This window comes from Cynocephalus volans, chromosome 1 (assembly GCF_027409185.1).
Source record: "Cynocephalus volans isolate mCynVol1 chromosome 1, mCynVol1.pri, whole genome shotgun sequence".
Taxonomy (NCBI): domain Eukaryota; kingdom Metazoa; phylum Chordata; class Mammalia; order Dermoptera; family Cynocephalidae; genus Cynocephalus; species Cynocephalus volans.
This window is the reverse complement of record NC_084460.1, coordinates 60,636,765-61,175,736: the sequence shown is the minus strand read 5'-3', so window position 1 is coordinate 61,175,736 and position 538,972 is coordinate 60,636,765. Positions and strand designations below refer to the sequence as shown.

The following is a 538,972-nucleotide window of genomic DNA, read 5'->3' as shown; positions in this document are numbered from 1 at the left end:
TGTGTGCACCCAGTCAATTACAATGTTGGTAGCCACAAGACTATGGGTGAAAAGACAAGGGAGTTATTGGCACCAAGAGGGGGAGTTCTCGCCACTCTGGCAAAATACATGCCAGTTTACCATCTTGAGACAAACTAGTTACAGGAACAGGTGTTTTACCAGCTTTATGATACCACACATTATCAGCTAATACTGTTGGATTTTTAGGCTGTACATGTAATAATATAGGGGAACTCATGATTGGCCACAATAACAGTACAAATATACCTTTTAAAATAGTGTTTCTCGGTTCCAGGCCATATTGCTTTTACTCAAGGAGGCCTAGTACTCCTTACCCAAGGTGAGACTTTTAAATCTTCCTCTAATCCTCTTCCCCAAGGTCCAATTAAGCCTACCCAACATACATGTGTGGCTTCTATTTTCCATGGCCATTCCCATTGTACTGTCTGTCTCTGTTGCAAACAGGTTGGGGCTGGTAAGAGAATACTTCCATTCCTACAATATCATGGTTTCAGGAGATCATAATTTGTGGTAACCTGCAATTGAACAGGTGCTGCAGCTCTGTGCAACAGAGCCTCCACCGAAGACAGCCCACCCTCGTGGGCCCGCCCTTGTGGGGTATCATTCAAAATCCTGACTGTTGACCATAACTGCCATGTCCACCCCTTCAGGGATGGGGGTTGGGCAGATAGCCTCAGTCCCTTTTTCAAAAGACCATTGTACTGGTCAGTCATTCCCGCTGCCTGGGGATAGTATGGTACATGTAGTTTCCACTGGATAAACAACTGGGAAGCCCACTTCTGTACTTCATGCCCAGTAAAGTGGGTTCCATTATCACTCTCTATGACCAGGGGCTGACTGTACATGGCCATAAGGCTATTCAGTACCTTAATAGTGCTTACCTGCTCTGGGGCTTCATAGGGCCACACAAACAGAAGACTTATAGCCATATCAACGGCGATGAAAATATACTTAAAATTCTCTGATGTGGGGAATGGTCCCAAAAACTCCACTTGCCATCAAGTAAGGGGCACCCTTCCTTGAATTATCTGTCCATCGGTATGTGGCACCCATCAGGGGTGTGGACTCTCTTGAGCACATACCGGACAAATGCGAAAAGTGTTTACTACATCTTCCCATTTTATGGGTAGGGCCCATCTTTGAGCGGCCATCCACATGGTTTTGCTGCCAGCATGCTGCATTCGTCGATGTAACCACTGGGCTACATCAGCAGCTGGGGCTGTCTCCAGCCTCTTACCTTAGCCACGGCATTGGCTTCGTCATTGCCTGGGCTGGCTAAGGGGGAGTGTCCTGTGACATGGAAAAGAGTCACTTCTTTCTCATGTCCTAATTCCTATAATTCTTGCCACATGGCTTTTCCCCACAGGAGTTGGTGGCCTACCATCCACCATTGGTACTTCCAAGTAGAGATCCAAAGGGTTAAACCTTTGCACACAGCCCAGCTGTCAGTTCAGATGGTTAATGGTCCAGGCTCATTTTTTATCACCATCTGTACTGCTCTTAGCCCACTGGCTGCTTTGCCCTATACTATTTTTATACCACATGGTGTCTGTTAAGAGCTGGATGGCAACAGCCATCCATGATGTTGAGGGGCCCGTGCTGGAGCTGTTTGTATAGCATGCTTGCTCCGCAATAGGTCCCTGTTCCTCATGGAAATGTGTGGCCTCCACCTCCAAAGGTATAGGTTGTGTCAACATCTCCTTCACTACTTCCACTGGTCCTAACACAGTTTGTAATTCATTACACAAAGGACTAGTTGACACCGTGCTTCTTTGTTCTTTATATGCTCCCCATTTGGACAGAGTGGGGGTTTGAGCTATATCCATTTTGGGGGCGGTTGCCCACATGCACAACCAACCTCGTATGGGGTATGTCATCCTTACTAGGATCTTGGCAGTTCCTGTAATAGCTTCAGTGGCTATCAGGGCAGAGTACACAGCTGCCAACTGTTTCTCAATCAGAGAATAGCACACTTCAGCACCGCTCCAGAGCTGAGACCAGAGTCCTATAGGTGTTTGGAATCGGTCACCTCTGCCACAGACCCCATCCTGACCCTTCCTGGGTTATATGAACATCCAATTCAAAAGGTTTAGTGGGACCAGCCACTTGCAAAGCTTGCACTTGCTGTATTACCTTCTTAGTAGCAAGGTAGGCCCGCTCTACTTCCTCAGTCCAGTCCCAGGGGGTACCTTTCTTTGTAAATGCATACAGTGGGCAGGCCATTTGGGCCATATGGGGTACAAAAGCTCTCCAATACCCCAAAAGTCCCAAATAGGCCTGTAGTTGTGTCACCATTGTGTATCTTGTCTACAATAGCCTCTGGGATGACCCATGTCTCACCCAGCCAAACTCCCAAGAATTTGATAGACAGCCCAGGTCCTTGCACTCTGGTTGTGGTCATGGCCCACCCACATTGTTCCAAATGGCCTAGTAGAGTTGGAGCTGCCTTGGTTAGATCTGCAAGAGAATCAGAGGTTAGTAAGACATCATCGATATAATTAAACACTGTAACTGTGCTGGGCCTAGTCCATTTGGCTAGGTCCTCAGCCACTAAACCATGACAGATGGTTGGGCTATGCAGGTAGCCTTGGGGCAACACTTGAAAACTCTAGTGCCTTCCTTCCCAGGTGAAGGCGAATTGATCTTGTCTATCAGCTGAAATCAGGATAGAGAAAAAAGCATTCGCAAGGTCCAGTACATAATGGTAAGTTTCTAGCTGAGTCGTCAGCTGATGCATTAAATCGTGAACTGAAGACCCAGCTGTATGCAACAGAGGCACTACTTTATTCAGTTCTTGATAGTCCACAGTCATTCTCCAAGTACCATCAGGCTTTTTCACTGGCCATACCGGGACATTAAAGGGGCTGTGTGCAGGATGAATGATACCAACCTTTTCTAACTCCAAGTGGCACTGATCTCTGCATATCCTCCCATCAGGCAATACCCTTTCACATTGACTACACATCTTGGCTTGGGTAATACCTGTGGGTCGTGTTTAGCTTGTCTCCGTAATACAGGCTTCACTGTCCAGATTCACAGCCAAGTGCAAACCATAAAGTGCATCTATGCCCAAAATATATTCAGCTACTGCAGATACATGCACAGTATATACACGAGGGGGCAATTGTCCTATGCCCGGTGGCAAAGACACAGCTTTGACTTTAATAGTCTGTTCTCCAGAGCCATCAACATTAACTGTGGCCCCTGGAAACCTATCTGGGTTGCCATGTATCAGGCTGCATTCTGTGCCAGTATCCACCAATGCTAACTCTCGCTGCACATTTGCTTCAGACCAATGTATTGCCAGTTCAACATGAGGCCTCCAGTCCTCATCTGCCCCCATGTGGCAAGCAGCTTGACTTTTTCCCTAGCCAAAAGAGAACAGTCCATCCACCTCCATGGAAGTAGCCAGGAAAACTTTCAGATTCACTGGGTATACCTTGTCATTCACCTCTTTTGGAAGTCTGGTATAATGCTGTTCCGGGAGCAATTGTTGCCACAAGGCAAACAGGACCACATTTGGCTGCTGGTTGATTTTTTTCTCTAGCATTCCCTGCCATAGGCAAGTCAAACCACATCTGCATATGGCTGATTTTGCTCAGTTCCTTTCAGGCGACAGCCTGAGCATTTTGGAGAGAGTTAACCTTCACCACCTTTCAGACTCCCTTTGTTTGTCTCCTCCCCTCTGTCTTGCCCAGATTGGCCATCATGGTCATTACTTCATGTATAGGACAACCAACGTATTGGGCCAGTATGGCCACCAGTGACCCAAAGAATGTTGACGGTGCATTTTGCATCACTATGCCTCTCCTGCTGCCGGTAAAACGTTCAGCATCCAGCCGTGGGTATTCACATTAAACATGGATTATCGCATCCCCAGCTCCCAAATTATCTGAACCTACTTGGCATATGTTTGCCATCTACTCACAGTTTTAGGCAGTTCTCCGGGGTTCGTCCACACGGTCCGGATGGTTGCATTCACCCATTCCGTCAAGGAGTGGTTACTTTGTCCCTGTGCATATCTGCGACTGTTATGTAACTGCCGCCGCAAGGATAGGTGCATTGTGAAAGAGGCTAACTTTTCCATCTCTTCACCAGAGCACATCACACCATCCGCCCCTAGGTCCCACAGCCACAAAAGCCAAGCAGCTAGGGGTTCACCCTGTTTCTGCCTGAACTATTTCCCTAAATCTGCCAACTCAGCTTGAGTATAGGGGACATAAGTAGTAAATCAGGTCACTTGTGGGTTGCCCACCAGTTGTCCACCTTGTCCTTTGGGCTGTTCATGCTTTAGTTTCTGATGGACAATGGGTTGTGCCAAGAGACATATAGTCTCCTCCGTAGGAACATACTGAACCTTGGGTTCATCACCGTCCTCGGCATCAGACACAACGGTGGCCTGTTGCTGTACCTCAGCCTCCAGAGCATGTACTCGCACCTCCATCATATCTGCCTTTTGCTCTAACTCCCAAAGTCGTGTCACGTCATGGAGTGCCTGGTCCATATTGGCTCACAGTGCGGTGAGCAGCAGCCAGCCAATTCTGCCAGCTGCTTTCTGGGACTCCTCATCCTTCACCATGGAGTCCAATATCTGGAGGGCTTTCTTTGTGCTCACAGGGACCCATCCACTTTGTCCCACATTTCCAGTGGAGCCCAAGTTCACAGGAACACGGCCATGGGTACTACATACTCGAGGGTGGCCACATTTCCTCCCCCTCCCAAGGGGCTCATGGCTCCCTTACCTGCTCGGAATCCTGATGGCTATGCCAATTGTCCAGGAAGATCACAGACCCCTCAGTCCCTTTCTGCACAGACCATGAGTCAGGTAATTGAAAAAAAATTCTAGGAGCCGTTGGCAAAGTACACAAGCTTTATTTTGACATGGACTCCGCCCACCTGCTGTCCAGAGCCTTGTCTTTTTATACCAAAAGTACACTATAATGGCAATGAACCAAGGAGTATATGGGCGCGCATGCGCAGTAACACTACCCTTACGTAATTTATTTAGGATCATACCCAGCCGGATATGAGGCGAGAGGGGCCTGACCATACTGACTACATTTCCCTCACAGTTAGGGGAGTCTCCCTTAGTTTGGGCCACCAGGAGTTTTTTAACTCTCTATCTGGACTACACTGAGCCTCTAGAAATTTGCCAAAGTTACCGTTTAAGTGTTCCTACCTGTTTCTAGCCCCAGGGGCTCCTGCTTCAGGTAAGCTGGTCTTTATTCCGTGTATCCAACTGTCTCTCCGGTTTTGGGGATGGTGGTTTGTCCTCTGACCTTAATTCTGTTGATTTTCTGCTTGATCAGTTTTTTCTTGCTGTGATGGGGGGATGGACAATTTTAAAGCTCCTTACAGGTAGAGTGGAAACCACCACTTAAGACCCAGACCACTTAAAAAGAGTTCATAACAGACCCAGGTCTCTAGACCAAAGCTGTTTAATAGAAATAAAATGTGGGCCACACACATAATGTTAGATTTCCTAGTGGCCACATTTTAAAAGTACAAAAATAGGTGAAATTAATTTCGATAACATTTTATTTAACCCAATATATCTATTTTTTTCTTTTATTTATTTATTTTTGATTATACGTATTTATGGGGTACAAAGTTGACTATCAGTATTTGGGTACAGCATGTGATGATCAAATCAATATTACTAATAATAGTAACTTGTTCATCGTTACAAATTGTAATTATTCTTTGTGTCCATTACCCGATTACTCCCTAACCCCCTTCCCCTCCCCCTTTCCTACCTCTAGTAACTATAGTTCTCCTTCTGAAAGTTCAGTATTTTATTGTGGCCTTCCTTCTTTCCTTCTTTTCTTAGCTCCCACTTATGAGAGAGGGTGCGTGGTATTTCTATTTCTGTGCCTGGCTTATTTTGCTTAACATAATTTTCTCCAAGTTCATCCATGTTGCTGCAAATGACAGAATTTCATTATTTTTTATGGCTGAGTAGTATTTCATCATGTATGTATACCACATTTTCTCTTTCTATCCTCCATCAATAGACATTTGGGTTGGTTCCGTATCTTGGCTATTGTAAATAGAGCTGAGATGAACATGGGAGTGCAGGTGTCCCTTCAACATGATGATTTCCATTCCTTTGGGTATATACCCAGAATTTAAACAAGTAATTATAAAATGTTAAGATACTTTACTCTTTTTTTGATAGTAAGTCTTTGAAATTGTCAAAGGACAAAATTACAACAAACTTAGTTTAAAGATTTAGCTGGTGCTGGCCGGTTAGCTCAGTTGTTTAGAACCAGACCTTGTAACACCAAGGTAAAGAGTTCAGTTTCCCATCCCTGCCAGCTGCCGCAAAAACTTTTTTTTGGGGGGGAGGGCTCTTTTTGGCAGAAAGATCTCAATAGGCTTACTGCAATTCTAGAATCAGACAACACTTCTTCCCATAAAATGTTATAAGAGTTGTAATGAGTCAAGCAGGGGAGTTTGGCTTTATAGACAGAAAAAGGGCTGAAGAAAGCAGAAACAAAAAGCAGATTGGTCATTTCAAAGTTACTTGCCTTAGAAGGTAGGAATAGGGAGACAGAACAATAGAAAAAGAACCGATTGGTTAAACATCAGGTTTCTTCTTTTGTGTAAGGGTTAAAGCAGAGGCAACTTCTGCTTCAGTGTCTTATCATGCCTATTGAAGAATTAAACCTGTTTGGGAAATTGACTGTTACTTCTTTCTTCTGATTCTCAGATAATTTAATTTCTGTTTCGTGAGCAGGGATGACTCCATTTTGATTTTTAGTCTGGTCTGTTGGGGCCTAGTGCAGGAGTTTAGTCCAAGACAGTAGCCTCCTATAATTTTTTGTTTAACAAAATCTAGTGTGCATTTTACACTTATAGCACATCTCAATTTTGTCAAGTGCTCAGTGCTCAATACCCACAGACTGCTAACCACCCCTCATCAAAAATAGTAATAAAAATCAAGCTCACTCTACACCAGTCCTGTTCCTTGAACATGCAGGCCCACCACTGTGCTTGTCTCCACTGCCCAATTGTCCTTCCCCTTTTACCCACGAGGTTTGCTCAAACTCTTCATTCCAGTCTCTGCCAACATCATCTCTTCAAAGGGCCTTTCCTGACTACCCCACTTGTTTGTTTATAATCTTCATCCCCTCACTAAGTGTCACTCCATGAGGACAGGGACATTATTTAGTTCAGTGCTGTATCCTCAGCCCCTAGGGCCATGCTCTACAAACACTGGATGAATAGTTCTAGTGGCACCACCGTCCTCTCTCCATGAGGACACACCCAGCTGAGATATTCTGATGTTGCTACTGTTCTCTTCCCATTTGCTTGTGGGCAAAGGACCTACCTTAGTAGCAGTAAATAGCCCCTGAATTGCTGGGTAGACAGAGCATAGAATCCTTCAGGTTTATAAGCTCTGTTTCTCATGTGGAAAACTAAGACTTCCTGTTAACTTTGTGTACCTTTTCCCTTAAGAGTGGGCTTAGAAGTAGCAGATCCAATGAGAGAGTTATGTTCTGCAGGGGTCAGACCCAGGCCAACCAACTCAAGTAACACAACCAATGTCTTGCTAGAGTTCCCAACGAAGAAACTTCTAGCAAAAAAATTTGCCCAAAAGTAATTTCATAAACATAATAAAATATAGTCTCTAAAAAATAGCCATATGAGTTAACCATAAATACCTAATTATAAGTATTTTATACTATTTTATCTATGACCACTCTTACATGACTTTCCTCCCAGAGATATAGCTATTTGTATTTTTCTGTCACATCAATTCTTATTTTACATCTTTGGACCAGCATCTTATTCTCTCATCTTTGTTGATTGGCCCCACAATGGCTCCACTGATTTAGAAAAAGGAACTGAACTTTCTTGGGGACGTTATTTCACCTCAGTTATTCAGCTTGTCGCTGCAGGTGACTTGCTGGGTAGCATCTGGGTCTACATCACTAGCCCTGACTCTGCTTTCATGATAGTCTCTGACAGCCCTTGTGTCTCCTTGCTTCACGTCTGGTTCTTTGTGTGAACAAGCATACAGGTTCACTGTAATGTCATGTGCTCCCACAGTGAGGTGCCTGTTTATTCCTAAGGAAATCAAGTCTGCATTGTCCTCTGAACCTCTAGCTCTCACTGTCTCCACCACTTATTTAGCTACTATATATGTGACACACAGCTCCTCGATCTTACTAAACTGTTGTAAGATGATGTAAGATTGTTTAAAAAACAGGAAGGAATTAAATATTTCAACAGCCAGTGAACAGAGAAAAAGTGAAGGGAGAAAAATAATATGTTCAGAGAAAAAGAGGGGAGCAACATTCAGACAGATCTTAAGGCCAGAAACCAGGTTCTAAGGGAAGCCCTAGCTGAGAAACCCAATTTTTGTAAATGAAGATTTTTGTAAGATTGGGGGTGAGGGGCATGTAGGAACTGCAAAGCAAGTTTCGGTTAACTAGATTCACTGCTGAGAGGGCTTTACATATGCCTTTGTGTAAACTTGCATGCATTGTATGAAAGCTGCTAGGAACTGTAAGGTTCTGAGATCAACAGTTATTGGTGTGGGACAGCCAAGTTGGATTTTTTTTTTTTTCTTAATTTTATTTTGTCGATATACAATGTGGTTGATTATTGTGGCCCATTACCAAAACCTCCTTCCCTCCTCCGTCTTCCCCCTCCCACCCAACAATGTCCTTTCTGTTTGCTTGTCGTATCAACTTCAAGGAATTATAGTTGTTATGTCTCCCCCACCCCCCCGGTTTTTGTGTGTGTGTGTGTGTGCGTGTGTGTGTGTGTGTGAATTTATTTATTTATTTTTAGCTCCCACCAATAAGTGAGAACATGTGGTATTTCTCTTTCTGTGCCTGACTTGTTTCACTTAATATAATTCTCTCAAGGTCCATCCATGTTGTTGCAAATGGCAGTATTTCATTCGTTTTTATAGCTGAGTAGTATTCCATTGTGTAGATATACCACATTTTCTGTATCCACTCATCCGATGATGGACATTTGGGCTGGTTCCAACTCTTGGCTATTGTAAAGAGTGCTGCGATGAACATTGGGGAACAGGTATACCTTCGACTTGATGATTTCCATTCCTCTGGGTATATTCCCAGCAGTGGGATAGCTGGGTCATATGGCAGATCTATCTGCAATTGTTTGAGGAACCTCCATACCATTTTCCATAGAGGTTGCACCATTTTTCAGTCCCACCAACAATGTATGAGAGTTCCTTTTTCTCCGCAGCCTCGCCAGCATTTATCGTTCATAGTCTTTTGGATTTTAGCCATCCTAACTGGGGTGAGATGGTATCTCAGTGTAGTTTTGATTTGCATTTCCCGGATGCTGAGTGATGTTGAGCATTTTTTCATATGTCTGTTGGCCATTTGTATATCTTCCTTGGAGAAATGCCTGCTTAGCTTTTTTGCCCATTTTTTAATTGGGTTGCTTGTTTTTTTCTTGTAAAGTTGTTTGAGTTCCTTGTATATTCTGGATATTAATCCTTTGTCAGATGTATATTTTGCAAATATTTTCTCCAACTCTGTTGGTTGTCTTTTAACTCTGTTAATTGTTTCTTTGGCTGTGCAGAAGCTTTTTAGTTTGATATAATCCCATTTGTTTATTTTTCCTTTGGTTGCCCGTGCTTTTGGGGTCGTATTCATGAAGTCTGTGTCCAGTCCTATTTCCTGAAGTGTCTCTCCTATGTTTTCTTTAAGAAGTTTTACTGTTTCAGGGTTTATATTTAATTCTTTAATCCATTTTGAGTTGACTTTAGTGTATGGTGAAAGGTGTGGGTCTGGTTTCATTCTCCTGCATATTGATATCCAGTTCTCCCAGCACCATTTGCTAAAGAGGCAGTCTCTTCCCCAGTGTATAGGCTTGGTGCCTTTGTCAAAGATCAGATAGCTGTAGGTGTGTGGGTTGACTTCTGGATTCTCTATTCTATTCCATTGATCTGTGTGTCTGTTTTTTTATGCCAGTACCATACTGTTTTGGTTATTATAGCTTTGTAGTATAGTTTAAAGTCAGGTAGTGTTATGCCTCCAGCTTTATTTTTTTTGCTCAGCATTGCTTTGGCTATGCATGGTCTTTTGTTATTCCATATAAATGTCTGGATAGTTTTCCATTTCTGAGAAAAATGTCATTGGAATTTTGATGGGGACTGCATTAAATTTGTATATCACTTTGGGTAGTATGGACATTTTCACTATGTTGATTCTTCCAATCCAAGAGCATGGGATATCTTTCCATCTTCTTGTATCCTCTCTAATTTCTCTCACCAGTGGTTTGTAGTTCCTATTATAGAGATTTTTCACGTCCTTGGTTAACTCAATTCCTAAGTATTTTATTTTTTTGGTGGCTATTGTAAATGGGCAGGCTTTCTTGATTTCTCCTTCTGCATGTTCACTATTGTAGAATAGAAATGCTACTGATTTTTGTGTGTTGATTTTGTATCCTGCTACTGTGCTGAAGTCATTTATCAATTCCAAGAGTTTTTTTGTAGATGTTTTAGGCTGTTCGATATATAGGATCATGTCATCTGCAAACAGGGACAGTTTGACTTCATCTTTTCCAATCTGGATGCCCTTTATTTCCTTCTCTTCTCTGATTGCTCTGGCTAGTACTTCCAACACTATGTTGAATAGGAGTGGTGAGAGTGGGCATCCTTGTCTAGTTCCTGTTCTTAAAGGAAAAGCTTTCAGCTTTTCCCCATTCAGGATGATATTGGCAGTGGGTTTATCATATATGGCTTTAATTATGTTGAGATACTTTCCATCTATACCTAACTTATAGAGGGTCTTTGCCATGCATGAGTGTTGAATTTTATCAAATGCTTTTTCAGCATCTATAGAGATGATCATATGGTTCTTGTGTTTGATTTTATTAATATGGTGTATCACATTCATTGATTTGCGTATGTTGAACCAACCTTGCATCCCTGGGATGAATCCCACTTGATCGTGGTGAATTATTTTATGTATGTGTTGCTGTATTCTGTTTGCTAGTATTTTAGTGAGGATTTTTGCATCTATATTCATCAAGGATATTGGCCTGTAGTTTTCTTTTTTGGTTATATCTTTACCTGGTTTTGGTATCAGGATGATGTTTGCTTCATAGAAAGAGTTCAGGAGATTTGCATCTGTTTCAATCTTTTGGAATAGTTTGTAAAGAATTGCTGTCAATTCCTCTTTGAATGTTTGGTAAAATTCTGCTGTGAATCCATCTGGTCCTGGGCTTTTCTTTGTTGAGAGCTTTCTGATAACAGCTTCAATCTCCTTCATTGTTATTAGTCTGTTCAGATTTTCTATATCTTCATGGCTCAGTTTTGGGAGCTTGTGTGTGTCCAGAAATTTATCCTTTTCCTCCAGATTTTCAAACTTCTTGGCGTATAGTTGTTTATAGTAGTCTCGAATGATTCCTTGTATTGCAGATGAATCAATTGTAATATCACCTGTTTCATTTATAATTTTTGTTATTTGAGTCTTCTCTCTTCTTTTTTTTTGTTAGCCATGCTAATGGTTTGTCAATTTTATTTATCTTTTCAAAAAACCAACTTTTTGACTCATTGATCTTTTGAATTGTTTTTTGGGTTTCAATTTCATTAAGTTCTGCTCTGATCTTAATGATTTTTTTCCGTCTGCTAACTTTAGGTTTGGATTGTTCTTGTTTTTCTAGATCTTTAAGGTGAAGTGTTAGGTTGTTCACTTGCCATCTTTCCATTCTTCTGAGGTGAGCATTTAATGCAATAAATTTCCCCCTTAGTACTGCTTTTGCAGTATCCCACAGGTTTTGGTATGATGTATCATTATTTTCATTCATTTCAATAAATTTTTTGATTTCCTGCTTGATTTCTTCTTGGACCGATATGTCATTAAGTAGAATGCTGTTTAATTTCCATGTGTTTGTATAGTTTCCAGAATTTCGTTTGTTATTGATTTCTAGTTTTAATCTATTATGGTCTGAGAAAATACATGGGATAATTCCAATTTTTTTGAATTTGTTGAGACTTGATTTATGACCTAATATGTGATCTATCCTGGAGAATGATCCATGTGCTGATGAGAAGAATGAATATTCTGAGGTTGTTGGGTGGAATGTTCTGTAGATATCTGCCAAGTCCAATTGGTCTAGAGTATTATTTAGATCTTGTGTTTCTCTGCTGATTCTTTGCCTAGATGATCTGTCCAATATTGACAGTGGGGTGTTCAGGTCCCCTGCTATTATAGTATTAGTGTCTATTTCCTTCTTTAGGTCTAATAGAGTTTGTTTTATAAATCTGGCTGCTCCAACATTGGGTGCGTACATATTTATGATTGTTATGTCTTCTTGATGGATCAGTCCTTTTATCATTATGTAGTGTCCCTCATTGTCTCTTTTTATGGTTTTTAGTTTAAAGTCTACTTTATCAGATATAAGAATAGCTACTCCAGCTCGTTTTTCTTTTCTGTTTGCATGGTAAATCTTTTTCCATCCTTTCACTCTTAGTCTATGTGAGTCTTTATGGGTGAGGTGGGTCTCTTGAAGGCAGCATATAGTTGGGTCCTCCTTTTTAATTCAGTCAGCCAGTCTTTGTCTTTTGATTGGGAAATTTAAGCCTTTTACATTAAGAGTTGTTATTGAATAGTGTTCATTTATTCCTAGCATTTTTTGATTGTTGTTTGGTTGTCTTAGGTGTCTTTTGTTCCTTGCTTTCTGGTTTACTGTTTGTTTTCTGTGTTTGTTGGTTCCTTAGGTTGTAGATAGCCTTTTTGTTTGTTTGTTTTCTCTTCATGAATGCCTTTTTTATTATGCTAGTGGCTTTAGATTTTTCTTGGGTTTTTATGGCAGTGGTAGTTATTTGTCAGGAACCAAACCCAGTACTCCCTTGAGAATTTCTTGTAAGGGTGGTTGTGTGGTGGTGAACTCCCGCAGTTTTTGTTTATCTGAGAAATATACTCTTTGCCCTTCATTTCGGAAGGATAGCCTTGCAGGGTAGAGTATTCTTGGCTGACAATCTCTTTCTTTTAGTATTTTGAATATATCATCCCATTCCTTTCTGGCTTTTAGGGTTTGTGATGAAAAGTCTGATGTTAGCCTGATTGGGGCTCCCTTACAGGTGATTTGATGCTTCTCTCTTGCAGCTTTTAAGGTTCTCTCTTTGTCTTTGAGTTTTGCAAATTTGACTATAACATGTCTTGGAGAAGGCCTTTTTGGGTTGAATACGTTTGGAGATTGTTGAGCTTCCTGGATCTGAAGATCTGTGATTTTTCCTATACCTGGGAAGTTTTCTGCCACTATTTTGTTGAATATGTTTTCAATGCAATCTCCTTTTTCCTCCCCTTCTGGAATACCCATGACTCAGATATTTGAGCGCTTAAGGTTGTCTGATATCTCTCTCAGATTTTCTTCAATGCCTTTTATTCTTTTTTCTTTTTCTTTTTTTGTCTGCTTGTGTTATTTCAAACAGCCCATCTTCAAGTTCAGAGGTTCTCTCTTCAACTTCCACAAGCCTGTTGGTTAAACTCTCTGTTGTGTTTTTTATTTCGCTGAATAACTTCTTCAGTTCGGCAAGTTCAGCTACATTTTTTTTCAGGACATTGATTTCCTTGTAGATTTCCTCTTTCAGGTCCTCTATACGTTTCCTCATTTCATCGTGATATCTAGCTGAGTTTTCTTGTATCTCATTCAGTTTCTTTAGAATTATCACTCGAATTCCTTGTCAGTCATTTCAAGGGCTTCTTGTTCTATAGGATCTAGAGTTTGAGATTTATTACCTTTGGTGGTGTACTTTCTTGATTTTTTGTATTTCTGGTATCTTTTTTTTGATGTTTATTCATTGTGGCAGGGGGTTTCACAGTCCACAGGTTTGACACTATTGACTGACTAAGATGTTGCTGTGGTTGCCAATTTGGTATCACTACCTCAGTGACTCCCTGTTCTGTGCGCTCTGGTCTGGGCTGCTGGGATGCACGGAGGCACCGCAGAATGTGTGGTCTCTGCAGAGCTTCCCCTTCCTCTGCAGGATGTCTCCCTGCTCAGTGCGCGCTAGGCCGGGCTTGGGATGGAGCCCGGTGGCGGTGGTGAAGCCTACCTGCTGCTGGATTGCGTGGCAGCAGCGTGGACTCTGTGGAGTTCCCGCCTCCCCTGCTGGACCGTCTCCCTGCTCTGTGTGCACTGGGCTGGGCTGAGAATGAATCCGGGTGGCGGCAGTGAAGCCTACCTGTTGGATCACGCAGTGGCGGCCCACAGGGCATGTGGTCTCTGTGGAACTTCTGCCTCTCCCGCTGGACGTCTCCCTGTCTCAGCAGCAGGTTGATTCGCTTCCAGCTCCAAGGACGGGCGGGTGGGGGCGGGGGTCAGAAGCCCTGGTCACCACTGCAGCCGGGGGTGACACACTCTGGCTCAGGCCTCCATGTTTCAACCTCTGCTGCTGCGGCTGCAACGCGGGCTGCAGCGCACTGGCGGGTCGCGCGCGCGGATTGGGGGAAGATTCCCGGTTCTCGGCAGGGTAAAGACACCCTTTCAAATGCGCCGATTCTGCTACAGCTGCATCTGGCGCGGGCCTCAGGCTGCTTCTACTCGTGGAGGAAAAGCGGCAGGCAGCTGTCCTCTTCCGCCATCTTGACCTCCACTCTGAGCTCCGTGAAGCCGATGGCAGGATGGAAGGACCTTCCGAGCGGGAGGGTTGCTGGGCCCCAGACCTGCTCACTGCGGGCCCTGGCCGCGGGGCTACGGGTCGCCCAGGGTAGACTCCGCTGGGGAGGGCGAGCAGCCGGAGAGTCTGCACCCCGCGCCGCCCGGGGATGGGGAGCATGTAGAGAACCACTTTGTAACACCAAGGTCAAGAGTTCAGATCCCCACACCGGCCAGCTGATTCTTATCACAACATCCTTCTCTGGTGGTTGCGGAGCTCACGTCTGTACCTTCTTCCAAGGCTCATGCACTTTTCCAACCAGGTCCGTGGTGTTACCGGTGTAAAGTCCAGCCGCACGTGCGCAGTCCTATCCAGTTTATATTCTAAGGCCCATCATTTCAATCGTTCTTTTGCCAGGATCCTCAACTTCCTTGTCCTTTTTCCTTCTGTTGCATCCACAGAGTAAAACCCAAACCTGGCTCAATTCAACTAATCTTTCTGCACTCAGCCATAGGCAGCTACACGGGAGGGTAGGGACTCCCCAAGTTGGATTTTAATGCTTGTTTTACAGATGGAAAAGGAGTGCAAGTCAACAGATATTCGCAGTGCACACTGCATGCGTAAAGAGTAATACGTCAAAAGGCCGTCACTCGCACTCCAAGCTTGTGAGACAGACGCAGAAAAGGTGACGTGGTCACTGAAATATTACTCCCTGCACACTCCGCATTCCAGGGGGAATGTGTTTAGCCACGAAAAGCAGAGGCTACTCTGGAGGGGGAAGATGAGTTCATCAGGGAGGCATAGGCAGTAAACCACTGAGGTCAGGATTTGGGGGTTGGTTTCTTTCCAATCTCTAGAGTTTGGGGGAGAAAGGAGAAAACTGCGGGCAAACAGGTGGCTTACCAAACTTAGAAGAGCCAAATGCCTTCTAGCAAATAAGACAACCTCCCAGAAAAGCTCACTCGCCTGTCCCAAAGCCCTCTCACTCCCATTGTTAGGTGCACCATATGCCTGTCTCAGGTTGAGCATTAGCAGCAGAGACACCTAGTACCATCTTGTGTGATGTGGTCCTTGTGAATCAAGCCTCCCTATTGCAGTGTTATGTTGCCATTCCTGCCATCAAGAGGTGGAGTCTATCTCCTTCAGCCCTTGAAGCCCGGCTGGCCTTCTAACTTGTTTTGGCCAAGAGAACACCCTGGACGTGTGATTCTGGGACATCCAAGGCAAAGACTTATAAGGCCTGGCAGCTTCCACTTTTGCTCTCACAGCCCAATCTCCATGTGGACAAGCCCCAGGCTACCGTGCTGGAGAGGGAGGCCTGTTTTTTTAATAACAAGTTGTTAAACATTTACCACTCCAGGATGAGAAGGAAACTTTTCCCTCTTGTCTTTTATAGCCTTTGAATTTTAAAACATGTGATAGTATTGCCTGTCTAAAAAGTGAAGTGAACTTATTTTCAAAATATATTTCAAGCGTGTGGCGAAATAAAGTGGAGAGAAAGGAGAAGAGGCAGAAAGAATATGCAGATGCAGTTCCCAAGGGAAAGAGAAGGCAACACCCACCACGTGTCCCACTCTGAGACTGGAGCACTGGCTTTACTGGTCTGCAGCTGCAACATTGGGCAGTGAGTTCCACATGTACCAACAGGCTATTCTCTCCGACACAAGAAGCCCCGATCCTACAGTCTGCTAGCTGTGGCCCCTCAGGTTTACAATAAAGTCTGACCTTTAGGGTAATTGTGGCTCTGGGGTGGGCTGGGTGTACCAACTCTCAGGACTGGAAGATCAGTCTCCATGCTCACTGGCTCATCAAAATACAGCTCCAAGGAGTTAGCTGCATAGCTCAGTTGGTTAGAGAGCAAGCAGCCTTGTAACACTGAGGTCAAGGATTTTAGGAAAAAAAATCTTGTGGAAAAAAATCCACAATTGTATTAGTCAGTTTGCTGTATAAGTCAGTGTGGCTTATAACAGAACACCTGAAACTGGGTAATTTATAAAGTAGAAGGAGCTTTATTTCTACGGTTTTGGAGGCTGGGAAGTCCAAAGTCCAGCAAGCACATCTGATGAGGGCCTTCTTCTTGGTGGGGCCTCTCTGCAGAGTCCTGAGGCAGTGCATAGCATTACATGGTGAGGGGGCAAGAGCATCCTAATATGCTGTCTTCCTCTCCTTATAAAGCCGCTAATACCACTCCTGAAATAACTCATTAATCCATTAATCCATAAATGGATTAATCCACTCATAAGGGTAGAGCCCTCACAATCCAATCACCTCCTAAACGCCCCCTTCTCAATACTGCCACCTTGGGGACCAAGTTTCAACATGAGCTTTGGAGAGGACAAATATTCAAACTATATTACCAATTCAACACCCCATACTGTCTGAATATGAGATGAGGTTTATCCATAACAGCTACATTTCAATGGAACAATATAGAACAGTGCTTTTCAAAGTTTTTTGGCAGTATCACACAGTAAGTAATACAATTGACATCATGATCTAACACAAACATATCTATAAAGCTGGAAAATATACTATCATGAAACAATACTTTGTATTTCCACATTTGACATTTCAAAAATATTATAAAGTTTATCTTAAATATTATTCTATTCATATTTAAATATAAACCGGGGGGGGGGAAGAAATAAACAATGCAAAAACAAAAAATCAGAATGACTTTTTTAATGCCTGTTTACAAATTTATTGCAGCCCAGAACACTCACGGACAAAGCTACTATGCACATAACTGGTTGGGACTTCATGAGAAAGTTCATTTAAAAAGCCTCAGTGCAAAATCTCAGACTTGCCAACTTCAAATAAAATTCTCCTGCATTTCACAGCTGTGAATTATGTTAAAATTAAAATTAAACTCTACAAATCTACCCTCATATCTTGATAGTGGTCAAACTGATCATCACTTATGAGTGAATCAAATGACACCTGCAATCAAGGGCTGGCTGCTTAGCTCACTTGGTTAGAGTGCAGTGTAACACCAAGGTCAAGGGTTTGGATCCCCATGCCAGCCACCAAAAACAAATGACACCTGTAAACAAAAGTTTGAAGCTCTATTTGTAGCCAATGCATGTCATGTACCTTGCACTGTCTCACTCATTTGTCACAATTGGCATCAATATTTGTTGCAATGGCTACGATTGTAGTGTAAGGATATGTAAAATGCACTCTGATATCTGGGGTTTGTTGCTACTGCTGCTGCTGCTAATGCTAATGCTGTGTCATTGTTTGGCAGCTGGCTGGTATGGGGATCCTAACCCTTGACCTTGGTGTTATAACACTGCACTGTAACCATGCTGTTTTTAATGCTTGTCACAGCCCACAAATTAAGGGGTTGTGATCCCCAGATTTGAAAATACTGATTTATTCAATCCCTATACTGGCCAACCACCAAAAAAGAAAAAAGGCAGGCTACAAAATATTGTGTTCACTGAAAATACTGATTTAGAAGCTTTGACTTTTTGAATAGATGCAGCTTATGGTTTCCTGCCTCTGTTGGTTTCCTATTGCTTCCATAACAAATTACTACAGACTAAGTGGCTTATAACAGCACAAATTATCTTACAGTTCAATAAATCAGAAATCTGAAGTGGGTCTTGCTGGGCCAAAATCAAGGTGTCGGCAGAGTTGCCTTTCCTTCTGGAATCTCTAGGGAAGGATTCACTTCCTTGCTCATTCAGGCTTTGGCAGCATTTGGTTTCCTGTGGTGGTTGGACTGAAGTCTCCATTTCCTGGCTGGCTGTCATCTCAGCCTGCCCTGAACTCTTAGAGGCTTCTCTCTGGCCCTTGAGCAGAGCCCTCTACCGCTCAGAGCCAGGGAGGGGATACTGAATTCTTCTCATGATACTACCTCTCTGGCTCTTTGTTGTTGCATCTCTCCCAATGCCACTCAAAAGGCTCTCCACTTGCAAGGACTCATAGGATTAGATTGTGCCCTCTTGAATAATCTCCCTTTCTCAAGCTCCATATCTTTTTAATTGCATTGGCAAAGTCACTTTTGCCGAGTAAGGTAACATTGACAGATTCCAAGAATTAGAACATGGACAATTTCAGGGACTGTTATTCTGCAGACTACACTGCTATAGAGATGTATGCTTATGTATGTACATTTTGTTGTTAATAAAGACTAGAAGGACTGAATGAATTGCTTCTTTATCATACTTAAGGATGTTTTAGATGCAGGACTTTTGGGAAGAAGAGCCCTATAAACCTCCACCTGGTTCTTTCTCCATAGACTTCAGAGAGCCATTTGCTTTTCCAGATGGTGTTTTAACATCTATACATAAATCTGGATACACACAATAGCACAGAGGACTCATTTTCAGGAGTAAACTCAAAAGAATACTAAAGATAAAAGAGAGGCAAATCCCAGCCAGTCTTTACTTGTAATTTGTTAGCTGTGAAAATGAAACCCTGAAGGGGTCAGGCAGCAAATCTGTAGCATAGGGTTGGCATTCAGCTGCAGTTTCTCCCAAGTGACTGTGACTGAGCTCTGTGCCATGTTGATGATGTGCACTTTCTGATCTTTTGTGATGGAGCAAAGATGTGGTCAAACAGACACAATAATGCTGCAGTACTTTGGCCAGAGGGCCGTGGAAGGGCTTCCTACCAATTGAGTTCTTTTCCACTCCAGAACTCTAAGTCTTTTGGGGCACGGGCCTGGGTTGCACCAATGGCACCAGCCTGGGCTGCACTTCCTCTCTGCTGCTGCCCAGGCACACTTAGGGTTCTGGCCTCCTCAGTGGGAAAGTCAGTTCTTTATCTAGTTTCCAAAGGATCTTCCTTTGGGTCCCAGGTCATCCTGTATCAGCTTTACAGGAACCCTTACAGACTTTGTAGTATACATGGCTCAAGCCCCCAAAACTCCTTGTTTTGAGATCAACCTACTCACTGGCCAGTTGTGACAGGGTAGATTAAGCTGGGCTTTGACATATTCTCTGGCCTCTGTGACCACTACTAATATCCAACAGCCATACCTCTGATTCCTGTTCCAAAGACTCTGTCCCCATAGAATTCCCCACACATTTTCTGTTTCTTGATATAGGAGGCATGGAATATCTAGTTAATGTTCTTTCATCCATTTAGTAAACTAATGCTTACTGTGTGCCAGAAACAATCTTTGCTTTCAAGCACCCCAGGCTGTGGGGAGAGAGACAGAGACACAAGTGTTTATAAAACTAGTGAAAGAGGGCCAGCCCGTGGCTCACTTGGGAGAGTATGATGCTGATAACACCAAGGCCATGGGTTCAGATCCCTATATAGGGATGGCCAGTTAGCTCACTTGGGAAAGCATGGTGCTGACAAACCAAATCAAGGGTTAAGATCCCCTTACTGGTCATCTTTAAAAAAAAAAAAAAAAAGGGAAAGACTAGGATGGAGGCTACCTTGGGCCATTGTGGCATCCACAGAAAGGGCACTAACCCAGCTGGGAGAGGCAGGGAGGGCTTCTGGAAAGACAGAATGCCCATGCTGAAAGCAGCTGAAAAGTTATCTGTATATATCTCTTTTTTGTATGGTAATGGTTTTCATTATTGAAAAATTAAAACCCATTAGTTAAAGAAAATTTGGAAAACTCAGATGTAGAAAAATTTACCCATAACTCCATCATCCACATATACCTTCATTTTAAAATTTCAGTATCTTTCCTTCTATTCCTTTTTTCTATGCATGGATGTTTTTTGCTTTGGTAGATTTCATTTTACCATAAAAACTTTGACAGGCAAACACCATCTTTTGAGACTTGAAAATTTAGCTGATCACTATTACATAGATTTGGAAATGCATTTGACATCACTACCTCACCCATATTCCTTGACTAATTTGTTTGATTTCCAAATATTTGGAGATTTTCCATGTATATTTCTGTTATTGATTGCTAATGTAATTCTACTGGGGTCACAGAACATTCTTTCTGTAATTTCAAATAGGAAAATTTCTTGTGACTTGTTCCATAGTCAGGAGTGTGGTCTATCATGTTGAATGTTCTATGTGCACTTGAAAAGGATGTGTATTCTGCTCCTGTTGAATGGAATGTTCTAAAATGTCAATTGAGTCAATTTGGTTGATAGTATTATTCAAGTTTTCTGTATTGTTACTTATTTCTTATTTGTTTTGTTTGTATCCAAAAGGTAGCATATTTTAGATAATCTTTTGCACTTTACTTTTTTTTTCACTTAGAAAGCATAACCTAGAAACCCTCTACATGTTCATGAACTTCCTCACTCTTTTTCTCTTTTTCTCTTTATTAACATAGAATTTAAATATAGTACATTCACTTTTTAATGAACAGTTCTATGGGTTTTGACAAATACACTCAGTTGTGCAATGACCACTACAATTAAGATGTATAGCAATTCCATCACCCCCCCAAATTTTCCCATGCCCCTTTGTAGTCAAACTTTTTTCTCCACTCCCAGGCTCTGGCAACTACTGATCTGTTTCTATCCCTATGATTTTGCCTTTTCCAGAAAATCATAAAAATGAAATCTTTAGGCTGGCCAGTTAGCTTAGTTGGTTAGAGCACAGTGTTATAACACCATGGTAAGGTGTCAAATCCCCCTTATAACACCAAGGTTACAAGTTCAGACCTCCTTACCAGCCAGCACCAAAAAAAGAAAAACAACAACAACAAAAAAAGGTTGGGATCTCCATACCGGCCAGCTGCCAAAAACAAAAACAAAAACAAGATTTCCCTTCTTCAGCTGCATTCCACAGATTTCAATATTTTGCATTTTTATTTTCATTCAATTCAAAATCAAAATATTCTCTAAATTCCCTTATTTCCTCTTTGACTCATGGGTTATTTATAAATCTCTTGTTCAATTTCTAAATATTTTAGGATTTTCCAAATATCTCTCTTTCTGCTTAATTTCATTACATTGTAAGAACATACTTGGTATAATTTCAATTTTAAGTTCATTTAAGTTTGCTTTATAGCCCAGAATATGATCTATCTTCGTGAATATTCCATGCACATTTGAAAAGAATGTGTATTCTGCTCTTGTTAGATGGAATGTTCCATAAATATCAATTAAGTCAGGTTGGTTGGTAGTGTTGTTTAGGCCAACTAATGTAAAATTTACCCTTTAAAGCTGTCTTCCCTGTACTGGACAGCCATCAGAAAAAATAAATAAATAAAACAAAGCTGTCTTAACCCTTCTTTAAAATTATCTTCTTTAAGTCTCTATTTGATTATGGGAAGAACATTTCATCCAGTAGTGTTGTTCAGGCATTCTATATGTTTATTAACTTTCTCTCTGATTTTCCTGTGAATAACTGAGACAGGAGTGTTAAAATCTCCAGCTGTAATTGTGGATTTGTCTATTTCTCCTTGCAGTTATTTGGCTATTTGCTACATATATTTTAAGGCTCCATTGTTAGGTGCATATACATTTAACATTATTATGTCTTCTTTTGTTGGTTTTTTTTTTTTTTGGTGGATGTATGTCTTCTCGATGAATTGACCCCTTTATCATAATGTACATTATTTCTTCAGCTTTTTCTAATCTGCTGCTTATGCTCTCAGTTGTGTTTTTTATTTCACTGAATGCATCCTTTAGTTTCAGAAGTTCTGCTACATTCTTTTTAAAGGTATTAATCTCTTCGTAAATTTCATCCTTCATATTCTGGATATTTTTTCTCATTTCATTGTGTTGTCTTAGAGTCTTCCTTTATCTCATTGGGTTTCCTTAAGATAGTTACTCAGAATTCCTTTTCAGTCATTTCAAGGGTTTCCAGAGGGTCTGGTATTTGAGAATTGCTGAATTCCTTTGGTGGTGTCATATTCTCTGATTTTTTTCATATTTCTAGTATTTCTACATTGATTTTTGGTCATCTGGTAGATCAGTTTCTGCTTCTATTACTCTAGAGTGAACTTTGAGGAGAAAAACTTCTTCCTCTTTTTCCAGGCTCATTCAGTGACTCTCCTCGTGTCAATGAAGTCAAATATGTAGTGGGCCACCTGCACAGTGGTAGTGGATGCTATTAAGTCAGTGAACAATCCTTGCAACAGTATTAGCTGGGGTGGTGGCTGTTGTGGACCACCTCCATGGAAGCTGTGTGAAGCCTTATGGCGGCAGTGTGGCACAGGGTCCTGCCTCCTGCACAGGTGGGGTGGGGATCTGGAGGGTGGCTGGCCTGTTTTCCTGCCTGCCTGAGTGCCTCCCTGTCAGTGGAGATGCAGCGTGAGGTCCTGCCTTCTGTGCAGGTGGGACAGGGGTCTGGTGGGTGGCTGTCCTGTTCTCCTGCCTGCCTGGGTGCCACCTCCATCTGCAGTGGCATGGCACAGGATCTCCCCTTTATCAGAACATAATGTCCCTCCATATCTCTGCTAAAATTTCTTATCTGGAGATTTTTGTTCTGTATGATATTAATATGGTCATTGCAGGTGAGGTTTTTTGTTTGTTTATTTTAAGTGTTTGTGTTGTGTATCTTTTTCTGTTGTTTATTTTGACCTACCTACTATGCCATTATATTTAAGCTGGGTTTTTTTGGATAGCATATAGGTGAGACTTTATTTATTATCTAATCTAACAATCTATTTAATTGTAGTTTTGCCCATATACATTTATTTTAGTTATTGATGGCATTTTTAAACATTCACCTATTGACTTTTCAACAGCCCATGAATTTATTCTAATTTCCTTTCCTTTTCCCTTCACCTCTCATTTTCTTAGTTACATTATTTCTAATTTGTCTGAAAATATTGCATTTATATATTATTCTTTTACTCTCCTTTTCACCTTTAGTCTAGGATCTGCAGTTAAATACAGCAAATGTTCATCATCCATTCTTTTGCTGAAGTTTCCTGAAGCAGTTCTTGGTTGTACGAAGCTCATCCCCTATTTGTGTGCTCCCAAATTATTATAGCTACTGGCCATAAATTAAACGAAAATTTAAATTAATTTAAAATTCAATTCTGAAATCACATCAGTCACATTTGTAGTGTTCAATAGCCACATGTGTCTGGGGATTAGCATACTAGAAATCACAACTGTATCCCCATACCAGCCAACTGCCAAAAAAAAAAAAAGAAAGAAATCATATCTGTAGAATACTCCCACCATTTCAGAAAGTCCTATTGGATACTGTGTTGACATACATGCCTCAAGAAGCTGTTCAGAATTTCCAGAGTTCTTGCATGTTTAATACTATTTTACTAGCTTTGATACAGAAAATATGTTTGAATGGAAATAAAATCATCAATCCACACTTACTCTCCTTAAGATTTTTTAAATGCTACTTCATTTTTCCCTTACAGTGTATGTTGTTTTTGACAAGGCTGAAGACAGTCTAATTCCTTTTCCCTTGAAGTTATTTGATATTTCTGTTTGCAAATCTTAAGAATTTTTCTCTATAATTAAAGTCTTATAATTTTACTAGTATATGTGGCAGAATGTATCATTCCAGATGAATTTTTCCCACTACTCAGTGGTACCTTTCTGATTTGGGCTGTCTGATTTCAGAAAGGTTCTCTTTTGTGGTTGTGCTTTTCTTTCTCAGGTATTCCAATTGTACGTATGTTGTATCTTTTTTGCCTGCCTTCACTTTCAACACTTTCTCTCTTTTTGTCTTTATATCATTTTTGCTTTCTTCATTGCTTTTTTGCCTTTCTTCAGTAATCATTTTTACATTGTCACTTGAATCCATTCTTTCTTGTTTACCTCGTAAACTGGTCTTCATTTCGAGATGAATTTCTCTTTTCCTTCTATTCCTTTCCTGAGATCAATTAAATCTCTTTTAATTTATTTTTAATCTTTTATTTTTAAATTCAAAGAAATCCTTTTGAACTGGCTTGAGGATATTTAATTCAATTTGAACTATTGTGTTACAGTTTCATCTAATTCTTCATTGGTTATTTGGGAGAGATATTTTTACTGCTGAGGTTTTTTGATTCTCATTTCTGGTTTTATTTTTATATTAGCTAAGTACAGTTTCAGTTTGTTTCTGTCTTTGTATTTCATTAATTTAGGGTGATTTACAAGATTCCAGATTCAAGAGCACTCCTTCCTCTCAGTTTGGTATTGTACAATTTCTTTAATGGATGACTTTTTGAATTTGAATTTTAGTTCTCTTTTGTCTTACATTATCCTAAAACTAAAACTTCATCTTTGGCTCTTCTCCCCTCATTACCCAATCTCCCACAATTTCTCCCTCTTCCTTTAATTAATTTATTTTTTACCTTCTACCCCCCACCTCCTGAAATGGTGCCTTTTGAAGACTGCCACCACAAAATATACCTACTTTAAAGTCCCTTTCTTAATCAGTGTTCTGATCAATTCAGAGTCTTTTTCATTAAAAGTAGATGTTCTCCTTTTGGTGATGATTTTAAATCAATCAGTAAGCTCACTGACACCTTTTTTATTTATTTATTTTTCAGTCACATAGCTAAACTTATTTTCTATTTATTATTTTTATTTTTTATTATTTTATTTTATTTTATTTTATAATATAGACACGTATTATGATGAACTCTTGGAAACAAAAGTGTTCTTAACTATCTGATTTAGAAAATTCAAAACTGTCATAAGGAAAGAGATGCAGAAAAGAAATAAAGGAAAATAACTTAGATCATAATGAGAAATGAGTTTTGAGCTTGATTTCAATCTCCCATAACTAAGTTTGTCAAAGAAAATAAATGATAGTTACATATTTAACAAGTGACACAATATATATAAAGATTATTATACCCTAAAAAAATATGTAAGGTTAATGTTTGATTAAAATATTTACAATAATAGTGCTTGTAAACTGCTTAATATTCTTTTTTTTTTATTCTTTAAAAAGATCAACAAAATTTGCTAACCTTTATCTAGACTGATAAAGAAAAAAAGAGAAAACAGAAATTACTAAAATCAGAGATAAAGCAGTGGCATGGTAGAACAGTTGCTTCTTCTATTATGCTGGAGTGGGCTTTGAGGAGGGAGACGTCTTCTTCTTTTTCTGATCTCCACTGGTGACTCTCCTTGTGTCAATGCAGTTGAGTGTCTGGTGGGCCACCTGCACAGTAACTGTGTGTGGCTACTGCTGTGGCATTGAGCCACTTTTGTGGTAGCCATGACTGTGGCAGTGGCTGTGGTGGGCCACCTGTGGGGAAGTGGTGTTTTCAGCATGCCCCTTGCCTGTTTCTCAGTGGAGTATGCAGCCCTCAGCTCCTGTCTAGGACCCCTGGTGTGCTGTGTTTCTTGCCTACAGCTGGGCAAAGGGGGTCACTGATACCTTTGTTCTCTCTGACATGAAGCTTCTCTCTGCAAAAGCTTGTGGTAGAAACATTAGAAATTGATACATTGATAGTTTTACTGTTTTTGAGAATGTATGAGATTTAAATTTGGACAATTGCATTTGTACTAGGCTAGCCAAAATTCCACTTTCACTTTCTTAGCATTTCTTTTGATGATTAAAAGTTTTAAATTTTGATGAAGTTCAATTTATTAGTTTTTTAATTTTATGATTAGTGCTCTTTATGTTCTATGTACTAAATCTTTGCCTGATGTCAAAATTGTCAAGTTATTTTTTTCTCCTAGAAGTTTTATGGAATTACTTTTTATATTTAGGTCTATAAACCATCTCAAATTAATTTTTGTGACTAGTGTAAACAGAGATAAAGACATGTTTTTTTCATGCAGATAGCTATTTATTTCAGCACCATTTATTGAAAATTTATTTATTTTCTCTGTATCTTGATAAGTCTTGTTCAAGATTTATGAATTTATTAATCTTTTAAAATAAAAACAACTTTGAGATTTTATTTTCTCCCTTTTTGAGTGGTTTTTATTGATTCCCAGTCAGGTTATTATAAGATGTCTTGTACTTATTTTGCTGTTCTCTTTCTTGCACCTTAAGGGAGTAGCTTAGATCATTGATTTTAAGCCTTTCTTCTTTTCTAATAAAATAATCTGGAGCTGCAAGTTTCACTCTAAGCACTGTTTACTTTCATATCAGAAAAATTTTATATGTTGTGTTGATTATTACTTAGTTGAAAGTGTTTTATAACGTTTCTTGTGATTTATAGCTCTTTTAGAATATTTTCTGTCTACTGTCAATGCTATTTGCCACCCCATGTTTGTATTAGTTTTTCCACTAGACAATACAAGCAAGAGTAATGCCAGATTTTCTTGCATTCTCTGAAGCAACAACCACAGGGTTATTTACACTCTTAGTAGGCAGTTAGTAACTGTCTACTCAGCTAAATATTTTTGATTTTGAATACCTATGTAAAAATGGCTCAGTACTTTCTGAATTCACAATTATGATGTATGCATAGACTGTATTCCTATAGTATATTTATTATTGTTCATTATTCAAATGCAGTGATGAATGGCTCTTCTTACCTAAAAAGGTCTGCACCAATAGGTGGTATTATGACTTGGTGTCTTAGATTTTATTCCATAGAAAATCGTCTCCAGAGATTAAAGGTTTTGGGGTCATGCCCTTGGGACCAGCACCTGAAGGCAATGAAGGAAGTAGGACTGGGAAGACGGAAAAGTTGAATTACAAGGCAGTTGCAATAGAGGGCTTAGGGAGCTGTGGAGCTATAATGGCCCTTCAGAGTTCCCCCATCATGAGATAGGATTCCAGGCTTTTATATTGCCACATCTATCAGTAGTTGGATGTAGACTGCCTCTGGAGAAAAGGTATGACACTGAATGATGTGGTTCTCTTTAGTTGAGGGCAGTTTTCAGAGAGCAACTCAGTGGAGATTTCAATATTCCCAACAGAGGGATGAGTGCCTCCATCCTAAAGGGGAGGTATGGATGGCATATTTCAGTACCCACTAATACACCTCTTATTCCACTTAGATTGACTTTTTTATATAGTAGGGGATTTTTAAAAACTTTTAAAATTGAAATATAATTGATTGTGCATATCTGAGGATTACGGTGTTAAGTATCATTACCAGTGTGCAAAATGCTCTGCTCAAATCAGTACAATTAGTGTATTCAACATTACACAATGTAATCGTTTTTTGTGGCCCTTTACCAATTTCTTGCTAACTCCCCTCCCCCTTTCTCACCTTTATTAACCTCAGTTCTGTTCTGTCCTTTGGAAACTTCAATGAATTATTATGATTATTAAATCTTTCTTTTTTCTGTTCATTTGGTTTTTTTTTTTTTTTTTTTTTTTTTTGCTCACACTTATGAGTGATGACATGCAGTATTTCTCTTTCTGTCCCTGGCTTATTTCACTTAACATAATTTTCTCTAAGTTCATCCATGTTGCTGCAAATGGCAGGATTTCATTCTTTTTTATGGCAGAGTAGTATTCCATCATGTATATATGCCATATTTCCTTATCCAGTCATTGTCAATGAACATTTAGGTTGGTTCCAACTCTTGGCTATAGTAAATAGAGCTGTGATAAACATGGGAGTGCACGTTTCCCTTCAACATGATGATTTCCATTACTTTGCGTATATACCCAGCACTGGGATTACTGGATTGTATGGCAGTTCTATCTGTAGCTGTTTGAGGAAACTCCATGCTGTTTTCCATAGTGGCTGTACTAATTTACAGTCCCACCAACAGTGTAGGAGCATTTCCCTTTCTCCACATCCTCACCGGCATTTGTTATTCTCTGTCTTTTTAATAATATCCAGTCTAACTGGGGTGAGATTATATCTCATTGTGGTTTTGATTTGCATTTCCCTGATGCTTAATGATGCAGAGCATTTTTTCATGTGTCTGTTGGTCATTTGCATATATCTTCCTTTGAGAAATGCCTATTCAGCTCCTTTGCCTGGTTTTTAATTGGGTTCCTTGTTTTGTTTTTCACTAAGTTGTGTGAGTTCCTTGCATATTCTGGATATTAATCCCTTGTCAGATACATCGTTTGAAGATATTTTCTCCCATTCTGTAGGTTTTCTTTTCATTCTGTTAACTTTCTTTTGCTGTGCAGAAGCTTTTTAGTTTGATATCCCCCATTTGTTTATTTTTTATTTTTTTGTCTGTACATTTGGGGTCTCATTATGAAGTTTTTGCCCAGTTCTACATCCTGAAGTGTTTCCTTATGTTCTCTTTTAGGAATTTTATAGCTCCAAGTCTTATGTTTAAGTCTTTAATCCATTTCAAGTTGATCTTGGTATATGTTGAGAGGTACAGGTCTAGTTTCATTCTACACATGGATGTCCAGTTTTCCCAGCACCATTTATTGAAGAGGCAGTCTTCCCCAATTATGTTCTTGGTGCCTTTTTCAAGAATCAGTAGGCTATAAGTAGGTGGACTGATTCTGGGTTCTCTATTCTGTTCCTTTGTTCTGTGTATCTGTTTTTATGCCAGTACCATGCTATTTTGGTCACTATAGCTTTGCAGTACAATTTGAAGTCAGGTAATGTTATGCGTTGGCTTTATTATTATTTTTTTGCTCAGGGTTGCTTTAGCTATTTGGAATCTTCTGTTGTTCCATATGAATGTTAGGATTATTTTTCTATTTCTGTGAAGAATGTCATTGGTATTTTGATGGGGATTGCATTGAGTCTGTAGAACACTTTGAGTAATATGGACATTTTCACAATGTTAATTCTTCCAAACCAAGATCATGGAATGTCTTTCCATCTCTTTGTGTCCTCTTTAATTTCTTTAAGCAGTGATTTGTAGTTCTCATTGTAGTAATCTTTCACCTCCTTGGTTAAATTTACTCCTAGGGGTGTGTGTGTGTGTGTGTGTGTGTGTGTGTGTGTGTGTGTGACCTTTGTAAATGTGCTTGCTCTCTTGATTTCTTTTTCTGCTAGTTACTGGATTATAAAAATGCTACTGCTTATTAGCTCTAAGAGTTTCTTTGTAGAGTCTTTAGGTTTTTCTACATATAGGATCATGTCATCTGCAAACAGGGACAGTTTGATTTCATCTTTCCCGTCTGGATGCCTTTATTTTTTTCTCTTGCCTGATTGTTTTGCTAGTACTTTCAATACTATGTTAAATAATAGTAGTGAGAGTGGGCCTTCTTGCCTTGTTCCTGTTCTGAAAGCTTAAAGCTTTTCCCTATGCAGGATGATATTGGTGGTGGCTTTGTTGTATATGACTTTTATTGTGTTGAGAAATTTTCCTTCTATTCCTAATTTTCTGAGAGTCTTTATCATGAAGCAATGTTGGATTTTGTCAAATGCTTTTTCTGCATCTATTAAGGTAATCATATGGTTTTTGTGATGTGGTATATCTCATTTATTGACTTACATATGTTGAACCATCCTTGCATCCCTGGGATGAATCCTACTTGATCGTTGTATATAATTTTTTGATGTGTTGCTGTATTATGATTGCTAACATTTTGTTGAGGATTTTTGCATCTATGTTCTTCAAAGATATTGGCCTGTAGGTTTCTGTTGTTGTATCTTTGTCTGGTTTTGGTATCAAGGTGATGCTGGCCTCATAAAATGAGCTTGGGAGAATGGCTTCTGTTTTGGAATAGTTTGCAGAGAATTGGTATTAATTCCTCACCAAAGATTTGGTAGAATTCAGCAGTAAAGCCATCTGGTCCTGGGCTTTTCTTTGTTGGGAGACTGCTGATTACTGCTTCAATCTTGTTGAATTGATTGAACCTGCTGTTCAGGTTCTCTATTTCTTCTTGGTTCAGTCTTGGTAGATTTTATGTGTCCAGAAATTTATCCATTCCCTCCAGGTTATCAGTTTGTTGGCGTTTAGTTGTTTGTGATAGTTTCTAATGATTCTTTGTCTCTATGTGGTATTGGTTGTAATGTGTAGTGGATTGAATTATGTCCCCCCAAAACTCACTGAAACTTGATTTGTGTCCCCCAAGTTTTATGTATTAGAAACTTAGCCCCCACTGTGACTGTTAAGAGGGTAGGAAACCTTACTATTTTAATTGAAAGGTGAAGCCTTGAAGAGGTGATTGGATTGCAGGACCGTGTAGTGCAGTAGTGAATGGATTAAAAATGGTGGTCAGGGGTGTCGTTCTGAGGGCTTTAAAAGAAGAGGAGAGTCTCTCTCTCTCTCTCTCTCTCACTCTCGCTCTCTCTGCTTCCACCATCTTGCAATGTGAGACCCCTGGGTCACTGTTGCCACTACCAGATGGACTTTGGACTCCCCAGCCTGAGACACTGTAAGCAATAAATGTCATTTTTCTTTATAAATTACCCAGTCTCAGGTATTCTGTTATAGCAACACAAAACAGACTAAAACATAATGTCTCCTTTTTAATTTCTGATTTTTATTTTTGTCTTCTCTCTTCTTTTTTTAGTTAGCCTAGTTAATGGTTTGTCCATTTTGTTTATCATCTCAAAAAAACAAGTTTTTGTTTCATTAATCTTTTGTATCTTTTTTTCTTTCTGTCTCTATTTCATTTCTTGCATTTCTATTTCATTTAGTTCTGCTCTGATATTACTTATTTGTTTTCATCTACTAATTTGGGGATTGGATTGTTCTTCTTTTTCTAATTCTTTGAAGTGTAGCATTAGATTATATATTTAAAATATTTTTATTCTTTTGATGTAAGCATTTATTACAATAAACTTCCCTCTTAGTACTGTTTTCCAGTATCCCCCAGGTTTGTGTATGATGTGTCTTTATTTTCTTTAGTATCAAGGAATTTTATGATTTCCTGTTTACTTTCTCCTTGGACCCATAGGTTGTTCAGGAGCATGTTGTTTAATTTCCATGTATTTGTATGGTTTCCACAGTTTTACTTGTTATTGATTTCTAGTTTTAATCCATCATGGTCTGAAAATATACTTGAAATGATTTTAATTTTTAAAAAGTTGTTGAGACTTGATTTGTGACCTAACTTATGGTCTATCCTGTAGAATGTTCCATGTGCTGATGAGAAGAATGTATACTCTGTAGTTGCTGGGTGAAATGTTCTGTAGATACCTGCCAAGACCAATTGGTCTAAGGTATAGTTTAAATCTGTGTTGATTTGTTGCCTGGGTGATCTGTCCAATTCTGAGAGAGAGTTATTCAGGTCCCCAGCTATTATCATATTGGGATCTGTCTTTTTCTTTAGGTCTAGTAGTATTTGCTTATGTATATGGGTGTTCTGGTATTGGATGCATACGTATTTATGATTGTTATGTCTTCTTGCTGGGTAGATCACTTTATTATTATATAATGACTTTCTTTGTCTCTTTTTATGGTTTTTAGTTTAGCTACTCCTGCTTGTTTTTTGTTTCTATTTGCATGGTATGTCTTTTTCTATCCCTTCATTATTAGTCTCTGTGTGTCTTTACAGGTGAGGTGAGTCTCTTATAGACAGCATATAGTTGGGTCTAGCTTTTTAATCCAGTCAGTCTGTGTCTTTTGAGTGTGGGATTTAATTCATTTACATTTACAGTTGTTACTGAAAGGTATTGTCTCACTCCTGGCATTTTATTGATTTTTGGCTGGATGTTCTAAATGTCTTTTGTTCCTTTCTTCCCATTTTATTGTTTGTCTTCAGTGTTTGTTGATTTTTTTAGGTTGTAAGGTATAGTTTCCCTTTCTTGTTTGCATTTTTGTTCTACCTATGGGTTTTGTTCTTTCCTGTGTACTCATGGTAGTGATCATGGTTTTTTGGATTCCAGATGCAGGACTTTCTTGAGGATTTCTTGTAGGGCTAGTCATATGGTGGTGAACTCTTGCAGTTTTCTTTGTCTGGGAAATAACACTATTTCTCCCTCATTTCTAAAGGATAGCCTTGCTGGGTAGAGTATTCCTGGATGGCAGTTTTTTCTTTTACTATTTTGAATATATCATTCCATTCTCTTCTGGCCTGCAGAGTTTCTGTTGAGAAGTCTGCTATTAGTCTGATGGGAACTCTCTTATAGGTTACTTGACACTTTTCTCTTGCTGTTCTTAGGATTCTCTCTGTGTCTTTGAGGTTTGCCAGTTTAACTATAATGTGTCTCAGATAGGATCTTTTTGTTTTTTTTGGGGGGGGTTGTTTGTTTTGTTTTAGTCTTTTTTCTTTTTTTGTTTGGGTTTTTTTGTTTGTTTTTTCATTTTTCTTTTTTTCTCTTTTTTATTTTTTTCTAGATAGGAACTTTTTAAATTGGATTTGTTTGGGAATCTTTGAGCTTCCTGGATCTGCAAGTCCATATCTCTCTCTATGCCTGGGAACTTTTCTGCTATTATTTTAGTGGTAGGTTTTCAGTGCCTTTTCCTTTCTCCCCTGCTGGCATATCCATGATTCAGATGTTTGTGCACTTGAGGTTATCTGCTACCTCTCTTACCTCTCTTAGATTTTCTTCATTTTTTTAAATTCTTTTTTTTTTTTTTTCTTTTTTTGCCTTGGTTATTTTGAAGATACTGCCTTTAAGATCAGAAATTCTTTCTTCTGCTTCCTGTAGCCTGCTGCTTAAGCTTTTGGTTGTGTTTTTAATTACATTGAATGAATCCTTCAGTTCTAGGAGTTCTGCTACACCTTTTTTAAAGGTATTATTCTCTTTGTAAAGTTCCTCTTTTGTATCCTGTATATTTTTTCTCATTTTATTATGTCATCTAACTGAGTCTTCTTGTTTCTCATTGAGTCTCTATAAGATTGTTGCTTGGAATTCCTTTTCAGTCATTTCAAGAGTTTCATGCTCTATGGGGTCTGGTACTTGGTAATTATCATATTCCTTTGGTGGTATCATATTTTCTTATTTTTTCATGTTTCTCATATCTCTGTATTACTGTGTGGTCATTTGGTAGAGCAGTTGTATCTTACATTACTCCAGAATGGGCTTTGAGGAAAGAGACTTCCTCCTGTAGATGTGTATTATATTGACCATTAAGTGAGTATTTTAGTTTTGGTTCTGGGTAGATGTAGTTGTGTAGTCTCTGTGTGGGTACTTTGGCCAAATTCAATTTTGGAGTCATATGTGAGTGCCTCTGTGGCCTAGGCACTGAGGCACTTAGTGGTTCCTTGCTGAGCTTGGTGACACTGTGTTGGGTCATTGAGGATGTGGGTGAGCTCTTAAGTTCTTGGGAGAAGCACCTGGACAACCTGTTGCCCATTGGCTAGGGTGAGTGACTCTGGGTGAACTTGTTGGCACCCTGGCTAGCATCTGGTGACCCTGATGGGTTTTCACTGCTCATTTTGAATGGATGACCCTGGGCAAGTTTTCTCTTTCCTCTTTCTTACAAGCAGAGGCTTCTCCTGGGTCCTTGCTTCCCCCGTTTGGGGGATGAGTTGGTTGGGAATTTTTTTCTTACCTTATTGGGCTATCCTGGGTTTCTGCACTCTCTAGATGTTCCATTTATGTGTCTCCACAGATCAAGGCAGTTTTGTGGGCTGTGAGTGAATCTCCCACCCCAGAGTGCACTGCAATGGCAGGCAGCATAATTCCCCTGTGGGTTGAGCCACCGGGTCATGGGTCTGTTCTTACCTCTTTCCCCAGGCTCTACTAGTGATCCTCCTTGTGTCAATGCAGTTGAGTGGTCAGCAGGCCACCTGCATGGTGGGAGTGAGTGTGGCAGTGGCTGTGACAGACCACTCACATTGCAGCAATGTCTGTGGCAGCAGCGGGCCACCCAGGCAATGGCACCTCACACTCCTGCTGTCTGTCAGCAGGGCTTCCCTTGGCTTTTGAGGTCCTGTGCTCCTCTATAATAAGTTTTAGAATTAGCTCCTCCAGGATTCTGACGGATCTCTCTTCTAGGAGAAACTTTGAAGATGAAAGCTAGTGAAACAATGTACAGCCCCCACCACTGAGGCTGGTCTAAATATCACAAGTGATACTGATGCTTTCCTCTTTTACCTCCCATTCTGGATTTTCCCAATCTGAGCTAGCACCTCTGCTGACCTGAGTGACTTGCCTGATGGATGATCCCATACCCCATCTTTAAGGGGTCTGAGCTCATATCACCATGTCCTTCTTAGGTCTGGTGGTTGGATCCATCCATTTACCATCAAAACTGGACAAAGAGTACCAAGAGAAACACAATGGATGACCTGAGTGCCAAACATGTTCTTCCCTGCCCCTATAATGTGACAACAGTACTATCACCTTCTGATTGTATCAGAGTCAATTACTTATATCAGGATGGTTACTCCTTTCCCTGTCTGCTATTTGCTTGGCATGAAAGGCTTGAAGTGACTGGGTGGCAGTCATTGCTCAAAGGTTAATTTCATAAAGATCTTGTAAAAGCCCACCACAGCAAATAGTTGTAGACAGTTAGCCTTAGAAGATCCACTGTGTAGAATACAGTTTTAAGCAGAATAGTAGCCATAAAGAAGTCTTTTTGTAACCTCGGCTTACAGCATAGCTCATGGGAAAATGCTGCAGGACTTAGTGCTTAGGAAGAGCAAGATAATAAGAGCTAATCAGAAACTTGGTGAACTAACCATTCTTCCTTTGGGAGCTGGATAACACCTGCATTGCAAGGATGAATGAAAGAGTTATAGAACCAGCCCTAAGATTTTAAAAAAATGCCCAAAGCCTATAAGATTTCAGGCTTTGATGGAACTAAACTCCCTCTTTTTTTCCTCACAGTTTTCCCTTTAAAAATCCTTGCCAAGGCTCCCAAGCCTCTGAGACAGTTTTAGTTTAACTGGCTCCTCAGAAATCTGATAATAAAGCTTCCTACCTCATACCAACATTTGGGACTTATGACTCTTTTGTTCCTTTGAATGAAGAGCAGCCAGACTTGGCCAGTGGTAACAAAATCCAGAGTGAAGATGCCCTTCAGTGTGATCCCACCTTGAGGCAAGAGGGACAGGCCTTTGTGGTCAACATAAATCAGTCATTAGATGCAGTTTGTCCTAAGGGAGGAGGTATGACCTTGAGAAAAAAATCTCTTTTTACCTGTGGACAGTTTCTTAAGAGAGACTTGATGAAACTGTAAGCCACTAACACTGCCAGCCTCTGAGGAAATGAGTGCCTCCATGCTGAAGGGCAATCTTGGTGTCATACCACATTCACTGTACTTGATCATGATTCCTTTAATTTGTCCTGTCAAGGCTATTGCTATGAATGCTTTTTAAACTATTTTGTTTCCCTTCTTGCCACACAATTTATCTCTCAATAGAGGACTTCCCATGTCCTATCCATTTTTATTTCTGTTGCCCCTCCATACCCCAGGCTTCATCACTGGGTCCAAGCCACTTGGCCTGACTCCAGCAAGAAGCTAGAGAAAAGTGTCAGAAGCTGGACTCTAGATAAAACTAGATGGCCAGGTTGCCTCTCAGGAGAGTCAAGGAAACCCAGTTCTAGGGATAAAAGCAAAACCATATGAAAGCCATTGAAAACAAATGGACAAACAAATACTTGTACATGAATGTTCATAGCATCACTGTTCATAACAGCCAAAAGGTGGAAACAATGCAAATATTCATCAACTGATGAATGGATAGACAAAATGTGTGTTTTAGTCCATTTTATGTTGCTATAACAGAATTACCTGAGACTGGGTAATTTATAAAGAAGAGAGGTTTATTTGGCTTAAGATTCTGAGACAGCTGCATCTGGCAAGGGCCTCAGGCTGCTTCTACTCATGGCAGAAAGTGGCAGGCAGCCAGCAGGTACAAGCAGATCACATGGTGAGAGGAAGCAAGAGAGAGAGAGAAAGGAGGTGCAAGGATCCTTTAAACAATCAGCTCGCACGGGAACTAATAGAGAACTCACTCACTACCCTTCCTCCCCCAGGGAGAGCATTAATCCATTCATGAGGGATCCGCCCCCATGACTGAATCAGTTTCCAACACTGCCACAGTGGAGATCAAATTTCCACATGAGTTTTGGAGGGGACAATATATCCAAACTTCATCAATGTGGTATATCCACATGAGGAAATATTCAGCCATAAGAAGGAATCAAGTTTGTTGCAGTGTGGATGTCTTAGTTTGCTTGTGCTTCTATAGCAAAATACCACAGCTGGTATTTATAAATTTTGCGTTAGTTTTTCCCTTTCATCATCTAACATACTATACCTTTAATTTATTTTTTCTTTTCTGTCTCCACCCACTCTCTCCAAGAATTTAAGTTCCCTGAGAGCAGGGATTTTGTTTGTTTTGTTTACTTTGTTAGTTGTATTCCCTGTGCCTGGATCACTGTTTAGCCTGAAGTAGACACAATAAAGTATTTGTTTAGTGAATAAACCAGTTTAAACACACTTCACTAGAAAGGTTTCTCCATTTGAGGGCATGATATGGTTCTTGTCTTCATCTCATCTCTCTAGTATTTGTATTAGGAGTCCTCATTTTTCTTTCTCTTCAATTCATTTTTCTTTCTCTTCAATTTTCTTTCTCTTAATAAATGTAATATCTTCATTGATTTTGTCATTTTCTCTCTCTGTTCTTTCATTATCATGCTTGCCGATTGAACCTTTATCTTTTGCCATTCACCATAAAGGTTATTTAGCTCACCTGAATTTCCCTGACTTTTATTTTCTTCTTTCTTGAAGAGTCTTACAGTTATGGTATATTTTATTGTACCCCAATGTAATAAGAATCATTATCTTTTAAATTTTTCTTTTCTTTTGGCAGCTGGCTAATACAGGGAACCAAACCTTTGACCTTGGTGTTATCAACACCACACTCTAACTAACTGAGCTAACTGACCAGACCAAAAATTTTATTTTTATCATTAAAATATACATATATGTATATATATATCAGGCCTGGCCATTGTTTCCCTACAATAGCTCCATAGAAGTCAATAGAAACACTCCAGAATATTTCTTAATACAGCCAGAAGTTTCAGGGCTGGCTGATTAGCTCAGTTTATTAGAGAGCATGGCCTTGTAGGGCCGGCCCGTGGCTCACTCGGGAGAGTGCGGTGCTAATAACACCAAGGCCCCGGGTTCGGATCCCATATACGGATGGCTGGTTCGCTCACTGTGTGAGCGTGGTGCTGACCACACCAAGTCAAGGGTTAAGATCCCCTTACCGGTCATCTTTTAAAAAAAAAAGAAAAGAGAGCATGGCCTTGTAACACCAAGGTCAAGGGTTCAGTTCCCTATACCTGCCAGCTGGCAAAAAAAAAAAAAAAGTCAAGAAGTTTCATTAACGTTAGATACTATTGACTTCTCATTCAGTGGCAGTTATGTGAAGTTGTGTCAGACTCTGCCTCCGAGAACGCCATCTCTCTACTGCTGGATATTACCTTCCACACCCTACTGCCAGAATATTTCCTGACAGCAATAAAAACCATGAGTAAGGGAAGGCATGACACCAAATCTGAAAATTCTAAAAAGAGGAAGTGACTGCAAAGGAAGGGACTTCAGTCTTTTCATTCCTTGGGAAACTTGGTGACACTTTTATGAGGACACTCTCACAGCTTCAGTGCTCTTGCTGTGAGAGTGTCCTCATAAAAGGTGTCACCAGGTCCTCAGTGGGCTCTGCTGGCACTCAGCCTCTTGTCTCTCTGGTCCCATGGGAACCCATAGCGGTGTTAGTTATTATCCATCCCCAGCTATGGGCTGGCTTCTCACAGCTCTGCAACACTAAGATCTCAGGAAGAACACTTACAGGTTTCCTGAGGAATAAAAAGACCTAAGTACTTTCTTTTGCAGTCACTACCTCTTTTTAGAATTTTCAAACTAGGAGTCATGCCTTCCCTTACTCATGGTTTTTATTGTTGTCAGGAAATATGCTGCGAGTAGTGTATGGAAGGTAATATCCAGCCTTCCTGGGAAGACATCAAGCTCCCACAAATCCTTATAACAAGAAGATTTAGAAGAGTTCCTCTGATCTGCACTATGCTCATGGTATTGGGTGTTGAAACTGCCTCGGGGAAGGCCTGAGACAAATTCTCTAACAACAGTTGAAGAATATAGGGATGGGGCATGCGGTACAGGGTTTAGGTCCAAACAGCCTGGTCTGTTGGGAAAGGCTACTTGTGTACCTGGAGGTGAAAACCGTAAGGTTTTATGATCTCCATGTCTTTTTTTTTTTTTTTTTTTGTCTTTTTTTGTGACCGGCACTCAGCCAGTGAGTGCACCGGTCATTCCTATATAGGATCCGAACCCGCGGCGGGAGCGGCTCCGCGCTCCCAGAGCAGCACTCTACCGAGTGCGCCACGGGCTCGGCCCTATGATCTCCATGTCTTTGATGAGGCCAGAGAGCAGTCTCCAATTTCACAGAATGGATACAAATGCAACCCTGACAGGATGGCTGGGTCAGTCAAGATCCTGTCAGGAAAACAGAGGCTGTTCTAGATAGTCCATGTAAAAATCAGAGGCCAACTATGCTGGGCAGACTCTAAGATGGCCCTGGTTATTCCTCCTCTCCGGGTGTCCACACCCACATGTAATCCCCTTTCCATGAATGTGAACTGACCTGGCAACTTGCTTCTAACCAATAGAATACAACAAAGGCATGTCATATTCTAACGACATCAAGGGTTATCACCTTGCTGATTAGGTTGTAGGAGACTGTGACTTCCTTCTTACTAGCAGACTCTCTCTATTGCCTTCTCTGTTTGCAAGTGTTGGTGAAACAAGCAGTCATGGTGGAAAGGCTCATATGACACAGAACTTGGATGGCTTCTAGTCAACAGCCACCTGAGACCTGAGGCCCTCCTTCCAACAGACCACAAAGAACTGAATTCTGCCAACAACCGCTTGAGCCTGGAAGTAGATCCTTCCCCAAAGTAAGGAATTTTAGCAGCTTAAATAAACCACATTTATTAGCACAGAGCTTCTTTGGGTCAGGAATCTGGTCATAGCTTAGCTTGGTCCCCTGCTTAAGGGTCTTTCACAAGGCTGCAATCAACATGTTGGTCAGGGATCAGGTTTCATCTGAACCCCATACCTATTAGCAGTCACTCTCCATTTCCCACCAACTCCCACAGCTCAGGCATAAGCAATCACTAATTTATTTTCTGTCTCTGCAGATTTGGCTCTTGTGGACATTTCACATAATGGAATCATACAACATGTGGTCTTTTGTGACTGCCTTCTTTCACTTAGAATAGTGTTTCTGAGGTTCATTTATGTGTAGCATGTATCAGTACTTCTCTTCTTTTTATTGCCAAATAATATTCTCTTGTATGGATATACCATATTTGGTTTATTCATTTATCAGTTGATAGGCATTCGGGTTGTTTCCACTTTTTAGCTATTATGAATAATGCTGCTAGGAACATTCATGTACAAGTTTTTGTACAGACATATGTTTTCATTTCTCAGGCACATGTACCTAAGAGTGGAATTTCTGTTTATATGATAACTCTATGTTTCAGGAATTGACAGACTTTTTCCACAGTGGCTGCACTGTTTTACATTCCTAGCAGCCAGGTATGAGGGTTCCAGTTACCCTACATTCTCACCAATACTTGTTATTGTCCTTGTGCTATAGCCATACTAGTAGATATGAATTGGTATCTCATTGTGGTGTTGATTTGTATTTTCTTAATGACTAATGATATTGTGCATCTTTTCATATGCTTATTAGCAACTTGTATCTCTCCTTTGGAGAAATGTCTATTCATATATTTTGCCTATGTTTTAATTGGATTGTCTTTTTATTATTGAGTTATAAGAGTTCTTTATATACTATGGATATAAGTCCCTTATAAGGTATATGATTTGAAAATATTTTCTCATTCTGTGGGTTGTCTTTTCATTTTCCTGATGGTGTCTTTTCAAGAACAAAGTTTCAATTTTGATGAAGTTTAGTTTATCTTTTTTTTTCTTCTCATTAAAGTGTACTTGATTATATATATTTGTTTGATACAGAGTTAAAATTGTTTCTTTTGTTGCTTGTGCTTTTGGTGAGTATCTAAAAAGAATTTGCCTAACTCAAGGTCATGCAGATTTACTCCTCTTCTTCTAAGACTCTTCCTTCTAAAAGTTTTATAGTTTTAGCTCTTATATTTAGGCTGATGATCCATTTGGTGTTAATTTTTGTGTATAATGTAAGCAGAGGTTCCAACTTCATTCTTTGGCATATGGATATTCAGTGTTCCAGCACCATTTGTTGAAAAAACTATTCTTTACCCCATTAAATTGTCTTGGCCCCCATTTCGAAAATCAATTGACCATAAATGTCAGTCTTTATATTTGGATTCTCAGTTCTATTCCACTGATCTATATGTCTGTTTTTATGCCAGTACCACACAGTTTTCATTACTGTAGCTTTGTGTAACTTTCAAAATCAGGAAATGTTAGTCTCTCATTCTATTTAAGATTGTTTTGGCTATTTCTGGGTTCCTTGTATGTTCATATTCATTTTACTTTGTCACTTTCTACAAGAAACAAAAACAAACCAGGTGGGCTTTCGATAGGTATTGTGTTAAATCTTTAAGTTACACACTTTTCAAGATGGAATTAAATGCCATGCTCTGTACTACTTTTATCAGAAGGAAAACCTCAAGATATTGAAGTAGTTAAACTAACTTTTATGAGTAAAAAAATTATTAGTTCTTTTCTGTTTTGAATTATTAGTTTACCTGAAAATCAGGGTGTATGAGATTCACTGACTTTGAATCTCATTTTGCCATTTGGTCTTGGGGGTGATTTAACTTATTAGTACATTGGAAGGGCCATTCCAGTTCTCCTTTTCACTCTACCCATACAGATATATAACTTCAGGGCTTAACATTCACTGAAGATGTTACCATATCTTCCCTTAACTATATAAACTAGATGACTGTTTTACAATGTTGGTTTTATTATTAGGTATGGCAAGGCTACCAGGTCAGGAGATGATTACCATTGAAAAGATAGCCTGTTGGGCTGACCCTGTGGCTCACTTGGGGGAGTGCGGCCCTGGGAGCACCGAGGCCGCAGGTTCGGATCCTATATAGGGATGGCCGGTGCACTCACTGGCTGAGCGCGGTGCAGACAACACCAAGCCAAGGGTTGCGATCCCCTTACCAGTCACAACAACAACAAAAAAAAAAAAGAAAAGAAAAGAAAAGATAGCCTGTTATTCATAGTTTTCAAGAAGGGGGGCACGTCACACCATTCAGGGCCATGTGGGGAAGCGGTGGTGTAGACCAGGAAGCAGAAGGAGTGGGGAGAAATGTGGGCAAGAGCCTTTATTGTGGTTTCCACAGGAAGGAATAGGTGAGGCAGAATAAGCAGGCTAAGCAGGTTTAGTATGAGCTAGATGGAATGATTTCAGCAGGCTCAGGGATGTAGGGGCTATCTCTAGTTGTCTGTACCTGGCCCTGGGGTGCTTATGGCAGGAGAATCATCCTGGAATTACATCCTGGAATATAAGAGCCCCATAAAGGAGGCAGTAGGAATGTGGGCTTTGGGTTGGTTGATTTGCATGTGAAAGACACATTTATAGGCTAGACATTTACTATCTCTAGGAAAAGGCTAGCCTTGGGAGGGGCTTCTCTCCAGGGTCAGCAAGGTCCCAGATGTCAAAGCATCAGGAAATACAGAAAATAAAAAAGGCATGGTTAATACAATGATAGAATTGGTTTATTAGCTCTTGCATCTGCAGTGTGTACCCGCAAGAACTTTCCCCTCACTTTATTTTGAAATTCGAGAGTGAACTTGAAAGTACAGGTTATTTTCTTTATCTTCCTGACAAAGCCTTTCTGACATCATCACAGTGTTTTCCAGCTGCACAGAGAGCAACCCTTTCAGTGTCTCTTCAGATTCCAATTCTCCCTGTCTGACAGAGGAACACTTATGGAACAGCAAACAGTGCCTTCATGCTGAAGTGGCACTTTGCGTTTTTATATTTAGGATTGTGTTGTGGCTTTTTTTCAGTCAGTTACTGTGGGCCTGCAAACCAACTCATCCCTAATTTTGAGAGATTATATGCACAGAATTTTAGCTTTTCTTTGTATAGATACAACAATGCCAAATTTCAAATGATCATGAATATTATTCTATCATTCCAAAATACTTGTGTTTCTTGTAACATGGTTACTCTTCTGCATCACATTTTACCCCTGTTGGTCCCTTAGGCTTAACACTGTTAACTATTAACATTTTGTACCCTGCAAAATTCCCTCCTTGAGACTCTTGTCAAACTTAAGGAGGGTCAGCATCATTTTTCTCCATTCATAGATATTAATGATGAGAATCCAGTGGATTCTTGGAGGAACCTCTCCATAGAGGAAAGAATAATTGGAATGGATGGTCATCCCAGTCCTAACAGTGATGATAACACAGAGATCTTAAATAAGTCTGCTCTGACTGGCACTTCCACAGTTCCAAAAAGTACAAATTACTGTCTGCCCATAGCCCAGAACTCAAGACTGAAAACCCAAAATTGTTCATTGTGAGTAATCTGAAGTTTCTCCAAGAATGTCAGAGACTCAGTAAGAATGAAAGAGGCAACACTAACAATGACACCGTGACAGCCAGTATAAGCCAGGATAATCCTGAGCACAGTGGATGTGTGATCACCCTGGACCTGGGCCACTTGGTGTGGATTTTAAACTTGAGACAATTCCTGAGGGATTTAGGAAGATTGGGAACTTTGCTGCCTTTTGTTGTTAATTTACACATTAGAAGGGGCGCGTGTCAATAAGTATACATTGTGGGGAAGGTGACAAACCAGAGGCAGAGAGTGAGCCCCCGACCTGGCACAGCCCTGTGAGTGACCCCTGGCCCAGCCCAGCTAGGGGGGCTGATGCCCACCCGGCTTCCGCCTGCATCACCGGTTCACTCACTGCCCCGGGGCTGCCTCCATTGTCCCAGGTGCTGGCAGCTCCCCCCGGCTCAGTTCCTCACTGAGCCTTCCCACTTGCTTGCCCCGGCGCGGGGCTTCCCGGGGCCTGCGAGCTGGCCCCTCCTCCCACTCCCTCCGCGGTTCTCTGGTGGGGCTGGTGGTGTGGGGTGTCCCCGGCCAGTGTTGGGAGGGCAAGGAAGTATGGGCGGGGCTGACTGTCACTCCACCACACCCTGGACTCCGGCCCTCGGTAAACTTCCTGTTACTGGGAGGCAGATACCATCTCTGTGGCCACCTGTTCGGAAAAACGTCTAGCCAATTTCTGGTTGGGAACAGTGTGGTAGGAGAGTTCCCAAGTCCGCTTGAACCTGCCGGATAGCTGGCTGCAGGCAGGCGCTAGACTCAGACCATACCGGGGGGATACAAAGGTGAACAAGACCCGAGAAAGATCTACACAGTGCTACAAAGGCACCCAGAGCGACCGGTCATCTGTGCCTAGCAGAAACCTGGTAGACTTCCTGGGCGAGGCGGTGCTGAGTAGGGTCTTGAAGGCCCAGCTGATAGACGAGGGTTGCAGAAGACACGTCCCAGCCCAGCCCAGTGCGCACAGAGTGGGGAGACGTGCGGCCAGGGAGGCGGAGACTCGACAGAAACCACACACCCTGTGGGGTCGCCACTGCATGATCCAACAGCCTGGGCCAGAGCACACGGAACAGGGAGAAGTCCTGCACGGGAAGTGAAAGCTCAACAGAGATCACACACCCTGTGGTACGTGATCCAGCAGCCCAGCAAGGGTCCAAGCTGACCAGAAAGGTGGCTCCCCGGAGAGGCCCAAGACCCGAGGCAACCATACACACAAGGCACTAGAGGCCAACTGAGCAGTCACAGAGGCAGCCATACCAAATTGGCAACCACAGCAACATCTTAGTTAGTCAATAGTCTCAAACTGGTTGACTGTGAAACCCCCTGCCACAATGAATAAACATCAAAAAAAAGATACCAGAAATACAAAAAATCAAGAAAGTACACCACCAAAAGTTAATAAATCTCAAACTCTAGATCCTATAGAACAAGAAGCCCTTGAAATGACTGACAAGGAATTTCGAGTGATAATTCTAAGGAAACTGAATGAGATACAAGAAAACTCAGCTAGACATCATGAGGAAATGAGGAAAAGTATACAGTATCTGAAAGAGGAAATGTACAAGGAAATCAATGTCCTGAAAAAAAATGTAGCAAAACTTGCTGAACTGAAGAAGTTATTCAGCGAAATAAAAAACACAATGGAGAGTTTAACCAGCAGGCTTGTGGAAGTTGAAGAGAGAACCTCTGAACTTGAAGATGGGCTGTTAGAAATAACACAAGCAGACAAAAAGAAAGAAAAAAGAATCAAAGACATTGAAGAAAATCTGAGAGAGATATCAGACAACCTTAAGCACTCAAATATCCGAGTCATGGGTATTCCAGAAGGGGAGGAAGATGGAGATTCCATTGCAAACATATTCAACAAAATAGTGGCAGAAAACTTCCCAGGTATAGGAAAAATCACAGATTTTCAGATCCAGGAAGCTGAAAGATCTCCAAACATATTCAACCCAAAAAGGCCTTCTCCAAGACATGTTATAGTCAAATTGGCAAAACTCAGAGACAAAGAGAGAATCTTAAAAGCTGCAAGAGAGAAGGATCAAATCACCTATAAGGGAGCCCCAATCAGGCTAACATCATCACAAACCCTAAAAGCTAGAAAGTAATGGGATGATATATTCAAAATACTAAAAGACAAAGATTGCCAGCCAAGAATACTCTACCCTGCAAGGCTATCCTTCTGAAATGAAGGGCAAATAGTATATTTCTCAGACAAACAAAAACTGTGGGAGTTCACTACCACACGACCACCCTTACAAGAAATCCTCAAGGGAGTACGGGGTTTGGTTCCTGACAAATAACTACCACTGCCATAAAAACCCAAGAAAAATCAAAACCCACTAGTATAATAAAAAAGACATTCATGAAGAGACAACAAGCAAACAAAAACGCTATCTACAACCTAAGGAACCAACAAACACAGAAACCAAACAGTAAATCAGAAAGCAAGGAACAAAAGACACCTAAGACAACCAAACAACCAATAAAATGCTAGGAATAAATCAACACCTTTCAATAACAACTCTTAATGTAAAAGGCTTAAATTCCCCAATCAAAAGGCACAGACTGGCTGACTGGATTAAAAAGGAGGACCCAACTATATGCTGCCTACAAGAGACCCACCTCACCCATAAAGATTCACATAGACTAAGAGTGAAAGGAGGGAAAAAGATTTACCATGCAAACAGAAAAGAAAAACGAGTTGGAGTAGCTATTCTTATATCTGACAAAATAGACTTTAAACTAAAAACCATAAAAAGAGACAATGAGGGACACTACTTAATGATAAAAGGATTGATCCATCAAAAAGACATAACAATCATAAATATGTACGCACCCAATGTTGGAGCAGCCAGATTTATAAAACAAACTCTATTAGACCTAAAGAAGGAAATAGACACTAATACCACAATAGCAGGGGACCTGAACACCCCACTGTCAATATTAGACAGATCATCTAGGCAAAGAATCAGTAGAGAAACACAAGATCTAAACAAGACTCTAGACCAATTGGAATTGGCAGATATCTACAGAACATTCCATCCAACAACCTCAGAATATTCATTCTTCTCATCAGCACATGGATCATTCTCCAGGATAGATCACATATTAGGTCACAAATCAAGTCTCAATAAATTCAAAAAAATTGGAATTATCCCATGTATTTTCTCAGACCACAATGGATTAAAACTAGAAATTAATAACAAACAAAACTCTGGAAACTATACAAACACATGGAAATTAAACAGCATTCTACTTAATGACATATGGGTCCAAGAAGAAATCAAGCAGGAAATCAAAAAATTTATTGAAACTAATGAAAACAATGATACATCATACCAAAACCTGTGGGATACTGCAAAAGCAGTATTAAGGGGGAAATTTATTGCATTAAATGCTCACTTCAGAAGAATGGAAAGATGGCAAGTGAACAACCTAACACTTCACCTTAAAGAACTAGAAAAACAAGAGCAATCCAAACCTAAAGTTAGCAGATGGAAAGAAATCATTAAGATCAGAGCAGAACTGAATGAAATTGAAAACCAGAAAACAATAAAAAAGATCAATGAATCAAAAAGTTGGTTTTTTTGGAAAGATAAATAAAATTGACAAACCATTAGCATGGCTAACAAAAAAAAGAAGAGAGAAGATTTAAATAACAAAAATTAGAAATGAAAAAGGCGATATTACAACTGATTCATCTGAAATACAAGGAAACATTCGAGACTACTATAAACAACTATACGCCAACAAATTTGAAAATCTGGAGAAAATGGATAAATTTCTGGACACACAAGCTCCCAAAACTGAACCATGAAGACGTAGAAAATTTGAACAGACCAATAACAATAAAGGAGATTGAAGCTGTTATCAGAAGGCTCCCAACAAAGAAAAGCCCAGGACCAGATGGATTCACAGCAGAATTTTACCAAACATTCAAAGAGGAATTGACAAACTATTCCAAAAGATTGAAACGGACGCAAATCTCCCAAACTCATTCTATGAAGCAAACATCATCCTGATACCAAAACCAGGTAAAGATATAACCAAAAAAGAAAACTACAGGCCAATATCCTTGATGAATATAGATGCAAAAATCCTCACTAAAATACTAGCAAACAGAATACAGCAACACATACATAAAATTATTCACCACGATCAAGTGGGATTCATCCCAGGGATGCAAGGTTGGTTCAACATACGCAAATCAATAAATGTGATACACCATATCAATAAACTCAAACACAAGGACCATATGATCATCTCTATAGATGGTGAAAAAGCATTTGATAAAGTTCAGCACTCATTCATGACAAAGACCCTCTATAAGTTAGGTATAGAGGGAAAGTATCTCAACATAATTAAAGCCATATATGACAAACCCACTGTCAATATCATCCTGAATGGGGAAAAGCTGAAAGCTTTTCCTTTAAGAACAGGAACTAGACAAGGATGCCCACTCTCACCACTCCTATTCAACATAGTGTTGGAAGTACTAGCCAGAGCAATCAGAGAAGAGAAGGAAATAAAGGGCATCCAGATTGGAAAAGATGAAGTCAAACTGTCCCTGTTTGCAGATGACATGATCCTATATATCGAACAGCCTAAAACATCTACAAAAAAACTCTTGGAATTGATAAATGACTTCAGCACAGTAGCAGGATACAAAATCAACACACAAAAATCAGTAGCATTTCTATTCTACAATAGTGAACATGCAGAAAGAGAAATCAAGAAAGCCTGCCCATTTACAATAGCCACCAAAAAAATAAAATACTTAGGAATTGAGTTAACCAAGGAGGTGAAAAATCTCTATAATGAGAACTACAAACCACTGGTGAGAGAAATTAGAGAGGATACAAGAAGATGGAAAGATATCCCATGCTCTTGGATTGGAAGAATCAACATAGTGAAAATGTCCATACTACCCAAAGTGATATACAAATTCAATGCAATCCCCATCAAAATTCCAAAGACATTTTTCTCAGAAATGGAAAAAACTATCCAGACATTTATATGGAACAATAAAAGACCTCGCATAGCCAAAGCAATGCTGAGCAAAAAAAATAAAGCTGGAGGCATAACACTACCTGACTTTAAGCTATACTACAAAGTGATAATAACCAAAACAATATGGTACTGGCATAAAAACAGACACACTGACCAATGGAATAGAATAGAGAATCCAGAAATCAACCTACACACTTACTTCCATCTGATCTTTGACAAAGGCACCAAGCCTATTCACTGGGGAAGGGACTGCCTCTTCAGCAAATGGTGCTGGGATAACTGGATATCCATATGCAGGAGAATGAAAATAGATCCATACCTCTCACCGTATACTAAAATCAACTCAAAATGGATTAAGGATTTAAATATACACCCTGAAACAATAAAACTTCTTAAAGAAAACATAGGAGAAACACTTCAGGAAATAGGACTGGACACAGACTTCATGAATACAACTCCAAAAGCACGGGCAACCAAAGGAAAAATAAACAAATGGGATTATATCAAACTAAAAAGCTTCTGCACAGCCAAAGAAACAATTAACAGAGTTAAAAGACAACCGACAGAGTGGGAGAAAATATTTGCAAAATATACATCTGACAAAGGATTAATATCCAGAATATATAAGGAACTCAGACAACTTTACAAGAAGAAAACAAGCAACCCAATTAAAAGATGGGCAAAAAAGCTAAGTAGGCATTTCTCTAAGGAAGATATACAAATGGCCAACAGACATATGAAAAAATGCTCAACATCACTCAGCATCCGGGAAATGCAAATCAAAACCACACTGAGATACCATCTAAACCCAGTTAGGATGGCTAAAATCCAAAAGACCCTGAACGATAAATGCTGGCGAGGTTGCGGAGAAAAAGGAACTCTCATACATTGTTGGTGGGACTGCAAAATGGTGCAGCCTCTATGGAAAATGGTATGGAGGTTCCTCAAACAATTGCAGATAGATCTACCATACGACCCAGCTATCCCACTGCTGGGAATATACCCAGAGGAATGGAAATCATCAAGTCGAAGGTATACCTGTTCCCCAATGTTCATCGCAGCACTCTTTACAATAGCCAAGAGTTGGAACCAGCCCAAATGTCCATCATCAGATGAGTGGATACGGAAAATGTGGTACATCTACACAATGGAATACTACTCAGCTATAAAAACGAATGAAATACTGCCATTTGCAACAACATGGATGGACCTTGAGAGAATTATATTAAGTGAAACAAGTCAGGCACAGAAAGCGAAATACCACATGTTCTCACTTATTGGTGGGAGCTAAAAATTAATATATAAATTCACACACACACACACACACACAAAACTGGGGCGGGGGGAAGAAGATATAACAACCACAATTACTTGAAGTTGATACGACAAGCAAACAGAAAGGACATTGTTGGGGGGGGAGGGAGGGTGGTTTTGGTGATGGGGAGCAATAATCAGCCACAATGTATATCAACAAAATAAAAATTAAAAAAAATAATAAGTATACATTGTGCTGGGAAAAGAAGGTGTCAGTACTGTATCTGTCAGGAATATGTTTGGTACTAGATAGGATTGTCTTTCATAGAGTTTGGATTTTTGTTTTTGTTTTGTTTTGTTTTGTTGGCTGGTCAGTATGGGGATCCAACCTTAGACCTTGGTGTTATCATCACCATGCTGTAACCAACTGAACTGAGGGGCCAGAGTTTGGATTGTATTGACAGTGCTTGGCAGGAGTCTCCAGAGGAATCTGTTTTGTAAGACCTGATGCTCCCTGAACAAGCACCATTTTCTGTGGTCAAAAGACTGTCCCCTAATGTAGTAGAAACCTCTAGCTTTTGGATATGAATCCGGTGTGGATGCTTGATTACAACAGAGCAATCTGAATTTAGATACCATTTCAATTGTAAGATTGTGCTTATCTTTCAGTTTTATATATATATATATATATTTAAAGTATTGGTGGAAACTGGTGAACGAAGTGTTTCATGTACTACTGTTTCTGTAATGGAAGGGGACCATTTATATACATATATTTGTTTGTAAACACATAGGTGATTTTGGAATGACACAGAAGACCTAGTAAGATTGGTTACCGCAGAGAAGGGAACTGAGGAGCTGAGAGACAGGAGTGGGAGGATTCTGCTCTGTACAGCCCTTTATAACACCTGAATGCATTTCCTATTCAAAAGAATAATATTTGCAACACAAAATAGAAAGATGTGTGGGTTGTTGTGCCTGGGAAGCCCAGACCCTGAATGCCCTCTCAATCAGAATCAGGACTAGCCTCAGCTAAAGCATAAAAGCGAGGACCAATGACTGGCCCTTGCAAACAGCTGGAGGCAACAGCCTGGCACCTGGTGCCCACCACTGCTGATCTCCTGCTGAGAAGCCACCTGGGTGGCTAACTGAATAACAAAGGATCCAGGTCCTTTGGGGACCTTGGAGCTCATCATAGCAACCTGATGGAATTAAAGTTTCATAAGAGAAAATTATTATTCTTAGGGGATGCATACTGAAGTATTTTAGAGGGAAGCAACTTTATGACTGAACTTACTTTCCAGTGGTCCAAAGGGATGTATGTAGAGACACACAATCACACAATGTGATATGAGAGCACAAAGAAAGCAGATGTGCAAAATGTTAAAAATCATTGAACCTAGGTGGATGGAATATAGCTGTTCATTATACTATTCTTTCAAACCTTCTGTGGTGTTTGAAATATTTCAAAATAAGATGAAAGAAGAAAAATATATTGAAGTGCTTCTCACAGTCAGCTTAAAGGGAAAATTCAAAACTAACTATAAGGCAGAGCATTGTTTCTTCCTAGATGGAAGCCAAGATGAGATTGGAGATATACATTTGCCCCAGACTGGTTGCTTTCCAGATATACTCATACCTGTTTGCCAAAATCTGGAGTCTCCATTAAGGGAGAGCTTGTATACTGATGGTGAGGCCAGGCTCAGCCTTAGCAGTCAAGATTCTATCTGCATTGTGATTGCCACATAGATAAATGTTGGCAGTGGAGACTGGTAGGAAAACAGACCACACAAGGGAAATCAAATAGGACATTCCCACCCAAAAGATACCGAGGGACATCAATACTTTTAGGATATGTGGCCAAGAGATTAGCCCCATTCTCCAGGACAGCTGTGTGAGTCAAGCTTACTGACCCACCATTCCATGATGACCCAGGGCTGCTCCTCCTCTTTCTCATTCCTGGGGATCCCTCTAGAGGCCAGAGTGTGCCACTGACAGGTGGGTTGTGCAGGAACTGAGCTGCACATAGTTCTCTTTTGGATGACCTCTCCAACGAAAGGGGTTGGTTGGAGGAAATTTAGTAGTAGTCCTTGCCTATCACCCAAAGGTATCATTCTGTTCTCATGGTAGCATGGAATTCCTCCAAATGTTGGCAAGTTGCCAGAATGAGAGTGCTGTGTGCATGGGAAAACCAAGGGAGTAATGATCCTAGTAACTGTGAACTGCAGACCCAATGTGCAGGGACACACCTTGGGAGGTGAATATATTCCATATGGAAAAGGAAATGTGGACACCTTCGGTCCAGAGGGTCTTGTATGTGCTACAAATTCAAGTCATGAGGTGGGGATCTAAACATGAAATGGATGTGGTCAGGGAAGCCACCAAAGTAAGGTCAACACCCTCAGGAGGCAGGAATAATAGAAACCTGGAAGTGAAGTGGATCCCATTTTGTACTGCTGGTGATATTAGCTGTTTTTCCGTGGCCCTGGGTGGCTAACATACTTTCTTCTGGCTGGTCCTCAGAAGTCCTGAAGTCATGACCCTATGGGTCATTTCCTGGGCCAGGCAACAAAGCAAGGCTACTGCCCTTGGGCTGTGCTGCCAGAGCAGAGGTGGTAAATGAAGAGGCAGCCTTGGGAAGATACCAAGTCAGAGTCAGAACCAAAGAAGTCCTTAGTTAGAGGAGACTGGTCAGAAGGAGAGTCCTGGCAGTAGTCAAAAGGATGGAAGCTGGAAGAAACAGATAAGAGAAGACTCAGGGTGAAGCACAGAGGAGACAGGACTGTGTGTAGAAAAATATAGCTGTAGAGAAGTTGTTCTTAACCTTTTATTTGCCACAGACCCTGATATGGACTGTGTCCTCCAAGTTTTATGTTTTAGTAGCTTGATCCCCACTGTGACTGTTAAGGGGCTGGGAAATCCTATTATTGTAATTAGAAGGTGGAGCCTTGAAGAGGTGATTAGATTGTAGGACCATGCTGTAATGAATGGATTAATCCTCTCCCTGGAAGGCAGGGTTGTGAGTGAGTTGTCACTCACAAGTTGTCGCTCTGTTAGTTCCTGTGAGAGCTGGTTGTTTAAAAAACCCTGGTACCTCTTCTCTCTCTCTCTTGCTTCTTCTCCCCATGTGATCTGCTTGTACCCACAGCTGCCTGCCACTTTCTGCCATGAGTAGAAGCAGCCTGAGGCCCGTGCCAGATGCAGCTGTCCCAGAATGTTAAGCCAAATAAACCTCTGTTCTTTATAAATTACCCAGTCTCAGGTATTTCTGTTATAGCCATGCAAACGGACTAATACAGAAAATTGGTATTGAGGAGTGGGATGTTGCTATACAGATACCTGAAAATGTGGATGTAGCTTTGGAACTGGGTGTTAGGCAAAGGTTGGAAGAGTTTGGAGGACTTAGAAGAAGACAAAAAGATAAAAGAATGTTTGGAACATTTTAGAGATTTGTTAAATGGTTGTGACCAAAATGCTGATAGAAATGTGGACAGTAAAGACCATGCAGATGATGAGGTCTCAGATAGAAATGAGGAACTTATTGGGAATTGGGCAAAAGATCACCCTTGCTACACCATAGCAAGTAATCTGGCTGCATTGTGTCCATGCCCTCAGACTTTGTGGAAGGTGGGATGTAAGAGTTGTCAATCAGAATGTTTGGCAGAAGAAATTTCTAAAAAGGAAAATATTAAAGAAGCTGCATGGTTACTTTTAACAGCCTACTCTGAGTTATGGTGACAAAGGCATGATGTAAAGCCAGAATTTAAAAGTGAAGCAGAGCATAAAGATTTGGAAAATTTGTAGCCTGGCCATGTGGTAGAGAAGCGGAGAGCAGGAGAAAAATGCAAAGGTGAAGCAGATAAACTGGTTACTAAAGACATTAGCCTGGCAGTGAGGCAGCCAGATGCTAATAACCAGGACAATGGGAAAAAAGCCCAGAAGGCATTTCAGAAGTCTGGAGGGGTACCCCACCCATCACAGACCCTGAGGCCTAGAAGGACTGAGTTGTCCCGGAGGACAGACCTGGGGCACAGCTGCCCTCGGGAACCTGCTCCTAACATCCCAGCTGCTCTGGCTGGAGCAGCCCAGCCCCAAGTGTGGTTCATGCAGCAGCTCTGGAGAGTAAAAGACTGAAACCATGGTGGCATCCATATTGTGTTACATCTGCAGGCTGGCAGGATATGAGAACAGTGGAAGCATGGCAGCCTCCACCCAGATTCCAGAGGATGTATGGAAAAGGCAGGGGGCCCAGGCAGAGACCTGCTGCAGGGGCAGAGCCACCACAGAGGTCATCTACTAGAGCAATGCCAAGCAGAAAAGTGGGACCAGAGCTCCCACCAGGGAAATGTCTAGTATAGCCAAGGCAGCAGGGCTGCCACCAGGACCCTAGAACTGCGGGGCCAATGGTAACATGCAACACAGGCCTAGAAAAGCTGCAGGTACCAGTGCAGCCCACTGGACTGCACCTGGCAGAGCTGTGGAAGTGAGGCTGCCGAAGGCTTCTGGGGACCAGATGCCCCATTGTGCCCAGGCTGCAGAACTTGGAGTCAAAGATTATTTTGGAGCTTTAAGATTTAATGTCTGCCCTGCTGGGTTTCAGACTTGTTTGAGATCTTTTCCTCCTTTTTCTTTGGCCTATTTTTCCCTTTTGGAATGGGAATATGTACCCTATGATTGTCCCACTGTTGTATCTTGGAAGTAGATAATTTGTATTGATTTCACAGATGGGACTTTGGACTTTGGACTCTTGAGTTGAAACAAGTTAAGACTTTGGGGATGAAATGAATGCTTTTGCATTTGAAAAGGACATAAGTTTTAGGGGGCCAGGGGTGGAATGTAGTGGGTTGAATTGTATCCCCCCAAAACTCCCTTGAAGCTTGAATTGTGTCCCCCAATTTTAATGTATTAGAAACTCAGCCCCCACCATGACTGTTAAGAGGGTGGGAAATCCTATTATGGAAGTTGAAAGGTGGAGCATTGAGGAAGTGATTACATTGTAGGACCATGCTATAGTGAATGGATTAATGCTGTCCCTGGAGGGTGGGGGTCATGAGTGAGTTCTTTGCTCTTTTAGTTCCCACGAGAGCTGGTTGTTTAAAAGACCCTGGCACAGCTGGCCTGTGGCTTACTTGGGAGAGTGTAGTGCTGATAACACCAAGGCCATAGATTTGGATCCCTATATAGGGATGGCTGGTTAGCTCACTTGTGAGGGCGTGGTACTGACAACACCAAGTCAAGAGTTAAGATCCCCTTACTGGTCATCTTTAAAAAAAAAAAAAAAAGACCCTGGCACCTCCTCTCTCTCTCTCTTGCTTCCTCTCCCCATGTGATCTGCTTGTACCCACCAGCTGCCTGCTGCTTTCCACCATGAAGTAGAAAGTAGAAGCAGCCTGAGGCCCATGCCAGATACAGATATCCCAGAATCGTAAGCCAAATAAACTTCTTTTCTTTATAAATTAACAAGTCTCAGGTATTTTTGTTATAGCAAAACAAATGGACTAATACACATGATGTAAGGCCAGAATTTAAAAGGAAAGCAGAGTGTAAAGATTTGGAAAATATGCATCCTGGCCATGTGGTAGAGACGCAGACAGAGTTTTCTAGAGATAAATGCAATGGTGCTAAGAAAATTAGTACAAAAGAAAGGGATTATCAGGAGAAGGGAGAAAAAGCCCTGAAGGCATTGCAGAAGCCTCTGGTGATGATCCTTCCATTACAGGCCCAGAGGCCTAGGGAGACAGAATGGTCTTGGGGAACAGACTCAAGGCACCCTCCACAGGCTCGCTACCCAGGACCACCTTGGGATGCTGCTCCGCACAGCAGCTCCCCAGCTGCTTTGGCTGCTCCAGCCATGGCTAAATTGGACCCAAGTGTGGCTGCACCCACAGCTTTGGAAGCTACAACCCAGAAGCCTTGGTAGCACCAAGGGATGTTAAGTCCTGTAGGCTCACAGCATGTCAGAGCTGTGGAGGATTGGGAGCCTCCACCCTAATTTCAAAGGATGCCTAGTAAATCCTGGGGGTGCAAGAAGAGATCTGTTGCAGGGGCAGAGTCACTGCATATAGTCTTCACTAGAGAATCGCCAAGAGGAAATGTGGGGTTGGAGTTGCAACAGAAAAACCCTACCAAGGCCATGCATAGTAGACCCTTGAGAGCAGGACCGCCATGGAGACCCCAGACTTGTGGAGCTACCAGCAAGCAACGCTAGCCTGGAAGAGCTGCAATGTGGCCTGAAACCAGGAAAGCCATCGGAGCAGCCTGCCCAAGGACTTGGAGACCCAACCCCCACACCAGCACACAGAGGACATGGAACATGGAGTCAAGGTACATCGTTCACCAGCTTTAAGATTTAATGTCTGTCCTGCTGGGTTTCAGACTTGTTTGGGACCTGTTACACCTTTCTTTTGGCTTATTTCTCCCTTTTTGAATGGGAATATGTACCCTATGCTTGTCCCACCATTGTATCTTGGAAGTAGATATTTGTTTTGATTTTACAGGTAGGACTTTGAATTTTGGACTTTTTGAGTAGAAACAAGTTAAGACTTTGGGAATGGAATAAATGTATTTACTTGTGAGTGAGACATAAACTTTGGGGGCCAGGGATCAGAATGATGGATTGTGTTCCCCAAGTTTTATGTATCTATAGCTTGATCCCCGCTGTAACTGTTAAGAAGGTAGGAAATCCTACTATGGTAATTGAAAGCTGGGTCCTTGAAGAGGTGATTAGATTCTGAGGACCATGTCTAGTGAATGGTTTAAAAATGGCAGTCATGGGCATGATTCTGAGGGCTTAAAAAGGAGAGTTCATGAGGATCTCTTTCTCTCTCTGTCTCTCTCTCTCTCTTTCACTGCTCTGCCATTTTCTACTATGTGAGACCCCTGGGTCCCTGTTGCTACCACCAAGACTTTCACCAGATATGTTCCCTGGACTTTGGACTTCCCAGCCTCCAAAACTATAAGCAATAAATTTTGTTTTCTTACAAATCACCCAGTTCCTGGTATTTTGTTATAAGCCACAGAAATGGACTAATACAGACCCCCTTTGACAGTCATGTGAAGCCTATGATTTCTTTTCAGAAAAATGTTCTTAAATGCATAAGATAAAAATACATAGGATTCCAAAAGGAAAAAATTACATGTGCACATTATTATCATCAAGATATATAAAAACAAATCTGTGCATAATAATAAGGGTGCCTTTATTAATGCATTAAATATCCCTGTACCCGCCAGCCACCAAAAAAAGAGAGAGAAAGAGAGAAAATATTTGTACTAATGCATTAAATAACAACCCCCATCAGTAAATCTAATAACCAATATACCTTGAGTTTAGCAATGGCTGCAATTTGTATTTTGAGATAGTTTGTATAATGTGACTTGAAAATATATGTGATTTCTATTTGTGACCAAGTTGCAGGTAATACTGCTAATATGACTGAAATCTGTTGCTTGCATTTATGATTGAAGGAAATAGCAATCTTCATATAGACATTAGTGAAAATAAATACACTTTCCTATCCAAGATCACAGACCCCCCCTAAATTCTATCCCTAGACTCCACTGCTCTAGAGTCTTTTTCATATGGAACCCAAAGGCATAGAGGCTGTTTCTTTTCCTTAGTCCCTTCCCTGCTAAATGTGGGGCCAGGGTTTCTCTAGGTTTGCCTTATGGAAGGTTCTAGTTCAACTGGCTTGTTTCAGAAGGAAGAGGTTAAATCCTTTGTTTCTTCTAACTCAGTGGTTTTCAAACATTTTTTACCTACATGCCAATATGCACCTTGCATTGAGACCCAGTACACATATGCACAACTGAAACCACAATTTCATAAAACAATATTCTGCACATATAGCATATAATTTGCTAGGACTGCCATAACAAAGTACCACAGACTGGGTAGCTTAAACAATAGAAACTTATTTTCTCACAGTTCAGAAAGCTGGAAGTCCAAGATCAAGGAGTGAGCAGAGTTGACTTCTTGTGGGTCTTCTGTCCGGGCTTGCAGATGGCCACCTTCTCACGGTGTGCTCACACGGACTTTTCTCTGTGCACGCGCATGCCCCTAGAGTCTCTCTGGCGCAAATTTCTTCTTATAACAACACCAGTTAGACTGGATTAGGGCCTAAATTAATCACCACTTTAAAAGTCCTATCTGCAAATACAGTCACGTTCTGAGGTATTGGGGTTAGGACTTCAACATTTAAGTTTAGGGGGAACACAATCCAGCCCATAATATATAGTAAAGTAAAAACAATTATATTTACATAAAATATTGTTTACTAATACTTAAATACAACAGTATCTTAGTCCATTCAGGCTGCTGTAACAGACTGGGTGGCTTACACAACAGACATTTATTTCTCACAATTCTGGAGGTTGGAAGTCTGGGATCAAGGCCCTGACAGATCCAGCGTCTGCAGAGGGCTCTCTTCCTGGTTTACAAATGGCCATCTTCTGGTTGTAACTCCTCATGGTAGAGAGATCAATCAATGATCTCATGTTTCTTCATAAGGACACTAATCTCATTCACGAGGGCCCCACCATCATGACCAAATCACCTCCCAATGGCCCCACCTCCAAATACCAACACCTTCGGGGTTTAGGCTTCAACACAGGAATTTGGGAGGGGGAAATCATTCAGTGCATAACATACAGGTGAAATCATTCAGTGCATAACATACAGGTAAATCTGCCCCCTCCAAAAAAAATCAGGAAAGATATATATATTGCAATGGGTGTGCATGCTTTTTGATACATTTAGTACACCCTGAAAGACATGGGACAATACAATAGCACAGCAGAAGCACAGTCAGGCCTTGCTTTTGATTTTAATCAGACCGGGGTTGAAATTTTAGTTCACACTAATAGGTCATGGAAACAGTGATCATAAGAACAATACAATAATTCTACCAGACAGTTGACATTTTTTCATCTTACTGAATGTTTCATAATCATCTGTCATGTAAATAAGAAATCAGTTTGTTCTTCAGGGTCCACATCTAATTCCATTATCAACACATGGATATTTTATCTAAATATTTTTCTTTAATGTTTTAAATTTTCTTATGGGGCTGGCCGGTTAGCTCAGTTGGTTAAAGCGGGGTGTTATAACACCAAGGTCAAGGGTTCAGATCCAGTACAGGCCAGCTGCCAAAAAATGAAAATAAATAAATTTTCTTATGGAAAGTTTATGATAACAAATAAAAGTTTAAGACAGGTAATGTGAGATGCAACAATATCTCTAGTTTTGTTTATTTGAAGTATCTTCATTGTAATACTTTGTCCATATTGTAGCTAGGGAAATCAGCTTTTTAAAAAAACTTGCTATAACAATAATGTCTTTTGAGCCCTTAAATATCCTGACTATGTTGAAATCATGCTTTCCTTCTGGTTGCAAATTTAGTTTATTACTAATGCCAAGAAATTTATTTAAGTAAGCCAATTTTGTTGCCCAAATACAACCTTTAAAATATTTGCCAAATAAGATTGTTTTTCAACTAGAAATGTGGTTCTCATTGTACTTCTACTCCACACTTGGTACTCTTCCTAGAAATCATGTGAGTAGGGTACAAGTGGATCTGGTTTGCCCCAGCCTCTGAACAGAACATGTCTAAAATTTGGCTATTCAGCAAACTTACTTTGCCTAAATAAAATTAACAACTTTTACTAAATATGATGTATGACAAATTTAGTAAAAGTTGTTAATTTTATTAACAAAAATTCTTTGACTACCAAAACTTCTTTGGATACCAAAGTTCCAAGATGTACAAAACAGTGATTCCAATTAGCACTGCTATAAGCAGCACAGATATTAGTCATCTGTGCTATGTTTTCTGGTCATACTTACTTCTCTGTCACTTCTAATTCTTTTACAATATTTTAGATTTAATTTATATTTTCAACATTATACTTTTCCAATTTTCTAAATGTCTGTCTGTATTGGAGGATAATTTGGCATGGTTGGTTGGTTTTGGGCAGCTGGCCGGTAAGGAGATCCAAACCTGTGGCTTTGGTGTTACAAGGCTGCGCTCTAACCAACTGACCTAACTGGCCAGGCTGTATTGGAGGATTATTTTATTTTACTTTTACTTTTTTCATGGTCATTCATTTATTTCACATTTGATTCTTATTACATTGGGCTAGGGAAGTTAAGAATCACACACCAGTGTATACACAGTCTTACTATTCTGTTGGATTTCAGACAGAATCGGGATCCAGGTCTAATTGTCTTTGAGTTTAGGATCTGTATCAGTCAGATCAACTACTGCTGTTGGGGGCTGGGGACTCCTGGGAGAAAGGCAGGACATCAGCATGGACTTAACCATAGAAGGTTCATGTTCCAGGGCTCCCATATGGAAGATCTGATGCTCCATGAAGATCAAGAGGGTATGGGGGTGCTGGGGGTCAGGTGTGGTGGGGACCCTCAGCAGCTACTGAAAGGGCTGAGCAGGTACAAGACTGCCACAGGCCTGGGGCTGGTACTCAGGAGGCGGGAGGTCCGTTGCATCTGCGCCGGGAGAACCTGAAAAGATGTTGTCCTCCCATCTATGTCCCAGAATCCAATGTAAGCCCTCTCCAAAAGGACAGGGCAAGGGTTTGCTTCTTGGCTTCTGGTTGGCCTCATGAATAATGTACTATAAAACCTGCAAACTTATCAGCATTTGGAGACATTGTTACCAGCTCTTCTTTGTGCCCTCCTGCCTGAGACCTTGGCAATTCCTTTGGTTTTGGGGGGGGTTGTTTTTGGTTATTTACTTATTTTGTTGTACATATGTGTGGGGTACAATGTTGATTTTCAATAATTGTGTACAATGTGTGGTGGTTAGATCAGTATAGGTCGCTTATTCATCATTACAATATGCAATCATTCTTTGTGTCCCTTGACCAATTCCTCATTAGCCCCCCTCACTCTCCCCCTCTCCTCCCCTTTTCCACCTCTAGTTTTCTAAAAGTTCAGCTTATTACTGTGATTGTTCTTTCTTTCTTTCTGTCTCTCTTTATTGTTCATTTGTTTATTTATAGATTCAGCTACCAGTTATGAGTGAGAGCATGTGGTATTTCTCTTTCTGTACCTGGGTTGTTTCACTTAGAATAATTATCTTCAGGCTCATCCATGTTGCTGCAAATGGTAGAATTTCATTCTTTTTTATGACTGACTAGTATTCCATTGTGTATATATACCACAATTTCCTTATCCAGTCATCCACTGATGGACATTTAGGTTGGTTCCATTGGTAGCTATTGTAAATAGAGCTGCAATAAACATGGGAATGCAAGTATGCCTTCAACCTGATGTTTTCCAGTCCTCTGGATATATCCCCAGGAGTGGGATTGCTGGATCATATGGAAGTTCTATCTGTAGTTGTTTAAGGAATCTCCATACTGTTCTCCCTATTGGCTGTACTAATGTACAATCCCACCAACAGTGCAGGAGGGTTCCTCTTTTTCTACATCCTTGCCAGCATTTGTTATTCTGTCTTTTTTATAACAGCCAGTCTGATTGGAGTGAGTTGATATCTCAAAGTGGTTTTCATTTGCATTTCCCTGATGATTAGTGATGCTGAGTATTTTTTCATATGCCTGTTGGCCATTTGTGTAGGTCTTCCTTTGAGAAATGTCAATTCAGCTCATTTGCTCCTTTTTTAAATGGATTATTTGGTTTTTTGCTGTAAAGTTGTCTGAGCTCTTTGTATATTCTGGATATTAATCCCTTGTCAGATGAATATTTTGCAAATATTTTCTCCCATTCTGTAGGATGTCTTTTCACTCTGTCGATTGTTTCCTTTGCTGTGCAGAAGCTTTTTAGTTTGATATAATCCCATTTGTTTATTTTTTCTTTTTTTGCCTTTTGGGCAGTTCCTTTTGATACTATGTGATTCTTGCTCCTCCCAGTGAGGGACACTTCACACATTCAAGAAATTCCCATTTTTTCAGGGAACTCTGGATTTCCTGATCATTCCATAGTTTAATTAACTGGCCCGAGAGCTTTTTTGGTTCCTCATTTCCTTTTCCTCCTTTACATCATGGATGTGTCTGGTAATTTCAGTCTGAAGTGTCACTTTCTCCATTTTTATTCCTGAGTTTTCTCCTGGGATTCTTTCCTCTGTAACCACAGGGCCTAATGCAGGGTAGGCAGAAAACTAGCATTTCCTCTGGGATCCAGTAGAGTCAAGAGGTGCTGAGTGTGGAAAGGTGTTTGCTCGTTTGCTCCTGGTAGTCTCTGGAGGGTAAGACAGAGATTTAATCTTAGACAAAGCTCTAAGTGCCATGAGTAGAGGTCGGTTTTGTTCATCTGATATTCCCAGCATGAGGAATAATGGCTGGCCCACACTATGCATTGAATAAATACACAAATATTCCATACAATAGTCTTGCCATATACATCAGACTTAAAGGCACTGTCTCTACTCTCATTAAGTTGGAATTACAAATTCTACAAGCATTCCTATCGGTGCTTGCTAATGGCACAGATTAGGTGAAATATATTATCACTTAAAGGAATTTCTGAATTTATTACCTCTTATCAAAAATCAAATGTCCTATATCCATGCATGATGGAAGAGCCTTTTTTAAATGTCTTCTTCCTTTGCCACACTCTATGCTATTAAAAATGACATTTATGAGTCATTTCAGTTAATATTTCTATAACTAAAAAATTTGGATGGTAACTTTATTTTTTTTCTTTCTCTGAACATATTTGAAGGGCTTATTCACAAGTTCAGCATGACTTAATTTTTGTGTATTGTTTGAGATAGGTGTCAAGATTCAGTTTTCATTCCATATGAATAATTTTCATTCCAGCAACATTTATCAAAAAGATGATTATATTCCCACTGAATACCTTTGTGCCATTTTAAAAAGCAATTAATTATATATGTGGGGGGTCTATTTCTAGACTCTCTATTCTGTTCCATTTATCAACACGTCTGTCCTTACTGAAATAATACCACCTGTCTTGATTACTGTAGTTTTATAGTAAGTCTTGAAAGACTTGAAATCAGATAACGTATGTCCTCAGATTTTACTCTCCTTTTTGAAGATGTTTCGACTCTTTTAGGTCTTTTGCATCTCCACATACATTTTTAAATCACCTTCTCAATTTCTGCCACAAGAACTTTCTGAGATTTTGATTGGGATTGTGTTGAATCTATAGATCAATTTGAGGAAAACTGTCACCTTAACATTTAGTCCGCCAATCCAAACACATGGTATGTATCTCCATTTATTAAGTTCTTTTTTTTTTTTTTTTTTTTTTTAAAAAAAAAAAAGATGACCGGTAAGGGGATCTTAACCCTTGACTTGGTGTTGTCAGCACCACGCTCACCCAGTGAGCAAACCGGCCATCCCTATATGGGATCCAAACCCATGGCCTTGGTGTTATCAGCACAACACTCTCCCGAGTGAGCCACGGGCTGGACCCATTTATTAAGTTCTTTAATTTCTCTCTTTCAATCTCTTGAGGTTTTAAGGTCTTACACATATTTTGTTATGTTTATACCTGTGTATTTTAATTTGTTGCTATTGTAAATGATACTTTTCAAATTTCATTTTATAAAAGTTCATTACTATAATATATACAATTAATTTTTATATATTGACCTTGTATTCCCCTGAGCTTGCTATATTCACTTATTAGTTCTATTAGTTTCATTGCTATTATTGCTCTCTGGTTCTCTAGCTTCCTAGGACACAGGCCCAGTTGGTTTGCTTCCTGGTCCAAACACCCTAAAGAGGCAGCTCCCCTTGTCCCATGTGAGCTGATTTTCCAGGGCCATATCAGCTGTTCAAGCCTGTAGTGGTCAAGTGATTGCAATGGTGGAGGAAGAGGACAAGTCCAGTATTGTCATTTTAATTTGGGGTAATACAGGAACACCAGTGTTAAAACTGGCATTTTATTTTGAGTGAACAGAATTAATAAGATGAGGGAAAAAGCATTTCAAATACAAACATTGGCAAATTTTACAAAATGTCTATCTGGCCCCTCCAGACTTTGCTGCTTCTTTTGCCTTCAGTTCTTCCATCCAGGGGACCCCTGGAAGCTGCCACACTGGTGTCCCAGGGGGGTTTCTTGACCTCTCCGCTGTGTGTGGCTCCCTTCAGTGCAGCATTCTGGAGCTCTATCTCTGAGCAGCAACTGCAGTCTAGCCAGAACCAAACTGAATCCTTTCCATTTTCCTCCCCTTCCCCAGAGGACTCCTCTGCTGGGTCCCTTCTTAGCTTTTCTTTTCTATTTGGGGGTGGGGGGGAGCAGGGAGAAGGCTGGGAAGTTGTCACAGTTGAGGGATAAAGAGGAAGTAGAAGAGTGTCAGGAATGATTGGGAGACAGCTGGCCAATGTCTGAATTAATGACATTACATCCACAAAAATGTAGGTATTGGAGTAGATAAGAATATCATGCTTTAAAAAAATAAATAGCAAAGTGTACCCAAATACTAAAAAAAAGCACTGACATCTCTAGAGAAGTCTGTGCCCAGCCTATTGTGAGAGGAAGTCTGGTGACTTGGAGACATGTGGGTCTGAAATAGTCATCATACTGAAGTAATCCTTATCAGCTTTTCCATCTTTATTTTCTATTCTTGTCTGCCTCATAAAAATCAGAAAATTAAATGCAATATCTTCCCATTAAGCTGTAAACTTAAAAACAAATTAGAGAATATGAACGTTAAGATCCTCTTAGTAACATTAAGTACGTTGCAGTGGCCCCTAAGTGTATTTTTGGATCACCTTCTTCCCAAAGGATCTGGACTGCAGCTCATGGCTTTGATGACCAAAGGTATGGCCAGTAAAAGCAGCTAGGCAGCAGGGGTACCAGGGGATTTGCCAAATAAAGTCTATAGAAGGGGTGAGAGGCAGGCCTGGAGCAAGACTCTGAGCCTGGGGAGACTTATCTGCTGGTCTTTTATAGGGCTGCGTGGCCTGTGTGTTCAGGAACAGGCTCATATCCCAACTGCTCTGAGGGCCTGGCCCCAAGCCACCAAGAGTCAAAAGGGGAAAGGCTGAGCATCTCAAAAGACCCCTGGAGTCTGCAGGGATTCCCAGGGGCCAGAGAGTGGATGTGAGACCCAGCCCTGCTGCTTGTTGGGATTGTGCTAAGTCTCTGATGCTGACTGACTAACCAATCAGACTGTTGCTGGCCCTCAGCGTGGTGAGCTCCAACAGCCCAGCCTCCTGCTGACTTCATGGAGATCCCCAGCTTCAGTGCTTCTGCTCTGCCTCTCAGGCTCAGCCTGGGCCCAACCCTACAAACAGCTAATGGGGCTTCTCCAGCCTGCCCTATGGCTCCCCACCTCAGCAAGAGCTTTGCTTTCATTCTCAGACTCAATCTACCCTGATGCCTCTAGGTAGCTGACATGTTCCATCTGCCCTGGACCCACAAGTCCTACCTCAGTGTCAACCTGTATGGCAGGCTCTGCCAACATGGCTTCCTAGGACATGAACTCCTGAGTGACATGGTAGCTCAAAGATAGAGAGTGTCTGGCGCAGTGTCAAACAGCTAACTAGTAGCAGAGTTGGGAGAGAAACCAGGTCCTCTGACTCACAGGGATTAATCAGAAGTATAGTGTGGTGAGTGGAATGATGCCCTACCTACTCTCAAAGATGCCAGCCTGTGAATGTGTTATCTTCCATGGCAAAAGGAAATCTGCAGATGTGGTAAAGGGTATGGACCTTGAGATAGGGAGATGATCCTGGATTATCCAGGCAGCGTAGTTTAACCACGTGAGTTCTTTTTGGAGATGGGGGGAGGGTGGCTGGCTGATACAGGAATTGACTTGGATCTTGGTGTTATCAGCACATGAGTTCTTAAAAGTGGAGAATCTTTCCTGGCTGGGTCAAAGAGATGAGATGGGGGCCGACCCCGTGGCGCACTTGGGAGAGTGCGGCGCTGGGAGCGCGGCAGTGCTCCCGCCGCGGGTTCAGATCCTATATAGGGATGGCCGGTTCGCTCGCTGGCTGAGCGCGGTGCAGCCGGTCACAAAAAGACAAAAAAAAAAAGAAAAAAAAAAAAAAGATGAGATGGAATAGGAAGGCTGTCTGGAATGAAAGTTCTACCCAAAATTGGAGGAATGCTGTCAACCAACCTTCTCAATTTTCTCCAGAATTTGAAAATAATACAGAGAGAATAGAAGGAACAGAATCTGAAAAGCCTGGGCCCCATGAAAACCATAAGAAAGCTGATCCAGGAGTTGGCTGAAACCATGAGACAGAACAGGGTAGTGTGGAGTTCTCAGGGACAACCAACAGTCAGGGGCAGCTTGGAAAAGCAGAAACAGAGAGGCCAAGTCACCAAGCAGTGGGTGGAAGATGGGCAAACATCTCTTAGTAAGCCATAGCAACCAGCTCACCCAGTACAAGGACTGACCAGGAGCCTGTGGCTCTTCACCAATAACCTACAAAATAGCTGCCCTAGGATTACATGTCATCCAACTCTTGGTGTATTAGTTATCTGTTGCTGTGTAACAAATTACCACAAACTCAGCAGCTTAAAACAACACATATTTATTATGTTATGGTTTCTGTGGGTCAAGAGTCCAGGCATGTTTTAGCTAGGTCCTCTGCTCAAGATCTCATGAGGCTGCAATTAAGGTATCTGCTGGGCTGAGAATACATTGAGGATGTGTTCTCATCTGGAGGCCCAACTAAGGAAGAATCTGCTTCCAAGGTCACTAAGGTTATTGGCAGAATTCATTTCCTTGGGTATAGAACTGAGTGCACCACCAGCTTCTTGCCATTGTTTGGCTGGAGGCTGCCCTCAACTCTTAGAGGTTGCTACAGTTCCTACAGACCACCTGCAGTTCCTTACCATGTGGGCTACATGCTGCTTCATCAGGCCAGCAAGGAGAGTCTCTAGAGAGAGTCTGTTAGCAAGACAGAGTCATATAATGTAACATGGTAAAGGAAGTGACATCCCATCACCTCTGCCATATGCTATTGGTTAGAAGAAAGTCATAGGTCCACCACACCTAACATAGGTTCAGTTGGGGTGGGAACAGCGCTACAGAATGTGGTGCTGGGAGGACTGGTGCTGAGTTTGGCCTGGGTAACAAACAGATGAAGATTATAAAAACAGCAGATGTGGGCAAGTTCAAAAGCTTCACCTCCTTTACAGATGTAGCTCATTTAATCTTTATTATAGAATGAAAATAAAAAATGGTATTCTCATTTTACAGATGAGTGGACTGGAAGGGACTAACCTTACCTGGCTGGAAAATTGGGCAAAGGGAAGTAACTAGATGGAGAGGAACCATGAAGAGTCAGTATCATTAGACCACCCAGGCTGTGACACCATCTGGGCCCAGTGGTAGAGAGGCCCACAAAAGTTTCACCAACACTTGTGGACCACTTGCTGACATCTGACTGACCTCCACAGGACATTTGCACAGAGAACGTGTCCTCTTTGTTGGCAGACAAAGGCAGTAGTTATTTGCTTTTCTCTAGAAAACCATCCAGCAGATATGGTGGCTGTTGGTACCTTTGCTTAATGCATTCAAACTATGTTGGGTGGACAGCATCATTTTAAAGAATTCAAGATACTAATAAGCTCCTGAAACTGACAATGGGTTTGAATACTTGAGTATGGAAGGTTCAGCCAGCTGGGGCACAGAGTGTGTCTTCAGCACATAAAACTCAGTGGGTGGAAATTCTAAACCCTAGCAATACAACAATGGGTGAAGCATCTATTTTCCTTTAAGTGTCCACTATTTGAGGAACTTTATTCATGTGGATGAATACAGCAGTAGAGACTGACACAAGTAACTAAGGAAAACAGATTTCATTCATGTACTATGAATATGTTTGTGATTATATCCAGCAAACATTTATTGAAACCCTGTTGAGGGGAAATATAAAGATGAGTAATTTCTCTTTCCGCCTACTCCAAGAAGAATATGGTAAGACACAGATCAGTGCTGTAATAGAGGTACTGAGCAAGTTCCATGGATGTATCCAAGAGGGTGGAGGAAGGACCGGAATTTGAGGAAGGCTTCTTAGAGAAGAGAGATTATTTTCTTTCCAGTTAAACATTATAGAATTGGTAGAACTCTACTAGATGATTGCTGAGGACTGAGGCCTACAGAAGGCATTTCAGGCTAGGGCAAAACGCTGAAAGCCAAATTGTGCAAAGAACTGGTAGAAACTGTTGTTGAGAGAGTATCCAGTGTTGGGAGAGGTAGGACAGACTAAATTACTAAGTCCTTTGAATACTGGGTTTAGGGGTTTGGAATATATTCTGAAATTACTGGAACATCATGGATGGGAAGAACAAACTCAGATTAGTGATTTAGGAAAAGAACTCTGTGAGGACAGATTGGGGGTAGAAAGAGATTCAAGTGGGGGCAGCATTACCATAATCCAGACAAGAAATAAAGAAGGCTTGAGACAAGGCTATGGAAGCAGTTGGCATGAAGGGACATTTCAATGCAATATGGTGACTCTGGGAGATGGAAGACTGTGAAACAAGTATGAAGCTGAAGGCAGAAAGAATGGTGATGACACTAACCAAACCTAGGAATCAGGAGGAGTACATAGGTGAGGGCAATTCAGTAAAGGTGTTCAACACGTTAAGTTTGAGGGGCTTGTAAGACATCTATGTGGATTGTTAGAGCAGGTGAAACTGTAGGTGTACAACTCAGAGGTCACCATGTAGATAAAATTTTCAAGGATGATATTTGAAACTATGGGAATACATTAAACTATTTAGGAAGACAGTATAGGCTGGCTGGTTAGCTCAGTTGGTTAGTGGGTGGTGTTTATAACACCAAGATGAAGGTTTCCTATCCCTGCACTGGCCAGCAACCAAAAAAGGGGGAAAAAAAAAAAAAAAAGAATGTTGGTTGGGGCGTTGGAGAATGGCATCTTTATGAGAAAAAGGACAGGAGTAGAACCAGGAGACAGCATGGTTCTAGAGGCTAAGGCAAGAACATTTTAAGAAGGAATTACTGATCAGTAAGTTAAACAAGATGAGATCTAAGCAAGGATCACTGGGTTTGAAGTTAAGTAGGTATTGGCAACTTTGGGGGAGCAGTTTGAGAAGAGTGGCAAGAGCAGAATCCAACAAGTAGAGTCTGCCTAAGTAGAGAGGAGGTTAAAGTATAATATGCCAGTTACTTTCAGAAGTTTGAGAATGAAAGAAGAATGAAGGGAGGAAAAAAGTCGTTTGAGGAAGGAGGGCTATTTGAGACTCATCCTTACTTTCTTCTTACCAAGCAGTTGTCTTACACAACTGTGCATAATAGGAAGAAGGGATCTGAGCCCCATTTACTTTTTAAATAATCAACAAAACTCCAGGCCTAAATTACCATCTGGGAAGGCAAGAGGGGGACGTAATCTCTTAGACCAAATTTTGCCTCAGCAGCTTTGGCTAAAATGCTAACCCTCCACCCCAAACAAAACAAAACCAGCCCCCTTCGCTACTTTATAAGCCGGCAAACTTGAGCAGGTGCACAGCTGCCTTCCCGGGTTCTGTACCCGGAGCTCCTTTACGAGCCGGCCTGCGTTTACCCGGCGAGTGCTCGGCTCCGGGACAGGCCCGGCGCGAACCCAGTAGAGTCGTTCCAGTGCAGCGCGCCCTATCTTCCCACGAGGCTAGGTTTTGCCTGCCGTGGCCTTCGGTGGTGACATCTAGTTCCACACGCGGAGCGGGGAAGCGGGCACAGTGAGGACACCCTCAGCCCTGCCTGCGAATCCTTTGGCCCGCTGCACTCAGCCTCCATTATTCTTTCCCGCCCCCACCGCTCCCCTCTTCGGGAATATGAAACCTAGTGCAGTCAGGCTGAAGCAAACGGGTGGGATCCACTATCGTCTTACTCGGCAAAAGAGAAAAGGCAGAGAACCGGCTCCAGACTGCAAAGGGGTGTGTTGCCCTGGCCTGGTCGCCTGGAATCCCCGCCCAGGCGCTCCCTACCTCCTCCCTGGCCCGCCCTACAGACGCCGGGGACTACATTTCCCAGAGGATGCCGCGGCCCCGAGGGGTGGGCCCGTCTGCTCTCCTACACACGCACAGCGGTGACTCGCTCCCCTGGAGGGGGGCGGGGTCTGCCCCGGCCAATAGGCGGGAGGCTCGTTACGGCGGCGGAAGCAGCGGCGCTGGAGTGAGCGGTGGGGGGCAGACTGCTATCGCCCCGGCGGCGGCTGCGGGTCTGGAGCCCGAGGTTGTCGGCCCCATAAGCGGAGAACGTGCTGGAGCGAGCTCGAGGCGGCGCGGCGGCCACTCAGCGCAACACACAGGTAATGGCGGGACGGGCGTCTGGGAGGGGAGGGGAGGGGAGGAGACGAGGGGGCGGGGCGGCCGAGCCGGGCTGCAGCGTCCGTCCCGCTGCGCGTCCCCGGGAAAGGGCAGAGGTGCCTCGTCTTTTGCGGCTCGGATCCTGGCTCTTTCACACGCTGATCACGGTGGTTGGCCCGGGTGTCCTGCGGCTAAGAAGGGAGAGATACCGGGAGGGGTGGGCTGACCCGGGCGTGGGGGCGTGGCGGACGTGGGCCTTGGCGGGGAAGCGGACGGCCGGGTGAGCGCGGGTGGGCGGGCGGCCCAGGGAGTTTGGCTCCTGCAGCAGTTTAAAGTGACTCTCCACATCCGGGCCCTGCGCCCGCCGCTTTCAGACCCCGGCCAAGGCGGGGCCTCCCAGCTCCCCGCCCCCCGCGCCGGGAGCGCCTGTCTTCCTCTGCTATTGGCTCATCCTCGAGGGGTTTGGGCTGCCCCGGCGAGGCTCGCGCCTGATTGGCTGGTGGTCGGCGGGAGGGTGGGGCGGGTCCAGAGCGCTCCTGCCGCGGTGGATTGGTGCTGGGCCTCCAGTGACGCGCTGGGCGTGGGGCCAATGGGCGGTCGGGGGGATAAGGGCAGGATCGGGGGATAAGGACTGGGAGCCAGCGGCGGCCGGGTGGCGGGGGTGAGGGGGCCGGCGGGGCTGGACAGCGGCGGGTCCCGGGCTCACTCTGGCACGAGTCCTTTCCGCGTCCTCGGAGCCGAGCGCTGCCACCGAGATGGGCCCTCCGCGGCACCCCCAGGCCTGCGAGATGGAGGCTGGGGGGGCGGGCGGCGGGCGGAGGCTACAGGTATAGAAGCACACTGCTTGTCTTGTCGTGGGGCTTCTCAGAACGCCGCCCCCATCCCCGAGAGGGAGTCTCAGACACCCGAAGTGTCTGGAAACCTGTCCTCCGATCTCAGCGGGGAATTAGGGATGGGGTGGGGTTGTGGACGAAGCAGGAGAGATCGGCAGAGCTTGGCTCCTGAAGGAAAAACGGGGGGTTGATTTTAGAGAAGGTGGAGAAGGTCTCGGGTCTCTGTGACTTAGTGGGGGTCTGAGAAAGAGAGAGAGAGAAGAAATCCGTACATGGAGGCCTTTGCAGAAAAGCATTTGAGAATTGCTTTTGCATCAGGTCTCGATGTAAGATTTCTAATCCTTTCTCAGGGCTGGGCATCTCCCCTCTGAATCCTTCTGACATACTAATCAGTTTTGTTTACCTTGGTTTGAGGTTTGAGTCTTTCAGGGACATGTCATTTTCCATAAAACTTTACACAGAGATGCATATGCATTGTGGTAATACCTATCCATCTGGCTGTTGTACAGGATTCAATGTCGATTTTTTTAGCATAGCAATCCACAAGTATTTATGAAGGGTAATAGTATCCCCCAACACCGAATAAACGATGTTAATTGAACCTAGTACGTCAAAAACTTACTAATTTAGATAATGTCTGCAGTTATATTGATCACAAGTTGTTTTAAGTAAATGATGCTGCATTTGCTTTTGCAAGAGAAGATATCTTAGGTTCTAACGATGCTTTAATTTCTCAATATTAATTCTAATCCCAGAATCTAGTGATAACTGTATGACTGTATACACTGCAGGTGGAAATGAGTTCTCAACAGTTTCCTCGGTTAGGAACCCCTTCTACTGGGCTGAGCCAGGCTCCTTCACAGATTGCAAACAGTGGTTCTGCAGGATTGATAAATCCAGCTGCTACAGGTGAGATGTGTAATATTATTGTATATTGTTTCCTGCTTTAAGAATATTGTGTTTTCTAGGGCTGGCCCGTGGCTCACTTGGGAGAATGCGGTGTTGATAACACCAAGGCGACAGGTTCGGATCCTATATACGGATGGCCGGTTCACTCACTGGCTGAGCATGTTGCTGACAACACCAAGCCAAGAGTTAAGATCCCCTTACCGGTCATCTTTAAAAAAAAAAAAAAGAATATTGTATTTTCTGGCTTAGAAATTAGCAAATTCCCTTTAGGATTTTTAGTAAATACTAGTTTATTGGATTTGAAGAAAGGGTATGTTTCTATTATAATTTGAACAAAGCTTTTTCTTCCTGTTTTAACCACTTCATTCACATGTACTAGAGCACACATGCAACTTATAGTAAAGCATGCCTATAGAAACTATTTTTTAAATACATTAATGTGTTCTCATATAGCCAATGCACAGAGGTATAGTAATAGTGCCATGAGGGAGCCCAAAGGTGTGTGAGACATAGGTCTTGCTTTTTAGGTGCTTACTATCTAGGGGGGAAGGTATATATACTTATATATGCAACTTGGTTTTCAGGTTTTCAGTTATGTACTCTTTTAGTAAGTGCTGTAGATTAGTGGTTCTCAGTAGGGGATGATTTTGCCTCCAGGGTACTACTTGGCACTCTCTGGAAAAACTTTTGGTTGTGACAGCTAGGGAGTGCTATTGGCAGTTGATAGGAACAGGCCAGGGATGCTGCTAAACATCCTTCGTGCACTGGACAGCCCCCCACAACAAAGAATTACCCAGTCCAGTCAGTGCTGAAGTTGAGGAACTCCTTCAAATACTCTTTTTCTCTATGTATTAAGTAAAAAGATAGCATTGCAAAATAGAATAAACTCCATTTACTATTGCCTTTTCTTCACCGCCCGATTTTTATGTTCCTTGTGGTAAATGGTAGCATTGTCTACTCTGCTCAAACCGGGAGCTGAGGCATCTTTAATTGCTCTGTCTTTGTCTCTTACCTATGGGCCTTGTGTAATGTTTGAGCTTCATTTCCTATTACTTTTTTCCTGCCAGCTTAGTTTTTATTATAAATTTATTTTAGTTCTTTTTAGACTTGAAGTTAATTTAAGCTACTTTATGCCTCCTGCTTGGTGATATCTGCTCATATTTTCTGAATGAATGATGAAAGGTTCCCAGTTTTCATGACTTTTCACATTCTTTTTCTTTTGTCACAGTCTTCCTTTGCACACAGTTATTTGGCTAATTCCTGTTCTTCTTTGAGGTTTCATCTTATATGTATTTTCTCTGGGAAATCTTTGCTGACTTGTCTTCCTCAACAATTCAGATTAGGACCTCTGCCTAGAATGTAGGATCATGTCTGTATCATGCACCTTTGTATGTGCTATACTTGCTACAACATAGGGCACAATGTTGTGGTCAACAATTTCTTGTAGAGCCACATAAGTTCTTTATTCTGTAATAAATATTTTCGACAATGCTTTGTCTTTAGTACAACGTCACAACAGGATGATATAAAGGAGCGTAGCTAAGGAGAATATTTTTGGTTTTGGTTTGGTTTGGTTTGGTTTGGTTTTTTAAAAGATGACCAGTAAGGGGATCTCAATCCTTGACTTGGTGTTGTCAGCACCATGCTCACCCAGTGAGCTAACCGGCCATCTCTGTATGGGATCCGAACCCGTGACCTTGGTGTTATCAGCACCACACTCTCCCGAGTGAGCCATGGGCCAGCCCCAAAGGAGAATATTTTTGAACATCTATGCTTTGCAGGGAATTATACTGCTCATTAAAAAAGGTTTTAGTTAGCAATAATTGCCCTCAGATTTTGTAGAAAAGGATATCATTGACTTAGAACAAAAGTGTCTGTAATTTTACTTGTGAAGGGTGTATATGTGTATATGTATTCTTTCAGTTGTTCTTAAAAAGGAAAATAAAGTTTTCTCAAAGTAGCTAGGTGTCTCTCTTTGTTTCCTATTGCTCATATTATAAGAGATGATTTGGAGTCCTAAGTATGTCAGAATTTCAAGTACTTCAAAGTTAAGAAGTATAGATTACAACCAACTCTCTTAACTACTGCTTCAAGGTTCTTTTCTGGTAAAAACAAACTGAAATAAAAACTCCAAATGTCTGGAAGGAAATGATAATTGAATCCAAAAAGAGCTTAATAGGAAATGATTAATACATTCTTTTTTAATGAAGTTGTTAAAAATCAGAGTGTTCCTGGACAAATAGGTTTTGGGAAAAGTTATGAAATTGTTAATTTCCTTTAAAAGTTTAATTAGGGGAAAATCTATTTTGACAATGGGGAAGGTTAAAAATCAATAGATAATGGAAAGACAGAAGTAAAACTGTCCTTATTCGCAAACAACATGATGATGTATGCAGAAAATCGTAAGGAATCTTTTTAAAGAGGTGTAAGAACTAATAAGTGAAATTGGTAAGGTTACAGGATACAAGTTTAATGTAGAAAAATCAGTTATACATCTAAATACTAACAATGAATAATGAAATGAAAAAATGTCATTTATGTTAGTATCCAAAAAAAGAAAAACAATACTGAGGGATAAATTTTTAAAAATATATGGAAGACCTGGGGTTAGAAAACTATAAAACATTGCTGAGAGAAATTGTAGAACTAGGCAAATGAAAATGTCTATCATGTTCATGAATTGGAAAACTCAGTATTCTTAAGATAATAGTTCTCCCCAAAGTGATCTATGGATTCAAAGAAATACTGATAAAAATTCCGGTAGGCTCTTTAGTAAGAATTGACAGCCTGATTCTAAACTTGTGTGGAAATCCAAAGGACCTAAAAGAGCCAGAGCAATTTTGACAAAAGAAGAAGAAAATTGGAGGCCACTACTACCTAATTTCAAGACTTGCTATAAATCTACACTAATCAAGACATTGTGGTATTAGCATAAAGACAGAAATATAGATCAGTAGAACAAAGCAGAGGACCCAGAAATGGACACAGATATGTATGGTCAATTGATTTTTTTTTTCTTTTTCCTTTTTTTATATTTTTTAATTTTTTTTCTTTTTTCAATTGATTCTTGACAAAATTACGTCAGTAATTCAATAGGGAAATGATGGTCTTTTCAACAAAATAGTGCTGGAACACCAGAATATCCATTGGGCAGAAAAATGAACATTGACTCTTACCATATCCGTATACAAAAATTAATTCAAAACGTATGATAGACCTAAATGTAAAATTTTAAATTTCTAAAAGAAAACTTAGGAGAAACTGTTTCCAACCTTTGGGTAAGCAAAAATTTCTTAGGTCACAAAAATACTAATCATAAAAGAAGCTTTGATATTTTGTACTTAAACAAAACTTATAATGACTGCTCTTCAAAAGAGATCATTAAGAAAATAAAAAGGCCAGCCACAGATTGAGAGAAGACATTTGCGATATATACGAGTGTATCTGTAAGGGACCTATATCCTGAATATATAAATTTCTATAAGTCAATAGAAAAAATACAAACAGCCTGATTTTTTTTTTTAATGGGCAAAATGTTTGAATAGACACATCACCAAAAAAGCTATATGAATGCCAAAGAAGCTCATGAAAATATACTTAAAATTCTTAATCCTCAAGGCAGTGCAAAGTAAAACCACAGTGAAAAACTACTACACATGCACTAGAATGACTAAAATTAAAAAGACTGACAGTACAACCAAGTACTAATACGGAAGTGTGGAGCAAACAGAACTCATACATTACTGGTGGGAATGCAAAGTGGTCTAGCTACTTCCAGAAACAATTTGGCAATATCTTATAAATTTAAACATACACTTACCACACAACTGAAGAATCCCATTCCTTAGGTGTTTACCAAGATTAATGAAAGCATATGTTTATATAAACACTTGAATGTTCATAGAAGCTTTATTCGTAATAGCCAAAAACTAGGAAAACCCCAAATGTTTATCACCTGGTGACTGGATAAGCAAATGGTGGTATCTCCATATAATGGAATACTTTTCAGTAATCAGAAGGACCAGCCCATGGCTCACTTAGGAGAGTGTGGTGATAACACCAAGGCCATGGATTCTGATCCCCGTATAGGGATGGCTGGTTAGCTCACTTGGGAGAGCATGGTGCTGACAACACGAAGTCAAGGGTTAAGATCCCCTTACCGGTCATCTTTAAAAAGAGAAAAGGACCAGACTACCAATATGCACAACATGGATGAACCTCCAATACGTTATACTAAGAAGCCAGACACGTAGGACCACAGAATGTATAAGCTGTAGTGACAGAAAGGAGATTAGTGGTTTCTAGAGAGTAGAGGTGGGAGGGAGGGAATTGACTGCTACGGGTATGAATGAGCATGTTGGAGTAATGGAAAATGTTTTGTAGCATGATTGTGTTGTGTTTACACTTCTGTGTACTTTTTTGAAAATTTATCCAATTTTACACGAAGAATTAGTGAATTTTATATGTAAATTGTACCTCAGTAAAACTGATTGATTTAAAAACAGAAAAAAGATGAATGTACACTTCATAAAAGAAGATATATATGAATGGCCTGTGATCATATAAGATGATATTCAACATTACTACTCATCATAGAAATGCTAATTAAAACCACAATAAGATGCACAGCTCACACTCACTAGAATGGCTTTATATAAAGCATTAGTGAGGATGAGGAGCAACTGGAACTCTCATACGCTGCTAGTGGGAACATAAAATGGTACAAGTGCATTGGAAAGTACTTTGGCAGTTTCTTATGAAGTTAAACATGTACTTAACATTTGACCCAGCCATTCTGCTCCTAGGTATTGCTGAGGATGTTTGTAAAAATAAATCATTGAATTCTCTACTTTTAGAATAGCCATTTTATTGTATGTAAATTATATCTCAGTCAAGTGATTTTATAAACCAGAATTTTAAAATTTCTGAGTGACTTGGGAGAAAAGTCAATGTATAATAAAATAGAAAATATGCATCAGAGGGCCAGCCTGTGGCTCACTTGGGAGAGCGTGGTGCTGAGAGCGTGGTGCTGACAACACCAAGTCAAGGGTTGAGATCCCCTTGTCATCTTTAAAAAAAAAAAAAAATATTCATCAGTCCTTTCACCTAGCACTTGTACTTTTAGAATTTTTTTTTTTTTAAGAAATCACTGGACGAGGTTGTTGATAATAACAAAAAGTTGGAAATAATCTAAAGCTCATCAGTTATGTAGTGCTCTGGCATATCCGGTTACAGTGGTGTTTACAACTAATTGATCACAACTACAGATTTCTTTGTTCCTTCTCTACTCCCACTGCTTCACTTGACTAGCCTGGGGGGAGAAGAAAAAAAAAGCTATAATACATCTATGTAATGGAATCTCAGTTAGCCTTTAAAAAATGATTTAGGAGGCTGGTCAGTTAGCTTAGTTGGTTACAGTATGGTGTTATAACACCAAGGTCAAGGATTCAAATCCCCGTACCAGCCAACTGCCAAAAAAAAAAAAAAGAAAGATTTTGTATATATTCTATATTACTCAGCAATTTCATTTCTAGTTATATATCCAACAGAAATGGTATATATGTTCCTATGTTTGCCAAAAGAGACATATAAGAATACTACTAGCACTACTTTTTGTGTGTGTGTGTGTGTGGCTGTCCAATATGGGGGATCACTACTATTCATAATAGCAAAAAACTGAAAATTGTCCAAATGCCTCAACAGTCAAATGGATAATTTGTGGTTTATTCACACAATGGCCCACGTACAATATTGAGAATGGAAGATCTGCAGCTATATGCAGTAACATGGATGACTCTCATGCCTGTAAGTGAAAGAAGCAAGACGCAGCAGAATATATTTGTTATAAGTCTGTTTATACAAAATTCAGAAATAGACAATATTAATCTATAGTGTTATGAGTTAGGATAGTGGGTATTCTTGGGAGGGTTAGTGGCTGAATGGAGGGTTTCTGGGGGAACCAGTAATGTTTTGTTTCTTGAGCTGGGTATTGGTTACTGAGATGTATTCTGTTTGTAAAAGTCCATTTAGCTGCACAATTATTTGTGCACTTGTCTTTATAAAGGTTATACTGCAATGAAAAAAAAGTGAAATAAAAACACCTAAAGCTTTTTTAAAAAAAGAGTAAAACAAAAGAAAATAAATAAATAACCACCCAAAACTAAAAACAGGTGAGAAGTGTCTGAAGGTTTTGCCAAAATATTAACTATTAGTGCTTTTGGGGGATAGATACTGGGGCAGCTTTACTTTCTTTACAGTTTTCTAAATAATCTAAATTTTCTGTATAACTAAATATTATCTCTATGTTCAGAAAAATAAGAATGTTAATATTATTTTGGAAGAATGATAGAAAAATATGGGTTAATATTTTCATAAACTCTCTTGCTTTTTTATATCAGTATTCAAAACTCCAAAAGAAAAAGAGCATATGGTGAGAAGTATGTCTCCCATCCCTGTCCTTCAGTCTTGAAAAATTATATGTTCTTGGAGTTAGGAACTGTACATAAAATATATTTTTAATATCAGGTTTTTAAACTTTAAAAAAAATATTTTAAATGTAATTGTCTTGTTCTATATTGTACTTTCAACTGTTTGAGCTCATTTTTAGTGGTTGTCAGTCTCTTTGTTTATAAGGATGGGAAAGCCACGATATCCAGAATAAATCCTGACTCTTGGGTCTGGTGCCCATCAGGACAATTCACTGCCCAAATTCTCCTTGGTAAGAAAACCTCACAAGGAAATGCAGTTTGTCAACACTGAAACTTAACTACAGTGCCACTCTTGTCTGTGCAGCTGTTTTATTGACATTGGGAAACTATGACATACTACCTCACCCTTAATGTTTTTACTAGTTAATGATGAATCTGGTCGAGATGCTGAAGTCAGTGCCAGGGAGCACATGGGTTCCAGCAGCTCTCTCCAGTCCCGGGAGGAGAAGCAAGAGCCTGTTGTGGTAAGGCCCTATCCACAGGTGCAGATGTTGTCTACACACCATGCTGTTGCATCAGCCACACCTGTCGCAGTGACAGCCCCGCCAGCACACCTGACGCCAGCAGTGCCACTCTCATTTTCGGAGGGACTTATGAAGGTAATGGAGAAGTTTAAAATTTCAACTGAACCACCTCTAAAGGCTGGCTGATATTTGTAACAATTTTCAGAAAATCTTAGGCTACGTCGCAGAATCATACTTTTTTTCTTTTTAACCTATCAAGTTAGCATTTTGCTGTAACTCAGAGCTGTGCTATTGTACAGTGCCTAATCTTGTGCCGCTGTGCAGTTGGGCATCATAGGATCATTTCTAGTACCCATTTTGACATTGATATTATTCAACTTATGGGCATGCTTAGTTAGTTTTTATCTTGGACTGGCACTCTTCTCCAAGGTTTGTTTTAATAGCTGGCTAATTTGGGAGTATCTGAGAGTATCGCCTTCTGTATTGCCTTGGGGTTATGCTTTAGTTACTAGAAGTTTTGTGTACTTCTGCCCAAACTTGGGAGGCAGCATTGTGTAGAAAAAAGGGCGTGGGCTATGAGCCATGCAGGTCTGGGCTTTATTCCCAGTTCTACTTTTTACTATCTGTGTGGCTTTGAGCAAGTTACTTAGTCTTGCTTTGTACATTTCCTCATCTATGAAATGGAAATGCTAGTACGTCAGTGGAAAAGCTGTGATGGTGAGAGAGAAAATATATAAAGCTTATGGCATCTTTCCTGGCATTCTCCAGGTGTGATTTGTGTACTTTTAACTATAGAGTGAAAGGCATCACTAGTACAAGGCTATTGATATGTTTCATGTGGCTTTCTGTTTGCAGCCACCCCCAAAGCCCACCATGCCTAGCCGTCCCATTGCTCCTGCTCCACCTTCTACCTTGTCACTTCCCCCCAAGGTTCCAGGGCAGGTTACCGTTACCATGGAGAGTAGCATCCCTCAAGCTTCAGCCATTCCTGTGGCAACAATCAGTGGACAACAGGTTTGTTTTCCTCTTAGTTTGCTGATTTTTAAACTGAGATGCCAAACTATTGATTATTCATTGAATGCCAGAAGTCATTAGGCACATAATAAAATCAAATGGTCACTACTACGTGAGGGGGAAGATAGGAGGTTTGAAAGAGAAGGATAGCTGCAGGGAGTAGAAGCCAGTATGCAGAGCAGTTGTTTAGCCAGTATTTATTGAACATCTGCTATGTGCTAGGCACTCACCTCAGTGTGAGATACAAATCTGGATAAGACTTCCATGTCCTGAATGAGTTAGAGTTCATTTTGTCCCTGGGTTATAGGTAACAACCCAGATAGATTGAGAACACCCTCACATCAATATTTCAGGCAGTGCTTCTCTATATTTTTCTTTGAGGAGAGCAGTCTTGTATCTCTCAGAATACTGGTGGGTTCTCTCAAGCACTTCTTTAGTCTGAACAGTTATTTTGAAGTCTCCTGTTTTAACTTAAAAATTTTTTTGCAATTTTGCAATCCTGCTTCATTATTTGTATTTGGTTTATTAAATATTTTAAATTACTTATCTATGGAAACTAAATCTATAAACTCTTTCCCTTCATGTTTTTAAGAAAAATTGATATTCCAAAAAGATGCAATTTGTTTTTTTTTTCGTTTTGTCATACTGCTGAGTACTCCTAGAAATACGGGACCTGCCTGAGAAGCACTGATATCAGAGGGTTGGGAGAATGTGAGGAAGGGACATTTAAGGGATGAGCTGAAGAAGTAGTAGGGGAGTACCTGTTGGACACTAATGGACGTTTACTTAGAAATTGTATACAGCATAAAGAATGGATGGATGCAGTCGCCACGTAAAAAAAAAAAAATAGTGACAATGGGAAAATACAAGCATTTGGCCAGTACAGAGAAAACACGTGTGAAAGTTTAATATTGCAGACGAGAGTTTCTAAAAGTAGGCAGTCAAATATGTTATCTCTTACTGGAATCTAGCACCTAGCTGGGCCTGAAGCAGATGCTGGATCCTCACAGTCACTTCTCACATGCCTGTTGGCATGGCTCATTATACAGTATAGTGTGTAAGAAAAGCTAAAGCTAAATGTCCTCAGCCCTTTCTCTTGGGGTATTCACTATCTAAGAGGAACAGTTGTCCTACGTTTGGGGGCTATTGACGTACTAGAGGCAATGCCTAAGACCAAGCACATGTAAATAACATCACATCATGGTTCTTTCAGGGACATCCCAGTAACCTGCATCACATCATGACCACAAATGTACAAATGTCTATCATTCGCAGCAATGCTCCTGGGCCTCCTCTTCACATTGGAGCTTCCCATTTACCTCGAGGTAGAGTGCACATTTTGTTCAAACTCTCAAAATGCCATGGCAGATAATATATTTGATAGAAGATATGGTAACAAAGAATGTATCCAGAACCAGCTTATTAAAGTTGCAGTAGAGTAGAAATAAACTTAGAGCAATACAGGTTTTTAGCATGTTCTATTATGTGCTTATTAAAGTTGTATCACAAGTGTGTATGTTAACTTAAAGCAATTAAAATTTTTGGTATTGTCTAAAAGTTGTCCTTTATACTGAGGAACTCCCCAAAGCTATGATAGTCTAAACATAGTCTTTATTTTTAATAAGTCACGAATATCAATATTGAATATTTTTAAAGTTTAGTGATAGTGGTTACTCAATTTTTTTTTTGCTCACATAGCAATAAGATTAATGTATTCTCATAGTTGAGTTATAAGTTAATAAATATAACAGGTTTTGACCAGAAATTGTTGCCACCTGTTGGAGAGTGTAAAACTATTTGACATAGTTGGCAAAATCAGGTTAAGAAACACAAAACCAGGTTTGGTCAGTCATAGAATAACTCAGTGATTCCCAAAGTGTGGTTCACAGGCTCTCTTAGGTGGCTCTGCAAGGTCAAAACTATTTTCATGAAAACACTAAGACACTCTTTGCTTTTCTCACAGTGTTGACATCTGCATTCATGGTGCCAAGGCAGTGGTGGGTAAAGAGAAGTGTCCTGTTTAGTGGTTAGAATGCTAGAGTCCTAGCCAGAATCCAGGCGGCAGCACCATATGTTGTGTGCTTTGCTGCTGGGCATTTGCAGTTAACAAAACGAAGACAAAACAACAGCTAGTTTCATTTAAGAATGTCCTCGAAGAAGCAGTACAGTTTAGTAATATTATTAAATCTCAACTCTTGAGTACACATTTTCTTTCATTCTTTTTTTTTTTTTTTTCTTAAACAAACCACCTTACATCCATATTATTTATTTACTTATTTGTTGACGGCTGGCTAGTAAGGGGATCCAAACCCTTGATTTTGGTGTTAAAACACCGTGCTCTAACCAAGTGACCTAACTGGCCAGCCCCCACATTTTTGTAATTTTCTGTATGATGAAATGGGAAGCATACATGTCATACTTCAGCTGAATACTGCCATACTATCTGAGTTTTAGAAATTATTCTGATTATTTTCCTAGGGAATGTAATTGGTCCTATTTAAATCATGAGCCTGTAAGCCATACTGATAAATTTTTTTCAGGTGCAGCTGCTGCTGCTGTGATGTCCAGTTCTAAAGTAACCACGGTCCTGAGGCCAACTTCGCAGTTGCCAAATGCTGCTACAGCCCAACCAGCAGTACAGCACATTATTCACCAACCAATCCAGGCATGTCAAAGTCGGGGGTACTCAGTCAACAAGTATTAAGTGCCTACTTGGAGTTACTCACTCTGCTAGGTGCTGGGAGTCCTTGACCTTCAGTGACTTTCCACCTAGTTGCCAAGACATAGGGAAGTTTGAAAGATGTATAATGTCACATGGTAAGCTGTAGACATGTAGAGAAGAGGCGTAAGGGAAGGCTTTTTGTTGGGATAGGTGTGGTCATGAGGATTCAGAGAAGTGAAGTGAACGGGAAAATGAACAATGGCAAGGATGAGTGATGGTTATGGACAGTGTTTAGTAAATACTAGGTGGACTGAGAGGGATTTTAATTTAATAGGGGTCTGTGAACTCCTAAAAATTTTATGCACACTTTTATGCATCTATGTATGCTTTTTTAGGAAGATGGCTGATGCCTTTCAACTTTTTCTCAAGGAAATCTGTGGCCTCAGTACTACTGAAGTATAATGTATTAGGAGATGATATTGTGGTATCTGCAAATTGGGGACTCTAAGATATGGACTGTAAACTTGATATTGTAGACTATAGAGAGCCACTGAGTTTCTTTTAAACACAGTAATGTATGCTCAAAGAAATACCTTTGTAAGGTTAGATTAATATAGCTGAATTACATACAGGAGGTAGAAATTCAGATCTCTTCAGGGGTTTAGACAGATAATATGTGTAAAATAGCTGGGGTTAAGACAGTAAGGAAGAGTCTTGATTAGGACACTGGGTAGTCCATGACCAGCCTAAAGCTCTCAAATTAAAACAATATAAAAGACCTTGTTGGCTAACAAAACACAGGTAGAAGGCGATTAGGCCCCAGGAGTATTTATGAAGGGTTGGAGAAAGATGAGAACCAAGACAAAGAGCTCACCAGTGAGGAAGATGGTGCAGTAGCCCTAGTATCAGACAAGCAGCTGGACATAGTAGAAGCAGCTGGTGGTGAAAAGCAAGGAGAAAGAGAAGGCAGGGTTTGATGATTTGACTGCCTGTATCAGGGTCAAGAAAAAGGGACGAATGAATCAGAAGAACTCAGGTGAGTGGAAGAGTGACAGTGGACAAGTGGGTGGAGCTCATCTTGTCAGTTGAAGATTTAACACATAGATGTGGTAGTAAGGACAGAATATCCATGTGCACACATCCAGAAAGCATCTGGGCACCCTAAATCCTTTGCCAGCAAAGAATACTGTTAGCTTGTATTTGCCTTTTCTGCGCACTACATGGCTGAGAGCCAGCAGTTCTATCCAATACTGAGTACGCCCTCTGTGGAGGGCACTTGGTTTTGTGGTAGTGTAAAATGTATATACCAGGACCAGCAACAGACTCTGTGCGAACTCTAAAACTGAAGGGTTGGATCCCAATACATACTAATAGTAGTGCAGAATTTTGACGCCAGTCATATTTGGAAAGGAGGGACTCGTACTGTCCAACCAAAATAGGATTTTTCAGTGGTTCTGACTCTTGGTCTTATAACAACCTATCTGAAAAGAGAATTGCTTAATCAGAATGGTGAGAATATACTTTCATTTTGGCATAAACATGCTTATCTGGAGACCCAAGTTTCACATTATACTTCTAGTGTTTGGTTTACTACATTTTGTTTTGCCTTTTGTTTTAAAAGAAGTATTTTTTTTTTCTTCTCTTGGTAGTCTCGTCCACCTGTGACCACTTCAAATACCATCCCTCCTGCTGTGGTAGCAACAGTCTCAGCCACCAGAGCTCAATCTCCAGTCATTACTACGACAGCAGCACATGCTACTGATTCAGCACTTAGGTATAATTGGGGGTATCAAGATTGAGCCATCCTGCCCCTTCCTCCCCTCTCTTTTTCCTTTACTTCCTTCATGTCTTCACTTAACTCAGTAAATATTTATTGAGTGCTTCTTTTCTTTTAATGAGTCATGTAGTGTTATAGATACTGGGGATAGAGTACTGAATAAAGCAGTTCATGTCCTTATAGAGTTTCTATTTTTAGAGGCTGGAGACATAATAAATAAATACACAATTTTTTAGATGGTGAAAAGTTCTTTTAAGAAAAATTAAGTAGAGTAAGGGAGATTTGGAGTGACAGGGTGGGTGGTACACAGGGTTTATTATTTCATATAAGGTAGTCACGGAGACCTTTGTTGATAAGAATACATTTGAGCAGTAAATTGAAAGATGTAATGAACTGAACTATATGGTCAACTGGGAGAACAGCATTCTAGGTGGGTGGGAATGGTAAGTACAAATGCCCTGAGACAGGAGTATGTTTGCCACATATAAGGAGCCGCAAGGAAGCCAATAGTGGGAGAGTGGCAAGAGATTAGATTAGGAGGTAGCAGGGTACCCACATCGTGTAGGGTGTTATGAATCACGCTCAGGATTGGACTTTGCTAGGGTGTGATGGGAAGTCTTAGCAGAGTTTTGAGCAGAGAAGTGCCATGATCTGAAATTTTAGTTGGATCATCCACATTACTGGATAGAATAGGCAGTGGAGAGGCAAAGATGGAAGCAGAGAGATTATATAGAAGGGTATAGCTGGAATTTCAGAAGGATGATGATGGAGGCGGAATGCATGGTTAACAGAGTGGATGTCAAAACACAAATAGGTTTAAAAAGCAATAGACGATTAATCTCTTTGTTTCATTAACCACTCCCTCTTCCCCCAAATATTTTAGAGAATATCTGGTATATGCTCAACTGTATATTAAGTATGATGTGTCCAGGTGATATAATTAGGGTTTTCTTCCATTAGTAAGAGGATTTCTGAGGAATTACATGGGGGTGTGAGAGAAGGAGAGGAGTCAGGATTGTGCCAGTGAGAGATGGACTGTGCATTAACTTGAGATGGAGAACAGTGGGAGGAGTAGGTTTTTGAGAGCAATTCCAGACTTTGGTTTGGGGCATTTTAAGGCTGTGATGAATTCTGAGCACCCAAATAAAGATGTTGAGAAGGGTTGATATATGAGTGTGGAGTCAAAGAAGAAGATCTGGAGGAGACAATCTAGGGAGACAGTATAAATGGGGAAGAGGGTTATGAGAAAGAAAGCAGCTCCTACTGTAGAGGTCTAAAGGGTAATAGTGTTCTCATGGGAGAACCAGGATTCAGGGTGGGAAGGGAAAGGATATATTCAGAGAAGAGGTTGAGGATATAGGAGATTTTGCTAAAGATGAATAAGTCCCCAGGGTGCAGTGGAAGGTTTGGGTATTTGAAAAGGGAAGGTAGTACAATTAAGAGATTTACAGAGCCATAAAGGGATAAAGTCTGCTAATGAGGATCTCAGTGGCTTTTTATGAGTGACACAGTCAGGGATGGAGACATGATGGTGTTTGTCCTCATGATCTCCAAGCCATGTTGCAGTGAGGCTACGGAGGTTGGGAAAAGCAGTGGGATCTGGATCTTGTCAGGAACTCACAGAGCTCTGGTGGTGTTTCTTTTCTCTTTTTCTTTTTTTGGTGGCTGTCCAGTACAGGTATCTGAACCTGTGACCATGAAGCCTTACAATCCTTTTTGTTATAAGGCTGTGCTCCAACCAGCTAAGTAACTGGCCAGCCCCGTCTCGTGGTCTTCCTTGATTCCTGCCATTGGTTATATGGAGCCTTTGGCAACTTGGAAAACAAGAAGTGATTCGTTGAATGAAACAAAGGATAACAGGCATGGAGAGTGGAGCTGTCAGAAGCTAGACACCGTATATAGGACTTGATCAGCAGCTGGAGGCAGGGTGGAGTGAGGAAGGAAAGAGAGGAGTCTGAGATGCTTCCTTGGTTTCTTCCTTGATTGAGCAAGTAAGTGAAAAGGAAACACGGGAAGCATAGTAGGTTTTAGAAAGAAGGTTGAGTTTGGGGATACTGAGTTTGTCTGTGAAACAGCCAAATAGCTGTTGTCAGTAGGTGGTTGAAGAGATGTCTGTGCCAGAGGTAATGGGCTTAGTAGTCATCCACATGTGGGCCACAGTTGAAGCTTTGAGATATCTTGAGTCTGTCCAAGGGCATTGAATAGAGTGAGAAGAGGACCTAGAACAGAACTCTGAAGAAAATAACATTTAAACGAAGAATAGTGCCTAGGACCTGTCTTCAACCACTAGCTCCATCATCTACTAGCTGTGTGACATTAAGCAAGTTTCTCAACTTCTCTGATCCTTAGTTGCCTCTTCAGTAAGATGGGGGTACTGTACTTTGTGGTAATTAAATTTGTTGCCTGAGGTATAAGGAGATACAAACTGCTCAACATAAAATAGTTTATTAGTTGGCATTTTAACTTTATATTAACTTTAAAAAGTTAATATATGTAGATGATATGATGAAACTCAAAAGATGTAAATGGATACACAGTGAAAACTAGGTTAGGGTTTTTTTAAAATCATGTTATCAAAGTATCCTTCCTAATGTATTGAGTGTTTTAATAAAAGATACTGAATTTTGTTGAATTCTTAGCATTCACTCATATAATAAATATTATATACCTCCTATGTGCCAGGCATTGCTCTAGGCACTGGAAATATACTTGTGAATTAAACAGACAAAAACCCTGATGACCAGATTATTTTCCTATTTCTATCTGTAATTATGATAAATTCTCTTTGTACTCTAGACATAGAAAGTTTAAATAGACCAATTTCCATAGAAGTAATAGAAAAAAAAAATTTCAAAGCAGTATCTCCCAGAAAAGCACCAGGCCCCCATGATTCCATAGAATTCTACCAAACTGTCAAAGGCCAAATAAACCAGTTATAATGAAATTGGCTCCACGTATAGAAAAAAAATTTTTTCAGAAAAATCTAAGTGGTAAATCTTACTCTTTCTGTTAAATACATTCAATTCTGTCTGCCAGTTCTTTGACCTTTTTTTAAAAATTCATTATTTGGTTGAATGGAATTTGTACTGTTACTTCAAGAAGAGCTTATCTTAAAGGATCAGTAGTTTGAATTTTTGCATGCTCAAAATTATCTCCCAGATATCTTTACACTTAAGCAGTAATTTGGCTGATACAATTTTTTTTGTTGTTCCTGTATTCCTTCCATGAGTAGTTTATAGGTATTTTTCCTGTCTTTCAGAGCTGGGTGATGCTGTAGAGAAGTCTGAGGCCAGCCTAACTTTTTTTTTTTAAACCTTGAAAAAGATGTTGATTTTTTTTTTTCCTGATTGCACAAGGTTCTTCTTTTTTTTTTTTTTTTTTTTTTTTCAAACCCCTGATCTTGGTGTTAATCTGTACCATACTGTAAGTGAGCTAACCAGCCAGCCGTCAAGATTCTTTATCTTTGAATTTCAGCAGCTTTACTAGATGTGTTTTGTAGTGACTGTTATGTATGGTTTTGTTCTGGAACATGGTGTGCCTTTTCAGTCTGTAACATATAACTATGTTTATGAAAAGTTTTCTTGAATTATATCTGTATATGTTTATTCCGTTTTATTGGGGGGAGGGCATACAATTATGCTTGTGTTGGATCTTTTTTATGACTTGCTTATCTAATGCTTTGTAGCTCTTGGTTGCCTTTGATTCTGCTCACAATCTTCTCACAATCTTCTTCATCCCTTATGCATTTTCAGCATTGCCTTTCATCTTCTACTCTTAATTTTGCCTTCATTCCTGAAATAGCTGAAAAATTGTCTTCTTTTTCTCTCTTGAGCTCTCTGCCCATTTATTTTGTCTCCTTCTGTTGTCATCACTTCCAATAAGTTATGTCTTTGCTTCTTTTTTTCATTTCATAGAAGCATTTATTTCATTAGGTTATTTAAGTCATGGCCCAATTTTTATCTGCCCAGTGAAAGCACTTGTAGTGTATTTCCCTTGTTTCTTTCCACCTTTTTTCTTCATACAGCATCTTTAAACAGATCCTGTGCTAGTTCCTTTCTGAATATTCATCTCTGATTGGATTGAGTTTATTCTGGATCAGTTATTTATAATAGGTTTTTTTTGTAGGCTGGGCTATATATGTAGTCTGGGTTAGGAGATGTTTTTCAAATGACTTAGTGTCCTGTGTTTGAGTTTTGTTGGCCATTACTTCTCTCCTGCCTGTGAAGACAGGCCACGCAAAATGGCAAAGCTTCTCTTTTCCCTGGTTCTCATCATATGCTTTCCCCACAGGTGGGCTTATCTGTATCTGTGATTCCTAGTTCAACCCTACATTCTTTGTTTCTTAACCCTTGGAACCAGTCCGGATCCTGCTTCACTGTCAGCTCTGTCCCTGCTGTCTCAGTCAAAAGATTTTGGTTTCCTATGACAAGAGTGTGCTTGTCACTTTGGAGAATTATACTGTACTGGATTTTATCCCTGAAATTATAGTGCATAAATCCTCTCTCCATTGGTTCCTAAGTCCATGTTTGGTTATCACTGCCTTTGACAGTTCTGCTTTTTGTTCAGTAGTTTGAGATTTCAGGTATCTCCTAGTTTTGCCAAAGATGGAGACTGTATTCCTCTTGTATGTTTTTCTTGTTACTGTTCTCTGAGATGGGAAAGACAAAATCTCAAACTGGCAGTCTCTGCCAACATTGCTCTTGTCCTCACTCCAAAAGGTCCAGCTAAACACTGGAAGATGGTCACAAGTCCACTTTTTTTGGTGGCTGGCTGGTACAGGAATCCAAACCCTTGACCTTGGTGTTATCAGCACCATGCTGTAACCAGCTGAGCAAACCGGCCAGCCCCCAAATGAAATTTAACATTATATGTTTTTCTTACTTTCTTAGATTATATATTTCTGTGACTTTTCTCTTACACTGAAAACCTTGTTTCCTAAATACGTACTAGTGCAACTACATGTTTTTTAATCCTATAATATACAAAAAATAGTTTTAGAGTAACAATTCAAAGTCGTAAGTCCACTTGTCATAAAGTAACCCGTTGCTTTGTGTAGGTTACTATTAACAATAAGACTACTGAGTGCACTGACTGCACAGTTCTTTTTGTCCTCAGACTAAATCCCACTACCAGAGTGGGAATGTGTTCAAAAGTCACTTGAGGCGATTCTTTTCTCTGAGGGATATGTAGTAACATTTTCTTTTTCCTAATTTATAGTCACATGTTTCCAAAATATAAAAGTATAAAAAGGTATACAATGAGGAGTATCACACTCTCCTTTGTCCCACAGATGTCAGTTTCCCATGTTCCTTCTACTTGCATTCTGAGGTAGCCTGCTATTAGCTTTTTGGTTATTTTCCTAGTATTTTTTTTATTATAATTTAATATATAGTTTGGATTATTTGCCTAAATTCCTTTAAAATTTTAGAATTTGCTTTTTCTCTTGATTTAACTTTTTTTTTTTTTTTTGGCTGGCCAGCACAGGGATCAAACCCTGGACCTTGGTGTTAAAAGCACTGGTCTAAACAACTGAGCTAACCAGCAAGCTGATTTTACTTTTTAAAACATGTAAAATATTTATTTGGTTCAAAAGTCAAAGCTACGTAAAAACAGCCTTGCGAGTCTCCCTGTCACTTTGCATGTTGTCATCTGCTCTCTGTAGGTCATCATTTTATTATTCTCTGGGTTGCCCTCTCAGGGTTTCCTTTTGCAGAAGTAAGTGTACACACATATATGCACATGCATTTTCCTTGTTTCCTCTTCTTACAGAAAATACCACGTATTATATTTATAAATACCATTTTATACCTTGCATTTTTTCTTAACATTTTATTCTGGAAATGACTCCAAATCAGTATGTAGAGCTCTTACTCATTCTTTCATTTTGGCTGTGTTATATACCCCAGCATATGGACGTACTGGTGGATGCATTGGAATATGCTCTTGCGTATTTATGATGGTATATCCTCAAGGTGTATTTGTGGAAGGATGAGGGCTAGGTAAAGGAGCAAATGCCTCAAATTCATCATCTAGAAAATGGCAATAATATTATCTACCTCAGAGATCATTAGGAGGAATAACTGTATGTAAAGCACTTAAGATATGCCTGGCATGTAATGTGCACTACATAAATATTAACATTTTGTTTTTGTTAGCATAAATGAAAATCAAGGAATACTATAGTCCACAGTTTTTAAAACATTTTAAAACATATCTTAAAAAAAAAAAAAACATATCTAAATACTTAATATAAATATTCTTTTTGGGGTATATTTTTGTATTAGTTGGACTTAAAATATGAGTGCATCTTGAGTTTCAATTGAGGAGGCCTTTTCGAGGTGATTTGTACGCATTCTTTGTTAAAAGGATCTTCAAAATTTTTTTCATAATTAGGTTCATCTGTCCTACAATTTTTCATTATTTGAATTATGTATACATGTATCTCTCTGAATTGTTATTATTATTTTTTTAAATAAGATGACTGGTAAGGAGATCTTAACCCTTGACTTGGTGTTGTTAGCACCACGTTCTCCCAAGTGAGCTAACCAGCCATCCCTATATAGTGATCCAAAGCCGTGGCCTTGGTCTTATCAGTACCACATTCTCCCAAGTGAGCCACCGGCCAGCCCTCTCTGAATGTTTTTAATTTTAAATGCTAGAAGAGGGTGACTTTCAGGGCTGTGTACTCAGTGACCTATTTCGTCATCCATTTAAAATCCAGTCTCCAATAGTAGGCTCTCTCCTCAGTGAGTTCTAACACATTCCATAGCGGCATTTGTGGCCAGGCTTGCAGCTTCCCTTTGAACTCAGATGATATGCACTTTAGTTTTTTTTCTGCAGGGAGAAAACCATTTAATCATAGTGTAAATCTTTTTCACTGATATCCTACCAAGTCTGATTTTAATGGCTTTTGAGAGAGGATTCTTATGATGAAACCATTGCTTTGTTGGAGAAATAATGTCCTAATCAAGTTGTCACCCTTACAGTTCAGCTTACCACATTTTTTTCCCTAATTTATATTCACATGGTTCCAAAATATAAAAGTATAAAACGTACACAATAAGTAGTTATCACTTTCTTCTCTGTCCCCACCTGCCAAGTTTCCATGTTCCTTTGCCTTTGCCTTTCAAAGGTAACCTATCAAAAGCTTTCTGGGTATCCTTTTAGTGTTTTTTTTATACATATATAGACAAAGTCATATGCAGTTCTTACTTTTCTACTTTTTATCCAAAAGAATGTTTAATTCATATATCCCTCTTTACTTTGCTTTTTTCATATAACAACATATATTGAAAGCTTCCATTTCAGCACATGGATTTCCATCACTGTTTTAGTAGCAGTTAGTGATTCGTTATATAAGTAGATTTGAGGTTGTTTCTAATCCTTTACTATCGTAGATAATATCACAGTGAATAACCTTATGCTTATGTCATTTTGCATATGTGTATCACAGTGAATAACCTTATACTTAATGTCATTATGCATATGTACAGAAATATCTGTGGGGTAAATTCCCAAAAGTGATTAGAGGATATGTGTAATTGTAATTTTGGTGCCTACTATGTATATTTGCCCTCCCTTAGGGTTTATACCAGTTTACACTCTGAAGTTTTTTTTAAATGTGAGAGGTGAACATTGATACCTCAGTATATCTTAAGTTGCATTTCTCTTATGAGTTAGGCTGAGCATCTTTTCTTTGTAAAGGGAACATTTGTGTTTTCTTTTTTAGTGAACTGGCTGTTCATATCCTTTGTCCATTGTTTATTGGGCTATTATTTTTCTCGTTGATTTCTAGGAGCTCTTAGTATATTAGGGGTATTATATTTTGTCTTTGAGTCTTTTGCCTTTGCTTACAATGTATTTTGCTGTGCAAGAGGCTGGCTTATTTGTTCATGCACATTTATCAATCTTTTCTTTTATAGCTTTTAGGTTTTGAAAGCTTTTGTTAGTTAAAAAGCACTCCCTCACTCCAAGTTTATAAAAGAATTCATGACTTTTTTATTTACCTATAAATCTTCGATCCTTTTTGTGTTTACCCTGATTTACTGTTGAGGTATGGATCCAATTTTACCTTTCCAAATGGCTACATAGTCTTCCCAATACCATTTATTAAATAGTCTATCTTCCACCCTCTGATTTGAGAAGCCAACTTTGTCAAGTTTTCTTGCCATTGTTGCAATTTCAGTACGTGGCCACCAATTAATTTGGCACGCTGTTTGTGTTGACATCCCTTTCAGTAACTAGGCAATCATAACTGTAACTTTTTATAATTTCAAGTTTTATCTAGTAAGAAATGATTTAAAATTGGGGAGGTCAGTGCTTTAAAGGTCACAGATTAAGCTGCTTTTTGTTAATGAAGGTTGTTTGTAATTTTTCTTCAGGAAATTTGTCAAAAGTTTATAACATGAGAAACTTATTGTATATCTTCAGATTTGGCCACAGAGTGAAATACAGTCATTATATTAATGCTCTCTCAAGATTGTTAGGGAGAGTTGATTAACTACATGAAGGATACTGAAAGTGATTAAGGGTTAATTCATTCAGTTTTGTTACATTGATACCTTTTAAAATGTTTTAAAGCAGTTTTAGGAGAGACATTCAGTGGGCCGTTTACTTTATGTGACAAAGACCAAGTATTGGTTTAAATGTGGACTTTACAAACCTATGCAAAAATACAACTTGTAGGCTGGTCAATTAGCTCAGTTGGTTAGAGCTTGGTGTTATAACACCAAGGTCAAGGGTATCCCCATACTGGCCAGCCACCAAAATAAAATAAAATAAAAATAAGTAAAAGAGAGATTTTTTTAAAAAAATACAACTTGTATGACTGACTAACACAAGATAGTAAATGACCTTGACTGCCACATTGTGTCTGACAAGTCATAAGTCATAATGTCTTTTCTGTCTTTTCAGTCGGCCAACTTTGTCTATCCAGCATCCACCATCTGCAGCAATTAGTATTCAGCGTCCTGCCCAGTCACGGGATGTAACAACAAGAATCACACTACCATCTCACCCTGCATTAGGGACTCCCAAACAGCAGCTTCATACAATGGCTCAGGTAAGACCAGTGGTGCAGAACCACCTCTATACTTGGTGGGATAAAACCAGAATTGTGCAAAATTTGCTAAGGACCTAGCAATAGTGAGAGCACTGATTTCCTTTAGACTGAGTGGAGTGGGAAATGTTCTTGTTTATAAATGTGTTGTGGGGTTCCCCCTACAGAAAACTATCTTCAGTACTGGTACTCCAGTGGCTGCAGCAACAGTAGCACCAATTTTGGCAACCAACACCATTCCTTCAGCAACTACAGCCGGTAAGTTGGCAACGCTGCTCTTCTTCCTGCCAGGGAAAAGTGAGGCCTAAGTGGTGAGTTAATTTTTTCCTTCTTACTTTCAGTCAGAGAAAAACAGTAGGCTAGAAAAATTCTCCTAACTTTTCTCAAGAACTTTTCTCAGGTTTTTGAGAATCTGGAATGTGTGCAGAGAAGCCATTGTAAAGGAATTTCCTTTTTTCTCTCATTTCAGGATCTGTGTCACACACACAAGCTCCCACAAGTACAATTGTTACCATGACAATGCCCTCCCATTCATCCCATGCTACTGCTGTGACCACGTCAAACATCCCAGTCGGTAAGTTTCATGCAGCCTTCAGACAGAAGTTTACGAGGAATTTTTCAGCCCCTCTAACCAGGCCTTCATGTTGCTAGCTAGTATTGATTTTTTTTAATTGTTGATTTTCAAAGCAGCAATTAGTTTGACTTAATATTATTTGTCATACAGATTTGGCATTGACAGTAGGGAAAAAAAACGGATAACCGTCTTTGAGTACTCAAAGTAAACTTTAACTGTAGTTTTGATTTCCTTTCTTGTCAAACTTTACCTCTTCTACATGTACCTTTTATAGAAATAAATTAGCTTTACTGACATAGTTAGACAAGAATAACAGGAAAAGCAAGAAAAGCAAAGCTCTGGAATGAGGAGAACCTGTACACTATTTTTCTTTTTTTTTTTCTTTTTTTTTTTTTTGAAAAAGATGACCGGTAAGGGAATCTTAACCCTTGACTTGGTGTTGTCAGCACCACGCTCTCGCAGGTGAGCTAACCAGCCATCCCTATGTAGTGATCTGAAGCTGTGGCCTTGGTGTTATCAGCACCACACACTCCCAAGCGAGCCACAGGCCGGCACTAGAACCTGTACACTTTGATAGATTGTTCAGGAAAACTCTTTGGGTGATGCAGCAGTGGGAAGAACACTAAACCTCAGGTTGGTTACCCTAGGTTCTCATCTGAGTGTCACTCCATGGTACTTCATGACACCCTATAATTTCTTCTAGGCTTTGTTTATTCCCTTTTTAAGTACATGTTCACCTTAAATATTAAAAAATCTTTGAAAAGTTTCTGGCAGCCTAACTTTAGTCATGTAGAGTAGCGATTGGCAAACTTTCTCTATAAAGCCAAATAATGGATATTCTAGGCTTTGCAGGCCACGTAGGTCTGTATCACAACAGCTCAACTCTGCTTTTGTGTCAAGAAAGCAGCCATGGATAATACATAAACAAATGGGTGTGGCTATGTTCCAGTAAGTCTTTACTATGGACAGAGATATTGGAATTTTATATCATTTTCATGTGTCACAAAATATTCTTCTGGCTTTTTTCACCCAACCATTAAAAAATGCAAACCCATTCTTAGCTCACGGGTCATACAGAAACAGGTAGCGGGCTAGATTTGTCTTGCAGGCCATAGGTTGCTGATGCCTGTCCTAGGGATTGGTATCTCACTGCCACAGATTCCAAAGCAGAGGCTGTGGCCTATGAGGCAAAACATTGCTCTCTGTAACCCACCAGCCATAGATTTTAGGCTCGAGTGTTACCTCTATCTTGGTACTATAGCGATGAGCATGTCTTCCTACTGTTGTCCAATGATATGGGAGAGCTGCCATGTTTTTAACATAGTATACTACTTTAAGACTGCTTCTTGTGAAGAGGACACTGACATACTGAACTTCAGAATTCTGGTGACAAACATAGAGGTGTAGTTTCTCTACCTGCCTCCTATACACAAGACAGGCTACAGTTTCCCACCTCCCTCAGCAAATGTTGAGAACACTTTCCTGGAATTATGGTAGGACCCAGGAAGTCCCTACTGCTCTTCTAGATAACTGGCCTATGCCAACTCTCAAACATGCTCAGCCCCACGGAAGACTTATAGCAGAGAGGGCATTGCTGCTGGGTCTTAGTTGTAATCGTGCTCACTACTACTGGGCATTGGAGAGACCAGTCTTTCATACCCCTCTGAATTTAATTCACTTTTGTGAAAAAAACTTTGTTTTGTTTGTATGTGTGTTGTTTTGTTGGGAGGACCATGGATTGTTCCATATTGTCATTTCAGGCCATCTTCTAGTCATGCCTAACAGTGTCATGAGCTATCTTCAGTGCTGTAATGAAAGAGCCAAGCTCATTTTCTTAACTTTAACAGTCAGGAGCCTCACTAGGTTATCTGTAAATGTGAAGAGAATCAGACCAGTAAGAGGAGACATTGTGCCCAAGAGGGACTCTCTGGTTTCCTCATGACCTCCCACTGTGAAGAATTTTTTAGAGGTTGATTCTTGTTAATATCCCTGTATCTTCCTAAGAAATCACACTATGAGTAAACTCACTGTGAGAACCTGGAAATATATGTTCATTCCTAATTTCCATTAGATTTATGCTCTAGTTTTGTTTTCTTCTTACGTGATAAACCAAATACTTCTTTACTAAATCATAATTGGATCTCTCTAAAACGGTTTCTTAGTTGAGAAGGGAAACCTGATATAACCCTAGAGCATTGATTATCAAGTTGGGATGCAGAGGATATATTAAAATCACCTAAGTGGCTTTTTCCAAGTTACACTTGCTTTCTCCAGGTGAGATTAAATCTTGAATTCAGCCATTGTTACTAATAGGAATGTGTTGGGTCAGAAAAATATGTCTGACTAATTACCAGCATAGAAGTTTTCACCTCTATTGAGTACTCATTTCCAATAGAATACTATCCTTGTTTTCTCCAGGTTCTGGCCCACACGTAACAGTATTTTCAGAATTATAGAAAGCAGACTCAGATGATCACATCATATAGAAAATAGGGATTATCTTTGGAACAGCAAATTTATGCTTTCTGCATTATATCTTTCCTTGTTTTTTTTCAAAAGTAATTGAGAATAGGTGGCTTTTTTAATGAGAAAAAGTAAAGATTTCAATTTATTGGTATGTGGGTGTAACCACTGGTTAGCTACTCTGCCAAATGGCAGCTTCATTCCTACTGGAAGCATTATTTTCTCCTACCTTCTGTGGGGCCTAGTAAAAAAACAAGGCTTAGTTGCATCCTGCTCAGCAGCCCCTCTACTTACATGCCTGAAGGAAAACCTGTCATGCCAGCTGCTCTCTGTGTTAGCCCGTAGATGCCAGTAGATTCCATTGTCAGGGTCAAATCGGGCATCCCGGCTATCATCCAGCAGAAACTTCTCCAGCTGCCTTCCTTGAGAGTTAGCTGTGCATCATGGTTGGTTTGTGCAGCTTACGTTTGGTGTTAAATAGTCTGTGCTTTGGGTAATGTGTTGGCATCATCCTAGTCCATAGTGTTTATGTGCCTTTCAGTGGTGCAACTTAGGTGTTTACAAACAGATAGAATCCGTCCCTCTGTATCTCTGATGTAGGTCACAGCGTTTCTTTGCAAATTCCCAGGCACAGAGTTACTAGGTGTATAAAGAACGGTGAGGTGTGTTCCGGGTCAGCTATACCTTCTAAACAAAACTTGATTGCAAGTTGCAAAGGTGACCAGATTTTGAGCCTCACATTGAATTTGAAAACTCTGTGGTTGTATTGATTTCGATTTTGCATACTTACCTGGCAGGGGAGATACCATGATCACGATTTCGATTTTGCTCTAAAGTATTTGCAAAATCACAAGACATTCAAAGGACCTTAGAAATTCTTAAGTGAAAATCTAGAGAAGGCCTCCTTGAGGAAGCTGAGACTTGGAAATTAAAATGATTTATTTATTGCTCATTAGCTACATATTATAATTAGCTATGGGCCCAGGAGTAGAATGTAAAGTTTTTGCCATTTTTGTACTCAAAATTTTATTGATTTTTTGAAAATAGTTTACTCCTTTTTTTGAAAAAGGGTCTCTAAGAAGCCAGGTCAAGAGAAGAGGGCCTGATTGCTGATATTTTTGTTTAAGTATTGATGTTGAACCCCACTTTAACAAATAACAGTATGAATATGTCAGTGGATTGTTGGATTGAAATAATTTGGTTGAACCTATGTATTCATCTTCCCTTTATGTTGAATAAAACTAAAAACCCAGGCTTATTTTAACTATTTACATTTATAAGATTCCTGCTAGCCAAGATGTTTTGGCATGCCAATAAAAGTATATGAGTGGTAATATAATTGGATTTTACTGTTTGTAGCTAAAGTGGTGCCTCAGCAGATCACACATACTTCTCCTCGGATCCAGCCTGATTACCCTGCAGAGAGGAGTAGTCTGATTCCCATTTCAGGACACAGGGCCTCTCCAAATCCTGTGGCCATGGAAACCCGAAGTGACAACAGGTAGGAGGCAACATGCCAATTACCCTGCCCCATTGTGTCATTATTTTGATTTTTCAATTAAGAATAGTCCCATAAGTATAGCCTATATTTATTTATTCTTGTTTTCCAAATTTTCCCCCTGAAAATAACACATTGTGTAATTTCTTTTTTAGTGTTTGAAATGTGCTGTCTTTATTAAGCCATTATCCTTTTGATGACTGTACTCCTCTTTATTTTTGAGCCATTTTGAGAGTCAGGGTTGCAGCATCATGACCCTTCAACCATAAGTACATCCAAATGTGACTGCTAAGAACAAAGACATTCTCTTAACTAACCACAGTACAGATACCTGAAATGATTCCTTATTTCTTCATTCTCTATCATGCATTGACATTTTTGAAGAGTATACATAGGCCAGTTGTTTTGTAAAGTATCCTTCAATTTGACTTTGTCATAGTATTTCCTCATGGTTACATTCAGATTATACATTTTTGGAGGGACTATCACTTAAATGATGTGTTGTTCTCACTGTGATCACATCAGAGAGCTCATGCTATTCATTTGTGCCATTATTGGTTATGTTATTATTAATTACTCAGTGAAGGTGATGTTTGCCAGGTTTTTCTATTGTAAAGTCATGCCTTTCTCCTTTGTAAACAAGTAATCTGTATGGAAGTACTTTGAGACTATAAATATCCTGTTCCCCAGTAAACTTTTACTCAGTAGTTTAGCATCTATTGATAATTCTTGGCTAAATCAATTATTAATACAGTAATTGCAAAATCATGACTTTTTCTAACTATTGTTTCTTCCAGATTTATTAATTGGCATTCTGATGTAAAGAAACTTTCTCATGTCCACCCCCATTTATCTATCTTGTTGAGTGTTTTGGTTGTTTTTTTGTTTGTTTGTTTGCTTTGGGTTTTTTTGGCATCTGGCTAATACTGGGATCTGAACCCTTGACCTTGGTATTATAACACTGCACTCTAATCAATGAGTATTTCATTTTTTAAAAATTGGCCTGGGCTCATGGATTTGATTTTATTTGTTAATCCATTACTGGTATCTGCTTTCATACTCAACTTGTCTCCAGTTTGATCCTTGAGAGCCCCATTAGGCTACTTCTGTGGGTTTTGCCATGTCCCCTCCATTCTATCCCTTTCTTATTTTCCACCACAACAGACTCCAGATTCCTCTGAACTTTGCCTATCTGAGCCTGGAGTCTGCTATTTCTCCAAAGAGCCCTTTCATTATTTAGAAACTAAGATATAGGCATTAGCTCTGCTTGTTGCTGTGGATCGCCATTTCTTCTAAGCCCTTTCAGCAGGCAGAGGTACGAAGTCTATAACTTTTTTAAAACATTTGAGTACATGCTGGTCCCTCTAGTTCAACACCATTACCTCCCCCATTCCATATTTGTATCTCCCTCTCCCACAGTGAGAACCCTGTATGTACAGCGTACACAAAGTAGTTTCAGAGTTAGATGATTTTTAAATGTTATTCTTATTTCATTAGCAGTATGTGTATAGGAATGTTTATAGGTATTAGTGTTTTGATCTTGTTTTCATCTACCTTGCTGAACACTAATTAGCTCTAAAAATTTATAGATTCTCTTGGATTTCCTATGTAGACGTTTATTTCATCTATGAATAAAGACAGTTTTGGGGGGAGGGGGACAAGAAAGTCTTTTTATTTCCATGTTTTTATAAGCACTTTTTTTTTCTTGTCTTATTATGTTGGCTAGAGCTCACAATACAATGCTAGTAGAGCACAGAAAGTAAGCCTCCATGACTCCTGACCTGAATTGGAATTCTTCTCAAATTTCATTAGAAATGTTGGTAGATACCATTCTTGGTTTCAGGAACAAAGTTTCTATTTGATTTTCTTATATCATGAATAAGTATTAATTGCTATCAAATATGTTTTGTGTACTTTTGCAGTGTTACAAATGATTGTTGTCTTTTGATTTTTTAATATGATCTAAAACATGAATAGAAATTCTGATGTTGAATCATTCTTGTCTTCCTGTGATAAACCTTATTTTATCATGATATAGTTCATTTATATGGTTGTTAATTCAGTTTTATTTAGGAATTTTTGTGTCATTGTAGAAAGTGAGATTTGTTTGTAATCTTTTCTCATATTCTCCCTGTCCAATTTTATTTTATTTTAATTTATTTTAGTTTTTGGCAGCTGGCTGGTAGGGGGATCTGAACCCCTGACTTTGGTGTTATCATCACCAGCTCTAACCAAGTGAGCTAACTGGCCAGCCCTCTCCCTGTCCAATTTTAATATCAAGGCAATATTAAGCTCAAAAAATAAGTTGGATCTCATTTCTTCTTTTTCTGGCCTCTGAATCTGTATGAGGATGGGATTATCTGTTCTACGTATGTTTGATAAAATTTTGACAGTAAAAACAGTCTGAGCTTAGTGTCTTTCAAGTAGGCTTGAGTGGGAAGACTTTTGATAACTGAATGTCAGTTTTGGTAATTTTTATTCCGAAGAATCACCCATAAAATATTATCTATGTTATTACGTTTTTATAGATATTTTTAGTATCCACTTTTAAAATTTTTACACTGCCTTGGTATGTATCCTTTGATCTATTAGCTTGAGGCACAATTTGGGAGATGCTGGTGTGGCAGTTATGAAAGGTATGAAGAGGATCTGGGGGATAGGATCATTTGAAAGTAAAGAAGGAAATAACTGTTTTGTTTTATGTTGTCTGTGTTCCATCTCTAGACCGTCTGTTCCTGTTCAGTTCCAGTACTTTTTGCCAACTTACCCACCTTCTGCATACCCACTGGCAGCACACACTTACACCCCAATCACCAGTTCCGTGTCCACTATTCGACAGTATCCAGGTATGAGCCCCACGTTTAAGATGACTTTTCACATTTTAATTTTTGCCAGCATGAGATAGGAATTGATCAGAGAGTATTTCTGATATAGGATTTAGGTACTCGAGTTTCTATTTTCAGATTCAGAGGCTGAAATGTGAAGTATCAGTCTTAAATAACAATTTTTTTACAATCTATAAAAGGATTGTTATGTATTAATGACATTACATTGTTTTATCCCCCCCTGAGGATAATCACATTAACAGTTTTTGTTACTCCGTAAGGTGATAGTATAATTGTAATGAATAAAGCTGTATTTTTATGGGGCTTCTATTATTTTGTGGGGTGTTTGTTATGTTTTCTATTTTGGTGTATAGTTATGCAAACCTCTCATTCTGATTTGTAAACTGTGTTCTTTTTTGCTAATCCAGGTAAAACTATCCTTAAATCTTAGAGTTTAGGTAGTCTTTTCTTGTGGGACCCTTGGCTCACTTTGGGCTGTTGAACACTTGAAGGGGGGCTAGTGCAATGAAAAACTGAATTTTTAATTTTATTTAATTAAAATGAGAGAAACTTCAAGTATGTTTGGAACAGCTTAGCAATGTGAAACTTTTTCAGTCATAGACTTTATGGAGTCAAAATATAGATTAATTATTTTTGATAAAAATTAGTATCTGAATTGAGAGACTTCTTTTAAGAATAAAGTACACCCTGAGTTTTAAAGACATTGTATAGAAAAGAGAATGTAAAATATCTTATTAATACTTTTTATAGTGTTTACATTTTGAAATGGTGATATTCTGGATATATAGGGTTAAATTAAGTATATTATGAAAAGTAATTTGACCTCTTTTTTCTTTTGTAATGTGGCTACTAGAAAATTTAAAGTTGCATGTGTGACTTGATATTTTCATTGGACAACACCGGTAGCTTTGGAAACAGATTCCTTCATCTCTGGATTTGTAGGGGTTGTTTTTTTGTTTTTGTTATTGCCTGGTACAGTGATGAACTCCTGCACTTTGGTGTTACCAGCACCGTGCTCTAACCAACTGAGCTAACCAGCCAGCCTTCTCTGGATTGTTTTGATGACTAAGAAGAAAAGTCTTTTGTGTTTGTTTTCTTTACATGAATAGTGAGAAGTCCTTACTTTTTGTTGCTTTCTGTGAATGCTTTCCTTTTCAGTCATTTTGTTTGGTTTGTTTGTTTTTGATTTACATAGTAAATAGGGTATTTGCCTTGTAAGAGAAAAAAACACTTGTTCTTACTCTCTACTGTATATATATCATTTGAAATTCCTAACTACTTTATTTCAGAAGTGCCTTTGATAGTAGTTCTATCAATTAAGGCAAAGATTCTTGACCTGGGGCCCATGGATGTGTTTCAGAAGTTTTATACTAATTATTAACACAGTTCCCTGAATAATAATTGGAATTTAATAAATGATCACATTTTTCTTGGTTTAGTCATATTTCTAGTAATCTGAACAAAGACCATATCAAATTGGTAGGAAGTGAAAAGAAAAAACAATCCCTAGTATTTATTTTGTTTTGTTTTGCGACTGGCTGGTATGGAGATCTGAACTCTTGATCTTGGTGTTATAATAGCACTCCAGTCAACTGAGCTAACCAGCCAGAGCAGTGCCTAGTATTTAGAGTTTCAAGTGTGGTGTTTGTTTTGTTTTGTGTTTCTTTTTCTGTATCAGGCATGGTGCCAGGTGCTTTTTTTATTTTTATGTTTTTATTTTATTTTCATTGTATTTTATTTGGGGTGGCTGGCTGGTATGGGGATCTAAAAGAATACTGGGGGTTTTTTTGGTTTTTGTTTTGTTTTTTGTTGGCTGGCTGATAAGAGGGTCCAAACCCTTGCCTCATATTGGTGTTATCAACACTACGCTCTAACCAACTGAGCTAACCAGCCAGCCCTTGTTTTTTAAACGAGATGATTTAGGTCTTGCACAGAAAAAAATCTGTTTTCATTTTAGTATTTTTCTCTTTATGTGTACTGTGTACAGTCAGAGCTAACCTTGTAGTCACCTTTTGGATCGTTTTTAGTTTCAGCTCAGGCTCCAAACTCTGCCATCACAGCCCAGACTGGTGTTGGGGTAGCGTCTACAGTCCACCTAAACCCCATGCAGTTAATGACAGTGGATGCATCACATGCTCGACACATCCAAGGGATCCAGCCAGCACCCATCAATACACAGGGGATCCAGCCGGCCCCCATTGGGACACCAGGGATACAGCCAGCACCAATTGGCACACAGGGAATTCATTCAGCAACCCCAATCAGCACACAAGGTCTTCAGCCTGCACCGATGGGTACTCAGCAGCCACAGCCTGAAGGAAAGACTTCAGGTAATTTTAACTTTTTGTACAGAAGGTGATACAGAGAAAATAGATAACATGAGTTTAATCCTGGCTCTGCCACTTGCTGGTTTTGTGGCCTCAGGTAATTTCTGTAGGCCCTAGGTTTTCTCTTTGTAACAGGAGTTGCTTAGAACTTACTTTTCAGGGTCACTGTAAACATTAGAAATAACATACATAAATAGCCTAATATGCATCTGCACATAGTAAGAAGCATTCTATAAAAAGCTGTTAGTTGAGGGAGCAAATTCACCTTATAAGTTGTGTTCTCATTCAATTTAAGATTTTCTTCAGAGTTGTATGTAAACCTGTAAAACCTTATATTAATGTTAGCTAATATTGTCAGTGCTTAAAAAGAAATAATAGTGAAATAGGCATTTTGAAAAATGGAGTAAGTCACCGTGGTTGGAGTATTAGCTGTTTCTCTGATGTAAAGAAATGGCTGTTTCTCAGCCAGGGTATTGACTTTAAAGATTATCTTTCACATTAACTATACCATGAAGGATTAACTTGGAACTAGGAATTTTAATTGTCATGTAGATCTTGAATTTAATTATTGAATCAAAGTCTCTCAGATTCTTAATCACTAAGTGACTGTCACAGAGGTGCAGTTTACCCACAGTTACCTACTTGGAAGGATGGTGTACTTACATCTTGAATATCACCTGCTAGAAAACTCATAGTATTAGGTTGATTCTTATGAAAGAGCCATTTTTGTAGGTCAAAACTGCCAAACATGGCTAGTTTCTGATTGGTCTCATGCTCATCAGTATTTTGATGCTAACTTTAAGTATATGGTTCAAATATCTATTAGTTGAATGTCTTCCTAAAGATAGACTGGAGGATGGTACCATTACTAGGGATTAAGTGAGAGTGGTATTTTACAAACACCATATGAGCACATTTCTTCAAGTGTACATTGGAGTATGCTGTTAAGCCAGCAAATCATGTTTTCAGCCTTTTGTGCCTCTTCCGTTTATTAGCCTTTCTTGACTCTCAGTTCTCTCATTTCTAAAATGGGAATAATAATGATGGTAAGAATTATATAAGGGAAAAATGTAAAGTACCAAGTAGAGTGAGCTACTACGTGGATGCTCTATGTGGACACTTGGTTTAGTTTATCTTGTTTATTCGTAACTGTGATTATAGAGCAAAGAAAAAATAATGGTATTGATCATGCATCAGAAGAGACTTAGTAACCTCTCCCACTAAACCATCTGCTTTTAGGCAGATGGACATTGTGCTTCTGTCCCTTATCCTCTTGAAGTTCAACAGTCATAATGTGGATACCTAATGCTAGTATTCTAATCGTATCTTATGTGATATTTTAGTAATGTATTTCTTCTGTTTCCCTCTCTTCGTTGTTCTTTCCTGTTGCCTCTCTCTCTTCTAGCAGTGGTGTTGGCAGATGGAGCCACAATTGTAGCCAATCCTATTAGCAATCCATTCAGTGCTGCTCCCGCAGCAACAACCGTGGTGCAGACCCACAGCCAGAGTGCGAGCACCAATGCTCCCCCTCAGGGTTCCTCACCCCGGCCAAGCATACTCCGGAAGAAGCCTGCCACAGATGGGTGAGTAGACCCAGTAGTGTGGAATGACATCTCTGGTTCCGAGTGTAATTGGTATAAACAATAGGCACTCATATCCAATGCTAGTAGCAAACTAATCTCTTATCTTCTGTGGCATTTTTAAATTTCTTCCACAACAGCTTGACCACAGGGTTGTTCAGTAGAGCCCAGCTCAGACTATAGGATGTTAAGAATTCTCAAGTCATTGAGGTGTCAGTTTCTAAGCCTCTGTTGCATACTGCTTTAGGAATTCTCTCTAGTTCTGAAGGTTTAATCCTATAACCAATAGAACAGCTTGTAATTAACTCTTCAGGCTTGTCTAGGTAGTTATGTTAATGTGTACAGTATATTTTTTCCTCACTGTTCAGTGTGAATTGTTGCTAAGGACAAAAAATTTCCAAAGGGTATTAAGACTCATATTTAGTAGCAGATAGTATTTTTTTGTTGCCTTGTGTATTAGTCCATTTCTGTTGCTTATAACAAAATACCTAGTACCAGGTAATTTATAAAGAAAATGAAATTTATTGCTTACAGTTTCTGAGGCTGGGAAGTCCAAAGTCCAAGGAACACAGCTGGTGAAGGCCTTCGTGGTGGTGACAGTGACAGCAGGGTATCACATTGCAAAATGGCAGAACAGAGAGAGAAGAGAGAGTAACCTCCTCATTCACTCTGCTTTTAAAGCCCTGAGAACCATGCCCCTGACTACCATTTTTAATCCATTCACTATGGTGGTCCTGTAATATAATCACCTCTTCAAGTCTCCACCTTTCAATTACCATAATAGGATTTCCCACCTGCTTAACAGTCACAGTGGGGGCTAAGTTTCTAATACATAAACCTTGGGGGACACAATTCAAGCTTCAGTGAGTTTGGGGGGACATAATTTAATCCACTATACCATGTAAGTCTCTCAGTTGGTGGGTCATAGGCAGGAAGGTATGTACTATGCTATTGAATATTCTGGAGGTGGGAGATGAGTGGTCACATTTTAGAGAGCTGAGCTAATAGCATCAACATCAGAAGATTAAACATAGCATAAACTTAAATTGCTGGAACTAGGGCCACAGTGTTTTTGGATACGCAGATCTTTGCATATACCAGAGTTCCTATCTTTGCTCATTACAAATACTTTGTAAAGAAGGCCTTCTTAAAAGGATAAGTCTGTCCATTGCAAAGTAACCTTATTAATAAAACAGAAGGCAAAGCTTGTAGTTAAGATGGCAAGTTGATAACTCACATCTAAATTTCTCTCCCTCTCAAAACTCTATAGAAGTTTAATAAAGAGGTTTAAAAAACAAAAAAAAGATTATAAACACCACAAGGATAAGAATGGGAGAGAACACATAGCAACAAAACTTTGAAGCTGGAAAGCAAATATACAAGTGATCGCTCCCTTGGCTATGAAAAAGGTAAATATTAAGCTTATATAGGGGCAAGCTGAGAACATCCTCATTTAAATTGCAGAATCTTCCCAAGGACTAAGAACAGGAAGAAGTGGGGGTAAAGGAAGGGACCTGCTCTTTTAAGGAGGGTAGGCTAAAAGTCCATAATCTCCTACCCTACCCATACTGTGGGGCACATCGCCCCTTCCTAACTCAAGCAGGAGTCAAACTCTATCAAGAGGTTTCAAACTCTTCTGATGATCCACTAGGATCAACCAGCACTCTGGAGGACATGAGGATTTTACCAGAAACATTAAGTGACCATCCATATGTGGAATACTGAGACTAATCAGTCCACTTCCCCCTTTTAGCTGACAGAACCCTGGCAGTTGAACTTGACACTCTAGATAGAAAGTGAGAAGAGGACTCTACTTTTCTTCTGGGGAGTTTATCCAGCCCAGGGGGAAAGCTCTAGAGATACCAACACTAGGAGTTCCCTGAGGATCAGCCTGAAGTGAATCTCACAATAGACAAGCCCTTCCACAAGCTCAGAACTTCCAACCAGCTTTTAAGTGCGCCCCACTCGTAATCATGAACATACAACCAAGGATAACCAATCTTCAGGGGCCTCTAACATTGGAAGATAGAAACTATAACACACACACCCAAAAAAGCACCTTGGAAGATGCAGAAGCTAGAAAGGGAGAATAAAACTAAAAATACAAACTAAAAAAGCAAATGAACAAAGACAAACAAAAACTATCTGTGATGTCTTCAGAAAGACAAAAGAAAAATTTGCATCCATGAAACAGGAACACAGTGCTATACAAAAGGAACATACAGAGGACAAAATAACTTACCCTGAAATTTAAAATATGGTAGTAGAAACTGAAAACTCAGTAGAAGACTGGAAGATAAAGTTGAAGAAATCTCAAAAGTGGAGCAAAAAGACAAAGAGAAAATAGGAGAAATAAGAAAAAGAACCAGTTCAGGATATCCAGCCTCCAAGTAATGGGACTTCAGCAAGAGATCAGAGAGAGGAGAAGGGATCATTTACAAGTAATTCACAGAAAATTACCAAAACTGAAGGATGTGAGTTTCCTGATTCAAAGAAACGTTCAGCACAGTAGGTGCAATGGATGCAATAAACCCACGCCAATATTTTGAAACTTCACAACACTGGAGACAAAAAGATCTGTGCCCTTCTCCTACACTTTGTCACCTTCCAGTGACCTTTCTGCTGTGCCCTCTGTAACTCACAGTCTATCATCATTGGAATCCCCTGCCCCTACCCCTTCTTTATCCATGCCTTCTTGCTTTAAAACTGGCTCTTCCTCAGGGACTCAACTTCCCCTGTAGCTTTCCAAAATGGTGGCTGCGTCTCCTCCATAGCCCTCCTGTCTACTTGGTCTGGAGGTGGGTCTTGGCCCATTTCCAGTGCTCAGTAGCTCCATGTGACTCCCTTGTTGGACAGGGCAGATCTAGAGACTTGATGAGATTCAAGTTTGATTTTGCAGGTATGTTTGTATGCCCTTCGGTAGTAGCACACAATGTCTGACTCTCTTTTGTGATTTAATAAACAGAAATGATCTTCCAGCTTTTGGCCCCTCAGGTGCTTGAATGCTTCTCCTGCCCTCCCTAAGCAGTGTGCACGCACAGTGTTAGCGCCATCAGCACATGAGTTCAGTGAGCCTTTCTTGCCCTTGTTTTCTGTGCTCTGTGTCCCATAGCCCACCTTCTCTTTTTTCACCTCCCTTCCAGCAGGACTCCACCTCCAGCAGGACCCCACCAGGCCACTGATGCTACTACCACCTTTTCATGTTCCTCAGTGCCTGTCAAGGCCTTTCTCTCTGCTCTCCCTGATTCAGACTGTCTGGTAACATGCAGTTATTTCTTTTTTTTTTTTTTTTTTTTGTCGTTTTTTCGTGACCGGCACTCAGCCAGTGAGTGCACTGGTCAGTCCTATATAGGATCCGAACCCGCGGCGGGAGCGTTGCCACGCTCCCAGCGCAGCACTCTACCAAGTGCGCCACGGGCTCGGCCCCATGCAGTTATTTCTTTACACACAGCCTCAACTTCCTTGCTCCCCTCTTCACTTTGTTAAAACCAGAGTGAAATCCAGCTTTCTGCTTCATTTGTGTTGGCATGTGTGCAGCAGATTGTTGCAGAGAATACCATCACGCTGGCTGGTCTTGCATAGCCTCACAGACCTTCACTAGGATCTTATCGTGGGCCAACAAAGCATACTGTCCTATACCACTCCTCCCAGACAACTGTTTTACGTTTTCTCTTCTCAAAACTTTTAGGCCTTCTCCCCCTTCTTCATTGTTACTTAATGAACTTGCTCCTTACTTTTTTGAGAAAATGGGAATGATCAGAAAAGAACCTCCCCAGACTGCAGCTGTCACATCTACTTACCTGTCAATGTCAGCACCAGTCCCCATGTACCTACCTCCTGTCCGTTCCTCTACAAGGGCTCTCTGGGCTCCTCTCCAAAGCACTCACTCCCGAACAGTGTTCTAGCTCTTCTCCCTCTCTCCTACATAATCACTTTTTTCTTGCTAGTGGATCAGTCACCTAAAAAGTGTAAACATGCTGTTTGTTGTCTCTTCTGTCCTAAAAAAAAAAAAATTCCTCTATTGAGCCCTCTTTGCTCCACCACCTACCACCACATTTTTTTTCTCCTCTTTGCAAAGAAAATAAAGGAGTTGTCTGTATTTGTATCTCCAGTTCTTCTACCAGTCTCTTTCACTATTTCATTGAAACAGCACAGATAATGCATGCACAGGCTAATGAGTTAGCTCAAAGTAAGCACAGCATCCAGCCACTGTATAGGTCAAGAAAGAGAACATTACCAGCACCTTTTCCCAAAGGTAAATAGCCTTTTCTAAGTTTTGACCAATTCATAGACTCATATATTATGCATTTTTTGTGTCTGACTTTCTTCACTCAGTTTTGGGTAATTCATCCACATTATTGCATGTGATTATAATTTTTTTTATTGCTCTGTAAAATACCATTGTATAACAATATCATAGTTTATTCGCGAATATTTGGATTACTTCCAGGTTTTGCTTATAGCGTTGTCATGAACATTTTTGTGCGTGACTTTTAATTTATATGTGAATGCATTTCTGTTTTATACCCAGAAGGATTTGGTAGGTCATAGGGTGTTAATGTTCAACTCTAGTAGACAGTGCTAGTGGTTTTTCCAAGTGGTTATACCCATTTACACTCTCACCAGCAGTGGAGACCACAGCTTCATCTTCACCAACACCCGTTATTGGCAGTCTTTTTAAATTTGGTCATTCTCTGGGTTTGTAGTGATGTATCTCAGTTTTTTAAAAATTTTTTTTGGTTTTGCTGTTTTGCCGGTGAAAGGGGAATGTTAGAGGGGTTAGTCTTGCTTTTTTTATCTTTCTTTTTTTTTTTTACTTTTTAACTATGGAAAAGTTTAAACATAATAAAATTTTGAACATAAGAATATGGACCTATCATCCAACTTTAATTATCAGCTTATCAGCTCATGTCCAATTTTGTTTCATCTATATGCATACCCACCCTATTCTACCATGTTATTTTGAAGCAAATCCTGGACATCATGTCATTTCATTTGTATATATTTCAGCTCATGTCTATTGAGAGATACATACTTGGGGAAAAAGAATCTCTTAATATCAAGTAGCCAGTAGTCATTCAAATTTCTAGTGGTCGCAAATGTCACAAGTTTTCTTTTGTGTTGTATTATTTATTGAATCAGTATTCTGATAATGTGTACACACTGAGATTAGTCAATATAACTCTTAAAAGACCACTTTAATACATAGATTTTCTCCACCTCTTTTTCTTAGTTTATTTGTTGAGGAAACTTGGTCTTTTGTCCTGTAGAGTTTTCCTTTTTTCTCTGGATTTTATCAATGGCATCCCCATTGTAATTAGTATCCTAGGGCTGCTGTGACAAATTACCATAACTTTGGAGGCATAAAACAACAGAAATTTATTATCTTACAGTTCTGGTGGCTAGAAGTCTGGAATCAAGTCCTTTGCTTTCCTTGGCTTATAGACACATCATTCTAGTCATTCAAGTGTCTGCCTCCATATTTGTTTGTGTCTGCATGTCTGAAACTTCCCTTTCCTTTCTGCTATAAAGGATAACAGTTATTGGATTTAGGGGCTACCCTAAATCCAGAGTGATCTTATCTCGAGATTCTTAACTTAATTGCATTTGCAGAGGTGCTGTTTTCAAGTAAGGTCACATTCACAGGTACCAAGGATTAGGATTTGGATATGTCTTTTTAGGTCACTCAACTCAAGTAACTACACCCATAGAGTAGCTTCACTTTTTCTTCTATCCTCTGCATTTTTGGTGAGTTGTTACGTGACTCTAACAACACCTTTTGTTTTTTTCTTCTTGTGGCAAGACTACTTCATAGTTTGTTGATTAATCTTTTACCACAAGACAGATTACATCTGGTGGTCACACTTTTGAGATATTAGCAGCCCTGATGATCATTACCTGGATCCATTCTTGATATATATGGTACATTCTAGTTTTAACCATTTTCTCTCAGACCGCCTGTATTCTGTAGTCCATTTCTGTTGCTTTTAACAAAATAACTGAAACTGGGTAATTTATAAGAAAATAAAATTTATTGCTTACAGTTTCAGAGGCTAAGTCCAAAGTGCAGGGAACACATCTCGTGAGGTTCTTCATTGATGGTGACTTTACAGCACTGCAGGGGTCTCACATAGCAGAAAATAGCAGAGCAGAGAGAGAGAGAGGTAGCTCCTCGTGCACTCTCCGTTGAAAGCCCTCAGTGAAAAACAAAGACTAAGTGTAAAAGGAAAAAAAAAGCCCTCAGAACCATGCCCACAACCACCATTAAACCATCAACTTAATCACCTCTTCATGGCCCCGCTTTTCAATTACCATAATAGGATTTCCCACCCTCAACAGGTACAGTGGGAATTAAGTTTTGAGAAGACATTCAACCCAAAGCACCCTCTCTTGTATGGCATTTTTTCCTACTCCACCAAAACTAAACAAGTGAAGATCACTCATGACTTCCACATTGCTAAACCCAATGGTTAATTCTCAGTCAGAGCCTTATGTGGCCCCTCTGCTGCATAACAGTTGATCTCCAACTTCCTTGATAAGCTTTTTTCACTGGTCTTTCAGGAACTTGCTCAGGTCTGTATAAATACATAGGCATAATAATGACTGTAAACACTTAAAATGAATTTCAATTTTAATAGCATTGAGCAGAAAGGAGATGTGGCATGCTAGAAGCAGAAACTAAGACAGTCACAATGTTTGCTTCCTGGAGGGAGATTGGCAGGAAGTGGGCAGGGATGGGGAAGGGACCTGCTGTATTTTGTTAAAAGCCTTTTAGCACTATTTGGCTTTTTCAATAACACGCCTCTGTTATTTGGTAAAATAAAAATTATTTTTAAAAATACCTAGTTAATGTAGTGCTTTTATTTTACCATAGGCATGCCTGGCAAATGTCTTGTATTTCTTATCCTTTAATGCCCTCGGACTGCTATTTTCCGGGTTTATCTCTTGTTTCTTTCAGAATGGCAGTTCGGAAAACCCTCATTCCTCCTCAGCCTCCTGAAGTGGCTAGTCCTCGAGTGGAGAGCTCTGTGCGGAGTACATCCGGGTCACCTAGGCCTGCAGGGTGAGCACATAAATGTTCTTATCACTCTTGTTTTCAATTACACATCTTGGCAGAGGGAAGATCTAGCAAGTGTGACCAGTTTCACATAATTTTCCTGTGTTCATCATTTTATATGCACTTTCTAGCTGCCTGACCTGGGTACATTTCTTACCTTCTCTGACTCCAACTTGCATTATTTATGTAGTGGGCATACTAATAACATCTCCCTTGTAGGATTCCTGTGTATTTAAATGAAATGATGCATTTAAAGCACTTAAAACAGAGCTTACCTCATAGTAAACACCCAGTTGTGACTGGTATCAAAAATGGAGTCATAGCAATAGTTAAAGCATGCTTTTTCTTTATTCTTTACTTTCTTAATTCCAAAAAGTAATATTATTTTGGAAAAAGTAATCAGACAATATAAAAATATTTAAAGTGTAAAGTGAAAATCATTGTCCTGTTTCCCACCCACCTTGCCAGTCCCATCCCCCAGAATAATATTGATTGGTAACAGTTTTGATAATTGTCTTTCCACATCTTTTTCTACATACACATGTATACAGATTGATACATTATTAAAAACAGGGCCTTTTTTTCCCCTGATTAGATTGTTTTACGTCTTAGGCTTTTTACTTATTATATCAGTTAATAGGTTAGCATGTTGTTATATTTAGATATACTTATTTATAAAACTTCATTCAAGAAAAAAATAATAAGTATCTTGTTTGTGCCAGGTATCATTTTAGCATCTGGGGATATATAGCAGTAACTAAAGTAGACACAAAATGTCTGTTCCCTTTAAGCTTACTTTCTACTGGGCATAGAGAAGTAATAAATATATGAAGAAAAAGAAATATAGCATAAAGGGAATAAAAAGTAATGGGAGGAAGAAGTGATGATTTACAGAAGGGATTCTTTGAGTAGAGATTTAAAGAGCATGAAGGAGGAGTAAGCCACGTACTCCCTAATGTCAGAATGTGTCAGGAAGAAGAAAGAACAGGGACCAAGATTTTAATGTAGGGATACTTGCAGTTATCCCGTTGTACATTAGTGCAGGAATGTGAAAATGGCCATGCAAGCTGAAACTGTGCAAAGTGATTGTAATAATCAGTGGGAAAGATTATAGTTATTCTGTGACCTTTAAAAATGTTTGTGAGGATAGTAAAAACTGTCTTACTGTTGGTTCTAATACAGACAGAAATGAAAAAATTTGAAACTAATATTTACTTAACGCACCAAAATTGAAAACATTAGAAACACAAGAGTGATTGGAATAGTGCTTGCCTTCTTCTCATTGTATAACTTATAATACAGAGCAAGAATCTTTCTAAGCCCTGGCAAACTGTCATACTTCTTTCTATGATTGGATCTACTTCCAACATTTTATTCTTTGTACTTTCAATGCTATGAAATATCTCCAAGAGTTCCTTTGACATGAAGGTTTTTGCCAGCATCATCACTTCCAGGGACATCTTCATCCTTTTCATCAAAATCACTTCCCTTCACTACCGCTTGGGCTCTGGGTGCAGATTTCACAGCAGCATCTTTCTCTGAGCTGGCAGCTACACTGGTTAGCTTAACATCAGTCATATTCATGCTGACTTCTGAAATGATGAAACCGGCCTTCACTGGCAGTAAAAGGTTTTTCTTCATTTTCCTTGTAATTACCATTTTCTTTCAATGTTGTAACTAACTTCAACACTTTGGCCTTGAATGATTTTGGTTTTTTTTATTACTGTCTTCAATCAAAAGTAAAAGTAAATACTCTATTTTTGCCATAGGTGGCTTTCTGTTCCTAGTGCACTTTTTACTAAAAGATGATATTGAAGTGACTTTACCTTTTTTATATTCATTGGACTTTTTCAGTTTGGTTCATACCATAGCTTTGTACAAGCCTAGGCTTCATCCTTCCATCTCTTTGTTGGATCAATTTTCTAATTTCACTTCTAGCGATATCACTTTTATCTTTGTTGGCCAGTTTTGTCTTGTAGTCTTCCATTTTTATGAAATCGTATGTAGGTTTATCACTGGGAAACCAGAACAGCCTAACTACATACTTTGCCGTCTTCGTGAACCATTATCCAGATATGCTCATCTGTTAGTTACATACTGATTTGGGGATTAGCATCAAAGTTTGTACTTTATGCAGTTACTCACAGTTACTATATGAGGGGTCTTCAAAAAGTTCATGGAAAATGCGTATTATGAAAAGACTATGCATGGATTTCAAAAATTTTTTGCACCAAAGTAAACTCGCACTAACTTGTTATAACATGTCTGAACAGGATCTCGTTTGAGGCACTAAGAAGGATAAGACATCAGTCTGAAAAGAGCCCCTATCAGAGCAACGTGAATTCTGCTAAAATTGAAGCAAGAACAAACATCAAGTTTATGGTGAAGCTTGGGTGGAAGAATGGTGAAATCATTGATGCTTTAAGAAGAGTTTATGGGGACAGTGCCCCAAAGAAATCAGCAGTTTACAAATGGATAACTCGTTTTAAGAAGGGACGAGGCAGTGTTGAAGATGAAGCCCGTAGCGGCAGACCACCCACATCAATCTGCGAGGAAAAAATTAATCTTGTTCGTGCCCTAATTGAAGAAGACCAACAATTAACAACAGAAACAATAGCCAACACCACACACATCTCAATTGGTTCAGCTTACACAATTCTGACTGAAAAGTTACAGTTGAGCAAACGTTCAACTCAATGGGTGCCAAAACTATTCCACCCGGATCAGCTGCAGAAAAGAGCAGAGCTTTCAATGGAAATTTTAAACAAGTAGGATCAAGATCCTGAGCATTTCTTTGAAGAATTGTAACAGGAGATGAAACTTGGCTTTACCAATACAATCCTGAAGAAAAAGCATTAAAAAAAACATTGGCTACCAAGAGGTGGAAGTGATCTGTCCAAAAGTAAAGTTCATGGCAACAAGTTTTTAGGATGTTCAAGGCATTTTGCTTGTTGGCTTTCTGGAGAGCCAAAGAACAATAACATCTGCTTATTATGACAGTGTTTGGAAAAAGTTAGCCAATGCTTTAGCAGAAAAACACCCAGGAAAGCTTCATCAGAGAGTTTCACCACGACAGCAATGCTCCTGCTCACTTCTCAACAAACAAGGGCAATATTATGAGAGTTTCTATGGGAAATCATTACAATCCTGATTTGGCTCCTCTGACTTCTTTTTCTTTCCTAATCTTAAAAAATCTTTAAAGGGCATCCATTTTTCTTCAGTTAATAATGTCAAAAAGACTACATTGGCATGGTTAAATTCCCCAGACTCTCAGTTCTTTAGGGATGGACTAAATGGCTCTTATTGCTTACAGAAATATCTTGAATTTGATGGAGCTTATGTTGAGAAATAAAGTTTATATTTTTAACTTTTATCTTTTCATTCTATTTTTTCACAAACCTTTTGAAGTCCCCTCATACATTGTTCAAGTTTTATCAATTTACTAAAACTTGAACAGTGCTGTTGGGGGACTGGTATAAAATAGCTAAACATATATATATGGGAAATTCACATGTGTCAGCATTGTGCACCATGAGGACTGCCTGTATATTAGTAATACACAGGAACAGTAAGAGAGACCAGCCTAGAACAAGGGGGAGAGTTATACAAGATAGTTTAGGGATATAGTTGAGAGCTAGATTGTGTAGGGCTTTTTGGGCCATTCAGAAGTTTTAAATTTTGATGAAGTCCAGTTAATCTGGTTTTTCTTTTATGGGATTGTGCTTTGGCATTATGTCTAAGAACTCTTCACCTAATCCTAGGTTTTCTTTTGTATTTTCTTCTAAAAGTGTTAAAGTTTTACATTTAGATCTGTGATCTATTTTGTGAGTGCATTTTTGTTATTTGGTGTGAGGTTTAGGTTTATGTTCATTTTTTTTGCCTGTGGAAGTCCAGTTGTTTTTGACCTCGAACTTGAAGGATATTGTGTTGTTTTTGATTAGCTGAATTTTCAGCAATAGTGGAATACATGAGTAAATAAACCATTATATCTGTTTCATGAAACATTTTACACAAAAAGATAATGTTTATGAAGAATTTGCAATGATATGAATAAATCCTTATAAGTTTGGAAAACTAAGGTATATGTTTTTGGACAACCTATTTGTAGCTACTGTAGATGCCTGAAATATCTCTGGTAAAATATACTGGAAAGTTGTAAGAGTGGTACTTATGAGTAGAGGGTTGGGTGCGCGAATCGGACAGAACTTACTTTTGATTTGTAGTCTTGTACATTTTGGGTCATTGCCACGTGCATATTTTCCTCTTTATAAGAAACAGTTCTATAAGAAACTCATGAAGTATGAGTAGTAAGTTACAAAAAAGAACTCCAAAGACAACATGTATAAGAAATTCTGGAAGAAAAAATACATTAATGTAATGAAAATTGATAGTACTACAATGTGACTATGAATGATTTCTTGAGAATGTTCTTTGTTTCCTAAGTTAATTGTATTACTGCTTATAAAAACTTGGTGAGGGTGGGGCATACAGGGTATTTTTAAAACCTGAATTCCCTGTAAAAGTTATCTTAAAGTTGAATTTTTTTTTTTTTTTAAAGATGACTGGTGAGGGGATCTTAAACCCTTCACTTGATGTTGTCAGCACCACGCTCTCCCAAGTGAGCTAATAGGCCATCCTTATATAGGGATCTGAACCCTTGGCCTTGGTGTTATCAGCACCACACTCTCCCAAGTGAGCCACGGGCCGGCCCTTAAAGTTGAACTTTTAAAATCAAGGAATAGAGTGTTAGTTGTGCTGTACGAAAAGAATTGGACAAACCCCCATCCTCTGAGATGTTGCAGGTTAAGGCAATTTTCTCTTATTTGCTCGTGTGCATTGCTTTTGTGTTTCAGTGCCAAACCTAAGTCCGAAATCCACGTGTCTATGGCCACTCCAGTCACTGTGTCCATGGAGACTGTATCCAATCAAAATAATGATCAGCCCACCATTGCGGTCCCTCCCACTGCCCAACAGCCTCCACCAACCATTCCAACCATGATTGCAGCAGCCAGTCCCCCGTCACAACCAGCAGTTGCCCTTTCAACCATTCCTGGAGCAGTCCCCATCACTCCTCCCATCACTACCATTGCAGCTGCACCGCCTCCTTCAGTCGCTGTGAGTGGCAGTCTCTCCTCCGTTTTGGGCCCTCCTGTACCTGAGATAAAAGTGAAAGAAGAAGTAGAACCAATGGACATTATGAGGCCAGTTTCTGGTAAGTTCATTCACAGGATACTCGCCACTGGCAGTTGTTTCTTCCCCTATTTCTAACTCTCCACCAGAGTCCAGACTCTGCTGTGACCCTTAGCCAGGAGGACCATCTCCCTGATGCCCTCTTTAAATGTGGCATTTCACTAGTTTTTAATAAGTAGAAGAAAGCATTAAATACCTTGTGCAAACTAAAATCATTATGCTGCCCTTCTGTAATTAGTATTAACTTCTGACCAAAATCATGAAATTTTTGTTTCCTCATGGATATCCTTCAATATAGCTTCCTTGCATTCATTAAGAAAATATTACCGTGTAAAAGAGGCCACAGTATAGTCATAGCAAAGTACTGTTTATTTACAATTTATTCCCTGCCCATTTTTGTTGCCTTGTAATGCAATAAAGTAAGATCTGCGTTGTTGAAAATAGACTCTCTTGATGAACTTATATGTGATTAGTAAGATCTCAAACTATTCATTACCCTTTTCCCTCTTCTTCTCAACTGTAAACTTCCAGTTTGTGGAAGTCACTTTGGAGGTTTACTTTTTTATTTCATTTTTGTTTTGTTTTGTTTGTTTGTTGGGTTCTTTTTGTTGTTGTTGTTGTTGGCTGGCTGCTACAGGGACCAAACCCTGGACCTTGGTGTTAAAAGCACCACATTCTTACCAACTAAGCTAACCAGCTAGCCCTGTTTTTGTTTTTTTAACAATTTGTAGTGGAATCTTGTTTTTCCTGACTACAGAATTTCAGTGTACAAGATATATGAAATATAGACAAACCCAAAGTGGAAAACAAGTTACTTAGTGCTTCAGTTACCCAGTATCACCTACCATTTCAGCATGAAGGCCTACATTTCCCATGCTGTTTGTTCAATAAGAGGTGTGACTGTGCTGTATCTGCAGCTTTTTAAACCTGCTATTTATTATCTATTTGTTTTAGTTTATTATGCCATGAGATATCCTTGGATATATTTCTGTGGGTATATTTAGCCTCAACACTTCTGGTGAAAGATGTCGTGAATATTCCAAAAGGGGAAATTTTGCTACTCATCCACTGTTTCATATTGGATAGTTCCCCTTACCTCTCTGTATTAGGAAGCGTTTAGTAAATCTGCCTCAACCTGTAGTACTCTATGACTGGAGACCCAATACAACCTTGTACAGAACAAGCACATCTTCATCCTCTTAGATCTTACATTCTAGCAAGGGAGACAAACAGTAAAAAGACAATAACTTTTATATGTGCATGTGTGTTTGTATGTGTATATGTAGGTGATAATTGCTATGGAAAAAATTAAAGCAGGGGCAAAATATAAGGGAAAGTTGGGTCTGAGACTGGAATTTTACAAACGGCTTTAAGAAATAGCCTCACTGAGTAAGTGACCTTTGAGTAAAGACATTAAAAAGATGAAGAGCTGGCCAAGAGGATATCTAGGAAAAGAATATTATGGGCCAAGAGAGCAGAAAGTGCAAAAGCCTTGAGACAGGAGCATGCCTGATGTTCTAGAAGTAGAGCAGACAGAAAAAGGTCATTGGAGCTAAGTGAGAGGAGTGGTAGACGACAAGGTCAGAGAAATGGGTTAGGATTGTGCAGGGCCTCTGGGCCATTTTAAGGACTTTGGATTTGCTGGGATTGGCATGGAGCTGGTAGAGGGTTTGAGCAGAGGAGTGCCATGAACTCATAGGTTATCAGCAGAACACTCTGGCTGCTGTGTAGAGAAAAGACTATGGGAGCCAGGATGGATTCAGGGAGACTTGTCTAGAAGCCATTGCATTAATTGCATTGAACAGTGGAGGCTCAACCAGGGTAGTAGCAATGGAAGTGGTATGAGGTGGTTGGATTCTGGATATTTTTTTTTGTCAGCTGGCAGGTACAGAGATCCAAACCTGTGACCTTGGTGTTATAAGGCTGTACTCTAATCAGCTGAGCTATAAGGTAGATCTAAGTTGATTTCTTTAAAGATGGCTATTGAATGTGAGAGAATAGTGTCTGTGGCAACTCCAAAGTTTTTTTGTTTTTGTTTTTGTTTTTAAAAGATGACCGGTAAGGGGATCTTAACTCTTGACTTGGTGTTGTCAGTACCACGCTCTCCCAAGTGAGCAAACCAGCCATCCCTATATGGGATCCGAACCCGTGGCCTTGCTGTTATCAATACCACGCTCTCCCAAGTCAGCCATGCGCCGGTCCAACTCCAAAGTTTTTGTCCTTAGCACTGAAGCCATGGAGTTGCCATCAGCTAGGATAGAGAAGGTTGCAGGAAGACCTCATTTTGTATGAAGAGATTAGGAGTTAGTTGTTTATTTGTTTGTTTTGATGGCTGGCCAGTAGGGATCTGAATTCTTGACCTTGGTTAGACCTTGTTCTAACCAATTGAGTTAACCAGCCAACCTGGGAGTTAGTTTTTTGGGTTTTTTTGTTTGTTTTAACTTTTTTGTGTCATATTCATTTAAAACTCATACCATACAATTCATTAATTTAAGGTGTATAATTCAATGGTTTTTAGCATATTCAAAGGTTTGTGGAACCATCAACATAATCAATTTAGAACCTGTTTTGTTTTATTTTGTTTATGGCTGACTGGTAAAAGGATCCAAACCCTTTACCTTGGTGTTATAGCACCGTGCTCGAACCACCTGAGCTAACCAGCCAGCCCCAGAAGTTAGTTTTGATATGGAAAGTTTGAGGTCTCTGTTAGACATTCAAATGTAGATATTGAGCAGAAAGTTGGATCTGTGAGCCTGGCTTTTGGAATAGAAAATGAAGTTGCAGATATAAATTTGGGAGTTGTCAGTGTATATTTAAACGGTATTTAAAGCCACGAGCCTGGGTTTCCAGTGGCAGGGTCTGGGAAGGGGTGACAGGTGCCATGTTTGGCCACAGATGTGGCAAAAAGAAGCAGGCCGAAGAGATGGATGAGGCTTTCAAGCAGAAACAAAAAGAGGAGCAGAAGAAGCTAGAGGAACTGAAAGTGAAGGCCACAGGGAAGGGCTCTCCCATGCACAGGTGGAATTAAGAAATCTGGCAGAAAGTAAGCTATTCCTTCTGCCTGAGGAAGTGGTGACCCTTGATTCCATTCCTATTTAAACATCTAGATTCCCTGCCATAACATCTTTTGCCACCTGTAGCTAGAGTGAAGTATTGTCTTGAAGCCTGTTGTACATTTAAGGATAAACTACTATAAAAAAAGAAAGAGGAAAAAAAAAAAAGCCATAGGTCTGGATGAGTGGATGAGATCCCCTAGGGAATGAATGCCCATTAAAAACAAGCAGTCTATAGACTGAACACTAAGACACTGCACCATTATGAGGTGGGAGAGGAGATGGAATCCAGCAAAGGAGACTAAATGGAAAGGCAGGAGTGGTAGGAATATGGAGAGTATGTGGTGTCCTAGAAAGCAAGAACAAAAATATTTCAGGGTGGAGAGAGTGATCAGCTGGATCATGTGCTGTTGAGAGATCAAGGAAGATGGAGGACTGTGTAGTGACCCTTCACAGTCATAGAGATCTTGAGGAGAGCAGTTTTCATGTAAATAGGGGTAAAAGGATGATTGGGAGTAAGTTCAAGAGAAAGCTGGAAGAGAAATGGAGTCATTACATAACAACCTTTTTGAGGAGTTTGTTATGAAGGGTAGAAAAAGAAGTATAATATCTGAAAGGAAATTATATCAAGAGTAACTTTTTTATTAAAGATGGGACAAATAAGAGTTTTGTATGTTAGTGGGAATGATCCAACAGAGAGGGAAGAACTGAAAGTTCAGGAGAAAGCGATAACAATTCCTGGAGCAGCTTCTGAGGAGGAGAGAGTGGGTGGGATCTAGCGTGTACCTGAAGGGGTTGGTCTTTGCTGAAAGCATGGAAGGAAGAGATTACAGGTAGGCATCTTTGGGCAAATATAGAGTGTACTTATACATAGATGGTATAGCCTCTACATACCTTGGCTATGAGGAGTCTTCAAAAAATTCATGGAAAAATTGAGTTAAGTACCTTTGTCTTGCTTCAACCACTCATATGTTTGGTCCATCACTGACCAAAATGTCGTTATGTGGCACATGACTGTATGGCCACAGTGCAAGTGATGAGGAGATGTGGTGGGCCTTTCTGGACATTTTCTTCTGATTACATCTATCTTTTTTAGTAAAATAGAAAGCAAGGTCATCTGCTGAGAGTACAGATGGTGGAGGAGGTGGTGAAGGTTTGAGGGAGAAAGTGTGAGATAATCATATGGAGAGGGAATGAATTTATATTAGCAAATACTGTAGGATTGTCCAAGCAAGGCCAGTCAGCATTGCAGTGTGTCTCAGTCTAGGTATATTCAATTGCAGAGGTGCAGACTAGGTGGAGAATCGGATTTAACCTCTGGTGCTTTTGCTATGTGAGTACAGTGAAGCAGGAAAAGGGACAATGAAGGAATAAAATGGTTGTAAATTTAAACCCGGCAGTGGGAGAAAATGGACATGAGAGTGTCGGGGGGCGGCAGAAAAGTGGAAGGATGAATGGATAATAGTTCCTAAAAATTGTTGGAAGCTGATTACTATGAGTAGTGTCCTGGCAAGAGAGTTGGTTTTGGTTAGAGAGGTGGGTGCTAGAAATTGAGATGGGGTGTGAGGCAATTTACAGTTATTGGTGATGACGGAGTTTAGGGTATGACTGTTGGGAGTGGGTAGCTGAGGTTGGGTGGAGGAAAAGAATAGGCGAGTGTGTGATAGAGTGAAATAACACTTGAGATGACCTCTAACATGATTTGTAAGTCCCTAGATATATGATCCACATAAGCTCAAACAAATGCTTACTTCCTCACTATGAGTACTCTTTATATAGACACAGTATACTGTGGTAGTTTAGAGTGTGAGCTCTCAAGGGTTCAGATCCCTGCACTGACCAACCTCCAAAAAAAAAAAAAACTCTGAAGCCAGACTGCCTCTGTTAATTCCCAGTTCTGCCGCTTCGTATTTATGTGACTTGTGCCATCCGTGAACTGGAGGATAATAATAATGTCTACTTATTCAGATTATTTTTAAGCTTATGCGTTAATAGGTTAACTGCTAGGAATCTGTTGAAAGGCCTGGAAATAATGGCTTAAACATGTAAGGTTTTCATATCTCCCTTGGAGCAAGTTCTGAGGCAGACAGTCTAGGGATGGTATGTGGACTCCATCAAATCATTAAAGATCCAGGCTCTTTCCACCTCTTCAGTCCATCACTCCTAGGATTTGACCTATGTCTTTTATTCAGGATAACTGCTGGAGGTCCAGCCATCACATTTGAGTTCCAGGGTTACAGAAAGATGAGGAGTAGGGGGTCATACCTTCTTCCTTTCAAGGAAACTGCCCAAAAGTACAACAAAGCACCTCTACTTCCATCTTATATAACCACACCTGTAACAAAGGCTAGGAAATACATTCTTCTAGCTGAGTGGCATTGTGTGCATGTCAAAGTGAGGATCCTGGAATTAAGGAAGATGAAGATATATGGGGTATTAGAGAGCACTTGACAGTCTCTGCCACAATTAGAGGGCTTAGCACAGTGCCAGGTATATAGGAGACTGAATAAATGTTAGCTATGTGTGGTGTTTTCTTAATCATTGTCATTGCTGGAAATCAAGTATACCTTTCCGTTATTTTTGGGTTCTCATAGATGTGTGTGCTCCTTTTCCTATGACAGCGGTTCCTCCGCTAGCTACCAACACTGTGTCTCCATCTCTCGCATTGCTGGCAAACAACCTGTCCATGCCTACAAGTGACCTACCACCTGGTGCCTCCCCAAGGAAAAAGCCTCGAAAGCAACAGCACGTGATCTCCACAGAAGAAGGTGATATGATGGAGACAAACAGCACTGATGATGAGAAGTCCACTGCCAAGAGTCTTTTGGTGAAGGCCGAGAAGCGCAAGTCTCCTCCCAAGGAGTATATTGGTAATGGTCACTTGGGCTGTTTTCTTGTGATGCTTCCTACTTATATCAGGGGGTCCTTCCCAGAGGCTCTTTGCATAGTCAGTTTCACTTACAGCTCATTTATTGGAATTGAACTTTGAGGACTGTTGAAAATATATAAGCTATTTGATGTCTCCTTTTCTTCCCTTTTGAGTAGATGAGGAAGGTGTGAGGTATGTCCCAGTGCGTCCAAGACCTCCTATTACTTTGCTTCGTCACTATCGGAATCCCTGGAAAGCTGCTTACCACCACTTTCAGAGGTACAGTGACGTCCGGGTCAAAGGTTAGTTTCCCCAGAAACATCCAGTATTAATGCATGAAGTTGGTATAACGAGTATATTGTAACCACAATAGAAGAAAAAAAATCACAGTTTTCACAAAAAAAACATTTTTATTATAAAATCTTGAGGCTTTAGTGTTTAACTTAAGTGAGATATTCAGCTGAATATAAAATTTGGAAAATTATCCTTTGCCCCAGAAAGATGTGTGTAACTATTGGAATTCCAGTGTACTGGTTAGGCGACAGCCTTAGTTTAATAAAATTTGTGTGTTAACATCTCCCCAAGTACTGACAGGCTGACCTTTGTAGCCCCCAGAGTAATTATGGGAGAGTTGTACTGGATTGCCATTTAACATAGTTCATAGGCCTCAGTAGTTCCTAGGATGCTAAGAGGTACATGCATCGTAAGCATTTTTTTCCAGAGGACTTTTTGTTCAACATATGAAGCTCTTAGAATGGTCTAGGGCAAGCCCTCAATAAATGTTTTATTGTTGAACCTGAGAATAACATCTTAATGAGCCCACCTATAATGAAAATGGCTGATGATACTTTGCAAATACTCCAGATATTTCTGATTGACATTGTGTCATTAATTACAAGTGTGATAAACTTCAAGTATGATAAATGCACAGAGAACTGGTCACATTTCCCTTTCTCTTACATAAATTCCTCCCGGAAACTTGTCTAAGGGTTTTCATGAAGCCTCAAGATGAATCCAATTTGAATGGGGTAATGATTGATGTTCATGAACAGAAGCAAAGGTGCTGATAATTCAGTCTGAATAGAAGTAAAGAGGTAGCTGTACTTCCAGCTATTCTTCCTCACAGGTATACTCTGAGACAAAAGAAGGTGAGATTTCCAGAGGTCAGGGAATGTTGCCCTTTAGTAGAAGCGGGATATAGGCCACTAAATATCTTTTCATTCTGCAAGAATTCCATAGCAATATAGTATTTAGGGATTTGCCTGGTAGCATATTAAGCCATACTAAAAGAAAGATTTCTTATTGCTTATTGGGACTTGTTCTTCAAAAACTATCTCAAGAAAGATAACATGACAACTGAACATTTTCTGATCCCTAAATCTTCTATTTGGGTATGTCCATACTTTGCACCAAGCCTCTTGCTATTAAACTTTAGTTGAACTACATTGCCTAAACTTTGAAATAATATTCATATAAATAAATCAAGATGGAATACTTAAAACTCTCAGGAAAAAAAGAAGAGAGATACAGAGGAAAAAGAAGTACAAGAAATAGAAAATAAATAACGACATGACAGACTTAAGCATAACCATATCAGTAATTCCCTTAAATGTAGTCTAAACATACCAATTAAAAACAGATTGGCAGAGTAGATGAAAAAACACAATCCAACTACATGCTGTCTACAAGAAACTCACATTGAACACAGTGACATAGGTAGATTGACAGTAAAAGGATGGAAAAATATATACATTACAAAAATTAATAAACAGGAGTGGCTATGTTAATATCAGGTAAAGTAAACTACAGAGGAAATAAAATTACAGGAGACAAAGAGGAACATTACATGCTGATAAGAAAATTAATTGACCAAGAAATGATCCTAAATATACAGGCAACAAAAACCAAGAGATTCAGAATACATGAAGTAAAGACAGAAATGAAAGAAGAAATAGACAGATGTATAGTTATAGTTAGTCCTTGAACACCCCACTCAGCAATGGATAGAACTACTTGTCAGAAAATTACCAAAAATGTTGAAGAACTGAACACCATGAACCAGCAACATCTAATAGACATCACTTGAACACTCTAAAAGTAGCAGAATACACATTATTTCAAGTACTACAAAACATGTAAAGATAGACTATATCTTGGATCATAAAACAAATGTCAACTAATTTAAAAGAATTGAAATCATATATGAAGGGTTCAGAAAGAATTGGTACTGAGATGAGAAATTGGAGTTTTATTGGCACAGGCAGCACAGCAGAGGCATAGGGACAGAACCTAGCCTGACCTGCCCCACAGGGGGTGGGCTTACATTTCTTCTTGTGATTTGTGTGGTTCTGATTGGCCATAGCTTATGTTTTTTGTTTTTTTTTTTGTCGTTTTTTCGTGACCGGCACTCAGCCAGTGAGTGCACCGGTCAGTCCTATATAGGATCCGAACCCGCGGCGGGAGTGTCGCTGCGCTGCCAGCGCAGCACTCTACCAAGCGCGCCACGGGCTCGGCCCAAGCCATAGCTTATGTTAATGAGGAGTTAACCGTCTATCCAATGGGAGTTGTTGAGGCCTTATGTTAATTAGGTGATTTTTAGGTTTGCAATTGTTGGTTCCCTTAGTATGTAAAGTTTGGTTTCAGGAAGACAAGTGGCGTGGAGTTCTGTTTCAGTTATGAGTTCCTTTTCTTTTTATTTTATGGGAAAGTCCCATAGGGCGGGAACCGCCATTTTGAGTGTCTTTGGGTGGCGCCATCTTAAGAGGTCCTCCACGAAGCTAATATTCCTCCCTTTTGTGTTTGGTAAAAAAAGAAGGTTGTGAGTTACTGTTACTAGGGAGAACCCCCCCAGACCAGGTATATGGACAAAGGTCTGTCTTCTGTAACTTCTTCATGCTGACAAAGGGGCAATGACGGGCTAATTATCTGGGGGTTTTCCTTGTCACAGTCCTTGAGGCTGGAGGAGATGATAACAGGCATCTCTCATCATCAGAATTTCGGTTACCCACTCATGAGTCATTGTCTGAATGGTCATGCGGAGGAGCCGGGAGAATTGTTGTAAAAGTATAGGCCCTATAGAGAGCAGAAGGAAAATTATTACAAGGGGAATAGGATGGGAAGCAAAATGGGTAATAGCCATAAGCCCTTAGACTAGTCAGTTGGTGGAATTTTCAGATCTGTAGCCTTTTCCTGATTGAATAAGAACATGGTAAGGACAATTAGTCTTCCACGTCCAGCCATTGGGTTACTTGAGTGGGCAAGAAGTCCCTGAAATCCCCTTGTAGGTAACAGTTCCAAAGAAAAGATAGAGTGTGTCTTCAAAGGCTCGGACTTTGGGTGTGTTTATAAGGAGAGATGGAATTAGATCATAGAAATACCCGGCAGCTGATGTACACATCAGCCAGGGGCAGCTCACGACCGGGCATATGTTGGCTGGAGTAGTTAGGCTTTGGTGGTTCTGGAATCTGATTCCTCTGTGGGTTCCTCAGGTGTCATTGTCAGCCTGATAAAGGTGGGCATGAGAAGCCGGGATTGTCCCGAGATTTTTGCATTGAAGTCTGGTACCTTCTTTAACCTGGAAAAATGAACCCAAGCACTTATGCCCGATAATTTTGACACAGTTGGGGTGGTGAGAAGAGCTTCATATGGGCCTGTCCACTTAGACTGAAGAAGTTTTGGATTTAAGTCTTTTAGGAGAACCCAGGCTTATATCCTACATTGAAATGGTTATGAAGTTGTGTTAGGATATTGTATGCCTCTGCAGCTGGAAGGACCATTTTACCTTTGAGAATATTCCATCTTTGTTTGAATTGTGATTCCTCTTGTGTGAGGGATATATGTTTCTCGGTTGAGTAGGGTAGCAGCTGCACAGGCAGAGCCAACATTTGGTGTTAGACATCTGTGAGTGCCTGTTTTTTGGCTTCATCATCTGCCCGATTATTATCCACAGCTATTGGGTTTTGAGGTTTTAGGGTGTCCTTTGCAGTGAAGGATGGCTGCATGCGTGGGCAGATAGGCTACCAGTAGTAGTTTTAGGATTACAGGACAGGTGTTCCCTTGGTTGTCAGGAAACCCATCTCCCTCCAAATTAGTGCATGAGAATGAATTATGGAATAGATGTATTTTGAGTCTGTGTATATGTTTACTCTGCATTTGTTCACCAATGTTAGGGCACTGGTGAGTGCTATAACTTCTACTGTTGTGAGGTTGTATTGGATGGCAGGGCGCTGGATTCAGTTATCTGAGTTAAGGAAACAATTGCATAGCCTGTCTGTGTTATTCCCTGGTGTTTAAAAGAGCTCCCATATGTGAACCAGTCCAGTGTGGGGGGGTGGTAGAGGGGTGTCTGAAATATTTGGATAGAGATTAGTAAAGTGGTCCGGTATTTCTTTACAGTCAAGTTCATCCATTGTGGGTTGGGAAGAGACAGACAAAAGAAAAGCTGAGTTAAGTGAGGAGCAATGGGTGAAAGTTACATTGGGATTTTCAAGAAACAAGGCACGAATGATCTGAAGTCTGATGGCTGAAATCTCTGGGGTGGCCTGGTGAGTAAGATGTGAAGAAGGTGAATGGGCACAATGTACTATTCTTTTTTGGAAGAGAGTTAATTTTGAACTTTCTTGTGTTAGTATGGTGGCTGCAGCCAAAGACTGCAAGAAGGATGGCCAGCCAAGAACTTCTTTATCTAGCTATTTGGACAAATAAGCCACCAGCCTGTGGTCAGGCCCATAAATCCCTGTCTGCTGTCTACATATAAAAGGAAGACTTTGTTTGGGTTGGGGAGTGGCAACTCTGGGGAAGAAGTGAGAACTTGTTTTAAGAGTGAAAAGGGAGTAGATACAGGGAGTTTAGGATCTAAGGGTTCATGGAGACTCCCGTTAGTGGCCTGATGTAAAGGTTGAGTGATGATACCAACATTTGGCACCCAAAGTCTAAAATATCCTACTAACCCAAGGAAGAAGAGAAGTTCAGCCTTAGTTTTGGGAAGGGGAATTTCTTGTATGAGGCATTTTCTGTCTACTGTGAGAGCCCTGTGACTTGGGGCAAGTAAAAGACCCAAATAAGTAACCTCTGTTTTGGTAAGTCGTGTCTTTTAAAGTGAAAATCAGTAGTCTTTTTGTCCTAAAAAATTTAAAAGGAGAATAATATGATGTTTGGCAAGTTCTTTTGAGGGGCTACATAAAAGAAAAGAAAATGGATCTTTTGAGGTTATTTTTATAGGGGAGTTATGGGTAGCCACCAAAGGATGTTCGATGTCCCAAACCTGAGGATTGATTACATCTGGAAAAGGAGTAGTAGGTGGGACAGAATTTTGGGATTCTCCCTATGTGAGGAAAAGGAGGTGATGGGTTAATGCCTTTGGTAGATGTAGGTTGTGCGTAGCTTAGTGAGTAGGTCTCAACCTGTTACAGGAGTGGGGCATGCAGGTATAACCAGGAAACAGTGAATGAAAGCTGTGTCTTGTAAGACACAGGTTAATGGTGGGGTTATAATAGGTTTGGAAATTGGGCCATTTACCCCCCGTAATAGAGATTAAGGAAAGGAACAAAGGTCCCACATGTTCAGGAAGAACTGAATAAGTGACCCCTGTATCAAGCAGAAAGGAGATCGGCTTACCTGCCACCTCCATATTTACCCTGGATTCAGTCTTGTTGATGGTCATGGTGGGGGTCTCTGAGCCCAGGCAGCATCAGTCTTCCATAGGAAGTCCCAGAAATTCTGGGAAGGACAGTCCTAGCTTGGATTTGGGTGTTGGAGTGACGGTCCTAGATCCAGAGGTCTAAAGGCAGTCAGACTTCAAATGACCCGTTCTCCCACATGCTGGACAAGGTCTCAGCAAAGCCTTGGGATTTGGGCAGGCTTTGGCCCAATGTCCTTCCTTGCTACATTTGATGCATGGCCCTGGAGGAGATTGGTGTTATCCTGTTGGGACTTTAGGTTTTTGACTGCCCTGGAAGGCGGTGATCATCATTTGGAATTTAATTTGATCTCTTTTTACCTTTTGTAGTCTGTTCCTCATCTCTATTATTAAAGACCTTAAAGTCTGTTTTAATTAGGTCTTTTTGAGGGGTTTGAGGGCCATCTTCTAGTTTTTGTAACTTTTTCTTGATATCTGGTGCTGATCATAATGTAAAATGTGTATGTAGGTATAATCGGCCTGCTTCAGAGGTTGGGTCTAGGTTGGTATATTTAAGGACCTCTTCTGTGAGTCTGCTCATAAAAGGAGCTGGGTTTTCATCCGGCCTTTGTGTTACTTCTTGGATTTTGTCATAATTTACTATCCTGAATACACCTTTCTGCATGCCTTCTGTTAAGCAAGTAATTAGGTGTGTTCATTTAGGCACATCTTGAGTTGGTTTGGTAGTCCTAGTTAGGGTCAGTTCAAGGGACTGCCATAGTCCCTACTGGATATCTGACAAGGTCTTGAGTGGGTAGAGTCGGCAAATGCAATAGTGGCCAACCAGACCCTATCCTTTTCTTCTGAGTTGATAGTAGAGGACATGATGACATACACATCATGCCATGTAAGATTATAGGTATGTGTTAAGTAATGAAATTCTCTAATATACTGTGTAGGGTCTATGGTGTAAGAGCCTTTCTATTGAGAAAGATCAGAGAGAGAGAACAGGACATGGACACATATGCCTTCTGCTCCAGCAACCTCCCATAGGGGGAGCATAGGGTCTGGAGAAGAGGCCATATCTGAAATATTGGCACCAGTATCAGAGTCCGAGTCATCGTGGGAATGTTGGTTATGGGAGGAGAGGGCAAAGGGGAGGGGGCATAAGGGAGACGAAGAGATGTTGTCATGACAGGAAAGGCGTGATCAGCGGAATCAAAATCAGGAGCAGTATGGACAAGAGGGACAGAAGATCAGAAAGATTTGGAGTTGAGTTCAGTTTGTAAAAGGAACATTTGGAAAGTAGTGCAGGCGTGACAGAGAGAGGGTTTGTTGTGTAAATAAAAGAAAGCCAGGACACAGGAATTTCAGGCTGTTTTCCACTGCAATTGCAGAAGTTGTGTAGGTCTCTTAAAATTTGTTAATCAATAGTGCTGTTTTCTGGGTATTAACTATCATTATCCAATTTGTATTGGGGTCAGACTGTATTACAGAAAAAAGTTGTTTCAGACTGACCTCTCATGCCAGGTAAAGGATTTTTAGGTTTCATATAAGGCATCCAAGAGGGGTGTCTTTTGGAGGGTGGAGGAGTAGGAAGCTGAACCTGAGGAGAAACAAGATAAGAAGGAGGTGTCCCTCGTTCTTAATCTTGAAACTCGGGCAGAAAGGACAATGAGTCCAAGGAGTGAGTGTGCTGTTCGTAACTCAGGCATCCCCGAGAAACAGTCACAGCCTGGTGAGGAGATCTGATCTCCCTTTTGGCCAGGGAAGTCTCTGACTCAGCGCTGGGATTTTTGATGCAGACAGAGAAAGAGAGCAGAGACCTCCAAGGAAGGCTTCAGCTGTGCTAACGCCAAATTGGTTACCTGTGCAATGGAAAAGCTGAGCTCCTATGGATTTCTCCTCTCTTCCCGGGTTTTGACACCAAATATGAAAGGTTTAGAAAGAATTGTTACTGAGCCGAGAAATCAGGCTAGAAGGAGTTTATTGGCACAGGCGGCACCGCAGAGGCATAGGGACAGAACCTAGCCTGACCTCCCCATGGGGGAATTGGGTTTACATTTCTTCTTGTGATGAGTTGTGTTGTTCTGATTGACCATAGCTTTTGTTAATGAGGAGTTAAGTGAAATATCCAATGGGAGTTGAGGCCTTATGTTAATTAGGTGATTTTTAGGTTTGTGATTATTGGTTCCCTTAGTATGTAAAGTAGGGTTTCAGAGGAGACCAATGGCATGGAGTTCTATTGTGGTTATGAGTAACTTTGTCTTTTTATTTTATAGAGAAGTCCCATAGGGTGGGAACCACCATTTTGAATATCTTTGGGTGGTGCCATCTTAAGCAGTCCTCCCCAAACCTAATAATATAGAGTATTTTAATTGATCATAATGGAATCAAACCAGAAACCCCAGAGAGAGAACAGAAAAAGCTCCAAACCATGAAAGTTAAATAGCACATGGCTATTTAACTAGGGTCAAAGAGGAAGTCCATGGATCAAAGAGGAAGTCGCAAGGCAAATTTTCTTTTTTGTTTTTTTCTTTCTTTTGGCGGCTGGCTGGTACAAGGATCTGAGCCCTTGACCTTGGTCTTTTAACACTGCTCTCTAACTGAGTTAACTGGCAAGTTCTCAAGGGAAATTTTTAATAATATATAAAACTAAATAAAATAAAATGCAACATACCAACATGTATACTAAAGCAGTGCTAACAGGGAAATTAACAGTACTAAATGCTTACATTAGAAAAGAAGAAATAAAGTTTCTACCTAAAGAACCTATTAATAAGTAAATAAATAAAAATAAACTCTAAGCAGAGCACAAGGAAGAAAATAGTAAAGACAGCAGCAGAAATCAGTCTCGCTGGTTTGCTCAGTTAGAGTGTGGTGCTGATAATACCAGGGTCCAGGGTCTTACCCCTGTATAGGCCAGCGACCAAGAAAAAATTAAATAAAATTTTTAAAAACAGGCAGAAATCAGTGAAATTAAAAAACAGGAAAACTAGAGAAATTGAAACAAAAACTTAGTTCTTTGGGAAAAAAAAACAAAATTAGGGCCGGCCCATGGCTCACTTGGGAGAGTTTGGTGCTGATAACACCAAGGCCAAGGGTTTGGATCCCTATATAGGGATGGCCGATTCACTCACTTGAGAGAGCGTGGTGCTGACAACACCAAGTCAAGGGTTAAGATCCCCTTACCGGTCATCTTTTAAAAAAAAGAAAAGAAAAAAACAAAATTAATAAATCTCTGGCAAGAGTGAGAAAGATAAAAAAAAAATTATGAATGTCAGGAAGGAAATAGGATATTAGTACAGATCATATAACCATTAAAAGCATAATAAGGGAGTACTACGAACAACTTTATACTTACAAATTAAGTGATTTAAATGAAGTGGACTAATTTCTTAAAAACCACAAACTACCAAACTCAACCAGAAACATGTAGACAATCTGAATAATCCTATAACCATTAAGTAAATTTAAATCTAAAATATAAGGAACTCTCAAAACAGTTAAAAACAAAAACAAAACTAATCCAGTGGAAAATGGGTGAAGGCATGAAAACACATTTCACCAAGGAAGATAGACAGATGGTAAATAAACACATGAAAAGATGTTCAAGGGAACATAAATCCTCAGTCCATAAGTGTGGGCTGTGCACAGAGATTTTCTTCCAAAGTATACAGTATGGAAAGGGAGATGAGGTAACTTTGTAGTGGAGACAACTCACAAGCACCACGTCAGCCAGCTGATTGTGGTCAGTACCAACAGTGATGACATCTGTTAATAGTGTGTACCCTTCATAGGATGTGATGAAAGTGGCACTTAACCTCTGTGGTGTTCCTGTCAGACACTCATAACCACAGTCTAATCCTGAGAAAACATCAGGGACATCCTACAGAATACTTGAACACTATTCTTTAAAACTGTCACAGTCATCAGAAACAAGGAAAGGCTGAGAAACAGTCAGAGCCAAGAGCAGTCTAAAAGATAATGACAGGTAGATGTAAGGTGGTACCTGGTCAGGATCCATTTTCTACTCTATTTTAGAGTAGAAAATGACAATAAAATTTATTTTTTAAAAAGTGTTCAACACCACTACCCATTAGGGAAATGCAAATTAAGACACGAGCTGTCATTATACACCTCTCAGAACATCTGAAATTTTGCAAAGGTGGTAATGATAAAGGCAGGTGAGAATGTAGGGAAATTAGATCTCTCCATACATGGCTTTGAGCACTCTGAGTTATCCCACTGCCTACCGGCCTCCGTTGTTTTTGCTGAGGAGTCAGCTGTTAATTATATAGGGTTCTTTCCTAAATGAAGTGTCATTTTTTTCCCTTTCTACTTTGAAAATTTTCTCATTGTCTTTGTTGACATTTTTACTGTGAGGTGTCTGTGGGTCTCTCTGCATTTGTCATACTTGTAGTTCCTTGAGCTTACTGGGTGTGTGGGTTATTTTTCAATAAAATTTGAAAGTTTTTGGTCATTTTTTCTTTGAATATTTTTTCTCCTCCTTTCTCTCTCTCCTCTCCTACTGGTATGCCCATAACACAAAGTTGGTTCTCTTGATGGTGTACCTCATTTTTCAAGGCTCTATTCATTCTTCTTCATCCTTTTTTTTTTTTTTTTCTGTTCTGCTCGCATCTTTTCTGTCAGTCTTTCAAGTTTGCTAATTCTCTCTTGTACCAGTTCAATTCTACTGTTGAGCACCTCTAGTAAATTTTTTAATTCCGGTATTGTACTTTTCAACTCCAGAATTTTCATTTTGTTCATTTTTATAATTTCTTCTTATTACTTTATTGATATTCTTTATTTCATGTGTCATTGTCATCCTATTTTTCCTTGCTTCTTCAATCATGCTTTCTTTTAGTTCTGTAAATGCATTATAAGTATTTGAAATCTTTTTCTGTTAAATTTGATGTCTCCTTATTCACAGACACTTTCCATCGCCTATTTTCTCCTTAGGAGCATGGCTGGTACCTTCCTGTTTCTTTGCATATCTCATAATTTTTTATTCTAAACTGGACAGTTTAGATAATGTATTAAAGCAACTCTTGGTGTTGGTTTCCCCACTCTTGAGCTTGCTGTTATTTGCTTGTTTATTTGTTTAGTGACTGGATGGATTAATTTAGTGATGTCTAACCACTGCCTCCTACCCCTACACAAGTATTCTGCCTCTGATGTTGCTCCTCAGAGAGGGACAGATTTGAGGATGCCCACAGTTACCCTGAGATAACAGTGGCTTTGGTAGCACTTTTCTTGACCATACCCAGCTGATAAAGCCACTGATTGCTGTCTGTTTCCCTAGTGTTTTCAACAGTGCGCTGAAGCACAAATTCCTCTATAAAACTAATCAAACTGTAGTTCCTTGGCCAGAACAGTTTCTGAGATCATTGTTCCATATTTATTCTGCTCTTAGGAGGGCTCTTCCAAGCTGTCTTACTCTTTGCTCTCGCCTACAAACTAGCCTGCACACAGTCTAGGATGTATCTTCATTACATCCATGAATTTCGTCCTAGTTCTCTTCACCAGACCTCCACTGTTCTCAGCAACACCTTTAGGTTTGAACTTCTCTATGCTCTTGCAAATGGAGTCAGTTCCTTTGGGAAGAAATTAGAAGTTATGTTTTACAGCCTGCTTCTTCCCCCAGGCAAAATCTTTGAGCCAGGACTCTGGAGGTAGGGTGGGGATATGGCAAGGTTCTGAATGACAGCCCTGCTTTAGGAGATCAGTGCTCAGTGGAGGGCAAGGATGGATGCAAGCAGCCTGGGGTCCTCTTGGCTTGCCTCTCATAGCGTGAAATTACCACCTCATAAGCTGGAGAAGAGCTCTTGGGGCCCCAGTATTCTCAGCACACCTTGCCTAAGGTGTAGTCTCCATTCCCTGAGTGGAGGTTGAGTGGGGGAGCCACCTCAGCAGCAGGTAGCTGGAGGCAGGATGAGAAAAATTGATGTCCTGCTCTTATCTCAGAAAGAAAACTGGGAGCTAGTGGAGAGGCAGCCCTGTGCTGTGGACCCTAGCAGGGTGGGGTGGAGTCTCCACCTTGCTGAGCTGGGAGGGAAGAGAGAGGAAGCAGTCTGGATTCAAATATCACAGATTCTCGCCTCTCTTACCAGATTTTAGTAGATTTTCTTGAGTAGATGGTTCTTCATTTGCCCTTAAGATTTCCAGAGGTTTAAATAGTTGTTTAAATCTTCACTAGTTTCACTGGGTAGTAAGTCAACAGAGCACTGTCATACCACAAGTTGATCATCTCTCATCCATTGCTGAGCTACTCTGGAAAATAGTTTTATAAAACAAAACATAAACTTACCATATGACCCAGCAATTGCACTCCAGGGTATTTATCTCAGGAAAAGGAAAATGTGTGTTCACACAAAAACCTGTACACAGTTGTTCATAGCAATGCTTTTTGTAATAGCCAAAAACTGGAAACAGCCCACATGACCATCAATAGGCAAATGGTTAAACAATGGTACCACTGCATACTACTCAGGAATGGAAAGGAAAGAACTATTGGTATACCCAGCAACATGGAGCTCAAGGGCATTTGCTTAGTGGAAAAAATCCAGTCTCAGAAGGACACATACCATGTGGTTTTGTCCATATAACATTCTTGAAATGAAAAAGTTATAGAGATGGTCAACATAGTAGAGGTTGCCAGGGGTTAGTGGAGGGGGGTGGGGCAGTAGACCTGTAAAAGGCCTGAGGGAGATCTTTGTGGTGATGGTATAGTTCTGTATCTTTTTTTTTCTTGGAGAGTGGCCAGTACAAAGATCAAATCCTGAACCTTGATGTTATCAGCACAATGCTGTAACCAACTGAGCTAACCAACCAACCCCTAGTTATGTATCTTGATTGCAGTGGTGATGACACAAATCTACACATGTGATAAAGCAACATACACCTATACTCACACTTCATTTCAGTGGCACTTTCCTGCCTTTGATTTTGTAGTGTAGCTGTGTGAGATGTAACCAAAGGAGGAAGCTAGGTGAAGGGTACATGGGACCTCTCACTTTACTGTCTTTTTTTTAAATAATAACTTTATTGAGATATAATTCTCATAGCATACACTTCACCTATTAACATGTACAACTCAGAGGTTTTAGTATTTTCACAGAGTGGCGCATCTGTCACCACAGTCAGTTTTAAAACATTTTCATTACCACAGAAGGAGACTACACACCCCTTAGCCGTCGTCCCCAATCCTGGTGCAACGCCGTCTTCACTCTCCTCTTTCTCCAATCCCAGGCAACCTCTGATGACACTCTATTTCTATAGATTGCCGATGCCGGACATTTCATATGAATGGAATCATATAATATGTGGTCTTTTGTGACTGGGTTCTTTCGTGTAGCATAATGTTTTCAAGGTTCATCCAGTTATAGCATGTATTAGTACTTCATTCCTTTCTGTTACCAAATAATAATGAAATTCTCTAGATATACTGCATTTATTTATCCATTCATCATTCGATAGATGCTTTGGTTGTTTGCATTTTTGGTAATGTGAATAGTGCTGCTGTAAATATTTGCATACTAGCTTTTGTGTGGGTATCTGTTTTCATTTCACCTAGGAATGGAACTTCTCCTAGGAATTATATGGTAACTCTGTAACGTTTTAGAAACTACCACAGTGTTTTCCAAAGCAGCTGCACTGTTTGACTTTTCCACCAGCAATTCATTAGGGTTCCAATTTCTCCACATCCTCATCAACATTTATCATGATTATAGCTGTCCTACTGGGTGTGAAGTGGTACCTCATTGTGGTTTTGATTTGTGTTATTGGCCATTTGTATGCGGTTCTTAGAGAAATGTCTGTTCACATCCTTTCCCCTTTTTAATTGGTTTGTCTTTTTATTAATGAGTTCCTTCTTGGAGTTATAAGAATTCTTTATATGTTCTGGATACATGTCCCTTATCAGATAACATCGTGCCCAAGGCTGAAAAGTTCACCTCTGTGCTGCCCAGTTACTACAGTTCTATATTCTTTGTAACTTCCTGTGAATCTATAATCATTTTTAACTAAATATTTCTTTTAAATGCTTATAATAAAATACACACATACATGTAAAAACTGGCAAAATCTGAGTAGGGTCTGTAGACTGTAGCAATGTCATAGTTGTGGTTTTATACAGTAGTTAGATACAGTGTTACCATCGACGGGAACTGGGTACAGAGCACAAAGGATCTCCCTGTATTTTTTCTTACAACCGCATGTGAGTCTGAAATTAACTCAAAAAACTAAAAACTTATTTAAATCATATTCATGTTAATATTTAATAGGGTTTTTTAAAAATACACTTTATTTTTTTAAAACAGTTTTAGGTTCACATCAAAATTGAGGGGAAAGTACAGAGAATTCCCATATACCCCCTGCACAAGTGCAGGCTTTCCTACTATGGACATCGCATACCACAGTGGTACATTTGATACAGTTGATAACCTACACTGACACATCATTATCACCCAAAGTCTGCAGTTTACATTAGGGTTTGCTCTTGGTGTTCTACATTCTATGGGCTTGGACAAATTTATAGCTAGGGTTTTTCAAGGTTAATTTTTTAAATTTATTTAATTTGTAAAATAATTTTTAATTATTTATGTAATTTGAGAGTATATTTCAAGTCCTAGTTAAGTAGTAATTAAAACTTGAGAGATACAGCTAAACTCACCTTTGACAAACATCCTAGTCTGTCTCTCCCAAGTCCTGATGATACATTTTGTATTTATTTTATTACAATTCTGGTTACTGGATTTTTCTACCCAAATTTGAAATGTAATTCACATTTGATTCATGTGATTTCCCCAGGATCTAGATAATACCAAAAAGTTTTCAGGACTTCATGCCCAACCCTCCGTGTACTCTTAAGCATCACACATTGAGCAAGGCTGCAACTCTCTAAATACCATTTCCCTTCTTTTATTTTACTTACTTACTTACTTACTTACTTACTTACTTACTTACTTATTTATTTTTAAAAGATGACTGGTAAGGGGATCTTAACCCTTGACTTGGTGTTGTCAGCACCACGCTCTTCCAGGTGAGCTAACCAGCCATCCCTATATAGGGATTCAAACCCGTGGCCTTGGTGTTATCAGCACTACATTCTCGCAAGTGAGCCACGGGCCGGCCCTTCCCCTTCTTTTAAAAGATTATAATATTGGGGCTGGCCAGTTAGTTCAGGTGATTAGAGCATGCTGCTCTTAACACAAAGATCCAGGATTTTGATCCCTGTACCAGCCAGCTGCCAAAAAAAAAGAGAGAGAGATTAGAATATTGCTCTCTTTTTAACTCACTAGATTAGCAGAGTATGTTTTGAATGCATTCTTCTGGGGTGGAAAAAAGAAAACTTTTATTCGTGTTGTTGACCCCTATTCCTAATGACTTAAATGCAGAGGATTTATTTAATGATATTTAAGTAAAGAAATTCTTGATAAAATATTGACACTTACGCTGTTTGAACAGAAATAATTTAGCTTTACAAAAATTGAAATATTTTTACTTTTATATGGTTCCAGAGGAGAAGAAAGCTATGTTGCAGGAAATAGCTAATCAGAAAGGAGTATCCTGTCGTGCCCAAGGCTGGAAAGTCCACCTCTGTGCTGCCCAGTTACTACAGCTGGTAGGTGAAGTTCTAGTAGTTGTTATATCATGCTGAAAAGAGAAGATGCTGGAGATGTCTGAGTTCATAGAACAATTTTTTTTTTAGTAATTCTGAAGCATTCCCAACTAACATGCATTATGGTAGAATATTTACGTGTGCCATATAATATTATAATCACTATATCAATTATATATTATTATAATCTAAATATATCTTAGTTCTGTTATCCAGATCCAAAATATATGAAACAACTGTGGTGTAAACCTAAAATTAGGATTCAGTTTTATGTGTCGTCATGACATCTAAAACGAGAAACTTCAAACGGCCTTCTTACTGAAGAGTGGACTTCAGTTCCCTGCCAGCTTCTGATATTACTTAACTAAGCCAATTGCATCTTCCCCTGGGGACCAGGGGGCAACCTCCTTCTTCATACTACAAAGCCTGCTTCCCACAGCCCCTGCTTGCTCACTCTCTTCCTGAGTATGGCCCTGCATGGTGGGCTGTGTCTTCCTCTCCTAGGCTGCTAAGTATTTGTCACTCATAAACAGCTATGGGTCTCATCTGTACAGTGTTGGATCTTATACGTTCAGCCATTTCTATAACCCTAAGGTGGGAATTCCTCTCACCAAGGTGAAGAGTAGGCAATCAAAACAACTATCTCATGAAGTTTTCCATCTTTGGAGTAGCAGTGATTTTTAGATCACTGAACATTTAGTGATTAGTGACCTTTAGATACTGAACATTGTTTTCAGTATCTAAAAATGTAGTCTCTTGGCTAGTTTTTACTTACTAGAAAATCATTTCTGTGAAACATGTAGACTTGTTTTCAGAAGAATTGTGAATTCAGGGCAGTATTTAAAGGTTATCCTTGAAGATAGACTCTGAATTATGGCAAAATATAATGTAAATCATTATTGATCACTTGCCTTTGCACTGTTTGTTAACTTAGTACCTTAGTCCTTGGGAGAAAGGACTTCATCACCCAAACAGCTCTTATAACAGTTTACAAAGGTGATTTAAGATGAGTTCATTTGCCTGAGGTTGACACAGAAAAGTATCCTGAGGTCATGATGTGTTGTCCCTCTTTTGTGTTGTAGACAAATCTAGAACATGATGTTTATGAAAGACTTACCAACCTACAGGAAGGGATTATCCCAAAGAAAAAAGCAGCAACTGATGATGATCTACACCGAATAAATGAACTAATACAGGTTTGAATGAGCTCTATCCCTTTTTTTTTTTTCTTTTGGGTGGCTGGTCAGTATGGGGATCCGAACCTTGACCTTGGTGAACCCTGTGTTTTCTGATGATCCACTTTATGAAGTTGTTTACTATAAAGTCCTACCTCTCCCATTTCCCTCCTTCAACCCACTAACATGTTTAGTAAAAACATATCATATGCTTCAGCCTGCATTACTGAGAAACACTAAGACGTTTTCTGTATGAGAAAGCCTCAAAATGTCCTCTGCCCAAAGGTGAACCATTCTTTTAAAGCTGTATCCTCATGACCACTGATTGATGATGTGACGTCTTCTCTTTCAGGGAAATATGCAGAGGTGTAAACTTGTGATGGATCAAATCAGTGAGGCCAGAGACTCCATGCTTAAGGTTTTAGATCATAAAGATCGTGTCCTGAAGCTTCTAAACAAGAATGGGACTGTCAAGAAAGTGTCAAAATTGAAGCGAAAGGAAAAAGTCTAGATCCAGAAGAATCAGGAGTTTGGAAACAGAATTTTTGAAGAATAATGGTGGGGGTGGGGGGAGGGTTTTAGTTATTTTCAAAGTGGAACATTGAAATAAAGGAAGTGTTCCTTAATTCATACATGAAACCAGAGGGACCCATGGCATCAGTGGCATGAAAGGATCAGGAGCTGCCCCGACACAGTGAACCCCATTCTTTCTTTCAGGCATATCCCTGTTAAACGTGCTCTGTGTTATAAGTGATTGCTGATGCATCAGTGTCCACCAGTAGGAAGCAATGACACAGATGGCTGACTGGTGTTTATCAGCCTTCCGGTATTTATCTGGTGAATTCCTGCAGGACCCATACTGAGCCTGGACTGAAAGTATCTACACGGACCATCTGTTTTCTCTGCACTGAAAATAAACTTCTTCCTCTCATCCCAGTCGGTTCTTCTTCTGTCTGACCTTCAAGTACCCGAGTTGGCCTTTTACAGTAGTGCCACGGCACCAAGGGAGCTGCCACATCTCACACTCTAAAGGGTTTGAACTATCAGTTCTTGTCATTTTTTTAAAGAACCATTTCCAAGTGAATTTGTTATGTTGTCTGTCCTGCATGTGTCAGAGTTGGGTTTTTGTGAAGACTCAGAGCAGGCAACACCTTAAGTTGCTCTGAGATCCTCGTTCTGAAGTACGTTCTGGGTTATCTGTACTTCTGTAGCTTGTGTGATGCTGTTAATTGTATGTACCACACATCTCCAAACGTTAATAAAGGACTCAAAGAGGTTTTTGTACATGAGCAGTTTGCTTCTCTTTCTAAAGTGAATCAGTACTGTACTGAATAACATTGAAGTGTTTACCCTGCTATAATTTCTTACTCATTGTTGTGTCTCCTCTGTTAAAGTTTTGTTATTCTGCATAGAATTCCACTTATCCCAATAATTTGAAGATGTTAAAGTGGTGAAGTCTGTTAACTCTTGGTTATCTTAAATATAAGCCTTTATTGTGGCCCAGTGCAGGTGAAAATTGGTCAAATTGAAGTACTTATTAAGGCTACAGTACCAGAGGTGGAACTTTCAGGTGAGTGGATTCTCTTCACAAGGTTGTTCTTGCTTCCTCTGAACTAACCTGAGTGGTAAGGTAGCCTGAGGTTGCTTCCTTTGGTCACAAGACCAGGCATCTCTCTCCCTTCCATCTGGCCTCCCGGTAACAGGCCAGGAAAGATTGTCTCAGAGGTGCTGCTTCTGGGGACAAGACCTGACCACCCTCCTTCCTTAGGACATGTGTTTTTAGCTACCACCTTGGGGCTGGAGCTCTTCCCTATTCAGATTTGAGACAGGGAGTATAAGCTGTTTCTGCCTGGGCCTTTAGGACCAACTTTCTGACACATGTGAGACAGTCTTCTTGTATTAGAATGGTAAGCTTTCATCTGGCATGGGATTGCAGTAGAAAGAAGCAAAGCAGACTTTATAGGCTTCCTGTGGTTAGGCCATGTAGGCCTGTATAGCGTGGGCTAAGGAAGTACTGGAAGCAATTGAGGCTGCTTCACAGGAGTGTTTCATTGGGATATACAGGAGCCAACTTTCAAGGATATTACCAATTGTTTACTAGGCACCAGTAGTGTGACTGCTAGAATAGTATGACTGCTAGAATAGTGTTCCTTTGCCTGAGTTTCTCATCTGTGCACATACTGCCCAACTGATCACATGTGGACTGCTGGATAGTGTAGGACAGGATTCAGGTATTTGGGATCCCGTGTTACAGATGAGTTCTCCAAAAGTATTGTTACCATTTAAACAAAACCTAGATAATCCTTTTCAAAGGAATCTTGTCAGTAAAAGCCTTGACATCAGTGCAGGTTAGAACAATAGTGTTTTCACTATTTCTGTGCCTTTAAAGTATACAATTTGGTGAGCTTTGACATTTGTACACCTGTGAAACCACATCACAAGATAGTGAACATATCTATCAGCCTCAAGAGTTTCCTTGTGCCTCTTTGTGATTTCTTGCCTTCTGCCCTTACCTGCTTCCCCATTCCCAGGCAAAGATTAATCTGCATTCTGTCATGAAGTAAATTTGCATTTTCTAGAATTTTAAATTAATGAAATCATACATATATACTTTTCGGGGGGAGAGAGTCTGGCTTCTGTTACTCAGCATAGTGGAAATTTATGCTGAGATTTATTCATGTTGCTTGTTTCAATAGTTGAATACTTTTTTATTGCTGAGTAGCATTTTATTATATGGATATTTGACAAGTCATTCACCTGGAGAAAGACTTTTGGGTTATTAGCAGGTTTTGAATATTACAGATAGAACTTTTGTACATATGTGTTCTTTGTATGGACATATGCTTGTATACAACTTTTTAATAGATGACTTTATTTTACATTGTGCTTAGCAGGGATTTATAACTCTGAGAATAGTGCCAAGAATTCCAGACAGCAAGTGACTCTTACTCCAGAAAAAATCATTCACTTACTTAAAGATTATAAAAAATTAGAAATGAATTTGAGATAACACTTGGATTTGGCTTCTCTTCTTTATAGTGGAAGATCAAAAACATAAATCTGGAAAAAAGTTTTAACCCATCTGCCTGGTCTAGAAAATCTTCATACTGTATTTTTAAACCTGAATATTTCAAAACACCATTAAACAAGAAAATGCCTTAGAATATTTTCATTTCCAGTGACTTTATCATAGTAATAATCTAGAGTTGCACAATTTCAGGGCTGAAAAATTATTTAGAGGTTGTACAGTCTAGCCCTAGATGATTAGAAGTAATATATGCAACCTGTGATAAAAAGGATGAGTATTTTTCTTCTTTTTTTATTATAAAATGCCCTACAGATCCGGAAAACTACTACATGAAGCAACTGTATAGCTTCATAAATTCTTAAAAGAACAACTTTGAAATCACCACCCAGGGTAAGAACCTTCCCAGTCACCTCAAAAGCTCCATACCTGCTGCAACCCAATCACAACCCTCTGTTTCCCCCCACAATAATCATTAGCTTAACTTTTTCTTTCAAGTAATCATTTTTATTATTAATTAACGAAGTCATACAGTATGCTTTTGAGGGGGAGAGAGTCTGGCTTCTGTTACTCAGCATAGTGGAAATTTAAAATTTAAAAACAAAATAAAATGCCCAGATCTTAAATGTGCAGTTTTATGAGTTTTGACAAATAAACCAGGGTACTTAAAATTCATGGAAAGATTCATATTATCTTTCAATCTACTTTTCCACAAACTTTTTGAAGTGCCATAGCCAACACCCAAGTAAAGATACGTGACATTTATGTAACTCCAGAAAGAGTACCTCTCTGTAGTTAATACACATCTGCCCTGCCTCACACCACCCCCAAAAGGTAAGCACTGGTCTACCATTTGATAACATAGATTAGTTTTGTCTGTTTCTTTAACTTCATATAAATAGATCTATACAGTACATATTTATTTGTGTCTGGCTTTTTTTAATCAATTTTTTTTACTGATTTGAGGCTCATCCATTTGTTATATGTATCAGTAAGTTGTTTCTTTTTATTGATGAGTGGTTTTGTATGAAAAAGCAGCAGTTTATATCCCTATTAAAGCACATCTTCGTCACTTTCAGTTTTTGGCTGTTATGAATAAAGCTACTGTAAACATTTGTTTACAGGTTTTTGTGTGGTATTAACTTTGCAGATCAGTTGGGTAAAAATGTAGCAGTGTGATTACTGGATTGTAAGGTAAAACTATGTTTAGTTTTGTAAGAAACTGCCAAACTGTCTTCCATTGTGGCTGTACCATTTTACATTTCCCACCAGCAATGAACAAGAGTTCCTGTTGCTCTGCCAACATTTGATTTGGTGTTAGTGTTTTTGGATTTTTGCTGTTCTAATTAGATATGTGGTGGGATATCATTGTTTTCATTTGCAATTTCCTAATGACATGATGTTGAACATCGTTTCATATGCTCACTTGCCACCTTCAGTGACCTCACATCTTCAGTGACCTGCTCAGGTCCTTGCCCATATTTTAATTAGGTTTTTTCTTATTGAGTTTTAAGAGCTCTTTATATATTTTGAATAGAAGTCTTTTATCAGGTAGCTGTTTTGCAATATTTTCTCACTGTCTGTGGCTTATCTTTCCATTCTCTTAATAGTGGCTTGTGAAGAGCAGATATTTTTAATTTTAATAAAGTACAGCTTACCAATTTTTTCTTTCATGGATTGTGCTGTTGGTATTAAAAACTTATTGCCAAACCAAAGTCACCTAGATTTTCTCGTTTTCTTATATGAATCTTATAGTTTTATGTTTTACATTTAGGTTTATGATCCATTTTTGAGTTAATTTTTGGGAAAGGTATGTCAAGGTTTTTTTTCTTTTGGCATATGGACATCCAGTAGTATTCCAGCACCATTTTTTCAAAGAATTTTTTCCATTGAATTGCTTTTGCTCCACTGTCAGTGATCAACTGACTATATTTGTGAGGGTCTGTTTCTAAGCTGTCTGTTCTGTGACATTGATCTACTTGTTTATTCTTTCATCAATACCACTCTGTTTTGATTACTGGAGTTTTTATAGTAAATTTTTAAGTTGGGTAATATCAGTTCTTTGTTCTTCACTATTGTGTTGGCTATTCTGGGTCTTTTGTCTTTTCATATAAAATTTTTAATCTGGTAATCTAAAAAATAGTTTGCTTGGACTTTAAGATTACATAGAATCTATAGATTGATATGGGAAGAATTGACATCTTAATGTTGAGTGTTCTAATCGACAAACGTACTGTCCTTACATTTATTTAGATCTTTGATTTCTTCATCAGGGTTTTGTAGTTTTCCTTATATGTATCCTGTACATATTTAATTTGATTTATATCTAAGTATTTGATTTTTTTTTTGGTACTATTATAAATGGTACTGTGTTTTGTATTTTGTCCTTTGTGTTTTGGGGTTTTTTGCTTTGTTTTTGCGTGTATATATTTGGTTGTAATGCTACCGTGTTTTCATTTCAAACTCCAATTGTTCACTGATGACGTATAGTATATAGGAAACCAGTTGATACTTATACATTAACCCTATGTGCTGTAATACTGCTGTATTTGCTGTAATTCCATCTGTGAACAAATAGCTTTTCTTTCCTAATCTGTATACATTTTTTTTCCTTTTCCTGTCTTATTGCATTAAATCAGACTCAGTAAGAAGTTGAATAGGAATGGAGAGAGGGGACATCCTTGCCTTGTTCCGAATATTAGGGGTAAAGTGTCTGGTTCCTCACCACTTAGTATGATGTTAGCTATAGGTTTTATTTGCAGATGTTCTTTAAGTTGTGGAAGTTCCCTTCTGTTCCTACTTTGCTGAAAATTTTCAGTCATTGAGTAGATGGCTGATTTTGCCAGATGGTTTTCTGCATCAACCAATAAGATCATATAAATTGTATTCTTTAGCCTGTTGATATGGTGGGTTACATTAATTGATTTTTTTATATTGTTGAGACAGCCTGTCGAACAAGCATACCTAGAATAAATTGCACTTGGTTGTGGTGTATAATTCTTTTTATACATTGTTAGATTCAATTGCCAATATTTTGTTACATATATGTTCATGAGAGATAGTGGTCTGTGGTTTTCACTTTTGTGCTATCTTTGTACAGTTTTGCTATCAGAGTAATGCTGGCCTCCTAGGAAAAGTTAAGAAGTGTTCTCTTTGCTTCTGTTTCCTGAGGAGATAGAGAATTGGTATTTCTTCTTTAAATGTTTGGTAAAATTCAGCAATGAAAATATTTTGACTAGGTACTTTATGTTTGGAAGATTATTAGTAATTGATTCAATGTTTAAAAGTAGATGTAGGCCTGTTCAGATTGTGTTTCTCCTTGTGTAAATTTTGCTAGTTTCTGTGTTACAGGGAATTGAGCAATTTCATCAAAGTTACTAAATTTATGGGCATGGAGTTGTTCATAGTATTTATCATCCTTATGTCCATGGGACCAGCAGTGATAACCCTTTTTTATTTCATTTTTTAAATAATATGAGGTATAATTCACATACCATACAGTTCACTCTCTCGAAGTGTATGATGTAATGGCTTTTACTATATTGACAGAGTTGTGCATTCATAACCACAGTCAATTTTAGAACATTTTCGTTGCCCCAGAAACAAACCCTCTACTGTGTAACTATTACCCCCAGTCAGGTGTTTAACTCATTTTGAGTTAATTTTTGCATATGATCTGAGAGAAAGGGGTCCAACTTCATTTTTTTGCCTGTGGCTAGCTAGCCAGTTGTCCTAGCATCATTTGTTGAAAAAAATGATTACCCATTTAATTGTCTCAGCAATTTGTCAAAGATCAATTAGTTGTAACAATTTATTTCTGAACTCTCAATTTCATCCCATTGGTCTATATGTATATACTTGGGCCACTATTGCACTGTTTTGTTTATTGTAACTTTGTACTAAGTTTCGAAATTGGGAAGTGTGAGTTCTCCATTTTGTTACTATTTTTAAAGATTGATTTGGCTGTTCTGGGTCCCTCTAATTTCCATGTGAATTTTAGGATCAACCTGTCAATTTCTACTAAGAAGTCATCTGGGATTTTGTTGTGGATTATGTGGAATCTGTAGATCAGTTTGGAAAATTTTACCATCTTAACATTAAATCTTCTTTTTTTTTTTTTTTAAAGATGACTGGTAAGGGGATCTTAACCCTTGACTTGGTGTTGTCAACACCACGCTCACCCAGTGAGCTAACTGGCCATCCCTATATGGGATCCGAACCCATGGCCTTGGTGTTATCAGCACCACACTCTCCCGAGTGAGCCACGGGCCGGCCCCTTAACATTAAATCTTTTGATCCATGACAAGGATGTCTTTCCATTTATTTACTACTGATTTAATTTCTTTCAACATATAATGTTTTGTAGTATTCAAAGTATCAATTTTTCACTTGCTAAACTCATTCCTAAGTATTATTTTGATATGGTTTTAAATGGAATTGTTTTCCTAATTTTATGTTAGGTTCAGTAGAATAAGGTGTTTATAACAGCATCAAGAGTTTGGATCCCCATACTGGGCAGCTGCCAAAAAAAAAATTTTTTTTGTTTTGTTTGCTCATTGTTACTGTAGAGAAATACAACTGATTTTTTAATATTTTATTTTTAATTTTTTAACAGCTTTGTTGAGATATAATACACATACAATACTATTCACCCATTTAAAGTGTACAATTTAAAGGATTTGATATATTACATTAATTTTTTAAAAATTGCAAGAAATATATAACATAAAATTTGACATCATTTTAAATGTACAATTCAGTGGCATTAATTATACTCACAATGTTATGTAACCGTCACCACTATCTTAGACCAAAACTTTTCCATTACCCGCTTCATTTCATAAGCAATAACTCCCTACTCCCTCTACACCAGCCCCCTAGTAATCTCTAATCTACTTTCTGTCTATGGATTTGCCTGTTCTAGGTACCTCCTATAAGTGGAACTGTACAATATTTGTTTTTTGTGTCTGGCTTATTGCTTAGCATAAGATTTTCAAGGCTTATCCATGTTGTGGCATGCATCAGAACTTTATTTTTATGTCTGAATAATATTCCATTGTTATGCATATGTCACTTGTTTTTTTAATCTTATTCATCTGTTGATGGACATTTAGGTTGCTTCCACCTTTTGGCTGTTATAAATAATGCTGCAGTGAACACTGGCATGCAAGTCTCTGTTTAAGTGCTTGGTTTCCATTCCTTCGGATATATATCTAGAAATGGAATTGGTGGATCATATGGTAATTCTGGGTTTAGCATCCTTTTTTGTGTGTACGTGTGTGTGCCTGCATGTGTGCATGTGTGTGTCTCATCATTACAGGGATCAAACCCTGGATCTTGGTGTTACCAGTACCACGTTCTATAACCAGCTGAGCTAACTGGACAGCCCTGTGTTTAGCTTTCTGAGGAACCTTCAAACTGTTTCTGTAGTGGCTGCACTATTTTACATTTCTAACTTTTCTTTTCTCTTCTATTGTAAATGGAATTTTTTTAAAATTTGCTTTCAGATTATTTACTGCAAGACTACAAAAATGCAACTGTTTCTTCTGTGTTAATTTGTATCCTGTAGGTTTACTGAATTTGTTTATTGTCTCATAGTTTTTGTGTAATTTTTCGGTTTTTGAACATGTAAGATCATGTCATCTGCCTACACAGAAAACCTTACTTTTTTTCCAATTTAGGTGTGTTTCATTTCTTTTTCTTGCCTAATTGTTCTTGTTAGAACTTCTACTACTGTATTGAATAAAAGTGGTGAAAGTGGACAGTATTGCCTTGATCCTGATCTTAGAGGGAAAGCTTTCAGTCTGTCATGTTGTAGCTTTTTATATATAGCCTTTATCATTTTTAGGAATTTTCCCTATGATTCCTGGTTTATTGAGTATTTTTAGAGGGGAAGGATGTTGAATTTTGTCAAATGCTTTTTCTGCATCAATTGAGATGATCATGTAGTTTTATTCCTTCCATTAATTTGCTGTATTACATTAATTTTAGTATGTCAAACCATCCTTGCATTCCAAGAATAAATCCCATATGGTAATAGTGTATAATCTTTTTTGATACTACTGAATTTAGTTTGCTGATATTTTGTTACATACTATATTTGTATCTATATTCATAAAGGATATGGGTCTATAGTTTGTGCTTTTGTTTAATTTGAGTATCAGGGTAATGCTGGCCTTATAGAGTGATTTAGGAAGTGTTCCCGCTTCAATTTGTTGGAAGAGTTTGTGAATAATAGATTTTGATTCTTCTTTAAATGTTTGGAATTGACCACTGAAGCTGTCTGGTTCTGGGCTTTTCTTTGTTGGGAGGTTTTCATTACTGATTCAGTCTCCTTACCTAGTTACAGTTCTATTTAGATTTTCTATTTCTTTTCCTTTTATTTGCAAGTATTTTTTTAAAATTTTATTTTGTCGATATACATTGTGGTTGATTATTGTTGCCCCTTACCAAAACCTCCCTCCCTCCTCCCTCCCCACAACAACGTCCTTTCTGTTTGCTTGTCGTATCAACTTCAAGTAATTGTGGTTGTTATATCTTCTTTCCCCCCCCCCCAGTTTTTTATTTGTGTGTGTGTGTGTGAATTTATATATTAATTTTTAGCTCCCACCAATAAATGAGAACATGTGGTATTTCTCTTTCTGTGCCTGACTCGTTTCAGCAAGTATTTTACTTTAATTGTGTCTATTTAAAGGTCCTTATTTTGGGAGGAATGCCAGGCATTCTATTTTCCACTTATTCCATTTCTTGAAGGTTTTTACAAGTTTTGGCAAATTCACATTATCCTCACAACTGTGTTTCAGAGTAACTCTAGGTATATCAGCAGATTCATCCTCAGTCTACAGTGTTGAAGCCATAGCACACTGCAACCTGCATAAATAGATGGGCATAGGTTTAGAGGGCAACAGTCAGTTTCTTCCAAGTGGTTGGAGCCTTATAGTAGACTTGTGAGCCCATGCTGGAGTTTCAGTCCAAATATCTGTTCAGTCTCATGGATTTAGGTCTTTCAGGATGTTCTGTCTTAAAGGCCTAGAAAAGCAATGTTTTCCTTCAGTACAATTTGATTCTGTACTCTTGGCTTTTCTTGATGTGTCTGAATTGTTCCATGTAATCAGGAAACTCCATGCTGTTGCTAAGAGCTATGTATTCACCTGCTTAATGTACCAGTTTTCTCTTTTATATTTCTCTGTAATATGGTGTACTCTCATATCCTTAGATACATTTTTCCTGTGCCTGATTAAATATAAACTATCTTTTCATCGGGTTTGATTTATAGGATATGTAAATGAGCTAAGGAGAAGCAGTCAAATTGCAAGAGGTTTTTCTTTACCTTTTTAGTTTTTTTGATTGTTTGGGAAACTGAACTCTGAAAAGGTTAAGGGATTTTTTATCCATGTAACTTTCTATATTGCTTTTTAAACCTTGATTAGCACTCTGGTTAAATGAATGGATATTATTTCACATTGACCTATTATTCGGTTTTGATCAAGTGTTTCAAACCTTTGGCATCTTTGACGGGCCTCCCCAATATCAAAATTCTAAATTAAGTCTTTGGGATTTTCCAGTTGGGCCCCTAGAGAGCCTCAAAGGATGTCTCTCTCATTTTGCAGAGATATTAAATGACTGGGCTTGTTTGGTAAGTTGTATGGGAATATTGTCAAATGGTAAGTGATACTAGATCTTTTAGTTACATTTATGGGTATGTTATTGATATAAATATGACAAGATTATATAAAAATTTTAAAATCTTATAAATTTTGATGGTTATTTTAAGCCTTCTTTGAAGCTATATTTGTGTAGATATGTTATTGATATACATATTCTAAAGATTATATAAATTTTTTTAAAGTCTGATGGTCCTGATGTGATGCTATCAGTCATGATTCTAGTTATCATCTTAAAATTCTGTATGCAATAGAAATAACCAAATTTCCTGGTCAATTTCTGATTATAATGAGCTTTCATCAAATTTTTAACCATAAGTCTTTGTCACCCACAGTTTTGATTTTTCTCTTAAGACATCTGCAATCATTCATTGGAATGACTACCACGTACTCTTAAATACAGGTTTCTGTTAACTTTAAGATCAATAGAAAAAAAAATTATCAGAAATCTAATAAGAAACTGATGTGTTCATAAAACTAATTAAGATCAAGCAGAACAAAAATTACAGAGGTTGAATAACTGATGAGATAATTTTTTGTGGCTTTTATTTAAAATGTTGTTTGTTAAATGTTTTATTTTCTAGATCTAAGGAAATTTTTTCTCTTAAGCTATCTGTAGTTTACAGCAATTCGATAAAGTATACTTTTCTGAAAAAAGATGAAAGCATTTGCTTTTTCTCTCTACTTGATAACTTCAAAATTCTGAAAGTATTTGTAAGTATTCTTATAATTTTTTATGGTAATATGATTATTTATATAAGTTCAGTACGAATTTGCTCTCTTTATCATAGGATACAATTGGAAACACTGGTTATATTACCAAAGCTTTCACTGAAATATATTTGAGAATGTACATAAAATGTATGACTTCAAGGGTTCCCAGCCCTACAGTGATTAAACGAAAACTGTCACTGCCTGGCAGGCCCCAAAACATTAAGACTGTATGTAAAATCTAAATTCTCTTGGTTTGGCTTTGTAGCCTCAAGAGGTTTTCAAGTCTGGGATTCCTATATGATTAATGTAGACAGAAAAATCTATGTTTCTAAAAGAAAAGCTGTATTACACTTGTTATTTGATTGTAGACCTGTGCATTTGTATTTGAATTTGTGTTTTCTACCTATAGACTGGACTATAGATTTTGTTGTACGTTCCTCCCATCCAACTTTTTCCATAGAAAAAAATGGAAACGTCTCTGTTTCTGAATTCTATAAAATAAAACTAGATGAATTTTAAGGGGCAAGTCTCATGCCTGATACATGGGCAACACAGAAAGTTCATCAAACTGCCCAATGACATAACCAGAGGCATTCAAATTACAAACCAGAAGAAGCTGAGTTTCACATTGTAGACAGCTTTTCCTAAGACATTAGAACAAGACTCCATATCAACAAGACCCTTAACTCTGTTAATGTCTACCTTTTTCACTTGAAGAGGTAAAATGTTGTTTGATTTAATTAGTTGGTAGCCTTTAAGCCTAGGTTGATGGATCAAAATCATTATGCAAACTGGGATTGTCATATTGCTATTAATTTTACTTTGTATTTTCTCCTTTTAAACTTTGAACCTGTTACTTATTAAATTCTTGCAGAAATACAAGTCCTAACAGAATAATGCTCACCCAGTACTCTGAGATGATAGCACACCTACCAGATAAACAAAATTGAACTTAACAATGGACTTCAGGTAGACCTAGCCTGAGAGCCACTTCCTTTTAACCTCCCTTGTTTCTCAAATTTGGCTAAAAGGGTTTTTACACTGACTCCCCAACATAGGTACAGACCAGCAGCCCAGGACAGGTCCCTTGTGCCAAGGGACATCAAAACCTAACTACAGGATGACTAATCAGCAATGCTTTCAGAGAAAGATCTTGATCCAAAAGAGGAAATGTGAATGTTTTTAGAATCAAATGTCATTGCTTGTGTTTAAAAAAAAGACAAATAGAACTGGGGATAAGGCCATAACAAAAATTATCATAATGGACTCTGCAAAACCACAGTCTTGCACAAAGGCCATCACAATCTAACACTGAAAATACTTGTGCAAAGACATCTGCCCAGCAACTGCCTGTCCAACCTGGTACTGGCATCACTGCTTTTGAGGCATCCCATAAGTTTTGTTATATTGTGTTTTTGTTTTCATTGTCTCGGTGTACTTTCTAATTTCCCTTGTGATTTTTTTCTTTGACCAATTGATTGTTTAAGACTGTTTAATTTCCACATTTTTGTGAATTGTCTAGTTTTCCTTATGTTATTCATTTCTCATTTAATTACATTGTAGTTGGAAAAGATAGTGTATGATTTCAGTCTTGTGGCCTAACACTTGGTCTGCCCTAGAGAATGTTCCAAATGCACTTGAGAAGAATGAGTCTTCTGCTGTTACTGAGTTTTCAGTACAAAATGTCATTTGTCTCTTGTAACCATTTTTCATTTAAAGTCTATCTCTTTTGATGATTATTTGCATGGAATATATTTTTTCATTCTTTTATTTTCAACAACCTCTTTGTTTCTTTATATCTAAAGCAAGTCTCTTGTAGACAGTGTATATAGGTGCGTTCTGTTTTTTTGTTCTTTTTAGTTCAATCTGCCAGTCTCTCTTTTAATAGGTTAGTTTAATCCACTTACACTGAATAATGAAGGAATTACTTATGCCATTTAACTATTTGTTTTTTGTGCATCTTTTATGTTTTTTTCCTTAATTCCTTCACTACTGCCTTTTGTAGTTGACATTTTTGTGGATAACTTTTTGATTCCCTTCTTTCCTTTCCCATATATATATTTTTTAAGTTATTTTCTTAGGAGTTACATTGGGGATTATAATTAACTTTCTAAACTTGGGACAATATACTTTGAATAATAGCAACTTAGTTTCAATACTGTATGTTAAATAAAATATATAGGAGTTCATTGGTTTGGACTGAGCTCCTCTACCAAACCCCAGCAGGCCAAACTGAAATGAAATCATTCATACTAAAATTCCATGTCACCAAATTGAAACTATGTTGACCCTCCAGGAAATCAGGAAGGAGAGATAACCAAATCCCCAAATTAGCTAGTTTTACCCAGTATGGTAAGGAAGCATCCTTTGCTTTAACCCTTACAAGGAAAGAAACCTTAAGTAAACTGATGCTGACCAATGCATTTTTTGTTTCCTGTTTCTGCTTTTTCAGCCCTTTTTCAACATATAAAGCCAACCTCCTTTGCTCAGCTTATCAAGCACCTTTTCTAAATTTCTAGAGTAGATGATGCTCTTATTCATGAATTGCTAATAAAAGGTAATTAGATCATGTAGTTAAATTTGTTCTAATTTTGTCTTTTGATAGTTCTGGCAACCTATGAAGGAGACTTCTGATGATCCCTGAGACCCTGAAGGAATGTACCACTGACTCCTTTTGGGTCTTCTGTCGTCCTCATGGAGCCCTGGATGTTGTAAGTTCCTCTCAGGACTGGGTTGTGCTCACTTTGCATTACACCCTATTTTTTTGGCTTTCAAATCCAAGAACTATTTGTGCTGTGACAGAAACCATGACCTTGGGATACCAATGATTCATTCATGCCGTGAGAGGGCACATGTCCTTTGTGGGGGGGCAGGTGATGGTGATCGATGGGTCAGTAACAAGGGCCCCAGTTTTAAGATAACTGATAGCGATTATGATAAGTGACAGTTCTAGGTGTGATTTTAGTTTTCAGAGGTTCGCAGGGATTTGGGTTCTCTTCACTTTTCCTCGCATACTAAGGTAGGGAAAAACATTCACTAAGTTGATGAAGGGAATCTCAGAACCATGTCACAACTTGACCAGTAAGCACCAAAAGGGCAACAAAAAGCTGTTAGAGTACCCACCACCTGAAAATAAAACTCCACTGAAAGGGTAGGTTGATCATGGAACAGGTTAGATGGACACAAGATCACCCGCTGTAGTGGACTGAATTATGTCTCCCCAAAACTCACTGAAGCTTGAATTGTGTCCCCCAAGTTTTATGGATTAGAAACTTAGCTCCTACTGTGACTGTTAAGAGGGTGGGAAGTCCTATTATGGTGATTGAAAGGTGGAGGCTTGAAGAAGTGATTGGATTGTAGGACAGTGCAGTGGTGAATGGATTAGAAATGGTAGTCAGGGGCATGGTTCTGAGGGCTTTAAAAGAGGAGAGTCTGTCTCTCTTGCTCTTTCTTTGCTCTCCCTGCTTCCACCATCTTACAATGTGAGACCCCTGGGTCACTGTCACCACCAGCAGATGGACTTTGGAATTCTCAGCCTCAGAAACTGTAAGCAATAATTTCATTTTCTTTATAAATCACCTAGTTTCAGGTATTTTGTTAGAAGCAACATAAACGGACTAATACACCCTCTGAGCCTTTTATCTCAGCTCTAGAATTATGAGTCTCATGAGAAACATTCCAGGTGGAGAAGATTGTCCATCTAAGAAATACATTTAAAAATAAGTGCTCCGGAATTAGCCCCACCCAGGGACACCTATTTTACTTGTGCGGAAGCTTAAAAAAGACTTCAGGATTCAAAAAGAAAAGTTTTCCCTTCTTTAAAAGACTCCTTACAAAATGCAAATAAAAATCTAAAGCAACTTATTTATGAGAAAAATCGAGTTTACTAACCTTTTTGCTTAGTTACCTTCCCACCCCAAAGATGAAAAGAAAGCTAGATAAAGTGTTTATAAAAGGAAGGCCCCCAGGTCAAGCATTATTCATGTCCTGGTCAAATTCTTGTGCTCAGAGCCATCCCTGCAGAGTCCAGGCATAGAAAGTGCTTTGTCCGCCTTATTCCTCAATGAACACTGCCCTAAACCCAATAACTTGATTTTTAAAAAAAACAAATAAAACAGAAGCTAAGTTGAAAAGCCTTCTGTCTTTCTAAATTATTCTCCAAAATATGCCCTTCTGGCATTCAGTGAGTTATTTTGAGAACTGTGTATAACAAGAGTCGCCTTTGTTGAACATCTTGTTTTAACTGGGTGTCTTTTATCTACACCCTTTTTTGTTTTTGCAAATGATGGTATTGAGACGGAAAGTCTAAACTCAGTGCCTGTGAGATATAAATTTTTTACTCTTGTTTTACCTGGGAGCCATTCTTTTGGAAATGCAAATTTAATGAGGAAAAATTTTACATGGTTATTTAAAATGGGATTATTAAAATGGACATCGATGGGGTTAAAACAAAGGTCTAACTTACCAAAGGTTGAGCTTGCCAGAGGGACCCCTTGTTCCCCAACATTACAAGGCCCCAAACCAGTCTGTTCTCTTTACCCTGGTTTGGAGAAAATTTAAAAGTCAAATGGCAAGAATTACAATGAGAAATCTGTTTTAAAATTGCTTAGGGAAATAATCAGGCAGGTCAGTCAAGATAAGGACTAAACCATACCAAGCCAACCGCCAATAAAAGATAAGAACTGACAATAGGGCAAGGGTTCTTTGACTCAACCCCCTGCTGGATTGGGTAAAGTGGTTAGGGGGTGAAGAAGAGAGATATCCTTAATCCTTAGAGTATTAATTTGATATAACAGTAGAGTAGGCAATTGAAAGATTGGTAGTATGAAGTGGAGGGACTTAGAAACTGGCAAATAAAAAAAAAACTGGAAAATGAAAAAGCATAATGAAAACTGTAAGATCTTTGCATCTGTTTATGTACGTATGTATGTTTTTATGTTATCTATATGTGATTTTTTTTTAAACCTCTGAATGTTATTACGAAATTAATTCATAAAATCTCTTAAAGGAGCTCTGTTCAAATTATCTTAGAGATAAATGAACACATATAAATTAAGTATTCTTTAAGCTCTTGGAAGTATAGAAACTAACCCAAATATTTTTCAAATTCACATGACTTAAGTAAAACTTTGGTAAATAAGACTAATTTAATACTGTTGGTTTAATAATAAACAGCTGTGTCTTCTGAGTTAGCAAAAAAATCGTATATTTAACTATTAGGCTCTTGCTTTGGTGATGACTACCTAACATTCATGTCCTGTAAAAATAGTTAACAGGGAAATAGCTTGAGATGACGGCTAGCTTTGTTTAATGTCTAATGAAATTTTTCATGAGCAATTCAAGCATAATTTTTTTTTTTAATTTTTATTGAAGCAAAATTGATTATACATCTTTTGGGGGTTCAACATTGAGATATGTTGATCAAATCAATATTACTAGCATATATATTGTTACAGATCGTAATTATTCTTTATGCCCCTTGTCCAATCCCTCCCCATCCCCTTTCCCTCCCCCCTACCCCCTCTAATCACCCTAGATTTCTTCTCTCCCTCTGAAAGAATAATGGTTACTCTGTTGATTTGCTGCCCAAATGATTTGTCCAATGCTGAGAGGCGTGATCAGGTCCCCCACTATTATCATAGAGCAGATGTCTCTTCCGTCACTCTGAGATGGGCTCTGTGGAGACAGATATCCTCCTCCTTTCTTTATCTCTGCTGGCGACTCTCCTTGTGTCAACTCACTCCAGTGGCTGGCGGACCATCTGTATGGTGGTTGTGGCACCTAGCTGCTTTTGCAGCAGCCATGGTTATCGTGGTGGCTGAGGTGGGCCACCCACATGGCAGAGATATATTTGGCCTGCTTTGTGGTGCTGACAGTGTGCCTGGTTGTGGAGAGTGTCCAATCCCCGCTTCCATTCCCTGGTCCCCAAGTGGGTCCTGAGGCACTGGCACAGTGTGCCTGGTTGTGGGAGATGGTCTGGTCCCCTTCTCCATGCCCCGGATCCCTGGGCGGGCCCCAAGGTGCTGGCAAGGTGTGCCTGGTTGTGGGAGGGGTGGTCCAGTCCAGCTCCATACCCCTGGGTATGGGAGTGGGCCCCGAGTGTGCCTGCCTGTGTGAGGGGGATCTGGTCCCCTTCTCCATGCCCTGGGTCCCAGGACAGGCCTGATGCACTGGCATGGAGTACCTGGTTGTGGAAGGGTGTCTGGTCCCCTTCTCAATACCCTGGTCCCTGGGCGGGCCCCAAGGTGCTGGTACAGTGTGCCTGGATGTGGGAGGGAGGTCCAGTCCCCTTCTGTATGCGTCAGTCCCCTGGGCAGGGCTCTGATGTGCTGGCATGGTGTGCCTAGTTGTGGGAGGGGGGTCTGGTCCCCTTCTCCATACCCCGGGTCCCTGTGCGGGCCCCAAGGTGCTGGTGCAGTGTGCTTGGTTGTTGGAGGGGCGTCCGGTCCCCAGCTCCATACTGTGGGTCCCATGGTGGGACTTGAGGTGCTGGTGTGGTGTGCCAGGTTGTGTGAGGGGGGTCAGGTTCCTTCTGCATGCCCCAGGTCTCAGGGCAGGCCCGATGTGCTGGCATGATGTGCCTGGTTATAGGAGGGGGGTCCGGTCCCCAGATCCATACCCCAGGTCCCCGGGCAGGCCCCAGGGTGCTGGCACAGGGTGCCTGATTGTGGGAGGGGGGTCTGATCCCCAGCTCTTTACCCTGGGTCCCTGAGCAGTGTTTGGCTTTAAAAACTAATGCCACCTTAAGTGACATTACAAGCAGCGCCATTATGGGCCCACAAGGGGGTATTAACGTGGCAGCCTAAGACTGCGCCAGGAGGAAGTAGGGTGGGAGTGTCCTTGGGAACGTTGCCTTAGCCCTTATTGGCCAAATACGCACTTCCGCGCTCGTGACCACTGCGTGATTGCAATCAATAGCTAGGCATTGAGACAGGATGCATGCTCTTGTAACCTTTAAGCTGATTGGAGGATGTAAAAATCTCCCTTCCCCATTTGCCTTTAAAAGCAAGCGCTTGTGTGATAATAAATGGAACTGCTCGACAGAACCTCCGCCGCATCTGAGTGTCCTTTAACGCTGGCTGGTTGGGGCCGGTGGCTGTGCTCACCTCTCTTCAGCACTCTCTTCCCCTATCTCCTCTCAATGGGGACCGGAGGGAAAGAGGAATCCGGGCCATCTGCTCACCCACCAGAAGGGACACCTAGGGAGAGACTGAGGCTAGGGCTGTTCAGGTCGGCCGGTGGCTGACCTGACAGAGCAGGCCCTGAGGAGTTGGTACAGTGTTCCTGGTTGTGGGAGGGGGAGTCTAGTTCCATTCTCCATGTGTTGGGTCCTCGGGCAGGCTCCAAGGTGCTGGAGTGCTGTGCCTGTATGTGGGAGTGGGGTCCAGTCCTCAGCTCCAATCCCCTGGTTCTTAGGTGGGGCCCTGAGGTGCTGGTGGTATGAGAGCTTGTGGGTGAGGGTCCTGCCCCTGGCTCCATGCCTCATGTCCCTTGGTGGGCCCCAAGGCATTGCTGGTGTGCCTGGGCCGGAACTAAATTTTTGTCCTTTGCTTACTTCTAACACAGGGGAACTTCCTGTGGGAACCAGTACTTGAGCTGTGTGGTTGAGCTAAATTGCTGCTTTGCTGCTATTTCCCTAGGGAAGACTTTTTGTGCAGCTCAGGGTTTAATGGTTGACCTTATAGGTACTTCCGGCTCTCTTAGATACTCAGTGCACCTGGGTTGTGTAGAAACTCTGATCTGGGCCTGAGTTTTTTCATCGAACTGCACCCCATGCAATTCTGCATTCCAGACCAGTCTCCTCTGAGTGGTCCTTCACTCATATCCTCCACTGCCCATGCTTCAAACACTTCCCATGGGATGGGCCCTGCGCTGGTCCCTTGCGATGACTCATTGGCCTCTGAATGGCTCCCCTTTTTTGGCTATTCTGGCTCCTCGCTCTTACGTGGGTCCATGAGAACCCCATTAGCCGTCTTGCTGTCCTGGGGGCCACCAAAGCCTTCTTCTCCCCTTCTGCCTCCAAGTAACTCCGTCTAAAGGGCAAACCCTCAGCTTCTGCCGGCTCCTGCTTCATGTGCTTCAGGATTAAAGCAGCCTTAGCCTGAAACACTGAGAGCAGTTTTTTCTTTCTCTCATTGTGGTTTCTCTCACCTTCATGAGTTCCATAGGTCTCTCCTCTTCTTTACCTGAGCTCCAGCAGCCCCAGCTTGGCTGATGTTACATTTTTATGGTTGTAAATTCATTGATTTGTGGGAGAGAGTGACACTGGGGACCATCTGTTCTGCCATCTAGACCGGAGCTCTCAAGCATAATGGTTACAAACTAGTGAATTAAGTGAGTGTAAGTTGGATAAAAGTTTACAAATGAACATTTCATAGTTTCAAAAATTGTTTTAATAATTGAAATCATAACATGAAGTTATGTTAAGTAATAGATATTCATTAATGTCTGAGTCATTTCTAAGTAAGGTAAAATACTGAAACATTAATTGCTAAACATGAGTTTAAGTTTATATACTCTGGCATCTTGTTTATATAAGGTATAGGGAAAGCCCATGCTTCTAGAAATTAAAGTTACTAAGAGTTAAAAATTCTAATTAATATATATAATTAAAACTATTAGAAATAATAAGGGAAATAACTCTAAATGCAAGGAAATTAGTGCACGTGTTTGGAAAAGGAAGTTATAAGGTATGAGAATGTGTTTTGGTTAAGAGGGGGAAAAAGAGTTATTTTTGTCCTAAAGTAGAATGACTGGTTGTTTTACAATATGAAAGAGGAAATGTATAGGACAAACTAAATGAATATGAAAAAGTTGTAGAAGGTTTGTGAAAGAGAAAGGAATTTCATGTGTGGTCAAGCTGACTAAAATTGAGTGGATTTTTTATAAGGGCTTTAAAAATGAGTTTAATATCAAAGTACATTTGCACAAAACTAGAAGCTGGTTTTCTGTCTCTTAAAAGAACAAAGTTTTCATGGTTGAAAGGTTTTCTTTACCTTTTAGATAACTGGCTTACGAAACAAATATTTGTGTTTTATCAAGATAATTTCTTGTGTTTCGTGTTGTTGTTTATTAGGTCTTTGATTACTTAGGAAAACTGGATCTTCCCAATGTTAAAAAAGCTAAAGATTTTTCTACAACTCCATAACTTTCTGTATTTGCCTTTGAGGTATACTGTATAACTTAGTATTCTAAACCTCTATGACATTTTTGATACCTTCACAAAATCAAATTTTAAATTCAGTTCTTTTGACCTTATCCTAACTTTGGGCTGTTCCAGAGGACTGCGCCCCTCCCCCCCAACTCCACCCGCCCTGGAGCATCTCAAAATAATTTGTTCTCCCTTCATATAAAAAGAGAGATATTGAGCTAATTAGACTTATTTGATATGTTAAATTTGCATGGAGGGCTGGCTGGTAGCTCAGTTGGTTAGACATGGTGCTGATACCACCAAAGTCCAGAGTTTGGTCCTTGTACCAGCCAGCTGCCAAAAAAAAAAAAAAAAAAAAAATTCATGGTAAGTATTATCAGTCCATAAGAAATTATGTTTAACTTTTTTTTTTTTTTTTTTTTAAAAGATGACCAGTAAGGGGATCTTAACCCTTGGCTTGGTATTGTCAGCACCACACTCAGCTAGTGAGTGAACCAGCCATTCCTATATAGGATCCAAACCCATGGCCTTGGTGTTATCAGCACCACACTCTCCCAAGTGAGCCACAGGCCAGCCCTATGTTTAACCTTCTTTGAGTTATATTTTTAAAGATTTGATATTAATATGTGTATTAGTCCATTTCTGTTGCTTATAACAAAATACCTAGAACTGGGTGATTCATAAGAAAATGAAATTTATTGTTTACAGTTTCAGGGGCTGGGAAGTCCAAAGTCCAGGGAACACATCTCATGAGAATTGTCTTCTTTGGTGGTGGCTTTACAGAAATGCAGGGTCTCACATGGCAGAAAATGGAGGAGCAGAGAAAGAGAGATTCTTTGTGTGTTCTCCTCTTAAAGCCCTCTGGACCACATTCCTGATCACCAATACTAATCCATTCACTAGGGAATGGTCCTACAATCAAATCACCTCTTCAAGGCCCCATCTTTCAATTACCATAACAAAATTTTCCACCCTCTTAACACTGTCACGTTGGGGACCAAACCTCCAACACATTAAACTTTTGGGGGACACAGTTCAATCCATAATAATATGTGTTCCAGAAATTGTGTGAATTCCTGGAAATCTGATGTCACGGTATAATGTTATCAGTCATAATTAAGATTATTATGTTAAAATGTTGTATGTCACAGAAATAACAAAATTTTGCTGTCAATTGCATAACGAACTCTCATACGATTTTTGTTTCTTTTGGTTTTGGTGACTGACTGGTACGGGGATCTGAACCCATGACCTTGGTGCTATAAGGCCACACTCTAACTAACTGAGCTAACTGGCCAGCCTCATCTAATTTTTAACTCTGGGCACTTTAAGTCCTGTTGTTTTACTTTGATGCTCTCCTGAAAGCTTTTGCAAGACACTGTAAGTGTTTTCATCTTCAAGGAAATTCATGGAAAGGACACCAACAAGTACAAGTTTCTGATAACTTTAAGATCGTATCATTGAACTGGGAAGAACTTCCAGAAATCTAATAAGAAACTCATTGGTTCATAAACTGATAACCCAACATCAAGCACTAAGTATGTAGGACCAAATGAAATGATGAAAAAGAATTTTTTTTAGTGACCTTTTTAATGTTTTCTGGACTTAAGTAAACTTTTCTTTTTAAGCTTTCTATAGCTTAAAACAATTTGGTAAAGTATATCTTTCTAAAAAAGATAAAACTATTACTTTTTTTTCCTACCTGATCCCTTAGAATTTGAAAGTTATTTGTGGATATTCTTATATTATGATAAGATAGTTATTTGCATGCATTCTATAAGAATCTGTTCTGTTTATAACAGGATACACTTGGAAACATTGGTTATATTACCAAGAGTTAGACTGAAATGTCATTATTTGAGAATGTACACAGAATACCTAGCTTAAACTGAGTAAAAAAGTGTCACTTCCTGGCAGGCCCAGGAACCTCGAGATATTTTGAGAACCTCAAGAAGAGAGCAATTCACTCAAATCTATATATATAACAGAAGACACAATCTGATGGCAAGTTCTTGGTATGGCATCCTAGCCTCAAGACGCTTTTAAGAATCCAATCTGAGATTCCTTATAAAAAGTTTCAGCTAAGCAGACTTAAAAAGACCCTATATAGTTCATCACTATTCTAACTACACTTGTGTGCATAATCAGACCATGTTAATGAGACTAAAGTCATTTTGCAAATAAATTAGTATTACTGTGATTATCTTTGATAAAAATAGGGTGACAGTAGAAAGAAAACATTGTTTCAAAAGAAAACTATAGTATACCTGTTTTTATGTAGTATACTTGTTTATATAGTATACTTGTTTATTGTTCTCAAGTTTTTTGTTATTTGGCTTCCAGTCAGGATGGCAGAATAGACGGTCCCCAGCATCATTCTCTCCCACAAATCAACCAATTTACAACTCTTAAAAAGCAATGACAGCCAAGCTGGGGCAGCTAGAGCTCAGGGGAAGGGAGGAGAGACCTACAGAGTTCATGAAGGTGGGAGAAGCCATGATGAGAAAAAGAAAGAACCAGGAAGTGTTTGGAGTGTGGGTAGTAGGGGAGAAGGGCCCACTGGGAAATCACTGGGACACAGCAAGGACAGGTGATCTGCCCCCCAGTCAGCATGGGACCACTCAGTGGAGACTGGCCAGTAATACAGATCTGCAGGGGGTGTAGTTTGCTGAGAAGACTCAGGCCCGGACCAGAATTTCTACACAACCCAGGTGTACCAGATCTCATGAGAGCTGGGAGTACCTATAAAGTCAGCCATTAAAACTTGAGCTACACCAAAAGCCTTCCCCAGGGAAACAGCAGCAAAACAACACTTTAGCTCAACCACAGAGCTCAAGTACTGGTCCCCACAGGAAGTTCCCCCATTTTAGAAGTAAGCAAAGGACAACAAATGAGTTCCAGTGCACAGTTTAAGTGGCAGGAATAGCAAGTAATCCAACACAGAACTGAAAGAAAAAACAAAATGCCCACAGACCAGATACAGTCTGATGTTAACTAGTAAAGGTCTCACATCACCAAAGAACACCTATAAAACCTAGAAGGACCAAAAAGTCCCCTGGGATACCAAGCCAGGGAGGGCTGGGGACCTCAGCCATGCCCCCTGACACCCACAGCCAGCCCAGGGACAACCACCAAGCCACCATAGGAAGCACCGCAGGCCAACCCAGGGTGGTGGGGGGCCTCAGGCCTTGGCCATGCCCCACTGACACCTGCAATCAGCCCAGCAGTGACCACCGAGCCACCACAGGAAACATCCCGGGCTCCCAAACTGGGTGGTGGAGCGGCAAGGGCCTCAGCCACACACCCCTGACTTCTGCACCCAGCCCCAGCAATGACCAAGCCACCACTGGAAGCCCCTTAGTCTACCCTACAGGAATGAGGGGGGTGCCACAGGCCTCAACCCCACCCCTCCTCCTTCTTTCTCCTACCCTATTTCCTTCTCCTCCTTTCCCTCCTTCCCTCCCCCAACTGCTCTGCAACAACATCATAGAATGTAGAAAAATAATATTAATAAACTTTAAAAAATTAAAAATAAATAAGTTTTTTGTTATTTACCTATAGACTAGACTGGATCCTGAATTCTAGGTTTCTCCAATATCTGGCTACAGTTCTCTAAACTCATATTTCCCATTTTCTCCCACTTTTCTGACTTGGAATCACTAAGAACAAGAACTGCTCTGTTACTGAAGCCCGTACAAGCTGGAGGTGGACAACTCAATGTAAATTTCAAGGGACAATCTTCATACTTGATGTGTGGACCACTCAGCAAGTTTACTGAAACACTTTACATTCAAGCTATGAATTGGGAGAAGTTGATGATTTCACACTATGGACAGCTTTTCCCAAGATATCAGATAATGAGACATGATAATGAGACTCTAATCCCTCTTAATTTTTCCTTGTTTATGCCTACCTATTTTGCTTACCAGGAAAATGCTATAATTAGAAATTTCACAATCAGTAGTTTCTGCAGGTAGCTTGACAGAGTGTTGGATCTGTCATTCCAAACCCAAATCTTTACATGACCTGAGAGATCCTTTAGACCATGCAGTGGCTAACTTTAGCAATACCTCCAATGCAACTGCTTCTTCAAATTGTGCTAGTGGCCCCTTTTATATAGTCAGATTCCTACATCCACTTATTTTCACTAAAAAGAGTGGATTTCTCATCTGGCTTATCTTTGATCTATTCAGTTTTAGTTGGTTTGGCTTGTTAGGGTCCTTGATTAAGGAGCATACTCCAAACTCTTGGTATTATCCTCCTCACGGTTGTAATAGTAATCTCTCTGGTGCCCTGTAGTCTTTCAACAGCTTTAAATGCTTGTATGTAGCCATCTGCTGAATACCAAATGACCTCTTTCCTGCTGCGCTGACAAAAACTCAAACACTTGATGACGACGTGGTAACTTATGAAAGATGTGTTAAGATTGAGAACCCAAAATGATGGTAACTGAGAGTAGCACTTAATAGATCTGCAACATAACCAGTGGCACTTTAGACAAGCCCAAGTACAAAATGGTGCCACCCACTTCCTCCCCTCCCTTCCCCTCTTCCCTTTACAAGAAGCCTCCTGACTTAAACAGAAACCCCTTTTACTTCCACAAGGACACAGTTCAGGGCTGGCCTGTGGCTCACTCGGGAGAGTGCGGTGCTGATAACACCAAGGCCCCAGGTTCGGATCCCATATAGGGATGGCCGGTTAGCTCACTGGGTGAGCGTGGTGCTGACAACACCAAGTCAAGGGTTAAGATCCCCTTACCGGTCATCTTTAAAAAAAAAAAAAAAAAAAACACAAGGACACAGTTCTCCACCCCGATCCACATTAGCATAATGACCCTTCTTGATGGTATCAGCCAGCCCTTGGTGCACTATGTAAGCTCTACCACCCCCCACAGCTGGTGCTGTCCCCTTTTCAGGGCAGCCCTGGGCTGCCTGCTACTTTGAGCACAGCCCAGCAGATTTTCTTCCTTTAATAAAGCTTGAATGGTACCCAGCATCTCAGCTCACTTTCTTTCAGCACTAATGTCCTAATTTTTGGTTACACTCTCACCTTGGTGAGAGCCTTACCAAAACAGGAGAGTTGCTAAATAAAATTTCTAGGAGGCAATTGATTTGGACTGAGCTCCTACACTAGGGCCCAGTAGACCAAACCAAAATGGAGTCACTCATGTTAAAGTTCCGTGTCAACAAACTGAAACTAAGTTATTTATCTGACCTTATAAGAAATCAGGACAGAGCAAGAATAACCAAATACTCATACAGGCCAGTTGTAGCGGCTTGATAAGGACGTTCCCTCTCCTTTACCTTTTACCTTACAAGGAAGGTAACATGAACTAACCTGATGTTAATCAATCCACTTTTGTTCCCTGTTTCTGCTTTTTTCAGGCCCTTTCTGCCTATAAAACCAACCTCCTCAGCTCCGCTCATTAGCACACCTTTTCTATATTTTTAGAAGCGATACCTCAATTCATGAATTGCTTATAAAAGCCAAATAGACTTCAGGGCTGGCTGGTTAGCTCAGTTCGTTAGAACATGGTGCTGATACCACCAAGGTCCAGGGTTTGATCCCTGTACTGACCAGCTGCAAGCAAACAAAAACAAACTAGCAAAAGAAAGATTGAAAAAAATGTTAAAAAAGAAATTTGTTGTAACTAAACTAAATTTGTTGTAATTTTATTTTTTGACGTGGATAAACACTCTGTTCCTATGAATCTTCATTCCTTCCCCTTTATACTATTGTCACAGATTATATATTCATACATCATATGACCATTAACATAGATTTATAGTTATTATATTATGCAGTTGCCTCTTAAATCATATAGGAAAAACCAAAGTTGCAAATCAAACCAAAAGTACAATAATATGTATTTACCTATGAAATTACCTTTACTATTCTTCATTTTTCTTATGTCTTTGATTTACCATCTAATGTTCTTTCATTTAGTCTGAACTCCTTTTAGCATTTCTTATAGGGCAATTCTACTGGTAATTAACTCCCTTAGCTTTTGCTTATCTGAAACTATCTTAATTTCTCCTTCATTCTTGACAGTTTTGCTAGATATGGAATTCTTGGATGAAGATTTTTCTTTCATAACTTTAAGAATGTAATCCCATTGACTTCTCAACTCCTTGGCTTCTGATCACAAGTCTGTTCTTAATCTTGCTGAGGATCACTAGTACAGATGCGTTGCTTCTCTCTTGCTACTATTCAGATTTTCTCCTTTTCTTTGAGGTTTGACAATTTGACTATACTATGGGTTGAAAGTGTCCCACAAAGGTTCACATATTGGAACTTAATCCCCACAGTAACAGTGTTGAGAGTGTGAAATTATATTATGATAATTGGAAGGTGGGACTGTAAAGAGGTGATTAGATTGTGAGGACTGTACCTTTGTGAATTTACTGATTCATTAATGGAGTAGTAATTTGATGGTTTAATGGATGGTAATGGGTGTCATTCTGATGGCTTTAAAAGGAGAGCAAGTGAAGAGTTTAGTTCTCTGTCTTGGTCACCCCTTCACCAAGTGACACCCTGCATCACTGTAGAGTCACCACCAAGAAAAGGCCCTCACCAGATGTGTTCCCTGGACTTTGTACTTCCCAGCCTCTGGCACTGTAAGAAATTAATTTTATTTCTTTATAATTGGGTAAATTAGTTTTGAGTATTCTATTATAAGCAAAATAAAACATGCTAATACAGAAAGTTTGTACTAAGAAGTGAGGTGTTGCATATGACATATATCCAAAAATAGGGAAGTGCTTTAGAACTAGTTATAGGCAGAGGCTAGAATAATTTGGAGGAGCAGGCTAGAACAAGACTAGATTCTGGTGAAGGCTTAGAATACAAGAAGACCAGGGAAGGCTTGGAATGACATAGAGACTGGTTAAATAAATGGTGGTGACCAGAATGCTGATAGAAATATGGATAGTAAAAAACATACATCTGAAAAAGTCTTAGATGTAAATAAGAAGGAGCTTATTGGAAATTGGGGCAATGATCACCCTTGTTATGAACCAGCAAAGAACTTGGCTGAATTGTGTGTATGCCACAAAGCTTTATGGAATGCAGAACTTAGGAGTTTTGAACCAGAGTGTTTGGTGAAAGAAACTTCTAAGCAGCACAGCATTTGGGCAGCTGTGTGGATACTTGCAACAGCCTACACTGAGTTATGGCAGAAAAGAAATGTTATAAAGCTATAATTTATAATTAAAAAGAAAGCAGAGGGCAAAAATATTGGAAAATTCCCAGCCTGGCCATGTAAAGAGTGAAAAGATGTGTTTGGGAGAAGAAACAAAGCGTGTAACCCAGTGACCCTCTGCTAAGGAGATTAGTACAGAAGAAAGGAGTTATCAAAAGTATGTTTTAAGAGACCTTTAAGGCATTTAAGAGAACTTTGAGATATCCACTACCATCACAAGCCCAGAGGCCTAGGAAGACAGGATAGTTTTGGGGAACAGACCTAAGGGGCCCTCCATGGGCTTACTTTCATGGCTAAATTGGCAGGTGCTACAGGAACCATTGCTTTGGAAGATATAAGCCAGCAGCCTTGGTGGTGTCCACATAGTGATAACTCTGTGGGCTCTCAGAATGCCAGAGCTCCTGGAGGCATTGCACCCCAATTTCAAAGGATGTATGGATAAAAAAAGATCTGTCTCAAGAGAAGAGACACCTCAGCCTTCAGTAGACCTATGCTGAGCACAAGTGTGGAGTCAGAGTCACAGCAAGGAAGCCCCAACAGGGCAAGGCCTAGTGGAGCCATGGGAGCAGGACAGCCATGGAGACCCCAGAACTGTAGAGCTACCATAATGAAACACCAGCCTGGGAGAGCTGAAGCATGTGCTGAGCCCAGGAAAACCAAGGAGTGTGGCTGCCCAAGAACTTGGAGGACCAACCCACACACAAGTGTGCAGAGGATGCTGAACATGGAGTCAAGGTATCACCAGCTTTGAGATTTGATGCCTGCCCTTCTGTGTATCAGACTTGTTTGGGGCATATTGCCCCTTCCTTTTGGCTCATTTCTCCATTTTGGAATGGGAATTTCTAATACCTGTCCAACCATTACAACTTGGGAGTAGGTAAGTTGTTTGATTTCATAGATGAGACTTTGGACTTTGGAGCTAAAATAACTTAAGACTTTGAGGATGGAATGAATGTATTTACCTGTGAGAAGGACATGAACTTTGGGGACCATGGATGGAATGCAATGGGTTCAGTGTATGCCCCAATGGTTCATGCATTGGAATATAATCCCCATTGTAACAGGGTTGATGATGAGGAATCCTATTATGATAATTGGAAGGAGGCCTTTAAAGAGATTATTAGATTGTGAGGACTGAACCCTTGTTAATGGATTAATCCATTCATGGAGTAGTAAGTTGATGGTTTAATGGGAGGTAATGGGTGTCTTTGTGTTGGGGGGGGTGCTGGGGTTGATGGCTTTAAAAGGAGAGCAAGTGAGGAGGTTAGCTCTCTTTCTTGCTCATGCTATTCATTCACCATATGATACTCTGCATTGTTGAAGGCCCTCACCAGATGTGTTCCCTGGACTTTGGACTTCCTAGCCTCTGAAACTGTAAGAAATAAATATCATTTCTTTATAATTTACCCAGTTTGAAGAATTCTGTTATAAGCATCAGAAATGGACTAACACAGACTATAATGTATCTCAGTGTGATTCTGTAAGTTTATACTGTTTGGAGTTTGTTGAGCTTCTTGGATATGTATAGTTAAGTCTATCATCAGATTTGGGAAGGTTTTAGACATTATTTTTTCAAATATTTTTTATGGAAAGCATACAAGAGCTCACACCTGGGGTCTTAGGCAATGAGCCAAGGGCCACAGCCCCCTCCACCCAGAAGCAAGCAAGAGAGCATGCCCAGGGTCCTAGGCAAGGAGTTGAGGGCTGCAACTGCCTCCACCCAAAAGCAAGCAAGAGAGCACACTAAAAACACCACTTCCACACAGGTGGTCCACCACAGCTACTGCCACAGGCACAGCTGCTGAAAAAGCAGCTCAATGCCACAGCCACCATACAGGCTGCCCATTGGACACTTGACTGCATTGACACAGGAGAGTCACCAGCAGAGACTGGATAAAGAATAGGACTTCTCTCTCCTGAAAGCCCACTCCAGAGCAATAGAAGAAGCAACTGCTCTACCAGATGACCAGACATGAACACAGAGCTACTAGAAATATGAAAATGCAAGAAAATATGAAACCAAAAAAATAATGCAGTAATTCTCAAATACCAGACACTATAGAGCAAGAAACCCTTGAAATGACTGAGAAAGAATTCCAAGCAACAATCTTAAGGAAACTCACTGAGATATGAGAAGACTCAGACAACATAATAAAATAAGAAAAAAAAAAATCCAGGTGTAGTGGATTGAATTATGGCCCCCCAAAACTCTGTGAAGCTTGAATTGTGTCCCCCAAGTTTTACGTGTTAGAAACTTGGCCCCCACTATGACTGTTAAGAGGGTGGGAAATCCTATTATGGTAATCGAAAGGTAGAGCCTTGAAAAAGTGATTGAATTGTAGGACCGTATAGTAGTGGATGGATTAAAAATGGTGGTGAGGGGCATGGTTCTGAGGACTTTAAAAAAAGAGGAGAGTCTCTTTCTGCTCTCTCTGCTTCCACCATCTTGCAATGTGAGACCCCTGGGTCACTGTCATCACCACCGGATGTACTTCGGATTTCCCAGCCTAGAAACTGTAAGCAATAATTTTGTTTTCTTTATAAATCACCCAGATTCAGGTATTTTGTTATAAGCAACAGAAATGGACTAATACACCAGGATATGAAGGAGGAAATTTACAAAAAGATTAATACTTTAAAGAAGGATGTAGAAGAATTCATCAAACTGAAAGATTCACTCAACAAAATAAAAAACACAACCAATAGCTTAAGCAGTAGGCTAGAACAAGCAGAATTTCTTATCTTGAAGATAGTCTTTTTGAAATAATCCAGGAGAACAAAAAAAGGAAAGCAGAATTTAAAAAATGAAGAAAATCTAAGCAAGCTAGCAGACAACCTTAAGCTCACAAACATTCGAATCATTGGTGTTCAAGCAGGGGAAGAGAAAGGAAAAGACATGGAAAACCTATTCAATAAAATAATAATGGAAAATGTCCCAGATATAGAGAAAGACACAGACCTTCAGATCCAGGAGGCTCAAAGATCCCCAAACATATTCAACCCAAGAAGATCTTCTCCAAAACACATTATAGTCAAACTGGCGAAGCTCAAAGACAAAGAGAGAATCTTAAAAGAAGCAAGAGAAAAATGTCAAGTTACCTGTAAGGGACTCCTATCAGACTAACAGTAGACTTCTCAATGTAAACTCTACAGGCTGGAAGAAAATGGGATGACATATTCAAAATACTAGGAGAAAATAACTGCCAGCCAAGAATACTATACCTTGTAAGGCTGTCCTTCAGAAATGAGGGGGAAATAGTGATTTTCCAGAAAAACAAAAACTGCTTGAGATCACCACCACACAACCAGCCCTACATGAAATTCTCAAGGAATTCTTGTACCTGGAATCTGAAAAACAATAATCACTACCATGAATATATCAGAAAGAACAAAACCCACTTGTAGAACAAAAATACAAATGAGAAAGGGAAATAAACTAAATTTTACCACCACAAAAAGCCATAATATGATGTAATAATGCCCCTGCTTTATTTCTGATTTTAGTAATTTTGGTCTTCTCTCTTTTTTCATGGTCAGTCTAGATAAAGGTTTGCAAATTTTGTTGATCTTTTTTAAAAATCAACTTTTGGTTTTATTTGTTTTTTAATTCCCTATTCCATGCATTTCTGTTGTAATCTTTGTTATTTCCTACTTATATTGGATTTTGGTTTCATTTTCGTTACTTTTTCTACTTTTCTGTGGTTTTTAAAAAATCTTTTAGTTTTTTTTTTTAAGATAAGTAATTATACATACATGTGGGGTACAACATTTATTTTCAGTAGTCGTGTAGAATGTGTGATGGTTAGATCAGGATACATAGCTTACTCCTCATTGCAATATGCAATCATTGTGTCCACTAACCAATTCTTCATTAGCTCCTTTTCTCCCCCTCCATTCTTCCACCTCTAGTAACCATGGTTCTTTCTCTTTTTCTAAAAGTTCAATATATTACTCTAGTTGTTGTTTCTTTTTTTCTCCTTCTCTCTTTATTGTTAATTTGTTTATTTATGGATTCAGCTCCTGACTATGAGTGAGAATATGTGATATTTCTCTTTCTGTGCCTGGGTTGTTTAACTTAGGATAATTTTCTCCAGGTTCATCCATATTGCTGAAAATGGCAGAATTTCATTCTTTTTTAATGGCTGAGTAATATCCCATTGTGTTTATATAACATACTTTCCTTATCAAGTCATCTGTCAATGGACATTTGGTTGGTTCCATCACCTAGCTATTGTAAATAGAGCTGCAATAAACGTGGGAGTTCAGGTATCCCTTCAATCTGATGATTTCCAGTCCTCTGGATATATCCCCAGTAGTGGAAATGCTGGATCATATGGTACTTCTATCTGTAGATGTTTGAGGAACCTCCATACCGTTCCCCATAATGGCTATACTAATTTACAGTCCCACCAACAGTGCAGAAGTATACCTCTTTCTCCACATCAAATCCAGCATTTGTTATTCCCTGTCTTTTTTATAATAGCCAGTCTCACTGGGGTGAGGTAATATCTCAAAGTGGTTTTGGTTTGTATTTCCCTGATGATTAGCATTTTTTCGTGTACCTATTGAGTATTTTTTTATATACCTATTGGCCATTTGTTATGTCTTCCTTTGAGAAATGTCTATTCAGCTCCTTTGCCCATTTCTTAATTAGATTATTTGGTTTTTTACTGTATAGTTTGAATTCTTTGTATATTATGGATATTAATCCCTTGTCAGATGTATAGTTTGCAGATATTTTCTACCATTCCACAGGTTGTCTTTCTGCTCTGTTGATTGTTTTCTTTGACATGCAGAAGCTTTTTAGTTTGATATAATCCCATTTGTTTAATTTTTCTTTTGTTGTCTGTGCTTTTGGGATGTCATTTGTAGTCTTTGCCCAGTCCTAAATCCTGGAGTGTTTTCCCTATGTTTTCTTCTAGGAGTTTTAAAGTTTCAGTGCTTATAATTAAGTCTTTAATCCATTTTGAGTTGATTTTGGTATATGGTGAGAGGTACAGATCAAGTTTCATTCTTCTACATATGAATATCCAGTTTTCCCAGCACCATTTAGTGAAGAGGCAGTCTTTTCCCCAATGTATGTTCTTGATACCCTTGTCAAAGATCAGTTGGCTGTAAATACGTGGGTTGATTTCTCAGTTTTCTACTCTGTTCCGTTGGTCCACGTGTCCGTTTTTATGCCAGTACCATGCTGTTTTGGTTACTATAGATTTGTAATATTGTTTGAAGTTAGGGAGTGTAATGCCTCTGACTTTACTTTTTTTGATCAGGATTGCTTTGGCTATTCAGGGTCTTTTCCATATGAATATTAGGATTGCATTTTCTATTTCTGTGAAGAATGTCATTGCTATTTTATGGGGATTGCATTGAATCTGTAGATGGCTTTGGGTAGTATGGACATTTTTACTACATTGATTCTTCCAATCCATGAACAAGGAATGTCTTTCCATATTGGTGTCTTCTTTAATTTCTTTCAGTAGTAATTTTTAGTTTTCATTGTAGAGATCTTTCACCTCCTTGGTTAGATTTATTCCTAGGTATTTTATTTTTTTGATGACTATTGTAAATGGGCTTGCTTACTTGATCTCATTTTCATCTAGTCTGTTGTTGGAATATAAAAACGCTGCTGATTTTTATATATTAATTTTGTATCCTGCAACCTTACTGAATTTGTTTATTGGCTCTAAGAGTTTTTTGGTAGAGTCTCTCAGGTTTTCTATAAATAGAATTATGTCATCTGCAAACAGGGACAATTTCATATCATCTTTTATTATTGGATGCTGATGGAGTGTGGATGTGTTGTCCCCTCCAAAACTCATGTGGAAATTTGATCCCCAATGTGGCAGTGTTGGAAACTGTTTGAGCCATGGGTGCAGATCCCTCATGAATGGATTAATGCTCTCCCTGGGTGGGGGGATTAATGAGTGAGTTCTCGCTCTATTAGTTCCCTCAAGAGCTAGTTGTTTAAAAGACCCTGGCAAATCCTTTCTCTCTCTCTTGCTTCCTCTATCACTTCCTCTCACTATGTGATCTGCTTGTACCCTCTGGCTGCCTGCCACTTTCCACCATGAGTAGAAGCAGACTGCAGCCCATGCCAGATGCAGCTGTCCAAGAATCGTAAGCCAAATAAACCTCTGTTCTTTATAAGTTACCCAGTCTCGGGTATTTCTGTCATAGCAACACAAAATGGGCTAATACAGATGCCTTTATTTCTTTCTCTTGTCTAATTGGACAAGAGAAAGGAAATACTTCCAATACTATGTTAAACAAGAGTGGTGTGAGCAGGCATCCTCATCTTGTTCCTGATCTTTAGGGGAAAGCTTTCAGCTTTTCCCCATTCAGAATGATACTGTCAGTGGGTTTGTCATATATGACTTTGTTATGTTGAGTTACCTTCCTTCTATACCTAATTTGTTGAGAGAATTTATCATGAAGGAATGTTGAATTTTGTCAAATGCTTTTTCTGCATCTATTGAGATGATCATATGGTTTTTGTTCTTGATTTTCTGATGTGGTGTATTACATTTATTGACTTGTGTTATGTTCAGCCATCCTTGCATTCCTGGGATGAATCCCACTTGATCATGGTGTATAATCTTTTTGATGTGTTGCTGTATTCTGTTGTCTGATATTTTGCTGAGGATTTTTGTGTCTAAGTTCATCAAGGATATTGGCCTGTATTTCTCTTTTTTGTTTTATTTTTGTCTGGTTTTGGTATCAGGGTGACACTGGCTTCATAGAATGAGTTTGGAAGAATGGTTTCTTTTTCAATTTTTTTGAATAGTTCAGAAAGAATTGGTATTAATTCCTCCTTAAAGGTTTCATAGAATTCAGCAATGAAGCCATCCAGTTCTGGTCTTTTCTTTGTTGGTAGATTTCTGATCACTGCTTAAATCTCATTGCTCATTATTGGTCTGTTCAGGTTTTCTATGTCTTCTTGATTCAGTCTTGGTAGTTTGTATGTGTCCAGAAATTATCCATGTCCTCCAGATTTTCAAATTTGATGGCATAAAGTTGTTCATAGTAATCTCTAATGATTCTTTGTATTTCTGTGGTGTCAGTTGTGATATCCCCTATTTCATTTCTGATTTTTGTTTTGGGTCTTCTCTCTTCTTTTTTTTTTTTTTTTTGTTGTTGTTGTTGTTGTTGTTGTTAGTCTGGCTAGTACTTTGTCTATTTTGTTTATCTTCTCAAAAAACCAACTTTCTGTTTCACTACTCTTTTGTATCATATTTTTGGTCACTATTTCATTTAGTTCTGCTCTGGTTTTAATTATTTATTTCCATCTCCTAACTTTGGGATTAGATTGTTCTTGTTTTTCTAGTTCTTTGAGGTGTAATGTTAGGTTGTTTATTTGAAGTCTTTATATTCTCTTGATGTAAGCACTTATTTGCTATAAACTTTCCTCTTAGTACTGCTTTTGAGTGTCCCATAGGTTTTGGTATGACATATTGTTGTTATCGTTAGTTTTGAGAAATTTTTTGATTTCCTGTTTGATTTCTTCTTTAACCTGTATATTGTTCAGGAGCATGTTGTTTAATTTGCAAGTATTTGTGTGATTTCCAAAGTTTCATTTCTTATTGACTTCTAGTTTTATCCATTGTGGTCTCAGAAGATGCATGAAATGATTTCAGTTTTTTGTTTTTTTCTTAGTTTCTTGATACTTGATTTGTGACCTAAAATGTGATCTGTCTTGGAGAATTTTCCATGTGCTGATGAGAAGAATGTATATTCTCTAGTTGTTGGGTGAAATGTTCTGTATATATCCACCAAGTCCGATTGGTCTAGAATGTAGTTTAAATCCTGTGTTTCCCTATTGATTTCTTGCCTAGATGAGCTGTCTTGCCTAGATGAGAGGATGATGTTCGGGTCCCCAACTCTTACTGTATTGAGATCTATTTCTCTCTTTAGGTGCAATAATGTTTTCTTTATAAATCTGGTTGCACCAATGTTAGGAGCATATAAATTTATGACTGTTATGTCTTCTTGGTGGATAGATCCCTTTATCATTATATAATGGCTTTCTTCTTCTCTTTTCATAGTTTTTGGTTTAAAGTCTATTTTATCTGATATAAGAATAGCTACTCCTGCTCATTTTTGGTTTCCATTTGCATGGTATATCTTTTCCCATTCTTTCACTATTAGCCTGTGAGAGTCTTCACAGGCAAGTTGTTTTTCTTTTAGGCAGCATATAGTTAGGTCTAGTTTTTTAATCCAGCCAGCCACTTGATGTCTTTTGAGTGGGGAGTTCAATCCATTAACATTTAGCATTGCTATTGAAAGGTATTGTCTAATTCCTGTCATTTAATTGCTTTTGTGTAGTTGTTTTAAGTATCTTTTATTCCTTTCTTTTCCTGTTGTTCTTTGACTTCAGAGTTTGTAGGTTTTTTGAGGTGGTATGGTATAGGTTTTTCCTCTTTCTCATTTGCTTATGTGTTCTATAAATGGGATTTATTCTTCCTAGTGTATTTATGGTGGTAATTTATTTATTTATTTATGATTCAAGGTGAAGAACTCCCTTTAGAGTTTCTTGTCAGGTTCATCATGTGGCACTGAATTCCCATAGTTTTTGTTTATCTGGGAAACACACTATATCTCTTTCATATCTGAAGGATAGCCTTGCTGGGTATAGTATTCTTGGCTGGCAGTTTTGTTTTTTCATTTGCTTGTTTGTTTGTTTTCTTTAGTGCTTTAAATATATCATCCCATTCTCTTCTGGCCTGTAGGGTTTCTGCTGAGAAGTCTGCTGTTAGTTTCCTGATTGGGAGTCCTCTATTGTGACTTGATGTTTTTCTCTTGCTGTTTTTAGGATTTTCTTTTAGTCTTTGACTTTTGCCAGTTTAACTACAATGTGACTCTGAGAGGACATTTTTGGATTGAATCCATTTGGGGATCTTTCAGTTTCTTGAATTTGGAAATCCATTTCTCAATCAGTACCAGTGAAGTTTTCACGTATTCTTTCATTGAATATGTTTTCAATGCCTTTTTTATTTTTCTTCCCCTTTTGGAACACCCATGATTTTTTTTTTTTTTTTTTTTTTGCTTTTATTTCATTGAAATACAATGTGGTTGATTATTGTGGCCCATTACCGGAACCTCCCTCCCTCCTCCCTCTCCCCCCTCCCACCCAACAATGTCCTTTCTGTTTGCTTCTCGTATCAACTTCAAGGAACTGTAAAGAGTTGTCTTTGTAAAGAGTTGGTGTCAATTCCTCTTTGAATGTTAGGTAAAATTCTGCTGTGAGTTCATCTGGTCCTGGGCTTTTCTTTGTTGGGAGCCTTCTGATAACAGCTTCAATCTCCTTTATTGTTATTGGTCTGTTCAGATTTTCTACATCTTCGTGGCTCAGTTTTGGGAGCTTGTGTTTGTCCAGAAATTTATCCATTTCCTCCAGATTTTCAAATTCGTTGGCGTATAGTTTTTTATAGTAGTCTCGAATGATTCCTTATATTTCAGATGAATCAGTTGTAATATCGCCTTTTTCATTTCTAATTTTTGTTATTTGAATCTTCTTTCTTCTTTTTTTGTTAGCCATGCTAATGGTTTGTCAATTTTATTTATCTTTTCAAAAAACCAACTTTTTGATTCATTGATCTTTTGTATTGTTTTGGGGGTTTCAATTTGATTCAGTTCTGCTCTGATCTTAATGATTTCTTTCCATCTGCTAACTTTAGGTTTGGATTGTTCTTGTTTTTCTAGTTTTTTAAGGAGCAGTGTTAGGTTGTTCACTTGCCATCTTTCCATTCTTCTCAGGTGAGCATTTAATGCAATAAATTTCCCCCTTAGTACTGCTTTTGCAGTATCCCACAGGTTTTGGTATGATGTATCATTATTTTCATTCGTTTCAATAAATTTTTTGATTTCCTGCTTGATTTCTTCTTGGACCGATATGTCATTAAGTAGAATGCTGTTTAATTTCCATGTGTTTGTATAGTTTCCAGAATTTCGTTTGTTATTGATTTCTAGTTTTAATCTATTATGTTCTGAGAAAATACATGGGATAATTCCAATTTTTTTGAATTTGTTGAGACTTGATTTATGACCTAATATGTGATCTATCCTGGAGAATGATCCACGTGCTCATGAGAAGAATGAATATTCTGAGGTTGTTGGGTGGAATGTTCTGTAGATATCTGCCAAGTCAAATTGGTCTAGAGTATTGTTTAGATCTTGTGTTTCTCTGCTGATTCTTTGCCTAGATGATCTGTCCAATATTGACAGTGGGGTGTTCAGGTCCCCTGCTATTATGGTATTCGTGTCTATTTCCTTCTTTAGGTCTAATAGAGTTTGTTTTATAAATCTGGCTGCTCCAACATTGGGTGCGTACATATTTATGATTGTTATGTCTTCTTGATGGATCAGTCCTTTTATCATTAAGTAGTGTACCTCATTGTCTCTTTTTATGGTTTTTAGTTTAAAGTCTATTTTGTGAGATATAAGAATAGCAACTCCGGCTCGTTTTTCTTTTCTGTTTGCATGGTAAATCTTTTTCCCTCCTTTCACTCTTAGTCTATGTGAATCTTTATGGGTGAGGTGCGTCTGTTGTAGGCAGCATATAGTTGGGTCCTCCTTTTTAATCCAGTCAGCCAGTCTGTGTCTTTTGATTGGGGAATTTAAGCCTTTTACATTAAGAGTTGTTATTGAAAGGTGTTGATTTATTCCTAGCATTTTATTGGTTGTTTGGTTGTCTTAGGTGTCTTTTGTTCCTTGCTTTCTGATTTACTGTTTGGTTTCTGTGTTTGTTGGTTCCTTAGGTTGTAGATAGCCTTTTTGATTGTTCGTTTTCTCTTCACAAATGCCATTTTTATTATACTACTGGGTTTTGATTTTTCTTGGGTTTTTATGGTACTGGTAGTTATTTTTCAGGTACCAAACCCAGTACTCCCTTGAGGATTTCTTGTAAGGGTGGTCGTGTGGTGGTGAACTCCTGCAGTTTTTGTTTGTCTGAGAAATATACTATTTGCCCTTCATTTCGGAAGGATAGCCTTGCAGGGTAGAGTATTCTTGGCTGACAATCTTTGTCTTTTAGTATTTTGAATATATCATCCCATTCCTTTCTGGCTTTTAGGGTTTGTGATGAAAAGTCTGATGTTAGCCTGATTGGGGCTCCCTTATAGGTGATTTGACGCTTCTCTCTTGGAGCTTTTAAGATTCTCTCTTTGTCTCTGAGTTTTGCCAATTTGACTATAACATGTCTTGGAGAAGGCCTTTTTGGGCTGAATATGTTTGGAGATCTTTCAGCTTCCTGGATCTGAAGATCTGTGATTTTTCCTTTACGTGGGAAGTTTTCTGCCACTATTTTGTTGAATATGTTTCCAATGCAATCTCCTTTTTCCTCCCCTTCTGGGATACCCATGACTCGGATATTTGAGCGCTTAAGGTTGTCTGATATCTCTCTCAGATTTTCTTCAATGCCTTTGATTCTTTTTTCTTTTTTTCTTTGTCTGCTTGTGTTATTTCAAACAGCTCATCTTCAAGTTCAGAGGTTCTCTCTTCAACTTCGACAAGCCTGCTGGTTAAACTCTGCGTTGTATTTTTTATTTTGCTGAATAACTTCTTCAGTTCGGCAAGTTCTGCTACATTTTTTTTCAAGACATTGATTTCCTTGTACATTTCCTCTTTCAGGTCCTGTATACTTTTCTTCATTTCATCATGACATCTAGCTGAGTTTTCTTGTATCTCATTCAGTTTCCTTAGAATTATCACTCGAAATTCCTTGTCAGTCATTTCAAGGGCTTCTTGTTCTATAGGATCTAGAGTTTGAGATTTATTAACTTTTAGGGGTATACTGTCTTGATTTTTTTTATTTCTGGTGTCTTTTTTTTGATATTTATTCATTGTGGTAGGGGGTTTCACAGTCCACTGGTTTGAGACTATTGACTAACTAAGATTTTGCTGTGGTTGCCAATTTGGTATGGCTGCCTTCGTGACTGCTCAGTTGGCCTCTAGTGCCTTGTGTGTGTGTTTGCCTCGGGTCTTGGGCCTCTCCAGGGAGCCACCTCTCTGGTCAGCTTGGACTCTGATGGGCTGCTGGATCAGAGGGTGGTACCGCAGGGTGTGTGGTCCCTGCTGAGCTTCCACTTCCCGTCCAGGACTTCTCCCTGTTCTGTGTGCTCTGGCCCGGGCTGCTCGATCACGCAGTAGCTGCCCCACAGGGTGTGTGGTTTCTGTCAAGTCTCCGCCTCCCAGCCGGACGTCTCCACACTCTGTGTTCACTAGGCTGGGCTGCTGGATCTCGCAGTGGTGGCCCCACAGGGTGTCTGTTTTCTGCCGAGTCTCCGCCTCCCTAGACGGACGTCTCCCCGCTCTGTGCGCACTGGACTGGGCTGGGATGTGTCTTCTGCAACCCTCGTCTATCACCCGGGCCTTAAAGACCCTGCTCAGCACCGCCTCACCCAGGAAGTCTACCAGGTTTCTGCTAGGCGCAGACGGCCAGTCGCTCTGGGTGCCTTTGTAGCACTGTGTAGATCTTTTTCGGGACTTATCACCTTCCTCCTGGTATTGCGGTTATTTGTGTACTTGTCTTATCTCCCACACCAGAGCATGAGCTCCTCAGGGGAGGAGCCCGCAGCACACGGTTCACCTTTGAATCCCCCCGGCGTGGACCGACTCCGGTGCCTGCCCGCATTCAGTTCTCCGGCAGGTTCAAGTGAACTCGGGAACGCTCCGACCACATTATTCCTAGCCAGAAATTAGTTAGGCTTTTTTCCGAACTGGTGGCCGCAGAGATGGTATCTGCCTCCTGGTAACAGGAAGTTTAGCAGGGGCCGGAGCCCAGGGTGCGGTGGAGTGACAGTCGGCCCGCCCATACTTCCTTGCCCTCCAGACACTGGCCGGGGACGCCCCACGCCACCAGCCCCGCCAGAGAACCATGTGGGGAGTGGGAGGGGAGGCCGGCCCGCAGACCCCGGGAAGCCCCGCGCCAGGGCAAGCAAGTGGGAAGGCTCAGTGAGGAGCTGAGCCAGGCGAGGAGGACAGGCCTGGCCGAGCCGGGCCGGAGCCGCTACCACCTTAGAAAATGGAGGCAGCCCCTGGGCCGGTGAGTGGCCAGATTGGGCAGGCAGAAGCCGGGCGGGCATCTGCCCCCTGAGCAGGGTCGGGCCGGGGGTCACTCATGGGGCTGTGCCGGGCCGGGAGGTTCCCTCTCTGCCTCCATGTCATCGCCATCCCCGTCCTCGGCCGCTGCTGCCTCAGGCTGCTCACTCGGTCCTGTGGCGCGGCTCAGGCGCTCCCAGGAATCTTCTTTTATGCCGGCCTGAAACCTCGAATCCTGAATAGGGCAGCTGGCCGCCTTCAGCGCGGACCCGGCCTCCGGGATCCTGGCAGCGACAACAGCGGCCCTGGCGCCGTGTTCCCTGTTTAGAGACTCGCTTTTGCAGCTAAGAAACAGTTCTTTTCCTGCTCCACACTTCAAAGCTGTTGCCTGTAAATGAGGCAGCCTCTCCTGCCAAGGGCAAAGTGGCGGTCAGCCCCCACGACCAGCCACCAGCAGCGGTCCTCCCTTAAGAGATGGCAAGAGGAGGGTCCACAAGTTTCCCAGCTGCCTAAGGCCCAGTGGCCGCCTTTTCCACCTCAGCTACTCAGCGCCAACCGCCGTAGCCACCGCAATCTTAGGATCTAGTAATCTTCAAACCTCTTTAACCGAAGGACTGCACCTCCTCTTCCTCTGCAAAGTCGTCTTTCATGGTGACCGAGGAGACGTGCCGCCAGCCCGGGAGCTCTGCGCCGCTCCGCCAGCCAGTGGCAGAACTTTTATTTGGGCTGTCAGATCTGCTCTGCAGTTGTGCCCACCTGGGGTCTATGTCCCCACGGGCTGCCCATTACAGGCTGAACCTGCCAGATGAAGAAGTTTGTTCAGAACTCACAGAGCTGGGGGCCTCCCAGCTGGGACAGAGGGCACAGCAGGTCATGTGCCACAGTAGTTGCAGGTGCATCCTACAATGAAAATATTCTAAATTATTGTGGTGATGCCTGAAAGCTCTGTACATGTACTCATATACACTAAATTTTAAACTTTTTTTTTTTTTTGGTGGCTGGCCAATAAAGGGATCCACACCCTTGACCTTGGTGTTATCAGCACCACGCTCTAACCAACTGAGTGAACCAGCCAGCCCCAGATACTTTAAACAGGTGAGTTTATGATATGTAAATTGTCTTAATAAAGTTGTTTTTAAAAAAACAAAGCAAGTTTCTTCAAAGGGTCAAAAATCAGACTTGCCAAGATTTCTCCATGCTGAATTCAATGAAAAAGACTATACAGCAATGTCTACATAACCCCAAGGGAAAGACTGACCTAAGAATTTTATACTCGAAAACAAAAGCGACAGGCAGACTGCTGAAAAGGCCACTCATGGATGAGATCTAGCCAAACGAGAAAGATTCAAAATGAAGAACTCAGCAATGGAGAAGTCAAGGTTAGGGACTAGTGGTGAAAATTGAATCAGTTTAAATACAGAATCAAGATTAAACATTAGGGGAAATATGGTTCAAATAGAATACAAATATTATAAACAAAGGAAGATAATTCACTATTTTAGAGACAAAGGGGAAAATGATAAAATTCCTTCCTTTTGCCCTTCCTCTGCCCATTGATTTTGTTTTTATTTCTTTATGTTGTTAGTATAGATTCTAGGCTATACTATTCTACAGGAACAAGCAACTCCAAAATCTTTGGCTCGCTAGCACAAGTCTATTCCTTGGTCATGTTATATACCTATCTCTGGTTGTCCCAGGGCTCCACTCCAGTCATCTTGGGACCCAGACTGACAGAGGTGGAACCATCTTGCAGCTTCCATGGTAGGAATACCTGGCCCTCACTGTCAACACCGTAGGGGTGCAGATTGCTGGAGGAGGTTGACACTGACAATAAAAAGCCTCAGCCCAGAAGTAAGACTTGTCACTTTGACTCACAGCCCACAGCGCTGTCTTAACTGCAAGGGGCAAGAAAACATAATCTTCTAATGTCCCTGGCAGAAAGGGAGGACTCAATATGGGTGGGCTCTAGAAGAGTCTACCACAGCAAGTGACTTGGGTCGAGCCAGTTGGATCTATTTTCCCTGGAGGTGAAGTTCATTGCCAAGATGCAAAGGGTTAGGAATGGTAGAGTCTCATGCCTCTAGTGCTGGAGAAAGGACTTCTGGTTTCCTGGGGCAGTAAAATCAGCAGCACTTTGTCTGGGGTGCATTTTAGGGTCTATGCTCATCCACAGCTGCCTTGTTGTCCTCAAAAGACCAGTGGTAAGGTACAATTTTGGCTGTGGTTCTTCCTGCCCAGCCTCGGAGCCAACTTGCTTCACCACCTCTCCAAAGAAGTCTGTGTCTTTCCATAAATTCTCCATCTCCTTAAAGGAGCCAAACAGGATTTTTGTCATTTGCAATTGAGAACTCACTGATAGGGACTGCTATGCAGCAGTTAGGACCACCAGACAACTGGAAATACTATCCAACATTAGCTTGTCCTGAATAAGGATAAGACATAGAATAGAAAAGCCAAATTTGTGGGTTGGGCATAAAAGATTTTACTCCCGGTCCCCAAATGGGTCCACTACTAAAACTACCCTAGCCAAAAAGTTAGTTTGGCTTTTATGAGACCTTTATTTCCTTTAAGAATAAGAACAAAAGAAATAATGCATCCTATCAACTATGCAAGGACATACTTATACATGCCCCTTTTCTTTCTCAAATTTAAGAACTCAGGATTTTTTTCATCAGTAATTGAAAACTATCCATAACTCTGCCAGCAATTCAAGGTGAGAGACAGGAACAGTGTCTCAAGTATTAAACTGTGGCTAACTGCCAAACCCATTTGCAAAGGAAAGTGAGGTGCCAAGTCATTTCCAGCTACAAAAAGAATCTATACAACCCACATAGTGAGCGAAAATATATGTAAATCACATATCTGAGTTTTATCCAGAAATATAAAGAAAGCTTTGATAACACTAAAGTCAAGGGTTTGGAAGCCTGCACTGGCCAATTGCCAAAAAACAAAAACAAAAGAATACTTATAACCCAATACCAATAATAAAAAGACAGCCCAATTAAAAAATTTGAGTAGACATTTCTCCAAAGAAGATATACAAATGGCACATTAAAAGATACTAGAGAAATGTAAATCAAATCCACACACTTCAGGAAGATGGCCATAATAAAAAGGATGGATAATGACCAGTGTTGTCAAGTATGTGGAGTTATTAGAACCCTCACACACCGCTGGTGAGAATGTAAAATTTCCTTCCAGTCCCACTGTCCACGCCTTTGGAGTTAATGGTTCTCCTCGAGGATCTCATCACAAAATGCAGCAGTGCTCCTTTAATGCAACAAATCTTTTCTGATCACAGAAGTTCAACAAGGTCAGGATGGTTAGTATTTGAATAGAAGATGCTGCTTTTTTTTTTTTTTTCTTTAAAAGATGACCGGTAAGGGGATCTTAACCCTTGACTTAGTGTTGTCAGCACCATGCTCACCCAATGAGCTAACCAGCCAACCCTATATGGGATCCGAACCCACGGCCTTGGTGTTATCAGCACCACACGCTGCTGAGTGAGCCACGGGCTGGCTCAAGAAGATGCTGCTTTTTAGGAAAGACAGCTTCTACTACATTGGAATAAGTGCTGGCCTGGTGGTCTCAAGAGCGGGACAGTGGTCTTGATGTGGCTGACTATCCTTTTGTGGCATGGTCTGGTCACTCTAACGTTTGGGGCTCAATTCTCTTATCTGTACAATGAACACTTTGGACTAGAAAATTTCTAACTCTTGTGTTACATTTTCTCTCTATAACAGATACAGATATGTGTTATTATGGCAAATAAGACCAATATTCACACTTTGGGTTGCCTTCCATACTTTTCTAAATATTCCTATTTTCTTATTTTAAAAAACTTAACATCAGTCCTGGATATTTTATTTAATTTATAATAGTAATATTTAATTTTACTTGAATTACAAAGGTAAAAACTTTCAAAGATGCATTTCCTAATTCACATGGCGAAAGTTGGTTCCCCTTGCAGTGAGGAACATGAGGTCACCTTTCAGGTGAGTTGCAGGAAGGGAAGGAAACAAAAGCCACCTTCCTGCGTCTCCCTCTGGTCTCCAGAAGGAACTACTGTTAACAGTTGTTAACATCTTTTTTCCATGGAGTGACATGCAGAAAGATAAGTAGTGTATTGTTTTAGTCCATTTCTGTCACTTATAACAAAATACACAGAACTGGGTGATTTATAAGAAAATGAAGTTTATCGCTTACAGTTTGGGGCTGGGAAGTCCAAAGTCCAGGGGACACATCTGGTGAGGGTCTTGGTGGTGGCAACAGTGACCCAGGGGTATCACATGGCCGAAAATGGCAGAGCAGAGAAAGACTGACTTCTCATGTGTTCTTCTTTTAAAGCCCTCAGAACCATGCCCCTGACCACCATTATTAATCCATTCACTATAGCACGGTCCTACAATCTAATCAACTCTTCAAGGCTCCACCTTTCAATTACCATAATAGGATTTTCCACTCTCCACAGTTACAGTGAGGGTTAAGCCTCAATGAGGTGGGGGGTCATCCAATCTACAGCATTCTGCCCCTGACCCCCTAAACTCATGTCCTCTTCATATACAAACACATTCCTTTCATCTCCAAATTCTTAACTTGTTTCAACTCAAAAGTCTAAAGTTCAAAGTACCATCTGTGAAATCAAAACAAGTTATCTACTTCCAAGATACAATGGTGGGACAAGCATAGGGTATATATTCCCATTCAAAAAGGCAGAAATAGGCCAAAAGAAAGGGGTAACAGGTCCTAAACAAGTCTGAAACCCAGCAGGGCAGGCATCAAATCTTACAGCTGGTGAATCATGTACCTTGACTCCATGTTTGACATCCTTTGCACACTGGTGTGGGGATTGGGTCCCCAATCCCTCAGGCAGCTCCATTCCTATGGCTTTCCTGGTCTGAAGTGACGCTTTAGTTCTCACAGGATGGTATTGCATGCTTGTAGTTCCACAGGTCTAGTGTCTCCATGGTGGTCCTGCTGTCATGGCTCCACTATGCATGGCCTTGGTGGGGTTTTTCTGCTGCAATTCTGACCCTACACTTCCTCTTGGCATTGCTGTAGTGAAGGCCATGCGGTGAATATGCTTCTCTGACAGATCTCTTCCAGGGCCCCCAGGCTTTACTATGCATCTTTCGAAATTGGGGTGGAGACTCCTAATTCTCCACACTCTGGCATTCTACGAGCCTGCAGACTTAACACCACATGGACGCTGCCAAGGCTTCAGGTTGCTATTTTCAAAAGCTGTGGGTCCAGCCACACCTGGGGCCCATTTAGCCACAGCTGGAACAGCCAAAGCAGGTGAGCTGCTAGTGCTGGAAGCAGCTTCCCAAAGTGGCCCTGAGCAACAAGCCTGTGGAGAGTGCCTCAAGATCATTCTGTCTCCCTAGGCCTTTGGGCCCATAATAGAAGACTCAGCCTCCAAGATCCCTGAAGTGCCTTTCAGGGTTCTCCAGAGAGACAAATCAATAGGATGTGTTATAAATGTATGAGAGGGGATTTATTAGGGGAGTTAGCTCACACGATTGTGAAGAGAAGACCCATGATAGGCTGTCGGCAAACTGGATGCTGGGAGCTTGGCTCAGTCCAAGCCTGAAGGCCTCAAAATCAGGGAAGCCGATGGTATCCTTGGTGTAAGTCCTGGAACCCAAAAGCTGAAGAGTTTTGAGCTCTGATGTCCATGGCCAGCTCCAGCAGATATAGAGAGAACTTCACCTTTTTCTCTGTCTTTTGTTCTCTCTGGGCCCCCAGTGGATTGGATGGGGCCTGCCCACATTGAGGGTGGGTCTTTCCCACCCAGTCCACTCAGGTTCTCATGCTAATCTCTGCTGGAAACACCCACATGAACATACCTAAGAAGATAGCTTTACCAGATTTCTTGGCATTCCTTAATCTAATCAAGTCGACACCTGGAATTAACCTTCACAGGCTTCAAGGTCTTTTTTCCTTTCTCTTCATAATCCCTTTCCTCCATACTCAATTCAGCAAACAGACACTGGGCTATACCCTTGCTTTTGTGGCCAGGCTGAAAGTTTTCCAATTTTTTGTCTTCTGCTTTATTTTGAATTATAAATCTGGCTTTCCCTCATGCATTTTCTGCCATAAATCAACATAGGCTGTTGCAAGTAGCCATGCAGCTTCCTTAATGCCTTGCTGCTTAGAAATTTCTTCTGCCAAATACCCTGAGTCAGCACCTTCAAGTTCCACATTCCAAAAAACTTTTGGGCATGAACAGAATGCAGCCAGGTTCCTTGCCAGTTCATAGCAAGGGTGATCTTTGCCCCAGTTTCCAGTAAGTTCCTTTTCATTTACATCTGAGACATCCTTAGAGTGGTCTTTATGGTCCATATTTCCTTAAGCATTCTGGTCACCACCATTTAACCAGTTTCTAAAACATTCAAAACTTTCTCTGGTTTTCTTGTCTTCTAAACTCCTACCAGCAGCTACACTTTTTCTAGCCTGCTTTCCCAAATTCTTCCAGCCTCTTCTCAACACCCAGTTCCAAAGCCACTTCCATGTTTTCAAGTATTTGTTATAAGCAATACCCCACTTCTCTGGTACCAATTTCCTGTATTAGTCTGTTTCTGTTGCAATTTCTTGTATTAAGTCTGTTTCTATTGCTTACGAAATTTATTGCTTACTTTTTCGGGCTACATTTGGTGAGGGTCTAGGTGGTGGCAATAGTCCAGGGGTCTCACATGGCAGAAAAATAGCAGAGAGAGAAACTCTTCATTTGCTTTGGAGAGATGGGTTAGCCCAACATCTCTCCTCACGTCACCGGTTTTCCTGAATAAAAGCTGACTTTCATTATCACCAACATTTGACTTTCGAGTGGCTTGTTTTTGAAAGGGGGCTGGCAGCCAGACCTGAGCCCAGTAACAGTATGTGCTTATTAGCCATTTGCATTACCTATGATGTGCATTGCCTATTCATGTTACGGCCAATTTTTCCTTTGGGTTTTTTGTCTTTTTCTTATTGATTCGTGATTAGTCTATAATCACCCCGGACGTTAACTTTTTCACTGTTAAAAATATTGCAAATATTTTTCCCAGTGTAAAATTTTCTCTTTGGCCTTGTTTTCCTAACAATTTTGCTACTTCCCTTTCATTCACCATCACGACGGCAAACACGTACCTTCATGTTATCATCTCATTTCAAGACAAAGCAAAACAAAAAACTAAGCTCCCAATTTTCCCTTGTTTTTAAACACTAAGTTCTCTTATGTCAGGAAAACATTCATGTAAGTTAGCCTGGGCTTGAAGTTAATGAAGGAGGTTTTTCTCCCAAAAAATTCAGGAAGTTTTATTCTGAACCCACCTGCATGACAGCAGAATGCCATTTCCTCTGAGTGCCTTTCTCCCCTTTTTTTGCTTAGGAAGCACAAGTTTCTTTGGACCAAGAAAGAAAGTGAACCAAAACGCCGGGTACCAGTCAAGCTTTATTAAAGAAAAGGAATCTACTGGGCTGCACTCAAAATGGAGAGCAGCACCAGGCATCGGGTGGGACAGCTGATATGGGCTGTAGGGAAGGCTGATGTAATCAAGGAGGGGTTTGGTGCTGGTGTGGAAGATAAGGCTGGCTGATGCGATCAGGTGGAAGGTTGGAGTTTCTGTTTCTCAGGAACCATGAGGTTTCTCATAAGGGAAAAGCTGGTGGCCATTCTGTGCTCAGTGTGTGTAAAATGGCACCAGCCATGTCCAAGATGGCGCCAGTCATGTCCAAGATCCATCAGACCACTGGTCCACAGGCCCTCCTCCTTTGAAAGCACACACTGAAGGACAGAATGCAGACATGTGGTCTGTGTCATACTTTTTTTTTTAATTGAAGCATGATTGATTATACATAATTTTGGGGGTACAGTGTTGACTACCATCACCTGTGTGCAACATGTGTTGATCAAATCAATATTATTAGCATGTTCATTATTACAAGTCATAATTATTCTTTATGCCCCTTATCCAATCTCTCTGCACACAGCCTACATCACATTAAATGTTGCTTACTCCACAGCACACCTGGTTCACAGCCTCAGACACTTTTACTAGTTCTTGGTCTTTGACGTACATATTCTGAGTGTACTATATGGGCCTTATGTACCTAACAAACTGTGACATGTGGCCTCTGTTAAATAAAAATTATAGTAAACCATTGTTCTGGACTAAGTTCCTGCACTAGGTCCCAAAAGACTGGATTAAAAATCAAAACAGAGTCACCCCTGCTAAGTTCCATGTCACTTGGGCTGTGGTCTGACCTGCCAAGAAGTCAGGAGAAAGATAACAGCCAATTTCCTAAAGAGGTCAGTTTAAATCTTCAATAGGTATGATAATGAAGTCCTCTCTGCTTTAGTCCTTACACAAAAAAGAGAGCCTGAAGTAACCTGATGTTATTTTTCTAGTGTTCTGTCTTCCTGTCCCCCACCTTACAAGGAAAGTAACTTGGAAATAACCAATCCACTTTTTGTTCTTTGTTTTTGCTTTCTTTAGCATTTTTATGGCTATAAAACCAACCTCTTCTGCTTGGCTCATTGGAACACGAATTCTGTTTTATGGAGTAACTTGTTGCCCAATTCTAGAATCATAATAAGGCCACTTGAGACCTCAACTAAATTTGTTGTAATTTTGCTCTTTCACACCTCTTATCCCTTGCAGGGCCAAGGTGACACAGAAGGGACAGAGAAGGATATCAGAGAGTATGCACCTCCTCAACTCTGGTGGCTAAGTAAAGATTGGAAATTGTTGTTGTTGAAGTAACATGTGGAAAAGGGCCTCCATTCGCTATGCTTGTCTATAGTAAGGTCTGTTTAAGTGGGGGCTGTTATTACCGTACACATTAATATACATTTAAAGTTGGTTTCCACAGGAACTTAGTTGTACAATTTTACCTCCTGAAATTAACAGTACAACTAAGAGGCATCTCAATCTGCAGATACAATTTCCTGCTGAGTTTCCTTAAATGTGCAGGCTGAGATGTAGGCAGCAGAGTACAGGATTGGCTCTTGCTGGCAGTACTAAATAGGATCAGCTTCCATTAAGATGTAAAATTGCCATTAGCTTAATTTTTTTTTTTTTTTGGCCAGTGTGGGGATCTGAACCCTTGACCTTGGTGTTATAATACTGCTTTAACCAACTGAGCTGACTGGCCAGCCCTAATTTTATTAAGGTTACTCAGAAAGGCTGTATTTGGCACTACTGTCTTGGCATGGTCATTGCCAGCAATAAGCTTAATGGGAGGACATGGCAGCTGGAACTGCAAATGATTTCCTTGAAGGTAAATTGTGAATAGCGTTTCTTGGAAAGTTCACTTTCTAGAGCAACATGGAGAACTTCAGCCAAGAACACTTAGGGGTTAATAGTCATGGAGAATATGTCTTTAAAGCTACCTGCTCGGGCCGAGCCCGTGGCGCACTTGGTAGAGTGCTGCGCTGGCAGCGCGGCGACGCTCCCGCCGCAGGTTCGGATCCTATATAGGACTGACCGGTGCACTCACTGGCTGAGTGCCGGTCACGAAAAAACGACAAAAAAAATAAAATAAAATAAAAAATAAAGCTACCTGCTCACTTTGCCTGATCCTCCCTGTCATTTTGGCCATTACAGTGGGAACCATGAATGAATCAGGTGGACAAGGCTTTAGACTGCAAGAGCATGGGGCTTCCCACAACACCACCAACACGCTTACCACTTGCTGAGGTCTGCTGTATGTGTGCAGCTCGGAGCCTGGACAGGGGCTTCATACATACAGACAGACAGGGGCTGTCATTTAATCTTGACAACTCACCTGTTGGATGGCTATTCATCAGATGAGAAAGCTAAGGCCCAAAGAGTTTAAGTGATCTACTCAGTATGTGGAGGAGCCTAAACACTGCTGATTCTTTCCCTGCCCAATTTGCTTATTTGCATGTTTATTCTGGCCTTTCATCTAACAAGCAGAAGAGACTTGGCAAATAACTCTAATGAATGTGTACTGTGTGCTAAAACCTGACAGGTGACTCACATATGTTATGTCTAGTCCTCAGTTCTAAGAGATAATTGTGAGAAATACTCTCACCTGTCCAATGCCAAAGGATGGACATGGAGACACGAGTACAGAGAAGTGAGATTTTAATAATGATCTTGCAAGGGCCGCCCCGTGGCTCACTTGGGAGATTGTGGTGCTGATAACACCAAGGCCATGGGTTCAGATCCCTATATAGGGATGGCCAGTTTGCTCACTTGAGAGAGCATGGTGCTGACAACACCAAGTAAAGGGTTAAGATCCCCTTACCAGTCATCTTTTAAAAAAAAATAATAATAATAATGATCTTGCAAGATCATATGTCTAAGCAGGTACATGAAAAAAAGCCGTAGCAAGCAATTTATTCCCTAGTATAAAAGTCCCTCCCCCCAGTTCCTCATTGGCTGAGTACTATGGGATGTACAATCTTCCCAGATGATACCTAAGATTTATTACCCCAATGTGTTACCTCCTTGTAAGAAATTTCTTTGTCTGAGGGCTCAAGACAAGCCCATGAAAAAGGCCCACTAAAGCCCTGTGAAAGGAGAAACACTAGAGAATGAAGAAAGCAATTGGGGCTAGTAAATAATTACCATCTTAAGGAGAGCTCTATCTGTTCAGAGACCTTCTGTGAATGGGCTGGACCAGTCAGACAACTTTCTGGCTGGGTGTGAGTTAGTTAAAACACCCTCAGATAAGTCATTTCTGAAAATGAATCACTTAGATTATTTTCTTACAGTAATCACCTTTGAAGTTTTAATTTAAATATTGTCATTTGTTTTTTAAGTAGTATGTATATACAGAAAAGCAAGCAAATCCTAAGTGTACAGCCCAGTGGATATTCACCCAGTGAACACACTAGTGTAGTCATACTCAGATCAAGAAACAGAATATAACCAATGTTCTAGAAGCTCCCCTCAGCCCCCTCCCAGCTGCTACCCCAAGGGTAACCATATATGTGGCTCCTAACAGCATAGATTTGATGTGCCTATTTTTTGGACTTTATGTAAACAGTACCATATAGTCTGCCTCTTTTGTTCAACATTATATGAGATTCATCCACATTGTGCAGGTTTCTTCAGATTGTTAATTCTTATTGCCTTTTTCCCCCATGGTGTGACTATGCCACTAATGATCATTCTGTTGTTGATGGGCATTTGGGTGGTTATAAGAGGTAAGCATTTATCATGATGTTATAACTGAAGAACACCAACACCCAAAAAGACTGAACAGTTTGGCCAAAGACCAGGGTAATTGTATTAGAATCCAGCTCTTTACATCATACCACAACATCTGCCATTACCTACCAGTAAATTAAGAAAGTGAATGGAAATAAAACTCTGCTGTCCCTCAGGTACTCAGATCAGGTGGAAAGGAGAGTAGGATTTCCTTTTAAACTAACTCTAGATGTTATATGTAGACTCCGTCAATTACTTCAAGCCTCTGTACTCCAACAGGTAAATCACTTCTATGGGTGTGTGCCTGGACTTTTGTGAGAGTTGACAGCCTTCCAACATCACCACCCATTCTGACACCAACCAGTGTACTGCAATTCAGTTGTGACACTAACCACCCACATTGGTTAGCGTCAGACTCTTCAGGTTTAAGGGTGTGAGCCCCAACAAGATTGCCCCACTTCAGATGCCAGCCACAAGTAGGGTTCCCCAGAACACCTGTACTTTTGACCGACTGACTGTAAATCTGGGAGATGTCCATGACCCCCCTCAGGTTTGACAGGTCAGGAGAGTGACTCATGAAGCTCAGGAAAGCATTATACATATAATTAGAGTTTTATTATGAAGAATACAAGAACAGACAAATGAAGAGACACACAGAGCAAGGCTTGGGAAGGTCCTGAACACAGAGCTTCTGTGTCCTCACCCTGTGGAGTCAGAACACATCACCCTTCCATCACATTGATGTGTATCACCAACCAGGAAGCTCCCGCAAGTTTCAGTGTCCAGAGTTTTTATTGAGGTTTCATTACACAGGCATAATTGATAGAACATTGGTCACCCCATTGAACTTAATCTCCAGCCCCTCTCCCTGCTGTGGAGGTCAGGCTGGCTCAAAGCCCCAACCTTCCCATTATATGGTTGACCTTTCTGGTGACCAGCCTCCAACTGAGTCACTTTGCCTCTTTAGCATAAACATAGATGGGATCAAAGGGGCCCATGTATAACAAAGACACTCCTTTTACTTAGGATTCAATCCATAGCAGCAGCCAATGCTTCTCAAACTTTGGTGGTTTTAGATTTCCCTGGAGATTGTAGATTGAGATTACAGATCCCTCTAGAAACACTGATGGAGGGGACTGGAGTGGAGCTCTTCTGTATTGGTAACTGTATTGTATTGTTCTGTTGGTGATACTCACCACCTGACTTGGAAAAACCATTGTCTGAAGCCATCAAGTTGAAATGGCCTGTTTTGAGCTGTTTATCTTCCTTACCTTCCTCCTGCTTGTCCGCCTGCTCTCTGGCTAACACATTTGTCTCTACACAGCTTGCATAAGGACTTTTGTGTCTGATTTGGAGAGATTTGCAAATAATTGAGAAAGCATTTTTTTAAAAACTGGGTTTTGAGCCTTCGGATCAAGATAGTGGAATAGATGGTACCCAGCATTACCCTCTCCCACAATCAACCAATTTACAACCATTAAAAAGTGATGACTGCCAAGCTGGGGCTGCTAGAGCTCAGAGGCAGAGGAGGAGAGACCTATGGAGTTCATAAAGGCAGGAGAAGCCATGATGAGAAAATGAAAGGACCACTCAGATCATTTGGAGCCCCAACCATTTCAAGGTTGGCCCTGGTGAGCACATGGAGCAAGAGCTGGCAAAAAGCTCAGCTGTGCCCTTTTAGTGAAGTTGCTTGGAGGCTGCAGGGAGAGGAGGGCCTTGGTGGCCCTCAAGCCAGTAAGACTTATTATCCTGTCCCAAGCCAGGACAGGATTCTCACGGACCCACACAGGAGCAAGGTGCCACAGACAACTGAAAAAAGGAGGCAGTCAAAGGCCAGTGAGTCATCGCAAGGGACTGCACATGGCCCATCCCATAGGAAGTGTTTGGAGTGTGGGGGCTGGGGGAGACAGGCCACTGGGAGAATATCAGTGCACAGCATGGACAGTTGATCTGCTCTCCAATCAACACAGGCTCACACAGTGGAGACTGATCAGGAGTATAGAACTGCAAGGGGTGCAGTTTGCTGAAAAGATTCAGGAACAAACCAATTTCCACACAACCCAGGTGTAATGAACCTCACAAGACCTGGAAGTGCTTACAAGGTTGTAAGGAAAATGGAGTTAGTTTGGTCAGGCCCTCTTGCCTCATATCCAGCTGGGTATGTTTCAGTACATCCACTGTAAACAATTTATGTAAGATTGGTGTGACTGTGCATGTGTGCCCATATACTCCTTGGCTCAGGGCCAAGGTTGTGTAGTTTCAGTGTAAAAGGCAGTGGCTCTGAAACACTGGCCAGTGGAGCTCACATCTGGAATAAAGCATGTCTATCCAGTTATTGGCTGCCAGAATCTTTTTTCAACTACCTGGCTTAGGACCTGCCCAGGATGGGGGAGAGGAATCTGTGATCCAGCTTGACAAAGGTCAACAATTAAGATCTGTGCTGCGCAAAAAGTTTTTCCCAGAGAATCAGCAGCAAACCAGAAATTTAGCTCAACCACAGGGCTCAAGTGCTACTACCCAAAAGAAGTTCCCCCATTTTAGAAGTAAGCAAAGGACAACAAATTTGTTCCAGTGCAGAGTTTAAGTAGTGGGAATAACAAATAATCCAACACAGAACTGAAAGAAAAAACAGAAAACCCACAGATCAGAGACAAAATTTTGATATTAACCAGTAAAGGTCTAAAACCACCAAAGAACTCATATAAAACCTAGAAGGATCAGAAGCCCCCCAGGCTCCCAAGCCGAGGTAGGGGGGGGAGCCGAAAGCCTCAGCCATGCCCACCCCCCCGATGTCTGCATCCAGGCAAGCAATGACCACCGAGCTGCCACTGGAAACACCCCAGGCTCTTGGGGTGGGGGTGGGGGTCCAAGGGCCTCAGCCACATTCCCCCAAAGTTTGCATCCAGCCCAGGCACAACCAAGCCACAGTTGGAAGCCCCCCAGACTCCCCTGCCAGAATGAAGGTGGTGCCACAGGCCTCAACCATGACCCCACTTCCTCCTCCTATCTGTCCCCCTCTCCCTTCCCCTCTCCCCCTCCCCCAACTGCTCTGTAACATCTTAGAATGTAAAAAAAGTAATAATAATAATTAATTAATTAAAAATAAAATAAAAATAAAAGATGATGATAATCTCTACCTCATAGGGTTGTTATAGTTCCATGACAAATGAATATAAGCTTTTATTAATTTATGCTTGTCCTTCTTACTAAAAATACTGGATGAAAATAAAACTCTATAAAGGATCAAGAAAAAACCAAAATGGGTTTTATATATTACATATTCAGAATGAGATTAAGAAGCTGGACTTCTCCTGTCATTTGAGACTAATGATGAAGTGAAGGGCACAGATCAATGATTTCAAATCAGAATCTTTGGGGGCCGGCCCGTGGCTCACTCGGGAGAGTGTGGTGCTGATAACACCAAGGCCCCGGGTTCGGATCCCATATAGGGATGGCCGGTTCGCTCACTGGCTGAGCATGGTGCTGACAACACCAAGACGAGGGTTAAGATCCCCTTACCAGTCATCTTTAAAAAAAAAAAAAAAAATTCAGAATCTTTGGTAAATGTCTCAATATTTTTATTAGAATACTGTTGCTTTGCCTCCCATGGATTTGTCACCCCTTTTCCCCTGGGTGACGGAGCTGCCAAAGATTACTCAAAGCCCATCTCTTTTGAGCAGTGAGAAGCCCCAGAAAGGGGTTAATATCCCAGGACCCTCAAGTGTGAGGCATCCTTCCATTTGGAAATTAACCACAAATTGGGGTTCTCTTCCTGCATTTATTCTCCAGACCAAGAAGTTACAGGAAGAGACCTAGGTGGGGTTTTGCTAAGTACAGTTTTAAAAGTTTTTACAATAGAAGCTGGTAACATTCAGTAAAAACAAGTCAGATGACATTCTGTTAGGCAATTAAGTGATCCACTAGCAAAGGCTTGATTTAGCAAACATTCCTTTTCCCTCCAGCAGCTTTTTAGTAACTTTACATATCAATTAGTAACTTGTCTGTTTTAGAACCAGCAGCATTGCTGTGTTACAATTCTTATCTTGCAACAGAGACTCAATAGCCTGGGGAAAAATTCCTGTCCTTGGCAAGGTCAATATTTGAAACTGCAAGGCTTTGGAAAATCAGGCCCTGTGAGGTACATTTGCTTTATGAATCCTCTACAGAATACTGTAGATATCCCCATATTGCAAGGCATTACAGCAATACTTATTTTGAATAAACATGTCTACTACAGGTATTGAGCACCTAACACGCTGCAAATACACTGAGCAGTCCTGCTTGCTCGGGCTTCTTTCCCACAAATGTCTCTTTTGAGATCCAGACGGCCTGCCTATCATTGTTCTTCTAGCACAACTCTCAGATTCTCTCAGACACCAACTAGTGTTCTACAATTCAATTCAATTCTGACACTAACCACCTAGAGTTAGAACAGACCCCACAGATCTAAGGGTTCAGTCCCACAGGCCCCCACTTCAGGCACTAGTCAAAAGTCCTGTGCCTGTTTCTACTTGTACTTGTGACCAACTAACAAGAAATCAAGGGTTCTCACAAACCCTTCCTCAGGTTTGATAATTCACTAGAATAACTCACAGAATTCAGGAAAGCTTCTTACTTCCAGTTAGAGGTTTATTATAAAAGACACAACTCAGGATCAGCCAAATGGAAGAGATGCATAGGGCAAGATATGGGGGTAGTGCAGAGCTTCCAAGCCCTCCCCAGGTGCCACCCTCCCACACCAACCCGGAAGGCCTCTGAAACCCATGGCGTATGTTTTTTATGGAGGTTCCATTATGTAGGCAAGATCAGCTAAGTCACTGGCCAGAGGTCTGGGTTGGCACTGAAAGTTCCAACTCTCTAATCACGTGGTTGGTTCCTCAGGCAACCAGTCCCCATCCTCCAACAGCCTCCTGTTTAGCACAAAGTCAGGTTATGGTTGAAAGGGGATTATCATGAATACCAAAAGATGCTCTTCTCACGCCTATCACTCAGAGAATTCCAAGGGTTTTAGGAGCTCTGTGCCAGGAACTGGGGATGAAGACCAAATGTAAATTTCTTATCATATCACAATGGTAAAAGAAAAAAAAAGTAATGAAGAGCTGCTAGTTTGTTTTTAATTTTGACTGTCCAAGGAGAAGGTTATTATATTTTAATTGAGTTCCCTTCCCAGATCTTCAACCCATGAGGTGTGCCAGTGGTGTTCTTTCTTTGTCCTTGGCCAGGTAGTAAAGATGAGGTCTTTGAGGGGCTGACATGGCTCTGTACTATGTATGTTTGGAGGGAAATAACAAGCACTTTAAGGCCAGACCTGGCTGTGGACGGAATATTATTCAGGCTTACAAAGGAAGGAAATTCTGGCCTATGCTATAACATGGGTGAACCTTGAGGACATTATGCTAAGTGAAATAAGTCAGCCTTAGAAGGACAAATACCGTATGATTCCATTTATATGAGGTACCTAGAATAGTCAAATTCATAGAGGCAGAAAGTAGCATGGTAGTTGCCAGGGGTTGGGGGAGGGAGAACAGGGACTTGGTGTTTCCCGGGTACAGAGTTTCAGTTTTGCAAGATGACAAGAATTCTGGGGATAGATGGAGGTGATGGCTGCACAACAAATGAATGTACTTAAGGCCACTGAACAATGTGCCACTTAAAAATGATTAAAATGATAAATTTTACGTGTGTCTTAAAACTACAATTTAAAAAAATCTGATTGTGAAGATAGGACTGATGCACATGAAGTAAATGGAAAGCAATGTGAGATGACGGGTAATTAAGTACCAAGTTGGGTAGTGCTATTCGGGCCTAAAGAACAGAGATGGCAATGCTAGTTGATTAGATAGATTTGAAGTAGAGGTCAAAATTAAGTTGGACCTTGAAAAAAGATGGTAGTGATAATACCGAAGCCAATATCATTAAGAGAGAAAATACCGTACCATTTTTTTATAACCTTAAAAAAAGGCTTTTGACTGACTGAAGGAGTGAATGAACAAGTACAGGCACTTTTTTTTTTTTTTTTTTTTTGACCGGTAAGGGGATCGTAACACTTGGCTTGGTGTTGTCCACATCACGCTCAGCCAGCGAGTGCACTGGCCATCCCTATACAGGATCTGAACCCGTGGCCTCAGCGCTATCAGGACTGCACTCTACCGAGTGAGCCGTGGGGCCGACCCGTACATGCACATTTTCAATCTTGCCAACTCTATTGTAATGAAAGAAATCATGTCGTATTATTTGTAAGAATCCCTTTCTTTACAATTATTTGAAAGGTGATTAATTAGGATATCTTGCAGCAGTTGCCTCCCCCTCCAAGTTACCTGAAATATCTCCAGAAAGGTGTCACTTTTTAACAGCATTTTGGGAGTAATGGTCTGCTAAAGTAGTTGAAGTCTATAGATAGGCCTTATATATAAAGTTGGCTAATACAGTTTCTCATAATAGAGTAGTTTGAACTTAGGGGTGTCCGGGAGGAAAAACTTTTCCTCTTCACTCCTGGGTTCAGCGTCTGGGGGCCCGTGGATTAAATTAACAAAAGACAGATTTTTTTTTTATGTTGCTTGTAAAACTTTATTTCAACATAACTATGACCACAGAAATACACTCACATTGGTTAATAGGATGCAATTTAACTTCTCCTACACAATTTGGACCGAAAACTTGACACATGGTTTAAGATTAAAAAGAAAAAGATTTGTAATCTGGTTTATTTTTTCTATTACAAACGTATAAAAGATCCTCCATCAAATGCTGCTAAAGAAGGCAGCAAGAACCTTGAGAAATTTACCTTTGGTCTACCTCAGAAAAAGAACACGTGTTGCACTGCAAAAGTTTATAAGGTAGGTGCAACAAAACATTGTTGTGATGTTTCAGTGCTGGTTTACAAAGTTCAGTAACTAATGAGTGTGGAAGGGGGTGGGAGAGAGCCCACATACCATATGAAACTGCAAAATCTACCTGATTTATTAATTTTGCATGCAGATTGTAAATCTACACAAACCATAATTCAGATAATTTCTTAAATCTGAATTAACACTATCAGCTCACTTTATCTGCTGAGGTCAACAAGGAAACTCAGCATGCTAGCTGTAAGTTTTTCTAACTTATGCAAAAAAGAAAATTAAGTTCCTTCCCCGGCTTTTCAGGCCAGAAGTGATAGTATACTTCAGGCAAAGTATGCCGTCCACTGCCAGCATTCAGGGAGTGACATGCAATGAGGGCTACTTGGGTTTTAATCGGTGCTCAGAAGCAAAATAGTCCCCAAAGTCAATGACCACATGACTTTAGAGGTGATTCTGAAAAATAAAATCACCCTTCTGGAAGACTAGAGCAAAATATTCAACCATCACTATAAGAGGCTTTACCAAAAACTGCAGCTCCTTAATAAAAGACAGATTAATGGGAGAAAAAGCACACGATTTTTTTTTTTTTTAAGATGACCAATAAGGGGATCTTAACCCTTGACTTGGTGTTGTCAGCACCACGCTCACCCAGTGAGCAAACCGGCCATCCCTATAAGGGATCTGAACCCATGGCCTTGGTGTTATCAGCACCATACGCTCCCGAGTGAGCCATGGGCCGGCCCAGTACATGATTTTTATTAATACTATGTGTATGGCTGGCTGGTTCACTCAGTTGGTTAGAGCACAGGGTTATAACATCAAAGTCAAGCTTTTGGATCCCCACACCAGCCACTGCCAAAAAGAAAAGAAAAGGAAAGAAAAATTGTATATTATGTGTATGGGAATTCACAGAAAAGAAGTAAAACTCAAAGCTTATAATTGGGGGCTATATAACAAAGGAAAGAGGGTTTGGGCTTGAAGAGATGATGAAATGTGGGGAAGTGGCTAGGAAATACCTGGGGGAAATAATGGAAGGTCTGTTCATGCAAATTCATGTTGGAGTCGATTGCCTGTCTTCAATGTTAAGAGTTGCTCTTCTCTCCCTAGGACAGAGGGGGACCTGGGGGGATCGCCTTTCTCAAAGAGACATATATGCCCTGCTTTTATGTAGACAGTGGGAGGGTGGAGAACTCTTATGGATCTGTCAATTCCCAACTGCTGTTAGCTCAAAATAACCCTATGCCAAAGTGGCATATTTTGGTGTGGCATATTCTGGTCCCCTTCATGGGTAGGTAACCTGGGTTGACTTTGAGCTTAGTTGATTGGTGGGTTACTTGTGCCTTAGCCTGGCCCTATCTCCTTTCTCAGTGTCTCACTCTTCTTGCTAAGAGCCAGGACCTGATCTGATGACCTTTCACAGGGAGGGACAGTGGCTGGCCCCTCAGATACACAGAACAACAGCAAGGCCCCTGGCACCTGCCACTTCAACAGCACCTGCTGATAGAAATGCTGAGCCACCGAAGGACCAGTTCCCTTGAAGCTGCCAAAATAATATTCATGCCTAGTGAACTCTGTTTGGAATCTGAGAAGCTTCTTGTTCTGAGGACCTCGCCCTTCCTCTCCTCCCTGGCCTCTAGAGAAGGCAGGAAGTATACATTTTGCTTGTGTGGTACCCATACTTTGTGTGTATTTCTCTTTAGAGAAGGATTCTGATTCTGGCTCCAAAGATGGAACTGGAAAGTCATTCATTCATGAGACTGACACAAGAGGGGGTCAGAAAAACAGGCAACTGCTTTCACAAAACTTTTCTCACTTCTGTAGGGATCTTCCATTTTTGTGACAATGGAAGGTGGGGCTTAGGTAACACAGAAAGCTTTTTTCTAACATACTCCCTTCTCCATGAGACTTTGGGAGTTCAGCAACCCCTTCATTCAGATCAGAGGCATTTTTGTTGTCTGCTGCCATTTGTTTTTTTTTTTTTAATTTATTATTTATTTTTTGTTGTTGTTGTTGGTTTTTCGTGACAGGCACTCAGCCAGTGAGTGCACCGGTCATTCCTATATAGGATCCGAACCCGCGGTGGGAGCGTCGCGGCGCTCCCAGCGCCACACTCTACCGAGTGCGCCACAGGCTCGGCCTGTCTGCTGCCATTTGGATTGTTCCAGTGCTATAGTGAGCAGGACTGCAACCACATTGGGACCTAAAACCACATGCGCTCTAAAAAAATGGTTTAAAGGACACATTTTCTTGGCATACATTTCTCTGAGTTGCCTGTTTTCCCATGGTTGTTTGATATTTTGAATCTTGGTTCGGGGGCAAGATGACTTTGAATGAATGTAAAATTGTTTTGCAACCAGCCTGGAGCTGCAAACTTGCAGGCCCTGGGAAACCAAGGAAGACATCAGTGAAGCCATGCTGATTCCACCCCTCCACCAGGATCCTGAGGTAGCAGCAAGAACGGGAGCAGAAACCAGACGGAGCCTTGGGGAGGCCTTGCTTGAAGCCCTCGTAGCACATGTGCCTTTCCCTCCTGCTTTTCATTTCCCATGTTCCATTCCCTTGGCCCCCACTTTAAAAACCCCTCAATTTGAGTTCAGATCCCCATACTGTCCAACTGTCAAAAAACAAAATAAAACACCAAAAAAAAAAAAAAAACCCTCAGTAAATCTAAGTCTTTGAGATGGCTTTAGTCTGGCCATTCTCCCTCAGGTTAGCTCAGCATCTCTCCTCAGGTCACCAGTATTCCGAAAAGCTGGCTTCCATTTTCACCAACATTTGACTTTTTAGTGGTTTTTTTTTTTTTTTTTCCAAAGGGGGCAGGCAGCCAGGCCTGTGTGCCTGGTAATACCAGGACTTTATAGTTTGTTTAATAAAAGATATGATTTAAACTTGACTGGCTTAAAAAAAGACATAATTTAAGACATAAATTACTGTCTATTTAAAAGACATAAGTTATGAGTCTGGGAATAATTTTACCTTCAGACATAGGCTGTCTCAGAGGCTCAGATGATATAGTCAGCATGATTTCTTTCTCCTCCAGGTCATATGTCCTGTGGTGGTAAGACACCAGCCAGCAGTGCCAGGAGGAGAGCAGCCACGACTCTTGCTCAGCAACTTTCTTTGGCCTGAATTAGGTCATGCGGTCAAGCCTGAGCCACTAACCAGGACTAGCAGGATGAGATGCCAGGCTCATGTCAATTGCCTGATCTTGTAGCAGAGAATGGAGTAGAGCCACCAGAAGCACACGGGTGGATAATGGCAGAGTTGTCTTCCTCGGGACCTCTCCATGCAGCCACCAGTGCCTGCTTCACTACGTCTGCTGACAGACTCACCGCTCTGGGAGGGCAGCCTTTTCCATTGGGGGCTAATTATCACGAAATTCTTGAATCAAACCTACAACCTCAAGGACAGACCCTGGCCCTGGCCGCTGCTGTTGTTGGAGTGAGCAGGACTGAAACCATGTTGGGACCTAAAACTGCATGGGGGCTAAAAGATTTTTAAAAGGCACAGTTTTTTTTCTTGGTATGCGTTTTTCTGAGTTCCCTCTTTTTCCATGGTTATTTGATATTTTGAACCTTGGTTATGGGGCAGGATGACTTTATTTACATAAATGTAAAGTTGTTTTCCAGCCAGCCTGAAGCTGCAGACTTGCTACAAGATACATACTATTCTGACCCTGAAAAACCAAGTAAGACATCAATAAAGGTATGATAATCCCACTCCTCCAGCAGGACCCTGAGATCACAGCGAGGACAGGAGCAGAAATCAGGTGGCGCCTCGGTGAGACTTTGCATGGAGCACCCACAGCTCATGTCCCCCTCCCCCCTGCTTTTCATTTCCCACCCTCCATTCCCAGAGCCGCCTCTTAAAAAACCCCTCAGTAAACCTGATTCTTTGAGGTGGCTTTAGTCTGGCCATTCTCCTTCAGGTTTACCAGAGAGACGGGTTAGCCCAACATCTCTCCTCACGTCACCGGGATTCCTGAATAAAAGCTGACTTTCATTTTCACCAACATTTTTTTTTTTAAGATGACCAGTAAGGGGATCTTAACCCTTGACTTGATGTTGTCAGCACCACGCTCTCCCAAGTGAACCAACCGGCCATCCCTATATAGGGATCCGAACCTGCGGCCTTGGTGTTATCAGTACCGCACTCTCCCGAGTGAGAGACGGGCCGGCCCTATTTTCACCAACATTTGACTTTTGAGTGGTTTGCTTTGAAAGGGAGCAGGCAGCCAGACCTGTTCCTGGTAACAATGAGGGCCGGCTTTATGGGTGAGCAGCAATTTAGTTGCACAGGGGCCCACGCTCAGAAGAGCCCCACTCCCGGATTATCCCCTGCTGTCACCAGGCTTAATCATTTTTTCACAAGGGGGCCCACATTTACATTTTGCACTGGGCCCTGCCACTGATGTGAACTTCACCTTTTATCACTTTTTGCTTGTTGCTTTTTAAAAATTTTTGAAATAATTATAGATTTATTGAAAGTTGCAAAAAACCCAGCATTTTCTGTTGGTCCCATGGGTCATTCACCCACTGGCATCCATTGGTTATATTATTTATAATATTAACAAAACCAGGAAGTGGACACTGGTAGAAAATGTGTACAGTTCTATGTCATTTTATCACATGGGTGGATTTATGTAGTCATCACTGCAAAGATCACCCTTTACCAACCAGCCACACACCCCCCAAAAAAGATCACCCTCGTGCTACCCCTTTACAGCCACACCCACACAACCTTCCCCCTACCATCCCTAATTCCTGGCAACCACTAATCTGTTCTCTACTAATTTTGTCCTTTCAAGAATGCTATATTAAAGGAATCCCACAGTATGAGTCCTTTAGAGATTGGCTTTTTCATTCACCATATTGCCCTTGAGATCCATCCAAGTTGTTGGATTTATCAAGAGTTAGTTCCTTTTCATTGCTGACTATTATTCCATGGTTTGGATATACCAGCTTGTTTAAACATTTACCTGTTGAAGGACACCTGGGCTGATTCCAGTTTTAGGCAATTACAAATAAAGCTGCTGTGAACAATTGTGTAAGGATTTTTGTGCAGAAATAAGATTTCATTGCTTTGGAATAAACATCCAGAGATGCAATTGCCTGGTCGTATGTAGTGCTTGTTCAGTTTTTAAGAAATGCCAAAACTACTTTCCAAAGTGGTTGTACCATTGTACATTCCCATCAGCTATGAATGAGCGATCCAGTTTCTCCACATCCTTGCCAACATTTGGTATTGCCACTATCTCACCTGTTCTGATAGGTGCGTAGTAACATCTCAGTGTGATCTTAATTAGCATTTTCCTGCTGGCTGGTGACATTGAACATCTTCACATGCTTGTTTTCCTTACATTCATCCTCTTCACTGAAATGCCTCTTCATGCCTTTTGCCAAGTTTTCTAACTGGATTGCTTGCTTTTTACTGTTAACTTTTGAGAATTATTTATACGTTCTAGATATGAGTCCTTTATCAGATATGTTGTTTGCACATATTTTCTTGCAGTCTGTAGCTCATATTTTCATCCTCTTAAGAGCAAATGTTTTGATGAAGTCCAGTTTATCAATTTCTTTCTTTTATGGATTGCATTTTTGGTGTCTTGTCTAAGAACAGTAGGTCCTGAAGCCATGGGTCCTGAAGACTCTGCTGTGTTTTGTAGTTTTATGTTTTACATTTAAGTCTATGATGCATTTTGAACTAATTCTTGTAAAACATGTGAGGTTTAGGCTGAAGTTCTTTGTTTTTGTTTTGGGGGGTTTTTTGCCTATGGATTTCTAATTGCTCCAGTAGCATTTTCTTTGGTTTTCTTTTTTTTTAATTTTATTTATTTTATTTTTTTATTGAATTATAAGTGATTATACAAGGGCCGGCCCATGGCTCACTTGGGAGAGCGTGGTGCTGACAACACCAAGTCAAGAGTTAAGATCCCCTTACCGGTCATCTTTTAAAAAAAACAATTGATTATACATATTCTTGGTTGACGTATGTTGATCAAATCAGTATTACTAGTATATATATTGTTACAAATCATACTTATTCTTTATGCCCCTTGTCCAATCTCTCCCCATCCTCCTCTCCCTCCCCCCACCCCCTTCTGATAACCCTAGATTTCTTTTCTCCTTCTGAAAGAGTAATGGTTACTCTGTTGATTTGTTGCCTAGGTGATCTGTCCAGTGCTGAGAGAGGTGTGTTCATGTCCCCCAATATTATCGTAGACTAGATGCTTCTTCTGTTACTCTAGAGTGGGCTCTGTGTAGAGAAACATCCCCCTCCCTTCTTTGGTCTCTGCTGGTGGCCCTCCCTGCACCAACACACTGGAATGACTGGTGGGCTGTCTGCACGGTGGCTGTTGTGGGCCACCCACGTGGAAATGGTGTTCTTGGTGTGCTGCTCGCCTGGTTGCAGGAGGAGAGGTCAGTCCCTGGCTCCATCTGCTTTTACATTCTAAGATGTTGTTGTGGAGCATTTGAGTGGGAGGGGGAGAGCAAAAAGGGGAAGGAAACAGTGTGGGAGAAAGAGGAAGGGGAGCATCGTTGAGGCCCATGGCACCCCCCTCATTCCTACAGGGGAGACCAGGAGGCTTCCAGTGGTGGCTTGATCGTTGCTGGGCTAAATGCAAATGTCAGAGGGGATTGGCTAGAGTTCTCAGCACCCTACTGCCCTGGCTCAGGAGACCAGGGGGCTTCTAGCGGTGGTTTGGTGGTCATCACTGGGCTGGTTGAAGATGTGGGGGCATATGGCTGAAGCCTTCAGTCCCCCACTGCCCCAGCTCAGGAGCCCGGGATGTTTCCTGTAGTGGCTCAGTGGTCATTGCTGGGCTGGATGCAGGTGTTGGGGGCATGGACAGGACCTCGGTCCCCACCATCTAGGTTCAGGGTCCCAGGGTGCTTCTTACAATGGCTCGGTGGTCCACATGGTTGGTGTGGATATTGGGGGGCATGGCTGAGGCCCCCGGCCCTCCCTGTTCCCTGATTTGGGGGCCCATGGGGCTTCCGGTCCTTCTAGATTTTATAGGTGTTCTTTGCTGAAGTGAGATCTTTACTAGTTAGTATCAAATTTTGTCTCTGGTCTGTGGGTATTTTGTTTTTTCTTTTAGTTCTGTGTTGGATTATTCACTGTTCCCACCACATAAAATCTGTACTGGAACTAATTTATTGTCATTTGCTTACTTCTAAAATGGGGAACTTCCTGTGGGGACCAGTACTTGAGCTGTGTGGTTGAGCTAAATTGCTGCTTTGCTGCTGGTTCCCTAGGGAAGACTTTTTGTACAGCTCGGGGTTTAATGTTTGACCTTATAGGTACTTCTGGCTCTCCAGAGATGAGGTGCACCTGGGTTGTGTTGAAACTCTGATCTGGGCCTGAATCTTTTCATCAAACTGCACCCCATGCAATTCTGCATTCCTGACCAGTCTCCTCTGAGTGGTCTTGTACTGATTGGGGGGCAGATCAGCTGTCCTTGCTGTGTCCCACTGTTCTCTCAGTGGGCCTGTCTCCCCCACCATCTGTACTCCAAACAGTTCCCATGGGACAGGCCCTGGGCTGGTCCCTTGCAATGACTTACTGGCCTCTGAATAGCTCCCCATTTTCAGCTGTTCTGGCTCCTCACCCCTGCATGGGTCCATGGGAACCCTATTAGTGGTCTTGCTGGCCTGGGGACCACCAAGGCCCTCTTTTCCCCTGCCGCCTCCAAGCAACTTCATACAAAGGGCACAGCTGTGGCTTCTGGTGGCTCCTGCTCCATGTGCTCAGCAGTTCCAGCCTTAAAGTGGCCATGGCCCAAAAAGCAGTTTTTCTTTCTCTCATCGTGGCTTCTCCCTCTTCATGAACTCCATAGGTCTCTCCTCCTCTTCCCCTGAGCTCCAGCGGCCCCAGCTTTGCTATTGCTGCATTTTTATAGTTGCAAATTGGTTGGTTCATGGGAGAGAGTGACACTGAGGACCATCTATTCTACCATCTTGACTGGAAGCCTCCAGCAGCATTTTTAAAAGACTCTTTCCATTGAATTGCTTTTTTTTTTCTCCCCTTATGGTATTTTTTTTTTAATTTATTGAAACATAACTGATTGTATATATCTGTGGGATATGAATTGCTTTTGCATCTTTGCCAAAAATCAGTTGACTGTATGTGCATGGGCTTACTCTAGGTTCTCTATTCTGTGATCAATGTATCTGTTCCTCAGTAGCACACAGTCTTGATTGCTGTAGGTACATAATGATCCTTACGATCAGGTCAATCGAATTCATACACAATCAATAGGAAAAAAAAATCGAGTCCTCTCCCTTTATTTTTCTATTTCAAAATTGTTTTAGTTATTCCCATGTCTTTCCATAAAAATTTTAGAATAGCTTTTATTTCATTTTATTATTTTATTATTTATTTTGCTGGCTGGCTGGTACAGGGATCCATCCCTCTGATCTTGGTAACATAAGGCTGCACTCTAACCAGTTGAGCAAACTGGCCAGGCCTAGAATAGCTTTTATACGTCTACAAAAAAACCTTGGTAGAATTTTGATAAGAATTGCATTAAACCTGTGTATAGAACAGTTTGGAGAGAACCAACATCCTTATTATGTTGAGTATTCCAATCCATGAAGATAGTATGTCTCTCTCTTTTTTAGATCTTTTTTCTTTCTTTCGTCAGTGTTTTGTAGTTTTCATTATACAAATTCTTACATGTTTTGTAAGATTTACACCTGTTTAATTTTTGCTGAGCAGTTGTAACTGATATACATTTTTAATTTCAGCTTCCACATGTTCTTTGCTACTGTATAGAAATACAATTGATTTTGTTTACCTCAAATCCTGTGGTCTTGCTGAACTCATTTATTAGTTCTAGGAGGTTTTTTAGGTTTGGGTTTTGGTCACAATAAAGTGTATTACAAAAGCAGGCTAGTGTGGGGACATGGGGGTAGACAAGTACATTTAGGTTAGGGGCTCGGGTGAAGTAGTGCAGCTTCTTCACACTGATGCCATACTTGCTGAGAGCAGGGGTCAAGGCCTCTGGGTCTGAGTATACCTGTGGTCCTTGCTCTTGCTCCAGAGGCTGTGCCCTTCGTTTTGCAGTGCCATAGGGCATCACTGGTAATGTCTGAGATGAATTTCTGGGCAGCTAGGGAGATGAGCCAAATTATGTGTGGGTCTGAGGCTTCAAAGCCAGCATGGTACAGGCATAACCAGTCGCTGCATCTGGGACCGTAGGGGTCTAACCTTCCAGCTGCATTAAGAAGTGCACCAGAGGCATGCGAGACACCATGGTCGGCAGTACTGAAACCCTGTAAGCCCTGTTAGAGAAGGCCCCTCTGGAGGCACTCCGCCACCTACCCACACTAGAGCTGCCCAGCCAGTAGGCCGGCTCTGGGATGCACTGTCACAGGGTCCCACGCCCCCCACCACGGCACCGGCCCTGGCCCCCTGCTGCCCCCATGGGGTTGGTGGGCAGCATGGCAGGGCCCAGGCAGCAGAGGTGGGCGGATGCGACAGGCTGCAAACCTCTACGAGCTTTTTTGTAGATTCCTTGGGATATTCCAAGCAGACCATCAGGTCATCTACAAATGGGGGCAGTTTAACTTATTGCTTTCCAACCTGTATTCTTTCTCTCTCTCTCTCTTTTTTTTTTTTTCTATTGAATTGCACTAGCTAGAATTTCAAGCTCCATGTTAAACACATACTTCTGTAGCAGAGAATCCTGAGCAATACCAACGCCATCTTGGGTAGGTGCTCCATTCTTATTGTCAGACTGCCCCCCTCTGCGTGAGAAACCATTGACCTTCTCGTAGAAACAAAAACTGTTGCATAGGAACAAGAACCATACATAATGAAAATTTCTATGCTTGATTGCTTTAACTGCTCACGTTGGCTTCTGTAACCCAGCTACCTAGCTTGCTTTGTGCACCTGGACAAACCTGAGGACCAATGGGATGTGGTTTTTGCCTTTATAAACTCCAGCAAACCAAGGCTAATTGCTGCTCTCCCAAAATACCTAGGGGAAGCAGTCGCCGGCCGGCTAGTAAAGACTCTGTTAAAATTTTTAATTAAATGTTTGGTTCCTTTCCTGGGTGACAACCTCACCTCACTTCATTTTTAAAGTAGAATTTAAAAAATCCTTTCTTTTACAAGGAACGATATGCTTTTTCTCCTAAACCATTTTCAGCATGTTTTTAAAAATGTATCTGTACACATCTCTATGCTGAGAGGGGGATTGAAATGAATAGTCCCCAGTTCTATTTTGGAACAGCTCTCATTGCAGAGGAAGAAAGGGAAAAGGAAAGGATTACTAGCCCTCCTGGGAGGGACCAACACCTAAGGAGGTGAATATAAGCTCTAGGTACAGGCACAGTGACTGCTCAAAGCAGCTCATGCTCTCTCCTCTCCTTCCTCCCTGGTGAGCTGAGCAAGGGGTCTGGGGAGATGGGCATGAAGTGGCCCAGACATTTCTGGTACCTCTGCTGCGAGCAGCTGTTCCACACAAGCACAGTGGATTACATGGTCCCGAAGATACAAATGCCTCGGTTCAAGTTGTGCAATTGAAAAAATAAATGGGGCTGGCCCCGTGGCGCACTCGGGAGGGTGCAGTGCTGGGAGCGCAGCAGCGCTCCCGCCGCGGGTTCGGATCCTATATAGGGATGGCCGGTGCGCTCGCTGGCTGAGTGCGGTGTGGCGGGTCTCAAAAAAGACAAAAAGATAAAAAAGAAAAAAGAAATGAACACAGGAAAACTCAGTTCCAACTTGGGGGATTTTTAATTTTTTTTTTTTTTTTTTTAAAAGATGACCGGTAAGGGGATCTTAACCCTTGACTTGGTGTTGTCAGCACCACGCTCACCCAGTGAGCGAACCGGCCATCCCTATATGGGATCTGAACCCATGGCCTTGGTGTTATCAGCACCACACTCTCCCGAGTGAGCCACGGGCCGGCCCCAACTTGGGGGATTTTTAAGTTAAGTCTTCACTCTGAGTAGCAAGAGAGAGAAATACGTAACAGAGGTCTCATGTCTAAATTGGGTAGCTGGCATAAGCTGAGCTATTGTTGTCCTGTTACCATTCAGCATCAAAAATACCTCCGTGTCTTGAGCCTAGAAAAACTGGATTCATTCTCAGCCCAAACAGGGATGAGTGGGCCCCGTGGCGTGTCCAAGAGTGAATGTGTCTGTGCTCTCCTCCCCACTCTGAGCAGAGATGCTCTGTTCCCGCCCCCATCTGGCCCTCCTGGCCCTCCTAGGCCCCTTCTCCCTGCATTCTCCTTCCTGCAGCTTTGTGTAGGTTAGAAGAAAGATGAGTGCCAGGCTGGGATGCCTGGGCTTTCTAGACTGAAGAAATGTGTCCTGGGCTCTAAGGCTCTGAGGCTCAGGGAGTCAGTTTCTTCAGAAGTTAAGATCCCTGCCATGAGAAGTAAGAAAATATTCATGACATGTTGAGCCTTTGGAATTCATTCATTTGGTCACTCTTTTAGTCAAACACCTTGGTGCCTAGAGCTGGAGCTCCGTGGTGCTGCGCACTCTGACGTGTTCAACACACCAGCTGCGGAGCTTCGGGCCCATGAGCCGGGTCCTCACTCTGTCAGGCAAATTCAGTTTCTTTTTCTTTGCCTTGGTGTCACCCTCAGTAATTGGATAGCTTCTATTGCTATCAGTGATTTCTGTCCAGAAGCCCCTGAGAAGCCCTGAAGCTTATTGTAACCTTCTTCTGTAAGCATCATGTTCGTGCTTGTAGCTTTTGCTTCTCACCAGCTTCTTCCTTCTGGGCCCCCCGGTCCCGCCTTTCCTTTTGAGGTTAGATGTCAATTGTTCATTCAGTTTTATTGTGGCCCAGCCTGATGCACACCAAGGTCTCCCAGCAGAACAGTGCGGGGGTGGGTGGGGCGGGGAGTGTGGAGCAGTTTTCTGCTCTCATTTGTTTCCATCTCTGAGAAACTTAAACCCACTATATTGAGAGCCCTTGCAGCATTTGTAAGGCACTAACTGTGAAATGTGTCCCACTGACCTTAGAGAGGGAAAAGAAGGAGAAGCACAGCGGAGCCTAGGATTTTCCTCCCCCTGGTGTGTACACAGTCACTACAGCTTGAGGAGCTACAGGTCTAGGAGCATGGCAAGCCCTAAGCTGACACAGTCTGGGGGCAGTGACAGCTTTCAGCATTATTGGGAGAAGGCCTGGAACTTCTAAGGTTTCAACCAAGACCAGAAGGAGCTGCTCCTGGCATATTCGCAGAAGAACCAGAGGCAATCTCACTTTGGTAAACCTTGAAGCGATGGCTGTGCCCTTATTGACCCATTCTTTCTCAGACCAAGCCCACCCTTCTCGACTGGGCTCTGTGATGCTGGGCCCGGGAGTTAGCAACTACATTTCCCAGACACTCTTGCCACCCGAGTTCCTTTTAGGTTCTGCATACAGGAGGCACTGGGAGAAGACTGGAGGTTGGAGAAGTTTTCAACAACTGTGGCCCCCTCCAGTGAGTGCGGCAAGTTCCAGCTCCCTACTGCTTGGGTTCTACAAGCACAGCCCAAGCACTCCCTCAGAGGTCCCAGCACCAGCTCTGTGGTAACCTGTCCTTCATGTTCCCAGGTTCTGGTAATGCCAACTCTTCCCTTCGGTACTCCCAGCCCTAGGGGTGGTAGCTGCTTCCTACCACAGCTGGTAGGAAGCTGCTCATTTTTCGGTTACTTCAACTTCTACTTCGTTCTTTTAGAATTCTAAAATCTGTGTGACCAATTCTTAGAATTAAACCTCTTTTGTTTGAAATGCCTAGAATGGCTTATTTTTCCTGGACCCTGATACTGTACTTGGTACCAGGGTTCGGGGTTATTTCCCACCTTCTAGAACACATGTGGTTTTCTAATGCATCTAAAGTACTTGCCACTTCCTGCTCATTGGGTCCACTCAGCAAGACGTCACCAATGTAATGGATTAGTGTGATGTTCTGTGGAAAATCAGGAGGATTAAGTTCTCTGTAGGGAAGAGTATGACGAAGAGAAGATAGGTGACATAGCCCTGAGGCTAAGCAAGTGAAGGTGCATTCTGTCCCTGAAATACCTCCTTCCTGACTGGACCCTGGGGGATACAACAGGCATCTTTAATCATGACTATTTGAGCTACGTTTATTGTGCATGAAGGAATCCTATCTGTCCTACCTTTCATCCCAGTCCCCTCACTGAAGTTGCACAAAAACATGAAATCATGTAAAAAGTCTTTTTTTTTGGTGGCTGGCCAGTATGGGGTATTGTAAAAAATCATAAATCTGTAGACTCAGAGTAGGGAACAAGATTGTTTTAAAATAATGCTGGATAGACCCTGAACGATAAATGCTGGTGAGGTTGCGGAGAAAAAGGAACTCTCATACATTGTTGGTGGGACTGCAAAATGGTGCAGCCTCTATGGAAAATGGTATGGAGGTTCCTCAAACAATTGCAGATAGATCTACCATACGACCCAGCCATCCCACTGCTGGGAATATACCCAGAGGAATGGAAATCATCAAGTCGAAGGTATTCCTGTTCCCCAATGTTCATCGCAGCACTCTTTACAATAGCCAAGAGTTGGAACCAGCCCAAATGTCCATCATCAGATGAGTGGATACGGAAAATGTGGTACATCTACACAATGGAATACTACTCAGCTATATAAACAAATGAAATACTGCCATTTGCAACAACACGGATGGATCTTGAGAGAATTATATTAAGTGAAACAAGTCAGGCACAGAAAGAGAAATACCACATGTCCTCACTTATTGGTGGGAGCTAAAAATTAATATATAAATTCACACACACACACACAAAAAAAAAAAAACCGGGGGGGGGAAGAAGATATAACAACCACAATTACTTGAAGTTGATATGACAAGCAAACAGAAAGGACATTGTTGGGGGGGAGGGGGGAGGGAGGAGGGAGGGAGGTTTTGGTGATGGGGAGCAATAATCAGCCACAATGTATATCGACAAAATAAAATTTTAAAATAAATAAATAAATTAAATAATACTGGATGAACAAATTGTGGCATATTCACTCAATACATATTGAATAGTAATCATTCAATGTGTATGGAATGGCATAGTGTTCTATGCAGAAAAAAAAAAAAAGAATGAACTATAGTTATGTATAACCAAAGGGAAAATTTCTTGGACATAAGGTTGAACAAAAGAAACCAGACACAAAAGAGTTCATACTGTATGAGACCATGTGAATGTCCATGACACTCAAGAACAGGCAAAACTATTTCACAGGGATAGAAGTTAGAATAATGGTTATCTTTTGAGGGGGGTTTAGTGCCTGGGAGGAGGCACAAGGAGCCTTCTGAGTTATTGGAAATATTCTACATCTTAAATTGGATGGTGGTTACATAGATGGATACTAACATAAGAATTGGTCAAGCTGTACACTTAAGATCTGTGAATTCTACCATGTGCATGTTATATCTAATAAAAAGGCAATAAAAAATGCTTGGTAGTCATTAAGGGAGTATTTATAGAATAAATGAATGTGTGACTTGAGCCCTCCAACTTTGTTTCATTTATTTCACTGGTAATACTAGTAGAAGTTTAGAAACTTTTGGTGGGGGGGCAGGTGGCTGTAAGAGGATGGGAATCTTGGACCTTGGTGTTACTAGCACCACGCTCTCCCGTGAGCCAACCAGCCATTCCAGAAACTTTTTTTTTTTTTTTTTTTAAAAGATGACCGGTAAGGGGATCTCAACCCTTGGCTTGGTGTTGTCAGCACCACGCTCAGCCAGTGAGCAAACCGGCCATCCCTATATAGGATCCGAACCCGTGGCCTTGGTGTTATCAGCACCGCACTCTACCGAGTGAGCCACGGGCCGGCCCTCCAGAAACTTCTTGATGTTAAACTGTGTACCCAAGTGACACATAAAGTGTAAAAACACACCTTCTCAGAGTAATATGGCTTAACTCAACCACAAACAAAACACTGTGGGTCTTATCGGTTTATTTAAACTACTTCATATTTCTGAAATATTCAGCCCATGTACATATCTATATATACAAAGATTTATTTTAATTAAATAATTATTGATCATCCCTTTGAAGTGCCCAAGTGGACAAGGCAGTGGAGGACACACAGGAGACAGGTACTGTCTCTGGAGGAGATTACAGTCTCTCCAGGCCTGTCTTTTGTGGAGGGCAGAGCACACATGCAGATCAAGGCCAGTCTTAAATCAACCTGGAAAGCAGGACAGATAAAATCCACATCATCAATTGATATCTCCTGTGAAAACTTACTACTCGTTGGCAAATGCTTTTAGCTCATCAACACACTGCTCATACAAAGTTCAAATCCAAAAGAATGTATACAGCTGATGTACAGGCTAACTTCATGCTAATCTCAACACCCTAATACTCACAAATCTCATAGTTATTGAGCATTTTTGAGATGCTAATCCTATAATAGCTTTATACGTAGAGACTTATTTAAATCTCATAACAATCCTCTGAGGTAGGTACCACTACAATTCCCATTTTGCAGAGGATAAACCCAAGTTACTGACATATGAACTTGTTTGCAGGTATTCAGTGTCAGGGCTGGAACTCAAACCCATGCAGACTGATTCCAGAGTGGACTATCTTAATCATTACCATATATTCTTAACCATTCAAGGTAAGAAATGATGGAAAGCCATGCATCAGGGAGGCAGAGGATTTGTTTTGAGGTACTCTGATAGTGAATGGTACAGCTATATCACAGCAGATTGGGGTGACATTTCAGGATCATGAAGAGTGCTTGAGCCACCCAGATTTTCTGCAGTTCCCCTTTCCCAACTATATTATTTACCTCCTGCTTGTTGGCTTCCTTCTTCACTTACTCATTCAGTCTACAAATAATAATTGTATGCCTGCTATGTACCAGGTTTCTGTATTATGTTCAGGAAATAAGGAAATAAATAAAACACAGCTTCTCCCATATTTATGGCATATACTGCCCTCAGCTTCTTCCTCCTGTTCATAACTTCAGTTTATCTTTGCATCAGTTCAGACTGTTGCTTGCTGACATGAGGTGACCTTGAAGTGACTTTTTTCTAAGTCTCGACCCTTTTCATTTCAGCAACAGTTAGAAACGACAGCAGCATCTGGATCCTACTTCTTAACAAAATGCCTTTCCAACAGCTCAAAGCAAGGTTTGTTTTTGTTTTAATTTGGAAGTGTTTCTAAGTCGAATTTAGTTCCATCATTTACTTCCTGGCAGCTTGATAACCAGGGAGCAATAACTCCCCTATCTGTGGGCTGTTTAATGACTATATAGTACTACCCTGGGAGCAATAGAATAAGGCCTCTTTCCAGATGCCATGTTTTAAGACTTTCAGCAGGAAAGACCTTCACTACGCAAAATTTATTTTGATTAAGTCGGGATTTGGCCTTCTTATTCAGAAACAACAAAAAAATTGGCCTCTGGCTTTCTGCCTCCTGCACTTCTGGCTCTTGGCCATATGATTATCTAATTTGTAGTTTTTCAGGCAGACAGAGAAGACTGGAAACTGGCAAATGTGGCCTCAACCCCAGATAAGCGAATCAAGTCTGTGTCAAGAATTATGAAGATTGCTATAGAAATCATCCTTTTTTTAAGTTACCTCCTGTTCCAAGAGCATAACTGTCTCTTCATTCCTCTGTCATCCTTTGTCCTGTTCTCTGAATGAAAGAGACACTCAGTTGCCTCGGGTTTTATTGTCCATAGGTAATTATGCTAAAGTCTGCAGTAGTAGATTTTATTATGCTTGTGTACATTATACATTCTAGAGCAGAAGGTTTTTGCTGGAAAGCTTCACTGTTAGATATGATTTGCATTTTTTACTAGATACTTTCCTTTGGTCCTTAAGGACAAACATGTTAAAGATTCCTTTGTGCATCAACAGAAAAGCAAAACACAAAACGGTCTATCATATGTGGTCTTGAGTCCGTTTTCTTAACAAGATAGGCACTACTTTAAATCAGGGCTTGCCTTTGCCGCGGGGCCTAGACAGTTTATGTTTGTGGCCCTTAGAGTGAGAAACGGGCAGAATTAAGACTTTTGGGGCAATCCCATTTGTAATTAAAAATAAAAATGCTATCACAAGGTCAAATCTTGTCAAAAATAAGTATTTGAAATAAAAATTATTTACTCCGCGTTTTCGTTTTTTGGCGGCTGGTCGTATTTACTCCTAATTTTTTAAGAAATGGCTTTTAAATGCTGTTCTTTTTGAGGCCCTTGCTCTGCTAGTGCTGAAGAATGTGCTTAGTCGGCCCAGTGAATAATCCAGTAGAGCAGGTGTTCCACTGAAGTCATCTCTAGCTGGGGTCGAGGGAGCAAATTGTAGAGATGGACTCTTGATGCGAGTTGGCGCCGCCCTGACCATCATCCAAAAGCTGGGTGAGTCTGTCCTTCCCCCGTGCATCAGGAGACTGGCTAGACAGGTGAGAGTTGGATGGTGCCGAGCCGGGCGCAATCCCCGGGACCAGGCCCTGTCTCTGGCTGTCGTCGGCTTGATTTAAGGCTACTCTGAACCGCCTCTTCCAGGATGCTTTCGAAGACTGAAGCCCGGTCAGGCGAGGCGACGTGAGCGTGGGCGCTTGGAGAGAATAGCCGTTGGTTGCTCAGTATGGGGTCGCTAACACGGGGAGAGGGCCCGGCAGCGAGAAAGGTGCACATAGCCGGCGGCCTGGACAATACCACGCTGCTGGCCCGGACTACAACTCCCGGCGTGCTGCACGCCCGCTCGCACAGGCCGGGCGGTCCGGCGTGCAGTGCGCCGGCCCTGACAGCCCGGCGCCCGGCTGGGCTTGGCTCTCTCTGCGCGCAGCAACGGACGCGGGCCTTCTCTCGGCCTTCCGCGTGTGTCCCTCTTTATTCCAATTGCCTGAGACTCGGTCCCACGAAAGGAAAGCAGCGTCCTAAATTCAACCACGTCGAGTCAGCGCCAGCAAATAAAGTGCGCGAACTGCGGCCACGTGACAGTAGTGGGGCGGTGCTCTGGCGGCTCTCTGATCTCTATGGTTCCCATGGATCGCTAGAGAGCGTGTGGCCCACTGGAGGACTCCCTACATTCTTCCTCCATTACCTCACTGCCTCCGGTGGCTGCTGGGATACTGGAGGACTTGGGTCCCGGCTCGACTCAGTCTTCCAGCCGCCCGGGGAATACCTCTAGTTCTTCCCGGCCGTCGCTGCCGCCGCGCCGCTTCCTCCTCCGCCTGTCCGCCGGCCTCCTTCGCCCCACCCCGCCCGCGCCGCGCGTCCGGCCCGCCTGCGGGCCCGCTTTTCTTCTTAGCTCCCACCCAGGCGCATGGCTCCATGAAGCAGGAAGGGGAGGCAGAGCGCGAGAGGTCCCGTCCGCCCCGGCCGCGTCTGGGCCAGGAGAAAAGGTGGGAAACTCGGGCTGCGCCGCGCCCGCCTCCTTCCCTGCCGCCGGACCAGGCCTCCCTCCGGCTGCCGTCCCCGCGGGGCCTGCTCACCCCGTGGCGGGCAGAGGGTCCGGGAGCGGTCCCCGGGGTCCTGGGCGTGAGTCCCGGGGCAGCGTGGGGGAGGGGAGCCCGGGCGGCGGTGAGAGGCGGCGGGCGGGGCCTCGGGCCGCGTGTCCCCGCGGAGGGCAGGAGGGTCGCGAGGCATTGCTGAAGAGGGGTGGGCGGCCGCCCCTGCCCCGGGCCGCGAGACTCCAGCTCCTTTTCTGCACTCCCTCCAGGAAACAGTCTTGGTGTAAAGTTTGGTGGTCTCCGGCGCCGCCTGGCGGGCCCCCCCACACCGTCCCGCCGCCCCCTCCCCCGCCGGCGTCTGGATTCCACCCCCGCGGCTCGGCCCAAGCTGCTGTACCCGTCACTCTGTCGTCTCCCCAACTCCCCGAGCGACCCGTACTCTTCCCTCACATCCTTTTGGTTACCTTTCACCTTTTCCCTCTGCCTGCTTTGCCTTCCCCGCTACGCCTTTCCTTAACTCACTCTGTCTCATCATTTTCTTGCCAAACTCTTCACACGAGCGCTTTCTCTTCCTCTTTTTTCCCTAACCCCACCCTTAATTTCTCCTTAATTATCCACCCGTGGCCCCCATTTCCGTTATAACTCCACCTTACACTCTGGGTTTTATGCCTCTCTCCCTCCCAGGTTGGAAGTTTTACCCTTCGTTCTTTACTCTCTTCCATTCCCTGTCCTGATCTGAACTACTGTCTTTGCCACGCTCCCTCACCCTCATCCCTCTGGGCCTATCCTCTTTCACTGCCCTCTTCTAGGACAGAGTGGGTGGGTGCTGGAGTCTCCTGTTTACATCTTTGGGAATAGTTCAATTTCCTAGTACTAGGGAGTAGGGAGAGTTGGTGAAGAGATTATGAAAAGATTTATGCAAGACTAAGAGTAAGGATGGATGATTCTTACCAACAGTTACCTCCTGGTGTAAAAAGATGGCCTGTTCTCAGGTCCCTGGCTTTGGCATGCTGTCTAGTAATTCTTCAGTACTATCCTTGCAGAAGATTTGGGGATATGTTTGTATTCTGAAACCAGTGGAGAGCCTTGAAATGGTATATCCTGGCCTGAGAGCAAGTTTTGATTTAAATTGGTGGTGGGGGAAGTTTTAATGTGTCTCATGCTCAGGTTCAATAAAATCTTTGGTCTTCAGTGTCCTCCCTTATTGGTGACGACTCTTAAGATGAGGTGGTTCAGGACACAAGACTGCAGGAGAGCCTGTTCTTTAGCTGTTTCCCCCCCCCCCCAGAAATTGCTCTGTTGAATTGTAGTTTTTCAAAAACCATATCTCACCTCTGCACTCCCTAGATTCTGTCTGTTCACTGCACCAAATGTTTGTTCCATCATAGGTACAGGAAGAAGGAATGGAACCAAAAGGAAGAAAATTTGTTGCAGAGCCAAAATAGCTCCCCTCCGCTATTGTAGCTGTTCTGCTGGCAATACAAACTTTCTGCTTTCAGTGAGTATTACCTTGGACATATTCAGAATAGAATTGTGTTGCTGTTTTTGGTTTTAAGTCTGTGCTAGGATTTTAGAAAGTCGGTGTACATTGTATGCTTCTACTTTCATGAGGAGGTTCTAATGTTGAGGAGGTTCTACTTGCTCTCTTTTAAAATAATTTAAATATGCAAAGACACATTTATTTTCCATAACCCTATTTGAGTGGTCTAGATGGTGATGTAGCATTACACTTCCTTTATATTTCTAGCACTGAAGGTCTGGCTCCTAACCCTTCCCAAATCACCCAGTTTTTAAAGACAACCAAAGAGATTGTCTTAACTCTCAGGTTAATTGATGCACAGGTTAATTCAGTTCCTGGTCAAGGTCAATTACTGCTTCTCTTTCATAAGGTTTTAGTTTTCAGGGATTTTTTTTGGAACATTTTGTCATAAATCTATGATGATATTGTTTCTTGAAAATCTCATCGCAGATTTGAAAATAAAATTCTACGTGTAAACTTTAAACAAAGTTCTGAGAAAAATATTTTACTGCTCTGTTCACTTGACTTTATTAATGATAATATGCTAACACTTCTTTTTTCTTTTGGCTGCTGGCCGGTACAGGGATTGAACCCTGGACCTTGGTATTATCAGCACATACTCTAACCAGCTGAGTTAACTAGCTAGCTCCGGTACGCTAACACTTTTTTTTTTTTTTTTTTTTTTTTTTTTTGATGACTGGTAAGGGGATCTTAACTCTTGGCTTGATGTTGTCAGCACCACGCTCAGCCAGTGAGCGATCCGGCCATCCCTATATAGGATCCAAACCCATGGCCTTGGTGTTATCAGCACCGCACTCTCCTGAGTGAGCCAGGGGCCAGCCGTATGCTAACACTTCTGAGAGTTTTTTTCAGTGATTCACATCTCAAGGGAGTCTTGCAGCCCCTCCATGAGAGAGGCAGGGAACAAATGTTTTCATTTTACAGATGAAAGAACTGAGGCCCTGAAGGATCTGGCACCTTGTTATAGGTCATATAGAAAAGGGAGGGAGGCTAAAAGGAAAGTTTTGACTCCTATATTCATGTTTTTCTTTAAGTTGATGTGAAAATGTATAGTTCTGTGTGAGCTTTTTGTTTTCGTTTTTTAATCTATAATCTTAAAAGCAATCGTACAGGTAGATCTGTATTTTGTGGGGAGAATTTTCACATACCAAATAGTTTGGATGTGTGTGTGTCTATGACGAGGTTTCAAAAATATAGAAGTGATTATTTGGAATAGTTACCAGAATGTTTGTGGGTTTTTCATCTATTTCCTGGAATAGTTCCATAAGTAGGCCTGAATTATAGCTCAGGTGCCATTTCAGCACCCTAATATAATTATTAAATTGAATTTCAACTCTGTGTCATAAAGGAAACAACAGCCTGTTCCTTTCTGTGGAAGGCCTGATTTGAACAGACATGTAGACACTAAATGATAACGGAAGAAAATGCAGAGACCTCTTTTTTTTCCTCTTTCCCACCTGCCTGGTCTTTATGAGACCATGCCCTCCAATAATAAGGTGTTTTGAGGCTTGTCTTCAAAAGGTGAATCTAGGCTTTCCTAGATATTTTAATCAGGTTATTTTTTGAAATCTAACTACTTGACAAATTAGTTTCATTAGTATTCATTGTGTCAACTTCTCTAATTAAAGCATATTTAGCAAGTTTAATCTCTTTTTAGTGTATGTCTGTAACTTAAATGAAGACCCTACTGGGATAGAACTCTGTATAATTCTCAGACAGCTCAGTATTCTTTGCTTTCTGGCATCTCAGAATAAGATGAAATGCTGAGTATTTTATTAGAAGCCACTGCTCTCCAAAGAGGATAAACATCAAGGTCATTAGAGTAATAGTCCCATGTTAATAATATGATCTTTTAGACTTCAAAGTAGTTCTTAATAGAACTGTATTATAAGGGCATTTATTGCTCTAGAAATTGTAAGAACTCAGAGCTATGTTATTTTTATAGCCAACGCTACTTTTTTTTGGCAACTGGCCGTTATGGGGATCCAAATTCTTGACCTTGGTGTTATGAGCACCACATACTCCAATGTGAGTCACCAGCCAGCCCCCTACTTTTATTATTAGGAGTAGTGGTAGTATTAGTAATAGCAGACACTTGATAAGTAGTATTTATGTGCCAAAGAACTGCCAGGAGCTTTTCATGTCTTACTCATTGAATGCTCACAAAAAACACTGGAAACAGTAGCCCAAGTTTACAGAGATGTGACAACTTGCTTGAGTTTGCACAGCTGGGACACGGCAAGTCAGAGTTGGGATTTGAGCCTAGGCTGTAACCCGAAAGCCTGGGCTCTGTCCTCTGAAAATGGGAGCTGCTCTGGGAAGATGTCAGCTTGTTGTTTTCAATGAACTTGGTAGCCTTGGAAGGGACACACAGCAAGGGAGGAAGGCCCTTTTGCCCAACCAGCCATGTCAGTGAGGGTGTCCTCACATACTGGTCTTGGTACCTTGTTTATAAACATCAGCAGTGTTTTTTCTTTTTGGCAGCTGGCCAGTACGGGGATCTGAACCCTTGCCCTTGGTGTTATCAGCACCTTGCTCTAACCAAGTGAGCTAACTGCCAACCCAACATTAGCAATTTCTGAGAAATGGTTTGTATTAATCCCTGAAGTCATAAATTGCCACCCAGCCAAATAACTCTCCAGTGGGTAGGCCTTAAAGTGCCCCATCATTCAAAAGGAAAAAAGAATTCTCAAGTGCAATTGTATGACCTGTCAAAGGAAAGTGGCATTTGAGATCAGGTCCAGGACTGACCAGTTACTGATGTGTTTTAGCAAAGACAACAGCTACCAGTATAAATTGGACCAAGAACTGAATTTAGATGATAGTTTACCTAATTTTTAGAATGAATTTTCCACTTTGCTGTGTGAATAATGATTAAACCATCCCTTGATTTGGGCTGAATAGAGTTGACATTGTTGATAATAGGTACTTGTAATTCAGTCACCTTCAGGTTCTGAGACACTCCACAGTCAGCAGCCCAAGGAGCTAAAGATCAGGTTATGCTTATAAAAAAGGCAAACTTAAATAAAATTACTAAAAGATTGTAGGTAAGATTGTTGGTAACAATCAGCAATTTCTTTCTTTTTTTAGTGCGTACACTGTATGTAGGGCCCTGTGTTAGGTGTTGTGAAAGATAAAACACAAATGACACCCGGCCTCTCAGGCTCAGGGTGATGTCGCGTTCAGTGCTGGCTGCAATTTCTAAGTGGCATTGTAAGCCGCAGAACAACATTGTACTGCTCGGTTTTCCCCCAGAGAGGGAGGAGGAGTCACCGAATGGCCTTTGTTGTGGACCCTAATGACGTGTTGTATGTCAGGTAAAGGGGGAGCATGTCTTACAAGGAAAGGGGCGATGAGGATTCAGCTGCATAACTGAGGACAGGGTGGTGACTTTCAACACTAAGGGTCCACTTAAATAGACACTTGCAAGGTCAGAAGGTCTTAAGAGAAAAAGTTAAAGACAGTGGTTCTTGTTATTTCCCCCAGCTTTTTGTGGAGTATGAGTATTATCTCCATTTGGTGGAAATCCAGTTTTAACTAGTTCATTCTCACTGATTGTCCTAAAGTGGATGAAAACTATGAAAAGGGGATCACTACCGCTGACTTTTAAAAGTGGCCCTTGACCTCAGCTTTGCAGGAGTAACCAGCTGAAGGCGTGGAACAGTCTCAGTGATATACAGTTTTAAAAAGCAGGGGTTTTGGGGCTGGCCCGTGGCTCACTCGGGAGAGTGTGATGCTGATAACACCAAGGCCACAGGTTTGGATCCCATATAGGGATGGCCGGTTAGCTCACTGGGTGAGTGTGGTGCTGACAACACCAAGTCAAGGGTTAAGATCACCTTACCAGTCATCTTTTAAAAAAAAAAAAAAAAAAAAAAACGGGTTTTTACACCCAATTCCACTTGTTTCAGGTGAACCAATTTCACTATGACTTTTACTATGGTCAAAATACCATTGGTGGTAGTTTTATGAGGTTTGGGGGAAGGGTGAGAACAAATTCACATGCAGTTTTAGAAAAGGTAGAGTATGTCATTAGAGTATTTGTTTTTAGCTGGTCAGAAAGATGGTCAGCCTTGTAACATCAAGGTCAAGGGTTCGGATCCCCATACCAGCCAGTTGCCCCCCCCCCCAAAAAAAAAGCTGTTTAGTCTGTTCTGTCAAAATGCTATTATTCTGAAGTATTTTACTCTGTAGTCTAAAAACCCGAGCTGCTGGAGCACCAAGTGTTTCTTGATCATTAGGGCCACTCTAGAAGCTGAGTATGAAACTGCTTAGTTGTGATAAGATGCCTACTTTGTTGGAAACAGGGGTAGAAGAGTCTCAAACCTAAAGAGAAAGTTTTGATGGAATTGGTAGATAGTAGTTGATATTGTTTAAGAAGCTTTTGTTTACTACCAGCACCCTAGTTTACTTCATATTCTTTACCTGTAATTCAGTTAATATTTGCTTTATGTTGGCAGATAAGTAAAATATTGGCCTTCTTAAAAATGTGCCTTCAAAATAATTCAGTAGGAGGAGGAGGAGGTCGCCTTCTGCACTTCAGTAGGTGATGTACAGTGAGTATAGATGAAATAAGATTGGCCATATGTTGAAAATTGTTAAAGCTAGGTATTGGGTTCATTATACTGTTGTCTCCACTTTACGTTTGAAATATTCCGTAGATTTAAATTTATGGAATAAATTTTTGAAGAAATGCCTTCTAATATATTTTTGATGCAGAAAAATTCTGCCTTTGGTCACTAATGGAGACTATGGAGTGGATTGTTTGCTTAGTGGCCTCCAGAGTAATGCTTGGGTTTAAAAAGCCACAAGATTTTGGTTGGTTCCATTCATTTCAAATCATAGTTTGGAAGGGGGTTGGGGAATTGTTAAATGTAAACAGTAAGTATCAATCATGATTATGCCTCAGTGTAGATCAGTGATTGTATGTGGTGTATAGGCAGAGTCTTCTAGACTTGAGTTCATCTGCATTGGTATGGTTTGAAAATCCCTTCTATTGCTCTTTGGGGTGTTTCAAACCAGTCAGGTACCTACCTGATAATTGCCTGCTAAGGAATAGCTGAGTTGTTGCTGCCACTTCATAACATTTAACTTTTCCTTCAGGTGTGGTTTGGTATAAAGAGAATGATGAAAGGTGTGGTGTGGTTTTTTTTAACCTTTGTGTTTCATTCCTTCTTGTTGATTCTTTTAATTCTGGGGCTGTAGAGGCAGAGCCTCAGGGCCCTGATAGCCCTGTTAAAACTCCAGCTCTCTGGAGATAGTCCTGCTGCTTCAGCTAACATGTGTCCTAAGCCTGCTGCCCAAAGTTATGCACAAGGCAGAGTCAAGTGAGAACTCAGGCCAGTGACATCCATTGTGGACTCACATGATAGTGGTGAGGATGGAGGCACTGATCATTTTTCAGGTGATGGCCAGAATGTTGGCTTTGGGCTTAATTTTTGATTTTTTTTTTTTTTTTTCCTTCCCCTGTTCCAGTTTTGTTAGCAAGGTTTTGTAAACTATTGGATTAATTTTTACTATACCCTAGAATGTATTTTTTTTTTTTTTTTTTTTTTTTGTCCTTAGGAAAGGGACTGAATCCAACGGATGTTATTGGCAGGTCTCATTCTTCTTGTGGCTTGGTGAGAAGACCCAGGCCATGAAGTCTGACAGTTAGACTATGGTCCAAGTAGTAGCGCCACCACTTAGGGGCAGTGTAGCTTTGGGCAGGTTTTCTTATTAATCCCGAGGTTTCTCCTCTGTAAAATGATGGTAACGTTGTCTGCCTTGTTGAGTGGTTTAGAGGGTTCAGTGAAATCCTGTGTGGAGAATACTTGCTCTGTACAGTCACTGCTCTAAGCCCTGAGTGCACAGCCAAGACCTGACCTTCCTAGTGGGAGCAAGAACAGTTGAACAAAGCCCTGGATGATCAAGGCAGCTTATTGTGTATTGATGCTTACCACATGCCAGGCACTGTATTAAGCCCTTTACATATGTTAAACTCATTTAATTCTAACAACCCCTGGATGCAAGTATTACTGTTGTTATTCCTGTTTTGAGAAAACTGAGGTGAGAGAGGTTAATCTTGGAAGAATCAGGATTTGAACCAAGGCCATCTGGCTCTGGAAGCAGCACTTTTTTTCTTTTTTGGCGGCTGGCCAGTGCAGAGATCCGAACCCTTGACCTTGGTGTTATCAACACCTCATTCTAACCAACTGAGCTAACTGGCCAGCCTGGAAGCAGCATTTTTAACTGAAAAATTCTGCTCCCTCTCTTGACAGTCTAAATAAGACAATGACCTCCACACTGAGAAACAATCTAGTCATTGGAGGTTTTATTATATCAAGTACATAAGGCTTTCTCAAAAAGAAGCCCGTTTCAAATCAGACATGGAAGCATGCAAGCTATTATTCTTGGCTATCAACAACTTTCATCTCACTCAGAATTGCCCTAGGTATGTATTTTGTTATAGATCATCATATATGAAGAGCATAAACAAATATTTGTAAAAGTTTGTATCTCATTCAACCTAAAGTGACAAGTTGTTTGTGTAGAAATAATGATATTGCAAATGAGTATGTAAATATCTAATTTGATTTGAAAGGTTGTAGAATTTATAGCCAAGATACTGTATTGCAGAGCATTGCCTAAAAAGACAGTTACATATATGCTACCTGTCCAAATCAGGGAAAAACATAGGTAGGATAATACAAATATATATGTTTATATGTACATATCTTTTGGCCAAAATAATAACATATATAATGACCTGAGAAAAAACTAAGTATAATTTTCTCAAATCAGCAGAATTTTACAAACTTTGGTATTACCAACATTGAAATAATTAGCATCTATTTTCCTGATTCTGTTGAGGTTTGACACTTTTCAGACAACAGAAAAGACCTTGGTCATGTTATAGCTATACATTTCATTTTTACCTTGGGCATTTTTTTTTTTTTTTTTTTTTTTGTGGCCGGCCAGTAAGGGGATCTGAACCCTTGACTGTGGTGTTTACCTTGGGCTTTTTAAGAAAAAAAAATTTAGTGAAAAGATAACCCTTCCTCCCCTTCACATTATCAGATGGGAGACTAGCTCCCTGGCCCTATGATGCCACATTTTGTTAAGCCGAATGGCTTTGTATTTGTCTGCCTGGCTATGACAGGACAGAAATGGCTACCTCACAAAAGGACTCTGAAGCTTGGGTCATTTGTGTGAATAAAGGTTTCTAACGGGTTGCAGTTTTTTTGAATGGGGTCTTGAAAGGATAGAGAAATGTATAGAAATTGGAATGAGTTCAGAGGGGAACTGAAGAAAATGATTGAGGGGCTGGAGAAGGAGAGCTGTGAAGACAAAAAGGTGGGAGCCTTGTATTAAAAGGTGTGCCCTTTTCAGAATGACAGCTGACTGCATTTCATCTTCACTGTGGTCTGGGGCGGAAATTACATAGAAGGAAAATGCTAACAGGATGTGGGTAACAAGGAAAAGCCTGAAAGTTCCTCTGGAGTTCTTAAAAAATTGGATAGTTCAATTTGGAGCCTCTAAGAAAGGTAGAGAAAATACCCGATGATGATGATGAGTCTGACAGGTTAAGTGCAGTCCTCCAGTTGGTTTTGAAATGTCCCCATCCAGCTTCATGCTGGCTGCTGCCCCACCCTTTCTTCTGCCCTGGGGAGTCTTGGGGAAGAGGGAGCTGTTTGTTGCCTGCCTCCATTCATGGTGGTCATAAGCTCTATGGAAAGTGAAAAACAGTTTCCCTTTAGAAAATGGTTAGGGGTCCCTGTCTGGGACTCGGACCCTTCCAGCCCTTCTGGTCTGTGACCCTGTTTGACCTTGTGAACTAGAGGTTCAGGTAGGAAAGAGAATTTGATGAATTTTACTCTGTCCACATAGACTCTTTCTCATTGATTTTTGTTCTCTCCTTTTAACCAACCATTCCAATTGACACTTAACTTTTCTTTTGGTTAGGGTTCTGCAGCATTCCAGACCTCAAGCACTGAATCAGGATGGGAAAAAGACGTTGTGTTCCTCCACTCGAGCCCAAGTTGGCAGCAGGCTGTTGTGGGGTCAAGAAACCCAAATTATCTGGAAGTGGAACGCACAGTCACGGGAACCAGTCCACAACTGTCCCTGGCTCTAGTTCAGGACCTCTACAAAATCACCAGCATGTGGACAGCAGCAGTGGACGGGAGAATGTGTCGGACTTAACTCTGGGACCTGGAAACTCTCCCATCACACGAATGAATCCCGCATCGGGAGCGCTGAGCCCTATCCCTCGGCCCAACGGAACTGCCAACACCACTAAGAATCTGGTGGTGACTGCAGAGATGTGCTGCTACTGTTTTGACGTACTCTACTGTCACCTCTATGGCTTCCCACAGCCACGACTTCCTAGATTCACCAATGACCCCTAGTGAGTAAATCAGATGCCGGGGTCAGTGAGGAGAGGGTGTCACGGCATCTTTCAGGAGTCATTCTCTTGAGAGGATCTGCTACTTATAAAGCTATAACATCATCTGAGCACATGGGAAGAGAATGATGAGAAATGTCCAGACAACATATAGAGTATTCAGTGGGTTCAGTAATGAAAGGGCGCTAGGTTACATTTGGAGGAGGTTGTAGGCTTGTTGTTAATGTTCTGAAAATCAGAGGGGATTTTGTTTTTGGCCCTTCTGTTGGTTCACATGGCACTGGGTAGGTCGTTTAACCTCTGAAGTGGAGAAGTCACATCATCACACCATTGGGGATCCCAGTAGTGTTGAAGTTCAAGTAAATTGGGAGTGTCTGAGGAATGAGGCTGGAGACTAGGAGCTCTCATTCATTGGGAGCTGTGATGCTATTAACAGAAGTCCCCTCACTTTGTTCAACAGCAATCCCATGGTAATCCAGAGAGCTACTGACATGCCATCAAGAAAGTCAGAATCTGCGTTACTATTTTTGGTTCAAAACTGTTGTTTGTACCAGGCCAGCCCGTGGCTCACTCGGCAGAGTGCGGTGCTGATAACACCAAGGCCACGGGTTCGGATCCTATATAGGGATGGCCGGTTTACTCACTGGTTGAGCGTGGTGCTGACAACACCAAGCCAAGGGTTGAGATCCCCTTACCGGTCATCTTTAAAAAAAAAAAAACAAAAAACCGTTGTTTGTCCCAAACTCCCTAAGAGTATCAATGATTTAAATAAGCAATATGTGTAAAGCATCAAGTGAAGAAACTCATGCCAGTGTTTTCTTCTTCCTCAGAATTGGAAGCAGCTCTGAGCTGGCTTTGAAGAGCACTGCTGCTTTTCGATTTTTGTTTTTAGGGGATGCTTTTGGAGCATTCATTGACCTAAAATCATTCATTCCTCAACTGTTGATTGCTTTACTGAGGCTGTACAGAACCCTGGGCAGGGTATGGAAAGAATATGAAGAAGTCCTTGCTCTTGGGAGACTTGTTGAGTTGGCAGATCACACACACCCACAGAGCTAAATAGTAATGGAGGGGAAGTTACTCCTGTGTGAGTGTGTTGGAGAAGAAATATGGAGGAAAAAGTGCTGACTTTTTAGGGAAGTATTGCCATGGGGTACCATGGTCAGTAAACTCCTGGCTGAGTAGGTGGCGATTCTGAGCCTGGGTGAAATCTTGGCCGTCCCGCACAGAAGAAGGACTCGGGTTTAGAAGAACAAGTGATGGCTTTGGCATATAGGGTTTAGGCTGTTCTTTTCAGGGTTTTGTATTAACATCCTGCAGGCAGTGGAAGTCTTGAGGGGTTTGTGAGTAGGTTTGGGGACATAACTGACTGGTGCTGTGCAGGTGCTTTGAAGGAAAAGATGGGTAGTTTGGACATCTGCTAGGAGCCTTTATAATAATGATCAGAGAAGAAGATAACTTTGAAAACTTAAGTTGCCTTTTAGAAGTGATTAACTCAAGATGGAGGTAAGGGCGTTAGTCTCAGGAAGAAGGGATAGCCCTGTAAGCTCTTTCCAAAAATCTATCACCATCAATCTGATGTAGCCTAATGAACTGTAAGTTTGGCCAAGAAACAAAATGGCAACATCTGCTAGTGGAAAGCTTTCTTGAGGAGACATTGTTTTTCTTTTCTGAAAATTATGAGCAGGAAATATTTGTAGTTAGCAGGGGCAGACATAATTATGGGCACAATGAGGGCTTGCAGAGAATGCCTGCAGATTGGTGGGGAATGTAAAGGTGAGGTGTGTTGTCATGAAAGATGAAGCTAAGGAACATGGCCACCCCTAAAAATAAGAATAGAGGAGAGAAGAATGTGGAGAATTAGAAGAAGGAAAAGTTGAGTCCTGGGAAGAGGAAGAATAAAATAGTACATAAATGTGGTGTCAAAGTGAATTGTCAGCATGGAAGTAGGAAAGGTTGCACAGAGCTTTTCTTCATGTTTGTTCGTAGAGGTTTCTTCTGTTTCCAGCCAGGGGCTGTGCAACTTCAGAAAGGCAGAGTCCTTCAGGTAGCTAGCAATTCAGAAAACAATCCTTTTGGGCAATAACAGAAATGCACAGGGACAAAGCCAAAAGGTTTGTTATTATCCATGATTAATTTGGGGCTGGAGAATGTTTTGTGTTTTGCTTTTTTTAGTCCACTCTTTGTGACATGGAAGACAGGGCGGGACAAGCGGCTTCGTGGCTGCATTGGGACCTTCTCAGCCATGAATCTTCATTCAGGACTCAGGGAATACACGTTAACCAGGTAATGACACCACATGTTAAGAACTTTAGATAAATTGGCTAGAATCAGAAACAACTGCCTGACTTTATTTCTTCTAAGTGATACATTTTCAGTGTTCTCTTTTTGGTACTCAGGAAATGTAAGGGCTTTTAATCTGGTGAGTCACTTATCAGTTCAAGTACAGACAGTGAATAGCATCCAGTTGTTTTTAACATATTAGTGTTGTGGATAATAGATGTCCTCTGCATACCTCAGTATTCATAAGTATGTGGGCTCTATGATGTGATAAAGTGGGCCACATGATGTTGGCTCCCAACTTCAGAGCAGCCTCACTTATGTTTTCTGTCCCCCTCCAGTGCACTTAAGGACAGCCGATTTCCCCCCCTGACCCGAGAGGAGCTGCCTAAACTTTTCTGCTCTGTCTCCCTCCTTACTAACTTTGAGGATGCCAGTGATTACCTGGACTGGGAGGTGAGAACAGCTGCATTTGGAACTCTGCATCTCTCGTTGCATTTGGGTTCGGGTTAGTACATGGTAATGTATCTCCTTCATTGAGAGAGGGTATAAGAATGTGAAAGCTGAGTTTGTAATCAATTGTGGGCAACATAAGTGACAGAAAAGGGCTGCTATATTAGGAGTAGGAAGAAATGTAAAGGCTTTCTTCCCCCATTTCTTTCCCAGTCAATTCTGTTCCACGTCTTTTTCCAAAGTCTAATAATAAATAATGGGGGGCTTGCCAGTTAGCTCAGTTGTTTAGAGCATGGTGTTGATAATACCAAGATCCAGGTTTGTTCCTTGTAGTGGCCAGCTGCCAAAAAAGAAGAAAGAAAGAAAGGATGGGATAAAAGAAAATATTCAACATCCCTCTTGGCAAGCCCTTGAGTAAAAGTTTTTATTAGGAATCAGATATGAAGAATAATGATAAAAACCTTATGGTTTGTTAATTTAATGGAATATATTGAAGGTAAAATATTCAAAATTATTGGATGAACTATTTAAAGAATTTATTTTTATTACCTTCATATTCTCAGAGAGGTAGCTACACATACACTCAACCCTTCTCTAAAGTTGAACTTTCTTTGGCCTCTGTACCTGAAGATAAAGTCATGAAAAGCAAGAAGTTCTCCTTTTCCCAGACTTGGGTCAAGCTGGTCAGGAAACACTGTTGATTTATATGTGGGGACTGAAGCTCCATTAGGATAAGTAAGTTCCATTTACTTGGCTGTGTTTTTCTGTAGGTAGGGGTCCATGGGATTCGAATTGAATTCATCAATGAAAAAGGCGTCAAACGTACAGCCACATATTTACCTGAGGTTGCTAAGGAACAAGGTGAGTTGGACAAATGGGGTGCCATTCATAGTGGTATCAGTTAAGGGGCTAGAAAGTGCAATGTGTCATCTTTCAGCCCAACTGCTACCAAAAACGAGTGCCTCTCTTTCTCTTAATACCTGTCAAATTTCTATAGAATGAGGGGTAAACTTCCAGAAAGATCTGGGAACTGGGAAAAGAGAGGGAAACATACTTTCCTTACTTGCCTGCTTGTTTCAGACACTTGCTTTCAGTGAAGAGTTTTATTTCTTGGTTGCTTAAACTATAGTGGTAATTTTAGCAAAATTCCAGTGATCAACCTGACTATATCATAGAGCTTATTAATAAGGCAAGTTGCCTATATCAGTGGGTGTTGAGCTTCTGATCACGAATCATTAAAACACATGGGTAGGGCAAAACATAGTTCCTACTGTTTTTAAAGACAGCTAAGAAGTTTTTATACCAGGGACATTAAAGGTAGGAAGTGGGTTGGGCAGATTTGGATCCCCGTACCAGCCAGGCACCCAAAAAAAAATATCTACAAGAGTACCTTTAAATGTTGGTTGTATTCTGTGATATGTAACCCAGTTTTCTTTCATTCTTGAAATTAGTTTGTTTTTGCAAATAATATGTGGAACGCAGTATTTGTTGGATGTAAACCTGGAATAGAGAAAAATATCCAGTTAAGTATATCAGTTAATTATGTAGAAAGCAATTGCCTTGTTGGTTTCCATTGCGGTGGTAGTTAAACTTTTTCAAAAGCAGTGTGGATGTAGCATAAAAAGGAAACCTTTTAGCCACCTCTTTGAGATCATAAATCTAACACACTTCTTTACAAAGAGGCACACCATAGTGTTTTTTAATGATGAGATTAGAATGATAACTTAGGTAAATGATCAAATTTGCCATTTGAAAATTGGTTGGAAAATAAAATATTTGGGGCACCTAGTATAGTAATTTAGAGAGTTTTCTTTGGTTTTTCAATTTGATATTTTTTATCTGTTAAAAATTTGCAAGAACAACACAATGATAATATGTGTGAACAACTTCCCTGTCCTTCCTAAGGGAACACCTTCCTTCCTGCTATCAGTTCTTTATCGTAGAAAACAAGACTCCTAGAAGTTATCAAACTGAAGGAGGGCCACACAAAGGAATACAAGCTGCTGAATTTAAATTCCTCTCTTCCCCCAGAGCAGCCCTGGCTATGAGCGCTATGCTGGCGAACAGGCTAGTCTAAGTTGGGACCAAGTTTGTTCCTAGATAATTATACTGGAGTAACATCTGACAGGAAGGACACAGGAGCAGGGAGCCTGGGACAGCCATTATGGCATATTCGGGCTATCGGCTCATGTATCAGTCTCTACTGGACTGTGAGTGAGGCAGACCAATCTCCAGGCACATGGGGGCCAGTGCCTCGGGCTTCCTCTGTCCCTAGCACTCTGGAATCACATTTCTCTTTTTGCATTGGACATATTAGAGCATGTCCCACTCTTGTGTGAGTGTGCACTAACCTCATTGTGGCCTCTTCTCCTCAGACTGGGATCAGATCCAGACAATAGACTCCTTGCTCAGAAAAGGTGGCTTTAAAGCTCCAATTACCAGTGAATTCAGAAAAACGATCAAACTCACCAGGTAAGCCACTGTCTCATTTTCCTTGTCATTTTAATGTAATTGGGGTTGGATGGAGGATACTTTTGTTGGGAAGAAGGAAAAATTTGTCTGCTAGTGTCCCTAAACCAAACAAGTGTGGTTAAGTTTAAGGTCTGAGGAAGCAGCAGCAGCAAGAGCAAAGACTCTCCCAGCATCCTGTGCTTCTCCACAGCCCAGCCGAGCACAGGGTCGGAGCAAGGTTTAGGCCTGCTGAGAATGTTGTGGATGTCTTTGCCACACCTACTTGGTTGGGAGGCTGAGGGGGAAGACTGAAGTTAGGAAAGAAGGCTTTCAGTGTAGAGGTCCAGGGTCAGCTGAGTTGCTGCTTCCTGACAACACGTCAGGCAGCATAAAATTCAGAAAGTCAGAAAACTCTTTTTACAAAAAGTTAAAAGGAAATGCCTCCCCTGTTTGGGGGGATACTTCTGCAAGGAGGTTGCCTAGTGTGGTAGAATGCACATGGACTTAGGGTCTGAATCCCAGCTTGACCACTTACTAGCTGTATGACCCGGGCCAGTTATTCCACCTCTCTGAGCTGGTTTCCTGCCTGTAACATGTGAATGATAATATCTTACATTTTAGGATGTGATATGGTAATGTGTGGAGAATTTCTAGCCCAGGGCCAGGCAATGTTGTAGGTGATCAGTAGATGTCAGTTCTCTACCCATTCTTATTGAAATCGGAAACACTGAAAGGTTTAGCTTCTGTGGGCTTCTATAGGCCTCTTTTGGGCCCCTCATCTGTAAAATACTGAATTATCCTATACTAACCTCACAGGTCTGTTTGGAAGATAATCCAGTGTTTTTGAGATGCTTTGGATTCCAAAAATTTTAAAAAGAACAACAACAAAAAACCACTTCAAATACAAAGCATTATTATTATTATAATTTATTTGAACAGCCATTTCCCTGTCAAAATTCAGGAATAATCACCTTGCAGTGGAGAAGTGATTACAGTGGGAAAGAGATGGCTCTGGGTAAGGATTGTCACACCCAGCTCCTGTGGTCTGTAGTAGGCTCCATAGGTTTGTAACACCCCATGCTTCGCATCCTGACTCATGGCTCTTTCCAGAGCAAAGCCAAAGTCCTATGAATTCTGTTCTGATGACCCTGTGATATGGCATATTCATCTGGGGATTGAGATCTGTGCTATATAGCTCCAAGGACCCTTTAACCTGCTTCATCAGAATTTGACCCAAAATTAGGTATCTGTAACCCTTTTAGTTATAATAATGTGTTTGTTGCTCTTCTGCAAGTTGAGGTTTCATTTCTGTCAAATTTATCACATTATAACCTGAAAATAGATATGTAGTTTGTACTGGGTTTTGGTGCAGCCATCTTTCAGTCTGCCACCCGTGTAATTTGACCTTAAAATTCTTCATCCAGACCCCAGTAGCAGATTGCTTACAAGCAGCCTGAAAAGCGTATTTAGTGTTTAAAGGTGGGATGTGCTGAAATACATTCTCAGGGGTGAATTGTGATTGTGCTTTTTCATCTTGTTCATTTGTAATAACACTGTTTTCTTGTGCTGTCTTTCATTTTCTGTTATATTGCTCTTGGTCTCCATTTTATTCTTTCAAAGTGTGGAATAAGCTTTTGGTTTTCTCTGCTGAGTGACTTTAGAAAATGAAGTGTTTGGAGTTCCTGATACCCTTTCCTGTTTCCTTATACAGGTACCGAAGTGAGAAGGTGACAATCAGTTATGCAGAATATATTGCTTCTCGACAGCACTGTTTCCAGAATGGCACTCTTCATGCCCCGCCCCTCTACAATCATTACTCCTGACACACGGCTGCATGACCAGTCCCACCCCCCTGTGGCCACCAATGGCTATGACATCATTGGAGCAGATGCCTCCTCTTCCTGGTCCAGTTACTTCTATTACTGCACCATTTTATGATGCTAGCTTCCGTTGCCAAGCCTGCCTCCCACTGACTGAGGGGTGGGGTGGGGTTACACTGAATGAAACAGAACTTGAGGGGCCCAAGCCTTATTTCAGCTTTTCCTCAATATGGGGTTCCGTTGGATTGGGGCTCCTCCATGACTAGGAGAATTACTGTGTGGGTTCAGAAGACTTTATCTGGTGATTTGCCATGTGTGTTGGCCACACACTGGAAGCTGGAATTGATGATCCATGAAGGCTTACCCCACACACACCCCTTCAGCCTCCCCAGATCAAGTAGGTGTATTCCCCTGGCAGTCTGGGCAACGGAGACCAACAAGAAACATTTTTAGGTTGTTTTAAATTCCTTTTTTTTAAACTTCCAGTTTATTGCATACCAAGAATTGATCACAACCTCTATACTTCATAAATGGACGCCATGTTAGGGTTGAACGTGGGCACCATGAGTCCTTTGAGGCTCCTGGACAGAGACCCACTTCAAGATCGGAAGCCCTTTGGATGGCGTTGCAGATCTCATTGCTCAATAAGCCGTGAAGGTTTTAATTCTCATCCCACTGTCAGTTGGATTTTCTGGCACTTACTGCATTGAGTCTTCTGGTATTGAACAGAGCCCTGTGGTGTGTAGCCTGCTGAGGAATGGAATGGAGATGCCCACGGGAGGTCCTGATGCCATTGCTGCATGCAAGTGTGAAAGGAGAGACCTTTTCCTTACCACCGGCTACCTCACTCTCTACTGGTAGCAGTGCCTATAGCTGGATCTAGGTTCTCAGAAGCATTGATGTACAAACAAGCAGTTGGGTTGGGCTTTAGGAGGACACATGATCATAAGAGAGAATCCAGGGTCTCCAAGTTGGTTTTCTTTCCCGGCAAACATCCCAAGGGACCTTAAAGAAGGGAAATTCCTTTTTCTGGTTTGCCTGTAGAAGTGGGAAGGCTTGATGTTTCAGTCCTTTACAGGACTTTAGAACAAAGCTGTGTAATTAAACAAAGTGAATCTTTATCTTTCCTAACATGCTAGGAATCTTCAGCCCACGAGGGCAAAATTCCAAATAGCTCATTTTATTCTAGGTCATTCAAACTTTCATGTGACATATTTCCCCCTTCCATTGTTGCTGATTTCCAAATAGCTGTCAGCAAGTTCTTCCTCCCTCTTGCCTATCTTAACTCATTTGGTCGCAAAGTTGTAGAACTAGGGGACTTGGAAGATGCTTTGAAAACATTGTCACAAAGGCACTGCTAAAGTGATTCACAGGGAAGAGGTGGCCAGTTGGAAGAAAGGATCCTAAGGACGATACACTGGTTTTCAACAACATGCTTAGAGAACTCGAGGTGGATTCGGTGACCACCCAGTGAACATGATGTTTTGATTTAACTTATTTTTTAAAGTTTATGTGATGGTGGTGTGGCTTTCCGAAATGGGCAAATACTCAAGTCAAAAGATCTTTTGAGTTTTCTTCTGCCAGGTTTGGGGTGGGGGGTGGGGAAGTGGGGGCACAATCTAAGAAAGGACGCATGCTGTTTCTAGGCATCGCTGTCAAGTTTCTTGGAAGGAATGGGTGAGGTGAGGGTGAGTGGGATTGCTTGGCACCGTCCTGTGCTGCTCTTGAAGACCTGGGACGTGTGAGGAAAACATGGGTGACATCAGGGTGCCTAGGCTGCATCCCCCCTCACTGCAGTGCTGGGTTCTCGCAGCCTGCCACGTTTCCCTTGCAATGTAAATGAAGATGAAGGGGTCGTTTCATGATTTCCTGCTGCTGAGAATAATAAGTGTCCTGTTACAAATAGATGTGGCAACAGTTCCTCTTAGGTGCCACCGATTGATGTCAGGGTGGTCAGCTCTGGACTAAACCACCCACCTCCAGTTTGTGCAACAGTATTGATACATAGGGCTACACTCATTACTGTTCAAGTATTCTATGTTAAAAGTTGTATTTAATTTCTAAAGGTTAAAAAAGCAAAAAAATTGGTGCTAAACTTTCACCCCTGAGCGCGCTCAGTGAGACTGGTCATGCAAGCATTTACAGTGCCATGCTCCTCAAACCTATTTTTTCTTGTAGAAATGTTGCCCTATTTGTCTTCCCCAATGTATAGTACATTTTTTATTTTATTTTATTGAGGGTGGGGTAGGATACCTGCCATTTAAGAAAATGAACAGAAAATTTAAAAACCCAAGAAATGGGGGAAAAAAATCAGTGCACAAGAATCAGGCTGGTTATGCCCAGCACTACACTGAAGTGGGCTCAGTGGTTTTTGGAGTGAAGAAGGCTAACTCCCTGCACATTCCCTTGTGGTCCCACACAAGTCTGGCAGTGGAAGTGCTCGAGTTCCTCTTGATGTAAGGGGACTCAGGAATTGATCAAGGAAAATTATTCAGCCCCATAAGGGATGGGCACTGTCCGTCCATCCTGAACAGGGCCTAGTCTGGAAGCAGCCTGGAGTGTATAGTCATGGTCACCTCGTGAAAATGTGTGGCAGGTGGCTCTCAGGAAAAATACCAAGTTTGGATCATCCATGTGGCAGCTTTGCATAGGGAGATAACAGCTCTGAACTGGAACTCAACTGCCTTCCACATGCTCACCAAAGCAGTGATGAGGGTGGCCAGTACATGTGTGACAGTGGTGGGCTTAAAGAAAAGGGAATATTTTCTGCTGAGTTTCTTTTGTCCTTGGGTTGCTCAAGCTGTACAGTAGGTAACCACTGTTTTCAAGGAACCAGCCCAACCTCGCTGGCTTGGTTCGGAGTTCGTTTAATCCCTAGCTGTGAGTGCCTTTTGGTCTGGAAAGTTGGCTTGTCTCATGATACCCACAGCTAGGACATTCTCTCTGTAATTATGAATTGTCTTTGTTTTACATTAACTAAAAGAGAATGTCTTTGATCACTAGAGTTTGTCAGCGTTGGATTGTTTCCACTGTGAGATTCTTAAACTTTTTCTCTTCATAGTATTAAAACAACTCATGTTAGAGATCTTTTCAACATGAAAGGTTTGTAGTTGAGACATTACATATATTTTGTTGTTTATAATAAAAATCATCTATACAAAAGAAGTCCTGGGTGTTAATTTTAATATTTTCCACAAGATCTGTTTTCCATGATATGTTATCTACAATTTCACTAACTGTTGCTGTTATTTTCTATTGGGATTCTGGAGCCTAGGGAGCTCTTTATGTGTTCTTTCTGTTTATTTTTGTTCTTATTTCTCTGAAGCAAGAGACTGTATGGCCTTCAGTGCAAAGACTTCAGACCAATTCTTTGTATTACACTTGGTTGCCTCTTGGCTATATAACTTCTGAGTGCAAATCATTGAACTCTTTAATGAAGTATTGTAGAGAATAAATCATAATGGGTAAAAGTTATTCTTTGTCCTGCTTCTTTTTAAAAAAAAAAAAAAAAACGTGACTTGAATTATATGGAATAGTGGTCAGTTTTACTTTTGAGGACAGCCAACCAGATAGTATTCAGTTAACCTGCCTGTTTTGTGTGGTGCTTATGACCCCCAGTAACTTTGTACTTGAATGTATTTCTGTGGTTGGTGGCAATGCCACTTTTTAAATTTCATTTCTTTTTTTTAACCTAGCATGGAAGTACACAAGGGAGTGGTTCTGAGAGGTAAATCCAGTTAATGTATTCACCAGATACCATTGGTAGTCTGGAAATGGGAGGAAGGAGGGGATGATGTGGGAATCGATCCTGCTACCTTTTGCATGCTAAGCAAGCGCTCTACCACTTAAGCTAATTCCCCTCTGCCACTGGTTTTTAAGAGTCTCATGCTCTACCGACTGAACTAGCCTGGCGGCAGTCCACCACTGATTTTTTAGAGCCAAGTTTCCTGAGCTATCATCCATGAACACTTAAAAATCTGGATTTTTCCAGAAGGTTCATTTTCATATGAAACTGACCTTGCCAAAAAAGCTAAAAACTCTGAAAGGGGGCAGGGGGGGGCATGCTCAAATTTAAGATATCATTTGGTGATGTTAATTCAAGCAAAGACCCTGAGACATAACTGGTGTGGTCTGACCTAACCAGAAAAGTTTATTCTCTGGGGATGGCCCAGAAATGATGATATGGGTTTGGAGAAAATGGTAGAGTCATTATTCAAACATACAAACTTTCACTTAACTGGGATTGTCAGTCTTCAGCTTAAGTTCTTATTTTTAGGGAGGTAGAATCTTGACAATTCTGAATCCCTTGCGCTTAGCAAAACTCAAGCACGTGGCTACAGATAAACATGCTGTCAGGGTTAGGTGATAAATTTTACTTGAAGGACTTGATTCTGAACCAATACTGTACAAAGAACCAGAGTAGTGTCCTGAGGAACGTCACGCAAGTCTTATCCCTTTTGAATCTGTTTTCCTCACTGTAAAACGAAGCTCAAAGATTGTAGGGTCTCTTCCTGCTTACTTGCTGTTTCTACACATACAAGTTCTGTGTGCCGTAGCAAATTGAAAAACAAGTGACCCCCTTCAATTTTTTTTCTTGGCGGCTGGCTGGTGCAGGGATTCAAACCCTTGACCTTGGTGTATACTACACCACGGAGGAGGAGAGAGGTCTGAAGTTCTCCCAGTAGTCATTCAAGTCCCTGCCACCAATCAGACAGGCCATCTTCCAAACCCCGTATGGCATTCTTTGATCCCACCCTGGCTCCCAACCAAAGAAATAACTCAGGGCGGCTGACAACTGGAATCTTCACAAGCTGGAAGTCCAATAGGCCTACGCTCAAATCTTGGTCCTGCCATTTATGAGGCACACAAGTGTTACTACTCTGAGCCTAGTTTCCTGCTTTGTTACAAAAGTGCAAATCTCCAAGGTAGCCTGTTGGAAATACTTTGCGTAGGCCCCAGCACACGGTGCAATGGCTGTGGTTATCTGGATCATCATCCAGTGCTGGGTGTAGATAGGAACAATGAGGCAAGCATCAAACCCTATGGAACCTTAAACTTCTTGGCATGAGAGAGGAGGTGAAGCTCAGCTCTCCAAGTCAGAACAGGCTTCCTGAGAGAAATGGGTGCTGAAGTAAGGCAGCGTGACCTTGAGGAGGGAGGGCTTCTAAGGGAGAGGCAGACAACTTTGCCAGCACAGCATGACAGGGTGGACAAGCCCTCTCAGGTCACACTCCCAGGGACCAGACAGGCCTGAAAAGTCTAGGACTCTCAGGACAACCTTCTGGAGGTCCTCATATCTGTATGTCAAGGGCTCTTTGCAGAATCACACAAAACCCCCATAGACTCCATACCTTTCTTTCTCTAGAGACTGTATCAATACCAAAAGTGAGAGGGTTACATGTGAATGGTACACAATCACCTGGTACCTGTTTGTTCCTTTGGCTTCCTTTGTAGTATTTACCAGCAGACTGCCTACAGCAGGTGGCAATTTTTTTTTTTTTTTAATTTATGGGAGAATAACTGACATTGGAAGATTCTGTATATTAACTTTGAATGTATGGAGGACTGGGAAACGTCATCATTCTCTTTCTCTTTGTCTCTCTCTCTCTTGTTTGGCAGCTGGCCAGTACTGGGATTTGTATCATTCCATTTTAAAGACAGAACATTGTGTCCAGGTAGAAACCATGAGTGGTTCAGCCCACAAAGGGTTCTTTGAGAAGCACTCTAAAAGATTATAAAAGGTGAGAGTTTTTCTTCTGGTTGAAAAAAATGATATAGCAACATTAATGAAAAATATATTATAGAAAACATGTTTATATAAGGTTTCTATCATTACAGTATTTTCCTTTATTTCCCAAGAATGATATAATGAAAATGACATTTCAGGACAATGAAATACGAATCTGCCTTAAAGAGTAAATATTCCCCTTATGTACTGGCTTTTCTGTTTGACTCCAGTGCATTTCCTCCCCAGATCTTCCTGAGGTGTACTGCCCCCCACCCCCCACAGCTAGAAGTGATCTTACTCTGTATCCTTCCATAGAGCTTTCTTTGACTTTCTTTCACACCATTTGTCAGATCTTGTATTGACTACTCTTAGTGAGCACCTTGTGGGGACAGGTCTATGCCTGATTCATCTTTTTAACCCCCAGGCCTCCCACATAAGTATTTTTATTTATTAATTTATTTTAAAAATTTTTATTGAAACATATTGATTGAACGTATTTATGGAATACAGAGTTATATTTCAATATATGTATACAATGTGTGATGATCTAAACAGGGTAATTAGCATATACATCACTGCAAAACTTAATCATTTCTTTGTGATGTGAACATTTGATCTTCTCTCTTCTAGTTGTTTGATAACATGCAGTAACTTATTGTTAATTATACATGCCTGGCCCCACCGTACACCAACAGAAGTAATTTTTTCCTATCTAGCTGCAATTTTATGTCCATTAGCCAGACTCTTACTGTCCCCCTCCCCCTTCTCCCACATAAGTATTTATAATAACTTCCTGAAAGAAAATGTTGTGGACAAACACCACTATATAAATTGTTATTCTCCTTTCTTCTCTTTTCATCTATTGGCTTATTTCCTGCTGTGTGTGTGCAGATGATACCAAGCGTTGGATACTCAGTTAGGCCTTGGGCCAGTGCATTGTAAGGTCCGACAAGTAGTAAGTGCTCTGCAATGACCTGTGGGATAAATAAATGGAAGAAAGAGCCCAACACTCCCCGCCACCAAGCTGCTGCAGGACCAAGGACTCCTCAGGACATCTGTCCTGTGACTCTGATGAACTGTACAGGAAAGCACTTTGAAATAGTTACAAGCGCTGCCAATACTATATAAGGTACTAGTATTTTACTCAATACATTCCTTCTGGGAAGAGATACACGGCAATTAATTTTGTAAAACTTATTGTATTTATAAATCAAAGGAATACATATTCTTGTCTGGTAATACCTCAATTCTTTTTTTTTTTTTTTTAAAGATGACCGGTAAGGGGATCTTAACCCTTGACTTGGTGTTGTCAGCACCACGCTCTCCCAAGTGAGCTAACTGGCCATCCCTATATAGGGATCCGAACCCGTGGCCTTGGTGTTACCAGCACCACACTCTCCCAAGCGAGCCACGGGCCGGCCTTTCAATTCATTTTTTATTAAATCAACAGTTTACATTATGACCTAAATATTGTTCACTCGTGAGCCAAGAAGTGCACTATGATTATTTCCTTTATTGTACAACCTTTTGTATTCTCTGGAGTTGAACAGAGCATCATTTTTCATTTGCTTAATTTTCTACGTATCACCCAAATGTTCCAACAGATGTGTTAAAGGCCTCTCAATATTATTGTCCACGTGCTCAGGAGTATTAGATAATCCACTATAAATCAATCAAACTAAAAACGTTTAAGTCACTGAGAGAAATTCCACTGTACGCTTTCGGAGTCACCTACCCAGCTCACCATCAAAGGGGGTTCCTTGGGTCCGTCACTTAGCGCATTCCTGCATCTCATGTCGTCCCTTCCTCCGCCCAGAAAGGCCTGGCGACAGTCCCAGGACGTATTGGAGAAGAGAAGGAGCACGGTTTCTCCCACGCGGACAGGGAACGTCAGGTACCCCGCCACCCCGATCCCCTCTCCCCGCCCGCCGGAACCGTCCCTCCGTCTTCCCCGGCCGCCTTCCTTGGCCCCGCCCACCGCCCCGCCCCAGACCACGCCCTCTCCGTGGCCGGAGCCGGCGCTTCCGTGCTTCCGCTTCCGGCGGTGTTTGTGGTGGTGCTCGGCGCAGCGATGGCGGCAGGCGTCAGTGATCCCCGGGCCGGCGACGTAGAGGAGGACGCCTCACAGCTCATCTTTCCGAAAGGTGGGTCCCAGGGCTGCCGGACACTTCCGCCACCTCGCGTGTCGCCGCAGGCATGGTGTTATCCGCCCGGGTCGGTCCGGCGGCATAGGGCTGGGAGGAGGAGGGACGCGGACCGGGGAGAGGCCCGGCCCGGCACACGCTGGATTCTTTTCCCTAATCAGTGCACTGGTTTATTACTGATTAAAACCTGTCCTTACCACTTTTATTAGTGTACAGCTTTGTTTATCTTTGACACATCCTTCCAGAACTTCGCAGTTTGTTAACAGATAAAATAGATTAATTAAGACAGGCTGGCTCGGTGCCTCAGACAGGACCATCTTGTTTCCACGGCCCCATCCCTGGAATCCTCGGCCCCCAACTCCACTCTGCCTCGGAACGGCCTCTTGCGACCTGTTTTAAGTCGTTTTATTTGTTTGTTTTGGCAGCAGGCTGGTACGGGGGATCCGGGGATCCGAACCCTTGATCTTGGTGTTATAACGACTGACGTAACCCGCCAGTTCTTTAACTATTTTATCTGGTAATAAACTGCGAAGTTCTGGAGCGATGTCTCAAAAAGCCGTACGCTAAGATGGTAAGGACAGGTTTTAATCAGTAATATACTGTTGCACTAGGGAAGAGAGTCCAGCGTGAACTAAACTCGACTTTGATTTGTACAGAACCTGAGAGTCAGAGAAGTGAAAAATTACAAAGAAGCGGGATGGGCAGGGTTGGTCCATCTGAAACTCACCTTGGTTTGTTGACTGGCTCCTATCCAAGTTAGGCTCCTACCCTACCACAGAGACTGACACAGGAGCCCTATCTTCAGGTATTGGCTAGAACGAACAGTAAAAATTTGGCAACCTTGAGTTTTCTCAGGCATGCATTTTAAGGGGAGCAGGGAAGGGTCATCGTAGGGATGCGCTCTTGAGCTGTTAGGAACCATATCAGTGTTTTGTCAGGTCTTTATGGGCCAAGGTTGAAGCCTAGTCAAGAAGAAGGCTCAGAGAAGCCTGGCTAGAGTTTGGTCAAGGAGAGAATCTTTGTCAAATGGCAGCAAGCAAAGCACACTTCTCTGTCAGGGTACTTGTTCTGTGCAGTGGGATGTATTTTATTTGTAATTTAGCAACCCAAAATAAGCAGGAGACTTAAGATTTAAAAATGCTATATCGTACAGGTAGTGGAAAAAACAAAGTAGATAGGAGAGACCTTAACAATACCCTCCTGTTTTAAAATTTATTATATCCACAGTAAAAAGTGAAACTTCACATTCTTTTCATCTGAAGTACTGTGAAAAGTTTAGTGCTTATCCTTCCAAACTAATCTTATGCTTATATAGAAATATATACATACACACCTACACTTTTCCCCACAAAAATTGGGTTATAATGTAGACATCCTACAGCTTTTTAAAAATTTGAGGATATATTGTAAAGGGCTAGATAGTAGATATTCTTTTAAAGGGCTAGATAGTACTTACTGGTTGTATCATAATATTTTTTATCTTTTTTTTTTTTTAAAGATGACCAGTAAGGGGATCTTAACCCTTGACTTGGTGTTGTCAGCAGCACGCTCACCCAGTGAGCTAACCAGCCATCCCTATATAGGATCCAAACCTGTGGCTTTGGTGTTATCAGCATCACACTCTCCCCAGTGAGCCACAGGCTGGCCCCTTTGTTTATCTATTGTTAGACATATTGGTTGCTTCCAGTTGTTTATTTCACGGAATGAAATTCAAATATTTCCGTAGGACAGATTCATGAAAGTTTTTGGCATAATGGAAATATACGTTTCTTTTTTAAGGTGTAATAACTAAAAAGCAGATGGTTTTCTTAATTTTGTGATAAATTAAGTCAATTTTTTGTACTTGGGTTTTGTCTAAGTACTTTTTATTTAGTGTTTTGTTTTGTGTTTTACACTCTGAAAATATTTGTTTTGATAAAATCAGGTAGCATTTGATACACATGAAAATTGTATTGAGGGCTGGCCAGTTAGCTTAGTTGGTTAGAGCACAGCCTTGTAACACAAAGGTAACAGTTTTGTATCCCCATGCCGGCCAGCCACCAAAAATAAATAAATACATGAAATTTTTTTTAAAAAAGTAAATTATAAAAAAATGTATGGAATCAGGTGTAATTAATTTTCTTTTTTGCGGGGCAGCAGACTGGTATAGGGGGATCTGAACCTTTGATCTTGGTGTTACAACACTGCACTCTAACCAATTGAGCTAACCGGTCAGCCCTGAATCAGGTGTAATTAGATCTTAGAGCACATCTATTAACAGTGTTAGAGTTCTGAATACGTTATCTTTAATTTCTCAACTGACAAAGACATAGGAAATGTTTATTATGTATTTTAGGACATATGTAGATATATAGAAACAACAGTACTTAAAAGATAAGGAAGCCTTTGCCATAGGTTGGAAAGTAAACAGGTGTTTATTATTTCATTGTATGACTGAAAGAATGAGTGAGACAACTCAAAGCTTCTGGGTGTCTTCAGTGGTAGTTTTCATGAGCTATTTGCCTGCAAATAAAATCTGTCCATCATTAACAGCAACTGTATTGAGGAAATAAGCCATTTTTTCCAGAAAGGAGTATATAATCCCAGTCACTCCCTCTCCACCTAAAGAAATCCCCTGACTCATTTTGTACTGGAGAGAAAAAAGTGCAATATAAGAAGACCATCTGAAAATGCCACTCTTATTGTAAAACACTTATTAATAGTTGTAATGAAGGGGCCGGCCCGTGGCTCACTCGGGAGAGTGCGGTGCTGATAACACCAAGGCCCCGGGTTCGGATCCCATATATGGATGGCTGGTTCGCTCACTGGGTGAGCGTGGTGCTGACCACACCAAGTCAAGGGTTAAGATCCCCTTACCGGTCATCTTTAAAAAAAATAATAAAAAAATAAAATAAAATAATAGTTGTAATGAAGGATCCTTAAGAAAATTCCCAGATGAGATGCTGGGCAAGGAATTGTTTTCCCTTCTTTAGGAACAGAAATTAATAAATTGTGGCCATTGTTCTTAAGATGCCTGCACAAGGGAGGAAAACATGCAGATCCCCAATCTATATCCCTTTCCCGAGTGTGTGTGTATGCGTCTATGATTTAACCTACAATATGTTTGTTGGGATTAGCCATGGGGAGAGGCCCCTCCTGGCCGTAATTATAAAAATTGTCTGAACTGCCCCTTCTCCTGCCATTTGTTGATGCTGAATCCTGGAAATGCTTCCCAAAGCGTCTGTGGGTAGGTCTCGGCACTCCTTTCCTAGGCCCCCTGAGTCACAGTTCTGCTGCCTTCACCTTTCCTTGGCTAAAAAGAGTGAGGATAGTATATAAATAGTACTTGGGCATTGCCCTTAATGAGGAAGAGGTGTCCTGAAAGTTTCATCCCATTACATGGTTTAGTGCAGAAAGGGAGGCATCTCTAACTTGGGCCAATTTTCCAGGAGCCTTAAAAGCATCCACAGCTATACTGAACTTGTGATTATTAGTAGTAACTCTTGTTACGCCTCTTAATCCTCATTTTGTAAGATTGTATTAATGCTGCAGACTCAGAAGCTGAGACTAACTGGCTAATTAGCCTCTTCTTCCTGTTTTCGGTAGTGGGTACTTATGTCTCTTTTTACTCTCACGTTAGAGTTTTGGGGTCATATAGTCCTGATACTTAATGCCTTTTTTCGCTGACTGCTCTGGTGCAGTAGTTTCTTCACTGGTACTTATTATACTACCTTTTGGGGTTGAAGATGAAAAGTGGTAAAGTTTTTGGTACAGAATAGTCACTTAATGTGGTATATCCCCTGTTACAGGCTAATGGACTAGGAAAGAAGGTGCTCTTAGTTTCTTCTTGTTCAAACTCTGCCGCCCTCAGGGAGAAAAATAGCTTTTGGATGTCTGTTATATTCAGTAGCAATAAGTACCTTTCAAATAAAAATACTGTTTCCTCCTGGCACCTCACATAGGCTGTCCATGTTGTAGAACAAGAATGAATCTCTTTTCACCTGGCTCAAGAAATGAGAAGTCCTTACTCTGATGGAACTGTTAGTGATTTCCCCAATAGAAAACATTCCCATATCACATATAAATGCCAAATTGCAAATAATTTTGGATTTTGCTCACTGTTGCTTCCTCTTCTTGTATGTGGGATTATAAACATGAGTTCATGTTTATGAATGAATGGTTTCTACTCTGGGGGAACTCACTTGTAAGGGAAAGGCAGATAAAAGCCAGCTCTAATACTTTGAGATAAGTATTAGGAACATATGGTCCTATGGGAATATAAGGGAGAGAATGATATTACCAAGGGAATAATAGCATTTTTAAACAGTGTTATTCTGGAAACATAGGAAAAGGTTGCCAAATATTATGGAAAAGAGGCAATAGTTTTTCTTTTTCAAACTTAATTTTTAAGGAGTGCTTATAATAGATTTGTGCAGGTACAAAGATAGAATTTGGGGTACATTTTTTTTTTTTTTTTAAAGATGACCGGTAAGGGGATCTTAACCCTTGACTTGGTGTTGTCAGCACCACGCTCAGCCAGTGAGCAAACCGGCCATCCCTATATGGGATCCGAACCCGGGGCCTTGGTGTTATCAGCACCGCACTCTCCCGAGTGAGCCACGGGCCAGCCCTGGGGTACATTATTAATGTATGTTTCCAGACACCTGGCTCTCCATAACATGTAACAGTTCTTTAAATTGAGAGTATGTTAGCATTATAGAAATATAAAAATTATGAGCTCATGCGGGCTAGAGGAAAATAATCGTGCTCCATTTTGAAATTAGTAACTGGCCTAATCAGGAAAATGATGTCATTATTTAATAGCATATCTAGGTCAGGTACTTTGGTGTCACTAACTATCTAGCCTAATTGAGCTAAATTTTAGTATCTCATGAACTCCACTGTGCCTTGTGGTACACGAGTGTGGATGAAGGTAAAGATGTGAAGTAGGAAGCCCCTTGATTTCTGCAGGGGTAGAGAAATGTTCAAATACAAAATGAGCATTTAGAAGCAGGCTTTTGAAGGAATATTTTCAGCTGGCATTTATGCTTGTCACAAATAGAGTTTGAAACAGCTGAGACACTTCTAAATTCAGAAGTTCATATGCTTCTGGAGCATCGAAAGCAACAGAATGAGAGTGCAGAGGATGAACAGGAACTCTCGGAGGTCTTCATGAAAACTTTAAACTACACAGCCCGTTTCAGTCGTTTCAAAAACAGAGAGACCATTGCCAGTGTCCGTAGGTAAGTGCTAAAAGAAAGTTTTTATTAATCCAAACTACTGGACATCTGCAAGTAGAATGCTCGCCCCTCACCCCTTTCCTAGGCTTCATCTGTGAGGTTTTGTGTGTGTGTGTTTGTGTGTTTAATGAAAGTAAAATAATGTTCTTGTCAAAATTTTAAAAATTGCTTTGGCCACCTGCTTTTATACCCCAAATCCGAGGTGTCTTTCTGTAAAGTAACTTTCACATGCATACACACATACTTATAAAAAACATAACATTCTTTTGTGGAGTTTTTTAAAATTATTTTTAAATAAAGGGGGCTTATTTATTTTTTACCTAAATTGTCTTAGTGATCTTTATATGTTAATAAATGTAGATCAAGGGCATTCTTTCTGGATCTTTGCTTTTACCTTTACCTTTCGTTTTTTTTTCGGTGGCTGACAGGTATAGGAATCTGACCCTTGACCTTAGTATTATAACACTGTTCTCTAACTAAGCTAACTGGCCATCCCTGCTTTACCTTTTCAGGGGTAACCAGCTTTTAGCACTCTTTCCTAAGGCATTACTTCTCAAATTGGGTTAGATGTATCCTGGGAGACACAGTGATGTTCTGGGGTATATAGGAGGTCACAGAAAGATGGCACATCATTCTGAAGTATTAGTTTCATTTGATGGTAGGTGATTTAAAACAGTTTTACATTAAAGCAAACAAATCCCAGCATATTGTGGAGTAAAGCAAAAATATGCATATGAATTTTTATATTTTCTTGAGACTTAAAACCTTAAAGTTACAAAAAGTCATTTGAACCTATGACTCCAGGTCCCCTGGGAGTTCTTGTTTGTTCTACTTTGGTGAAAATGTTTGAGAAGTACTGTCCTAAGGAAAGGTCAGATGGACAAAAGATATATATACACAGGTCTTCTTCAGACAGCTATTTATCGTAATAACCAAAGATAAAAACAACCTAAACATACAACAGTAATTATATAAATTGTGGTAAATCCATTTGATGGGCCACTATATTATCATTAAAAATTGTGGTAGAAAATGAAATTGAAAGATATTCACATATGTAAAGTGTGGACAGAATGAGTATAATCTGTTTTTTTAAATGGGGGGGTGTGTGTGGAAAAAATTGGAACTGTGCAGACATTCCATACAAAACTATAAACTGTTAGGACTCAGGGATGACTTGACTAAATGAAGGTGGATTTGCACAGTTATGAATAAGAAGTCTTAATTATTATACAATTGTCAGTTATCCCAAAATTATGTATACATTTAGTGCCGTTCTAAATACTGAAGGGATTGGGGGGGCATTTAATAAAATGATCTTAAATTTGTAAGAACTGCCAGTAAATTTTTTAAAAAGGATAATGAAGTGGAGTTTACCCTACAAGATACCAAAATACAGTAAAAATCAACAGTAATTAAAATAGTGACACTTTGGCATGAGAATGGATCGTTGGAATAGAATAGAAAGTTCAGGAAAAGATTCAAATATGAATTTGTCATATTTTATACGAGTCTGGTATGTTATAAAGATGGCACTGTAAAAAAAAAGAGAGAGAGAGAGATGGCACTCTAAGTTAGTGGGGAAATAGGAGTATTTTAAAACAAAGTTTCTTCTTTTTTTTTTGGTGGCTGGCTGATGTGGGATCCGAACCTTTGACCTTAATGTTACAACATCACACTCTAACCAACTAAGTTAACTGGCCAGCCTTAAACAAAGTTTAAACCTTATACTTTACACCAAAATAAATTTCTGAAGAATTAAAAATTTGGATGTAAGCTATGATGTAAAAAAGTACTATGTGATAACATGAGCAAATGTATATTGTCTTGGCTATGGTTGACAAGACTTTAAATATGGGGAAAATGGATGAACTATAGTTGAATGTAAGCTTTTTTTTTTTTTTTTTTTTAAAAAAGATGACCGGTAAGGGCGAACTCAACCCTTGGCTTGGTGTTGTCAACACCACGCTCAGCCAGTGAGCGAACCGGCCATCCCTATATGGGATCCGAACCCGTGGCCTTGGTGTTATCAGCACTGCACTCTCCCGAGTGAGCCATGGGCCGGCCCTGAATGTAAGCTTTTTGAGGGTGGGGATTTAGTCATGTTCTCCACTTTGTTGATCTCATTGTAGCCACTAAATATTTGTTGAATAAGTAAATGAATTTGCATAAGTATCTTTAAATTTCCCTATATCAAATAAAATGCCATATGTAAAATTTAAGTATGAATAAACTGAGGATTGATATTGTTAATATTAAGAGCTCTAACAAATATGATTGATAACACCAAGATTAAAGATTCAGATCCCTGAACCAGCCAGCTGCCAAAAACAAAAAACAAATAAAAAATGAGAGATGACACCTAGTTTTTACAAAATAGACTAGTCTCTAATGGTTCAATGTACATAAGAACTTCAACTGGCTAGCTATTTCACGTGAAATAATGTTCATCCTCAAGGAAATCAAAGAAATGGTAAAATACCTAAGTAAATTTTAAAAGATTGAGAAGAATGGGAAACCTAGTGTAACAAGTAGAGGAAATAGGGACTTTGATTCATTGCTGTTGGAAATGTGTATTGATAAATCCCTTTTTAGGGCACAGTCTGGCACTGGATATCCAAAGCCTTCAGGATGGGCATGTACTTTGACTGAATAGTTCTACTTCCAGGAATTGATCTTTATTTTTTATTTTTATTTATTTATTTATTTATTTTTAAAAGATGATCGGTAAGGGGATCTTAACCCTTGACTTGGTGTTGTCAGCACCACGCTCACCCAGTGAGCAACTGGCCATCCCTATATGGGATCCGAACCCGTGGCCTTGGTGTTATCAGCACCACACTCTCCCGAGTGAGCCACGGGCCGGCCCAGGAACTAATCTTTAAAACACACAGTAATCAATCAGATACACAAAGAAGTATGCATTTACGGTGATATTTCTGAGGAAAAAACTTTTTTTCTACTCTGTTACACAGTCACTCAGCACAACACTTTTTGTTTTGTTTTTTGACTAGGCTATTTATTTATTTATTTTTTATTAGCATATTCACTGTTACAAATCATACTTATTCTTTATACCCCTTGCCCAATCTCCCCCCTCTCCTTCCCCTCCTCTTTTCTTTCCCCCTCCCCGTCCCTCCTCTAATAATAATAGATTTGTTCTCTCCATCTGTTAAATTAATTGTTCCTCTGTTGGTTTGTTGCCTAGATGATCTGTCCAGTACTGAGACAAGTGTGATCAAGTCCTGCCCTGTTATCGTAAATCAGATGCTGCTTCTATTACTCTGGAGTGTGCTTTGTGGAGAGGGAGGACTTCTTTTTTTTTTTTTTGGTCTCCAGCACAACACTTCTGACACCGGACTTGTGGGGTTTCACACACCAAACAGTTCTTCAGTGACATCTGTTGGGTGTCGCATAATTGAATTCTGTTCTAATGCTATATACCTGGAGATGATGTCAGATCCCACAGATTGAGTGCTCAGATGCCAATCACAAGCCCCAGGTTTGACGTGTACTTCTGACCTACTAGCTATAAATTGGGGGTTCCTATGACCCCTTCCTCGGGTTAGAGCAGCTCACAGAACTCAGGAACACACTTCAATTACATTTACCTATTTATTCCAAAGGGTATTTATAAAGGATACAAATGAACAGCTAGATGAAGAGATACATAGAATGAGGTTCAGAATGGTCCCAAGGGCAGGAGCTTCTATTCCTGTTAAGTTGGGATGTGACACTCTCCCTGCACATGGATGTATTCTTGTTCACCACCCCAGAAACTCTCTGAAGCCTGTCCTTTTGGGTTTTTATGGAGGCTTCATTATGTAGGCATGATTGACTACAACCATTGGACTTTGGTGATCAATTCAACCTTCAGCCCCTCTCCTCTCTCCGGAGGGAGGGAATGGGGGTAGAAAGGTTGAAAGTTACAGCCCTCTAATCACATGGTTGGTTCCCCTGGCAACCAGCCCCCATTCTGAGGATATCCAGGATCCCACTGGAGTTCTCATTAGAACAAAAGATGCTCCTGTCACCCAGGATATTCCAGGGGATTTAGGAGCTCTGAGTTAGAAACTGGGGTCAAGGACCAAATATTACAAAAAAAGATTATCCTATTGCCCCTATCTATAAGGGTTTTAGGAGCTCTATATCAGGAATCGGGCAGAGACCAATATAAATATTTCTTCTCATATCACAATATCACAGTGTTCAAAAAGCATTATTTAAAATAGTGGGGGCCGGCCTGTGGCTCACTCGGGAGAGTGTGGTGCTGATAACACCAAGGCCACGGGTTCGGATCCCATATAGGGATGGCTGGTTAGCTGACTGGGTGAGCGTGGTGCTGACAACACAAAGTCAAGGGTTAAGATCCCCTTACCGGTCATCTTTTAAATAAATAAATAAATAAATAAATAAAATAAAATAAAATAGTGAATAATTGGAAACAAGTGAAATGTTCAACAGCAGGAAATTTGATATGTAAATTATGGCACAACCTTTCAATGGGCTGCTATGCTAAAGATAGAGTTATGTATGTACAGCCTTGGAAATCAGTATTGTTGAGTGAAAAAAGACCAGTTACAGAATAAAATTTGTTATGATTTCTTTTGTTTAAAAATGTATATATAAAGAGAGGGAAGGAGGGGGATCTCCATGAAAATGTTAACACTGGTTATTTGGTTATTTCTTGGTAAAATTTCAGGTTATTTTCACCTTTTTGATTTTTTTTTCATATCGTTTGTAAATAAGCATGTGTTCATTTTACAACAAATCTCTCCACATTTGTGCACACGCTACTCTATGAACCTCTTCCCATATAGCTATGTCTACAGTTTTTTCTTTACAAAATGAAAGTATCTTTATTCTCAGAAGTTTTTTGTTTTCGTTTTTGTTTTTGTTTTGTTTGTTTTGGGCAGCTGGCCAGTATAGGAGTTCGAACCCCTGACCTTGGTGTTATCGGCACCATGCTGTCCCAAGTGAGCTAACTTTATTAGCTTTATTAAGTGACAGAAAATTAGAAAATAAAAGTGAGTTTATATTCCAAAACATAGAAAAATGTTTGGAATGATATACTAAGTTGGTGATGTTAATTTTGTTTAGGTAGTGATATAGGTAACTTATTTTTCTGTTTTTCTGTATTTTCTAAATTGCGTTGTGATGGGTATTATGCTTGTGAAAGAGTTACAGGCACAGTAAATTTTTGTTTCTTAGTAGAAAATTGAAGGTCATCTCTGAAACTAAATTTACAATAGAAGAGGTAGATGTAAATCCAAGACAGTTTTTTTTTTTTTTTTTTTTTTAAAGATCACCAGTAAGGGGATCTTAACCCTTGACTTGGTAGCACCATGCTCACCCAGTGAGCTAACCAGCCATCCCTATATAGGATCCGAACCCGTGGCCTTGGTATTATCAGTACCACACTCTCCTGAGTGAGCCATGGGCCAGCCCCCAAGATAGTTTTTATATTGACTATTATTTTATACAGTTTGAACATTTCTAGTTTTAAAATAAGCAGTTTACATATAGATTTGCACAAAATAGGGTATCTTGTATTTTTTTATTACTAGATAAGTTAAAAAGAGAATTCACTTCCATGTCAAAATAACTAATAGATTGGACATCTAACATCATGTGCTTACATAAATTTTAATAACAAAGCAAGAAAGAGTAGTAGGAAGAGCTGAGAGCGACAAAATAAATTCCTGGGCAAATGTATAGTCCTTGAGGTATAGAGTGGTTTTTCTTAAATGGTGATGACACGTGCTTCTCCACCCTCATGTGTTCTCTTTGCTTTCATTGTCTCTGCCTGTTTTCTCTGGAGCTTCCTGTTCTTTAGGGGTAGGAACAGGGAATGATTTGAAATGGGATTCTGCAGCCAGCGTAACTGTAATTAAAAGATTGCAAATGGTCCTCTTTTTCCTATTGGTCATTCTTTGATTTTTTGTTTGTTTTGATTTTCCTCCCTGCAATCAGCTTGCTACTCCAGAAAAAGCTTCATAAGTTTGAGTTGGCCTGTTTGGCCAACCTGTGTCCAGAGACTGCTGAGGAGTCAAAGGCTCTGATACCAAGGTTAGTACCAGTTGTGATAAGTTCTTTGTGTATTGGATAATTTCCTACAAATAGAATTACTGTCTAAAAGGTGTATGCATTTAAAATTTCAATAGATATTGCCAACATTGAACAAAAGTACCTTTTTAACAGTGTATGATAATGATAGTTTTATACCACACTGAGTGATAGCAAAAATGTGGAACAGTTATAACTCTCATACACTGATGGTAGTAGTGCAAATTAGTACAATCACTTTGGAGAGCAATTTCATTATGTCTAGTAAAGTTAAAGATGAATATACCCCATGACCCAGAAATCCATTCCTGAGTACATCTTAAAGGCAACTCACATAGGTTTACAAGGAGCCATGTAGGCCTGTGCTCACTGCTGCACTGGCAGTAATAACAGAATTAAGCAGTCTGTCAGAAGAACCATCTGCTCTACAATAATATTGGGGAACCTGATCACACCTCTCAGTATTGGACAGATCATCTAGGCAACAAATCAACAGAGTAAACATTACTCTTTCAGAAGGAGAGAAGAAATCTAGGGTAATTAGAGGGGGGAGGGAAAGGGGGATGGAGAGAGATTGGACAAGGGGCATAAAGAATAAGTACGATTTATAACTACATATATGCTAGTGATATTGATTTGATCAACATATCTCAACGTTGAACCGCCAAAATATGTATAATCAATTTTGATTCAATAAAAATTTATTAAAAAAGAATTAGTCTGTGAGTCAGTAAGACTGTGGATAAATGAATCGTTATATGGTCATACAGTGTTTATTATACAGAAGTGAAAAAATTAATGAATTACAACAACATGGTGGGCTGAGCCCGTGGCGCACTCGGTAGCGTGCTGCGCTAGCAGCGCGGCGACGCTCCCGCCGCCGCGGGTTCAGATCCTATATAAGGATGATCGGTGCACTCCCTGGCTGAGCGCCGGTCACCGGGAAAAAAAAAAAAAAAAAAAAACAACATGGTGAGCAAATGCCAAAATGAATTTTGAGAGAAAAAATTGCAGAAGGATACAATACATGTAGTATGATGCCGTTTCTTATAAAATTTAAAAACAGTGCTGCATATTGCTACAGATACATAAATATACAGTAAGTATAAAAATATGTGTGAGTGATAAATACCAAATTTAGGATAGTGGTTAGTTTTGGAGAAGGAGGGGAAGGTGTTGGGATGGGGGAGCATACACAGAGCCACCAATTGTTCCTGTTAAGTTTATGAAGAAATCTAAACCAAGTAGGGCTAACTATTAAGGCTATTTTTTTATACCTTTTGTATGTTTGAAATTTTTCATGTTCTTCTGTGGAAAAAACAGAAAAGAAATACAGGTGAAAGGTAAGGGTGTCAGAGATGATCATGCCTCAAAGAAGAGTGTGGAGAAGTTGCCCATTGCTAACACACACATTTCTTTTGGTTTTCTTGTAGCCTGGAGGGGAGGTTTGAAGACGAGGAGCTGCAGCAGATTCTTGATGATATCCAGACAAAACGCAGCTTTCAGTATTAGTCTCCAAACATCACACTGCTTGAGGGAACCACATCCCCAGCACAGTACCACCTTCCCAGGGTCTGGGGCTGACTTGCACAGACATTCTACTGTAGAAAACAGTTGGTCTTCCTGTGGAGAGAACACTCCAGCTTGGTGTTGGTTTAGATTGCTGTTTCAAATGTGACTGTTAGACCATACTGACCATGTAATCTTGGATTGGCATTGCAGTGACTACCTGTGGCTTCCTGTACATGCTTCCGGGAAGGGTGGGGTGGGGCGATGTGAAGCCATGCTATTGACTACCTGATACTGTGGTTTTTGGCCCCCATTTTATTTTTTATTCCTAATATCTCATGTTTTAATTTCAATGTGTTTATAGTTTTTGAAACTAGACTAGAACATAGAAAACTTGTATAGGGAATGAACTGTCTTACCTAGATGCAGAAGTAAGAATTAAAGCAGACTTGTATCACTGTTTGAAATTCTTAAAGAAAGGATGAGAATGTTGATGACTAAGAGAGACTTGGCATCAGAGTGCCTAACCCAGGAGCCAGGAGGAAGCATGCCCTGGGAAGCAGTCACACCTAGGAACGACGTCTAAGTTTTGTGGGCCCATCGCCTTGAGGTAGACAGATACTTTGCCTTTTTTTCTTGGGCTGCCTTGCAGAATGTGAATTTGGAGTAAGTGGTCCTGAAGAACTCATTTTGTCACCCTTAAAAAAAAAAAAAAAAAAAAAAAAGATGCTTCCTGTGTAGGCCAGACTTGAAGGTCTGAACACTTTGAGGTTTCCCCTTGGGGCATCTTGTCAAACCTTTGGCTTGCCCTTCTATAATAGGTGTTCTATGATGGGGGTAATTTGGAAGCAGGGAGTCTCCTTCTTCCTGAGTTGCTACAGTGAAATCATTCAGTCTGTGGCTAGGTAGGGGAAATACCAATAGCTAAACATTCTAGCTTTGATTTTCCCAAAGAGAAATGTGCCTGTTTTCTTCACAGTTTGGGGGTTTTAATTTTGGGCGCTTGGCTCTACATGAATTCATGATCCAAGGAAAAAGTTGGGGAAAGAACAAAGTTGGCTTTAAAAGTCAAAACTGAGCAAGTTAGCTCAGTTGGTTAGAGCATGGTGCTGATAACACCAAGGTCCAGGGTTTGATCCCTGTACCGGACAGCTGTCAAAAAAAAAGAAAAAGATAGATAAATAAATAAATGTCATGATAGTTTTATGTCAGCTACTGACTAAGGCAAAAATAGAGTATTCTTATTTATAAATTCTTTTATTTTTTATTTTTTAATTTTTTTAAAAGATGACTGGTAAGGGGATCTTAACCCTTGACTTGGTGATGTTAGCACCATGCTCTCACAAGTGGACTAACCGGCCATCCCTATGTAGGGATCCGAACCCGTGGCCTTGGTGTTACCAGCACCACACTCTCCCGAGTGAGCCACAGGCCAGCCCTTATAAATTCTTTTAATTTCTGAAATAACATGGTTTGTAAGTAACAAGTATTGATCAATGTTGAGAGGAAATAATCTTTTTATCCCTGGTCAACTTTACTTCTTTGAGCCTCGTTAATGTTCTCAATTGTAAAATATGGATAATAATCATATATACCCCATGGATGTTTTCAAAGGATTGAATGAGAAAATTATTATAAAGAGCCAAGAGGTGTCTGACATATAGTATATCCCAATAAATGTTAGCTGTTATTGGCATCTCAGGCAGATGAGCAAGTGTAGGTAAGTGATGTCAGCTTGCTTCACAGAAAGCAGTATAAGAATTTGGTAGCATGCTTACTGATACTGGTATTCAGACTGTGAAAACAAACCAAATTGCTTACTTCTTAAGTCTGCAGAATTGTTTTTTAGGAGAGAAGGTAATGTGTGCCAGTTGGTACAAAGCAGTGGAATGCAAAGAACAGAGTTGGCAGTCAACCCTAAGTTACAATGCAGGTATATGCTAGGTGGCAAAATAGCGTAATGCCACCATCTTTACTGGTGTGCCCACCTATGTGCCAGGAGTTATGCAAGCTACCTGAAAGTGTAAAGCATCTGGCGTATAGTTAGGCGCTAATCGTAGTTATCAAGCATTATCATTAAAAGCAGATTTAAAAAATAGCAACTCATACTAAGGAATTACTTGTTAAAGCAACTGCATGCTGTGGTATAGATTCAAAGCCTGGTCAACTATTGTGCTGGACAGTGACTGATCTTTACAGTCCTGAACAGTATCTTGCTATTCAGAATAGTCAGCAGGAGACCCCGCAAAATCTTTAATCATCTGTGAGAGATTGTCAGGCTCATTGTACCTGTTTGAGTCTTGACTTGGTGTTGTCAGCACCATGCTCTCCCAAGTGAGCTAACCGGCCATCCCTATATAGGGATCCAAACCTGTGGCCTTGTCATCAGCACCACACTCTCCCAAGTGAGCCACGGGCCGGCCCTAGAATTTGGGAATACTTTGAAACAAAACAAAAAGAGGTTGTGTTGTCAAACCTTCACTTCAGCAGAAAGCTAAATTAACCAGAAGAACCTTTTCTTAAAATTCTACTGCCTTAGTCTTTTCCTGCTACTATAACAAAATATCTTAAGACTGGGTAATTTATAAATAATAGGGGGCCGACCCCGTGGCTCATATGGGAGAGTGCGGTGCTGGGAGCGCAGCGGCGCTCCCGCCGTGGGTTCAGATCCTATATAGGGATGGCCGTTGCACTCACTGGCTGAGTGCGGTGCGGACGACACCAAGCCAAGGGTTACAATCCCCTTACCGGTCACAAAAAACAAACAAATAAATAAATAATAGGAATTTATTTCTCACAATTCTGGAGGCTAGGAAGTCCAAGAACAAGGCCCTGGAACATTTGGTGTCTGCTGCGGGCTTGCTGTCTGCTTCCAAGATGGTGCCTTGTTGCTGCTTCCCCTGGACTAATGCTGTGTGGGCCAACCAGCTCTCTGAAGTCTGTTTTATAAGGGCTTTAATCCCATTCATGAGAGCTCTACCTTCTTGACTTAATCACCTCCTGAAGGCACTACCTCTTCATACTATCACATTTGTGATTAAATTTCAATATACGAATTTTGGGGTGTGTGTTAGACCTAAGGGTTGAGCATCACTAAGCCATTCTTAGTGATACTATTAATTTTTTAAGCTTATTTATAAAAACCATTAAAACCTGCAGGATAGACCAGTGGTATGAGGTATTTTTTCAACTTTTTGTTATGAAAAATTTTAAACAGAAAAGTTAAGACTAGTACATTGATCACCTATGTGTTTACCACCTAGACTTAAGAGATAACATTTGTAATATTTGCTATATCTGTATATATTTGTTGCTAGGAAGCATTTGAAAGCAGACAGCATGACACTTTGTTCTGAAATACTTGAGTATGACTTGAAATACACTTTCCTCTGTAACTAGCACTGATTGCCCTTAGGAACATTGGTAAGAATTTCCTGTTATTGGGCCAGCCTGTGGCTCACTTGGGAGACTGTGGTGCTGATAACACCAAGGCCACAGGCTCGGATCCCTGTATAGGGATGGCCAGTTAGCTCTCATGGGAGAGCGTGGTGCTGACAACACCAAGTCAAGGGTTAAGATCCCCTTACCAGTCACCTTTAAAAAAAAAAAAAAGAATTTCCTGTTATTTAATATCCATTTCATAGTCACATTTCCCCTGAGGAGAATTCTGGGTAAAGGGCCAGTCCTAGTGTTGATACAGTTTAGTGTTAGACAAAAGCAATTGTCATTAACGATTTAGACTGACATTTGTGGTGAAAAATATTGAAGAAATATATGTGGTTACAGCCCTTAAGTTTCTGTAAGGAGCTCTGTCTGACTGGACAAAAATACCCATATGCAACCCCTGGATGGAAAATATGCCTAGACAGATTGCAGGTCCTAAGTAGAGTGATCAATAATTGTGTCTTGGGCTGGCTGGTTAGCTCAGTTAGAGTGCAGCCTTATAACACCAAGGTCATGAGTTCAGATGTGCTTACTAGCCAGTTCAAAAAAAAAAAAAATGTACCTACATGTGGATCCTGTCTTATTCCATCAGCAGGAGGGCAGTTTGGCATTAGATGGGGAGAATGGGCAAAGAGTAACAGCAGAGTGAAGGCAGGGCTGCTGTGCTGCACCAGACCTGAAGCAGTGTTCAAACTTCAGCTGTATCTAGGGCCGGCCCGTGGCTCACTTGGGAGAGTGTGGTGCTGATAACACCAAAGCCACGGGTTTGGATCCCTATATAGGGATGGCTGGTTGGCTCACTTGAAGAGCGTGGTGCTGACAACAGCAAGTCAAGGATTAAGATCCCCTTACCGGTCATCTTTTAAAAAAAAAACAAAACAAAACTTCAGCTGTGTGCCTCATTTCCCTTTGTGTGGCACTTAGTAGGTACTTACTAGTAAATGTTTATTGAGTAAATACACAGCCCCCATTTTGAGAAGGGTCATTGTGGAGCTACAGGGAGAAGCAAGAATGTACTGAAATGAAGATTTGTAAGGCAAAAGCTGTCCAACAGAACTTTCTGTGAGATGGGAATATTCCGTATCTGCACTGTCCAATGTGGTAGCCACTAGCCACATGTAACCATTGAGCACTTGAGGCTAGTGTGACTAAGAAAATGGATTTTAAATTTTAGTTAAGTTGTTTAAAATTTTAATAATTACATGTGGCTAATGGCTACTGTATTGAACAGTACAGCTCTCAGCTCCCAATACAAAAATGTCCTGCAGGCCACTGTGAACCAAAATTTTTTGGTTCTCCAAATTCTTTTTTTTTTTTTTAAAGATGACTGGTAAGGGGATCTTAACCCTTGACTTGACACTCTCCCAAGTGAGCCACGGACCGGCCCAGGTTCTCCAAATTCTGAAGTCTAAAGAATGTATGACACTTTCTATAAATTACTGAGTCCTGTTTTTCTGTATAACATAAGTTCTATTTTTAAAAGTCTGCTTCATGCTGGTAACACCAAGGTCAAGGGTTTGGATCCCCCGTATGGCCAGCCTCCAAAGAAAAAAAAAGTCTGCTCCTTTATCACTGATGTTCTTTAAAGCTATTTTAAGGAAACATTTGGAAATAGTTAAACTTTTGGTGAGAACCTCTTTCCTAGTTAATTTTACCTTTTCAGTAGGCCAATAACTCATATGTTGAATTTAAAAAACAAAACCAAGATGTTTCACCTTTTAAGACTTCCAGTATTCATATTTTATAATTCTAATAAATGAGGACCAGACACAGGAATATTTCCAGATTCACAGACTTATGTCCCTGTAAATTCAGACCAACCTTTGTCTCCTGAGGAATATAAAAACCAGTCTGTGGCTATGTATGTCTTAAATGCATTCTCCTTATTAATACAGAATTTAACACTTCTTCATATTCAAAGGCAACTCCAAGTTATGAGATATTTGAAAAACAGTACTTTTTAAACTTAGCATTGTAGAAGAAATAAAAGATGGAAAGGCTTGATGTGGAAATTTAAAACTTTAATAAAATCACTAACTTTTAAAAAGATATTTCAAGAGACTGATAAGAGTAATAGCGGAAAAGACGGGCAAGAGTGAAGATGTTTATTTTTAAAATAAATTTTAAAATATCAAGACCCCAATTTTTAAAATGGCAAAGGACATGGCTGTAAAACCAATTATTACCAAATTAACAGGGAAATGTTCAATCTTATTGGTTAAAAAGGTATTTAGAATGAGTCCATTTTTTGTTGTTTTTTTTTTTTCTGTTGGCTGGTATGGGGATCAGAACCTTTGACCTTGCTGTTAAAAGGCTAAGCACTAACCAATTGAGCCAACTAACCCACCCAGAAGGAAGTGATTTTTTGCTTATAAAAAAATGTAAAAAGGAGTACCCCATATTGCCATATAATGAGCAAGTTCATGTCAGTTGCTGTCTTAGACACATTGGGATACAGAAACAAGATACAATGCCAGCTCTTCCAGAGTTTACAGCCTCAGTAGGGCAAGATAAGAAAAAGAAAAAAATCCTACTTCCTGTTTCCATGCTTTTTCTATGTTTACTGTTTTCCTTTTCCAGCCTTCCAGTGGAGTAAATGTTGTTTATTCCCTTGCATTCATCTTTCTTGTACTATTTTGAAAGTTGTGCCTTCTATGTTCTTTTAGCAGCTACCCTTACATTTTTTAATAGTCATAATTTATTAATAAAGTGTTTTTACCTTCCTAAATACTACAAGGACAATAGAATGCTTTAATTCTAATCATCCCCACTCCCCCCATATCTCTCTCTCTCTCTCTCTCTCTCTCTCTCTCTCTCTCTCTCTCTCTCTCTCTCTCTCACACACACACACACACACACACACACACACACACGTTCACTGGTTTTACAGTCAATGCTTACCTTTACCCACATATTCATCAACTTACTGCTCAGTGTTGCTCTCTGTATCCCTCCTGCTCCCTGGGTTCACTTTTCTTTTTCACAAAGCTCCTTATTTGTTAGTTCTTTGAATAAGAACATCAGGGTAAACATTCTCAGCCTTTCTTTTGTTTTTTGGCATACAGGTGGGAGGGTCTGAACACTGACCTTGGTGCTATAACACCATGCTGTAACTAACTGAGCTAACCAGCCAGCCCTCTCAGTCTTTCTTGACCAAAAATGTGCCTTTCATCCTCATTTTGAGTAGTAGTTGTAGGAATTCCATAATCTACCTAGACATTAACTTTCCAGAGTATTTTGAAAATACTGTTATTCTATTGTGTTGTGACCTGTTGCTGATAAGAAATCTGACAGTCTATTCTTCCTCTGTAATCTGTTGTTTCTAGTTGCTTTTATGATTTTTGTTTTACTATTTCACTGTAAAGTGTCTAGGTATGGATTCATTTTTTAAAAATCCTACTTGAGAGTTACTACGCTTCTTCCATCTGTGGATTCATGTCTTTGTGACTTGGGACAGTTATTAGTCATTGTCACTTGAACTGCAGATTTTCCATTCTCCCTCTTGTCTCCTTCTTGACTTTCATTAGATCTGTATTTGACTTTCTTATTCTTTCCGCCATATCTCAGCCTCTCTTTCATAATTTGCATCTTTTTATTTTTTGGTGCTGTATTTTGAGTGATTTCTTTGAATCCGTTTTTTCAATCATTATTACCTCTTTAGTCGTGCCTAACCTGCTCTTTAATGTATCCACTGAGGTTTTTTTAGCAGCTTTATTGAAATATAATTTATGTACCTCAAAGTTCACTCATTTGAGGTGTACAAATTAATGGTCTTTAATATTAATTTACAGAGTTGTGCAACCATCACAACAATCTAAGTTTAGAATTTTCCATTATCCCCAAAAGAAACTTTGTACCAATTAGCAGTCACGCCCCCTGTTCTCTCCTTTTCCTGCACATCCCAGCCCTATCCATTGAGTTTTCAATTTTATTAACTATCATTGTCTATTTTATGATATTCAATTTAGTTTTTTCCAAGTCATTCTGTTCCTTTGGGGGGGGAGCAGCTGGCTGGTAAGGGGATCTGAACCCTTAACTTTTGTGTTATAACACCACACTCGAACCAATTAAGCTAACCAGCCAGCCCTGTTCGTGTGTGTGTGTGTGTGTGTGTGTGATTCTTTCATCAAGATTTCTGTTCCTTCTTTTATAATTTTAGATATACTTATTTTATATATATTTTATATGGTTTGGTTACCTCAAGTTCTTGTATGTTCTTCGTTTGTTTTGTAATTATTTTGATCTTTAGTGCGGATTGCTTTCACCGTGAAACTGTGCACAGCTTGGGTTGTCAAAATGTTTCTACAGAGGAGTTTGCACTTCTCCTAGGCCTGTAGTATCAATGGCCTAGAAATATTTCTTAAAATAATTTCTCACCTTAGGGATTCCCACACAACATTGGCACTATAAATTTAAAAACTTTTTTTTCTTTTGGAGGCTGGCCAGTACGGGGGATCCAAACCCTTGACCTTGGTGTTACAGGGCTGCATTCTAACTATAAGTTTAAATTTAAAACAACAGGTAGTACAAGTTTCAAATTTTGATTTCTGAGGGGAGATATTTTTTCCCACTCAGAACCATGGATAGTGATATGTAGCCTTGTCTCCCTGGACCTGTGAGCAGAGTCCTGCTCCCAGCTTTCTGCAGGAGAGCTCAGTGCCACTTTACTGCATGCCCAGCCTCAAGACCACCTGGAGGATAAACTGAAGCCTCTAGCCAGTCAGACCTGATACCACCTCTCTGACCCCATTCAAGGTTGCTGCAGCAGCACTTTGAACTTGACAACTCTGGCTTTCAGTTCTGAGTTTGTTTCCCCATGCGTCCGTGGAAGCTCAACTATACGTTGGCTTTTACCATAGGGGAATGGGAGGGTTGGGTTGGTGGTAGGCATGTTCCATCAATACAGTATTTCTAGGTTTCTTTGTTGTCAGGGGTTCAGTGAATATACGAGAAAATTTTGCATCCTACCTGTCCTTCCTCAAGTCAGCCACAGTGAATTTCTAACGGAGCCTGAAACCAACCAGTCAGTGTAGCCTTTTTTTTTTTTTTAATTTTCAGCTGGCCGGTAGGGGGATCTGAACCCTCGATGTTAGGTGTTATAACATCGCACTCTTGGGCCGGCCCGTGGCTCACTCGGTAGAGTGCGGTGCTGATAACACCAAGGCCACGGGTTCGGATCCTATATAGGGATGGCCGGTTTGCTCACTGGCTGAGCGTGGTGCTGACAACACCAAGCCAAGGGTTGAGATCCCCTTACCGGTCAGCTTTTAAAAAATAAATAATAAAATAACATCGCACTCTTAACTAGCTGAGCAACTGGCCAGCCCACTGTCGCGTGCCTCAAGCAGAGCAGGCCCTCTGTTTAGAATGTCCTTCCCCTCTTCCCCACGTGATGATTTCTGGTCCTTCAGGACTTCACCCAGCCATGCTCTCCGCTGTCAAAACTCCTCTAAACTCTCTGCAGAGATAGTTGCTATTTTCTCAACCTATGTCTCAGCCACATTCTACATGGCTTTACTTAGTTGGATAAATACGAGGCTACTTCAAAAAGCTCATGGGCCCTTTGCTTCTGCCTCGCGTTGCCACAATGCAGCACTGCTGGGCGCCCCCGAGCCCTTGGGGATGCTGCGGGGAGCCCGGGCTGTGGTGGGGGGTGCGGCTAGGGCGATGGGCTGGTCTAAGCTTCCGACCGAGGTGAGCGGGAAGGACCTGGAGGACCTGTTCTGCAAGTACCGCCGCATCCACGAGGATCGAGCTCAAGACCCCGCATGGCCTAGTGACCTTCACCTTCATGCACTTTGAGGACCCCCGAGATGCTGAGGATGCAATTTATGGAAGGAATGGTTATGATTGTGGCCAGTGTCGGCTTCGTGTGGAGTCCCCGGGATTTATGGAGTTAGGAGTGGGTGGCCCGGTGGTGAGAGGAATGGACCTCTGACAAGAAGATCTGATGTCCGAGTTCTTGTTTCGGGACTTCCTCCATCAGGCAGAGCTGGCGGGACCTGAAGGATCACACGCGAGAACCTAGGGATGTCTGTTACGCAGATGTGCAGAAGGATGGAATGGGAAAAGAAGACATGGCACATGCCCTGCATAAACGATGACACCAAATTTTGCTCATGAGAGAGAGACTTCCTACATCCGACTTCATCTTGAGAGAAACACCAGCTGATAGTGAGGATCTCAGTCTGGGTCAAGGGGCAGTGACTGTCCATACCAAAGCAGGGGTTCCCCACACTACTCTCCTTTCATGTTCTACTGAAACAGATGATAGGAATTTCTTTTATTTTTAAGTGAACTGAGCTGCTTTGTGCTCAGAAGTTACATGCCAGATTGATGATTTAGTGTCTTAAGAAATTAAAAAAAAAATTTTTTTTTTAAGGAAAACTGCATAATTTCTACCAGGACCATATTAGCAGTGAAACATTTTAAACTGCGGAAATTGTGGGTTTGATTCAAAAACAAGCTGTATATTTTTCACCCCTGATTATGTGGGGGAAAAAAAAAATCAGTGCTGTGTCTGTGGGTTGCTCTGCTAGAGATCAGCAGTTACTGTGACTGAGTTGGCCCATTCTGTTCAGAAAATAAAAAGTTCATAGAAAGATTCTTATTATCTTTTAGTTCTATTTTTCCATGGACTTTTTAAAGTACCTTTGCATATACTGAGTACCTATCAGCTCAGACACGGTTCTAGGTTCCAAGGACACAGGGATGGGAAAGACCAACAATATCCTTTCTCTCAGGAAGCTTACAGTTTAGGTCTAGTAAGGGAAGATAATTAAGCAAACAAGATAATTTCCAGTAGGAATAAAATGCATGAAGAAAAGAAAGCAGGTTAACAATGAGTGACTAGGAGGACTACGTTAGGTTGACTGGGCAGAGGCTTCTCTGTAGAGGCCTGAGTGATGAGTGAGTCCTGTGAAGCTGGAGCAGAACCTGCTGGGCAGAAAGAGGACAAAGCACAATGGCCCCAAGTTTGGAGTAACTTGGGAGAAACAGAAAAGTAGAGTAGGCTGGGAAGTCGGCACGGAGCTGTGTAGAGAAGGTTGTAGGAGGCTGTATGAAGGGAAAAGCTGTGGAGCAGAGCTGGCAGGGATATGGGGGTCAAGATAGGCTCTTTCCTGGTGCATGTTTGTATGCTAATGGTAATGACCTGGGGGCTGAGAAATTCTCTGTATGGGATGGAATATAATTGCAGCAGCAAAACAAACAGAGGAGAGAAGAAATAGCGTCCGTGGCTAAGTAGAGAAGTTGGACAGGAGCAGAGATGTTTTCTGTTTTAATAGGTAAGAAGACAGAGAATGTACACACAGGCATGCATGTAGGCTGGTAGATTTGGTCCTGCAAAGACAAGTGTAAGTAGGTTCATTTAACTACAGATATCCCTTAGTGTCTACTGAGCCTAACTATCCTTCATCTGCAGTGTGTTCATTTTACCAAACATCCGTGTCTCCAAGCTTTGGCATGGAGCATTTCATAACCATGTGTAAAGCTAGGCGACTATGCCAGTTGTCAAGGCAAATCATAACTAAAGCCAAAATGTTTCATTATTTTTGTTATGCTAAGTTTTCATTTGTATTGTCAGGGCTAGGGCTCACACCTTTCAAACTCATTGTACAGACTGGGTCACTAGACCCCTCACAAGCCAGGCTGGGTTACCAGACCCCTCACACACAGGTCCATGTTAGGTAATAGGGAAAGATCCCAGGAACTGTTGGCAGGTGACATGAGCTCAGTCCTCAGCAGCAGCAGCTTAGAGGTCCAGCAGCTTACAGGTCTGGCCCTGGCCCTGGCCCTGGCCCTGGCGGTGGCGGTGGGGGTGGCCTCTCGGAGGGTCTCAGGGGGCCCCCGGCAGCAACAGCCTCCAGCAGCAGTAGCAGCCTCCCCATGGCACCCCCGGGGACATCCTGGGGGTGGGGGGCACTGTGGATCAGAGCCACACTCATCCTTTTTTTATTTTTTTTAAAAGATGACCGGTAAGGGGATCTCAACCCTTGGCTTGGTGTTGTCAGCACCACGCTCAACCAGTGAGCCAACCGGCCTTCCCTACATAGGATCCGAACCCGTGGCCTTGATGTTATCATCACCGCACTCTCCCGAGTGAGCCACGGGCCGGTCCTCACACTCATACTTAAGACCATGACCCAGGACACCTGGGTGCACATGCACAATTACATTAGACAATAACCAAGGAACACCTGGGTGCATGTGCATATTTACATAAAATGGTCTGCAAGATTCTGAACATCTGAGGGGCCCTGACCATTGTCCTATATTTTCCCAACAATCCACCCCTTCAGGGTCCCTCACTGTACAATCTGCATGTTCAGAATCTTCCACAATGTTCCCTTAGCAAGGATAAATGACCCTTGCATTCACATATTACACATTCCATCCCAACAGTCCCAACAGTCTTTAGCTTGTTGCAGCACCAACTCAAAAGTCCAGTCTCATCTGAGACCAAAAGCAAAACTCCTTTCAGCTGTGAATCTGTAAAAGTCAAAACCAAGTTTATCTACTTCCAAGGTATAGTGGGACAGACATTGGGTACACATTCCCATTCCAGAAAGGAGGAATAGACCAGGAAAGGAAAAACAACAGGCCCCAAACAAATCTGAAACCCAGTGGGACAAACATTAAGCACACTGGGGCATCTGGACCACCCAAAGCATTGGCCAGCCTTGTTCCTACAGCTCTGCCAGGTGCAGCCCATGCAGCCCTTTGAGCTGCCCTGGTGCCTGCCGCTTTTCCAGGCCAGTGCTGCACGTTGCCAGCAGCTGCACAGTTCTGGGCTCCTGGCAGCAGTCTTGCCATTTTGTCTTCACTAGACATTTCCCCAGTGGGGGCTCTGAGCCCACTTTTCTGCTCCACATTGCTCTAGTAGAGGACGCCTGCAGCGGCTCCACCCTGCAGCAGATCTCTGAGTCCCCCGGCTTTTTCATACATCTTCCAAAATCCGGGTGGAGGCTGCCACGCCTTCCCTGCTCTCACATTCTGCTAGCCTGCAAACTTAACACAGCCTGAACACTACCAAGGTTTTCAGCTTTTGCTTTGCAGAGCTACCACACGAATCACACTTGGGGCCGCCCGAGACAGGGCTGCTCCAGCCAGAGCGGCTGGGATGCAGAGAGCAGTTTCCCGAGGTCAGTGGCGCCCCAGGTCTGTCCTCTGGAGAAACTCAGTTCTCCTGGGCCTCTGTGATGGGAGGGGCACTCTCCCAAACTTCTGAAATCCTCTCAGGGCCTTTTCCCATTGTCTTGGCTATTAGCATCTAGCTGCCCCATCCCCCGCTCTTGAATCACTTGAATCCCTTGAATCAGCTCTGCATATACCGGCTATTCACTCACAGTCTTGGGCAGTTCTCTAGCATTCGCCCAGTGCATCAAGGAGTGGCTGTCCTGCCCCTGTGCATATCTGCAGCTATTCTATTACTGCTGCCACAGAGACAGGTGCATAGTAATGGAGACTAACTTTTCCACCCTTTCACCAGGTGAAAACATACTAGAAATTCTGCAGGGGCACCCATCCTCGGGTCATCTGCCCATCTGCATTTGACACTCTTCTTAGGTTTATAAGGCACCCGTTGAGCCTTCTGCTTTCTTGGGTTTATATGGCACCCACTGAGCCATTGGTTTAAGTGGCACCCTCCAAGCCATCTGCCTTTGGACAAACGCAATAAGTGTTTACCACATCTTCCCCAGAGCACATTACACCATCCACCTTCTCGGATTTAAGTGGCACCTGGTAAGCCATTTGCCTTCAGACAAATGTGGCATGCGTTTACTACATTGTCTCCAGAGCAGGTTACACCATCCACCTCTAGGTCCCATAGCTGCAGCAGCCAGGGGCTCTCCCTGTTTCTGCCACTTTGTTTCCCTAAGCCCAATTTGACCTGGGCAGATAGGACATAGGTAGTGAATTGGGTCACCTGTGGGTTGCCTACCAGTCCACCCAGTCCCATAGGCTGCTCATGCTACACTTTCTGATGAGCAGGTCATGCCAGGAGATGCACCATCTCCCCTCTGGGGAGATGACCACTCTCCACTGGGTTCCTCATACGTCTTTAGTGTCGGAAGCAGGAGTACTTCAGCCTCCAGGGCATGTACCCGCACTTCCAACCTGTCTGCTTTCTGCTGCAAGTCTCGAAACTGTGCTGCTTCATGGGGTTTCCAGTCCATGTTGGCTAACAGTCCAGTGAGCAACAGCCAGACCCCGGTCAACAGGAAAGCAGCCACCGGGCACTACACACCCAAGGGTAACCACATTTCCTCCCCCTCCCAAGGGGCTTTCTGCTTCTTTACCTGCTTGGCATCCTACTCACGATGCCAATTGCCGGGCTCTTTTTCCTGCCCGTAATCCTGCAATGGCTTCACAAATTGTCAGACTCTTCTATCTACCCAGAATCCTGCCACAACTATGCCAATTGTAAAGCTACATGACTAACAACAGGGCTAGGGCTCACAGACCCCTAGAGCCCATTGTACAGAATGGGTCACCAGACCCCTCACACACAGGTCCATTGCGGGGGCATGCCTGGGGTCCTCCCGCAGACCCAGAAGGAGAAGGAGCCAACAGGATTACCCCCAGGGTTGGGACCGAGGGATCTCGGGGAAAAGTGAGCCTGCTGCCCGTCAAACCAGTCCCGTGAAAGAGACACTCAGACGCGGCAGGGGTTCTGTCAGGGCAGTTCCACTTTATTGCCGTTACACTGCAATTTATATAAGCAAGTAGGGGCTTTCCAAGAACTAACCAATCAATTAAAGGATCACGCGGGCATGCATTTTGTACTAATATGTTGAGCATAGCGATCACACAGGGTTCACGAGTGCGGAAATACTGGAGGACCAATAAAAACCTTTTGGAGCTATCTTGGGTTATGCCTTCCCTACTTCCTGTGGACGCCATCTTCATCCTCCACCCATAGGCACCATGTGGCTCACAGATAATGTTTGCTCCTAAAAGTGGGCCCAACAGTCCATGCTAGGTAATTGGCAAAAATCCCGGGAGCCACTGGCAGACTCCATGAGCTCAGTCCTCAACAAGAGCAGCAGGGGCAGCAGCAGCCTTTCAGGGCATCCCAAGGGCACTGGCACTAGCAGCAGTAGCAGCAGTAGTAGCGGCCTCCCCATGGCCCCCCTGGGGGCATCCTGGGGGTGGGGGGCGCTGTGGATCAGAGCCACTCATCCTTTATACTGAAGTCCATAACCCAGGATGCCTGGATGCACACGTACAACTACATTAGACAATAACCAAGGAACACCTGGGTGAACGTGCATACTTACATCAAATGCTCAGCAAGATTCTGCACATCTGAGGGGCCCTGACAATTTTCCTATATTTTCCCAACACTGTAACGGTGCTAGAGCAATAAATAGGTCGTTACCAGAAAGTGAGCGTTGAAAGATGAAGAAATATGAGTTAGTCCTTTTGGAGAATGGGAGGATGAAGGAAAAAGGAAAATACAGTCAGATTGCCTGGAAAGCCCTGGGGCTATCTATCTGAATCTACTACAAGTGCTAGATACCTCTGAGAATATAGAAATGGCAAACTCAGTTTCTTCCTCCTATTCTGTCTGTAGCCCTAGAGCTAGGGCTAGGGCTCACAGACCCCTCGAGCCTGTTGCATAGACTGGGCCACAAACCCTCCACACGCAGGTCTACGAGCTAGGTAATAGAAAAAGGTCCTGGGAGCCGGGGGTAAAAAAAATTAATAGGCTTTACTCAGAGCTGAGAGTTCTGAGAAGCATCGTGGATCAGAGCTGTTAGTCCTTTATACTCAAGTCCCTAACTCAGGACACCTGGGTGCCCATACGCAATTACATTAAGTAGTAACAAGGAACACCTGAGGATATTTACAGCAAATGCTCGGCAAGATTCTAAACATCTGAGGGGCCCTGACAATTTTCCTATATTTTCCCAATAGGTGAGTAATATTCCATAGTATGCCATTTCTCTGTTGTTGGAAAGAGAATCAGCTCTGGATGTAGAGTTTTTTCTGTATTCAAGATATTTGACATACAGTATAATCTCCCAAAATGGAATCACTAGGTCAGAGTATAAACATTTTTATGATACTTCATCAATTTGGGGGAGTGCCTTTGTTTATAAGACCTGCCAGGAACCTCTTCCCTTCAACTGGAACACCACCTCCATCTTCTTGCCCTGTCCAACCATGTGGTTCCACACCCCACCTCTTCACCTCCAAGGGTGGGGGCCAGACACAAACCTGATTATTGAAAGTCCGTCCCTGGGATTTCTGAATCTGGATCCAAAGAGAGCCTGAGTCAATCCCTCTCAGTTGGCAGGAGTGTGAAGATAATGAAACTCAGGTGCAGTCAGAAACCTGTTCTTTGCTATTTGGAAGAAAGTAGGAAGTAATGACAGTGAAGTTAATGTGGACAGCCAAGTAAAGACTGAGAAAGAGAATGTACATGGCATTTGAGCTCCTGGTTTCACTTGTTCCTGTATCCCTGCCCTTCCCAAGGTTTGGAAGTTCAGTTCTTCTTTCAGTGAATCCAGTACCTTTTTGATAAGTCTCCCTACTTGTACTTTTCTTGGGTATTGTGATATTGTGAAATATGTATATATTTGCTCTTCCTCCTAGCATACAACTCCTAAAACCTTGGAATCTCCAAATTAATAAATGTCTTTTTGTATGCTACTGAGATGACTGATGGCTGCCTCCCCAAGGTGGCTTCAGGGTGGGGGCTGGTCACTAGAAAGACCAAACCATGATTAGATGACTGATACTTTCAGCCCCACCCCCCAATCACGCCTACATAATGAGACCGTCTTAAAAACACAGGACTGGATTCAGAGAGCTTCAGAATAGCTAAGCACACGGAGGCTCCTGTAGGGTGGCATGCCTGGGAACGGCATGGAAACGCCACACGCTTTCCCCCATACCTTGCCCTATGCAATGTCTTTATAATAAACCAAATATGTTAGGTGTTTCCCTGAGTTCGCACTAGCAAATTAATCAAACTCAAGGAGGGGGGATGTGAGGCAAGCTGCCACCACCAGCCTGGGGCCTGAAGTATGGAGCCAGGGGAAGCCAAACCCAGCAGCAACCAGGTAAAGAGCACACCAAAAACACCATTTTCATGTGGGTAGCCGACCATAGCCACTGCAATTGCCATGGCTACAAAAGCAGCTAGTCTCTATAGCAGCAGTCACAGCCACTGTGCAAATGGCATGCCAGACTCTAAACTGCACTGACACAAGGAGAGGCACCAGTGGAGACAAAAAAAAAAAAAAAGAAAAAAAAAAAGAGGTCCTCTCTCTCCACAAAGCACACTCTAGAGTGAGAAATGCCCTCACCCATCCAATGCCAAAGGATGGACACGGAGACACGAGGTACAGTGAAACAAGACTTTAATGGCAGTCTTGCAAGATTGGGTGTCTGTTGGGCAGGCATGCTGGAAATGGTTATATTGAGCAATTTATTCCCTAGTGCACAAATCCCTCCCCCAGTTCCTCATTGGCTGAGTACTATGGGGTGTACAATATTCCCAAACATCACCTAAGTTTTATTACTTCCTTATAAGGCATTTATTGTATCCTTCCCTCTGGTGGAAAGGAGTGGGCTTGGGACAAGCCCATGAAAAAGGCCTGCCAGAAGTCCTGAGCAGGGAGAAGAACCAGGAAGTAAAACGAACAAGGTGACCAGCCACCATCGTGAGAAGTCACCCCGGGAAAGTGTACTTGCAGGGGTTGTCACACCACAAGTTACTCAAGCAAGCCTTGTTAAGCTATTCTTGAAAATGAATCACTTAGGCTATTTTCCCACAAGAGTGATGTATCAGATGGAAAGAACAAATCTATGGTTCTTAGAGGGGCAAGAGGGAGGGGAAGGATGGAGGGGGAAGGGGAGAAATTGGATAAGGGGCATAAAGATGATTTGTACCAATGAATATGCTAACAAAAAAAGGGGGGCATGTGAACCCCAATTTATAGCCAGGTAGTCAGAAGCACAGGTAAAACAGCTTGGGACTTGCAATTAGCATCAGAAGTGAAGGGCAGTCTTGTGGGACTTCGTCTTCAACCTGTGGGATCTGATGTTATTTCCAGGTGGATAGTGTCATCGAATTGAATTAGAGGACACCCAGCTGGTATCTGCTGCTTGAGGATTGCTTGCTTGGGGTGGGGGGCCCACACACATCAGATGTGTTGTGTGACTGTTGTGACAGTGTTGGGAAAATATAGGAAAATTGTCAGGGCCCCTCAGATGTTCAGAATCTTGCCGAGCATGTTCCTTGTTACTACTTAATGTAATTGCGTATGGGCACTCAGGTGTCCTGGGTTAGGGACTTGAGTATAAAGGACTAACAGCTCTGATCCACGATGCTTCTCAGAACTCTCAGAGAAACTACTAGAATGGCTGTTCCTAGCTCTGAATAAAGCCTATTAATTTTTTTTACTCCCGGCTCCCAGGACCTTTTTCCTATTACCTAGCGCATAGATCTGCGTGTGGAGGGTTTGTGACCCCGTCTGTGCAACAGGCTCGAGGGGTCTGTGAGCCCTAACTCTAGCTTTACACCTATTAAGTAGGTAAGCTTTTTCTAGGAACTAAGCGGTTCACAACCACAATAACCAGACTTGGAGTAAAAATCAGACACTTGAGTAAATAGACACACAAGAGGTAAGCATTTGTCCCTTCTAAAAGGACATTTGAGAACTGAACTTGTCTTCTCACCCAGGTCAGTTTACTTCACCGAGAATAAGAAGGTGCCAAATGTGCTTTCTCCTCGTGGACATACCAACTCGGGAAGCTCACCCCCATGACCTGTGTTCAGCATGGGCTCATCTGGATAGATAGGAGCAGCAGGACTCCATAGCTTTGACACCTTCTCTTAATGGTACCAGCCTGCTGTTGTCTCTTCTAGTCACACGCTTCCCTTTTACAGCCTTAGGGGAGTTTAAAGCTCATCTCTACCATCTTAGGACTTTTTTTTTTTAAATGTTCCCTATTTATTTATTAATTTTTTTTTTTTTGTCTTTCGTGACCGGCACTCAGCCAGTGAGTGCACCGGCCATTCCTATATAGGATCGGAACCTGCGGTGGGAGCGTCGCCGCACTCTCCCCAGTGCGCCACGGGCTTGGCCCTACCGTCTTAGGTCTTAAGTGGGATCTTTAGCTGGGTCTAGGAATCAAATTGACATGACAGATCAATAGGAGAAAAGCATACAAGTTTTGATAATTTTACATATACATGGGCACCCTCACCAGAGAGTGAATACCTGAAGAAATGGCCAAAGCAGAAAGCTTTTATACTTTTTTTTAAAGGATGACCAGGGGGGGGAAGAAGATATAACAACCACAATTATTTGAAGTTGATACGACAAGCAAACAGAAAGGACATTGTTGGGGGGGAGGGAGGGAGGGAGAAGGGAGGGAGGTTTTGGTGATGGGGAGCAATAATCAGCTACAATGTATATCGACAAAATAAAATTAAAAAAAAAATAAAATAAAAATAAAAAAATAAAGGATGACCAGTAAGGGGATCTCAACCCTGGGCTTGGTGTTGTCAGCACCACGCTCAGCCATTGAGCTAACCGGCCATCCCTATATAGGATCCGAACACATTGCCTTGGTGTTATCAGCACCGCACTCTCCCGAGTGAGCCATGGGCTGGCTCAGAAAACTTTTATACTGTTTAGATAAAGAAAGATAAATTTGTGAAGAAATGACAGAACAAAGGATCTGGGTGGGCTAGGGGCAGTAAGTTCTAGGGAAGTCACTAGGAGATGTATGTGGGAGGAGGTTGTAAAGCTTATGGAAGATAAAGGTTTCCTCAGTTAGCTTATATGTACAGGTCCATTGCAGGAACCATTACCAGTCTCTGGTGATAGGGTTATTCTCTTGCCCTGGTGTGGGTAAGGCATCTTTCTCAAATTTTTATGGCTTGCTACATGTAGAAAGGATACATCAGTAGCACTCTCTGCAAGCATAGTTTCTCAAGTACTTTCAGTTTGAAATAATCAATATATCAAATTGGCATATTTTGGGGTGGATTGTCCTTAATTCTTTCACAGCAAGTCCACAGTGGGGGAACCCACAGACCTTCATCTCATTTTACATAGGCTTTCAATATCACCTCTATTTGCATTTCAGGATCAGATGAAGAGGCTGGCAGTTGTATATACTTCTGTGAAGTGGGAAAGCAGATGTTTTCAATATGTCCTGTTCTTGGTGGATAAAAATGGGCTGATTTATATCATAGTAATAGCTTGCCTCCCTATACAATATTGCACAGAGCAGCTGTTGGAAAACCTAGGATTCTTCAGGATCTAGTCCGAACTTGAAAGGGACCTTAGCCAGAGAATGGCCATCTTTGGGGTAACTAAAACCAAGCAATAAATTTCAGTTAGCCATTAACTTGGGAACTAATAATTATCAATTCCTTGAGGTTAACAGAGGAACTGAGAAACTGACCATATGGCTGAAATTGCCCATAGATGAAATCATGACCCAAAAGGATCCTTCTCAAAGGTTTATTTCTGTCTATCTCTCATTATATCCTCTTGTGTTGGTTTACTTTAGATGTTGTGCACCTACAATTAGGGGTTGAAACAAAGTTTTCTTATTTTCCTTACCTCCCTAATCAACAGCTGTAGGGAAAGAGAAGGAAAATGGTCAGGGCCCCTCAGATGTTCAGAATCTTGCCAAGCATTTGAAGTAAATATGCACGTGCACCCAGGTGTTCCTTGGTTATTGTCTAATGTAATTGCGCATGTGCACCCAGGTGTCCTGGGTTATCAGACTTGAGGATGAAGGACAAATGGCTCTGCTCCATGTGCCCCCACTGCCTCCAGGATGTCGCGGGGGCGGGGGTTCCCCATGGTGATGAGGCTGCCACTGCCACAAAATCTCCTTTAAGATGCCACTGCTGAGGAAGCTGAGGACTGAGCTTGTGTCATCTGTCAGTGGCTCCCGGGATCTTTCCCAATTACCTAGTGTGGACCTTCATGTGAGCATTCTGGGACCCAGTCTGTACAATGGGTTTGAAGGGTCTGTGGGCCCTAACTCCTAGCCCGGACAATACAAATGGAATATTTAGTGTAACTAAAATAACGAAACACTTTGGCTTTAGTTATGAATTGCCAAGCCAGCCAATTAGCCCTAGCAATACAATTGCAAACAGAAAATCCAAGAGAAGACAAGGCACCCTAGCTGAATAGTAACATACCTTCTCGCTTAAAGGAAAATTGAATCCACGTTAGAGGTATGAGTCAGGTATTTTTATGTTCCAGTGATGCTTGACTAAGGTTATTGTCTTTCAGCTCTCCCTAGGAGATAAGAACTTCAACCCCTGAAATGACATCAAGGGTTTGAAGCTCACCAGTCCACCAACTGCAGATTCCATGACGCCAAAGCACCCAGCTCATCATGGGACCCTGACATCTGATTAGACCCTCTGCTAATCCTGTGACTAGCTTCCCCGTTTTCCTGCAGGAGAAAACCCTTACCTCACCTTCCCACTTCTTCCCCTTTAAAACCCCAGAACAGGCATCAGAAGGTGGGATGATTTTAGCCTGGTTATCCTCCTGTAAAGCTACACGACTATGCCAGTTGTCGGGTTGAGGCAATAGCTACGCTAATTGTATGGCTAGGCATTTCATAACTAAAGCCAAAACGTTTATTTTAGTTATGTCAGGGCTAGGGCTCTGATCCTTCAAACCCACTGTACAAACTGGGTCACCAGACCCCTCACATACAGGTCCACACTAGGTAATTGGGAAAGATCTGGGAGCCATTGGCAGACACGAGCTCAATTCTCAACAGCAGCAATAGCTTACAGCAGCAGAAGCAGCAGCTGCGGTGGCCTCTCAGGGCATCCTGGGGGCATTGGCAGCAACAGCCTCCAGTATCAGTAGCGGTCTCCCCAGGAACATCCTGGGGTCAGGGGCGGCCATGGATTAGAGCCACTCATCCTTTATACTTAAGTCCATAACCCAGGACACCTGGGTGCACATGCATATTTACTTCAAATGCTTGGCAAGATTCTGAACATCTGAGGGGCCCTGACCATTTTCCTATATTTTCCCAGCACCTCCAGATGTTGGTTGTGTAAATCTTCCAATTCTTGTGCCAACTTTTGGACTTTTGAGTCATTTGTTCAGTGTGAGAGGGCAAGCCGAGTCTGGCAGTGATTAACAAACTGGCTTTTTCAGAAACTTGCTTCTACCAGTAAACAAGTCCTCAACAAGCAGGGGGATTTTCAAAATATTTAACACCTAGGGGCCACTGGTTATTTACCAAAGGATTTCAGTTTTTTTCTTTTTTTTTGCAGCTGGCCAGTACCGGGATCTGAGATTTCAATATCTTACTGTGAAATGTAACATGGCCCTGGAGTACTCCTTTGCTGAATCTCTCATACTTTCCTTCTTTTTCTCTATCACACTCACACACACACATCCTGTAACTTTCAGGTTTATTTGCATTTAAGAGGTTGGGAGGCCATTAAGCCCAGGTGTTTGTGGTTAAGCAACTGTGTTTTTCTTATCTAATTGAAACTTCACCCCACAACCCTTGGGGAATTTTAAAAAACACTCTAAGACAGGCCCTCCTGCTCTTAATGCTCTTATATCCTTCTCAATATTTAATATTTTATTAACTAAACAAAGTGTATAGAGTACCCATTAGATTAGCCTGGGAAGGGCCGAGCCCGTGGCGCACTTGGTAGGGTGCTGCGCTGGGAGCGCGGCGACCCTCCCGCCGCGGGTTCGGATCCTATATAGGACTGACCGGTGCACTCACTGGCTGAGTGCCGGTCACGAAAAAACGACAAAAAAAAAAAAAAAAAAAAAAACAAAAACAAAAAACAAACAAACAAAAAAAAGATTAGCCTGGGAATGTGTGCTACTCATACATTGGATACAATGCTTTGGATTGGTCTTTTTGAGGAGATGCTATTTGAGCTGCCAAGGATCCAGCTATGGGAAAATCCAGGGGAAAAAGAGTCCAGACCAGGATAGAGGACACTAAGTGCAAAGGCATGCATGGGTTGGGGTAAGGATATGGGTGCATAGAAAAAAAGTTGAAGTGGCTGGAGCTTTTTGAGTCAGGGAGCTTCTTGAGTCAGGCAAAGTCAGCAAGAGCTGAGGTTTCAGATGTTAAGTAGACCTGATTATGGTGCAAGATTGGATTTTATACCCCACACACTGGGAAGCTATTCCGGGGTTTTAAGAAAGGAGAGTAATAAGATCTAATTTTTACTTTAAACAGGTTATTGTGGCTGCAGTGTAGAAAATGGATTGGTGTTGGGTGGAAGAGGAAACTGAGATGAAAAGGGGAAGCAAGGAGGACAGTTAGGAAGGAGGCAGTTGCAAGAGTTAAGCAAAAATGGCTTGGACTGGAGTAGGGGTCAACAAACTTCCTGTAAAGGCTCAGAGAGTATTTCAGGCTCTGGGGCAATTTATCATCTCATTCACATATTCTTAGTCTTTTTCTACTTTTTTTAAAAAAACAACCCTTTACAAATGTAAGAGCAATTCTTACCTAGATGGCAGGCACAGTCTTTTGATATCTGGACTAAAATAATAGCAGTGGAGAGGAGATGTGGTCAAATTTGCAATTTGCTTTGAAGACTGAGCCATATTATTCCATTTTACCAAGGAATAAGTTCAAACCCAGAAAAATTAGTATTATGCAGCCAGTAAATTAGAGGTAAGATGAAAAATTCGGAAAAGATTTGAATCCAGGACTATGTGACTAACGGGATTCCCGGAAATACAGAAATATTTAGGACACACAGGGATGAAGCTTTAATAGTGGAATTCTAGTATTTCCAAAGCCAAGGGCAAACCCTGGGATGGGGACTGAATTTGCCAAGTGCTCCTAAAATTCTGTAGTAGGCGTTGTACACAAATCTTTTTCACACTTCTGAGACTATCGTTAGGATATTTAGAAGAGGATTATAAATATTTTTAAGATTCCTGACTCATGTCAAATTAGTTTCGAAAAGCTGGAGGACAACTGTACCACAATTTACCCATTCAACTACTGATGGACATTTGGGTTACCAGTTTTTGGTTATTATGAATGAAAATGCTATGAACGTTTTTTTTTTTTTTTTTTGTCCTTTTTTGTAACCGTGCTCAGCCAGTGAGCGAACCGACCATCCCTGTATAGGATCCGAACCCACGGCAGGAGCGCGGCTGCCCTTCCAGGGCCCCGGACTCTCCAGAGTGAGCCACGGGGTCGGCCCTGAACGTTCTTATATATGCCTTTGGTGGACGTAGGCACTAGTTTCTCTTAGAATGAATTTCCGGGTCGCAGGGTAGGCGTACGTTTAACTTTAGTGTAAACTGTGAGACGGTTTTCCAAAGTGGCTGTACCACAAAGCTGTTTTTGTAACTTAAGTCTCTTGAATTTAAGTGAGGAAAGAAGATAAATCTAGAGACACAACTGGCATCGGTTAACGCGTAAACCCTAATTACGTGCCCGACTCCGCTAGGTGTTTTCCTTAAATTCACAGATGAACAGACTTAATTAAAAAAGTCAAATACCTTGCCCACAATTTGACTCTTCGTGGGCTTGGTTAAATAGCCTATTCTACCAGCCGCACCGCTCTCGAACAAATAAATCCAGATTTGGTAAAACGGGTGTTTTTGAGAGCATCCAGGTGAGCGCACAATGTGAAGAAAGTCAGTCCCGTGAAAGCCCTCACCTCATCCCTTCCCCGGGAAGCAGCGCACACCTCCTCTCAACGAAACAAAGGACTAACACAGCCAAGCCGCGTGGGGATCCGGACAGGCCCAGCCTCTCATCTAGGCACATGCGCAGATCGAGCTTTACGGAGGCCCGCGGTCCAGGCGCGCATGGCGTAGCACCGAACGCCGGTGCGTGATGACGCAAGGGCGTGCGCTTGTAAGCTCATAAAGGAAGATGGCGGCTGCTCCTTTGGAGGAGAGAGATTGAGCGGGGCGTAGGAATACGAACAGGAGAGACATTTCCGACAGTGAAGACTAACGCTTTGTCCACCATTAGGAGGTCTGCTCAACGCTAGACGGTGAGTGCGGTGGTGGCACGGCACCGCTCGCTTGCAGCAGGCGGCGGCACTCTCCGCCATTTTCAGGCTCGGCCGTTGCGTGCTTTGGGGGCCTGGAGGGGCGCCTGGGGACGGGTTGGAGGGGCCGGGAGGATCAACTTCAGGAGGGCTCGTCGGGGCAGGCTGGAGCCTTAGGGGAGGGGACTGTAGCTTGAGGCTGACCAGGAAAAGAGAGCATGGTAGGACTAAGGCCCTGACTGGGAACCGGTGGCGACGAGAAGACGTAGGTAAGGCTGGCCACGGGTAAGATGAGAAGTTTGGAGGAGGGACGCCCTTAAACTGAAATTTGGGGCGGGAGTGGAAGGAGGGGAGCCGAGAGTTGAACGGAGTGTGGCTTTGAGTGGTTAGTTGAAGGGTCACAGAAAATTAACGTGAACCTGTAAAACAGCTGAAGGTTTAGCCTTGATTTTATCGTGGAATGAGATAGGTATTTGTAAGAGGGATAAGGCCACAGCTTGATAGGCAAAGTCCTGCTCCTTTGGAGTAGTTATATTCTTACTCGGTTTGCTTTTAACTCCACACGTGTCCATTAACTCCCTATCTCCAATTTTAAGTTGCCTCTGGCAACTAGATATTTAGGATCTTAGAAAGTACACCCCCCCTTTTAAAAAAGATGACCGGTAAGGGGATCTTAATCCTTGGCTTGGTGGTGTCAGCACCACGCTCAACCATCGAGCTAACCGGCCATCCCTATATAGGATCCGAACCCGTGGCTTTAATGTTATCAGCACCACACTCTCCTGAGTGAGCCACGGGCCGGCCCTGAAAGTATTCCCTTTTTTAACAGAAAGAAAATAAATGTTGGTACTTGATTGTGACCCTTGTGATTAGTGGCCCTTCCGGAGTAAGGAGGAGGCGGGTTGTTAGGGAATTCCGTAATTGGATCTGCTTAATTAAATCAAACTAAAAAAGTACGGGTTACTGTAGAAAGCCTGTCAAGAATGTTTTAAAGTAGTTTCTACACAGATAACAACTGTTCAGGAACTTTGGAAGACGTTAGAGTATGAACAAAAAGCCTGTGCTGAAAGAACACCTCTTGGGAGCATACAGCTGACTTTTATGTACACTCTGGAGAGCTAATGCAGGCAGTATTTTTTGCCTGTGAACGTGGTGCAGTGTTGTAGATCTGTTTAATTCAAACAAAAGTTTAGTGACTGTTAGTTAAAAGAAAACATTAATTGTTCCCTGGTGGCATTTTTCTTTTCCTAATCTTATTTGCATTTGACATCCAACTTCTATTACTGCAAGATACTTTTATACTTTTCAATTGGTCTCCTTGTCCAGAAGAAGGTAAAAATACTGTATAGACGAGAGTTTGTGCTGAGACTTAAAGTTTTATATTTAGCCTGGGTTTTTTTTTTTTTTTGAAACTTAACGAAGATTTTTATAATATCTTTCCTGTAACTCGAGGGAAGAATTTTGATATAAAGTTGGCTTTCATCACAATGGTTGAGGGGAAAAATAAGTCGTTATTTAGGAAGCTGGTGGCTTAACTTGCATTCTTTGGTCGGTGAAAAATACTAAAAAAGACAGATTTTGCCATCATAGTTTTATTTGACCTAGTAAATATATTTAATTTTTATTTATAACCTTTAATTATATTTTTACTAACTATTCAAGGTGCTTATTCAGAGCTCTCTTTGCTAAGTAATAAGTCCACATACTTTTCGCATTGCTTTGGGGGAAAAATGTCACTTGAGTATTGAAGTTGTTTTATATTTCAGAATAAGAATAGTAAGATTACTGTAAAGCTTTATAACTGTGACAATGATATTAATCAAAGAAAGTTTTTCATTTATGAATATGTTTATGTAATATGTTTATGTAATTTGGAATTTTACAAGTGTCTTTAGGTAAAGTAGTAATTAGTTGGAGCCTGCAGATTAGAAATCTTTAATATGAAAGTATGTTTATTAAATGTCATAAAATAAGTTTTTTAAGCATGGATTTCAGATTGTCCTGGTTTTCTACAGAACCTTATTCCAAGAATTTCATGTGTGTTGAAACTTGCTGGTAAGATGTTAATTGTGTTTTGTTCGAATGGTGAAAGTTTCTCTGCTGCTGTAATAAGTTATGTGACAAGTAAGTTGCCTGACCATAGTTTTAATACATAAAAGTATTTGTCTTTTGTCTTTAGCAGTGATTTAAGTTCACAACTTTTCTACTTGAATACAGTTATTCGTTGGTGTATTAGTCCATTTTGTGTTGCTATAACAGAATACCTGAAACTGGGTGATTATAAAGAAAAACATTTATCGCTTACAGTTTCTGAGGCTGGGAAGTCCAAAGTCCATCTGGTGGTGGCAGCAGTGACCCAGGGGTCTCACATTGCAAGATGGTGGAAGCAGAGAGAGCAGACAGACTCTCCTCTTCTTTTAAAGCCCTCAGAACCACGCCCCTGACCACCATTTTTAATCCATTCACTACTTCATGGTCCTGCAACCCAATCCTTTCTTCAAGGCCCCACCTTACAATTACCATAATAGGATTTCCCACCCTCTTAACAGTTACAGTGTGGGCTAAGTTTCTAATACATAAAACTTGGGGGACACAATTCAAGCTTCAGGGAGTTTGGGGGGGACATAATTCAGTCCACTACAGTTAGTAACATTTCTCTCCCTATTGCAAATCTTTAGTCCTAGACACAGAAGCTCTTCAGTATTTTGGAAAATCTGACCCGCATTACTCTCCTTTCTGGCCCTTAAACATTTTAGTAATTTTTTGGTAGAATGAATGACTTCATAAAGTGTGTGTTGTACTTTGTATTTATATTTGAGTGCTTCTAAATCTCCAGAGCTAGGTAATATTGGAAAAGGTATGCATGGGTTGCAGCAGCAGATGTAGCTACATTTGAATGCCTAGCTCACCACTAAGTAGCATTTTTATATTTGGTCTGTTAAATTCTCTGAGCTTCTGTTTCCTTATGTATAAAAATGGTAATTATAATACTTACCTCATCAATTGATTAGAGCATGGCCTTGTAACACCAAGGTCAAGGGTTCAGATCCTTGTACTGTCCAGCTGCCCCCCCCCCCCACTTACCTCAAAGGTGAAAGTTCCTAATATACACTTGGCATTCAGTAAATTTTGACATTTTTCTCTTTCTGTGACTGGAAATTAATTGGTGAGATCATTTTCAATATTTATTTTAATTTTATTTTTTGTTTGTTTGTGACCGGTAAGGGGATCGTAACCCTTGGCTTGGTGTCATTTGCACCGCGCTCAGCCAGTGAGCGCACCAGCCATCCCTATATAGGATCCGAACCTGTGGCGGGAGCTCCAGTGCACTCCCAGCACCGCACTCTCCCGAGTGAGCCATGGGGTCGGCCCTCATTTTCAATTTTTAAACATTAACACAGTTATCTTTGAAAACTTTATAGTCTCATACCTCTGGTAAATTAATTACTCCTTTCTCTGTGTTATAAAAGCATTTTGTGTATATCCCTAACTAATGTATTTTGACTGTGTCTTCTCTACTACTTTGTGAGTTCTTTGAGGACAAATACTGTAATGCCTTATATTTTTGTCTTTCCAAAACCTAGGCATTATAAAAATTGTGTAATGAATGAGTTTTCTACAAAAATTCCCCTCATGACTCTACTGGGATCCATATTCACACAGATCTGGTTTATTTCTGTTCTTTGGCCTTTGCTTATGACCTCTTTGCCTGGATTGTCTTCTTTGTGTATGACTATTCATGTTCTGGTTATTCCTCAAAATCCACTAAGTCTCATCCCATTAATGAGTCTTTAGTGAATTTTCATTTATTTATAACTTGTCTCTCTAGTTAATTTAGGGCCTAACTTCCTTCTCTTACTTTGTGTCCCATAGTACCTGGCACTATACCTTACCATTTTGAGCAGGTCCTTGATTGGGATGATAAATGCAGAACTGTGCTTTAGGCTGTGTTTGTGGCTATAGGCACCTCTTCTCTGCTCTATTTGCTCTCCTACTTTGTAGGATACTTTTAAAGAGCAATTTTCCTTTTTTGATATGTGGCATATTCTGGTAAGTTTTTTTTTTTTTTTTTTTTTTTTAAAAAAGATGACCGGTAAGGGGATCTTAACCCTTGACTTGGTGTTGTCAGCACCACACTCAGCCAGTGAGCGAACCGGCCATCCGTATATGGGAACCGAACCCGGGGCCTTGGTGTTATCAGCACCGCACTCTACCGAGTGAGCCACGGGCCGGCCCATATTCTGGTAAGTTTTTTCCAACTTTGTATGTTATGAGAAGTTTCAAACAAGCAGAAAAGTTGAAAGAATCTTACAATGAATCTTCTTTTTGGATTTAACTGTACTAACATTTAGCCATTTTGCTTTAAACTCTCTTACATCCCCCCCATTTGAAATTAAATTGCAGATAATGCTGTTTCTTCCCGTAATACCTCAGGATGCATCTCTTGAAATATAGGTTGTGCATCCCTTATCTGAAGTGCTCTGGGATTTTTTTTGGATTTTTGAATGTTTGCAGAATCCCTAGTCTGAAAATCCCAAATTGGAAATGCTGCAGTGAGCATTTCCTTGAGCACTACATAGGTGCTCAAAAAGTTTTGGAGTTTGGAGCATTTCGGGTTTTCGGGTTAGGGATGCTCAAACTATAATGCCATTTTTTCCTACACTTTTATACATCATTATTTCAAACCAGGTTCCAGCTAAAACCATACAGAAATCATACTATTATCATACCTAAGGCAATTAGCATTAAATCTATAGCTTATGTTTTTAAAGAATGTTCTACATTTTGGAATTTTCTGACTGTATGCTTGAAATGTCATTAACTTATTTCTCTGTGCCTTTTATTTTCTATAAACTGGAACTTAGATCTAGATAGGCTTGATTAAATTTGGATCAAATATTTTGGCAAAAATACTTCATAGGTGATGATACATGATTTGTAGTGCATTACATCAGGGAGGACAGAATGTTTGGTTTTCCTCCTCCTAGTAATTGATCCCTTAATGTTAGAGACTGCCAAATGTTAGTTTGCCCTATTTACATTGCTAAGTTTTCTTGGTTAGTGTGGTGTCCACTGGATGTCTTCATTGAAAAGGTACATTTTCTCCTTTGCCATTATACTTGATCTTTGGGATGATAACTTTGCAATTGTGTGAGTACCTTGTTTCTCAAAAACTTTTTCACCTGATGATTGTTGGCTGAGTCGTTTGTTTCATTGGGGGTTTTCTAATTGTTATTTGTTTACATTTATTAGCTGTTTTTTTTTTTTTTTACAGAAAAAGAGCTGCTTTTTTTTTACCTTTCATGTTTTAAACTTTCAAACTTTGAAATAAATACAAACTTAAAGAAGAGTTGGAAGAAAGTACGAAGAACTCTTGTATACTTTTCATCCTGATTCTCCAGTTGTTAATATTTTGTCACATTTGCTTTATCCCTTTTCTTCCCTTTCATCCAACCCCCCATATCCTTTTTTCTGAATCTTTGAGTCATTCAGACATCATGGACCTTTTTCCATGAGAACAGGTTCATTCTCTTTTTTTTTTTTTTTTTTTTTTTGTCATTTTTTCGTGACCGGCACTCAGCCAGTGAGTGCACCAGTCATTCTTAATAGGATCCGAACCCGCGGCGGGAGCATTGCCGCGCTCCCAGCGCAGCACTCTACCAAGTGCGCCACGGGCTCGGCCCTCATTCTCTTACATACCCACAATATTAACAAATTCTGGACACTTAACATTGATATAGTATCTAATATACAGTTCATATTCAGATTTCTCCAGTTGTCCCTATAACATCCCTTATAGAATTTTTCTCTCTGAAATTCAGTATGTAATCTAGAATCAAATGTTGTATTTAATTGTCATATCTCTTTAGTATTTTTTTTTTTTTTAAAAGATGACTGGTAAGGGGATCTTAACCCTTGACTTGGTGTTGTCAGCACCATGCTCACCCAGTGAGCTAACCGGCCATCCCTATATAGGATCCGAACCCGTGGCCTTGGTGTTATCAGCATCACACTCTCCCAAGTGAGCCACAGGCCGGCCCTTCTCTTTAGTCTTTAATCAGGAACAGTCTTTGGCTTTTTTTTTTCTTTAGGTCTTTTTTTGTCTTTTATGGTTGAAAAATGTAAGAGTGTAGACCACTCATTTTGTTTTCTCTCGTTTTTTTTGAATATTACTATGTTCTCGATAAATTTTTTATTTATTTTTAGTATATTAGTTATAGTCATTACTGTTATTTTTTTGCACCTGGCCGGTAGAGAAATCAATCCCTGGACCTTGGTGTGGTCAGCACCACACTCTAATCAGCTGAGCTAACTGGCCAGTCCAGTCATTATTGCTTTTGATGCTTATATTCTCTCAAATTTCAGCCCCTCTTCAAGCTGGATCTCATGTCCTTTTTTGACTAAAATCAGTCTTTGAGTACTTCCTTGCTTTTTGGTAAAACAAAGTAACCCAGGTCCTCCTTGTATTTTCCTTTCTTGCTCTTTGTATTTTCCCTTTTCTCCAAGGATACCTGTTTATTTTGATAGAAAATGATGTTTATAAACCAGAATTTGGGTGCTAGGTGGTATGTGCATTGCTGTTGTTGTCTTTGCTTCTATGCTTTTATCAGTGGTCAAAGCTAGAAAAGATATTTTTAAACGTTTTCAGTTTATATTGGTAGTGTATTTTAAATTCTAAATCAAAATTAACATTATTGGGATTTCCTTACACAGAAAGTATATTCAGGTTTACAGTGCCAGGATTTTACTAACAGTAACCTTGTTAGTGCAGTTGATTTCTTTTCTGTACTTTTTTCCCCTCAGAATTTATTGCTCAGAGAACTAAGTTAAAAAATTACTTGAAATAACTTTTTTTGTTTATTTGATCAATTTGATTATTTTGATTATCAAGTTTGACTATTTTTGTTTGTGTTCATTCTTAGGGTTTGCCTTTTTTTCTTTTTTTTGGGCGGGGATGGAGGGTGGCTGGTTGGTACAGGGATCCAAACCCTTGACCTTGGTGTTATGAGGTTGTGCTCTAACCAACTGCGCTAATGGGCCCCACTTTCTTCTTCTTGATTTAATTGTTTTAATATGTTAAATATTTACATGGTTTAAAATTTAATACTATATTGAAAGAGTATATAAGTCTTGCTTCTATCTCCAAGCTCTCCACTCCCATTCTCCCTAACTCAATATGTGTGTGTGTATTCTTTTTTTTTTTTTTTTTTTGTCGTTTTTTCGTGACCGGCACTCAGCCAGTGAGTGCACCGGTCAGTCCTATATAGGATCCGAACCCGCGGCGGGAGCGTCGCTGCGCTGCCAGCGCAGCACTCTACCAAGTGCGCCACGGGCTCGGCCCCATGTGTGTGTGTATTCTTATTTTCACTTTCTCAGAAAAAAGTTGGCATACTGTATATGCTTGTGACCCTTGATTTTTTAAAAATCGTGGTAAAAAAAAAAATGCACCCATAACAGAATTTACTGTCTTAACCATTTTTAAGTGTACAGTTTGGAAGTGTTATAGTTAACACATTGTTATACAGAAGAGCTCTAGAACTTTTTTTTTTTTTTTTTTTTTTTCTTTTTCGTGACCGGCACTCAGCCAGTGAGTGTACCGGCCATTCCTATATAGGATCCGAACCCGCGGCCGCTGGGAGCGTCGCCGCGCTCCCAGCGCAGCACCCTCCCGAGTGCGCCACAGGCTCGGCCCTTAGAACTTTTTTTTTTTTTTAAGATGACCAGTCGGGGGATCTTAACCCTTGGCTTGGTGTTGTCAGCACCACGCTCACCAGTGAGCGAACCAGCCATCCCTATGTAGGATCCGAACTCAAGGCTTTGGTGTTATCAGCACTTCATTCTCCCGAGTGACCCACGGGCCAGCGCTTCTAGAACTTTTTCATATTTTGTTTTGGGTGGCTGGCTGGTATGGGAATCTGAACCCCTTGAGGTAATGAGAACCACACTCTCCCAAGTGAGCTAACCAGCCAGCCCCCTACTTTTTCATCTTGTGAAACTGAAATTCTGTACCTATTAAATACTAACTTTGCAATTCTCTCCATGCCTCCAGTGGCATCTGCTGCAGGCAGCCGCACTTCTACAGTCTGTCTCTGAATTTTACTACTTTACATATTTCATATAATTGGAATTATATGAGTATGTGTTTTTTTGTAACTGGCTTATTTCACTTAGCATAATGTCCTCAAAGTTCATCCGTGTTGTTGCACGTGAGAAGACTTTCTTCCTTTTTGTGGCTGAATAATATTCTTATCATTTGTATATACCACATTTTGTTTATTTGTTCATCCATGGATGGATATTTGGGTTGCTTCCATCTATCTCTTGACTGTTGTGCATTGTGTTGCTCTGGATACAGGTGTGCAAATATCTCTTCGAGACTCTGCTTTCTCTTCTTTTGGATATATACCCAGAAGTGGGTTTGCTGGATCATCTGGTAATGTTATTTTTAATTTTTTGAGGAAACTCCGTACTGTTTTCCATAGTGGTTGCAGCATTTTACAGTCCCACCAACACGACCTAAGGGTTCCAATTTCTCCATATCCTTGCCAACACTTGTTATTTTGTTTTTTGTTTATTCATTCTAGTGGTTGTGAGGTGATAGCTCATTGTGGTTTTGTTTTGCATTTCTCTGATAATTAGTGATGTTGAGTATCTTTTCATATACTTGTTGGTCATTTGTATATCTTTTTTGCAGAAAGGTCTATTCAAGCCCTTTGCCTATTTTTTAATTGGGTTATTTGATTTTTTTGTTGAGTTGTAGGAGTTCTGCGTATGTTCTAAATGTTAATCCTTTATCAGATATATGATTTGCAAATATTTTCTCCCATTCTGTAGGTTGCCTTTTCACTGTGATGATTGTGTCCTTTCATGTGCAAGTTAAATTTGATGTAGTCCCATTTGTGTGTGTGTGACCCATGTTTTTTTCAGCTGATATATCCAAGAAATTATTTCATATGATGAATGATTCCATATGATCAGTTCAGAACTTCCTTTTTTATTTTTTGATAAAGTAGCTTTAGCTTACGTACTCCATTGTGTAGATGTACCATGTTATGTTCACTCAGTTTCTATTATGATTCAAATGGAACATATTTGATAATGAGAGGGAGAACTATTGTGCCAAAACAACAAGAATAAATGAGGGTTCCCCTTGGCAAAGTTAGACAAAAGTCACTCTACTATTTATAGAACTTTTTTTCCAAACTTCAATGCAACAATCTTTTTTTTCCTTTTTTTTATTTTTTGGTGGCTGGCCAGTACAGGGATTGTTATCAATGAACAATCTTTAAAAAATATTGTTTTATTGTTTGTTTTTTTGGCGCCTGGCTCAAACAAAAATTTGTTTATAAAAAATTTGTGGTGAAACACTCATGTGCAACAACTTCTGATCAATGTTCTTTTGCTACTATTCAGATACAGCTCCTCAGCCTAAGAAATGCAGATGTGAGACTGAAAACATCATTAAGTAAGGCTAATAATTTCTCTCAGTACCGCAGCTATTTAAAGTTGACTATTTGCTTGTTTCTTCTCATGATTTATATTCTTTTACTGAGCTTTTTCCAGGTGGGTCTTGAACCCTGTCTTGGTAACTGTTGTATTAGTAATAAGAAACTCCCTCCATTGGTTTTTTAAAAGTCAAATACTGTATTTTTTAAGTTTTGCTTTTATAACCCAATAATAATAACATTCCATCACTACAGATGTTGTTCAGTTTGAAAAGTTAGATATGGAGTGTTTTACTAAAGAGCTTTAACAAGTTTATTGTGGAAATATTCTGTACACAATCACAATTACTTTTCAGTAAAAGGAAATAAATTTCTGTCTTAGTGAGAGGCCTAAAAAAAGCCTTAACAAAATTTTAGTTTTATATACAGCAGTAGACTCAAACAAATGAATTTTGCATCAGGCTGAGAACAGTTTAGAAAAATAAGCTTTATGGGTTCTATGGTCCTTGGGCACTGGGGTCTTTTAATTGTTTTTTAGTTTTTAGACGCTTTTATTTTGTTTTATTTTTTGAGGAAAAAGATTTTCATTTTTGTCAGACGTTTACAGTGATTTGGGCTCAAAAGCTGTAATTTTTATGATTCCATCATTCTCAGTTGATGGACATTAGGATTGTTTTCACTTTTTTGCTATTATGAGTAATTATTATGAATAATGCTGCTATGAACATTCATGTACACATTTTTGTGTGGACATAATGTTTTCAGTTCTCTTGGGGATATACCTAAGAGTGGAACTGCTCAGTCACATGGTAATTCTGTTAACTTTTGAGGAAATTTCAGACTTTTCCCAAGAGTCTGCACCATTTTACATTCCTATCAGTGGTGTAATAGGGTTCCAGTTTCTTTACATCCTTACCAACACTTGTTATTGTCTCTCTTTTTGATCATAGGCATCCTAGTGGATTTGAAGTGTCATCTCATTGAGTTTTGATTTGCATTTTCCTAATAACTAATGATTCTGAGTATCTTCATATTCTTACTGCCATTTGTATCTCTTTCTAAGAAATAACTATTCAGATCATTTGTCCACTTAAAAAATTAGGTTGTCTTTTTATTATTGAGTTGTGAGAGTTCCTTATGTATTCTAGATGCAAATCTCTTATTAGATGTATGATTTTTCTCCCATTCCGTGGATTCCTTTCACATTCTTGTTAGTGTCATTGAACCACAAAAGTTTCTGATTTTGATGATATCAATATTTGTTTTTTTTCTTTTGTTGATTGTGCTTTTGGGTCATATCTTTTTTTTAGAAGAAAATGTAATATTTTTTACATTCTAGGATGTTGCGGAGCAATTGGGAGTGAGGGGGAGAGGACAAAGGGGAAGGAAATGGGATGGAAGAAGGAGGAAGGAGGAGGGGCAGGATTGAGACCTGTGGCACACCCCTCATTCCCACAGGGGAGACTGGGGGGCTTCCAGTGATGGCTTGGTCATTGCTGGGCTGGGTGCAAATGTCAAGGGGTGTGTGTGGCAGAAGCCCTCATTCCCCACTGTCCCGGCTCGGGAACCCAAGGCCCTTCTTGTTGCAGCTTGGTGGTTGTCACTGAACTGACTGCAGGTGTCGGGGGGCGTGGCCAAGGCGGGGGGGGGGGGGGCACTGCCCCGGCTTGGGAGGTCTGGGCTGCTTCCTGCAGCGGCTCACTAGTCGTCACTAGGCTGGCTGCACATGGCGGGGGTGGGGTGGGGAGTGTTGGCCAAGGCCCTTGGCCCCCCATTGCCCTGGCTGGGAGAGTCTAGAGCACTTCCTGTGGCAGCTCGGTGGTTGCTGCTGGGCTGGCTGCTCATGTTGGTGGAGTGTGGCCGAGGCCCTTGTCCCCCCCACCCTTGGGATTGGTTGCAGGTGTCAGTGGCATTGCTGGGGCCCCTGGCCTTCACTCCTTTCTGGCTTGGTAGCCCAGGGGACTTCTGGTCCTTCTAGGTGTTAGAGGTGTTCTTTGGTGAAATGAGACCTTTACTAGTTAATATAAAACTTTGTTTCTGGTTATGGGTACTTTGTTTTTTTTCTTTCAGTTCTGTGTTGGATTATTTGCTGTTACCACTATTTAAACTGTGTGCTGGAACTAATTTGTTGTCCTTTGCTTACCTCTAAAATGGGGGAACTTCCTGTGAGGACCAGTACTTGAGCCTGTGTGGTTGAGCTAAATTGCTGCTTTGCTGCTAGTTCCCTAGGGAAGACTTTTGTGCAGCTCAGGTTTTAATGGTTGACTTTGTAGGTACTTCTGGCTCTTGAGAGATCTGGTGCATCTGGTTTGTGAAGATACTCTGGTCTGGGCCTGAGTCTTTTCATCAAACTGCACCCCATGAAATTCTATATTTCTGACCAGTCTCCTCTGAGTGGTCCTTTGCTGGTTGGGGTGCAGATCAACTGTCCTTGCTCTGCCCCAGTGTTCTCTCAGTGGGCCCGTCTCCCCCACCATCCGTGCTGCAAACACTTCCCGTGGGACGGGCCGTGCAGTGGTCCCTTGTGATGACTCACTGGCCTCGAGAGGCTCCTTTTTTTGAGTTGTTGTGGCTCCTCGCTACTGTGTGGGCCCACAGGAACCCTATTAGAGGTTTTGCTGGTCTGGGGGCCACCAAGGCCCTGTTCTTCCCTGCTGCCTCCAAGCAACTTCATCCGAAGGACAGAGCTGTGGCTTTTGCAGGCTCCTACTCTGTGCACTCAGCAGGTCCACCCTGGACACGGCTGGGGCTTGTAATGGTCAGAGCAATTTTTTCTTTCTCTCATCGTGGCTTCTCCCACCTTCATGGACTCTGTTTGTCTCTTCTCCTCTTTCCTTGAGCCCTAGTGGCCCCAGCTTGGCTATTGTTGCTTTTTTATAGTTGTAAAGTGGTTGATTGGTGGGATAGAGTGATGCTGGTGACCATCTATTCCACCATCTTGACCAGAAGTCTGGGGTCGTATCTAAGGCAGTTTTACCTAACCCAGGGTTACCAATGTATTTGCTGTATTTAGTGCAATTAGCAGTTGGTAAAGCAATTGATTTTCTCAACCAAGAATGTGGATTGTTGTCTGTGGGTAGAAATATGAATATGAGTTTGACTTTGTGATTAGAAAGCTAAGCTTTGTTTTGGCTCTAGTAAAAGCAATTTGGAATAACTATACTGAACTTTAATTGTTTTGTAAAGGGAGTTTCAAGTAAATAATGAAGGACGTATTTCATTGGTGCACGATATTTTTACTTCATTTTTAGATATTTGGTTAACTTTTAGTTCATTGTATGCTTAATATCCACTGTTCTTTTGAAATTCAGACTGACTTGTTTGGAGGGAAACATTAAGCTGTTAAGAAGGTATCATGAAGTAATCAAAAGGTAACATAAATCTCAAATATACTTACTGAAGGATTAATTAATTAGGCATATAGAACAATGTGAATATTAGGTCTAGAAACTGAGAACCATTGTTCCAAAATCAAAGGGCTCTCAAAAGCTTGTCATTTCATCTTGCTGTTGACAAATTTGAAATATTCAGGACCAGCCTACTCTTTAGGATTGTCCCTTTGGGAATGATTGTCTTTTCGTATTCTGTTAAACGTTAAGTGTTAAACCTACCTTTTAAGTTGTTAAGACAAGTTTAAAAATAAGCTGAAAGAAATTTTAGAAAATTCTTATCTGCTTCCTGTATAATCTCAAAATTACAGAATTGTTTTACCTTGATCAAATCTAGACCCTTTAATTTAAGTACAAGTAAACAGGTCTGAAGAGATGGAATTTGTTCATAGTCGAACAATTAATTCCAGAGTCCAGGTCACCTGATTACCAGTTTAGTGTTCTCTTTTCCACCTTTACAAAAAAAAACAAAAACGAACAAAAAACAAACCCAGTACATTTCATAATATAACTTGGAAAGGCTTTTTGATTCATTGTCTTTGGGAGGAGCTAAAATTATTGGTTATATTATATATCTAGGAAAGTCTTTCATCAAGAACCAGTTGGGTACATTAATTAGTTTGTGGTCATGGAGTTGCTTTTGTTCAAAATTGATTATCAACTTAGGCTTTGTTGTACTTTCATTTTAGTAACCTAATGATTTTTCAGCCTTTAATTCTGCCAGGTAGTGATGGGATTTGAGACTGGCCTGATAAGTCACTTGGAGAACATGGTGCTGATAACTACAAGGTCAAGGGTTCGGATCCTGCACTCGCCAGGGCCAAAAAAAAATGAAACAAAACAAAACATCATGGGATTTGGCAGTTTTTTTCTTGGGGGGCGGAGGGGAGTGAGAGAGTGTATGTGTATGTATGTGTATGTAAATGTATATATACCCAGTGTGTAGTCCATTGTTTCCATTGTCTCCTTCATATGTATCAGGTACTCGCATTGTAGTTGATATTGTTAGGGAGTTTTTTCCTCACATTTTTTACCCACAGTGCTCATTTTCAACTATATTTTTTACATTAGTTTTGTGCCTGGAGTACTCATTTCCAGTTCTATGTCTGAACATATCTGTTAACACATAGATAGTGGCATTAATTTTTACAAATTTTCTTATGTATTTATTCATTCATTTATTTATAGGCACTGTACACATATGTTAAAAAAGTAAGAGGTGTAAGAGGATGTAAAGTCATCTATCTCCTTCCTGAGGCTATCCTCCAATCCTCTCTTATTTATTCAAATGCTACCATTGTTATCAGTTTGTGTGAATTCTTCTAGACATATTTTGGTCTAAATACAGCAAATGTATTTACTACTGATGTGTATATGTCCCTTTTTTGTTGCTTTTCACATACACAGTAGTTTTTTTTTTTTTTTTTTTTTATTTGATCGTTGGTGGATACATGGATCCGAACCCTTGGTGTTATTAGCACCATGCTCTCCCAAGCGAGCTAACTGGGCAGCGTCACAGTACTATTCTATACGATATTTTGTACTTTGCTTTTCCCCACTTCACAGTGTATCTTGGCGATGCTAAATAGAACTATGGTCGACCCTTCAACAACATGGGGGTTAAGGTATCTGACATCTTAACACCTCGTACAACATTTTTTTTTTCCAGTCAAATCCACATGTAAAGTCAATTAACACATATGTTGTATGTTGCATGTATTACATACTGTGTTCTTAGAATAAAGTAAGCTAGAGAGAAGAAAATGTTAAAATCATAAGGAAGAGAAAATACATTTACAGTACTATACAGTATTTATTAAAAATCCATGTGTAAGTGGATCTGCACAGTTGAAATGTGTGTTGTTCAGAGTTAACTTACCTTGTTTGTTTATTTTTAGCCTTTTCTCTGCAGACAGATATACCTCCTTCAGAATGGTTGCATAATTAATATACATTGTATTGGTATTTCATGATATACTTTAACTGGTTCTCTGCTATTACAAACAGTATTGCATTGAATAACTTTATTCAGATGTGTTTATACACGTTGTGTGAGCATCTTTGTAGGGCTAAATTTGTGGAAATGGAATTCGTTGGTCAAAGAGGTATGCATTATCAATGTGGAATATGGTTGTTTTTCTCACACCTCATTAACGCTTGTGCTATCATATTTTTTGCTTTTTTGAATGATGTTGCTTCTCAGTAAGTGGTCGGGAGTCATTCTTCACCATGAATGACAAAGAGAATTTAAAATCACTAATTTGTCCATTTTTGCTAATTTTCATTTTAGACATTTTTATGTAGTAAAATAGTATGCACCTTGTTGCATATATTATGTGGGGAAGAACTTGAGAGGAAGTCAGTTAGAGTCCTCTTTGGTATAGGTGAAAATTTCAGCATATAATGAAAAATTTACAAAGATTGTTTTTTTGGGGGGTCTGGCTAGTTAGCTCAGTTGGTTAGAGCATGGTGCTGATAATGCCAAGGTCCAGGGTTCAGATCCACATACTGGCCAGCTGCCATAAAAAAGAAAAAAAATGCTTCTCTGAACATGTTTTCATGAACATGTTTTCTCTAAAGGTACTAGGGAAGGATCTTTTCCAGGCCTTTCTCCTAGTTTCTAGTAATTCCTTGACTGTGTCAGCATAACTCTATTCTGTACCAGTCATATTGGATTAGGAGCCCACCTTACTCCAGTATGACTTCATGTTAACTTATTACATCTGCCAACATTTTTTTTTTTTTTTGGTGGCTGTCCGACATGAGGATCTGAACCTGGATCTTGGTGTTACAACATGGCAAAATTTATAAAGATTTGTTTTAAAAAAAAAAATTTGCTGATCTTCTACCTGGGTTATTGTAAATAATCTATAAATAGTCTACCTGTAAATCTGTAAATTGAGATAGAAGATGGGCAAATTTTTCACCAAAACATTTTACTAAATTTTTAATGAAACTTTATAAATCGTTGACTGAATTGTTTTCTTGCTTCTTATCCCACCTTTACATTATATAGGATAATTTATCTTCTTAAAGTTCAAAATGTGTCATTCCGTATGCCTGGGAAGAAGACTCACCATTGCCTACAACAGTGGTTTCTATACTTTTTGTACCCCATGGGAATCTGATGAGAGCTGTATAACTTCCTTCCCAGGAGAAGTATAAATATTCATACTAGAATTCTACATGCAACTTGGAGTAGGGGATGTCATTGTACTCCTTTTGCCATCCATGTATTCCTAGATTGCAGTTAAGGTTCTCTGTTTTATTGATTAAATTGAATTCTTTAACATGTCAAGGTTGCCATAACAGGCATTTCAGGATCCGGCTCCAACCTATGAACTTAGGTTTCCAGCTGCTTCCTTTTCTCCCTACTCTATCCATGAACCACTTTGTTTATTTATTTTATTGGTGTCTGGCCTGTGTGGGGAATCTGGACCCTTTGTCCGTGACCCACTTTTTTTTTTTTTTTTTAAATTTTATTTTGTCGATATACAATGTGGTTGATTATTGTGGCCCATTACCGAAACCCCCCTTCCTCCTCCCTCCCCCCCTCCCACCCAACCGTGACCCACTTTAAAAAAAACTCAGTATTTCTCTTTTACTTCTGCTTGCTGCTTCCTCTGTCCCTCTTCCCCTTCTCCGCCTGTGTATCCCTTCTTTTATCATTGCACGTATTAGTTCATCTGAAACTTTGCTGTTTTATGTCTGTGCTCCCCTGCCCATGACTTCTTGCTTCTCTTCATAGCATTCTCTCCCATAGCGTTTTTAAAAAAAATCCTTCAGTATGCATTTCTTTTTTTTTTTTTTTTCTTGGCTGGTAAGGGGATCACAACCCTCGGCTCAGTGTCATCCGCACCACGCTCAGCCAGTGAGCGCACTGGCCATCCCTATGTAGGATTCGAACCCGTGGCCTCCATGCTACCAGCGTTGCACTCTCCAAAGTGAGCCATGGGGTGGGCCCAGATATGCATTTCTTAAAGCCACTAGTTCATCAAGTAGTTATTGAGTGCCTGCAGGATTCCATGTCTTTGTTTTTTAAAATTGTGGTAAAACATGCATAACAAAATTTATCATCTTAACCATTTTAACCATACATTTACTTTGTTGTGCAGCCCATCTCCAGAACTCCTTTCATCTTGCAAAACTGAAACTCTGTGCTTGTTAAGTGAGCTCCCAGCCCCTGACAATCACCATTCTTCTTTTTGTCCCTGTGAATTTGGCTACTCTAGGAACCTCATATAAGAGGAATCATACAATATTTAACCTTTTGTGGCTGGCTTATCTTACTTAATGTCTTCAGGTTCATTCATGCTGTAGCATGTGTCAAAATTTCCTTCCTTGTTAAGACTGAATAATTCTCCATTGTATGTATGTACCACATTTTCTTTATCCATTCACCTGTCAGTGGACATTGGGGTTGTTTCCACTTTTTAGCTATTGTGAAGAATGCTTCAATGAACATGAATATATAAGGATGTTTGTATACCTGCTTTCAATTCTTTGGGTTTATACCCAGAACCCTGTAGCATTTTATATATATTTTGTAGTCCTTTTTCCTGTTACATTATGAATATTTGCATTTCTGAAGATTTTAAGCAAAGTCATAGTGGTGGGAAAGTTTGAAAGAGAATGAAATTGAATCAATAATTAATAATCTTCTAAAACAGAAAGCACTAGGCCCAGGTGGGTTCACTGATGAATTCTACCAAACATTTAAGGAAAAAATTATACCAGTTCCCTACAGTTTTCTTCCAGAAAATAGAAACAGATGAAATACTTCTTAACCCATTTTATAAGGCCAGCATTACTCTAATACCAGAACTAGACAAAGATATTACAAGAGCGTAAAACTACAGAGCAACATCTCATGGATACAGATGCAAAAATCCTCAACAAAATTTTAGCAAATCAAATCCACCAATTTATAAAAAGTGTTATACACAGTGACCAAGTAGGAGTTATTCCAGGTATACAAGGCTGGTTCATCGTTCAGTATAATCTATCACATTAACAAGCTAAGAAAGAAAAATCATATATCAATAGATGCAGGAAAAGCATTTGACAAAATCCAACACCTGTTCATGATAAAAATGTTCAGCAAACTAGGAATAAAGGGGAATTTCCATAAGTTAACATAGAGCATCTACAGAAAAACCACAGCTAGCATTATACTTAATAGTGAGAAACGACAGGCTTTCCTAAGATCAGAAACAAGGCAAGTTTGTACCTCCTCTCTCACCATTCCTTTTCAACATTGTCTTGGAAATTCTAGCTAGCGCAATAAGAAGGAAGAAACAGGAATTAAAGGTATACAGACTAGAGAAGGAAGAGCTAAAATTGTCTTTGCAGATGACATTGATGGTCTATGTAGAAAATCTCAAAGAATCAAGAAAAACACTCTTGGAACCAGTGATTATAGCACGGTTTCAGGGTACAATGTAAATATACAAAGTCAGTTGCTTTTTTATATACCACAATGGACAATTGGAGTTTGGAAATAAAAACAGTACTATGTACATTAGCACCAGAAAAAGAAAAAATACTTAAATATAAATCTAACAAAATATGTGCAAGATCTAGATGAAGAAAACCCAAAACTCTCATGAAAGAAATTGAAGCAGATCTAAATAAATGAGGATATATTTTATATATGTGGATTAGGAGGATTCAGTGTTGTCAAGACAGTTCTTCCCAACTTGTTCTATACAGTCAATGTGACCCCAGTCAAAATACCAACAAGTTATTTTGTGAATGTTGATAAACAAAGAAAGCTTTTACTCAGCTGAGTAGAATAAATATTGGTCAAGTGAGTGGTCACTGGAAAACAGGATATTCACAGGATTCTAAGACATTACCCTAAGGTGTTCACATTTTTAGACATGAAGAAAAGTTGAAAGGATAGTACAGTTAACACTATATACATACTTACCTCCTACATTCAACATTTGTTATAATTTTGCTGTATTTGCTTGCTTTCTGTAGTAGTTTGCTAGGGCTGCCTTGACAAAATACCACAAACTGAGTAACAAACATTTATTGCCTCATAGTGCTAGAGGGTAGATGTCCAAGATCAAGGTGTCAGCAGGATCATGTTTTGTCTGAAGGTGCTAGGAAAGAATATGTTCTAGGCCTTTCTCCTAGTTTTTGGTAGTTCCCTGGCCTTTTATCAACATAAATCTGTTGTTTACTGATCATATTGGATTAGGAGCCCACCTTACTCCATTATGTCTTCATCTTAACTTATTACATCTGCCAATGACCATATTTCCAGTTGATGTACTGGGGATTAGGACTTCAACATATGAATTTTGGGGGGGGTGTAATTCAATACTATGTCTCTACTCCCCACACCCCTTTATACATACATATTTTTTTAACCATTTGAAAGTAAATGCAGACCCAGTTTGAGACTTCCGGTCAAGATGGTGGAATAGACGGTCCCTAGCATCACTCTCTCCCACAAATCAAATGATTTAAACTATAAAAACATAACATCAAGTGCATATGGAACAGGGAGACGTCCATCGGGGGAGGCAGAAGCTCTGCTGAGACCACATGCCCTGCGGGGCCACCGTTGTACGATCCGGCAGATCGGCTTCACTGCCACCACCTAGTTCCATTCCCAGCCCAGCCCAGAGCGCACAGAGTGGGGAGACGTCCGGCAGGGGAGGCGGAGGCTCCACAGAAACCGCACACCCTGTGGGGCCGCCACTGTGTGATCCAGTAGGTAGGCTTCACTGCAGGCACCGGGCTCCATTCCCAGCCGGGCCTAGTGTGCTCAGAGAAGAGAGACGTCCGGCAGGGGAGGCAGGAACTCCACAGGAACCACAATGCTGCCGCGCGATCCAGCAGCTCGGCCCAATGCGTACGGAGCACAGAGAAATCCAGCAAGGGAGATAGAAGCTCTGTAGAGTCCACAAACCCTATGGCGAGGGCCGCCGCCGCGCGATCCAGCAGCAGGTAGGCTTTACCACCGCCACCTGGCTCCATCCCAAGCCCGGCCTAGCGCGCACAGAGCAGGGAGACATCCTGCAGGGGAAGGGGAAGCTCTGCAGAGACCACACGCTCTGCGGTACCTCGGCACATCCCAGCAGCCCGGGCCAGAGCGCACAGAACAGGGAGAAGTCCAGCACGGGAGTTGGAAGCTCAGTAGAGACCACACACCCTGCAGTACCGCCCTGTGATCCAGCGACCCGGCAGATCCAAGCCACCAGAGAGGTGGCTCCCCGGAGAGGCCCAAGATCCGAGGCAATCACACACGCAAGGCACTAGTGGCCAACTGAGCAGTCACTGAGGTAGCCATACCAAATTGGCAACCACAGCAACATCTTAGTCAGTCAATAGTGTCAAACCTGTGGACTGTGAAACCCCCTGCCACAATGAATAAACATCAAAAAAAGGATACCAGAAATACGAAAAATCAAGAAATTACACCACCAAAGGATACTAACTCTCAAGCTCTAGATTCTATATAACAAGAAGCCCTTGAAATGACTGACAAGGAATTTCGAGTAAAAATTCTAAGGTAACTGAATGAGATACAAGAAAACTCAGCTAGACATCATGATGAAACGAGGAAAAGTATACAGGACCTGAAAGAAGAAATGTACAAGGAAATCAATGTCCTGAAAAAAAATGTAGCAGAACTTGCCGAACTGAAGAAGTTATTCAGGGAAATAAAAAACACAATGGAGAGTTTAACCAGCAGGCTTGTGGAAGTTGAAGAGAGAACCTCTGAAGAAAATCAGAGAGAGAGATCCGACAACCTTAAGCACTCAAATATCCGAGTCATGGGTATTCCAGAAGGGGAGGAAAAAGGAGATTGCATTGAAAACAGATTCAACAAAATAGTGGCAGAAAACTTGCAAGGTATAGGAAAAATCACAGATCTTCAGATCCAGGAAGCTCAAAGATCCCCAAATGTATTCAATCCAAAAAGGTCTTCTCCAAGACATGTTATAGTCAAATTGGCAAAACTCAAAGACAAAGAGAGAATCTTAAAAGCTGCAAGAGAGAAGCATCAAATCACCTATAAGGGAGCCCCAGTCAGGCTAACATCAGACTTTTCATCACAAACCCTAAAAGCCAGAAAGGAATGGGATGATATATTCAAAATACTAAAAGACAGAGATTGCCAGCCAAGAATACTCTACCCTACAAGGCTATCCTTCCGAAATGAAGGGCAAATAGTATATTTCTCAAACAAAAACTGCAGGAATTCACCACCACACGACCACCCTTACAAGAAATTCTCAAGGGAGTACTGGGTTTGGTTCCTGAAAAATAACTACCACTGCCATAAAAACCCAAGAAAAATCAAAACCCACTAGTAAAATAAAATGGCACTTATGAAGAGAAAACAAACAAAAAAAAAGGCTGTCTACAACCTAAGGAACCAACAAACACAAAAAACAAACAGTAAACCAGAAAGCAAGGAACAAAAGACACCTAAGACAAACAATAATCAATAAAATGCTAGGAATAAATCAACACTTTTCAATAACAACTCTTAATGTAAAAGGCTTTAATTCCCCAATCAAAAGACACAGACTGGCTGACTGGATTAAAAAGCAGGACCCAACTATATGCTGCCTTCAAGAGACCCACCTCACCCATATAGACTCACATAGACTAAGAGTGAAAGGATGGGAAAAGATTTACCATGCAAACAGAAAAGAAAAACGAGCTGGAGTTGCTATTCTTATATCTCACAAAATAGACTTTAAACTAAAAACCATAAAAAGAGACAATGAGGGACACTACGTAATGATAAAAAGACTGATCCATCAAGAAGACATAACAGTCATAAGTATGTATTCACCCAATGTTGCAGCAGCCAGATTTATAAAACAAACTCTATTAGACCTAAAGAAGGAAATAGACACTAATACCATAATAGCAGGGGACCTGAACACCCCACTGTCAATATTGGACAGATCATCTAGGCAAAGAATCAGCAGAGAAACACAAGATCTAAACAATACTCTAGACTAGTTGGACTTGGCAGATATCTACAGAACATTTCATCCAACAACCTCAGAATATTCGTTCTTTTCAGCACATGGATCATTCTCCAGGGTAGATCACATATTAGGTCACAAATCAAGTCTCAACAAATTCAAAAAAATTGGAATTATCTCATGTATTTTCTCAGAACACAATGGATTAAAACTAGAAATCAGTAACAAACGAAATTCTGGAAACTATACAAACACATGGAAATTAAACAGCATTCTACTTAATGACATATGGGTCCAAGAAGAAATCAAGCAGGAAATCAAAAAATTTATTGAAACTAATGAAAATAATGATACATCATACCAAAACCTGTGGGATACTGCAAAAGCAGCACAAAGGGAGAAATTTATTGCATTAAATGCTCATCTCAGAAGAATGGAAAGATGGCAAGTGAACAACCTAACACTTCACCTTAAAGAACTAGAAAAACAAGAACAATCCAAACCTAAAGTTAGCAGACGGAAAGAAATCATTAAGATCAGAGCAGAACTTAATGAATTTGAAGCCCAAAAAACAATACAAAAGATCAATGAATCAAAAAGTTGGGTTTTTGAAAAGATAAATAAAATTGACAAACCATTAGCATGGCTAACAAAAAGAAGATTCAAATAACAAAAATTAGAAATGAAAAAGGCAATATTACAACTGATTCATCTGAAATACAAGGAATCATTCGAGACTACTATAAACAACTATACGCCAACAAATTTGAAAATCTGGAGGAAATGGATAAATTTCTGGACACACACAAGCTCCCAAAACTGAACCATGAAGACGTAGAAAATCTGAAGAGACCAATAACAATAAAGGAGTTTGAAGCTGTTATCAGAAGGCTCCCAACAAAGAAAAGCCCAGGACCAGATGGAATCACAGCAGAATTTTACCAAACATTCAAAGAGGAATTGACACTGATTCTTTACAAACTATTCCAAAAGATTGAAACAGACGCAAATCTCCCAAACTCATTCTATGAAGCAAACATCATCCTGATACCAAAACCAGGTAAAGATATAACCTAAAAAGAAAACTACAGGCCGATATCCGTGATGAATATAGATGCAAAAATCCTCACTAAAATACTAGCAAACAATACAGCAACACATACATAAAATTATTCACCACGATCAAGTGGGATTCATCCCAGGGATGCAAGGTTGGTTCAACACATACAAGTCAGTAGATGTGATACAGCATATTAATAAAATCAAACACAAGGACCATATGATCATCTCTATAGATGCTGAAAAAGCATCTGATAAAATTCAGCACTCATTCATGACAAAGACCGTCTATAAGTTAGGTACAGATGGAAAGTATCTCAACATAATTAAAGCCATATGTGATAAACCCACTGCCAAAATCATCCTGAATGGGGAATAGCTGAAAGCTTTTCCTTTAAGAACGGGAAGTAGACAAGGATGCCCACTCTCACCACTCCTATTCAACATAGTGTTGGAAGTAGTAGCCAGAACAATCAGAGAAGAGAAGGAAATAAAGGGCATCCAGATTGGAAAAGAAGTCAAACTGTCCCTGTTTGCAGACGACATGATCCTATATATTGAACAGCCTAAAGCCTCTACAAAAAAACTCTTGGTGGGGATAAATGACTTCAGCACAGTAGCAGGATACAAAATCAACACACAAAAGTCAGTAGCATTTCTATTCTCCGATAATGAACATGCAGAAAGAGAAATCAAGAAAGCCTGCCCATTTACAATAGCCACCAAAAAAATAAAATACTTAGGAATTGAGTTAACCAAGGATGTGAAAAATCTCTATAATGAGAACTGCAAACCACTGCTGAGAAAAATTAGAGAGGACACAAGAAGGTGGAAAGATATCCCATGCTCTTGGATTGGAAGAATCAACATAGTGAAAATGTCCATACTACCCAAAGTGATATACAAATTCAATGCAATCCCCATCAAAATCCCAATGATATTTTTCTCAGAAATGGAAAGAACTATCCAGACATTTATATGGAATAACAAAAGACCATGCATAGCCAAAGCAATGCTGAGCAAAACAAAGCTGGAGGCATAACACTACCTGACTTTAAACTATACTACAAAGCTATAATAACCAAAACAGTATGGTACTGGCATAAAAACAGACACACTGATCAATGGAATAGAATAGAGAATCCAGAAATCAACCCGTACACCTACAGTCATCTGATCTTTGACAAAGGCACCAAGCCTATTCACTGGGGAAGAGACTGCCCCTTCAGCTAATGGTGCTGGGAGAACTTGATATCAGTATGCAGGAGAATGCAACTAGACCCATACCTTTCACCATACACTAAAGTCTACTCAAAATGGATTAAAGAATTAAATATACGCCCTGAAATAGTAAATCTTCTTAAAGAAAACATAGGAGAAACACTTCAGGAAATAGGACTGGACACAGACTTCATGTATATGACCCCAAAAGTACAGGCAACCAAAGGAAAAATAAACAAATGGGATTATATCAAACTAAAGAGCTTCTGCACAGCCAAAGAAACAGTTAACAGAGTTAAAAGACAACAGAGTGGGAGAAAATATTTGCAAAATATACATCTGACAAAGGATTAATAACCAGAATATACAAGGAACTGAAACAGCTTTACAAGAAAAAAACAAGCAACCCAATTAAAAAATGGACAAAAGAGGTAAGTAGGTATTTCTCTAAGGAAATTATACAAATGGCCAACAGACATATGAAAAAATGCTCAACATCACTCAGCATCCGGGAAATGCAAATCAGAACTACACTGAGATACCATCTCACCCCAGTTAGGATGGCTTAAATCCAAAAGACTGAACGATAAATGCTGACAAAGTTGCGAAGAAAAAGGAACTCTCATACATTGTTGGTGGGACTGCAAAATGGTGCAGCCTCTGTGGAAAATGGTATGGAGGTTTCTCAAACAATTGGAGATAGATCTGCCATATGACCCAGCTATCCCACTGCTGGGAATATACCCAGAGGAATGGAAATCATCAAGTCGAAGGTATACCTGTTCCCCAATGTTCATTGCAGCACTCTTTACAATAGCCAAGAGTTGGAACCAGCCCAAATGTCCATCGTCGGATGAGTGGATTCGGAAAATGTGGTATATCTACACAATGGAATACTACTCCGCTATAAAAAAGAATGAAATACTGCCATTTGCAACAACACGGATGGACCTTGAGGGAATTATATTAAGTGAAACAAGTCAGGCACAGAAAGAGAAATACCACATGTTCTCACTTATTGGTGGGAGCTAAAAATAAATAAATAAATTTACACATACACACACACAAAAAAAAAAAGCCCAGGGGGGGAAGAAGACATAACAACTACAGTTCCTTCAAGTTCATACGACAAGCAAACAGAAAGGACATTGTTGGGTGGGAGGGAGGAGAGAAGGAGGAGGGAGGGAGATTTCGGTAATGGGCCACAATAATCAACCACGTTGTATATCGACAAAATAAAAAAAAAAAAAAAAAAGTAAATGCCGACATCATGACACGTAGCCTAAATACTTCAGCATGCGATATTACATCTAAAAGAATTAGCAGCAATTCCCTAACATTCAGTATCTGGTTCACATTCGAAGGATCTTTGATAACTCGTTTTTTCAAACCAGGATCTAATCAAGGTTTGTCTGTTCCATTTGGTTTTGTGTCTTTGGTTAACCAGAACATTCTTTCTGCTTATTTGCCTTTAAAAAATTTTTTTAAATTTAGTTTTAATAATACATATTTATGGGTACAGAGTTGACTGTTAGTATTTGTGTACAGTATGTGATGTTCAAATTAATATTATTAGCATGTTCATCATTACAAATTGTAATTAGCAACTGAAATTATGTATGTTATGTATAAATTAATACTATGTAGTCATGGATGGAAATGCAGTGGCATCCTTATTATTTTCGGAAGTTATACGGTATCCTGGAATGGAACATATATTTTCTTGAAACAAAACTGAATTCTGGCTTCTGTTTCCCAAGTTGAGTGAGAGGGTGAAATTTCATTGTTTTAAATTGGGTTTTTAATGTACCAAATCATGAAAAATTGTGAAACAAATTTTATTTATTTTTGGGATAATAGGTACACATGGTATAAAATAAAAAAGTTATGGGCTAAATTCCTTTTCACTCTAAATCTAATTCATCTAATTTCCATCCATATAGGCAGTCACTGGTGATGTTTCTCTTGTATCTTTCTATGAGTAATGTAAACGTATGCAAAGGTGAGTGGGTTCATAGCATAACACTGGCCTGCTTTATTTATGTGTTTTTCTGATTGTTTCATCACAATCAGGTTAACCAGCCAACGTAGTTTTATTATTTTTTTATTCTTTAGATCCCATGACACTTTATATTTTCTTCTAAGATTTATAGTTTTCTTTTCTTTTTTTTTTTTTTTTCTGATCGGTAAGGGGATTGCAACCCTTGGCACTGTGGGGTCTGCACCACGCTCAGCCAGTGAGTGCACCGGCCATCCCTATATAGGATCCAAACCCGGAGCCTCGGCTTACCAGCGCTGCACTCTCCTGAGTGAGCCACAGGGCCGCCCCAAAGATTTATATTTTTCAAGTGAAAAGCATAGCTTGATCATTTTCATAAGTGAATTTGGCAAGTTTAGGAATGGTTCATGTTCTAGTATTGGTTATATCTCTTGTGAATAATTCGTAATAATAACCTTGAGTTGCTAGTAGACATCATAGTTTGGAAATTTTTTTGTGTGTTGGTTATTTGAACTTTATAAGGCCAGTGGTAAGTTCTCAAAGTGAGGTCAGAACTATTTTCATAATACAAAGACATGATTAGGTCTTATTACTGTGTTGACATTTGCACTTATGGTATAAAAGCAGTAATGGATAAAACTACTTGTTCTTTAGCATGATTCAAGGCAGTGCTACCAAACTGTACTAGTATTCATTGTATGTTCACTCCTACCTCACATTCATAGTTAAAAAGAAAAAAGCCATTGTACACAACTATTGAAGTCAACTTTGTACCCCACGTATATGTATAATAAATTATCTTAAAAACCAAAAAATTTAAAAATAAAAAACAAACAACAAAAAAAGAAAAACCAATTTCTCTTAAGAATGTCATTGATGAGGGCTGGCCACTTAGTTCAATTGGTTATAGTAAAGTGTTATAACACCAAGGGTAAGGGTTCAGTTCCTTGTACTGGCCAGCTGTCCAAAAAAACGTCATCGATGAAGTGGTAAAAGAAATTAATTTTATTAAATGTGTACTCTTGAGTATGTATTTTCTAATATAATGTGCTGGACTGATTTGTGTCCCCCTGAAATTCATGTTGAAAACCTAACCATCAGTGTGATGGCATTTAGAGAAGGGGCCTCTGGGAAATGATTAGGTTTAGATGAGGTCATGAGGATAGGACCCTCATGATGAGAATGGTGCCCTTATTAGAAGAAATACCAAAGAGCTTTCTGTTTCTCTCTCTCTGTCAAGCCAGGAAGAGAACCCTCCTAGAACTGTGAGAAAATAAATTTCTGTTGTTTAAGCCGCCCATTCTATTGGATTTTGTTGTGGTAGTCTGAGCAGATTAATACATGGTGTATAATGAAACGGAAAATGTGGATAAAGCACTTTTGCTACTTAACAGAAGTGTGGCAGTTCTCTTGATGGAAAGTACTTATGATTGTACTGTTCACATTTTTTGTGGAACCCAACCCAATTTTGACTTGAAAGAATGACAGACTGTCCAAAGAGGGAGAGAAAGGTGGGGAGAGGATAAAGAAGCGGGGCTCAAGTTAATAATATCAGGAATGCAAGAGGGGAATATCACTATAGTTCTTATAGATACTAAAATGATGAGAGAATATCATGAACAATTCTATGCCTCCAAATTTGATGACTTGGGAGAAATGAATCAATTGTTTCAAAAAAACAGAAAACAAAAACCACAAGCTACTAAAATTCACTCAAGAAGAAAAACGTAATGAATAGTATCGTATCTATCAAAGAAATTGAGATTATAATTAACCTTCAAAACAAAGGAAATTTGAGGTCCAGATGATTTCATTGGTGAATTCTACCAAACATTTAAGGAGGATGATACCAATTCTGCATAATTTCTTTCTAGGAAATATTAGAAGGAATACTTCCCAACTCATTTTGTGAGCCTTTATATAAAACAAGATAAAGATATAACAAGAAAATCATACCAGTATCTCTCATGAACACACATGCAAAAGTCATAGCAAAATATTAATAACTGAAATTTAGCAATATCTAAAAAGGGTGATACATCCTGACCAAATGGGATTTATTCTGAGAATGCAAGGCTGGTTCAACATTTGGAAATCAATCAGGATCATTTACCCTCTTAATAGATTAATAACCCTCAAAATAGATTATATGATAATCTCTGTAGATGGAGAATAAGAATGTGACAAAATTCAGCATATCCTCAGGATAAAAATTCTTACAAACTAGGAATATTAGGAATTTTCTTCAGTCTGATAAATGGCAGCTACAAAAATCTATAACTAATGTCATACTTACATAGTGGGAGACATATGTAGTGAAAGAGAGCCTTTCTCCCTTAAGACTTGGAACAGTGCAAAAACACAAGAAAAAGATATGAGGGCTTTTTTTTAAAAAAGGAAATAAAATTGCCCCTATTTTCAGATGATATGATTGTGTATGTAGAAAACCCCAAGAAATCTACAAGAAAGCTTCTAGAACTACTATCTGAGTTCAGTAAGGTTGTAGAATGTAAGGATAGTATATACAAATTAATGCTATTTCTGTATACTATCAATGAACAACTGGATATGGAAATAAGAAAATAGTACTACTTAAATATCATCAAAAAGTAAAATAGTTGGGTACAAATCTGATAAAATGTGCACAAGATTTGTGTGCTGTAATACTACCAAAACACTGAACAAAACTCAAAGAAAGCCTAAATAATTGTAGAGATACACCTGTTCTAATTTATCCATCCCAACCAAAATCCTGGCAACTTTTTTTTTTTTTGGCAGCTGGCTTGTATGGGGATCCAAACGCTTGATACTGATGTTACCAGCAACATTTTTTTGCAGATAATGTACTCTAAGCTGCTTCTAAAAATGACATGAAATGGCAGAGTAACACAAATTGCTAAGACGTTTTTAATGAAGAACAACAAAGTTGGAGAATCCGATCTGAAATCTAGCTTATTTGAAGACTTTCTATAAAGTTAAAATAATTAGTATGTTGAGGTAGACCTACACATACATAAAATAATTGATTTTTGACAAAGTTGTAAAGGCAATTCAATGGAAAAAAGATAGTCCTTTTTTCAACACAAGGTGTTGAAGCAATTGAACACCATTTTAGCAACAACAACAAAAACCTCAACCTGTACCTTATGTCTTAGTTCGTTTGTGGTCCTGTAGTAGAATACCACAAACTAGGTAGTTAATAAACAATTGACATTTATTTCTAACAGTTCTGGAGGCTGGGAAGTTCAAGATCAAGGAGCTAGCAGGTGAAGGCCCAGTCTCTGCTTCCAAGGTGGTGCCTTGTTGTGGCATCCTTCAGTGGGGATGAACACCATGTCCCCACTTGGGAAGAGTAGAAGAGAAGGAACTTACTCCTTCAAGCCCTTTTATGAGGACCATAATACTATCTCATCAGTGATTAGGTTTCAACACATGAATTTTGAGGGACATATTCAGACCATAGCATGTTTCACCGTATGTAGAAATTAACTAAAAAATGGATCATAGACCTAACTGTAAGATTTAAAACAATAAAATTGGCAGAAGAAAACAATGAAAATCTTTTTAACTTTGACTTAGATAAAGATTTCTTAGATATGACCAAAAGCACAAATTAATAAATTAGATTTCATTAAAATTAAAAACTTCCCTTCAAAAGATACTGGGAAGGGAATGAAAAGAAGCAGCAGACTGAGAGATAATATTTGCAAATCACGTACCTGACAAAGGAATTGTATGCAGGTTACAGAACGAACTCTCAAAACTCAACAATAAGAAGGCAACCCAATAAAAAATGGGCGGAATATTTGAATAGACACTTGGCCACAAAGTATATAAATAAGCACCTGTTATGCTCAACCTCATTAGTCATTAGGGAAATACAAGTTAAAATCACAGTAAGAAACTGCTGCTCCCAACTATATGACATTCTGGAAAGGTCAAATTTTTGGAGTCAGTGAAAAGATCAGTAAGTAGCCAGGGGTTTGGGAAAGGGAGGAGTAAATAGTTGAATACAGCAGATTTTTAGGGCAGTGAAACTGTTCGATATGGTACTGTGTGACATGGTGGATGCATGTCATTATACATTTGTCAAAACTCAGAATGCACAACATCAAAAGTGAACCTTAACCTACACTATGAATTTTGGGTGAGAATGATGCATCATTGGTGATTCATTGATTCTAACAAATGTACCATTCTGCAGGATGTTGGGGGTAGGAAGGACTGTGAATGTGAGGTGAGGTGGAGAGGGGTGTGTGGGAACTTTGCACTTTTTGCTCAGTTTTGCTGTGAACCTAAAACTGTTCTAAAAAGTAAAGTCTGTATAAAAAATATTTATTTATTTGGCAGCTGGCCAGTACAGGGATCCGAACCTTGTCCTTGGTGTTATAACACTGCACTGTAACCAGTTCAGCTAACCGGCCAGCCTCTAAAAAAAATAAATTTAAATAAAAGAAGGACAAACTATTGTATTCAGACTTGGGTATATGGTAGATATTTTTCTTGAAAATGAAGTGAACCTGTTGCTTCAAAGAAAACGGTCACTATTTGTTGCCTGTGATAACAATTTGAGTTTTCAAGATTAGAGTTTTGGAAAGCTGGTATCTGCCATCATTAAAGTTGAGGCTCTCAATAATTAATACATCTTTGATAAGACCAGTGCTGACTTTCATGAAAATTATTTTATATTTTATAAGAAGTATGACAAACAGTTGGATGATATGCATAATTTTCTGGAGCCAGTATTTTCCAGATATTCAGTTCATGATGTTATAAAATCATGCATGGGGAAAAATTCCATTCAAATTGCAAGATAAATCGGTGGATTCTAATGTAACAGAGTACAAAAAGCTTATTGATATGATTTCAGATGACACGTTGCAGTTAATGCTTAGTAAACTAGCACTTGTCAAATTTTATTGCAATATCAAAGTATATCCGCAATGATCTGAGAAGACTATTAAAGTAAATACTCTTCTTTTCCAAATATGTATCTGTGTAGATCCAGATATTTTATGTTCTTTAACCCAAATAGCATGTTGCGACAGATCGAATGCACAAGCAGACACAAGAATCCAGATGGTTTTCAGATAAGCTAGAAATTAAAAATATTTGCAGAAATGTGAAAAACAAAGTCACTTTTTCTCACTAATTGCTTTTGGGAAGGGGAATACAGTTATAATGGATTTATTATTTTTTTAACTGAATAAATATTTAAAAATTTTCTGCTTTAATTTCTAATATGGCAGGTATCTATAAATATGACAAGCAAACATTTAGGAGAATCTTCTATTTTTAAGACTAAAGGGGACCTGAAATTAAAAAGTTCAGGAACTTGCCCCTGGATCCCTGTGCCGAGGGGGGAAAAAAGAAACGTGGTTCCTGTAAGAAAACTGTTTTTAGAAGTAACCTGTCTAAATTACTTAATCTAGTAGTTTCCAAATTTCACTATACTTTTGAGTCACTGGGGGGTGGGGAGGCAGCTTTAAAAAAATCTCGGCTGCTGAGATTATATCCCACATTAAATCAGAATGAAGACAGGGCCTAGACTTTAGTGTTTTTTTTAAGGAGTGGCTGGTTGATTCCAATATGCAGCAAGATTTGGGAACTGCTGGCTTTGACTCAAACTCACATCTTTGAATTCCTTATTCTTAAAATCAGAGGTCACTTTTATTACTTACCTTATAGAAATATGGCATAGTTTTTCCCTACTTTTGCAAAGGTCAATTCAGTGAGAATAAATTTGCCCAATTTTTATTGATTAAAATAGTTGGTATTTATAATCCAGTTAAGAAAAACTGTAAAAATGGAAAAGCCCTCTTGTTCTGTGTGCTGATGAAAGGAAAAAAAACTATACCTAATAACCACGATATATATATATAATTATATATATATATTATGTATGTAATATATATTAAATATATATTTATATTATAATTTTATATATATATATATATTTTTTTTTTGGTAGCTGGCCTATACAGGGATTGAACCCTGGACCTTGGTGTTATCAGCACCATATTCTAATCAGCTGAGCTAACCAGTTAGCAGCACCACTGACTGATAACTGTTGGTGGCTCAGGTTTTTATCTCCCAGAATCACACTTTTGAAATATTGAGTTGTTACTCTCTAAGAAGACATTCTATACCTGCATGATTATTAAACAAGAAAAATTTTTTTAAAAAGCCAGAATGTCATATGTGCTTTATATGTTAAAGTTCACTTTTGAAGTGACACAGAAAGCCAAATGTAAAGGCCCACGTACAGTGTCAAGCAGCAACATGCATTAAATGTGTAGTACACTATTCACTAAAATGTTTCAGTAAGTTTATAGTTAAGTACATGATAGAAATTGTTTCCTCCAAGTTATGAAAAATTACACAGCTGAGGCTGTGGTTGAAAGCTGTAAAAGCTGGAAAATTACTACATTGAGGATTGGTGAAATTGATCTTCAATGTCAGGGTTAGCCTTCAACGAATTTATGGTAGCAGCCTTAAAATGCTTGACTTTCTTTATTTTTATTTATTTTATTTTTTCTTAAAAAATGACCGGTAAGGGGATCTTAACTCTTGACTTGGTGTTGTCAGCACCATGCTCACCCAGTGAGCTAATCGGCCATCCCTATATGGGATCCGAACCTGTGGCCTTGGCGTTATCAGAACCACACTCACCCGAGTGAGCCACAGGCTGGCCCCAAAATGCTTGACTTTAAGTTGACTATTCCATATGTGTGTGTTCTCAGCATGGTTTTTTTTTTTTTTAAACCAGCTAGTGAATTGCTCATGTTGACTTTTTTAATTGAAATTTTTGAGGTAATTGTAAATTTACATACATTTGTAAGAAATAATAAAGAGGAAGCTGTAATACATAGAGATCCCATGTACCTCTACCCCTTTTCTCCCAATGGTTACAACTTGCAAAACTATAGTACAGTGTCACAAGCAGGATAGACAGTGATATGATCTACAGATCTTATTCAGATTTACCCTAGTTTTACTTGGACTCACTTGTGTGTGTGAGTTTGTATAGTTCTCTGCAATTTTAAGTGCATATCTGTGTATCCACCACCATAGTCAAGATACTTAAAAGTCCATCACTACAAGCATTCCCCTTTTATAACCAACCCCTACCCCACCCACCCTCATCCTGCAGTCCCTAACTCCTGGCAACTGCTAATCTGTTTTCCATTTCTGTTATTTTGTCATTTCAAAAAATGTGTAACCTTTTGGATAGGTTCATGTTTCTACTACCACAGTCAATTTATAGAATCATGGGAACTTTTAAAAACTGCTTATTTATTTATTTATTTATTTATTTATTATTTTTTTGTCTTTTTCGTGACCGGCACTCAGCCAGTGAGTGCACCGGCCATTCCTATATAGGATCCAAACCCGCGGCGGGAGCGTCGCTGCGCTCCGAGCGCTGCACTCTACTGAGTGCGCCACAGGCTCGGCCCTAAAAACTGCTTATTTAAACGACTCCTTTGTTTATTCTTTAAAAGACTGAATGAGCTCTCTGTAATTTCTCCTGATTTGTTTGGGATTCATATTTATTAAAGATTGAAGAATGAAGAGAAAGAATATGTTGACCGTTTTGTTACTGGCCTGGTCTACCACTAATGTAGATCCCCTCAAAGTTCAGTGACAGCTTAGGTATCACATCTCTTTTAGGGTAGACCATCCATCTCAGAATCTAGTGGATTGGAAATAGATTACCTAACTAGAGATTTCCCAGGCTGAACTTCTGACCAGGAGTGTTAATGGAGATGTAAGTCTTAAAGCTTTTTATTGTTTTTAAAAGCCCTAGAGTAATTGTGCATGCTGTCCTAGCTAGTTAATGCATCAGTATTTTGCTTTTGGTTAGAATTCTGTTTTTTCAGTTTGAGAAAGCAAGCTTTCTTGTGCTGATCAGATGATCTGATTAGTGGTTGACATGGTAGGAATTGTTGAATGTGATAATTGGACCAAATTTTGGTGCCATAGCTATTGTGGCACAATATCCAAACTGGACAGATGGTATACAGGGGGACTTTGAAAAGTTCGTGGAAAGATTCATATATTCTTTTTTTTTTTTAGACCACTATGTGCCATCAATAATGTTATCTTTTAATTCTGTTTTTCCATGAACTTTTTGAAGTACCCTCGTATGTGATCATCTTCTTTGGCTATGAATATGCATTGGCAGCAGAAATTAAGTGATCATAAGCAAAAGATGCACAGGGAGGAAACACTTAATGGTTTGTTAACATTAAGCCCTTGGCTTTCACTTGACAGAACCCCAGGAAGAAAATACTTTTTTTTATATCGTGACTTAATATATACACATGCAAATATGACAGACACAGAAGTTTCACAAAAACAGTTCTTTCCTTTCAAATGTGCAATTCAGTCATATATTCTATTTTTTTCTCATTAAAATAATGAGGCTTGTCAGCCACATTGATTTCAGGAGCCACCAGTAGGGTGTGACTTCCAGTTTAAAGAAAGAAACACTAGGCTCATTCATGACCATTCAGGCTATAGTATTTTCTGATGCCAGAGCCTCAATTCTACCCTCCTGAGTTTCGGTGTAAAGCTATTTTTACTCAGTGTATGAAGCATTTAGTAAATTCAGTGTATGAAGTATTTAGTAAATTCGGATTGAATTTGTGGAATTAGTTCAGTTTTTAGCTGGGTCATTTTCGTATAAGAAATATACCCTATTCCTGTGTTTTAGTTGGAGATCTACTATGGTAAAATTTTCCTAATGGTAGAGCAGAAATGTTTGGTTGGGGAAAAGATTATTTTGGAGTATGTTCGATTGAGGAAAAGGTTATGCTGGCCACAGTATGCTGAGTGAATGAGTGAGAGCTTTACTTAGTTTCTTTTCTCAAGTGTCTTTTCCCACTACCTCCTTCACCTCACCCCTGTTTTAAGCTTCTTAGTGATGTCTGGTGCTGTAAGCTTCCTGTGCTGTATCCCTGTTGCCTGTAATAGTAGATTCTCACATTGCTCTCTTTTTGAGCTTTTCCATATTGCTAAACCATCAGACCCTTGAGAACAGAATTTGGGTGTGTGTGGGTTTGGTACCTGGCAAGTAGCCAATGCTTACTGATTGGTTCTTGAAATGAATTGCATTTCTCATTATGCTTCCCCATGACACAGGGCTTTTTCAGCTATTTTGACAATTCCTAAGTGTATGTGCGTTGATAGCTAGTGACTAATAACTGCCTTGGTGATTTTGGTGGTGGCTGCTCATATCTTATATTAATAAGTCTTTCTATAGTTTCCAGTGTAAGTCTTATCTCTCTCATGAATCCCTTCTTGTTCATTCTACTGTTCATTGTTGCTCCAATTTTTGAGGTTTTGTTAGCCTTTGCATATAATTTTTATTGCTTAGAGGTTTAAGATCTGTAAAATGAGTTACTGTTTAGCACACTTCTAAAATGTGAAATTTGTAATGACTTTTAAGAAAAGCATCTATATTTTTTTCTATCCACTTTTAATTTTTATCTTCAGCTATAATTTTGGTAATATCACATGGCTAAGATTATAAAATAAAGTTATTTTGTGAGCAGTTGGGACAAGAAACAAAATTATAATACTGGCATGGACTTGTGTACACAAACATTGGAGAACTGAGTCTGAGTATTCCAGTTTGTTCAGTGGACTAATCACTAGATTGGCTAAAGGAATAATATATTTAATGCAAAGTAGTATCTTTGAACAAAAAGGATCTTTGAGGTTATCTACATTTTCATTTTACAGTTTGAGAAAACAAATGTGAAGTTGACTGGCTTGCCTGGTTCTGTGAGTAGTTGAAAGCTTGAAGGCTAAGGATATGCTGCAGACTTTTGTGTATGCATGAGTTTTTATATGAGGGTACTTCAAAAAGTTCGTGGAAAAATAGAAGTAAAAGATAATATGAATCTTTCCATGAACTTTTTTTTTTTTTTTTTTTTTGTCTTTTTCGTGACCTGCACTCAGCCAGTGAGTGCACCGGCCATTCCCATATAGGATCCGAACCCGCGGCGGGAGCGTCGCCACGCTCCCAGCGCCGCACTCTCCCTAGTGCGCCACAGGCTCGGCCCTTTCCATGAACTTTTTGAAGTACTCTCATATTTGCTAAAAATAGAGATGGAGACCAGGCACCACAAAGTCTGAAACAACTGTACTATGAAATTAGAAGTGATATTTAGTGAATCAGAATGATACACTATACCTGACACAGTGTATAGTGGAAAGTTGGCACTTGATAAAATTGTGCTGATTGCTTGAAACATTGAAGGTTTGTGTATAGGAGACAGGCATGATGAATTCAGTGTTTTCAGGTGGATTTTGTCCTTAGTTTAGTTCTATTTTTACTATATATTAAATAACTATAGACGAACTATTTGTTCTCTCTCTGCCTGTATTTCTCTTGCCCTCTCCCTTCCCAACCCATCTGTCTCCACCCCAGACGTGAGATGAATATGTTTTGAGTACAAACCTAATTTCTAGTTTAAATTGTGGCGTTCTGTTAGTGTACCTCAAGTGAACACTGTAGTGGGTACAAATCACAGTGATTATTTTTTTGAAGGATGAGACTCTTATTTCTTTCTCTGTATTAGGTTATAAATCTACTTCCCTGATGTTTAGTTCTGAGTGAAGCCTGAAGCACAGTTTTAATGATTTTTGAGGGATGGTTTTTCTGTCACTACTGATTTTTCAACCTCATGTATCGAGTTTTCTGCTATCAGAGAGAGCTGTTAAGTCACGATTGCTGAAATCTTTTGGCAATCCATGTTGAAGGAGAGTCAGGATGTCCAGGCATTTTGCCCTGACTTTGCCACTCTGTTAGTTGTCTAAGGCTGCCATAACAAAGTACCACAGATTTGGGGGCTTATACAGTAAAAATTTATTTTCTCACAGTTCTGGAGTTTGGAAGTCTGCGATCAGAGTGTGAGCAGGATGAGTTCTTGGAGACCTTTTCTTTTTGGCTTGTAGATGGCCACCTTCTCACTTTGTCCTCATATGGTCATCCCTCTGTCTGTGTCCTAATCTCTTAGAAGGATACTAGTCAGATTGGATTAGGCCCCTAAATCCAGATACAGTCATATTCTGAGGTTAGGACTTCAACCTACCAATTTTGGGGGGACATAATTCATCTCATCACAGCCACCAAGAGGCTCTGTTGTGACTTTGGCCAAGTAACTTAATGGTTTGCAGGATGCGAAGCTAAAGTGTGTAAAGCATGTGAAGTCTGGTCACTGTATTATGAGGAGGTTTGTTTTTGTTTTATTTTTTATTTTAGGGCTGGATCTTGATTTGAAATATAATTGTACTTGTTTTTTCTTTTTCTTTATGCTGGACCTTTATTTCTGGAACAGAAGTAGTACTTGACCATTCAAGGAAAAGTTAAGAGCCGCCCCCCACTCCCCCTTTTTTTTAAAACAAGTTTTACTCTACAAATTTGTGAATGGATAGATATTTTGTCTCCATTCTCTATAAGGTCTTAGATAAAGGATTAATATTTTTCTCTAGCTTTAACATGTGATTTTTCAAGAGTGTTAGTAACAATATATTGATTGTTTTGCATTTGACTTCATTTTTCTCATGTTTGTGTAGTAGATCTGATACTGGAGAGGGTCTGGGAAAGTCAGATAGCTGACCTCAACTCACAGTGTCCTCTATCAGGTTCTTGACTCCGCCACAGGAAAGAAGTCAAGAGCAGAGTTGGAGTTAGAAAGGTTTAATGTAAAAAATAGAAAAAAAAAAAACACACTTCACAGGGAGTGTGGGCTGGCTCCAGAGTGTGAGCAGCCCCTGCAGCAAGTTTAATACAAAAGTAAGAAGTACACAGTTTGCAAGCAAAGTGCAGGCTTGCTTGAGAGAGAGTGAGCAGCAGCCCTGCCTTCTTCCTGGATTCTACTTTTATGGTTTGGTTATGGATACATATTCATGTTACCTAATGAATATTCAACTAAGTGAGTGGTTCCCAGTTATGTAACATAGACTTGTACATGCACAGTTGGTCTCTTTGGGGCATGCTGATTGGTCAGGTTCCACCGAATACACTTAAAATATGCTGTGTGCTCTTTAGTGCCTTCAGTGGAAGATCATTCATAGGATAAACTCCTTTCTCCTGAGCATGCCCAGCCACTGAAATTACGTAAATCTGCTTCCTGCTGTCCCAGTCTCCACGCGTTGATGCCAAAAAACAGGCGCAACAAGCAACAATAGCTCAGAACTCAGAGGTGGGGCTTGAGTCTTAGGGGAATGGTTTGAGACCCAGGGGGAGTGGCCTGAAACCCAACCCCAGGGAAATTGAGCACCTGCTGTCTCAGATCCTTGATTTGGCTCTTGGTTAGAGCTTTGTATCAATGGACCCATCACCCAGCTTCAACAATCATGAACTTTGTTATTTCATCTACCTTCCATTAAAATTTTTCTTCTTTTTTTAAAAAGATGACCGGTAAGAGGATCTTAACACTTGACTTGATGTTGTCAGCACTGCACTGTCCCAAGTGAGCTAACCGGGCATCCCTGTATAGAGATCCGAACCTATGCCCTTGGTGTCATCAGCATCACACTCTCCCAAGTGCGCCACGGGCCGGCTCTAAAATTTTTTTCCTGATGGATCAAGCCCCTCTGTTCTTTAATTGAGGTAAAATTCATATAATTTAACATTCACTGTTTTAACCATTTTAAAGTGTACACTTAGCAGCATTTTAAGTGTACATTTAGTACACTCACAATGTTGTGCAGCCACTACCTCTATCTAGTTCTAAAACATTTTCATCATCTGTAAAGGAAACTGCATTCTCATTAAGCAGGCACTTCCCATTTCTCCCTTCCTGCAGCCCCTAGCAACCACTAATCTATTAAATTTCTGCCTCTACGTATTAGCATATGCTGGACTTTTCATACAAATAGAATCATACAATATATGACCACTCGCGTCGGGCTTTTTTCATTTAGCATAATGTTTTTGATATTCATCCACGTCATGGTTTGTGTCAGTACTTCATTCCTTTTTCGGGCTGAATAATTTTTAAGCACCCTTTGATATGTGTATAAATCTTTATTCTCATGTGATATGAATAATACTAGAAACTGTAATATTATAATAGTTTTGTTCTAATTATAAACTTGATTTTAAGGTAAAAAATAGTAATTTTAAAATACGCTTTTCAAGGGCCGGCCCGTGGCTCACTTGGGATAGTGTGGTGCTGATAACACCAAGGCCACGGGTGCGGATCCCTATGTAGGGAAAGCCGGTTTGCTCACTTGGGAGAGCTTGGTGCTGACAACACCAAGTCAAGGCTTCAGTTCCCCTTACCAGTTATCTTAAAAAACAAACCCCCCCCCCCCAAAAAAAAACGCTTTTCAAAACTGCATCCTTTTTAGAATTATTGGTCTAAACATCTGAATTGAAGCTATTAATTGAAATCTGGTTCTGAAACTTAGTTCGATTCATGGGATAGCTAAGTAAACATATTCTTCCACCAGTGTCATTGAGTCAAATGCCTAGTGCTTTTTGTACATTCTCATTCACACACAGCTCTGAGAGATGGAATGTTATCTCATTACAAATTAACATTTGTTAGGACCTTCTGGGTTTGCTCCAGAGTGGTGGAAATAATATATGTTAAATTCATATTTTATCGCACTATTTTCTTTTTGGTGGTGTGGGAGTCAGGATTTATTTTCTTTCTACCCCATCTCCTGCTCGTTGTTGTTGTTATTTAATGGTTTTAGGAGGGACCAGATAGGATGAAGTACTACTAAGAATATTTTCATCCAAAAGAAATCATAAATATTTTCAGGCCCTTTATTTAATCTTAAGAGTGAGGGAAAGCAAATACAAGAATATGGAAAAATAATAGAGACTGTAATCTTCCCTGCTTTTGAAACAGAAATAATTATGGGAATGCTTTTAACTTCTGTCCTTTATGTGTTTCTAATGGTCTTATTTTTAAAATATGTTTACAATTTTATGTATTTATTTTTGTTTTTTGGCAACTGACCAGTATGGGTTAAAATTTATTTTAAAATCACACATATTTACATTATTTGCACGTAAGATTAAATGTAGAGCATTGAAGTTGAAAAACTATAGGGTTTTTAACATTTTTTTCTTTAGATTTTAGCTTAATGTTACCTTTATACATAAGTATTATGTAAACAAGTTTCTGTGATAGGTACTTTGCTCCTGAAATTAGATATATGTACTTTTGGTATTCATTATAGATATGAAATTGGACAGTTATTCCTTTTTCTACACTGTTCCTAGCAATTTTTTTTAGTTAATCTTTTATAAGATGGGATCTTATGATAAAATAATTTGTTTTACTGCCAGACATCTAGATTAAAATTTCATTTAAAAAATGTAAACAGTTCCCAGTGAATCTACCTTCTTTTTTTTCCCCAAACACAACAATTACACTCCCACTCACCCCAAACTTTAATAAATTGCACTTTTTTCTTCCATCAGGCTGAATTTTACAACAAATTCCTATTAGCATTTATTCTCTGAATTAGCTTTTTTTCAGTGTGTAACTGGTCTCTGCTCTTTAATAGTTCATATTGTAAGTTGATTGATTAAAGCTAGAAATTATGCATGTTAGAAAAGGGAAGAGAAGTGTGGAAAATGTTCATTTTAAAATGTTTCCATGCAGTGTTGCAGTGCTGATATTTGTAGTGAAAGTACTTTTTCTCTGTCCTAGTGTCTTGGAAGGAAAACATCATCATGGCAACAGAAATTGGTTCTCCTCCTCGTTTTTTCCATATGCCAAGGTTCCAACACCAGGCACCTCGACAGCTGTTTTATAAGCGACCTGATTTTGCACAGCAGCAAGCAATGCAACAGCTTACCTTTGATGGAAAACGAATGAGGAAAGCTGTAAACCGAAAAACCATAGACTACAATCCATCTGTAATTAAGTATTTGGAGGTAAGTCTAATTAATATGCTTCAGATGATGAAGCTTTGTTTTTTTTATTTTTTATTTTATTTTTTTTTAAAGATGACCGGTAAGGGGATCTTAACCCTTGACTTGGTGTTGTCAGCACCACGCTCTCCCAAGTGAGCCACGGGCTGGCCCTAAGCTTTGTTTTTTTTTTAAAAGAAGAAAGTTTTTTAAATGTAGGATAGTAAGTATACCTGTGTTGCTTGAGTTAGTGGGATGAAGCAGAATTTCAAATTAGGCCATTTAAGGAGGACTGCAAATCACCACCAGTACTTTTTTTTTTTTTTTTTTTTGTCGTTTTTTCGTGACCGGCACTCAGCCAGTGAGTGCACCGGTCATTCCTATATAGGACCCGAACCCGCGGCGGGAGCGTCGCCGCGCTCCCAGCGCAGCACTCTACCGAGTGCGCCACGGGCTCGGCCCACCACCAGTACTTTTTTAAAAACCTGTGCATGAATCATCCTTTGAAAAATTGGTAAACCCCAGTTTAGAAATAGGCTTTGTTCTGAAGGTTCACACAAATCAGAAGAGGGTATGTTAATCCGTAGGCCAACCTTAAAACTTGTTAAACCCACACAATGTATATGAAATAATAAGACTACCAACATAGGAATATTTCATTGAGAACATACATTCAGAACTGCAAGTGTTGGGTGTCAGAGTTACTGGCACTGGGAACATGGATTCTCCTGCTTTCCAAGCTTCTCATGGTAGGTAGCTCTTACAGATGGGAAAAGAGCTCTATTTACTTGGGGATTGATAACCTGTTATAGTCCTGTAGGATGAAAGCAACTCTGAGATGGTAAGTAAAGTCAGAGAAGAGGTCTGCTTAAAACTCTTGTCAACTTGATGTCTCTCCCTTTTGAGTACTTTATTTACTTGTTTATTTTTTAACCTAGGAGTTAGTCTCCACGATTGCTTTTTATTACTAATGTTACCGTGTCATGTTTGTTGGGTTTTGGTCTGCTCTGGCCTTCTATGAAAATTTGTCTGCTTCTCATTACCTTAGACCTGTGGTTAAAGACCTATTTGCACCTTAGGCCTAATTAGCAGGCACATGGGAGAAAGAGATTCACAGATAAAGACAGATTTAGACTTCTTGGGAATTCCAGTTGGGAAACTAGACTAGGAGAGAGAAGTTTGAGAAGAATTATAACCATGGGGGAGGTGCGAGGGATTGTTTTGTGCTGAGGTTTTTGGAGGAATTGAGGATATGTCTACTTCCTGCTCTGTTTCTTTTTATTAAAGTATAGTCAGGGAGAATGTGTTGGTGTCAATAGCATCTCAAGTGAATGGGTGGGGGACTAATGTGAGTAAAGTGAGGAGGGAAATTTTAAGATTGTCAGTAGGATAAGAGGGGAAATCTCTTTAAGATACTCATTATTATTCTGTATTTTTGAAAATAGTAATATTTTTGAATCCTGTTTTCTACTAGCTTACATTTTGTTAGTAATTTCGAATTGAGTATAATTAGGCCATATATTCATTAATTGATCTATTTATTGATTTATTTAACAGAACAGAATATGGCAAAGAGACCAGAGGGATATGCGGGCAATTCAGCCTGATGCAGGTTATTATAATGATGTAAGTATAAGACGTGTCATACTAGCTTAACAGAAACCTCTTTGCTTGGACATTTAAGCCTAAAAATAGGTTAACTCAAGGCCAAAATGGTCTTTTTTTACATTTTTATAATTGAAATATTCTCAAAGTGATAATGTAACGTGTATAAACCATGGATTATATTTTGTCTCAGTTTTAAACTTTGCTTTTACTCTAATTATGGATGATGAAATTTTGATTTGGGGCTTAAAGCCAATGAAATATCCAACGAAAGTCTAAAGTGCCTCAAAGTCTTATAGTAAGAAAGTTAATTTTATTGTATTTTTTTTTTTTTTTGGCAAGTCAAGTGAAGCAGTGGGAGTAGAGAAGGAACAAAGAAATATGTAACTGGTTGTGATCAGTTTAGTTGTAAACACCACTGACTGCATTTGGACCCACCAGAAAGTTAATTTTAAATTTGGCTAATTGTGAATGTGTTTAATTGTGTTGACTTTGAGGAGTAATTAGGAAAATCTAGTACCTAATCCCATACTTGATTTTGTTGTTTGTTTAGTGATATTGGGTATTTAACTTGCCTCTATCTCAGTTTTCTTCATTTAATTAATATAGACTAATTGTAATGTTACAGTAGTTTTTTTGAAAGTCCTGTATATGTTCTCTTTAAATGTTGAAATAATTATCTTGCCGTGTTCCTGGTTTCTGCCCTGTGTGTAATCAGATCTGACCCCCCCCCCCTTTTTTTGTAGCTGGTCCCACCTATAGGAATGTTGAATAATCCTATGAATGCAGTAACAACAAAATTTGTTCGGACATCAACAAATAAAGTAAAGTGTCCAGTATTTGTTGTTAGGGTAAGTATTTCGTTGGGTATTTTTTGGAAAAATTAATCCTGAGTTAGTCTGCAAATGTTTTTGACAGGAGAAAAAAAAATAAACATTATTTTAAATCTATATCTGGATAACAGTTGGTTTATTCCTAGTAATTTTATTTTGAACAGCCAGTCATTTATCCATTGTAGCCACATCTAGTAAGACATTACTTTTGCATTGTTTTTCTTCATGTTGCAATTTACATAGAATTCTCTCTGAATACATGGATACATATTCGGACTTGCCCTTGAATAGGAATGCTTTTGTTACTGTTTAGAAAGTGTCACCACAAGGTGAATGAAAGGTTCTTTGGTGTCACTAGGAAGGAAAATACCTGAGAAGAGCTCAAGAACTATGGGACACGATAATTGACAGCTCTGTGAAGGTACATAGTAGGCCCTTATTACATTTTCACTGAAAAATTTAAAATACAGGTTTTTACATAAATAGTACATTTACATGGTTAAAAAGTTTTAAGTTTGAAAGGGTTTGCAATGAAAAGTCTCCGCATCCCTGTCTCCCAAGCATATAGTTAATTTCCATAGATGATGGTGTAATTTTCTTTGTGTTTTGATTATTTCATTTCCTAATTAAGGATGCCCTTGTTGGTTAACAGTATCCAGAGGTATAGGATGGTTAATAGACAAAGTTGAGCAAATAACAATTGAAAAAAAAAAATGGGATAGAGAAAAGACAGTCATGGCAAACATTAGTGGCATATGAGCAAAATAAGGTCTTTTGATATTAGAGAGGTGTGATAGAGAGAACTGAGAGGAACTAGAAGAGATGTCTGCTTGAGCTCCATGGTAATTGTTGCAGTTAGTCTTAGGTCTACTACTTGCCTTAGAGGCCTAAGGCAGCAAAAATTACCAATAAAGAAACATGGTTGTATGAGTAGAGCCAACCACTATGTAGTGTAATTTTCTTTATCAGGGAATTTGTCAAAGGGTTGTGATGTGCTGCTAATTTTAATATCCACTTAGCATAAACAGAAAACCATTTTGAAATAATAAAATCTGAACATTCTCTTATTACATGGGGTAAATGTTCTCATTCAGGGATAAAGTTATAAGGTCTCAGGAAAAATTTGTATGTAGTAGAGGTGTAGTCCAAACTAAAAGATATTAAGAGATAAAGATGTTTCTGAGTTTACAGTTTGATTGCCTGCAGTATTAACTAGGTTGAGATTCAAGGCAGGTAACAGAAACTAGGAAGGAAGGAGGCTTTTATTCATAATACTCAAAACCATACCTATAGATAAGCAATAACAAGCTAAATTGTCACATATATTTGTCTATTTTACCAGATAATCATTTTATTTCTCTCATCCTGCTGTTCCTATAAGTACACTTATATTTTTCAACTCTTCGTCACAGTTTTTATTCAGGAAATAGGATTGTTGTGTTTTATGTATTTACATCTTCTAAGGAGAATGAGTGTGTAAATCATAGAAACTTGAGAATAAAATATATGTTGTAGTTTGAATCTGTCAGCACTTATGTCACAGATTCCCTTCGGTATGATAGTTGTGACATTAAAATATTGGTGTAGTGTTAATTAGTCATGGCTCTATTAAGTTTTTTTGAGAGTAGTTCAGCGTAAGGTTTGTCATTGCTTGGTAGTGTGAATGGAGGAGAGCTTAAAATAATTTTTTAAGTATGTTTACTTGCAAGAAAAGTTTGATGGCCTTGATGTCCTTAGAGTGGTACTTACTGTTATCCTGGCGTGTATTTTTTTTTTTAAATAAAGCGCTTGACTTTTCTGCCTGAATTTGTCCACTGGCAGTTTAAGACATCAGGTCCTTCATTCAATCTTTGAATTTTATAGTGACCACTTTATTTTAGTCTACCATGTACCCTAGGAAAATGAGGTCTATGCATATTTTGTTTTGAAATGCTCTTTAAAGTGCATAGGTGTGTATACTGTAGTGTGTAGTGTGTAGGTGTGTTATTCATAATGTACTTTAAATTTAGCTAAAGTGCTAGAACTTTCCCTGCATTGTGTTAATATAAGTTCTTTTCTGACAGAGTATTTGCTTTTTTTTTTTTTTTTTTTAAATCAAGGGTTTTTATTTATTTATTTTTATTTTTTGTCTTTTTCATGACCGGCACTCAGCCAGTGAGTGCACCGGCCAGTCCTATATAGGATCCGAACCTGCAGTGGGAGCGTCGCTCCTCTCCCAGCGCCGCACTCTCCCGAGTGCGCCACGGGCTCGGCCCAGAGTATTTGCTTATAAAGCTGAGCTACACTTAAATGAAAGTCATTATCATCTACTTAATGTCAATAATTGGATATTTTATAAATAAGGATTTTCTAAATGTTTTCAGAATTAGTGAAATTGGAGGATTTGTGCCCTTGTATAACCTATTTTTCCCCCCTCCCCACCTCAGTGGACACCGGAAGGAAGACGGTTGGTCACTGGAGCTTCTAGTGGAGAATTTACCTTGTGGAATGGACTCACTTTCAATTTTGAAACAATATTACAGGTAATGATAATCATCAGATGGTAGCATCATCCTGTAGTCACTTTATTGGCATTGTTAAAATTGGATAAATCATTGCTGTGAATTAATAAATTCTTCTGTAAACCTTTGATTATATATTCTTTGAAGCTGTACCTTACAAATATTTTCTATTTTCACAGGCTCACGATAGCCCAGTGAGGGCCATGACTTGGTCACATAATGACATGTGGATGTTGACAGCAGACCACGGAGGATATGTGAAATATTGGCAGTCGAACATGAACAACGTCAAGATGTTCCAGGCACATAAGGAGGCGATTAGAGAGGCCAGGTTTATACAAAATATACCATTTTCTGTAGTCCCTATTGTCATGGTTAAATTATTCTCTAAGTGTATTCTGGGTGCAGAGATGCATGGGCTCTGTCAGATTCTGGGAAACTTTCCGCACCCTATAAACACAATATTTTTCTTTGTTTTCACACATTCACCATTTTGCTGGCACCTTTCTGAAGTAGTGTTGTCCTGGTATCAGCCTTTGCAATATGTTAGAGATGTATTGTCTGCCGCATTTTGCACTGATTTTCTCTTTTTGATGGTTAATAATGTGTATACGTTATTCCTTTTTATTATCTACTGTGTAAGACAAGAATATTTCATTCTAAATAAAGAATTCAGTCTTTAATTATACAACTGAATAAAATCTAAAGCCTACAGAAAACACCTTCAGAATTCACACAAAATACAAGAAAAAAAGGCTTAAGTGAAGACCTGGTTGGCTTGGTTATGCCATGACTTCAAAAGGAAAGTATAGGACTAAAAACCCTCACAGATAATTCTCTGGATGTGGCAAACATTAACGGATTAATGAATGGGTTCTTCAAGCTTTGCAGCTGTAAGCAGACCATTGTCAAGAAGACTCTAGGACTTTTCTTCTGATTTACTGTTGATAATATCAGTTATGCAAATGTATAAGTGGAGTTTAAAATATTTTCAGTGAGTTGTATATTTTTACATATCAATGAGATATGTATAGTAAAACTGGAAAAGAAAAAAAAGTTTCAAAAACAAGCCTGAAGAATTGCTGCAGCCTCAGAATAAAGCTAAGCAGCATTCTTTAAGGTTGTGCCACCCATGCGTGGGAGGAGGTCGACATGTTTATAGAAACATCATCCACTGCAGTCACCTGTTTCTACTTTCAGAATCTTAACAGAAATTGTTGGATAAATGTGCTTCTGCTTTATAGACTTTGTCTTAGCGTCATCCCCATACGTGAGTTTTCACATTTGGTCCTTTCTTAGTTATAGGATTCAAAAGTTCAAGGTAGTTCTTCAAGTTAGTTGAGAAACTTGATGGTCTTTCACTACTGGGAAGAAAAACCAGCTCCCTCTTTTGCAGCAGATTCTTTGGCTTTAAACACAAATCTGTATGTCCCTATTTAAAGTTTTCCCCAAAAGGTTCATGGGATAGCTTCTTAGGAAGAAGGTATGAATGTTTCCCACAGACTTTTGAATAAATTAGAAATGTTGAATGTAGGGATGTTTAGCAATCAGGTTTTTAATAGCATGTCCCAATTTTTTCATCTTATTTCAGGAAGTGTTTGAGGCAGAAGCTGATGTTAATTTTTTGAGTAGTATTCCTATGTGATTTAAATGACTGTTTGCAGGATTATTACAAACATAGAATTCATTTAGTTTCAACATTTAAGTCAGCTCCATGTGTTTTGCTGGTACAATAGGAAATACTATAGTGAGAGGCACATGGGTAGCATTAGTACTAATAATACACTCATAAAGTTCTCTGAATATTGATGATTGAAAACTAAGAAACAACTTCTCTGAAGTTTTCTTTTGATGAGATGCGTATGTTAGCTGACAATATATTCTCTTTAAGGGCTTCTTCACTGGATACTTCCCTCTCCTGTATATATTGCAGCACAGTGTTTTTTATTTTTCCCTATCTGAGAAGCACAGATAATCTGTTAAATGCTGACTTCTTTCCCCTGCTGTGTGTCTTCATGTAACAGTTTCTCACCCACGGATAATAAATTTGCTACATGCTCTGATGACGGCACTGTTAGAATCTGGGACTTTCTTCGTTGCCATGAGGAAAGAATTCTCCGAGGTACGTGTACTAACAGTACTGATTGGAATATTTAAATAGGGAAGGCATTTGTGGTTAAATCATCACAATACCACAACACCTGCTTACATCTCCATCCAAGTTTTTTTACATATACACTGTCTCAGTCAGGCTCTTTAAAGAAATCCAGACACTCTCTGGTTCACAATCATTTTGTAGATTTTTATTACTAATATTATATTTGAATTCTTTCAGGTATAAATTAAATACAAGAGCTCCTCCTTCCCCATTACTCAAATTATCTGTATGCATCTTTTAGGGCTGTATTCCTTTTCCTGTCTTGTAGCCAGGATACCTTTCCCCAACATACTGACATCATAATATTTATTCAGATAGCTCATGTTCTTTTGGCAATCATTTTACAATATGAATTAACCGACAAGATAGAGGTGTCGATAGCTATGCTTCTCAGTGTTTCTTTGAAAGCAGTTGGTTTTTTAGTATACTACATTTGTACTACATGGCCTATTTATTACTAAGTTTGGGAGGGATTGCTTGTTTACTTTTATTGATTTTATAATTATAAATAAACCTCTATGAATTACTCCTACAAAAGAAATCCGTATTTTCACTTGGATTATTTTAGATTGTTGGATTGGATTATTGGATTAGATTATTGGTATTCATAAAGTAGAGCTGTTGAAATATTAACAGTATATCAAAACCATTTATGTGAATTTAGTTGTATTAGATTTAGGGAATTAACTATGTTGTATATATGCAATACAAACATCAGAGCAAAAACAATTATACTTCTAACTAAATCCCATTAGTTTATTATTAACTAGAAAGATAGTATTCTTATGTGCTTAATTTGAGCCTATACAAATAGTACATTCTACTCCATACTTTTGATTCCACTGTGCCACAAAAGTACCATGTTCCTCTGACACGTGAATGCAGGTTGGGAGAATGGGTGCCACACATAATGGGTGTCAAGAAATTATTATTCGGAGCTTTCCCTTTATGTTCAAGAGTCAGCAGAATTTGTTGTCTTAGTTGAAGTTTCTTACAACTTTTCACAGCTTTAATTGCAGCAAACAATGTTGATGCTTTCTAGACAAGAAAAGAAAGACAGACACTTAAGGTACTTTAACCCATATTTCAGAAGCCAGTATCTTTGATCACATTTGCTTAAACATTCCTGGCTTTGCATGTTTTGTTTGGGTTCATCCACAACACCATATCACTGTAAGTAACATGAGGAAAGAATACCTGTCATATTGAGGGAGTATACTCACTATGAAGGTCGTAATATTGTACAACTTCAGAATGAGATGGAGTCTTTGAATTCATCTAGTCTGAGTTATTTTATGGACGAGCACCATGACTTAGAAGGCTTACGTGACATGTTCAGGATAAAATAGATTCAGAAGTAGAACTAGAATCTTATCACTTAACTTCCAGCCTAATGCCATTCTAATGTTGTAGCTTTTCTCATTATTTGTAGAAGTCTTCGTTGTTAAACAGAAATAAGATAACATATTTTAGGCTTTGAAAATCTTTAGAAATATAGAGGAAACAAAATAAATTGATTTGTTTAAAGTAATTCTGAGGTATCAAAACAATTTAATAATGGACTGTACAAACTGAAGTCTGATATAAAACCACTCTGCAGCTTGGATTAAAAAAAGAAGAAAATCTATAATATTTTTCCATCCCATGTTCCAATGAAGCATTTTCAGTTTTGGTAATGAAACTCTTTGTAAATAGTGCTTAACAACTTTTCCTGTGAAATTTAGAGTGTATGAGAGAGATTAAAACTGGCAGTTAAATATTTTTAGGTTTGAGTTCAGGCGAATTTAGATAAAGTTAAGTGGATACCAGATCATTACCTGTTTTTCCTGTAGCTTGAAAAAATACGTCAATATCATGTCTATATTAATTAAATGAGAGTTGAGCTTTAGTTTTTATATGAGAGCTCTTTATTTCAGGTTTTTACTATGGAAATTTCAAACCTGTACAAAAGTATGATGAACTTCCATGTACTTTTAGGATTTATGTTCTAGCTTATTTTTATCTTTTGCTTTGTTTTAAAAATATTCTTCTTTTATAGTCATATTTTTTTTCTTAGTACCCTAGTGAGTATAGGAGACAGATTGGGATATATTAAACTGTTAATTATACCATCTGAGCTGTAATTCTCATAGCAGGTCTGGTATAGTAGAAGAGTTATTAGATTCCAATTATCCATTTTCTTACTTTTCTAAAATGAGTCTAAGAGATTTTCTATCCTCCACTTGGTGGGTAGGGGCCGGGAGATAGACAGTGGATCTATAGTAGTCTCAAGGGACAATGTAAAATTTTTAAAATAAAATTTGAAGTGAATTTAATTTAGTTCTATTTGGAGGGAGAAAATTGAATCACAAAGTCAAACAAATAGGAACAGGATGTTTCAACTTCTAAAATGTCACTTGCGCTATAGTAAGGGTGATGTTCATGTAGCCCACATAGACCCTGTAATATCTGGTAAGGAAGTTCCTCCTTTTCGTGATTAGTGTTGTGCATCAAGCCAACACTTTTGGATCAAGTATTAAGAAAATTCAAGAATATTCTAATTAAGTTGACTCTTTGTGACCATATAGTCCAACTTTTTATCTAATATCTTTTCTACATCATTCCCCCAAATCAGTTTTCTACTCACATTTTCAGTGTTACAGTATTCACTACCTCACATGATTCCCTTTTCCAATTTAGACAGCTCTAATTTTCAGAAAGTTCTTTTCCTTGTGTCTGAAATCTGCTTTCCTACAACTTGCCTTCTGGAACATCAAAAATTAAGTCTGTACTTTCTTCCACATGGCAGCCTGTTAAGTATTCAAAGACAATTATTGTATCTTCTCATTGTAGACTTTCAGCTGTAAGCATTCAGAGTCTCTGTGCATAGCAGAAACCATGATACCATACTTTTGAATACAGAATTTACAGTTGCTTTTTAGTGTCATTTCTGAGATTGTTCTTATGCTTCTTGGAAAAGGAAGAAATTACAGAAGAGAAAAGTAATCTGTATTTTCTCAGGTTTAAAATGAGGGTAGATCTATTGTCAGGAGATTTTGCCATGTGAAAGGCTTTGCTGGTTCGTTCATAAGTTGAAAAAACGGACACTTATGAAATTGAATACACTGCACCATTGAGAAGCACTGTGTCTCTGTGTACCCACTACAAAAACATAAATGTCACCATAGTTTATATACATTTTTCCTTTTTTTCTAGTTTGAAGTATGGCATTCAATTTATGGGCTGGGAGTAAAATAACGTTTTAATGTTAACAGCAGGAGTATATGAGACTAAATGAACCTCTAGGTTACTGATGTTCATGCATTTGACTCCAAGTGAAATAATGCTGTTCAAATCCATTTATTTAATAAATGATGAGCAGTATCTTCTAAGCAAGTTATCTAGGTAGAAGAATTTTTTACAAGGTATGATCCCTGCTCTCATGCTTAAAGTTTAGTAGGGAAGGCAAGATATTTTCACAAACTTTGAGGTGTTTGATAACATGGTAGATGAGTCAGGTGAGTATTGGAAGGGTAGTTTGATTGGCATAGAGGTAGAAGCAGATCACTTACTACTGGCAAGTTGAAAATCAGTAAGATTCCATAATAATACCGAAATAAATTTTAGTAAGAGGTGTTATGTTCTTTTTCTTTTTTCTTTTTTTAAAAATTATTATTTTTTGGCAGCTGGCAGGTATGGGGATCCAAACCTTTGACCTGGGTGTTGTAACACCGTGCTCTAACCATCTGAGCTAACCGGCCAGCCCAGGCATTATACTCTTAAAAAGTTCATAGTTTTCAGCATATTTTCGTTTTGTTTTACCTTCTTGACTTTATTAGTAATAATAGCTGACATCACTCTTACAATATATCAGGCATGTTCTGAGTACATCATTTAATCTTCCCAGTCACTGTGAGATATGTCCTGATTATTCCCCATTTTACAAATGAGTAAACCAAGGCACCAAAATGTTCAATATCCTGCCAAAGGTAATATAGCTTATAAGAGGTAGGGCCAGCATTTGAACCCAGGTTGTTGGCTCCAAAGTATGTTCTTAATCACTATGTTAAACTGCCTCTTTTATGTTTTGCAATGCCAGCATGGATTTAACAGTGTCTCCCTGAGCTGTTATGACAGAATTGTGAAGTAAAGATTTTTGGAGAGAGAAGAGTATGGGTAGGGGGAACTAATTTAGGTACTCAAGTTCATGTTAACACTTTTTAAAAACTGTTCATATAGGTTACAGGTGTTGAATGTATGATACATAGATTTTAGGCTTTGAATGTATGATATATTTAACAACAAAAATATTAAGCCCCATTGAATGGTTCAAACTACAAATGGGTTATAAAGTATATAGGAGGTTATATAAATAGAACAAGGATGTAAAGAGTTATAGTGAGATCTTTTCAGGAGGTAAGAGCTGTTTTCAGTTTTCAAATATAGCACTTATGGAGAGGAAGTGAATCCTGCATACTTACCACATAACTTAAGAAAAATAACATTAGTACTTTTGATAAGTGTCTGTGTGTCCCTTCCTGATTGCATTCAACTGTGGTTTTTACTAAATGAGGTGAACCCCGACACAAAGGTCTTTTGGTTTAGCAATATGTTTTTGAACTGTGTGAAGACACAGTTATAAAGTCTGAATGTTCTGAAAAACTCTGGTGCTTATTATTGGAAATGATTTTATTTATTAAAATAAAATTGGCAAACCACATAGTTTATGATACTGTAACTAACTTATTTCTACAAGGCTTTACAAAACATTCTACAAAATTCTGTCGTCTCCCAAGACAGAAAAACAGCCAGCTTCTTTTAAAATAGCCCATAGCACATAACTCCTTCTGCAGACATAGCATGCTTTAATATTAAAAGCACTTCAGGCACCTCTTATTAAACATCCAGACAACCATGGGAATGCATTTGACATATAGACGCCTGTTTTCTCTATCTGTAGTTTCTTATTTTGAGGAAGAGTTTATATAAGGCTCTTTTCTCTCTTCTATCCTGAGCAGACTGGACCATATAAACTGATGGTAGGTTTTCTTATGTAAATAATTTTCTGGGTATATTATGAGAGGGAAAGAGACTTAATATTTAATTTCTAAAGCACATTATTTGAAGATAATTAGTGTAGTAGGGTCCTGAAATATTCATCTTATAAGGTGCATTCATATTTTTGCAGGAATCATTATACTAGGCTTTGTCCTTTCTTTCTCTGCACTTATTATGTACAATCTTTTTAAATATAGCAAAAACTTGTTGAAAATCTGCGGCTTTGTTTGGATGACAGAGCTGCACGCTGTTGCTGTTGTATTCAGTGTTCTAGTTAAAAGTCAAGAGCCATTCCCAGATGCTCTTTTGTATATAAAGACTCCAATTTTTTAACAGCAACAAGGCCCCTATGGTTAATAATTTAGGAAGTTGGTTTTCAGAAAGAGCCTTTAACATCTTTCATTTATTAAATATCTATTGTCTGCTTCAGTTTATTTTGAGCAAGGCTTACATTTCTGTTTGATGAATTAGTTACCTTGTTTTATATACATATATATTTTGGTAGCTGGCTGGTATTGGGATCTGACCCTTGACCTTGGTATTATAAGGCAGTGCTCTAACCAACTGAACTAACCAGGCAACTCCTACCTACCCTATTATATTATAGAGCTTCCCAGCTAAAGAGGTCTTTGATAGTTTTTAAAGTTAAAATTCTGAGCTTTGGAAAAGCTTATAAAATTAGATGAATATACAATATGCTTTGTTTTTTTTCATTTTTAGTGGGTAGATCTTTTAATAAAGTAGATGATTAAAGTGTGGTATTATAAAAGATAATTTTTGTCAATGAGGGAAGCAAAGTACCAAAATACTGGTTTTTTCCTCAATAGTCACTTTTTTTCATTACTCATTTTCTTATGATATACTAGCGTATATCTTATATACTTTTTTATTAGTCTTTTGCTTATGATATACATCTCAGCAGTTTCTAAGAAACACCTATAGTGCTGTGATCTCTTCAGCTATAAAGAGACCACAAGAAGAATTTCTATTTAAAGGAAGAAATGGTAGTTTCTAGGTCATTTATTCTTTCTTCAGATTGTTTCATAAAATAGCCTTAATTTTTCCAAAGGTACTATTAAATCTCTCAAAGCCAATCTGCCAAGGCCTATTTTTGTTTTTTTCCCCCTTGAATGTATTTTAATATTTAATATAGTTCTCTTGGAGAAAGAATAGTATATAGCCTTCCTAGCATGGCCTTCTCCCTTTACCTGTTAATGATTGTAGGAATTGCCTCAGTTTTCAAGTTTGCTTTGTCGAAAGTAGAAATTATAAGGATTCTACCACATTGAAACAGTTAGGAAATACTGAGGGAAATCAGCATGAATGAAGAACTAAGGAGTACGGAGGTGGCTTCTAAAAACTCCTTATCAAGGAGCTCAATGTTTTGTCTGCAACAGAAAATTTGTATGTTAAACAAAAGTAATTTCTGATGCTGTGAGTCATCAAAGATTACAGTAGTAATTCTTGGTGCTGTCAGGCCTAATAACTGCTTTTTCTAATAAATAATTTGTAATCTATACTCTTCTGAAATGAACTTCATTCATAACTGCCACACATAAAACTTTTTTAAAAAAAGGCACCAACACACACATACACATAAGCTCCGAGAAAGAAAATCTTCCCAAAATGTTTGTTAAGGGGCATTACTGCTTCTATTGATAACCAGGGGTTTGGAATAAGTTGTGCTAAAACAACCCTATTATATGATTACTGGAGGGTCAAGGATATTGTAGCTAGGCAGTCTTCTGAACTAATATGTGGATCATGGTAGAGAAATGGGGCTTTATAGCTATATGATTGAAAGGTCATTTGCAAAGTAAGTTTTCACTGGATGTTTGTTATTGTGGGGCAAGTATGCAGAAAGTGCTGTAAGAGTCTTTACTTGGTCTCTGCCCTGTTTTAACATTTTTTATTAATCCATATGGCTTGCTTGCAGATTTACAGATGATTCAAAACTGCAAGCAGAAGTTTACTAGATTTCAGGATTCGTGAAGATGTGATGTTAGACTTAACGAATAGAAACTTAAAATGTAAAATAGAGATAAGTGTAAAGTCCTGTAGTTCAGTTTCCAACCTCCATCCAGAGTTCATTAAAGTGGTTTGTTAGAGTTTATATAAAATTTTGGGTTTCAGATGATTGGTGTGAACTCTTGAGGTGTTGTGCTTTCTCCATTTAATAGAAGTAGATGTTCAGAATGTTGGAGCTTCATTTTTGAAGGGAGTTGATGAGAATGGAGAAGGGTCTGGAAATCATGAGGAACAGTTAAGAGAAGTTTAGTATACAGCTTGTTGAAAGAGACTTAAGAGAAGGTTATAGTCTTTTTCAAGTATTCCATACAAGATTTTGTATGGAAGTAGGATTGGATAGAGGACCATATAGATTTCATATTGGATTTAATTATGAAAATTTTTTCCTATAGAAAGAGAATGGGTTGTTGTGTGAGCTATTTGGCTTCCTGTTGCTGAAGTCATGCTACGTTTAGCTATCAGGGAGATGGTACAAGGCATTCCCTTTTCAGATGGATGGTTGGATGTGATAATATTTAACCTGAATTAGGTTGTCTGTCCTAAAACATGAAACTATGGTTAACAGACTCAAAAATCTGAAAGTAAATCATATGGACACATTGGTTACAAAGGGTTAAGTGGATAGGATGTATCCCATAAGGAGATGTTGCCAACCTGTCTCTTGAGACATTGTTATTAACCCTATTGTTTGAAGTAATGGATGGAGCCTCAAAATCCACCTAATCTTTAAAAAAAATATTTAAAAATATTTACCTATACTTTTTAATTGTATGTTCACACACATAATATAGTAGACAAATCTTAAATGTACAGTACAGTGTATTTTAACACATTTTACACCATCTAACCACCTCTAGATAATATATAGAATATTTTCAGCATACCAAAGATTCGAGTTTATTTTGTGATTTTGTGGTTTCTGTTATCTCACCTTCCATTGTCTAGACTTGTCTTAGTTTCCTTTCATTGATTTGCCTCTATATTATTTTGAAAATACTTTGAAGTTTTATTACTTTTTTTGATTAGCTTCATCTGCTAGTTTCCAGCTACTAAAGCCAACACAGTGAAAGTTAGTTTATAAAGAGCTAGTGTTGCATATGATTTACAATCACAGGCTCTAAAACCTGAATGTTAGTTACAGTTTTAGCCCTTGGCAGCCATGACACTGGGGCAAGCTCCAATACCGTGTCTGTTCTCATCTATAAAATGGGGATTAATAATAGTACTGACCTTATTGAGTTATTGTGAGAATTAAATGAGTTAATTCATGAGAAGCAGTTAGCTAATGTCTTCACATAAAGAGCATTCAATCACTGTTAGCTATTATGTTATTTCCACTAATTTCAGAGGTTGCTTCCATATCTCTAGCCTATTTAAGGATTATAATTATTATTTCAGAAGTGTATTTTTCTCATTGAAATGTATTTTAGCTTTTGTTGTTATAGTATTATAGGTTTTTATTTACAGGTAGTTCATAAATATGAACACTGTTCAAACAAAGTTGTCATGATTTTCAAATATAAAAAATTCAACAGATATGAACTTAAAATTGGCCTTTTTAATGTCTTATAGAAGCATTTAAAGATTCTGTCTTGGCTGGCCAGTTAGCTCAGTTGGTATAGAGCACAGCTTTATAACACCAAGATCACAATCCCCATACTGGCCAGCTGCCAAAAAAAAAAAAAACGTTCTATCTTAGTAGATGGATCAAATATTTAATGACGACCCACTGTGGCCAAAGTGCTTTGATTGCTTCTTTTGCTGATGTAAATTTGGAAGATGTAGCATTTTCCCTTCACCACGTCCAACATTTTCCTAGTTCTCTCATTTCTTTGTGTTTTGTGAATTTACAAAGTATTGTAGTGAACAGGAATGCTGTATACATTGAGAATGAACACTCTTCACAGTTCATGTGTCTAGACTGTTTCTTCCGGGCAGCATTTAGTTTTACTTGAGGGGAAGAACAAGTTTACCTACTGACCAACCTGAACTACAGGAATTAATTTCTGACCCCATTTAGTAATAAAGTTGGATGAGCAAATAATAGCTCTGGTAAAATGTCAAATCTTTTTGCCATTTTGGATGAGTAATTTGATTAGCAGTAAGTTAGGAGTCTTGGGGAAAGTGTACTGTACATATTTTTGTTGCAGTGGACAAGATTTAAATACAGAAACCTAATGTCATCTGTTTGGACCTCCACCCAATCAAACTTGTCAGTTTGACAACAGGCTAAGTGTAGTATGTAACATTCTGTCCCCAAAGTCTTTGGTGTAGTTTGTTGCGTGGTAGGAGCCAAATCCTTACCTAGGATGTAGCAGATGTGGGCTTGAATACATGATTCTAAGGGGAAATAGGATAATATTCAAAGAGTCATCTGGAATTAAAGAGCATTTAAGTTTAGTGATTTCTGAACTTAAATCCTGCTTCTTTATTGAGGTCATATAGTATAGCACACATTTTTAATGTTCGTTGTGTAGGCCCTGAATGTTAAATACTTTAAAAGTTTGGTGTTACTAATATTTTCTAATTTTTTTGTAATGGTCAAATGCGATCATTTAGTTTCTTGAAATTTATGCCAGCTGTTTCATTTACATCTCTTTCAAGTATATTATCAATCTGATTTTTGAGGACATTTTTAGTTTAGTTTTTAATGTGCCATGCAAATGTAAATAACCAGGGGTCTTCTGGGTGAAAATAAAATTAAAATTCTTCAGGAGTATTTACTAGGTATTTTATTTGGACTATTAACTTCTAGCAGAGAGAGCATTAAATTGTTTACTATAAACTACCTAAACTTTTTGAATTAACTTTTAAATGTAGTTTTTTCCTTTATATTTTGGACTTTTTTTAAAAACACTTCTCCCATGTAAGATGATACATTTATGATTTAGGTAGCACATATTAAAAATTAAAGCCTGTGAAATGATAGGTGTTTGAAAGACTTAGTATGGTGGAAGGAGAGTTTTAGTCCTTCATGAAGAGGTATGCTAAGTACTGTGATCATTGTAAATGTTAAGTTTTTGCCGTTATTGAGGTCTGTACTTTAAAGAGAGAGTAGCCAGTAGTGTTGTTTACTTCATCATTACTTTAGAATCACATTTGAATTAAACGTGTGCTAAAATTCACCAGGCAGTAAATCTCTATTTCTCAAATTAAAAAAAAATATTAGAAGAGATTTACAAGAGAGGTTGGATTTAGTGGAAAAGATCAGTGTTCCTATTGTATTACTTCTAATACCCTAATACAAATATAGGTGAAAAAGGAATAAACTTACTTTAAAATGGAGCTTATGAATATTTTAACTCATTATTTTCTAAAATATCTGTTAATACCTAATGTACTACATGGGCTCAGAGAGATCACAAACTTCCTTTTCCTAACACAGTCATTACTTGTTCTAAATATCTTTTCTTTGACCAAGCTTTTGTTTTTTAAAAACTAGTTCTTGTTACATTGAAGTCATGGTTTTGAACTGCATGATGACATGAGAAGATGAGTTTAAATCATTGCTCCGGCTGGCCAGTTAGCTCAGTTGGTTAGAGCACAGTATTAAAACACCAAGATCAAGGGTTCGGATCCCCGTACTGGCCAGCTGCCCCCCCCCCCAAAAAAATCGTTGTTCCTTCTGCTTGTTAAGTAACCAGGTTTTCATGACCCATAAAAAGTAATGTCTGTCTAACAAGAGAAATCAGATTGTAACATGTACAACGCCGATAAGGGCAGTGAGGATGAAAATTTTCGCTCTCCAACAAAATTCCCAAACAATGCAGATTCCTAAGAAATGATATACCTTTGAAGACAGTGACTTTTATGTTTGAGATGTCAGACTGAAGCTGGCATTTTTGGTTTTTTGTATCTCTGGATGTGATTAATACAGAAATAACATTAACTGAAAAGTGGGAGATTTTGCACATTAAAAAAATCTTTCAGTGAAAGTATATATGAAAATCTTGATTTGTTTTCTTCTCACAGCTAACCTGATACCCAGATATTCTAGTAGTTAAGGTGAGCACTTTTTTTTTTTTTAAGTTGCCACCTTCTACTTTTTTTCTTATAGCTTTGGTTTTATTATTATTGGGTATTTTCCTGGTGCCCTTGTTTTAAAATACCTCTAAACCCGGTGTAGCCCAAATACTTGGGTTATCTCAATTGAAGGCATGCCCCTGATTAACTCCTCCTCATTCTCCTAATCTATTTGGCTTGATAGGCTTCTCCTAAGCCTTAACAATTTTCAGTGTGATTGTCAGTAACGCTTTTTCCTTCATCTGAACCATTCAACATGTTTTAGCATGGTCTTGACATTAAAAGTAAAATGGAAGAAATCCTATATTAAAATCATCCCAAACTGCCCTCCCTGAGAATTATGAGATGTGTATTAATAAGTTGTGTTTTAGAGTCATGTTTGTAAGCCTAGAACATTTAGTCTATTTTTATTCCACCATTAGCATTCACAAATATCAATACCCTTTAGCCAAAGTACCATGAATATACCTGTGGTTGAACAAATTGGATTTATTAGTCACTGCAACAAACAATACAGATCATAGGGAACTATGGAGTTTCTCAGTAAGAGGGTGTTATCAACAATCTGTTACAGGATTTAGCCTTTGATTGGGTAATTTTGGGGAAGACCTAAGGAAGTGTAGGGGTTTGCTCTGGTTTGGCTACTGTGAGAAAGTGGAGGAAATTCTATGATTTGGTATCAATAAATCTTACAGGGAGGGCAGACTAGAGTGAATATAAAGATGTATTGGTTAAAGAACTAGCTGTTATTCTTGGCTAGAGAGAAAAATAAAGATGTTTCATATTTTGTGGGTTGTACAGTGACCTTGTTTTTTTTTGTCTCACTTTCTCATAGTATCATATGACTACGTTTGATAAAGATGTTAAGTGAGATTGTCCACCAGGAGAACAAAATGGTTAAGCTGTAATGTCAGGTCATTTTGTAATGTTTGTAGTAACATTGAGGCTTAGCTGTGAACATCAGATTAGTTCTCAGAGGTCGGTGCTACCTTTTTTCTTCCTTAAAAGCATTCAAATCCAAGTGGCCTCTACCTATGTAGAGACCTGCTTCTGACTGTGTAGGGAGGTGAGGATTTAGTAGCAGTGACATATTGGGCATGTAGGTTGGAACAAGCTGCAACTATGACAGTTACGTTTTTACAAAACAGCTATTGGGGAGTGATTGGTGGCCTACTAAGAGTATCCCATTTTTCAGCTGGATAGAAGTAGTAGTGAGTGAAATACGAACATGTTCTTTTAAAGAAATAAATGACTGAGTTTTCCCATGTTAATCTCTCTTGGGGATTCTAGGGTTTACCTCACTAAATTTAGTGTCTAGGAGTTAGAAGCATTTTTAGTGCTTCAAGAGTTGTTTCTTTACGACTGGCAAGAGTCAACTGTTCATTTTCTATATGGTCTCTGTGAATACAAAGCAATAAATATCAAAGGGATTTTAAAGGTTTTGAAGACTTGTGAACTGTTACATACCTTACAATAACAAATTACATTAATTGTAGAATTCCTTATGAACTGTCAGGTTGACATTAGGCAGAGAAAGAAACATGTTTTTACAGTTCTAAATCTCCAGATTAGTTATGTGCATCTAAAAAGATAACTGAAAAGGTCTTTGTGTTCATTCATTTTTTCAAATAGTTCCCGAGTCCTGTGTGCCAGGTGAGGTGCCAGGCACTGGGTATGGGGGAGGAGTCAGTTATTCCTGTCTTCATGAGCAGTGTGATGACTGGAGACATTTGGTTTCAGAGCATTTCTTTTTTTTTAAAGTTAAAAAATGGTTTATTACAGGTAGAAATATACACAGTATAGATAGAATCAAGCCAATTATACCAATTAAATATAACAAACAACAAATTATGTGTAACAAATTACATTGGCAAAAACTCCTAGAAATAAGGGAGCACATGACTGAAGGATAATTCTTGTGAGAAATTTAATCACCTGTTTGTTTTAGAATATGGTAGGTCAAGTAGACACATAATAAGCAAGAATATAGGGTATCTGAATAACCCAATGAATAGGTTCAATTATGTTTATGAATGTATTGCATAGTTTTAAATTGTGTATATTATCTTTATATTGTATATATTCTCTTCTTCTCTTACACTCATCAGTTTACCAGAAACTATCATGTACAAGTATCTGTCCACAAAATAATGATTATAATTTCTAAAGCGTAGAGATTCTCTGAGCCAGACGATCAGAGCATTTCTTTTAATGGCATCTTAATTTCAAGTAACATATATTCTGAAATAATCATTGCATTATTGTGTTATAGTACAGAGAATAATATCTATGATTGAGGTAACTATTGTAGTTTTTGTAACTTTAAAAGTGGTAACTTTTAAAAATCAGATATTGGGCATCTGCTCATGCAAGTCTGACAGTGTCTTTAAAACATGGAGATCATGGGCTGGCCCGTGGCTCACTCGGGAGAGTGCGGTGCTGATAACACCAAGGCCATGAGTTCGGATCCTATATAGGGATGGCCATTTCGCTCACTGGCTGAGCGTGGTGCTGACAACACCAAGCCAAGGGTTGAGTTCCCCTTACCGGTCATCTTAAAAAAAAAAAAAAAAAAAAAAAAAAAAAAAAAAAAACCATGGAGGTCTTCAGAACAAAATTTGTCTTCTGGTAAACTCCACGATAGGCTCAAAACTGAATAAATTTTAAAACTAGAAAAGTTAAGTTTGTAGTGAGTATAAGACTTAACATGAGTACTTATTAAAAGTCTAGAGTACATTTAGGTAGTGTCACATGATTACAGATTTCAACATGGTCTATCTCCATCAGACAAGACATGTTATAGACAGAACCAGCCTCTTCAGTAGTACCATTAGCTCTGTCATTGGTCTATAGAATTTTCTCATAGAAATAGACTGTCATCATTTTTTTGTCATTGAAATCTTCATAGCTTTTATTATAGTTTTGAATGATTATGAGAACCTCAAAAACTTTTAAGAAAAGATTTAGATTGCAAAAGCTTTAATATCTTGGTTCTTTCAGTAGAGCAGTAGTAACCTTAAATATTGTCGATTTGGACCAAACTATAAAAACTTTTCATAATAAGATTTTTTCCTAAAGACTATTCCACATAAATATGTATTAATTTAGGTTTTAAACACCATATAATGAACCCTCATTTAAATTTTATTTACTAAGTCCAGTACATAAATTTGCGTGGAAAAGAGAGCATGTTCTAGAGTTGCCACAGATTTTAGGATTGGTAGGGAAATTATTATATAACATTTGTGTCTGTGTCTAAATTATGTGTAGATGCCAGAATGCATCTTCATATAATTTAGACACACAGATTTCTGGTATATTCTCTTGGTAATCAGGTTTAATATTTTGAAACTAAAGTTTTAGTTTGGGCAGAAACTCACTTTCATGATCCTCACAGAATTCACTGGTCCTGTCTGCTATAATCAGTGCATTTACGTTTATGTCTTCTTTGTAGCTATCTCCTTACCACCAGAATGATTGATGTAGAATAGTACCAGTTTACTGTGTCTTTTCATAGTCAATGATGAGTGCAAGTCTATTTGTAATATGTCTTTTTTTTTTAGTAGAGAGGGAAAACTCTATTTTGTATTGTTACCTTTAAAATTTAATGATAGAAGAATGTAGTGTAATTGTTTACAATGGTTACGTGACAAGAAGAAATTATTAACATTGTTGAACCTGTTCTCTATCTGCTCCAGAATTCTAGGTACAGTCATAGTTTCTCATTGGGACAATCTTTGTTTTTCCTCTGGGGAACTTTAAACATTGTATAGCTGAGAATCAGCTAGGCCTGGTTTTGAATCCCACCTTTACTTCTGGGCAAGTCATTCTTCTCATCTGTAAAGTAAGGCTAATGATACCTACCTCACAGGGCTGTTGTGAGGGCCGCAGACATACATGGAAGAAGGCACTCCCCACAATGCAGGATGAAGCAAATGTTTGCTGCTTTTAAGTTGTGTGTCACAAAAAGATGCTAAAAGTCATGGTGAGAGTAAAGAAAATATCATATATATTAATTAATTTGATTTAAGACGATGTTGGAATTGATTAGGAAAGGTATTAAAGGGTTTATTTAAAGGGAAGAGATTATTGGATCAAGAGTTGGGATGGGATATGATTATCCTATTTTCAGTAGTGATTCTTAGGTTTAGAAGTGTCACTGATAAAATTGTATTGTAAGCCACATTCAAATAAATAACATTATATTGAAATGGAACTATGACTTATTTTTTTAAAGCTTTATTTGTGTAAGTCCTCATACTTTATTTCCACTGTCATCTCAGAACCACAAGATTGACGTAAGACAGTCCTTCACTCCCAGCGTTCCTCATGCGCTGTCCCCAGAGTTCCCTTCTTTGCCTTCGTTTGCTTGCTCACTTCTTTGTTTTTTGAATAGATAATATGAGGGGACTTCAAAAAGTTTGTGGGAAAATGGAATTAAGAGATAAAAATAAAAAATATATTTCTCAACATAAACTTCATCAAGTTCAAGACACTTAAAAGTAGTGATACCAGCCATTTAGTCCATCTCTAAAGAACTGAGGGCTCTGGTAATTTAACCCATGTCAATGCAGTCTTTTTGACATTATTACCTGAAGAAAATGGATGCCCTTTAAAGATTTTTTAAGATAAAGAAATGAAGTCAGAAGGAACCAGATCAGGACTGTAAGGTGGATGCCTAATGATTTTCCATTGAAACTCTCGAAAAATTGCTCATTTGATATGAGGCACGAGCCAGGAGCATTGTTGTGGTGGAGGAGGACTCTCTGATGAAGCTTTCCCTAGGCATTTTTCTGCTAAAGCTTTGGCTAACTTTCTCCACACTCATAATAAGCAGACGTTATTGTTTTTTGGCCCTCCAGGAAGTCAATAAGCAAAATGCCTTGAGCATCCCAAAGAGTTGTTGCCATGACCTTCACTTTGGCTTTGGCTGCACCACTTCTACCTCTTGGTAGCCATTGCTTTGATTGTACTGTGTCTTCAGGATCCTTACTGGTGTAAAGCCGTGTGTCATCTTCTGTTAAAATTCTTTGAAGAATTGCTTCAGGATCTCTATCCCATGTGCTTAAAATTTCCGTTGAAAACTCTGCTCTTGTCTGCAGCTGACCTGGGTACAACAGTTTTGGCACCCATCAAGGAAAGTTTGCTCAACTGTGATTTTTCAGTCAGAATTGTGTAGGCAGAACCAACTGAGATGTCTGTGGTTCTGGCTGTTGTTTCTGCTGTTAATCTTGGGTCCTCGTCAATTAGGGTACAAACAAGATTAATTTTTTCCTTACAAAGTGATGTGGATGGTCTGCCACTGTGGGCTTTATCTTCAGGATCATCTTGTCCTGTCTTAAGATGAGTTCTCCATTTGTAAACTGCTGATTTCTTTGGGGCATTGTACCCATAAACTTAAAGCCTCAGTGATTTCACCATTCTTCCACCTGAGCTTTACAGTAGATTTAATGTCTGTTCTTGCTTCCGTTTTAGCAGAATTCCTGTTGTGCTGATAGGAGCTCTTTTCAAACTGGTATCTTATCCTTCTTAGTGACTCAAAGTAGATCCTAGTTAGACATGTTATAACAAGTTAGTATGAATTTATTTTGATTCAAAAATTTTTTTGAGGACCAGCCCATGGCTCACTTGGGAGAGTGTGGTGCTGATAACACCAAAGCCACAGGTTCAGATCCCTATATAGGGATGGCTGGTTAGCTCACTTGGGAGAGCATGGTGCTGACAACACCAAGGGTTAAGATCTCCTTACTGGTCATCTTTAAAAAAAAAAAAAATTTTTTTTTTAAATCCATGCAAAGTTTTTTCATAATACATTTTCATGAACTTTTTGAAGACCCCTCATATGTTTAAATCTTTCCTGAGAACTACTAGCTGCTTTTTTCAGTTCTAGTTATGTAAATTTATATTTGATGGTATAGGATAAGACTGAGTTATTCTATAGACTGAAAGCAGAATATTCTTTTCATTGCTAGGCTTACTATATATTGAAAAATATAAAGGCAAAAAATGATATATTTTTGTGGTGTGAATTATTTGGAAATTTTTAATAGACATTTTAATTTGGATCAAAATTACACACACCATATGTTAGAAATCTTTACATAACCAGCACTTTGGTTGCATCGTAAGTCCTCATTTAGTCTGTTTTTCTACCGTCTTTGATTTTTTCCATTTATTGTTTCTGTTTCTAAAAATATGTAGTGAAAGAAAAATCATTCTTTATGTACAGTTAAGGGTGAGAAGCCTTCACTCTGCCTCATTGCTCTGATTTTGTGTTCAGTGTGATGGCTGAAGATTACAGTACAGACCAGAACTTTGTGGTCCTACACATCCCTACATCACACTGGTCCCACTGAGCATAGAGGGGCTACTGCTGATCCCTGGTTCACCAGCATTCTCTCTCTGGGAAGCATCAGTAGTATGTGATTTCTGTGTGTTCGATTGGCAGAAGAAATGTGTAAACTTTCGTCATACATATACACATATATGTTATTCAGAATATAATCACTGTGCCACTGAAGCTCACTCTCAGTAGGTATTTTAAAATGGGTTTACTTTGATCTTTCTATGTCTTGTCCTGTGATCAGGAAGATGACATGATAAATACAAAGGCAGGCTGACTACATGACAATTGCTGACCTATGTGGAGATCTCACTTGCAACCTGGCTTCATTAGCAGTGCCATTCCCTAACCAATCAAGCTGAAGAGTAAATGCCACGCTGAAACTCATTTTTTCCATTAGTTATGCATAGCAACAATTCTATGTATCACATGGAAGAATTGGAAAGAGTTGTCAGGTGGATTCACACTATGTGCTATGTGGAAGGCTGAAATTGGTGGTGCAACAGTGTTGGGAGAATGGAGGGGTGGGAAGGTAAGGAAAGAATTGGATGGGATTAATATAGAAGTTTTTTCTTGAGAATGTCCGCCTTTTACAAAGGTAATAAACATTCAGAAAAAGTTCAAACGGAAGTAAAAAGTCAACATCTTCCCCTCCCCTTTCTCAATCTCACATCCAGAGGTAAGCACTATTATATTGTTTGGTGTGTATCTTTCCAGAATTCCTGTACATATACAAAAAGGTTTTTTTCTCTTTTTTTCTTGGCAGAGGTGCTGTGGATTGAACCCATTGCCTTGTGCGGCAAAAAGATAGTTTTCAAAATTACCACATAAAAGAGGATCATACTACATATATTCATATAGTATTTGCTTTTCTCACTACACAATATATCATGGTCATCTTTCCATATCCTTTTACCTCAGTGTTTTTGACTGCTCGGTAACATCCCAGAGTGTTTATCTACTGTAATTTATTTAACCATTCTTTATTGATAGGCTTTTAGGATCTGTAAAAGGTTTTTGCCAAGACAACGTTGTGTGCTAAGCTTCCTTGTGCCTTTATATTTGGGGCCACTTCATGTAAATTTTCCTTCAGGTTAGATTGCTAACAGACCCGATTGATCAAAGGGTTGAACATTTAAACTTTTGGGAGATGAATTGTCCTCACTGTCCTGGAAGTCATTAATGAAGAAGTTTAATGATGTAGTCCAGCTAAACTCTAGAGATAACATAGGATTAATATTTTAGGAAATCACCATTTAAAATTTTAAACTTCTTTTAAAAAATAATGTTGCACACATGGTAAAATCTTTTTTTAACACCATAGATAGATGGCATTTGAAATGTAAAAATCCGCCAATCCTTTACTGTTCCCGAGGTAATTTTTTTAAAACTAATTTGTTTTTATTTATTCTGTGGTTACTATCAGAATTTTAAATAATGTGCTTCTTAGTATATCTGTCTGACAGTGTCTCTTTACTTCCTGTTGTGAAAAGTGAGGAATTTAGTGTACGTACACCACCAACCATGCTTTCTACCCCCTAGTTTTTGTTTTAATGAATTGTAGTTGTTTTGACGGTTTGCTTTATAGCTTTAAATGTTTTTAAACCTTTGGTTTTTTTGGACACCAACTTCAGGCAATATTCCTCAACTCACCATTAGGTTACAGAAGAAAATCTATGCCTCTGAATGTTTTTCTACTTCTCTGCCTTTTGTCTCCCTTTACTTACACATTGTCAAGTATTTTAAATCATTTTTATTCTGTTCTTCAGCTACAGTTATCTTCAGTTCACTTTTTTTTTTTTTTTTTAAAGATGACCGGTAAGGGGATCTTAACCCTTGACTTGGTGTTGTCAGCACCACGCTCTCTGAAGTGAGCGAACCGGCCATCCCTATATAGGGATCTGAACCCTTGGCTTTGGTGGTGTCAGCACCACACTCTCCCAAGTGAGCCACGGGCCGGCCCTCTCTTCCTATTTTAATATTCTAAAAAATTGTTAAGGTCATTAGGGGTTGGGGCGTCCCTTAACATTAACAAAATGAAAACAAAAAAATAGCATTTCTACTATGAATGATACCACTGATCATATAACCAACTAGTACTTATATAAACAGGCCCTAGAGAAGAAATGATAATCATGTAGCAGTTGAAAAAAAGTTGTTTTGCTTGAACAATGTCAGGATCAAGTAAGATTATGTTTTCTTAAATCTGTTGTCCTATCAACTGTTGAAAATAATGCCACAGTTTGCTTTAGTTTTTTTTTTTGCAATTTTTTATTACCTTCCCTTTTTTCTTAATGTCACTAAAACCTTTATCATAGCAAATTTTTAGGTTTTTAATTTCGCAATTTGAGTAAATGAATTTTGCTTTTGTTTTTGAAGGCATTCTTCACTAAGTTCTGTGACTTCCTGCTCTAATTTGGATTAATTGTTTTCTGTGCTTGTGACTGCAGTCATACTGGGATTTATTTGCCCTCCTCTTTTAAGTCCGCTAATATTGTTCAGTTTAGTTGAAAATACATTTTCAAAAATTTTTCTCAGAAACAGTGCTTCAGAGGTAAATTTTGTTTTAATTTTAGTTTTTTAATTATTTTATTTTTAAAAATTCATTTATATATATTTTTTCAATCTAAGATGTTGCAGAGCAGTTGGGGAAATAGGGTGGGAGGGGGAGGAAGGGGCGTGGTCAAGGCCGGTGTCACTCTCCTCCTTCCGGCTGGCTTCCAGCTGGGCTTGATGCAGATGTTTGGGTGGTGTGGCTGAAGCCCTCGGTACCCCACTGCCCCCACTGCCCTGACTCAGGAGTCCCGGGTGGGGAGGTAAATTTTAAAATAATTGTTTCTGGAACGGTCTTGTCTTTGCCATCATTCTTGACTCATGGGTTATCTGGGTTGTGAATTCTTGGTTCGAGATTCTTTTCCCTCAGAATTTTGAAGGCCTCCATTATCTTGTGTCGGTTTCGCTGACGAGAAGTCAAGATGCCATTCTGATCTGATTATTTTGTATCTATCACGGTTTTTCTTGCTGAATGTTTTTTAAATGATCTCTTTTTCTCTGACTTTTTTTTTTTTAACTGTGGGTATAGGTGTAAATATTTTAAACTTCATCTTTCTTAGCACGCTTTTATCTGCAGTCTCATTTTTGTTCCATTCAAAGCGTTTTCTTTTTCTTTCCACATTGTCCCTGCTTGTCTTATGGAATTCTTAGATGAATGTTGGGCCTCTAGGCACTATCTGCCTTATATTGCCTTTTCTTTTATATTTTGTGTTTCTGTTCTTTCCTCTAAGATTTCTATTTTATCTTTCAGAATACTAATTTAATCTTTAGTATTGCCCAATTTGTTACTTAGTCCTTATGATGAAATTTTTATTTCATCAACTGCATGTTTAAATTTCCAAGAACTCCTAGTGGTTCTCTGGTCTTTTTCTTTTTCATAGTGGCCTGTTTTGTTTTTAAAGAACATACCCCTTAACACTTTTAGCATGGTAATTGAGGCATTTGTATGTGTATGGTGTTTGGTTTGATCTGTTGTTCCTATTTGTTTTTCTTAGAGTCACTTAATCTGTTCCTTTTTTCTGGTCTTTCTCTTCCCTGCTGTTTGATTTTTCTCAAATGTCCAGTAGTCCTTGGTTGCCCAAATATTTGAAGGGGGGTGTATATTGGTTAGTTATAAGTAGCTGTCTTGCATTTCTTTTGCAGTTGGTTAAATCCACTTACCTAAAAGTCTCCTCTCCTAGATGGTAGACTGTGGATGTGCATGGGTGTATTTGTTTAGTGAGTTGGTTGTGAAGGATAATCTTGGAGTAAACAGGCAACTGCCACAGTTGCCAAAATAAGTGGATGTGTTTTGAGGTGGAGTGCTTAACATTATTCCACTCTTGGATGGAACTCCTTTCTTTCTCCTCTCTCTTCCTTTTCTCTCCTCCTCTCCTCCTTTCCCCTCCTCCTTTTCCCTCCTCCTTTCCGCTCCCCTCCCCTTTCTCTCCATCTTTCCTTTTTCCTTTCCGTCTTTCAGGGTCATCTTTCCACAGCTTTGTACTGTTTTACTCTCCAGCCTCAAATCCTGCTCTAGGGTTTCTTTCCATACTTACTTTTGCTATGCTTGGAAAGCAGTTGTCTGGCTCTAACTAAGGGCAGTTGTTTTATATAGGCAGGGAGTCAGAAGGGGCCACCTGGACAAGTTGCCCTGTGGAGAGTCCTGTAATTACCCTTATCACTGCATAACAGCCTTTGTCACTGGGCTGTCACTGAGCTTACAGCCTTTTGAGGCCTAACAGCTGCAGCCTCCTGTGTATTTTGGGTTTCATTTTTCATTGTTCTAGTTTATTCATAAGTATGAGCCCATTTATTTTTGGAGAATGCCCACATATGGGTTGAAGTTTTTAAAAATTTTTCTAGTATCAATTTTGGGAAATACATCATCTGTAAACCTTTGAAAGTAATTGAAGAAGGGGCTTGCATACATCATTTCACTTGTACTAAAATCATTGTTTGATTCCAAGGCACAATGCTCTTTTCATGTTAGTGACCTTGACACTATTTTCCTTACTTTCCTCCTGATAATCTTCCTACTTCCATCATTTCTCCCTTTCTTAAGAAATCTTACATATTAAAATTTTAATCATATATAAGGTAATCTGGCATTGGGGGATTTAGAGGTAAGTGATCAATTAAAATAACTCAAAGACCATCAAGGTTAACTAGTGTTTTTTTAAATAGGTTTCCCCCCCTAGAAATGAGTTAATACTCTTTAAAAATAGAGAAAATGTGGAGAGAATCATCCAACATCTTCACTATAAAACATCTACATTATAAATAAAAAGTGATTGGTATCTTCTCAGTATTGGAGATGGCATTTTAGTCTAGTGGAATCTATAATTAACATCAAAAGTATTATCTGTCTTTTTTAGTTACTTAAAACATAGTCAAAATAATGAAGGTAACAGTTGTCTCCCATTTTACATTTTCCAGTTCTGAGAGAAATGGCTTTATATCAAGTCTAATACTTGGGTTAGATGCTCGTAGTCAGAACTCAATCTTCCTTTTTCAATGGTCCTTAGAAAACTGAGATTTAGCAGTTTCACCAGAGTCTCACTTTGGGGAAGTGCTCTCAAATTGAGCCATTTTCTGCTTTTCCCATACTCTGTTCATAGTAATAATAGTGCTTGCTGGATAACTAAATCTATGTGGGAATATCTCCATGGTGAGCTTTTTCAGGGCAGAGATTGGATCAAAATGAAAGCTTTTATTCATTGGATGTTCAAAATACATGTTAGGCGTGATATGAAGTGATTCACATATTTCATTTAATTCCTGAACCCAGTAATTGACTAATGATCTCTATTTTAAACATGAAAATATTAAGTCTTAGCAGGGGATAAGGACATAACTAGTAAGTGACATCTGAGGTTTAAACAGATCTGGTTTACTCAAAATATTTTGCTATTAACCATTATATAGCATACGAGCACGGAACAAAGTAAATTAATTATTTGAATTAAATTATATCTAACATTCTTTTGATTCTAAATGTAATTGATTTGACACTACTTGTGCTCCTATTGGACAAAGCTAATTTCATATCTTGGTTATTCCCTTATGGGAGGGATTTATAGTAGGTTGTAAGTGGAAATAAGAATTGTGCTTCATAGCTCAGTAGGTCAGAGTGCCGTCTTTTAACCCCAAGGTCACTGATTCATATCCCCGTACTGGCCAACGACTAAAAGAAAAAGAATTATCGTGATTCGCTCTGATACTGCTCAAAGAGGAGAGCAGAATAAAACAATCTGTTTTCCCCAAGAACACAGTTTTGGTTTAATGTGTATAGATCTATTATTTGCTCTCTGGGCTTTTCATTATTCATTCATTTAATAAAGAACAAAAAGATGGCAGATTTTAAACGTCTCCACAAGGAAATACTGGTATTATATATCATATATTAAGTTTAATTTGAACTGGTTTGGATTTTCCTAACAAGTATTACTTGGTTTCCACATTTCTAGAATGGTAAGATATTTCTATTTCTTTTTTTCTTAAACTTATGGGCAAAAACTTTTAAAGTTCTCAAATGTTTTTATTTCATACTTACACTTATAACAAGGCATTGGCTAGAATAGAGAATTTTAGATTCAGAGGTTTTTTTTCCCCCGCTTCAGCGATTTCAGGATTTTGTCCTACTGTCTTCTTGCAGCCACTGTGTTGAAGAGATTTTTTTCCCCCTCTTTCCATACTGTGCTCTTTGGAATGAAGTCTTGATGCACCACCCTCACTTAAAGGCTGGGGAATTATACTCCACCTCGTTCAGGATGAAGGAACTACATAAGTGTTATTTGGAGTTTTTATGCATGAGAGATTTGACTTGTCTTCCCCATTTATTTATTTATTGAATTGTTTATATCAGTATGGCCTAAATGGATAGGTATTTCTTTGGAATATGTTTTTAATATGATGGAAATTAAATGATATAACCAGCTCCCAGTTGAGGTATTCTCAATTATTTTATTTTTGCTTTGAAACAAAAATGGAGATAATTATCCAGATCCAATTGAAATACCAAGGTCCAGGGTTAGATCTCTGTACTAGCCAGCCACCCAAAAAAAAAAAAAAAAAAAAAAAATCCAGTTGGAGTGTGTGTCATCTCAGATTACTCATAGGAAAAAAATCTTAGTAATAACTAGAAATTAAATGACCTGCTAGGGATCATGTGACAGACATCCACTCCCAGCTGTATTTAGGGGTTCATGTAATCTTGTTCTGATACAGGTAAATTTTTGTTACTGCCATTGTTGCCTTTCTTCCAAGAGGTGAGTTATAAATAGGTGGACAAAATTACAGGGAGCCAAATTTACTAAAAATGTGGCAAAACACAGATTCAAAGTGCAGTTGATGCTGTGAATGACTATGATATATCTAAAGTTTCACCTTTAAAAAAATGTATTCTTAATCTGGCCAACTGAAAGTCAACCACATCACCTTTTTACCTTGCTTTCAGAAGGAAGGCTTCCTCTAGAAGTGCCCCAGAATGCCATTTAAAATGCCTTTTGTTTTCCTTTTTGGTTCTGCTTTTTCTTCCTTATTAAGGGTTTCAGTTATGGCTTCTCTTCATTCTTGACCCAGATTATGTGCTGGCACTAATAACTGTATTATTATTATTGTAGCATAGGTATTGTTCTTTCTGGTAGTCTCAGCATTGCCAGACTCCCGTCAATCTTTTAAACATTTTTCTTTTGGTTTCTACATTTTTCAATTTTTTCAAGTAATGACTATATGCTTTTTTTCTTTGACACACTGTATTGCTATTGAATTATGAGTGACTGCAGAATTATTTACTTAGAGAACCTCTGACTATGGAATTTTACATGTGCACACACACACACACACACACACACACACACACACACACACACACACACACACATGGAATTTTACATGTGCACACACACACACACACACACACACACACACACACACACACACACACACACACACACACACACACACACACACACACACATTCTCTCTCACGTTTATACCCCCGTGCACCCTTTCTTATAAAGGATACCTTTGCTGCTTTCTGCACGTGTGTGAGATACCACTATCTCCCATCTCAGACAGGTGGCTGAAGTGCTCTATGATATTGGTGTAAACAGCAAGCAACTGGAGGAGTACAACAGCAACAAGATTGAAGAATATTTGGTTTTGCATTCCTTCCCTTTGATCTTCTTTGAATACTCTCCAAAATAGCCTTTTAAAAAATGACTTAAATTTTTAAAAAGCCAACAAAGGGGAATTTGCTGTTTGGCACAAAACACTGCAAAATGCTTCTTTCTGGTTATTGTAACTAAAGAATATAGAGTGTTGACACACATTCTATACACACTCAGGCAATGTTTTGGAAAAACATTGTAGATTTTCCTGTTGTATCAATCACCTCCTGAATGTTTTTCTCAATTTCATAATTCTCAAGATTTTCCTAAATGCAGTCTTCAAACTTGGCTCGCGGAAATAGTGCTCTTTCCCATTTACACCCATCCCCACGTTATTGTATAAAAGTTTAACAGCAGTCTGATATGTGTCAGCAAAACTTATGCTTGTATATGTTTTTAATTTTATATTTCATATACATTCATAAGAATTTGTTCACTTTGATGCCGGAAGTACTTCTGTGTTACACGACATTAATCTTCTGAGTTGTATGCTTAATTTTAATTTCTCACTTACTTGACAGTTTCTTTTAGATCAGCTTTTGTTGGTCTTCCTTGTAAATAAATAGTTGGTACAAATCAGTAGGAACCATTTTATTTTTATATGCAAATTATTTTTTTCTTACAGAAATCAGTGTGTCTTGACATATACCAGTTAAATGTGTGACTTAAGTAGGAGATTGTCAAATTTATGATGCATCTACTTTATTCCATTTGAGTTTGCAGTTTACTGGCTCCTCTTCTGATACCATACATTTCTAAATTTTTTATAAATTTGAAAAATATTTCTGTGCTGCCACTCAGTTCTAATCAAATCCTTACATATTCTGAATTTTTAAAATGAAATACACATTACAGATATGGTTAAATGCCATTTTGTGTGCCCCTCCTAAGTCCCTATCACCTTCCCTAGAGGTGTCCGCTCTCCTTAATTTAGGTTTTTCATTGCCAGACAGCATAAGCAGCTAGCATTTCATATTTCCCAAATTGGTCTTCTGATGGACTTGAAGTGCTCTGAGAAAAGACTAATGGTTATATTCTCCCAACAGATTTGTAATATATATTGCATGCTCTAAACGCTCTCAGACTTGGAAAGAAACTTGTTCATTTTTAAAATTCAGCCTTGCCCAACGGATTTGACCCCTGAACCTCTTTGCCACAATTCTGTGCACTGTTGTTGCTTGGAACATACTTTGTGAAAATGCTGCCTAGAGATGTACCCTTTCCGGAACTGGCTTTCTATTTAATTCTGTAGTTTTTCACTTATGTAACTTTCTAGATTTGGATGACAAATATGGTAATAGTAATTACTCCCAGTTGATGTTGACTACTGGATCATGGTGAAAATCACTTTGCAAAAAAGGAAAGTATAATGCTAATAAATTGCATATTTATTGACCAGTGCACAAATTACTTATGCTCCTTAATTTTTTAAATTCTTGAGTTCACTATCTACTGAAGTGTCTGGCTATGGACCATGGCTTCACATACTTTTTGCTTTAATTGATATGTTAATTTCATGTTCTTGTGGCTGGAAGTAGCCTGAGTGTGTTGTTAATGTTTAATTTTCTTCAGTAACAGCTCTTCAACTGTTAATATTGTACAAGATGGTACTTGAATTCTTTGTTTGCTTTTTTTCTTCCTGTATTAGAAAATCTTGGTACTTTTTGTAAGTGATGTATAAAAGAATTTTTTAAGATTTGTTCATATAATGGCCTGATCCAGGAAAAATAAAATGGGAAAATGAACACTATTTTCTGACCTTCAAATAAAACTCAATATGTATTGGTTTTCAGACTGTTCACCGAGCCTTGGGGTCATATACATTATCTTAAGGCAGAACTGTTTACCTGTGTGGAATGACAGGTTTCTTAGGATCTGAGGAGGCTGTGGAGGAGGGGTGAGGTCATGAGAAAATGCACAGGGGCACAAAGTTTACATCGAAATTCACAGAAATCAGGGAACCTCCTCCTCCTCTTAGGTAAGAGTGAAAAACACTTTCTCCCCTCACTGGCTTCTAGCCTTCACTGCACTACACTTCACGGTTCTGGGATAGGAAGTAGTGAACAAGAAGGCTCCACTATCTATAAAAGTAAGTCCAGAACATCTGGTCACCAAATACCTAAGCCTAAACCATTTTTCATGTTATTTTTAGAATTTTAGGGTTTATTAAGGAATTTGCATTGTTTTTCTAGACCTTTTTAAAAAAACACATTAAGCATCTTTTCATTTGTTAGGAAAATTATCTTGTTTGCATTCTTCTGTACCTTGCTGTTTCAAGCACGGTTATTTAGCATATTTTTTAAATGGGGGATTTTTTTCTGTTTTTATTTTGTGGAGAAATGTCTCTAAAAAAACTGCAGTAGTTTGTGGAGTTTTTCTTGTTGTTGTTGTTGTTTTAAGCTTAATTTCAATCTTGATTCAGAAAACTTTTTTATTCTAAGTATTAACTTTATTGGAAGTTATTGTTCCAAGACTATGTAATCCTACAAATATTACCCCAATGTTCACTCCTTGTTAAGTTTGGTGATATTTCAGACATTGAGCAACCATAATAAGGTCCCAATAAATGTTGGTATCATGCACACAGTTTGAATTAATGAATGAGTGGGAGAGTACATAAATGAATGTGTGAAAGAATAATCAAGTGGAATAAGTGAAATCATTGTTTACCTCTTGTTCAGTATAAATTTTATTGCACAATTAATGCTTACTTTCTGCAAATAAATGATATGAAGTAATAGGTTAAACATTATTTTTGGCTGTGTTATACACAGGTTAATCCACAAAGCAATGTTACCTATCTCCAAGAGATGCTAATTTTGTCACTATTCATTTAGCTAGGACCCTGAGGGGATGCTTAGCTAGGTAATTTAGCTAAGAAATGATGCAGGATTTATTGTCTTCAAGGTTTAACCTCTAAAAATAAATCAGTATGGTTAGATTAATTTGGAATTTCTTTTGGTCCAGTTAGGTTATGGTTGCCACATTCCTTTAGTCTTAACAGGATCTGGTCTTCAGAATCCATCTGATTACTTCTCAGATAGTTAAAAGAGGTAATTCTTACTTATGTATTTGTTTTTAGATTTTATCCCTATATTATTTTCTTGTATAGTTCTGAGAGATGGAAAGGAGTACAATATCCTCTGTTATAGTTGAGAAAATGAATGTCGGTTTATAGTTGAAAGGAACTATTCTGCCACTTCATTTGGATGTTATACTTAGTTGAAGAGAGTATGGGATCAGGAGGAAGAAAATCTGGATCACCTCCCACCACTGGCCTAAGCCTTCTAGGCCTCGGTGTTGTCATCTGTAAAAATTATAAGGCTGGGTAATTTTGCAGGTTTTCTCTAGCTTTAATACCAATGAAACAATTTTTTGTTATTGTTGCTGTTCATTGTCTAACTGAGATAGTGAATAAAAGTATGATTATGGAAATTTAAATAGAAACTTTCTTAAAGGCGAGTTATTGTCCAATAGAACTTTTTGTGATGATGGAAATATTCCATATCTGCCCTCTTCAGTTTGCTAGCCACTAGTCCATTTGACTATTGAGCACCTGAAATGTTGCTAATATGAGTGAGGAACTAAGATTTTAACTTTAATGAAAACAAATTTGAATAGCCACATGTAGCTAATAGCTATCCTATTGAACAGTGCAGGTTAAATTCTTAAGTATTTGTGTTCAAAGGGAATTCAACACATAGATTTATGACAGTCTGGTTTTTTGTATGATGATTTACAACTGGAATCTCTTAATTTTGAAATTTTGCAATTGCACCTTCAAGTCTTGTTGAATTTTTTCTTCAAGCATATCCTCCATTTCCATTTGCAGTCAAGTATCGATAAGGTGCTATGACCTTTTCCAGTGATCCTGGACTCTTTACTTCTTTAAGGCTTTCTTCCTAGTAAGTATTGTGTGTGTCCACCAGCATTTACCAGTAGACTCCTCTCAGTCCCCTGTAGGGCCATACTTTGTGACTATGGTAGGCTTTATAGTGTCGAGCAGGTTTTGTGTTCAGTGTTTTCATTTTTTTTTAGTAGCTTGATTATAAATGTCACTTTTTAAAATATTTGGTCTTTCACTGGCAAGAAATTTCTAGTCCTAAAAACTTTAGCCATTATTAGCAAGATGTTTTTAGTACTAAAACATCTAGCTCACTAGGCTGTTAAAACAGTTGTCACCTGAGTGAATTTTCCATTGAGTCTGGATTAATTGCTTTAGCATTGCAAATACTACATTCTTGGAATTCTCATGTTTGGGAATCACAAAGAGCCTGGAATGGTTATGTCCTGAAATTTTGTACCTTCAGAAATGAAATGACCACATTTAGTGCAGAGGCATTCTTTAGTGATAGTATTTGGAATTGATAAACCATATGTTCGGACTCAACCATTTTTCCTATGAAATAATAATTTATATAAGATTAAGTTTTTATAAATGACTTGCCAGTTCACAAAATCCATCATATCCTTGAAAATTAATTCAGCCATACTGAGTCAGAGTTATTAAATAAAAACTGCATCCCCATTGAGCATCTGAAACACATCTTCCTGGGACCACAGGCACTGGTTAGCTCTGCATTGGCACATGAAGGGGCTAATTGATATCAGTCATTCCCTTAAATTTTGAATAAAGGGAAACCAAAGGCAGTTGTCATTAAAAAAAGTAATAAAAGCACATGCTTAGTAACTTTAAGGAGTACAGAAGAGTAAATGTCACCTTATTCCCATTTCTTTTCTGTAAAAAATTACTAGCTTAAGTTTTATTTTATACAAATGGGACTGTTTTACACTTTGCTTTTCTGCCTGTGTTTTTTAAAGGCAGACTTATTGAGGTATAATTTACATAAGGAACATTTACTCTTTCTAAGCGTATAGTTCTGTGAATTTTGACAAATATGTTAAATGTAACCAAGGTATAGAACATTTCCATCCCCCCTAAAAAGGCCTCATTTTTAACAACTGTGTTACATTCGGTTATATGGATTTACCTTGTTTTTCTTGAATATCCCTTCATTAACTCATATTCAAACAAGGTGCAGTGAATATCTTTGGACATATATCTTGATATGATTTTGCAGTTGTAGGGTAAATTATTAGCAAAGGATTTACAGGGTCAAAGGTTGTGTGCCTTTAAGATTTTGATACATGTGGATGGCCTCCCACAAAAGGTAGTCTAAGTTTTTTGCTTTCCACCCAGTGATGGATGAGAGTGCCTGTTATTCTTTCTCTTACTAATATTAGATGTCACCAAACTTAATATTTGGTAATTTGATAGAAAATACTACCTACCAAGATAACTTGGATTCAGTGGTGTTTTTTTCCTCATGTTAGAAACACACTGAAATACAAACACGCACACAAAATCTAACCCACATTATTTATTCTTAAAACCACAATATCACACTAGAAGAAATGTGAATAGAAAAACATTATCTTTGTTTCCACTATTCCAATATAATTTTTATTTCCTCCTTATCCATATGTATATTTTTGTAACCATACATGTACATTTTTATAATCATCCAAACAACATGTGTATAGGTTGTGCATATGCTGTTTTGTTTGCTTTTAGAGCACATTATTTCATGAGCCTTTTTCTTTGTTTCCAAAATCTTCATTTTAATAATAGTCTGATTCTTCTAATTTTTGGCTATGGCAAAGCTAATTTTTAGTTCCATTTCTAAAATTTGTTTCCAATTTTTTCTATTATAACAAGGCTTTAAATACAATCTTTTACATACAAAAGTTTTTAAAAATCCTCTGGAATTATTAGGATAAATTTCTAGTGATTTTATTCTTTTAGACCTAAATTCAACATTGACATGAGATGGTAGAATTTTATCATTTGAAATAGTTTTTGTCATGTCAGTGGCAATTCAGTAACTTTTTCTCCCTGAAGAAGGAAGCAGTTGCATATCAGTTTACTTCTATGCAAACAATCTATTTTTCCTTTTTTTCATTAAAAAATATAATTATAAAAATTACATACGCTGCTCATAAATATTTTACACCACTTTCCTGAAGTAATCCACTGTTATTTAATAAATTTAGTAAGTTTTTTTAATTGAATTTTTTCTCAATAGGTCAATGTGTTTCAAAATTGAAAAATTACAAAATGATATACTGTGAAAAGTCTCCTTCTTACCCTTGACCCCAACTATCTAGATCCCCCTCTTGGAGGCAGTTAATATTATCATATTCTTGTGTATTCTTTCAGACACATTTTATGAATTTTGAGCAAATGTATTTGTGCACTCTATGTCCTTTTTAAGCCACGAACGTTAGTATGCTGCACATACTTGTTTCACATTTTCTTAGGTAACTTTATTTTATTCTATTTATTTGTATTTAATTTTTGAAAAGTAGATAATACATGCACTTGGTTCAAAATGAAGTAATGTAAGGGCCACAGAATGAATAGTCTCCCTATCCCAGTTCCCTGTCCTTCAGTGGTACCATCCTTCAGTGAATCTTTATGCATATAGAAACAAATAGGGAGCTATGTATTGTTGGTTTTTTCCCTCTCTTGTAACTCTCAAACTGACCTTTTCGTATCTAAGACGGTATAGCATAGTCCTTATGAGCAAAGGCTCTGGGGCTAGCTCCCTGCATTCAGATATCTGCTCTGCTACCTATCAGCTGTGTGATTCTGAGCAAGTTCTTCAACCCTTCTGTGCTTTGTAACCTTCGTATGGAAAATGAGTCATACTTTGCTTAGAATAGTACCATACTTAAATATATGTGTTTGCTAGTATTATTCATTTTTTTATTAGGAGCAGTAACCAATAAAAATAATTTCCAAGGATCAATACCAGTCAGTTTGATTTATATTCATGATGTATATGGAAATGGGTAAATTCACGGGATTCCTCGCTTGAATTTTACTTAAATTTTAGGGAACTTCAGAAAACAAAAAGCAGCTGAAATATTTTTTGTTGTTTCTTTTTTATGGGTTGATAGTTTTTTGTTTTTGCATATGCTATTTTGAAATAAGCAGATATATTTTTAAACTAAACAGATTTACTTTCTTTATGTAATGAAAGTGTCCCAGAGAAGGTAAAGGTAGAGATGGCTCCTAAGAATATGAGCTTTTTTGCATAGTGCATTATAACTTAGAAGTGCTTTCTTATGCATTTTTCCATAAACTCAAATTTGATTAGTTAAAACTCATACTTAGCGTTACAGAATATTTATTTTTAGGTGACAGTGGCGCATAAAGTTTTTAAATTCCTTGGCCACATCTTTTTAGGGTCAAATTGTTAATAACATTAAAGTTTTTAAGGCAGGCAAGGGGTTAGGGGAACTGAATTGTATTTCTATTTCAGTTTTTCCATCTTCCGTTCTTTTTCTTAATAAAAGACAAAGCAACAGTAAAATCTCTCTTCCCCTTTCCCATCCTTATATCCCAGTTACAAAATATGTTCATTGTAGAAAATGTAAAAACATAGAAAAAACATGGAGAAAAAAAACATCACCTTAATACCACCCCAAGTTTAATGTTATTTCTGTTAACAGTTTGGTGTCAAGACTTCTTGCTTTTTTTCTGTATATAGATATATATGTAGATGTGCACACACAGTCACTCATGTTATTGATTTGTTTGCCTTTTGTAGTGATAGTACACACTGATTGGTGGTGGTGTGTTTTGTTTTGAATAAACTGAGTATTTTGGATGTTTTAATCACATCATTAAATCATCTATACGATTATTTATAATAGATGCATCATATTCCTTTGAGTACATATGCCATTCTGCAATTTATTTTGTAATGTACCGGTATTTGTGTCCTATTCAAGAGCATTTAAAAATAAATTATATCAATTAACATCCTCATAGACAGATCCTTTTGGATATCATTATTTCCTAATGATAAAATCTGGGACATGGGATCGTTGGGTTGTAGGATATGTACTTTTTTATGCTTTCAGTACATATTGCCAAACTTCTCAAGATAGTTGGTATCTCCCTACATGCTTGTAAGCATGGGATATTGTGTTAGGATGAACCCATCATGCCCGTTGGAGATGTGAATTTCTCCTGAACGGGTGCAAATCACTTCCAATGCCTCTAGACCATCTCTTCCTTCTTCTCTACTTCCCTTTGTCTCTATTTTTATGTATCCTTTCTCCTTTCCACCTCAAAACTTCACAGAAGCTGGATTTGTGTCAGGATAGAGAAGGCAGACAGCTATTTCAAATGCTCTACCTCACCCTTCGCCTGCTTCTTAATGCATTTGCTGTATAAAATATTCTAGAGACTTTTTGTACAGCACCCAGTTTTTCAAAAATCGTACCCATTTCTTTCAGTTTTGTGAATTCTACTTTTCACATTTGTGATTTTTTAATAACAGTTACATTTGTGAAGTGACCTCAAACTCTACAACAGTTGTTAAGTGAACTATCTCTGGAATTCTGCAGACCAGCTTTAGATTCCCGTTCCTATTCTTATCAACTGGTTTTGGAATCTAGGATGTTTTATTTAACTTCTCCAGTCCTCCTATTTCTTCACTTCCAAAATGTAGATAATGCTAATACTTTCCTCAGTATTTTGTGAGGATTTAAGAAGCTGATGCTTATAAGTGCTCCATACACTGCTTAATATATAGTAAGCTCTCAATAGGGTAGTTTTTATTGTCATTTGACTGTCACAACGTACTCGTGAATCAAGTAGGGATTATTTTTCTTCTGCATTTCAGTAAACGAACAGAAAGATGGAGTACTTTTACTATCTTAACATCCAGAAAATGATGGTGTCTAAACTAGAATTTAGGACTTAAGGATCTGTAAGGACTACCACAAAGTGGGAAAACTAAAGTGAATGACAGGGACCATCATAATAATTAGAATAATCAGGAACAGCACAAAAAGTTTAAAGAGCTTTATATCTAGAGGCTTGAGAGGTGCACCTTCCAAAAAGCTTTGACCGACCTACCAGCAAGTAGGCAAGAAGATGTGCTTAGTTCCAGAAGAGGACTGGTTCCTGTGCGTCCTAGCCTAGGAGGAGAGAGGATGCTGTATCCGAAAGACATAAACACTGAGGCCAAAGAGTCTTTAAAAAGTTTAGGTTGACAGAGCACTAAGATCAAAACATTTAAAATGTTTCTCTACTTTGGTTTAAATTGGGATGGAGTCCTACTTTAAATGCATATGACTGACTAGGTTTTTATCCTAACTTGTCTCCGACAGGGCATGGTGCTGATGTGAAATGTGTAGACTGGCATCCAACCAAAGGGTTAGTTGTTTCAGGAAGTAAAGATAGTCAACAGCCAATCAAGTTCTGGGATCCCAAGACTGGACAGAGTCTTGCAACACTGTAAGTGATAGGAACTCCACCTTGGTCCCTGAACAAAGGGGAACAAAGCAGCCTATATTCTTTAAATTTTAGCTTTCTTTTCTCTCATGTATTCCTGAAAATGTAGTTTAGACAACAGATGGACTTGGCTGTATACACTTCTTACTAATTAAATATGATTTATCTCTAAATTCCTAATGAAATAAAGCTTGATTTTTGTTCTGCCACATAGACCTAAATTTAATTTGGTTAACCTAGGGGGGTGAGGAGGAGGATGAAGAGGAGGTAGTTCTTACTGTTCTATCTCACTGTCTTTCCTTATCAGAATGAGGAAAATCCTTTTGGCACTTGTATGGAGTTGATGTCTGTGCCCCTTAACTAGATAAAGCCCAGCCTTCTCAATCTCACTACGTCTATTTATAAAGAAGTTTTTTCTCCATTTTTGAACCAGTTCTCTTTTTTTTTTTGTCTGATGTGCTTACTTACAATGCAGCTAAATAATAATAATTTCTCTTTGGGCTGGCCAGTTAGCTCAGTTGGTTAGAGCACGGTGTTGATAACACCAAGGTCAAGGGTTCGGATCCCCAAACTGGCCAGCTGCAAAAAAAAAAAAAAAAAAATCTCTTTGAATTATTTGTAAACGTTCACAGTTACATACATATGTTAACTTTTTTTGACCAAGCAGCTGTATCCTGGTCCTTTTGATTGGGAAATGAGCCATATCCAGAGTGAACCGGTTGGAGTAACACTGGCTTGTTGCACAACTCCAATGGCCACAAACAATGGAGAACACCTTGTAAATGGTGTCCCTTGGAGGTGTGCATTGTGCGTTAACCCTCAAACTATTAAGCACCCAATTTTATGCTTTGTCTTAATGAGAAGGACTTTGTTCGATTTTTAAAATTTAATGAGCTTTATTGAATATTAACTTATATGTTCAAATGCCTCCCCTGCTTCACATACATTTTTCTGTCCAATTGAAGCTCTGCTGCTATTTTAATTGGTTGATGTTAACTGTGCTTACTAGGTAGTGGACATTATCTCTGTTTTTGACTTATTTCTTTTAAGTGTATTTTAAACTGTCATCCTGTAACTTCTAGGCCAAACCCTTTGCCATCTCGCTCCATGTGCTTTTCAACAAAAATGGCCATTATATTGATTTATATTTGTTTTGAATTCTGAAAGATTGTTTACTTGGTGCTTTGTTTCTAGTCATGCCCATAAAAACACAGTAATGGAAGTGAAATTAAATCTCAATGGCAATTGGCTACTCACAGCATCACGTGACCATCTCTGTAAACTATTTGACATCCGAAACCTAAAAGAGGAGCTTCAAGTCTTCCGAGGTCATAAGAAAGAAGCCACAGGTCAGTGGCTGTGATATACTTCAAATTCTGATAACTATTACCTAAAGCATTCTCAGATCCTAATAATTTTGTCTTTTGCCATGTTTTTGTTTTACAGCTGTGGCCTGGCATCCTGTTCATGAAGGACTTTTTGCCAGTGGAGGGTCTGATGGTTCTTTGTTATTCTGGCATGTTGGGTATGTAACATTTATTGTGTAAAGAAGTAGTATATTTTATCAAGAGAGCACCTGAATGTGTACAAACATGATAAAGTTTTGTATTTTTTTCTGAGTGAATGTCCTGCATCAGAGACTGCCTGCAGTTTTCAATTCCTTAATTCCAGCTTTGAATAGAAAATGTAGCACCTCTGTTTTTGGATGTGAAAAGGGAGAATAAAATAGATTTCTTAGTTTCTTTTTGGTTAAACAATTCTTGAAGCATTTATCCCTCTGAAGTACTGTTTGGATAAAAGAATATATTTCTGATGACAGACCAATACTCTGAAACATGTGGAATTGACCAGATTCAAAGTAACAGTTTTGGTAGCTTTGTTTTAAGGCTAAAAGAAAATGTCTTTTTTTTTTTTCCTTTTTTTTGGTAACTTTTGTGGAAAAAAACTTCTTTGCAGGGTAGAGAAGGAAGTGGGTGGGATGGAGATGGCCCATGAAGGAATGATCTGGAGTCTGGCTTGGCATCCTCTTGGACATATTCTCTGCTCAGGCTCAAATGACCATACTAGGTAAGCTTTATATTGAAAATAGCAGGGAATTACTGTACTCATGGAGTCACAGGAAATAAATATAGTATGTATTTACTTTTATTTATTGGTTGATGTATTAATTTATATTCCAACTTATTCTTAGAAACATTTTTGTAGTGGTTTATAAATACTTAAATTTCAATGAGAAGATTGGGTATTGAATATGACTTTGGTTATTCAAATTTTGTTTTACCTTCTGATTAAAAAATCTTTCCACATTTAAAAATTTTAGAATAGAAGCATTGTGAAAATTTGTTGTGTTTATCAGGGGACTGCTTAGTAATACTAAGTGCCCAGAAAAACACTGAAACCATGCTCATCCCCAGATTACTTTTTATTTTGACAGCAAATTCTGGACTCGAAATCGGCCAGGTGATAAAATGCGAGATCGATATAATTTAAACCTGTTGCCTGGAATGTCTGAAGATGGAGTAGAATATGGTGAGACTCTTGTACATTTGTCCTTCTTTGAAATCTGATATTCTGTTATGAAAAGTTAAGTATTGGGAAGAATATACAAAACTAATTTTAATTTTTTAGTGCATTGATTTCTAAATTGCCAGCAGTATGATTCATTTTTATAAAGTATTAATTTTATTGTCCACTACTTTTACAAAATATCTGTTGACAATGGGTGTATTACTGTTTATAGATGACCTTGAACCTAATAGCCTGGCAGTAATTCCAGGGATGGGAATACCAGAACAACTAAAGTTAGCTATGGAACAAGAGCAGATGGGTAAGAGAAGTTATGCATGTACATTTTATTTTTATAAAATTTTTGTAGAACCTGTTTTTTATCTTCATTGATAAATTGTGTTGAAATGCCAAAATGATTTATGTTGAGAAATGTTGATAAAAGTGATATAAACTGCATAGTGTTTAAGATCTGTTCTTCTGAAAATGTGTATATCGAGCAAGTGGCCTCTTTGTTTCATATAAAAGGCTAGCCACTGTTCTTTCTTGTTACAGGGAAGGATGAATCAAATGAAATTGAAATGACAATTCCAGGTTTGGATTGGGGAATGGAGGAGGTGATGCAAAAGGATCAGAAAAAAGTACCTCAGAAGAAAGTTCCTTACGCAAAACCTATTCCTGCTCAGTTCCAGCAGGTAACTAACTAAATGTGACTCCACCTCAACCATGCACTGAGAGATTAGTTTGACATTCAGAAATAGATTTTTCTTGGATTATCTCATCTGTTGAAGGTATTTCTGTACTATGTATTTTGGAGTATTCTTCACATATTTTATGCATTCTTAGACATAGTTCCCATCTGCTGCTTTGTAGTTATATTGAGTTTGTCACGAATCTTCTCTATATCTTCTTTTATCCTCACCTACTTATCACCATCCAAGCTATCAGAGGGAGGAGGAGAAAGAGGAATGGAGCAGATAGTGTATGTTGACTCTCTTCTCCATTGTTTGTCTACTGCTTTAAGTTTCCCCGAACACAAAGGGCATGTGCCCTTTTGAAGTTGGTAAGCTTTGCATTCTTACCAGCTGTTTTTTTTGTTTTCATAGCTGGTGAATAACGGGATCCAAACCCTTGACTTTGGTGTTACAGCACAGTGCTCTAACCAACCGAGCTAACTGGATAGCCCCGAGCTTTGCATTTTTAATAACATGCAGTATCTTGCTGCTTCTGTCATTTTAGTAATTTGTACCTAGTAATGTGCCTCCCTATTTCCATTCCCACATCACTAAGAATTAGCATTAGAAATAAAGACAGTTCAGCAGGTTGGATTGAGCAGATGACATTATTGAATGGTTTTCTCATTCTATCATTATACTTTTCATATTTAAGGTATATTTTAATATGTTCTTCTTTCCCTAGGCTTGGATGCAAAATAAAGTTCCAGTTCCTGCTCCAAATGAGGTGCTCAGTGACAGAAAAGAGGACATTAAATTGGAAGAGAAGAAAAAAACACAAGCAGAAATTGAGCAAGAAATGGCCACATTACAATATACTAATCCACAACTTCTGGAGGTGTGCGAAGCTCTTTAGGGGGATTCAGGATGATCTAAGAAAATAGGGATAAAACATTTTTTATTGATATACTCTTAAGAGAAAGAGAAGGGACTCTTAGATGGGTCTGAGGAGCACCACCATTTCTTATCGCTATGTCAGGAGACTAGTTTCTAAAATAGTCCTGTTTCTTAGACTATTAAAACCAGATCAGTGGAACAGTGAGTAGAACTAAGTTAAACATATACATTTTTAATAGAAAAGATAAAGCCAACAGAGCTTTAATTTGGATTCACTTATTTATCCATGGGTAAAAAGAAATTTTCTATCAGCTCATGGAACAGGTAGCTTGTTCTTACTGTTCCCACCTATGACAGCTACCAAGAATGACAAAATACTGGTAAATTATTGGGCTTTTCCTGATCAATATGGATATAAATAATCCTGCTGCTGTATCCCAGAACCTAAAAAGAAGCATTCTTAAAGGGAGTCTGGAAGCCTCAGAGCTGTGAAGTTGTGAGTTCCCTCAGAGTGTTTGAATGTTACCGAGACTCTAATTATCTTCAGGGCATTAAGAGGTTGAGCAGTTTTTATGTTTATTTTAAGGCTCCTCTAAGGAAATACCTATGATAGCAATATTGTCATCTTTGAGGGCTCTGGCTTATTTATTCAGTGTACTTTTTTCTCTCTTTCTTTCCAGCAACTTAAAATTGAAAGACTTGCGCAGAAACAGGCTGAACAAATTCAGCCTCCTTCGTCTTCTGGCACCCCTCTTCTCGGACCCCAGCCCTTTCCAGGACAAGGTCCAATGTCTCAGATTCCTCAAGGTTTTCAACATCCCCATCCATCTCAGCAGATGCCAATGAGCATGGCTCAAATGGGGCCTGCAGGTCCACAGGGACAGTTTAGGCCCCCTGGACCCCAGGGACAAATGGGACCACAAGGTCCTCCACTGCATCAGGGAGGTGGGGGGCCACAAGGATTCATGGGACCACAAGGGCCCCAGGGCCCACCCCAGGGGTTGCCACGGCCTCAGGACATGCATGGGCCCCAAGGAATGCAGAGGCATCCTGGACCTCATGGCCCTTTGGGACCTCAAGGGCCACCTGGTCCACAGGGTAGTTCTGGTCCTCAAGGTCATATAGGTCCTCAGGGTCCACCTGGCCCTCAGGGTCACATAGGCCCCCAAGGTCCACCTGGCCCCCAGGGTCACATGGGCCCACAGGGGCCCCCTGGTACTCAAGGTATGCAAGGACCACCTGGTCCCAGAGGAATGCAAGGACCTCCTCACCCTCATGGAATACAAGGCGGGCCAGGGTCTCAAGGGATCCAAGGTCCTGTGTCTCAGGGACCTCTGATGGGATTGAATCCAAGAGGAATGCAGGGGCCTCCAGGCCCCCGGGAGAATCAGGGTCCTGCTCCCCAAGGGATGATGATGGGCCACCCGCCTCAAGAGATGAGAGGACCTCACCCTCCAAGTGGACTGCTGGGACATGGTCCTCAGGAAATGAGAGGTCCTCAGGAGATGCGAGGCATGCAGGGGCCTCCACCCCAAGGATCAATGCTGGGCCCTCCCCAGGAATTGCGAGGGCCTCCAGGCTCACAAGGCCAGCAGGGGCCACCCCAGGGCTCTTTGGGACCTCCACCCCAGGGTGGCATGCAAGGCCCCCCTGGACCTCAGGGACAGCAGAATCCGGCAAGAGGGCCACATCCATCTCAAGGGCCAATACCATTCCAGCAGCAGAAAACACCTCTGCTAGGTGATGGGCCCCGGGCCCCCTTCAATCAGGTATTATTTATTTCCAACTTGTAGGCATTAACACATTGGGAAAATACACTCTGCATTGAAGTGGTACTGCTGAGTATTGTGAAAAATGTTTCTTGAGTAATGTTGGTGGCTTAAGATACTAGAGCATCCTGGATGAAGAAAGAAATAATAAGAGTAATGGGTTAGGTTATACCCCCATTAAATTGATCCCAATATTAATCTTTATTTCTCACCTTATATATATAAATTTTTTTTTTTGACTGGTAAGGGGATTGCGACCCTCGGCACGGTGTTGTCTGCACCACGCTCAGCCAGTGAGCGCACGGGACATCCCTATATAGGATCCGAACACGCGGCCTTGGTGCTACCAGCGCCTCACTCTCCTGAGTGAGCCACGGGGCCGGCCCTCACCTTATATTTTTTAATAGAGGTTCTTCCAGAAAAGATCAACTCTCAATTGAATACAGTTGCTAATTGTCCCAGGGCTCCAAGAAAGCTGTGACCCTGAGGAGGCTTGTTATGTTGTAGGTGGCTATGAGGCTGTCGTGCTCCCTTTTCTGGGCCCGTTACCTTGCAGCCTGGTGTTCCGTGGGCCTGTCATGGAACTGAGCCACCTCTGACCTGTCTGCTGCCTCTACTTTTAAAGATAGTATGGGGTATTTAACTCACTAGTGTATATAGACTGTGTACCTCACTATTTTCATTTCAGTGAATGCTTTTAGAGATGTCCTATTCCAAACTGAGCATTCTGTAATGGTCACCCTTTGGATGAAATTCTGTTCAAGTCGTTTTCATCTCACATATGAAAGTATAGTATTTGCAGGAAGGAGTATTTCTGTAGAAATTTCCTTGCCTTTTTTTGATTACTCTGTTTTTGTTAGTCAAGTGTTTTTACTTATTCGCTGAGCTTGTGCTTGAGAGATGGTGTGAGGAGAGTTCAGGGTGCTTGGGGTGGATAACAAAAAGACTGCATGAGTGTGAATGGATTTAACATGGTTGGGCGATCTGGTAAACAGATCTGGTAAGTGACAAAATAGAAGAAAAAAGAGAAGTTTTTCTGAAGTTCTTAATCTGGAGGCATTATTTGGGTACAAACAACTGGATTTTGTCCCTGAAATCAGTTGTGGGCCAAAAGTGAGTGAGTGAGCTAACTTTGACTCTCTTCTGTGTCGTCACTTGGGAGACTGGATGCTGCAGATACTGCATGTAGAAAACAGTCTTTTTTAAAAAAACACCACTGAGAATCTGTAATATAAAGATAACCATTGGATTTACTGAACTCAAATAACTAGCTAAATAAGTAAATTATTTGGTATTCTTCAGTAGATCTTCTAGAACTTAAAAATGTCATAGCAATGAAGAATCTGATAGCATTTGAGTTTATTTCCAGAGTTTTATTAGACATTTGTCAGAATTTAGGATGAGTTGAATAAAATCTAGAATTGCTATCCTAAATTGCCCTAAAACTTGAAGCATTATATATTTTATAAATTCAGTGTGCACTTGCATGTGTATAATATTTATCTGCTATCAGTTATTTTCCTAACCTTATGTTAGTGAATTAACAGTTTTTTATTTTGGACAATAAAAAAATATGAACTTTAGCTACCGTATTATGACTGAAATTATAAACATGTCATGTTTTAGAGGACAGATCTGATTTCCTGGAATAATTTATTAAGAGTTTTTACTGTACCATGCAAAAGATTTTTTGCATGAAAAGAATAATGATTGTAAAATTTTAATTGATGTATAGAAATATTGAGAGAATGAGTCTGAAGATTTGATACTTTGTAGGGCATTTTAAAATCTCGAAAGTTGCTCGATGAAAATTTTTGCTCATATTTCTTATATGCTGAAATCTAACTTTTTTCGCTTTGGTCAAACCAATTATTTAAACCAGTTGTTTTAATTGGTTTCATTATTTAATGGAATTCTTTTCAGTTGTTACACTGGCAGCGTGAAAGATGTTGATAAGAGCTGTCCTGGGGTAAAGGGACAATCAACAAAGCAGTCTAGAAATGACTGGGGCTGAGTTAATGATGGCTACTTATAACTGCTAATGATATACCTTCACATCAGGGTTGCCCCTATGTATGGCTAGTTTGGGACATGAAAGCAATTTTGCTATTGATGTTTTTGAAACTGTGCTATTCTTATAGTAGGACCAGTCACTAAATGTGTATTTTATATGAAGGAATGACTAGATATTTTATTTGTTTGTTGGTTTATCAAGAAACTTGATCGAAGGATATTAGACAGAATTCAGTAGTAGCTAGATAAAAATACAGAATATTAGAACTAGGGACAAACTGGGGTTGAGCTCTGGAGGGTCCCTGAGCAATTGGATTAAGAGGATCAGAGCAGCAGGTTTGTATCAGACAGAAGCTGTGGGAATCTAATGAATCCAACATGATGGATAGGGCATGAGCAGCAGCATGTTTAGGGAAGGGGACGTTAGAGAGCTGAGATAGAAAGGAGGTGAAGGGGGAAGCCAGTGTGGATGTTTTGCTCAGCAAAGGCCCCTTTCTTATCCTACCCACTCACCCCTTTTCAAGCCCAGCCTTAACCTCTGTGAGGATTGCTTACCTCCTATGGCTGGTAGGAGTCACAGATGTGACTGCAGAGTTTGCCTATCCTGGCAGATTGCCAGGTCTCCTTTTGCCAGAAGTTCCTCCTCTGTGCAGAGTGGTGGTGGTACTGTATTATGAATTCTGGCTTTCCATTGCAGTTCTTGCTTAGTATTACAAGTAACATCTAGCTTTAAATGAAACCTGTCAGCAGGTTTAAAAAACAGCGCTTCTTTTTATTATGGTAAGAGAAGTATCTCCTTTCCCCCAATTTAAGGACAATTTTACTGTAATGTCACTAGCTAAATATTTACTGCTGGAGGCTTTGAGGCAACTTAGTGTTTTTATCTTGTCACATTATAATATAGTTGCTATTCATGAAGCACAAACCTATGATTTCACACTTCTGCTTTAAAAACTTCTTTTCAGGAAGGACAGAGCACAGGTCCCCCACCCCTGATACCAGGCCTAGGGCAGCAGGGAGCACAAGGCCGCATCCCTCCTCTGAACCCTGGACAAGGACCTGGCCCTAACAAAGGTAAATATATGCTTGGCTGAATACGTGATTGTATTCTATCAACTTTATGTGCATTTTACAGTAAATCGTTTTGTTGATAAGTACTTGGTAGAAGGGTCATTTGAACCTCTTGGAAAAATAAAGGCAAGTCATTTCAGGTAATAGCCTTGTCTAATGTTTTCGTAGGTTTGTTTAGTTAGGCAACAGTGCCAGCCAGAGGAAATAAGGTCCTCACTACCGAAACCTGGACAACCCGTGGCAGTAGTTCCTACGCTATGGGCTGGCCTTGTCCATCCACTGGGAATGGAAATGGTTCTTGTGCTCATTGAATGCAAGTGCATGTTGTTGTCATCCCAAAGAGCTGAATTGTTTCTGCTTACATTTTTTGACAGGATAAAGAATTCAGCATTTTAAGAGTGTTTTTATTATTACTTCCTAATCCCCCAGGTTGTGTAATATTTTGAATACTTTAACTGGTTGCTCTGTTCTGTACCATTTGAAAAGAAGAAAGCAATGTAGCAGTGTGTGGTGCCTCAAGTTGTTAATATTGTAAAAAGCCAAGTGATGAGAATTGTCAGTATTCAGATGTGGCGCTATTTGGAAGTTAAGAGTTAATTCCAAGAGTGGAAAGAGAGTACCTGCAGGGCTTCAGGGTCCCTTTTTGGCTGACGCATTGGGCAGGTGTGTGATTGGATGGAGAGTTAGAGGGGAGTACTCTGTGGGAGTGTGGATGGAGGGGAGTTGGGAGATGGAGTTGTTATATTCAGCACACTCTTTCATAGGCAGAGATCACAACTCAGATAATCAGTACTGTGGAGATTGCACTTCACATAACTTCACTCTTTTATTTTTAATTGGCTTAAGCCCACAACACTGTGTGATACATGTTAGGTTTCTTGACCCCATTTTATCAGATTAAGAAAATTCCTTGTCATTATTTACAGCCCTAGGACTTTGGTAATTTAAAGCTCAGTCTTGAATTTATGTGAGATGTTAGAGGTAGGAAAGGGAGAGAGAAAGGAATTAGAGTGCCTATTTCCATCCCATTGTATGGAAGTGGTAGCAGAGGATATACCCAAAAAGAAGGTGGCCCACAGGGAAAGAGAGAAAGAATGCAGAGAGTCAATCCCTGACATCTGGGGACTCTAAGAAAGAAGAGTGTTACCCACAAGTTACTGCCATCAACAAACTGAGAGCTGCTTCTCTTCCTCTCCCTACCCTGTGTGTCTCCACCTGCTTCCCTTTTGTCCTTGCTCTTCCCCTTTTCTCTTTACCACTCCCCCCGCCCTTTCTTTTTCTTTCTCCTCTCTTTCTCCTCCCAGGGACCAAAGGGAGAAGGGAGAGCCGAGAAAGTGGTCCTGCCATCCCCTCCTGGATTAACCACTGCCACCGCCACATCACCGGTGGCCATATCCCTTCTAATTTGTAGTGGTGGGTTTCTTCCCTTGGAAAAGCAGGGTACTTTTAAACAGATAGAGGTAATGGGAGGATTAATATTCATAGGTAAGTACAAATGGAATATATTCAGCTTCCTCAGGTCGAAGGTCTGCTGTGTCTGAGGTTTTACTAAGTTCAAGCAACATAAAATCAGAAGAAGCCATTAGCTGCAGGAACACACTGGGAAGTGAGGGGCCTGTCTACCAGAAGGAAGTGGATTTAGGGTATAGTCATGCATTGCTTAGTGACTGGGATGTGTTCTGATCAGTGTGTGGTTAGGCTGTTTCATCATGTGAACATCATGGAATATTCTTCCACAGACATAGATGGGATAGCCTACTACACACCTAGGCTATATGGTATAGCCTTTATAATTTTATGGGGACACTGCCATATATGTGGTCCGTTGTTGACTGAACATCGTTATGTGGCACATGTCTGTATTTGCAAATTGACTAAGCAGAGAGGCAACATAGAAGGTGCTTCCTTAGCATAGAGAGGACTGTAGAGGAGGCAGAGGGACAGAAAGATCTTAAGAGAGACTCCTTCTAATGGAGCATTCTTATACTGAGATTTCCAAGCTTTTTGTACATGTTGAATGGTGAGGAGTTGAAATGGCCAAGAGAAATGAACAAAGGTGAAAGAGGAGGGACATTGGGAGTGTGAGAATTAGAGCTGACTGTGTGATACAAGGAGGGGCTTTGTCTTCATTGCCAGGAAAAGCCATAAAAGGCAGGAGCTCAGCAAGTGGAGGAATTTCATTTTAAAAACTTAGTTGTTTTAGAATCAAGAGTGTCCCTTTGTTGCCTACTTTTTAAAAATGTTTGAAAATAGGTGTACGTTTACAGTGGCTGCAGTAGTTCAGTAGCCTGGAAAACAATCTCTTCAAAGTTAGGAAGTGAATTAAGTTAACCATCACAAGTTTAATTGGCTTCTTTCCATTTTTATTCAATACTTTAAATATATTTCATATATTCAAATATTTTGGAAAATGTTTAGTGGAATTCCAAACACTGTCTGCAAAGATGTGATAATATTGTAGATGAGGGACATCATTCATAGAAAGGGGCAGGAAAGGTGTTTGTATAAACTTTGAAACTGAAGTACAGGAGAGCTGTTTGGTCACCAAGCAGTTATTAGAGAGGCCCCTGGTTCCATGTACCTTCCAGAGGAATTCGTTACATTGTACACGTGAGTTATGGCATCAAGTTAAATGAGCCAGGGCTTAAAATATCATGAGTGGTAGCAGTGTAGACCTGGAGCCCTGCTGACGGGCCTTGCGGCCTTCAAAGTGCAGAGGTGAATTCTTAGTGCTCAGCTTCCTAGTCTGGAGCCTTAATTTTCTCTGTTGTCTCTTCCTTGGGTATGGAGCGGGTAGCCCTATTGAAGTCGCTGATAGAATAGGGGCAGGGAGGGAAAGCTTACTCTTATGCCCATGAGGCTCTTTTGTGTGTTTTCTAGTACCTATATACTAGGAGGTGGGCGTTGCTGAACTCATTTGAGATTAGTAATTTGCCATAGGTCAAGTTACTTAGCTAGTGAGGGATGAAGTTGAAATCTTCACTCCAAAGGCCATGTTCTTTCCATTATATGATGCTTCAGGGACTTAGTCCTCTAAGTGTGCCGAGAACCAAGGTTGGAAAACATTCTGAATAAAAGAATGCATACTGAAACTTGAAGATGCTGAAAATCAGACTTGTATCGACAGGTTTCCTGGAAGATATGGTAAAAGTCAGCTCTGTTTCCTTTAGGTGACTCCCGCGGCCCTCCAAACCATCACATGGGCCCGATGTCAGAGAGGCGGCACGAGCAGAGTGGTGGCCCCGAGCATGGGCCTGAGAGGGGGCCTTTCCGGGGCGGCCAGGACTGCAGGGGTCCCCCTGATAGGCGCGGCCCTCACCCCGACTTCCCTGATGACTTCAGACCAGACGACTTCCACCCTGACAAGCGCTTTGGCCACCGATTACGTGAATTTGAGGGGCGAGGAGGACCTTTACCACAAGAAGAGAAGTGGAGGCGAGGGGGCCCTGGGCCTCCGTTTCCTCCTGATCACAGGGAATTCAGCGAGGGGGATGGCCGGGGTGCAGCCCGAGTCCCTCCAGGGGCATGGGAAGGCCGCAGACCAGGAGATGAACGATTTCCCCGGGATCCAGAGGACCCACGTTTTCGAGGGCGCAGAGAAGACAGGTGGGACAGATAACTTTTGTGGGCCCATTCCATCTTCCCTGGAGCTTTTTATCTGTTCTCATCGTAAAGGTCTCTTTTTTCTTTTACTTGGGGAGAGACAGTACTACGTTGATTACTAGCCTTCCCTCTCCAGGTTTTGTATTTAGACTTTTAAAAAAATTATGCTTTTTAACCTTATCTTTGCAGCTTATAAGTCTACTTCTTTTTACTTATTTTTTGGTTCTTTTAAAGAGGTGGGAGGATCACTATCCTATGAGAGTTTCTTGGATCTGATTAAAAATTTCCATGTTCTTCTTGATTAGAGTGATGAAATATGAGACAGATGCCTAGATTGGAAATAAAGAGATTGTGGAATAGATACAGTTTCTGTGTAATTGCCTAAAGATCTTAACAAAGTCAAACCAAACTAAAAAATAATCTTTTTTTTTTTTTTTGTCTTTTTTGTGACCGGTACTCAACCAGTGAGTGCACCGGCCATTCCTATATAGGATCCGAACCTGCGGCGGGAGCGCCACTGTGCTCCCAGCACTGCACTCTCCCGAGTGCGCCACGGGCTCGGCCCTTAAAAAATAATCTTCCTGTTAACTTAGATCAGGCACAAAACTCTCAGCTTGCTTGAGGCAAGCTGAGAAATATGGGAAAAATCAAGAATTAGTCAAATCCCAAGTGAGACTCAGAATGATCAATGATGATGATAATTGAGTGTTTGCTCTGTGCCTTATTTAATTGGTACAGGACTTTGTGGATTGGTGTTGCTGTCAGCGTATTATAGATAAGAGATCAGACTGAGAATCAGAGAGGTTTTGTGGCTTCCTGAAGTCTCACTGCGTTCTCATGGGTGGTGTCAGAGCCATGCTTCAGGCCTGAGATATTCAGCACTTCCTTCTGCCTTGACTGCAGGTCACTGACTGCCAATTAGGCGTCCATCACACGTCTCTTCATCCCATTTCTCACTACTTTGGCCAAAAGGTGATTGACTTAAGGATTGGCCATCCCCACCCTCAGGAGATGTGTTAGAAAAGAATGGCTGATAACATAGCCAGGAAGGGCAAAATAACAGGGGCTAAGGGAAGCAGCTATTAGGGGGATTAAAAAAAAAAAAAAAAAAAAAGATATAAGTGGTCCCAATTTTCTTAAGGGCCTTGATGATATCTAAGAATTCTCTAATGGCTTTTTTTTATGTTTACAAGAGCTTGGCATTAACATTACTTTCATTGATTTCTTTTTTTTTTTTTTTTTTTTTAATTCTTTTTTTGTTTGCTTTTGGTGGCTGACCAGTAAGGGGATCCAAACTCTTTGACCTTGATGTTATAACACCGTGCTCTAACCAGCTGAGCCAACTGGCCAGTTGTCATTGATTTCTTGAATCTCTGCATCTTGGGCATAATTTCAAAATTTACTATGCCTCAATTTGTACTGTATTTCATCTGTCAGTGACACATCCTCAGCATAGACTTCTGAGCTGTCACAACTTTGTGCGTTCCTCAGACATGCCAACCATACTCCTGCTCCCAGGTCTGTCTTCCTGCTTGCTCTCCTATCTGCCTGGAGCACTCTCCCAGATATTTGTGGCTTACTCCAGTTAAATCTCTCATCCTGCCACACCCAGTTCCTTTACCCTGCTTTATATTTCTTCACAGCACTTAGCACTGCTTAATGTTACATAATATATTTATTTCTTTATTGCCTGTGTCTCCCACAAGCATGTCAACTTACCAAAGACAGGGACGTTGTTTATTCACCACTGTATCCTCAGGACCTAGAGCAGTAGTGGCAGCACACTGTCGGTGCTCAGACACTGTTGAATAAATGAATCTGTTAAATGGGGAGGGGTACTTGAGAACATTCAGTCCATTAACAGGTATATTAGTTTGTTCAGCTACCATAACAAAATACCATACACTGCGTAGCTTCAATAACAGGAATTTATTTTCTCACAGTTCTGGAGGCTAGAAGTTCTAGATCAAGGTCCAGCAGGGTCAGTTTCTGGTGAGGGCTCTCTTTCTGGCTGCAGATGACCACCTTCCTGCTGTGTCCTCCCTCACATGGCGGAGGTGTCTCTGGTGTCTCTTCTTATAAGGGCCCTAACCCCATTATCAGGGCTCCACCTTCATAAATTCATTCAACCCTAATTACCTCCAGAAGGCCCCATCTCCAAATCTTCACATTGGTGGTTAGGGTTTCAACATATGAATTTGGGGGTTGTGGGGTGGTGGGCAAACATTTAGTCCAAAAGAGGAGGTATTTTCTTTTTCTTTTTTATTTTCTTTTATTTTTTATTTTTATTTTTTTTGTCGTTTTTTCGTGACCGGCACTCAGCCAGTGAGTGCACCGGTCAGTCCTATATAGGATCCGAACCCGCGGCGGGAGCGTCGCCGCGCTCCCAGCGCAGCACTCTACCAAGTGCGCCACGGGCTCGGCCCAGAGGAGGTATTTTCTAATAAGGGCAAATTAGATTCTCTCTATCCCTTTATAACTAGAAGAGTCCTGCTGTGTTTTAGGGAAACAGTGCTCCCTGCTGAGACTCTTCCTGGCCCACCCATCTCCTCCTCCTTTTGGAGGTTTCAATTAGTTTCCTGGGCACACCCTCTGCTTGTAGGAATCATGATTCAATCAACTTACCTCAGGACCAAAAAGGTTAGATAGCTGGAGTGGTGGAGTAGAAAAGAGAAAGCAGAATGCCAAATAATAACTATAGGAGGAGGAATAGAATTATTATTTTTGTTGTTTTATTTTTATTTTTTTCTTTTTCATTTTTTTTTTCATTTTTTATTTGTGTGTGATAGAATTAGAAAATCACCTTTTTGTAAGCAGTGTCATAACTGATGTAGGCAAGGGTCTTCAGTGAATGCTAAAACCATTGGGTAAAGACTGTGGGGAAGCAGGATGTTCTCATGGTGCCACAGTGTCACCTTACAGATCACTTATTAATTACAAAGGAGAAAATATATCTTTGTAACAGCAAAATCTGGTTGCTATACCATCTTAATGTTATAAACAGTGAAACAAACTGGAATCATGAGAAGGTCTAAGCAACTCTTGCCAGCAATGTTTAACCCAAATCTAATCAGGTTGTGGGACATTCTATAAAACACCTGGATGGACCTTCAAAAATGTGAAGGTCATGAAAGACAAAAATACTGGAGGGGGACTGTTCTAGATTAAAGGAGACCAAACAGATAACCACTAAATAACAGTGTGTGGGTCATGATTGAATTCTGTATTTAAAAACATCCAGCTGTAAAGAACATTTGGGGGACAATTAGGGAAACTGGAATTGGACTATATATTAAATGATATAACATTACTGAGAGTGACAGTGGTATTATGGTTATGTAGGAGAAAGTCCTTGTTCTTAGAAGAAACACACTGAAGTATTTAGGGATGAAGCGTCATGTTGTCGGCAATTGATATCCAAATGGTTTAGAAAATGCATTTGTAAACAGATGGAGAGAGAGAAGATGCACTTGTGGCAAAATGGGAAAAAATGATGAATCTAGGTGAAGGATCTATGAGTGTTCGTTGTACTATTTTTCAGCTTTATTGTAAGTTTGAAAATTTTCAAAACAAAATGTTGGAGTGAAAGATAACTGAATGGAAACTCAAGAAAAAGCAGAAGGCCTGGCCTGAGAGGAAGCCATAGGCAGGGCAACTCATGCAGACCGGCCTGTGTCCCGCTCCTTTGCTGTCCTTTCTCCAGTGGTCTTTCACACCATTTCTGCTTGCAGGCACTATCTCTACTTCCCTGCATACTTTCTTATAACCCTTCTGCTTTGACAGTACTCCCAGCCAACTTAGTGTCCCAGTTCTAAAATTCCTGAGAGAGAAGGGGAAGTTGTCCACTAGCCAGGGCACCAGCTTGCCACTCAGCCAGGGGGCTGCCTGTAAGCCAGATGCCCACATATAGGCCAGTCAGCCGTGGAGCAGGGCCACTGGTGCTGCTCGTGGCTACCTAGGCCTGCCCCTGAGCAGAGCTGTGGGCTGGGGCAGATGCAGAGCACATACTCCAAAATAAGTCTAGCGCAGTTGGCAGGCATGATCTGTACCTCCTGTTTTCATCATAAAAATGTAGATGATAATGAAAAGAATTTGGTAAGCAGTGATAAGGAGCCTGGGCTGAGGGTCACAACTAGCACTTATTGTGTGTCCTTAAATAAATGAGCTCTCTGGGCCTCAGTGTATTCATTGGGAGAGTAGAGTTAATTATAGTACCAGCTTCATATGGTGGTTGTGAGGATGAAGTGAAATGTAGTAATATGTGTGAAGCACTTGACATGACATAAGCACTGAGAAAGCATTCACTGCTACATTATTCCTAAACACTGAAAAGAAACTTAGAGTAACCCCCCATTCTGGTATGTTACCTTTCTCTGCTTACCTCTAATATTAGGATCGTAAAATGTATACTTTTAAAAAAGAGTTTTATTTTGTTTTTCTCCCAATTAACATTGTACATGTTTTCTTCATATTATTATGCTTCTTTGAGACATGAACTTAGAGCTGCAAGGTATTCCATGAGATGGACATTCTGCTGATTTTTCTTCACAGCTTCAGAAGAGGAGCCCCTCCAAGACATGAGAGCCGTGCTCCCCCCAGAGGAAGGGATGGTTTTCCTGGTCCTGAAGACTTTGGTCCGGAGGAGAATTTTGATGCTTCTGATGAGGCTGCCCGAGGACGAGATCTCAGAGGTCGAGGTCGGGGTACCCCACGAGGTGAGTAAGTGTTGCAGTCACCTGCTCTGGAAGGACAGGTGGCAGGGTGAGGTGGTTGTAGACACACCTGAAACAGTCTGAGTGCAGTGTTGTTCACTCCGTTGTGTAGGAGGAAGGAAGGGTTTACTTCCCACTCCTGATGAGTTCCCTCGCTTTGAAGGACGGAAGCCAGACTCCTGGGATGGAAACAGAGAGCCAGGTAAGGGAAGAAAACTGCTTATTGGGTGGCTCATGGTGACTCTGTACCAGCAGTTCACAATGTGGGGTCAACCCAGATCTCTTTTCCAACTCACATTTCCATGGGAGGCTGGATTGTCTTCATGTCCTTCAACCACAGTATCTTATCTTAATATATCAAATGCAGAAGCAGATGGAAAAATCCAACTTTTTCTAAGCCACTCATTAAAGGGATCTGTCTGAATATAAAACAATACCACTCTTTTCACTAAATGGTTTTGGTTTTAGAAAATAAAGTTAAATTAATTATCTCCGAATATAGTAAATATTAGTAGATATAATGAAATCTCTTTGGGGTCCTCAACTTTTTTAAGAATGTAAAGACATCCTCAGACTAAAACCTCTGAGAACCACTTCTCTGTACCTTACCTGCTACTTCTTATTTTAGGAGGTATGTTGATTTCTAATCTTGGCCTTTTTTATGCGTTTGTGATGTGACTTACATACACCTGGACTATGGTGATGATTCAGATGTTTTTGCAAGATTGTTTATTCTTCATTATCTTCATATTCTCAGCAGTATCATTTACATCTGCTTTTGGCACACTGTACTTAGAAGGAAATTGTGTTTCTTATTTCAGGGCCAGGTCATGAACATTTCCGTGACGCTCCCCGCCCTGATCATCCCCCTCATGACAGTCATTCCCCAGCCAGCAGAGAACGTTCCTCTTCTCTCCAAGGCATGGACATGGCATCCCTGCCGCCCCGAAAGCGCCCCTGGCATGATGGGCCAGGCACTGCTGAGCACAGAGAGATGGAGGCCCCAGGGGGCCCTTCTGAGGACCGAGGAGGCAAAGGTAAGAGGAGGCCAGTGGTTATAGTTCTAGGAGCTGCAGGGCCTTGGAGGCCTCATCTGTGCCTGCTGCATGTGCCTCTACCTACTAGGGTACCTAGGCCTTTTTTCCATTCTACCCTCCACGGCTTAGGCTGTGCAGAGGCACATGCTCCCAAAAGCAGTGTGAATGCAATTTGTTTGGGCCCACACCACAGCTGGTGACCACCCAGTGACCGCAAGCTCAGCCCTGCACAAGTCTCCAGTTTCTTCCGGGAATCCCTGGTTCATTCATCCCTGGTTCCCACTTCAGTTCTTAGCCAAGGTGCCCTGGCACTCTCTCTGCTGGGCTTGCTTTCTGGAGACTCCTGCTCTAATTGGCATTCACGCCCTCCACTAATGGTTGCTTGGAGCACTCAAGTGTATCCTCAATGAGAGGGAAAGGGTTGTCCTCTCCCAGGTTCTGTGTTGTTTTTTTTTAGCATGGGCCCAGAAGGAACACTGCTTGAGCCCACAGTCACAAAGACTTTGGGAACCTGTTCTGCAGGTGCTATTTGCAGGGAGGCAGTAAGTTACCTCTACAGCTCAAAACTTTGGATCATTATTTTATAGGCGGCACTACCTTTTGGCCAGGAGTAGCAGCCACCGAGTGCTAACTACAGCTCTGGTCTCAGGTTGGGCTTTAGCAGTTGCATGTGTCGTGGTTTGAAGGCTGCTGGAAAAACTACTGCTCGTGTGCCCCAACTTCTGCTCTGCTCCCCCAGTTTATCTACTTTGTGTTTACAGTCGTCCATTACAGACTTCTGTTTTTTGTTTTTGATAGTTGTTTGGTTCTTGTCAGAGCAAAACCCTCAAAAATTACCTCACTTATCACCAGTAGATCTCTTCCGCTCCCAAACATACCTTTTGTTACTAGTTGGTATAGTATATTGGACAACTGTCATGGGCATTCAGGACAACTTTGTAGGTTCCGTGGTCAAGGACATGTGGCTATCGTGGAAATGATGTACTAGCTAACAACTTTTCTCTGCCCAGGCATCTTCAGGCGGGCCTGAGCTGTGCTTTTAAGAAAAGAAGCCAAGATTATTCTTCTAACTAGCTCTGCAGACCTCTTCATCTCAACTAGATTCAAATTCCTTTCAAAAATTTAAGACAGAATAAAGTTGGCAATAGTTTTCTGAGAGTGCATTATGGGAGATGTGACCAAATCCAATCATTTCATGAGAAAAAAAATTTTAAAGAATTTTATTAATACCTAAACATTTGTGTGTCCAAGTCTGAAACAAGTTAAGCTGTCCCTGGAAGAGATAATTCTGAAAGCCAGAGGGGTTTTTTTGTTGTGTGTGTGTGCTTTTATTTTTCAAGAAATACTTTATTTCACTAACTTTGTAAAAGGAAGCCAAAGGTGCCATGTCGTGGAACCATCACAGTAAACAGGCTAATTGGAGCATGTGTCATTAATGGCAGCAGGAGTTTGGGTATCTTAGTTGCTCTCAAAGTTAAGTCAGTGCTTTTCAGACATTCCCTCAAAATACGCTGGTGGATAGGAGTGTGAAGATTCATGTCCCAGAGAGAGAGAGGACACCATCTTCTGTGTGATATGGGTCTCCCTGGGGTGCCCCATGCTTATCTCTTGGCTTCCCATCATCTGTCCCACAGCCCTGGGGAATATGGGTCTTGCTGATGCTGAGGACCATGGCCACCAGCCAGCATGGGAGTAAGGTGGTGGTAAAGAAGGGGCGGAGGCAAACCTTTAGTGCTCTGAACGCCATTGCTAATCTCCTCAGAGCCTACCAGAAGTGGTCTGCTGCCATCAAAGTAAAAGTTCGTATCAGGAGTTATTGACAGTCTCTAATACAAAAAAATCACATATGAAATCAATGTTTCATTTCAGGCCGAGGTGGCCCAGGACCTTCCCAGAGAGTGCCAAAATCCGGGCGTTCCAGTTCCTTGGATGGGGATCACCATGATGGATACCACAGAGATGAACCTTTTGGGGGCCCTCCGGGTAGTGGCACCCCTTCTCGAGGGGGCCGGAGTGGCAGTAACTGGGGTAGAGGGAGTAACATGAACTCTGGCCCGCCAAGGCGAGGAGCTTCAAGGGGTGGTGGAAGAGGTCGGTAGAAGTTGGGCTGAGTTCCTCTAGGCCTTTCTGGACAGTATTTAAGAACTTCTTGTGGACTTACCAAGCAAGACAAAAGAAAGCCTGCACCATTGTAGCTCTGAACTCTTCTGGGGCAGCTGAATCCCAGGAGCCCCTAATGAGGTCTTCAAGATGAAGAGACTGCTGTCAGCTACCCAGAGTAGCTGGCCTTGTCTTGTCCTGTCAACCCTAATTGCCCTAACTTCCATGTTGTTTTGTGAAGATAAAAGCTGGAATCTTTTTTTTTTTTTTTTTAAGTGTCACAAGTCATGGAGCACCTCCACAAATTTAAGTTCATGTCCAATTGGAAATGTGTTTCTATATGTACAGTTTGTCAGAGAAAAAACATTAAGTTGTTTTTGTATGAATACAGAATGTGATTTATGCAAGAATTAACTAGTTGTGAAGTGTTTGCCTTAAGGAAACACTTGGTTTCCATTGCACCTGATTTGCTGAGGAATGTAGTTATTGGTGATATTCATAAGTATACTTGATAGGAACCACTAAGTCATCTAAATTAATTTTATCTGTGGACTTTGGGTTTTCAACTAGTTCTTACCTAGCCATTCTATTTCACTATTTTGTCATATAGTGAGGGATACTTGAAAACTAATCTAATGTAGTTTGAAGTAGGTTCAAAGCCTTAGTTAGACATGCTCTGGCAGATGGAAAATTAAACTTTGAAGAAAAATTTAAATATTCTGACTGTCCAACTAGGGGCTCTCCCGTGGGTGCATCTCCTAGTAATCACACTTTAGATCTGAATTGCCTTGTTTTGATGAGAAGAAAGTGATGTAGGCCAGAAATTAACTATTCATACCCTTTTGATAACCATAAATCATTGCACACATTAAGTTGAAAAGGAGTGGACCAAAATATCTCCTAAAACAATTTTGCAAAACTTAAATAATCTCTTCCTTCTCTATACTAGCTATGTGGAAATACTAGTGTTTAAAGCAGAGGATAGTTCTAACTTTTAGTAAGCCAGAAAGTTCTTGTCCATGGTAAATTCCTTGTTTTAAATAAATGTAACATTTGGTCCAGTTTGGATTGGAAGCCCAAAATTCAGTTTGCGATACTCCATGATAGCTTCTATACTGACCCTCATCTTGTTTTTATAAGAAAGCTTTTATTTAAAAGGACAGTCCTATGGTCACCCTAATATTTTCATTGCCAATTTCAATTTGGTACTGGAGAAAAGTTTACTTGGCAAAACTTAGTGGTGCTGGAAGTCTCAATGGTTGCTAACAAAAGGGATGCTGCCATAGTTGGACAAGTATATAAAAATCGAACTGCTGCCCTATTAATATATAAAAAAAAGAGTAAAAGCTGTGTTGAGTGAGAAAATGTCAACCCCACATACTGCTTTTTGGAGTTTTAGAACCTAGAGATTCCAAGTAAAAAATTTCATTTTACTTTGAAATTTAAAACATCTTATCAGCACCCCACCATAAACACACTATTAGGAGGCTCAAGACTGCTTTAGTTTGTGGATACTCCTTACCCCTCCACTGGTATAACTTAAAAAGAAAATTACAATCAAGTTCCAAGAAGCTAAGGAGGGATCCAGAGACCAAACCCAACTGAGATTTAGGCTCCTTTTTCTGAGGTTCATACGGAAAGAATTTTATTAACATTTTAGGCTTTAGCTTTATAAACAGGGTACCTCAGTAAACAGAAAACCAGATCATATTTTCGAATCAATTCATTTACAGAAAACAGAAATCTCTATATTATAAATGTATTAAATACTTAGGATATATATATGGCATTTTAAAACATGACTGTCAAAATACATACAAGATATTGTGCTTTGAATTTTATAAAAACTAGATTTTCAAACAATTTGAATTCTTGAGAAAATGTTGGAAACAAAACCTTGATATTAAATACAATAGCATCAACATAAATATGTGCTAAACAATGTAAAATCTGCAGCCATTGCAAATTCTAGAGAAACTTAGAACAAAATCTAATTAAGGGACTAGAAAGGCAGCCAATGGCACAAGTCTTTCCAACTGGAAAAAATATAAATCACCCCCTGAAAACACTGTATTTGGGGCTGGCTGGTTAGAGCATGGTACTGCCTGATAACCCCAAGGTCCAGGGTTCTATCCCTGTACTGGACAGCCACCAAAAAACAAAACAACCACTGCATTTGCTTTCATAAGCATCCTTTTGAGGTAGATAACCCTATTTACTGAAAGGGAAACAAGGCAGTATTCTTAGTGAATACTAAGGGGGAGTGGTAGCCTGCAAGCCTAGTGTGGATGTAGGCCACTTTAGTGTCACTTCCTGGGGTAGGGCTTTAGGGCACTGCTCAGGACTTACGAACAAAAATCTGGGAGTTGGAGGAAGAGACAGTGTTCTATTGCTGCCCTACACACCCTGTTAAGACAACACTGAAATTCAGCCCCCAAAACAATTATTTTCATCAAACTGTGCGAGCCAATGCGCAGAAAAGTGATTCTTAGCATTGACTGAACATGGAATCATCTGGGGAGCTTTAAAAAACTGATACCTGGGTCCCATTCCCCCAGAGATTCTAATTGAATTGATCTGAAGTGTGGCTCTTCAAGTTAATTCTGATATGCAGTCAAGCTTGTGGGCCAGTGACATAGAATTTTAATATTCTAAGAACATTTTACTTACTAGTTTATAGGTATTGACAAAACGTAATTTTCTGGACTCACCAGAATATCGGGCCCATAGTTTCTGGCAATAAGTTAAGGTAGGTAAAAGCAATGAACCTAGAATGAAGGAAATTTAGCAAATAAATATGGAAAGCATCTTACATTGCATTACACTCAGCCTGCAGGTTTAAAAAGCAGACCATAAAATTAAGAATAATTAGAGCTTGTAGAAATCCATCAAATATGGGAATTCTGGATGTAGAATTATCTTCCAGTCTCCCAGGATTCCCTAGGTCAGTTACATGCAGAGACCTCTCAAGTATTTACATGCACCTTACTGGATACCATGCTTCTTGGGGCAGGAAATTTTTTGGTGCATTGCTTTCGTCCTCTAATACAGAACTAATTTTCCCCTACTGTTATAAGGCACCGTATTTACAATTTCTCTAACTGAAAGAAAAAAACCGAGATAAACCGTCTTAAATAAAATAAGTACTTTAAAAAATCCAGTGGCTAAATTTAGTGTTTAATTTGATACCCTTCTGGATTCAATGCACTCAAGAATAAGGGAAAGTAATTTCCAAGTCCTTTATATAGACAAAACCAAAAAGCTATTGTAGCTACTACATCTGCCACTGGATTTCTTAAATGACAAAAGGTAAAAGATACACCTGAGAAAAATCACAAAAACAGCTGATTCAAAGACCCATTCTTTTTTACTCAGCTCAGTCTAAAAAAAGTTAATGCAAAAGCAACTTCTAATAGCTGGTTCCCAGCATATTATCACCAATTCAACGACAAAATTTAGTATTTTCAGAGCACATGCTACCAAGGATAGCACAAGACGCTGAAATCGCGGAGCTTCCGCAACTGCTTGAGCCGCAGTTCCAAACAGCCGCTCAATGTTTACAGATTCGCCGGCAGTCAAGGGGGAGAGCCTTCTACCCGTTCCGGGGATCACCGGGGTGCGTCGCGGCTGGCGGTCGGGGAACCTACGGGTGCAGTCCTCGGCTCGGCCTGAGCTGGGTCCCGGGGCTGGATCCGTATCCTTTCCCGACGGCGCTGGGTCCCGGGGCTGGCTCCGAGTCCTTTCCCAAGGCGCAACCCACGGCTCTTACACGGGGAGCGCCTTGGAGAGGCCGGAGCCGCGGCCCAGACGGCCTAGGGCGAGGCGCAGCGCGGTGGCACCGCCCCACGGCAGCAGGCCCAAAAGCGCGGCCAGGAGCGCGCCCACCTGCGCGCAGGCGCCCAGCACCGTGAGCAGCGTGCTGCGCAGCCCCAGCGCCGCGTACAGCGTGGCGCCCAGCGCGGCCCCGTAGACCAGCGCGGGCCGCGACGGCACCTCTTCGCCGCGCAGCAGGCGCCCGCACGACGCGCCGCCCCGCAACAGCGCACCGCCAGTCAGCGCCAGCGCCGAGCCCAGCGACCAGAGCAGTGCGAACTTGCGCGCGCGCAGCAGCAGCACGGGCACGTAGAGCGCGGCCAGGCCGAAACAGAGAGCGGCCAGCCCCAGGCAGCTGCCACCCAACGCCAGCCGCTGCCCGCGCGTCACGCTCGGCAAGCACGCTGCTCCCGCCGCCACCGGCTCCGCGGGGCTCCGCGCCCACGTCCAGCGCAGGCCCGCGGGGCCCAGCCACTTCTCCGCCGGCCCTCCCCCGCCCTCGGGCTCCTCCGCCTTCCCCGAGGCGAGCAGTGGCTCCTTGGCCGCCGGTCCGCCGCCCGCTTTCCCCTGCGCCAAGTACTCCTGCAGCTGGCGGTGGAGGTCCGCCATCTTGGGAGGGGAGGGCTGCAGCCCGTTTTTGACTCTCCTGGGCCGCGAGCGGAAGCGGCTCGGCCCTTGGGCGGTGGTTGGTCGGCAGCGGCGGGAGGGGCGGGGCCTGTCATGCACGGCAGTTCCCTCCTGCATCTGAGGTGCTGTGGGTTGTTTGGGGTGCCCCTCCCTGCGCCTGACCCTGTTCTTTGTTCGGAGTAGGCTCCCTTAACGGCCTGGGTGAATCCTGTCACCATTAAAAGTTAGTTTGGGGGCAGAGTGGGTGTGGCTATTAAAAGGTCACAGGAGGGACCTTTGTGCTGATGGATGTGTGCTCTGTTGCATGTCAGTGTCCACAGCGGCTGTGAAATTGTGCTGTAGTTTTGCAGGGTGGAGGAATCCCGGCCAAAGGTACACAGGCTCTGTTTCTTACAACGGCATACAAATCTATAGTGATCTCAGAACAAAAAAATATTTTTAAGTGTTCAAGACTGCAAGGCTTAGGTGATTTCTTTGAGAAGGTTACAGAGTTGGTAAAGGAAGGGTTAGCCCTCCTACTCCAACCAACCTGCTTTTCTTCTCCTGTTCCCCGTTCAACATCCTTGACTCCTTAATGCCCCACGTCCAAAATTTGGTGGTGGTGCTCCCATCGTTTGTTTTTGGTTCGCTTTTCCATGTGAGAAACACCCTCACTTGTCCAAGGCCAAAGGATGGATATGGAGACATGAGGTACAGCGAAGCGAGACTTTAATTATAGCCTTGCAAGGTTCCGGTGTCTGACGGGCAGGCACACGGAAAAGGGCTGTAACAAGCAATCTATTTCCTAGCGTGCAAGTCCCTGCCCCCGCTTCCTCGTTGGTTGGGGTGCACAATCTTCCTTGATGACGTCTAAAAGTACCCCAATTTACTACCCCCTTGTAGGAAATTTCTTTGAGGGCTCAAGACAAGCCCGCAAAAGGGGCCCACCCAAAACCCTGTGAAAGGAGAAACATTAGGAAAGGAAGAGAACAATAGAGGGCTATTAACTCATTACCATCTCAAGGACAACTTTATCTATCCAGCGACCCCCCAGGAATGGGCTGGGCCAGTCAGACAACTTTCAGGCTGGGCCTGACTTATTTCTGAAAATGAATCACTTAGGTTATTTTCTTACATCCGTGCCCCAGACATCTCGGCCCAGGTCTCCTGACTCGTCAGTTCACTGACAAGCTCGCCTGCATCCCAGTCATTCCTGTTCTGAGGCAGCTCCTACGTGCCTACTCATTCTCAGCCTCCCGGAGGGGCTGCTGCCTGTGGTTCATCACACTAGTCACACTCTTGAAGGCCTCCCACTGCTTCTCCCACCAGCTTCCTCCTGCTGCTACTGTTCAACTTAGGTTCGTTTTCTCTGAGTTCTCCCCTTTCTCAGTTGTGAAACTTTTTTTTAAGACTATGCTAGCTGCTCCTTGAGGACAGAATCTCTTTCACCTCCCTTTCCCTAGGACCCAGCGAGCCTGCTTCAAGGATACAACAAGAAACATCTTGACTGGGCACAGCTGTCAATTTTAGTGCGGTAAGGTGTCTGAAAGCCTTTTTAGGTGCTTCCTGAAGCCATTGATTGAAAAAGTCAACCTATTTTACTAGATGTGTTACTGGAAAAGTGCCAGGTTCTCGGTCAGGGAACAAAGATGTGGGAAACTGCAGTTTCCGCCTGTTAAATCCAGGTTCTCAGTGTCTTGAACAAAGAATTGGACGAGACATGCCAGAGGTGAAAAGCAAAGAACACTTTATTTAGTAAAGAGAGTACACTCCAGAGAGGATGGAGCAGGCTCCAGCAATAGCGTGGCTCAAGAGCCCCCACAGTTACATTCCCTGGGGTTTAAGTCCTCCCAGCTGGATTCCTGTCCTTTGGCCATTGGTTGAGCCCTGGTGGTCTCTGATGATTGACACCTTAGCTGGATGGGAGCTCATTGGCCCAACTGAATGGTGCTCTACATGGGGGCGGAGCTCTGTATCTGTCTTTATTTCCTGTGGCTGTGCTTGCCTACATCCTCAGGGAATGGGCTGTACTGTCTATCTGGCTGTCCTCCTCACAAACAAGCAGGTTTCCTCTTCCTGCTCTTGTCCTTTTCTCATTTCCTGCAACAGACGTTGTGAGTGGCCGTTGTGGATTTAAGATGTGGTGGATGGAGGTCCTTTGTGTAATGTGAAGTGCAATGCAGGTAAGTTACACAGCAGTTTACTCTTGTACAGATCTTTGGCTTATTCCCTGTTGTGTTTGTCAACGGCTTTCTGCTGTTTGGCTTCTCAGCCTTAACATTACCTGTGTAACCAATTAGATCCTCCATTAAACTTCCCTCATTAAAGTCCTTTTAGTGCTTTCTGTTTTCCTGGTTGAATCCTGACTGATACAATTCTTTTTCAAAATACATTCTGATTTATTATGTCACTTGGTATATGGTGACCAGCCTGATTACTCACCATGGGCTAAACCATTAGGATGTTTGCTAGCAGAAAAACAACAAAACAGAAAATAACAAGTGTTGGCAAGGATGTGGAAAAAGTGGAACCCTTGTACACTGGTAGGAATGTAAAAGGGTGCAGCTGCTGTGGAAAACAGTATGGTGCTTTCTCAAAAAATGAAAAATAGAATTATCATATGATCCAGCAATCCCTCTTCTGGATATATACCCAGAATAATTGAAAGCAGGGTCCCAAAGAGGTATTTGTACACCCATGTTCGTAGCTGCTTTATTCACAGTAGCCAAAAGGTGGAAGCAATCCAAGTGTCCATCAACAAAATGTATATGCACACAATGGAATATCATTCAGTCTTAAAAAGGAAGGAAATTCTGACACATGCTACCATATGTATGAATGAACCTTGAAAACATTATGCTAAGTGAAATAAGCCAGTCACAAAAAAGAGCAGCACTGTATGATTCCTCTTATATGAGGTACCTAGACTAGTCAAATTCATAGAGATACTGAAAGTAGAATGGGTATGTTAGTGTACATGAAAGATGTTACCCAATCATTTTTAAAGCTGTGAGATGGAAAAGGCAGGAATTGCTCTGCTCATTTTGTAGATAAAGAAAGCTAAAATACTGGGAAGTTAGATAATCTACCCAAGGTCCCCTAGAAAACTGATGATAGGGCAGGGCAAGAGGTTGTGATTTCTGGTTTCTAACTTTGTGAGTTTCCTATTAACTAGAGACCTTTCCTGGGAACAGTACCATATGACACCTTGGTTGCTGTTCAGGAATCTGCCCTTCTCTGCAATTGCTGCACTGATAGAAGGTCATAATAAAACCCTCCCTTGACCCCACCTTTGCCTCCAGACACCGTAGCAAAATTCTTTCTAAAAATAGTCTCCATTTCCATTCTTCCTTGAACCTCTCCGACCAGGCCTTCATTCCACTGTGCCAGCAAAGTTGTTCATGACAGAGTCACCAAACATCTCTGTGTTGCTGAGCCCAGTGAAAATTTCAGTCCTCAGCTTCTGTGGAGAGTACTAACATTAATAAAGTGCGTGTATTTCACAGGGCCTTAACCTTTAGCCTAGTAGAGCCACAGCCCTTAGATTAGAAGAACCGCAGTCCTTAGATCAGGCTGTAGCTTAGTAGGATCTTTATCTTAGTAGAACAACAATCCTTAGCTGTTAGAAGGGCCAAAGCCCTTTAGTTTTGTAGCATAGAAGGACCACAGTCCTTAGTTTTAGCAATGTCAAAGCCTTGTAATTTGAGGAAGAACCTAACCTTTTAGTATTGCACATAGAAATGCTAAGCTTGGGGAAAAAACTGAAAACTTTCACAGGACTAATAAGTGTCTGGTGTGGATATGAGAATTTTAACACAGCAAAAGTGCTTGCTCTAAGGGCAGATGCCCTTGGTGCAGCTAAACCTAATTATGAAACAGTATGTGAGTTAAAAGCTTCAAGGCTACTCTGCTGATTAGTGGTTGGTTCCACATTTTACCTTCAACTGCTTCTCTAAGTTTCCAAGGAACTAAGTGTTGCCATAACGATTATCTCATTGGTTCTTTTATATGTCATACATTAGTTTTATGGCTCTTTTGATGGTAAATTGCTTAAACTATTTTAAAGTTGCACCTGCTTTAATGAAAATTGTTATGTAGCCAGTTTGTTTATGTTTTCACTATGACTGATTAACCACCTGTGTTCTTTTCTGTAACTCTTTGCCTGGATAATAAAAACTGAGAGAAAACCTAGTTCAGGGTTATTTTTCCAAGGAATGCTTCTCTCTTGAAGAAGTCATCTCCTGGAATTAACCCCTTCTGGGCCTCTCACTGCTCTGGAGAAATGGGCTTTGAGTGATCCTTTGCGTCTCCATCTCCATCATCCTGGGGGAGAGGTGACAAGCTTCCAGCTCAGCACTGGGCACCTGCTGCACATCTTGGTCTCCTTTGTTTGCTCTTCCTCCTGACTGCTGAGCCCTGTGTGCCTGGGGCATCTCTTCTTTCTTGCACTTACTTCCTCACCCTCTGACCCCCCTCCCCCATCCCAAAAACCATCTATACAGACCCTCTGACAGACCCCTTTCCTCACTTCTCCACTGGGGGTCTAATAGACACCTTGAAAATGACAGTTGAAACCAATCACTTCATTCCCACTTTCTCCTCACCCCCTGTAGTGGATTGAATTATGTCCCCCCAAAACTTCCTGAAACTTGAATTGTGTCCCCCAAGTTTTATGTATTAGAAACTTAGCCCCAACTGTGACTGTTAAGAGGGTGGAAATCCTATTATGGTAATTGAAAAGTGGAGCCTTGAAGAGGTGATTAGATTGTAGGACCATGCAATAGTGAATGGATTAAAAATGGTGGTCAGGGGCATGGTTCTGAGGGCTTCAAAAGGAGAGTCTGTCTTTCATGCTCTCTCTGCCCTCTTTGCTTACACCATCTTGTAATGTGAGACCCCTGGGTCACTGTTGCCATTACCAGATGGACTTTGGGCTTCCTATCCTCAGAAACTGTAAGCAATAAATGTTTTTCTTTGTAAAATACCCAGTTCCATGTATTTTGTTATAAGCAACACAAACAGACTAATACAGCCCCCAAACCTGTAACTACCCCACATTCCTTCTTCATCTCAATCACACCTCAATCCATGAGTCCTTCCAGCCCTACCTTGGAAATAGAGATCCAGTACCAGGCTGTTTCGCCCTTCTCTGCAGTTAGTGCCACATCCAGGTCCTGACCTGCGCCCACTTGGAACCCACCACAGTGCTCCTCTTTGGGTCCATTCCTTCCTCATGGCCTTTCAAAGGACCTCGAGACCCTTCAGTGTTTATCCTTGCTATTTTCAACCTAGTACATTCTCCCCAATCCCAGTAGCTTCACAGCTCATTCCCTTATTCCTTGAGGTCTCCGTTTGAATGTCCCTTTTCAGAGTGTCCTCTGACTGCCCTATAATAGCAGCTCCCATCACCCTCCACGTCTTTTCACTTACAAACAAAATTAAATGAAGTACAGACAGTCCCCGACTTAGGATGATTGGTTCTACTTGAAGGACTTTTTGATTTTATGATGGTGGGATAGTCACACATTTCGTAGAAGCCACACTTCGAGTACCCATACAGTCATTCTGTTTATCACTTTCAGTACAGTGTTCGCTAAATTATGTGAGATATTCAACACTTAATGAGAAAATAGGCTTCGTGTTAGATGACTCTGCCCAGCTGTAGGCCAATGTGAGCGTTCTGAGCACATTTAAGGTAGGTGAGGCTAAGCTGTGATGTTTGTTGGGTTATGTATATTAAATGCACTTTCTACTTACAATGGGTTTATCGAGATGTAACTCGTAACTCCATCGTGAGGGGGCATCTGTACAATGACTGTAGTACAGTACATGTGAAGGTAAAAGAATATGCAAATCCTGCACCATCAGTCTGAGGAGCAGTTAGCAGTGGATGGTGGTATGGATTGAGATACAAAGGAGCACAAGACTGCAAAACACAGCAGATTCCTGAAAGTTGTCATTTTGTTTTTAAGTAAAGCCTTGTTCTGAAACCCTATTCTGCATTCTTCTCCAGTAGTGGATGTCCTTGCTCTGCATGGTGGGATGTGTGGCTGCTGGCAGCTCTGGAGCTTTAGATTTCCCTGCATCAGTGCCAGGCAGGGCTTGACCTCAGCTCTTGCAGGTACCAAATCCACAAATCCTGGGCAGGGCTCTCTTCTGATGCCTGCGTCCTCCCCTCCCACTGTAGCTGGATCTTAGCACAATGTCAGGCTGATCCCAGCTCCCGTCTCTCCTGGGGGAAGGGGCTAGAGCAAGCCTTTTACTGCGGACTTTCAACTTGACCTAAGAAAGCAGTACCTACTCACCAAATCCTCTCCTCACCCCTGGAGACTTTATCAATTGCAGGTGTTATCTGTGCCTCTTTTGAGGTGCTTACAAAGTGGCGTCTCCCTTCCTTCCCTGTCTGCCATGGCTATCCCTGCTTAGCTTGGTTTTCTTGCTCCTGGCCTGGGCCTCAACCTGAGTTACCCAGTTAGTTCTCTTCTTCCTTCAGTGTTGTGGGTCTGCTGGCACCCACCTTATCTCGTAAACAAATCTAGTCCTTCGTGTTATAAGGCTGCACTCTAACCCACTGAGCTAACCAGCCAGGCCTAGTCATGTCCTCTTTTGCCTAACACTGCTCGCTGGCTCCACACCTCCCAAAGACTAAATTTTAAATCCACCCCTGTCGCACCCACCCCTGAGGCATTCTAGGTCCTACCTTAGGCCCCTGACTCTCTGTTGCTCTTGGGACTCCCCCTGGGCCCAGCAGCTCTGTGGCTTTGCTAGTGCCAGGCTGTCCACTGGATTGACCCCCTCCTGAGGCCTTCCCTTCCTCTCCTTCCTCTGGGTCCTGCCCCACCCCCCCATCACAGGGGCCCACGCAGCACTGCTGTCACTCAATGCCCTGAGGAGTTTCCCTTTTTATTTTTTAAAAAATGACACTGCTTCCCAATCCCAACACTGTCATCATTGTGTTGGCTTCTCTGGCTAACCTGGAGTTGGTTAAGCCCAGGCTTTGTGGCAAGCAAGACTCCATGCGCTAGAGGGCTTAGACATGGCACTGGGCTGTGTTGTCACTGCTCTGTCACCAACCAGGGCCAAGGGCCTGGCCCTGCTGATCTTCCCCAGGCCAGGTGGCAAATGACTTGCCCGAAAAGTAATGTTCCCTGCCATTCTGGGACAGCAGAGCCTCCAGATCGATGCTGGCCTATACAACTTCTGCGCTGATGGAAATGCTCCAGACCTGCACTGGCCAATGCAGTAGCCAGGAGTCATGAGGAGCATGGAGCACCTGAGAGAGGATGGGTACCACCAAGAAACCAAACTTTTAAGTTTAATTAACTCGTTATTTATAGTGAATTATACTTAACACATCATCATTTACACATATTGTTATATATAACATATTATAATTTATATGTAATCATATATATAATTATATTTATTATACCCAAATGTGGCCGGTGCCGACTGTATTGGCATTGCAGCTCTGGAGCGTGTTGGAAACGTGGGGGGCCATTTCGAGTTGTCATCCCTGCTCCTGACATTTAGTGGCAGAGTCGGGGGCACGTGGCAGGAACTGGTGACATGCAAGCGTCTGGGCTGGGGATGCGCTGCTTCCCACCAGGGGCACAGGGGAGCGGTCAGGTTCCAAGGACCCCGGGACTCTGCCGGCCCTACTCCTTGGTTGTCTCCATATGTTTCGGGGGGAAACTGAGGAAACAGACCATCTCATATAGGAGTGTCCTCGGCCTCTAGCCAAGGGCAGATCCGTAATTTCCCGCTGTTGAGCGAGGCGTTACAGCGTCGGGCTCGCCCCACTAGGACGTCCCGTACCGCTTTTGCGGGGCAGCCCTTGAGCGGCCTCGCCCACCTCGGTGGGCACGGAAGCGGCGTCTGCACCCGGCTCTGCAGCGCAGCCGGTCCGCAGGGCTGCGGTGGGTCCGAGGCGGGCTGGGGGGTGAAGGCTTCACCACGTGTCTCCCAAGCCTGGGCCCTGGATTCCCAGGGCGCACCCAGGACACCAGGCTCTGACCCGGACCCAGGCCGCTGTCCCTGGACGGGGGGACAGGGCTGGGGGGAGAGATCCTGGTTGAGCCGGGAGCACGACCACCCCGAGAGGCCATGGTTTTGTGTGGCTGTAGCGTGGCTGGGCCACCAACCTCAGGACAGGGGAGCTGGGGGAGGCTTCCTGAAGGCTCAAGAGTGGCCTGGCCAGCGAAAGAGTGCCCAGCAGGAGCCGGCAAGCCCAGTGACCCAAGCCGGGTGGTGCTGGAGAAGCCCTGGCCTTCCCACTACAGGAGGGCCCGGGAAGGGGGCTCATGGAATGTGTTAGCTTGTGTGTTTCTAGAACTTGCTAAGGTTGAGTGATTAATTCCATTTATCTCAATATTTCTACTATGCTTTACTAGGTCTCTTGGGGGATACCAGCTGTAATCTCTGTTAACCTTCTTACCATCATAATGGTTATTGTGAAATCCTGTAGTTTTCCTTAACCTAAGTGGAAATAAAAAGTATACTTTGTTTTCTTGTTTTGCAATATTATTTTTAATTTTTTTAAAAAACTTCTGAATTTAAAATTTTTATCTAAGATTTACTATTTTAGAATTTAACATTTCATTCCAAAGTAAAAAAAAAATGTATTTGTAATTTTTTCCTTATATTTAAAGATGGGTTTTTGGCTTAAAGATAGGTGAGACTTGCTTTCTCAACGGTGGTTGTACCGTCTCCATCTGAAGATGCTGGAACTGACATACCACAGAGCTTTCTGGCTCATGTAAAGGAGGAATCAACTCCATAAAACAGAATAAAACTGTAAACCTTTCCCTTGGTTTCATAGATGTGGACCACTGTGAACTTCATCTGAGCCCTGTGCTCCTGGAAAGCAGTGACAGCTGAGAAATTCCCCACACCTTTATGTTCTAGAAAAGGACCACCCTCTCCTCACATATTCTGAGACAGGACACACCTCCAACCTTCATCCCTCACAACCCCTTGTCCATTCGCCTCCATTAAACACGAGTTTCTGAGACATTTCTCGTTAAAGAACAACAGCTTGAATAAAACTATCTCCTTAATGGTCAGTGCATTTTGTCTTTGATAGTTTGGGTGCCATGACTCGTGAAGGGCCAGGGCTTGAGCTCTCACCCTTGTTTCCTCCTCCCAGGTTAGGACCCTTCTCCATTTCTGACTAGGTACCCAGGACCAACAGTGTGTCCCACTCCTGGCCCTGTGCTCTGGACATGTGTCCATTGGTAGCACGGTAAGAATTCAATTTTGATTCCTTTCAAGTGCTCACTCGATTTCTGGTGCTAGCTTCTTTTGATCTCTTGGTCTGACACTTTGGGTCATAGAGACCTTGTCTCTGCTGGATGAAAGATGCCAGGGATCTTATTTGCTGCTCACTTCTGTTTGCGTGTCTACTTTGAGCTCAAATCAATTAAGGATTCTTTTGTGTGAGTGTGACTGGCAGGTACAGGGATCTAGACTCTTGACTTTGGTGTTATCAGCACCATGCTCTAACCAACTGAGCCAACCAGCAAACTCCAGTTAAGGATTCTTACCCACTCAAAGAGAACAGCTCTTTGAGATGGACCGGTGAATTCTGTACACCTGTGTTTACTGTTGATTGGGGCTGAAATTTTAGAATTGGAGCTGTAAACTCTCCATCTGTGTCTGTCTGGATGTTGTCTGCATGTTTTTATTTGCTACAGGGACTATGTCTTTGGGTCTGTAATTCAGAAAGGCCTTTACTTCTCATTGTGTGAGTGAGTAATATTTTCCTTCCCCTGGATGATATTGCCAGATTAGATTATAAAACTACTTAATGTTCTGATTGGCTTAGAGCTAAAGAATTGCATTATATAAATTGAATATTCCTAAAATTTCCAGAAGCTAAGGATATTGAACTTCGAATGCTTTCAGTGAACAAAAAGAAAAAAAGTATTCTTATAGAGATTAACTCAGAAATGTTTTAAGAATTCAAGTTTCTGCTATTTAGGTAAATAAGACTAGTATTTTTGGTTTAATAAAAATGGCTGTGTCTCTTCTGAGTGCTGAGTATAATACAAGCTTACATTTTTATTCTTCTCAGGTATATTCTTAAATTTATGCAGATTTAGTGATCAAATAAGTTAGTATTATTTTTACTACATGTTTAAGATGATGAAATGTGTATATTTGTATTTAACCAAATTGAATCATTATTCTGACACACTTTATTTCAATAATAAATATGTTTTATTTATGTCCACCTGAAGATAATTTTTAAGATGTTTGGGGGTTTCCAAGATGTCTGGCCAGTTAGCTGAGTTGCTTAGAGGGCAGTGTTACAACACCAAGGTTAAGGGTTCGGATCCTCATACTGGCCAGCTCCCCCCAAAAAAGAAAAAAAGATAATTTCCCATGGATTTATAGTACATTGGTTTAATTAGTGGATATTCGTTAGATCACCTCCAAGTAAGAGAATGCAGACATATTTGGTTACTGAACATAATTTTAATGGTATGATTTTTGTTTCTTGTTTTTATTTACTACAGGGGTTATGTCTAGGTCTGTAATGAATGTGCTTGTTTCTGCCACTGTGAGAGGTTGGGGCTGTAGGAAGCTGCGCTGCCTGTCATTGTGAGCTCTGCTGGTCTGCAGCAAAGTGCTAGTGTGTGGCAGCCAGGGCACTGCCTTCCACCCCCAGTTACCTCTGGGATGAGAAGTTAGTTGCTTTGGTTACAATTATCATTAATATGTGGTTTAGACTTAGGAGAAATAGTTTTAGAGAAACATGACTGAGCATATACTTCTATTTTTCAAGGAAAAGAGTAGTTTTGGACCAAGGAGTGGGTTTTTGTTTGTTTGTTTGTTTTTTAGTCTCTACCCCCTTCTGTGCTCTTCATACTTTTTGGAGACTCCAAAGAGATTTCTTTCTGGTTGCAACTATTGTTATTTACTATATGGGAAATTGAAACTGAGAAAAAATGTTAAATGCTTACTTATTGCTTCATTTAATGATAGCAACAGTGAACACCCTGCATATTAATACCATCTTAGTATACTGTGAAATTAGTTCTGACCATGTGGAGCTCCTGAGATTAGTCTAAAGTGCCAATTTGTTCCACTAAGAAATAATGCAACAACAGACAAAATTTGAAAATGAATTTTATTCGCCTTAGTTTATAATTCCTGAGCTTGAAAAGTTAAAATATTAGCAAAGTTTATTCAATTTGACGGGTTTGTTTACTTGGTTTATTGTTGATTGCATTCACATACAACATAAAAGGTTATTTATTCTGTTCTTTAATCTGCCTAGACAACAAAGATTCTGTATCTCACCAGAATAGCCATCTGTGGTTTATATTGACTTTATTGCGACTATTTATGAAAACAAAGTTTCTCATTTAGGAAAGGGCTAAGGTTCCTTACAATTATGTTACTTTCTATGTCTGTTTCTAAAAAATGTTTAAATATTTTATTGTCAGTTTGAAATGAAAAGCCAAATATTGTTTCTCAGGCACCCATGATTTGATTCCTATCTTAAGTGTTCAAATTTGTTGATAACTTTGATTTTTGCCTTCCCAATATTGAATCTTAAATGTAAAATAAAATAAAATAAGATTCCCAAGGTCTTGCCTGTAATGTCATATTTGAGAATGATGCTAATTTGGGATGTCTTTTACACCTAAACTGTCTTTGAATTTCCCAGAGGGCCCCTGGAAAATCACAAAGTACTTGTCTACTCTTCTTTGGAAATGGGGTTAATCGTGTTATAATTATTTTGTCAGAAATTTTTTGATTGACTTCATCTCATTTTGCATGCTGCCGAAACAACCATATTTCCTTGTCAGATACACTCTTCTGGTAACAAAAGTCATCCAGTCTTTTGTGTTTGAAAGTTATGTGGACAGATGAGGAACTCCCTTCTTGTCTCTTAAGTTATGTATAACTCATAACAATTTGGTAGACTGTGCTTTTGTAAACAGAAATGAACTATTTATAAAACGATTTCTTCCTGCCTGACTCCTCCAGAATTTAAAACTCATTTTCATGGCAATATAAGTTATTGTCATAAATTCAATAAGAATCTGTCCTCCTTAATATGGGAAATAATTGGAAATGGTTCTATAACCAAGACCTTGCCTGGAATATCTTATTTGAGAATGATGTTAATTTAATCAGATATGACCAGACACTTTTAAGTAGCTAAGGTTGACGTTATGGAGCCCTCCAGGGAAAACCAGCCTGGTTTCAGGCTTATAGCATTCCCTGAATTACAGGTAAGTAAGGAAGGTCACTTCCTGGCAGGCCCAGGAACCTTAGGATATTTTGGGAACCTAGAGGAGACAGATAATTGCCCAAGTCTATAGGTACTGCAGGTGAGATCTGGTGGAAAATTCTTAGCTTGACTTCCTGGCCTCAAGAGGTTTTTAAAAGTTCAGTCTGACATTCCTTACGAAAACTTCCAGCAAAGAGAACTTAGAAGGTCTATGGCAAATGACCATTCTTTCTGTACTTGTGAAAATAATTAGGCCATATAATCAGACCAGCCTTATTTTATGGTCAACAATAATCTTTCTTTGAGATTCATTTTTTTTATTAAAATGAGAGAGACAAAAAAAATTAGGTTTCAGTGGAAAACTATGCACAGTTCATAGCACACTCTTCTAGGTAACTAGCTTCTGGTCCTGTTCATTGTCTTTGAGCTACTTTGCAGCTCTTTGTAAATTGCAGGTAACTGATGGATATACAAATTCTGTCTCCTCTGATAGAGATTTAATTGACACCCCCCCTCCCCACCCCTACATACTGTGGAAGAATAGGTTTTGGTGTCTTCCTAAATGGACTGGATCCTGCTACTTTGCCCACATTGTCGATCCTTACCAAAGTTTTAATTCTTCCAGTTTCCATCAATATCTCATTATAAGTGAACATTTCCATTTTTTCTTTTTCTTGCCTGACTTAGCATCACAAGAACTAAAGCCTAATCACCCACATCCCAACTGGGACTCTAGGTTGCCTGGCCCTTCTTCCAGGATCTGGGGAAGCTCTGTGAACTAAAGTCCAATGATGAAGCGTCAAGGACTTACCACTGCAGCAGATCCTTTCTGGGCTGGATTTTTCCCTGGACAGGCAGGCAAAAGGCTTAGGTCATGCATGTCCTTATAGAAGAGGCAACCAACACGGTGACAGCATCATCAAGAACACTGACATCTGATCCTGGGAACTTTAAGAAACTTAGTGAGCGGTGCTGCTGCATAACTTTCCTCACTGACTTTTTGGAATCTGCTGGACAAGACATTTTTAGGGTTCAGCTGCTGGCTCTTAATTTGATATGGCCTTTTATATTAACATTTCTCCTTTTTCATTTTAGGCATCTCTCTTTTAAGATGTCTGACCTCTAGCACCCGCAAAAACCACATAAAAAATTCTGGTGATGAGAAGTACAATAACCAAAATAAAAAAATTCACTGGAGCAGTTAAACGGTATATTCGAGTTGTCAAAAGAAAGAATGAGCAAATTTGGAGACAGATCAATAGAGATAATGCAATCTGAAAAACAGAAAAGTGAAAAATGATCAGAGCTTCAGAGAAACATGTCAGTGCACTAACATATGTATAATGGAGAAAAGTGAGAGAAAGGGGCATAAAAGTTATTAGGAGTAATGGCTGAAAATTTCCCCATCTTTGAGATGAAAAACATTTTTCTTTTATTTTTTTGCAGCTGGCCAGTAAGGGATCAAACCCTTGACCTTGGTGTTATTGGAACCACACTCTAATCAACTGAGCTAACCTGAAAGCCCAAAGATGAAAAATATTAATCTATACATTCAAGACACAATTAACTTGGGCCGGCCTGTGGCTCACTCGGGAGAGTGCAGTGCTGATAACACCAAGGCCACAGGTTCAGATCCCATATAGGGATGGCCGGTTAGCTCACTGGGTGAGCATGGTGCTGACAATACCAAGTCAAGGGTTAAGATCCCCTTACCGGTCATCTTTAAAAAAAAAAAAAAAAGACACAATTAACTTCAAGTAGGATAAACACAAAGAGATCCACATCTAGATATCTTATAGTCAAATGTTGAAAACCAAAGATAAAGAGAAAATCTTAAGAACAGCAGGAGGAAAACAATTCATCAGGTACCAAGGAAACAGACTAAAATTGACAGATGATGTATCATCTGAAACAATGGAGGCCAGAAGGTGATGGTATGACATAGTTGAAGGGCTTAAAATAAAAAACCAATAACCAAGAATCCTATATCTAGAAAACCTATCTTTCAACAATAATGACAAAATAAAGAAACTCCAAAATAAAGAAAATCTAAGATAATTTATTGCTTGCAGGCTTGTCTTACAAGAAATAGTAAAGGAGGTTCTTCAGACAGAAAGCAAAGACCTCAGAGAATAATTCAAATTCAGATGAAAAAAGTGTTGGTAAAGGTAGATAATTACAAAAGACAGATTAATTGCATATTTCTTCACCTTTCTTCTCTTAACCTATTAAAAAAGTAATTGTATAAGACAATATGCATGTAATTTTATTGTTGGGCTTTTCACATATAGAAGTGTAACATGTCAACATTTTGTCAAAATGTTATGTGACAATAATAGCACAAGGGAGGTGGGTAGGAACAAAGCTGTTTTGGAGTAAGAAAATGATATCAGAGGATAACAAATCCACAACAAGAAGAGAATCAGAAATGAAAAGTTAATATAACAAACTCTATAAATATATAATTGCCCCACTTTCTTCCCACAGATTCTTTAAAATACATAAGGTTACTTGAGATATCTACAAAATAAAAATAAATACATAAATAAAATACATAAGATTACATAAAGTAATAATTGTAACTATATTATTGGATTTATAACATGTATAGATTTAATATGTATAAAAATAGATCACAAAAGAGGAGGAGACATCTTTAGATCACTCCACTCAGCAACTACAAAATACACATTCTTCTCACATGCACAGAAACATTCTCCAGGATAGACCATATGCTAGTCCATTAAAACAAACCTCAATAAGGTTAAGAGGATTGAAATCATAACAAGCAAGGTCTCTGACCACAATGGAATTAAATTAGAAATCAATAACAGAAAGAAATTTGGGAAATTTATGAATATGTGGAAATTAAGTAACACACTCCAAAAGAGTGAATGGGCCAAAGAATAAATCACAAAGGAAATTAGAAAAAGCTTTGAGATGAAGGAAAACAAAACAGCAGACAAAAATTCATGGAACGTAGGTAAAGCAGTGCTTAGAGAGAAATTTATACTTATAAACGTCTCCATTAAAAAAGAAGACCTCAAGTCAACAACTTAATTTTCATGTTAAGAAACTAGAAACACAGCTGGCCAGTTGGCTCAGTTGGTTAGAGTGTGGTACTGATAACATCAAGGTCCAGGGTTTGATCCCTGTGCAGGCCAACCACCAAAAAGAAAAAGAAAAAGAAACTAGAAACATGAGCAAACTAAACCCGAAGCAAGCAGAAGAAAGAAGATTAGAGTGGAAATAATGAAATGGACAGTAGAAAAAAAAGTAGAAAAAAAAATCATTGAAACCAAAAGTTGGTTCTTTGAAAAGATCAACAAAACTGGCAAACCTTTAGCTAGATGGACCAAGAAAAAAAGGTAACACTCATGAAACAATCAGAAATGAAAAAAGATAACATTCAAATGAGACAATCAGAAATGAAAGTTCATCACTACTGACCTTATAGAAATAAAAAGGATTATAGGAGAATACTATGAACGATCATATACCAGCAGACTAGATATTCTAGATAAAATGGAAAATTCATAGAAAGACACAACTACCAAAACTAACTCAAAAAGAAATAGGAAATCTGAAAAGACCTGCATAACAAAGGGATTGAATTGGTAGTTTTAAAAACTACCCACAAAGGAAAACCCAGGATAAGAGGCTTCACTGGGACATTCTACCAAACATGAATCCTTCACAAACTCTTCCAAAAATAGAAAAGGTAACATTTCACAACACATACTATGAGAACAGTTACCTGTTACTAAAACCAAAGACCACAAGAAAACTACAGACCAACATCTCTTATGAATGTACACAAAAATCCTCAACTAATTACTAAGAAACCAAATCCAACAATATATACAAAGTATTGTACACAATGACCAAATCCATCAATGTATACAAAAGATTATGCACCTTGACCAAAGCCAGCAACATATACAAAGGATCATGAATGCATTATTCATGATCAATAAAATTCCTTTATTCCAGGAATGCAAGGTTGGTATAATATATTAACATTAATCACTGTAATACACCCCATTAATAGAATAAAGGACAAAATCACATGATCCTTTCAGTACACACAGGAAAAGCATTTGACAAAATTCGACACCCTTTCATAATAAAACAAAAACAAGACTAGAAGAGAACTTCTACCAACAATAGAAGAGGACTTCCTCATCATGATAAGGGGATCTATGAAAAACCCACAGCTAAAATCGTATTTAATGGTGAAAGACTGTGTACTTTCAGCCTAAGATCAGGAACAAGACAAGGATGTCTGTTCTTTCCATTTCTATTCAACAGTGCCCTGGAGGTTCTAGCCAGGGAAAATAGGCAAGAAAAAGAAATAAAAGGCATCAAGATTGGAAGGAAAGAAGTAAAACTCTATTTGCTGATGACATGATTGTGTATATAGCATAGTCCAAGGAAGCCCTTAAGAAGCCATTAAAATTAATAAACAAGTTCAGCAGGATTGTAGGATACAAAATTAATATATAAAATTTAATTGTGTTTCTATACACTAGCAAAAAAAAGTATGAAAGGGAAATGAAGAAAACAAGTCCATTTACAATCACATCAAAAAGAATAAAATACTTAGGAATAAATTATCTAAAGGTGTGCAAGACTTGTACACTGAAAAATACAAAACATTGTTCAATGAAATTAAGGAAAATCTAAATAATATTTGAACCCAAGAAGGCTGACTCAGTAGTCCATACTCATCAATCCACCATGCTACACTGTTCTCCCAGGTGCCAGCAGAATCCTTGGGTTCCATGTGTCTTCACATTGCCAACTTTGGGTGGCCCTGGGAAGAAGATGTGTGGTTGCTCTCTGCTTTGCCCTTATCCTTGGTACTCACACTCATGGGCTGGATCCTGACTGATAGACGTGTGAGGTGGAATTGCAGCTGCTTTTTGTGTTCTGTGTCGGAGCACTGGGCCTTCTCGTAGCTGGTCAGACCTTTGCACAGGCACATCCTCTGGAACAATGATAGCGCTGGTCCAAGTTACTGTGCCTTGGTGTGTTAGTCTGTTTATGTGGCTTATAACAAAAATATCTGGAACTGGGGAATTTATTAGAAAACAAATTTTATTGCTTACAGTTTCAAAGGCTGGGAAGTCCAAAGTCCAGGGAATGCATTTGGTGAGGGTCTTCCCTGGTGGTGGCTTCAGTAATACAGGGTATCACAATGCAAGAAGGCAGAAGCAGAGAGAGAGATAGCTCCTCATGTGTTCTCCTTTTAAAGCCCTTAACACCACACCCATGACCACCATTAACCAATTTCCTAGGGCATGGTCCTCACAATCTAATCACCTCTTCAAGGCCCCACCTTTCAATTACCGTAATAAGATTTCCAACTCACAAGAGTCACAGTGGGGATTAAGCTTCAATGACTTTGGGAAGCCATTCAATCCACTGCAATTAGGGTTTCTGAGACCCTCTGTCCTGGGGCATATCTAAGGTTAGTGTACAGCTATATAAGTAAGGAATACAAAAAATAAGTTTGAGCATGAATTGGCTTTTCAAATGGATTCTGTGTTTAAAAGAATGCTTTCCGTCAAGATTTTTCCAGCACATAGTGCAAACTGTTTCTTATTTATGCAAATCCAGTTTAGGAATAGATGGGTTGAGTTAAACGATATTTGAGATTCTTTGAGCAACAGGAATATGATACATACTCTACATTTAGGCAGCTTGTCATATGAGTATAAAACTTACCCAGAGTGTTTAAAACAATGTGCCTTTAACAAATATCCACTGAGCAATTATTCTTAGAACCCTGTTCTTGGTCCAGGAGCCGGAGCCGGGAAGAAGGCATATCTGTTCTTGGAGAGTTTACATTCTGGTGTGCAGTGTGTTTATAACATGCAGGCAGGTATTTTAAACAACATGGCAATATAATATAACACCACTGGTTCAACAAATACTTGATTGCCTGTATATCTAGCTAGCACTCTGTTGGGTGCCGTGTTGTGTAAAAGTAAGCAGTCCCACCCTCGAGGGGTGTAAAATTTGATTGAAAAACACAAACCAGTTATCCTTATAAAAGTTGGGTATACAAACTGTGCACATAGTGTACATGAATCCTAGCACCCCTTCCCCCAAATAGCACAATACCAGGGAGATCCTGGGGCACTGTTTTTGTACAGCAGCACAGTGCAAGTGGTGCCTCGGCAGCTCTAAGACCACGGCAGCCTGATGCATACTGACATGGTGATGGACAGTTGCCATGTATATATAATGAAATAGATATGAAATTGCAAACACAAGACAATCATTATCAGGTAAAAAATATGCACAGATAAGACTAGAACTGAATTGTGGTCAGCACCAACCTTTGGTGGCAAAACTCAAGATGATTTTTCCTTCTTCTCCTTCTGGGCATTTCCCAATGCAATAAAAGTTTATTGCAGAAGATTATAAAGTAACACATTTAAAATAACATAAAGAATCCTGAGATTTTCTGCCTTTCAGGGGAAATAGTAATTGGCAAAAAGGCACATTAGTAGCTGTTCTTGGGTTATTCAAGGAGTTGGTTGCAGGGTTGTTTTCTCCATGTGCTGCGGGGCTCAGTTTTGGAGTACGTGCATGCTGTGAACATCAAGCTCCTCTGGGCTCATGAGCCCCAGGGTTCAGGCAGTGTTCATTTTAGCAGCTGCCCCTTTGCCAGTTCCTCTGAATTCACAAGGCAGCTGTTGCTCCTTTTGTTCCCCAGGCCTGGCTCCCAGCCAGAGTGCAGCACCTCCCTGGAGAGGCTGGCCTTTCCTTCCTTGGCTTCCTCTGTCCTCTCCTGACCTCAAGGTACCTCCGGCCTCGCCCTCCAGCTCTGGACCTCTGGCCAAGCCCCCTGCCCAGGGAGAGGTGAGGCTTGAGTGCCTGGGGACCCTGTGGTGGCTGGACACTCCCGGCTGCTGCCCAGTCCTTCTCCACATGGCCATGCCAAGGGACCGGGCAGCTGCTATTTCCCTCAGAGAAGTTGCTGGCATTGCTCAAGGAAGGAAGGAAGCACCCGAAGAGGCGGAGCAGCATCTCAGCCACAAAGGTAGAGACACTGTGATATGCACAGGGCCCTGGGAGCTGTCTTTTCACCTGCAGATCTCTGCCCCTCTACACCATCCCTGCCATTCCCTTGTACCCACCAAGTGGTCATGCTAATATTGCCAATGTTGGGGTCAGGGAACAGCCCTGGAGTGGCCTGCCTTCCTGGGTTAGCCTCAGACACCCTCAGTCTGGTGGTGTCAGGACGATGGAGGTCTAGTTTACCGTGGCCGTATGCTGGGCCTTCTGCTGGGGAGGCCACGTCTGAATTGGGTTGAAGTTGGGAGCAAGTAGATGATCTTTATTCTGGACAGAGGTCGGAGCAACTCAAATGGGAAAGTTGGTTGGTAGGTGATCATCATGGGAAAGAAGAAGCAAATGAACCTTAGTGTGTGGATGAAACATGCTAGAGGCTGGGCCCTGCAAGCGAAGACCTCTGTGCTCACTGTGCCCGAATGGTTTCTTGTTGGATGACCAAGGCCATGATGGTTTGAGGTGCAAAAATGTTTCATTCCTGAATATCTGCTGGGGGATGCTCTTGGCTACCCTTGTTTCAGACCTGTGGGTGGGATCAAGTCTGTTCAGAGCTAAGGTACAGTGAAATGGTGTTTTTTTCTCTTCACGGTCCAAGGCCAGGCCATCTTTGGAAAGTTGTGAAGCCCCTTGGGCCCTGTTCTACCCCTGAGTAAATCAGACTCTCAAGAAGTGTTCTGTTTACCTTGGACTAAAAAGAATCTGAGTCTCATCGTTTGTTCTACTGTGTTGAAGAATTAATGGCTCATCATTCCACCAACTTCTTTCCCTGAGGTGCTGCATAGTCCAGTGAGAAGTGAGGTCATTTTGTGCTGGTCGGATGGTGTGTCTAATACCAGTTCTGAGGTCTTGCTCATATTTTTTAAAGGGAACATCTATTTTTCAAAATAGCAGGTGTTCTGTCTGTGGGGGTCACAGGCGGGTGGGCCGTCCACTGTTCTTTTGGCCCAGGGAGCCCAGACAGGGAGAGGCTCCAGCTGGAATGGCCCAGGTGTTTCCCTTCTCTTCCTGGGTATTCTCACAGGCCTCTTCCTGAAAAACTTCAGCCTTGAAGGAGCTGGCTAATTAATTTGAGCTCTATGTTAACACTCAACAGTGGCTCAGTGTTTTACCTGTCCCCAGTGGCCTGAGAGGAAAATGCCAAAACTAGATTTAGGAGAGAGACCCTTCGGGTAGAATGGCCGCCAGGGTGACGTCACATCACACGGGCCTGTCTTTAAACAGGTGTGACACCTGCCCTGCCTGCTGAGAAGGCACCCTAGCTCCTGCCCCAGGACCTGGGCCCTGGCCAGAGACCCTGAGACCTCCTCAGGGCTACAAGGCATTCTCCATTCCCTGCAGTCACATGGGGGCATGGCTTTGGCTCTGGATGTCAGAAGAGGCCACTTGAAGTGCTTTGAGATGCCCAGGTTCTCCCCATCTTCATCTTTTAGATTAGGCCATGGCAGCTGAGGGAAGCCCAGCCCTGCCCTTGGCCCTCAGGAGCTCTGGGCACGTTGGCTGGAGTAGGGGAACGGGGGGCATGTGTGTGGAGTAATTACCCTGTGAAGGGGGTGCTACCCTGCCCTGAGCCCCAGAGGGCAGCGTGGTCTGTGCTTGCGGAGACCCTGCACCTCCATTGCCTTCTGAGACAGCTCTGTCTCTGTCTCACTCTGAATCACCACATTAAGTGTGTGATTCAGGCCTCTCTCTGAGTGTACCTTGGTGACTCCACCCTACATGACCCTGACCTGGATACTGCCCCCCTCCTCTACCCCTCCCCATCTGCTGCCCATTTCTCTGCCTCCCTTCAGAGCAGCTATAATATTCTCTGCCGCCTCCATTCCCTCCTCTAGAGCGCTGTGTGCCCCAGTCCAGGAAGCACCATCTGCACAGATGCTCGTCCCTGTGAGGGGTGCTCCTGAGGGTGGAGCATTACAGGGGACCTGCCTACCCCTCTCCAGCTGGACTTGGCGCCCTTCACTCTCATGGACCTGCTCTTGACACCAAACCCCAATCCCTCCGTGTCCTTTGTGTCCACACAGGGGCAACTGCGCCCCTCCTTCTCTGAGCTCTTTCCATATGGGCTGCCCTGCTCAGCCCTCCATGGGCACCCCCGGACATCTCACCCTTGGAGGGCTCCCAGCTGGCACAGACACACTCAGGGGCCCCATCTAGCTCCAGGGTCGAAATTCCATCTACACCAAACCTTCCACATCTACTCCAGAGACTGGACCTCTTTTCCCCATCTCCCCTGGGATGCACAGAAGCCTCTCTGCTCAAACAGCTGAAACACAACTTCTCCCCTCACTCACCTGCACCTGCCACACAACCACCATACCTACACCTGTCACACCCACACCCCTCACGCCCATAGTATCGACACTCTCGCCAGCCACACCCACGTGCAAATCTTCAGCAAAAACTGTTGGTTGCAAAATAGATCCTGTATCTAACCCCTTTTCACCGTCCCTACTGCCACCTGGCCCACGGCACCCCCCAGTCCCTCCTGAATGTTCACAATAGCCTCTAATCAGACTGTTCCTGCGTCCACTCCATCCCTCACACAGCAGGCAAGGAGATCTTCCCCTGCTGTTTTGTTATGAAAAATTTCAAACACTCGTTAAAGTTGAATACCCAGATACCCACCACCTAGATGCTCCCATTAACATTGAAGTAGGCTCACTTTACGATCTTTCTGTTCATCTGTCCATCCCTTTACCCATCCATCCATTCATCCAACTTGACTTTTAAAATGTATTTCAGAGTGAATTACAAACATCAGTACCTTTCCACCTAAACAATTCAGCATGCACATCATTAATCAGAGCTCAATACTGTTTACAGTTTATTTTTCTTTTGAAGTAAAATTTACGTAGAGCGAAATGAACAAATCAATCATGTATTCCATGGGTTTTGACAAACACATATACACCTGTGTGACCCAGATCCCTATTAAGATACTACCCCAGGAAGTCCCCTCATGCCTTCTCCCAGTCGATCCTCGTCCCACCCCACCCTGAGGCACCCACTGTTCTAAAATTTTTCCATCATAGACCAGTTTTGCCTATTCTAGAACTTGATAGAGTTTATACTCTTGAATCAGTGGGTGAATGAGTGACTGCATGTATGAGTGACCCACTGCCAAACAACTGCCAGCTCTTTCCTGCAAATCTGACCTTTGGCTGCACTGTAGGAGGCTGACTGTGGCTCTGTGGAGCCTTGTGTCTCCAGCGGGGCTGAGCAATACCCACAGCCAGCACCAGCTCTCTCTGAGTTTGCCCTTGGCCCAGCGACAAGGCATGCTGGCTAGGTGGGGGAGCAGCAGAGAGTCCTGGTTTGGTCACAGGCAGATCCATGTGTGCTCAGCAGTCCTATGAAGGGAGGCTTTCAGGCTGCAAGGAAAGGAATGGGGTCCCCTTGAAGGAGATAGCAGGGGTCTTTGGTGTTCTGCCTTCTACTTTTCATGTTCTTTGGCTCCCACAGGAGTCCAGTATTCCATGAACCATCCAGCTGTGGATTTCTGTTCACAGCCTCAGTGTGCCTGCTCCTCTATGTCAGTAATCAGGGAAAGCATTTCTCCCTATTCAGGCAGATCATCCATACTTTATACTTAACCAACCATCCAATTACAGTTAAACAGAATCAGCTAAGATACAATTGCAAAAAGAAATAACTGCAAATGGAACTTGTTCAAAGATAGCAGCTACTCAGGAACAGGTGCCTTTTCCAAGTGAATTTCTGCACAGGGAATTGCATGTTACTACCAGCTCATCTTTTTGATTCTACTGTCAGTTTATTTGTGGATCGCTACTTTGCAGGGTCGTTTCTAGATAGTCCTTATCTGTTGCCAGGACTAGAGGTAATATCATGCGAACACATCAAGCTGCCCAGCCCTGGCTCCACAGTGTGATGTTTGGGCTGCTTCCAATTCCGAGCTACATGCCATTGCCCATCTAGAAATAACTGCCTTTAGGTGGGGCAAGGGTGTTTTGTTTTGCTCTGTTTGTATGTTTAATACTCTCTCAGAACAGATTTCCCGAATGGTTTTATATCACCAGGTCACTTTAACGCCTGTTATCGTAGCTTGTCAACAGCGCTTCATTGCAGAAGAGTCCCTGGTCCTCCACAACACTGACGTTGGGCTTTGCCGTATTAAAAGTACTTTTGTGAAGTTAGGGGGATCGCCCACATACTTGTATGAAATGGGTATTCTCCGAGGAGGGCCGTGGCCTGGCACCTAAGCAACAGAGTCAGGCTCGTAACGGAACAGGGACGCCCCTCAACCTTGGCCTCCCCGGGGGCGGCACTGCGTGGACTGGGGATCCCCAGTGCCCGGACACATCTGTCGGAGGAATAAAGGCGCGAAGGCGACGCCTCTGTCCCGCCCCGGGCCGCGGTGGGAAGGCGATGGGGGACGGGAGGCTGCGCGGGGAGGTGGTCTCAGCACTGCCCCTCCCCCGACGTCCCCTGTCCCCTGCAAGTGTTTGAGCTCCGGGCGGGTATCGGGACGGCGGAGGGGGGCGCGGGGCGGGGCGTCCAGGCGGTGCTGGGGGGGCTCGTTCGCGTTTATTATAACTTCACTCCCTTTAAAAGGAAAACTATGCCCGGAATCCGGGAGGTGGCGAGCGGAGCCCGGGTGGGGTGGACGTGACCGCGCCGGCCGCTGGCCACGCTCGGGTGTCCCCGGAGCTGGTGCCGCGCGGCTGGCGGCGCGCACACCCCGCTCCTCGTCACCTCTCCAGCTCCCCCGCACCTCGCGGGTCCCCCTTCCAGCCCCCGCCCCGCACCCCCACCTCGCGGGCGGGCGGCGCCGCTCTCGGCCTTTTTTGGGCGTCTCCTCCTCCGCGCCGCGGACCCGCTGGCGGCCGAGGGAGTCCGAGGCGACCCCGGGCTCGGCGTGAGCAGCCACCATGACCGGAAGGTAACAGTCCCCCGCCGGTGTGTCTGGGCGGGACTGCGGGACCCCGCCGGGACCCCCGCTCGAGAGGCGGCCTGCCCTGGCCAGTCCCGGCCCCCGCCCCGGCCGCTCGACCTCGGGCGGCGGGCGCCGTCGGACACTGCGGTTCCCTGGGCTGCAGCGCCCGTCCGGGCAGGGGTCCCCACTTCCCCCGCACCCCCATCTCTTCCTCTGGGGTGGACGTGGGCGGCGGCAGGTGGAGCTCCTGCCCACCCCGCCCCTCACCCTGCGAGATGGGACAATTGTCCCCTGACTAATGGGAAACCGGGGCTTGGGGAGCTGCGGGGCTGGGGAGCATGCCCAAGGTCACGCGCCAACTGAAGGGCAAAGCGTTGAAAGCACCCGCTTCCCCGACCCCCGCTGTGTGATCCTGGTTGAGTGTCACTTGTGGAGCCTTCCACTTCTTCCTCTGTAAGCCAGGGGTGGTAAAAACGTCCAAAACGGCAAAGGGTGTGTGGAGACTTGGCCAGAGCTGTGCCCCAGCCCCAGCTGTGCAGAGGAGGTGGGATGGGGGGGGCAGGGAACTCCCTTGGGCCTGGGCAGCCCTCCACTCTCAGGCCCCTCGTTGCCATTTCACAGATGAGGTAACTGGAGGCCACAGAGGCTGGGTGACTCAGAAGGCCGGTCACACGTCCACCAGTGTCCAGCCAGTGTTGGCCTCTGAAGTCCTTTCTGGAACATGTCTGAGTACAAGTGCATGACTCAGGACTGGGTGGGAGGGGCTGAGTGCTGAGGAACAGGGTCCCCTTCCAGCCAATCCCTGGCAGAAGGATGCTCTTCTTCAGAACCCTTGTCTTGGGGTTCTGGGGCAGAGGAAGGGAGCCCCAGGCCCTGCAGGGTGGCCCTGTGGCTTTGCTGGAAAAGGGTGTGGAGAGTGGAGGGCAGTGCCCAAGAATACAGGGTGGTGGCCTCAAATCCTACTGAGGCATAGGGTGGTCCCCAGCTGAAGGGACACATTGCCTCTGATTGTCATTAACATTGTGGGCCAAGGTCTTAGGGGAGCCCCAGGAGCTCAAAACAGGACGTATCCTGTCACGGAGCCAGTATTGCCCTTCAGATGTGCTTTGATTCCTGTTCCCAATCCTCCCTTCCCAGCCTCAGCAGAGTGGCAGCTGTCATGTGGCAGACTGCCTGTGGTCATCTCTGCTTGTGTGCTTGTGGGGCCCCTGCTCTCCCATTCCCCAAAGGGTTCCTCAGCAAGCTGCTTGGCTCCCACCCTCAGCTTTGGAGAAAAAGAAAGGAGAGAGAGAACCAGGGACAGTCGGGAACAGCCACAGAAGCAGTGTGGAGGTTGATGGTGGGGTGTGTGGGAGGTAGTTACTTCAGGCGCAGAAAGATCATAAATAAGGCAGAGCCACACTCCAGCAGGAAGCAAGGCTGCGATCAGAGACCCACTGCACCTCTGCTCCCTGGGAGGCAGGAGGTGGTGGGAATGGGGCCGCCTGCCCTCTCTGCTGCAGGGGTCTGGGAGGAACGCTGCTCATCAGATCCCACAGGGAGGACAGCCTTTGGAGAACACTGTGTCGGGATTTTCCTTGTCAAAGTAATACTGCTCACTTTAGAGTTTTAGGAAAAACCTGGAAACATAAAGTTAACAGAAACATAGAGAGAAAACACCTGCAGTTCCACTGCTCAGAGATACCTGCTGTGAACATTTTGGAGGCTTTCTTCCGTTCTTTGCTCATGGTGTCTTTCCCCATGCATTTGTTTCACGTGCTGTGAACGCTCTGGGAGCCAGCTCACAAGCTCCTTTGAAGCTTGCCCTACTGCACCCGGTGTGGGTGCCAGCGCTGGCCACCCTCCCCTCCACCCGCAGAGATTGGGGCCAGGCCAGCGGTGAGGAATGGATATCTGTCCCATCCTTTGGAGTAGGTGAGAGTTTTCCTGTCCCAGGAGCTGTGGAGATTCATTTTCATTGTTCATGTCACAGTGCCCTCTCCGTGTCTACTGCCCCTGTGTGATGCTGGGACAGTTCCTCACTGGATCCTGGTTCTCCCCACAGCCTTCGTGCTGCCTGGAGCCAGGCTGCTCCTTGGAAACACCTTCTCTGCTCCACACCTTTGGGGCTCTGTCTGCCAGCTCTTCCCAGGACCACAGCAGGCCAGGGTGGGGGGCGGGGCAATGGGGAGTCACCAAAGTGACTTGAATGGTGTGCATGTGTGGTCTTGCACATTGCACATGCACCCATGGGTGCTGTGTAGATAAAGGGCTCCTAAGGAAGAGATGGGGGAGGAGAAGTGGAGGCAGACTCAGGGGGTCTGGGTGGTGGAATGGACAGGACGTGATTGACCAGCCATGGGGTGGGCAGCAGAGGGCAGAGTCCAGGAGGATGCCCCATTGGTGGTTCCTGGTGGAGTGGATGGTAGGCTTGGTTTGGGTATGAAGGATTTGAAGAGCTGTGACAGGTCTAAGGCAAGCACTGGGAGGCACTTGGGTATGAGGGGCTGAAGCCCAGGAGAGGGCTGAGCTGGGGGAGGGAGAGCAGATGAGGCCTGGAGCATGGTGCAGTTGCTGAGGGAGAGTGTGTGCCGTGGGAACAGACAGGGGCTCAGCCCCAGCCTGCAAGCCAATGACTTCAGAATGGAAAACCCTAGTATCTTTGACTGTCACAGTGGGAGGGACATTTGGCATTACCATTGTTCTACAGGGAGGACATTGAGGCTACCTGCCTAGGGACACAGCCTTTGTTGGCACTCCTCGAAATGGAACCTGGGATGTTGGCGCCCACAGCAATGTGAGCTCAGTGGCTTGGCCCACCTCAGAATGGAGTTCCACCTACCATGTCAGGCGCAGGAGCCACCACATGCAGGTCGTGTGCTGAGCTGCCCACATGATACCGTGCACAGCAGGGCTGCTGGATTCCTGCCCTCATACCCATCAGTCTTGCAAAGAGTATGCCCAGTGGCCCCTCAGCAGAAGGAGTCGGTCAAGGTATGCTAGGGGATGGCCAGAGCCTTCAGGATAGATAGTATGGGGGACTGCCTCGGAGTCAGGGGTTTGATCCAAGTGTGAAGGGGGTGACAAGGGATGTGGCACAGCTGAGCCCTGATTCCCAGACAGCCCCTCACTATGGGGGATGGAGCACTTGATTGCAGTGTGTGTCCAAATCAAGGTACTCCCACCTTGGTTCATTTCAAGTTACTGACATGATGTGAACCGTTTGCAAAATTCCTGAAAATTTAGCAATTAGCACTTTTGAGCCATACAGGAAGGCCCAGGCGTGCTACCATGGAGAGGGGCCCGGGCTCCATGCACGGTGGCCGTCTCTACCTCTCAAGTATCGCGGCTTCCCTCTGCTTCCATATCTCCCATGCGGGGTTCACGCTTAACCTGCCTTAGTTCCTCATCCCCAGTTTTGGGGGAGGGGCAAAGGGCTACACGTGACTGTCCTCCTTGTTCCGTTTAGGCATATCTTTTAAATTTCTGAGGATGAATGTTTACTTGAGATGACTTAATAAGATGAACACATTAGTGAGGGCCTCCTGTGAGATGAATATACCTCACTGAGGGGACTGAACGTATGTGTGGATGTGAAACCAAATATGTGTCTGCATTGACACATGAGCATTAAACAAAGAAAATGAAAGCATTCAAAATCAAATTTCCTTTGGGGTTGGAACATTCACTGGAGGCATACCAAAGGACCTCCCCGAGTTGTCCTCAGCCTTTCACAGAGCTTCCCGGGCTGGGGAAGCTGGCTCTGGAGAAGGGCCTGTTTGTGGTGGCTTGTTTGTGGCTGCTCCCGGGGAGGGCACTCACCGCACAGCCACAGGGAGGCTGCCCCACCTTGAAGCTGGCTGGCGGCTGCCCTCGCCTTAGTCCGTGGCTCTAGTAAGCTATGTGCTTGCATTCTCCACTATGTGCATGTTTTTTTTTTTAATTTGAGATGTAATTTACATATTGTAAAAATTCACCTTTTAGAATATAGAACTTGGTGGTCTTTGGTACATTTACAACATTGTGCAACCATCACCACTAATTCCAGAACACTTAATCATCCCCCAAAGAAATCCTGTCCCTATTTGTGGTCAATCCCCATTCCCCGCTCCTCTCAGTTCCTGGCAACTACTAATATGCTTTCTGTCTCTACAGATTTGCCTAATTCTGGACATTTCATATAAATGGAACCATACATTGTATAGTTTTTTGCCTGGCTCCTTTCATTTAGCACGTTTTCAGGGTTCAGCCATGTTGTAGCATGAATCAGTACATCAATGCCTTTTTTGGGCAAATATTCCCCTGTATGCATGCACCATATTTTGTTTATCCATTCATCTGTGGTGGGTATTTGAATTGTTTCTACTTTTTGGCTATCATGAATATTGCTGCTATGAACATTCCTATACAAGTTTTGTATGCACATATATTTTCTCCTTTCTTGAGCACATACCTAGGACTAGAATTGCCAGGTCATATGGTAACTCTATGTTAAGCATTTTGAGGAATTGTAAAGCTGTTTTCTAAGTAACTACACAATTTTATGTTTACATTTACACAACTTTACACCAGGATGTTTGAGGGTTCCAGTATCTCGACATCCTTGCTAACACTCGTTACTGTCTGGTTCAGGGGGTGTGAAGTGGTGTCACACTGTGGTTTTGATTTTCATTTCCCTAATGACTAATGGTGTTGAGCACCTTCTCATGTGTTTATTTGTCAACTGTATATCTTCTTTGGAGAAATGTCCATTTTTAATGAGGTTGTGTTTGTATTGTTGAATTGTAAGAGTTCTTTTTATATTTAGATACTAGACAATTACCAGATCTACGATTTGTAAATATTTTTCCTATTCCGTGGATTGTCTTTCACTCTCTTATAGTGTCCTTTGATGCATAAAATTTTAAATTTTTTTTTTTTTTTTTTTTTTTTTTTGTCGTTTTTTCGTGATCGGCACTCAGCCAGTGAGTGCACTGGTCATTCTTATATAGGATCCGAACCCGCGGCGGGAGCGTCGCCGCGCTCCCAGCGCAGCACTCTACCGAGTGCGCCACGGGCTCGGCCCAAAATTTTAAATTTTGATGAAGTCCAATTTACTTATTCTTCAGTTGCTTGAGTTTTTGCTGTCACATCTAGGAAACTGTTGCCTAATCCTAGGTCATGAAGATCTACACCTATGGTTTCTTCTAGCTTTCAGTTTTAGCTCTAACATTTAGATTTTTGATCCATTGTGAGTCAATTTTTATATATGAAGTAATGGTTTAAAATCATTCTTCTGCATGTAGCTATCCAGTCGTCGTAGCATCATTTGTTGATAAGACTGTTCTCTCCCACCAAAGGGTCTCGGCACCCTTGTTGATAATCATTTGACCATGGATGCATGAGATTATTTCTGGACTCTCAATTCTATTCTATTGATGTCTATGTCTATCACTATGCCAGTGCCACACTGTCTTGATTATTGTAACTCTGTAGTAAATTTTGAAATTGGGAAGCCTGAGTCCTTGGACTTTGTTCTTTTTCAGGTTGTTTTGTTTTCTGGGTCCTTTGCATTTCCATATTAATTTTAGGATCAACTTGCATATTTCTGTAAAAAACAAAAACAAAAACAAAAACAGCAGTTGGAATTTTGATAGGAATTGCATCAAATCTGTAGGTCAACTTAATGGGGAGGGGTAGCATTTCCATCTTAACAGTATTAAGTTTTCTAATCCATGAACATGGGATGTCTTTCCCTTTATTTAGGTCTTCTTTAATTTCTCTCAACAATGTTTTGTAGTTTTCAGTGAATAAGTCTTGTACTTATTTTGTTAAACTTATTCCTAAGTTTAACATTTTTTGATGCTATTGTAAATGGAATTGTTTTATTAATTTTATATTCAGATTGCTCGTTGCTAGTGATTTTTGTATATTGATCTTATATCCTGCTGACTTGCTGACTTCATTTACTAGCTGTAATAGGTTTTTTTGTGGGGAGGAATACTTTAGGGTTTTCTATATGGAAGAGTTATGTGATATGTAAGTAGAAATAGTTTTACTTCTTCCTTTCCAATCTCAATGACTTTTATTTCCTTTTCTTGTCTAATTGTACTCTCTAGAACCTCCAAGGCAATGTTCTTTTTGTTTGTTTTTTGTTTTTAAAAGATAACCAGTAAGGGGATCTTAACCCTTGACTTGGTGTTGTCAGCACCACGCTCTCTGAAGTGAGCTAAACCGGCCATCCCTATATAGGGATCTGAACCCGTGGCCTTGGTGTTATCAGCACCACACTCTCCCAAGTGAGCCATGGACTGGCCCTCAAGGCAATGTTGAAAGAAGTGGCAAGACTGGACCTCTTTGTCTTGTTCCTGAACTTAGGGGGAAAACATTCTTTTTTTTTTTTTTTTTTTTTTTTTTACCACTAAGTATGTTAGCTGTGGGTTTTTGTGGATGCTATTTATTGGACTGAAGAAATTCCCCTCTGTTCGTAGTTTGTTGTTTTTTTAATCACAAAAGGGTGTTGGATTTTGTCGGATGTGTTTTCTGCATCTATTGAAATGATCATGTGGTGTTTCCCTTTATTCTTTCTTTAACATTGATTTTTGGGTGTTAAACCAACCCTGTATTCCTAGGATAAATCTCATTTGATCATGGTGTATAATACTTTTTATAGACTGCCAAATTTAGTTTATAGTATTATATTGAGGACGTTTGCATCTGTATTCATAAGAGATATTGGTCTGTAGTTTTCTTGTGATGCTTGTGTCTGGTTTTGGTATCAAGGTAATACTGGCCTCATAGAATGAGTTGGAAAGTGCTCCCTCCTGGTCTTTTTTTTGCTGGGTGTGGGGGAGGATTTTATGAAGATTGGTGTTAATTCTACTTAAACTTTTGGTAGAATTCACCAGTGAAGCTATCTGGTCCTGGCCTTTTCTTTGTGGCAAGTTTTTTGATTACTGACTCAGTCTCTTGTTACTTGTCTGTTGGGATTTTCTGTTTCTTCTTGAGTCAGTTTGGTAGTTTGTGTCCTTCTAGAAAATTGTCCATTTCAGCTAGGTTATTTAATTTGCTGCATACAATTGTTCATAGTATCCTTTTCTGCTCCCTCCTTACTGTGAATACAGGCTATTATTTTTCAAGGCAGCCATGGAGTAAGGGAGCAGAGATAAGGGACTAGGATAAGTTAAAACCCCACAAATCTCACTATTCTTACCAAGATTCATCTGTTTTTCTTGACCAAATGCTCCCAGGTTTACTACAAACCTCTGGTTAATTTGTAGAGTTCTGAAAAAGTAGATTCTGACAATTTTTGGTAGTTTTTTCATTGCCTTTTTGGAGGGATGAACTTCCAGAGGTTCTTACTCCGCAATTTTTGCTGACATCACTCTTGCTGTGTTTTTGCAACTGTGTCCCCTGGAGCCAGAGTGCTGGCTGGGGAATGGGTGGCAACAGGATAGGTGGCAAGGCTGTGCAGAGATTTGGGATTTGGGCTCAATCAGACTCTAAGCCTCTCTCAATTTCTATCCTCTGATGTCTCCTTTTACAGTAAATATTTGTTGAATTGATCAGTACTTAGTAACCTTGTACTTGAACTTCATTTACAAATGATGTCCTATAAAACACTTGTGGCTGTAGCCTCCTTCCCAGGTCTCTGTGTAGCCCTAGGAGCCCTAAATAAATGTTCCCTCCTTAAATCAAACTGTGGCTCTGGATGAGAGTTCTGGGTTCTAGTGTTCAGGATTTCCACACGGGAGGGGTGGTAAGAGGGGCCTAGGCCCTAGGGCATTGACTTGAAGCTGCTGTAACAAAACTTTCTGGCAAGTTTTCTTAAGCATTTAGCTATTCACTTCATAGAGTGGGAGGCGTTCCTTGTACTTTTTGGCTCCTCCAGGCTCAGCTTCGCTATGCCCTTTAGCCCCCGGACCACCTTTAAAATTTGCTGAATTGATCAGTGTTGGGCAACTTTGGAATTGGACTGCATTTGCAAGTTATACTGTATCCAATGCTTGTAGTCACCTGACTGTATTTTGAGGCTGAACCCCAAGGTGGTTAATGAGTACTTGCCCTTGTTCTGATTTGCTGGGTTGTGTGTGTTGTGTGGGCCTGGCATCTGAGTGCCAGCGGACCCCCTCCAAGGTTTCCTTCCGCCCAGTTTAGGACCAGTGCCCTGCTGTCTGGAACAATGGCTGCTGTCTCTTCGGGAATGCAGAAGATACTGCACAGGCTTTCTGACCTTCCTGTAAAGGTTTTTTAGGGAAATAGAATCAATGTTAAAGATTTCTGTGAGTGCTCTGGATCCTGATTTTATTGCTGACCATGCGCTCCGCCAGCAGTGGCCACAGCTTAGATGTCTATCTGTGTGTTTGCACTCGGATCATGAATAACCCCACCGATCTCTTTAGGGAAAACTGCATGTGAAATGGTACCTTCTTGGTGGTCCCGCCTCAGATCCCTCTGCTTCTGCTCTCCCTGGCAAGCTGGGGATTACCTTTCTTAAGTTTTGACAGTGTGGACCTCTATGGGGTGCTGGGCTATTTGTTGGCCTGGTCCTAGAGGATGGGGGCTGCCCAGGTCTGAGTGTCCTAAGGTGACATTCATGGCTGCAGGCTTTCAGGGAAGGGAACAAGGCAGCGTGTGGGCATGCTTGGGCTCCCTCCTCAGTTTAACTGCTTCCAGCATTCCTAAACTGGCCCGGCCCCATCGTGCCCCCTCAGCTGACTGCCCTCATCAGCACGTCCAGGGGGCCTACGGTTTCCTCCTGTGCAAGTGGCAGCCTGAGACCACCTGGGGGCATCCTGCCCTGTCACTGGGGATCTCACCTCAGCACAGTTTGGGGCCTTGCCAGCCCAGTCCCCTCCCCCGTCTGGACCCACCCCTGCCAGCCTCAGCTTCCAGTGAGCGGCCCCCGCGGTGCGTCGGGAACAATGTCCTTTCTATTTGGAGTTGACTCTGCTGCCCTTTGGAGATCTCAGCGGGTAACGTGAGCTCCTGTCCGGCACGTGGGAGGCGCCCGCACGCTCGTCCCGTCGCGGTGCTTGGCCGGACCGGAGGTGGCTGTGCGGGCCGCGACTCCCTCCGAGGCTGGGCGGTCCGACGCCCCCTACACCAGGCCGCCCGCGACCACGACGACGCGGGCCCCCCGCGCCATGGCGGCCCGGCTGGGTGCGCTCGCAGCCTCGGGGCTGTACCGGCGGCGCCAGCACCGGCAGAGCCCGCCGCCCGCCGCGCCCGGGTAGGTGGTGAGAGGCCGGGCGGGGTCGCCGGGACAATGGCCAGGAAGCTGCAGCTGCAGGCCTTCGCTCGGAAAGCCCGCCCGGGACTTCCGACGGCCACCGGCCGGCGCCCGCCTGGCGACAGGGTGGACGTGCAGGACTTAACTACTGGGACTTGATGTCGTCTGTGATCAGCTTTCTTGTGCAGGGCGTGCTGAGCGTGGGATGTTAGAGACGAGTTATCCTGTGGCACCCCCATCTCTGCTTTCAGACTGGGGTAATTTTATTGCATTCTACAGATGAGCGAGCTGAGGCTCAAAGTGGTCAAGGGACCTGCCAGACTAACCGAAAAACGGCTAAGCTGTGATTTGAACCCAGGTTGGACCGACTCTGCAGCCTGAACTGCTTCATTCCGTGGAGAATTGCCAGTGTAGACAGCCTCCTTTTGGTCTGGGAGGTGGGACCACAGGGGTTCAGGATGGTGCTTATGGCATCTCATAGGATGAGTTAGCTTGGGGTGGGTGGGGAGGGTGCCAGGAGCACCTGGGTGGTGGTGGAACCTCACCCCTCTTGAGGGTCAGGGGCTGGGGGAGGGACTCCTGGACAGGGTGGTTTTGCAGTGCCCTGGAGACCATCTAGGTGGAAGCATCCAGTAGAAGCCTGGGGAGAGAGAGCAGTGGGGGCTGTGGGCTTGCGATCATTGGCATGGGCATCCGTGAGATGGGGGGGGACACAGGAGGAGATGGGGAAGGAACTGCTGTGGGAGAGGAGGCTACAGCTGGGGGGTGGGGGTGGGGGGCTGGGGAGCCGAGGAGGGAGCAGTCACAGAGCAGGGAGGGCCTGGAGAGGAAGGGAAGTTCAGGGGCTAATGCTCCAGTGAGAACAGCCTGCTCTGATTCCTTGTGTGCCTGTGGTCAGGGAAGGCTTCCAAAGGGGGAATTAGAGGCTGGCACCATCAAAGATGTCTTCAGCTAAGAACAAGAAAGAGGGAGGGTACCAAGTGGGGAGTGGGAACTGCAGGTGGCAGAGCGGCCATCTGTGGAGTTCTTGCTGCAAGCTGGGCTCACACCTGCACTGGCATTGCAGCTGGAACACACCAGGACTGGACGAGCCCATTGTTCAGGTAGGGAACCCATGGCTCAGGAGACCAAGGAACTCACCTGAGCGTGGCAGAGCTGGACTGGGAACCCTCACTGGCCGGCCTCTGGATGAGCCTGGAGATCTATAGTGTAAACTGAGGTACCAGTGTGTGGGTGGCTGGGGCACTGACGGTCCAGAGGCCATACTGGAGAGCGATTTTCACAGTGTGGCTGCAACACAAGAACCTGGCTAAGATTCATGGAGGGACCCAGCATGGAAATGAAAATTGGCCTTCGGGAAGTTCCCAGGCATGCGTGCACATAGGTTTATACACCACTTGATTTTGTTTGTCTCTGAATTTCTGGTTCATGCCCTTTGCCAGTTCTCTGTTCTCAGTGTGACATGTTTAAAGCATACCTGCTGAAAAGTAAACAAAGCTGCTAGAGCAGAGAGGTACAACTAGATCTTCAGAAAAAGCTCTGTGATTTCAGACAGGTTTCATTGGATTTGGAATATGTTTCTGATGGTGTAAATGCATCGTGTGTGTAGCAGCTCAAGGCAGCATGTTCACTTTTTACTGTCCCCATGGTAGGATATGGGTCTGGCTTTGTGTAAATTCCAGTTTACTGCTGTAGCCAGGTGACCCTGACACTGGCCTCGTGGGGGAGGGGCGGGGAGGAGGCCCAGGCAATGCTGGGGGTCAAAGCTGCTCACTTTGGGCAGCTTCCACTGGAGACTTGGAGGCTGTGAGATTTCTACTCCCCTTGCACCTGGGATAGTGTCTGGCATGGCACAGGGGCTCAGTAAAGCTCCGCTGATGGAGGGAAGAAATGCTGCTGGCTGCTGCTTGCAGAGCATGGGCTGTGCTTACAAGCATTACCTCACCTAACCCTCCCAACAAGCCCTGGGGGGTAGCTGTTGCTGGCCCATTTTACAGAGGAGGAAGCTGAGATTCAGCACACTGTGCTGCCAAATGCATCCAAGCCAGGACTGCAGCCAAGTCTGCCTGGCTGTAGAGCACACACTGTCGGCCTGATTGTTGCCCAGGCTGACATGGCCCTGGCTCACCTTGCATGTGACCAGACACCCTGTGGCTGGCCAGGGCCCCTTCCCAGGCCCTCACACTGTCTTTCTAGGCTTGAGTGGGTAGGAAGCTGGGACAGAGGAAGGTCCAGCATTGTTGAAGAAACAGTCTGGAATGGCCGTGACTGTGTGATGCCACAGGAGCTGAGGGGCAGGAGGGAGCATGAGTGCAATCCTCAGCAGGCTACTGACCCTCTGTGCACTTCAGTTTTGTTATCTGGAACAGGCAACCTCCCCTCACAAGGGGCTGGGGTGGAGAGGGCTCCCCCCCACCCACAATCATTGTAAAGCTCAGGGACATCCTGCAGCCAATTGGCTTGTGTTGGCTGTCAAGACTCAGTGTTTGGGTGCTGGGGAGGGTTGGGGAAGGGTGCGAGGTGGGGTGCCCTCCCCCAGCACTGGTGTTTGGCCCTCCAGGCAGGGCATGCCCTCTGCAGTGTGTTCTGTGCTGTCTGGCTGCGGGTGGGGTGGCGGCTCCTGGGGATAACTGGGCAGACCTTATGCTCCCAGTTCCTTGCTGGAATGCACGAAGGAGGATGTGGAATGTGCATGTCTCCAACCCTTTGCCCCATTTCAGGGAGTGCAGGCAGCCTGCAGGCGTTCCCCGGGGCTCGGCCATTGCAGAGGGACTCTGAAAGGCTCCCAGGGTTGCTGGAAAACAATGGCTCTCTGTGTCCAATGTGTCACCTCCCTGGCCTGTGCTCTGTGCTGGACATGCCTTATGTCGTTCACTCTTCACCTTGGCTCCTCGAGGCGGTTGTTGTTACTGTCCCCTGTGTGCCTCTTTATGGAAGAGGAAATGAGGCCCAGGTCCCAGGGTGGGAGGCCAGGGCTGTCGGGAGCTCCCTTTCTTCCTCCCCGCAGGAGATGGCTGGCATTTTCTCAGGTGGTGGTGAAGGCCATTCAGACACCTGTCTTTGCCAGTGGGCTAGAATGTTCTCTGTGTTCCTGAGTGGGGCGTTGCGGGGATGCAGCCACGGAGCTTCTCACAGAGCTGCTGTTGGGGTTTCTGCTGCCTGAGACGTGGGCTGGGGCAGCCAGTGGGCGCAGGAGGTAGGTGGTCACCCCTATACCCCACCTGCTCTGTGTGGGGCATGTGCAAGGCATGTAAGGCACAAGTGACAAAGTCCTTGACCCAAAGCTCCCAGGGATCCAGTCAGGGGACTAGATGCAGATTGGGTAAGGGCCAGCTCCTCTAGTTTGGGCTGACTTCTGGGCACCATCTTGAATGTGAACAGGAAGGTGGAGGAAGACGGGGTGCGGCCGGGCTGCTGTCGGGGGCCTTGTGCACACTTCACAGGCAAGTGGAGGGACTGAGGTGAAATGGTCAGAGGGTCTATTTACGAAGGTGGAAATGGATGAGAACTTGGGAAGTGCCTGGGCTAGCAATGCAGGACATGACCATAGCTGCAAAGCCCAGGGCACAGCCTTCCAGCAGCAACCGGCAGGTGGGGTAGGGTTAGCCCACCTGGAAGGCAGAAGACGAGGGACCCTAAATGTCAGCCCTTGGAGCAGAAAATAGAGGTCTGGAGGGTCTTGAGGGGCAGGGGAAAGCTGAGCTGTGCAGGGTGCCACTTGGTTAGGGTTCAGAGGTCTGGGTTCAAGGAGCAGTTGGAAAGGCTGGGGCGGGACTTGAATCCTTATTTTGGCTTCATTTTCTGGGTCCTTGGATTGGGAAATTCCAGGCCCGGTTTCACAGGATTTCCTGTTCATTTCTGACCTCTCCAAGGCTCATAAGTGTTTGTTCATCGTCAGGCATTGGAATGTCCTCCCTGCCACCCTGGCTCTATGCTTTGGGAGAGAAGGCACGCAGTGTTCTCTGGGAAGCAAACCATGCCTATCCTAACAAAATCAAACCTAGCTCTCTAGGGAGGCTTGGAGCCGGTGCTCCATCCTGATGGTTCGCCTCTGGGAGACCAGCAGGGAGCCAGTGTGGACCTGGGAGCAGCTGCTGGGAGCTGAGCCTCTGGTTCATTTTGGGCTCTTCCCAACGCTTGCTGCCACCATCCCTGCTTCCTTGCCCCTTCTGGCCCGAGTATGGACACAGAAGGTAGCATTGGTACCTGAAGCACGTTTGAGGGCAGGCGGAGGTGTACAGAAGCCCAGTGGGCCCGGCAAGGCTTGCCAAATGGCCTCTGGCCCTGCCCCTGGCACACAGCTCCCCAAGCAGAGATTAGAGGACACCCCACCTGGGTGACCCACCACCCACGGCCCACACCCAGACCCTGAGCGGCAGCTCACTTCCCCACAGCTGGGCCTCAGATTGAGGACCCCCTTCCCTGTGGCTGCACCCTTCAGGCTGGCCCTGCTGTGCCACAGGCTGCCCTAGAAGAGCCACAGTTGCTCAAGCATTCTCATAACACCGTGCAGTGAGTGAGTGATGGGTGGGATTCAGGCGCCCCGTGTCGTGCCACTCCCACTGCAGCAGGGGAGACATTACTAGCTGACTGCGTCACTCCTTGGGCCCAGCCCTCCAGACAGCCACCACCAATCTCCTGGAGTTGATGCTTGAGACAGAACGTGTTTGCTGCCTTTCTAGCAAAAGGTGTGGGCGTCAGGGTCTTGGAAGGTCATACAGGCAGTCAGGGTGTTTGGGGCCACCTCCTAACCATACTTTTGTGTCCGACAGGCTCCTCCTGGCCATGCCCAGTGCCCCATGCCAGACTGAGCATGGGCCTGGTTCAGTGTGGGCTTTTCCCTGTGGTTCTGTTTGAGTTCCACTCTCCCCAGAAGGATGCCCGCCACTTACCCTAGGGACAGGCAGTTGCCCAGCATGGATGAGATTTGCTCCCCTCCCCTGTCTCCACCCTAGAGTCACACTCTTGCCTTCTGCATGGTAAGGAGCTTACACATTTTGGGGGGACAGCTAACTCATGGTGCAGAGAAAAGAACCACTGAAGTCTAACCAATCTGGGTTCAAATCTGGACACTGCCACTGGCTGTGTAAGCTTGGGCAAGTTACTTAACCTCTCTGACTCTCAGGTCCCTTTTCTGGAAGACAGCATGACAATAGTAGTTACAAGGTTGCCTCGGGATTAAATAAGAGGGTGAATACACAGGCTCACCTGTGCCTGGGTGATGTGCTATACCCGAGAGACTCTGGTCCCTTGAGGAAGAGGGAATAGGAGGGACAAGAGGGAGCTGAGGTGGCCACTGGCACCCCAAGAGGCGGCCCAGCACCATGGAGAGTGAGCAGCCTGGGGACCGAGTCGGTGACGTTGGCAACCGTGGTGCCATTCTGTGTGGGGCCTTACCGTGGGCTAGGTACCCTGCTGAGTGCTCAGGTGTGTACCTCACCTCACTGGCCTGTGACCCATCGCCATAGCTGTGGTTGTGACCCTTCTGTAGCTGGGAGCCTTGGCCCAGGCTCCACAGTGAGTAAGAGCCTCTGCCTCGAGCCCTGATTGCTCTGACCAGGTGGTGGGCGCCTGGCCACAGGCTGGCCCTGTGTCTGGCCCTCTGTGGATGTGTACTGGGGGCTGCAGGGAATGGCACAGAGACTGGGGGCTTCGGAGTTGGGGGCCAGGTTTTCAATCAGGGCTCTGCCTGCACTTACTGTGGACCTTGAGCTGTCTGCTCACTCTCTCCAGCCCTGTGTTAGTGGAGATGTGACGTTGGCCTTGCAGGGTTGCTGTCCAGGAATGCCCGCTGCAGCCCCTCGCCCACGCTGGCCCTTGGCAGGCTGTGCACACAGTGGCCAAGGGGGATGTGTAAGGGCAGCTGTGCTGGGTGACCGGCACAGATGGCTTGGCCCCGCCCATGTGCACTGAGCCCCCACAGTGCCAAGGCCATCATGGGGGGCGACGGGAAAAACAAGAGGGACTTTCTTCATCCTGTAAAGCATTTTACCTTTTTCAGAAGGGAGTGCGTCCATCAAGCGTGAGGCTGCTCCATGTTTGCACCACCCAGTCCTGACTTCCCGTCCCTCCTCTCCCCTCTCCCCCAGCAACATGTCCGACGCCCTGGCCAACGCAGTGTGCCAGCGCTGCCAGGCCCGCTTCGCCCTCACTGAGCGCATTGTCAACAGCAACGGGGAGCTGTACCACGAGCACTGCTTCGTGTGTGCCCAGTGCTTCCGGCCGTTCCCTGAGGGGCTCTTCTATGAGGTGAGAATGCTCCTGGGGCAGTGGGCACCGGGGACCCTTGGCCAGGCCTCCTTCTCAGCCTCAGCTCAATGCCTGCCCTCTAGGAGCCTGTGGGCTGGGCTGAGGGCTCTGGTTCTGACCAGTGATGGGGCCAGGCCTTGAGCTAGGACAGAACCATGCTTGGCACGCCTGGATGGGCCCATCCCTCACCTGTGAAATGTGAACAGTGCGCCCTGGTTGCCATGGGTGCTACAGGACAGTCACCCTGCATCCAGCCTCCTCTGGGCTGTTGCTGGGCAGGCCCTGGGGCTAGGAAGACCCTGCCTCCATTGGGATCAGACAGTAGACAGTGACTACATGGTCTATCAGATGGTGCTGACGCTCTGGTAATAAGGAATCTTAGGGTAGAAGGTAGGTGGTCAGAGAAGGTAATTTTTGAGCAGACCTGGAGGGGAGGGACCCGTGCTTACATCTGCAGAAAGAACACTCAGCAGGGAGCACAGCACATGCGAAGGCCCTGCGGTGGGAACATGTGGGAGCGTGCGGGAGTATTTGGGGAGTGGCAGGGGGGCTGGTGTGATGGAAGTAGAGGGAATGAGGGGGAGAGTGGCAAGAGAGGAGGGCAGGGAGGCCTGTCTTGCTCAGTGGTGTAGGGCCTCAGGCTTCTGCTCTGTGAGAGACAGGAGCCACTCCAGGGTGTGGAGCAGAGGAATCATACCCTCTCCCTGACGTTTGAAAAGGACCCCTCTGTAAGGGGGGCAGGGACAGAAGCTGGAAGACCAAGGGTACAGGAACTGGATTACTGCCACCATCCAGATGAAAGTGAAGGGGCCCTGACTGGCCCGTGCCAGCTCAGGTAGGTCAGTCTTCAACAATCTTGCAAGCCGTTTGTTAAACATGGCTATTATTAAAAATTAAATTAGATAAATGTACAATGAGATAAAATTTTATTAAAAACAAAGGTAACAAACACTTGAAACTTGCCACTTCCTACTTACTTTGTTACATTTTACTATCATCTATACTTCTGAGGCTATTTCTGTCCCTGTACCTGTGTGGTGGCTGCTATACGTCTCTTCTGAACTCCATGGTGACGTCAGGTTGGCAGCTTGAAATTGGCAGTGATGGGAATATTTACTCCATAGAAACTGGCAGACACTGCACATCAGGGCTCCCTTCCCCGCCACAGAGAGTTGGATGTTAAACCTTTACCAGCACAGCACTGGTAGTCGCAGTGGAGCTGATGACCTGGGTCAGATGCTGCACTGTTTGAGGTAGAGCTGGTGGGACTCACTGGCTGGTGGATGGCCGTGGCTGTGTGGTCCGCCTGGCAGAGTAGGGGCAGCTGTTCCTCATGGTGCCTTCCAGCCTCCTGTGAGCCTGGCGCACGGGAGGTGCACGGGAGACAGTTGCTGCTGAATGAATTTATTCCTGCCCTGCCTCGACAGATCACCGGGGAGGGCTACATACAGTTGCAGCCTAATAAGGCACTGATTTTAGAGAAAAGGGAAAAGACAAATTTTTTAAAAAGAAAATAAAAATGTGAAGGGAGAGGAAGGCAGAGGCAGGTTTGGCCGCTCTTGAGGCCAGTGCGGGGCCCATGCGCTGCCCAGGGGGGGGTCCAGGCTGCCCCCTGCTGGCCACAGGCCTAGATGCTCTCCCTTGGGCCCGCCCCACGAGGCCCTTCCTATGCTCCCTTCCTTCTGTCTCTCTCCCTGGGTCTTTCGTGTCCCCTGGGGGAGCTGGACTTCTCACACAGAGCAGAAACAGGAAATAGGGCAAAGTGACACATATAACTCAAGCATGATCTCATCCCTCGGGCTTAAGCTCCCACCCACACCCGGCCTGCTCTCAGGCCCAATAGGGCGAGGTCCGTAGCATCCAGCGAGGACCCTCACTTTGCATCCGCCACGTGGAGTGGGCTGATCCCTTCTGGTTGCCAGGCCTGGGAGCTGCTGCTGCTCCAGCCTCTGTCTGGAAAGCCTTCCTCTCAGCTCACCGTCCCCACTGTCAGGTCCTGAGCCGACAAAAGCCAGGGCAGCTCGTGGGAATGATGGGTGGTTTGCTTGTCCTCTCTCTTTGGCCCCATTTGCAGTTCGAAGGCCGGAAGTACTGTGAACACGACTTCCAAATGCTGTTTGCTCCGTGCTGCGCATCCTGCGGTAAGGGCTGCCTCAGCTCACAGCCTGTGATGCCCGGGAAGTGGGCAGGAGGGTAGGGGACTGCCTGGCACAGGGGCGTCTTTCCCAACACCCCCTACCCCTATGCCATCTCTTTGAGCAGCCACCTTCAGGTCCCCTGCAGTGGGAGGGGGCCCTTGGGCCAGTCTGAGAGCAGGAGCAGCGCCAGTGTGGGCTGGGCTTGGGAGGGCGTGAGGGAGGAAGCCATGTGCCTTGCTGTTCCCCTTCCAGGCGAGTTCATCATCGGCCGCGTCATCAAGGCCATGAACAACAACTGGCACCCAGGGTGCTTCCGCTGTGAGCTGTGTGATGTGGAGCTGGCTGACCTGGGCTTCGTGAAGAATGCGGGCAGGTGAGGAGGTGCACCCTGGGTGGAGGGGGACCCGCCATGGCACCACTTGCTGAGTGCCAGGCACATTCCAGGCTCTGAGCTGGTACTGACGTGGCTGCCCACCCGCTGCGTCCCTGCAGGCCAATAGTACAAGTCCCGGTTTACAGGTGAGGATGGAGGCTGGAGAGAGCGAGGGGTGAGTCAGGGCCCCCAGGCTCAGGGGTGCTCCTTGCTGACAGCGAGTCACAAGGAGGAGGGTGCTGAGCAGATGCCATTAGATGGCAGCAGATGGAACAGGAGCTTTGAGTTGAGCTAATCCCCCCGGACTACCCCACCCTGCTGACCCCAACTGTCCACCTTCCCCACCTGTAGCCACACGGCCGAATGTTGCTGGAAAGAAAACAGTCAACCAGGTGACCTGAATTTACTATAAATTTAGGGCCATGAACCTCAGGGTGCTCAGGAAGTTCCCACCTTCCAAGAAGCCTCGAAGCCTCGCTCCCTTCTCCTCTTCCCCTCCTCCCGCCACTGTCCTCTACACCCACCCCCCTAGCGTGGCCTTGCCCCCACCTCCCCGGGGACAAGCTCCGCGGTGCCCCTGCCCCAGCACATGCACACGCTTCCCACTGTCTCTGTCTGTGGTGTCCGTGGCCCTGCTTGCCCTTATGCCTCTCCAAGGCTCCCTTCTCCACCCCTCTCTCAGCCTTTCTAAAGGGCCAGCCTGGGCCTTCCTCCTGCTGGCATCTCTGCAGCCCTTCCTGGCACAACTGCTGGCCCTTCCCATGTGCTCTCACTTCTCAGTCTGCTCAGGGACCCAGGTCCTCCCCTGGACCTCTCAGCAGTTCTCATTGCAGCACCCTCCTCCTGGTGCCCAGGACCTCATGTTCTTGGGGTGCCTCTGGCCTCCAGTTGCACCTGCCACACTCTTCTTCTGGCTCACCTTCCTCCGCCTGGCTCTCCATGGGGGGTTTGAGTTTCTTTTTCTTTTTCTTTTTCTTTTTTTTTTTAAGATGACCGGTAAGGGGATCTCAACCCCTGGCTTGCTGTTGTCAGCACCACACTCAGCCAGTGAGTGAACCGGCCATCCCTATATAGGATCTAAACCCGTGGCCTTGGTGTTATCAGCACTGTACTCTCCCGAGTGAGCCACTGGCCGGCCTTGGGGGTCTGGGTTTCTGTGCCTGCCCTCATGACTGCCTTTGCAGGGTGCCAGAGCCCTAAATAGCATGCATGTCTAAATAGCACAGAGGGCCACGCATCCTCTCCCTTGCTGCACTCAACCACCCATGAGCCACCTCCACCTGGTGTCCACCAGGCATCCCCAGAACAGTGGTTCCATGTCAGGAAAAGGCAGCAGTGCTGCCCAGAGGCCTTCTTGCTGTCCCTGACATCCACACCCTCTCCTGTCTGGGTGCTCCGTTCCCTGTTGTGTCTCCTCTGTTGTTCCTTCCTGACTCAGCCTCCAGTGCCCTTGTCCACATGCTGCTCCACAAGAAAGGCACATGGCCCCATGGCCTCCTGGAGTCTGCAGGGCCGGCACGGTGCCTGGAACTCAGCAGTTGTCTAAGCAAGGGACTGTGGGAGAGACAGTGCACGGAGGGGCCAAGGAACAGTGCTCATCGAGGGGTGGGGGTTCCCCGACCAGATGTGTACCCGGAGTGAGTCCTGTCCCCTTCCTGAGCCAAGTGCAGGGCCACTGCACACTGGCTGGTTGGGGAAATCAGGAAGAGGCCCAAATCCTTTGGAACATAAAACATAACAAAAGAAAAGTGTTGTGGTTATGCCAGGGGCTAGGGCAGCCACCAGGGATCCCAGGCTGGCACTCGGAACCCCACCATGCAGAACATCAGAGTCCTTGTGGGGCAGACGTGCTGTGGGGCTGCCAGGATCACCGTGAGAGAGCCATGTTGCTGGTGCCTCTGCTGCCTGCACCACCACTTTGCCATCCTTGGATCAAAGCAGGCAGACATTCTGGAAAGGATGTTACATTGACCAAACACAATAACCTCTGTAGTCTTAAAGCTACAGTTATACTTATGATCAGTACAAACAATAACAAAAAAGGGCGTGTTAGGCTGATACACTCACACTGTCAAGAGAATCGGCTCACAGCTGGGCTGGAAGGGCTGGTGGAGGCCTCTCGGGAGGGAGTGGGGCCCAGGACACCTCTGCCTGCTCTAGGTTAGTGAGAGACAGGTTCACACACCTGGCTCCAGCCTGAAGTTGGCTCCTATGGCTGTCCACCCACACCGGGTGCTTGACCATGGCTTGGGAGGGCCTGGGCACCTGCTGAGAAGCCCTTGGGATTGTCAGGCCACATGCAGGTCTGAGACAGAACGCAGGTCTGTGTGGGTTTACAGCAGGAGGGACCAGAGCTGAGCCGATGTGTTCTGCTGGTGCAACCAGCCTGTAATGTACTCACAGCCTTCAGCTATAATTTATAGTCCACGTCTCTTAAATTCATCAATGATTCTCTGGCAAAGGTGCCACAAAGGGAACTCAAAGCACCTTGCACTTTAAAGGAAATCTTTAGACAGCTCCCCCTCCACCCGTCCACCAAGATTCAGGCGTGTCTCTTCTGGATCATTGGCAGCCTGCCTTCCGGGTCTTTCTGCAGAGTTTGCCACTGTGCTTTCCCATAGTGGGAAGGAGGCTGGGAGTCTACCGGGGAAAGAAAGACCCTCATTGTTCAGGAATTGTTCCTCTGGCCTCCTTGTTCCCCCTTACCATGGGTGAGGTCACTGCGTATCTAGGAGCCTTGGTAAGCAGGGCCCACATGGTGCCTGCAGAGGGTGCCATTTGATCCCTGCTGTTAGGTCTCCCTTTGTAGGGTTTGCACATTGGTGGAGACTGAGCACAGCGCTGGGCAACCTGGGAGTCAGAGCTTGGAGGGAGGGGTAGGGCCACTGCGATTTCAGGTTGTTGCTCAGGAGGCTGGGGGAAGGCAAACCTCCCTTGTCCAGTCTGGGTGACAGGCACCCTGGCAAGTCGTCCTTTCGAGGCAGTCTGGGCCCTCCGGGGCGGCTCCCGCCGCTCACAGCTCTGACCTGGCGCTCAGCGAGCTCTCGTTGGTTTTCCCTTCGAGGCTGGGGGGCGGGCCCGTGAGCCTCCTGCCACAGAGCAAGTTGCACAGGGCGTGGCGGAACTTCTCGGCCACGAAGAAGTACATGACTGGGTCGAGGGCCCCGTTGAGGCTGGTGAGGCAGGAGGTGATGCGGTTCCCCAGGGCCAGGACACGCTGCGTGGCGCAGGAGGTCCCGCCACCACGGTAGTGCAGCACGTAGACCGAGCGGTTGACATGGTAGGGCACGAAGCAGACCAGGAAGATGGCAAGCACCATGGCGGTCATGCGGACGGCTTTGTTCTTGAGACGCTTCTCCACGCGGGGGCCCTGCCGCAGGCTGCGGATGATCAGCAGGTAGCAGGTGACCGTAGTGACAAACGGGAAGGTGAAGGCCACAGCCAGGGACACGAGGGCGTGGTGGGAAGCCTTCTCCCGGTACAGCTGCAGGCAGACGACTGTGTGGTTGGTCTGCACCGTCTGCGGGCTCACCAGCAGCGGGGCCATGGCCACGGCCACCACCACCCACAGGAAGGCACAGGCCAGGTGAGCGTAGAGGGGCCGACGGAGCTTGAGGGACCTGACCGGGTGCACGATGGCCAGGAAGCGGTCAGCGCTGATGCAGGTGAGGAAGTAGATGCTGGCGTACATGTTGAGGTAGAAGAGGAAGCCGGTGAGTCGGCATGGGATTTCCCCGAATGGCCAGTGGTTCCCGGAGAAGTGGTAGACGAGGCGGGTGGGCAGGACCAGCACACAGGACAAGTCGGCCACAGCCAGGTGCAGAAGGAACACGTTGGCCGGGGTGCCTGATTTGTGGTCCCGGATGAAGAGCCACAGGGCCAGGGCGTTGCCAACAAACGCCAGGATGAAATCCAGGAGGTAGAAGGAGGCAAACAGCACGTTCTCCAGCGGCGTCTCCTGGCCACATTGCTCTGTGGCAGCCAGGGAGGAGTTGGCGGTCAGACTTGGGGAGGCCAGATCCAGGCTGCTCATGCTTTGGCTGGAGGAAGAGCCGGGGACGAGCCTGGAGGGAACGAGCAAACAGGTCAGGGACAGCCTGGGACAGTGAAGCTCCACGCTCTCCAGAAGTGCCTGGAGGGAACGAGCAAACAGGTCAGGGACAGCCTGGGACAGTGAAGCTCCACGCTCTACAGAAGTGCCTGGAGGGAACGAGCAAACAGGTCAGGGACAGCCTGGGATGGTGAAGCTCCACGCTCTCCAGAAGTCCGAAGTAAGACCTCCGATGCCTTCAGAAGCCCCCACCCCTGACTCAAGAGGAACGGAGCTGTCCCAAGCCCAGCGCTCCTTCTGGGACTACTGAGGGGACCCACTGTGTCCATTTGGGGGTGGGTGAGCATTCAGCAAAAGGCAAAAACAAAACTGGGGCTTGGAGCTTCTCCACTGAGCAGCTGTGACCCTACTGAGCAGGCGAGGGCAGGAGCCCTGCACCAGGTGACCCAGAAATCTGGAGCTCGTCCCTGCACTGTTCCTCCGTGCATCCCTCAGAGGTGGGAGGATGGAGTCGGCACCAGGGAGGGGAGCAGGATGTGAGCCCATCTGCAGGAGGCTCTGGGTGGTGGGAGGGCCGAGGAAGGGCCCCATGTTTTCTGTTCTGCCCCCAAGGTGAGCTGTCTGAATGACAGGGGGTGGCACATGGGGCCCCCGAGTCCCACTCCTGACGGGTGGGATCTATTCCTGAGAGCCCGGTGCTTGGAGCTCTCCAGCTCCTCTTCTGTCTCAGCCTTGCCAAGTGAACCCTGCTACCCCCGAGTCCCAGGACCCTCCCTGACGCACCTGCCCCATCCTTCTCACAATTACAGTGACCAGTGTGTCACCACTTTCCACTGCCCACCCCCTGGCCGTCCCCTGACCCTGGCTGCCCCCAGCATCCAACACACAGGAAGGCAGCGAGGACCTGTCCTGGGAAGTCAGAGCTTGCTCAGTCCACCAGTGTCTGAGAGTCCCAGGTCTCTCTTGGGAGCTTTCTGGACTCAGCCCACCTACTCCATGTGGACATCCTGACAGGTGGAGACCTGTATTTAGGAAAGACCCGTGCCTGGGCCTCAGGCCACAAGGGAGTATTTTCCCGCCCCTAGCCGCCCCTAGCCGTTAAGCAAACAGGAGATGGAGTCTTTTTGGTGTGTGTGGGGTGGGGTTGGGGGCTGTGTGTGGAGGGAAATAGCTGATTAACCCAGAGGCGAAGATCGGCAGCCCCAGAGATGCTGCCTGGTTTGCCCATCGCTGAGGAGTGACTCAGAGCCCTGCTGGCCTTGGTAACAAGCTGTTCACGTCTGGTGAACCCCAGATCTGGGCAGGATGCTCTCCATCCCTCCCCAGCAGACAGAGAAACTGACTCCTGTTTTGATTTTAGACAACATGAGAGGGCCAAAAGGAGAGGGGTCCCAAACACCCTGCCTTCCTCACCCGGGCCTGAGAGTGGGGGCCGTGGGCAGGAGAGGGCAGGTGGCAGAGCCAGAGCAGCCTGGCACCGGGCAGGATACCAGGCCTGGCTGGGGAGGCTGCTGCCCGCCCTGCCTTCTCATCCCTGCAGTTGCTAACGGGCTTCAGCCTGGCAGACACTCAGCTTCTGGGGCTTCTCTGGAGGCGCAGCCTCCCAGCACCCATACTCCCTGCCCTGCGTGGCTGGGCTGCAGAAGGGGCAGGAGAGGGATTCATAGGAGAGAAGCTACACCTCACCTGCCCATCCACCCACTGCAGGACAGCAGCGGGGAGCAGGGAGCACAAGCTGCAGCCACGGCAGGGTCCTTATTCTGGGTGAGCCTGCTTTGCACTGAGCAGCTGGGGACTTACCTGGAGCAGGTTCTCTTTGCACACTTCTCCCAGCCTCAGTTTCCTCTCCTCTTAATGACCACAATACTACCTGCTGGCCTCAGGGTGCCTGTGGTGCAGGGTGGAGCAGGTATGGTAACTGCTCTTGGCAAGCAGCCCCTCAAGGAGGCAGCCAGGGGCCATCCCTACACATGCAGGTGGCCCTGGGGAGGATGTGGCATTCCTTCCTGACCATTGATGCACTGTACCAGCTGGCCTAGCAGCCTCTTGACCCTCTCTGTCAGTCCTCACCAGCCAATTCTGAGTCCCTTAGTGCCTCCCCATGTGGAGGGCAAGGGCTGGCTGGCCTGAGCATCTGGACAGTTGACGTCTTCAAGCAAGGGAAGGGCACTTGCCTAATAATATCACCTTCTAACAATTTAAGGGATCCAGGGAAATTCTCCTGCCCCAAAATATTGCCCCCAGTTCCAGAGAGGTTCAGGATGCTGGAAGTTCTAACACCAGAGATTATTTTCCTGCTGCTTCCAGGAAAGGGGTCTGTTCTTAGGTAGTCAAATGCAGATTCCCCTGGGGAGACCTATTTCTCTCCTCTGACTTGGATTGAATGATCTCAGCTGATACCTTCCTCAAGGCTGCTAAAACTGGAGTGAGGGGGAGTGGAGAGTTGAGGGACGCAGAATGTAGGGAGAGTGATATTGGGAGCTCAGGCAAGTGTCTGAAGGAGGAGGCTTGAATGGAGCCCGATGGAGGGGCCGTGTGACTGCAGGGGTCGCATATCCCTCAGCACTGGGTGGGCCAGCAGCACCTGGCACCTTGCTGTCTCTGGGACTGAGACTTGATTTTAAAATTGTCTCTGGTTTGTTTCTGGCTTGCTGAGGCCTCTCGCTCCATTTCTCTCTCACACTGATTTTTGCTGTTTGGTCTGAGATCAGCCCCTGCTTCACTCTTGACCGTCCCTTAGATGCACAAACCTTGGTCTGGACTCACTGGCAGGCAGCCTGAGGCTCATTCTGCTCAGACTGCCACGCAGCGCGTGTCACCAAGGGGAGGGGCATGGAGCATGGCCTGGGCTGGGGCAGTGTTGGTCCACGTCTTGGGCCTCCCTTCATGGAAGGGGTGGGTGGGCCGGTGTTGCTGCAGGAGGAGGCCATGGTGGCAGCGCCATGGCCAGGTGGTGGCAGTTTCCTCTGCGCTGACACACTGCTCCCAGACGGCTCCTTTATCTGTCTCCTCCTTGTGCCCAGGTTGCTAGTGGTTAGTGGAGCGGGTGCTGGCTCTGGCTGTCATTGCAGTGTGGGACTGTGGTCAGCCACTTGCCCTCTGTAAGCCTCCCAGACGGACAGAGCCACTGCCTTGTGTGCTCTGTGAATGCAGACCATGGTTGGTCTTCAATACATAGGTCATACTATCATCAAAGAGATGGGGACAAGACACACCCGGCCTCCACCCCGCAGGGCTTCCCCGCCTGTGTTTGCCTCTGCCTGGCCTGGGCTCCCTGCCCCCTCGCCCTGCCCCTTACCTCTCGCTGCCGGTCCAGGAGGAAGGGGCGGGCGTCCTGGGCAGCAAGTGAGCTGCGGTGTGGGTGGTGGCACCAGTGCTGAGCTCTGAGAGGCCCTGGGTGGAAAGCTGCCTATTTAAGCAGAGGTGGGGAGGCTGCAGCCCCTCTGGCCCTGAAAGGCCACTTCATTCCTGAGGGGTCCCTTGTGTGCTGGGCTGCTCCTCCGGCTGCTCTGCCGCCACTGGGACCGTGAATATTCCAGTGTGTCCCCAGCCCGTGCCTCCCCCCAGCTTGGCCACCGAACCTCACAGAGGCCGAGTGTGTGACTGTCTTCGAAGCCTCAGAGTGGGCGAGGGCCGGGTGGGGGGCTCTGACTGGAACAGACAGACACAACAGGACGTTTCAGAGGGGGACGATTTCCTACCGCCGGGGGCGGAGGGGCCGGCTGCCGTGGCGACGACCACGGGTGCGCTCCCAGGCGACAGTAGGGGGTCTTGTGAGTGCAGAGGGCGGGAGGCTGAGGAGTCTTGGGCCCCATGAGAGGAGACTCTTTCAGGACACTGGCAGTAGGGTCCTTGTGTCCTGCCCCGTATAATTAGGCCCCGTTTGGGTGTGTGGAATAAATCATGGTCTTTATCTGGAGCGAGGCACAGCTGTGGGCCGCCTCATAATGGGGCGCTGTCTTGCCTGTGGGACGCGGCTCAGCCAGGAGGCCTGGGCCTCGCCTGTGCGGGCTCCTCCTCTAGACGGGAGGGATGTGAAGAGGGTCGCTGTGGCCCACTCCGCCAGCTCCCAAGATGCCTTCCTGGGGTAGCTCAAGGCTGGGATGTGTTTGGGTGTTGCCGATGGCCACTCCCAAGACTGAATGAACAAAGTTATCTAAAAACGATAAATCCAGTAACACAGGGAACCAAATCACTATTCCTAGCTTCAAAAGACTTTTAAGTTTTTTAGTTAAAATGGTTAAAACTGTCCGTGGCTGGCATTTAGGGAGTACTTACCACATGCACTATCTTAAATTTGTCTTTTCACATAACCACGTGCAGCTGGGTTTATTGCCACATTTTACAGACAAGGAAACTGAGGCTCTGAGAGATGAGGTAACTCACCCAATAGCAAATGCTAGAAGTAGCAGAGCCAGGATTTGAGTCCAAGCGTATGTCACTCCAGAACTTACACTTCGTGTGTGTGTTTTGTTTTGATCTTTTTTTTCCTGCTGCATCTTGATACTAGAATTCTTGGTTTCATCTTAATTCTACCTGGAAAAAAATTCTGAAGGTCGGGTCTGTTGAGAAGCTGTTCCCCATCTGGGGTCTTCCAGGAGAGGTGGGCTTCCCTGTTCGTCTCGCCTGGGAGCCAGTGGGGTATGTGAGTGTCTGAGCCTGGGCCTGGCTCCCTCTCCTGCTGTGCCCCGTGAGGGGCTGTTGGGAAGGACTGGCTTACACTGACTGGAAACATGAGTGTTTGAAAGTGGCTGTCCTGAGTGGGGCATTTCTGGGCTCACAAACCTGTCACCAGGGTGATCACTGATGGTGTCTTCAAGGGCACTGACTGCTGCAATAGAATTTTGGGGAGTCGAGCTACTTTTTTTTTTGAAACAGAAGTTATTCCATATGGGTTGAATGTTATCCTTAAGCTAAGGAGTGGTCACCAAAATTGGGAGTGGGTTATGGGAAATAAATGCTGTGACCGTGATTGAGACACAGGTGAGGGGAATGGGTTAGCCACAGTGGGTGGCTGGGTGGGGTGGCTCAGCCCTGGGCCTGCTGTAGAGGTGGCCTGGGAGGGGGCCAGGGGACAGAGGTCTGGGTGAGGGTGGGCTTCGGGCACCATGGTGATGAAGACTGCAGCCACAGGCCGCATCTGCTGCCCACTGTGTAGGTAGAGAGGGCCAGGGGTCCCGGACCGGGAGACTGGCTTCTAGTCTGGGCCTGGCCACGCTGTCTTGAGGAGATGATGCCCACCGTCCCCCTTCCTCTCTTGCACAGTCATTCATTCACTCACGTCTTCAACAAACTGGTCCTGTGCTGGGCATGTAGGATCTGGTGGAGGCACAGCTGGAATCTATTCAGCAACTCAGCCAGTGGCTACTGGGCACCTGGCTCGGGCTCCTCGCCCTGCACACCAGCTGGGAAGATAGACACCCAGGGCAAGCAGAGAGCTGTGCTGTGCGGGGTGGAGTCCAGACCAAAACTGGGGTAGCAGGGATTGGGGTCAGGGCAGGCACACTGAGTTGTCTGCCCTGGTGTCTGGGATCTGCCTCCTGCAATCCGGTTGGGGGATCTTGAGAGTCTGAGAGTTAATCTCTTAAGGAGACTCCCTGACTGGACTGTGGAAGGAGCCAATACTGGGTGTCAGGTCTCCGTGGAGGCCAGGGAGGGGTGCAGGGGCTTCCCTGTGGACGGGGCCAGAGAAGGGGGCCTGGGTGCATCCAGAGCACTTTTGGATCGGGCTGGCAGGTGGGGAAGGGGGAGCGATGGATGATAGATGGGGGCCTTTGTGCGTCTTTGGATCCTGGATCTAAATTCTTGCCACCTTTGAGGCCTGAAGAACAGAAACCATGTTGATTTCTCGCTCTGTTGAGGCCACAGCTGTTGCCCAACACAGGGAGTAGCATCAGAAATTACTTTAAGGTCTTTATAAAAAAGACTCTGTAATGACAGTGCCTGGGTGTGAGGACCTCTGTCTGACAGAGCCATGCCTGTTTTTGGAGACAGAAAGTGCCTGTACATGTTTGGGCTCCTCTTCATCTGGTGGACCCCAAAGGAACGGGATGAGCAGGCCTGCCTGTCCTGCAGTCACTGGCCACTCTGTTGGGCACAGTGGGTTTTTAAGGCTAACATTCACTATAACTTGTGTGTGTTAAAAAACATTTTAAAAATAAAACTAATTTTTCACTATTAATTAAATGTCTGCTCTATTCCACACAATGTTCCAGGCTCAGAAAAAGTGGAAAGAAGGAAAATACCTCCCAAAGGCAGCAAACGCGAACATTCAACTGTATTTCGTCTAGTCTTTTTCCTGAGCACCGGTTCCTTTTAGAGGGCAGGACTGTGGCCTTCTAGGCCACATGACTGGGCAGTTTGCTGCTCTGTGCCCCTGGGCAGACCCCTTTGTAGCACCCAGGCACTCTCAAAGCCGCAGGTGGGGGTCCAGAGCTCTCTTCTGGAGGTGGCCTGGGCTGTCTAGGGAGGAGGAGCAGGAAGGGGTCCAGAGCTCTCTTCTGGAGGTGGCCTGGGCTGTCTAGGGAGGAGGAGCAGGAGGGGGCGTCTGCCCCTGACACCTCTGTTGCTTCGCACAGGCACCTCTGCCGGCCTTGCCACAACCGTGAGAAGGCCAAGGGCCTGGGCAAATACATCTGTCAGCGGTGCCACCTGGTCATTGATGAGCAGCCCCTCATGTTCAGGAATGACGCCTACCACCCGGACCACTTCAGCTGCACCCATTGTGGGTAGGTCATGGCCTGGTCCCTGTGATGGGGGCAGGCAAGGAGCCAGGGCTGTCACAGATGGGCAACGAGTCCCCCACCCCAGGCAGTGATGAGGCAGGAGAGGTGAGCCAGGTGGGCAGAGGGGTGGAGAGAGGGCTGCAGGGCTGCAGGTTGGAGGTGGAATGGGGCCAAGACTGGCTTCAGCAGGAAGCTCCGCTCTCCGGGGTTCTGTTCAGGGCATTTAAGGCTTGGGGTCAGGGGTGGGGGGTGATGGTTGAGACAGAGCAGGGAGAAAGGGACCAAAGGCGTAGAGAGTGAGGGTGAGATGTGGTGGCTCCCAGAGTGGGGTTGGTGCTGGTGTTGGAGACAGAGGAGGAAAGGAGAGACGCTGTGGAGTCACCCCCAGAGGCCCCCTCTGTTCTGGCCCAGACACCCAGTCTGGTTTGGAGGAGGAGGGGGGCCTGAGAACAGGCCTGCTTCTCAGAGGGCCAGGCGGTGCAGAACACAGGCTGCCCTTCTGCTGGGCCTGTGCAGGAATTCTGTGCTCCAGGGCCCGTCTGGGGCACACACAGGAAGTCTCCGAAGAGACCAGAGATCAGAGAGAGCCATCCGCCTTGGCGCTCTGCAGAAGGGCTGGGACTAACCTGGGGGCTCTGCACTGTCTTCCAGGAAGGAGCTGACTGCCGAGGCTCGTGAACTGAAGGGTGAGCTCTACTGCTTGCCCTGCCACGACAAGATGGGCGTCCCCATCTGCGGGGCCTGCCGCCGACCCATCGAGGGCCGCGTGGTCAATGCGCTGGGCAAGCAGTGGCATGTGGAGGTGAGCCAGGCTGGCAGGCGCGTGGCCTCAGGTGCAGATGCCCTGGCTCTTGGCCACGGTCAGAGGCTGGCCAAGCAGCCCCTCCCCACTCCAGCCCAGGCTGCTGCTGGCTCCTGGCGAGGACCTTCCTCTTGGGTGCTGTCCCTCCTTGTACTCAGCCAGGACCCCAGCCCGTCCATGCAGCCAGGAGACCTGAGCCTGAAAGCCATGGTCACTTTCATGGTCAATCCCCTCCTGGCATTCTAGAGGATTCCAAAGTCAGGAGAAAATCTTGGGGACAGTCTGCCCTGGGTTCCCCTTGGGACTGTGGTTGACAGAACCGGCTGTGTGTACAGCCCGTGTGGACACAGAGTTGGTGAGCTGCTCAGGTGTGTGTACCTGGGCACCCCTCACCCCTGGACTGAGGGCTCTAATGTTCTTAGAGACACATTTGGAAAGGAGGTTTGTGTCCTCCGACGACCTGGCCAGCCCTGTGTCCTGAAGCTGTGCCTGGGTGACCTGTTTGAGAAGATCGGCAAGAGGCCACAGCCATCCTGCCCTGGTGCAGGCCCAGGCTCCCAGCCCCTGGGGAGGGTGTGTCCTCACATGCTGCGTCCTCTTGCAACAGGAAGGTGCTTCCCAGTGACCTCAAGCTCGAGGGGAGGCCACAGGAGGCACCCTGCTAAGCAGGTCCCTTCCACCTGTGAGGACCCTCTGCAGCACCTGGCTGGCACCTGACCCCTCAGGTTAAGGTTGCTGAGTGGGAGACCAGGCCAGGAGAGGATGATGGCATTAAGATGTCACTGTGCGTGTGTTAGAGGAGGAGCAGAGTCCCCTTCATGGAGGTGTCAGCCCCTCTGCCCAGCTGTGAGCCCTGCAAGGCCTCTGCCTTGCCTGGCCTCTGTTTCCTGTCTTCTGGGGTGACTGATGTCTCCTGGGGTTATCGCTCCAGCCCTGAAGCTGCCCTGGCCTGCCCTCTCTCCTCCCAGCATTTTGTCTGTGCCAAGTGTGAGAAGCCATTCCTGGGGCACCGGCACTATGAGAAGAAGGGCCTGGCCTACTGTGAGACCCACTACAACCAGGTGAGGCGAGGGCAGAGCCTGAAAGGACACAGGTCAGGAAGGGCGGCAGGGGGACCTGGTAGCTGCTGGTGAGCAGGAGAGGCTGAGTGCGGGCAGCCCTCCTGGAGCCCTGCCGCAGTGCTATGGCCAGCCTGCACGCCAGGTCTGTGTCCTCATTTGGAAAATGTGCCGTGGTGGCCCAAGCCTGTTGTGAGGACTGAATGAAATGACGATGTGAGGTCCTGGGTGCGGCGGGTGACATTGCCAGCACCCTTCTCCCACCTGCCGCTCTGGAACAGAAAGAAGACAGAGGATGATGGGGTGGGACACCAGCAGGAGCAAAGAGGCCTTTTGGGGAGAAGTGCCTCAGCCTATTTCCCTTCCTGGGGTGATTCTAGTGGGCAGAGGTGCCCTCACCTGACGCCTCTGGCTGTGCCTGGCAGGAAGGGCAGAAAGATGCCTGGGAGTGGCAACGTGGGGAAGGGCTGGGCCGGGCTGCGCTCTGGCCCCAGGCCGGGGCGTGACTGACAGCCTGCTTGGTCCACAGCTCTTTGGGGACGTCTGCTACACCTGCAGCCGCGTCATAGAGGGTGACGGTGAGGCCCCCACCCCCACCCGCTCTCCCTCCCCAGGGTTCTTGGCTTTGCCCCGCGGGGCCTGGGTGGGGCCTGGGTGGGGCCTGCTGAGCTCCCGCTCTGCCCTCACAGTGGTGTCGGCCCTCAACAAGGCCTGGTGTGTGAGCTGCTTCTCCTGCTCCACCTGCAACAGCAAGCTCACCCTGAAGTAAGTCACCCCTGCCACGGGGCATGTGTGAGGCCCGCGGGTGCGTGGGCGTCATTCCTGCCATCGGTCCTCCCCACATGCCCACCACAGTCAGGCCCTGGGGATGCAGTGGGGGCAAGGGGCAGCCAAGGGAGATGGGGGCACATCTAGGAACCCCAGGGCATGGTGAGAGGAGGAGTCACACACCCTAGAGGGGACGGAAGGGCATCGGAGCCCACGGGACAGCATATGCGAAGGAGGCAGACAGACTCGGGCTCGTCCAGGAAGCCGTAGGGGCGTGGGATGGCTGGAGCTGTGGGGGAGAGACGGGGCCCGGGTCTGAGGGCAGCAGAGAGCCTCTCTTGGGGTGCCAGAACCCCAAGAGAAGCCTTTAGGAGGGAAGGGAGGCCTCGAGGCCCATCTCTCATCCACCATGCCAGAAGCCCGCCGGGCCCGGCCTCGGGCTGGGAGCAGGCCAGGCGGGGCTGTGGGCGGGGGGCTGAGGGAAGCCGGCTCTCTGACTCCCCGTCACCTGTCGGGGCCAGAGCCGGCAGGGGCACTCTCCTGATGGCTGGGCCTGTGCTTAGGAACAAGTTTGTGGAGTTCGACATGAAGCCCGTGTGTAAGAAGTGCTACGAGAGGTTCCCGCTGGAGCTGAAGAAGCGGCTGAAGAAGCTGTCAGAGCTGACCTCCCGCAAGGCCCAGCCCAAGGCTATGGACCTCAACTCTGCCTGACAGCCATCCGCCTGCACAGCTCTCCCTCCTCCCTCTCCCAGGGCCTCGCCTTTGCCCCTCTGCTGGCTTCCCTCTCTGTCACCTCCCACTCTGCTTCTGCTCTCTGAGGCCTCGTGTCCTCTTTTCCTCCGCAGATCCCTCCCCTCTGCTCTGCTCATCATTTCCTCTTTCTGTGTCCCTGCTCTCCTTTGTCCCAGAGCCTCTCTTTTTCTTCCTTCTATGCAGGGGCAGGGGACAGAGGCAGGGGCCTGACAGCCACGTCCACCTGTGCCCACAGCTTCAGCCCACAGTCCTCCAGGGACAGGAGCAAATCAGGTCCTGGGGTCCCCCGCCCCTGTGTAGACAACAGTCCCAACCTGTCCTGTCCTGACCTGTCCCTCCCCAGAGGAGCCTGATGGCACACTCTCCCGTGGGAGCCTCCACCCCACAGTGGTCCCACTGTATGCATGTGGCACCTGAGATGCCCATGGCCAGGGCCACACAGTCAGAGGCCTATGGGAGCCACTCTTCAATCCTTAGCCACTCACTCAGCCAAGATCGCTGTGCCCAAACTGGGCCGGCAAGTCCTGCTCTCCCACCACAAACTGGCTGGAGCAGCCAGGACCCCACTCCCCCTGTCACTCACTAGGCCTTCCTAAAGTCCTGCCTTGGCTGCCCGACCCTAGCCCACTGCAGTTCCCTCTCCCCTGCTGCAGGGCCTGCATCCAGCCTCTGGGCATGGCCAGGGACCAGGGGGCAGTGGGGTCGGGTGGCTCATCCTCACCTCGTCCAGGGAGGACACTTCCTCCATGGCCAGCGCAGACCTGGCATTGGGGCTTATGCTTGCACAATGAAGGCTTATACACACAAACACAAGGGCCTGTGTGGTTTGTGGTGGCAGGGGTGGGGGAGTGGTGCAGCAGTCTGTGTGGACACAGACTGCTGCTGGCATTATCATATGCAGAGACAGACACCAGACAGGCAGGTGAAAGAGTTCAGGTGGGACCCAGCCCTGTCTCAGGCCAAGCTGCCATCAGGGTTTGGATATAAGGCCAGTCTGGGCAGAGGGGGATGGGCTTGGACAGGGCCTGATGGCAAGTCAGGGGGAACCCAGGCCTCCAAGGTCCGGTGTCCAGCTCTGCCCACTGCCCAGGGACAGGCTGGCTTTAGTAGGAAGCCAGCGGCCAGAGAGCGGCACCCTCACCCTGGCCCTCCTGGGAGTAGCCTGCTCCTGCAGTGCCCCATGGGGAAGGAGAGAAGGTGTGCAGACGGGCCTTGAAGCAAGAGCTCCCCAGTATGAGAAAGTATGAGGAGGAGGAAGGGAGAGGAAGGAAGGGAGGGAGGCGACATGGGGTGTGAAGTCATTCCTGGAGAATGCGTTGGTCATCCGGCTTTCCCTGGAGAAGTCACAATGTGTTCTGCTTTTTCTGGAAGGGACTCTGCAGCCAGTGCCTCTCAGGCCTCCTGCCTACCGGGTGTCCCCACCCCGTTCCTTCAGGGACACACTCACTTGCTGCTCCATGAATTTTTACTGAACATTCTGTGTGGGGGAGCTCCTCTCAGCCATCCACTACCAGCCTGGAGGCCCGAGGCTCCCGGCCCTGCCCCAGGCCCCTCCTTTGGCCTCTGTGGTCAGAGCCCAGGAGAGAGGGGGTCATCTGTGGTGCCGAGGGGAGTCGGGGGACTTGGGGGGAGGGCAGCATGGAAGGCTGTCTGCAGAGGGCAGCCCCTGGGCCACGTGGGGAGGGACTTTAGGGAAGCCACCGGGACCCTAGATTGGGAAGGGTGAGTGGGCAAGCTGGCATCTGCCACTAGGGGTGGGCCAAGGCTGGGGCCTGGGAGCCCGGCTGCTTGTTCATGGCACTCAGGAGCTGCTGCACATAGGAAGTCAGTAGGTCGTCCATCTTGTAGCCCTGGACCAGGAACAGGGTGGGGTCAGAGGCTGTGGGCGCAGGGAGGGCAGGTGGGGGTCTCAGACTCAGACACCCCTGGAGGCATCAAACTCTGCACCCACAACTGGGTGGGGCGTGGTGAGGTGGGCGGGGCATGGTGAGGTGGGCGGGGCATGGTGAGGTGGGTGGGGCTCTTGCTGCTGGGGCTGCCTGTTCCTGGCTCCCTGCCAGCTGAATCTGCTTCCCTCTTCAGGGAGGCCAGGACCGCAGGGAGCCTTGCACCAGCCCTTGCCACCACACTGCTGGCTGCTGGCCCTGGTGGATGCACCAAGCCTCTCGGCAGGCCTCTGATGGCCCAGCCTGGGCCTGGGCAGCTGAGCCCTCAGAGTGAGCAACTCGCCCGTGGCAGCAAGGAGCGAGGGTGGGAAACCCAGTGTCCAGCACCTCTCTGCCCGGAGTGTCTGAGCTGGGGGAAGGGACCTGGGCTCACCAGAGAGGTCTCACACAGCAAGCGGCTGCCCCGGCCCAGGCTGCCCAGCACCATGTGGAAGTAGGTGCTGCCACTGCTCCAGCTGGAAATCCTGGTGAAGGGGTAGGTGGTGAGCAGCTCCTGAGGACAGAGGGGCAAGGTGGGCATGGCAAGCTGAAGCTGGGCAGGACTAGGGGCCTTTGGGTCCCAGGGGTTGTGTGTGTGTGTCTGTCTGTGTCAGGGGACAGGAGGGTGCACATGACACACCAGAGCAGGTGACCACTGGCCTGTTTGCACAGGGTCCCAGGACCCTGGTGAGTCCCCCAGCCCTGCCACTACCTTGGTCTTGGGGTGGATGAGCAGAACCCCATGTCGGTTGATGGCGATGAGGACAATGTCTGGATAGGAGGGCTCTGAGGTTTGCTGGGGAGAGAGGGGCACAGTGGTCGCCAGGTGGCCACTGTCTAGGAGCTCACCTGAGACACACGCACGTACACACATGTACACATCTGTACACAAACACACACTCCTTCTAAACCTGACAGCCAGCCCCACCCTGAGATGCATGTTTGGGGAGAAGCTCAGGACTGCTGGGGCCAGGGCTGAGTGGGGCCCGCTTGGGCAAAGCCTACCTTCACCTCAAAGAAGGCAGACCCGAAGGTGGGCCACCGGCAGATCCACTTGAGGAAGGCCACCTTGGCCTCCTCTACCGTCTTGTCCCTATGCTTGTCATAGGCCAAGAGGATGCTCTGGGGGAAGGAGAGGGCCAGTGAGGTGGGGGGAGAAAGTCTTAGCAGCATTGGGGACAGCATGGGGATAGGCATAGTGTGAACAGACCCAGCCCACCCTCCATGCCCAGCAACTGGCTCACTGTGCCCAGGTGGGGCCCTTGGAGGGGCCTCGGAGGGGCAGTGACCCAAGGGCCCCCTCCCCAGCCCTGTTGAGGACCTTTTTCCATTCCTCTGAGGACATCAGGCATGTGAGGTTCTTGGGCACCAGCTCTCTCAAGATCTTGGGGACACTAGCCAGCTGGGAACGGTCATTGTCAAACTGGGCCTTGTAGATGAGGCCCGCCAGGTGGATGGCATCCTCCCGTGAGCACTTGTGGAATCCACGCAGGTACTTGGGTAGCTCCTGGGTGGTGGACACGCTGGGCTTCAGGCTGTCAGCCCACCCACCCCACCTCATTGTTCGTGCTCAGGTGGCTGTGGCCTGAGGGGCTAGCCCACCCTCATCCAGGAGAGACTAAGAAGGCCGAAGCTGAGGCCCTCAGGTAGTCTCTGGCCTGTGCAATGAAACCCAATCCAGGCAGGGCTCCCTGATGTCTTATTGTGCAGGCAATGGCCTACTCTACCCCCATGTAGTTGGGCACGGGCCAGTGCTCCATAGGCGGCAGGACCCTTTGTCCCCTCCCTCCCCTGGCAGCCTGCCCACCACATAGGATCCCATGGTTGGAGCCTGGGCTGGGTGTGGGCTGCCACAGCCTGCTGCTTCCTCCACGTCTCAGGGCAGCTGTGACATGGCAAGGGGGAGACCCATGCCCACCAGGAGGGGGCCTGTCTGGGTACCTGATGGTAATGGAGTATGCTGTCTGCATTGGCATCCTTCCCTGGGACCACGTTGAGCCACAGCTTCCGCATGAAGTACACCTGGTAGGGGAGCATCACGGGGCCCCCTGGGCGAGAGGCGGCAGTGGGCACCAAACCTCCCCAGCAGGCTCCGCTGGGCCAAGCCCCCACCATGCCCAAGGCACTGCCTGCAGCACACCCTCCTGCTCCTCCACCTGGAAAGTCTCCACCCCTCTGCCTCACCGGCCCCAACTCTTCCTCATCCTCCAAGACTAGTGTGGGGACCACCTTCTCCAGAAATGTTTCTGGACCTCCCTGTGGGGGTCAGATCCCCTCAGCTCCTGTTCATCCTTTATCACCTTGCAGTACAGCCATCTGTTCTGGGCCTGTTCTGGGCCTGTCCCCATGCCCTGCCCCTGCCAAGCTGGGAGTGTCCCCAGGGCAGGGCCTCACCATCTGGCCTCACCATGGGATATACCCAGGGTCATACAGGACACACAAGGTAATGAATGAATGGGCCTGGCGCAATGCAGGAGGCGACCTGCCCAGGGAGGCAGATGGTCCTGCCCCTGCCCCTCTATCCCAGCCACACCCTCTTTCCCCCACCCCCTGCTCCACAGAGACCCTCACCTTCTTTCTGGGGCTTGTTCTTCTTGACCCAGTCAGACACCTGCCTTAAGGAGTCAAAGAAGAAGTCTCCCTCCTTCTGGCTGATGACCTGGGTGGGAAAGGTAAGGGCTGCAGGCAGGAGGAGCGGCTTCTAGGGGAGCGTCCTTGGGTCCAGTGGCTTTCTATGGCCTGGCGGGCTGGTGCCGCACTGGTGCGGGCTCACTCAGGGCCTGCTCAGGGTCGGCTGGAGGCAGCCGCCTGCGGGCCACCCTGGGTGTGCGGGGCGAGGGCTCTGGCTCTGATACCCACCCCCGCGACCTTTGTCTGACTCAAGCCCAAGCCAGCCCACACAGGCATGCTGGGCAGGCTGCAGTCCGTTCAGTTGTCAGGAGAGCACCTCACACAGGGGACCCCGCTTGCCATCCTCCCTGTCCCTGCTGTCAGGATGGTGCACCTTGTCTGTGATCTTGATGAAGAGGCTGCAGCCCTCCCAGGAGGCCAGCTGCAGCCTGGTGGCAATGCTGTCACACATGTCCCGCACCCGCGTATTGGCGCCCACCTCCAGCATCTGGGCAGAGAGGTGGCAGTGAGGCCCAGAGCCTGGCCTGGGGCCACACATTCCCAAAGCACAGCCTGGAATGGCCCTTCATTGCCTGGCGCTTTTGGTCCCTCATAAAGCCTGGGCTGTGCTCTGTCCTGAGCAGGGCAGGCCTCCCCTGCAGAACACTGGCCCTGAGTTTATGCTGCTCAGTCACAGCATTCGCTGTCTTGGGACCCAGGAGGCACTGCCTTTCGAACTTGCTTTGTGCCCTGCAGCCAGATGGTGGGGACTTTCTGTTATAAAGGCTTACACGGCACTGGGGAGGCTGTGAGGGTGGCATCAACCACCTCAACCTCCTCAGCCCCTCTCTCCTTTGCTGCCTCTTGCTGATGGCCTCACCCTCATGGCTGGGTCCCCTCCACCCTCCCCAGCAGCCATGGCGGGCTCTGTCCACAAGGCACACCCAATGGTGGCAGCTGCTCGCCATGCCACAGGATGGTCAGAAGCCCCTAGGGGCCCCCAAGCCTGGGAATCAACCTTCTACCCACCCTTCTGGCCTTCCTCCTGTGTCCTTGGTCTGGAATTCTCAACCCGCACCTTGGGACAGTCCTGACTTCCAACTGCACCTGCCGCTTCCCCCCACTCCTCCCTGCTACCCCTCTGTTCCCCTTGGGGGCAGCACCACCTCTGCAGCAAGGGCAAAGGTGGGAGGGGCCTGTGCACCAGGGGGAGATGGGGGGTGGGGCAGGGGAAGTAGGAGAGTGGTGAAGGTGAGATGTCCCCTTGAAACCCTTGGGTGACCAGGAGCTCGTTGGGCTGATGGAGAGTGTGCCTTGCAGTTTCCCGAGGCCTGAGACTTGCTGTGGGCCAAGGGTTGGGGACTCACCTCGTTGGTGTCATTGGGGAAGTAGATCTTGTGGCAGATGTGGGACACATTTTGCTTGGCGGCCTCCACTTCCACCTGGTGTGGGGGCTGCTTCCGGGGCCCCGCCCTGAACAGGACAGCACTTGCTGCAGATGCCACCCCGCCCCTACTCCCCCAGCCTCCACGTGGGCCGTAAACTACGTGCCAGAGACAAAACAAAAAATAACCCCAGTGATTACTGCTGGGGCTCCAACCCTTGCACTTCCCAGGGGGCTGACCCTGCCTGGCGGGCTCAGTACATGGCCCCAGAGGAGGTGATGGCAGAGGCAGGCCTGGTCTCTCCTCCCAGATGACCCCAGTCCTGAGCAGGCCCTGGTAGGCTGGGACACACACGGGGAGGGGGCCAGTGGCACCTGGGCAAGGCACTGGGGGGCAGGGCATGGGGCAGCGGGGCACTGGGGGGCGGGGCTGGGGACTCCAACAGCTTCTCTCCGAGGGTGCCCACTCTGAGGGTGCCCACCACGAGGGTGCCCACCACGGCAGCCATGAAAATCCTGGCCACTCATGGTCGAACACCCTCCCCACGGCCACAGAGGAGGCAAGAGGCATGGAGGAGAAGACAGACAGCTAAGGAAGGACTCCCTGACCATGGCAGGGATGAGGGAGAGGGCACATGGGGTGGGAGGGCCTGGCCTCTGACCTCAGCCACTCTGGGCTGGGCCTCTCAGCACCCAGGCTCTGCTGGCCCAAGGCTCACCTCAGGACCCTCTGGATGCGGCGGCTGCAGTCTGGGGCCAGCAGCTTTTTCCTCCGAGTGTCTATGAACTTCTGGGCGTGGGGCAGCAGCGCCTTGCCGGGAGGAAAGAGGCCCGTGCAGAGAAACAGCAGTTGCCAGCCTCGCTCCTCGCTGTACCTGGGGGGTGGTTCCTGTCAGCCAGGCAGCTCAGGGAGCAGGGACATGAGACCTGCCTGAGCCTGGGGTCTGGGGGACCCAGGGGAGGGTGCAGTGGGCACTAGCAAGGCCACATCATGCCAGCCCACCACCCGGCTGTCTGGTGCCACAGGGCTTTCCCACCCTCGAGAAGAGGAGGGCACCACTGCACCCATTTTGTGGAGGAGGACACTGAGGTTCAGAGAGGCCATGGCCCACTCAGGTCACACAAAGAGGGTGGAGGTGGGCAGGTCCCAGGGCAGGACCATTCCGCCCTGCTCTGACTGCCCCCAGGAGGTCAGCAGAGTAGCCGGGGGCCCAGCGCTTCCCACTGCTGCTGCAGGTGCCGGCCTTGTGTTCAGCTGCCACCAGCTGCCACTTCCACTCTGAGCATTGGACCCAACCTGGGAGGTTGGGACGGGGACTGAGGGGCCAGTGCCCTCCGCCCTGCTGTCCCTGGCACACCTGTTGGAGTTGTGTGTCAGCTGCTTCAGGATCTGGCAGTAGACCTCGTCCTGCAGGGCTGAGTCCTGCAGGGCCAATGAGAAGATCTGGTCGGTGAGCTCCAGGGTGGGCCAGGCCTGACGAGAAGGGTAGTCGCCCATGTACCTGAGGATGGGTGCAGCCGTCAAGGAGAACAGTGCTGGAGGTGGCCCCACGCTGATCCCTGACCAGGGATAGACACTGACCCCTGGCCCCAGCCCCACACTGACCCCTGACCAGCCCTGCAGTAAGCTGTGTGTCAGTTCTGCCCTGTGCTCAGTGAGGTAAGGCCCAGCCCCACTCATGGGGCAGCTGTGGGGCTGAGAGGGGACTGTGGTGCCTGTGCCCATGAGGCTGGTATGCAGCAGGGGTGGGCTGGCTGGGGAAGGATATCGAGGAAGATCTGGCAGGCGATGTCCCGCAGCTCAGCGTTGGCATGGACGCGCTTGAGCAGCGGCTGCCGCAGTGGTTCAGCAGAGTAGGCCCACAGGTGGCCCTGGGTGCGAGCCAGGGAGAGCATGGCTCTGCTGACTGTCTCCTTCTCTGGGGCCCTGTCAGGGGCAGAAGCCAGCATGAGGAACTGCCTTGTGGTCTTCTCTGCTCCATGCTTCTCCTCTGTTTGACCTCCCAGGATGGTTGTGGAAGGGTCAGGGGGTCCCCTCCTTGCCACAAGCCCCTCCTGGCTTCCCCTGCCCTGGGGAGGCCCAGCAGGCTCGGCATCTGCCCCTTTGGCCTCCCCGCAGCCCTCAGGGGTGCAGGAGGTGGGCACCTGAAGAACTTGTAGGAGAACTCCTCCAGGGTGTGCGGCTTCTCCTTGGGCTGCTCCTCAGGCAGTGGCTCTGTGGGCCGCCCCTCCTGGGCTGCCAGCTTCCGCTTCTCTGGTGACATGGCCAGCAAGCTCTGCAGCGGACACAGGCCTGTAGGCACCCAGGAGCACCGCCCAAAAGGCCCTTCCCATTGCTCCTCCTGGCCTGGTTGCCTCAGTGACTTGGGAGGGGTCAGACCACAGGGCTGGACACCTGCTGTGTGACCCAGAACTGGTGACTAAACCTCTCTGAGCCGGTTGCCTTTCCCTCAGGAGGATTAGCACCACTGTCTATGAAGCCAGGACCACCTGTTCTGGGGCTCAGTCACCTTGGGCTTCTCAGACCTTCCAGGCTGCCTCTCCTCAGGGGCACCCCTCGGCCTAGCCCTGCCTGGTCCCCAATAGCTTCAGGCCCAGCACAAACGTCACTCCCTCAGGGATGCCTTCCCACACAGGGCGAGCCCCACCCTATTACAAGACCTCACGACAACCAGTGCTTATTCTTGGTGGCACTTGGCACACTTACCATCACTCTGTCATTATTTACCCAAATACCTGCACGCTCCCTGCAGGTAGAGCTGCTGTTGTATCCTCTGTGTTGCAGGCACAGGGCACGCTCGGCACTCAGTGCGTGTGTGTTGAATGCCTGCCATCCCTGCCTCCCTGCGAAGCTGCTCTTGGGGATTGGAGGAGGGGGTGTTTCTCGTGGGGAAGGAGACTTAGGCCCCTTGGGTCAGGGTTTATTTATTTCTTTGTTTGTTTTTATGCTGTCTGGTACAGGGATTCAACCCTGGCCCTTGGTGTTTTCAGCACCATGCTCTATCCAAAGGCTGTGCTGGCATTTCCTGGTTGTCTCCTTTGACAGATGAGGAAACCAAGGCAGAGTGGTGGGCACAGAGAGTGAGTGGTGGTGGTGGGATGGGAACCTCAGGGGCCAGCTCTGGGTCAGGTTTAAATGAGGCAGCCCATGGTGACGTTGGGTTTATTCTCAGGACACACCCATGGTGGGAGAAAGAAAATACCCATTTATTGATCACCTACTAAGTGCCAAGCTGGGCACTGCACAGTCGCCCCACAGGGACAATGGGGCCTGGCAGAGCTGACCCGATGCGCAGGTGGCCCTCCTGGCCTAGGGGCCCAGGCTGGGTGACCTGGGGCTGCTTCCCTTGTGCCTGTGGGTGCCTGGGCTGAGAAGAGGGGAGCGTTCGAGTTACCAGTAGCTGCGCCGAGGGCTTGATGACTGCGGGGATGGTGTAGAGGCAGGCCGTGTGCACCAGCCCTGTCCTGCCTGTCCTGTCGTTCTGGCCTTCCGCCCAGTTCTCAGAGGCTAATAGCCCCTGCTTCTTCGTCAGGATCAACAAGTCCCCCTTCTTGAAAGGTAGGAGGGTGGCATCATCTGCAAGTCCAGGTCACACACACAGGGACAAAAAAGTCATTTGCTGAGGGCTCTATAGGGCCAAAGGTTGTGCTGGCATTTCCTGGGCTGTCTCCATTGACAGATGAGGAAACTGAGGCACGGAATGGTGGGTGCAAGGCCACTAGGAGAGTGAGTGGTGGTGGGACAGGAACCTCGGGGGCCCAGAGGGCTGCCACGTGCTGCACCTGCATAGGCACACAGCCCAGGTGGGCAGGGGCTCCAGAGCTCCGACCTTGGCCCCAGCCCGGGGAGCCAGGGCCCTCAGAGCCTGGCCTGAGCACTGCATGACCTCTCCGAGCACGTTTTCCCATCGGTAAAATGGAGATATTATCCCTCCACGCTGGGGTGGCTAGAGGACTGATGGGCGACAGGGTAACACATCCCAGGCTGATGTTTCTCACCATCGTGAGACCCCATGCACAGGCCCTTCCTCTGCATCTTAGGGAACCTCCCCTCCCCGCTTCTGAAGCCCCTGCACCAACCACACCACTGCATGGCCCATGAACGCCCAGCCCGGCATGTCTTCCCAATCAGCTGTGCCAGGTGGAGGTCCTGGGTCTTGGTCATGACCCCCACAGCCCACAGCTCAACCCTGCTGGAATGCTGACTTGCAGGGAGGCTGTGGCTGAGAACTAGCTCCCGCCCTCTGTGTGCTGTGACCTGTGACCCTGGGTGAGCTAATTTCCTCTCTGAGCCTCCGGTTCCGTGTCTGTAAAATGGGGTAATGGGGTGGCTATGGGGACGGTGCTCAAACTCCACTGGCTGGGGGCTGGGGGGTGTCAGCCCTTCCAGGTTCTTCTGCAGCAGTGAAGTCCTGCGCAAGGCTTGCCTTGAGGGTTTGAGACCACGTCCTTCAGTCCCCTTATTTTGTAGAAGAGTTTCCTGAGGGAGCACGGCCTTGCCCAAAGCCGCCCCTGCCAGCTTTGTGACGCTCCCTCTCTCCCTCTACTGGTGTCCCTGAGTACTGCTCCGTGCAGCATAGCTGCCGTGATGTGGGGATGCACAAGCCACCCCCCGCTGGCTCCCCGCTCCTGGCTGGGTACCTGTGGCCTTCCTGTCCTCCAGGGCCATGGCAAACACGGACCTCTCCTTCAGACCCTCCAGAAACAGGGCCACCAGCTCGGCAATGGCCACGACGCTGGGGGACACGAACTCGTACTCTTCGTGCAGCGAGGACAGCAGCAGCCGGTGCCCACCCCGGGCCTCCCTGAGGGCATGGAGGGTGCAGTGTGACCCCAGCCCTCCTCCGCCCTGTCCCCACTTCAGCCCCTCTGCAGCCTCAGAGTGGGGACTCTCCTGAGCCACAGAGAAGGAAACAGAGTGGCTCGTCCAGGGCCATGGCAGGGCCAGGGTCTGAGCCCAGGATGGCCCACATCTTGGGCTCCACTGTGGGTGGTGAGTGAGTGGCGGCCAGAGCTTGGGGCCCCTTGGGCCTCAGAGGCAGTGGGGGTGCCAGCACCCAGTGTGGGGTTAGCTCTGGGCAGTGATAAAGTGGCTGGTGTGCAGGGACAAAACAGGCCTGTGTGCCTCATTTTATTCATCTGCAGCATGCAGAATGCTGTGAGCACTTCATGGAATCCAGGAAAGTGCCCAGCAGAGTCAGCCTTGCTGAGTGGTGGCCAGTGTGTACTGGCACAGCCCCGCGGTCATGATTATGATGGCCTGGAGGAGTTCCCAGTAGGTGGGAGCCTTGGAGAGCCACGGGAGTGGAAGTATTGGGGTCTGCCCTGGCCTGAGAGGCAACCCCGGCACACCAGGACCTGTCTTTGGCTTCCCCCCGAGACATTCTGTTCTCTCTGTGTGGCCGATTCTTGCCCATGGGAAGAGAAAGAGCCTGCAAATGGATGCAGGCCACGGAGACTGCAGGCAGTGCTCCCTGTCCAGCGGGGTCTGGGTTTCAAAGAGAAGCTCCCGGGTCAACGCCCGATGCACAAATGGAGCACTTAGTGGGGCAGCATGGCCTGGTAGAGAGGGTGGGGCTCCTGAGTCCGGTGGCTGCTATCCCTCCACCCCAGCCCGGCTCCATGGTACATCATGCCACCCCTTCTCCCTGTCTGTCCCTGAGCCCACAGATGCATCGATCCCAAGGACTCAGGTTGTAAGGAGAGAGATTTGGGGACATCCTCCCTCAGGGCCCCCACCTGTTGGTGGCCAGACCCATGATCTCTGTGAAAGAGAGTTCCAGCAGCATCTTCTCTTTCTGGTTCAGGAAGTACAGCCCCTTCCAGTTAATGGCTAAGATCAGGTGCGCCTTGGGCAGGCGGGGGCCTGGCCAGAGGAGACAGCAGTGTGAAGCTGCACCGCCCAGGGACACCCAGCCTGCGCCTGCCCCCACAGCCAGATGCTGTTACCGGAGAGTGTGGTGACTTGGAAGAGCCGGGAGAAGAGCAGCGGCCACTGCAGGCGGGCAGCGTCCACCACCTGCTCCCGCACAGCCTGCGGCGGGACTCGCGCCTGGGTGTATGGGGCCTGTGGGGGCAGGGGGACAGACACCAGGTGTCACCTCCGTCACCCTTCCTCCCCTACTGACCCCTCACCCAGCTCTCAGGGTGATTAGTCAGTGGATCATCCCGCCAATATGAAGCCTCTACCTAAAGTGATGTCAGTGCCCAGCGAGGGATCCTCTGGGGATGCTGGGGGCTGACACAGTCCTACGGTGCCCTCCAGGAGGAGGACCCTTTGGGACACGGTTTTGAGAAGGGAGGAAGACCTTTCCCCATCAGCGGTGGGACGCCAGAGGCACTGCTGGCGCGTCTGGGCATGCAAAGCCGGCATCTGGTGTCTGCGGGCCGGCGAGACGGCTGCTCCTGCCCCCGCAGCCCCGTGGGTCTGGTCTCGCTGCGTGTCTCTGTGCTCAGCACCTCTCTCTTCTCTGCAGTCCTTCTCCTGCGTATTTGGGGCCTCTCTCAGGCACCTCCATCTCAGCCGTGCCCTCTAGTTCCTTGTCTTCAAGTTTCCTTCCTCCCCTTTCTCTACTCCTCCCCAGCTTTAGCCTCTCCTCTCCCGTCCCCACTGCGCTGTGTCCCTGTGTCCCTGTGTCCATAACTGGCTGTAATACCCAACTGAACTTTCTCTTCACTGTTGGATAAAACGTTATTTCTCTTGTTCCTGCTTTACAAAGTGGCTGGGTAACATTCAAATACCAGCTCTGGGAATGTAAATCGATGCACCACAGCTGATGATACACGATATGTGTCAGACGTTTAGACTGTCCATACACTCTGATCCAGGGCTTCCCACGTGCCTATTGGGGAACAGTGTGCCCCTGGGGGCAGGACTGATGCTGGGGCAATGGCATGGTCAACGGTCAGCAGCTGTGAACTCCTTCACACCAAGGGGTCACGGTCCGGCCAGACGCTGCAGCACAGACCAGCACAGGCACCACCCAAAGTACCTACTTGAGAGGAGGAGGGAAGGTGACGCAGGCCTGTGATAGAGAGTTGAACTGAATGAGACTGTTTAAACTTGAGGAGACAGGACTATGCTCAACTGTCAAGTTTAAGCTTCCTGTTCCCCTAGTGGGTGAGGGCTTGTGGGGAGGGAACCCACCCCCTCTGCATACCTGGGGCCCCCACCACCATGGAGGAGAGTTCGGGGCTGACCTTGGCATGGGCAGCAGTGATGAGGCTAGCCCATCTCTCTGGGGGCTTGGTCCTGTACAGCTTCTGGGGGACACAGCTGGGCAGCAGCCCCTGGACAGCCTCACTCCCTACTGAGGCACCCAGCTGCACGTAGCAGTGCTGGGCCAGCAGCTCCACCAGCTCTTCCTCCTGCACATTCCAGGGGCACATGGGGGGGTGATGAGAGCCCACCCTCTCCCATGACACCTCCCCTGCCCCAGCACAGTGCAGCTGACCAGCAGCTCAGGCAGGACCTGGGAGTGCAAGCAGCCACATTGTCCTGCCATCTCCAAAGGGAACCAGCACATGCCCTGACTGGGCCTCACACAGGATGCACTCCTGGTGGCAGGCCAGGAGTTCCAGGCAGCCCTGGCCCGAGCCCTGCAGGCCCTCTGCCTGAGAATAGGGGGTACTCCTCTCTGAGTTCCTGGGTGGAACCCCAGCATTACTGCTCTGAGTAGAATGAAGGTGGGCAAGGCCTCTCCCCTGTCTTAGCTCTGTCCTCACTTGTCAAGGGAGACCAGTGGTCAACCCTTCAGGGCTTCTGCAAGGACTCAGCTGGGCAGGATGCTGTGCAAGGCACCAGCATGGCACATGCAGGGATCCTACCAGCCCATTCTCTCTGGGGGACCACAGCCTCACAAAGCCCCCTGCCCCTGCTGCTCCCTGCCAATGCTCATTCCAGGCAGGTCTCCAGGACTGCATCCTCCTGACAGCACAGGGAGATTTGCACCTGCTGCTCCCAGAGCTTCAGGTACATTCTCGCCCTCAGTTCTCACATCTCCCCTACAAAAGGGCTCTCAGTACTCTGTACATTCCACACGAGGGCCCGAGGCTCAGAGAGGTGGCAGAACTTTCCAAGGTTACAATGCCAGGAGGAGGTAGAAGTGGGACTTGAACTCAGGCACTAGGGTTCCAAGGCCACGTTCTTGACCACAAGGCTCTGCTGCCCCCTAAACAGAGCTACTGTGGTGAGGCCAGACAGGCCCGGGGCCCAAGGGAGGAGCCAAGGGAGTAGGGCTTGGGAGGGACAGCTGCACCTGCACCCCTGCAACCACCTTCCCTCTGTCCTCTGCATCCTGCGCATTCTACATCACTCTGTTCCTGGCTGGGTCTCTTCTCTGTGAGTGTTTCCTGGTGGCTGCAGACCAGGCTGGCCCTGGAATGTGGTCCTTCCCAGGCTCCTCACCTTCTGGAAGCTGTACTCGCCGGACCAGACTCCACGGAGGACTTGGCAGTAAATGAGGTCGGTGCTGACAGGGTCTTCCCGGGAGTCATGCCAGGGGGTGAAGAACTCCTTCCGGAAGTAGATGTGCCAGGGTGACTGGCGCTGGCTCTCGCCCCTCTCCTGGGTCAGCTGCTCACACTGGGCAAGAGCGTCCATCACGTGGTCACGCCCGCTGCCCAGGGACCAGAACTGAGGCCAGAATCAGGACAGCAGGGGTTAGCAGCTGCTGTGTGCCCCACCCCATGGGGATGCCCACCCTCAGTACTTGCATGTGGAAGACAGGGATTGGGACCCTTGGAACCCAGCATGGGCTGAGTGGATATTGAGTCCACCTGGCCACCTGACGCAGCCTGTCCATCACTCCCAAACTCCTCCCTGCCAGCCCCTCCCAAAGAAGGCAGAGATTGATGCTGGCTGATGTGACCAGGACCATGGCACTGGGGTTGGCTGACTGGCATAAGTGCATCTGAGATGAGGGTGTGGGTGTGGGAGTGGAGGCCCCTGGGTGGGTGCTGATGGGATTCAGGTGGTTCTGTGCCAGTGCAACCCCCCATATCTGCTGCAGGGGTGGTATGTGCAGCCCCCAGGGTGTGAGGGAGGTTGGAGCAGGCTGCTGGTGTGAGTGCCTGCTGTCTGTGTGTGGTCTGCTCGGATGTGGCAGGGGCGTGACAAGGTGTGTACCGCATGGGCTGTTTTTGGGGGCTGAGGTATAGCCAACTGGGCAGGACAGGCTGCCTGGCCTGAGGCATTTCCCGTGTGTGCACCTGCATGTGTTTGGTGGCTGGGAGGGGCGGTGGCCAGGTTGGGAGGTGTAAGGGCTAGAGCTTCAGGGTGCTCTGGCCTGGGGATGTGAGGGAGGCAGGCGATGGATGGGACTCATGGTCAGTACCTTGTCATACACAGAGACCTGGAGGGAGAAGCCTAGGTGGTCACTGAGGCCCTGCTTGCTGGCAATATGCAGGCAGATCTCCCGCGACGTGGAGGCTGAGTCGACCATGACAGTCAGGCTCCGTCCAGTCACCAACATGACTTGGATAGGGATATGCTTCTTGGACTTGACAGCCTGGCGACAGATAGACTCAGGCCCCTCTGTCCCAGAAGCCCCTGGGCTCAGCTGCCTGCCTTGGTGCTCCCGGAACCCATTGCCCCTCCTTCCCCATCCCCTGGATTCCCAAGGGCAGGGCCTTTAGAAGCCCTGCGCTGGCTTGGCTCAGCATGGAGTTTACAAAGTTCAGGCCAGTTGTTTGTTGCCGAGCAGACAGCCATCAGGGACAAGAGCAATGCTGCCCACATACACCAGTGATTTGTGTGCTTCTCCAGGTCCACCTCTGCAGCCTCTGGGGTGCAGCCTGCAGGCTGTAATGGTCCCACTTTCAGATGAGAACTCTAAGCTTGGCAAGGTTAAGTGACTTAGACTCACGAGAGCTCTTGGGAATCCCTGAGTCCAGTACTTGGGACATTCTGGGGTCCTTGAAAGCTATTGATCCTGTCTGTGCACAACACTGTGTGAACACACTCAGCTTCAGTTCTCCACATAGGACACCATGGGGCCACAGGAGTGAGCACCTTCCAGGCTTGGGCTGGGCCCAGAGCTGCGGGTACAGCAGAGTGCTGGGGATGCCCCCTTCACCCTGGCTGCTCTGAATGGCCCTTCCCGAGGACACTTCAGGATCTCGCAGGTGACATAGCTGCCAAAGCAGGTAGAGGTGGCACCTGCTCCTGACAGCAATGCCACCAAGGAGAGCAAACTCAGCATAACCACTGCCTACTTTACAAAGTGCAGATGCCCTTGGGACGGTAATACTTGAAGCAATTAGCTGTCATTCACACCCTAATGCTAATGAATATGTCAGATTTGGTTTCCCCTGCAGTTAGTAGGGCCCTAGAGGAATGTGAATTTAGAGATGGGGAGAGCATCTTTGAAGCCTGGGCCATGCCTGGGGAGGCTGAGCCCCAGGGGGACTCACAGGGACCATTGGCACAGAAGGTACCACAGGGGACACAGAGGGGAGGAGGTCAAGTCCTGTTGTAGGAGAAGGCACCACTTGAGTCGTGCTGAAGGAGCCATGGGGGCCTGTCCCACCCCACCCCTGCTGGCCCCTACCTGCAGCTCCAGCCAGGTGGGGGGCTCTGTGCGCACCCCATTGGCATAGGTGCGTCTCAGGCGCTCAGTACAGAAGGGCCCGTAGCCCACTGGCCCTTGACCAATGAAGTTCAGCAGATACTGGTGGGTGAGGAAGAGAAAGGAGGGAAAACACTCAGAATGGAGGCGATTTCTGTTCACTGCCCAACAGATCTTTTAAATTATCACACTCAGTTTGTAAAGGCACATGAAATGGATGCTCTCGTGCCCCACGAGAAGGAACAGAAATTGGTATGTTTCTGGGCAGCAGCTTGACAGTATGTTTTAAATAGTGCATAGTTTTAAGACGTGCATGTCCTCTAACCCAATAATTCAAACCTATTCTAAAGGCACTTATGTATTTTTTGATCACAGTGGTATCTAGGGTGATGTAAAATTGGAAGATGGGCCCCAAATGTCCACCAACAAGCTCAATACCCTCTGGGACAGCCAGTTGTGAAAGCTGGCATTTGGGAAGTTTATACCTGAGAACATTATAGAGATAAGAAAGCGAAAAATGCAGGGAGCCAATGTCCAAAGTACGTTTGACAAAATGTATTGAAAATCTTTTCGCCTCTCAGAGAGATTTCATTCCTTCCTGTGGTGGGGTGGGGAGATACAGCTGGAAGGGTTTCCTGGTGCCGGAAATGGCCCGAGTGCCCAGAACAGACCACTGAGGTGACCATGGTTCCTGCTGTCCACCAGGAAGGGAGTGTTTTCTGTATGATCACAAGTATGACACTATAACACCACAAAAGACCAGAGAAAATATCAATGACAGTTACCTCTGGGAGTAGGGATGACTTATTTTTGTTTTAGGCTTTCTGCAGTTCTGCATATTACTGTCATAATCAGAACTACACTAAAGCTGCAAAGCCTGGGGCTTCTCCCACTTGGAAGCATCTGCCAACCGCCACTATTTTAGTTCTAAGGACTCAAAGAGGCACTGCGGCCCATCTCCAGGCAGGGCCCATTCCTAGGACTCCTGTCTTTTCAAGGCACATTTAATCTACTGTCTCATTTTAGTCTTGAAGAGCCATTCTGGTGCCTTAGCCCAAGTGAAATGGTCCTGCAGACCCTGGATAGGGGCTGGAAGGAGCCAGACACAGTGTCCTCTTTTACAGATGGGAATACTGAGGCCCAGAGAAGTGCAGGCACTGCTGCCTACAGATGCAGGAGAACCAGGCATGGACCCAGGGTCCACCCATGCTCCCGATGTAACCACTCCCCCCAGGCCCTCCCCACCTTCATGAACCTCTCCGAGGGTGGGAAGCAGCCCAGGCAGAGGCTGAGCAGGATCCAGCCCCGGGCCACGCTGCTCATTTTGAAGTTCTCTGAGAGCTGCTTGCAGATCTGGCAGTAAATTTCATCTCTGAAAGACACAGACCATGGGGAGGGTGGACTGGGGGCTAGCTCTGGGGGAGGAGAGGAGACAGGGGTGCCTGGGCACACCATCCTCTTGCCCCCTAGGTAGGGTCCCTCAGTACTCTGGCCCCCCAGCCTCCTCACCTCCCAGGACTGTGCCACCTCCGATGTCTCTCCAGGCTCCGTGTCCCCACTCCCTTCAGCCCACCCTTCCATCACCTCGTCCCTCAGGCCCTTGCTCCCTCCCACTCTGCCCCACAACACCCTGGCCCTGTGTGCTTCCCTCAGCCTCTCTGCCCCGGCCCTCCAGCAGCGGGGCATGGCCCTCCAGCAGTGGCGCCCGGGTCTCTCAGCCACAGCCCCGCCCTCAGTAGCCCAGCCTTTGCCCAACCTGATCTGCTCCTTTCCCCAACCCTCCTTCCTAAACACAGCCACCCCCCTCTCCTGCAGGGAAAAGCGTGACTTCATGGAAGAACCCCTCAGACCCTTACCTCCTGACCAGAACCCATCCCCACAGGCTCATGAACTCCTCCCCAACACACCCGGTCTGCTCTTGGCCAAGGGGTCCTCCTGAATCCTTTCCCACAGACTCCAGCCTCTGTCAAACCCCATATATCCAGAGGCCAGTATCTTTCCCCTAATACTCAGTGGTGTCCTGGTAAATGCTTATCAAACATCTCTCCCTTGAAAAAAAGCCTGGACTTGTCGCAGATGCCAATTTCTGTGGTGTCCATGTTCCCACTAAGGCCAATTTCAGCTGCCAGCATGACTTTGCTGACCACAGAGCTGGGTGAAGACAAGCACAGTGGGCTCTGTGAGCGGGGGAGGATCGGCTCCAGCACACCGCCTCCTCCTGCAGGCTACGGGCACCACCACCCACCGCGCACCCACACCGGAAACCTGGGAGTCATCCTCGACGCCTCCCATCCCTCCATCTCCCAATCCCATCGCCGTCCGTCTCCTGCACGTTTTCTCTGAACCCTCCTCTCTGCTCCTGCTGCTGGGGCCATTCCTCATCATCTCTCTCTGGATCTCCGTCACAGCCCCTTCCTGGCCTCCCACCCCCAGGCTCCACCCCACCATGTTATTGCCAGGGAGATATTTCTGGAAGTCAAATATGATCATGGTCCTCTCTTGCTTAAAACTTTCCCCCAGTGCCCATAGGCTTGAATCCAAACTCCATGCTCCACCTGTGAGAATCCACTTAGAATTCCAGACCCTTCAGGCTGTGTCAAGGCTCTGTGACCTGTTTACACTTTCCCTCCTCTGCCTGCTGGGAATACAACCCATAAGTACCAGATTTATGAGGAGATAACACTCAAGTACCAAATACTGGAGGGAATGGAAAAACATGACCATCCTCAAGAGAAAAGACAGCCAATGGAGACTGACCCCAGATGACCCAGATATTGGATTTCCAGAAAAGGTTTTAAAACTACTATAACTCTGTTCGAGGACATAAAGGAAAATATGCTCAGAGTAAATGAACGAACAGAAAATCTTGGCAGAGAAATAGAAGTGTAGGAAAGAACCAAGTGCAAAATCTAGAACTAAAAATATCTCTAAAATAAAAATATTGCTAGTTGGGCATGACAGCAGATTGCGGAAGAAAGAAAAAGACTGGTGAATTTGAAGCTAGATCAATAAAAACTATTCAATCTAAAGAACAGAGAGAAAATGAAAAGAAAGAAAAGATGAGCAGACCCCAGGAACCTGAGAGACAATATACAAAACACATGCATAGGTTTAATTAGAGTGTGAAGGAAAAGAGAAAGAGAATGGGATAGAAAAAATATTTGAAGGAATAATGACCAACAACTTCCAAAATCTGGTTAAAAATATTAAAGTAATTGAATCCCTAAAATACAGTAGTCTGTCCCTTAAAGCAATATACATGTTTCTTGTAATTTGTATGAAAACCCAATTCCTATAAAGCAAATTGTATATGAAGCAAAATACACATAATACGAATGAGGGACTTGCTCATTTACAGGGTGCTGGCACTGAGCCTGCTCTAAAATGAATGTCCAACCCATGATGAGTCTGTTTTCCTAAAACTGGGTTTTACCCATGGATTTTCTTAACGCAGAGCAAATGAAGAGCCCTTGCTGGCCCTAACATCTGCGGTACTAAGACCCAGCCTGCAGGCCCCAGGACAGGAAGCTGGGAGGAGAGGAGGTGTGTTGGGGCCACAGGCTGGAAGCCAGCAAGGGGATCTGAAGCTGTGAACAGGGTGAGGGGCGAGTGGGGACTGACCTGAGCGTGGGCCGCAGGATGGCACAGCCCACAATGAAGTGCACCTTCTCCAAGTTGGACATGGGGCGGTCTGAGATGGCGCCATCAGACTCGAAGGCCTCCTCTCCGATGTTCAGCTGGCTGGCGACCTTGAAGCCCAAAGACGACCGTCAGGATAGCTGTGATTCTCCCCATTTGTCAGGGAGGAAAAGTGAAAGCCTGGAATCCTGGCCAGACTGAGGTCCCCTTGCCTTGGGCTCACCTGGCCTGTGATCCAGGAGGACCGCTTCAGCTTCATGGAGGAGATCTCCTTGGTCACTCTGTCCCTGTGGCTGGGCCTCTGTGGAAGGAGACAGTTCCTGAGGGAAGGTGAGCCTGGGCAGTACTTTGATGATGCTGACCCTACAGCCACCTAGGGTGGGCAAATGTCCCTCTCACCCAGCCACTTCCTGGCCCAATTTACAAAGCCACGTGCAGTGCCTTGTCTTGGCCTCGCTTTATACTCTTGCAGGTGCGCATCGTCATCCTCACTTCCAGATGAGGAAATAGGCTCATGCAAGGCAAGAGACGAGACAAAATCTGTCCAGCCAGTTACCAAAGCTTGTGCCCCTCCTCAGGAAAGCCGTCGGAGGCGGAGCTGGGTCTGAGCCTGGGTGCACAGGACAGCCCCAAGCCATGGTCATTCTCAGGAAAAATTTGGTGGATGAATCAGAGGATGCTCTGCCCACTGCACGTGGAGGTCTGCAGAGGATCAGGGGAGCCCAGGCTGCCAGGCTGGGGCTGAGCAGGGAGGGGCTTGACCCCAGCCTTTAGGGTCTGCTGGTCTACCTAGGCAGAGGCTGCACCTTGTCATGATGGTGTCATAGGAAGAATTTGCTGCCAAAATTAGAGCTAAGTGTAGGACTGGGCTTGGATTGGGATCAGCCTGTGTCCAGGGCCAGGCACCAGCTTTGGCTGGAGAAACGCTAGCTTGCCACACAGGGACTGAACTTGAGACACATTAGCTGGCAAGTTCCGTGAGGGTGGTGGGGCCTGCCTGCTGCTCTGTGAGTGGGGCACATGGTGGGACCTCCTGCACTTAACGTGCCATAAGGAAAACCTCAGATCTGACCTCTGGGAAGCCAGTCCTGCTTCCACCCTCCAGAGGTGCAGGGTGGCTGGGCCACCTCCCAGAGTCCCTTCCCTGAGTGGCTGCCGGCATCCAAGGTGACCTCCCACAGTGATATGTGACTTCCAAGATGAGCCATGGCATCTTCCTTCTGGGGTCACTCATCCTGGGGGAAGCCATGTTGTGCAGATGCTCAGGCAGCTCTGTGGAGAGGCCCATGTAGCAAAGAACTGAGGCCTCCTGCCAACAGCCCTGTGAGTGAGCCATCCTGGGAGTGGACCCTCCAGCCCTGGGTCCACTTGACAGCAACCTCATGAGAAACCCTAAACCAGAACTAATCAACTAAGCTGCTCCTGATCCTCAGAGACTGTGTGAGATAATAAACATGTGCTGGCCGGTTAGCTCAGTTGGTTAGAGTGCACCAAGGTCAAGGATTTGGATCCCCATAATGGCCAGCTAACAACAACAACAACAAAAAAGACTGAAAATGCTCGGGTGCCCAGGCTTGGGAGCTGGGTTCAGCAGGTAATGCCAATGAAAGGGCTTCAGGTCTTGTCTCCCCTTCCCATCCAGCCTCCCCTCCCTGCTGCCCATGCACCACTCACCTGTGCAGCCTCACCGTGCTGTGGACGTTGGGCGCCGCTCTCCCTGCCCAGCATGTCGCGGAGCTGCTGCATCACTGAGCTGCCATGCAGGCTGTTTTTGGCATAGAGCACTGGCTCTGGAAGGTCACCCATGAACCTCAGGATGATGTTCCATACGGCCAGGGAGGACTGGAGAAATGAGACGCACGGCCTGGCTGGAACCCAGCTCCCAACACTGGGACCCACAGTGACCCCAACCCTTCCTTCTTCCCTCTGAACCACAGCTTAGACTTCAGGCTCTGGGGGGGAGGCCTGAGCCCCTGGAAATCAGAGAACCACTGGGTACCGCGCAGTCAGCATCGTCCTCGTGGTAGAGCAATGGGTATCGCAGGGGTCGCTGGATGTGTGTGTGGCTGGCCGATTTCTGGAAGTAAGTTGCAGCAAACTTGGGGAAGGTGTACTCAGCCAGGTCATCCATGTCCTCCTCTGGCTCTTCCACCATGGGGACTGTGTCCAGGTCAACCTCAGGCAGCTTCTGGGTCTTTGCTTCCATATCCTGGGGGCCAGCAGAGGGAGGGACATTGGTCAGCAGCCCTTTCAGATAATAGCCAACCTGTCAGCTAGCCACCAGTGATGTGAGCCTCTCTGAAGGCCAGAGAGCTCAAGAAGGGTCTGCCCAGGTGTCCACCAGGTGCAGTGGCATGTGTCCACTCCCCCTGTGTTGGACACCTTTCCCTCCCCCCACACTCAGGTGGGCTGCCATGTGCTGGCTATCTGGCAGCGTGACCTTGAGTCCCCTGTTCTGCAGTTGTGGGGTCTCTACACTTCCCCCATGCCATACTCCCCACAGAGCAGGGGGCAGTGTTCCTCTGGAGGAGGTGGTCCTAGCCACCCCTACTGCACAGGGTGAAGGGGCAGAGGGGGCCTGAGGCCATGAGCATGGTGAGGGGCAGGGAACCTAGGTCACCAAGTCTCAGGGCCCAGAGCAGGGTGCAGTGGGGGTCTATGGCAGGACCACCCTGGGGACACTGCTGTTCCTGGCCACTCCCCTTTCCTTGCACCACTACCCTCAGACACCCCACCCTTCTGCTGCATTCATTGTCCTCGACCTCAGTTTCTCCAGTCACATTCTGCAGAAGAGCAGCCTCCAAGGTGCTCTGGGGGCTGGGGAGTCAAATATATGCAGGGGATGCTGCATGACTGAGAGCCCAGTACCATTCACATAGTAAAGGCTCTGGGAAGTCTTGCAGCTGAGAAACCTGCTTGACTCAAAAGGGCTTGACCACAGAAACCCATGCTTGCTCCCCTTCTTGCATGACCACCCAGGGCTGCAGCACACCATGGCCACCTGCTCCAACGGCTCCCCCAGCTGTCTCAGCTTCTCAAGGAGCCTAGAGTTTGGCTGAGGTCAGGGACTGGGCAGGTGCTTCCATCCCCTCCTGGGGCTAGACTGAGAACAACAGGCTTGTCTTACCTTGAAGCCCGGCGAGGTCTGGCCCTCCTGCCCCATAATCATGGCAGGGAGGAAGCCGAACACCTTCTCTACCAGCTCTGTGTCGGTGATGGTGTCGTAGATGGACTTGCGCTTCTTGGTGGGGAGGGTGCTTTGGCTCTTCGGCTCTTCGGCTGGGGTGACCAGCAGTCCCTGCACACATCCCACAAGGGAAGGTTATCACAGGCCCAGCTGGGCTCAGAGGGCCCAGCTCTGCCTACCCTCACAGGGCAAGCACCTCACAGAAGCCAAGTAAACCTTGTCTTGCCAGCACTTATCCAGATCAACATATTTTGTGCTAACATAAAAGATTTTAAAACGTCGGCTGACTAGCAATCAACCAGCCAGGGCTTTTCCTTCCCAGAGACAATCAGAGGCCTGGATAGGAGAGGTTTTTGCCTCGTCCCTACCCTCACATGGTCCCTGAGGCACCACCTCAAACTCCAGGACCTCAGAACCCAGCCGTAAAACCACTGCTCAAGCCCACCCACTTCTTTCATTCAAAGGGCATCAAGGTTCCACCAGGAGAGGTCCCTGGGGCCTGAACGAACTAATGCACAGGTCAGACTGCTTTGCAGCCAGGCTGGTGTCACTCGGGGGCAAAAGCACACTGCTGATGTGTCTGTCCTCTCACTTGCTCTGTTCACTGTACTAGTAGTTTGCTCCACAGACCCAACTTTCATCAGTGGAGCAGAGGTAAGCATCATCCTGGCCTCTGGCCTTATCACAACTTCCAAATGAGCCAAGTGAGGAGAAGGAGGTTGGGTCTAGGTAGCCTACAGAGGAAATGGGATCATGCAGAGGTGGGCCTACAAAATGCAGGTGCTAACCCTGCTCCTTATTCTCCCAGCCTCCCAGATGGCTCCCCTTGGCATTTCTCTGTCCCCTGAGCTGTCGTGGACAGCCCAGTAACCAAAGCCTTTGCTCTCCACCATGGAATGGTGGCCTCCTATAGCTAATCTGGCGCAGATTTCCTGTGCCTTTTGAAGGACCAACCATCCTTGCCCAGAAACCATCCCCAAGGCTAAAGGGAAGGGACCAAGGGTCTTGACTTCCAGGTTCCAGGTATAACGCGGTCTTGCTGATCTGATGCCTCGCCCATGCTACACCTTGCGAGCTCCCGGCTGGTGGCCAAGGCTTCCCAGATGGCATGATGGGTCACCGCAGGACTGCCTTTGGACAGGGAGAGGAAAGGCGTGTCTCTTGTGGTATCTAAATTTCAGTCCAGGAGGCACCTCCAAATTTGCCTCCTGAATTCTTGCTGTGTTCTTGAATAACTGGAACAGATTTTAACATCTTGGCTTGAGGGTGGGGACTTTCCAAAGGGGCTTCTAATGAGAACTCTATGTTGCTGCTCACTCTTCCCACCTGCCCTCATCCTCTTGGGCCCCAGCCTGCCCCACCAGCCCCACCTGCTGGGTGATCACCTACACTGGCTTTCTGCCGCTGGAAGCTCTGCCGGGCAGCCATGCCCCTGGCGTGTGCTTGGATGACCACCACTGCCCTCCTCTTGGCCTGGACTTGCTGGCGCACCAGGTAGCCTCTACAGAGGGCCTGCAGCTGGACCATCCTCTGCCACGTGGCCTGGTACTGCCTCGCCAGCCAGCGGCTCCGGGCAATAGCCTGCAGACGCTCAAAGCCCATGAGGATCTGTGGAATCAAGAGGAAGGTGGGCTTATGGCGAAAAGGCCTTCCTGAGGGAACGGAGAGGGGCATTCCCCAAGAGACTTTGCAAATTAGCTGTACAGTCACCTGCTTTTTGGTAATGGGCTGGTGCTAAAATTGTATATACCTATGAGCACGAGCACATTGAGTTATTACATGTAAAGTACTTAGAACAGAGCCTGACAGGCAAATAAGTGCTAAATATGCATTTGCATAATAGCATAAATAATAAAGTGGCCTCCTGGGGGCTATGGACAGAAATAATTGATTCGGATTGGACATGAGTGATTGGATTCCAGAGGCTTTGCTTTTCACACCTGCCAACCTAGTCCAGCCAACTTGTGGGAGGCTAGTACACCTGTGTGCAGGACTGTGGCCAGCTCCATCAGGCTAGTCTCTCAGGGGAGTTTTAAAATGAAAGGGAAATAAGAAATGCATACACACCCACTTGTATGCTGCAAACTTCCCCAGGGCTACAGCAATCCCTGAGTCCCCGGGCTGATCCTCGTTGGCTTCTCAAAGACCAACAAGGTGTCAGCTTAAGGGCTTGGAAGTCACACAGATCAGCACCCAAACTCCTGCTCTACTGCTTACTAACTGCATGTTGTTGGGGAAACTACTTAACCCTTTCATATCTCAGTTCCTTGACTTATAGGGTTGGTTTAGTATTAAAATGATACACGCAAAGCAATAGGCTCCAGGTGCCCTTATTTGTCAGCTACTATTATGCCCTTGTGAGCATGGAATACAGACAGGCCTGGGGCCAGTTTTGCTGATGTGACCATTTTATGTCACAACCACAGCCACATCCACCACAAAGGCAAGTGATCAAGTGAGGCCCAACAGGGCATGGCCAGAGCTGCTCTGTTCATCTGTTGAGCAGATATTCACTAGCAAGTGCCTGCAGCTAAAAGAAAAATTAGAAAGGAGTGCTTGAAACAGAATAATCAATCCATTTACTTCTTTTGTTACCTGCAAGTTGGAAAAAGACCGTCATTAACTCATTTCAGAGCAGGACACCTCAGTCCAGCTCTGGAGATGCTCAGAATTTTGCAGGAGAACATTTTGAAGTCCACAAACCATGAGGCCTGAGACTATGCCAAGACGAGAGTGTGCGGAGTGCTGAGATCTGATTATTCTAAATCTGTATGTCACGTCTGTTAGTGGTTTGATCCTGCCTGAGATGTCTCATTCAGAGAAAGAAACTGAAAAAAATGTGTCTTTTGTCAGACAGTTATCCGCTGCTTCCGCAGGCCCAGCCACCCATGCGAGCTCTCTCACCAATTTGAAATTCTTCCTATTGCAGTAGCCTCTCCACCAGGCCTGGAGGGTCACGGCAGCCCGCCTCTGCCTCAGGAACGCCTTTCTAAAGGGGAAATGCAAGCAAGAGGTGTGTAACAATCCCAAACACTTTAAAGCCTTTGAAAGGAAAAACTCCTTGTGAAAGGAAAAGAGGGATAACAAAATCGTAGGGAAAATTAATTCATACAATACTTTCTCAGAAACCTTTATAGACCAAAAGACCACAGGTAGGTCAGGAACATAAAATCAATGCAAATTTGTGTCTAGTTTTTAAAGTAATCAGGAAATTCTTTCTTGTCCCCTCCCCACCGAAGATCTATGATGGGATAAAACCCATGACCAACTATTTTTTTCTTGCCAGACCCCCTTCCTCTGGCCACTAGCTCAGGGCTGGACATAGAGAGGAGAACCTGAAAACCAGGCTCTGGGGAGGTGGAGATATCCTCAGGCAAGCTTGGGGCATGTAGACATACCTTTTATCTCACATTTAACTAAGTTTTCTTATCACTTCTAATAATTTTTCAGAGAATTTTCTTATGTTTAAAACAGTAGATCTCAACCATATTAAGATAATCTGGAAAACTTTAATATTTATTGATGTCTGGGTCCCACCCAGTCCAATTAAATCATAACCTTTGCTGATGGGTCTAGAATGCACACACAAACACACACACACACAACTCTCCAGGATTCTAATAGGCAACCAAAGTAAACAATTGAATCACCTAAAAATAAAGATTTCTATCTCCTTTCCAATATCTATACTAGTAGTTCCTAACTGGAGGTGATTGTCCTCCAGGGCGCATTTGGCAAGGTCTAGACACATTCTGGTTGTCATGACAGAAGGGGGAATAGGGGAGGGTGTTACTGGCATCTGGTGAGTATAGGCCAGGGATTCTGCTAAATATCCTCCAATGAACAGGACTGTCTCCACAACAAAAAATTATCCAGTCTAAAATGTCCATAGTGCTGAGGTTGAGAAACTGTAATTTCTATTTTTTCTTTAATTTTCTTGTCTAATTGCATTGGCTAAAATAGGCAGAACATGGTTAAATATTAGTGGTGATCACTCCCAAGAAGATGGAGTGGGCACACTTTTCCCCATTTCTCCCGCTAAGCACAACTAAGACCATACACATCATAAAAAGCAAACATAAGAAGATTCTGAAAGGCAGAGAGAAAAAAGCAGACTGACTAGGAATGTCAGGACCCAAGAAATGACATGGTGATAACTTCTCCAGGTTTCCTTTTTGCCTCATATAAACTGGACTACAAGCTGAAGAAGTCAGCAATCCAGAAATGTCAATCGGCACAGACCAAAAAAAGCCCTAAGAAAAGCCTTCTCTTTCTACCCGAAGGATCAGAAAAGGGGCAACTTAGCAAGACAGAAAACTTTTTTTAAAATTTTGACCGGTAAGGGGATTGCAACCCTTGGCATGGTGTTGTCTACACAACGCTCAGCCAGTGAGCGCACAGGCCATCCCTATATAGGATCTGAACCCACGGCCTCGGTGCTACCAGCACCACACTCTCCCAAGTGAGCCATGGGGCCGGCCCAAGACAGAAAACTTTTTAGATAATAACCACTTACTCCAGCAAAACACCACACAAACAACTGCAGTCTCACCTCTACATACACCAGAAAATGCCAAGTGGGGAGCTTGGACTTTCACCTTGCCAGCCTGTAACAAGGTGCCTGCCCCACCAAGGTTGTGTCAGAGAAGGATGAGTAGGAAGCCAGAACTTTCATCCCTGATGGGGGATAAGCTCATCCCTCACAGAGTCAGTAGAGACCACTGGAGAATCCTGGACTTCCACCCCCACCTGGCAGTATGAGGCACCCTTCCTCTCCATGCTGGGGTGGTGTCCCAGGAGACCTAGTGGAGAGTCAGGCCTTCTACCCTCCCCCTGCAGTAGGAAGGACACCCCTTCCCCCATGGTGTCAGAAGAGGCCATGTGGGGGGTACTAACAAGGCACTCGTGGCACTCCAAGCCAGGGTGGTATCAGTGGAAGCCTGCTGGGAAGCCAGAATTCCCATCTTGAGTCAGCAGTAAGAAGGAACTTGTACTTTCCTTCAGAATCAACAGAGGCCATGTGGAGAACTTGGACTTTTACCCACATATGAGAGTAAAAAGGTGGTACCTCCACCTCCCCCTGCCAGAGTGGTGTCAGAGGAAGCCAGCTAAAGCAGAATGTTTAAACAAAGACTTCAGTTCTCACAATACCCAAAATGTTGATGTTTCAATATAATCACATATCATACTAAGAACCAAGAAAATGTCAACTCAAATGAGAAAAGACTATTACCACAGATGCCTACACTAAGATGACAGAGATGTTAGCCATCATAAAAAATGCTTCAATGAGCAATTGTGACACACCTGAAACAAATGAGAAAACAGAAAGTCTCAGAAAAGAAAGATAGAAAGTAGAACCAAATGAAATTTTAGAACTGAAAAACACAATAACTGAAGAAAAACATAAAAACACTCAATGGATAGGCTCAGTAACAGAATGGAGAGAACAGAGGAAAGAACCAGTGCATGGAAGACAGGATGGTAGAAATTCCCTAACCTGAAAAAAAAAAAGAAAGAGAAAACAGACAAAGAAAATGAACGACCTCAGGGACCAGTGTGACTATAACAAAAGATCTAATATTTGTGTCATCAGAGTCCTGGAAGGAAAGGAAAAAGAGGCAGTGCTAAAAAATTAATTGAAGACCCCATGGCGCACTCGGGAGAGTGTGGCGCTGGGAGGCAGCAGCACTCCCGCCGCGGGTTCGGATCCTATATAGGGATGGCCAGTGCGCTCACTGAGCGTGGTACGGCCAGTCACAAAAAAGACAAAAAATAATAAAATAAAATAAAAATAAAAAATTAATTGAAGAAATAATAACTGAAAAGCTTATAAATTTGGCATGAGACATAAAAGAGATTCAAGAAGCTGAGCAAACTCAATACAATATATATCCAAATAAACCCACATCAAGACACATCACAGCCAAACTGCTGAAAACCAAAGGCAAAAAAAAAAAAAATCTTGAAAGCAATAAGAAAAATAACACATCACCCATAGGGGAAAAACAATTCAAATTACATCATACTTATCAAAAATCATGGAGGCAAAAGAAGTGGCACAACATTTTCCAAGAGCTGAAAGAAAAGAACTGTCAACCTAGAATTCTGTATCTAGTGAAATATCCCTCAGGAATAAAGGGGTAAATCAAGACATTCTCAGATGAAGAAAAACTTAGAAAACTAAGAGAACTGGCAGTAGACCTACCCTGAAAGAATGGCTAAAGGAAGTTCTATAAACAGAAAGGAAATTATAAAAGAAGAAACCTTGGAATGTCAGGAAGAATGAAAGAAATTGCAGGGCCGACCCCATGGTGCACTCGGGAGAGTGTGGCGCTGGGAGCGCAGCAGTGCTCCTGCCACAGGTTCGGATCCTATATAAGGATGGCTGGTGCGCTCACTGGCTGAGCATGGTGCGGCTGGTCACAAAAATGACAAAAAAAAAAGAAAGAAATTGCAAGCAATAATATGGGCCAATACAACAGGCTTTCCTCTCCTCTTGAGTTTTCTAATTTTGCCTCTATTGAGGCAAAATTTGTAACTCTGATATAGTTCTAACTATGTAGAGGAAATATGTGAGAAAGTTATATTACAAATGGGAGAAGATAAAAGGACATAAAGGCAGATAAAGTTTCTATACTTTACTCAAAGTGGTAAAATGATGACACCAGTAGGCTATATATACAAGGGGTCTTCAACAAGCTCATGGAAACACTTGCATTATCTTTTAATTCATTTTTCCACAAACTTTTTGAAGTATCCTTGTACATATATATATACATATACACGTGTATGTATGTATGCATAGATAGATACAGCAGGGCTAGCTGATCAGCTCAGTTGGTTAGAGCATGGTACTGAAAACACCAAGATCCAGGGTTTGATCCCTGTATTGGCAAGCTGCAAAAAAATGTGTGTGTGTGTGTGTGTGTGTGTGTGTGTGTGTGTGTGTGTGTGTGTGTGTATGGTAATACCTAAAGCAATCACTTAATAAGCTATAAAAAGATATACACTGTAACAGACGAAATGGAATTCTAAAAAATGTTTAAGTAACCTACAGAAAGGCAGAAAAAAGAAAACAGAGAAGTAAAAAACAGAGAGAACAAACAGAAAACAAAAAATAAAATAGCAGACTCAAGCTCTAGCATATGAGTAATTATATTAAATGTATAAGACCTAAATATACCAATTAAAAGACAGGGATTGGCAGAATAGATTAAAAAACATGACCAAATTACATACTGTCTGTGAGAAACTCACTTAAAATATGGTGATAGGAAGGTTAAAAAAAAAAGAATGGAAATTATATATCATGGAGACAGTAATCAAAATAAAACAGGAGTGGCTATATCAATATCAGATGAAGTGGACTTCAGAGCAAAGAAAATAATCAGAGATAGAGACAGACATTACATGATGATATAAAGTAAATCCACCAAGAAAACATAGCAACCCTAAATGTATATGCACAAAAACCATAGCTGCAAAATATGTGAAGCAAAACCTGATAGAATTAAATGAAAAAGGCAAATCTATAATCATTTATAGTTTAAATAATTGGAGACATCAACACCACTCTCAACAATTGATAGAACAATTAGAAAATCAGCAAGAGTATAGAATTCAACACCACTATCAACCAATAAGATCTAACTGACATTTCAGAACACTCCCAACAGCAGAATATAGTCATGTGCCACATAATGATGTTTTAGTCACTGACAGACCACATGTACAATAGTGTTCCCATAGATTATAATACTGTGTTTTTACTGTACCTTTTCTACATTTAGATATGTTTAGAAACACAAATACCACTGTGTTATCTTGTCTACAATATTCAGTACAGTAGTATGCTGTACCAGTTTTTACAATAGGCTACATCATGTAACCTAGGTGTGTAGTAGGCTATACCATCTAGGTTTGTGTAAGTATACTCTATGTTGTACACATAACAACAAAATGACCTAACGCATTTCACAGAATGTATCACCATTTCACAGACTGTATATGTTCTTTTCAAGTACCCTTAGAACACATACCAAGATAGATCATATCTTAGGCCATAAAGGAGATCTAAACATATTTAATATAATTTAACTCCTACAGAGTGTTTCTGACCACAGTGGAATCAAACTAGAAATCAATAACAGAAAGATAACAGGAAAATCTCCAAACACTTGGAAACTAAACAATAAACTTCTAAATAATCCATGGGCCAAGGAGGAAATCTCAAGAAAAAATTAAAAAATAATCTGAATAAAAGAGAAAATATAATGTATTGAAATTTGTGAAACACCACTAAAGCAGTGCTAAGAGGGAGATTTTTATCACTTTCCATCAGAAAAGAGGAAAATCCTTGAATTAATAATCTAATCTCCCACTTCAAGAATCTAGGAAAAGAAGAGCAAAATATACCCAAAGTTGTAAGAAGAAAGGAAACAATTAAAAAGAGAAGAAATCAATGAAATTAAAACAAAACAAAACAAAAAACAGAAAAATAAATGAAACCAAAAGGTGGTTCTTTCAAAAGATCAATTAGATTGACAAGCCTAGCAAGACTGACGAAGGAAAAAAAAGAGAGAGAAGACACAAATTGCCAATATGAGGCATGAAATGGGGGATGTCATTATAGACACTGCAGACATCTAAAGGATAATAAGGGAAAACTACGAACAACTCTACACACACATTTATTTGACAACTTAGATAAAATGGACCAATTCCTCAAAAAGCACAAATTACCACAACTCACTCAACGTGAGATAGAAAATTTAAAAGGCAAAAGATTTATACGATCTGAAGAGAAACCAGAGTGTGTGAGATAGAAAATTTGAATTGTCCTATAACTATTAAGGAATTTGAGTTTATAATTTAAAAATCAACATAACAAAATCTGGTTTTGCTGGAAAATTCTACCAAACACTTAAAGAAGAATTCACACCAATTCCACACAAACTCTTCCAGAAGATAGAAGAGGAGGAAACATTTCCTAATTCATTTTATGAAGATAATGTTACTCTGATGAAGCCAGACAAAGATAATACAACTAAAAAAAACTTCAGACCTCATGAATATTGATGTAAAAATACTTAACAAAACATTAGCAAATAGCATTCAACAACATAAAAAGGAATTACACACTATGACCAAGTGGGGTTTACTACAGGATGCAAGGCTGGTTCCATATTTAAAAAAATCTATCTTTGTAATCCACCAAGTTAAAAGGCTAAAGAAGAAAAATTGCACAATCGTTATCAACTGATGCAGAAAAAAACTGACAAAATTCAACACCCATTCATGATAAAAACTCCCAGAAAACTATAAATACAAGAAGGTTACTCAACTTGAGAAAGAGTATCTACAAAAAACTCACAGCTAACATTATACTTAATGGTTAGAGACTGAATGCTTCCCAGTAAGATATAGAACAAAGCAAAAATGCCTACTCTCATCACTAATAATACCGGAAGTTCTGGCCAGCGCAATAAAGCAAGAAAAGGAAATAAAAGACAAACAGACTGGATAGAAAGAAATAAAATATTCCTATTTGCAAATGACATGTTATCTAAATAGAAATTTCCAAGAAATCTATAAAAAGTGAGTTCAGCAAGGTTGCAGGATACAAAATCAACACACAAGAATCAATCTTATTTCTATATACTAGTAATGACCATATAGATGTTTAAATTAAAAGTACAGTACCATTTATAACCCCTCAAAAAATACTTAAGTGTAAATCTAGCCAAACATGTACAAGACCTGTATGCTAAAACTACTCAACACGGATGAATAAAGTTGAAAATGATCTAAATAAATGGAGTGAGATATTGTGTTCACAGATTGGAAGACTCAACATAGTAAAGATGTCAATTTTCCCCAAAACGCAATACAGCATAATTGCTATAAAAAATGCCAGAAAGATTTTTTTGTAGATATAGATAAGACCATTCCCAATTTGTGTGTGTGTGTGTGTGTGTGTGGCTGGACAGTACAGGGATTAAATCCTGGATTTTGCTGTTATCAGCACCATGCTCTAACCAAGTGAGCTAACTGGCCAGTCCAACAAGATCATTCTAAAATTAAAATGGAGGGCTGGCCCGTGGCTCACTTGGGAGAGTGTGGTGCTGGTATCACCAAGGCCACGGGTTCGGATCCCTATGTAGGGATGGCCGGTTAGCTCACTTGGGAGAGCGTGGTGCTGACAACACCAAGTCGAGGGTTAAGATCCCCTTACCGGTCATCTTTTAAAAAATAAAAATAAAATAAATAAATAAAATTTAAATGGAAATGCACAGAAACTAGAATAGCTAGAACAATTTTGAAAAAGAAGAGTGTGAGAAATCAGTCTACGCAGCTTCAAGACATTATATAATGACAGTAAACAACACGCTATGGCATTGTGGAGGGATAGACAAATAAATCAACAGAAGAAAATAGAGAACCCAGAAATAGACTCATACAAATATGCCCAACTCATTCTTGACAAAAATGTAAAGCAGTTAATTGAAGGAAGAATGGAATTTTCAATGAATGATGCTGAAGCAAAATCCACAGGAAAAAAACTTACAAAGACTAAGTCTCACAACTTATACAAAAATTAACTCTAAATAAAAATAGATCATGGACCTAAATGTAAAATATAAAACTATAAACTTTTAGAACAACACAGGGGAAAATCTTCAGGTAAAGAATTCTTACACTTGACACCAAAAACATGATCAATAAAAGGGAAATTTGGCAATTAGACTTTATTAAAATTAAAAACTTTTGCTCTGCAAAGACCCTCTTAAAAGGATGAAAAGATGGTGGGGGGAGGAGGGGAAGAGGAGCGGGTAAAGGGACATGAAAATCAACTACAATGTATATTGAGAAGTTAAGACAAAAAAAAAGAGGATGAAAAGACAAACTAAAGACTGAGAGAAAATATTTGCAAGCCACACAGCTGACAAAGGACTACTATCTATAATATATAAACATCTCAAAACTCAACAAAGAATCCAATTAGAAAATGGGCAAGTAATACGCACAGACATTTCAAAGAGGTTATGTACATATGGGGTACGTACACATGGGGTACGTACACATGGGGTACGTACACATGGGGTACGTACACATGGGGTACGTACATATGGGGTATGTACATATGGGGTATGTACATATGGCAAAAAAGCACATGAAAAGATGATCAACATCACTAGCCTTTAAGGAAATGTAAAGTATAACCACAATCAAATATCACCGTACACCTATCACAAAGGCTCAACTAAAAAATAGTAACAACATCAAATACCGGTGAGGATGCAGAGAAACTAAGTCATATGTGGCTGGTGGGAATGTAAAAGGTACAGCCACTCTTGAAAACAGTTTTGTGATTTCTTAAAGAATGAAACATATAACTACCACATGACCCAGCAATTGCACTCCTGGACATTTATCCCAGAGAAATGGCAACTTAGTTCACACAAAGACCTGTATACAAGTGTTCACAGAGCTTTATTTGTAAAAGCCCAAACTGGAAACAGCCCAGATGTCCTTCCACAGGTGCATGGTTAAACAAGCTGTAGTACATCCATGCTATACAACACTCCTCAGTAACAAAAGGAAACAAAATGTTGATGCATGCAACAACCTGAATGAATCTCCAGAGAAACATGTTGAGTGACAAAAAGGCAATCCCACAGGCTATATGCTGTATAATTCTATTTAGATAACATTTCTGAAATGGCAAAATTATAGAAATGGAGAACAGATTAGTGTTTGCCAGAGGTTAAGCAAGGGCTGGGGGTGGGAGGGAGGTGGGTGTGACTATAGAAGGACAGCACAGGGGGTCCTGGTGGGGATGGAATGTTCTGTATCTTGACTGTTCCCATGTCAATATCCTGGCTGTGATGTACTATAGTTTTGCAAGATGTTACCACCGGGGGAAGCAGGGTGAAGAATGCATGGGGATCTCGCTGTGTTATTTCTTACAACTGTACATGAATCTACAATGATCTCAAAATAAAAAGTTTAATTAGAAATGTGTCAGCGTCAGGGTGGCCAGCCTGCGTCGCCTCTGAAGGTGCTGGGAATAGTGCATCTATTGTGTCCGGTGCGTCACTGCTCAGTCTGTGCTGCCTGTTGTCCTGAGATCAGTATCACTGGGACTTGGCCCTCCGAGCTGGCCTCTGGCTTCCTAGCAGGAGAGGTGTCTCTCCAACCTGTGGGCCACAGCGCCTGCCTCCTGATCCCACTCGCTAGTGCCCACATTCTCTATTCCCCTGGGTTGCCTGCTTTCTCCGTTTGCTCCTGGCTGGGTTTCCAGCCCTTCCTACGGTTGGTGATGAGCAGAGGGGATAGCTCACGGAATCATGCAGCCAAGCTGTGGGGCTGCAAACCTCTGGCTGTGGTGAGGGTGGGGTGAGGAGGCAGCACTGCAGATTTACTGAAACTGAAGTTCACGTAGAGCTCTCTTACGGACCAGGGAACTGAGGCAAATTCAGGGATTTCTCCCCTCCACAATCAAATTACCTCACAACGCAAACCCACACGCTCTCTAAGATGACTGAAGTAGGACGTGGTAATGCAGGTGAGGGCTGAGCTGACTATCATTTGGCTCACATCTCTCATTTACAGAGTGGTTTTAGTTTTCTCCACACATTCTAAGAACCTATTAGAATTCTCTGGCCAACTCAGGCTGCAATATCCCTGGTCAGGAGGACTTGAGAGATCATATGCCTCCATTACCCCCAGGGAAGGACCAGCAGAAACTTGTGACCCTGTTTTGTGGTCTGCAGGACTGCCCAGAGGACATGATGGGCTGGTGAGCGCTGGGTGTGGGGCGGGGGGGGGGGAGCGGAGGCTGGCACCTGTATTTGTAACCCCTCAGGACTCTCTGGATGTTGACTGCTGCTTGGTCCAGGACGAGGCTCCTCTGTATCTCCAATTGAGTGTCCTGGTGATGCTGGGGATGGGAGAGAGGTGATCACACAGTTGCTGCCTGCCCTCCCCCTACCCTCTTGCCTGGGGCCAGGCTCTGTCTCCAGAGGTCAGCGTCTCCCAGTGGGGCAAGCCGGAGAAGTTGTCCTCAAATTCACCCTGGTGTGGCTCAGAGAAAGGAGCTGCAAATACACTGTCCACCCCGAGCCATGAACTTCCCATTTTAGCTCTTTCTTCCTGCTAATTCAATCTAGCAACCTTCAATTGCTGGTGATGCTTGCACAAGCCTCCTAAGCCTCCTAAGAATGAGTCACTTCATGGGGGTGTCAATACACTGAATCCTTCCACCAAAGTGCCAGCTACTCTAGGGCTCTGGAGGGGCTGAGCCTCCCCAGTGGGACAAAGCCCCTCGTGCAGGCTATGGCTCCTGGCATGATAGTGACCTGCTCTTGGGACACTAGGGGATTGCCCTGAGCTCCCTCGTGCTCTGGTTCTGTGGTTTACAAGCACCTACTCCTTATCCTCGTCCTGCATGCCCTCTCTCTGAGAAGCCTCCTGGACTTCCCTGTGCTCCCCAGTCTTGCTTTCCTCTAAGTGTGACTTTATATAACCAGAGGTGCCCCAAGGGTGGGGGCATGCCCAGAGCAGGCGCCCAGTGGCATCAGCTGGGGTGAGTGTATGGAGCTGAGTGGACCAGTCCCTCATGCTCCAGGAGGCTGACAACTAGCTGGTTCCTCAGGGTCTTACCTTCAGGAAGATTTTGGTCTTCCCCATTTTCCAGTCTTTGTCTGTCCCCAGGCACCTGTCTGCGATGTGCAGGGTCATATGGCGGAACTTGTCTTGCAGCTGCCATGGAGAAAGCAGGGTGGCTCAGTGCGAGGTGGACCAGAGACCCCAGCTGGGGGCTGGGGGCTCCTTGAGGGTTTCCTGGGGGCACCCCGCAAGGTGGGGGTGAGGGGAGAGAGGGGAGCACTCAGGGCCAGGATCCCGAAGGCAGGCTTTGAGGGGTCTGGAGCCCCAGCACAGCCATTGGACACTTGGCCCCAGGCCAGCCCAAACTAGGATGGCTGAGGGTTCGAGGAAGGGTAGGAAGGACTCCCTGCCCCAATAGCTCTCAGCCAGCTCAGCCTGCTGACATTCTGCGTGTAGGACAGGGTAAGGGTTTGCTGTGGAACTGCTGACATCTCCTAGAACAAACAGATGCAGCCCCCAGCGGGAGCCAATCCTCCCCTTCACAGCCCTGGGAGAGTAAGAGAGGAGGGCTGGAGGAGAGAAGCGAAGGAGGGGCCCCCTCGGAACTGGGGGCTGGAGGTGCCCAGAGCCAGAGGCGGTGGTCCCAGGCCGGCTGACAGGCGCACCTGCGTCCGCTGGGCGCCGGGAAGCAGCACGTGGAACCGCTGCAGGAACTCCTGGAACGTGTAGCGCACGGGGAAGCCCATCTTGCGGATGCGCACGGTCTCCATCATGCCCGAGCAGCGCAGCTGCCGCACGCACAGCGCCCGGTCGAAGAGCTGCGGAGACGCAGGCGCTGAGCTCGGCCCGCCCGGCCTCCCCGCCTGCCCAGGACCCCACTCCGCGGTCCCCGAGGACGGGCGGAGCTACACCAAGGCTTGATGGGCTCAAAATTACATTTTGAAGAGAGTGGTCTCTGAAAAGTCTAAAGTATTTGCAGGGAGAGAAAAGTCGATAACATAGAAACTACGACACCCACAAGAACACAAGACTTCCATCATTCTCAAGACGTGCAAGTGCTGCAAATGTCACAGTCACTTGTGAATGTCACAGCCACTTGCGAATGCCCTGTTCGATGTTCCTAAGCACCTCTTGCCTGCATCAGGTGGGGTGCGGCCCCACGAGCATTTCCAGCCTCACGGTGCCTTCCACACCACGATGGATGGAATACATCTTGTACTCGGAGGCAGAGAATGTTCTCGTCGCCTTAGCCTCTCCCTCCCCCAAGGTGGACGTAGGAGTGAGAGCTGGTGGGGGCAGTTGGCCAGAGGGAGCTGAGGTGTCCCCTGCGTGGAGACAGGTGGGGCTGGCAGAGAGAAATTTGGGCACAACGCTTTCCACAGGTGTTGGGCTTCAGTGGTGGCCCCAAGACCCTACCATGGCTTGGCCTCTAGAGAGCCCCTCTGGACCTAGGAGCCAGGAGTCTCTGGGGGACTAAGGGAAACATCTAATCAGGCAAGCCCAACGACAGACACCTGGAGCACTGAGGGCTGCAGAGCCAGCTGCTCATGGGTTCAGGCCACACAGTGGTTAGCCTTGGGGAAGTAGTTAGCTACTGTTTATTGACTATTTCCTATGAGCGTGGCAAGTCTCTAATCTTTACAGCAGCTCTAAATGGTGGGAGTAGTTGGCTCCAATTTAAATATGAGTACCTGAGGCGCAGGGTTACTCTTCTAAGTGTCTGAGACAGGGTTCAAACCCCGAGCCTGCCTGGCCCTGAAGCCTGGGTTTCCCCTATATGTCACACAGCAGGGCAGCTGCCACTGCTAAGAAGTGTCCCAGCTGGAGGCACTCACGAAACTGAGCAGCAGCCTGAGGCCTGCCCACCTGTCCTGCAGCTCTCAGAGGTGGGCAGTGTGGGTGTGGCAGAGGTCTCTAGGAGCTCAGTTGCTCTCCCAGCAGTTAGGGAACAAGGGGAGCTGTCTAACACCTGCCTTTTGTGGCTGTCAGGAAGACACAGTCTAGATTTCATGGGACAATCGCAATTGCATTTAATTTTATTCTTTTCAAAAAGGCACTTCATTTAATGCAATATTATTTTTATTCCCTTATAAGATGTTTTCAAGTCACTATATTCTTTCGGATGGCACCTCCCAATTTGGGGAATCCTTGTATTTGCAGCCTCTGGGTGGGATTCCCAAGCCCATGGAGCAGGGACTCAGGGGCAGGCAGCAGGCCCCCTCCCCTTCACCACAAATATCCAGATGGAGCTCTCTGAGGGCTGCACAACTGCCCTCTGAAGTCCCAGTGCTGGTTGCTGCACTTTTTAAGTGCAGATTACACGTGGAGATGTGCAACTCCCAACCCTCACTGTACCCCTGCAGGCAGGAGTGAATCTGACTTTAGGGAAGAGAATACTGGGGCTCAGAGAAGTGGAGAGTCTGGCCAAACACACACAGAAGACGATGGCAGGACTAAGAGAGCTGGAGTCTGGGCGATCCCGAGCCCTGCAAGTCACTGGCCTGCAAATGACCACCTTGCCTCAGTGTCCTCATCAATAACACTGGCCAGGCCCTGGTGAAGGTGCACCTGTAACCCTGGATGCCATCAGACCCATCCCCTGCCCTCCCAACTGGAGCCCCAGCCTCCCCTCCTTACCAGCGGCTTCTTGTACTCGTTGGGTTTGAAGCAGCGGATGAAGTGGGGCTGGCAGTTGGTTAGGATTTTCATCAGCTGGTCCAGGGACTGCTTGAACTGGCCTGCCAAGGTGGAGGGCTGCTTGGTGGAGTCTGCAGACTGTGGGCAGAAGCACAGGGCACATATGGGGTCTGGGACATGGCTGACCCACAACATGGTGAGGGTAGCTGCCAAGGTCCCACAGGTGAGGTGGTGCATTCATTTATTCATTCATTCATCCAGCACAGGTTTCCCAAGTGCCTACTGTGTGCAGGCACCCAGCTGTGTGCTAGGGAACCCAGATGGGGGTAAAACGGTCTTCCCTGTACACATCAGTCTGGCCCTGTGACCCTCAGGGGTGCGAGTCCCAGGAGGCCTGGGAGGGTGAGGGGAGCCCACCTTGAAGAGCTGGCTTCCTGCCTTTGTCTGGCGGATGGTCCCATGGCCCAGCTTGATCTCTGCCAGCTTCAGGTTGAATATCTCCCTCAGGAAGTTGTTTTTGGAGGAGTGAACCAGGGTGAGGATATCTGTGCTCAGCACATCTCGGTTCTTCTCCAGGAAGTCTGTGGGGACAGCAGGGCCCGCCCGCCCGCCCAGCTCAGTCATTACTATCCACCCACGGGAAAGAAGAAGGCAGTGAGGTGGAGACACAGAATGTCTGGAGGAGCCCCCCACACAGCGTCCCCACTGAAGCCATGTTGTCCACCCCGCTCCCCAGGCACGGCCCTCACCGTCTCTACCCAGCACCGAGTTGCTTCTACCTTCTAAACTCAACACCCCAACTTCCTATACCCACTCCAGCCCCCCTCATGTAAGCCTCCACCATTCTGCTGCCTCTGGGGCTTTGGGACGTCCTGCTGGGGCTGCGGGCCCTCCAGCCTGAGCCTTCAGAAACGGGGAAGGGGCAGTGTTATGAGCTGAATTGTGTCCCCCCCAAATAAATATGTTGAAGTCCTAACCCTCAATATATCAACATGTGACTATACTTGGAGATAGGGCCTTTATAGAGGTGATTAGGGTAAAATGAGGTTATTAGGTTGGGCACTAATCCAGTGTGACTAGTGTCATTATTTGAAGAGGAGATGAGGACACAGGTACAGGAAGAAGACCACATGAAGACACAGGGAAAATCAGCCATCTATGCACCATGCAGACAGGCCTCAGATGGGACCAATCCTGCCAACACCTTGATCTCGGACTTCCAGCCTCCAGAACTGTCAGACAAGGATTTCTGCCATTTAAGCCACCCAGTCTGTGGCATTTTTTACTGCAGCCCTAGCTGACCAACACAGGCATGGACCCCAGGGTGAGAAGAATCTTCTGTCCCCTCCAGCCATGGGTAAGAATGGCCTAGCTCCATAGTCAGGACACAATCACACTGAGAAAGCACTGAGGATGGGCTGCTTCTCAAAGCCAGGCTACGTGAGGCCGGGGGCCATATTCCTTGGATTCTGAGGGCTGACCCCCAAGGGCACGACCCTGACTTTCCTCTCCCACTCTGCCTCCTTTAAGTCACACCACCTTTTAGTGGTACGTCCAGGCATGTGTTGGGCAGGCTGAGTCAAGGGTGGGAGACGGGAGGGGAGACTGCTTCCCTGCCTCTGCCTGTAGGTGCCTGGGGGGGGGTGCAGCACTCAGGGAGGGGGCTGCACCAGGTGTGTGGAGGGGGACGCAGGAGGGTCTTTGCAGAGCTGGGAGCAAGCATGCACTGTGAGGTTGAAGGGCAGCTCCAGGCCATCTTGAATGAGGCAGTGCATAGCCCTTCTCCCCACTCTGTGCAGAGGCCACCCTCTGAAGACACTCAGGGACACCCCAGGTCTCTTGAGGCTCAGGCACAGCTTCCTAATCCTAGGCGAGGAGCCACTTGAATGTTTTTAGGGAGTGGGGAGGGATGAGGCACCTCTGGGCTCAATCCCCCACCAGAGAGGGTAAGTGGAACTGAGATCATCATTATGGCAGGATACCCAAAACAAAAACCAGAAGGTCTAGCTTTAATGAGTATTTTTAGGATTTTGCAATCAGAAAATCTAGAAAGAAGCAACCTGTAGTGGATTGAATTATGTCATCCCAAAACTCACTGAAGCTGGGGTTGTGTCCCCCAAGTTTTATGTATTAGAAACTTGGCCCCACTGTAACTGTTAAGAGGGTGGTGAATCCTTTTATGGTAATTGAAAGGTGGAGCCTTGAAGAGGTGATTAGATTATAGGACCCTGCCATAGTGAATGGATTAAAAATGGTGGTCAGGGCATGGTTTGGAGGGCCTTAAAAGGGGAGCATGAAGAGTCTGTCTCTCTGTGCTCTCTCTGCTCCACCCTTCCACAATGTGATATCCTGCCATTACTGTCACCACCACCAAGACCCTCACTAGATGTGTTCCCTGGACCATGGACTTCCCAGCCTCCGAAACTGTAAGTAAATAAATTTCATTCTCTTTATAAATCACCCAGTTCTGTGTATTTTGTTATAAGCAACCGAAATGGACTAATACACTACCTTAATCTTAGCATACGTGTAAGTTTCATGTCACTTCAGAAAATAAATCTCAGCCTTGAATTGCCCGTGGGGGTTGGGGGGTGGGTGCAGTGTCTCCTTTGTATTCCCGGACCCTGCAGGTCCCACTGGCTCTGGCCTCTCCCTTTATGAAGAGCCCAAAGTGGGAGCTATGAAGGAGCTTCCCCACCTTCCCATTTCTCCGACAGAAACACCCCTCTGACTCTCGGCACCTCTCCTAGGTAAACTACCAGCCCATCCTGCTGCTTCATCTCTCCAACTGCAAAGCACTCAGGGATTATCCCTGAGCTCATGTCTCAGGTTAAACAGAGCAGAGCACCTCCTCATTTCCCCACACGGGCCAGAGAGCGACCCTCCGGCCTCCCTGCTTTCCTGACTGCAGCTGTGCACGGCCAGCTTCCTCACTCTTCTAAGCACACCCCAGGCCTTTATTTCTCCAGTCAAAATCATTACTGACCCTACCTCAACATATGTAAAAAATAACTCAAAATGGATCAAAGACCCAAATGTAAAAGCTAATATTTAAAAACACTTAGAAGAAAACATATGGGCAAATTTTCAAGATCTTGGATTTGAGACCCTACCTCAACATATGTAAAAAATAACTGAAAATGGATCAAAGACCCAAATGTAAAAGCTAATATTTAAAAACACTTAGAAGAAAACATATGGGCAAATTTTCAAGATCTTGGATTTGACAATAGACTCTTAGATATGACACAAGCAACAAAAGGAAAATAGATAAGTTGGACTTCTTCAAAAGGAAAAGCTTTTGCGTTTCAGAGGACACCATCAAGAAAGTGAAAAGACAATTCACAAAATGAGGAAATATTTACAAATCATATATCTGAAAAGGTACTTGTATCCAGAATATATAAATAACTCTTACAACAACAAAAAGACAAATATAACCCAATCAAAACATGGGCAAAGGATTTGAATAGACATTGCTCCAAAGAAGATATACAAATGTTCAATAAACACATGAAAACGCATTAAGAATTAGCCACCAAACGCATTAGCCACCAAACGCAACTAAATCACGCTGAGACACCACTTCAAACCCACTGGGACAGCTTTAATAAAAAGGACAGATAAGAACATGGGCTGGCAAGGATGTGGAAAAACTGGACCCCTCATACATGATTGGTGGGAATGTAAAACGGTATAGCCGCTTTGGAAAACAGTTTGGCGGTTACTCAAAAAATTAAACATAGAGTTACCATATGATGAGGCAATTCTACTGCTAGGTATATACCCATGAGAAATGAAAACAAAACATATGTCCACAAAAACTTGTACATGGACGTTAACAGCAGCATTATTCCTAATAGCAAAAAGTGGAAACAACCCAAATGTTCATCAACTGATGAAGAGATAAACAGGCTGGCTCAGCTGGTTAGAGTGTGGTGCTCATAACACCAAGGTCCAGAGTTCCAGCCCTGTACCAGCCAGCTGCCAAAAAAAAAAAAAAAAAAAAAAAGAGAGAGAGAGATAAACAAGACAAGGACAAGGTATATCTATACAATGGAATATTAATCTGCAATAAAAAGAAATGGAGTATTGATACATGCTGCAACATGGATAAACCTCAAAACCTCAAAAACATTATGCAAAGTGAAAGAAACCACTCACAACATGGTTCCATTTATATAAAATGTACAGAATAGGCAAATCCATAGAGATAGAAATCAGTTGTTGCCTAGGGTTGGAGGGAAATGGGGAGTAACTGCTAATGGAGGGCTTCTTTTTGGGGTGAAGAAAGTGTTCTAAAAGTGTGGTGATCATTGCACAACCTGTGAATGTACTAAAACCATCGAGCTGAATACTTAAAATGGGTGAATAATATGGTATGTAAATTATAGCTCAATAGAGCTATTACCAAAAAACAAAACAAAACATGCCTGGTCCATTCCATTTCCTTTCTCCACTAAGGCCATCTGTCCCATTGCTAGGTCTGCAAGATAACCCAGGCTTCTCCTCCTCCTTCTCATGGTCTCCCTGGATGCTGGTCCAGATTTGAAAGGGGAGTGAAAGGAGCTGCACCCACCTTTTGCCTGGTAGTACACCTCGCCAGCAAAGTGGGCAATGCCAAATCTGGCGTCGTGGATGTTCTTGGGTTGCAGGAAGGCCTTGTTGTTGGCGTGAATGCTGTTCAGTTTTTGCACCAGGCTGATATCTGTCCCCTGGAAGAACCCAGATCCCCTATGGGCTGAGGTCCCAGAGTCCAGCCAAGGGGAAGTCAGGGGTCCACCTACAGGGCTCAGGGGCTTCCTGATGGGGGCAAAGCAACCTGGGCTCAGAATGACTGAGGGCCTCTCTGTAGACAGGAAACTAATGGCAAGGGATCAATGACTAGTCCCAGTGAGTGAGGGCCATGCTGGGAGCAGAGGCTGGGTCTGCCACCCTGCTCTGCTAGCTCTCCTGCTCCACCTCTACACAATTGTCCAGGCACCCCAGCAGTCAGGGAAGCCTTCCTGCGGGAGGTGGGCCTGTGGCTGGCCTTGAAGGAGAGGAAGGTCTGCTTAGGCTGGAGCTTGTCTGCTGATTTCTGGCAGATGTTTCAGCAACCCTGGGAACAAGTGCGCCACCCAAATGGAGTTTCCCAACCTGGAAGAGGGGACTCATGAGCAGGGGTTTCCACCTGAAGGTTGGTGGGTCCAAACGCACACCTGTGGGAAGTGGCTCTCCTCATCCAGGAGGGAGATGATGCTCATGGGCTTGAGAGCCAGCAGGTCCAGGGTGGGCCGGTTGTTGGTGTAGTGGATGTAGTCCCAGGCAATGTTCTCCGAGTGGTACTCCTCCTGCTCCATGGTGAACACGTGCTGCACAAAGAACTGCTGCAGGTGCTCATTGGCGAAGTTGATGCACAGTTGCTCGAAGCTGTGGAGACAACGTGGGGTCAGCTGGGTCCCCACTGTGGCTGGCAGGAACCATGGGATCACCAACCTTTGTGCACACAGCTGCATACATATATGCCCACAGACACATCCCTGTGCACATGGAGCCCCCATGTACACACAAATGCACACACTTCTCTGTACAGCCTCCCTCTCCTCTATTACCATTGCCTCCTCCCTCCCATGGCAAACACACTAAGAGAATCGAGAAGGTGCTGCAAATCATTAAGTCCTTGCCTTTGGCTTCTGCAATTCCCAACAGGATTTTCTGCCAGGCCTGTCTGTCCTGATGCTGAGGCAATCCTTGTGGGGCCAAGTGCCATGAGCAGCCCTGGCCATGACTGCTGGGCCCCTGCATCAACCAGACATGCTCCCTACTTTGCCCCCCCATCCTCCAACCTGCTCTTCCTCCTGGGTTCCCTGCCTTAGGAAATGGCCCCTCCACCCATCCCCCCAGGCTCAAGTCAGAACCAAGGAGTTGTGCTCTCTGTCCTTCCCCAATTCCTATCAGTTGCCAAAGTCAGGTCTGTGCTGTCTCCAACACAGCACCCTGTACTGTTTACTTTTTTCATTCCCACCATGGCTACCTTAGTCCAGGCTACCTGCACTGCTCACCTGGAGCACAATGATGGCCTCCTATTGGCTCTCCCTGCCTCCAGCCTTGCTCCTCAAATCATTCTTCATGCGGACACTAGAGGGCGCTTGCTGACATGCAGACAGGTCATGCTCTTTGCTTCAAATCCTCCCGGGATTCCCCTTGTTTTCAGGATCCAGAGGGCAACAGCAATAGAAAGCCTTGCCCACCTCTACAGCCTCACCCCAGGCCCCCCTCTGGCCTGTCTGAACTTCTTGCAACTCTCTGAATGCATCTGGATCTTTCCTGCCTCCTAGTCCCCACATGTTGGTGCCCCTCCTGTCTTTCCTCATCACAGTTCGTATTGCTCTTAGGGTTACTCTTAGGCATCTCTTACTCAGGATGGGTCTCTATTTAGGCAAGATCTCATCATACCTGAGACTGCTTGCTCACCATCTGTTAACCCAAGAGGTGCGGGAGCGTGTTCCAACCAGGGAGACTGCCATGTTCCCCATTCCCCACACCCAACCTGGAGGAGCTCAGTGAACACTTGCACAAGCCATCACCAAGCAAGGGACCTGGCACCTTGTAGTAGCTCCTTCCCAGGCCCCCAGGCTGCAGCCCTGGCCCAAACCCAGCTGGGGGCTACTGGTGGCTTTCCCTCAGGGAGGGGGGTGGGGGTCCCTGTGTACATGGCCAAATCCCCAGAACAAGCTACTCATCCATTTCCAAAGTGTTCAAAGACTTGCTTGGTCTGCTCTGTTGTCCCTTCCGGGGCCAGAAACCAGTGATATGAGTCACACTTGAGTTTACTGTGCTTCGAATCTCCTCCCACATTAGGCTTAGTTCTGCCAGCCCTACCTCCCACCTGACCTCAGTGAGCACCTCCAGCTGGCCCTGGAGGGCTCAGATCCCCATGTGCTTGCATTTGGAATGGTCTGTGTCGTTGCAGTCTTGGCTCTCCAAGGGGCCCCTCTATATCACTCCCAGGTCAGACTTCACCTAGAAACAGGGCCTTTGGCAGGTGATGCTAAGGTCAAGCCACCCCTGGGCTACTTGGGACAGTGCCCAAAGGCCTTTGCTTCTGTCTCACGTAGCCCTTATGAACCAGGCTCAGAATGCTGCTTGCCTGCTTGTCCCACAGCCCTCATTTTCCCCAGCTGACTCCCTCCTGCCTGGGCTAATGCCCCAGAGCATCATGTGTTCTGCTTTGGCTCACTACCTGGCTCTCTTCACCTCTCTTGTCTACCTTACCCCCACCCCTCGTCACAGTCACATCTGGTGGCAGTTTTCTGCCCTACCTCCTAGTTACAGCTTTTCTGCTTCATCTGGGGTGCTGGGACATTAGGAGACTTGGTCAGAGGTGTCCTGCCTTGCCTTTACCCCCATCCCCAAACTCAAAAGGCAGGGATGGTCCACAAATGTCCCTAGGTTCCCCCATTACCTACTATGATAGCCCACCCAAAGATGCAGCTGAATCAATGTTACTGATTTCCATTTTCACCCTGACCTCGTGATAATTCACCCTGGTGCAAGAGGACAGCAGATGGCTGAAGAGGGGTGACAAATGCTGGGGTCTCATCTTGGCTCTTGGGGATGGCTTTTAACTATGTGGCCTTCTCTATACATGCTGGGTGTGCTTGGGGTGCTCATGGGCGGTCTCATGTAGAAAGACTTGAGCCTGCTCGCAGACTCCTCCTGGCATGGTGAGCAGAAATGAGAGGTCCCTGCTCCCACCCCAATGGCAGAGGCAGGGGTCGGGGGAAGGCTACCCTCTAGCTTGCTCAGTTAGAGAGGAGCCGGGCTTATCATCTATTTTCTGAAAGCAGGTGGACTGAGATCTTCATACCTATTGTTCTGGAAATTTTCAAAGCCAAATATGTCCAGGAGGCCAATGGCCCTTCGCACATTTTTGGGGTCCTGGGCAGGTAGTGTGAAGATAACAGCATTGATCTTCTTGATGATCCACAGGAAGAGGTGCCCATAGATTCCCTGGGGAGATATGGGGTGAAGCCCTGGCTTTGACGCACAGGTGGAAGCTACCCCTTCTCCAAGTTCACTGGAAAGGCTGCATGCAGAGTGGATGTCATGGACCTACTGAGGGATGTTGTCCCTAGGCCTGAGAGGCCAGGAAGCCCACAGTCACCAGGCAGGTGACTGGCAGAATCATGACCAGCCCAGCGATCTATGCTCTTCCTCCTACCCCAACAGCACAGGGGGTAGGAGTCTGCTCCCACAACTCTGTACCTTCACAAAGGCGTCCCTCCGGTCTGCAGCCTGGGCGATGTTCAGAGGCCTGGTGACATACTCCCCGTGGATGAGAATGGTGTGCTTGACCAGACAGTCCCAGAGTGCCTGGTGCTGCACCTGGGAAGGCAGGTGGAGGCTGCTTTGTACCTGTGGAGCAGGTTCTGGCCCAGGACTTCAATCTGCTTCTGCCACGTCTAGTTCCTTCTTGTGTCCAAACACTTTATGCCCAGTACCAGAGGGTGGGCAATGCCAGTGACCAGGGCCAGGCTGGATCAGGCCACTGCCAGGGTCCTAAGAGTGCTAGGGCCCAGAGGATGCACCAGCCCGGTGAGCCCACAGCACGCTGGTCCCCTGGGCGCTGGGGTCACCAGATGAGCCCCGGAAAACCAGGGGCAGAGAGGGCTCTGAGGCCAGGCTTCATGCCATGACTGGAGTCATTCCGCCTGGAGGCTGAAGGCATACAGGAGCAAGGGGAGTCTGGATGGGCCAGGCCCTCCCAACCATACTGGGAAGATTAAGCCGGCGATAGTCCATTTTCTAAGTACGCTTGAACCAAATGAAGAATGCTAAGAGCAAAATGTGCCTAATTTGATTGCTTTTTTCCCTTTTGCTTCTGATTCTATTAATTTCCCACCAGAACTGTCAATAGGGCATGATGCGGAGGATGCTGAAATGTCCCCAGGGCAAAGGTCTCTCCTCATCCAGTGCCTCTGCTCTTCCTCTGAGTCGAGACCCATTTGGTGTCTGTAATATGGTGGGGGGCTAGTGGTATGAACCCCAGACTCACCAGCACATCCCACCTTCCCGGAATAGCATGGCTCATATAGAAGCCCTAGGGGACAAGGGCACAGCACAGGGATATTGCAATGGGTGCTGGGTTAGGTGCCCAAATGGGGATTGCGTAGGGACTGGACGGGGTGGAGAGTGAAGGTGCTGAGTGTAGGGCCACTGAGGAGCAGGAGGGGACACAAGAGAAGGGAAGAAATGCTTGTGAAAGCCAAACTGGTCATTGCTGCTTTGTTAATGATAGGCTCACATTGCCCCTTCTCTGATGTCCATCCTCAGGGGCCCGCAGCGTGCAGGGCACAGGGTTCGAGCTTAGAGCCTGGGAGAGGGGTGGGAGGCAGGAGTGAGTGCCTGGGCAGGGTTACAAGAATGAGCCATCAGGGTCTGTCGGCCGAGGCCCCTAGACCCCTCACAAAAGTGGAAGCTGGCACAACAGCCCCGCTACCTGCAGTAACTTCATCACAGTGGGAAAGGCAGGCATCTCCATCACCACATCTGAGGAATCCAGGTTCTCGAACACCGCAGCTAGAGTGAGAAGCAGGAACCCTGAGTGGGAAAGCGGCCTGAAGCAATGGGACAGGGGGCCACCATGAGGCCTGGGCCCGGGGCAGCTCCAAGTCCACACACTCTAGACCACTGTCCCTGGCATGAGCCACTGCCTCTCCCAGGGCCCTTTCTTGGAGGGGTAAGTGTCCCTGTGACCATCAGTCCTTAGCACCTTAGCACTGAAAAAATGTGAGTTATGGACCACAGCCCTCTCTGCTTGATGAGATCAGGACCCTAGGTCAAAGCGAAGTTTGAACAGACGTGGGCTTATGGGGAGGGAGACATCTTTATTGGGACACATGGCAGGCACCAGCACTGGTGGGGGAGCCAGGTGGGATCTATTAGGGGACATGATGAGCCACCAGCACCCCTCAATCCACTCTGCTATCCACAGAAACTTGGGCATTCATTTACTCATTCAACCAAATGAAACAGGTGTTAATGGAGCACCGACTAGACAGGCCTAACCCTACTGCAATAGCCTCCTGTTCTGGTGCCTCCTCTGTGAGCCAGCCCCCACCTTAGCACTGACCACCAGGCTGAGAGTGTGTGTGTTTTCTTTTCTCAACTTAAAAAAATTGTGAAATAAAGCATACAAATAAAAATATACATGAAGCACAAAGGTAGGTTGTAATGAGTTAAGTCAATACTGTGTAACTGCTACTAAGGCCAAGTGTAGATCCTGCCAACACCCGAAGCCCTCCACATGTCCTTTCTGGCCAAGACTGTTCCTCTCCACTAGAGGCATCCACTCTCCCAACATTTATGGAAACCACTTTCTTGCTTTTTCTTCACCGATTTATTACCTGCATAGAGTCCTAAACAACATCTAATCTGACCAGTTTTTAAAGTTATGTGAGTGTGATCTGTCTGTGCCACCTTCTCTTCTATGCTTTCCATCTTTATTTCTCCGAGCTGACTTTCCTTCCAGCTCACACATTCCCTCTTCACGTGTATGAAATTGGCTGTTAAACCCATCCACTGAGTTCTTAATTTTGGTTATTTTATTTTTTTAATTTTACAATTTCTATGTGGTTCCTTCTAAAATATGTAATGTCACTTTTTATAGTTTCCAGTTTCCTGTCTAAATTCTCAAGCTTGGCTTTTTCTTTCCTGGAACAAAGCAAGCAGGGCTGCTCTGTAGTTTGCGTCCAATGATTCCAATATCTAAATTCTTTGTGAATCTACTTTTATTATTTATTATTTCTGCTGGCTCTTGCTCATGGTATCTTGTTTCCTCATTTCTATCTATTTCTGGCTGCATGCTGGATGTTTTGTTTGAAAAATTATTTGCAAGAAACATTTGTGATCTAGATTGCTGGTATTTTCTTCCAGAAAGGATCGTCAGTAAGTTCTATCAGCTGTTGGAGGTGCTAAAAGTTCAGGACACCTTAATCCCCAGACCACCCTGATTCTTACAAACTGGTTTGCAAGTCTGTGCATGGAGATGTTTACTCTGGTTCACCTTTACCCTGAGGGGGTGGCCCTTTGGGGTCCAGCTAAAAGTGGGGGATGATTGACCAGAGTTTCCACCTTTGGAGAGCTCTAAGCTTTGACATCTTTCCCTTAGCCCCACAAGGCCTCCAAATCATAGCTAAAATTTTCAGATGTACCTTTCTGGGACCATGTTGGGTCACATGACCCATGGACCCTTCCAGTGAGAACCTCGAGACTTCTTCCTCCTCCTGTCCCAGTCCCCCGGCTCTTCCTCCCCAGTGGGTGCAGTTTGGGCAGAAAGAGCATTACCCATAAACTCCACGTTCCCCAGGTGGAGGATGGCTGCCAGCAGCTTGCTGAGGTCCCAGTTCTCAGAGTCAGAGAACAGGAGGATCTTCATGGCTGAGCGTACATGAGCGTAGTCTTTGGCATCATCGAGCCCCTCACAGGAGGTGCAGTTCCCCTGCAGGACAGGGCACCTCAGCTAACAGGTCCATCCCATACCCTCCATCCTGGAGCCAGCAGGGTCAAGACACCTCAGGCACTCAGCTGAAGGCCCCTGAGAAGTCACACGCCATAGGCTCCAGGTGGCCCAAGCTCAGAAAATACTTGTGCATAAAAATACTTCTAGAGGCAGAACCACGATGCCAGAGACACAGTGTGCCTGTGCCCTGTAGCCAGAGCTTGCACTGGGCAACTGTGTGACCTCGGCCAAGACATTCCACTTCTCAACCTCTATCTGTTATCGCCCACACTTGAGTCTCCCTTGTCTGTCTCTGGGGAATACCATGGGCTCGAACGTCTAACCAACACTTTGCAAGGCTCACCATGTGCCAGGCCCTATGCTACTTGTTGGAAATTCAGAAATGGGGAGACCTGGCCCTGCCCTGGGTCCTGTGCATGCAGAAGGGGCAGGTTGGAAGCAGATGACTGCATCACGGGCTGCTACAGGTGCTGAGACTAAAGGGGCTGGGGCCAGGGCCAGCCTATCCATATAGGAGCCTTTCCCTATAGGGATTGGGGAAGGGCTCCCTAGAGGAGATGCCTGAACTGGCCCCATGTGCTGAGCCACAAAGCAGCACAGGGCAGAGGTTGGTCTAGGTGGGGGCAAGACTGTGAGGTAGAAAGCAGGGGTGGGGCTATGAGAAGGCTGGGGTCAGAGTTGAGAAGAAGAGGTTGGCAGAGGGTTGGATCCTGGAGGGACTTGGCAACCACCCCAGGGAGTTTGGACTTCTACCCTATAAGCCACAGAAGTCACAGGAGCCTTTCCTCTGGTGGGGACCAAAGACAGATGAGGCTTGTGCGGAAGGACAGGTTTGGCTTGGGACGTGGGGGTACATGCGGTGCGGGAAGTGAGAGGGCACGCTGACAAGAGTGAGTCCCTGGCAGTAATAAAGTTGACTCCCAACACAGAAGGGACTGGAGCGGGGAGGGAAAAGGGGACCCTCATCCCCACGTCAGGGGCCCAGCCAGAGCTGAGGCTTCTCTGCAGCTGCCAGGCAAGGGCTGGGAGGGCACTAGCCCTTCCTCCTCTGTCCCTGTTTGCTGCTGAGGGGTGGGCTCACCATGGTCAGGTAGCGGTACTCAGAGGCCGTCCCCAGGCACAGCAGCTGCTTCTCCTCGGCGCTCATCCCCATGAGCATGCAGTAGAAGATGTGGTAGTTCCGCTCATCTGGGGCCTGGCAGTGGGGGGACATCAGAGGCATTGAGAGTAAGACTGTTCCAGCTTCAGCTCCAAGGTCTCTCAGCCAGGTTGGCTCTGGCACTGCCCCACAGGCTGGCCTGGCCTGGCCTCTGTCCTCGTCCTCGGCCTCCAAGGCCGGCTCATCCTGTGCCCTGCAGTTCCTGCACCTTGACTGCTCCTTGCAGCCCCAAATCCCAGAGTCACAGGCCAGGGAGTGATGGCGCAGGGCCGGGGCTGTCTCACTTGCCATACTGCATGTGTTCCAGTCACTCAGTGACCCGCTGACAGCTGATAGCCAGGGTTTACCTAGGCCTTCTCTATCTTTTTTTAACACTATTATAAATGCATTCCCATGGTAATAATTCAAGCAATCTAAGTATGCAGTGTTACAAGGTGAGAGCTCCTCAGATCCCCTCTTTTCCCTCCCCAAAAGCACTCAAGGGTCTGTGTTCCTTTCCAGACATTTAAATGCATTTACTTCACTTACTTACAGTGTATCTATAAACAGTTCTTTCTCTTTTACACAAAACATATTTATTGTTCTGCAACTTCCTTTTTTTGTTTCATCTCAATACATTTCTTGTAGATCCTTCCACATCAACACGGACAGAACTCCTCCTCTTTTTAAACTCTGCCCAGCATTCCATTGTATAGATATGCCATAATTCTTATTTTTTTGGTGGCTGGCTGGTATGGGGATCTGAACTCTTGATCTTGGTGTTACAAGACTGTGCTCTAACCAACTGAGCCAACCAGCCAGTCCCTGCTGTAATTTTTAAATCTCTCTCTTATCATGGCTTGTTTCTCACTTGCTTTAGAGATTCCCCATCTGTTTTGGGGTACCACTTTGGGCAAGAAGTTCTATGAATTCACCAACCACTGTGTGAAGAAGTACAAGCTCTGGAAGGACAAACTTTGGAATCAGAGAGACTCTACCATGTACTAGATCTGTGACCCTGGATAAATTACCTAACTTATCTGGACCCAGTTTCTTCATCTCTACAATGGGGATGAAGAGACCTACCTCTGGTGATGGTTGTGAAGATCCAGTGAGGTAATACAGGGAAAATGCCTGGGACCTGACAGTGCAGGTGGTGAGCTGTCACTTGCATAGTGCCACAGCCTCTGTCCATCCTCACACACAGCCCCGCCTCTCTGTTGGTGGTATTTACCCACTCTGGACCTTCCTCTGTGTGTGTGTGTGTGTGTGTGTGTGTGTGTGCATGCAAGTGTTAGGTGTTAGACTGAAATAGAGCTCCCTACACCCTCATAATGTATGCTATCTGCTTCTGCAGAATTGCTTGCTCGACCTAAGTAACTTCATTTTGCCCTGTCTGACCTGCAGACTACCCCCCCTGCTGCATGAGAAACCGTTGACCTTCTCATAGAAACAAAAGCTGTTACGTAGAAACAGGAGCCATACGCAGTGAAATATTACATGGGAACAGGAACCATACACAATGAAAATTTGTATGCTTGATTGCTCAAACGGCTCATTCTAGGCCTCTGTGACCTAGCTCCCTAGCTTGCTTTGTGCACCTGGAAAAACCCGTGTGCCAACGGGATGTAGTTTTTGCCTTTAAAAACCCCACAAGACCAAGGCCCGAGGCTGTTCTCCCTTGGTTGCTCCTTGAGAGATGGTCGCTGGCCAGCTGGAGTGAATAAACTGCCCTTTCTGCACTAGTGGCATGTAAGTGCATTCTTGCAGGAGGGTGCCTCACAACAAGACTACCATAGGAGAGCACCCCCCCAAGGGTACATTAATTCTGCTATTGTGGGTGCCATGAACCGGGATCCCTGCCATTCAGGATCAGCTACACTATCTGTGGGCCCACTGCAAAATGAAACTGTGGGGCTTCTTGCTAAAAAGTCAGCAAGAACTTCAAAATGGCAACAGCAAAGCATTAAACCAAGCATGGGGCTCTCTAAGCACAAGGCCCTGTGACAGCACAGGCCACATGCCACTGCATTTCCTGGCTACATGGCTTTTTGGACACTGTCATCCAGGTCCCCCTGCCATGGTCCCCAGCACACCTGAAGATACACCCCATCTAGCCCAGCCTCAGGATTAATTCTCGTACAGGGGAGGAGTGGTAGGCATCAAACACTGAAGACAATTACATGGATGAAAAATTCAGAACTAAGAAAAATCCTATAATTTGTTTTCCTGGAATACTGGGGAAGGCCCATCGTTATCAGGTGAGGACTGCAGGGTCTGGGAAGGCCCCTAGGGAGGAGGGGAGGAGGGGTGAGAGTGATGGAAGGGACCCTTCTTGGAAGCCTCCCAAGCGCCCAATTCCCCATCCCCAGGCGGGTGGGGGCATCACCTGTCGGCAGACCCGGGACTTCTCCAAGAGAAAGTGCTCGATGCGCGCACCCTCAATCACCCCGCTGGGGTTGAAGTAGATGTCTATGTACTTCCCGAAGCGGCTTGAGTTGTCGTTGCGGATTGTCTTGGCATTTCCAAAGGCTGAGGGCCAGAAGGTGATGCCATGGTGGGAGTAGAGAGGAGAACATTTACTTTCAGTGGGGTCGTCTGGGAAGGCTTCTCAGTGGAGGTGGCTGAGCCCATCACTGAAGGAGGGTAGGGTCACACCAGAGAGCAGTGGCAGCCAAGGCCATGCTCAGAGGAAGACAGAGTGCAGGTAAAGGCTCAGAGGTCAGAAAGCACTGGGTTTGCTTGCGGAGTAGGGAATTTGGCCAGAGTGTAGAATACAGAGGAAATCAGTGGAAGGTAGATAGAACTGGTCAGCAGGTGGGGCCAGGTGGCACAGAGCCTTGAATGTCAGGCTCAGATGTTGCAAATTGGTTCTGCAGGTGATGGGGGATGCAGGACAGCTTCTGAGAAAGTGTGTGAGCAGATTTGCAGTTTAGAAAGATGGCTTAGGCTGCAGGGTGGATGGAAGCTGGGATGGAGAGGCAAGCTTGCAGGAAGAGTGGCAGAGCTGGTCAAGGCCAGGACACAGATGAGGCGGTCATATCAGGAGGCATTTGGGTTGCAGCATGATCCAACGTATCTTTTGTAAAGCTGTTTCTAAAAGCCTTTCTGATGGGATCCACAGTAAGAAAGATGTTTTGCATTATGTCCTTTATATACACACCCCCACCTGTCCACACACAATTAAAACAAAATATTCAGTACCAGTTCTTACCAAGAGTGATGTGCTGGGGTATTTTCTATTCTCTGATATTTCATTCACTCTAAAAACTTGATTTCATGACCCACTAATGGGTTGGGATGCACTTGGAAAATACCACCATCCAGCATTAGTCCCATGAGACAAATGAGGATACTTCAGTGAAATAGGTTTACGAAACACTGCACTCTGTCTCTCTCACTTGAGGAATTCCAATGCACAGCAGAGCCTCTGAGAAGTGCAGAGTTATGAAGCCTATTTAACGTACTGAACCCAGTGTGGCTGTCACAGGGGTGACCGGTCAGGTGTCTCTTCAAGGAAGAGCCTGATGCAGCCATTTTTTTCTTATACAAATTGGCAAGCTAATTTTAGAATGTATACAGATAGGTAAAAGACCTAGAATAGCAAAGTTTGAAAAAGAAAAACAAAATCAGAGGACACGTGATACCTGATTGCAAAACCTATAAAACTACAGAGATCAAGACAATGTGGTGCTGGTGAAAGATAGAGAGAGGAATAGAATAAAATAGAGAATCAGGGAATAGACCCATACACGTGTGGTCAATTGATTTTAGACAAAGGTGAAAAGGCAAGTCAACGGAGAAGGGAATAGTCTTTTGACAAATAGGGCTGGAATAGTTGGATAAAAAAAGGAGAGTGAGAGAAAAAGAAGAGAAAAAGAAAAAAAGAGAGAGAGAGAGAAAGAAAGGAAGAAATAGAAAGCAAACCTACCCACATTTTATACCATAGAAAAAATTAGCTAAAACTGGATCATAATCCTAAATGTAAGACCTAAAACTACAAAACATCTAAAAGAAAACATAGGAGAAATCTCTGGGTTGGGCAAAGGTTTCTCAGATACAATACCAAAAGCATGATCTGTAAAAGAAAAAATTGGTAAATTGAACTTCATCAAAATTTAAAACTTTTCCCTGCAAAAGACACTTAAGAGAATGAAAAGACAGGCCACAGACTGGGACAAAATATTTGTAAAACACATATCTTATAAAGGACTTATATTCAGAATATATAAAGAACTCTTAAAACTCATTAATAAGGAAATAAACCTATTGGAAAATAGACAAAAGATTTGGACACTTCACCAGAGAAGATATGCAGAGGAGAAATAAGCTCATGAAAAGATACGCAACATCATTAGTCATCAGGGAAGTGGAGTTACAACCACGAGGGGGTCCCCCCCACATATATTAGAGTGGCAATCTCCTCGATGGACACAGAACAACTAGAACTCTCCTACTCTGCTGGTGGGAAAGCAAAATAGTACAACCACTTCTGAAAACATTTTGGCAGTTTCTGACAAAGTTAAATGGCTCACTTATTGATGGAACCAACAGTTTCATTCCTGCATGTTTATCTAAGAGGAAAACATGTGTTCACATAAAAACCTGTATGTGAACGTTTTGTTATGTTTTGACAGCTGACTAGTACAGGGATCGAACCTTCTTTTTTTTTTTTTTTTTTTTGTGACCGGTAAGGGGATCATAACCCTTGGCTTGGTGTCGCCCACATTGCGCTCAGCCAGTGAGCGCACCCGGCCATCCGTATATAGGATCCGAACCTGCGGCCTCGGCGCTCCCAGCGCCGCACTCTCCTGAGTGAGCCACGGGGTCGGCCTGGGATCAAACCTTTTGTATGTGCATGTTTATGGAGATTTTATTTATAATTGCTAAAAACTATGAACAACCTAAATGTACCTCAACTGGTAAGCAAACTGTGGTACCCCCATGCAATAGCATTCTACTCAACATTAAAAAAGAATGAATTGTTGATACAGGCAACAACATGGAAGAATCCCAAATGCATTATGCTAATGACACAAAGGCCAGATGCAAAAGGCTACAAACTGTATGATGTCACTTATATGACATTCCAAAGAAGACGAAACTATAGGGGAGAAAAAGGCAAATCAGTGATTGACAGGGGTGGAGTTGGGAAGACAGGCATAAGGAAAGCTCCTGGGCTGGTGGGAATATTCTATTTCATGATTATGATGGGGGTTACATGACTGTATGAGTTTAATAAAACTGTATATCAAAAAAGGTGAATTTTGGGGCTGGCTGGTTAGCTAGGTTGGTTAGAGTGTGGTGCTGATAACACCAAGGTCCAGCGTTCAATCCCCATACCAGCCAGCCGTCAAAAAAAAAGTGAATTTTTACTGTATGTAAAGCATACCTCCATCACAAAGAATCTAGAGAGACTGTGCCATCTGGTGGCTGACAGCCTTGGGGCCAAGGTCACAGGCTTCTGGGCCACCCCCACTGGAGACTGAGTCTAGGGGGCACTGGGGCTTAATGCAGGATCCCTCTAAGGGTCAGTTTGCTCCAAAGCTCCCCACTGGGTTGGCCAAGACCTGGTCAGATCTGCATCTCAGCTCGCACCTCTCCCAGCCCAATTCTGTTTCCTCTCCTCCTTCCTTTGCTAAGCATACCATAGGCAGCCCAGTCTGAAGGCTTGTCCTGCCTGCCTCCTCGCACTTTGATCTCCTGTGGGGGTTACCCCTCAATAAACTGCTTGCAGTCCTCACTGTAGCCCAGCTACTACATCCCAGGGGACCAGAATGGAAACTCCTAGCACCCAAGTTGATTTGATCTTGGAGCCCATTTTGAAAGGAATACTTCTCATAATCATGTGGAAAGCACACTTAGGGAAAGCTTATAAAGTCAACGGTCTTTCTGCTTTTGCTACCTGGTAGCCTCCACACTACCCTTGCCTTTTGTGTCTGAGGATCCGGAGGAGTCCGTGAAGGTTTGTGGACTATCCTGTTCCCCCCACAGGTGCCTCCTGGCAGGCAGGCTCCAGTTCCCAGGGCTGGGGGAGGGGGGTGGGTCCCAAGGGTGACCTCTCACCTTCCAGGATGGGGTTGGCTTCCAGGACCTGCTGCTCAATTGACGAATGCTGGCCACTGACAGTGGCCAGGAACTGCAGGATGAGCTTGGTGGTCTCCGTCTTCCCAGCCCCAGACTCACCACTGTAAAGAGAGTGTGCAGGGACATGAGTCCACAGAATGACTATTTTTTCAGCACTTCTTAACTCTCCTGCAAACCCACCCCAGGCCATCTTTCTGGGCCAGTCTGACAGGGCTGCTCTCTCTCTCCCCCTGTGCAGGAATACTATGGCTTTTGCCCTGAAATCCCTGTGGGTATCAGACCAACTATGTTGTATAAATTATTGGTGTTGGTCTCTTCATCCTGCTCAGCCGCAACCTCCTTGGCATGGTCGGATATGGCTCATTCCAGGGTCACTGGCACAGTGCTCAGTAAATGAAGATGAATGAATGAGATGACTCAATGTCTTGCTAATGAAAGTGTGTCCCACAGGCCAGTAGCATCTGTCACCTGATCAGAAATGCAGACCCCCAGGCCCCAGATAGCTCTGTTGAATCAGAATCTGCATTTTTGCAAGATGTCCGGGGAGGACTCTCATGCTTTAAAGTTTGCATAACAAACTCCCACGGTTCAACTCCTTGCCAATTTTGTTTCCCCTCCTGTAGTATTTTGAAGCAAATTACAGACAAATCTTGTTTCATCTGAAAGTATCACCTTTTAAAAAAGTTATGATCAAAATGCCCACAATTGCTATGCCAGAAAAGCAGAATTAACAAACCTCCGCTGACAGTCGCAGATTTCTCATGAGTGCCTATCAAGTGCCAGGCATTGTTACAAACACAAGCTTATCAGATAACCCACCAATGTAGAGACAGGACTCTGAGGGCAGAGAGATTAAGGGGATTGCTCACAGCTCTGGGAAAAGCCAGGGCAGGAGAACCCAGTTTGACTCAGTGATGTTCTGTTCACTGCAACAAACCAAAGATCAGGGAGCTCTCTCCTTTTTTCTTTTGGCATTCACCCAGCCAGCACTGCCACCATCTGTGTGGAAGATGGCCTTGTAAGCTTCCTGGCCAGCCAGCCCATGGCCCAGCTTGGCTCAGGAAGCCTCTTGCAGCAAGGTGGGTCCCCCCAAAGTCAGCAGATTGGAAGCTCCAGCTCCCTTCCAGGGACTTCTGCCTTCTGCTCCAGAGCCCTGGGTTTGAACTCTCCACTTTACCACCATGTGCCACTGGGAAAGGATCTCAGCCTCTCTGTAGGTTTCCCTAGCCGTAACATGAGAATAAGAATATTGCCTTTAGAGAGTTGCTGAGATTAAATGCCATCACCTATGCTACAGGACTGTGAAAAAACAAAATTACAACAAATGTAGTTTTGTAAACCTCAACTGGCTTTAACTGGGATTCTAGAGCTAGGCAGCAGACCAAGAGAAAAACGACTCAGAAGGCTCCACTCCCCCACATGTGCAGGTCATACTTATAACCCGAGAAAAGGAAGTGACATACACAAACAACCTGATTGGCTGCAGTTGGCATTTGCCTTATATGGTCATGTTTAGGCAGCCTTCAGCCTCTGATTGGCTAGAAGTTCAGTTCCTGTGATTGGCTGAGACTCTACTCGTGAGACGATGGTACTTCCAGGTTTGGTTATGTCTGTTTACACGTCAAGTTGGGTTACATTTCACTGTGTAGGAGAAACCCTTAGGCAGAACTCAAAATATGTATGGTGGCAGCTTTAAGCCAAACTTATTTCAATTTAACAGGACTTTATTCTGGCCTCTGTTTAAACTCACTCCTTGAGAGGCTGCGTCTGGTCTGCTCCCTACCTAAAGCAGCAGCCTGGCCTTGCTTTTCATCTTCCCCTGTGTGTTTTAATTCAAAGCTTTTAGTATCTGCTAAGAACATGCTTCTTTATTGCCTCTCTCCCCTGCTAGAATGTGACAAGGGATAATGACCTTGGTTTGGTCAAGGCACCTAAAATACAGCCAGGGACAATACTGGCTTGAATTTCAGGCGTATCTTAACTGAGAACATTCTGGAACCTTGCACTCAGCCACATCACAAAGGTCACAACCTCCTGAAGAAACAACTGCCCATAAAACTTTTGTTTGCTACTTTTTGCTACTTCCTGCCAAACTGGCATCCCTGACTGAAGCCCACCTCAAAGAGCTGTTACAACCAATCCCTATGGACAAGGCTATTTGACAGATGCTAGCACCAATCACAGCTTTGTAACTGCCCCCTCCTTTTTGTGGGCTTTTCCCTTTAAATACCTTGACTTTTCTTTGGTTCCTGGAACATATTTTCAAAGTCTCTTGGATCTTTGTCTCCTGGGCTGCAGTCCTAATGAACTCTCAAACCCTTTTTGTTTTATGTCTCAACCAGGTGGTTAATTTACTTTGGTTGACAAATGAAAGCTCCAGGAGGCAGGGGTTCTAGTCCCTTTCGTTTACTGCAGTCTCCCCATGGTAGGACAGTGGGGGGCTCACAGTCGATAAAACCTCTAATGAATGAACCAACAATGAATGAATGAATGACTCTACTGCAGCACCAGGTAAGGTGCCCTGGAGCCATATTCCCTACTTCACCTGCCTTTCCCTCTCATGCTCCCTTCCCTCTACCAGGAGGGCTTGTGATCACAGAAAGCAGAGAGGCCAGGCCAGACAGGGAGCCTCTGAAGCGGAGTCAGGTCTTCCCTGCCCCAGCAACCTGAGAGCTGCTGCCTGGAGCCGCTGCTGTCTCATCCTCACCTGTGGCCTGCCCAGAGATTTTTCTTTTTTTAGTAAGGCCTCAACTGTTTGACCCTTGCACCTCCAAGTGTCTGTTCTGAGCCCCATTTCTAAAGAAGCCCATCCCATTCTTCCTTCCTTAACTCAGTAAACATTTATTGAAGGCTGGGTCAGTCTAGGCCCTGGGGATACAGTGAGAAACCAGATTCCGAAGCAGGGTCTTCTCTTTGGGATGCAAGGGCAGCAGGGGTCAGTTCCAGGTGAGCTTGCGTGCCGTGGAAGAGGGTGTTTGCTGTTGAATAAGGAGGGCCCCTAAATCACACTGGCCTTGCCAACATGCTGGGCAGGAGAGGTTTAGAGAGAGGAAATGTCTCCTCCATTAAGATTTGCTCAGAGGCAGGGCCAGGCCCACCTGCCCCCCTCCCCACCTGATGACGCAGCACTGGTCCCTCTTGTTCCTCTTCATGTTGAAGTAGCAGGTGTTGGCAATGGCGAAAACATGCGGGGGTAGCTCACCCACAAGGCGGCTGTAGTACAGGTGCACCTGCTCCAGGGTGTACAGGGGCAGCACCTGGAACGGGTTCATGGCCACCAGGATGGAGCCTATGTATGTCTAGGGAAGGGAGTAAGTGGTTAGTGAGGGCCTTGGCCTTGGGTGCAAACCCCTGAGGGCTACCAGGATGGGTGGACTCTGGTAGGGTAATGGGATCTGATTCTGGGCCGGGGAGACAAGGCACTCAGCTGTTTGAACCCTTCCTCTGGGAATATGGGGTGTTCACCAGGACTGTGAGCTCCTGGGGGCCCCTTCCCAGGAAGATTAGATGTTAAATGTTTAGTACCCTGCCTGGTACTTAGATGAGGCTTGATCAAAATGGGCTGAGTGTATGAAATGAGTTTTCACCTGCCTCCCGCAGGGGCCTCATGAAGGCTGGTCAATAACTGGCCCTCACTGATCCCAACCAAACTTTCTGTGTGCTGTGGGCCCCTGGGATAAAGCTCGTCCTGAGACCCCCAACCAGGATCATCTGTTCCTCTGGAGGCCCCGCTAGGCCTGGCTGCCCCTCTGGGGGCGGAAAGGAAGGACCTCCACAACAAGCCATTTGATTAGCCACATCTTGGTTTTCACTTTAGGAAAGGAGAGGATAGGCCCTGTGGTGTCGAGGCTGTGACGACCACATGAAGAGTGCGTGCACAAGCGCTCTGGAAGGGACCGGCTGTGATTCTGTTTGCTTTATTGCTGTTTTCAGTGCCAGGTGCTCTGCCCCACATTCAGCCAGAGCAAACACAGTGTGCCCTGGCCCCTCCTGCTCCAGCGGCCTCCTCTTCCATTCCAGACTTCCCCTCTGTTTGGGGTCCCCAGCTTACTTCCTGACTCCTCTGAGCAGCCCAGAAGGGCCGTCAGAGCCAACTAGCCACCCCTCCATCTGGACAAGAGGGCCAACCAGGCAGGGACTTCCCCACACCACACCCTCTAGGGCAGAGCACTGAGCACCCTTGGTGATGCTGGTGTTAATTTTGGCATGCCACCTCCCCCGGGAAAATCTGCATTGGAACCGGGATGAGAGTCTTTGGGCTGGGCTGAATCTTCATCCACTGCCAGGGTTTGGGAGAAATGCCCACATCTACCCACATGGCCCTCCTCAACTGGTGGTCAGGACCCTGGGATCCTGGCTGTCACAGAACTCACTCTCAGGAGGGTAGGGGTCTTCTGTCTGGTGACCCTGTTTCTGAAACATGTCTAGGAAGGGGTGGGCAGAAGACTATGCTCACCCTGATGGCCTATGGTGTCCACTCAGCCTCCAGAGCGGGACTTCTGCTCAGCCACAGGTAACAGGAAGGGGCAGCCCTCATTAAGCACCTACTGTGTGCCAGGTGCTATGCCATCACTACCCGTCGGCTTCCTTCCCTCAAGTGTATAATTTCCCTGCTTCCTTTGGACTTGGGAGGAGAGACTGAGAAAGGTTAGGTACCTGGCCCACCTTGCACAGTGAGGGGAGGGCATGGTGAGTGGCGCCTGGCTCTAGACCCCCTGGGGCATTGTTTTCTTCCCCACCCAGGGGGTCAGCCCCCTATGAGGGGCTCCACCATGGACATGGGACTCACATAGATCTTGTGCTGCTGGTAGCGGATCAGGAGGTTGCGCACCATACCCGCCTCATTCAGGTCCCCCAGGCGGATCATGTCGTCCACATCCTGAGCTGAGTTGGGATGCATGGGGCTGAGGGCACTGAGGTCCTCTGCTCGGATCCAGTGTTCCTGAAATGACAGTGCAGACTCCCCTGAGAGGTGGCCTCTGTGCCAGCCAGCCTGCAGCACCCCTCCAAGTTCTCAGCAGTGAGGCCACCTGCAGGGCCACAGATCAGCCAATCTGCGGCTGTTGGCCACTCCCTGGCCAGGGTCAGTCTGCGGCTAAGGTCAAGGGGCACTTGTAACAGGACCAAGCTCATCTACGGCTGGGATCAGCATGTGTCTAGGGCCCAGGGTCAGTGTGTAGCTGGGGCTAGGGCTGAATTTAAGACCGAGGATGGAGGAGCTTGTACTTGAAATTTAGATTGAGGGTCAGATTACAGGTGGGGACTTCATAGGTTGTTGGAATAAAAGAGTACAAGTAAAAGCATTAAAAAAAAAACTGTATAGCATAATGCATATAAAAGCTATTATTATTATTATTATTTTACTGACTTCCATAATCTAGAGCTCATAGGACAAGTCCACAGGTGCCTCGCCCTGCAAGCCCTACCTCTGCTGCCCTCGGTAGGCCCTCGCCGATCAGGTAGATGAGCTGGCTGCACTGGGCCGCCCCCGGCCGCCTGCCTGCCACTTGGCTGCGTTGCCCCTGCCTCCCCTCCACATGCTTCCTCAGCCACCTTTCCCTCCCACCCGCCCCTGGCGTTGTGAGCCAGCTCTCTGCCCTCCCTCGTCTCTGTCTCTGCCGCTGCACCCCTTTCTCACCTCCCTCCTTCCGCCCCCCACTTCTACTTTCCCATGACTGCAGTTCTCAAACATTCCCAAGACAAACATGCAGTGTTCCCCGTACTCTGTCCTGCCACAGAGGTCCCTATCTGGGCTTTGGAACCCCTGGTGTTGGGGAGCAGCACCAGAGAGGGGAAGGGCTCCGGGGCGCTGGGGGGTGGGGGCAAGAGGAGACCTCGTGACACTGACCTTGCCCTCATCATCCTCAACCAAAACCTTGCCTGGCTTTGTTTCTTTGATGATGCCCCCGATGGCCACACTGGTCTTGTTGGCAGAGGAAGAATCCAGCCACACATGGTCACCCTGAGGGCAGAAAGAAGACAGTGGTCTTTCCCACTCCCACTTCCCCTTCCCCCTGGAGACTTGCCTGTGCTGGGGCTGTCCCTTCCGACAGAGAGCTCCCAAGGCACTGGAGCTCTTCTCTGTCACCTCTCCTCTCTCTTTCTCTCTCTTCCTTTCCTTTCCTTTCTCCTTCCCTCCCTCCCTCCCTTCCTTCCTTTCTACCTCCACCCTCTCCCTGTCGGTCCTTCTTTCTCTCTTTCTCTCCCTCCAAGTCTCCTCTGAGCATGTGTCACATACGCTGCTCACTGGGCAGGTAGCAAACACTGCCTGTACAGCTTGTCTCCATGTCTCTGTCTTGTCTGGGACAATAAGCTGACCAAGGACAGGAGCTCAGGCTCTACAGCACTTCTCAAGAAGAAAAAAAAAATCGGCCACTATTTATGAAGGCAGTGTGGCAGAGTGGTTTGGAGAGCAGAGGGCTTTTCAAATGAAGGTGGTGGCAAGAGTTGAGCTTTTCACTTGCATCCTCTCAGAAATCACTCACAAGCAACTAGGAGAATGAAAGACAGAAACAAGAACACCATCTTCAGTGACACTGGGAGATCGCTGAGCCCCTGGACTACAGAGCAGGCAGGAGGTCGGCCAGAAGATGCAGGAAGAAGCTGAAAAGATGGTCCCAGCTGCAGGTTTCATCCTGATGTGCAAAAGGGGCATTTCTTGCTTCAAGGCAAGAGCAAGGGCACGAGGTGACAATGAGCTTCCCTGGCCTGGCTTGGTTCTAAGAAACAGACAAGACATATTTGCAGGAAGCAGTATGTCTGTGAGGTAGGAGAAGAGACGCTTTGCCCTGTGAAAAGCCCTACAGTACCCAAATTCATTGGCTGCAAATGTAAAGACTAAAAATTCACATACAAGCCTTCTGCTAGCCTGCAACATGGCATCAGCCCCATATGAACCTCCTTCAGGTCCAGGAGAGCTCACCCCATTCAAAGAGGAGTAATCCAAAAGCAAACAGCACAGGTCTCCATATGAAGATACTGGATTCCAAAAGGAGGAAAGAAGCAGCTGACTGACACTCACCAGAAGAAAAAGAACTGCCACAGAGCAGTGGAGACTTGTGACCAAGCATTTCACCGTCACTTACAAAAGCTTTCTGAAGTGAAGATCAGAGGCAACAGAGCTCAGGAATTAGATGGTGAGATAACTGAGAAGAATAAGACTTGAGCTGGGAGAGATCAAGAAAGAATTTGAGGAAAACTACCCCAGAAACATGTACAATTACAATATATCAATTAAATAAATACATTTAAAAAAAGAAAAAGAAACAGAGGAAAAGGAAACATGGACCAGAAATGAAAGCAAAATAGAAAGCAACAGGAGACTGCGCTGGGCCCTGTCCAGGGGCCAGAGGCATGGAGAAGGGGACCAGACACCCCTCCCACAACCAGGCACACCACACCAGTGCCTTGGGGCCTACCCTGGGACCTGGAGCCTGCATTGGGACCTGGGGCATGGAGAAGGGGACTGGACTTCCCTCCCACAACCAGGCACACTGTGCCAGTGCCTCGGGACTGATGGCATGGAACCAGGGATTGGACACTCTCCACAACTAGGCACACCGCCAGCACCACGGAGCATGCCAAAAACATCTCCATGTGGGTGGCCCACCACAGCCACCACGATAACCACGGCTGCTGCGAAGGCGGCTAGATGCCACAGCCACCATGCAGATGGTCCGCCAACCACTGGAGTCAGTTGACACAAGGAGAGTCGCCAGCAGAGATAAAGAAAGGGGGAAGATGTCTCTCTCCACAGAGCCCATTTCATAGTGACGGAAGAGACATCTGCTCTATGAAAGTATTGGGGGACCTGATCACGCCTCTCAGCATTGGACAAATCATTTGGGCAGCAAATCAGCAGAGTAACCATTATTCTTTCAGAGGGAGAGAAGAAATCTAGGGTGATTAGAGGGGGGTGGGGGGAGGGAAAGGAGGATGAGGAGAAATTGGATAAGGGGCATAAAGAATAATTACAATTTGTAGCAATATACGTGCTAGTAATATTGATTTAATCAACATATCTCAATGTTGAAACCCAAAAATATGTATAATCGATTTTGATTCAATAAAAATTAAAAAATAAATAAATTAATTAAATAAATAAAAAGCAAAAAAAAAAAAGAAAACAGGAGAATATAAAGTAAGGATTATAAAAATCAAGAAGGAGAAAAGTGAGCAAAATAACATAGAAATTTTAAAAATTAGGATTATCTAGAAAAGGACAGGCATAGAGGAAAGGCAAAAATATAAATAGAGTGCCTGAAGAAGAAAACTAGGAGGCAAAAAACTGAAAGATTATTTATAGATATAATTCAAGACAACTTGCCAGAAATTAAAGAAGCCTTGAATCTGAAAATGCATACCAAGTACCAGGAAATAATGACCAGTAAAAATGAATTCTGGGGCATATACTAATAAAAATTATTGAACTTCAAAAATAAAGAAATGGTTTTTGAGGGGTAGCCAGACAAAAAAGAGAAAATTCAGGACAGATTCAAATCCTATAAGAGGGCTGAGCAACTGCTACAAAGATCTCAGGGAAAGAGCAATCCACCCATTAGGAGGGCCACTATCAAAAGAACAGAAAATGACAGTGTTGGCGGGGATGCGGAGAGATTGGAACTGTTGTGCATTATTGGTTTGGAACGTAAAATGGTACAGTCATTATGGAAAACAGTACGGAGGTTCCTCAAAAATTTAAAAATAGAACTACCATATGATCCAGCAATCTCTCTTCTGGGTATATATCCAAAAGAATTCAAAGCAGGGTCTCAAAGAGACATTTTTCCACCTGTGTTCATTGACCATTATTCACAATAGCCAAGAGATGGGAGCAACCCAACTGCCCATCAACAGATGAATGGATAAAGAAAATGTTGGATATGCATACAGTGCCATGTTATCCAGCCTTTGAAAAGAAGGAAATCCTGTCACATGCTACAACATGGATGAATCTTGAGGACATTATGCTTAGCAAAATAAGCCAGTCACAAAAGGACAAATACTGTGTGATTCCATTCATATGAAGCATATAAAGTAGTCAAAATCATAGAGACAGAAAGTAGATGGTAGGCCAGTTAGCCCAGGTGGTTAGAGCACGGTGCTGAGAACATCAAGATCCAAGGTTTGATTTTTTTTTTTTTTTACTCAGCCAAATTGTTATTCCAGTAAAAAGGAAACAAGCATTTTTTGAAGATGCAATATTATTCCCGTAAGCCTTCTGGAAAAAAACAACTCGAGGACAAACTTCAGTAAAAACTACATAGGATGAAAATAGATCCACACCACACACATCATCATGAAGTTTCAAAATACTTGGAACAAAGAGGAGATCATAAAAGCTTTCAGAGAGAGAAACGCGTTGCACAAAGCATCAAGAATTAGAGTGGTAGAATGCTATAAGCACTCTCAACAGCAGCACTGGAAGCCAGAAGACAATGTGGAGTAAATGACGTCACGATCCTCAGGGAAAATTACATCTTGCGTGGAATCCCATAGCCATCTGACCTCGAATGTGAATAAAGATATTTTTAGACATGTAAGTTATTAAAAATATTTGCCTCTTATGCACCCTTTCTCAGGAAGCTATTACATATTTGATATGTTAGATCAAAACAAGGGAGTAAACCAAGAAAAAGAAAGTCCTAGGGTCCAGGAAAAGAGATTCAGAGCAAAGGAGAGATGAAAGGCTTGTCTGGGGTGACTGTGAAGGTGACCCCAGGATGACAGGTGTGCCAAGGCACAGAGGATGACGTCCAGAGGCCACAGGTCAGCAACTCTAGGGGCAATTTCTTCCTGAAGATGAGATGATGGAACTCCCAATGAATCAGAACATTTTGAAAGGAGAGTGGCATATCTGGGAGAAAATTGGGGATTAAAGTAGTGATAAATACATAGGAAACAGAGTCTTGCCCATTGAAGGGTCCCCAGCCCCTCTGCACATATGTATGTTGATATTCATAGGTCTCATTTGGAAGGAAGATGGGGCTTCATTAAAGTGGCTAAAAACTATGCTCTAACCAGGGTCTTGGGACAGTTCAGAAAGTGTGTGGTGTGGCACGAGGCTCAGGGTTCCTTTACTCACACGCTGGGTGGGAGGTGAGGGCTGGTGAGCATGGTGAGGGGAAGCTGTATATGTGTGTTCATTCTTAAGTTACCTATCCTGTGTGTGTGCATGTGCATGTGTGAGCACTCATGAGTGTGCACATATATGCATCTGCCTAAAGGGATTTCCCCAAAGCCCAAACCAGGAAAAAGCTCGTGGCTGAAACAGCGCACCAGAAATGCAGGGTCTGTTCACCTTCTGTAAAAGTCTTCACTTTTTGTTTGGGGACTCACCTTTCCCCAATTCTTAGTGTGCATGGTTCTTGGGGAGCACTACCGCCTCACCCTGGGAAGGGGGCAAGTGACCCAGGCCCAGTCCACTCATTCCATCCCCTTAGCTGCTGAGAAAGGACACTGTATAAACGTTCAGTGTGTAAATCCTTAATGTGGTCACAGCCAGTGCTATCTAATAGAAGTACAATATGAGCCACATGTGTGATTTAAAGTTTTCTGGTCTGGGCCGACCCCGTGGCTCACTCGGGAGAGTGCGGCGCTGGGAGCGCAGTGGCACTCACACCGCAGGTTCGGATCCTATATAGGGATGGCCGGTGCGCTCACTGGCTGAGCGCGGTGCGGATGACACCAAGCCAAGGGTTACGATCCCCTTACCGGTCACAAAAAAAAAAAAAAAAAAAAAATTCTGGTCTGACCAGTTAGCTCACTTGGGTGAGTGTGATGCTGGTAACACCAAGGTCATGGGTTTGGATCCTAGGACCAGCCAGCCGCGCAAAACAAACAAACAAAAAGATGTGAGTGAGGGGGGACAGGGAGTAATTGGGTAAGGGACACAAAAAGTAATTATGATTTGTAATGATGAACATGCTAATAATATTGATTTGATCATCACATACTGCACACAAATACTGATAGTCAATTCTGTACCCCATAAATATGTATAAATAAAAATAATTTTAAAAAAACGTAAGTGGTAGCATTAGGATTTGAAGCAAGGTTGGTCTGGCTCTAAGACGTGGCAGTGAGAAGGGAGGAAGTCTCAAAGGCCAGAGAGGTTGGAGGAGTTGCATCACCTGACCTGGGCATCAGGTGGCTACTTCACCTATGATCTTTGCCCCTCAGTAGCTGTGCCTGTGCTTCCTCATCCCCATGGTCAGAACTAGTCAGGCAGGGATCTCCCAGATAAGAAAATGCACTGCGGATGTCCTAAGAAGTCTCAGACAGCTCCACGTCGATTTGACAGATGGTAAAACTGAGATCCGTAGAATGAAAGGGTCCTGGCCAAGGTTACATAGCAAGCGAATGGCAGAGCTTCCTCCAGCCAGTAAGCCAGCCTCTCGCTTCGAGAAAGGAGCACTCAGCTGCTGCTGGAGAAATGCTTACCTTACTCCCAGCCTGGGGCATGCTTCTGCAGCTTGAAAATCAATTTTTTCCAACTCACATCTATTTTAATTATACCAGAAGAGTCTTTTAGCCTAGCGGGGTTTTACGATTAATTGTTTTTAAAAAATAAACTCACTCCACGATGTAGTTATTCACCATGTTTGAATTTTCTTAAAAATAGAAAATAAAGTAAAAATTAAAGCCCATTGTGCACTGAATTGTGTCCCCCACCCGCCAAGTCATATAGTGAAGACTTAACCCCCAATGTGACTGTATTTGAAGGCAGGGCCTTCAGGGAGGTAATTAAGGTTAAATAATGCCATGAGAGTGGGCCCTAATCCAATAGGACTGGTGTACTTATAAGAAAAGGAAGAAACACCAGAGGTCTCTCTCTCTCTCCCTCCTTCTCTCTCTCTTTTTTCAAGCATGGAAGGAAGACCATGTGACAAAGCAATGAAAAGACAGCCATCTGCAAACCAGGAAGACAGGCCTCGCCAGACACCAACCCTGATGGTGTTGTACTTGATCTTGGACTTCCAGCCTCTGGAACTGTGAGAACATAAATGCCTGTTGTTTAAGCTACCCAGACTGTGGCATTTTGTTATGGCAGCCCAAGCAAACCGATAGAAACCCACTTTGAAGTCAGACAGACCTGGGCTATAATCCCTACTCTATATGAGTTATATGACCTTGGGAAAGTCATTTAACCTCTCTGAGCTTCAATTTCCTCATCTGTTGAAAGGGACAACGTCACAGGGCTGTTGTGAAGATAGAACATATTATGGGCAAGGAGCCTGGATAGAGTCCAGCACAGAGTAGGCTCTGATAGGTGGTACATCAGTACTGAGCTCAGTGTGGTTCTGCACTTCAGCAACCACCTGGGCCCTCTGAAGGATTCATCGATGAACAAGATGCCAGCCCTTTCCTCAAAGAACTTGCAGTCTTAGAAGACAGAGCAGGCCCGCAATTGTAAATGTGAGTAATACAGCCTCACTAGGTATCTTTCTAAACTCTGCTTGAGGTTAGTCACATTCTCAGTGGGTCATTTGGAGCTAATGCATCCATGGGCATATTCTTTTGCGAAATAAGTTTGTCTTTGCCTTAAAAGCACATCATGCTCTAAAATAGTGCCATGTCCTAAAGTTTGCAATTTAGTTACCAAAAACCCTTGCAGCTTGAATCTTTAGACCACCTGTGTCCTCTCTCGAGCACAAAACAGCTTCGTCTCTATTCTTTAATCGAAAAAAAAACAACAACAAAAAACCCCCAACCCTAACTGCCCACTCTGAGTCAGTCCATCCAGAGCTCTGGCTTGGTGGTGGGTCCCCCTCTCACCAGTGTAATCTAGCAGTCAGGGATGATGGCTGCTATGTGGCTTTGCACTCAGAAGAAGACTACCTGGGGCATTTTTTCCAAAGCAGACTTTGCAGCACTGTCTGGCTCTCCTGGGCTTTGTGGGGCATGGAGTGGGATTAGAAATCTGGAAAGTAGGGAAGGATGTCCAGGCTGGTTTGGAGGTTCACCTCTGGGATCCCCCAGCCCCTGAGCTTCTCTCTGGCATGCACACACCACTCCTAGTGATCTGGAGGCCTGTCCCTACCTCCCAGGGGAGGGCAGTTTCTCAGTATTTGTTGATTCGACAGTAAATCTCCTGCTTCCTTCCTACATACGGAGCTGTCTCTTAGCCACTAGGACACAACAGGCACTTAATGGATATTTGTTGAGTGAAGAGAACACGATGTGGAACCCAAAGTGGTGATGTGGCCCAGTGTTTGAGTCCCACCTTGTCCCACAGTTACCCAGTTACCTGATTTCTCTGGGTGAGCTCCTTGCAATTGCCACAATGAGACAGCACATGAGAAGTCCCTTTGTTGAGAAATTTTAAGCCCTGAATATAAGTGAGGGATTCCTATGCATGTGTGGCCACCCTGCCGAGGCCCAGAGGTTAGCCAATCTTGTTTCCTTCAGATAATAGAATCTGTCTTGTTCCTCAAACTCCCTTGTCTCTGATATTTTTCTTGAAGGGTCTCACTGCCTTTCTCCTTCTTTCCTGGGAAGTGATTCAACTCAGCCTTGGGTAACTTCCACAAATAACACCAAATAGATCAAATAATTGCACTTCTTACCAGCCTGAATACCGGCATCCTGAGTCTATGGCTCCACACAGCCTGTAGTGGACAGAAAGCAGAATGTCAGTTCCTCACGTTGCACTCAGTGGGAGCCCCTGGGGCAGGGGCTGTGCTTGCTCATCAGCATGTCCCTGAGTGCCTGGCGTGGGGCCTGGCCCAAGAAGAGACTCTGAAGCAATGGACGAATGATTCATGGTCACCTCTCAAGTACAGGGAGATGCTCTCTCAACTTCTTACTACCTCACCTTTACTGAACATGTGCTCTGCACTCAGCCCTGGGCTTGACACAGGGAAAGGATAGTTTCCTGTCATCCAGAAGCCCAAATTTTACCTGATCAGACATCCATGAAAACCAGCTATCACCATACATCCTGGGAAGTGTTCAGGTCAGCGGCCACCAGAGCCACAGACACATTACATGCTTTATCCAAACCGCATGGCACCCCAGAATGTGGACGTTCCCCACTTAACACATAGGCTCAACAAAGGAAGGTGGCCCAGTTCATTAGTATCACAGCTGAGAATCGAACCCGATCTGCCTCACTTCATACCAGCCTGCAGCACCTGGCTGTCCCAGGTGCTTTGGGAGTACACAGGCAGGCCCGATAGGCAGCCAGCAGGCAGAGGAGGGAGGTCAGGGCCCACCTGCCCAACATGCAGGAGGAAACCCTCCACCCTCCTTCATGGCGTCTCTGCCTTCCTGGCACTGAGCAGCACAGGGCGGGTACCAGGTCTGCTGTGTTCCTTGCCCTGCTCCCTGCATCTAGCACAGTCCTGCCCCCAGAAAGGCTCAGTCAGTATTTGTCCAACGAAAGAGCAAACAAAGGCTTGGAGAGGATGTTCCTTTGACGATGGTGTTGAGGGAGGAGTGAGGATGTGCACAGAGGCAGAGGCAGCTCTCAGGAGGAATGCTGCTGTACCCATTTTACAGATGAGAAATGGAGGCTGTGAAACAGTGAGACTTTGCCAAAGCTATTCAATTGGTAAGCAAAGAAGGGGAATCTTCTCCCCAGCTTCAAAATCTGTCCTCTTTGCCCTACATCCTCTGCTTTGGGAAGGTTTAAGAGTCTGCATAAAAATGCAGAGATCTTAACCAAATCCAGGCTCCCAGAGAGCTCTTTCAAGGGGATGCCTGTCCCTCTTTCCTCCTCATGTACCCCAGGGAGGTTGTGGATGGGAAAAGAAGCCAAGGGGCATTGCCCTGCCTCTGGCTTCCCATTGGCACTTCCAGCTCCTCATTTCTCCACCCAAGTAGAATTTGAGACCCACTCACGGTCCCCAGCTCAGTCGCCCTCTGCTCTCCTCATCCCATGGAATCTGACCTCCAGGTAGGACATGTTGTCCCTCTCCAGGCACCAGGATCTGCCTCACAGGTGCCCCCTGTCAGTCCTGCTATACTTGGAGCATGGACTGTCACACATCCCAGAATGCTACTACTCTGACCCCAGACTCCAGTGACCTCCATTCCTCATGGCTTGCTCTGGTCTCCCTGTGACCCAGAACTGTCACTCCATTTCAGAAGCCACATCCTCCCACTGCCACTTCCAACAGTGCCCTCCATCCGAACACCAGCTTGCCCTGATGAGCAACTGGTCTCTCATTTCATCATGACCCCTTCCTTGGCTTTCTGTTTCTTTACAATCTATTATCCTGCATCCAAGCTTCATTTCTATCCCCAACTAGCATGGAAATTGCCTTAAATCTTTTTTGGAAGAAAAGTAATCATACAAATACTTCTGATATACAACCCCCCCCCCCAAACCCAACAATAAGCACATGTTATGTGAACCTGTCCGGTCCATCCTGAAAACTGTTACTTCCCTTTAACTGACTCCTGCTCTCAACTTGCGAAGTCCCAACACCAGAGCTGTCACAGGGATAGAACCCACCCCCCCGCAGAAGTGGTCAGGGTGGTCTCATGGTCTGCACCTTCCCTAGGCCATCAGAAATTCTCTGGGGATCCCTCTTCAAGTCCTAGTCGGCCCTTTCTGCAGAAAAACCTATTTCAAAGCTCCCTCCTGCCACTCACTGTGTAGAACACCTTGACCTGTGCACTGAAAAGAGAGAGAAATCACCCTTAGCTTCCAGCTCTGCTGCTCCCTGCCTTCCCCTACCCCTCTGCACACTTAGGTGACTGTGCAGGGGAAGGGAGCCCGACGGCCCACGCTAGTTCTTCCAGCTCTGCCCTATCTGGCCTCCTCTGTTAGGGCCCTTGCTTTATCAATTACTGTGGTGGTTTGAAATATGGCCACAAGCTCTTTGACATGCCTCCCTTCACAAGACAGAGACTAATTCTCCCTATCTTGAGTGTAGACTTAGTGATTCTTTTCTAACAAATAGAATAAGGTAGAAGTGATGGAGTACAGCTTCTGAGACTAGTTCACATGGACTTTGTGGCTTCCTTCTTACTCTAAGATGCTCAGCCTGGGGAACTTAGCTGCCATGTTGTGAGGATGCTCAAGCAGCCCTGAGGAGAGGACCATGTGGTGAGAATTGAGGTCTCCAGTCCACAGCTGGGTGATCTTAGAAGGGATCCTCCAGCCCCAGTGAAGGCCTCAGATGACCATAGCTCCAGCCAACATCTGACTGCAACTTTGTTATGGGCTGAATTGTGTCCCCCCAAAATTCACGGGTTGAAATTCTAACCCCCAGTGCCTCAGAATGTAACTGTATTTGGAGATAATGTCTTTAAAGAGGTGATTAAGTTAAAACAAGGCCATTAGGATGAGCCCCTATCCAGTGTTACTGGTGTTCTTATAAGAACAGGAGATTAGGACACTGACAAGCATAGACAGGAGAACACATGAAGAGGCAGCAAGAGGATGGATGGCCATTCCCCACATCTGTAAGCCAAAGAGAGATCCTTGGAAGAACTCATCCCTGCCAGCACCTTGATGTTGGACTTCCAGCCCCCAGAGCCGTGAGAACATAAATTTCTGTTGTTTAAACCTCCTAGTCTATGGTATTTTGTCATGGCAGCCTGAGCAGATTACTACCAACCTTATGAGGATCCCTGAGCCAGAACCACCCAGCTACACTGCCCTTGGGTTTCTGACTCTCAGAAAGTGTGTGACATAATAAATTCATGTTATTTTAAGCTGCTGAAGTTTGGGGTTATTGGTTATGCAGCAACAAATAACTAATACAATTACCCCTCCCTCTCACGTCTGCATCCACTCCCACTCTCCTGGTCCTTTCCTCTCTGCTTAGAGATAAGCTCAGGTCTCCTCTATCTTAAATGAATTTTCCTGGCCTCATGACCCCCTCCAGCAGCTACCCTCCTCCTCCTTGTGTTTGCTCCACAGTCAACTGCTTGAAGGAGCCGCCCCATCTTACTGCCTCCACTTTCTCACCATTCATGCCTTCCTGACCAGCCCCTCTTTGCTCCTATAGAACTGCAATTTCCTGCCTTTCTCTTGGCCTCTGGTGGCACCTTTCCATCTCCTCCCAGGGCCCCTTTCACTCACCTTGACCTCCTAGTGTCCAGGTTAAATGCTGATGGTTTTTGTCTGCCTGCCACACCTTCCTCCCATGTCCTTTTGGAGAACGTCTCCTCCCACAGTCCAAACTGTGTTTCTCATGGGGACCATGAATCATGGGACCACAAGCAGCCATGTGCCCACACTAGAGCCAGTCACAGCTTTCCCTGGGATGTTCTAAGTTGGAGCTGGGGATTGGTTTTCCTCTCTAGTCTCAAAGTTATGTAATACAATTCCAGAAAAGACATGGGCTATGGTCCTAGCTTCTTGAAAATCACTGGTTTGGAAGAATAAAATTGGCATGTGTGGAGGAGAGGAGACAAAAGACAGATGTCCTGTCTGTATCTTTTTTTGATTATTTGTGCTAAGCCCATTTGTCATTGAAACTAAAGAATTCTCACTGATCTGGTGGCCCTCATTCTAATCTCTTTCAATCTGCATGCTCCCCTCGTGCATTCCCACAACCTCCCAGAACCACTGCCAGGATCACAGCACTGCTGAGTCCCAAATTAATGTCTCCAACCCTCATTCCTATCCTAAAACAAAACAGACTAAAACAGAAAATTGGTACTGAGGAGTGGGGTGTTGCTATACAGATACCTGAAAATGTGGATGCAGCTTTGGAACTGGGTAATGGGCAAAGGTTGGAGGAGTTTGGAGGACTTAGAAGAGGAAAGAAAGACGAGGGAAAGTTTGGAATGTCTTAGAGACTTATGTGGTGGTGAGCAGAATGCTGATAGAAATGCGGACAGTAAAGGCCATGCAGATGATGAGGTCTCAGATAGAAATGAGGAACTTATTGGGAATTGGACAAAAGATCACCCTTGCTACACCATAGCAAGGAATTTGGCTGCATTGTGTCCATGCCCTTGGACTTCGTGGAAGGTGGGACTTAAGAGTTGTAAACCAGAGCATTTGGCAGAAGACGTTTCTAAGCAGCAAAGCATTAAGGATGCTGTGTGGTTGCTTCTAACAGCCTACTCTGAGTTATGGCAGCAAAGGCATGATGTAAAGCCAGAATTTAAAAGGGAAGCAGAGTGTAAAGATTTGGAAACTTTGTAGCCTGGCCATGTGGTATAGAAGCAGAGAGCTGGAGAACAATGCAAGGGTAAGGCAGATAAACTGGTTGCTAAAGACATTATCTTAGCAGTGAGGCAGCCACATGCTAATAGTGGAGAAAATGAGAGGAAAGCCCTGCAGGCATTTGAGAAGTCTGGAAGGGTGCCCCACCCATCACAGATCCTGAGACCTAGAAGGACTGAGTTATCCTGGAGGACAAACCTGGGGTGCAGCTGCCCTCAGGATCCTGCTCCCTGCATCCCAGCTGCTCTGGCTGGAGTGGCCCCAAGTGTGGTTCATGCAGCAGCCCTGGAGAGTAGAGGCCCGAAACCTTGGTGGCATCCATGTTGTGTTAAGTCTGCAGGCCGGCAGGACGTGAGAGCAGTGGAGGTGTGGCAGCCTCTACCGAGATTCCAGAGGATGTATGGGAAAGCCTGGGGGCCCGGGCAGAGACCTGCCACAGGGGCAGAGCCCCTGCAGAGGACATCTACTAGAGCAATGCCAAGCAGGAAAGTGGGGTTGGAGCCCCCACAGGGAGCCCCCACCAGGGAAATGTCTAGTAGGGATAAGACAGCGGGACCACCATGGAGACCCCAAACTTATGGAGCTACCAGAGTGGAACACCGGCCTGGAAAAGTTGCGGGCACCAGCGCAGCCCACTGGGCTGCACCGGGCAAAGCTGTAGGAATGAGGCTGCCTGATGCTTTGGGGGCCCAGATGCCCAATTGTGCCCAGGATGCAGGACTTGGAGTCAAAGAACATTATTTTGGAACTTTAAGACATAATGTCTGCCCTGCTGGGTTTCAAACTTGTTTGGGGCCTGTTTTTCCTTTCTTTTGGCCTATTCCTCCCTTTTGGAATGGGAATGTATACCCAATGCCTGTTCCACCATTGTATCTTGACAGTAGATAAATTTGGTTTTGTTTTTCAGGTTCACAGGAAAAAGGACTTTTGCTTTTGGTCTCAGATTAGACTTTGCACTTTGGACTTTTAAGTTGGTGCTGGAACAAGCTAAGACTTTTGGGACTGTTGGGATGGAATGACTGTATTTTGTGTATGAGAGTGACATGAGTTTTGGGGGCCCAGGGGCGGAATGATGGAGTTTGGATGTGTTGTCCCTTCCAAAACTCATGTGGAAATTTGATCTCCAATGTGGCAGTGTTGGAAACTGATTAAGTCATGTGGGTGGATCCCTCATGAATGGATTAATGCTCTCCCTGGGGGAGGGGGGATTAATGAGTGAGTTCTCGCTCTATTAGTTCCCACGAGAGTTCATTGCTTAAAAAGACCCTGGCACCTTCTCTCTCTCTCACTTCCTCTCTCTTGCTTCCTGTTGCCATGTGATTTCCGCCATGAGTCGAAGCAGCCTGAGGCCCATGCCAGATGCAGCTGTCCCAGAATCATAAGCCAAGTAAAACCTCTTTTCCTTATAAATTACCCAATCTCAGATATTTCTGTGATAGCAACACAAAACGGACTAAAACAGAAGAATAAAATTGGCATGTGTGGAGGAGAGGAGACAAAAGACAGATGTCCTGTCTGTATCTTTTTTTGATTATTTGTGCTAAGCCCATTTGTCATTGAAACTAAAGAATTCTCACTGATCTGGTGGCCCTCATTCTAATCTCTTTCAACCTGCACGCTCCCCTTGTGCACTCCCACAGCCTCCCAGAGCCATTGCCAGGATCACAGCACTGCTGAGTCCCAAATTAATGTCTCCAACGCTCATTCCTATCCTAATCTCCAGACCCACCAATGCCCCATTTCTCTGGACATCTCCAGCCATGCAGGGAAGTGCCACGGACACATCAAACTTAATGTGACCATAGCACCTCATCTCCTTGGTCCCCAAACCTGCTCTTTTTCTTATGTTTTTTAACTCAATGAATGAAACTAGCAATTGCTGAAGAAAATACATGAGCCATCCTATTCTTCACATCCAAATGATCACTAGGACATGAAGATTTTGTCTATATGTGGTCCACAAGAAATCCACATTAGATATAAGGACACAGATAGATTAAAGGGATGGAGAAAGGAGTATTATGCTGACACTAATCAAAAGAAAGCTGGAGTAGCTATACTAATTTCAGACATAACAGACTTCAGGGCAGGGAAAATTATGAGGAATAAAAAGGGGCATTATGTATTGATAAAGGGATAAATTCTCAAAGAAGACATGACAATCCTTAACATGTTTGCACCTAACAACAGGGTGTCAAAATACATGAGACAAAAACTATAGACCTACAGGGAAAAATAGATGAATCCGCTACTATAGTTAGAGACTTCAACACCCCTCTATCAAAAATGGAGAGATCCAGCTAGCAGAAAATTGGTAAGGACACAGTTGAACTCAACAGCACCATCAATCAACTATATGTATATATATATTTGACTTGTATTGCATATGTATATGTTTGACTTTATCGACTACACATTCTTCTCAATGTGTATAGAATATACATTCCCTATAGAATATACATTCTTCTCAATCTCACATGGAACATTCACCAAGATAGACCACATTCTGGGCCATAAAAGACACCTCAACAAATTTAAATAGAAATCATGCAAAGTATGCTCTCAGACTATGATGAAATTAAATTAGAGATTAATAACAGAAAGATAACTGGAAAATCCCAAAAGATTTGGAAATGACCAGTAAAGGGATCTTAACCCTTGACTTGGTGTTGTCAGCACCACGCTCTCCCAAGTGAGCTAACTGGCCATCCCTATATAGGGATCCGAAACCGTGGCCTTGGTGTTATCAGCACCACACTATCCTGAGTGAGCCATGGGCCAGCCCTAAGATATATACTTCTAAATAACACATGGGTCAAAGAAGTCCCATGAAAAATTTTAAAATATTTTCAACAAAATGAAAATGAAAATGCAACTTATCAAAATTTGTGAAATCTGGTGAAAAAAATGCTTACAGGGAAATTTATAGCACTAAATGTATATATTACAAAGAAGAAAGATCTAAAATCAATATAAGCTTTCACCTTAGGAAACTAGAGAAAGAAGAGCAATATAATCTTAAAGTAAGAAAAAGAAAAAATAATAAAAATTAGAGCATAAATCAATGGAATTAAAAACAAGAAATCAAAAGAGAAAAGTCAATGAACCCAAAAGCTTCTTTGAAAACATCAACAAAATTGATAAACTTCTAATCAAGCTAACCAAGAAAAACAAAAAGATACAAATATAGGAAAGGAAAGATGAGACATCACTACTGATCCCATGGACATTAAAAGGATAATAAAGGACTATTGCAGACAATTCTATAGACACATTTTGTCATTTTGTCATATCCCCTGTACCTGTGAGAAATTTGAGAGCTGGCTGTGCCTTACTCATACTAGAAGGGACTCAGGACATGCTTGCTGAATGAATGGATGGGTAGGTGACTTGATGGATGAATTGGTGGGTTGGAGGATCAGCTGGTAGCTGGTTGGATGATGGATGGATAGATGGCCTGGTGAATGGGTGGTTGTGTGGATGGGTTGGTGGATGGGTGGACGGATGGATGGATGGATGGAGAGATGGATGGATGCATGGATATATGGGTTGGTGGATGGGCGGTGGATGGGTGGGTGGATGGTTGAATGGATGGATGGACTTGCCCAGGAAGGCAGGTGAGGCGTTCCCCCTGAGGGGAAGCACTGATATATTTGAAAGTTTCTGTTCCTTGGAAGTAAGATGGCCCTCCTTAGCCCAGGCTCCCTTGTCAAGCTGTGAAGCAGATCAGTGTCGCTGAGCCCATGGGGGTCAGTGTCCTACCCCCAGAAACCAGAATAAGGGTGACTATCACCTCAGGGAAGAAGATTGTCCCCACAATCCCACTGTTGCACCATATCCTGCAGATATACTTGTAAAAGTTCATTGAGGTAGATGTACAAGCATTGAGTATAATAGCAAAAAACTGAAACAAACAGTGTAGTGTGTAAACAATGAGTGAGTTCTCACTCTATTAGTTCTCACTAGAGCAGATTGTCAAAAGGAGCCTGGCACCTCTCCTCCTCCTCCTTCTTCTTCTCTCTCTCTCTCTCTCTCTCTCTCTCTCTCGCTTCCCCTCTCACCATGTGATCTTGTACCCACCAGTTGCCCGCCATGAGTAGAAGCAGCCTGAGGCCCACACCAGATGCAGCTGTGCCAGAATAGTGAGCCAAATAAACCTCTTTATAAATTACCCAGTCTCAGGTATTCTTTTATAGCAACACAAAAATGGACTAGTACAACAACTATCCAGAGAACAGATTTTACTGAAATGCATTTGCATGCAATGCTGTCAGCCTGCCTAGAAAGAGCTTGGAAGAGGTAGCCATTGAGAAGTCCTCCTTCATTATAGAGATAGCCCTTGAGAAGCTCCCTTTCATTGTAGGCATAGCCCTTAAGCCTCTTCATTGTAGAGATAGCCATTTGGAAATCCTTCTTCCTTGTCAAGATAGCCTTTGAGAAGTCCTCATTATTGTACGGCTAGCCTTTGACATGCCCTCTTTCACTGTAGAGATAGCCTTTGATAAACCTCCTTTATTGTAGGGAGTCTACAAGAAACCCTACTTCATTATAGAGATAGCCCTTGAAAAATCATCCTTCATGGTAGACATAGCCTCCCTTCATTATAGATTTCTTGAGAAGCCCCACCTCATTACACAGTGCTTGAAAAACCCTCCAGCATCACAGACATACCCCTTAAGAAGTCCCCTTCATTGTAGAGATAGCCCTTGAGAAAGCTCCTTTATTGTAGAGTGACCCCTTGAGGAGCCATCCTTCACTGTGGGGATAGCTTGTGAGAAGCTCTCCTTCATTGTAGAGATAGCCAGTGAGAAACCTTCCTTCATTGTAGAGATAGCTTTTAAGCCTTTCAATGTAGAGATAGCCCACGAGAAGCTCTACTTTATTGTAGAGAAAGCCCCTGTGAAACTATCCTTCATTGTAGAGATAGCTCTTGAGAAGCCCTCCAGCGTTATGTATACATAGCCCTCGATATGACCCCATTCATTGTAGAGATAGCCCGTGAGGTGCCCTCTTTCACATAGAGATAGCTGCCGAGAAACCCTCCTTGTTGTAGAGATATCCCTTAAGGAACCTTTGCTTGTGGAAATCCTCCTTCATTTTCTACAAATAGCCCTTGAGCTCCTGCACTGGGCCCAGCAGACCAAACAAAAATGGAGTCACTCATGCTGAAGTTCCACGCCACCAAGCCGAAACTAAGATCTTTACCTGATCTTCCAAGAAATCAGGGGAGAGAGAGAGATGACAGCCAAATCCGCAAACAGCCCAGTTTTAGCCAGCATGATAAGAAAATCCCCACTGCTTTAACCTTTATAAGAAAAGCAACTTTGAAATGACCATTCAGCTTTGTTTTCAGTTTCTGTTTTCCTCAGCCATTTTCTGTCTATAAAACCAACCTCCTCTGTTTGGCTCATTGGAGCACTCACTCTATTTTATAGAATGAGGTGTTGCCTGGTTCTAGAAGTGTAAATAAAAGCCAATTAAGATCTTAAAGTTAAATTAACATTGTCTTTGGTCACATGTAAAACACAAAGTTATATCAGTGCATACATGTAACTGGGAGACATCCATCCTGCTTGGCCACCCGTCTGCAGAGGCCCATGCTAAAGGATTGAGGGTGTGGCAGGCCCAAGACAGAGGCCTGTGGAGCAGTCCTCTGAGAGGCGGCACCTGATGGGCAAACGGCAGGGTGCCCAATGGGCCCAGGGAGAAGAGGAAGGCTTTTGGCCCAAAGAGCTGTTGAGCAGGGTGGTTCTTAAAGATTTATTGGGGGAGTATGTTCCAGAGCCACACTCAGAGTTCTGGTTTTCTTTGAACTAAAACCCAGAATTCAAGTCCAGAGTTACAAAGTGGAGCCTAAGGGGCAGGTCTAGTCGTGCAGATCACGTGCGCCCAGTTTGGAAGATTTCGGATGGGGGCCCCTCCTGCCAGCTGCCTCATCTCCATCAGTCCCTCCCGATCTCTGTGTCTCAAATTTCCTCCTCTGTGAAGTTGAGATGAGATGTACACAGCTCCCAGGAGGAAGTGCATGTGAGCCCACATAAGCCCACAGTGCTGTCCCTCTCCTCAGACACCTCTTTCCCTCCACAACCCAACAGCCCCACCCCAGGAGGCTTGGAAGCTGGTCAGTTGTGTCCTGCCTTATCCCAGGGGCCCAAGCCTTTCAGAAGTTTCTAAGTGCAGTTGTCCAAGGTACAGTGGGTAAGTCAGATAAGCCTGGGCTTGGAGTTGTGCCCAATGCTTCTTGTGGGCACCTTGACTTCCACAGTCCTCAGTCTCCATGTCCATAAAAAGAAGGCAATATCACCACAGTGCTGCGAGGACACAGTGAGATGCCACTGTGTATGGCACAGCGGATGATTGGCAGGTGCCTGGTCATCAGTACCTTGGCTGTCCTTGATACCTGGCGATTCCGCAGCGAGACCCTCCAGCTTTAAGGAGGCTGCTGGGCTGGGGGCAGCCCCGGCACCTGCCATTTCTCTCTGTCAGTGAGTTTGCCCTCTTACAGCCAAGGGCCAGGACTGCTGCTCCTCCTGCTCCTCCCCTCCTCCTTGGCCCCCCAGGGTCAGCCCTACATCCCAACAGACCCAGTCCTTTTGCTGAGGTTTCTGGTTTCCAAAGCTACTGAAGGGCATCTCCGGCTCTCTACCCCACAGGCCTATCCCACCTTGTTCCCAGGTCTGTGCCTCCTGCCCTGCCTCCCGCCAGCGGCCCTCCCCCCCTCCTCCCAGCTGGCAGAGCACACCCCCGGTGCTCCCTTACCTTGTCAGGATGGGATCCAGCTGACTCCCTCCGCTCCGCCCTGGGTACCTTGAAAGAGACCAGAAAGGCAGTGCCAGGGATCCGGGTGTGTCAGAGAGTGAGGGACAGAGGAAGAGGTGGAAGGGCCCCAAGAAGAAATGGCGAGCACGCCAGGCCCAAGTAATTTATTACAGGACTTTGTCCTCGGGCTCCGGGCACATCCACTCCCACATGCCTCCTGCAGTGCCAGCCTGCAGAGCCTCACCACCATCTGCTCTTTTACTTGGCAGCAGAGCACAGATGCTGCCTCTCTGCAGACCTTTGCGGTCTGCACTCTGCGCTCCTGCTTCTGCCCACCAGCCACATCCATGATGGCAGTCAGCTGCTCACCCAGGGGGCTCCAAGGAAGCCCATGGCAGGAGCTCTGCTTCCAAGCACCCCAAGTTTTAATTAGGGGCTGCCTTATAATATGAAATATACTTGGTCTTTGTCCCTGCCTTGTTCCTGTCACAGAGCTCCTAAAACCCTTAGAATTTCCAGAATGACTGATTGTCTTTTGTTATTCATAATGAGCCCCTGTGATAACACCTGATTTACCTTAATGAGGTGATAGGGTAGGGCCCCTAGATAGCCTCAGGAGGGGGCCAGTCACCAGAAAGACCAAGTGAGTAGAGGGCTGGAACTTTCAGTCCCACCTACCAACCTCTGGGAAGGTAAGACTCTTGAACAAGAAGTAATGAGCTTCTGGATAGCTGAACACATGCAGGAGCATGGAGGGTGGTGTGCCCAAAGGGCGTGGAAGCTCCATGCCCCTTCCCCATACCTTACCATATGCCCTGTGCCTCTTTTCATCTGGCTGTTTATCTATAGCCTTTGTAATATTATTTATAAGAAACATATGTAGGTATTTCCCTGAGCTCTGTGAGCCATCCTAGCAAATTAATTGAACCAGTTGGTCAGAAGTATAGGTGACAATCTACTAATTGTGACTGGCATCTGAAGAGGGGGCGGTCTTGTGGGACTGAGCCCCTAACCTGTGGGATCTGACTCTAACTCAGGTAGACGGTGTCAGAATTCAGTTGAATTAGAGGATGCCCAGCTGGAGTCCACTGGCGAATTGCTTCCTCACACATCTGGTCACAGAAGCTCTCTGTGTTGAGTGTGAGAAGGGCTCACACACAGGAGATGCCTGGGGCAGTCAGGAAGCCTTATAACAGAGCCAAAGGCCACCGAGCAACTAGATTCCCAGGAGAGCCCCTGGGAGCAAACTTAATGAAGGGGGATTTGGGCATGAGGCAATACAAACTCCTTTGAAGGGAAGCCCATCGGACTGCGTGTCCTGGAAGGGGCCAGACTGGAGGGTGTAGGCAGCTCCTGGAAGTGAGTGTGAGGGCCAGGGGAGCCCATTTATGAATGGCTTTATAGGCGGGTGGATACTGGGAGCACTGAAGATACTTGCTCAGCCGCAGCCCTCTCCTAGGGTGAAGAGAGGCCTCAGTGGTCCTAACAGTCAGCCCAGCAAGAGCTAGTCAGGTGCCTTCCCTTTCCCAGGACTGGGAGGGACCCAGGAACTGCTGGAAGAGGTATGGGAATGAGCCAGCTTCTTTTAGACACAGTGGAGGTCAAGGCAGGGCAGCAACCCAGCCGTGAGACGTTTTGGGGGACACAAACCGAGTGCTGTGGGAGAGAAAAGGGTAAAGTGGACAAGCCTGAGACAGGCAGAGGTGAGTGGCCCCAGGGAGAGGCAGAAACCATTGCTTCCTGAGAAATTCTTGTACGGATGGGCTCTATGTAAATGCTCCTTTTGTTGAGGAGATTTTGCATCTTACAACCAAAGAGCCATGACAAAGATGGGGCATTGAGTTGGGAGATGACTTGAGGGACCAATTGGAGGAAGCTGTGTGCTCCGAGCCCTGTCCCCCCTCCTGCCCCTGCCTGGTCCCCCAAGCACTGCGCCTGCTCTGACCAGCCTCCCCGCCCCCTTAAATCCCACCCAGTTTCTGGGCCGACACTTGCTTTTTGGGGCTTCATGCTGCACGCGGTTTCTCTGGTTTAGAAAAATACCATTTCACTCCTCCAGAGTTGGCGCTGCCATTCCTGACAGCTCCCAGAGGTGGTGAGCCCCTTGCTCTTGGACGCCAAACTGGGTCCTCTATAGCCCTCGTCTGCTGCCTTCATGCAAGAAAATAGTGGGACAGAAAATCTGTGTAGAACAAAACAATCTAATAGATTTTCCTGTCCAGAGCTTGCTTACATTACACAAAATTTGATAGCAACACATTTTAGATACCTACAAACTTGTCTCCTTTTTTTTTTTTATGTTCAGCGTTATATCACCAGCACTTTTACACTGTACCAAACCCCTATCACCAGTCTTTAAGAGCAGTGCAACAGTCTGTCATACAGATGCTCCGTCAGTGGTATACCCGTCCTCCCTGGATGGACATTAGGAGGGGTCTGGACATTTGCTACCACGTACAACACAGCAATGAACAAATCTGTGCTCACAGCTTTGTTTGCATTTTACCATTTTGTTTGGCATATTCAGGAAGATTCCAGAAGAAAACTTATTGAAAAAGGGGCATGAACGTTTTGTTGCTAACGTTTCTGAAGTAACATGCCAAGTCCTTTCTCTAGCCACAGGTGTGTATGCAATTGTGAGGACTGGGTCTGATGGCTGTGCGAGACGGCAGGACACAAAGCAGGACACTCTGAGGGACAGTTCTGGAGTCTCAGACTTTCCATACGTAAGGGACCCCAAGCCCTGGAAATCAAGAAAAGGGGCTGGGAGCAGGAAGGGCAGTCTCCTCCTGGTCACAGTGGTACTGAGCTTGGCTCTCTGCCAGCCTGGTGCTACTTCCATAATTCTCCCCAAGATGTGAATATTCTGCCAACCTGTAAAAATATGTTTCCAAGCTGAGCCAAAATGCATCCATGTTACACTTTCCCCTGTGTAACTGAGACAGAAAAAAAAGAAAGAAAGAATTCACTCAAAGTACCATCAATGAGGCCTGGAGGGACTGCCACCCATCAGGGGAGCAGCCCTGATCCAAAATCAGCCTTCCTTTTTATTCACAAGACAAAGAAGTTTCACAAGAAAAATCAGTTGATTCAATCTTCAAAGAAGGACATAAAAACAGGCAGTGTAAAACTTGTAACAGCAGTAAATTAACAATGTGACATTCCAGAATGTAATTTGTAAACAGCTAGGTCAATTCACCAACAAACAGCTTGTCCTTAGTAAACATTTACTTTTCTACATACTTCCTACAGCGATTTCTTTAGCATATTTAAACAGCATTCAAGCAGTAAAGAACAATCAGTAGGTTAAGTAGTCAACAGTCATCCAAGCTGGAATCAAACCAGCAACCTAAAACAGTCAAAGTACACAATCCCATCCCTAAACAGTGATTAGAATTGATTAGATGGCTTTTGCCAACCTTATCTGTGGATTTTCGTCCCCTTACTCAAGAGCCTTTTGGCTCATTCATGCATTACCTAAAAATCCTATTCTGTGATCAAAGGAGAATCAAGATTTCTAACCCACTACACATCCATGGGACAATGTGTGGCTCCTTCCACTCCTGTCCAATGTCCGAGCCCACTGTAGCATTGTCATAGCAACTAAGACAGAGCACAGCAAGCACTTCATTCCAGCTCTACCAACGCATCATCAAACAACCTGTGGTCATGTGCTGCCTGGTGGCCCTAATCTTCCCATCCAGCCTATTGCAGCCAAGTTATCCATTAACCCTGTAAAATAGCATAGCTGTCAGCATAGATCTCTGTGACTGAACCACTCTTTAGAACATTTTAGAATTGTCAATCTCAAGGATTAGTGTTTAATGAGTGTTTTCTCTGTGCTTCTATCATCTCATTCAACCCATATCAAAACATTTCAAATGAGGAGTGCTTATCCTCATTTCATAATAAGGAAGTTAAAGCCAAAGAGGGTAAGAAACTTGCTTAGGTCACACAGCCAAAAGTGGCAGAGACAAGATTGGAATCAGGTTTGGCTAACTCCACATGGCCAGTGCCGACTGCACTGCACTGCACTGCACTGCACCGACCCTCCCACACCTGACTCCCTCCTCCCCAGCACCATGATGGATGAGACATCCTATTTTTAGATATTTTCAGAGGAGTTTCCCCAACTTGCTGGTCCTGGCCCAGGGTCTTAATTGCTCTCCATTGTTTCCTTGGTCTCTGAGATGCTAGGGCAGAGAAGCAAAGTTGTAATACTTCCCTGGAAGCACAGTTGTGCACAGTAGATCACAGGGCACGTTCTATCCTTGCAGTTCAGGGTTTCTTACCCTTGGTGCTTATGACATTTCAGGCTGATGATTCTTTGTTAGGGGGATAGGAGGAGCTGTCCTGTGCACTGTAGGATGTTTAGCAGCATCCCTGGCCTCTACCCAATAGAAGTGTCCCTCCCCAGTGGTAACAGATCAAAATGTCTCCAGATATTATTGCCACATGTCTCCTGGGGAGAAAGTCACACCCAGTTGGGAACTAATGTACAGTTCATAGGCCCAGATGCATTCAAGGCTGGGAGAAAATGGAGGCCAGCAAGGGCCAAAATGTTTGTCCTCCTGGAAGAAGTGACCCTGGCCCTTGGTCCCCTTGAAAGGCAGGATGATGTGGCTCAGGGGGAGTGTGCAGGGAAAGGGCCATTTGCATGGTGCTTTCTAGATGATCTTGGTTTCAACATGCCAAGGAAATGACTGTGCTGTCATCCTCCTGGATCAGCATCTGGAGATAGCCATTTCTAGACTGAGCCGACCTTGGATCCAAAGTCCTGATAGGCCAGGTAGGCGTCCACCATCTCAGCCTAAGGAGGAGGAAAGGACTCAGTTCTGGTGGTGCTTTATCACCATATTCCCTCTGAGGGGCCCACCCAGAGGGTTGCCCAAGGCAGCAGGAGGGAGAAAGGAGGGGCACAATGAAAGGGTCACTTTCTCCTCTCCAAAGAGTTCTGGGCAGTCCAGTGAACAATTCTCAGTCTTGGACACTGGCATTTAAATTTGGTTATAAACAGGGAGCCTCTGTCTTATGACCAGGGTTGATGGCATCCTTGAGAGTAATCTTATTGCCCTGGGGAGATTGAGGTACTGGGAGGGAATGTGGTTATGTGGCAACTCAATCAACTCGGTAAATGATTCTGATGATCCTGATTATGACAATAGTAATGACACTTCATCCAGCACTTGGAATAGGCTGACGGTGAGAGGCTTAGACTTGTTGCTAGGAGCTTCATTTCTGGGAATAGAGGCATTGGGATGAATTTCTTACCCCTGCCTAGAATGCTCTGTGTGCACCAAGAGCAGTTTCCTTTGCCTGGTCCCATGACTGGAATACTCTTCCCAGCCTCACTCACAGTTAGGAGCGGCCATGGAATAAGGATAAGTGATATACTCCACTTCCAAGCTGGGCCCATTAAAACCTCCTGTGCCATACTGCACCCTCTCCTCTTCCATCTCTGATGGCACACGGAGCATCTGGTAGTGGATTCGGAGGCCCTAGGGAATGGAAAAAGCCTGGCTCTCTGAATGATTGTTGGGAGCAGAGTGGCACCTCCACCCTGCCACTGATTCCACTGCCCATTGACAAGAGCAAGAAACAAATTTTTATTGTGTTAAGCCACTGAAATTTGTTGTTGTTGTTATAACAACAATATTACTACATGGTAGGTAATTAACCTACCATGATAAAAACATGATCCCTCTTCCATCCAAATCTGCCTTTGTCCTTCAAATACCAACTCAAACAACCTTCTCTCAGGAAGGTTGCCCTGACTGCTACAGTTCACTCTAGGCTTGCCATGCTTTTAATTCCTGTGGCACTTGTTACCCATATCATATCATTCACCTCTCAGCATGTACTTTTTCCAGAGTAGGACTTCCTGATGGATTGGAAGCATCTTAAGGCAGGAAACATGTGACAGATTTTTTGATATCTTCACAGTGCCTGATAGTAATGATAATGACTCAGTTAGAAGGTGGTGTTGAAAACACCAAGGTTCAGGGTTTGATCCCTGTTACTGGCCAGCCACCAATAATAATAGTAATAATAATAATAACAACAACAACAACAACAACAACAATAATAATAATAATAATAATAATAATAATAATGACTAACATATATATTATGTTCCAGGAATCATTGTTTATTTATATTAATGCATTTGATCCTCATGACAATTCTGTGAGATAAATAATACTGTTATACCCAACTTATAGATGAGGAAGTTGAAGCACAGAGAGGTTAAGCAACATGCCCAAGGTCACACAGCTAGTAAATGATAAAGCCAGGGTCCAAACCCATAAACCTGAATAATGAATGAGCTTCCAGTAATTACACCATTTAACCATAGTTGTTTCAGGAATGTTGCTGTGTATGTCCAGTGAAATTGCAGCCTCTTTGTGGGCAGGGAGCAGCAGTATCAATCCCACCTGTTCTAGTACCTGAGAATGGCAGGTACAGAGGAGCTGTCACACACACCAGCTGACCAAGGGAGCTGAAAGCCAACTGGAAGCCAACTGGGCAGGGTAGGGCAGGATTTGCATTTAGTGCTAGTATGTATTTACCATCCAGAGACCAGGAAAAGTGTCAAAGTCCATAAAAACTCACTGTTTCTTTAAACTGATTTTGAAAATACAACTTTTATTTCTGCATTATTCCTAAAACTAGAGGTTACGACCCCACTGTCACTTCTTCTAAATCTGCTCTTAATGTAATTATCTTTCCAGCTTTGCAGCTCCTGTTAAACCCAGCCCCAAGAATACAAACTGTCCTCAAACAGACTGTTGCAGCCAAAAGGATGTTCAGGGCCTTAAAGTGGCCTGTTGTGGAACTCCCTTTCTGACCTGGTCATTCAGTCACTTGCTCAGTGGGCGTTTATTGAGCCCCTGATCTGCAGCAAACCATTTAGGTAGCAGGAGGCAGAGAAGACTCACATGCTGTCCCTAATAGATCTGCAACATAACCAGCGCCACTTTAGACAAGCCCAAGTACAAAATGGCACCGCCCACCTCCTCCCCTCCCCTCCCCCCTTCTCTTTACAAGAAGCTCCTGACTTAAACAGAAACCCCTTTTGCTTCTGCAAGGATGCAGTTCTCCACCCAGATCCACATTAGCATAATGTCCCTCCTTGATGGTATCAGCCAGCCCTTGGCACGCTATATAAGTTTTACCACCCCCACACCAGGTGCTGTCCCCTTTTCAGGGCAGCCCTGGGTTGCCTGCTACTCTGAGCACAACCCAGCAGATTTTCTTTCTTTAATAAAGTTTGAACGATACCCAGCATCTCCACTTACTTTCTTTCATTATGGTGCCAAAACCCGGGGAAGGGTTTTGGCCAACTTTGTGTACGATCCCCTCTCTCTTGGGGTGATTGGCCCTCGGCAGCCCTCCCTGGACCTGCCATAACCAGGTACACTCAGGACTCTCTACTTTTGCTGTTTCAGACCAATGCATCCAACAGCCGCCTCAATTCAGGGTGAGTCAGTGGGTCTGTCCTGCCTATTTCTATGGTTCCCCCGACTACTCCCTCTACGACTTTGGTCTCTACAAAACCCAGACACCTGGCTGAGGGAACTCTTCTGGTGCCCCTCAGCTATTGAAGGACGCTTCATTAGCTGGTTGGTGGCTTTTTCTCTCTCGAAAAGAATGTGGACAACAGAAAGAATGCTATTTATTGGCACGCTTCTTCTACCAGGACTGACTGCCCTTTCTCACCCTCTAAATTAGATCCTCACAATCTAAACCTCCACACTCTACTCCCTTGGGCTGTCTCCTGGCCAATTTCTTGGCCTCTAGGGAGACATTGAACCTAAGCATCTCGTTTTCTACTGTACTCTACACTCTATACCTCTGGGCCGCTCTATGTCTCTGGGCCACTTTACGCGTCTGGGCCATCTCCTGGCCAATTTCTTGGCCTCCAGGGAGACATTAAAACTCAAACACCTTGTTACAATGGATCCCAGTGGCCACAAGATGGCACTCGATTTAGACACTCACTGGAATGGCAAAATCTGTAGAGATTCCTTGTTCAGGCCTTTTCCTAGCTCTGAACGTGTTCTCTCTGTCAAAACTGTCCTATGTCTCAGATTCTCCTAGCTCATGCTCGACCTCTCCTTCCAGACTCAGATCAATCTCCTAATCTGTCAGCCCTCCACATTTCTCTCTCTTCCCCACACCTGGCCTCCAGAGGCTTGTCTTCAGCCCAACTCCTCCCCTTCTCCCCCTTTGTCAGCTAACAACCCTGCCTCAGCTCCGGCTTTTTATAACCCTTCTGTGAAGTGGCTGGGATGGAAGAAATTGTCTGAGTCCATGTACAGGGAGCAGGTCTAGATGGTGGCTCAGGTACATGCTCAAAATAATAGGTGGCCTGTGGGAGCCATTGTTGTTCCTTGCAGGGACCCAAATTGGAACTACAAGGCCGGCCACAGGGATCGGGATCTCCAGGATAACATGATCACACACTTGATATATAGCCTCCAAAAGGCTACTCACAAGTCAGTCAGTTATGACAAGCTTAGAGAAATCATACAGAGATGCACTGAAAATACCAGTGAGTTCCTAACCCACCTCTCTGAGGCTTTACATAAATACACATGTATAGACCCAAACTCCCTTGCAGGCATGGCCCTCTTACACTCTTATTTCATTACCCAATCAGCCCCTGATATTCAAAAAAACTATAAAAGAGATCAGGCCAAATACCAGCTCCTTGCTAATGCCATCCAAGGCTCACATACTCCAAAGCCAGCTGTCTCAAGGGGCAAGCCACCCAGGAACTGCTTCAAATGCAGTCAACTGGGCCACTTGGCACAGGCCTGTTGTAATCTGTCCTCACTGCAAATGACTAGGTCACTGGGGGATTGACTGTGCTGCTTGCCAGAGAGGGAGTGGCCCAGTCCCCAACCAACAGCCTTTGGCTTCACGGCCATCCCTACCGGAGCTTCTCAGCTTTGCGCAGGAGGAGGACTGATAATGCCCAGGGCCTGAGGCCCCCATGGAGATCACCATGCGTGAGCCCAAGGTAACTCACCTTGTAGCAGGTAAGCCGATCTCTTTTGTCATTGATACAGGGGCCATTTACTTTACCTTTCCTAAGTATGCAGGACCAACAATCCCATCCTCTATCACAATAGTAGGGGTCACGGGATCAGAATACTGCCCACGGATCACTCAACCCCTTTCCTGCACCCTATATCACACCCAATTCACACACAAATTATTAATAATGCCTCAATGCCCAGCCCCCTTACTGGGACAGGACATTCTTTTCAAATTGAAAGCTACTCTTACCCTAAACACTTTAATGCTAGCTACAATACTCCTGTTACAGGACGCACCCAGACCTGGCCCCTGGGGTGTCCACCTTCCCCTCCCCCTCGGACAAGGTTAATCCCTAGTATGGGACACTTCTTCTCCCTCCATTGCTACGCACCATTCCCCTATCCTTGTTAAATTGCTGAACCCCTCTTTGTTCCCTAATGTCCCACAGTACCCCATAACTAACAAACACCTAATAGGCTTAAAACCCATCATACACAAACTCCTTTCTTCTCATCTCTTATGGCCTACCCACTTGCTTTTAATACATCCATCCTTCTGGTTATAAGGCCTAATGGCTCATACCATTTAGTACAGGACTAATCCTGATACACATCATCCCAACAACTCACCTGGACAGTACTACCTCAGGGGTTTTGGGATAGCCCCCACTTTCTGGACAGGCTTTAGCTCAAGACTTATCTGAACTTCCCCTAACCTCTAGCACTTTAATACAATATGTGGGTGACCTCCTCCTCCTTTGTAGCCCCTCCTATGAGGAGTCACAAGCCCACACTGTTGCTCTCCTTAATTTCCTGGACTCCGGGGGATATTGAGCATCCCCCAGCAAGGCCCAGATTTCTTCTCCTTCAGTTCAAGAGTCTAATTTCTGAACTCCCTACTCCTACTGCAAAGGGTGAAATCCTTTCTTTCTTTGGGCTTGCAGGGTATCTTCGCCTATGGATTCCTAACTTTGGCATTCTAGCAAAGCCACTTTATGGGGCAGCCAAAGGGGATCCTGCTGTTCCTTTAGATCCCACACAGCCCATTCATTCTCTCTTTCAGCGATTAAAATCCACTCTCCTCGCAGCCCCAGCTCTCTCTCTCCCAAACTTATCTCCTCCTTTTATCCTATATGTCACCAAAACCAAAAGATTGGCAGTTGGGGTTTTGGGACAAAAGGCAAGAGATATTTTCTCCCTGATTACATACCTCTCTAAGTAACTAGACACCACATCTGGAGAATGGGCACCTATTTATGGGCCTTGGAGGCAGCCACCCTTTTAGCATAAGAAAGCTCTAAACTAACTTTTAAACAGCAAACAGTCAAGACCTTCTCAGCCATAAGGCCAAGTCAATTCTCTCCCTTTCCTGCCTACAGCTTATTCACTTTACTTTCATTGAAAACTCCCAGTTCTCCTTTAAACCTTGCCCTCCCTTAAAATCCAGCCACTCTCATCCCAAAACATTCATGACCCTTAGAACACAATTGCATGGAGGCTTTAGACCTCTTTCTCAATTCCTTTCCACACATCTCCCTGCATCCCATTACATGGATCATAGATGGGAGCGTCACCTCCACGCCCGTACCCTGAGCAGGTTATGCCGTAGTAAATCTAACACAAGCTACTGAGCCTGCACAACTCCCAAAGGAGGTTGGGGTTATACACCGCAGAGGACACCAAACCTCCAATGACCCCATAGCCCAGGGAAACAAACTGGCGGATCTAACCACAAAACAGGCTGCTCAGTCACCAGGCCCCCACTCTTCCTCTCCTGCTCAGGTCCTTCTCATGGCCCCTATGCCCTTATCCCAATACACACTCCAAGAAATACAACACCTCCAACAGTTGGGGGCACAGAGAAAGGACAACTGGTACACTCTCTCTGGTTGCTATGTCCTCCCTACTACACAAGCTGAGCAAGTCCTTTTAGATTTCCATAATTCAGTTCATATAGGCTATGAACTCCTACTACACCTTCTTCAGCCTTTATATTACTCTCCCCACAAAAGGACACACTATCTTCTAACCTTAGTAGATACCTTTTCAGGTTGGTTTGAGGCTTTTCCCTGCACTTCAGAGGATGCTAGAGCAGTAACTCATGCCCTCAGCTCAGAAATCATCCCTCGTTTTGGCCTCCCCACCAGTCACTCACTTGCCTATGGGCTGTCCCCCACAAGTCCACAGGCCTCAGTCCCCTCGAACTTATGTACTGTAGGCCCTTCACTCTCACACCTCTCCCTTCCAGCTCATGACGTTTAGGCCAGTATCTCCCTACTCTTTTGCTCATTAGGGATCTTCTTCAGGAACAGGCCAACCTTCTATTACCTCATCCTTTCCCCACCACCCCCTCAGACTTTAAACTGAGCCCAGGACAGCAAGTGTATATTAAAACCCGAATCCCAAAGCCCCTCTCACCATCCCCATGGCAGTAAAAGTACTAAGAAAGGTCCCCTTGGTATCACTTATCCTTGGTACAACTAGCACCTGAGACTTTACCCAAAAATCTGTTAACACCAAGCCAGAGGGGTCCCTCTACTCAACCCCCAACCCAACATCTCCTCACACTTCGTCCATTTTAGGACCCACCAAACTGGGAATCTCCGGGACCTCCACTCTTCCCCCAATCCCAGAAGAAGGATGATCTTTCCCCAGTGATTATCCTCTCACTCTTGCAGGCCCACTTCACGTACCTCGCATGAGAGCTATTATTATACTATCTGTTCTAGTACTTGCTACATGATTGGTCAGTGCTGCCCCAAAAGATTGTAACATTATAGGAAGATTTCTCCTGGCACTTCTTTACCTCCTATCAGTAGGATGCTTCTTAGCAATTTCATTGTGACAACGTGCCCTTTAAATTCTTTTGGCTCTCAACCCTTCGCATCCTTCCCGTGTTTTTCCTCCTATCTCAGTGCTCCCCCTTACCTGGAACATGGAGGATCCAGGTCCATAGGGACGATGCAGTCCTCAGTGAATCAGACTGGTCCCTGAGTGACTCACCTGTCTCCCACTTCGTGAGAAACTTTTTGTGGTCACCCCCCTCCCTGTCGATGCAGCTCGCAATGTTTACACAAATATCTCTTCACTTTCCTCTAATCTCACCTCAGTGGGGACTGTCAGCGTTATGCGGGGCCTGCCCACACTCTGCCTCACTAACACCAAACGCTACCACTCACCCCCTCCTCATCCGTGCCCTAAAACCGGAATATGTTTCCTTTGTAAAACTACATTATCTTGTTTCCTGCCCCCCCAACACAATTTCTTGCTTATTCTTTGGGCTCATCCCTGACATCACCCTCCAGACAGATGGAAAGATGGAGACGGGACTGGGACTAACTTCAGCCGCCCCAGGAAGTGCTCCTGCTCCTGTAGGGCACTAATTGTACCTTTTAAGTGGGGCAGGGATCCTCCCTGCAACTGGAACTGGCATAGCGGGCCCTGCTACTGCCTCTCAATTCTATCAAAAACTGTCAGAAGAACTAAGCATAGATAGCATCTCCTACCTCCAGTGACAGGTCACCTCACTCATGACAGTGCACAGTCGCTTTACAGAACCATCAGGCCCTTTACTTCCTTACAGCCAAGAAGGAAGGCACCTGCCTCTTCTTGGGGGAGGAATGCTGTTATTATGTAAATGGGTCTGGGGTGATCCAAAACAACTTAAACCATTTCACTGAACCCTTGGATACCTTGGCTTATGCCCCTACTAGGACCCCTAACTGTGTGCGTATTATCCTACTTTTTGGCCCTTGTCTCTTTTGGTGTTTCTCTAATTTCTTGCAGGAATGTATGCAGGCTTTCACCAACCAAAATGTTGCTGAATTGTCCCTGCAAGGAGAATATCAGCCCCTCAGAATCAGTGATCCTTCCCCAGAGGAATACAGCCTCCCCACACGAGACCAATTCCCCGCCACCTAAATCTTTTATTTTTTCAGTATCTTCACCCATCTCCAGTAGGAAGTAGCTTCAGAAGAATGAGACCTCCACCCTTTTCCCCTTTTTCCTATACTTAAAAGGCAGGAATAATAGATCTGCAACTTAACCAGCACCACTTCAAACAAGCCCAAGTACAAAATGGCGCCACCCACCTCCTCCTCTCCCCTCCCCCCTTCCTTTTACAAGAAGCCTCCTGACTTAAACAGAAACCCCTTTTGCTTCTGCAAGGATGCAGTTCTCCACCCCAATCCACATTAGCATAATGAACCTTCTTGATGGTATCAGCCAGCCCTTGGCACACTATATAAGCTCTACCACCCAGGGCAGCCCTCGGCTGCCTTCTACTTTGAGCACATCCCAGCAGATTTCTTTCTTTAAGAAAGCTTGAATGGTACCTGGCATCTTGGCTCACTTTATTTCAGTCCCCACACTTCTGTGATCACATAGACACGGGACATGGGAAGAATTAGGGAATCCTCTGCTTGTTTTTTAAATTGTTTTTAACCAGAAAATTACACACCTCTCCCCTTGTGGGCTGGACTCAGTGACTTACTTCCAAAGAACAGAGTACGGACGCTGGTCAGTTAGCTCAGTTCATAAGAGCATGGTGCTATAACACCAAGGTCTAATGGTTTGGATTTCCACACCAGCCAGCTGCCAAAAAAAAAAAAAAAAAAAAAAAGTAAATAGAGTATGGAAAGAGAAAAATAGTCATTTTGTTGCTTTTCCTCCCATGGATTTGTCACCCCTTTTCCCCTGGGTGATGGAGCCACCAAAGATTACTCAAAGCCCATCTCTTCTGAGCAGTGAGAAGCCTCAAAAAGGGATTAATTTCCCAGAACCCTCAAGATAGAGGCATTCCTTCCATTTGGGAAATTAACCACGAATTGGGGTTTTCTTCCTGCATTTATTTTCCAGCCCATGAAGTTGCAGGAAGAGACATAGGTGAGGTTATCATTTTAACAAGTTTTAACAATGGAAGTTGGTAGCATTCAGTAAAAACAAGTCAGATGACATTCCATTAAGGCAATTAAGTAGTCCACCAATAAAAGCTTGATCTTACAAACATTCCTTCTTACATCAATTTCCCAGTATCTTTACATATCAATCAGTAACCTGTCTGTCTTTGAGCCAGCAACCGTGCTGTGTTACAAATCTTTATCTTACAACAGAGACTTAATAGCCTGGGGAAAATTTCCTGTATTTTGTAAGGTCAATATTTGAAACTGCAAGGCTTAGGAAAACCAGGCACTGTGATGTACATTTGCTTTATGCATATTCTACATAACTTTACATTTGAAAGACTAGGACACGCAACTTAAACAATTTAAACAAGTGTTATAAGTCAATTGTGTCTCCCCAAAATTCATATGTTGAAGTCCTAATCCCCAGTGCCTCAGAATGTGACTGTATTTGGATATAGGACCTTTAAAGAGATGATTAAGGTAAAATAGGTCATTTGGGTGGGCTCTAATCCAATCTGACTGGTGTCCTTATAAGAAGAGCAGATTAGGACACAGACACAAACAGAAGGAAGACCATGTGAGGACACAGGGAGAAGATGTTCATCTACAAGCCAAGGAGACAGGTCTCAAGTTGCCGACAA

At 43.0% G+C, this 538,972-nt stretch overlaps 8 protein-coding genes and 1 pseudogene across 15 annotated transcripts; 6 read left to right on the top strand and 3 right to left on the bottom strand.

Annotated features, from left to right (window-relative positions):
* The first annotated feature begins 69,164 nt into the window (after positions 1-69,164).
* Positions 69,165-138,864, top strand: SAP130 (Sin3A associated protein 130). 2 transcript variants are annotated; one of them, XM_063100314.1, is made up of 21 exons: positions 69,165-69,247; positions 70,870-70,987; positions 77,839-78,074; positions 78,795-78,953; positions 80,167-80,278; positions 81,494-81,618; positions 83,265-83,389; positions 92,306-92,453; positions 92,618-92,708; positions 92,920-93,024; positions 96,847-96,988; positions 99,710-99,831; positions 101,859-102,161; positions 103,567-103,741; positions 110,697-110,801; positions 115,649-116,007; positions 121,660-121,908; positions 122,084-122,209; positions 137,046-137,149; positions 138,229-138,342; positions 138,674-138,864. In XM_063100314.1, the coding sequence occupies exons 2-21, from the start codon at positions 70,876-70,878 to the stop codon at positions 138,830-138,832; spliced, it is 3,171 nt and encodes a 1,056-aa protein (XP_062956384.1). In that variant the 5' UTR covers positions 69,165-69,247; positions 70,870-70,875; the 3' UTR covers positions 138,833-138,864. The 2 variants fall into 2 exon arrangements, with proteins under 2 accessions (XP_062956384.1, XP_062956376.1); XM_063100306.1 differs by having other exon boundaries at positions 103,564-103,741.
* Positions 138,865-215,188: 76,324 nt separating this feature from the next.
* AMMECR1L (AMMECR1 like) lies at positions 215,189-234,019 on the top strand. 2 transcript variants are annotated; one of them, XR_010023417.1, is made up of 9 exons: positions 215,189-215,453; positions 216,890-216,999; positions 224,986-225,430; positions 227,603-227,713; positions 228,049-228,163; positions 228,931-229,021; positions 230,536-230,632; positions 231,428-231,626; positions 232,323-232,404. XR_010023417.1 is itself a non-coding variant. In XM_063095048.1 (8 exons), the coding sequence occupies exons 3-8, from the start codon at positions 225,024-225,026 to the stop codon at positions 232,432-232,434; spliced, it is 933 nt and encodes a 310-aa protein (XP_062951118.1). In that variant the 5' UTR covers positions 215,189-215,453; positions 216,890-216,999; positions 224,986-225,023; the 3' UTR covers positions 232,435-234,019. The 2 variants fall into 2 exon arrangements, 1 of the variants encoding a protein (XP_062951118.1); XM_063095048.1 differs by lacking the exon at positions 231,428-231,626 and having other exon boundaries at positions 232,323-234,019.
* A 6,189-nt stretch (positions 234,020-240,208) lies between these two features.
* POLR2D (RNA polymerase II subunit D) lies at positions 240,209-253,576 on the top strand. The gene is made up of 4 exons (XM_063092174.1): positions 240,209-240,303; positions 245,345-245,525; positions 251,496-251,591; positions 253,022-253,576. The coding sequence occupies exons 1-4, from the start codon at positions 240,231-240,233 to the stop codon at positions 253,098-253,100; spliced, it is 429 nt and encodes a 142-aa protein (XP_062948244.1). The 5' UTR covers positions 240,209-240,230; the 3' UTR covers positions 253,101-253,576.
* An 89-nt stretch (positions 253,577-253,665) lies between these two features.
* Positions 253,666-263,105, top strand: LOC134374010 (serine/arginine-rich splicing factor 9-like; annotated as a pseudogene).
* A 14,314-nt stretch (positions 263,106-277,419) lies between these two features.
* On the top strand, positions 277,420-380,793 carry WDR33 (WD repeat domain 33). Of its 4 annotated transcripts, XM_063092806.1 has the most exons (22): positions 277,420-277,554; positions 318,316-318,542; positions 320,076-320,144; positions 320,870-320,974; positions 323,383-323,478; positions 323,637-323,788; positions 325,482-325,579; positions 359,939-360,065; positions 361,257-361,411; positions 361,509-361,587; positions 362,019-362,129; positions 362,497-362,591; positions 362,803-362,889; positions 363,123-363,262; positions 363,987-364,139; positions 364,819-365,907; positions 368,886-368,994; positions 372,162-372,597; positions 377,146-377,309; positions 377,419-377,508; positions 378,128-378,343; positions 380,213-380,793. In XM_063092806.1, exons 2-22 carry the CDS (start codon positions 318,339-318,341, stop codon positions 380,440-380,442), a joined length of 4,005 nt encoding a protein of 1,334 aa, XP_062948876.1. In that variant the 5' UTR covers positions 277,420-277,554; positions 318,316-318,338; the 3' UTR covers positions 380,443-380,793. The 4 variants fall into 4 exon arrangements, with proteins under 4 accessions (XP_062948876.1, XP_062948900.1, XP_062948894.1 ...); XM_063092830.1 differs by lacking the exons at positions 359,939-360,065; positions 361,257-361,411; positions 361,509-361,587; ... (10 more) ...; positions 378,128-378,343; positions 380,213-380,793 and adding an exon at positions 351,796-352,499; XM_063092824.1 differs by lacking the exons at positions 359,939-360,065; positions 361,257-361,411; positions 361,509-361,587; ... (10 more) ...; positions 378,128-378,343; positions 380,213-380,793 and adding an exon at positions 350,654-352,499.
* Positions 380,794-382,246: 1,453 nt separating this feature from the next.
* SFT2D3 (SFT2 domain containing 3) lies at positions 382,247-384,875 on the bottom strand. Its single transcript, XM_063110106.1, has one exon. It carries the CDS (start codon positions 384,863-384,865, stop codon positions 384,209-384,211), a length of 657 nt encoding a protein of 218 aa, XP_062966176.1. The 5' UTR covers positions 384,866-384,875; the 3' UTR covers positions 382,247-384,208.
* A 2,027-nt stretch (positions 384,876-386,902) lies between these two features.
* On the top strand, positions 386,903-442,003 carry LIMS2 (LIM zinc finger domain containing 2). Of its 3 annotated transcripts, none has more exons than XM_063091894.1 (10): positions 386,903-387,045; positions 424,369-424,528; positions 426,603-426,669; positions 426,919-427,039; positions 437,669-437,818; positions 438,467-438,617; positions 439,586-439,678; positions 440,205-440,253; positions 440,365-440,440; positions 441,007-442,003. In XM_063091894.1, the coding sequence occupies exons 2-10, from the start codon at positions 424,373-424,375 to the stop codon at positions 441,152-441,154; spliced, it is 1,011 nt and encodes a 336-aa protein (XP_062947964.1). In that variant the 5' UTR covers positions 386,903-387,045; positions 424,369-424,372; the 3' UTR covers positions 441,155-442,003. The 3 variants fall into 3 exon arrangements, with proteins under 3 accessions (XP_062947964.1, XP_062947970.1, XP_062947954.1); XM_063091900.1 differs by lacking the exon at positions 386,903-387,045 and adding an exon at positions 404,043-404,163; XM_063091884.1 differs by lacking the exon at positions 386,903-387,045 and adding an exon at positions 408,776-409,095.
* GPR17 (G protein-coupled receptor 17) lies at positions 430,053-431,087 on the bottom strand. Its single transcript, XM_063077604.1, has one exon. The coding sequence runs from the start codon at positions 431,070-431,072 to the stop codon at positions 430,053-430,055; it is 1,020 nt and encodes a 339-aa protein (XP_062933674.1). The 5' UTR covers positions 431,073-431,087.
* A 744-nt stretch (positions 442,004-442,747) lies between the features above and the next one.
* Positions 442,748-513,077, bottom strand: MYO7B (myosin VIIB). The gene is made up of 46 exons (XM_063093895.1): positions 513,060-513,077; positions 505,340-505,453; positions 504,281-504,433; positions 502,606-502,790; positions 499,471-499,592; positions 495,794-495,936; positions 493,348-493,461; positions 492,092-492,245; positions 490,245-490,324; positions 489,011-489,130; positions 488,613-488,755; positions 485,962-486,172; positions 485,340-485,475; positions 481,178-481,341; positions 480,761-480,898; positions 478,789-478,941; positions 478,178-478,276; positions 477,361-477,455; positions 467,414-467,498; positions 465,899-466,117; positions 464,450-464,620; positions 463,322-463,531; positions 462,997-463,164; positions 461,305-461,432; positions 458,929-459,055; positions 457,666-457,785; positions 456,451-456,624; positions 455,523-455,750; positions 454,316-454,483; positions 453,065-453,182; positions 452,855-452,981; positions 451,757-451,920; positions 450,511-450,692; positions 449,261-449,391; positions 448,885-449,042; positions 448,474-448,627; positions 447,835-447,990; positions 447,099-447,204; positions 446,126-446,239; positions 445,693-445,780; positions 445,063-445,169; positions 444,443-444,628; positions 444,127-444,243; positions 443,834-443,917; positions 443,516-443,635; positions 442,748-443,046 (listed from the first exon to the last, which is right to left on the bottom strand). The coding sequence occupies exons 1-46, from the start codon at positions 513,075-513,077 to the stop codon at positions 442,945-442,947; spliced, it is 6,354 nt and encodes a 2,117-aa protein (XP_062949965.1). The 3' UTR covers positions 442,748-442,944.
* Positions 513,078-538,972: the final 25,895 nt, after the last annotated feature.

Bases quoted from the DNA above. Each gene is read 5' to 3' on its own strand.
- AMMECR1L (XM_063095048.1), top strand. From the start codon at position 225,024: ATGGGAAAAAGACGTTGTGTTCCTCCACTCGAGCCCAAGTTGGCAGCA. The intron at 225,431-227,602 runs GTGAGTAAATCA...TGCTTTTTTTAG, and splicing joins AGATTCACCAATGACCCCTA to TCCACTCTTTGTGACATGGA. The intron at 229,022-230,535 runs GTGAGTTGGACA...TCTTCTCCTCAG, and splicing joins TGAGGTTGCTAAGGAACAAG to ACTGGGATCAGATCCAGACA.
- LIMS2 (XM_063091884.1), top strand. The intron at 437,819-438,466 runs GTAGGTCATGGC...ACTGTCTTCCAG, and splicing joins TTCAGCTGCACCCATTGTGG to GAAGGAGCTGACTGCCGAGG. The intron at 438,618-439,585 runs GTGAGCCAGGCT...CTCTCCTCCCAG, and splicing joins GCAAGCAGTGGCATGTGGAG to CATTTTGTCTGTGCCAAGTG.
- POLR2D (XM_063092174.1), top strand. From the start codon at position 240,231: ATGGCGGCAGGCGTCAGTGATCCCCGGGCCGGCGACGTAGAGGAGGAC. The intron at 240,304-245,344 runs GTGGGTCCCAGG...TGTCACAAATAG, and splicing joins ACAGCTCATCTTTCCGAAAG to AGTTTGAAACAGCTGAGACA. The intron at 245,526-251,495 runs GTAAGTGCTAAA...CCCTGCAATCAG, and splicing joins ACCATTGCCAGTGTCCGTAG to CTTGCTACTCCAGAAAAAGC.
- GPR17 (XM_063077604.1), bottom strand. From the start codon at position 431,072: ATGAGCAGCCTGGATCTGGCCTCCCCAAGTCTGACCGCCAACTCCTCC.
- SFT2D3 (XM_063110106.1), bottom strand. From the start codon at position 384,865: ATGGCGGACCTCCACCGCCAGCTGCAGGAGTACTTGGCGCAGGGGAAA.
- WDR33 (XM_063092806.1), top strand. From the start codon at position 318,339: ATGGCAACAGAAATTGGTTCTCCTCCTCGTTTTTTCCATATGCCAAGG. The intron at 361,588-362,018 runs GTATGTAACATT...ACTTCTTTGCAG, and splicing joins TTGTTATTCTGGCATGTTGG to GGTAGAGAAGGAAGTGGGTG. The intron at 377,509-378,127 runs GTAAGGGAAGAA...TTCTTATTTCAG, and splicing joins GGATGGAAACAGAGAGCCAG to GGCCAGGTCATGAACATTTC.
- MYO7B (XM_063093895.1), bottom strand. The intron at 454,484-455,522 runs GTGAGGAGCCTG...TGGAATGTGCAG, and splicing joins GCGAGTACAGCTTCCAGAAG to GAGGAAGAGCTGGTGGAGCT. The intron at 452,982-453,064 runs GTAACAGCATCT...TCCTCTGGCCAG, and splicing joins CCAAGTCACCACACTCTCCG to GCCCCCGCCTGCCCAAGGCG.
- SAP130 (XM_063100306.1), top strand. From the start codon at position 70,876: ATGAGTTCTCAACAGTTTCCTCGGTTAGGAACCCCTTCTACTGGGCTG. The intron at 78,075-78,794 runs GTAATGGAGAAG...TTCTGTTTGCAG, and splicing joins TTTCGGAGGGACTTATGAAG to CCACCCCCAAAGCCCACCAT. The intron at 92,454-92,617 runs GTAAGACCAGTG...TTCCCCCTACAG, and splicing joins AGCTTCATACAATGGCTCAG to AAAACTATCTTCAGTACTGG.